General features: G+C 42.9%; 6 protein-coding genes and 4 long non-coding RNA genes across 62 annotated transcripts; 7 read left to right on the plus strand and 3 right to left on the minus strand.

Annotated features, from left to right (window-relative positions):
- Positions 1–34,613: 34,613 nt before the first annotated feature.
- TMCC2 (transmembrane and coiled-coil domain family 2) lies at positions 34,614–135,072 on the minus strand. 12 transcript variants are annotated; one of them, XM_083444368.1, is made up of 7 exons: positions 71,122–71,444; positions 63,738–63,880; positions 51,758–51,974; positions 51,409–51,474; positions 48,139–49,073; positions 39,940–40,075; positions 34,614–39,351 (listed from the first exon to the last, which is right to left on the minus strand). In XM_083444368.1, exons 4-7 carry the CDS (start codon positions 51,439–51,441, stop codon positions 39,040–39,042), a joined length of 1,416 nt encoding a protein of 471 aa, XP_083300494.1. In that variant the 5' UTR covers positions 51,442–51,474; positions 51,758–51,974; positions 63,738–63,880; positions 71,122–71,444; the 3' UTR covers positions 34,614–39,039. The 12 variants fall into 12 exon arrangements, with proteins under 12 accessions (XP_083300494.1, XP_083300486.1, XP_083300484.1 ...); XM_083444360.1 differs by lacking the exon at positions 63,738–63,880 and adding an exon at positions 52,884–52,936 and having other exon boundaries at positions 71,122–71,411; XM_083444358.1 differs by lacking the exons at positions 51,409–51,474; positions 51,758–51,974; positions 63,738–63,880; positions 71,122–71,444 and adding exons at positions 110,835–111,353; positions 134,234–134,455; positions 134,855–135,072.
- An 80-nt stretch (positions 135,073–135,152) lies between these two features.
- On the plus strand, positions 135,153–143,512 carry LOC310679432. Its single transcript, XR_014512256.1, has 2 exons — positions 135,153–136,094; positions 140,318–143,512. It is a non-coding gene; the product is annotated as an uncharacterized lncRNA (long non-coding RNA).
- A 3,212-nt stretch (positions 143,513–146,724) lies between these two features.
- Positions 146,725–184,427, plus strand: DSTYK (dual serine/threonine and tyrosine protein kinase). Its single transcript, XM_083444299.1, has 13 exons — positions 146,725–147,301; positions 158,890–159,278; positions 169,506–170,169; positions 170,905–171,140; positions 171,443–171,526; positions 172,270–172,446; positions 173,673–173,802; positions 174,032–174,188; positions 174,737–174,869; positions 176,035–176,148; positions 176,991–177,105; positions 178,219–178,353; positions 180,335–184,427. The coding sequence occupies exons 1-13, from the start codon at positions 147,001–147,003 to the stop codon at positions 180,520–180,522; spliced, it is 2,823 nt and encodes a 940-aa protein (XP_083300425.1). The 5' UTR covers positions 146,725–147,000; the 3' UTR covers positions 180,523–184,427.
- A 5,480-nt stretch (positions 184,428–189,907) lies between these two features.
- Positions 189,908–208,825, plus strand: RBBP5 (RB binding protein 5, histone lysine methyltransferase complex subunit). 5 transcript variants are annotated; one of them, XM_083444462.1, is made up of 15 exons: positions 189,923–190,213; positions 192,628–192,653; positions 192,988–193,160; positions 194,269–194,409; positions 195,465–195,627; positions 196,651–196,760; positions 197,193–197,312; positions 198,751–198,904; positions 199,007–199,078; positions 199,527–199,644; positions 201,361–201,430; positions 202,338–202,567; positions 203,502–203,579; positions 206,915–206,991; positions 207,282–208,825. In XM_083444462.1, the coding sequence occupies exons 1-14, from the start codon at positions 190,195–190,197 to the stop codon at positions 206,941–206,943; spliced, it is 1,503 nt and encodes a 500-aa protein (XP_083300588.1). In that variant the 5' UTR covers positions 189,923–190,194; the 3' UTR covers positions 206,944–206,991; positions 207,282–208,825. The 5 variants fall into 5 exon arrangements, with proteins under 5 accessions (XP_083300585.1, XP_083300588.1, XP_083300586.1 ...); XM_083444459.1 differs by lacking the exon at positions 206,915–206,991 and having other exon boundaries at positions 189,908–190,213; positions 203,502–203,696; XM_083444460.1 differs by lacking the exon at positions 206,915–206,991 and having other exon boundaries at positions 203,502–203,696; positions 207,285–208,825.
- Positions 208,826–208,962: 137 nt separating this feature from the next.
- On the plus strand, positions 208,963–211,947 carry TMEM81 (transmembrane protein 81). The gene is made up of 2 exons (XM_083444581.1): positions 208,963–209,476; positions 210,804–211,947. The coding sequence occupies exon 2, from the start codon at positions 210,978–210,980 to the stop codon at positions 211,770–211,772; it is 795 nt and encodes a 264-aa protein (XP_083300707.1). The 5' UTR covers positions 208,963–209,476; positions 210,804–210,977; the 3' UTR covers positions 211,773–211,947.
- Positions 211,948–213,331: 1,384 nt separating this feature from the next.
- On the minus strand, positions 213,332–281,871 carry CNTN2 (contactin 2). 4 transcript variants are annotated; one of them, XM_083445531.1, is made up of 23 exons: positions 281,619–281,871; positions 256,475–256,589; positions 248,332–248,476; positions 245,783–245,958; positions 244,184–244,279; positions 241,733–241,942; positions 240,604–240,703; positions 239,431–239,606; positions 238,784–238,920; positions 235,346–235,475; positions 234,047–234,197; positions 232,726–232,853; positions 231,689–231,864; positions 231,335–231,455; positions 230,244–230,402; positions 229,979–230,128; positions 229,102–229,172; positions 227,490–227,724; positions 227,135–227,250; positions 226,687–226,873; positions 224,977–225,089; positions 223,640–223,808; positions 213,332–220,550 (listed from the first exon to the last, which is right to left on the minus strand). In XM_083445531.1, exons 2-23 carry the CDS (start codon positions 256,527–256,529, stop codon positions 220,441–220,443), a joined length of 3,111 nt encoding a protein of 1,036 aa, XP_083301657.1. In that variant the 5' UTR covers positions 256,530–256,589; positions 281,619–281,871; the 3' UTR covers positions 213,332–220,440. The 4 variants fall into 4 exon arrangements, with proteins under 4 accessions (XP_083301657.1, XP_083301659.1, XP_083301656.1 ...); XM_083445533.1 differs by having other exon boundaries at positions 223,662–223,808; positions 281,619–281,870; XM_083445530.1 differs by lacking the exon at positions 281,619–281,871 and adding an exon at positions 281,265–281,505.
- A 17,392-nt stretch (positions 281,872–299,263) lies between these two features.
- Positions 299,264–475,934, minus strand: NFASC (neurofascin). Of its 34 annotated transcripts, none has more exons than XM_083445465.1 (33): positions 475,171–475,367; positions 465,595–465,661; positions 421,900–421,967; positions 401,566–401,753; positions 396,022–396,039; positions 392,447–392,552; positions 391,641–391,840; positions 390,076–390,198; positions 389,153–389,323; positions 373,347–373,458; positions 372,028–372,212; positions 370,202–370,333; positions 369,552–369,695; positions 369,033–369,144; positions 368,605–368,771; positions 366,894–367,041; positions 365,398–365,522; positions 362,844–362,879; positions 361,862–361,963; positions 361,532–361,729; positions 360,075–360,145; positions 359,005–359,233; positions 353,969–354,084; positions 349,401–349,605; positions 346,811–346,933; positions 345,910–346,083; positions 336,842–336,856; positions 324,443–324,667; positions 321,878–322,066; positions 319,960–320,100; positions 311,686–311,817; positions 309,140–309,209; positions 299,264–301,043 (listed from the first exon to the last, which is right to left on the minus strand). In XM_083445465.1, exons 4-33 carry the CDS (start codon positions 401,657–401,659, stop codon positions 300,812–300,814), a joined length of 4,095 nt encoding a protein of 1,364 aa, XP_083301591.1. In that variant the 5' UTR covers positions 401,660–401,753; positions 421,900–421,967; positions 465,595–465,661; positions 475,171–475,367; the 3' UTR covers positions 299,264–300,811. The 34 variants fall into 34 exon arrangements, 31 of the variants coding, with proteins under 31 accessions (XP_083301591.1, XP_083301590.1, XP_083301577.1 ...); XM_083445464.1 differs by lacking the exons at positions 336,842–336,856; positions 465,595–465,661; positions 475,171–475,367 and adding exons at positions 342,286–342,351; positions 381,699–381,749; positions 458,815–458,984; XM_083445446.1 differs by lacking the exons at positions 465,595–465,661; positions 475,171–475,367 and adding exons at positions 308,177–308,236; positions 458,815–458,984 and having other exon boundaries at positions 300,976–301,043.
- Positions 453,044–456,512, plus strand: LOC310679153. The gene is made up of 3 exons (XR_014512139.1): positions 453,044–454,869; positions 455,565–455,670; positions 456,268–456,512. It is a non-coding gene; the product is annotated as an uncharacterized lncRNA (long non-coding RNA).
- A 5,197-nt stretch (positions 475,935–481,131) lies between the features above and the next one.
- On the plus strand, positions 481,132–492,681 carry LOC310679831. Of its 2 annotated transcripts, XR_014512548.1 has the most exons (6): positions 481,132–481,600; positions 481,640–481,730; positions 482,174–482,309; positions 482,553–482,641; positions 484,138–484,307; positions 492,303–492,681. It is a non-coding gene; the product is annotated as an uncharacterized lncRNA (long non-coding RNA). The 2 variants fall into 2 exon arrangements; XR_014512549.1 differs by lacking the exons at positions 481,132–481,600; positions 481,640–481,730; positions 484,138–484,307; positions 492,303–492,681 and adding an exon at positions 481,738–481,980 and having other exon boundaries at positions 482,553–484,059.
- Positions 492,682–524,127: 31,446 nt separating this feature from the next.
- LOC310679832 lies at positions 524,128–531,007 on the plus strand. Its single transcript, XR_014512550.1, has 3 exons — positions 524,128–526,267; positions 527,392–527,560; positions 527,964–531,007. It is a non-coding gene; the product is annotated as an uncharacterized lncRNA (long non-coding RNA).
- The last annotated feature ends 45,709 nt before the right edge of the window (positions 531,008–576,716 follow it).

The following is a 576,716-nucleotide window of genomic DNA, read 5'->3' on the forward strand; positions in this document are numbered from 1 at the left end:
ACTTTATTTTAAAAGGGGAATTGCACAACCATACACCCACGTCTGTTAACTAAATTTGGAAAAGTTTCACAAGGTCAGTGAGGTCACCTGGGCAGAGAGTCTCCAAGGAGCAAGCATTGCATGCAATGGTTTGAGTCATTGGTTTATCATGCCTTGATCTCTAGACTGGTCACCTGAGCTGAGAGGTGGTCTGCCGGCGGACTAGACTTGCATCCATCATTGCTCAATTGTGGGATTTCAGGACTTCCTGGTTCCGTTTTCATGCTTTAGGACTGTGACTGGCATTTCGACTGGTGGGTTGCGTGAGTGACTTATAACTGGCTTGCAAACAATCATAAAATGGGTCATATGTGTGAGACTGCGATCATTTATTGGAAAAAAGAGTTTTTTGGGGGTGGTGAAGTCTTCATAATGACAGAAGTAAGTATTTTCATGGTGTCATAGATCAGCTGTATGCGGAAGGAGAGAGAAGGAATAGTTAAAAAAAAATACACATCCCACGTTAAAGTTGGGATTAAAGGTGGAGCCTTCTGAAAAATGGAAGACCGCTGTTCTGTCACAGGGATGGGAACATGTGGCCCTCCAGATTTTGTTGAAGTACAGCTTCCATCATCCCTGACCATTGACCATTCTGATTGGGGCTGATGAGAGTTGTAATCAAAAACATCTGGGAGCTCGGGAAGGTTGCTCTAGCATCTTCTCATAATAGCACACATGGACACCCAATCAGTGAGTTATTGGACACCTAAACTTACCCTCCCCGCTGTTGTGAAAGTATTTTAGAAGGTCTGTCACCTTGTGAGGGCTGCTGGGAATACAGACAGTGTGCTGGCATATTCCAGGCATCCTGGTAACGTTTATCTTTTTTTATTGGCCTTTCTCCTGATAACAGAATGAGGAAATGCGCTCTCTCTTTTAAATATGTTTTTCATTGAGTTTCAATATGCTGTGACAAACAAAGTAGTAAAAAGAACGAAAGGAATCATAACAACAAACCCCCAACTCCTGCCTCCAAAATGAGCAGCTGACACCATCATCAATGGAAAAGCATTGCACCCCAATTGATCATGTGAATGTGAAGGATGTGAAGCTGTGGTGTGGCCAGCTGAAAAGGTTGTAAAAGGGCAACATATTTCCATAAAGCCATCAGAGTCCTGATTGACATTCAAAGCTCTCACACATTGAATGAGCTTTCCCATTAATTCCACTGTCTATAGGGAAAAATCATAGCTTTTCCAGGTTTTTCCAGTTTGGCACCAGCAGTTGCTGTGTAGGCAAAAGAAGAAACATTAAAAAATTATTTGAACTGTAAATCCTTTTGGTCATTATGGAAAATAGTCAGTAAAGCCAACTGAGGTGTACCTCAGATTTTTTTGTTGTGTAATGAGACTTATTTCATTAAAGACTTTCATCTGAAATGTCCGTATCTCATTTCAGATCCACCATATTCAGAATACAGTGCCAACTTCACTACATTGGCTCCAAGAGAGAGGGGAAGTTGATGGGTAAATGACACCGTTATGGCGTCAGATGCCACTGATGAAAAGTTTGAAGGTGTTTCAACTATTTTTGTAGAAACAGATAGCATAGGCATTTTGCCCCCCATATTGCTTCCTGATGTGGGTCCCCAGGTCCATTTCCTAATGGAAGGGGGAGTGGCTGATCTTTTGGTCCCAACATGAATGATGCTAATATAATAAGCCTTCATTCATATTTAGAAACTATCCTATTCCCAAAACTTAGATAGGGTTACAAAAATAGGTATAGTTTTACATATTTCAAAAAAAAGGGACTTGACTCTGTTGATTGAAATGCTCACAATATTAAAAAAAAAAAAATCTGCTGTGTAACCCCATAAAAGTTAAAATTATCCAGCAGTGTCTTCCAAGCAGTGATAAAAGTGGGTTGCTTGTTTTGACAGCACATTCATAACATTCTGTTGGCATTCAAAGCTTAGTTATGAATCTCCCCCTGCCCCTCCTGGAATTTCATAATACTTTGCTGGTACTTGCTTGCAGCTTGCTCTTATGAGCCCCACTGTCGATTAAATGAATAACAGGATCTGGCATCATAATAAACCAGGCACAAATGTGCATCTCTCCCTCTTGTCCTGGTGCCACAGTTACCTTCAGATATGCAGAAGCCAAACAAGCTGGGGTAGCTCAGTTGGCAGAGCGTGAGACTCTTAATTTCAGGGTCGTGGTTTAAGCCAACATTGGGTAAAAGATTCCTGTATTGCTGGGGGCTGGACTAGATGATCCTCATGGTCCCTTCCAATTCAATGATTCTAAGATCAGTTACATTGCTGTCTTGGAGAGACGGCAAAGGAGAAGGGAGACCAGGTTCACCTTAGATGAAAGCCTCTGGATCTTGAGCTGGGGCATAGAAAAGACATGGAGGCCCATGCAAAATGTGCATCAGCCAGATGCAACACTTATTTGTTTATTTTAAAATACTTATATACCATTTTTCTATTGAAATATCCAAAGAGGTTTGCATTACATAACCAAAACCACCCTAAGACACAGAGACAAAAGAACAAATGAAACCAAGAGGCATATCAGAAATCCAGGAGTTTAAAAACACAAGAGGTAGTCAAAGCTGCCACAGGTTAAGCAGAGGGAGAGAACTCCAGAGCCCAACCTGAGAGCAGTGGGGCAAAGCGGTGGGTTGATGGGCTGCATTCAAAGTCCTGTCACTTTCATCAGCCAGAGCAGAGGTATTTCTTTCATTTGATTCCCTTTTGCTGCACCAGCTTCAGGCATCAGCAGAAGACTACCAAAGAAGGGAGTAAGGTGGGCCTCCCTTGGGTAGATATCCCAGAGAATATCTTCCCAAGAGAAAGAAAGACCCTCTCATTGGTTCCAGCCAATCATATGTCAGGTGTGAGAAGAACTGTAGCTCAGTGGCAAAGCACATACACTGAGGAGAGCCAAGGTGGCAACTTCCAGCTGCTTTGGACTACAATCCCCATCATTCCTGACCAGGGTGGTGCTGCATCCCATTTTGTCACTTGAAGCAAATCAGGAAGTGCTGCTCTGCCCTGATGCCAGCGCCGATTTTGGGCAATAACTGCAAGATCTCATGCAGGTATTGCAATATCTCACCTGAGATTGGCATCAATGCTGGGCGTGGGGCATCTGTGGAGGCACTGCCTTTGGGACTTCTGCTGCCTGAGGCAGCAGCCTCACCCCACCTAATGGTCCTGATTCCCGTCCATTGGCCCTGCTGGCTGCGGATGCTGGGCACTGGAGTCCACAACCTCTGGAGCAAACCAGACTGATGAAAGGGGCTGTAGAAAATACTGAGCTTGGTGGACCAATGGTCTGAGTCTGTATAAGGCAGCTTCCTGTGTTGCTAGGTTGGTGGAACACCTATGGGAACCTCTGCTGAAGACCTTAATGAGCAAGGAGGCTCAATAGTAAGGGTTAGGGGAATGGAAGGTTTTTGCCAAGCTGTCCAGGAGTTCTTCTTGCTAAGAATAGATGGGTTGCTTTCTCCAGCTGCCATGGGGCAGGTTCCTGCTTGTGTTGCTGTAGGATGTGGAAAATAATAGAAAGCTCACTCCTGGAGGGGTAGGGTCAAAAGCTGTGGAATTATAAGTATTCAGCACTAAAGCTATGAAACTAGGCAACTTTACAATATTTTTGACGTTTTTTCTTTTAATGGCTTGCTGTGTTTATAAAAGTAAAAAATAAAAACGCTCCATGACTCGGTAGTTTTCTTCACGAGCTTTCAGTATAAATGCCAGCTTCATTCATGCCCATTTGCAGCCATGAGTCAGCTTATATCACAGTACAGTGGTACCTCGGTTTTCGAACGTAATCCATTCTGGAAGACTGTTCAAGTTCTGAAACATTCAAAAACCGAAAACTCAATAGCCGACAGCCAGGCCTCAGGATCTTGCACTCAGCGGAAGTCACGTGGCATGTTCAACTTCCAAGGCGTGTTCGAAAATGGAAGCATTTACTTCCAGGTTTATGGCCTTCAAAAACCGAAATGTTCATCAATGGAGATGTTTAAACACCGAGGTATCACTGTATTCTTAAGACCCTGGACATTCTCTTTGGGGAAGGGCTAATATTGTCATGGGTGGAAGTTCTGCGTCATTTCTCTTCACTTCTCTTCTCTGAACCCTATGACTGAAGGCTCCGAAAGAGGAAAATAATTTTGCATACATTTCCCTAAAAATGCAGATGGCAAGAAAGCGTCTGCCTTTGGGGCATGCAGAGACAGCAGGCGACACACCCCTGCAGCCCCGATCAGGCTTACTCAGGATCTGTCCCCATGAACACCACTGCTATTCTGAGTTCAGTTTCGTTACAATTTTCATATCCTGGTTTGGCATTGAAACAGCAGCCAAGGGTGCTTCAAGATGGAGGTTTATTGTGAAACTGGTACTGCTCATGCATGCAAAGTAGTGTTGGTGGTTGTTTTGCACTGTCCACATGATCCTATAGTTATCAAAATGCTTTTTGCTGATGCAGCAGTGCTGTCTTATGAACCCCCCATAGCCTTGATCTCCTGCCTTTCTTGCCAATGCTTTCACTTGCTGTTTTTCTCCTCCTTACCAGTACTTTGCACCCTGTCAACAGGAACAAACCCTTGCCAGTCGTTTCCCTTTGATCCTCAGAATAAACCCTTGATACTCTTATCTTTATTGAGCACAAAACATTCCGGGCAATGCCCTTCCTTATCCCAGAGCTCCTTCTCGGGTTTCTGTAAATATGCTATGAAATTATTGTATTTGACCTGAAGCACAGAAGGAACCTGAATCTTCATGGGTCTGTTTCTAAAGCTTGCTGAAGTCATTGCTATCATTTCAAATGATAAACAAGCTCTATGCCTTAAATCGGAGATACAGCGTCTAAAGTTCAGTAGGTTCTTGGCTCATTTGGGTCTCAGACTAAATTGTTGCAAGGATAAGATCCTTTCATCCTTATCTTTTCCTCAGAAGTGTGTTGCTATTTGCAGCCTGTTGTGGACAAATGCAGATGACCAAGTCTATTTTAAATTCTTCCTGCTACTAAATTTCCCTCCAAGAGCATCACACCTATATGCCACTCGCTGTACCTACACTAGCCATGTTGGCTACGCTCTGCCTCCACAACTGGAGGCAGCAAAGCTTCTGAATACCTGTTGCTGGAAGCCACAGTAGGGGAGAGGGCCCTTCTGCTCAGGTTCTGTCTTCAACAGCCACTGTCTCCACTGGCTTCAAAAACAACTGTACAATAGGAATCTCATACCCAAAATAATGCAGAAGTCACCATACAGTGAGCTTCCACCTCCTCTTTCCTCCCTGAAGGTATATTGCAACTTGTTGAACAAGCAACCCATAAAACCAGAGATCAGAGGTGAGATCCCTCCACATGCTCAGATTGCTATGTCTTTCCCATAGAACAGCCATGAGGGTGGGGGTTGTGATTAGGACCAGGGCCATGGCATAGATCAGGTGTGCAGAATCTTAGGTCCATCAGGTGTTGCTGAATTACAATTCCCATCATCCCTTGCTTCCTAGGGCTGTTGAGAGTTGTAGTTCAGCAACCTCCAGAGGGTGCACTCTTTTTGGCACAGGCTAAAAACATTTTTGTTTAGACAAGCCTAGTCAGATGCTTAAAAAGTCGATGCCAGACTTCTTCATTTTTTTGTCTATTCTAGTTTTAACTTTTTGAAAGGTTTTAATTATCGTTAAGTTTTTTATTGGTGATTTTATTGTTTTGTCTTTTTTATTAAGCTACTTTGTAGGGGGGGTTACAATGAAGCAGTATATAAGTTTTATGAAATAAACAATACATCTGCGTATAATTTTTTTTTTTTTAGTGTTATTGTTTTAATTATGTTTTGTGCCTTTCTTTGAGATATATATGTGGAAGGTGGTTAAAAAAATAACAATAGCAACAATAACAAACAATAACAGTAATGAGCATGGTAATAAATCTGGAGACATGGCTCAAACCATCAGAACCCCACCCCCACCCCATTTGCTGTACATATGGCACACTCATGAAGAGGGCTAATGTGTTGTTTTGTTTTCCAGAAAGCTGCTTTATATGGTGCCAAGTCCACGTGGCACAGTCTGGTCTACACTGGCTAACAGTGGCACTTTGTTGTTTCGGGAAAATTCCCCATCCCTATCTGGAGAACCCGGGGATTGAACGTAGGACTTTCTGTATGCAAAGCAGATGCTCTGCCATTGAGCTATGGTCCTTCTCGGGAGCAGTATCCCTCAGTGAGTTGACCCGCTGGATCTGATCAAAGAACCATCTATTCAGTATCCTTTCCTCACATGGCCAAGCAGATGCTCCACCAAGGAGTGTGGTGGAGTCTCCTTCTTTGGAGGTCTTTAAGCAGAGGCTTGACAACCATATGTCAGGAGTGCTCTGATGGTGTTTCCTGCTTGGCAGGGGGTTGGACTCGATGACCCTTGTGGTCTCTTCCAACTCTATGATTCTATGATTCTATGATTCTATGCCTTTGGCAGGCCCGCAAGTAGAATCCTCACCCCACTTGTGAATCCCAGGGTGGTTTCACAGTCAATCCTTCTTTATAGAGAACACTGGAAATTGTAGTTCTGTGAGGGGAATAGGGGTTTCCTAACAGCTCTCAGGACTCTTAACAAACTGCAGTTCCTTTCCAGAATTCTTTGGGGGAAGCTGTAGCTGTTTAAAGTGGTATCAGTGCCAGTGTGGTGTAGTGGTGAAGAGCGGTAGACTCGTAATCTGGGGAACCGGGTTCGCGTCTCCACTCCTCCACATGCAGCTGCTGGGTGACCGCAGGCTAGTCACACTTCTTTGAAGTCTCTCAGCCCCACTCACCTCACAGAGTGTTTGTTGTGGGGGAGGAAGGGAAAGGAGAATGTTAGCCGCTTTGAGACTCCTTCGGGTAGTGATAAAGCGGGATATCAAATCAAATCCAAACTCTATCGTTGTGCTTTATAGGTGTGGTGTGGATGTGGCCAAAGTTACAGCTGATTTGGGTGGGGGAGAGGGATTAAAATACTTTGCAAAAAGAGAGAGAAAATTCCAGGCCTGGATTCCTGCTGTAGGCAGTTGGAAAAGGCAGAGGCCAAAGCAGTGGTGGACTTTAGTAATACGGCGCCCTGAGTGAGGACAAAATTTGGTGCCCCCCCCCCGTTTTTTATTTTCACAATAATTCCATTTTAACTTTTAAAATTATTTTGCATCCCCTCAGCTTGGCATCCTGTGCAGTGGAGCTGTCCACACTGCCCTAAATCCAGTGTTAGCCAAAGATTAGCCATGCATTATGGAAAGTGTACTGAAATTTCCAATACAGGACAAGGAAATAAAAAGAGACTGGCAGTGGCTTTCTAGCGGAAGTTGTGTTGCCACTTCAGCCTTCAGTGTTTAGGGAACTGTCCGTGCCTGCACCATGGGGAGAAGGCATAAATAACCCTCCTCAGTTTCACTTCCCTGTCCAAGGTCTCCCAAAAGTCAGCCTCAAGCCTTGTTCACCCCAGCTAACCAGTTGATTGCTCTTTCCTCATCACTTTTGCTTTTAATCCCTTTTAAGACCATAAACATCGAAGCTGGCTCCATAGCCTTTGCTTTCTCAATGGCTCACTACATGATCCTTGGTTTCAGCCAGGAAAATACTAAAGTGCCTCATGCTGCATTAGACTGTTGGGTGTGCCTAGCTCAAGATGTTGGACAATGACTGGTAGTAGATCTCCAAGATTTCAGGCGGGATTGTCTCCCAGCCCTACCTGGAGATGCCAGGGACTGGACCTAGCACCTTCTGCATGCACAACAGCTATTCTGCCTCTGAGCCACAGCCCTTTCGTTCACCTTGATGCAAATCCAGCCAAGCATCTTGGCTGGTTTCTCGCCCTCTCCTGGAGGGCAGGGGATGAGACTGGGTGTGGAGGAAGATTTTGGAGCAGGTGTCTAGGGAACTTCTTGGCTGGTTCCTGGCCCTTGTAATCTTCAACTGGCATATTGCAGAAGGGCTCACAGGTTTAAGGCTGGCACATCACCCCAGGCATTTGAATAAACAGGCAGAACAATGACTGGCTTCGCTTCGCTAGGCCAGGCAACCATCTTCCGACTTGCTGTAGCATGAAGGGCACTCCCTACCCCAATTTCATGAGCCTCTTAGAAGGACAAGTTGAGGCTGCACATTTGGCTAGACCACAGAACAACACCAGCTTGTTGAAGGAGCAGAGGCAGGTGCCTTGAACTGAGCTTTTGGGTTCAGGATTCTTTATTCTAATGTCGACTGTGTACAAACCATACATTTAAAGCACAGGTACCCCACTAACCCTGGGAAGTATAGTTTCCCCTCACAGAACTACAGTTCCCAGCACCCTCCGCAACTTACATTCCCAGGATTCTTGGGGGAGAGAGTCATGTGCTTTAAATGCATGGTGTGTACACAGCCTGACAGTGGCTCTTCAAGGACTTCCCCATGACTTGCTACACGACTTCCTTTTATTGGCTATAATTCCTATGAGGTAGGCCGTAATCCCCATGTTAAAAGTGAGGAATTGAGGACTCAGCTAGACTGGTAAAGAAAAAGCTATTTATATGAGTTGTATATGCAATATAACTTCGTGCCACTGGATGGTGATGTGGAGTCCTGTTTTTCTCTACCTGTTTTCCCTGTTTAAATTTACAATGCTTTAAACTGAAACACTTATTTGATGTGTCTAGATCCAGCCTGAGTGTGTGTGTGTGTGTGTGTGTGTGTGTGTCTATATGAGAGAGACAGACTGACTGAACTGACTGAAGAACACTTTGCCAAAGCAGCAAAATGGACTCAGATCAAAAGTAGAACTTGGAAACACCAGTCCAGGTATAGCTCTGAAATTCACCTGATTCAGATACCCTACTGAAGCTGAGCAAAAAGCTATCCAGTACCTGACTGAGAGACCTACTGGGATCCCCATGTATACCACCTTAAGAATATAACATAAGGACATAACAAGACCCTGCTGGGTCAGGCCAAGAGCCCATCTAGTCCAGCATCCTGTTCTCATGGTGGCAGACTAGATGAACTGGAGCAAAATGCAGGATAAAAAAGGCAATGCATGAGGCATCTGCATGAGCATCCTTGTGTGGCTAGAGCAGAGAGATATCTAGAGTTGTGCTTCATCCCAGGCTCCCATTTTCTCCCATTCCGGTATTAAAGACTTTTTTCTTAATTGCTTTCACATTTCCAGTATCCATCCTGCTTGGCTTCAAGAGCACACAGAGGTAAAAATAATAATAAACAGCTGTCACTGTAATCTTAGATAAGAGGCAAAGAGCTCGCAGGTCAAACAGCATCACCATGACTCCTGCATTCCTGATCCCTTTCCAGTGAGTGTTTAGCTTGAGTAGAGCTGGCTTCTGTCTCCCATCCTTCCGTCTCATTCAGACCTGATTCAGCCTCTGCACGGACACTTCCTTTCGGCGCAGAGCTTGCTCAATTTCCCCTACATCACTTGACACGCAGAGTGGGGGACTTGTGGCTGAAGCAGAACATCTGACTTGTGCCAGCGATGACTTTGCATGTATCAGAGGCACAGGGAGATGGCCGTTTCCTGTGGTCCTAGTTCAGCACTGTGAGGCAAAACTTGTCTGGGGCAGGAGGTGCTTTGGGAAAGGGCAGGCGCCATGCCCATCTCAAGGCAGCAAGATGCGATTAGAGACCTCTGACAACCTCGGAGGATCAGAGGAACCTGAAGGGCCTCCCCATATGGACTGCTTGATCTGGAGCACTGAGAGCAGCAGTATTCAAGCCCACTTTGGCCTCTGCTTGACATGAGCCTGGTCCAGTCCTTGACACTGGGCGGTAGCCAACCCTAGTCCTACTCAGAGTACACACTCCAACATTTCTTCAATGAAAATAGGGACGTCTTTTTCCATACTACTGCTACTACTAATAATAATAATCTGACTGGGTTGCTTCAGCTGCTCTGGGCTGCTTCCAACGTATATAAAAACATAATAAGACATTAAACATTAAAAACAACTTCCCTATACAGGGCTGCCTTCAGATGTCTTCTAAAATTTGTATAGTTACTTATCTCCTTAGCTCAAGGGTCACATAGCTCCATACCCTTCATCATTTCTCCGATGAAAATAGGGACATCCTCCTAAGGAAAAGCACGACATTCCAGGATCAAATCAGAAACCGGGACAGCTTCTGTAAATCTGGGACTGTCCCAGGAAAATAAGGACATTATGTCTGTAAAGTTCATTGGATCGACCTCTTAAGTTGCAAGCTGAAATGTAAGAAGCACTCAGACCTACTGCAATTTTTTAAAAACCTAAAATGGCTGTTCCGCCATTTTTTGAGACTATAAACTCTAACCGTTAGTTTCATCTCAAGTCTTAATTGGTACTCACTGGACCCTACTAGCTATGATAGTTATGTTCTTCCTCCACTGGTACAGGCATTATGCCTCCGAATAACAGTTGTTGGGAATCACAACTGAGGAGACGGCTCTTGCTCTCATGCCCAGCTTGTCAGAGGCATCCCACAGGCATCTTCCCACAGACATCTTGAAAACAGGATGCTGAACTAAATGGGCCAGTGTCTTGATCCAGCAGGCTTGCCATATATTCTTGTGTTCTTAGGCCCTTGGGAGGCACTTAGTAAGTTCACCCTGGGAACTGGGGTCTCCAGAATCTAAAAACAGATCCTGGCATGGGGCCAGGTCCACAGTAATGCCGCATACCCACATGGGAAGGGGGTTTGGGTTTTTCTCAGCTGCTCAAAGCCCCAGCCACACATGAGCCATTTTTAGCAGCCGCTGTGTGAGTAAGATAATATTTCAATTGGACCTCAGAGTCGGAAAGAACATGACCGGTCTGAGAGAAAGCGCCCACACCTTTTGCAGGTTGGGTCAGGGAGAGGTTTGTAAGGTGTGTTCCCCCACTTGGCCATCACATTGCTCAGCACTGGCAGGCTAAATTTCCTTGGACAGCTTCTCCCCAGGGCTGGTCCTACCATTGAGTAGACTGAGGCAGTGGACTGGCTTCAGGCGGCAGATGCTGGGAGGACCGGAGTGGTAGTGAAGTGTTGGAGGACAGTGTTATGTGTGTTGTGCAACCTGATCTGAACTTCCTAAGCTGGCCCAGCAGCCTCAGGTGCAGTTGGTTAGTTATTTGTTGTGTTTATATCCCATGTTTTTCTCCAAGGAGCTCAAGGTAGAACACATGGTTCTCTTCCCTCCTCATTTAATCCCCACAACAGCCCTGTCCTGTGAGATGGATTAGGCTGAGAGGCAGTGACTAACCCAAAGACTCCCAGTGAGCTTCATGGCCAAGTGGGGATTTGAACCCTGGTCTCCCGGGTCTTAGTCCGACACTCTAACCACAACACCAGCTCTTTCAGCTGAGGCTGCCAGTGCTGAAGTCATATTCAGTCATTGGTCTGGTCGCCTTTCTCTATGTTCTGTATGTGCAACCACAGAGCATACTGTCTTGCCCCTCTCCCAGGCAGCCAAGTGTCTTAGGCTGGTCCTGCTTCTCCCTGCTGCAAAGCGGTTAAAAGGAACGCTGCTCCCTTCGAAAGCTAAGCACAGGCAAAACTCACAGTGCTACCAGGCAGGGCACGAGGGGGTTAATGCTGTCCTGATGGCAGCAGAAGGGTTCCTAACAGCTGGCACATGCAGGAATTTGCCTTTTCAAAAGGTAGAATGGCAGCAGCTCCCTACCCACCAAGGGAGGGAAGACATGACAGATGCGCTCTGACTTGCCTTTTGTGCTGGGGGATTGGCTCAGGGATTTGCAGATGGTCCCCGCTTAATGCCCCTGAAAACCCTCCTGTAATCACCAGCATCTGCCTTGGACAGATATAAGGCACATTATTCTCTTCTAGCCACCTACAATTGAGGCAGCAGGGCAGGGTGGAAGAGGCTTTGAGATGCAACACACACACACACACACACACACACACAATCCTGGTTCCTGCCATCCCTTTTGTGAGCTGGAGATGGAGCAAGAAGCTGCCAGATTCAAAGCAGCCGGGTACTGAAAGCTCCTAGGGTGACTTCTCCTTCCTGTTTCTCCCCAGCCATCTTGTCCAGCCCCTGCATCATTTGCTGGATAGCATAACATAAACACAATACAACCCCCATGCTAGCCTCGAAGAGGGAGTGTACACAGATCTCTGCCTGTTGACGATAACAGATCTGGGGAGGCCACATTCACACTCAAACTTAATCTGGCTTCTTTTTGGTTGCTGTGTTTATATGTTGCTTATAATTAATCTGCATCGAGTTGACGGCTCCTTCCCACCTTAGAAGTACATCTTCTGCCCACACATGTTGAGTAATTTTAGGATAATTGGGCTGTCTGTGAGGAGAATATGTGGGGTGGGGTGTTTCTTTTATCATCTCCTTAGGTTCATTTTATTTTAAAGAGGGCTTTAGGTACAACCAAGACTCTATGCAGCAATGGAATACATAGATATCTATCTCCTTGCTTGGAGCATTTGACCGCTTCGGAACAATGTGCCTTCTGCTCCCTTTGTGGGAACCCCCTCTTGCCTCCCTTTCCTCCTCCTCTTCCTCAGCACAGCCCAGACCTGCCTCGGAAAGGTCTTTCATTCCATTCTTACCAGAGCCACTAAAAGCAAACAAAGCATCTGCTCCTGACCTTGGGAAGGAATGTGGGCTTTCCTCTCAGGGAGGAGTGAATTGCAGCGGCCACCCAAGGCATTCTGGAATGCTGCTGGCTTCTCCCTTTGTGTGGTTTTTGTTCCCCCTTTGCCAATTCTGCAGGTGTGAACATGAGGTGTGGGCAAAGAGAGGAAAAGGCAGAAACAGAGGAATAAAAAAGCCCAGACTTCATAGACTGGGAATGCAAAGCATGGGGGCTATTTGGATTGTTATGGTTATCATTCATCCCCTTTCCGTGGGTGAAATTGCATTGGGGGTATTTCACAGAGGTAACCTGAGCAAACTCAGTATGGGGGAAGCCAGGAACAGGAAGAGGGCAGGGACTTTCCCAACTGGAGATCAGTTTTCTATCCAGACTGGAGAGGTGAAATTTTGGAGCTGCTGACATATTCCTGTTCATTTGAACATGTCATTGGTGAAATCATGCGCTATCTGACCATAACTGTGTAATCACATGGCACCTGTCTTGTGTAACCAGATGACTTTGGTCACCGCTAGGGTTGCCATATTCTGAAGAGCAAAAAAGAGGACACATTTGCCAACTTCTACTTTTAACTATGGATCACTATGATGACTCTCACCTTATTAAGGTTCCTCTAGACAACCTATTTATTGAGCATTCATCCTATTTGTTTGCCAAAGCTCACACGGCGCTTAGGATCTACATCCCCACCATACATTTGAAGCACCAATATACCACTTCAACAGTCCTGGCTTCCCCCAAATAATCATGGGAAGGAAACTGTAGTTTGTTAAGGGTGCTGAGAGGAGACTCAGAGCTATGATTTCCAGAGTGGCTTATCAATCTTGTGCAGCTATAGCCTCCCCACTCCCCCCCCCCACTTACTTTTGCATGGTTTTGGGGAACTTGAAGTTTTGCTCACTTCTTTGTGACCTTTTAGTTGGTCTCAAGAAATACATTATGATACACTTATTTTCAGAATTAGTCTGAAGTTATGCCCCATGGCTGCTCTCACTTTGAACATAATCCATTCCGGAAGACCAATCAGGCTCTGAAACATTCGAAAACCGAAAACCCAATACAGAAGCCTTAATACAGAAAACTAAATATGGAGAAATTTGAGATGGAAGCTGCATGACATGTTCAACTTCCGAGGCGTGTTCAAAAACTGAAGCATTTACTTTCGGGTTACGGAGACGTTCGAAAACCGAGGTACCACTGTACCAGCAATCAGTCAGATCTGCCTCTCAGACTAATCAGAACACCTGGTGTCTTGTGAGGCAGACAGCAAAAGTAAAGAAAAATGTGGTAGTCTTTATAATAGCAAAACCAGAGAATAGTATTGTTTTCCTTATTCGTTTGTTACATTCAGGAGCTAAAGGCGGCCTCTCCCTGTCTCCCATCTTGTCCTCACAACCCCCCTGTGACATAGATTAAGCTGAGAGAGACAGTGACTAGCTCAGTGTCATGCAATGAGCTACATGGCCCTGCAGGGATTCAAACCCTTGTCTCCCAGGTCAAAGTCATTCTAACCCAGAGTTTTCCAAACTTTCCATGTTGGTGACACACTTTTTAGACATGCTTCATTTCATGACACAGTAATTCAGTTTTACTAGCAAACCAGAGGTTAAACTAACCCTTTTCAAGCGTTCGTGCGACACACCTACACACTGCAGCCGACACACTAATACGTCAGGACACAGTTTGGAAAGCTATCCTCTAACCACCACACCAAATTGACTCTCTCCATAGGCACTACGCACCAAGTCAACAGAAGCCAAATTGAGCAGCAAGGCTGAGTGGCTCATTATTTGTCTGTTATGGACCCCAAAGCAAAGAGACACTTTGGACAGATTCTGGGGAGGGTTTTCCCCCAGTGCAGAGACTCGTTAATTGCTTGAAGAGTCCCATGCTGCATACCTGGCTTTGGGAGATTTGGACTTCCCCGGGCCAACTGATTGCTCTGTAAACTACATTCCCATTTTGGAAACTGTTCCAGTCAATTGCAGGCATCAAATGACAGTTTCAGCAAGACAAATGGGTTAAGGCAATAAACTTCTGAGCTTGTGCCAGCAGCCGCTGCAAGCTTACTAAATTCTTAATAGTCTTGTTTTGCATTCCAAGCACTGAAAGAATTTCAGGAGAAGGAAGTTCTCTTTGGAACACATCCAGGCACCATGCGCTTGGAAATTCATGGTCCAATCCTGTTATTTCCTAACTCTGGTGTTCTCCACCCACCCTTGCTGCTTGGTCATGCCCACCTTTACTTCACAACCTGAGCATAAGTGAGTTCAGTTGCATGGTAAAATCCAGGCCTGCCAACTAGACCATTTTACAGAGAAGGGGTTATCAATGTTTTTAGGCCAGTGGGAACTTTGAGGAAGGACCACAAAGTGGTATGGGAATGTATCATGCCAAAAGCGTGGGAAAAGTTACTTACATCCACCACTGCCTCAGTCACTCCCAGAGAAAAGGTCTTTGCACCTCTGATCTGTTCACAACAGATCGGAGCTTAGGAAGTCCCTTAGTGCCCCCCAATACACACACACACACACACACACACACACACAGAGATGATAGATAGATGATAGATAGATAGATATAGATAGATAGATGATAGATAGATAGATAGATAGATAGATAGATAGATGATAGATAGCTAGATGATAGATAGATAGATAGATCAGATAGATAGATAGATAGATAGATATAGATAGATAATAGATAGATATATAGATGATAGATAGATAGATAGATAGATAGATAGATAGATAGATGATAGATAGATAGATAGATAGATGATAGATAGATATAGATACATAGATAGATGATAGAGATAGATGATAGATAGATAGATGATAGTAGATAGATTAGATAGATAGATAGATATAGATAAATAGATAGATAGATAGATGATAGATAGATGATAGATAGATAGATGATGATAGATAGATATAGATAAATAGATAGATAGATAGATGATAGATAGATAGATAGATAGATAGATAGATAGATATAGATAAATAGATAGATAGATGATAGATAGATAGATGATGATAGATGATAGATAGATAGATGATAGATAGATAGATAGATAGATAGATAGATGATAGATAGATAGATAGATAGATAGATGATAGATAGATAGATAGATGATAGATAGATAGATAGATGATAGATAGATAGATAGATAGATAGATAGATAGATAGATAGATGATAGATAGATATAGATACATAGATAGATGATAGAGATAGATGATAGATAGATAGATGATAGTAGATAGATTAGATAGATAGATGATAGATGATAGATATAGATAGATAGATAGATAGATAGATAGATAGATGATAGACAGATAGATAGATAGATAGATAGATATAGATAAATAGATAGATAGATGATAGATAGATGATAGATAGATAGATGATGATAGATAGATAGATAGATAGATAGATAGATAGATGATAGATATTTGTGGAGGCTGCCCCCCCCCCAAGTTGATGGGCATTGCCATTCAAATGGTGTGTGTGCACTGTGTCTTATGATCAATTATGCAGGGCGGGACTCACCTGGCACCCCCAATATTTTATTCAAGTTGACACCCCTGGATGGGAGAGTGGGCATCCAACCCTGGCATCCATGAAATTGGTCATGTTTAAAGGGGGACGTTCAAGGTAGGAGAGGCCAAGCCAGGGCAGGCAGGTAGAGCAAACAGTCTCGTGTGCATTGTGGATTCTGGAGGGGACTTTCGCTGAGATCTTTCACAGGCACCATAGGTGATGCTGGTAGGCACATTGGCAATCCCAGGTCCAGGCAACTGGGTCGGCAGCTAACAGCAAAGCAGCTGGCCATCCTTGTTGTAAAGTGCCTTGTCTATTGATAGTAATGTATATAAATAAATGAATTATCTGTCTTGCTTTGGCCACCTCAGGCGAGTCACTAAGCTGCTGTGGTCCTTGTAATGCCCTCTTTTGGCAGTGACTCCTTTTCCATCAGAAAATGTTTCCTCCAGACCCTTTGACCTGAAGGGTAGCTGGATATTTCTCAGTCAAAATCCACCTCCCTCCAGACATGGAATGCAAAGTATGTTATCCTTAGTACCGGGTCTTTCTTTATACAGACTAAGTACCCTCTAGACAAAGCTGGAGAAGCAGGCAGCGACTGAAGGAGGCAGGAGAATTACTGGCATCTGGGACACAATGGCTGACTGACTTCCATTTGCAAGCTGCTGCAGGAGAAAGAAAAACTCCACTCTCTGGTAGGCTCCTTTGGTTGATCCTTGTCCCATGAATCTCAGGAGTTTACAGCAAAATCAACACAGCAATCTGGCACCTTAATGATGAACAAGTTTATTGTGGAATAACCATGGACTCTAGTCCAAAAAAAGCCTCATACCATAATGAATTTGTTACGTCTTTAGGGTGTCACAAGACTCTTTGGCTATGTATACATTAGTGCAGGGGTCAGCAAACTTTTTCAGCAGGGGGATGGTACACTGTCCCTCAGACCTTGTGGGGGGCCAGACTATATTTTGAGGGGGAAAATGAATGAATTCCTATGCACCACAAATAACCCAGAGATGCATTTTAAATAAAAGCACACATTCTACTCATGTAAAAACACCAGGTAGGCCCCACAAATAACCCAGAGATGCATCTTAAATAAAAGGACACATTCTACTCATATAAAAACATGCTGATTCCCAGACCGTCCGTGGGCCAGATTTAGAAGGTGATTGGGCCAGATCTGGCCCCTGGACCTTAGTTTGCCTATCCATGTGTTAGTTGCATAGAGCACAGTTAGTTTTTCCCTTTCCAACATGCCTCCTCTGCCCGCTGCATTTTAAGGCACATTTGGACATTGCTATGCACGCCAGAGGTGCTGCACTGGCTCGCCAGATGCGGCTTTGTCACGCTGGCCATGTGACCCGGAAGTGTCTCCGGACAGCGCTGGCCCCCGGCCTCTTAAGTGAGATGGGCGCACAACCCTAGAGTCTGTCAAGACTGGCCCGTACGGGCAGGGGTACCTTTACCTTTACCTTTATGCACGCCAGAGAGGGGACAGGGATGTTTTAACCAGATGCACATTACATGATTTGTTTCACCAAGTCTGCAATGCTCCCCCTCGTTTCCAAGGAAGCTGTCATATGCACATGGATGCCTGAAATGTACACACCTCAGCTTAACTGTGCCTTGCATTTTCAAACTGGATGGAAGCTTGTTTGGGGGAAATCAAACAGCAGCATGTCTCAAAAAATTGCAGGATAGCTACTGTATGAATTGTGGCTAATGTCATGTATACTCAGCTTCATGCTCCAGTGGTGAGGGCATGATGCTGTCAGAGTAAATGTTAATGTGTATGCAGCCTTTGCTTCAGGAGTGTACAGTGAAATTTTAAGCAGCATCTTGCCCTTACTCTTTATAATAATAATAATAATAATAATAATAATAATAATAATAATTTATTTGTATCCTGCCCATCTGACTGTGTTGCCCCAGCTGCTCCAGGCTGCTTCCAACATATATAAAACATTAAACATTAAAAAGCTTAATGTGCTGTCTTCAGATGTCTTCTAAAATTTGTATACTTGCTTATCACCTTGTCTGGTGGTGATATAACTCCATGCCCTCCAATGTTTCTCTGATGAAAATAGGGACATCCTGAGGAAGAGTGGGACATTCCAGGATCAAATCAGAAACTGGGACGGCTTCTGTAAATCCAGGACTGTCCCTGGAAAATAGGGACGCTTGGAGTGGTTGAGTTTCCCACCAGTCAATAATTTACTTTCTGCCTAGGAGGGCTAGAAATTTTCAGAATGAAAACTGAGAGTCTGTGTTCCTTGCAGGCATTGGCCCATGGTGCAATTGCACCCTTATAATCCAATTGCACCACTATAATCCAATAATGTCCTCCACCTTCTGCTTTTGGGCTGGTTTTTACTCCACAGAAGTACTGTATGTTGATGATGACAGACAAATAGCTCCCCAACACTATGTCAACACCTACCTAGTAATTGGCTTGCCCTTGCTGAGAACTAAATAGCAGTTGCTTATCTTACAGTTTGACCTAATTCCAGTCTGGAAAACTGAGAGCCTCACCTTATCAAGATGAATCTAGGTGTCCTCACTTACATTAAAAGCACTTATCTTGCATTTAACAGCTTTGCTGCCCTGAAGCGAATTTACATAAACAAAACATCTTCCCAGAACACAGCCTAAGTATGGGAGGACACCACTGCCAGCATTCAACTAAGCCTTGAAGGAGCAGATCAACTCTCTGTTGCCTCTCCACCCCATGGTAACATACCACAGGGCCACACCCCAGCGTGCAGATCCGTGCAATGGATTTAAACAGCCTTTACCACCCCCTGAAGTGCTTTGGGACAAATTCCAAAAGAGCAATCTGCTGTAGCAAAATGAATAAAGTATCCTGAGACATCTTCAAGAGTAATAAATTGCTTATGGTACTAACTTTCTAGATGAAACCATGCTTCCTTTGAAGCTGTGTGAGACCTCTGTATGTAGGAATCACCATTAAATTATGTCCTAATAACTTACTTGCGTGGCAAGGCCCTGGGCCCCACAGTTCCCACAGAAATAAACACAGAGACATGAATATGTTGGGCTAATGGGATAAATAAGGCCACAACTTTATTGGTTACAGATGTGAACGGTTTGGCTTAGGTAACTGGGTGAAGCAAGACTATAACCTGACTCCTGCCCGTCTGCAGGAAGTCTCCAAGGGTCAACCACCAGAAAGGGGAGCCCCATGATGTACATCAAGTAAGCACCCCCAGGGTCACCAATGGGGTCATGGCATGGCCCTAGCCCACACCCAGGCTTCGGACAGGAACAAAACTCCCAGATCCCTTTAACGGGATACCCTTAACGTGGAGGGGCAGGCCGGAGGCAACAACCACCCCTCCCATGACAAGGCTTGCTGTTGTTGTTTAGTCGTTTAGTTGTGTCTGACCCTTCGTGACCCCATGGACCAGAGCCTCCTGCAGTTTGGTCAAACTCATGCTGGTAGCTTCGAGAACACTGTCCAAACATCTTGTCCTCTGTCATCCCCTTCTTCTTGTGCCCTCAATCTTTCCCAACATCAGGGTCTTTTCCAGGGAGTCTTCTCTTCTCCTGAGGTGGCCAAAGTATTGGAGCCTCTGCTTCAGGATCTGTCCTTCCAGTGAGCACTCAGGGCTGATTTCCTTCAGAATGGATATGTTTGATCTTCTAGCAGTCCATGGGACTCTCAAGAGTCTCCTCCAGCACCATAATTCAAAAGCAGCAATTCTTCGGCGATCAGCCTTCTTTATGGTCCAGCTCTCACTTCCATACATCACTACTGGGAAAACCATAGCTTTAACTATACAGACCTTTGCTGGCAAGGTGATGTTTTTGCTTTTTAAGATGCTGTCTGTGCCTAACCTTACAAAGTTGTGACAATTGCTACTAGGCAGGCGAAAACCAAATAGCTGGTGTCAATTTGCCAAGTGGAAAAATTCCTACCTGGCCCCAACAACCAGGCAACCGACATTAATCATAAGAAGGCCATAGTCAAGCAACACAAGAAAAGAGGGTGGGCGGGCTGGGAGATCCGATGGAGGAGACGAGTGGAGGCCACCCTCCCAGCTGCGCTGCAGTTTAAACGGCCCGTGACCATGCCCCCTGGCCAACCCAATTGGTCATGACATGGCTGGGTGCCCTAGTGATGTGGGCAGCATTCCTCCACTCACTACCAGGTCACTGCAAGGTCCTAAAGCCCCTCCCGCAATGCAGTCCCCCAGAAAAGGGGAACTGTCTATGAAAGCAACACCCACGGTAAAAGCTTTGTTAGATGCAAAGTCTCAAATCCTGTGCAGGTGTGAGCCTCCTCTTCAAGGCCTATCCAATTAGATTTCGTGGAATTTACAGATAAATGATACATTCTTGCCTTGCCAAACCTTGCCTTGTACCAGGGGCTCTCATAATCATTTAGATTTCATAGGCATCAAGATGCTTAAAAGATGCCTCCGTCTCTACCGTGTTAGAAGAAAGGTTCAAAGAATATCAAGGTCTCCCACCCCGCAATTCACATTGCATTTCAGAAAGTGAGCACTAGCTATTAATTTGTGGCATATACATTACCCCTTGCACATTGTGCACATTCTGCTGAACCAAAAACGTGCTTTTGTGAAAGCAAAACAGAACAGGTTGGGTTGGCCTCATGGAGGAGCGTGTCCAACGTGCTTAGCTATGGTAAGCCAGAGGTGCCTGTGTTTGAGGTGACACCTGTCCCCCGGCAAGGTTGGAACTGGTTTTGTAGCATGACTCCTGTTATATGGCACATTTCTGAGAGTGTGGGCTTAATGCTCTTGACATGAGTTACTAAGCAGAGCACAGCCAGCTTTGGCTAAGCTCATCTGTTGCTTGTGGGAGCTGATAGAGAACTAATTGAGGTCTCTGTAGAAAGCTGGATTGGAGCACGCTGGGTCTCATGAAAAACCTTGGACATGACTTCTCCAGGCCCTTTACTCATGCAAACCAAAGGGGGGGGGATGCAACTAATGAGCCCCAACAACAGAAGTTTGCATAAGGACTTCTGCTTGCACCACAGAGCTTCCCATCTCCCCCCCCCTAAATGCTCACAAAATTGGCTTGCGGGGTGTTCCAGATAACCCCTGGAACAGCCTGCAGGAGGAGAAGAGGGCATATAGTTCCAACCAGCAAGCACGGGCCCAGCAGAGAGGTTTTGTGTGCAGGTGTTGTATGCAACATGTTATTGACACATAGTGCATTACTAGTGGATTTACGCTGGAGTATCCACACATCATTCTATGATATTAATTCTACTGCCGTGCTTCCATGATGCTATGGCATTATTGCTTTCTGATTCAGAATAAGGCAGACAAACCGACCACCTTTATGCAGCTTTATGCAGACGTTCCATATTTATTTGAGTATATATTATGTACTGGAAGAATATATACTGGAAATATATATTATGTACTGGAAGAACAAGTTCTGAGACAATGCAGCCTTATACTTTGTTAGGAACTATTTGATGGGAAGTTAGTGTTGAATACTGTATCCTGCAGAATAAAATGAATACTAATAATATTAATTATATTTATTTAATCTAAGAACACAGTTTGAGTTTTCTTTGTGCAGAAAATTGTACAGTTCCATAACAGCTGTTAGGATAATTCATGGCTAGTTAGAACTCATAGCCTCTTTAGGGCACAGCCAGTCCTTCTGAGTACAAGCAACAAAGAATTCAAAACTGAGCTTTCTAGATACAGGCATAATGCAAAGAACTTATTATTATGCTTATTTTCTAAAGGGCTGTCCCATGGAAGATGGAGCAAGCTTATTTTCTCCTGCTCTGGAGGGTAGGACATGAACCAATGAATTCAAGTTAGAAGAAGGAAGATTCTTACTAAACATCAGGAAGAACTTTCTGACAGGAAGAATTGTTCAACCATGGAGTGGACTTCCTCAGAAAGTAGTGGATTCTCCATCCTTGGAGGTTTTTAAGTAGAGGTTGAATGGCCATCTATCATGGATGCTTTAGTTGTGATTCCTGCATTGCAGGGGATTGGACTAGAGTTGGGGTCTGTTCCAGTTCTACAATTCTTTGACTCTGTGATTCTATTATTCAGGAGAATAACCCCCAGCCCTATGAACATCACCCACCTTCATATAAGACAATGGACACACTTGTTTACAAACTGTTAAAATCCAAAAATATCAAAACCTTCCACAAAGTATGTTCGAGGCTCTGTTGTCTATGGTGCCTTTTGGATATAACTGTGCTTCAATTACTAATGGTTTTTTTTTGGGGGGGGGGAGACAGGGGTGTGTGTGAATATTGTCATCTGTGCTCAAAAATGCCTCTCTTTCCCAGTGATTTTTCATTATGACTTGTGAAAACATTAACTTATTCATTCACTTCACCCATGCCCCCAATTGCCCTCAATTGCCTTTAATGATGTCACCATGAAACCAAATTTGATTGTCTGCGTGGTGTTGTGACACTGTCCTGTTTATTGCGTGACCCATGATGGGGATCAGGTCAGCCACCTGATTATTCCAGAAGAGAAGAAAGCAGTGACAACCCAATGTATCAACAGCAAGGAGGAAATGATGTAAAATAAAGCGATAAAAGTGAACCAGGATGGGAAGATTCCAAGGCTGAGGATGAATTATTACAGTGTAAATCTACCTGATCTATCTGAAAAGCAAATCTGCAGAATATCTGGTGCAGTTTTAGAGTAAGAGATGAACTGCACTGTGACAACCCCCTCCTACTTTATTTTACCTTAGGAGACTCGTGGAAGCAGAAGAGGAAGAATTAAACCCAGAGAAGTAGCAGGGATATCACAAATTGTCCAATTTCCTTCATCCTGACTGCTCTCCACATTTCCCCGGCCTTCTGGCTCCTCTCCTGCTATCTTCCCAGAGCTCTCTCCATTGTGTTGAGAGACCCTGGAATGTGCCTTTCCCATTGAGCTCCTCTTGAATGCTCCTGCTTCCACCAAACTGTTTTGGGAGGGGCAGGGAGGAAAAGGTCCCTGGGAAACTGCTGTGTCAACCCCTCTGCTAGCACCCCTGCAAAGCTCTCCGCAGCGGGTGAGGAGCATAGGCCGCCCTCCTGTCCGACCCTCCCTCGGGGATTTGCATTCTTAGCCAGCTGCAGTTGTCAGCCACTGCTGTCGCAAAGAAGGAGCTGGGCTCTGTTGTGGCTTTTCCAGCCACCTTGGAGCCTCGAGGCCAAATGCCCAAGCGTGAAAGAAGGTGTGTGTGTGTGTGTGTGTGTGTGTGTGTGTGTAGCCCCAGCATTGCTGAATGGGCTGGGCTGACTGGGACCTCGTAGGGCATCCTTGCCCCCACCTTCCCATTCAGTGGCGTGGCGAGGGAGCCTTGCCTGCCGCTTCCCAGCAGCCCCTGCTTCCTTGCTGAGAGAGCCTGGCCCCTGTCACTCTGACTTATCCCTCTTTCAATAGAGCAATGGGCACCCAGCTGCAGCTATTACATAAGGCGCAATTAGCAAAGGCAGGCCTGAATAGCATTAAGGAATTCCACCCTGGGTGACGTAAAAGCCTCCCTTCTCCTCGTGCCGCAAAGACAAAGGGGGAGGGGGGCGCTGTGTTATGAGCCAGGGTGTCCCGCTGAGCCTATTCCAGCCACTGGGAATGCAAGTCATTAAGAAGGCCCAAGACCCAGGAGGAGAAGGGATTGCTCTTGGGGAGGGGAGGGGGCAGCGGAATCAGAACAATAAGCAAGGACACCAGCTTTTCAAGGGCGCAGGAGGCTCCCTCCTGCTCTTCATTGTACGCCCAGTCAGATCCCGTCTCCTGTGTGTGCCATCTGCTCAATGCCCATCTGTGAGACATCACAGGGGAGGGTTAACAGACAGGTGCCCACGTCACCAAAGGCTCTTTTTTTTAACAAACTCTATTGAAAAGTTTTAAAACAATTGCAAGCATAAAGTGTTGTCATCCAATGTTGTATGGAGTCATCCACAGGGCATCAAAGCAGACTTGGAAAGTCTTTCACATTATAAATTAACCTCACATCCACAGGGTGTACTTCAGTCGAAGATTCAAGATAATTTCTCAATAGTGGCTGCTGTGATTGAGAAAGAAGGGAGATTACTGTGCTATTGTTAATAAATGATATGAATTGAGGCCATACAGAGTCAAACCCATCTTTCTTTGTTATTCCTCTTATCACATTTTGAGACTTCTACAGTGACCCGTTTCTCAAACTAAGGCCTTCTCACAACACATCTCCTCAAAAATTCTCTCTCTTTCTCTTGTTAGGTGTCAACCAAAGAAATTGGAAATGCTTCAGCGTGTTTGAAGTGGAATGATGCTGCTTTAAATCTATAGTGCAGATGGAGCCTAAGACTTTAGCTCACTCGCTTGTATAAATATACCGAAATGCATGCAGGTAATATCCTCTCCAATTGCTCACCAGGAAGAAATGCCAGTAAAGAAACTTTCATTTAGCTACCAGTACTAATGTTGTGAGGCTGCTCTGCAAAATTGTCACCCCCCCCAAAAAAAATTATAGTCCTTCAAACCTGCCTACAGGCCTGTCTGAGGCTTATTGGCAGAGACCATCACATCATATTACATAGCAGACATCACTGATAACTGTAGCACCCTTTCTTTAAACATAATGGATGCCACTTATTTTAGGCACATCTTAAAAATACTCTTTATTGTGAATGTTGGGAAATCTACAGCAACCTTATTTAGGCCTTGTTTGACCCAAGCAATCACTGATGTTCTGTATTATGCTTCAGTTGCTACCTGTTGCTCCTGAAGTAAGGTGAGCTACCAATTCACACCGCACCTATATTTATAATTATGCCCAGAAGCAGCAACCTGGCAGATCTGGTTACCCAATGACCCATGTGGAAGTTACTGCTTTTACTACGCAGTAAGCAAACACACAGTTACGCAGAACCTGTCCTCATTTGCCAACCTGCATTGTTACATAAACCAAGACAAAGTCTTCTCCCCTCTCCTCCTAAGGAATGCTGGGGAAAGTCCTGTACATATACCAGGAACAAAGCTTTCGTCACTGGTCACTCAGAGAGAAAGGTGAGCCTGGAGGAAGGCAAAGTCTGTTTCTTCCTGGTTGTCACTGACCAATGGGCCCAGAACTGAATTGCACACACTTTGGGTAAGTGTTTCATCAGATTCTCTTTCTGGGTAAGTGTGCATTGGATGGGTCTGCAGGCGTGCATAGGATTTGTCAGCAAGAGTTGCATTGCACAAAAAGTAAGCATTTCCTTTCCTCTGGGCCTTGTGGGAGTCCAACTTCCCGTCCTCCATGTCTGCAGGTGAGATTGCTAGATCCTTGTCCAGAGATGACGTCTACCTCTAATCCAGGAATGAGGAACTCGTCGTCCACCAGTTGCAACTGATCTACAACTCCATAAACTTCTGGGCCATGCTAGCTAGTACTGATGGGAGTTGAACATTATTAGAAGGACCGCAGGTTCCTCACCTCTCTTTAAGCAATCCAGGGCAGTAGGACAGAAGAAAACTGTTGCCCTTTGTTTCAGTTCTGCCTCACAAAATTTCAAGGCCTAGGCACTGCTCATCTGTACAGGATTCAATTTTTAATTATTGTGCACTTGGAAAAAAAAAATCACTCTTCAGTACAATTGCTAACAAATCCAAAAGTGTACAGATGTGAAACTTCAGGAAGGAGTTTCTGAGCCGGAACGTTGGTTGACAGTCTGACAGTTGACTAGGTAGGCCTCAATGGAAGTATTTCACTTCCTCTGATAACAGGCGCTTGGGAATAAGGACTACTAGATTAACTGAACCGATAAGTAAAAATGTCCACCAAGGCAAAGCCTACGTTGAACTGCTGCTGAGTTTCCACCAGAGGGAGCTTCACATCCATAATGTGGTATCATGAAGGTGGAGGGCTTGCTCAGCAAAACATTCTGCAATCCTTTGTGAGTTTCCTTTAGTAAAGCTGATCCACTTGCTGTTGTGAACATCTGTAATTTCTCTGTAACTAAATCATGATTTATTTTACTTGACTGTCTCTAGCAGTGCAGGTGAGTGGATGTGAATACTTTTAATGGGCTACTAAGCTTACATTAATACAGTGGTACCTCTGGTTACGTACTTAATTCGTTCCGGAGGTCTGTTCTTAACCTGAAACTGTTCTTAACCTGAAGCACCACTTTAGTTAATGGGGCCTCCTGTTGCTGCCATGCCGCCACTGTGCGATTTTTGTTTTCATCCTGAAGCAAAGTTCTTAATCCGAGGTACTATTTCTGGGTTAGCGGAGTCTGTAACCTGAAGCGTATGTAACCTGAAGCGTATGTAACCTGAGGTACCACTGTATGCAGGTTTCAGGACTCGAGAAGCATCCTCCTCCATTTTCAAAGCGGGAAAATCAGAGACAAAAATTGCTTGTGTCCAAAAGATCAAAGTGAGGCAGTCAAACTCATGGGGACAAGATTATTTTCATTGTTGACCGTAACACATTGGAAATCTCCCCTTTCTTTTCCCCTAAAGACTTTAAAAAATAGGATAAGAATTTCAGCCCAGAACCGTCAGAACAACGTGGCATCATTGATTGAATGCTGTCCAATAGGACTATCAACATACAATTTTCAGAACAGAGATTGCTATTTACCTGAGCGTGCTGGAATCTAAGGCCCATCACTCCCAGTACTGCTCATTCTGTCAAGATCCCCCTACCCAAGAATTCCACAAATTATCTCATCTCAATTATTGCATCCCAAGCATAGATGAGTGGAGAGGGAGGGGACGCTTTACCCAGACCTGGAGGTCCAAAGGACCCTGGCCTGGGTTGACATGTGCCCCATCTTGTGATCAGTTATGTGGGCTGGGTTTTATCTGCCCCCTCCCCATATTTTATTCAAGTTGGTACACCAGTGTGGTGTAGTGGTTAAGAGTGGTAGACTCATAATCTGGTGAACCAGGTTTGCGTCTCCGCTCCTCCACATGCAGCTGCTGGGTGACCTTGGGCCAGTCACACTTCTTTGAAGTCTCTCAACCTCACTCACCTCACAGAGTGTTTGTTGTGGGGGAGGAAGGGAAAGGAGAATGTTAGCCGCTTTGAGACTCCTTCGGGTAGTGATAAAGCAGGATATCAAATCCAAACTCTTCTTCTTCTCCTTCTACCCTTGCTTCCAGGGCCTGTGAAATGGTGAAGACAGTTGAGGGACTGGAGAGGGAGGGAAAATTAGGGGGCTGGGGCTGCATGCCATGGGGTTAAAGCAACACACCTGTTTGCCTTATATGGACAGGTTTCTGGTAGGTGCCCACGTGACAAAGATGGCAGGGTTCTTGAAGCTTCCATAGTTCTGCAGAATATTCCCCTGTTCTGCATGCTGATTAAAGGTGCAGGAGCCCTTGGGGGAAGGACCACAACTCAGAGGGAGGGCTTTGCATGCTGAAGGTCTCTGGTTTGATCCCTGGCATCTCCAGGTAGGGCTAGAATTGTGCTCAGTCTGAAACCCTGCAGAGCTCTGCCAGGCAATGCAGAGACAATAGGGAGCAAGGTGTGGCAGCTTCCTTGGTGCTATGTTCTGTTTTTCACCTGCCCACCCGACACCCACCTAGGTTTCCCACCCAACTGCTTTGTTCCTGTTTCACAAGACTGTTGTGAGGCGATAATGGCTGCAAAGCAGTTTGCAAAATTAAGGTATAGCGTGTCCACAGGCCAGCTCAGAAAATAAAAGACGACTAATGAAAATTAAACCACAAGAACAGAAAAGAATGCAATTAAATGCTAAAACAAAAATGCACAGTGTCAGGTTTGCGAAGATTTGAGGACAGTCACCATGTTGAAAATTGGAAAAAGGGCGGCCTCTAGCGGACAACATTGAAATTAGTTTGCAACTTTGAAAAGGCTTGTAAAAATGCCAGAAAGTAAGGCTCCTCCTTATACCAGATTAGCCATCCTGGTTGTTTTGCATCGCCCTGGCTCCTTATATCGCACTTTACAATGTAAACATTAGGTTTGAGTCTGAGAGAGGTCTAACTGAGTCCACTTTCCAGATCAGTAGAAGAAAACTGCTTAAAAACTAAATGGAAGCAAATAAGGTTTGCTGTGTTTTTAGCCATACAAAGGCCAAGCGAAGTTTCTCCTTTTGGTACAGCAGACTAATGCTGGCCCTGGGGGTGGGCTTTGGTCTGACCCAGCCAGGGTCTTGCTGTGTTCTTACAATAACCTCTGGCATGCCTACTTTTCTGGAACCTGTGTTCAACAACTACCCTGCTCCCTAGTGGTAGAAAACATCAATGAATCAAGGCCAAACTGTCTTTCTCCTTGTTTCAGTACTTTAGCAAAGGTGCGTAGGGGGTATTACTCACTAATCACCAACTTAAATTGGAACCATTTCAGTTTATACAGCACTTTGTAGCAGAAGCACCATTTGTCAGAACTTTCTGGAGTAAAGTAACCCTAGAGGTGTCCTTGAAAAGTCACACAAATTTTCTCCTATGTCATTTCAGAAAGTTGGACATACTAGCTGAAGTCCCAGCTGGGCGACAGCTCTACCAATAGCTATTTGTTTTTACAAATGGGAGATGTGTACAAACAGACCCGGGGACGCGGGTGGCGCTGTGGGTAAAAGCCTCAGCGCCTAGGGCTTGCCGATCGAAAGGTCGGCGGTTCGAATCCCTGCGGTGGGGTGCACTCCCGTTGTTCGGTCCCAGCGCCTGCCAACCTAGCAGTTCGAAAGCACTCTCGGGTGCAAGTAGATAAATAGGGACCGCTTACTGGCGGGAAGGTAAACGGCGTTTCCGTGTGCGGCTCTGGATCGCCAGAGCAGCGATGTCACGCTGGCCACATGACCCGGAAGTGTCTGCGGACAGCGCTGGCCCCCGGCCTCTTTGAGTGAGATGGGCGCACAACCCTAGAGTCTGTCAAGACTGGCCCGTACGGGCAGGGGTACCTTTACGTTTACCTTTACAAACAGACTGCATCTGATCCTTGAAAAAAGTGTGCCCATACCTTAGGGCAACTCTAGGCCTTTGTGTCCCTTTTCTGTATACAGTGGTACCTCGAGTTACAAATGCCTCAGGTTACAAACTCCGCTAACCTGGAAGAGTTCCCTCGAGTTGAAAACTTTGCCCCAGGATGAGAATGGAAATCGTGTGCTGGTGGTGCAGCGGCAGCAAGAGGCCCCATTAGCGAAAGCACGCTTCTAGTGAAGAATAGTTTCAGGTTCAGAATGGACCTCCAGAATGAACTAAGTCCATAACTAGAGGTACCACTATATGGTGATTCATACCTGTGTAAGAAAATATGCACCTAAATCAAATAAATAATGGCTGTGCATTCACCTCCTTAAGTGCACTGAAAGACACTTAAGGATGTTTGTTTCCTGACACATGTATGAAACCATAAACCTGAACCAGTCATAAGATATTGTATGCTGAATGCACAGATAAGGCAGGGTTCCCATCACAACGAAGCCTGTAAATGCTTACAAGAGTGGCTGAGACCTTCATGCAAAAGTTGCCAATGGAAGCGATGGGGCCAATACACATGGTGACTTTCAGGGCAGGCTGACATGCACATCCCCTACCCACTTTTTACCTCCACATTGTCAGGAAGAATGCCTGAAAAGGGCTCTGGATTCAAATAATTTAGATTAGAATGGGGAAGTCATCTACAGCCATGGCTGTCCAACTTTTCATACAAAGTAGGCTGCCATAGTACAGTGGTACCTCTGGATGCGAATGAGATCCGTTCCGGAGCCGCATTCACATCCTGAAAGGAATGTAAGATGCTACTGCGCGTCTGCGTGTGCGTGGGTCGCATTTCGCCGCTTCTGCACATGCACGTGGTGTCATTTTGAGCATCTGTGCATGCGCGAGCGGCAAAACCCGGAAGTAATGCATTACGTTACTTCTGGGTTGCCGTGGAGTGCAACCTGAAAACGCTCAACCTGAAGCATATTCATCCCAAGATATGACTGTACTTTGACATGGAACCCATGAGCCACACACTACCTTGTTGTGTGGAGGGGGGAGCGAGGCCAAAATTTGACACCCACCCACCCACTGCCCAGCCCTCATGCTGCCTTGCTAAAGCCAGGTAAATGAGGCACTGGGCTTTGGGAAGGAGGCACGAGGTTCTGGCAGGGTCCTAGAGCCCTCCCACCTCCTTCCCAAAGCTGGGAAAGTGCTAACTAGGCATTGGGAAGGAGGCTGGATTGTTAATGGCTCTGCGAGGTCAGTGCTGCTGACACACAGTTAATGCTTATCTTTCTTTCTTCCCAAGTATGTGAAAGGCTAAAGCGCATATTGTATGTTCAATGCAGTGATCCCTACAATATTTAAAGTAGAAGCAAAAGCATAAATCAGTAAGAAGACCCAGCTTTTTGCCCTCAGGTTTGGGCACCAGGTTGGGAAAGGTGGCTTTGGGCTCACTATACTTCCAGCTCTTTCCTCAGTTGATTTGAAATCAATAAAAGGCTCTATTACTGTGCTGTTTTGGCTTTGTACACTACTCTTTTTGCTTTCCTATCAAATGCCACCTGAATTATTGCCCTGTAATGATGATTTCTTAGATCAGTCAGGTTTGGATGTGACAAGCCACATTCAGTGTTTTGAGACTGAGTTTGCATAAGCCTTGGCTCAGGGGCTCCCCCTTTTCCTCAAGCACAGTTGCAAGGAAAAGCCCATAAACTTTCGCTTCCATTTTAGATTATCCACAGTTTACTAGGTTGTCCAAACCCAACAAACTGTGGTTAATCTTTAGCCATAGCTAGCTGACACAAGCCAACTTCAAACCAAAGTTCTAAAAGTAGGCTTGATCCAAAAAGCCATGGTTAAAAATGAACAGTTTAGGGCTCTGACATAAGGATAAAAAAGGTAAAGGGACCCCTGACCATTAGGTCCAGTTGTGACCGACTCTGGGGTTGCGGCACTCATCTCGCTTTATTGGCCGAGGGAGCTGGCGTACATCTTCTGGGTCATGTGGCCAGCATGACTAAGCCGCTTTTGGCGAACCACAGCAGTGCACGGAAACACCATTTACCTTCCCGCCGGAGCGGTACCTATTTATCTACTTGCACTTTGATGACATAAGGATAAAAATGGAAGCAGAAATGTTTGCTCTCCTCTTCACAGCCATGCCTAAGGAGACAGGAAGAGGAGTTGGTGAGCTCGAGGTTTGCTACAGCTTGTCTCTATAACGTGTTACACAGAAACTGAGCCTATGAAATGCTGTCCATGATGGGACAAAGTTTGCGATGTTCCATGAAGACACAAACACAGATTTTCCTGGTGCCTTCTGCTGACCAGGCTAGCCAACCTGCAGTGGAAAATCACAACCTCAAAATGTACTTTCAAAAGGAAAGAATGAATGCTGGGCAGGGGAACAGGTCAGATTCCTGCGAAGTCCATGTGTACAAATGATTGCTGTGTGCTCCTGCTTTGCAGCAGAAGCAGCTTTCCAAACATGGAGGGTTTGAGTTCTCTGTGCTGCTGTTATTCTTAGCTCTGTAAACTCAGGAGCTAAACAAAACTTCGAAGTGGTATCTTCCATATCACGCCCAGCTCCAAAGAGAGACCCTCCCACGGCTGTTGTGAATCACAACTGATTCACATGATTGCCTCAAAAACCTGTGCAGCCGTTGTTGGACTCAGTATATTTAGTTACTACCATCTCAGAAACTTCCATTTTAGTAAGATTAGCTGTTAATGGTGTCACAGTAGCATTGGTGGCAAAATCTTTTTGAGATTTTTAATCTGCGCTGAATCATGTGCAGGTCTTCGGTTAGGCTTTTAACTGCTGTTTAAAATTCCTTTTTCTTTTCTTTTCTTTTCTTTTCTTTTCTTTTTTTTTTTTTTGCTTTAAAATATATGTTGCAACCTAGCCTTATCTGAAAGACAGTCACCAGCAAACATCAAAGAGATACAGAACAAATAAAACAAAATAACCATGTCTGGAAACACAGTGACTGGGCGTGTTGAGCAACCCTATTGGAGATTCCCCATGTATGAAAACACAACATAGTCTCCATTTCCACTTTTCCAATTTAGCCATGGATCAGGGGACTGGAGCAATAAAGGGCAAACTCCAGTGTGTCCTCTTTGGTCTTGGGCAGCTGTCTTGCATTTCAGTAGGGCTTCCTGATAGATGGTGACTGGCAACCACATCCTATGCTGGGGCTGGGGAACCTTTGACCCTCCAGGTGTGCCTTGATCAAGAGAACCAGGAAGGAGGACAAACCAGGGCACCAATCTGCATAAATTTGGCATACCGTAACTTTTATGTACAGGCTCATATTGAAAAATTAGTACTACTGTCAGAGACCATTTTAGGCACGTCCAGTTGACATCACCTTGCCAACAAAGGTCCATATAGTTAAAGCTATGGTTTTCCCAGTAGTGATGTACGGAAGTGAGAGCTGGACCATAAAGAAGGCTGATCGCCGAAGAATTGATGCTTTTGAATTATGGTGCTGGAGGAGACTCTTGAGAGTCCCATGGACTGCAAGAAGATCAAACCTATCCATTCTAAAGGAAATCAGCCCTGAGTGCTCCCTGGAAGGACAGATCATGAAGCTGAGGCTCCAGGACTTTGGCCACCTCATGAGAAGAGAAGACTCCCTGGAAAAGACCCTGATGTTGGGAAAGATGGAGGGCACAAGGAGAAGGGGATGACAGAGGACGAGATGGTTGGACAGTGTTCTCGAAGCTACAAGCATGAGTTTGACCAAACTGCGGGAGGCAGTGGATGACAGGCGTGCCTGGCGTGCTCTGGTCCATGGGGTCATGAAGAGTCGGACACAACTAAATGACTAAACAACAACAATTGACGCATGACTGATGATGTGCAGGTCATTTTGGACTCAAAAACAGGGGCAGAACAGAGCACTGCAGGGTGGGCTGGTCTTATGTCCACTCCATCTATGTGCACAATCAGCTGGGACACAACCCTCACACAAATTGGGTGTTGCCTGTATAGTTAAAATAGAAATACAATACATTGCACCACAGAGGGAAAGACACCAGGTGAATTGTGAGCATGCTCAGTATGCTGGTCAGGAGCTGCTGTTGACAGGCAGCTTCAAGTCTCCTGCTCTCCCTGTGTATGGTTCCTTATCTTTACACCAGACTGGATAGCATTCAAATGGAGGGCAATTTCAAAATTAGAGGTTGTCCTCTGTAGAACAGGGCACATGGTCACTCCCGTTTGAGCTCTAACTCCCAGCAGCCCCAACCAGCAGAGCCAATGTTCAGAGATGGTGGGAGCAACATTTGAAGGGCCACAGCTTTCCAGCCCGTATACTAAGCAGCGGCTGGATATTCTGCAAGGATACGGGCCATTTAAAAAATAACAAAAATTAAAAAGTCATGCTTTCTGATGAGCAGCTGGCACTGCAGGTGCTATAGCCCCATACTGGCCTCACCAGTGTTGCTGAGAATGGTATTCTAAGCTCATGCTTGTAAATTAATTGAATTAATATGATCAGTAGTTTTGAAGGTATCTATAGCATGCAACCAGCCTTGTCTCCAAAGCCTATAAGCTGCCTAGAGCCATTCATGTCCAAGTCACTGCTCTTCTTTGGGCTTGTATTTCAGAATGATATATAATGTCCTACTAGGTCAAATGAAGAACAGTGAAATCTAACCTGAGCATTAGGAAAGCCTATCACTTTCTGGTGCCTTATAAATAGGCCACACTCCTATTGCAGCTAAACGCCAGCCCTAACCCCAAAATTCCCAACCCCCTTGAAAGAGGCTGGCCTTACCAAAGGCTTCCATTAATCTTCTGTGCTATTGTATTCAACTTATTTTCAGAGATATATGAAGGCTCATCAGTGGGACTGGCAAGGGAAATGTGTGGCTTTCTGTACCCCAGCCATTAATGTAAAATGAAGGAATTCAATGCATCTGGGTGTGAGGAAGTTGATCAATCTTCAGAAGTTGCAAAGAGTTGATTCCTTCTGGACAAGTGACAAGGCTGCTGGGGAATGAATAGCGGGGACAGACAGATCAAAGGGCAGGTGTATACCAAGGGCGGGCAGCTAGGGTGCAGATTTGCACTGGGAGCATTGATCAGGTTAGAAATACCAGGAGAATCTCTCTCAGCATCATCATATGCATGACTAAGTCTCATTGCATTAGGGAGGGATGAATCAGTCCTATTTCTAGCTGGTGTCAATTTCACACACATTTCTCCGCAAGTCCCTCCTGTTCGTGAATTAATCTCTGATTTAAAGTCCAAGTGAAAATTCATATTTAAATACGTATTTTATCTCAATATATGTCTAGGTGTGCACATGCTGATACTTTTTTTTTTTTAATAGCAGGGAACTGTATTGCAAAATGTTATATTTTGGCAGTGTCATCACAGAAGCCTGGAATACACAGGCCTGCCATCACTGTCTGCATGTTAGTGGCAAAGTAGACTCTTGCCATCCATCATCTGATAGAATGCACCTCTCTGACTAGCTGCTGCTGCTGCTGCTGCTTCATTGTGCCACTGAAGGAGTTAAGAATAAAGGACTTTCCTTATGCCAGTGTTTTAAAATTCTTTATTTGAAAAAAGAAAGAAAGAATGGAAAAATATAGTGAAATGAAATCAGAGCTTCCTTTGAATGGGCTTCCCAATGGAAAACAAACATAATATCAAGGGGTAAGGGGCAGGACAAGATTCAAGCATACGTAATAAATACAGTCAAACAGTATAAGAAGAGGGTTATGCCATGGAGCGGGCTTGGGTGCCCTCTGTGACAGAAGTCCACAAACCTTGCCGATTCAAGCCTGTCACGAGGGCTAGAAACTTAGCACTCTAAAACCTTATGGAACCACTAGCACCCAATTCACAAGGAACACCTTTCATGCCAAACTATATGATTGCAACAATCATGTGAAAAATGCCAACCACAATTTTCCAGTCACAAGTTCGTTGGATAAATCAAGCCCTCCTTCTGCTAGGGCAGCGCTGCAAGTGACAGCATCGCCCTATCAAGTGTCAAATGTTGCTTTAACTGATCCATTACATTTATATGGATACGATAGGCATGACCAATGGCATCAAACAGTCCTAAACTAATTTTGATTTAGGCTTTCCATGAAAACACAGTATGTGGCCACATGCCACACCTATTCTCAATAAGGCAGGAGGGGTGGGGCAAAGATACTATATCAGTTGAATTTAGATCAGTAAATAAATCATGCAGTCATGATTCTAAGGCCACAAAGGACTATTGCAATTTGTTTGCTTCTGGTGCACACAAGCATGGGAAAATGTTGCCCAGCTGTTCTTACACCAGTCAACGTTCGCAAGGACTATTCAACTGATTACATCAAAACACAAGCGTCTGGTGTTTTGTGTGTGTGTGTGTGTGTGTGTGTGTGTGTGTAACCCATGAGCATAAATAGGCCAGTAATAAAAACAAAAATCCTAGCTGACTATGCTCTCCTCTTGCTCTGCAAAGCCTGCATGGGAACCCTCATCTAGACCCATTTATATGTTTTAGAAGCTGAGCACAACAGCATCCTCTTTAGCTCTCCACTGCAAGACTAACCTGCTGCAGCAAGATGCATCTCTTATTCATTACTTGGTGACAGGGGCTGGGTCAGGAATAGTGCAAGGTCAGAACTAAAGAGGAAAGCACAAATCCTGCACCTCAGTTACACTTTCACTGTGGATTTTGGCCAAAATCTGTTTCATTTTATATTCTGGAACAGTTTTTTGTTTGTTATTGAACGTTCTTTTCCAACTCATACAACATTCATCCTGACATCATTAAATAAATTATCCATGCACATTGCACTAGAAAACCATCTCCTCCTATAACTGGGCAGGGAAGGCAAGTTGATTTTCTGACTCGTGAAAATATACAAAATAAATAGATGTATACAAGAAAAGTTGAGAGCCTTCACATCTCCTGGGGTTATTAAAGGCAGATCACAAATGTTACTTACATATGATGGAATTTTGACATCAGAGGCTTCCTTAGCAAAGAGGGGGATACATTCCGGAGGTTATGCCTCAAGCCACCATTCCATTTTAGGTGCCAGGGAGAGTAACATGTAGGCTCTCAAGAGCCAAGATCAGGTGCTTGGGTTGGAAACCCTGTCACCTAGACTATGATTATGCCTTATAGACAGCATCCTCAAACAGAGAAGCAAAAATAAAATAAAAATGTTTCATGTAATAAAGAGCAGATCTGCAGGCAGAACCAGAATAAAGGGAGTAGATAACCACTCTGCCAGGCTATTTTGCATTTAACAGTCATAAGGAGGAACATTTCAGCAGATGAAGCTGTTCTTCTTGTAGTGCCACTGGGGTGGGAGCTGACCTGCCAAAATTCTCTCTTCTTGTCCTGTACTGTAATCGACAGCTCTTGGATCCTAAGATCTTACACCACAGCCATTGGCCATAGATGAAAGCATCATAAAGTGCATATCCTCATGGGTTTGAGCAATATCAGAAGATATCAGATATTGTATCGTAACGAAACACATTCCTTTTCTCTTTCTACAAAACCGTTTGGCATCTTCCCAAAGTTCTCACCGAAGCAAAACTTGCGCAAGCTTGACCTTAATCACATCTAAGGCTAAATTTACACATGTAACAGAATGAGGTGGTAAAGTCCTGTGAAGTACAGCAGATTGTATAACTTAGGCTGCAGGTGAATCATGTTTTTGAAAACCCTATGTAAAAATGACTCTTGCAAGCAGAAACCTAGCAAGGCATAGAAGGGAGCCTCTTCTAGACGGCCTTCTGTCTGCTATCCTGAGTTTCTGCTTTCAGGAATGTTGTTTTTAACATAAACAAGCAATCAAAAATATAACCCTACACTTAGACACATCACCCATGACACGGAGTTGAGAAGAGGCCATTCCACCACCTTAAGACTCTGCCACTTCACTTTGCGACACATATAAATCAAGCTTGAGTTTTGTACTGAAAACCTCGATTCTAGTCCATTGATTACACACTATCTTTACTGCAAGGGGGGAGGGCATCATCTGTGGCACTTTTGAATCCAGCCTACAGCCTCTCCTTCTTTCCCTACCCCCATTATTTTTCAATTAGTCTTAGAAGTTTTTTTTTAAAAAATTACATCCACATGCAACTGAGATTCCCCCCCCCCCCAAAGCCTAATTGCCATGTGTGGGGTATTGGTGGGAGGTGACAACTGGGGAGTGAAGGCTTAAATCCTATTCTCTCTGTCCCCCCCCCCATAGATTTTTTTTTGTGGAAGGAGGGCAGGGTGAGAGAGAGGAGAGAAAAGGGAGCAAGAGAGAATGGAGAGTCTATGTATGTAGGGGGAGTGTGGATGAAAGGGAGGAAGTGTGGGGTAAATGGGGGATTGATAGAGGGCAAGTGGGTGCAATCGTGGGGGGGGGGGGTGACTGCAGGCCTAACTAGAATTTACCTTGGGGAGCGAGAGCGCCTCTATCCATGACTTACAGCTTCCCTTAAATAACCACCTGAATTCAACTTACAATAAGCTTCTCTTTTGCCAGCAACAGCAATTATATTTTTGCAGATATTATATTAATAACTCCTCACCCAGATCATTTCATCTTAAACCTTTTAAAATGTGCTTTAAAATGTGCCATACAGTTTTGCTGTAAAATAAAATGCTTCGGACAATAGCAGGTGTGAATAAATAAGCAGTTGAAATAAACATTGTAGAAATATGTCAGGAGCTTAAGAGCAGAAGTGATCAGTTAGTTGCTTTTTCTTCTTTTGTGAGGAAACCTCCACTAAGGGCCTGACACTGCATACGATGGCTGCTTCTTTGTCTGCTTTAAAAGAACTACAATAATGTACTATTAATATAATCACTTCAATATGAAGATGGAGGATTGTCTCTTGGAGCAAGTAATGAGCAAAATTTCTACTGGTGAAATTTGATGAAGCATTGCCAAATTCAAATAGAGACTTACTAATTTTGCATGGACTATTCAACCATTTTAAAACCATGTTCTATTTTCTCTAGGTACACAGGAGATGTGAAGGCAGCTGAATTTTCACACAATACTCGATTTAGAAAAAGGAACCCATTTGTAAATCAATAAATTAACACACGCACACACACACACACATACACATTTGCAAAGATTGTAAGATTCGCAGGTGCACTGTCAGAATTTCTCATTTAGTCCCTGAAGATATCAAACAAAAGCAAAAATAAATAAATAAAACAAAGCCAACCAAAAATGCTGAACTTGCACCAGAGTGGTAGATTCTTTCCCCCCTTTGATCTTGTCTCCACTGGGCAAAACTGAACAGGTGAAACAACCCAGCCAAATCCATAATCACATCAAGTCCATCATAAGAAAGATGCCCAGGTGCACTTCTGGCACATCAGCTGTTCTGCAGGAATGGGAAGTAAATTAGCCATGTGACTTGGATAAACTGGTGTGATATGTACATCATTCTGCTCCATGAAATCTGTGCATGTTTCTAAGGAGCATCAGTTTTAAGAAAAAGAATAAAGTTCATCTTCAGTGTTGAACCGTTGTCTTCATATGTAGAAATAAGCCTTTTATCATCCTTCTCAGGCAGAAAAACACCCCGCAAAAAACCGCTTTCTGGAGACTGGCGTTCTGCAGCTCTGCGCACAAAGCTTTGCAATCGCCCTCACTTCCTTTGTTTGCTTTGAAAGAAAAGGCTAAGGTGTTGCAGCTAAAGGTTCTTCCGGACTTCATTTGCTTTCCCCCAACCCCTTGCAAAGGCATCCTGGAAGAGTGACTTATTCAGCCACTCACAAGCTCAGATGCAGCTACACTCCCTACGACTGAGAGATGGTGTTGGACGTGAATAAAGTTGGCTGTGCAGGGGAAGAGCGAGTGAGGATTACATACTCTGTATAGACAAAGGAACTGAGTTGGAAGGTCTCCTCGTTCTCTCTCTCTCTCTCTACATGAAAAAAAAACCGAAACACCCTGCAGCCCCGATACCTGGCTGCCAGGAGAATCAGCTAGGGAGCAGCACATGTTCCAGAAGGTAAGTGATGGAGTCCCAGTGCTTCCAGAGGAGGAAGAGAAAAAGCACTAGCAGGGTGGTGCTCAGGAGGCGCATGCGGGTCTTCATCAAGGGCGTGATGAAACTGGCAATGGTGGAGACAAAGACCAGCAGCACAGCCATCAAGGCCAATATGACGTTGATGAATTTGCCTAGCAGGGCCCGGGCATTGGCATTCTCGACCCCTTCCAGCTGCACCACCTGTTGCTGCTGCTGCTGAAGTTCCAGCTTGGTGACACGAGTCAGGCAGGATTCCACAGCCTCCTGTAGGGGAAAGAGAAAAAGGACCAGTGTTAGCTGAGGGATGAGGGATCGCAGCTGTGTTAGAACATCTGCACTGCATGCTGAGAGTACCAGAGAGTACCAGAAGGGCTATGAGTTGGAGCAAACCATAACTAGCCTAGATGGACATACAGTGTGACTTATTATATGGCAGATTCCAAGGTTCCTATGAAAGCTGTGGCACATCTACTGATCTTGAGCCCTTCTACGATCTAGCGACAAGAGGGAACAGATTGCAGACTAGCAATCTACAGCTAAGATCCATAGACAAATTCTCAGTTCTTCAGATGCAAGTCTCATTCCTCTCCTCCTACATCTTTTCAGTTCTCTAGTCTTATCAGTGCCAAACATCCACGCTCAGAGAATGATCTGTAGGAATATACCACAGTTCTAGTGTTGCAGGTCTGGTCCTGAGCTCTGCCTGTATAGCAGATCAGCTAGGATTTGTATTTATATGTAAGCCATTCTATGTTTTTGGGAGGGAGACTGAATATGTGGAAAGAATAAATACCCAATAGGGAGGGGAAGATGTCAGGCCAGCTGTACAAGCATCCCTATGGATTCCCATACCTGAATGTCTCTGGCCCTCTCATAGGACTGGTAAGCCACCTTCTCCTCCATGCTGGCCAGCTCCTGTTTGAGATTGGTCATTTCATTCTGGTGGAGCTCTGTCAGGTCATTCAGCTGCTCTTCCAAGCGTTCATATCTGTGTAGCGGGAGAGGGAGAAACACATGCAGTGGGTGAGAGTTTGGAGCTGGAGAAGTCAGGGAAGCTCATTGTATTCAGGTGTGGGTATGAGCTTTGGGGGCTCAAAATGCTGGTGTCAAAGAAAACATGAACTTTTCAAATCCCTTAATTTTTCCTCTGGCTGAGATTTCCTTAATCTCCTACCCCAATCCTTCCCAATTCCCAAACTCCTCTCTCTCCTCAAGACTCACCAGCTAGAATTAGCAGAGGCATCCAGGGAGTAGGAATGAGGGATCTCTGTCTATTCCCCTCCTGAGCAGCAATGACAGCAGTGCTACATCTCTAATGGACCATCAAACCTTTCAAGTTCCAGAGAGATAGCTGAGAAGAGACAGCGCTCACTTCTCCCATTTTCTCATGTGCCGCTGCTACTGGCTGATAAATCCTCAAGGGGAAGAGGAAGGGAAGGATGTTCTGAGTTCATTGGCGATGAACTTGCCAATGCTAATGAAAACACCAGCCCACAAACAACACCCAACTTTAACTTTCCTTGGAGCTGAACAACCATTTAAGAACACTGACAGCTGACTAAATAATATCCTGCTTTTCAGTCTTAACAGGTTCACAAAGATGATTAGAATGCACTTAGAAATAGCGTACAGTGGTACCTCGGGTTACATATGCTTCAGGTTACATACGCTTCAGGTTACAGACTCCGCTAACCTAGAAACAGTGCTTCAGGTTAAGAACTTTGCTTCAGGATGAGAACAGAAATTGTGCTCCAGTGGCACAGCAGCAGCAGGAGGCCCCATTAGCTAAAGTGGTGCTTCAGGTTAAAAACAGATTCAGGTTAAGAACGGACCTCCGGAACGAATTAAGTACTTAACCCGAGGTACCAATGTATGTATGCCAGAGTCTTTCTGTCCTTAGCAGCTGATGTAACAATCCATGTTCCAGTCTCTTCCCTCTTGAGTAAAAAGCCAGCAGGAGCTATAGATGGTCTCAGGGGATGGCAGAAGGTAATGCCAGTCCACAGAAGCAGCTGCTCCAGGGAGTACTCTACATGATGAAAGCATTTAATGATATATTTTCTCTACTTTCCAAGAGACCGGATTTCCTCTTATATCCCTATGAAACGTCCCTGCCTCGTTCCTTCAGGATGTTGCTATATCCTTGACAGTCAAGGAGAACAGAAAGGGAAGTGTAATTTAACTGTGAACAGTTAAACCACTGTGGAAGCAAACTCACTGCAACTGCAACCCAATTATAGCCCCTTCTCCGGGACTGTCTGAGGTCAGATTTGCACAATGCTGGTTGGCCAACCCTTGTGTTAGATCAGAAAACAGCCTCCGCAGAGCAAGGCTGTGCCCCAGGATGACTGGCTGTCATCTGTACAAGCAGGAGCAGCTGGCAGGGAAAGTAGGGCAGAGTTGCCTACCCAATGCCACTTACCTCTACCACTTACCCAAGTGGGGGAGGTAGGCAGTGGGTAGCTCAGTGTGGGCGCAGAAACAGGTGCATCAGATTGGCTCAGCTGCTGTGCCTGCAATGGGCTCCTCACTGCCTCGTCTTTCCCTCTACTGGGAGCCAATAGTGATACGTGGCTCTGGCAATCTTCCTCCTCCTCTTCCACTTAAATTTTAAGTGCAACCCCCCCAAAAAATGGGGGGTCCTTTAGCAAGTAAAAAGGAACCTTCTGGCACTCTGTGTGTTATGGCATCAGCCTTTGTAGACTGGAATATATATGTCTACATGGATTCAGAGGGAAGAAAATGTAAAGAGTAGCATCAAAGGGACAGGAAGCATGAAAGTGCACTCTGGACAATTCTATATATAAAGCTTAAATGAATAAGCACAGTGATATCTGGCCACTCAAAATAGGAAGTAACTGAAAATAACAGATAAATGTGTTTGTGGGAGGGGGCATTACTGGTTCATGTTTCTTCTTCTTCTTGATTTTTATAAAGTGTTTTGTACTTTTATATTGCACTTTTATGTTGCGAACTACCCTGAGATTCTATCAGCAGCCAGTCCAATTGAATTCTGTACGTGGAATGTGGGAGTGGAAGATGAAGTCCTGCTGCTCACCTAAAGGAACAAAACATCTTGAGCTACCCCTGGATCACCACGGAAAACTATGCTTCAAAACATGTTCCCATTTCCACCGCTTAACCTTATATAGCATTAAACCAAGCCAGTGACTTGTCTATTGCACTGAAATAGAAAATAAAAGAAAAACAAACAGCAGAACTCAAAAGCAAGTGGCAAGTTAAATATAGCAATAAAAAAGGAACTGAGTAAAATCATTGCATGAGCGGCTTGGCTCTTCATAATAACTTTTCTTTAGAATACTGAGCAGAACTATGAAATACAAGGGAGGGGCAACCGCTTGGTGATAGAGCACATGCTTTGTCCAGTCCCTTACATCTCCAGGATTGGAGGGGGTTGGGAGGGGCAAAGATCAGGTGGCATGGGATGCTGCTAGCCAGAGGAAATACTGGAATCAATGGACAAACATCTGACCTAGGGCAAGAAGGTAGCTTCTTACATTCTTGCAACAGAGGAAGATGTCAACAAGGAATTGGATTGTGTTTCATATTTGGCTGTCAGACAGCTGCGAGAAGAACCAATTTGACAGTGGATGCCCCTCTGAAGAGCTATTGTGATGATTACCTCTGGGTAAACCAGCCAAAGGGCTACATGTCCTGAATGTTACATTGATACTCATGGAACCATATCCCATCACCTCATTTTATTGAGGAGGCCATCTAAGAAGACATCAGATTTCACTGAACATTTTGTTAGGCTTATTGTCCTAAGTACAACTAAATGATTACTTGCAATGCTTTGTTTCTTAACATCTCATTCCTGTGCCCCGTGCAGTATGCTTTAAGGCAGCTTTCCCCATCCAGAGACCCTCAAAATATTTTGGACTACAACTCCAATCATCCCCAGTTGGTGGTGGCCAAATTTCTATCAGTGGTTCTATCATTTGGAAGCAGAGGGCATCAATCCTACATATGGTGTTTGTCACAAACAGCAACCTGCAGCTCCCCCGCTCAGGATGAGACCCTTTTGTAAAGGGCTTTCAGGCAGCCCCCTCCTCTCTTCGTTGACCTGCTGAAAATCAGAGGCTCAAACCAGATTGCTGGACAGCTTAAAACTGTGCAGGATTTAACCCAGATCATCAGCTGATGAGTGGGGATTAAATATTGCTGCTTTGGCTGCAGGAGCCTGTTCTGTAGGTGTGTGCAGTCAATATGAGATTTAACCCTGCCTTCCCAACCAACAGTTGACGCCACCAGTGATATCAGCTGATGGGTAGATGGACATGGTTTAACCACCTGAAGCAAGGAGGACTGTTTCTAGGGCACTGCCTAAGGTTATGTGCTCTTTTATATATACATGAGTTGTCTTCAGCACAATCCAATGCATCTGGAGGGCACCTGGTTGATGCAGGCTGCTCTAAGCTGAAATTGTGTGCTGCTGGTAGAGTTTTGGTTTCCACTAAGTTTCATATAGATCAGGGGTCAGCAAGGTTTATCTTGCCTGGGCTGGATCAGTCCCACGGAGATCTCTCCGTGGGCCAGATCGCGTATGTGTGTGAGCACGCATGCCCACGATTTTCAGCGTCTGTGCATGCACTGACGCAATTTTCAGCACAACGGGAGCAAGTCCCCGTGCTGTGCTGGTTTAGTGCAGCACACAAGCGGGTGGCTCGGTTTGGGGGCGGCTTGTGGGCCGGTCAAACAACCTCCACAGGCCGCTTCTGGCCCATGGGCCTTAGGCTGCTGATATAGATGGTTTAATGCTTCTTTTTAGAACTGTTATTTTGTATTTAAGGTTTCAGAGTTTTTATTATTACGCTGTACATCACCCAACTCCATTAGTTATTGAGGAACTAATAAGGATTTGTCAGGGAACTGCCATTGGAGCGGGAGGCGGAGAGGAGGCTCCCGGACGATGGTGGAGAGGGTCCTAGTAGAAGGAGGGATAGCCCATCCGCTGGGGAAGGCAATCAGCGTAACACCAGTGGAAAAGGGGAGGAGATAGAGGAATCGGAGAGGTGGCTCCAGGACTCTTCGCAGGAGACCAGCGGAGAGGGCACAAGTGCTCCATTGCCCATGCCCACCTTGCACAGGAAACTTTCGCACAGGCAACGGGGGAGGAGACTAGGCGTCAAACAGCTTCTATGTTGGAAGCGGTTTAAGAAACGCCCACTGACGGATTCTGCCAGCGACTGAGGCAGCCACGGATCTTGAGGCTGTCCTGACAGAAAGGGTTCAACCATGCATCCTAGCCAGGAGTAAAGGCAACTTATGCACGAGCAACCCCTAGAACCATTACAGGATTGTACTGGCCTTATTATGCCTTTGTTACTCACATTTTATTGTGTTATTTTCTTTTGGTAAACAAAGCTGGAAATATGTTTGAAGCGTTGTATTAAAAAAACTTATAACTGATAGATAGATAAAGAAATAAGTCCCAATGCTTTTAGCGGAGTTGATTCCCGAATAAATGTCATTCAACTTTGGGGGTGAGGGGGAGACGAGGAAAAAAGTTGTGGGGCTTAAAGAAAAAAACATTTCAGGTCTACCGTACTTCAGAATAATTCTTTCCCTGGAAGGCATGTTTTGAACAGCAATTTCTATCAAGTGGATAACCTATTCTATAAGAGTTACTGTAGTGTAGGTGTGAGGAATATTTGGCCCTCCAGATGTTGCTGAACCACAGCTTCTATCAATGCCAGCAAGCAGTGCCAATGGGAAGGGGTGGTAGTTGTATGTCAGCGACATGTGGAGACCAAATGTTCCTCACACCTGTATTAGTGGTTTATGCATTTGGTGGAAGCTGCCATTGAAAATGTGGCCTGGATGAAGGATTATTTCAGAACTTGTCAGGCCTGAAATAAATCTCTCTCTCTCTCTCTGGAACACCTGCGGTTCCTTCCTCTTTTCTCCCCACCTCTTTCCTGGTTTGGTGGTCACTATTCAATTGCAATCTAAAGGTTTTTCTCAGCCCTTCAAATGGGATACATGTGGGTGAGTGGAAAACAAATGAGAAGGGGGGGGGTGTCTCTTCTGAAACAATCCTGCCTTTGGGAACAATGAGTTTTGTTTCCATCCCTGCTGTCACTGATAATTGCCTTCCAGGATATTTTGAGATATTTTCCAGCTTCTGGAAAAAAAACCCCAAACGGCAGGGGGTGGGGAGCATCAAATACCAGTGTAGGACAAAATGGACATCCAAAATAAATGAGGACATAGATAAGCACTTCAAACAATTAAACACACATCTAGTGAATGCATGTGGGGAGAAGAGGGCTTGTGGTGATGAGCCCCTCCCTGACCTACATAGGCTCACTAGACTAGTGTTCTTCAGCTTTGGGTCCTCAGATGTTGGGCTACAGCTCTCAGCATCCTCAGCTAACTTAGCCAATAGTCAGGGGTGATGGGAGACGTAATCTAATAAATACAAGGAACCTGAGGTTGAGGAACACTGCACTAGACTATCAGTACAATCTCTATGCATATACAAAGGGAAGACAAGTGTGGTAAGGGGCCCTGCACAGCCCCAACTGCATGCAGGAAAACTGTAAGCATACACTTTGTATGCACATGAAGATTGTAGGGTCCAGCGAATTGAGGTAGGATTTGCCACTGCAACCTTGCTTTCCCTGGGCACATTCACTGTATGTACAGCTGGTTGCATGAAACGCACTGTGTTCACACTGAAGGCTTATCCACACTTACCTTTCTTCCACTCTTTCCAGGCATGGTCCGCAATCTAAAGCTTTGTGTCCGAGCACCATTTTTCTTTTCTTTTTTCTTTTTTCTTTTTTTGCTGCAGAGCTTTCTGTGTGAAAACTTGCTCTTTAAAGCTCAGTTGGAGCAAACATCAACCTGCAGAAAACCTGAATTGCTGTTTGCTCCAATTTGGCTTTAAAGAGCAGGCTTTCACATGAAAAGCTCAGGGCAAAAGAAAATTAAAAAATTCATCAGACATGTAGTGTTAAAGTGTGGACATCTGCCTGGAAATAGTGGGGCAAAAGGTAAGTGTGATTTCAGTAGTAGGATTGGACCAATGTGGAAAACTGATGCATACAGTAACCTGCCTGCAGATTTGTTATGGCCATCTGGGATGAGTGCATGTAGCCTTGGCTGATCCTAATAGGAAACTGGCCCTGTGAGACACTTCTCAGAAAATTGGGAGATGCTTCACTGAGAAAGCACTCACAGAGACTGTGTGCTATTTATTCTATGGTGACTGGATTATGTGGGAAGGTGCCTTATACAAAGTCTGGCTATATGTCCATTTACTCCAGAATTGTCTACTCTGGCTGGCAGCAGCTCACCTAGGACTCACGGTCTTTCTCAGCTCTGCTACTTAGTAGAGATACCAGAGATTGACCTTGGGACCTTCTGCCTGCAAGGCAAGTGCTCATTCACTGACCTACATCATCTCCCCAAAAGTCCAACCAGCCTCCTTCTCTCCTTGCCCCCAGCACAGTTGTTTGGGCTTTGAACCAGAGACCTCTGACACTGAGGAAGAGCCATACCCCTAGACCAGGGATGCAGAATGAGTGGTTCCATAGATGTTGCTCAAGTACCTTTCTCATCATCCCTGGCCATTGGGCTAAGGTGGCTGGAACTAATGGGAGCTGGAGTCCAGCAACATCTGGGAGGACCACGGTTTCTCCACCCCCGCCCTAACCAGCCCTAGACATGAGAGCTGGTTGGGACCACAAGCCTGCAAGAGACTTCTGCTCCCCACATCTGTGAGAACCATAAACATAGCAACTGCATGCAAGTGTCATCCCAGGACTGAGCCTATGACCCTTCTCTCACAAAAAAATGGAAACATAATTCTTTCCTCACTGCCTACAATTTTAATGAAGCCCACGGGCAAAAGAGTTCTTGGTCCTTATTTTTCCACCGGTGGAAGAGAAGCAAGAAGCTGGCACTGAGCATTCAGCCAGGAATGCATTTCCTCTTGTGTCTTATAAATAGAAGCAGTTAATAGTGCAGTGTCTTTCTTCTTGAGGAGAACTTACAGTACAGGAAATTCCAGCAGACATCTTCAAAGCTAGTGACAGCTAGGCAGGATTTAAATCATGATTTAAATCACCAGGAAGGAGGACTTATTTGAATCACTTATTTAAAATTCAACTCTCCCCCCCCCATTTGAAATTCAGACATTTCCTGAACAAGCATGCATACTCATGGTTGCTATAGCAATTAAGGCATATTGGTTTGCAGCTAAATGGGAGCCTAAATTCAACTAAAGAACATAAATCCAAAAGCTTTGGCCTTCCACCGCAAAATTATTATTGGCTTAGAAAAAAGGAGACAAATTTCTGTTTGGCTCTCTCTCTACGTAAACATGCAAGGATAACAAGGAAAATTACTTTCTTGAAGGATAACAAGTGTTATCACATGCATATAATTGTGTTAGGTGTTATCTATTGTTGTTTCTATACGGTTTCTGGTGCTAGGTTGTTGTTTGGTTTGTGTTATCCTGTAAGTTGCCACTTTGGATTTATATAGAAAAGTGGATAGCTATTTTTAAAAATAAAGAAATACGTACTGTTCTCAGTGGAGCTTACTTCCAGGTAATTGTGCACAGGACTGTGGCCAAAGCAAACAGAACTTTGCAGGAGAAAGAAATAGCAGAATCTGGGGGAAATTAGGAAATGGAAAGCAAATGTCCATGCTGCATGGCTGGTTCTGATATCCCAGAATCCTTTGTGGCTGCTAAATAACTGACTGGATTGAGGTGATAGGCTGAATTTCTCCCTCATTGCCTTATGCTTTGTAGCATCTCATCTCCCCTTCTCTGCCACAGCCTCATCTAAAGGGAAATTCACTGTCAATTTGTTTCTTTGCATAGGAACATAAAGCCTAATTACATTATTTGCCAGCATCTTCATCTATTGTACCCCACAGCATGACCCTTCAAGAGCCACAACATAAAGACTGGCCAGCATGCCCAGTTCCACAAGTCAACGACAATTAAATATGGTGGTTAAGTGTGACAGTTTCCCACTGGGAATTAACAGCAGCACACCCAAGAAGTCTTACCTATAGCGCTCTTCCTGTAAGCACTGAGTCATATACGTATAGTCTCGCTGCAGCTGGGCCTTGAGGTCTTCCATGGAGTCCTCAAGGTGGGACTGAATGTCCTTAATCTCCCTCAGTTCTTCTATGATGGTCTCAAAATTATAGTGGTGACTGTCCAAGGTGTTAGACTTGGGGCTGCCCAAGCCACCAGCACCCGCCCCCGAGTTGCTACCTGCTGCAGAGCCAGAAGTGGCACTGGAGCACTCATCGTCACTGCCGTATTTGGGACTAGAAACCAGAGTGGCACTGCCACTCAGAGTCCGTGAAGCCTCCTCAGGGTGCCCATCTTCCAGCGTGTCCTTCAAGTGGGCAATGTTGTCCGCACTGCCAAATTTGTTGCGGATCAAGCTTGCAAACTCTCGAGGTTTGGAGACCACAGCTGTGTGGGTGGCTTGAGAAAGGCCTGACAGTCCACCTTTGACACCCTCCACCACTCCGCCTCCAAAGCCACTGATGCTGGAGCGGACATTGGCCCCTACGTCCTTGAGGCCCTGGTGCATGTCCCGGAAGACGTCTTTGGGCTGTCGAGAGGGCCCATTTTGTTCAATCTCCTTTAGCTTTTTGTGATAATGTTCAAGCTTCTTGTGCAACTGCGCGATGGTCTGGGCTGACTTCTGGTTCTTCTTCTCAAAGACCTGTTTGATACGAGAGGCCTGCTGCTTGTCGGCGTTGTTAGCTAGCTTCAGGTACTCAGCCACATTGTCATCTCGTGCCTCTTGCTCAACCCTGATCTGCTCGGTGATCTTGAGGATCTTCTGGTGCAGGTGGTCAATGGCAGCCTTTGTCCTCTGCGGGTCTGGGTTGCCATCTGGAACGTCAAGGCAGAAGTTGCCATCAGCATCACCGTGGCTTGTATTGGAAGGCAGGCTGATTTGGCTCACATCCCCTTTATCCAACTGTGGGAGAGGAGAAAGAGCACAGAAAGAGACTTGAGTTAAAAGGCTCTGTTAAATAATGTCATTCCCCGAGACAACACATGATGGCATGAGAGAGAGAAATGGCGATGAACTACCAAAAACAGCTAGAAGAAAAAGATATGAGAACTCAGGTGACGGTCACCATATCACAGAGTTTTAACTGATCATCCAGCTTTCAATTACCAATTCATTGGTAAAATGGATTTAAATATGCCTGCTACCAAACTCTCAATACAGATGCCATTTTGAAGTTATCTGAAGGAAGGGCATATCCAGAAGTCTATCATATTTCCCTTTTTCATGCATTTGGAAATATGGAATGTAGAATATTTTTGTATTACAGCAAGACAACAGAGCCATATGGCTTTTTTAAAAAGAGTAAAACTAGTTCAAATCCCATCAGAATTATTGAAGATTCAGGTAAAAACAACAACCCATTTTTTAATTTCAGTTTGAGATTTCCATCCTCAGTTGTCTGTGGTTCCTATTGATGGAAGGAATGGAACAGTGGTCTTACTGTGGAATGTCTGTTATCTTTGTACACAAAATCTGGAAGCCTTAATGGGAAGCAGGGAACATTTTTTCAGTTTGTAGTCTCATTCCCTTGGGAGTAATCTGTCAGGAGACGCATGCTGGTGGTGGCAGGGCCTGAGCAAAATCTGAACATGGCACCCCCCCTTTCTTCCTCTCCTTCTGCCACCCCATTTCCCTCATTTCCCCAGCTACATGTACCCTTCTGCATACAGGTTGTCCACCCTGCTTTAAGGACTTTCATAGTACATTTCCACTGATGTTGCGTTGATAAATTTGTGAATTGTGCCCTTGATTTATTTTTCCTCCTCAGGGCATCGGAACAAAACAGAACTCAGGAATCCTGACTCATGGCCCTTTGAGAATCAGCCTATCATACCACTTGAGTAAGGGAAATGAGAAAGCAAAGGCAAGAGCCAAACTTTGTACCGTGTCATAAGTAGAGGTGAAAGGACCAGAGAGCACCTCAGGATATTCTTCAGGGTTTGGTTAATAATGCTCCCCGGTCTCCTGATTTTGCTCAGCAGAAATGTAACTCTGCAGGCCATCCCCTGAGACTAGAATGACAGAAAGCTGATAATTACATATGGGCTGTAGTTAATGGGTTTTGTAAAGCCTGCTTAACATTGGCCTGATGTTCTTAGGAAGCTGCTTCAGAATCCAGGAACTCTGCCCAATTGCCAGAATAAAACCCCTAAAGCATATTTGTCTCTCATTTGTAACAAAGGGCACTACCAAATACTTGCCACACTGAGTTTTCTATGCAAAATATTATGCAGATTGAAGTGGTGCATCAGAGGCATAGGACTTGCAGTTTGGAGATGGCAAAGGTTAAATGTATTCTGTAGACTCTGTGTAAGTAATTTTCATACTGCTTTCATGGAAGAGCCTCTGGTGCCCATGAACCATTGTTACTAGACTACAGTGACAGAAAGGCTTTCAATGTAGAAGAAGTGGAGACTTAACTCATAAATGTTTTGTCCACAACAGCAGTCCCAGCCATCCCAGATTTGTTCCTACAGACAAATGCAATGTCTGGTTTGCCTGATCAGAGATATATACAGTCCAGTATACCTGAAGGAACATCTGCACCCCTATCACTCAGCCCAGACACTGAGGTCCTCCTCCAAGGGTCTTCTGCTAGTTCCCTCACTGCAAGAAGGGAAGTTACAGGGAACCAGGCAGAGGGCCTTCTTGGTAGTGGCACCCGCACTGTGGAACACCCTCCCTTCAGATGTTAAGGAGTTAAAGAACTATACAACTTTTAGAAGACACCTGAAGGCAGCCCTGTATCAGGAGGTTTTTAATGCTTGATGCTTTATTATGTTTTACATATATTCTGTAGAAGACGCGGGTGGCGCTGTGGGTTAAACCACAGAGCCTAGGGCTTGCAGGTCAGAAGGTCAGCGGTTTGAATCCCCATGACGGAGTGAGCTCCCGTTGCTCAGTCCCTGCTGCTGCCAACCCAGCAGTTTGAAAGCACGCAGTGCAAATAGACAAATAGGTACTGCTTCGGCAGGAAGGTAAGCAGCATTTCCGTGCACTGCTCTGGTTTGCCAGAAGTGGCTTAGTCATGCTGGCCACATGATCTGGAAGCTATACGCTGGCTCCCTCGGTCAGTAAAGCGAGATGAGTGCCACAACCCCAGAGTCGTCCACGACTGGACCTAACGGCCAGGGGTCCCTTTGCCCTTATATATTCTGTAAGCCACCCAGAGTGTCTGAGGAAACCCAGCCAGGTGGGTGGGGTATAAATAATAAAGTTCTTACTATTATTATTATACTATTATTATTATAGCCATCATCTGTTCCAGCATGGTTGCAGCAAACACAGATGTGTCTCATGACACCTTAAAGACAAAGAAAGTTATTACAACATAAGTTTTCATGAACTAGAGTCTACTTCATCATGTAAGTTTTGTTTAGGCGCTCAAAATGAATGGTTGGACGGGAGATCGAGATCATACCAGATGTTTTGGACTACAACTCCCATCAAAAAAAGAGCAAAGGCTTCTCTAGTTTTTCTCCTTACAAAGTTTTCTACCCAGCTTGAGGACCAGCACAGCTGAACCCCAGGAGCTATTTCATTCAGACATGTGATAACTGCAGTTTAATGGCAGATATTATACCTGCCTATAAAAATCTTCCTGAGTTGTAAACTGAAGTAGTACAATTCAGCGCCTTTTCAATTCTCATAATTTTTCAGCATAGTAACAAAAGGACTTCATCCATTTTGCCTTCAAGAGATGTGGCAACTGAAATTCATATCCAAATCAAAACAAGCCTTGACAGGCGTGGGGCTGAATGGAGATTACTGATGTTTGCCATGAAGGAGTTTGATTCTATTTTCCTTAATTAAATGAGATTATATTACATATTTGCTTTTCTTAAATAAATTATATATATAAGCATACACACAGAGGATTAAGCAACAACCATGAATGGATAGGCACTGCCTAATATACTTCTACAGACTACAACAAGTCTCCCTTTCCAAATGATATAATACTTTGCAGGAGTACCTTGCAGGAGTAGCTTGAAAAATGAGGCAATGTTAGGAGTCGTATTACAGAAGGTACTGGACATAACAGAATAGAACAAAGTTCTACTCCCCTTGCTTCCAGTCAAAATATTCTTCGAAAGAAACGTGTAATTTCACCAGAACTAAAAGTGAAAGTTGTTAGTAACACCCACAATAACCATTTTCAGACAAGTTGCTTTAAGTGGGAAAACAGAACCCCGATTTATATCACCCCTATATTAGAATGATGTTGCAGCTGTGGTATGTTAGTTTTCCATAAATTGGGAGGCACTATCTTAAAATACCTGTCCAAGGTCACAGTATCTGGACCACTGCAGATCCCCACTCCTCTACTGGTGCTGGGAAAGCAAGGAGGTGGTTAATTAAGGACTGTGCCGGGTCTTGGACTCAGCTTAAGGGGCCCATTTATCATCCATGCACCTGGGCGGCTGCCCAATTTTGCTTGGTACTGGCACTAGCCACAACCCTGTTTCCTTACTTGACTTAGTATACATTATACACTGATTCCATTGTGTATTCATCACGAGGTTAGCCTTCCTATCTCACTGTATTAATCCCACTTTCATGCAGGAGTGAAATAGCTCTTAAGCTATCTCTTCAAGTGTTGAAGTTCCAGCTCAAAACTTATGAAAGCTAAAAATCCTGTTGATTCTACAGAGGTATCTCATACAGCTGTGCCCCAAGAAAGGCCGGTTTGCACCAATCATTGTACCATACCTTCCAGTGTTCATCTGGTTCCAGCACTCTCTTCTTTCTCATAGTAGTCTAAGCTTCACTTGGCAAAGGAAAAACCATGAGGGAAGCACCGACAAAGCTATCCAAAAGCTACCGGAGTCTTGCCCAGGCTACTGTTATCTTTCTGCTTCAGACATCCTACTGATCTGTTTTGCTGGGTGACAGAGGCAAGCAGGCGGGGAAAACACAACCCACACACAACATCATTCAGAGCAGCCACAAACTTGCCTCAACCTTATAAGATCAGCACTTTTTTTGGAAAAAAAACAACAAGGAACTGCAGACTTTACAAACACTGACCGATGGCCTATTCTTAGCTCCTGAGCTGCTCTGGGGGCTTTCCAGGACCCAGAACACAGTGAGGAGTTTCTTCTTCTCTCTTATCGACTCACAGGAATTGAACTGAAACCTTCAAGATATAGATTCTTTTTTTTTTTAAAGAACTATTTTGTGTACGGTCAAGATAAAAGCAAGCCTGGTGAAGCTGAAAGAGGAAACCAAGTCAATTTATTAGAGAAGTTGCTCAACTTCTGTTTCCATGAAGTGTGCAATTATTGCAAAGACTACGTCACTCAGTTCCCCTTTTTTTTAAGTAAGGCAGGACGTAACCCATGTGGAGATGGAGAAACCGCTACTAGGAAACAACAGAGGAGGAAAAAACCCAAGGCACCACTTTTGGATGTATTCTAGAAAATAGTTCTTAGACATGGTAGTAAGTATGTCTGTAGAAAACTTACCAACAGGGGCTTTCTGTAGGGTTAACTGTCAGAAGCTGAATGGTAAGCCGTTGATATAAAGTAAGGAATCTGCAAACCTTTAGATCAGTGGTTCTCAACCTGTGGATCCCCAGATAGTCACTTGTGTTTCTTTGGTGGTGAGAGAGGTTGGGGTTGGACTAGGGTGTGGTTGTTTGTTTGTGATTGGCTGTGGTGATCTTTGTTTTTATGTGTGAGTGGGGTGGGTGGGTGTTTTGGATCAGGTTAGCCATATTCTGTGGGTCCCCAGATGTTGTTGGACTACAACTCCCATCATCCCTGAGCTCTGGCAATTCTAGCTAGGGATGATGGGAGTTGTAGTTTAACAACATCTGGGGACCCACAGGTTGAGAAAGGCTGCTTTAGATGTTGCTGTACTCCAACTCCTGTCTTCACTGAATGTTGGCCACGCTGACTGAGCCTGATGGGCATTGGAAGTCCAACAGTGTATGAAATATCACAGGCTCCCCACCCATTGTAAACTTATCCAGCCTCACCCCAAAATTAAGACTGAGTAAACGATTTCTCTATCATCAACTAAGGCAGGGACATCAAAACAGGAGATTGGATATCCCAACATTTGTGGAGATGGGTCTTGGATCGTGAGGAGATTATCGGTACTGTGGGAAAGGCTCTTTTAACTCTTTCCCAAGGTGTCATTTCCCCTATTTAAGTGCTCCTCCCCATCTTCAAAGCTGGTATTAGCACTACAGTGGGAAGAGAGAGAGACATGATGTGGGTACCTTCCCCTTTTCCACTTTAGAACTACTAGCAGCTTCATGAGTGGTTATTTTTGATGGGGGAGGGAAGGGTAGATGGAAAACAGTTAATCATCTCCTACCTACCCTAATGCCCTAATGTTGCTGTTCCAATCAGTATCAGAATTTGCAGCATCTTTTAAAATGGGGAGCAAAAGAGATCTAATCATGGCTCTCCTGCAACATGTCTGTTTGGGCCTTCAAAAGTCACAGCAATGCTGGCAGGCTGTCTTGTGAAGCAGACTTGCACAAGAGGTAATTTCAAATTCCAAGGCCAAGATAGGTTTTTTGTTTTTGTTTTAAGGAACCTGTGTTGGCAGCCTCTTCCTGATTTTATGCTAAACTCCTTTATAGAAGAAGCTGAAAATAGGACATAGGTAAGTATGATTCAAGGAGATAGAGGTAGGGGAAAGCACTGCTGTCCCCAGAGGTCTACTCGATAAATTATATCAGATTCCCAAATAGCCAACACCAACTGTGCAGATACAATAGAAGGAAGTGTGGCAACGTGACAATCAAAACTCCTGATTATCAAAAATGAACCTGTCCCTCTGCGGCACAACTGCTTGCATAACTTTCTGGAACACAAGAAACGTGTTCCTAATCCCAGGCCTGTGCCAAGGTCAGGTTCAGAATTATTGGTGAAACTAGGTTTTAGGAATTAGAAATGCAGGCAACCCCCAATTTCAGTGGGGGTTGCATTCAGGCTCATTGTGTGTGATGGTGGAGCGCCTCCTGCCACACCCCATTCCACCCTCAATCCAACCTATTTCCTTGCCTCTTCTGGGTTCACGGTGATGTGTGCGTGTGCACTATCACGTGAGCTTTGAACGCGTGCAAAATGGTTACTGCCTGTACAGTACACCTCCACTTCCTTCGTCCTGTCCAACTGACTTTAACCAGTTGTAGCATGCATGACAGTGACCAGTCTGGGTCAAAACAAAACCAGGTACACTCTTTTGAACAGTTATCCATGCAGTGATAACATCTCATTCAGGCTATTGCAACTCACTGTACCTGCAGCAGCACAATTGTTCACTGGGGTGAGTCATACAAAGCATCTAAACGTTAGTTCTGGCACAACTACATTGGTTATTAGGTCATTTCTGAGCAAAATGTTCAGTGCTAATTTTAACCTACAAACCCCTGAATGTCTTAGGACCAGGGTACCAAAAGGACTGTTTCTCTACCTTAAATCTGCCAAGTTATTAAGACCAACCTCAAAGACCCTGCTCCACATCCCCATGCCATATAAAGTAAGGCAGGTGGTAACCAGAGACAGAGTCTTCCAGTTGCTGTGCCTCATTAAAGGAACTCCCTTCTTAGAGAGACTCACCTTGCACTCTCTCTATTTTCTTTATGGCACTAGGGGAAACCTGCCTTTTTTGTCCTGTTTCATGCTGAATTTTTAATTGACCAACTAGTTGCTATCTCTCATATATATATATATATATATATATATATATATATATATAGGTTATATTCAACCAAATCCTACTCAGGGTAGACCAATTAAAATTAATAAAGCTATATTAGTCATGGCCATTAACTTCAGTGGGTCTACTCTGAGTAGGACCAGCACTGAATATCACCGTGTGTGGTGGAATTCAGCACTATGCTATTAAAACATTCTGTCTGTGCAAGCATAACAGCTTACCAGATGGATCAATTCCCTGTTCCCCTTGTGCATTGCTCTGGAGTTCTCTTGATGCCCCCTCAAGGCCAATTTTGGGGGCATGCAGGGGGAGCAGGAGGGAGACCCTGTTGTGGAAGTACAAATCCTTGCATAGGGCTTCTGTTGATGGGGTTCAGTGTGGCATAGTGGTCAAAATGACAGACTGGGATTGGGAGACCAGGGTTCAAATCTGGGTGACCTTGAGTCAGACACTGCCTCTCAGCCTAACCTGGAAGCTACAAGCATGGAGATGTTTCATAAAATAGCAAGCCTTCAAGACTGGCAGGGATCTAATGCCCCAACTCCACACCTATTATCCCCTTGCATGAAGCACCAAAGAAGGTGAGTGGCAGAACAGGAGGTTTATCATATGCCACCTTGTGGCACACCCAGGGCACACCCAGGTCATACATTTAAAGCACTCTTATAGCACTTTAACAAAATCCTGGAAACTGTAGCTAGTTGAGGGTGGTGCGAATTATAACTCTGTGTGGGGTCTCCTAATAACTTTCAGCACCTTCAACAAGCTATGGACTCTTTGCAGGAAGCCACAACTGTTGAAAGAGGTTTCTTGAAAGAGGTTTCTTCTTATTTGCCTAAGGGTGTCAAAACACAAGATACAAAATGGAGGTTCCCCATCAAGCATCAAATTTTCCCTGCAGAATATGTGAAACTCCCCAATAACATCAATGTAGGGTGGAACTACATGTTACACTTTTGTTTTACAAAATGCAAGCAATGAAACTGCCATTTAAATGGACAGGGGGAAATATTCCAAATCCTTTCCCATTGAGGCTATTTTCCTGCCCCAAATCCCCATTCCCCACTGCTTTTACTCCAACTGTGCAAAAGATAGGAAATTATCTTCTTTCATAACAGGGATAAAAACAGCTAGGGACAGGGGAAAGATCTTTGATGGGGGAATTACCTGACAGAAAAGAGTTAAGAAACTGCTAGCCTTTTGTGATGGTCTTCTATTTCTTTTTTTTTTAACCCAGTCCCCAAAATGACTCACAGAACTGTATGTCATAGTGACCACAGCATACCTATTAAGAGAGGACCAAATTCTGCGTTAGCATAGCAACCAGCACAGTGTGCTTTTTATATTGTGTTACGGAGTATAAAAGCTACCTCAAAAGAAAAAGAATACTATCAACCTAGGAAAGAGGGAGAAAGTAATTGTTTGAAGGAAGGAAGAGCATGGCTGACCAAGTGCTTTGAATATCAATACACAAATTAGTGACAAGACCTTGGAAACAGCCAAAAATACATTTCCCTTGCCTACTATGTAGACAAAAGTCCCACAGGGAGGTTATATGCTTCCTCAATTAATGCACACAAAAGAAGCAATTTCCTCAGCCTGACTGGATAATGATATTGAAGGGGCACAGAATGTCTGAAATCTCAGCAGGAGCCTTGTGTGATCCTGGAGCAAGCCATCTCTGAGAGAAGGGTTGCACTCAAAAGGCAGGCAGCATGACAAGAGCGGGCAAGCAATCTTGCTGACAGTAGCAGTGAGGTCATAGTGCCTGAGGAAAACCAAGCCAACTTGAGTGATTGACTGAAACAGAGGCAATTTTCAGAGGGGCAGCCATGTCAGTCTGTTGCAGAAAAAACCAAGGGTTGCACCCAACATTGATTCTACTCAAAGAAGATGCACTGAACCAAATGAACACAACCAACTTAGGTTGGTTAATTTCAGTGGATATACTCTAAGTAGCACTAGCATTGGACACAACCCAGAGTGTCTCGTGGCATCTTATGAATCAACAAATTTTCATTATGTAATATGCTTTCATGCACTAGGGCAGTATTTCCCAAAACGTCTCCCACCCCAAACCATTTGAAAAGTTGCTGCAGGTCTTGGCAGACTGCTGAATGATTTTCCTGCCCCTTGTTGAAACTGTAACGCTCCGTTAGATGTGACATGATTTTTAATTGTATTTTTTAGTACTTCCTTTATTTCTTATATATTGCATTTGATTGTATTACAGGTGAATTCCACAGAATTTAGTCTGTAGTACAAATACCAACTTATGAGAGATAAAAGCAATAAAATACAATTAAAAATCAATATAAATATTTAATACAGTGGATGTGCCTTCTCCCATCTTCCACTATAAATCCACGGACACTTCACAGACCACTTGAATCAAGCTTGTAAACCATGGGTGGGGACTGAGTATAGATGAAACAATTGGGGTTTAAGAGGGAAAAGGTGGAGCAGAGGCTGCAGAAAACAAACAGAGCGAGAAATGGGATGAAGCATGGAATAAGAGAGAAATGGGGTTTAGAAGGAGATAGTTCAGAGGGGGAAAGAAGTGGAAAGGAAGAAAAACAAAGAAGCAATATGAAATCCTAAGGTGAAAAGAGCGATATGAGATTGTGCATGTAAGGGGAACATGTATATAGTTGCGTGAAACGTATAGATGTTTGGGAAGGGTTGGTGGGTTGCCCATAACTTTTGTGTGTGGTGGTGGGGACTGGCTGCCATTGCCATTAAACACCACAAGGTGGAAAGCTGCAGAGCACTTTACTTTGGAGGATGAGGAGAGCTTCAGCCAGCCTTCAGTGCAGAGGTTAGAGGAACGCTGAGGCAGCTTTTTCAACTGCCTTGATCCTACAAGGTGCTAAGCGCCTTCAGCTCCCGTTAACGTCAGGAGGAGGTTAGGGCACTCTCAGCACTCTAGGCTGCCTGTGTAAATGCCCCTGGGCAAAGTCAATCTGTACAGTCCAAGAGAACCTTTTCTTTCCCACTTAAGCAGCAGAGTTCAGGAACCCAGCTGGCTTGAGTGAGCCAGGCTCTCTTGACTCTGATGGAGGCCATGGAGCCTGATTTTCCAGAGGAGGAAGCATGTGCGGGTGTGTCACGCCTTATAAAGCTATAGGAACTTCCTCTCCCAGGCTCTTTGGACAAAATTAAAAACCCAGGAAAGCCTTGGCTGCCTAAAGGTGCTGAATACTGGGTTCATTTTGAACACAGGAATGCACACTGGATGTGGAAATGGAAACATTTGTTACATAATCAGACTAAAGGGAATAGTACTAAAACCACAGCAGGGTAATGGGATTTTCAGGATAAAGCTCTTTTAAACTTTCAGGGATCAGCCACAAACTGGGTAGTGCTACAGATTTTCTATTTTCAGACAATAACAAATGTTTTTGTACTAGAGTATGCTGCTAATACTTGCACAGCTCGCCAGCCTCACATAACCCTCACCCTCCTGAGCCCCATATGACCAAAGAGGGCACTTAGAAGCTATCACGTCAAAGGCAATTTAAACCAAATTACCCCTGTCCAGGGGAAATCTGATCTATTTGGATGCACCCATGCTCAGAGTAGCATTACAACAGCAAGCAAAATATCCCAGTTTGAATGGTGAACGCAGCAGACTTGTCCAACAGCAAAAATGTTAGCAGATTCAGGCAATATACAGGCAACTCCCCATTTGTGGGCGTTCAAGGCAAATGCGACTGTGACCACACGCATTCCCACAAATCCGGAAGTGGCACAAATAGGGGCAAAAATGGTCCTAAAAGAGAGTGGAAATGGCAAAATGGCCCGAAACAGCATCTAGCAAGGCTTTGCAAGAGCAATCCCAGGAAACCTAGCACAAAGTCTGAGCAAGGAGGTTTGAAGGGAGCAACTGTGGTGCTTGCAGGCTTTTTCAATGGTGTTCCCAATATACGCAATTTCACTTCGATGCATTGTGCCTCAGAATGTAACCCCCATGTAAATGGGGAGTTGCCTGCATCGGATTAAAAAGGTAAAGGTAAAGGGACCCCTGATCATTAGGTCCAGTCGTGGCCGACCCTTTACACACTACCATCAACGCTAGTTTCCAACAGGATGGAACCTCATCATTTCCTGCATCTGGACCATATCATAAGCCTTCAATCTTTATGTCCTAAACCTAAACCGGAGTGGAATACTTCATTTGCAAATGCAAAGTCAAATCAATCTGTTTTATTGTTTTCAGCAACAAAAGGATAATTGGGATGCCAGAAATGCTTAAGAGCAAAGTGTTTAATAAACCCCAGCAAACCTGAAATGTCTGTGCAATAGATTTGACATAAGGATTAGCCAAATAAAATGAACTAAAATCCCTGTACGGAGGGAAAGCTTTGCAGTTGTTCAATCATAATTAAAGTTCTCTTCCACAGAAAGCCAGTGGGCTCCTTTGGATATGTAGGAGGAAAAGCAGGATTTAAAGCTGGTGTGGTGGAAACAGGGTGGCCACTTACACATCAGTAATAATAAAAAAGAGGACAAAAGAGGGCACAGTTCTGCATAAAATTTCTGTGTACTAATTTATATGTCTAGATATGAATTTAGAAATAAGTACTATAATTTTAAAAGAAACCGGGTACATCTCAGCATAGTCCGGCCTACATTCTGTCTTTTCATGGTTTGCTGCTGCCTGTAACTCAGCACATCAAAACACAGAACATCAAAACTCCCCCAATTCCTGGGGGCTGCATAAATACTGGGGCATGAGCAGGGGCGTAGCTAGGTGCTCCAGCAGCCGGAGCGGCGGGGGCAGGGAGATCTGCCCACAGGGGGTGGATGGGGTGCTGCGGCAATCCGCACATGGGGGCGCCATGGCAATCTGCGCAGCAATGGAGGAAGCCACTCAGGCGCCTCAGGCGCACCGCCCATAGCGGTGGGGCGCACCGCAGGGCCTCCGGAGTCTGCCTGCCTCCTCCCAACCAACCACCCTACAGCTGGGGGTGGGGTGTGACAAAATGCTGGGCGGCACTCACCGCAGAGCTTGCGCACACCCAAGCAACTACGTCTCTCCAAGGATAGTGAAAGACGCATGGCTCGGGCGCACACAGGTGAGTGCCACCCGGCATTTTGTCACCCCGCTCAGCGGTGACACCCTGGGTGGGCTGCACCTACCGCACCCCCTTCCTTCACCACTGAGCATGAGCTAGAGTGGTGCTGTCTCATACTTGGATTAGAATTATGGAACACTTGCCCAAAAGGTTGGCCACAACCCTGCATTAGTCCATGGTGTTCCGATATATTTTCTTTTCTACCTAAAAGATGCAATAGCCCAGTACTCTGGTATTGGTCCTTTTTGCACTCAAGGAGACATGCAGAAAGAGGACCAAAGAAGAAGAAGAGGAGGAGGAGGAGTTTGGATTTGATATCCCGCCTTTCACTCCCTGTAAGGAGTCTCAAAGCGGCTAACATTCTCCTTTCCCTTCCTCCCCCACAACAAACACTCTGTGAGGTGAGTGGGGCTGAGAGACTTCAAGGAAGTGTGACTGGCCCAAGGTAACCCAGCAGCTGCATGTGGAGGAGCGGAGACACGAACCCGGTTCCCCAGATTACAAGACTACCGCTCTCAACCACTGCACCACACTGGCTCTCAAAGGGTGTTACCGTGAATGAAATCAAATACACATCTGTTCCCCTTCAAAAGTACTATGTGGATGAGCATTAACCTGAAGATCCAGCAGCAATGCCTGCTCTTAAAACATCCATTTGCACCAGCATTAAACAGCCTGATGTCATCAGAAACAACAGAGCCAGGAGTCCACAGAGACAACCTCCATCTTAGGCAAATGGACTGGTAGGAGAGAAATTTAAACAGCAAATAAAACTCCAGCAAATAAAACTCCAAATCCAGTTTCCCTGAGCTGAGAGGCAGCCAAACTGAGGAGAACTTTGTTTAGAGACGCTCTTTATCTGGAGGGCTGAGCAGCCCCAAGTCTTGTTTCCATACAAAGAACCACAAGAAAGGAGAGTTGGGGACCTTGAAATCAGCACCTGGACAGCAGACTGAACAGTCACTCCGGTCACCCAGTCACAAGTCTTTCTGTGTAAATTTCTATGTAAATTCCAATGATCATTTTTAAATTGGCATCCGTACACATCAGTTAGCATATCCAAATTTTATGTAGATCGGTTTCTTCTTTGGCAGTATATTTCATCTCTTTGGGTGGTAGGAGGCCACCTTAAATGAGCAGCTTCACAGAAGGAGAAAACACACTATGTGTTCAGTTCTATGTACTGAATGTGGCCAGTGAGCCATATTCTGCAACAGCAGTGCCATCCCTCTGTAAGCTGGGTAATGGAAAGTCCATGCTGAATAAAATTCAGCTGAGTGATAACCAGTTTGCTCAGAAACAGAGCAGAAGAAGAAAAGGGCTAAGCAACCTATGCTCAAAATAGTAAGCACAAGACATGTTTTCCCAGACACTGCCAATTACAAGAAAAAGGAGCTCTATTGGCTTGCTCAGAAGGAGGTGGAGGAAACTTGGCCTAAATTCATTAGAGTTTCAAAAATTTCAGTTCTAAGTGTCTAAAATAATCTAAGGGTCACCTTACAAATGCACACCGGTGTGTATGTGTGTGTTAAAATTCAATTTGATCTGCAGACTGGCAGTGCTAGAACAGAACACTGTCTGGAATGGGCACAACTTTCTCCTAAAGACCTGAGCTGATGCAACTTCTTGAGCAAAAAATGACAAAGTTGTTTCATTTAACCATAGCAGCTGCCAAGCCACCTCACATTTAGTAAGGTAAGCAGGAGAACTGTGCTGCAGCGGGAACAGCAGCCTACTTTTGCAAAAAAAAAAAAAAAAAAAAAAAAAAAAAAACACCACACCCCCCGAGAAAGCAATTTCCTAAGAATAAATATGAAAATCTGCACATTCCAACCACCTTCAACACTATGATATCCAAAAGCATAAGAACGTAAGAACCTTTCTGTAGCAAGGCCAAGAGGTCAATCCGATTCCCACAGTGACCAAGCAGATGCTTATAGGAAGACTGCAAGAAAGACACGAGCTCAAAAATGTTCTCCCCACTTGTGTTCCCCAGCAACCAGTATTCAGCGGCTGGAGGTACTACACAGCCACCATGGCTACCAGCCACTGATAGCCTTCTCCTTTTTGGGAAGAGGGTGCAAAGTTCCAGGGTGGGAGAGGATCCTGCAGCAAACAGACCTAAAACAGGGGTGGGTAAACTGCGGCCCTCCAAATGTTGCTGGGCTCCCATCAGATGCAGCCAGTATATCCAATGGTCAGAGATGACGGGAGTTGAAGATCAGCAACATCTGGAACATCAAAAACCTTCCAGCAGCAGAGGTTTAGCACAGCAACTACTCAAAATGTTTCTGCTTATCATGGAAGAGGCAGAAAGACAGGGACCATACGGGAGCTTCTGGCAACAGCACCTCCTACTTCTTCTGCCCTCTTCTCCAGCTGGCTGGTTTTAGGAGATATAGTATGATAAGGAATCCTGCAGTCTAGTAGAACCAGTATAAACCCGGTAGATTCATCACCCCACTCAAGGTGCCCCCCAAATGTCCTGCAACCGGGACAGGCCCCACCATTAGGCATAGTAAGGCATCTGCCTCAGGTGGTAAAGACTTGGAGGACAGAACTGTGTTTGCCGCCCAGCTTGCCCTGCACTCTGTAAGCGACCTGCTTCCCTCTGTTGTGGGGGAGGCAGCCAGCACTCGAGTTCAATTCAGCTGCCAATCTGATCAGCTTCTGTTCATGGAACTGGGGTGGGAGAGAAATCTTGTCCATCCTAGGCAGCAAGACATATTGGGCTGGTCCTGCATGCTACCATCTGCCCTCCGATGAGCCTATGCTCCTGAAAATGCAGAAGAAAGAAGGCTGTACTTACAAAGACTCCTAATAAAGAGTTGAGCAGCAATATCTTTTTCCCAGGGCAGGGGTCAGATTCAGAAGGGTGCATTTCTGGCATGAGCAGCGGCGTTGGTAACGAGCCCGGCTGTGTGATCCTTCCACAGGGAAAGTCTCCTCCTCCTGTCATGAGTTGAGTTAAGGATTGGAGGGCTGGGTACTGGTGGGAGCATACGAACCATGGATGGGGGGGGGGGAGAGGAAGGCATGTGTGTTTCGGCTGCTCGCTGGGGAACTGAAGCTTCTGAATCAGCAGCCAAGTACAATAAGCCCTGGCTAGTGCCACGGAGAACAGAGTGAACCCGGAGGCAGAAGGAACATGCAAGATGCAGGGGGAAGCTTTTCTGTCTCCTTGGTGCTTGCTTCCCGCACCACCCCCCTCCTCCCCAAAGCATTCAGAGAACAAACACTACCAATCAGCCCTGTTTGAATAAGCAGTGTGCTCTTTGAAGAGAGCAATTTAGAAGAAAATCCTGTGGTACAGAACAAGTTAGCCACAAAAGAGATCTTATAGCAGATCCCTTCCGCCATGCCAATTTCATCAACGAGCCGGGGACTACGAAGCACTCAATGCTCGTGACAGCAACAGATTATCTGGCCTTGTGCATCCACAGACAAAAAAACATGACTAACAATTAAATCCTAAGCATGTTTACTCAAAGGTAAATTACACCGAGCTCAAGAGGCCTTACTCCCTAGTAAACGTGTTTAAGAATGTAGTGCCAGGTGCTTTATGAAGTCTGTTAAGTCTCCTGCTTTTGAGAGTGAAACTTTTCCTTGGCCAGAGCTTCATATGAGCACAAGCTCCTGCAAATCTGCTTTGGGTGCTAGTATCAGGCCCAGTGATAGGACACCCCCCATGTAGAACTGTCCAAGAAGCTTGTCTGGAAACTGCAGGTAGGCTGCTGTAGGAAGTGGCTGACTGCGAACATATTCTGCAGGAACTGCACTGGCTGCCAATACGCCACTAAAACCATTTCAAAGATTTGATACTTGTTCAGAGCTTTATACACAACCGGGGGCCTGGATACTTGAGAGAAGACCTGCTCTCCCATAGGCCAACCTGTTTATTAGGAAGCTATCTCCCATTCATTGCACATGGACTAAATCCAGAGGCCTTTGAACTAGAGTATGCAAAGCTTTAAAACTGATCAAGCATAAAAGCTTCCTATCAAGAAGCAGAGTCTCCAAACAGGTTAGCATTTTGACACCTGTAGGAAGATTTGAACACCAGCCTCTCCCATCTGTTTTCTGATTTATAAATATATCTCTGCAGCTTCCCACAGATTGTTCTTCTGTTGCGCTCATTCTGGGATCATTTCTTGTGGGATTACATCTTGCCATAAAAATGCAAGGTTGCAATGCGGAAGGCACAGATTCAACAAAACTGTATGTGAAGAAGAAAGGAGTGACCTTGAGCAGGCTATTTTAATTAGTCTCTTAGTTCTTCATTAGGAGAATGGAAACAACATTCTCTTCCCATGCTGATTGTGAAATATGCATCTTGGTAGGTAGCCATACAGCTCCTAGCATAATGGAACACCTCAGTGTTGCTGCAGTGCAAAGCACCACTAATAACGGCAGAAGGATAAAAGGCAGCATTCGTAGCATGGTTTCTTATTGCTACTGTACTTTCTGTATAGTTTCAATACAATTTTTATTTTTTCAAGTTTTTATAGGCTTTGGGGGCGGTAGAAACTCTTTGATGAAGAAAAGGTGGAAGTCAAATCTCGAGGCCATTTGTTAAGAATAGCCTGCGAAATCAAGCCAATGGCCCATCTAGTCCAGCATCCTGCTCTCACAGTAGCCAAGCAGAAGCCTATGGGAAGTCCACAAGCAGGACTTGAGCACAACAGCACTCTGCCCACCTGTGATACTCATCCACTGGCAAGCAGAGTGGAGATAAAACACAGCCATCGTGCCTAACAGCCACCAGTAACCTGATCCTCCATGAATTTGTCTAATCCTCTTTTAAAGCCATCCAGGTTGGTGACCATCACTGCCTCCTATGAGAGCAAGTTCCACAATTTATGCACTGTGTGAATAAGTACTTTATTTTATCTGTCCTGAATCTTTCAACCTGCAGGTTCATGTGATGTCCATGAGTTCTAGTGTTATGAGAAACTTTTCTCTCTCCAATTCCTCCACGCCATGCATAATTTTTATAAACTTTTGTCATGTCACCTCTTACTCACCGTTTCTCTAAACTAAAAAGTCTCAGATGCTGTAAGCCAGCCTTTCTCAACCTGTGGGCCCCCAGATGTTGTTGAACTACAACTCCCACCACCTCTAGCTAGCAAGGCCAGAAGTCAGGGATGATGGGAGTTGTAGTCCAACAACATCTGGGGACCCACAGGTTGAGAACCACTGCCAGTGTAAGCTTTCCTCATAGGGAAGTTGCTCCATCATCTTGATCATTAAAATGCCCCTTAAACAATGAGCGTTTAAAACAGGGTAATTACATGGCTTAATTCAGAAAAAAAAACAAAAAAACCCTGTGGTTGTTTAAGGGATATTTTAACAAATGGCCCCAGATTTGACTTTAGTTTTGTATGAATCTTTTTTAAAAAACAAAAAACCAGCAATTGAGTACAAAACTTGGGTTTGGGGCACAGATGTCAGGAGTGTATCACCTTATGGTTAAACAGAGGCTGCAATCCTATTCAATGGGAATCATTCATAATGTTGAATACAGTGTTGCTTACTTCTGAGTAAGCATGCAGGACTGCGCTGTTCAACAAATAGTTCTGTGGTGAGAAAACAGTGACTCACCTCTGCAAATTGACCAGCATCCAGTAAGCAGGCGGATTTGCTGCTCTCTGGTTGGAATCCAGGGGAAGGCTATTTAAGGACTTTCATATGCTAGGGAAAGTTCCAAAAGTTTCATGATCACTGCTGGGGTCCAACCCAGTCCTGTTATGGATGACAGCACATGCCTGGGCCTGCTGGCAACTCAACAAAGCTTGCTTTGAAGAGAGTTAGATTACAGAGCGACTGCAACAGGTTGAAATGTCACTGCATACTCTCTCTGAAATTCTTATCTGCAGCCTAATTATCTCAGTTAATTAAGGATACTGCCAGACAGCTTCCTGTGGTTTGGCGCCATAATGCAGAAATGGGAGCACATGATATTGTCACTCGGCATGGGAAGCCACTCTGTACTCTGCCTGGCCCATGCTGGTTGCATGCAAACTGATAAATGTGAACAAGAAATGCTGGATATCTGAAGATCTGTCTGGATATGGTTAGTCAAGCCTTGTATCACCTCCATCCATCCACAGCTAATGTCTATTTTCCTGTGGCACCACAGCGCAATACGCGGAGTGATTCAACCTCATTCACTTATTCACTCCCTATTTCCAACAATCAGAAGTACAGTGATATCCTGGTGGCCCAATTCTAGCAGTACAGTCATGGCGGCCTGTCATGGCACCTTCAAGACTGGTAGTGAAGGCACACAACTCTTAACAGCAGCAAGGCTCTTCCAGAAGCCCTCTCACTGTTTTCAGTCTAAATATACGTACCTCCCTTCCTCCTGAAACACCCCAGATTTATATATGAGTGGGGCAGACATGTACAAAGCAGCATTTATCTGCATCACATCTTGTTTGGCTCTACTTCAGACACCCAAGATCAGTTCATAAGTACAAAAATAAGGCAAAACAAAGCAAAGTTATCAAGAAAGCCGGAAAGGCTACCCACACTTATTATGAGATACCTTGTGTACATGTCTGCTGTAGCTGTTCAGAGGTATTGCGTAATGACAGCTTTCACAAGAATTGAAATTATGAAATGGCAACATGAGGGTGCTACCAGATGGGACACTGAGAGCCAGAGATCAGGTTTAACAACGCATTTCAATGCTATTTAGTCACAGTCAAAAAGAGAGTCAGGGAAAAAACTCCCCAAGAACAACTCCCTCTCAGTTTTTCACTACCAACCAACTTCATTGTTTCTTGTAACACCACCAGCACGGTTACTTTTAACCAGCCTTACAAATAAGTTGCCAGCCCACACATTTCTATGCTCACCTGTGCATGCATACCAGTATAAGCCATTGATAAAGCACATCTATAGCCTGGGAGATGGGGGGAGGGCGCAAACTCAAATTTATATTTAAAAAATCTTCCTATTTGCTCACCTGGTGGCAATTCTGACTGGCCACAGGTGAGCAAGTGACTGCCTATTTACAAGCTTGCTTCTAGTTGTATGCCTGTCTAGCTCATGTGTGTGAAAGGGTAACTAATCTAGAGTATATATTCTTGCTTATGAGAGAGATAAAGGCTGCCTCCTACCACAATCCTTAAGTCTCCAATTTTGGTCATAAGCTGGTTTATACAAACCCCTGAACTGAAGAAATGAATCCTGAAGCTGCCACTAGTGGTCAACCTTCCTCTTTCTTCTTGTGGAGACTATGCTTTTGATCAGCATATCCAAGAACAGCCAGCATTTTGAGATTACTGTTTTTAATCTATAATTCATCCATTTCCTACTCCATTTGCATCTACTGATCCCACATGGAAGAGCACAGAAAGGATATACCAGAAGGTCATAGGAATCCATATCTTGCTCGGGCTTTTTCTTGCAAAATTTATAGGGATTCTTTATTCTAGTATAACAGCTGCAAAATGTGACCAGCGTTCTCCCCCCCCCTCCAGAACAGAGGCAGCCAACGAGGTGCCCTCCAGATGTTGGACTCCAATCCCCATCATTCCTGACAATTCAGCATGCTAGCAGAGGCTGAGGGGAAGTGGAGGGTACCATGTTACTATGGCTGCTTTGAAATCATGGAGAAAGCACTCTTGCCCACATTTAACTGATGCCCAACTACAACCTCCTTGCATTCTCCAAGTTGAAGAGACTTTTAAAGGGGAGTGGTAATATAAGATGTAAAAGGCTGCATTATATTCATTACATCTGGTCCACCTGTTTGCAAAAATACACACCAAGTATAAAAAGGTAAAGGTAAAGGTACCCCTGCCTGTACGGGCCAGTCTTGACAGACTCTAGGGTTGTCCGCTCATCTCACTCTAGAGGCCGGGAGCCAGCGCTGTCCGCAGACACTTCCGGGTCACGTGGCCAGCGTGACAAGCTGCATCTCGAGAGCCAGCACAGCACACGGAACGCCGTTTACCACACCAAGTATACACATCTGTAAATAAGTTCTCACCGCTCCTAAGCTCTCACAATTTAAAAAGAATAAACTAACATAAAACCAGGTCCCTGGCTCTTTTTGCCCCCTTGTAAATCAGTGACAATTTTACCACCACCAGCCAAAGAACCAGTGTTTCACTTAAGTTTTAAAACTTAAGAACTCTAGAATTCCTGACCAACAGACTTAGAGCTCTTCCCATGCATTCAACTGAACTTGGAAAAAGAATTAAACTACAGTATGTGAAGTCCTCCACCAAATTAAGAATACACATCTGGCTGACCACTGTGGAAACAGGATGATTGGCCTGATCCAGCAGGTGCTTCCTATGTTCTTACAACCTTAAGAGTCAAAGTCTGTATTATTTCTGACCAAATCATACATGACATGCTTTATTTATCAAACCATCCTCAGTACAAAATTAAAAAACCCAAGTCCTTTGCTCTAGATGAGGTCCAAATTAAAGGGGGGGGTTTCAGATTTGAAGAAGTGTTGAAGTTAGGGTGGCCAAGGGAAGGAGGAATCAGACTCCTGCACCTTTAACAGATGTGCAGAAGAAATTTCAGCATCACACACAATACACCTGGTGAAATCCTCCCATCTACACAACTATTAAAGGTGCAGAGTCCTGCCTTCTTTTGCATCTGGCCGCCCTACTTGGAGCTGAGTTCAGCAGGACTTGTGAGTGTCCAGATCAGGGGTGGGGACCCTGTGGCTCTCCATATATTTCTGACTCCAAATCACATCTAGTCCAGCCAGCAAAGCTGGTGGGGAGGGATGGTGGGACTTGTAATCCAACAAAATCTGGCCGGCCACAGGCTTACTAGTACAATTCCAAGCATGCTTATGGCATCAAAGGAATTGGTTATGAAAGTCTTACTCCATTTTTTCCATTGGGCACTGTATGACATGCGGTTCAGCCCCGCTGACTTCACTGCTTTCTGTACCAACAAAAGACAAAGAGGGAGGAAAGAAACAGGAAAACTGCATTTTCTAAAGTTTGATTTTGTTTATATTTTTCAAATGGCTTTAGAGATGGCACAGGATAGGGAGCTGGAAACTCCCTCATTTCAATGTCACACAATCACTAAGTAATTCACAGTGCAATCCTCTACTCAAAAGCATGTCCCTATGAATTCAGTGGGGCTTTTCCCAGGTTACTAGGTACAGAACTGTAGCTCCAACGTACTTGGTAGCCAGCCCCATTCAGTTATGTGGGGTTTACTTCTAAGTAGACATACAGAGGATTGTACTCGGCCTCAGTCTCCACCACCCCCACTCACTCACTCTGCTTCTCCATCTGTTATATGAGGATAATACTGCTAGACTACCTCACAGGGTTGTTGTAAAGATTACTGGAATAAGATGCTTTATGGCTGCTGGGAGGTGTGGTTATTTTCATCCCACCCGGCCTTATATCTTTTACCTTTTGAAGGAGATCTTTGTACTGGGTGTACAGTGGTGATAAAAAAATCTATGTACACATAGGAAAAAAAGACTATTCAATGGATATAATGCACCTTGCAATTTTGAAATGCACTAAATAAAGTAGTAGTAGTAGTAGTAGTAACAGCATGTATTAAATGTAAGCACAACCCACTTCCATCAATCTAGGGATGTGTTTCTGCACAGAGAAATAAATTAGTGCAATGTTCCTAATTTTTTCTTCCTTTGCTTCTGTGCTCAGTCCTTCTGAATTAAGGAACCAGAGGTCTTACCTAAGGAAGGAGAGCTCATGTTACTACGATTCCATCCATTGAATTCAGGGCTGTGTTAACTCTCTTGGCAAATGATTCATTCAGGAAAAGAGTAACCCTCTTCATTAATAAAACACTGAACATTTTATGGTTTTACTATAAAGCATTATTGTTAACTGTGATTACTGTATAACATTAGTATACCTGGGTCAACATCCAAAACTGAACGAGAAACAAATGCCTTCTGTGAGCTAACACACCCAGGTGACCTGAAACTAAATGAACCCCAAAGATTAGAAGCAATCAGAAAATGGGATAGTAAGACTTCTAGGAAGCGTGTACATACATCTGCTTACAAAATTTGCATTCTAATCACATAACTCCTCACCATTAAGGAAAGCCTGGGAAGTCCCCTCTACCTTACACAGAGAGTGCGAAAATCAAGAAATCACAGTAATGCAGAAAAATATAACATCCCATCTCCATGCTATACAGCTAGAAAACACAAAGGATACTCTGGAAGCCAATCTCCTCTGCTGAGAAGCCAATCTTGATCTCCAGCTTCCTTTGACCAAAAGGTCACTGTGCTAGGTCAGTTCTATTCGTTCCTCAAAACGTCTCCCAAGGATAGTCCTTTGCCTTTACCATTGTCTTTCTTTCCAGCCAGAAAATACTCCTCTCCTCTAGTTTACTTGCTTTGGTCTCTGAAGAGTTTCTCTGGAACCGTCCAAACTCTCCAGCTCTCCGAGGCAGTTTTTCATGCCCCAGACAGTTGTCGACTCTCTAAGTAACCCAATCTTTAAAAGGGCAAAGGGAGGCAAAGTCCCGAAACTGAACACGGTCAGAGGCCAGCTGGCATGGAGGGAAGGAGTCATAGCTGCTGCACCCAAGACCCAGCCAACAAGAAAATGCCTTGTCAGAAGTGACAAACTTGGACAGACCTTCTGGAGTGATGGGTCCCAGTCAGAAGAGCAGGCAGCTCACCGATGGCATGCTAGGATTTGCAAAGATTAGAAGCACCCAGTCCTTGAAAAGTTCTGGAACCACTCTCATCTTTTTCTATTTAAAACATATTATGAGTTTTTTGTGGGGTAGACTGCATTGCTTGAGCCTCCTAATACCTGGATCCAGCATAGATTCAATTCCAGGAATAGCCAGGCTAGCTTCCTAGTGAGGGAATGGTCCTCTAAGTACGGGCCACTAAGGTAACAAAGGAAGTGGCTTTGTGCCAGACAGCAAATGGGTAGCCCCCCACCCGTCCTCAATTCCCTGGTAGTTAGAAAGACAAAGGCCAGAGTTGACTTATGTGATCTAAAAGGTGGAAGTGGGAAGGCTGCAGGCTGGGCAGCTGGGAGACAGAGCCATGCCTGATTTATGCTGGAATCCAAGGCTGTGGCCTACAGGAAAAGCAAGATCCTCTTTGGGTGTTGATACTATGAACCCCACCACCGTAGGCTCAGGTTGAATATATCTGTAAATAAACCATATTTCATAAAGACACCACAGTCTCCGCTGTGCATCATTCCAAAAGAAACACGAACCCTGGGTAAGAGTCTGGAACCCCTGGAATCTCGCTTAGAGACTGGGGTGGCGTGCAACAATATAGATGCACACACCATCAACCACCACTACCTCAGATTTCCACATCAATCGCTATAAGGAATAGACCATAATTCAATATATGGCACTATTGAAAACTAGGAATCAATAACATGTCCATCTTAATGAGGCACCAAATTTGGAGTGAAACCATAGAGGCAAAGGAATAGTTCTACTTCCTAGAGTTTCTGATATCTAAGTATTATGATTAAATTAGCCAATCCCAAGTTGATGTCCTCCAGATGTTTTGGATTCTAGCTCCCATCACCTTTGGCCTGCATGGCCTATGGCCAAGGAGCATAGCAACCGCAGTCCCAAATGTCTGGAAGGTATCAGCTTGAGGAAGGCTGGATTGAAAGGGCATCTATTTCAAGACACTGTCACAGATAGGGAAGTTTTGAGCGAAATGGAAAGTCTGAGAAAATGCTTAGCAGATGGGCATCCAAATGCCTTGTGCTCCAAGGAACCCCAAAGAAGCCAGGAGTTCTATGGCCAACTGCTGATTTCATTTGCACAAGAACTCGGGTGGCGGGGGAGACACAGAACATGACTTTTCATGTTTCAGTTCTAGCTGAGGCTACATAAACATAGTAAGGGTAAATGACGGCTTTAGGCAAAGCAAATAACTGAGGAATTAGAAGGAACAGCCACTGTCTTATTTATTTATGCATATATATATATGATTTCTATCCCACTTTCCTTATACAGGACTTCGCATATAGACTTGGTTGGCACGAACAAAAGAGTGCAACATGATCATACACTCTCCTGCTTTCTCTGACCAAAATAAAACAGCATGCTTCACCCTAGAGGCGATGCGATTGTATTTCATTGCTGGATGACAGGAGACATGTATGTGGCAATCACAGCGTGCCTTTGTGAAGCATGGTGGAAAGAAAGCCACACGCAAAATCAGGCCAGATTTTCTTCCCTATGAGGTAACTTAGATGACATACACCCACCCAGAGTTTTAAATCTGGCCCATTGCCATCAAGCCACGTAGGCTTCAAGCAATTCTCTAACTGAGGCCCTGGAATGTCTAAAGCATGATGACAATGCTTTAAGGAAAGGGAGCAGGCAGGGCACAGCTGCTGCTGTCATGTTTGCTAGAGCAACTTTACACTGTGGCCAAGAGAGCCAGGGTTAACTCTGAAAACAAACTCAAGCATTTCAGAATGAACCAGCTAGATGACACATTAAAGGTCTGAATGCATTGAGCATTTGTGTATGTGGTTTTTTTTCGGGGGGGGGGGAGATGGATCATGATAAGGACCATCATGGACAGGGAGGTAGAGTTTAACCCTTTCTTCCTGTGCTATGGTTGCAATTAAAACTGCCCCCCTCCCACTGAAGCAACTCTTTGCCATGGTGGGGAAGAAGCCATTTACATCAACAATTAAATCTCTCCTTTAGCAAGCTACAGTCCCAATCCTCGTCCCCTCTGTGTTATTATTAATTAATTAATTAATTAACAAAACAGATAACATGAAATGCATTGACTTATTCCACACGCCATCAAGTTTGGACCTTCTAAACCCAGAGAGCTCTTCCCCACCCGGCAGTGTGTACATGACAATTGCAGAGTTAGATTCCTATCACCAGACCAAAAGCAGTGGCTTCTATACTGCAACTTCAAAGCACACAATACCAGGCACTTGCTACTGAGGGCCTAGGGTGGGTTGACAATGGAGCTCTATCTTTGAGCCCAACCCTCACACTGAGCAGAAGCAGAGGGAAGATTATACCTTTTCTAGCAATTAAGTGACATCCTACAAGATTACATTTTTTAAAGAGCCATTGTTTTAGAGCATGAACTTTGAACATAATGTTAGGGTGGTGTATCTGTGTGACAGCTAAATGGAAGGATGTCACAAACCTAATTCCAATGCTCCCCCTGCCGAAGGAGTATCTGTGACTTTCAAACTGACAAGCCTCAGGTCCTTCTGTATACTGTTGCTTCCTGGTCATAATGAACTAAAGCAGGCTTCCTTCTCAGATCCAGAAGCTTCCCTCAGGGTAACACAGCACTCTGAAAGTGCAATTGCTGGTCACCGACCTTCTCCATTCCGAAAGAGTAATCATTGGTCCATAGCTACTCAAGATGTGTAGAACCTTTTATAGAGGTAACACCACTACAGACCTTTACTGAAAGAACAAATTCAATGAACAGCTTATGAAATATGAACTATCTGTTGCCAGCCAGGAATCAATCTCAGTCTCACACAGAATCAGGAAAAAGGCATGATGCAGGAAGTGTAAATGCAACCAGCTACACCACAATATTTGGCAGAACAGCAGTTTTCTCGGTACATCTCATGTACCAGAGTAAAAATATGCCAGAAGAGATCTTCGGCAACCAGCTCTTATGAAGAAACACAAACAATGGGCATTATAACAACAATCCTTAATTGAACCTATGGAATCTGGATAATCTACAACTGATCTAAATCCAGAGTCTCTAGAGACTGCACGTGGTGTGTACAGCCCATGTGTGTGCAATGGGTAAAGTACTAGATCCAAACTAGGAAGAATGCATTCAGATCCCTGATGGTTCTAAAATTAGCCTACCCCCAATGGTTGCTATGATGATAAACTTGAGTAGCTGCATGAATTTATTTACATATATGCATTTAATTTTTAAAAAATAAAAATAAAGCCACCCTATATCCAAAAATTAATCACACCATGATATACAAGGAGACTTGAAAATGCAGAATAAAATATAATAAACAATGCAATACAATTCAGAGGAATAAAAACATTCAACCAGTTTGAAACACCGTAATCTAAAATGCCTGGCAAAACAAACAAACAAGGCATTAACCTGGTGTCAAAAAACAAAAACAAATGTTGGCACCTTCTCTCTTGGGAGGACAAGCCCATAGTGGTGGTGCCACCACAGAGTAGTCCTCTCTATTATGCATTTGTAATGTGCTTCTCCTAAAGAGGAAACATGGAGAAGGGTCTCTTTTAATTATCTTAATGCACAGGCGAGCAGATATGGGAGGAGGTGCTCTCCCTCAGATATTTGGAGCCCAAGCCCTTTGAAGATAAACACCGGAATTTCACTCAGTAGTGAACTGGAAGCCAATGTTGTTTGTTATGAACTGACATTAATACATCTCCTGGGTAAACCAGCCAGAATTTTAGCAGCCGGACTGGAGCTTCTGAACCATTTTCAAGATACCTATCATGTACTTATTGCAATCCAAATCCTGAGGTTATCAGATCTGGAGGATCACTGTGGCCAGGCTATCCCTATGCAGGAAGGGCCGCAGCTGACAAACAAGCAGAAACTGGTAAAAGGTGCTTGAGGTCACTGAGGCCATTTGGGTCTCAGCTGTCAATATTGGATCAAAGAACACCCCAAGTGCCTTGTCCTAAGCTCCTAAGAAGGAAAGGCAGTATAGAAAGGTAATAACCAACCAACCAAACAAACAAACAAAGCTGTGGGAATGGGAGATCTTCAAACAGGTTATGGGGAGCTCTTACTGTTACTAGTATATATACAGTGGTGCCTCGCAAGACGAAAAGAATCCGTTCCGCGAGTCTCTTCGTCTAGCGGTTTTTTCGTCTTGCGAAGCAACCCCATTAGCGGATTAGCGCTATTAGCGGTTTAGCGGCTATTAGCGGCTATTAAAGGCTTAAGGGATTAGCGGATTAGCTGCTAAAAGGCTATTAGCAGCTTAGTGCCTTAGAAAAAGGGGGTGGGGAGCTGAAAAAAATCGCAGCAACTCGCAAGACATTTTCGTCTTGCAAAGCAAGCCCATAGGAAATTCGTTTTGCGAAGCACCTCCAAAACGGAAAACCCTTTCGTCTAGCGGGTTTTCCGTCTTGCGAGGCATTCGTCTTGCGGGGCACCACTGTAGATGGGCTCTGTCCAGTGTGGACAACAGTGAGCTAGATGGATCTGACACAACATAAGGCACATTCCTGTGTTTGTCTGATCAACATGGCTGCAAACAGCCAAAGATGAAACTAAAAAAGTGTTTGGATTTGTTCGGGGGGGGCACTGTACCCCCCCCATCCTAATTACACAGTGATTTGTGTGCACATGTTTGTTTTAGAAATATGTTGGCCAAGTTCTGATTTAATGAGTCCCAGCATGTCTTCTGCTACTAGAAGAAGAAATTGGAATAAACTTAAAGAACCAGCAAAGCTACTGCAGTACCCAGGCCACACAGAGAATGTCACTAGTCTAAATCCAGATTTGGGGAGGGAGAGAAATATCACAATTAATTTATCATTACTCATCATACCATATCATACTGTGGAAATCATTTACAGAGATTGCTGAGATGAGCATTTGTGAAGTAGATTGACTATGATGGTGATGATTTATTCAATTTATTAACTGCTTTTTTATAGAAGGGAAAGGGCCACAGCTCAGGTAGAACATCTGAGTTGCATACAAAAGGTCCCAGGTTCAATCCCTGTCATTTCCAGTTAAAGTTGGGAGAGACTCTGGTCTGAAACTCTGGATAAGCCACTGCCACTAATTGTAGACAATATTGGGACAGCTGGACCAAAAGTCTGACTTAATATAAGACTGCTTCCTATGTTCCTATGAAAAAAGAGAGTCTCATAGTGACTTACAATGTAAAAATGCAAAGATACTATAAAATAGCCCAAAGCAATAAAAAAATACATTGTCCACCCACCAGCAATCAATAATCAGATTAGATGGAGGGCAGGGACATCAGTGGCTGAAGGACATAGTAGCTAGCAATGGAGCCTCCACATTCAGAGGCAGTTTGCTGATAATTACACAATGCTAGGAGCAAAGAATAAGGATAGCTCCTGCAGACTTGCCCTGTTTGCAAGCTTCCTTTGGCCATATGAGAGGCTCTAGTCGGGGACAGAATGCTGTGCTAGGGATCTTTGTTCTGGCACAGTACAGCAATTATATTTGTACAGATACTGCCCTATTTATCAGAATCGCCTTAAAACTCTCATCAATGGATTCAAGAGGTTCCTGGAACGCTGTACCACAGAGCACTTTACATTAGAAGGTTTCCAGTGTGCCATATCTGTTTGAGCAGGAGCAAAAGAAAGGTTTTTATCTAGGACATGAAGGCACAGATCTCCCGCTGGAACCAGGCAAATACTGTAAATAGATCAGCACAGCTGCTCTGCCTCCTCCACCCGCATGAGAGTACAGTCAGCCTGCTTCATCACAGGTGCAACCATCCTACACTCCCAGCACATACCCAAAACACACACTTCCCACTCTCTCTCGCTGGGTTGCAAAAATCACAGCAAGAGGCCAATCTGCCTCCATTTCAACTGTCCCACCACCTCTAGAGCTCTGTATTTGCTGGCAAACAAGGCTGGGGGCGCGTTGTGCTTTAGAAGTGACATTGGATTCACACTCAATTGTTTTTGTTAAAAACGAAATAAATTAATGCTGCAACAAGCGTCTTCCACTGTTGATGCTACAAGCCTCCGACCCTGGATTTCAACCAATGTATCCTTATGCTATTGAATTTCAAACTGAGAGCGATCAGTTACCTCTTTGTTCCACCTTTCAACAGCCTGCTCCATTGTTGCCTGTCAGGCACCCCTCCCCTCTCTCCCGTCATTCACATTCCAAAGGGAGAACAATGCACTTCAAAGCCTCCAACTTGGGGGAGGAAGTCCGGGCTGGAGGTCCAGACTGAACGCTCACCTGGGTATGAACCATCTCGTGGAATCAGGCAGGGGGTGCAATCCCAGGTGACCTTCTGCCCCTCTCTCCTGTGGCACCATGTACAAATCTTGCTTGGGGTCCCAGCATGCAGCAGCCCTTCTTGGCAAGGCGGAGGGTTGGACGGTAAAATCTTACTTCAGCCATGCAGGAAGGCTCCAACCCTAGAGAACCCTTCCATTCTGCTTTAATCCGACAGCGCCTGCAAACCATCCTGCTTGAGCGACAGCCAGTGGGGATTAAGGCCTGCGGGTGGAACACCAATCATTCCCATCCCTCCCACCTCCCCCTGCGGCTGCTCAGCGAGATGGGTGATTCCAGTCTCGGTAATCCCCTTCTGTCTCACTCTCTTCCAGGGAAGTCTGGCAGGTCACCAAAGGGGAGATTAGTGAGATAATGAAAATGCCCCCCTTGGAGCACTCCTACCTCCATTGCTGGGGTCTGCACAGCACCATCACCCTCTCCAGGCGAGGCAGATGCTTCAGTCACCCAGCAGTGGTTTGGTGCGCGGATGGGAAATCTGTATTCCCCACCACCATGCAAATCCTTCTTGCAAGGCTGCAGCATCACCAGCTGGCTTCAGACAGAAATGCTGTGCTACCTTCTCTCACTACAAAGAAAACAGCCTCATCAGCAAGACAGCTGATGCTGAAACTCGCATCTTCCTGCTCCTCCTCCTCCTCCTCCTCCTCCTTGGCAGTGTGCATTATCGTGCAAGCATGAAACCCGCCCTATGTGCAAGAACGTTCAAAGGAAGAAATGCATAAACACAGGATTTGTGCCTTACTGTCCATGTGTAGGTATCAGGCACTCAGAGATACAAGATATCTGATTTCACAGACTCGTGATCTGAGCTGCTGCAGGTTAATCCTATGCTCCACATCCTGCTTGCACATCATTTGTGGAAGTGGTAATAACAATGTATCCTTAATTAAATACTAATGCTAATTAATTAAACACCCATGCTAATTAAATAATCAAATACTAATTGTGCGCTAAATCTCAAATGGCAGATCCCATAATAAAATTGTAGTTGATTTCAATACAGTGGAAAATCTACACTGAAAACTATTGTGCTGAAAAAAGCTGGACATAACGTTTCTTAAATAAAATCAATGTTGCTGTGAAAATAATAACCCATGTTAGTATTTATATAGTGTCATCAATGCGCAAGGTGTTTTGCATAAGCAAAAAAGATCGGTCTCTGCCCCAACATACAAAAATAAATTATTTATAATAAATAACGGGGAGATACATGGCTAACAAACAACAAATATATTATAGTAGGGCATTTAATGTTTTTTTTTAGACCAACTAAAATGTTGCAAAATAGGGAACAAGCTTTCAAGTTCTTACTGTGGTTTGGGGGGGGGGGATTACGGATTGACTCAGCTACTTATTTTTTATATGTTATAAACAACACAGAGAGAGCTAATTGGGGATGAGGTTTTTCCTTAGAATCAAGCTTTTTCTTTTCTTAAAATCAAGTGGAACGGAATCCATCGGAAGGTGGTAGACACTCCTTCACTGAAGTTTTTAAGGAGAGGTGGGATGACCACCTGTCATGGATGCTTTAGTTGAGATTCCTGCATTGCAGGGGTTGGACTAGATGACCCTTGGGGTCCCTTCCAACTCTACAATTCTATGATTCCATGATGTAATTTTTATGACATAAATAAATACTTCTATTCCATGCTCTCTCTCTCCCCCCCCCCCCCCGTATTTCTCCACTTTCTGGATCATCACTGCACTTTTGCAGGTTCGTTCCCCGTATGGGACAGCTGAATATTCCTGCATTGCAGAGGGGTGGACGAAATGATCCTCAGGGTATTTTCCAACTCTATGATTCTATCTAATCCTACTTAACCCTGTTCATTCTCACTACCTTGCTTTCAGACATGTCCCTTTCTCCTATGCATCTACAGATACAAGCCTTTTGCTTACTTATGCTGGCTAAGAGGTATGGCCCTGCATTTCTCCCAAATAAACAGTACTCGTGGTAATAACAGTCATGCTAGTAGTCATGGAGTCTCTCATCTCAACTAACCCCATCTTGAACTCAAATTGAAACAGGAAGCTTAATCTGCAGTAATTAGCAGCAAACATGTCAGATGGCAAGATCTGGCAGTCATATTATACATGCAACACAATCCCTCCATATTTACTCAGAACTAAGTCTCACTCTGTGCAATAGACATATTCAAAAGTATGTGCAGGATTGCAGGCTAGGGGACTCTAAAAGCTACCAGACTTTGCCAAGTTTCAGTGGAAATATGGACCGGCAGCTCTTTTCACACTTCCTATCTGGGGAGGAATAAGCTTGCAAAGCTCTGAATGGGTTAAGAGAAAGGGCTATACCACTGGCAGTGAATTTCACGCCAAGCAGCCTGGAAGTAGTGTCCCAGTTGGCGAACTTTACCTCAGTCTAAGAACGGAATCCAAATGGTGGGAGGGCACCGGCGGCAGGAGGCCTCATTAGGGAAAGCGCGCCTCGGTTTAAGAACAGTTTCGGTTTAAGAACAGACTTCTGGAATGGATTAAGTTTGTAAACCGAGGTACCACTGTAGGTTTTAAGGCGTCTCAAGACTCGTTTGTTCTTCTGGCTGGTTTGAGCATTCTGGATGGTGGGGGAAGGGGGCCTTGGGGATCAGTGCCCACCCTCCCTTTCGGCACTGATATATTCATACTATCACATTAAGCGCCTCAGCCCCAAATCAGGCTCTTGCTGCAGCAACATTATACTGTATAGGAAATGCCTTGTGTGGTGGTTACATTAGGCTGCCATGATATACACACTTTAATAGGAGTATTTTAGGGTGGAAGATTCAATTTGGTTTGAATCTAAAGGCAAATCTGCCTAACCCACACAAATTTCTTAAATACAGTGATACCTCAGGTTACATACGCTTCACGCTTCAGGTTACATACGCTTCAGGTTACAGACTCTACTAACCCAGAAATAGTGCTTCAGGTTAAGAACTTTGCTTCAGGATAAGAACAGAGGGAGGCCCCATTAGCTAAAGTGGTCTTCAGGTTAAGAACAATTTCAGGTTAAGAACAGACCTCCGGAACAAATTAAGTACTTAACCCGAGGTACCACTGTAACACAATTTCTGAAATAATACACAAACTCTATTTTCCTTTCCCCTGGTCATCCTAGTCTGAAGTTAAGTGTGTTTTCCTGTGTATACAGTGGTACCTCAGGTTAAGAACTTAACTCGTTCCGGAGGTCTGTTCTTAACCTGAAACTGCTCTTAACCTGAAGCACCACTTTAGCTAATGGGGCCTCCTGCTGCTGCCGCACCACCGGAGCACGATTTCTGTTCTCATCCTGAAGCAAAGTTCTTAACCCAAGGTACTATTTCTGGGTCAGCGGGGTTTGTAACCTGAAGCGTATGTAACCCGAGGTACCACAGTATTCCATCTGAGAGGTTTGTAAATCCACTGGAATAAATTCCACAATGAGAGCTTCCGGATTTCTTAATCTCCCCCTGTTATTCCAGGGGACATAAAAAGATTAATATGCCTTGAAGCAGTTCCTGAAATAATTAAATACTGGGTTGATTTACTCAGCAGCCCAATCAATCACCTGATTCCCGAATGTTTCCTGCCCAGCATGATTTTTGTGAAATTCTAACTCTGTATCATTTTATTTTGCTGCCAGCAGAGGGAGATCTGGATTAGCAGAACTGCAGCAGAAGAATGGAGTCGTCTGGGGCGTCTTGGGATAGAGTGGCCTTGGAGAGGAGATGGTGAGTCAAAACTGTGTTTGACATGGCAGACAGCAGAGACTTAATTGCACGTATCAATAGCAATGAAAAGCTCTTGCTGATGCAGAGCAATTATATAAGAGATAAATAATCTAGCTCTTACGCTTAAGATATTATGCAATGAACTCCCGATTTCTTTTCTGTTCTGTTATCAGTAGGTTTTATCTGGTGTGTTCTTACTATTTTACAAATATTCAGCACATACGAGTCCCTACAGACCTTCACAAAGAAAGGACAAAAGATATGGATTGACATTCTGTTTGTAGCTAAAATGTTAGTAAATCATAAATCCATTTATCTAGAAATAGACTATGCATTTAAACAAACCATCACCTGGTGCTCTTCAGATGCTTTGGGCTACAACTTCTATCAGTCCTAGCCAGTCCACACACACACACCCCAATTTAATGCCTGTTTAATCTATATTTTTTCCTTCCTTGCAGAAATTGACTAGAAGTTTGTTTTTGTTTTCTAATGTTGCCAACAACTTGTTTGCCATCTCATTGACCAGTTACAATATTAAGCCCCCATCTGGAAGCACCATTTGTGTGCATGCACTTAAATTCAAAAGGAGTCCTTGCCGACATTCAACTGAGCACAAGCACAACTCCCCTCTCCACGCATTCGCTCCACATGGAGATGTTAGAAGAACATATCCTTACAACATCCGACACAACTTTAAAAAACATTCTCCCATAATGTTTTAACCTTCAAGCAGGCTGCACATAAGTGCTATTTAGTGCCTCAAAAGTCCTTACACTGCCAATATTTTATTCTGTGATCTGCCCTAAGATCTCTGGGTATAGGGTGGTATAGAAATTCAATAAATAAAATAAAGATTATGTTGCCACATACATTTTGTTAGATTTTTCTCTAAATGCCTTCTATTTTAGGCAAAGTCTCTCATGTGCCACTCTACAGAATTAGACAGGAGCTTTATGCTGCACTGTTATGCCTGTGTATTTTGAAGGTCCTCAAACTTTAACAATGTGGGACAGTCGAGTCTTGAAATTAAAGTGGAAGAAAGGCAGGACGATTCTTGATAAAGCCGCCAAGACCCACCCTGCCTCCTCCTAAATTTACCCAAATCATACCCTGCTCCCCCTTCCCTTCAATAAAAGAGTAGTTAAGGAAGCTATCACAAAAGATAAGGGGGCTGAGTTTTGCTGCTCCTGTTTTTTGAGCACTGTCCACCAATTAAATTATGACTTTGTTCAGAGCTCACTTGTCAGTCCTGTCCCTTAAGCCAGAACTTTCTCAGCCATTAGCCCCTGCTGCTGCACTGTTGGTAGGGGGACTGAGAAACCCCTACCCCATGTGCTCAAAGAATGCCGGAATGTGTGTGTCACATGGCTATAAGGCTGCTCCTGCCCCTCCATGCCCAGCAACTGACTTGCTCAGAAACCACACACCCTCCTAGTTGTGCATTCACTATGTATGAGAATAAGAAGGTGCCCTATGTAAGTGGAGGCTCTACCATCCAAGGGGAGATCCTGGGTCACTCAGGATCTCCCTTGATGGTTGAGCTTTACATGTGTATGTCGATAAGTGTACACAACCCTTTTTCAAGCATACTAAGTGAGGAAGAGGCATGACCATAGGTGTTTAAGCAGCAGGGGCAGACCTACCCTTCTTATTTGGTGATCACTCAGAGCCAAGATTGTCTTCCATGAACACGGTCTTAAAGTGTGTCTATAGGTGACTGTGGAGACCAGTTCTGGGAACATAGGTTTCCGGGCAAGAGTTGATCTTGGTGAGGGTTTGCCAAACGTGCCTTCTTAGCACGTTTCTCCCTTTCGTCCTGAGTTCAAGCTTCTTCAAAGTCCACAACACCTTTGGTAAAGGCTGTTCTCCAACTGGAGTGCTTCACAGCACACACACCCTGTCACACATTCTTTTAATGAGTGCAAGGGGATCATTTGGATCCCCTTACCCATTGTTGGTAGCCCCGCAGCTCATCTGAAATGTCCCCAGACTCATTGACGGGTCCCAGCACACCTTCTGGAAATTCTCCATGGACCCTTCGCTTGAGCCCTATCTACTGATCTCTTCACCTGAATGAAGGCTGTAATAATGAGGCACTGGAACCATTCATTAAAATGTGAGCGAATCAGTTCCAGAAAGCAGGCCAAGGCAGATGATTAATGCCATAAGGAAATAATCCTACCGTGAAGCACCAGTTTCCTTTATTGGACTGGTGAGTGATTTTACTTACTTGGCCCAAAGCAGCACAATTATGAAGGGCTTTAAAATAAATGAAGTCAAGTTGTGTGTGTGTGTGTGTGTGTGTGTGTGTGTGTTCTTAAGTATAGCAAGCAAAGTTGTTGCTTAAAAAAATGCTGTGTCATCACTGGTTTTCAATTGTCTGAAAGCACCAAACCATTTAAATTATACTGAAAAGTTCTTGATTGTAGGGGATTCCTCTTAACTAAAAGCTATCAACTTTAGACTGATTTGAAGTTCTAACGTGATACGGGTTCCACTCACAGCAGACCTACAATCTCAGACAGCGTCTCCTCGACATTCACCTTTGTGCTAGTAGCTATTATTTTGGTAACACTGCAAAAAGCTACAAATCAGGAAAAGATACTGCCTGTCCACAGCCATAAGATCAAAGCTTCTCATGACCTACTTGCAAGGCTGAGAAAATGAACTGGCTATTCCCATTGTCCAGATAACAGACACCAGAGATTTAATTAAATGGACAGCAGCTGGTTTCAGATTGTCACAAATTTGGCTTCAATTAGCTATAGTCTCAAACATCACAGAACTTAACCCAACTGGGACAGGTGTTGGGAAGGTTCCAAAAGATTCCCACAGGGAGAACAAGGAAAGTAGAATCCATGAAAGGAAAATGTTGTTAAAGCAACTGTGCCAAGCAATACTTTGGGCTTTCAAGATACATACTATTATTTACAGTATCATTTCAAAAATTAACTAATGTGGGACTCAGCCACCCACCACATATCCACTACCAGTAATAACAACTGGTAGAAATGAACAAAGGCCCTGAAGGCCAACCACAAGGAAACATGTAAAGATCAAGGAATGGTCAAACAATAATTTCACATGCATACAAGTGCAAAATCAAATATTATTATTATTACCCAGTGCCCTCTGGAAAGCTTGCAGTTATTAAAAAAAGTTTCCAAAACAGAATAGGTCGTGCTGCAAATGAAGATTCCTCCTTTACTGCTAAAAGTTCTGAGGCAACAGGATGCAATGAGCCCAAAACATGGGTCAACAAAATGATATGATTCCATCTACTCTGTGGATAGGTCTACAAAACAACTGCTCTGTCCCATTCCATCATATAGCAGTGACCATCACTGCTGCAGCTGCTGAGGCATTCTGCCCAAGCAAAACAGGACAAAACGGAATAGCTCTGTCCTGCTTGCCTTAAAAAGCAAAAGGAAATCTCCTTGTCTCTGAACATAACAAAACTATCCAGAGCTAGGCTCTCTGGATCAGTTTGTGAGCTTGAAAACAAGACACCCTTGGAATACTCCTCCTTTGACTCATACATGCTTTCCCTATACTAAAGCCACAGCTCCCATTACCAGCTCCAGTGGAACCCCTGCATAGTCACTGTGAAAAGAAGTCATTGATAGCATGGTCCTCCATGAATTTGTCTAGTTCTCTTTTACAGCCATCCAAGTTGATGGACATAACTACCTTTTGTGGAAGCAAATTCTGGGATATGCACTGTTTGCGTAAATTCTTTTTATTCTCTGTCTTGCATCTTCCAACAATCGGCTTCCTTGGATTTCCCCCAAATTCTATTATGTGAGAGGGAGAAAAAACTTTTCTCTAGCTACTTCTTCCACTCCTCCTATAACTTCATGCCTCTCTACCAGGGCCCCTCTCACTCACCTTTTCTCTAAATACACATGCCCCAAATGTTGCAGCCTTTCCTTATCCATCCCCTTGATCATGTTGGCTGTGCTTTCCCAAACATTTGCTGCTAACGAAGGAGACTTGGTGCTGTCATAAAATGACAAGACCCAGGTTCCTGGAGTTGAAGCCATTATAATTAAACTGGACTGCATTTGCAAAAGAGCTAGAGCTAAGGGGATATCTGTTTATTATGTTTTGAGTCTGCTTTTGGGAGAATTATTGTCTCGGAAAGTGGCTCACATCAATACAGAAAAAAGGGGGGTGATGCCAAGAGAAAAAGACAAAAGGAGTGGAGGAACAATGTAGATGAAGGAGAGCAGTCCTTTCAGGCCAAAACAAAATCCTAAGCAATTCAAATTTATATCCATTTTGGGCAGGGCTGATCTTACCTTGTTGCTGTTCTTGCTTGAATAGCAGCTAATGACTCGTGTTCCTTTGGCTGACGGATGGGGCCAAGGTTTGCTTTTCCCTTTGATTCTACAGTTCCGGGGCAATGAGGTGGGAAGCAAGCTTGCTGCAGCTGCTCCTTTTGTGGTCTCCCCTTTGCCACAATGTGGTTCCTGAGAGGCAGGGCAGGAGGAGCAGGCCCCTCCACCCTCCTGGCCTTTGGGCACTTGGCCAATAGCAGAGGCCAGAACATGCTGCCCTCCAGCTCTGCAATCCCATGGTAACTTCATCGGTGTCTGGATTAATATATGCCTGATGATTTTCCTTGATCACTTCCTGATTTGTGCTCCCCCTGCATTTATTAATAGGCTTGCATGAAATTAACAAACTTATTTCACAAGACATACACGCTTAGTGCTAAATGCAAGCTCCCAACATTTTGTGAACAGCATTGACTTTCACGCCCCAAAAGCACACCGGCAAATGACCCCTCCTAGAAATCATGCCCCATGTCCCTAAGAGGCCATTTGTTCTGGAGGCTTAAGTTTAAGTGCCAGCAGGTGGATGAAAGCCGTAAGAGGCACATGTAAGAAATCCCTCTCAGGGAAAGGGAAATAGGTAGAGTCAGATACCTTTACTGTTGCATCCTCTTCACGGTTGGCTAGGTCAGCCAAGATCACTGCATGCTGCACAGAGAATGGGAAGCACAGTCCTTCAAGTGCAGCACAGAGGAGGAGTAGAGGAATAACACAGCCATTTCTTTATGGCATCAAGAGACTAATCAGAGCCGTTCAAACTGTTATACAATACATGGGTGTTGTCAGGGAACTGCCATCGGCAGCACCAGAGGTGCAAAGGCTCTCTGAGGTAGAGGGAGACGTAACACCTGAAGAGGGAACCAGTAGGGGGCGAACAGGAATGTCAAGGGAAGGAGAGTCGGAGGAATGGCTCAGAGATGTTTCCAGTGAAAACAGTGGGGATGTCTCAGAGCCTCCTATAGGGACACCCGTTCCTCGCCGGAAACTGTCACGCAGAGAGTCCAGAAGACGTGTTTCCGTTAAGGAGCTTTTATGTTGGAAACGTTTCCGAAAGCAACCACTTTCGGATTCTGCTAGCGACTGACGCAGCCATGCTGGAGGGGCTCCGTCACAGGCAGAGGTTTGAGAAACTGTTCAAACTCTGAGGGATTGCAATTTACACACAAGCAGCTCTTCATCCCATCACAGCAATCCGAAAGTCACCGACAGCTAGCTTGTGCCAGGGAGAGGCATCATGAGCGAACCAGCAGGAACCGGAGGGGCAGCTGGAGGAGGTCCAAGCCTGGAGGAAAGGTACAGGGCGTTGGAAATCCAGCTTGCCTTGCAGACGGCGAGGCTGGAAGAGAGGAGGGCTCAGGATGCAGAAAGGGGGAAGGAGAAAGCCACCCCACTCAACAGAAAGATGCCAGGATTGGTGCAGAAATTTGGGGGGGACCCCAGGAACTACCATGCCTTTAGGACAGAGATGCAATATGCTCTCAATCTGCAATTTGATGACTTCCCTGATGAGGAATCGCGAGTGGCTTTTGTAATTAGCCATCTCGAATCAGGGGCGAAGGACTGGGTTAGACCCTTGATGGCAGCAAATAATGAGATCTTAAAGGACGCGATGAAGTTTTTTCGTGCCATGGACCTGATGTTTTCCAGCGACATTGAGCAGGGAGGGGTGCGAAGGCAGTTAATGGCTTGCAAACAGGGAAACCGGACTGTCCGTGAGTACTGGACTGAGTTCACTATGTTGATTCATCGATTGGGGTGGGACTTAGCGTCTGAGCCCATTCAAATGCTTTTTGAAGAAGGTCTGTCTTCGTCCGTGAAAGATGAACTGTCCCGGAACCCCAGAGCGGAGTCTATGGACCAGCTGACTAAAGCCGCGCTAGCCATAGGAGCGCGCCAGGAAGCGCGGGCTTTGGAGAAGAGGGAGGGGAAAGGAGAACGTTGGAGGGAGCTCCGCATTCCAGACATTCCAGAGCAGCCTTTCCCGCCGGCAGAGCCGATGGAAGTGGGAACGGCGCGTGCGCGCACAGTTTCAAACATCGGTGAAGGGCGGAAGAAGGAGGGAAAGGGCGGGAAGAAATGCTATCTCTGCCAACAGCCAGGACACTTTGCCAGAGTCTGTCCACGGAGAAAGGAATGGCAAGGCATGGCAGGAGCTGTTGGGGGAGAGGAGGAGGAAAGCACGGAGCAAGTAAAAGCCAAAGCCTGGCTGCCGTCGGGGCACAGCAGCCAGGCTCAAAAGCAGTGAAAGTGCCCTCACCAGAACCTCCCAGACCTGCTCTAGTGATAGAGGTGTTGCTAGAGCTGCCAAACGGACACCCCCTACAGATCAAGGCCCTTCTGGACTCAGGCAGCTCCTGTAATTTCATGAGTAAGGAGTTCGCAGCTGAGCACCAGATACAAACCCTCCCCTTAAGTAAACCCCTGCAGGTAACCACGATTGACGGCAGACAGTTGTTGGGAGGAGAAGTGAACCAACACACAGTCCCCATGATAATGAGGGTGGCAAGGCACACCGAGAGGATAGCGTTTAATGTGGCCACCTTGGGAGGAGCTCCCATAATTTTGGGGATGAGCTGGCTGGCACTACACGATCCTCTAGTGGGCTGGCACCAGAGGGTGGTCTCCTTTGGGTCAGCGCATTGCCTGGAACACTGCAAGCAGGGGAAGGATCCAGGGGGAGCCAAGCTCACCCTCGCTGGGATGGAGGTAATGAAGCAAGGGGAGGTGCCTCAGCAATATGCAGATCTGAGCAACGTATTTAGCGAAAGGGAAGCGGACAAACTGCCGCCGCATAGACCCTTTGACTGTCAAATCAACCTACTCCCTGGGGCTCAACTCCCAGTGGGCAAGCTGTACGCCATGTCAGACAGGGAGATGCAGGAGCTGAGGGAGTTCATTGACAAAAACCTGAAGAGGGGTTTCATCAGAGAGTCCCGAGCGGTGGGGGGCAGCCCAGTGTTTTTTGTGGACAAAAAAAACACAGATAAGCCGAGACTTGTAGTGGATTTCAGGGCCCTAAACGCCGTGTCGGAACCCCTGGCCTTTCCTATGCCCCGAATTGATGACATTCTGACCAGGGTGAGGAAGGGGAAGATTTTTACAAAACTGGACCTGCGGGGGGCGTACAATCTGATACGAATAAGGAAGGGGGATGAATGGAAGACCACCATGTTCACCCCTTTGGGAGCATTTGAATACCTCGTAATGCCCTTCGGTCTCCAAGCCGGCTCCGCATGTTTTCAAAGTTTTATCAACCACGTCCTGGGGCCTTTGCTCTACAAGAATTGTGTGGCCTTTTTGGATGACGTGTTGGTGTATTCGGAAAATGAGGAGCAGCATGTGAGGGACGTGAGAGAAGTGTTGGGCCGGCTGCAAGCCAATCAGCTGTGGGTGAAACTGGAGAAGTGTCAGTTTCATGCCAAGGAGGTGGAATTCCTGGGGTACCGCCTGTCAGACCAAGGATTGGCCATGGATCCAGGCAAGGTCCAGGCGGTGCTGGAATGGAAGACACCGAAAACCAAGAAGGATGTGCAAAGATTCCTGGGATTTGGGAACTTTTATCGGAAGTTCATCAAGAATTTTGCACACTTGACGGCGCCCATCACCGACTGCCTCAGTAGCAAGAAGAAATTTGTTTGGACTGCGGAGGCGGAGAGAGCTTTTGAAGAACTGAAAAGGGCTTTCGCTTCGGAAGAACAACTTCTGCATGTGGACCTACAGAAGCCCATGAGAGTGGAGACAGACGCGTCAGACAGAGCGGTGGGGGCTGTGCTTCTTCAGCCGGGAAGAAATAAGTCGGAGTGGAGACCGTGTGCCTTTTTCTCGAGGAAGCTGAATAAGTCCGAGCGGAACTACACGGTGTATGACCGGGAACTACTCGCCATTCACGAAGCGTTCCGGAGGTGGAGACATTTATTGATTGGGGCACAACACAAGGTGCAAGTGTGCACCGACCACAAGAATTTGGAGTATTGGAGAACAGCTCGAGTACTCAACCAACGACAAGTGAGATGGGCACAGGAATTTTCCAAATTCCACTTCGAGATTTGTTATGTACCAGGCCCAGAGAACGTCAGGGCGGACGCTCTCTCACGTAAACCAGAGTACTTGGAAGGGGAGGGGGCAAGCGAAGAAAGACATGTCATTCCTGAGGACCGCTGGGTGTGTGGGGCGGCGCTGGTGGGGAGACGAGAGCTGGTAGAAGAAACGAAAAATGACGGATCTGCCCAAATCCAAAGGGAAAACGGCCATCATGGTAGTAGTGGACCTGTTAACTAAGATGTGCCACTTTGTAGCATGTTCACATGCAGTCACAGCGGAAGAAACAGCGAAGTTGTTTGTAGAACACATCTTCCGGCTGCATGGCGCCCCCTTGAGGGTTATCTCCGACCGCGGGAAACAATTTACTTCCAGGTTCTGGAGGAAGCTCATGAGCTTGCTGCACGTGGAAGTCAATTTCTCGACGGCCCGACACCCTGAAACCAACGGGCAGGCGGAAAGAGCAAATGGCATCCTCCAACAATATCTGAGGTGTTATGTCAATGACAGAGGGAATGATTGGGTCGAAAAGCTGGCGCTGGCAGAATTTGCCTACAACAATGCGGAGCATGTGTCCACGGGGATGAGCCCCTTTTTGGCCAATTACGGGTGTCACCCCAGGGCATTCCCGGGGGAGGGAGGCGAGAGATGGAGCGTCCCAGCGGCCGAACATTTTGTAGAAGAGATGGAAGCGATCCATCGTCAGCTTCAGCTCAACTTAGAAAGGGCCAAGGCACAATATAAGAAGCAGGCCGACAAGAACAGAAGGGAAGGTGAAACCATAAGGGTGGGGGATCAGGTGTGGTTGTCCACCCAAGGGTTGCCGTTCAAAGGGGGTTGTAAGAAATTAAGACCCAAGAGATTGGGACCCTTTGAGATCATTCAGCAGGTCAACCCAGTGGCTTTCAAACTCCGGTTACCCAACCACATGAAATTGCACCCAGTGTTCCACAGGTCGTTACTGTCACCGTACAAGGGGGGAGGTGAAGGGGAGCACACCAGGGGACCAGTCTTGGAAGAGAGGGAGAGCAGTAACCATGTAGCGGAAATCCTCGATTCCAGGTGGAAGGGCAATCAGGTGGAGTATTTAGTGGCGTGGGAAGGGGAACCGGAGTCAGAAAACACTTGGGTGACAGCAGAGGAGGTCAATGACGAGGTTTTGACAGAAACGTTCCACCAAAGATTCCCGAGGAAACCACAGCCGGCAGCAAGGTTTAGGAGGGAGTATTTTGGCACCACGGACGAGGAAGAGGAACTGGAAGGATTCGCGGAGTCGGAGTTGGAAGACGGAACGGACTCAGACGACGAGGACTACCGAGAGACTAGGAACCACAACAAGTGGAGAAAGGTGTTCGAAACCTCAGACGATGAGGAAGGTTCTTTCCGGGGTTTTACCTCCTCCCAAACTGTAGGGGAGGAGACGGGAGGGGGTGAAGGGGGCCCTGGAGGGGAGGTGGATGTCAGGGAACTGCCATCGGCAGCACCAGAGGTGCAAAGGCTCTCTGAGGTAGAGGGAGACGTAACACCTGAAGAGGGAACCAGTAGGGGGCGAACAGGAATGTCAAGGGAAGGAGAGTCGGAGGAATGGCTCAGAGATGTTTCCAGTGAAAACAGTGGGGATGTCTCAGAGCCTCCTATAGGGACACCCGTTCCTCGCCGGAAACTGTCACGCAGAGAGTCCAGAAGACGTGTTTCCGTTAAGGAGCTTTTATGTTGGAAACGTTTCCGAAAGCAACCACTTTCGGATTCTGCTAGCGACTGACGCAGCCATGCTGGAGGGGCTCCGTCACAGGCAGAGGTTTGAGAAACTGTTCAAACTCTGAGGGATTGCAATTTACACACAAGCAGCTCTTCATCCCATCACAGGTGTGTATGTTTTAGAATGCTCTTTGGTTCATAGGTTTGGACATTTAATGTATTGTTAAAACACATAGTGCGCATATACAAGCACATGTGCAAGAATGCATGAGCATGCATATGTATGTATGGTTTTTACAGCATTAATTAGGCCACACTGCTGCTGGGGTTGGAATGGCACTAGAGTCACTGAGATGTCAGGACATAACCTCCATTTGTACACACACGTGGTTCTCACATGAGCCCATTCATCCATGCATGTGTGCGCACACACAAAAACATACATAATAGGAATCACTGAACAAAGAAGGCAGTTTTTGTTTCACGGGACATGGAAAAAATATATGACACAGTACAGGTTAGAGTTACTGTCTTTTCAGAACAAACTGTGGTGTTGTTGTTGTTTTCCCATTGCTCTAAGAAGGCCCCTCAGCAACAAAACCCTTAACTTTCTTTCCTGTGGCATGCTTAATTATTCATTGTGCGGTGGTTGTGTTCATTTAAGCTTTCTTACCAACGCTTTTGCTTAATGCACACAATTTGGCACTGTCGCAATGGGAGGAATTAGACTCTGGCTTTGGAGGGAACGATAATTGGTCCAAGCACCCTTTAGTGTCAAGTCAGTTTCTGACAGATCATGAAGAGCGGCAGTACAAACCTGTTGACTAGACAAAGGCTTATCTGCACGCAACTAAATTAATCTTGTTAAAACCACACGTAAACTCAATTAAGATTAACTAGCACTATTTAAAGCACAAATGTTTAGTGAACTCAGATTAATTTTTTCCATGTTAGGACTTCTGTTTTGCTATATTCCTTTTCTAGGGGATTCATTTCACCCTTCTTTTGTGGAATTCGAGTTAGCATTAGTTTGGCCCATTCAGTTCTGGTATTCAAGAAAACTTGTGTTTTTATTATTGCCTTTCCGGAAGAGAATTTTCATGATTAATTCAGTGTCTTTCATTAGTCTTGACTGTATCCACCCAGCGCTTCATATTCCACCTGCAATTCTACAATTTTATTTATCACCATACATTGCTTTGGCCCTGAAATAAGTGTATGTGATACAGGAATATTACAACCACTCTAATGACAAGCAAGCCCTGACCTTTAAACTCTCATGTTAACTACAGTATATATATATATTTAATGGGGCACCAGTTTTGTCTCAGCTTTTAGATGGACATTAGAAAACTAAAACATGAATGCATGCTAACAAGTAGGAGAACAAGATGCTGCCTATAATACTAGAGCCTTTTGAATAAGTCTCACATGGACTTGCCAGCTTTTTTTCTGGGACAGGTCCTGTTTTGTCAGAAGGACACATGCCCTAAATTTTTGCTTATGATGCAGAGCTACTCAAGATACACAGGGCCTAAGCGATGAAAATGGTGGCAATCCTACTCTGCACTAAAGATAAAGAGGGCCCACTTTATAATCTCAGCTAAAGCCACTTCATACAATGCATTTTTAATCTTTTACCTAGTTGCTGGCTGGTTTCCGGGCCCAATTCAAGGTGCTCACATCAGTGTTTAAAGCCATAAAGGATTTAGTCCCTCAAATATCTGAAAGACTGCCTCTTTCCTAAAGCTCTCTCATGTGCTAAGATCAGCAAAGGGGGTAGGAAAGGACATTCTCTGTGACAGCCATTAAGCTGTGCAATTCCCTCCCCTCAGAGGTGAGTCTGTCACCTTCATTGCATAGTTCCTGTTATTTGCTGAGGGCACACCTCTTTATCCTGGACACTTGAGCTATATATATTTTCGCATCCACTTTATTATTGTAACAGTGATTTGTCTTAAATGGTTTTTAATATGGCAATTTAAATTGCTGTTACCAGTGCTTTTTTAAAAAAAATGTTTAGGGGTACTCTCATTTTGACTCAAGAAAATCGCCATTTTATAGTTCAGATGGGGGGGAAATAAATACAGTAAATGGACAAAGATTCACAAAATATTTAGGGGTATGCATACCCCCAGGAAAAAAAACACTGGCTGTAACCCACTGTGGAACCTTGTGGTGAAGTGTAGGTAAGAAATCAAATAAATGCCAACTAATTCTTATTGCTTTCCCAAATTTGCCAAAAAGAGAGGAACATTCTGAAGATGGGGTGCCACTAGTGATGTGAGGTGAGAATATTCTCTGCTGGAAAATTCTCTGGAGAATATTCTCCCCAAACGTTGAATTTTCAATTTCAAGTTTGGTGCAAAAAAAAATCAAAGAATGTGAATTCACTGCATTGCCCCATTGAATAAAAGTATCTGTACAGTTTTTGGTTGCCATCTGAACAAGTTTACCCATGAATAAACATGTATATTAACTAATTATATCATTTTCAATGCATTAAAATTATATCATTTTCAATGCATTAAAATGAATATTCTCCTATTTTAAATGAAAATTCTCTAAGTTCTCATTAATCAAGAATATTCTCTAAAAGATTATTCTTGAGAATTTAACATCACTAGGTGCCACAGCCAAGAAGGCCCTCTTTCTGCCTGACTAGGTTAATAATAATAATAATAATAAATTTTATTTATATCCCGCCCTCCCCAGCCGAAGCCGGGCTCAGGGCGGCTAACAACAATTAAATAATCAAACAATCAAATAATCCAACATTCTAAAAACATTCCATTATAAAAATTAATTAAAATCAAATTAATGGCAACCGTTAAGCAAAATTCTGTGCAGGTTGCCAGAGGAGGGAGTCAGGCTGGGCCCTGACCAAAGGCCTGGTGGAACAACTCTGTCTTGCAGGCTCTGCGGAAAGATGTCAGGTCCCGCAGGGCCCTAGTCTCTTGTGACAGAGCGTTCCACCAGATTGGAGCCGCAGCCGAGAAAGCCCTGGCTCTAGTTGAGGCCAGCCTAACCTCTCTGAGGCCTGGGACCTTCAGGATGTTTTTATTTGAAGACCGTAGGTTTCTCTGTGGGGCATACCAGGAGAGACGGTCCCGTAGGTATGAGGGTCCTAGGCCGTATAGGGCTTTAAAGGTTAAAACCAGCACCTTAAACCTGATCCTGTACTCCACCGGGAGCCAGTGCAGCTGGTATAGTACCGGATGAATGTGATCTCGCAGCGAAGACCCCATAAGGAGTCTCGCCGCGGCATTCTGCACCCGCTGGAGTTTCTGGGTCAGTCTCAAGGGCAGCCCCACGTAGAGCGAGTTACAATAATCCAGTCTGGAGGTGACCGTCGCGTGGATCACAGTGGCTAGGTCAGGGCGAGAGAGATAAGGGGCCAACTGCTTAGCTTGGCGGAGATGAAAAAATGCCGCCTTTGTTATAGCTGCAATCTGCGCCTCCATGGAGAGGGAGGTATTGAAGATTACACCCAAACTCTTAACGGACGGTGCTGGCACTAATTGCACCCCCGCAAGAGATGGGAGTTGCCCCCCCCAATCCCATATCGTCCCGTCCCAGCCAGAGGACCTCTGTCTTCGAAGGATTTAACTTCAACCGGCTTCCATGTAACCATCCAGCCACAGCTTCCAAACATCTGGTCAGTGTGTCTGGGGCCGAGTCAGGATGGCCATCCATCAACAGATAGAGTTGGGTGTCATCGGCATACTGATGGCAACCCAGCCCAAAACTCCGGACAAGCTGGGCGAGGGGGTGCATAAAGATGTTAAAAAGCATCGGGGAGAGTATTGCACCCTGAGGCACTCCACACACCAAGGAGTGGCGCGATGACAATTCCCCCCCTCTGTCCCCGACCAGAGAGAAACGAGTGCAGCCATTGAAGGACTGTGCCCTGGATCCCCACGTCGGCAAGGCGGTGGTCCAGGAGTTCGTGATCGACCATGTCGAAGGCTGCTGACAGATCTAAAAGAATCAGCAGCCCCGACCCGCCTCGATCCAGCTGCCTGCGGAGATCATCTGTTAGGGCGACCAGAGCCGTCTCGGTCCCATGACCAGTGCGGAAGCCGGACTGGAATGGATCCAGAGCCGATGTTAGGACACCCACAGAAGGCGCCCCAACAATGACCTAAGTATAGGGGCATGTTTGTGTGGGGAAAGGTGGTCCTTCAACTTTAAAAAGTAAGGGCTCTAAAAAGTAAGCATCAGCACTTCGAATTGAGCTCAGAAATAGACCTGTGCATGTGTTTTTAAAAACAAGGCAATTTCCCCTGAGTCACTCCCAGTTCAGAGTCTAGCAGTTGTATATTTTGTACTAACTGTAGTGTCCAAGATGTAATGTGCATGTACTACACATTATAGTCATCTACTCTGGAAATTACCAAACTGTGACAAACTGTGGTCAGGAGAGGTCACAGCTAGGACACCACTTGGTGAAAAATACTTCATGTAACAGAAGCCATTTGGACATCCGTTGGGGAAAAAAGATCAATCCTTTAGACAGCAAGCACGATTATTTGGGGAAAGGGCAACCCCATCCAAAACAGGGTGAGCACCAGATCTATGTCAGACAAGCCGCTAACCAAAAGCATTTCTGCCTTGTCTCAAATGAGCAGCAGCTTCTCATCTGCGGTCCTGTATTCCAACCCAGCACTTCCTCTGCCTCACTCACGTGAAAAGGAGAAGTTGAGCATGGTGTTGTCAGCCTTTTGGTTAACACTTCATTTCAGAACTCCAAATGACCTCACTATGTGGTTTCATGTAGATATTGCAAAGCATGAGAGCCATGGTGGAACCTTGTCAAAAGCCCATAGCAGGAAAGCAATGGTTCTGAGCAGTAGTCTCATGTAGACAAAACAAGTCAACTCTTAAATGGGATTTTGGAATCCTGAACCAAATCATGATTTTCTGCATTACATCCAAATCCTAACCCATACCCTGAGTACTATTTGAAAACTGTACTGAATCCCAGTGTGGTAAATTGTGGTTTCATAAGCTTAACACATGTTGATTTCAGCTGATTTAAAAACAAAACAAAAAGGGCAGTTCTCAATCTTGCCGTATGGTTGGGTTTGTCTCAATTCAGTTTTATAGTTAAAGGACACGATTCTGACTCCTACTCCCTGCCCCAGTGGGACTTTGCATGCCCAGGTGCCATGAGCTCACTGCCCCATAGGGCACTGCAATCCAAAAGACCACTCATAGCAACATTATAGGGTTCAAATTAGGCCACAACTTTATTGATTATAGGTGCAACAGGTGTGGCATAGGCACTGGGTCAACCAATATCAGCCAACCTGCCTGCTAGATGATCAACCAAGGGATCAAACCAATATCGAGGAGGCCCTATGGCATACACCAAATAGGAGCCACCTCTCCAGGATTGACAACTCAAATAGTGCTATGAGTCTAGCCTCCACTTGAGCATCTGGACAGAGGCACCTCCTCCAGGATCCATTTAGTGGGATGCCCCATTCCCTTGGAGGGGCAGGCAGGGGCTTACAACTTCCCTTCCGATCCTGACTAGGTTTTACCCAATGTGACAATTGCTACAAAGCAGGAGAAACCCGCCAGGGTCAATAGGGTCAATAGACCTGGTGGGAAAATTCCTCATTGGCCCCAAATATGGTGAGCAACTTTGTCCAAAGCAAGGTCAGATCCAACCTACCCACCGAAGTACCACTACAGCCCTGACATACACAGCAATTGAAGCAATGTGGGGGCAGGAGGATTGGGCCCAATGCTGATGTGCAACAGCTGTGACATGAACTCGGGATCCAACAAATCCAGGGTTGGCTCAACCCTATTCCTCCTCACACTTGGAATGCCCCATTTGGGAGCTTTCTTCTTGCCCATGCCAGCAGAGATACCACCATGGACTATCCACATGCCTACTCAGCAGTCAGTAGGAAGCTGGCTGAGAAGAGTGGACGAATCCTTCCACCTAATCCAAACACACACACACACACCAGCCCAGTGTAATAAGGGCTTGGACTATCTTACAAACCATTAAAAATATGTAGTGGTGAAACTAAAAGTTAAGGTAAAGGATCCCTGGATAGTTAAGTCCAATCAAAGGTGACTATGGGGTGTGACACTCATCTTGCTTTCTGGCTGAGGGAGCCAGTGTTTGTCCACAGACAGCTTTCTGGGCCATGTGGCCAGCATGACTAAACCGCTTCTGGCACAACAGAACACAGTGATGGAAACCAGAGCACACAGAAACACTTTACCTTCCTGCCGCAGTGGTACTTATTTATCTACTTGCACTGGGATGCAGGTAGTGCTGTGGTTTAAACCACTGAGCCTCTTGGGCTTGCCCGTTGAAAGGTCGGTGGTTCAAATTCACGCAATGGGGTGAGCTCCCATTGCTCTGCCCCAGCTTCTGCCAACCTAGCAGTTCAAAATTGGTGAAACTATTACCAGGGTGTCCTAAGAATGATACCTGGCAAGTCTGCAATGAAAGCCCTGAAGAAAAACATCATTACTGCCCTCATAATGCACCAGGGCAAAGGAAAGAAACAATTACCAATTAAAATTCTTGACTATAACAGAAAAATTTACTGTGGCAATACATAATCAAATGTACTTGCAGACATGAAGCTGCCCAAAGGTAAAGTATAAACAATGCTCTACAGGAAGCCCAAACCAATCCCAGTGTGGATCTTCCATCAAATTCTACAAACAACAATATAGCTTCCCTGCTGTTCTTTCTTTGTATAAAATTCTATCTCCAACTTGGTGAAAAATTCAGGACGTTTTCCTAAAAAAATCAGAAAGGGCCATTGCCACAGGCACAATAACAGCTAGATGGATGGTTCGTGGGTGTGTGTTTTTTAAGCCAACAACAACCAGGCTTTTGCTTGGGTCCTTATGGCTGGGTGCATTATGTGCTCGTGCGTGTCTGCTGTTGCTACGTGCCAAACAGCAATTGAAATAAGAGAAGAAAAATGCCGATGCCGCTTTTCCATTGCCTGCTCATCATGCAACAAAAGGATCAAGATCACATTTCACTCTTTAGGGTAACGCAGAAAGACATTCATTTCAGCCGTTCAAGGGGCAATTGTGGGTTGTCATGATCCATCTGTGTCTCTCCTCTGGATCCTTTTCTTCTGAATTTATAAATCAGGATGCCAGGAGGTCGCTGTGCTGCTGAATGGTATCAGCGTGGAACAGGAGCCTGTCACCCGAGACCTTTCGTTTCCTTTCAAGCAAGAAAAGCTCTGTTGGTGGTACCCATCATACAGGGCACCTCAGTCACAGCAGGCATAAAAGCCTTTGGAACGCGAGACAAGAGGCTATTTCCCCCTTGTTTTTCAGGGCCCAAATAGGCTTTTGCTGAAATTAATCTAAGTATGGGGTAAATGTTTTCAATTTCAATTTGTAGAAAGCTTTTTTAAAAAATAAATCAATCTTGGGCTAACTTTAAAAGTATCCTGTTTTTGAACAGTTAGTTGTTTTTAAAGAAATAAATATTCAATATGTGGTTTAGGATATCCTTCTGCTTCAGACCCAAATGTCAGCCTCAGATGTTGAAACTGAAATCTGTAGCGGCTTCCAGTACTTAGTTTGGTACAGCAAACTAAATATGACATAATAGGCATCACTGAAACCTGGTGGGATAAGTCCCACGATTGGAATGTAAAAATGGAGGGATACAATCTATTTCAGAGAAACAGACCAGACAAGAAAGGAGGAGGAGTGGCGTTATATGTCAGGGATGTGTATACCTGTGAAGAGATCCAAGATTTAGAACCTCAAAGCCAAAGTGAGAGAATTTGGGTCAAAATTAAGGGAGAAAAGAATAATAGTGACCTCATTGTGGGAGTTTACTACAGATCCCCAAGCCAAACGGAGGACATAGATGATGCCTTCCTGGAACAGATGGCCAAGCATGCAAAAGGAAGGGAGATAGTAGTAATGGGGGACTTCAATTACCCAGATATTTGTTGGATGTCAAACTCAGCCAAGAGCATAAGGTCAAACAGATTCCTCACTGGCCTTGCAGACAACTTCATTGTCCAGAAAGTGGGAGAAGCAACAAGAGGAACAGCCATTTTAGATCTGGTCCTAACCAATGTCGATGACCTGGTTAATGGGGTAGAAGTGGAAGGATCATTAGGCGCAAGTGATCATGCTCTTCTGAAGTTTACTATACAACGGAAAGGAGCAGCCAAGCATACTAGGACTCAATTTCTTGACTTTAAGAAAGCCGACTTCATAAAACTTAGGGAAGTACTGGGTGAGATCCCATGGACAGTAATACTAAAAGGAAAGGGAGTTCATGATGGCTGGGAGTTTGTTAAGAGGGAGATAGTAAAAGCACAACTTCAGGCAATACCAATGAGACGGAAACATGGAAGGTACCTAAAGAAGCCAGGGTGGCTATCTAAAGAACTTTTAACTGAGTTAAGATTAAAAAAGGATGTGTACAAAAAATGGAAAAGGGGGGAAACCACCAAAGAGGAATTCAAACAAATAGCCAGCACGTGTAGACACAAAGTCAGAAAAGCTAAAGCACAGAATGAACTCAGGCTTGCTAAAGAGGTTAAAAGCAACAAAAAAGGCTTCTATGGGTATGTTCGTAGCAAAAGGAAGAACAAAGAAACAGTGGGGTCACTCAGAGGAGAAGATGGTGAAATGCAAACAGGGGACACAGAAAGGGCTGAACTCCTCAATGCCTTCTTTGCCTCAGTCTTCTCCGATAAAGAAAACAATGCCCGACCTGAAGAATTTGGAGGAAATGATTCAGCAGAGGAAACACAGCCCAGAATAACTAAGGAGATAGTACAAGAATACTTGGCTAGTTTAGATGTATTCAAGTCTCCAGGGCCAGATGAACTGCATCCAAGAGTATTAAAAGAACTGGCAGATGTGATCTCAGAACCACTGGCAATCATCTTTGAGAATTCCTGGAGAACAGGCGAAGTCCCGGCAGACTGGAGGAGGGCAAATGTTGTCCCTATTTTCAAAAAGGGGAAAAGAGAGGACCCAAATAATTACCGCCCAGTCAGTCTAACATCAATACCAGGGAAGATTCTGGAGCAGATCATTAAGCAAACAATCTGTGAGCACCTAGAAAGGAATGCTGTGATCACCAATAGTCAGCATGGATTTCTGAAAAATAAGTCATGTCAGACTAACCTGATCTCATTTTTTGACAGAATTACAAGCCTGGTAGATGAAGGGAACGCAGTGGATGTAGTCTACCTTGATTTCAGCAAGGCATTTGACAAGGTGCCCCATGATATTCTTGTAAAGAAGCTGGTAAAATGCGGTCTTGACTATGCTACCACTCAGTGGATTTGTAACTGGCTGACTGACCGGACCCAAAGGGTGCTCATCAATGGTTCCTCTTCATCCTGGAGAAGAGTGACTAGTGGGGTGCCACAGGGTTCTGTATTGGGCCCGGTCTTATTCAACATCTTTATCAACGACTTGGATGATGGACTCAAGGGCATCCTGATCAAATTTGCAGATGACACCAAACTGGGAGGGGTGGCTAACACCCCAGAAGACAGGATCACACTTCAAAACGACCTTGACAGATTAGAGAACTGGGCCAAAACAAACAAGATGAATTTTAACAGGGAGAAATGTAAAGTATTGCACTTGGGCAAAAAAAATGAGAGGCACAAATACAAGATGGGTGCCACCTGGCTTGAGAGCAGTACATGTGAAAAGGATCTAGGAGTCTTGGTTGACCACAAACTTAACATGAGCCAACAGTGTGACGCGGCAGCTAAAAAAGCCAATGCAATTCTGGGCTGCATCAATAGGAGTATAGCATCTAGATCAAGGGAAGTTATAGTGCCACTGTATTCTGCTCTGGTCAGACCTCACCTGGAGTACTGTGTCCAGTTCTGGGCACCACAGTTCAAGAAGGACACTGACAAACTAGAACGTGTACAGAGGAGGGCAACCAAAATGGTCAAAGGCCTGGAAACAATGCCTTATGAGGATCGGCTAAGGGAGCTGGGCATGTTTAGCCTGGAGAAGAGGAGGTTAAGGGGTGATATGATAGCCATGTTCAAATATATAAAAGGATGTCACATAGAGGAGGGAGAAAGGTTGTTTTCTGCTGCTCCAGAGAAGCGGACACGGAGCAATGGATACAAACTACAAGAAAGAAGATTCCACCTAAACATTAGGAAGAACTTCCTGACAGTAAGAGCTGTCCGACAGTGGAATTTGCTGCCAAGGAGTGTGGTGGAGTCTCCTTCTTTGGAGGTCTTTAAGCAGAGGCTTGACAACCATATGTCAGGAGTGCTCTGATGGTGTTTCCTGCTTGGCAGGGGGTTGGACTCGATGGCCCTTGTGGTCTCTTCCAACTCTATGATTCTATGATTCTATGATTCTATGATTCCACATTTCGTTTTCAGTTATGAAATTAAATCGGGACCAAATAAAGCGAGCCCTGTCTCTTCTACCACTAATCAAATGGTTTGCGTGAGCTTTTAATGTTTGGTTGGGGATAACTTTGCCAAGGCCACAAAGGGTGCAGAGAGGCCAACACAGGACAGCTTGGTGCATATGAGCCTTAGAGTTGCTAGAGCTAAAATAACTGGGGGAAACGGCTGCTTGTTCCAGAGCCTCACAGCCTCATTGCCTGCATAGTTTCATTTGTTAAATGTGTTTTTACAAGACTTTGGAAGCTGCTCTGCATTGCAGCTTACAAACATGTGAATGTGGCTAAACAGATGCTTATACATTGGGAAACTTGCTTGTTTGAATCTTGTCAGATTCAGGCTTAGGAACCCCCCCCCCCCATTTATTGCAGAAACAACCCTGAGCTCACAGTCAGCAGAGACCTATAGACAGCTATATCTCCCTGACTAGTTTCTAAAAACATGGTACACTCAACTACAAATATGGACATCCCATTCACACAACAACAACAGGTGCACACGTAAAGATGTAATATATGAAGTGACCCTTAGATTACTGTAGCATATTCTCTGGAGGTTGCCTTATATGACTATATGAAAGATGCATACTGGCAGCCTTCCTAATGAAGTTTGTTTGTTTGAAGTGTATTATCTCATTTTTTTATTTGTATTTATTCATTTATTTTCAAGTAAGTTTATTGTGCTAGCCAAAGTTTATTACAAAACCATACAAACACAGATGATACAAAACAAAACTTCTGCTTGAACAACCAGAAACATGTTATTGCAAGCAAGACTATAAATGAAGAGCCTTCACAACAACATACAGTGCAATTATTATTATTATTATTGTTGTTGTTGTTGTTGTTATTATTATTATTATTATTATTATTAAATTATTTAATTATAATTATTATTATTTAATTTGTATACTGCCCTTCATCTGAAGATCACAGGACAGTTCACAACATAAAAATACAAAATGAAAACACAAAATACATAATTAAAAAAAGCAAGAGCAAACCAAACCAATACCCCCCCCCCAGACACATTGAAAAGGCCAGATGCAAAAAGATATGTAACGAAGGTGCCAGGTGAGCCTCCTTGGGGAGAGCATTCCACGAAAGGCCCATTCTCATGTTGCCAGCCTTCAGCCCTCTCATGGAGGAGGCACATGAAGAAGTGCCTCAGATGATTATCACAGGGTCCGGGTCAGTTCATATGAGGAGAGCTGGTCCTTGGTGTATTGCAAGCAATGCCACCCATCCCTAACCATGATAGGTGGTACTGAAAGCCACAGAGGGGTCAAGAAGAATTAAGAGGGACACATTTCCTCTGTTTCTCTCCCAACAGAGGTAATCAAACGGGGTGACCAAAGCAGTTTCTGTGCCCAAACTGGCCTGAATCCCCAGATGAAATGGTTCTAGGGAATCAGTTTCCTCCAAAAGCGCTTGAATCTGGTTCACAACCACCCACCCAAGAACCTTGCCCAAGAATTTCATTGTAGACCTCCGAATCTCCCTTACAATTTACTGCTATTCAATATTTTTATTTTCACATGTATAGCCTGCCTCATCCTTTTATTCTGCTGAGGGCCATATTCCCACTAGAGTAATCCATTGGGGGCCATGTTCCAATAGTTGATGGAGCCATATCTGATGATGAGCAGAGACAAAAGTGCTCCGGATGAACTAATCTAGAACAAAGACTCCCCCACCCGCTGGACTTCAATCTTCACCTCAGATTAGAATTCTCAATCCTATGCAAATCTCTCAGAAGTAAGCCCTGCTGGGTTTGATGGGGTTATTGTCAAATAAATATACACAGGGATTGGGAGGAGTTGCTTGTGAACAGACCATTATAGCTACCGTTCCAGAAAGCTTTAGTGTGTCAGGGAGAGAGAGAGAGTGCACAGATGCCTACCAGTTTGTTCTCAGACTATTGGAGAAAAACTTATTTTCATTCAGGGGAAAAGTTAAATACTGCCCCTTGTGGTAGTTTCCACTGCTCTTGTTAAATTGACAGCAACTACTTTCTTGACTGGCTTTATCTGCTCTATTTTGTTAACTTGCCCTCAGCTCTGGGGCTCAGGTGAGATAAACATGAAAGCCAGCATGTCTAAACAATTCTAATAAGCCAAGGCTTCCAGAAGGTCAGACTGATAGAAATTTGGAAGTATTTGGCATCTGCAGCTGAAGCTACAAAAAAATGCCCATCCTGATAAAAGTAGGATGGGCTGCAGTTCAATGGCCTTTTAAGCTGTGCAGGCATAAAAAGAAAAGCCCCAGTTCAGATCCTCAGCATCTTCAGAGAAAAGATCTCAGGCGTGGGAAAGGTAAGGCGTAAGAAGGACCTGCTAGATGGGGCCGATGCTCCATCTAGTCCAGCATGCCTATGGGAGCTCTCTCCTCACTTGCAAATCCCAGCACCCAGCATTCAGAGGTTCAGAGGCTTCAGCCATAACTGAATGCAAGACACTGCTGGCTGGGGAGCAGCCTCTTTAATGCTGCTCTGTCATAACCTTATGGTGCAGAGTTTGCATCACTCCACCCTTCAGCTGATGCTCAAGAGCAGCCGTCCAACTGCGGCAGCGAGTGCACACCGTCAAATTCCTCAAGATGGTTCACATGATGACCACATGTAGAAAGATGAGAATGTGAAGAGAGCTGTCAGCTATTCCTGTGTGGCTGCTGGAAAAAGAGAGGTCACAAGGAAAGGTGCTGGCTCACTACTTGGGGTCCACATCACTGTATCATGTACAACAGCCTTCCCCAACTTGGTGCCCCCCATATGTTTTGGACTACTGATGCAGTCCCCCAATAGCATGGCTGTGCTGGCTGGGAGTTGTAGTCCAAAACATTTGGAGGGCACCAGGCTGGGGGAGGTTGAGACAGATGAAGTGGACAAAAAAATAATAATCAGCATGGCTCAGTTTCAGTCTCTCTGTGAGCAACATGCAAAAGCAATTGTGCAATTAATTCCAAATAACAGACATTTGCAATTTAAGGTCTCTTTCCTTGTCTAACTAGCTCCCTTGGCTAAGTTCAGTACTGAATAACTTTGGCTCAGTGCAGCTCAATGCAGCCGGGAATCTCAACATGCAGAAATGATGGGACTACCATATTTTTTGCTCCATAAGACTCACTTTTTCCCTCCTAAAAAGTAAGGGGAAATGTGTGTTCATCTTATGGAATGAATGCAGGCTGCGCAGCTATCACAGAAGCCAGAACAGCAAGAGGGATTGCTGTTTTCACTGTGCAGCAATCCCTCTTGCTGTTCTGGCTTCTGAGATTCAGAATTTTTTTTTTTCTTGTTTTCCTCCTCCAAAAACTAGGTGCGTCTTGTGGTCTGGTGCATCTTATAGAGCGAAAAATACGGCATGTTTTAGAGGGCCAAGACCATAGCTCGGTGGTACATTTTTATTACACTGGGGCAAGTCACTGCCTCTCAGCCTCACCTACCTCACAGGACTGTTGTAAGGTTAGAATGAGGAGGAGAACTATGTATGCCACCTTGAGCTCCTTGGAGAAAAGGTGGAATATAAATGTAATCAGTCAGTCAGTCAGTCAGTCAACCTATCAAGTACCAAATACTTCCACAATTGCTCTGCATAGAGGATAGACCATAAGTCATTGAGGGGAAGGGAGTATCCCTGCATAGGTCATTAAAAAGCACCCATGTGCCTATAAGCCTATATGAAGCACTGTAACCATGACAAGACACGACTGGAACACAGGAGCATCACACATTAAGTCTCTGAGCCTGTCTGGAATGCCTGCCTAATGCATCAATAGCAATCAGCGGCAGCGGCAGCAACAACAGTAATAATCCTGGTGTGTGTGTTTCTCTCTGCCAGGCAACTGGCTTTCCATCTTTAAAGCAATCAGCTAAAATTGCAGCTCTCACTTATCTCTAACCCTCCCAGGCAAATAAGCAAGCTGGCACCCTTGATGTCATTCCAAGCTCAGATTCATTTTGGCAGGAGCCTGCAGCTCTCCAGTCCCGATACTCACTCTCTCAGTCTACAGGGAGACACAGCTGTTGGTTTTGTAAGATACAAAGCAAGAGAGAATTGAGGATCAAGACTTTATCGGTTCTATTTCTGACACTGAGGAGGGATATGTTCTCTGGCAGCCCGAAGAGGGGCGGGGAAAAGGTATCAGGATACCTCTGCTAAACAATTTGGAGGATGTTGTCTTCGGAGAAGGGGGACTTAAAACCTGGGATCCCATAGCTAGTGAGAGAAACATCCAGAGAAGCCCCTTATCATTTTGAAATGACAGCACTCATAGTCAAAGACAGAAGGAAGAAGGGAGCTGCCAAATGGAGAAGGTAGCTGCCTGCAAGATGGCTAGCTTGCTGGCCAAAATCAATTTTTTAAAAAAGAAACCTTAAAACTGTACCACTTGGCATTAACTTTGTTCCAATGATCCAATACCTTTGGCAGGCTGAAAAAGAAAACCCCTGAGTATTCCACCCACTGTCCTTACTAACAAGTCACAATGAAGTACTGATGGCTGTGTGGTCCAATGCTCTCACCCAAGGCATCTACTTTTTGGCCTATTTATGAAAAGGTAGTTCCCCTTCCACCTATGAAATATTGTCTCTCATTTGATTGTGTGTGTGTGCATTTGTGCATGCGCACACATCAGTACACATGTGATTGTACCTCTTTTGCACAGTGCAGGTGCTGTAACTATGTAGATATGATCAAAACAACAATAAAGGTCTAAGCGTATATCAGGTAAGCATATAAGCAGTAGCCAGTTACCCCACCATACACTAATGTGTACAGACATACACACAAGAAATTTATACACTATAAATCAGAGTGAGCAGCAGAAGGGGATTTGGGATGCCAGAGGAGTGTTTGGGGGGTGAGGCACTCTTGATACTGCCATCATTTTTAAAAAGAAGCCAAGTCTCAACAGAAGAGTTCTCATATTTCACAGGTACAGCAACAGGACCCAGACTTCAGAATGGGCTAAAAATAATGTGAGGGATTGGAATTCACCCAACACTATCCCAGCCCCGCTTCAACGTACATTTCCATCTGGCACATGTGCAAGGGGCAATGCCTGCATGATCTTCCAAGGAACGTTCAAGATCCTATCTTATGAGAAGCAGCTGTATCCATGACCTCCACTTTGATTACTACTTGCAGTTGCTTGATAGGAAATGTTTTCTACAGAGCAACAAACAGTGCATGTACAGAACGACAAGAAAATACCAAGACTTCAGTATGGAATTAGCCTGATCCTGCTGACCCCAAAGGAACCAGGCAATTTATTGTTCTCCTAGCAGAAAGGTCTTAGCAGCTGCAAAAGCCCTTACTTAGGATTTGCAAAGCTCCTCACAAACTCCCCCAAATCCCCTCGCTGAAAATATTCACAGTCACATCCGCCACCTTCATTTCACCCAGAGACGTGCCCAGGCATCTTCCAGGCACCCAAAACAACACGTTTGCTCAGTAAAGATGGGCTGCTTACACAGCATTAAAATTCAGCTCACAGGTATGGGTAATTGCTGTTTCATATCTCTCAGTGTTGCTCTGGCCAAAAGAGAAACTTTGCAAAGATGCTCGGGATAGCTTGACTTTATGGCTGTCGAGCCCATGCAGAAATGAGAGGGGGGCTCAGCCAGGTACACTTGCCCTGGGGCTTGGAGGGCCAAGCTGATTGGGGGGCCCTGCCAGGGACTGGGTGCCTTTTTGTTTGAGTTTATGACTTTATTCTAACAAGACTCCAACTCTGGATCTCAGGCAAGCTGTGCATGGGCCAGGTGGTTAAGCTTGTCCCATTGGAATCCTTGTCCCATTGGAAGTTCTCAACTAACTCCATGACAAGAGCTCAGCTCCAAGCTCTAAGCCCCAGAGCAAGACCTTGTCTAACCAGATTCTCAGTAAGGTCATGCACAACATTATTTAATACTGTGATTCTTAGGCAGGAAGATAAGGACAGGAGATAATTTTGCTACTGTTAGAAATGGTAAACATTTTGAGATTTCTGTTTCTGAACCTGCAGAACAAATTTGGAGTCTTCTTCTTATGCACATAAAATGGGACAATAATGGGACAAGAAAGATCTAGGGCTTTCTGGTGCACTCTGTTTTAGGGGGTTTGTCTTTTGGTACCAGGTTACATATCACAATGGGCTGACGCGATACACTGTTAATTCAGTTAATTCTGTAATTGCATATTTTAAATATTTTTACTTTATTTTAATCATAGCGTTCAGTGGTAGTGGTAATGTTGTCAACATCTATATAATGGGGGAAGTTAATTAGAGCAGTGCCAAATGTTTCATGATTACTGGCTTGGAAACTGCTTTCACAGGGACAGAAAATGGTTCAAATATTCAGTTTTTAAAAATCCTGTGCCTTCCATTGTTTCTGCTACTGCTTCATAGTTATCCCCGCCCCTCAAAAAAGTCATATGGGCAATCACAGCCAATCAGGGATCACATAATGAGAGGGATGATGCGGCAGCACTATTCAGCCAATCAGTTTTAACTACATGAAATCATCACTAAGGCAAAATGAAGATAATCCAGAGGGAGAGCAAAAGTTGTTGCTCCCACTCCAAGTTGGTCTTGACTTGAATTTTCATTAAATGACTAGATTCTGAAAACCCACAGCTATAATGATATCATCCACTTTCAGTGGATGACGAAGATTTCATGGACTTACTGGATAGCGTTCTAGCTCATCAAATGGCAGCATGGCTGACCATGATGCCAACTAGTGAGGTCATTCATAAAGGCAAGCCTACTGCAAGCAAGGAAAGAAGCATAATGCTAAAAATAGACAACATGAAAACCAGCAAGTAGGAAACAATGTAGGACATGCAATGTTGCCACACCCATAGATTAAGCAGTTGCCCTGATGTCTGACATTAACAGTGTAGCCACAATGTGCTACAAGAGTGTGCAGTCTGTGATAGCTGCAACCTTCCTGATAACGGCCAACCCATTCTATGTGGAAATACAGAAACAGGCTCACATAAATGAATGTCCATGCATTACAATGCCCTCCACCACATAGAAAGCTAGGTATCATAGAAAGCTAGGTATCTAGTTTACCCTTCACCCTGACATGCTATTTTTCTTTGTGCAAGGAATTAGCATTAAGTGGTGCAGTCTAGATATAGGGCCACTGCCTAGGCTCAGAATCCAAGTAAACTGTTCACCATTCTCAGCTGTTGGTTTTTTATTCAATGAAGGTGAGACTCTGCATTCAGGGACTCACTGTCGTAGCTGCCTTGGTGCCAGGATGGAGAATCTGTGGCCCTCTAGAATTCAATGTTTCTCAAACTTGGGTCTGCAACTGTTGTTGGACTACAACTCCCATCATCCCTGACCACGCCGACTGGGGCTAATGGGAGATGGAATGCAACAACATCTGGAGGGCCAAATGGTCCCCAGCCCTGTGTTAGTGGAATACTGAATAATCAACATAGAAATCTAAAATCCTGTGGTCACAATAAGTGTGAATTTTACAGGGAGAGGTCTGAAGTGCTATGCAGGCTAGAATCCAGTCTTATTTAGATAATCTACAGTAGGCACAGGCAGAAGGTAGATTGGGATCTACTGGTAGTTTTCTAGGTGATCTGTAGTAGATTGAGAAAAAAACATTTATGACTCCCAACTGTTTAACAACAAATCAACTTTTCCTACCTAAATTGGGCGGCTGCAATGAAAACCGCTAATAAGCAAAAGTGGATTTTGCCCTAAAGGACTGTGAGCTCAATTCAGATCTGGTACCAAAAATAAATTCCTAGTCTCAGGAGGCGCTCAGAGGCATAGAATTCCAACTATGTCTTTTGCAGCTGGTTCTGACTAGTAAATTGTGGGGTTTGGCTAAAAAACAAAGCTCATCCTACAACCCTGTACTCTGCCCACCCTAATCTAGGGAATGACAGAACTTTTCACACTCTGTTAATGAAAGGACAGGAGGACAGGCAAGCAGACATATGGAGATAATTGGCAATACCATAATAATTTCAGAAGGCTAATTTGTAGCAATGCTGGCCAAGCTCAGCTAACTAAGGTTTAGCCTTTTGATATGAATTCCACCCCATTTGTTTTAGGTGCATCTGATGGATGCTGCATCTCTCTTTAGCATGGAGGTGCTTCTGGTGATAAATTTTATTTAGTTTTCATTTAAAGCTGGGCCTACGTAATTTGCACTTGCTGAAACAACATGAAAACCAAAACACCGCCATCCATCAAAATGTGCAGCTCTCCAAAGTATGTCATGCAGCCCTCCAGCCAAGAAACATATACAAAAATGCATTCTATGAGGTAAAATTGCCCAGCAAAAATGGGTATATTAGGCAAAACTGCACACATAAAAATGTGTATGTTTGGAGAAATTCACACTAAAATGCTGCTGAATTTTCATGAAGACAAAAAAAAAAAAATCACAAACTGATGTGGAAGTGTGAACTAAAAATTAGAAAAATGAAAACCCAAAGAACCTGAAATTCACAGATTCACCCATTCCTATGTGCTTCTCACAAACCCCACAAGTGGCACCAAGCAACCCTGCCAAGTTGCTTTACCTTGTTAGATAAAGACAGATGTTGAAACTCATTGGAATCCAGGGCCTTGAATTCCCTATCAAAGAGGCGGGCAACAGGAACATAGAATACTATAAAGTGAAATGGGTTTCCCATTTACTGGACACCTCATACTTCTGGACCTTCAGTCTTACCTTGTCAGCGAGGCAGTCAGACTCTTCCGCCAGGAGATATACAGTCCCACCCTCGGCCATAAGGAGAGCAGTGTCAGTGGTGGATGAAGATCTTGGCCGGCCTTGGTGTTGGTGCAGTATTGCTGTCAGGCTGCTATCTTGGGGGGCCTTGCGGACAAGGTGCGGGCTGATTTTCTGGGGTTCCAGGGAGCCACTCTTGGCTCGCCGACTGCCGCTGTGCAAGCTAGTCCCCCTCTTGATGGAAGGACGGGAGCGGATCTGCTGCAACACCCTGTTGAAGGCAGTGGGCCGAGCCGGAAGATCGTGGAGAGACATGGCATAGGAGACACGGTGCATCTCAGGGGAACGTTCTTTTTCGTCTGGGGAGTCGTGGTCAGACATGCCATGGTGCTGGTGCTGCTGCTGCTGTGATGACTCCTGGGAGTTATGGTGCTCCCGTTCCCGGGACCGTCTGCGGCTATGGAAAAGATGCTTAAGGCCATGGCCAAACATAGATCCCTCAGACAGCTGTTGTATCTTCTGCATGGAGAAGAGAGACAAAAGCATTGGAAGCACAGGGGCTACACAGGGCTTCTCTTACATAACACAGACGGCACAGAACACAGATGGAAAAATTAGCTCGCAATATTGCCATAATCCTGCAGCTGCATCTTCTGTTGTTACAAACTGGTGTAGCGTTTTTGAAGACCAGGCTCACCCACGCATAACAATCTGGAGTACAATATTTTGCATTTCATGACCATGAACCCAGGGATCCAGCACTCTCAGGATTGATTAACCCCTAGGGTTCCACCACCACCACCGTATGTTGAACTATCACAATTCACCACCAGTACACACTTATACACACTTACTGCTCCCTAATGCCTCCCAAAAGATCCTACGTCAGCTAGAATCCAGCAAGAACCATTGTCAGAGCACTTTTGCCGGTGCAGGAGGCAATGGATGCGAGCAACGTGGGGTAAGCATTATGATGGTTGTACAATATCTAGCAACTGGAAGGCTGAGAGATCACATTTATACCATTTAACAGCACAGTGACAATTGTGATAATGTCGTGTGTGCCCCCCCCCCCCGAGACATATTTCTTAAGGTGTGGAAAGGGTGCTAAACATCAGGATTATTCATCATTCCCATGCAACAATCAAAGCCTGGCATAGTATGCCCTATTCATTGTTACAGCTGGATGTTTTAAAGGCGATCACTATATTGCATTAAGATCTGCAGCAGAGGTCGGGAAGTTTTGTGGCCCTCCAAATGTTGCTGGGCTGCAGCTCCCACTATCCCCGAACACTGGCCATGCTAAGCAGGGGCTAATGGGAGTACAGCATCATTTGCAGGGCCACAGCTTCTTTTCCCCTGATCTGCACCCTAACTGTGACTGGTGTGGCAGGTGTCCTATGGTTGTTTCCACACTTTTTGCTGACAACTCTTCAATTTGCAAAAGCATTCCCCATAGCAGGTGCTTTTCTTCCTGGCCTTTAAATATGTTTTAACAAGATATACTCCCTCCCAACTGAACCTGCCAGCTATAGATATTAACTCCTGCCCATTTGTCCTGCAGGACGCGGGTGGCGCTGTGGGTAAAACCTCAGTGCCTAGGACTTGCTGATCGCAAGGTCGGCGGTTCGAATCCCCGCGGCGGGGTGAGCTCCCGTCATTCGGTCCCAGCTCCTGCCCACCTAGCAGTTCGAAAGCACCCTTTAGTGCAAGTAGATAAATAGGTACCGCTTTATAGCGGGAAGGTAACGGCATTTCCGTGCGCTGCGCTGGCTCGCCAGAGCAGCTTCGTCACGCTGGCCACGTGACCCGGAAGTGTCTTCGGACAGCGCTGGCTCCCGGCCTCTTAAGCGAGATGAGCACGCAACCCCAGAGTCGGACACGACTGGCCCGTACGGGCAGGGGTACCTTTACCTTTACCTTTATTTGTCCTGCAAACTCTGCTTTAAGGAGTCCTATGAGTTGGCACAAGCTTTTGCCAAAGTCACAGCTTCACTAGACAGAGGGAGACAGAGAAGAAAGTCTAGAAGAGAGCTGGATGCTCTGCTGCTTTTGCCAAACCACAAGGCAAGCTATGGTTACAGTTACTCAAGTCAAGCCTAACCAGATGCATCTTATAGAAGCTACAGGCAATGTAACCAAATTTCATGTATAAGTGCAAAAGCAAACCATATCTTCCTTCATTAAATCATCATTGAAAACTGAATAGGAGATTTTCCTTTCTTCAGAGTTTATGTGGCTTTAATAGCTAAAAGTCTTGGTTGTGGCCCACTCGGGTTTCCTCCACAAATATGAGGCCAGAAAGAATCCCAGAACAAGGGACAAAATGCTGGTCTTACACCCTGGATAGCCAATGTGGTGTCCTGCAGATGTTGTTGGACTGCAGCTCCCATCATGCCTGACCATCGGCCTTGCTGGCTGGGGCTGATGGGAGTTATGGCCTAATAACATCTTGAGAGAATCAGATTTGGCTATTACTGTATTAAAATACAGGCTACAAAAGTCCAAGGCATTTATTGCCTATGCAGCAAAAATGTGTGTGTATATATATGTATGTATGTGTGTGTGTGTGTGTGTGTATGTATACGTGTATATATGTATACATAGTAAAGGTAAAGGGACCCCTGACCATTAGGTCCAGTCATGACCGACTCTGGGGTTGCGGCGCTCATCTCGCTTTATTGGCTGAGGGAGCCGGCGTACAGCTTCCGGGTCATGTGGCCAGCATGACTAAGCCACTTCTGGCGAACCAGAGCAGCGCACGGAAACGCCGTTTACCTTCCCACCGGAGTGGTACCTATTTATCTACTTGCACTTTGATGTGCTTTTGAACTGCTAGGTTGGCAGGAGCTGGGACCGAGCAACGGGAGCTCACGCTGTTGCGGGAATTCGAACCACCGACCTTCTGATCAGCAAGCCCTAGGCTCTGTGGTTTAACCCACAGCGCCACCCGCGTCCCTCATATGTATATATACATATACATATATGTACCGTATTTTTCGCCCTATAGGACGCACCGTCCCATAAGGCGCACCTAGTTTTTTGGGGGGGAAATAAAGGAAAAAAATTATTTCCCCCCCAGGCGCGGGGTTGGGGAAGCCCGAGCTTCCCCCGACCCCAGCCCCCAAACAGGCAGCTCTCTGCAAGCCGTGGGAGCCCAGTGCTGGCTCCCGCTGCTAGCGGAGAGGTCCGCGAAGACTGGACACGCTGAGCTCAGCGCGCGCAGGCTTCAGCATGCAGGCAACTCTCCGCCAGCAGCGGGAGCGCTCCCGCTGCTAGCGGAGAGGTCCGCGAAGCCTGGACGCGCTGAGCTCAGCGCGCGCAGGCTTCAGCATGCAGGCACCCCTCCGCCAGCAGCGGGAGCGCTCCCGCTGCTGGCGGAGAGGTCCGTGAAGCCTGGACGCGCTGAGCTCAGCGCGCGCAGGCTTCAGCATGCAGGCACCCCTCCGCCAGCAGCGGGAGCGCTCCCGCTGCTGGCGGAGAGGTCCGCGAAGCCTGGACGCGCTGAGCTCAGCGCGCGCAGGCTTCAGCATGCAGGCACCTCTCCGCCAGCAGCGGGAGCGCTCCCGCTGCTGGCGGAGAGGTCCGCGAAGCCTGGACGCGCTGAGCTCAGCGCGCGCAGGCTTCAGCATGCAGGCAACTCTCCGCCAGCAGCGGGAGCGCTCCCGCTGCTAGCGGAGAGGTCCGCGAAGCCTGGACGCGCTGAGCTCAGCGCGCGCAGGCTTCAGCATGCAGGCACCTCTCCGCAAGCAGCGGGAGCGCTCCTGCTGTTTGCGGAGAGGTCCGCGATGCCTGCATTCACCCCATAGGACGCACCCAGATTTCCCCTTCATTTTTGGAGGGGAAAAAGTGCGTCCTATAGGGCGAAAAATACGGTATATACATACGTATGTATGTATAAAAGTTTGCTTATAAGCAGAACAAACTTCCTTTTGGAACATTGCTTTAAGATGGAATGAAAGAGCCACATAATCTTTCCAAGGAAGCTGGAAGTCAGGAGCAGGAAAGTGTTGATCCTGCCATATCTTGCAACATATCAAAGCAATTAAACAACAGATTGTCCCCCAGAAAGACCGCTGGGTGGCAACTTGTGTCAGTTGCCATTTCAAATGAGCTTGTTGCTATTTTTGGAGCAGAGGACAAATTTCCCACCACATCATCCCATATCTGTGAGTTTAATGCACATGGGAAATCAGTGGATCTGTAGAAGAGAAGTGCGTGGTGGAGCCTGCTCCCAGCCTGCAACTCCCAGAACCTGGGCTTCTTCGAACCCATTCATTAGTTTGTGGTGCTTATGGGGCATGGTTTGGTTATGCATGGAATGTAGATAAAAGTTTTTCCTATGTATTGATCAAGGATCGCTAGGCGATGAAATAAAAGGTATTTCCAATCCATGTTACATGCTGTCCATGGTCATAAAAGAAAGGACTTAGCTAATGTTAGTGGATGCAAACATAGTTAAAGATTATTTTTTTCATTTGTATGCATCTCTAATTATGGGATCAGATCTTCTGAAGGATGACAACAAGGACATTCTGTACATTCTGCTCTCCCATGGTATTTGGCCATACATTACTTCTTATCTTGTTTTATTTTTATTGCAGAAAGATTAACATGTAATGCTCTTTCATTATTAATAAACCAGACTGAGCTTGGTTATGTGAAATCATTAATATGTAACAAGCCCAACAATGATGAGTTCTTTTTAAAAACCTGACAAACGGTGACCCTACAGGAGCTGCAGTTTGAAGAGCATTTACAAAAGTGATCCTAGCAGCCCACTGACAAGGAGTCTGCATCAGCACTCTCATCTAATCAAATTAATGATTTTGTATTGGGAAAACAGCTGAAGACTCAAAAGTCCACTGCTGGTGCAAGAATAGCAGCTGACCTGAGACCAGGGCTTTCTTGTGGGATCAGGGCCACCATGCAGGTGAATCTTGGAATGAGAAGTGCAAGCTTCCATCACATTCCATCAAAGCAAACAGAACTAAGCCAAGGCAGGAGTCCCTGGAGCAGAAGCAACTGGGCCCAATTCTAATAAAAGAGCAGCATATTCACCTCCAAGGATCTCATACTCAGTGCAGCCTATGCAATGGTTAAAAAAACTCTTGGAGAGATGTCAGGCTGCAGGCCAGAGGCCTTCCCTTTCAAAGCCTTTTAAACCACAGAGCCTAGGGCTTGCTGATCAGAAGGTCGGTGGTTCAAATCCCCGTGACGGGGCGAGCTCCCGTTGCTCGGTCCCTGCTCCTGCCAACCTAGCAGTTCGAAAGCACGTCAAAGTGCAAGTAGATAAATAGGTACCGCTCCTGCAGGAAGGTAAACGGCATTTCTGTGCACAGCTCTGGTTCACAGAAGCGGCTTAGTCATGCTGGACACATGACCCAGAAGCTGTATGCCGGCTCCCTCGGCCAGTAAAGCGAGATGAGCGCCGCAACCCCAGAATCGTCCGCAACTGGACTTAACGGTCAGGGGTCCCTTTACCTTTACTAACTTTCAAAAAGGGGGTGGATTTAGATGTCAAGGCACTGTTGAAGAAAATTGCTCCTCTAGACGTCAACTTGCTTTTTCAAGGCTTGTGTGCTCCATGTCACAACACGGGCTTGACATGGGGCAAGTGGTAGGGAGCAAATATCTAATAAATCCAAAGCAGACCACAGAGGATCTTCAGCCCACCTGTGTTCTGGTTTGCCTATGAACGCAAAACTCATCTTGCCACAAAGCTATCCACCATATAGCAGATCAGACTATTGGTCCATCTTGCCTAGTAATGCATATTCTGACTGGCAGTAGCTCTCTACAGTCTCAGACAGAGGTCTTTTTTAATGACCAGCTAAGTGGTCCTCCTAACAAGACATGTTAAGGACTTAGTCTGGGTTAGTCCTTTCTGCACAGTCCCAACCAGGGAATTCCTCTCTCAGGAGCCTCTCCCTCCTTGGAACTTTTTTTGGGGGGGGGAGGGGGGCTTATCTATTTGTTAATAAAAGCATTTATACAAAACATCAGTAGGGCAATCATTAAAATGACTGGCTAATCAAGAGACATTTTAAACAACTGAATAGGCCTGTCTGCTTTTTAAAAAGTCTTCTAGAGATGCCTGAAAGCCAAAAGTGAGAATGCCTGCCAAATGTCTGAAGGAGGAGTATTCCACAGCAGGGAACAAGTGACACTACATGCCTGATAGCCACTTGAGGCCACTTGGGCTTCTGGAACACACGGCACAACTAACAGCACTCCTTTGGATGATCTCAAGAATTCTGCTGGGAAAGTGCTTAAGAGCCTGGACTCGTTTTTCAGCCCTTTGCATACCAACACAAGAACCTTGAACCTTCCATGTACCGTATTTTTGCATTCTCTATGCCTGAATCCTAGTTTGAGCTCTGTTAAGTTGTGGGCGAACATATCAGACGACACAGCGATTCTTCCAAAGCAGCTCTTTATTTGTAAGCTGGAACAGAACTGAACTGAGGAGCAATGTCAGCCTGCTTATATAGAGCTCCACTAGAATGCAACAGTAACCATTTTCTGTAACTAGCCAATCACTGAACGTCACTTTCAATTCTTCATTTGCATACAAACTATCCAATCACTGAACGTCACTTTCGATCCTTCATTTGCATAACTATCTACAGTATCCCCCTGCTGGCCCAGGGTGAGAACTTCAGTACATAACAAGCTCCACTGAAGTATCAGAGAAGGGGCAGAAACATTCATTTCCCAAACATCAACTTGATCTCATGGTTCCTGGGAGCCTCACTTCAGCACCCCACGGTTTAATCGAAAGTGAAGAACATTTAATGTGTAGCTTTCTGCAAACTAGCCTCAAGTCACTCAACTCCCACTAGGACCCAAATCATCAGGCCTCCTTTCTTCTCATTAAAAGTTAGGAATAATTTACTAGCCACTAAAGTTGCAAAGCGGAAGGGCAAAGTGGCTCAAGCTTTCCTCATCAGCCAATTGACTTTAAGAATCAGAACGTCTTACCGATTTTCACCTGTGAAAAGGATTACCAGAAAGAAAGGGGGGAAAACCCTACTGTATTGAATTGCTGCTTTGGGCCATCATGATTTAAAGTTTCTTCTATTTATAGAGTCTCTATGGAAACGGAGCGCACGTAAGGTAGAAAAGAACTATAAAACCCACAGATTTCTGCATCATGGTACAGAATGGATTTAGATTCTTCGTTTGCCCTTTAAAAAAAGGCTCTTGGGAACCAAAATGCCTGGTTCCCACATTTTAAAAATAACCATTAAAAAAACATTTTTTAAAAAAAGAGGCTGGGGACCGGGAAGGAAAAATAGGCTATTTTCACAGCATCACGCCATGCCTTGCGTTCTCTCTGTGTTTCCTTTTGGGAGAAAATGGACAGATGACAACTGACATAACCAGACCATGCAAATGTACGCTGGCAAATTATTCTGATCTATGGATTTCTCAAAAGAAAGTAAGAAAAGCCCTGCACAGTCAGGCCAAATGTCTACCAAGCCTAACATCATGTTTCCCTGACATTTCCCAAGCAGGTAATTTCCACATTAGATTTGAGCTTTCACACAATGTAAAAGCCACTCCCAAAAAACTAAAGGAATATAGCACATGTTTAGCCTTCATTTCTGTGCTATTTGATTCCAGGGAAAAAATCCATGTGCACCCCCTTAGCCTAGTGAAATATACTCAGAGTCGCAAAGTGATTTCATGCTCTTTATTCAGCTCATAGTGGTGAGGAGGAATGAATGAATGTCCCCTCAAAGTATCTGCTTTATATACATTATTTACACAATGGGCTGCACATGATTGGCTAATTCTGGAATTCTACTGTAAGCCAATCAGATTGTGGATTCACTTATATCTGGAGCATGATTGGGTGGTTCCTGCCAACCAATCATACTGCTGCATTGTTCTAGGACCAATCAGACTGCTGCATTCTGAATCCTATTGTTCTAGGACCAATCAGACTGCTGCAGTTTGGATCCTATTCAACTCAGTACATAACACCTAGAAAACTGTGGTAGTAAAGTGATGGAATTTGGAACAGTATACCAGCATACAGTTATTTCCTGCTGTTTTCATGTGGAAACAGAATCAGGCATGTGTGGAGCATTGCCCAATGACATCCATTGCTGTGTCAAGCCACACTCACTGGTATGAACAAAATATAGGGCAACATGTCAGTCAAAAAAACCCCCACTTCCATAGTATAACAGGTACTGCAGTATGAAAGGGACATTAGAAAATAGGACATAAGTCCTAGCATTATAATCAGGAAAACTGGCGCCAGATTCCCCACATCCAAATGCAACCAAAGTCCAGTTATCTTCCTCCATAAAAAGAGAGAGGAGCAGGAGCCTTGAAGCTGCCCACTGACAACACATGGACAGCAAAACTGAGTAGGCACGAAGAGGGCACTGGCTTTAGTCTTCTCTACCATAGTGATATATCCAATCATAGAACTGTAGAGTTGGAAAGGATCCCAAGGGCCATCTAGTCCAACCCCCTGCAATGCAAGAATCTTTTTGCCCAACGTGGGACTCAAACCCACAACCCTGAGATATATAGTATTTCTGTTTAAATGATGGCCATTTTCCCCACATTTGCACATACATATAAATGAGGATAGGGGGTTGTATGCAGATCTGTGACCTCTTTTTTCCTTTCTATGTGGTGAAGTATCTCCTTCCTCTCTGTTTTTGTTTGTTTGTTTGACAAGCATGCGTGGTCATTCTACTGCTTCCCAAAGTGGCCAGCTAACTATTACTCGGAAGCTCATAAGTAGACCACGAAAGCAGCAGGCCTCCCCTGATGTTCGTTCCCAGCAACTGATATTTAGTGGCATACTGCTTTCTGAACCTAGAGGGTCTGGGAGATCAGCAGAGCAGCACCAGAACCTGCCGATTGGTTCCACTGGTGTGGTGGCTAAGGTGCTGGACTAGGATCTGGGAGACCAGGGTTCAAATCCCCACTCAACCACGAAGCTCACTGGGTGACCTTGGGCCATTCATTGCCTCTCAGCAGAATTTAATTTACAGGGTGGTTGTAAGGATAAAATGGGGAGGAAGAATGCCATGTATGATCACCCTGAAGCTCCTTGAAGTAAAAGTGAGAATATAAATGTAATAGGACAAACTGGAACGTGTCCAGAGGAGGGCAACCAAAATGGTCAAAGGCCTGGAAATGATGCCTTATGAGGAACGGCTAAGGGAGCTGGGCATGTTTAGCCTGGAGAAGAGCAGGTTAAGGGGTGATATGATAGCCATGTTCAAATATATAAAAGGATGTCACATAGAGGACGGAGAAAGGTTGTTTTCTGCTGCTCCAGAGAAGCAGACACAGAGCAATGGATCCAAACTACAAGAAAGAAGATTCCACCTAAACATTAGGAAGAACTTCCTGACAGTAAGAGCTGTTCGACAGTGGAATTTGCTGCCAAGGAGTGTGGTGGAGTCTCCTCCTTTGGAGGTCTTTAAGCAGAGGCTTGACAACCATATGTCAGGAGTGCTTTGATGGTGTTTCCTGCTTGGCAGGGGGTTGGACTCGATGGCCCTTGTGGTCTATTCCAACTCTATGATTCTATGATTCTAGGTATAGAAATAAATAAAAGAGCTGCTCTTCGCCAGAACATACAAAAGTGCAATACCATTGGTTGAATCTAATACAGTCACTGCATGAATGGAAGAGATTTAGAGGAGTAGTGGGGAGGAGAGTAAGAGGAGTCCAACTGCATGATCCAAAGTTGCTTTGCGAGTGCAATGACTTTGTTGGATACAACCTAATTAAAGCAATGATTTAAAATAAAATAAAAACCACCACCCATAACCTCAAAACAATAATTACATGCCACACATTACAAGGAGGACATGATAATGATAGTATGCCTCTGAATCTCATGTGGCAAGAGTGCTATTGCACGAAGAACTTACTTATGGGCCTCCCAGAGGCATCTTTTTAGCCACTGTGAGAACAGAGGGCTGGACTAGATAGGCTTTTGACCTGATCCAGCACAGCACTTTTTGTGTTAATATAATTAACCCCAAGCCTTGATATATAATAAAACTGCATCCTATTCAATCATGGTTGTATTAACTTGCCAATCTTAACCTGAGTGAGTCAATAACAGCCTTCAAAGCATGAAACGTGACTCATTTTCCAAACAATGCAAATGAAAATCTTAGACAAATTACCAATGCGCACAGCTAGTGACAAAAGCGTAGAAGTCTGTTTCCGAATATTTCACATATATTCAGAGATATTTTACATATATGTAGAAGCAGACACCTAAACCTTCCATCCCTTTGGATAATCTAATTTATTGTTCTGGCTAAACAACTGACCTAATTAAAAATAATACAGTGGTACCTCGGGATACATACGCTTCAGGTTACATACGCTTCAGGTTACAGACTCCACTAACCCAGAAATAGTACCTTAGGTTAAGAACTTTGCTTCAGGATGAGAACAGAAACCGTGCTCCAGAGGCACAGCAGTGGCAGGAGGCCCCATTAGCTAAAGTGGTGCTTCAGGTTAAGAACAGTTTCTGGTTAAGGACGGACCTCTGGAATGAATTAAGTACTTAACCCAAGGTATCACTGTAAGTTTGAGTTTGACCAAACTGTGGGAGGCAGTGGAAGACAGGAGTGCCTGGTGTGCTCTGGTCCATGGGGTCATGAAGAGTCGGACACGACTAAACGACTAAACAACAACAATCATTGTAATTGTAAAATGGACTTCAAAGTACATATTTAAATCCGTTTTTATTGGAACAGCTTGCAGGGCTTGCTCTCAAGGTACTGAGGTCCAAACTCATGATAACTTTTGACACGGTAAAGTCACCGTGAAGTGATCTTATAGCAGCAATTTCATGGTTTATGTGTGTACACTCTCATGTAACAACAGCAAATAATTATAATGGCAAAGCAGAAAAATTCAAAAGGCAGAATTTGACCCAATCTAGTGAATACTGATTTTTACCACTGGGGGGCAGACAAACAAAATACTGTATGTATGACATGAAACCGACATTGGTAAATAATGATAAAGATGGTGGTGGTGGTGTTTGTTCCAGATAATTACCACATCAAAAGAAAGATTCTGGCCATAGATACAACCTTCAGTTCCAAAAAATTACTGTGTTTCAGTAAGCCCCTCCCCCATGACTTAAAGGTGAAAGCACTTTGCCGTTCCTGTACAAACAAGAGTCTTGGTTGAAAAGAAATGAAATATATATATATTTGTTTATTATTAAATTAATAACCCATCTTTCACCCCAAAGCAATCCTTTCCCCCCTTTTTTTATGTCAACAACAACCCTATGAAGTAGATCAGTAGAGATAGAGGTAGAGATTGTGGTTGGTCCAAAGTCACACAGCAAGCTTAATGACTGGGTGGAGATTTGAACCCTGGTCTCCCAACTTCTAGTCCAGCACTTTAACCACTATACCACACTGGGCCCAAATGCAGATAACGTGAGTCCGAGATAAGTCCCACCGAACCCAATATGACAGTTGCAACTAACTCAAGACCCACTGCTTCCAATGGAACTTAGTCAACACAAGTGGGACCTGTCACAAAATGTTTCATTGTGGAGTGCTCCTGTTCAAAGTGCCAGCCAGCCAACCAGCCTCATCTTCTTCCAGGATACTCCATTACACCAACAACTGAGTTTTCCGGCTCTCTCCCCAACAGATAGCATTAGCATTCTGTGCCCCCTGAACACGATAAACTCTCACTGGGCTTTGGGAGGGGGGTTGCTCCCTTGTTTCCCCCCCTGAACCTACTAAGACCTCCTTTTAGTGCACAGGTGATGTCATTTGGGCACTCACTGTTGAAGTATTATTATTATCATCATCATCATCATCATCATCATCATTGGAATCAGCCAATATTTGCTTTGCAAATGGCAGATGGCTGACATAGAATGTTGCTCAAATCCAGGACAGACAGACAGAAACTAAAGTGAAGTTATGCTGCAGAAGAGGGCACAGATTCATCTGTGTTACAAATGCAGTCTGAGAATATTATCTTATTCAGCAAACCCATTCCGCCAGGGAAAGGGCTCTAGCCTTCACAACAGGGCTCTCCCCTTCTCCTCCCGCTGCACGCCCCCTACACCTCACCTAAATCTCCTCTGGAGGGTAGAGAGGCACCACACCATAGCGGCAAGCTGCAGAACCATGAAAGCACACATGCACACAACTGTCCACGTAATTCAATGTGAAAAAGGATGTGTAGCACCACCAGCTAAGAATGGCAAGCCTATCCCAGTTTGTATGTTCTCTTGTTGGTTATTGCTTCCAATGGATAACTCCTCCATTTGGCTTGAAGTCTACACGCTGGTGCCTGCTTTGGACACATCACTTATACATCAGCAAAAAAAGAAGAAGAAATGAATAATCAAAAAAGAGGACATAGATCTGAATAAAATTTCCATATGCTAATTTATATGCCTAGATGCAACAAACACTACAATCTAAACAGTAACGCAATACATTTCACCATAGTGGAGTAGACTGTGAGCAGATGACCTGTGTGCTTGCTCAGTCGGCCCTCCATGTGCTCACTGTAGATGGGGAACTTCAGGGCCCCTGCTCACTCTCCCTGCAGTGATTCTCTTTCTTTAAGCCAGACTTCAGGCCAACTGAACAGTTTATAACCAGTATGGGGTTGGCCACAGTTCTTGAAGCAAAATCAAATGTGACCCGAAACGGTGCGTGTGTCTGCGCTCACACGCATGCCTTCGTTTATCCTCCTTAAATGTCACCTCAAACAGAAATGAAAGAAACTGCACACATCTGCCATCTGAATTCCTGAGGAATTGTGACCTTTATATCTAATTAATTTACTTGTTTAACTCACACAAATCCACTTGGAAAAACTGGTTCTTCAAGATCCATGTGCTATCCCCCCTGAAAGGTTATTAAACATCACTGAACATTTACATGTCTCGAAATCCCACATACAGGTTTAGCAAAGTATTGTTTAAGGATGATTTATGTAATGTAATTTTTGCCCACATGATCTCACGAAAGTGACCCCAAGGCAGGGTGTAGTAAAATATTAAACCATAACGTGAATATAAAAGACCATCAAACTAGCATCCGGTACAACACAGTATCATAATCGTGATTATGGCACAATTCTGTGTGAGCACCACAACAAGTGCAGGAGGCAAAAAGAAAGAGTTGCCAGCAAGCATGAAGTGTTGCAAAGGGTCCACTTACAAACACTTTGTTATCATAAGGGCGGCATAATGATAAAGTTAACATTTAGCATAAGTTATAGAGCACAACACTCCATGCACCAAATGTTTGAGCATGCAAGAAAAGGACTGAAACGCACAGTAGCAAACCAGACAGTGGCTGATAAATGATTTTACAGGGCGGTCACTAATCATGTCATTCCAGAGCCCAAGCTGGTACTGTTCATGCTGCCTGACAGCAAATATATTCAGGTAACCCGTAGGGGACTTGGCTCACCTTGACAATGACCTTCTAAGACTGAAAGGCAATAGCTTATTCTCCCGCAGGACACACATTTCAAGCATACTATGCAAGAGCTCTGACACTGGACATACTAATCTTCACGGGTAAAAAAGGGCAAATGTCACATCCACCCACTCCAGCTATCCCACAAGGCGAGACGTTAATGTCTCCTGACAGAAGTAGGCTTCTAATCTTCAGAGACGTCGAACCCTGAAACAGCCTCTCCAGAATGGTGCCAGAGACAAAGACGGTAAATGGTTTTAAAACTGAGCTGAACACAGTTAACTATAGGTATTCAATACTGCATTTTAATTTAGAGCTATCCAAGTACCATTCTGGGGGTGATTTTCCTTTGCTATCCCTTCAGGTTTTGAAGTGCACAGCAGAGCAGGGAAAGGAGATCACCTATTTTCACAAAGCAAGGTTAGGAAATTTGTTCGCACATTTGTGCCAAATTCACAATATATTTGCAAGTTGATGGATTGCTGTTAATTAACATAACCTGCACATTATTTTAACCAACATGGCAGATGCCAAATTGCAGATGGTGAAAAGACTGCATTTCTGCAACATTCTATTTCAAAATCAAAGCACTCAAATGTGAAAAAGGTTAAGTCAGCTTCTGCAAAATCTTTGTGGAAACTGAAAATGTATAATGATTGAGTTCCCTTTTAGTCCACTGCAAGCCCTTCAGCATTTTAGTTTTTACCATCTGGTTTATAATGTTTATTGCTGCAACAAGAGGACTAGAAACCTGCTACTTTTGTTTCCAAATGGAAGTTGGGCTTCTTGTGGGGTGCAAAACAAAATACTTATATATGTAATTATGTTAAAAAGCTTTGGCTCCAGGCCAAGGAGCAACAACACATTTGTGGATCCTTGTTCTTTGGCTCCTAGTTCCTGATTCTAGTCTTCCTACTATGCAGTGTTGAACCTTGCTTGAACTTCCTGTGATGTTGACATTGGACTCTTGCACGATTCTGTCATGTTTGAACCTAGACTAATTCTCTGCATTTGAGCTTAATGTGTCTGAAACATACTGCATCTGCAACCCTGCCCTCATTGGTGAGACCTTTGGTGAAGGTTCGTATCTCCTGCAATAGGGACCCTACACCTGAGGGTATTTCCTGCAGCATGACATCCTGCTTCACCATCATCCCAACAAAAATCCCACCCCCGCTCGCCAATGCTTCTATTAGGCCCAGAAAAAAGCTTCCATTGGTACCAATGGGACTTGCTAATGGTGCATTTAGCATCCTGTCTAATGTGGCTCTCAGTTCCCACCTCAACAGTGTCCGGAAACAGGATGAACAGCTATACTGCTACTAGGCTGGAGAGTTGTCTGAGCCCATGATTTAACTGCAGGGGAGATTTCCCCAGCACGAAGTTTAAGCACTCAGCTTGCAAAGAATTATGACAGCACCTTACAAAGCAAAACATTCACAGTTATGTAAAAGAACAGGACCTATACACAGTCACGCTTAGATAAGGAAAGCAATGCTGTTCTCACTCTGGGCTTGGAAGGAGCCTGACTTGCACTTCACCAAGGACTAAATTATATTCTGTTACACTCAGCAAAATGTGCAAGAGAAGAATACACCCAAAACACACACACACACAAAAATCTGCTAGCTTAAAGCATTCAGGTCTTCATTTATTACAAAGACAGAATGCCTGTAAACACAAGAAAAAGAAAAATGAGACCCAAGGCTGTCATTTACTAAGTTTTCACTCAGAAGACTGCACTAAATCTTTATAAAGAAAAAATACAGTGATGGTTGGTGTGTTAGAGTTTGGGCAGTGACTGCCTAAGGCAGAGGTAGGGAACCCATCTCCCTCCAGATGTTGCTGGAATACAACTCCATTTATGACCATCAGAAGTGAGGAGAGCAGTAGAGCCCAACCTGTGCCATATGGTCAGCTGCTACTGCAGAAGATCCCATGTACAACCTCTGGCATTTCCTATTCAAGCAGATCAGATAGCAGGTGGCCTGATATGCTCTGGTGTGAGATGCTGGGGGAATGATGCTGGTGGCCAGAGGAGACAGTGGATAGAGGGATAGTCTGGCCTGGTATAAGGCAGCTTCCTATGAAAATTAAGACGGTCTCTGCCACTGGACAGCAGCCAAGAGCAAGGAGGACCATAACAGAAGGAAACACAAGGTTACAGAGACACAGGGGCTGCTATGTCAGCATAGCGTGGTAGGGAGCCTGCAGCCCACAACCAAACTTCAGGAAATCCACAACCAAACATCATGCAACCCATAGCATCATCCAGCTCTTCAGAGAAAGCGGGTGAGGAAGCAGAGAGAGATGGGGTGACACAGAGGAAGATCAAGGGATAACAGAGAGAGTGATGCAATATTGTGCACTTCTATTACTTTTGGCTGCTGTTCCACTCTCCATCAGATGTGTGCCCACCTGCAGTTCCAACGAGTTAATGGACCTTCATAGGAAAAAGGTCCTCCATCTTTTCTTTAAACTATCCCCACCCCTAGCAAAATTAGCAGGCATGTAAAAATGGGAATATTTGTTTGCTTTCTAGAAGCACCTTGCCTCAAGCTGGCAACAAAGGTTTACTTTGTGGAATCACTCAGTGCTTCATGCCCAGCTCATCACTCAAAGGATTCTGCAAGGTGCATATTTTTAGTTTCAGAAATCCCCAATGAACCTGTGGCCTGCTATTAGCAATGTGTTTTTAATCTCTGGAAGATGCTACTGGGAAAAATTGGGATATGTCACTACATCTGGGAGAAGGTTGCCAAAAAATCATATTGACAGCAGATCAGTAAAAGCTTGGCCAGCAGTTAGAAACCAATTCTCCATAGGACTTTCAATTCTCCCTTTAGTAAAGTGAAGGGGTGTGCATTTATTTATGACACTGAATTTATTATGAATGCAGGCATCCTGTTGCTGAGATTATAACTGCTGCCCATCCAATCTTCAGCAGAATTAGGTCATCCATCTGCTGTTGTGTCTTGCCAGGACTTTTTCCTAGTCTACTTCTGCTCTAAAAGGCTTGCTCATCACCAGATGATTTGAACTTTTATTTGGATAAAGGTATGTACGCAACCCTGCACTCTCTCCTTCCCAATCACAGGAGAACAGATTCTTTCCTGCTAAGGATCCAGCAGAACATTAAAGTCTGAATGTTCTGCAACAAAGAGGGTGCGTATTTTTACAACAGCATCTTTGTTCTTAAATTAACAGATCAAACCCAGCTTTAACCAAGGAGGTGAATGTGGGGCTATTGATACAATGCTGAAATAGAGAGGTCTATGAATGAAGGCCCAGGTTCAGTTCCCAATATGTCAGTTAAAAGGGCACCCTGGGCAGATTTTAACAAAAGGAGTTGCATGAATGAGTCTTCATGGGATTCCACTTTTGGAGAAAATGGACGCATGAATAGTCCCATGCTTCTGCTTTCCAGTGCAAAGTTTAATATGCTGAAAGCAGACCTACGCACCTCGTGAATGCTGACATGTGGCTTTTAAGTGCTTTGCTGGTCATGAGGTTTTGGCAAATGCCTGATCTTGCCACCCCCTGGAGCTGGCTGCATGGAGGGAGACTTGTCAGTCCTGTCCACTTCTGCAGCACACGCATCTCAAAATGCAAGCTACAACTTGCGGCAGAAAGTAGGAATGCAGACTTACTTGTTCACTCTCCTCATTGTGAGTTGTAAAACAGGGATGGGGAACCCATGGCCCTCCAAATGTTGCTGGAGTACAATCACCATCATCGTTGACCTTTGGCTATGCTGGCTGATTGGAGCTGAACAACATCTGGAGAAGCATAGATTCACCATCCCTGTTATAAAGTGTTTAACAGCCATGTGCCAGACTTCTTTCCATTCTTTCCCACTGTTACCTATTCTGATCCAAGTGGTTCCCAAACTCCCCCCCCCCCCACAGACCACTTGAAAGTTGCTGAATAACCACTTAACGGTTTTTCTGCCTGTGATAGCATTTATAATCCACCATGCTAAATGCTGCATGGTTTTTAAGTGTATTCTTATTGCTTCTTTTATTTCTCGTATTGTATTACGGTTTGAATTAATTAAAAACCAATATGGATATTCAGTGTAATGGATGTGCTCTCTCCCATCTTCAACCACAAATCTACAGGCATGGACCACCTGAGTGAAGCTCTTGGACCATTGGTGATCTATGGGCTGCAGTTTGAGAAGCCCTGAAATAGATGATAAATAACATGGGCAACTAGACGGAACCCTGTGGGACACAGAGGGACAGAGCAGAAGTCCCACAATGCACCCTCTGGTTGAAGTCTTGAAGGTAGGAGTCAAACCACTGAAACTTGCCACCCTCCACCCAATGTCCCAATCAACTGAGCCCCTCCAGATGGATACCATAATGAATGGTATTAAAAGTCACCAAGCTGGTCTAGGAGAATCAACAGGGTAGCATTCCTCCTGACTCTCAATAAAGTTAATCAATAAGGCCAACCAAGGCTGTTTCAGTATCAAATTCAAGCCTCAAACCAGATGATTGGCTTCATACAGACATGAATTCAGCTGGCCATTCACCATCCTCTCTATTACCCTGCCTAAGAAAGGAACATTCACAACTGGACAGTAGTTATCCAATATCTCAAGTTCAGAAACTTCAAAATTATATACAAATTTGATGATGGTGATGATGATGATGATGATGATATCTGCCCAGGAGAGTAATTCTGAGAAAAATCATACAAAGGTCCAGTGATAAATCTTTAGGATACACATATCACACATGTAAAAAGGGATTACATCTAATCCAAGCACTGTAACTCCTGCCTTGGTAATATTCCTACCTACTAACTGGTTTATCAACCAATTACTAGGATTGATGCTGTGCTGGGATAGTATACCAACTATTTGCTCAAGGTGTTAGATTATTGGAATAAGTTCTGTGCTTAATACTTAGTGAAGTATCAATTATAAGCGTTGTATTAACATAGGAGAGAATAAAGCGTTAAAAAGTCATTTTGCATTTGTCTGCTCTCGGAGCTATAGAAAGGAGACTACTGGTGATAACTGGCTGCTTTATAACGTCTATTTTTGGTTTGGTTCAAGGATTCATTTCAACTATATACAAGATCTTGCTTGAAGCTTCCTCAGGAGGTTTTAGGGCAACACTACTGGTTCCACTGCCAAGCCTATGACGCACTGCACGGGGTTGCAACTCTGACGCAGTGAACTGAGCAAAACAGAAGGTGAGGGGTGGGGGGAGCACTGAATTTTGGCCTCACACAGGGCGCCGCTGAAAAGTGAAATACCAAAGTACGCCCCTGGCTTCATTTAAGTGCAATCTGGCTCAATAAACTTGGTGAGAGCAGAATTAGGATATTGTAACCAATGATGAAATTTGGAGGAAAAACTAGTCCAAAGCTATCGGTACCTTAAAGTCGTTATCTGTGCAAATTATGAAGCTGTGTTTGAAGTTGGTCCACAGCTGGTACTTAATTTATTTCATAAACTTCATACACCACTTGACTGTAAACCAAAACCTCAACGAAGTATACAAAAAAATAAAACAAAACAAAAAAACTTTTGAACAATATTTTAAAACATACAAATAGTTAAAATCATAAACAGATTAAAATTTACAACTTTGTGAGCATCTGGGTAGGGTTGTCTAAACAAGAATGTTTTCAGCAGGCGCCGAAGAAAATACAGTGAAGGTACTTGCTTGATATCAAAAGACAGAGGTCCAAAATGTCAAGACAGTTCTCTTTTGTGTGCGAGATTTGTCCCCTCTGTGTAAGAAGGGGTATGGAATTATAGGCTCCTATCAACACCTGTGGTGGAACTATCCCAAATTTGGGGGCAGTTTGGGGGATGACAGGTTTTGCTGAAATTGTTCTCATTACTGATCAGCTGGTCCCATTATCTCCATAGCTACCTTTCTAAAATGTTTGTAAATATTACAAATCAGGAACTCATCACACAATTCTTGGTAGGTCCTCTGCTACCAGTATTACATTTTGGAAAACTTTTAATTTATGCAATCTTTCTTTTTGTATAGTAAAGTATGACACTTAACCCTATTGGGGGGTGAGGATTAACACGAATTTAAGGTAGCCAGAGGACAAAGCACACATGATGCATTTTTCACAATACAGTATGGTTCTTTCTCTTATACAAACAAAACAGAATATAACCAACCCGTTCTTCCAGTGTATTCAAGTATTTGGGTTACGACATATAACCCCAGTCTCAGCCAGGGAGATAATTATTTATTATTGTATTTGCATATTTACATATGTCTTTGCTTTTCTTACTCTGCTCAGTATTGTAAAATATATTGCTTGTTTATTGTTTTATGTTTGCTTGAAATAAAAATGCAAACAGCATCCCTTTTTAGTTCCATCAGGCATTCGAACCATGAAATTATGAAAAATTGCAAAATCAAATATAATCAATATTCAGTCATTAATAGATTGGCTACCCTGATGTTAAAAATCGGGCCTGGGTTGTGAACGGCTGCACTTTTGGCAATTCAGCTCTACTTTTTAGCTTGTGTAAACTAACACAGTTCTTCTGAAGACAATGAGTTACAGCCATCTGTGTTTCCTGCTTCACTACATTATTGTTTCATACCATAAAATGGAGAACCCAGATGCTTCTTCATTTTTGCAAAGCATGGCAAAAAAAGAAAGGAAAAGGAAAACACCACACATACTAAGTGCAATTATTGCTAAGTGCTAATTGTTATTACTGACCATTATGTTATCAACGGAGGAGAACATTTTTTCATGCATTAGCATATAATGGGTTTCTGAAAAAACACACCCATTTTGGTCTCTTATCTTGTTCTTTTCAAGAAAAAGGGATAATAAATAATTAGCATTCCATATCCCTTCTGGTCATAGTTTGTTCCGTGTTCCAGTTAAATACTGGAATTGGAAGGAAATTGTTCCTTTTGTTTTTCTTTGATGCCACTGCTGTTCCTAGTACATTATGTCTAGCACACCACTATTTGAAATTTCCTGATACTCCCTAAAATGTCATTTGTGCCTCTCCCATTCCAAGAAGCAATAAAAGGTCTGCAGTGGAACTTACTAAATAGCCTCCTCTACAGCGGCACACTCTAATCTATATATTCCATCACCTGTGGATGCTCTTGCTCTCTGGTCTTAGTACAGTCAAAGAAAAAGCATCCCAGGGGAGTGAGCAGGGGCCATTTTCTGACTGTAAATGTGTTTAATCCTATCAGAGGAGATGAACATTCCTTGCTGATCTCCTTAGTGGCTGCTGCAATGGGTTACTACTGTGTATTCAACAGGTTATGTTCAGGGCACTAAGTCCTGCTTCAGCGTGCTCAACAAAGACCCACTGTAGCCAAATTGCTTCAGCTGCTGCAGCCTCAATAGTAAGAGAGGCCTCTACTGATCAGGCGAACACAAGGCGAATTACACTGACGCAAACTATGGTAAGTGTGGTTGTATATTTAGCATGGCTGACATTATACAGGTCAATCTGTTTGCCCCTCCTGTCCACAGCTCTGGTTGGCAGTGGCTCTCTAGGGTCTCAGGGAGAGAGGCCTTTCCCATTACCTGCTGCTTGATCCTTTTAACCGCAGGTGCAAGGAACTGAACCAGGGGCTTTCTGCACTCAAAGCAGGTGTTCTGCCCTTGCATCCAATTTGGAAGCTGCAGCTAGTGCAAAATGTAGCTGCTAGAAGGCTCAAGGGGGAATTCACCTCTGCACGTGTTACAACAGCGATGCAAGGTCTGCACTGGCTGGCTATTAGTTATCAGGTTCATGATTTTGCTGTTGACATTTTAAAGCCCTAAATGATTTGGGATCAGTGGGCTTAGCGAACTGTTTTCCCTGGTACAGACCAAGTCAAAATTTAAGCGTCTCCAAGGAAACCCTGCTGGTTGTTCTACAACCAGCAAATTGTCACCTGATGACAACATGGAAGAGGGCTTTCTCAGTGGTCGCACTCACACTTTCTCCAGAGGCAGCAGTAACTAGTTTTAAATGTTTTTTAAATACAAATATGTTTGCCCAAACTTTCCTGGACTTTGTTACCTAATTTTGCAACTTTCTACTTTTTATGCACAGTTTAGTTTTACCTATGAGATATAGTTTTAGTCAGCTACTTAAAAGTTTTATTCGAATGTTGTATATTTATATGCATTTCTGTTGATTTTTGAAAGTTATATTTTAAGTGAACAACTTGAAGACTACTTTTTCTATTAAGCAGTGTTTACATTTGATAACTAAATAAATAAGCAATTCTTCCTATTGCCTTCCAAGCTGCCTCTGCAGAATTATTTCTATTAGAACAGCAGCAAGGATCTCCTGTTGAGGTCAAGCGAAAAGGAGCTTGCTACCATGAAATTTTAGAAAAAAAGTCCACAGATATCACAAGCATATCTAAGATCAGCCTTCACCAATGCCTTCCAGATGTTTTGGACTACAACTCTCATAAACACCAGTCAACATAGGTAGTCCAAAATATTTGCAGGTTACCTGGCTGGTGAAGGTTGCCTAACATTGTGACATAATAGTGACCAAATCAAAAAGCAACAGGAACAATTTCCTTCCACTATATAAATACATTTTTCCTGCTTGGTCATCTGGAAGGGAGTCTTACTTTCCAAAGGTGACTAAATCACTATGTAGAAGTCTACAAAAACATAGTATTAGAACTTCCACTTGAGTGTAACCTTTTGCACTCTTTGTCTATACACTTAAAACTGCTTTACCAAACAGGTTAATAAATATCACTCTATTTTTACAGAAGCAAAGTGACTCAACAGCACACACACGAGGAGGCAGCTGTGAATGCTGGGAAATTCCTGAACCGCAAGCCAATAAACCATTCATACAGATTATACTCATCACACAACCCTTAACGCATAGTACTGCTCAGAAGAGCTGTTTTGCATAATGCGTCTGTGTCATAGCTGTGTATAAAAGTTCTATTTTATCACTGATAAAGATTTCTTCAGACGCATTTTGCAACCACATAAAGATTTACATGGCTATATTGTAAGGGAAAAGGAAGCTTTGAATTGTATCGTGCGATGGATATATATGTATTGGTTCACCCCAATGGCCTATTAAGATCCAGCATCCTACCTGTGACCACGTACAATATTAAAGGTTTGGGAGAAACCAAAGAACAAGATACAACCATTATAACAGAATGAACGATTTCCTGACATTCACACTTGGCTTCTAGCAAGTCTGAGACGAAGCTGCATGCCTGAACCATTTTGGCAAAGAAATAAACATATGAAATGTCTCTGTTATGCTATTGGCTGTTAAGACACCTCACAGCATTATGCCACCAGCATACAACTGGGCATAAATTGACACACACAGAGAACAAATGTTCTTATGGAACAGCCACTGGGCAAAATCTGAAACTAGATACTATTAAGAGCGCAATCAAATGTTCTAGATACTATTAAGAGCACAATATGTCAACCAAAGAGTAAGTCCAACTGAATTTGACAGGACTCACGTCTAGGCCTGGAGTCCAAATGCATTTATAATAAAAATGATTGTGCAACACAGGCGTTCAAAAAATCATTGAATCTGATTGAATCAACACTGTCTGCACCAGTGCTGGGATGCATTACAAAAAAAATATCTGTATAACAGGAACATGGCAAAGATGACTTAAAGGTGGACCAATATTATTTATATGAGTGCAAGGAATTCTCACACCAGGAACTTGCCAGGCAAGTTGGCTAGTGTTACCATTTGGTAAACATTGGGTTGACAGACATGCCTTCAAAAAGACAGCTCATAAATGCGGCACCTGTAATATTTTTGCAGCTGTCAATAATTTAAACGTCTGCCAATTGGAAACTGGAATGTGCGTTCCAAGCAGCAATAAAACAAAACAAATGAAAATATGCCTTCTTTTCTTTTTCTTTCAAAAGGGAGATAGACCTACCAAAGCTTACCTTTAAATCAGGAGGCTTACTCCGGGTAACAGGATGGGGTGGAGGGTTTGGATTGGAGGCAGCCAAATCTGACAGGGCGGCAGCTGAATCCCCAGCCTTGGCATCCATGGTGGACAGGACAGGGGCATCTTCAGCCCCAGCAGAGTCTTCGTCTGATTGCTGCAGCTCATCCGATTTGCACCTCTTCATGCTGGGTGAGAGGTCGGGCTTGCCCTTCTGCTTCTTGAAAGCATTTACAGATGAAAAACAGGAGGAAAGAGATGGGGAAGGGGGGGGAGAGAGAGAGAGAGAGAGAGAGAGGAGTGAAGAGGACCAGACAGGCTTGATCACCACTGAAGACTGAAGTTCATTTCACCTGTGAGATGCAGGGAGCCAGACAGGCCATAGGGAGGAGCTGGGGAGAAGATGCCTCCATCCAAAGTCGCTGCATTGGGTAGAAGCAGGAGTGGAACCACCACCATTACCACTAACCACCACCACCACCACCCCCCATTAAAACTTTGGCTGCAGCCACATCTGCAAAAGGCAGTGGCTGGAATTTGATGGGGTGCGTGTGTAGATGCCATGGATTGATACTCACCCCCCCTCCCTCCTTCTCTCCCTCCTGGCAATGCTACTCACTGTTTAGGAAAGCAAACAAGCGCCTCGGCTCTCCGCGCCGCCTTGCAGGGCTGCAAATTCCCATCCGATGAGTGCATGTCTTCTCCCTTTCATTCAATGTCCCGGACAGCTGCTCTCTGTCTGCCTTGCTATCTCCCCAGCCAGCCAGCCGCCGGCCGACCCACCCTCTCCCTCTCTCACTCTGAGAACCCACTTTACGGCGCTCCTGCCCAGGCTCAAGAGCAAATCCCTCAGCCTAACCCACCCATCTAAGCCAGCCGGCTTGATAGTCTGACTGACAGCCGGGCCGGGCCAATCAGAGCCCGAGCCCGATCTGGAGAGCGGCAGGAGGCAGACCCCGCCGGGCACTTTCCAGGCTTGGTTGGCCGGTGCCCCTCCGCTTTCCCCGCCTCGCCCCCGTGCCGGCCCCCGCCCGCTTCCCGGGAGCTGTCGATGGGGGAATGGTGCTGCACAGGGCTGCGGCTTTGCAGTGCAGGCAGCCGCCGTCCTCGCAGCGTTGCGGAGACTAGGGGGGGCGGGGGGGGTTAGCCGGTGGCTGTATTGGCGAGGCGCTTCCGCCGTGCGTAGGGACTCCTCGGAGGACCCCCGCCCGGCGCTGCTTGTGGGAACGTGGCGAACGGTCTCCGTGATGCATCAGGAGGAGAAGCGCCACCTCTCCCATTGCCATGGGAACTCCTCCCACCACCTCGCTCCTGGCCGGGGGCTGGTTTTGCCTTTAATCCGTCAGCAGGTTCCACCCAAGGACTACGCTGCAGTTTCATCAACTTGATTTCCTTCCTACTATTATTATTATTATACAATTGCCATTATTACCGTTGTTGTTGTGTCTGTGCCTTTCTGATACGCAGACATCATCGATGTTTTCGATTCCCGAGGACACACAGATTCCAAGTATTTTCTCTTTCTTCCCCCTTTCTTTTCTTCTTCGTCTTTTCCTCCTTTAGGAAAGGATGGAAGGATGCTAAACTTGTTTTTCAGCCTTACACAGGCCTCTAACTCGCACTCTTTCATTTTGTCTGGAGACTGCCGCTTTCGACATCTCTCTCTTTCTCTGTCAGACTGCGATGTACCAGAATCTGTGCAGAACAGAGACTCGTCCCCCAGACTTTGTCAAAACCACACAATATTTGGCCTTTGCAAAAGGAAAAAAAGGGGAAATCTTATTTGTACCCTGTGCTCACCCCCACCAACAAGAAGCTCAAGGCAGCATACATGGGTTTCCTCCCACTAGTGGACAAGGGTGGATATTCCTTTCTTTAAAAGCTGGGCAGTCTGTGATGTATTGTAGCCTCTCTATGATGTACTTCCTACAATCTCCCACTTTGTCTTTGATCCAGCCTATATAATCCTAAAAGAAAAATGTCATATGCAAAGGAGGCCTAAAATAAGAAAGCAGGTGGCCACTGTCAGCAATATGTGACTCAGTGTTCTGTCTGTAAGTAACATCCTCTTGGAATTATGTTACCCTTCCATTTGCCTCTTTGTTATTTGACATACATCGGTGTTTGTTGGTGTATATAATTTGAAACACAATGATGCTCCATTTGCATATTGTGATACATTTGTAGGACATCAAAGGCCACATCTGAATCCAGTGATGACAGAGGCATTTGCTGCTTCGGCAACAAAATCCTTGGGTACCAGGCAGTCTTGTTCTGCTCCTAAGAATGATGATAACCTTTGCTGACCCTAAATTTGTGAATTGCTATAACTATAGGTCTGCCTTTTAAAATGCTCACAAGCTTTGTGGTCCAGGCAGAAAACGGTAGCATGCTATAATCAATAACTTCAGACTATCGTTTGAGGCTGATGATGAGTTCAGAACAGAAGACCAAGTCTAGTACTCCCACACTATCTTTTTAATCTTGTTTAAGCCCTATGGGCTGCTGTGCTAAACTACACATTCTAGAAAAATGCAATATAATTCAGTGAAGTAAGTTTAGAGTAGGTGGCTTGAGAACCACAGCCTTGATTATGTGATGAGCCACTGTGCAGAACTGGGGTGAAGGGCAATTATGATGTGGCATTGGCAATAAATGTCATTTCCTTGCAGAGTTGTGACCCACCATGGTATGTAATTGCATAATTAGCTGTTCAGGTCACCACACCACTCTAGTGGTTCAATACTAACGCTACACTGAAAACAGCCATTTTGGCCAAATATGGTATAGTGGCATTTTGACCACTGCAAAGTCAAATGTGTTAGTGCAAACTTACTTATCCAAGATTTGGAAAAAGAGACATTTATTATAGGATTGTAACCGAAAAATAGCAGGATGGACTTGTCACACTCGCTAATCAAATACAATACATCTATGGCTCTGCCCAGTGCAGTCACTCTGGCCATCCCTGCATCAGAATGTCTGGCTACCTCTGATCTGTGTATGTGAGGCTTCCACCCTTATTGTAGTTCATACAGGTAGATAGACTGCTAATATTTTCAGAAGATCCAAACCTTCACCATGAAAACCATTAAATGCTAAATCCATGGGATCCTAGTTCTGTAAATATGTGCATGTATTTATTTTTATTTATTTTTCAATGGTACTGTGCCATATTGGCTCCACAGAACCAACCACACAAAAAAACCTAGTGCATAAATAATTTAAATCAGACTGCTTTGAGATAAGCCATTTTAGTCCCGTGAAAGTCATTGAAACAAATTTAATTGGTCTGTGAATGGCCATCACTGTAAAGTGATTCAATCAGGGCTGGTCCCACCACACACCGAGGAGAAGCAGGCTGCTTCAGAAGAGAATCAAAAGAGATAAAGGGAGGAATGTCTGGATGGGGTAGCAAAACATTTTGCAATTAAAAGATGTCTTTTTATTATCATTATTATTTGATTGTATTTGGCTGCCCATCAATATAATTGCCTAGGCAGTGTGCAAAATGCAATATATTAAAATAAAATAATAAAAAATATATCAGTAAAAATGACATAAAAGCAGCAGAGACAGAGTAAAACATTTTACAACTCAGTTGGCACAATGACAATGCAATGGAGAATATATTCTTTGGTGCCTTCACAGCCACTACATAGGCCCAATGATGAGCCCTCACCAGCATTTTGTTGCACTTGACTAGAGTTTTCCTTCACTCACATTTAAGCCATCTTCTAGCTTGTTTCCTTGTCTAAGCACTGGAGTATATCAGGGAGCAAGTGGGCTCCATGAAGCAGGAGAGGTGCTTAGCAGCGATCATATCAATGGCCTGAGCCATCCAAATGTTCCAGCAGTCAGCCAGGGCTTCAGCAGGAGCATCAGTCATATCAGCTGGGAAATTCTCAGCTTATCTTACTTATTCTTCCCCTGAAGTGGAAGTCCAAGTGCTTTTGGCAGCAATTTGATCAGGGGAAAACTAATTAAGGGCTTCATATCATCCTGTGCCCATAATATGAGGTTTCAGTGCTTTCACATAAATTGATTGATTCACTGAGAAAACTGCTTCAACAGACCACAGAATGACCTGTTTCATCCGAAGGAAAGAGCTCTGATGAAAATGAACCGTGATGGATACATAAGCTCCTCTCATCTTATTTTAAAGCATTTCCTGTTTCTGAGTAGTGCAAGTTATGTCAGCACAGAACAGATGTGTTCTAGTAGGTGGTCTCATTGGCTTGACTATTTCTGTAAAGAGTTATTTTTACATGCATAGCTCTAATATAGCTTTATAAGCATATTCATTAGTCTGCATGAAGGCTGAAGCCTTAATGTGCCTGCTGCATAATTCACTTTTAAATTTAAGGCATTGAGACAGCAGGGTACTTTACCAGGTTGACAGAGATAACCTCCTATGAAAGGGCCTTGGGGACATTCACTTCATTAAATTTAATACAAAAGGCTCCTGCTTGGAGCCCTTTAGCATTGATTTTGTTATACAGGAAAAATCTAGGGCAATTGTACAGGCAAGTGTCGATAATACCTGGCCTCCTGTTTTGTTTTGTTTTTCTGGAGTGCTTGACCTCACCTACATCCATGTTTGCCAGTGATAAACTATTTTCATATCCCATAAAACTGATCTAAGGTGCCCCACTGAGGATTAACTAGTTGTTATTAGTCTAAATGATCAGCTATGGCAAAGAGGTAGGGTGTTATAGAATGTGATTTTACCCTCTCCCAGCCCTATGACCAAATACATCTGAGGGCAATATCACTCAACAGAACATTCTCTCTCAGATCATGCAGCTGTCCCAGTAGGTAAAACCCATTTAGATCCCTCTTCTATTCCGGCATACCAATTTTCTTTCAGTCTCCATACATATAAAGATTCAGGGAAGTAGAAAGAAAAGTCACACAGAGAGTGTTTCTTAAGTTTATATTATGTAATCATTTGGGAACTGCCAAATTCGTTCCCTATACTGTAGCAGGGTTTCCTAAACCTATGTCTCCAGCTGTTTTGGGGCTACAATTCCCATCACCCTGACCATTGGTCTGGCTAGCTAAGGATGATGGGAGTTGTAGTCCAACAACAGTTGGAGACCCAAGTTTGGGAAACCCTGTGGGTATGCAAACAATATCCAGTTGGATTCCTTTCCTCCATGCCATAAATTTAACAGGAGGAACAGATGGGCAAATGAGACACATCTGCCACCAAGAGAGTCTAGGGATTGCAAGCATGTCTGTTTTCAAGAGGACACGTACCTAAGGAGTCTTAGCTAAACAGCTCCAAACCACGCATGCCCTTGGGTGAAGCACTTTGAGGTCCAAACAAGAGCTCCCAATTCAACAGAGAGTTAAGCACTTACCGGTATACAGTGAAATCTTAAGCATACTTACTCGGAGATAAGTCCCTCTGAGTTCAATAAGAATTACTACTAAATGTGTTTTGGATTTAAATCTTAAACCAATGGGCCCAAGTGTTCTTAACTTGTGTTGCGTTTTAAATGGTTTTATTCAGTACCTTCATATGATAGCTTTCCAGACTGAGGCAAAATTCTACCCATTGTCAGCTCTTTAGGTCTCAGAGAGAAAAAATGTGCTTTTAGATTATAATGTAGAGGCTTCACAAACAATATGATAAAAAGCATTGAACAATAAGTGCCTCTTACTGAGAGTATTTATACCAAGTATCACTAGCTACTTACCGTAAATGGGAACACAAAGGAAACAAAATACTGATATTTCTTAAAGGCTGTGTACAAACTATACATTCAAAGCACATTCAAAACACATTCTTCCCCTCAAAGAATTCTGGACAGTGTAGTTTACTTCCCACAGAGTTACAATTCCCAGCCACTCTTAACAAATTACAGAGCGCAGCATGCTTTGAGAGAAACAATGTGCTTTAAAGGTATAGCGTGCCCACAGCCTTATTGTCATCTGCTGGAAGAAGTTCTACTTCCTTTGCCTCTGAGAGCTATCACCATGGTGGATGAATGCTTAAATGGATCGTTCTGTCATAATGAGCATGCACTAATATGCAGGTCTTTTTCTTCGTTTATTTTTCAACATCTTACCACAGGGATTCCCAGGGGCACAAGAAGCCTGATGCAGGGGATGGGCTGGCCATGAGGAATGGCTGAAAGGCTGAAAGAAACTACAGCTACAGGTGAGAGCATATGAAGAAGGTAGCAAAAGAAACTTAAGATCAATTATCCTGGGTTTCCAACCAGTCACCAACACATCCAGTAATCCTGGGCTAAAGGTACTGCAAAGGTAAAGGACCCCTGACAGTTAAGTCCAGTCGCAGACGACTCTGGGGTTGCGGTGCTCATCTCGCTTTACAGGCCGAGTGAGCCGGCGTTTGTCCGCAGACAATTTTTCTGGGTCATGTGGCCAGCATGACTAAGCTGCTTCTGGCGTAACGGAACACCGAAACCAGAGCAGCGCACAGAAACGCAGATTACCTTCCTGCTGGAGTGGTACCTATTTATCTACTTGCACTTTTGGGCATGCTTTTGAACTGCTAGGTTGGCAGGAGATGGGACTGAGCAACGGGAGCTCACCCTGTTGCGGGGATTCGAACTACCGACCTTCCGATCGGCAAGCTCAAGATGCTCAGTTGTTTAGAGCACAGGGCCACCAGCATCCCATATTCTGGGCTACTAACCCCTGAACTCACATCAGCCCCTAGTGGTTCTAAACATGTTTACAGAGTGAATCAGAGAACTAGAACAAGCTGAAAGAAAGTCCACAACCTCTGGCAAGATCATTGTCCAATAGCTTATCTCACTTTCCTCTAGGATTTAGTAAACACCTAAGCAATCTCTGGTTTATCTCTGGTGTGTGCAGGATGGCAGGGCATCTGCTGCCATAAAGACATCTATTGACGTAAGAAAGGCTCAATGAATTCCATGCCTGTGTAGTCAGTGGTTGTTGTCTCAGGACGACAACCCTGAAATAACTCTGAGATGACAATGGCTGGATCTTTGTTCTATACATGGCACTTGGAGATTAAGGGCCGGAGACCCAGACCGATCCTGGCTATGCAAGCTGAGTGTGCTGCAATGGTGAGATGGCAGTTTCCATCTTCTTGCTTAGAAAGAAAATGGGGGGCTTGAACCTCTACAATCCAACAGAAGAGAAGGACAAAAGTAATAGTGGGTCCCCCTTAAGGCCTTACCGCTTCTGGCTCACATAGTGACCTGGTGAACATGAATACCAAGAAGCTATCATTTCAATAAGCAGGATTCAGTACATCATAAGAATATAATATTTCTGCCAGATCTGACCTAGTGCAGCATGCTTTTCCCAACAGATCCTTCTGGGAAGCCCACACACAAGGAACAAAGGCAACAGCTCTTATCCATGGTTTCCACACACCCACTCCTACTATTCAGAGGTATATTGCCTTTGAAACAAAAAAGTGGTTTTTAGATATCATAGCTCACAGTTGTGACTAGATCTCTCTTCCGTTAATTTTCATGTCTTGGGTACAGTGTTGCACCAAACAGCAATATAGATAAATTGGTGATGTACATGCTCAGTGCTGGGTTGTATATTCATCCAGTAACCAGCTCCCTGCACAACCTGCTTACAATTTCTTCAACAAGCAAAAAAACAACAACACATCCACAGACGAAAAGTCCATCTTCTGTTCTTTTAAAAAAGAACTTTTGAGAACACGCCTCTACACATTCAAATGATTCAGTTGGGCATCGTGCACAAGAAGTACATTATGGTGCATAAAGCTGTGATCCTCCTGAAATCAGTGTGCCTTACTTCTGAGTAAACATACATAGGGTTGGGCTTTGTTTGTGTGAATTGGTTGCAGCATTTGAGCCAATGAGTTGAGATAATCTTATGACTTATGACTGGGAGAAATAAGACATTGCCTCTAAATTCCCTGCAGGAAATAAGAAAACTTGAGCTGTCACACAAAAATCCAATTTAATGGTGTGGGTAATTTTTGCACAAATCATCCTTTCAGCTCATGTGAGATCATAATGGCCAAAGGGCACTGAAGGTCATTAAAAAAGGAGCAGGAATAAAGGAGGTCATTTTTTATTGTATGGGAAATGTGAAGAGCCACATCCTCTACCCAGAAGATGGGTATGTGTCTAGGCAGATAATATTGCTTTTATAAACCAAATTATCCAGAATGCATATTCACGGGGATCCAAATAGACTCCCTCGGTTTAATAATGTTGCATTTTTTCACAAAGCTTGTCCCAGTGACTGTGATTAGTTTTACTATTGCTGCTTTTTTAAAGAAAAACACAGAGAAATATGAGGTTCAGTTTATAATAATCTGAATTTGAGCACTAGGATCAGAGGTGAGATAAGTGTAATGAATAATGTGTCTTATTGTTTTGTACCATCTCACAATCCTTGCTATGCAAAGCCTGTTCTTCCCTTGACATCCATATTTCTCCTAGAAATCAGGAGAAATCTGAATAATCATCGCTGGGAATCACAAGTAGGAAGAATGCTTCTGCACTCAGGATGCTGGATTATACCAGATAAGCCTTCGGTCCAATCCAGCAAAGCTCTTCTTATGTGATATTTTCCTTTGCATCTACCTTCCCTCCTATATTGTGTTGTGATTTTCATCAAAAATGTGAGAGTGGGGAAGCCTCTTGGTGCTGTATGTGCATCATGTTTTAATAGTGAAGGCAGTTAGGATTTTTCAAGTTCCATCTTGCAGTTTGTTCCATTTTTCTAGACAGTTGTTGAAATATGAACCCAGCTAACTTCCAAATTAGCATGCATTTGGTCAGCAAGATGAGAAACGATCTGGTTTAACTAATATGTAGATTTTTCTTCATTTTTCTTTAAATATCAATTTACAAGAAGCATCATGTTCCTAGCTTCAGCCTTTGAAGGGAGAATCAAAGAACTTAAATCATTTGGAGGTTAAATCTGTTTCATCAATCAATCAAAGTTTATTTGTTTGGCCATTAACTGAAATATAATTAACTAATAAAGGTATACCAGTAAAAAAAAAAAAAGGGGGGGGGAGTTACAACTGGCTTTCATTTTTACATCCAGTATAAATCAATTTGTCCAGAGAACAAGAATCCAAAAAGGATTAATTTTACCAGATAATCTGTCACATGGATATAAAAATACATTTGCTTTTTGTTTTTTGTTAACATGGTAAGAAATACAGCTGTTTGTTGTACTACATTTCTGTTTCAAAGTTGTTTTGCAAATCAGAACAATGTCATATAAAGTGACATACATGCCGACTTCCAAAAATAAAAGAGTTGAAAAATATGGGATCCTCTTTAGCATTCCCCCCCCCCCCACAAATATAAAGGGGAGAATTGTATGGAATTTGTCTGCATCTATCATCTAGGACTGCTGAAAGAAATTGCTCTAATTAAACAAAGGAGAGGGTTCCCTTATTAGTCTATGAATTTTGAGAATTATGTTGTGATTTGCCATGAATCTATTACTTGTAACTAGAGTTTCTATTTACATTGCAGGACTCTCCAGACATTCAGTTTTATATTTTGAGATAACTGAATGTTTGCATTTTCCTTTTCTCATACTTGAAGTGCTTTTTGGATTTTATCCAGGTCTAAATGCAGGAAGTAAGAAATCATTCTGAGAGCTATTCATTACTATAGTAAACTTTTTATAATAGCTTTTAAGTTAAGGTTACCAGATTTTTTTCAATGAATCCGGGGACACTTTTCAACTTCAATGGATTTTGTATGGGGACTGATTTGTAAATCTGGGGACTGTCTCTGGGAAACGGGGACGTCTGGTAACCTTATTTTAAGTAGCTTTCCAAAATGTTTCAGATAATTAATAATATGAATTATCAAGTAGAGCAACGAAATTATTTAAGGACTACAAGTAAGAATTCCCTGTAATTGGTGAGGCTCAGTTTGTTACAGAAAACTCTTCTCCGGTTGATCCCTAATAATAAGCTTTAAAATGTAAGAAGTATTTTGCTGTAAGAACTTTGGAGATAGAATAGAACATTCAAGCCCACCACATTACACAGATCCCCAGGCAAACAGAAAAATAACTCTCCACATTAAATGAAGGTTAATATTGTTATGAGTTTGGGCAGGGGTCAGTTTGGATAGAACCCTGGGTCCTCTTCCAGAACTGACGATCCTGTATCTGTGAGGATTGACTGGATAAGGAGAAACTTTCCAAGCCAGTTCCTTTGTCAAGGTAATGGCGTTGGCTGGCCAGTTAAGTACCACAATTTAACCTAACCAAATAAGTTGCTCTGTGCCACAGAACAGATGGGTAGGCCTTCCCCAACCCCTCACCTAGCTGCTATGTAGGTGTGTGCAAAAGAGCAAGAGCTCAAAGGCTGAATGCCAGGAGATGCAGACAGATGTATTTTGGCTGTGCTGGATTCAAAACTTCAAAATATCTTTTATGTTGTTAAGGCTGTGAGCCCTTCCATCGCATGGTCAAGTTGTATATATGTGTAAATAAAACCACCAGTCTCTGCTGTCCTTCATTCCAAGAAAATCAGTCCACACTTATCTTTGCTCTACTTTTCTAGGCTCAGGTCTGTACTTTAAAGCTCCCTGTCTGACTGTTGTGTTTGTTTTTTGCCCTGACTTTCCTCCCCACGAAAACCCACTCTTTACTGCTGAATCAGAACAAACAGCTATCCACGGAAACCCCGAATTGCACTTTGTTTCAATTTAGTGTTAAAGAGCTGGTTTTCCTGGGTACAGTGGCGGGGGTGGGAAGTGCTCAGACATTGGGAAAATGTGGACCTGTGCCTAGAAATATGGGGCCAAAGGTAAGTGTGAATGAGCCCCAAGTGTTGGAAGAAACCCTGGAGTCTCTTACCACTTGGATATTGGGGTGGTATGTAACAACATAGCAAAACATTAAACCTTAAAAAGCTTGCCTATACAGAGCTGTCTTCAGATGTCTCCTAAAGGTTATATAGTTACTCATCTCCTTGACATCTGATGGGAGGGCACTCCACAGGGCGGGTGCCATTAGGTCCAGTCATGACCAACTCTGGGGTTGCGGCGCTCATCTTGCTTTATTGGTCGAGGGAGCTGGCGTACAGCTTCCGGTTCATGTGGCCAGCATGACTAAGCCACTTCTGGCTGTTTACCTTCCCGCCGGAGCGGTACCTATTTATCTACTTGCACTTTGACGTGCTTTCGAACTGCTAGGTGGGCAGGAGCTGGGACCGAGCAACAGGAGCTCACCCCGTCACGGAGATTCGAACCGCTGACCTTCTCATTGGCAAGTCCTAGGCTCTGTGGTTTAACCCACAGCGCCACCCACGCCCATCCATGGGCAGGTAGTGTCTCAATATAAACGGGCTCATCCTTACAATGACAACTTCAGAAGACAAGTCGTATTAAGTCTGTTGCAGCAAAAGATGAAAGAGCCCACAAAAGCTCATGTCACAACAAATATGTTATTCTTCAAGATGTCACAAGATGTCTTGTTTCTCTTTCTAGGAGCAACTCTAAAGGGAAGGAGGTTACTGCTGCAATCCTAATATTGCATACCTGGGCGTAAACTCCTTTGAATTCAGTAGGATATACTTTCAAGCAATTATGGTTAGCTTTGCTCTGCACGGAAAGGTTTGTTCTCCTCATGGAGGCAAATTCCTTTGATCATGGGTAGGCAAACTAAGGCCCAGGGGCTGGATCTGGCCCAATTGTCTTCTAAATCCTGTCCGTAGACGGTCCAGGAATCTGTGTGCTTTTACATGAGTGGAATGTGTCCTTTTATTTAAAATGCATCTCTGGGTTATTTGTGGGGCATAGGAATTTTTCATTCTTTCCCCCAGAAATATAGTCCGCGATATAGTCTGAGACCGGTCCCCTGCTGAAAAAGTTTGCTGACCCCTGGTCTTAGATTGTAGGTTTGTTTGTTTTTTTAACATTTACTGTGACAAGCGAAGTGTTTCTAAAATAACCCTAAAGCAGTATCTTGTGGCTTCAAACGTTACTTTTTCAACATTCCTATTCAGTCTCTCCCCCCCCCCCCCATATATGCCATTTGCATTTAATTGGAGGCATTGCCAACCCTGCAAGCCCACCGTCCGGAGTGGATTTAGGTTTGATGGGGCCCTAAGCTACTGAAGGTAATGGGGCCCTTTATATGTCCAGCAGTCCTTTGTCAACAAATTGTCCCCTTTTTGTGTTGAATATATGGTAATTTATGGACCTAATAGGTATCTAAAGCCATTTGACACTGTTGCTGTATGCAGGTTTTATTTTATTTGTTATTTATCTTATATTTTGGAAATGTACATCCAGATTCCCCCCCCCCCCCTTTTTTTATTCTCCCCGCACCTGGAGAGTGGGGCCCTAAGCTATACTTGTAGCTTGTTTAGTTTATACGTAAATCCGGCACTGGTCCTTTGACTTGCAAACTGAAGTAGGGAGTCTCCCGGCAGAAGACTACAAATCCCAGAGTGCCTTTCGGAAAGGCCCTCACTCGCCCTCTCCCCGCCCTCCAAGAGGGTGCAGTTCCGCTACTCCGCTACAAGAGGGAAGCGGCGACTACATTCCCCACAGTGCAAGGCGAGCCAGCGCGCGGAATGGGGTCCGCCCCCGGCCGCCGCCGCCGCCTCCCCGCCAGAGCGCCCGGATAAAGGTTCCGTTCCGTGCGCAGTGCGGCTCGGTGCGACGCTGCTGGCAGAGGAGGAGGCCGAGCCCGTGGCCCAGGCGGCGCCAGAACAGCCTGGCATCCCCCGAGTCGCCGCCGTGGTGGGGGGAGAGCTCTGAGGCGGACGCCGCCGCGGGCGAGATGTCGGGGGGAACGGGAGGCCCCTCGACCCGGGGCTCCGGCGGCGGCGGCGGCGGAGGGTTGAGCCGCGAGCTGTGCCGCGCCTTCGGCCATTACAACCGGCACCTGGCGCGGCTGCAGCACAACCTGCGCGAGACGAAGAAGTTCTTCCGCGACATCAAGTACTCCCAGGGCCCCGGCGCTGCCTCTGCTGCCGCCGCCGCTACCCCTGGGCCGGCCGGGGAGGAGCTGCGGCCTCAGCAGGAGCAGCCCTCCCCCGATGTCTGTGCCCCGGTTGGTGAGGGTCCCTCGCTGCAGGCCGGTAAGGAGCTCGGGAGAGGAGTAGGGCGGGGGCGTATCGGGGGAACCGGGCGGGTCGGTGCGGAGGGAGGAGGAGCTTCCGCATTTTATGTTGGGTCTCTGCCCAAATCGCAGGGATATTCCTCTACCTTAAAAAAAAAAAATGCATCAAGGGAAACTCCAACCGGTGTGGCTTCTTCATCACTGAAGCGGTGTGGGGATGGCACTCACTCAGTGGGTGGAATTCCCCCCTCTTGGGCAGCCCTTGCAGTCTGGTCTTGTGCATCTGCACTCCCAAGTAACTCTGGCTGAGTTCGCCAAGGTGCTAGAGCTGCAGGGTTGGGAGAAAGCTCCGTTAAATTCCGTAGGACTTGCTTTGGAGTACACATGGTTAGGACTGTACTGTTGTTGCTCTCCCTATCCTCCCAGGTAAGGCCACATCCGCCCCATACAGCTAAAGCCCATTTATACCACTTTAGCTATCATGGCTCTCCCTACCCCCAAAAAAAGAATACTGGAAATTGTAATTTACCCCTCACAGAACTAGCATTTCCTCAAAGAACCCTAAACAAACCACTGTTCTCAGGATCACTTAATGGGGGGGCAGTTAAAGTGGTATAAAACTGCTTAAAATGTATGGTGTGGATTAACAGAAGATTGACAGCAGGGAGAGGCCTGCTGGGGCAGAGCTGGAGAACTATGGCTGCCCAGATGTTGCTGGACTGCAAGTCCTATAATCTGTGACCACATGCTATGCTCATGGTTCTGTATCTGGCATCCATGTCTGTGGGTGACTGCAAGGTATGTGGAGGGAATTCTGGCTTTTCCAGAGGGAGTGGGAAAAGGCAGTTGAGAGGCCTTTAGGTAGCCAAGATGAAGAGGGAGGTAGCCGAGAAAAAAGGTGATTATTCAGGAGTAATTATAGGAATCCTTGAAGGTTGAAGGAACTAGTGGTTGACAGGTGGCTGCTGTTTGAAGCTGCCCAGAACCCAAGAAGAATTCTGCTATGCACAAACAAATGACATTGGCTGCCCTTTAAGTGTTTGGCATGGTGGCTTTGAATAAGAATTTGGTATGGCACTGTTGCCACCCCCATATATACCTTTTGGATCGAAGATTATCATCAGTGACTGCTTTAAGTGCTCACTTGTGTTAGGCTCTGCCTATACTCTACCAAAATGTAAGAATTTTATGTATGGTAAGCTACAAACTAATATAGTCCCCCCACCAAACAAACCCCAGGATGGATAGCAGAGAGAAGTTGCTTCTGAGACAGGTTTATTGGAGCATGAGTCATTGTGGTCAGCAGCATCCTGTACATCTAAGCAATAACTTGATGTTTATTATTAGTATTTTAATTCCTCAGTATGCATGCTGTTGTAGCTTGTTGCCCCAACTTCTCCACTGTACTCTGAAATACTGTGATTCTGGTCTCTGTTGGTGAATGAGAAGAAATGCTCCTTGAGATGGAAGGAAACAAATGTTCTGAGGTTGGACTGCATTGAAATATACTGAATGAAATAGCAGTGAACTAGAAATGGCATAGATGTGATTGGACGGAATGATCTGGATGGACACTAGAGGTTTGTAAAAGAGTAACGGAATCAAAACTGGTTCTGAGAATGAATAAAGTAAGACAAAAATTAGAACGAGGATCTGAATAGATGTGTGATTGGAATGCATGACCTGTCTCTTCAGGAAACAAGTGGCTCGCTACACAGGCTGTTGGCCCTGAACTTGTAATAAATCTGCACCTAGTTGAAATGTGATTCTTCTTAGAGAGACATTGTTTTTAAATGTTTGTCAAAACAATCAGATGTTTTCCGCTTTCTGATTCTGCCCTACAGCTTTAACTTTCTAGGTACATTTCCCCACTCTTTCATTGGGAAGTTTTGTACAAAGTGCTTTTTTAAAATATTAGATCAGAAGGAGTTGGCAGAAGCTTTAAGTTGCAGTCCTGTTTACACTTGTGTGTAAACCAGCTGTTGGTGTGCCAATTAAATAGGGTTGCAAAGAAATTAGACATTTTTGAGCTTTTTCTGAGGAAAATCAGCAAAGACGACACTGACATTGACTGCCATACATCTGGATTTTCCCGCCCAGACACTGGTTGGAGCTACAGTATTCTGGATATGTCCGGATGTATGGCAACCCTTAAAAAAAAACTTGTTTCTTTTGTGTATGTCTTTAGATATATTATAGTTGGCAAGTTTTGACTGATACTGATATAATACGTGAAATGTTTTATTTACAAAGATAAATAATACAAGGATACATAGTAATGGAAATGTAGGTGTCTACTTATGCCTTGGTTCCTTCTGGTTTTGCAGTTGTTAAGAAGCATTAGGGCTGTTTTATACTTCCGGATTTCTACCAAGCTATGGTTTCTGGGCACCGGCAATTATGCAGCAGAATAGCATGAATCAGAATTGCACTGTGATACATGATGGCATTTGTTTCTGTTATTGAAACACTTTTATTTTTGGAGCAACTGTAATCAAACCCTCGGATATATGAAAGTTCACACATCTAGTCCAGCCCCATGCAATGTAGGAACCACAACTGAAGCATCCATGACAGATGGCCATCCAGCATCTGTTAAAAAACCTTCCTCTGATCCACTGTCTAACAGCTCTTACTGTCATGAGGTTCTTTCAGATGTTTAGTCAGAATCTCCTTTCTTGTAACTTGAAATTGAATTGAAATTGGTTCAGGTTTGTGGTCTACTAAGACCCCTAGATCCTTTTCACATGTACTACTGGCAAACCAGGTGTTCCCCATCTTATTTTTGTGCAGCTAGTTCTTCCTGCCTAAGTATTGTCCTTCATATTGAACTTCAAGGTAATATAGAATTCTGATTCCATCTTCTGAGGTATTAGCTACCCCTCCTAGTCTGTTGTCATCTGCATGTTTGCTTAGCATCCTATCTGTTCCTTCATCCAAGTCATTTATAAAGATGTTGAATAACACTGAACCCAGGACAGAACCCTGTGGCATCCCATATGTCACTTTTCTCCAGGATGATGAGAAACCACTGGTGAGCACTCTTTGGGTTCGGTCAGTCAATCAGCTACAAATTCACCTAACAGTAACATCATCTAGCCCACAGTTTACCAGCTTCTCCACATGACTGTCATGGGGGACTTTGTCAAAAGCCTTAATGAAAGCAAGATATGCTCCATCCACAGTATTCCTCTGATACACCAAGATTGTAACTCTATAAAAAAAAGAAAAGAAAAGAAATAAGATTAGTGTGGCATGACTTCTTTTTCAGAAACCTATGCTGGCTCTTAGTAATCACAGTATGCTTTTCTAAGCACTACTCAAAGAGTGGCTGTTTAATTACTATTTGTTCTAATACCTTTCCTGGTATTGATGACCGCTTGGTAGTTGCATGGGTCCTCTTCCTCCCACCTGCCTTTTTAAAGATGTAGAAATCATTTGCCTGCCTCCAATTGGCAAAAACTCCAGTATTGCAGTTAGCATACGTTCAGTGTTCTAATGAATGCATGAAACGGACAATATTCTGTGGAAAAATAAAGCACAAGAAAAATTCCTGCCTCATAAACTTCAGCGCTTTCTGAACAAAACAGGAACAAGGCATGGGCTTAAGACACTCCCTCCTTGCCATTTTGTGTTTTGAGATGGTGATTTATATAGGATATGGACAAACAGTACTTATCTGATTCTGTTGTAACCAGAGACCTTGGAAGATAATTGCTGTGGGATTTTTTGGGGGGTGGGAGAACACATAAGCCCAAAGGTTGTTTCTTTAGTGGATTGTCTGAACCAAATTACAGAGGATGGCTTCATAGAATACATTTCTTCTTGCTTGACTTTGGTGAGAAAACATATACATAACTCTGCATAAAAATTATGCACATGATTGGAAACTAAGTCATGTGTTCATGTTACAAGATAGGCAAATGATAGTTTCACATATTATTTACGTGGTGCCGGTAAATCTTATCAGGGAGCTGTTCTTATGGTATTTGATTTGGAAAACCAGGCGCAGCATTTGGGTGATTCATAACATGAAAAGGACCAGGTTTGCAATGCTTAATTATCAGTGTGATTAATCTTTAAACATAGCCCCAGAGTAAATGGTGGAGCAGATGAACAATGACTTGATTTGGGATACTTATAGAAACTGCTGCCATGTAGGATGCATAGATAAAAAATATTTTTACATAATTTGCTTTCAGTTATTACAACTATTGGTTCTTGCTTTAGGAAGAAAGTACAAGAAGGCTTAGCTGGATCTTCACCAATCCAGGCTGGTCCCTACGGAGCTTTCACTGGGTTTTCAACTAAATAAACACTAATAACAAACAAACAGTATAGATTTCATGTTTAGTTATTTTTACAACTCGTCTCCATGTATTATTATAAGGAAATGTCATACTCAGATGGCACTGATTTCTAAAAGAAACATCATCTTTGGTTAGACTGTAAATTTTGTTTTCTTACGTTTTCTCAAAATGCACTAAGGCCTCCTTCAGTGAGGTTCTACAAATGTAAATAGAGTAAAATCTTATCAGTTGGTTAAATCTAAATAATCAGCTAAAAAGCAATTACCATATTTTTCGCTCTATAAGACGCACCAGACCACAAGACGCACCTAGTTTTTGGAGGAGGAAAACAAGAAAAAAAAATATTCTGAATCTCAGAAGCCAGAACAGCAAGAGGGATCTCTGCACAGGGAAAGCAGCAATCCCTCTTGCTCTTCTGGCTTCTGGGATAGCTGCGCAGCCTGCATTTGCTCCATAAGACGCACACACATTTCCCCTTACTTTTTAGGAGGGAAAAAGTGAGTCTTATAGAGCAAAAAATACAGTACTTGCTTTATTGTCTTATAAATTAAACATTAAATCAAGATACATTCAGGCAATGCAATGCAAAAATCTAGATGCTGGGTTTAAAAAGGAGTAAAGTAATAAAATTAAGTGAAGTTTCTAAAACAGAGATGCTTTGGGACAAAGGAAACCTCTGGGCAAGGATTCAAAAGTAGAAAATTAAGCCCCAAACCAATAATAGTAATTGGGAGCTCTTGAAGCTCAAAACCAGTTCAGTATATTAGAATCCACTCAAAACTGGTAACAATGATCAAATAGAATTCTTCTCATGCTTGAACATCTCTGCTAGTAGAATATCTATATATGATAAGTGTGTGCTGAAATTCTTTTCTTTCATATGACATATGGATGGAGTTAGTAGTGGTGCAAAGACCGTGGTGTCTAGTCTGATAGTGGTATAGGGAGCATACTATGACAATATCCTGGATTGTGAATTAGCATGCACATGCTCTGCTGTGTCTTGATTAACAAAATCCCAAATGGTACAGAGCCTGTTCTCGAAATGCAGTCCTTTCTGTGGCTTTATGCATTTTGTTTGTAAGCCACCTTATCCCAAAAGGTCAGGGCTGTTTGTAAGCCATCCTCTCTTAAGGTCAGTGTTAGCAACAAACAAACAAAATCCCATAACCACCATACCTGCTGTCTCCAGTGGCCTGTTGAACGCTTGCAGGGCTAGCCTACAGCTTTGGCTCTATATACACCCCATTTCCCCCTATTTGACTTCTAATCTTGGCAAAGTTTAATGATCCACACCCTTGGTGCAGTGAAATTCTATGGTGAAGAAAACAAGGTTGTGCCGAAAGTTCTTATTCAAGTGGAAACTTACGTAAGTGTTGTGAGTAGAAATAGTATGTGAAGTTGTAATATACTAATAGTAACGTATTTCAATAATGCTTAAGTTTGAATATCACACTAGTGAAGGTTTTCTTTTCCCTGAATAAACTTATTCTCATGAACTGAGCCTTAGGATTCCTGGGAGCTGATGTAATGTGCAAACCTAATTGAGAACCCACACGTTTTCCTCTGGGATTTGTTGTGATTTTCGTTTACCCCTTTCAATTATCATGTAGAGTTCCCCCGCCCACAAATGCTCCCTCTAGCTTTCTTGAAAAGGTGTTTCAGTTTTTTGTTCTAAACTCTTTGCTGTCATCTCTTCTCAAGTTTGTAACCTTCCTCTGATTTCAACAGCTTTTTCCTATAGTCTTTGCATAATGAGGGCTGGGGCAGGACTTGAACCTTGCTATCCATGTTATCTAACAATCCATTGCTAGATGTGTGAACCATTAAGGCACCACCCCATTCTCTGCATATTTGGTTACACTTGTGCAAGTGTCTTAGTACTGGCCAAGTTGATTCTTGATGGATATATTGGTGAATCATTAAAGGGACCTGTGAAGTTGCACTGTTGAGCTAGAGACACTTTATATGATCACATTTGACAAGCAATTGTAACGATGAAGAAATTTGCACTTTGGTTTTTTTTCAGCAGTGGAGTAAAAAAAACCCACCCTTGTCTCAAAACAAGAAGCAGTTGCTATTGTTGGCCATCCTGAAAGAGGAAGCAACCTTACACTAGTCTTGACTCTGCCTTCCTTGAGAGAGCATGTTTAATCTTTGACCTCTATGTTGCACTCCTGTGGGGGGTAGGGGTGGTCCGTGTCACTATTAAGAAAAAGAGGTAGAAATAAGCCAATATATATGTGGACTGTTTCTGGATAAAGTGACTTTTCTTTAAATTTTCAGAGTTGTTAACCTAGTTCAAAGTTTTCATATGAATTAGCCAGATGTCCAAATGAAAATCAATCACAGTCCATCATTTGAAAAGCAAGACTTTGGAGCCACCTTGCCCCAAAATGGCAACTGACATTCTGTTTTGGTGACTGAAACATAGGTTTAAGGAGCCATTTGGCACCTAGCTTATATATCTGCGCTTCTAACACTGGTCAAGAGGAAGCAGTGGGCAGCTGGCATTTTCTCTGACTCACTGTGGCCTTAGTGAGGCAGGGTCAGTTGTGCACCTTGTGCTTGGGGCAGAAGTGATGCATATGTCCAGATTGGCACTGCATGACACAGTGGAGAGCAGCGTAGTACCTTGGACTCAGTTGACTGTAAAATGGGGTGAAGACCAAATACAGAGACCTCTCTCCCTCACCCCCATTTGCTCAGTGGTGGTATGACTGCACGGTGGTATGAGAAACTGCAGCCACACTGATGTTTCTCCTGCAGTCCCCTCAGCAGGGGCCACGGGCTGAAAGGCATAGCGATCGACCTCTACCTAAATGACCTCTTGGTCATGACAGCAATTGCTGTTTGTCTCAGGAAGCATTTGTATATGATCAGACATACAAAGAGCCCCCTCAGACCCACACAGCACATTCAGCCTTTTGATAATCACCAAGATGTGGCAAGATAGTTTCCACCAAGGAAGCCAGATACCCAATGCCTGGCTCGCACTCAGAGAGCGCAAGTCTCTTCTCCAAGTTTGTAGGTGGAGCTGGCTCACATTCAGGACCCATGATCCCACTTCATGGATCCATTATCACTACATTAGATTTTAACTTCAGAAATATTCTAACTAGGGGCCCCTTCAGTGGCAGCTTTTTCCTTATCAGATCTTATTTCCAAAGTGCTCTATCTTATGTGAACATGCTCTACTTGTTGTAATGTGATGTAAACCTCCTCTGTGCTGCTCATATAGTTATTTTGAGATCAGTTACCTAGTTTCTTCTTGGGAAAAGCAGACTCTTTGCACACTTCTGAAGTGCTGATCACATGTTTTCTCAACTGATGCAAAATGGTTCCTTCAACTAATCCTTTTAGTGTAAGAATTCTTCTTTGTTGCCAGCTGGGCACAACAAAAAGTCATTTTCTTAACTGCTGAATTGAGGCTAGTTCTTCAGTTGAGTAACTTTGGAGTTATTCAGCCTGTTAGCATGTTAGCAATGGATATGAAAATATTAATATAAGTTTTAATCACTATTCTCTTTCTGTGCTGTTGATCTTTAGCAGAGACACCCACAGGATTTCCTGGGCCCAGAACATTGTAGGTGGATTGCCTCCCCCACCCCCATCCCACAATGTATTGTCAAGAACTGATGTTTTTGCACATGCATTTACTATTAAAATCTGTTTTAAAATAAATTACAGTTATTGGAATAGGGTGGATACTATTGCAAAGATAAAAGTGGGAGAGCAGGGAGGATAATACACATAATCTTGAGCTCTTGAGTGAGAAAGCAAGATACAAATATATAATGTCACTCACAGCAGCACCACCGGACCCTTCCCCCCTGCCCCTGGCAACAGACTAACATGGCTGCCCCTCTGGAAATGGATACTTAACAGGCAGTTAAAATATTCATGAAGGATATTAATTAGTGGCAGTCAACCATCTGTCTAGAGACTTATTCATTGGCAGCATCAGGACTATACATGCAGTCAACAAAAATATACTTGCTGTGTAGTCAGACTGGATTACATGTTGCAGCATAGAAGGTTTCTTGCTGCAATGCAGCTTCTGTTTGCCCAGGCATTTTCAGCCAATATCCTTGAACCTATTCTGTGACCCTGAAGATAGAATTCTGACTAGGGTTGAGCTGGGCATTTGACTTGAGCAAACATTGGGCAAATAATGGTCCAGTATTTTATATTTTTATTATAAAAATATTCCAGTAGTCAGTGGTTGGATATGCATGTTGAATGCAAAACCAAATTGTTTTACAATAATGATTAATGAGTGGAAGTACTACTTAAAAATTGTTGCAGGTAAGGTTTTTTATAAATATAAACAAGTCACTGAATAGTAGTTTGGCTTTATTCCTGGAAAGTTAGGGTCAGCCTACAGTTAATACACTTTTAAAAAAAGAGGGGGGGGGGGAGAGAGAAAAAATAAAAAATAAACCAAGTAACTTGTACATCCAGAAGTCAATGTTAAGTAGGCAGCAGGCCAATTGCTCATTTCCTTTGCGTCACCTTCAACCGGTTTTTCACCTCGATCATCAAATTTCTCGTCTTGTATGGCTCTCACTGTTAGCGAATGGCATAGTAAAAAAAAAAAAAAAAAAATCCAATTTTTTAAAGAAGTAAGCTTCTACCTACACAGTGGCATTCTGAACTTGATCGAGCACTTGCGGTATCCTTCAACAGGTGAATAAGCAATCAACTGGCAATATTTGTCTGATCAATTGGCTAGTGTACCCATCCTAGACTGGGGAAAAGGTAAATGAAGCTATGACCTGTCTAGAAGAAAAAGTTCACATACCAGCTGAATCTTCACAGGGTCTAAAGCTATATGTACCTTACTTCATCTTCATTTTTAATGTTGATTTTTCAGGTTTTGCAGAAAACGATCTTGCCTTGCTGAGGGTGTGACTGGGGGCCCTGTTGTCTTAAATGATTTTCAGCAGGGCTCTTTCTGCCACTAAACAATTTTTTCTACTGTACTTCTCTTCCCTTGCATACAAGACACTACTGTGAAGCAGTTTGGCAGTTGACTTGGAACAGAATCGCTCTATGTTGGCTGGGTGGAATAAAACACACAAGCTGTTCTCTTTTTCTGTTCTTCATAATTTTTGTACCAAATACCTTTTGGAAAACGTTATGCTTAGGTCAAGAATGTAGTGCAGCATGAGTGAAACCCCCTTTTAAAGGCACTGAACATAAAGTTGCTTTTAATATGGACACCTTTACTGAACCTGTGACAGAGTTACTGCCACTTCTATGCCCTGCTGGCTACTTGAAATGAGGATGGGGATGGCAGCTTTTCATGTTTTCCCTCCTAGCTTTTCTCCCCATACCTACCTGCCCACCCACCTGCCGTGACTGAAATGAGAGGGAATTAACCATGCTATCTCCAGGGCTGGTATAGTTTTGGGACCTGTTGGGGGGGGGGGCATCCCAAAGACCCATGGACTGCTGGTAGTTCATCAACTGCAGCGGAGCTTTCTTTTGCTACATCAGGGAACTCCAGAGATAGAGTTCTGCAGGCTACTATGGCTGCTCAGCCACTCCCAGGGAGCATAGGGTTGCTCCTTAAATTTAAATATTGAAAACACTTTTATCCCATTCTTCAGCTAAAAATACTTCCAGAGCAGCTTTATCAGTTCTAATGGTAAGACTGACCTTGCCCTTAAACTTAGTCTTAAAGGGCTAATAAAAAGGGCTAATAAAAAAGGAGGGAGAAAGAAGGAAAAAAGCACATTGGGCACTATTTATTAGTCAAATCAGGCATGGGGAACCTTTGATGCCACTAGGTGCTGCTCAACAACTAGTCCCATCAGCCCTAGCAAACATGCCCAGTAGCCGAGGATTATGAGAGTTATAGTTAAGCAATATTCAGAAAGCCCAAGGTTTCCCACAACAAATAATAGTAGTAAAATATGAGAACTTCAAGCCTTCTAAAAGGAGCTGTGCTTAAAGGTGTAAGGCTCCAGTCATAAATACCCTTTAAGATGGAAATAAGAGACCGCTGGATTTTTTAAATTCTTTTTGGCATCTTTGAGGAGTATACATAGTACAATGAGACAGTGATATACAAAGGTGAGCTGTTCGTGTTGGACAAGTAAACACTGGAATTCATAGGCACCTACTTGTATGTCACAAATGGAGATAAGGTCTAGGCAGGTTTTCAGTGATATCTTATTCTACAGTTTTCTGATTATTATAAGGCAGACCACTTGGGTTATTATGGGTAAAAAAAAAGGTAAAGGACCCCTGACAGTCAAGTCCAGTTGTGAACGACTCTGGTGTTACGGCGCTCATCTCGCTTTATTGGCCGAGGGAGCCGGCGTTTGTCCACAGACAGTTTTCTGGGTCATGTGGCCAGCATGACTAAGCCGCTTCTGGCGAAACCAGAGCAGTGCACGGAAACGCCATTTACCTTCCCACCGTGCTTTCGAACTGCTAGGTTGGCAGGAGCTGGGACCGAGCAACGGGAGCTCACCCCGTTGCGGGGATTTGAACCGCTGACCTTCCAATTGTCAAGCCCTAGGCTCAGTGCTTTAGACTACAGAGCCACCCGCGTATGTAGTACTTATTTAAAAAAGCCACCTGTATATATGTAATACAAGTAGAAAACCAAATCACTAACCTACAGTTTACCCTAGTGTTTATGCAAAGAACACAAAATACATCCTCACCCCATGCAGTAATATTGCATATTCAACAATATATGAAAGAAAAAGTGCAGATATACATTATCTTGAACATTATATTTCTAATAATCAAGGAAATCATTTTCCCCAAATTATATGTTCCTCCTTTCATCTTTCCATCTTTCTTTAGTAGGTTTAGACATACCAGGCCATTGACCATATCTTCCTGACCTTGCACAATAGCCATCATTTTTCATTTAAACCTTGGGTTGATAACTTCATTTCGTGGTACGTCATTGATATGGGATGTATGTGGAATGGATACTTGCTGAACTTCTTCCTGCCATGTTGCAAATTAAAGGCTTCTGATTCTTGGTGACAAACTGCATTGCTTCTTCTGTCCCTGCTGCCTAAAATGTCATTTGGGCTGGGAATGTGGGAAGAAGGTAAACTTGGTTCCTGGAATGAGTGATCATTGCTCCATATTCAGTCCTCTTTGGGATACCCTCAGTCTTAGCTGCCCATTCCTTTGCAAAAATATTTTTCAAGTCAGAGTTTGGAATGTCTGATTCTGTACTGACATAGAGCTATAGAATCCTTTTGAAGCTCCATAGGTCACTTCAGAATATAATTGCTAATAAATTCTTGTTTGCCTTTTTTAGGGCAGCTGAGCTCTATTGCCTTTCCCCGGCGTGAAGAGGAGTATCTCCAGCTGACAGTAAGCTGTCACCCATGCCTTTTAATCTTTGGTCAGAACTGCAATGCCAAATGTCAGTTAGTCAACATGCTTTTGGGTGAAAGACTGCTACCGACCTCCAAAGTTAGCAGTGAGGAGAACTGTAAGAGGCGTCGAATTCGCTTCACACATGGAAGACAAACACGGATTAGTTTGGCTCTTCCAGGACAGTATGAATTGGTTCACAACTTGGCAGCTCATCAAGGCAGATGGGAAACGATACCAGAAGAGGACTTAGAAATCCACTGCGATAATGAAGATCTCGCACACCAGATTGCAGAGCTGGAGGTTACACTGAATCACACTTTATTACAGGTACTGACGAGATCCAGTGTGTATGTACTTGCCCTGCCGTGTATAAACTTAATGAGAAAGTGAGCGTTGGCAGGAAGCATTTTAATGAATATTTTGCACCTACGTTTAGTTGAGTAAATTCTACATAAAAACTAGAGGAGTCCTAGAACTAGAAAAGAGTTTGTCTGCATTCCTAAAGACTTCTGAGGGCGGATACCACATGTTCTGCCTCAACCCAGTGGTTCTTGTTTGAAGTCTGACTGCTGCTGTGGATGATTGAGGGGCGGAGGGTGCAGTTTGCAGCAGTGAAGCTTTAACTCTTCCCCTGACTGCTGGTTTTGCCCATACTCATTTGCTTTTCCTACAGCCCAAGTGCCAGACCTGTGATTGTATAAACTTGCTTAGATTTCTGCAAAGTATCTGAGGGTGTAGACAGACATGGTAATAAAGCACAGTGCTTACAGGGGCACCTTGGGCCGTGTGTTGAACCCAGCTTCCTCCTGGCTTTGAATCTGAAATGACAGTCATATGTACCTGTGAAATAAGTGCTGATGGTTAATGCTCCTGTGTCCTCCATCTAGGAGTGGGGGGGCTCTATTATGCAAAACCTGCTCCAGAGATTGTGGGAAGATTCTTGGTAGCATAGGGCCAACCCATACACAACCAGATACCCTGAAGAAGGGGCAGACATGCCTAAATAGTTACCCTTGTCTTCACCGAAAATTTTTCTTGAATTGTTGTAATTAGCATTAAGGAGTCCTTCTAAAACAGGGGTCAGCAACCTAAGGTCCATGGGCCGGAAGTGGCCAGTGGAGGTTGTTTGAACGGCCCAAGAGCTGCCCCCGAACTGAGCTGCCCACTTGTGCACTGTGCTAAACCAACACAGCGCAGGGACTCGCTTCTGCAGCACTGGAAATCGCATCTGTGCACATGATCCAGCCCACGAAGGGATCTTCGCGGGACCAATCCAGCAAGATAAACATTGCCAACCCCTGTTTTAAAACTAAATAGAATGGATACTATGTTCTTCTCTCTCCATCCCTTGACTTCAAAGTCGAAATACTTATCTAGTGCATTCTGTAGCTCAGGGCAAGTGTAGGGGAGGTAATGTTTGAAAGGGTTCCTTTTACTTGGGATTCTTGCCTCCCGTGTGAGTCATGTTCACGATACCACTACCCCTCGAGGGTTTGCCAGCCTGTCTGTTCCTGAGTATAACTTTGTTCTGAATGTTTGTGAATGTATGCTCCGAGTGTTGAATTTGGTTTTGTGTACTTCAACTGAATATGTCTGCCTTGCTCTTTTTTTTTTTAATAGGTCAGCTAACACAGGGCAGCTCAAATATCTCTCATAAACTTTTCAAACCAGTGACAAAGATTTCTTTGTTAGGCTCCAGATATATCTAGGACAAATCAGATGAAAACAGCCACTCGGATTAATTTGTAAGGAGTGGCACAGGACTGTTTCCTGTGTTCTGTGTAGGAGAGCCACTGTGAAAAACTCCTCCTTACAAATGAAATTTTTAAACAGGGGAAGTTAACATTTACTTCTTATATGTGAAAATTGCATATCTAATTACAGGGAGGGATCTTCCTATTTCGTAATTTGCAAGCTTCAATGAGTGGTAACAAGGAAATACTTCCACCATAAGGAGAGGCATGGTATAAATTTTAAAAACGGACATAATCCACATTTTTAAAAAGTCAATTGAAAAAAGCATTGGGGCTTTTGCAAATCCATGATTGCTTTTAAAAGCATGGAAATTGTGAGTTGGAAATTGTGTGCCAGTAAATAAGTTGTACATTCTAACATATTGTGCTGTCTCCCACCTTAGGCTTCATACCTCCCACAGCTTGCTTGGGTCCTTTAGCACCAATCCGCTTCTGCTGTAGTTTGAGGGCAACACTTGTGCCATGTTCATGTTTAAAAGTTTGGATAAATGTTGAAATTAAGGAGCTTCTAGTGAAATGAATTGCTTTAAAACTAATGACAGTTTTGAAATAAATCCTATTGTCTTACTATGTAGAGTAATGGCACTAGGCAAAATAAGTAGAAAGGCTATAGGAAATGGGTTCCGTTTCTACAGTAGTATTTAATGGCTGCCAATAAGAAACACATCTGCACAGTAATCTAAATGCTAATTCACTTTGTTGGGAGCTCTAGAAAGGAAAGGTAGTCTAGATAGAATTATACACAGCCATCCCCTCTGTGTGACACAGGAAGTTAAAATCCATACCAGGTGGACTAACTGCAGGTTCCAAGATAAAATTTGCACACCATACAATTGCAGTAATAATGTCAGGCCGGCCAGACTAATCAAGAAGCAAGAATTAACCAGTTGGAATGAGATTTGAGCACTATCCCAGACTCCACTTTATGATATAAGTGGCAGCTTTATGTAAGCTTTCAAATCTTAACGAACTGAGAAATGGACCTTTGTAAACAAACACCTCATTCATCAGATGCAAAAAGATGGCTGACGGTTTGTCAGGCAGGTTCTCTTGCATCTCTTGCATTGATAAGAAGAGGGTTTGATGGTTAAAGATTCTGTTTATTGTGTGGCGTACATAGCCTATCTTTCACAGTGTATTCTTTAATCAAATATGATGTGATCTGATAGAAAGTGTGACCAGAAGATGGAAATATTATTTTTAACAGGGCTGGCACCTACAAAGTTATTCATAAATAGAAATACAGTAATACTAACGTTCCTTTATTCATTTGTGCAATTAGTTTTACACATTTATTGACCACCATGAGCCAACATTTTGAGTCTGAATTAAGTCTATTGAAATTTAGTGTAGCCTTAGAATACACTGAAAACTGTTGTGGAGAGTGACGGTTAAGTTTTTAATAAAAGATAAAATAATTTAAACCTGAACATAAGTTGAACCCAATCATAACAATGTTGTATCTCCTCTGAAAATATCAATATATTCTATGCATATTTATTGAGAACTGTGTTAGACCTTACTCATAGAGAGATTTGCAGTGTGCAGGAGGCATTTAGCTAGGTAAAGGAAATGAACAACTTAAATTTGAGTCATGGTCTTCAGGATAATAATGCACGTTGTAAAATTAATATAATTTATTGTCGAATTCTGTAATTTCAAATCTGGTTTGAAGAGCAACAACTATTATATACCACTAGTACCAAAAATATTAGAATTAAGAAAATAAAACAACACAACAGCAATCCCTTAAAATTAATTATCGGACTCTTAAATCCATTATCAGTGAAATAACTTATAAAAGAGTTATTGTGTCAGGATTGTCAGGATTCTCTCACATCTGTAGGAACTCTGGCTCCAGCCCTTCCTTCATTTCAGTTAATACTGCTGCGTGTGGGGCATCTAACTTTACCAATAGTATAGTAAGTTCTATTTAGGGAGGGGAGCCCAGTGTGAGTAGCAAATAAGAAAGTTAGCAAAAAAAAAGGTACTACAAGAGAATCCAGTACTTTCAAAAGGAGGTGATTTTGCAGGACTAATCCATAGTTAAAACATCCGAAGTTTTGTTGGACTACTAGTCTGTTGACTTCATTTTTGTCCTAATTTTTATATTGCCACGTTACAGTTTTGTATTTAACGATCTTACTGATACGATCTAAATGTATAGAGGCATCATTCTTTTTAATGCTATATTTAGTAGCACTGTCCCTATCAGTTTGGTAGAGGAATGGGACAGCCTACATTACTGCACAGTAGTGATTACTGAATGGCTCTGATGCCCCTGGTATGCAGACATACTAGTTTATAAATTGAGGGGTGAAACTAAAATAGCTGAAGGACTGAGGTATGTTCAGTGGCCTCTAGGAACCAGGAGATGCTGAGAGTAATTGTGTGTAGTTGGAGTAGGAGGTGAGAAGAAAACTGGGGAGAGGTGGGTTGGCCTGCTCAAGCCCCTAACAACAACTTGTGTCCTGGAGGTGTAGATTCTGGAGGGGAATCAATAAAGCACTTGAACAGTAGGGGAAAGTTTCATCAGGGTGGGAGAGACAAAGGGTGTCCTCTTTAATTTGTCTCTCGTCTCTCTGTCCCCCACTTCAGGTTTTCTGGAATCCTGTTAGGAGCTAAGGATACGAAACAGCTTTTTGTTGCACATCCCACTCATATTTCTGTATTTAAGAATTATTTTCCCATTGATATATGCACCTCTGTTATAAACATAAGCTTTTGTTTCTCTTCAGATTAACTAGTTGGCATCCAAGTGGCAATACTAAACTGCTTTTCAGAACTTATGTCAGTTTCATAGTACAGTATCTGAATTTTATTCAACGAGCTGCTCCCAGTTGTTTTAGAATGGTTTTTCCCTTATCTGTGTAAAAGAAAGTTACCTCCCTGTCTGCATCTAGTGTTGCACATATCTCATTTCAGCAGCTACTTCTGCTCTAACTATTAAGTTCAAGACCAACATCCTGTCTGGGAGCACAAAACGTTATCCACAATTGGGAATATTTTACATTCATAGGAAATGCTGCATTCTGTATCTCATTATTGTAACACATTTTTAAAAAACATTTTGTTAATTAGCCATTCCTGCCATATGTGAATGTCTGCTCTTCTTTTAGAACCACTCAAGTATTTTCTGAAGTGCTTCCTTTTTCATTTTTATCATTTATCATATATAAACCGTCTTGAAATTCTTCTCCTTAAAACTATGGATAAGCCCATAGTTTAAAGCAGTTTCTTTTTTAATACATCAATGATTCAGATGTAGGTGTGCATCCCTGTCTAGGACCATTTGTTATATGTCACTGTTGCAGGCAAATAATCTGTAGATTAGAGGCAATATGTATTAAAGCCCCTATCTGTATATTCTTGTTGCCTTTTTAAAGCTTCAAATTTGTTGCTGGTTTCATCTGTCTTTGTTCAAACTTATTTTAAAAAGTCTTGACAACTCTAGATAGGCCTTTTTCAATCCTTCCAGCTAGCAAGCCTTCACATTTTCTTCACTTTCCGGTCCATTTACAGATTCTAACACCTTTTCAGCAAGAAAATATTATTAGAGAAAAGGAAATTGTGGTTATTCTACTTGCAAATATCACTAAAAGCTATTTTGATGTTTTGAAAATAATAGTGCATTCTTTTTCCATTAGGTATAATTTCAAAGACCTGGAATAAATTACAGAATAATATATAAAATGGGATATCTCTGGATGGGAGATTCCTTAACTTCTAGTTAACTGATTTTTGACCATTAGATCCCTGCTAATTTTGTCACGCCTGGTTTTCTTAATAGAAAATAAGGCAAGGGCATACTTAAGACTAGGCCCGTGCAGAGTAGGGGGCAGCCAGCTTCACTTGCCCCGGGCCTCAGAGGCTAAGTCGGCCACAGACCGGCTGCTTTTTTGTTTGAGTTCACAGCTTTATTCTAACAAAACTCCTGTCCTGGGCCTCAGACAAGCTCTGTGTGGGCTTGCTTAAGACCCAATATAATTATGCAACATTTAGCTTCTAATACATTAATATTTGTGGGGTTTCATTATGTAATTCATATAAATTCAACCAAGGAATCATTGATGTGTCCTTCCATGTGGGAAAATGTGATGCTCTCGGATAGCCCTTCATTGCCCTGCTTTTCCTCCAAGCTACTTTTGACCTGCCATCCACTAAGCTTTTAGTTTCTGATCCCATCCACCCTGGGACAGAAAAAAAAAAGCTCCTCTGAAGCCTGATGTTCTATGTTCTTCTCCAGAACCTTTTCAGGATATCTGCAAAGAACTGGAATGGATCATTGCTCCTATGGTGAGTTGGGACACCCCCTTGTACTTCAGCTGGCCAGATCTGTTTCTTACACCTTAAGAATGCAGGACCCAATTAATAGAAAGTTTTGACTCAAAGGAAAGCTTAAAGCTTGCACGGAATAAGGAGAATAAGTAAATTACAAGAGAAAATGGAATGAGAGCAAGCACACTGCACTTTCTGTGTTCTCTTCTAATGGCCTTTGCTGTGTGCTGCTTCAAGATGCAAAAGCCAAGCCTCAACCCCAGGCACTTTTTGTTTTGCTATGGGCTGAGCCTTGTGCCTTCTCCTGTCCATGTGTTAGTCGCACAGCATACATTTCTACTGTTTCCGAATAGCCCTGTCTTCCTCTCTTTTTTGCGTCATTTCAGCACTCAGCAGAGTGAAACCAGCTGAGTACAGTGGTACCTCGGGTTAAGTACTTAATTCGTTCCGGAGGTCTGTTCTTAACCTGAAACTGTTCTTAATCTGAAGCACCACTTTAGCTAACGGGGACTCCCGCTGCCGCTGCTGCTCCGCCACGCAATTTCTGTCTCATCCTGAAGCAAAGTTCTTAACCCGAGGTACTATTCTGGGTTAGCGGAGTCTGTAATCTGAAGCATCTGTAACCTGAAGCGCATGTAACCCAAGGTACCACTGTATTAGCTTGGTCGCTGGACATCCATGCATACATTGGATTCTCTTGGAAGAGGAAGGAACTAGTTTTACCCAGTCAATACAAATGTGAATCTTCCTTGCCTATTATGAGTTGTGGACTGACCAATCGACTATTGGGAGGCAGACTATCCAGCTGCTGTTTCTAAATATGTATACATGTGCACAAAGATGTGTGAGAGATTCATGCATACAGGAAGAATGTCATGGGCATAGAATCATGAAGTAAGGCTGACCTATCTAGAGTAAGATGAAATGATTGAAACATTGCGCTAAGGAAATTACGTTTGGCAGGCATCAAGACCAAAATGGAATAACGGACTTTTGAACATTTTGCTTTAAAGAATTAGACTACCAGGATTGCATGTTTTATCTTTAAGTCTGTCAAAGGTTTTAGCTCTGACGATTTTAGCTCAAAATGATTAATATTATTATTTTTAACAATTTGGGGGCATTTGACTCAACAGCTACCTTCTGTGTGCCCTCTAAACCTGTTCTAGGGGTTTCTCCAACCCTGCAGAATGGATTTGCTCAGTGGGGAACATGCAGGAAGGGGAAAGAGAAGTTCCATTGAGCAAGAAGAAATTTGTTCACTTACAGAATGAGCTAATTGAATGCTGCTCTATAGACATTGTGTTTAAATATAAATTGCTTGATTAATCAGGCATCTTTGATTTAGTCTCTGATTATTTTTTAATCTATTAAGCGTTGTAGCCCTAGAGATTATTATTTTCCTCTGAAGCCACTGCCGCATGCCTAAACATTGAATTTTTTTAAAAAAGTTAACTGCACTGGCTCCCGGTAGAGTACAGGGTCAGATTTAAGGTGCTGCTTTTGACCTTTAAAGCCCTTCACAGCCTAGGACCCTCGTACCTACGGGACCGCCTCTCCCGATATGCCCCACGGAGAGCCTCAAGGTCCATAAATAGCAACACCCTAGTGGTCCCGGGCCCTAAGGAAGCTAGATTGGCTTCAACCAGAGCCCAGGGCCTTTTCAACTCTGGCTCCAGCTTGGTGGAACGCTCTGCCTCATGAGACCAGGGCCCTGCAGGATCTGATTTCTTTCCACAGGGCCTGTAAGACAGAGTTGTTCCGCCTGGCCTTTGGCTTGGAGCCAGTTTGATTCCCTCCCTCTCTTTCTTTTTTCCTTTCCTTCTCCTCCTGCGATGAGGCTACGTTTTAATATTTTAATGTTTCAATATTTTAAAGTTTTATTTTAATTTTGTTTTTAAGTTGTAATCATTCAACTTGTTTTTATTATTGCTTGTAAGCCGCTCTGAGCCTGGCCTTGGCTGGGGAGGGCGGGGTATAAAAAATTATTATTATTATTATTATTATTATTATTATTATACATACTGAATTTGATACCTCGAAATCATGTTTAAATGTGATTATTGACGTACTTCCCTTCAGTGAAATGAAGGAAATCAAAGAGGTCAGTTGCAAAAATGAGCTTCCAGCTTGGAGGGTTTATTGTTGAAGGTGAACCTTCTTGCATAACATCTCTGCTGCCTTCTGTGAGGAGCTGCAGACACTAGAAGGAAATCACAGATAAAGGCTATCTAGCAGAAAAATACCCAGCAGCAAGGCATTAACTGTTGCCTAAGCAAGATTAGTTGTTCTTATTAGTTGAGACATATCTTTTCTAACTTTTCTCTCCTTTATGTCTCCTAGAGACAGCATTGGTTTCCTCCTTTGTTTACTGCCATCAGCGTGAGTCATCTCGCATGCTGAATGTTGATTTGCACATCCAATTTTACTCTTTAACTTGCACTCTTGTCTGACCACATCAGTTTTTGTGTTTCCATGCTTGGGAGTCCCATGACAGTCATAACAGGCAAACCAATGTTAAATGTTTGTTTTGGGAGTAACAGAAAGGGAATTTGGGAGGATCTAGCGATACATGGAATAGCTGAAACTTGCTAGGATTTTTTTTTATTAAAATTAAGCCTAGTAGTGAATTAGTAGTGGCTTTATAACTTTTATCATAATTCTTCTGTCAGCTGTTGACAGATCTTGCTCATGCCTTGGCTACAGCTTTGGCAGTTTTGTGTGGGAATCTAAACGTTTGTTGTTTAATTGATATTGAAAAGATTAATGAGTGCTTAAAACAACTTTCCCTCTAAGATGCCTCTTGATTTTCCTTATGCCTTTACCAATTCATCTGCCTAGTTAAGTTTCCATAATGGTAATTTAAGGCTGCAAGGCTGGCCTAAGAAGTGATGATGATATTTAAAGCAGCAGTTCCTTCAGAAGGACATTTAGGGCACAAGGATGTCAATTTTGTACAAATGTGTACTTATGGATACTTGGCCATAACTGACATAATTTGTGTATAACTGATAGCATAGATCTTATTTTTAACATATTTATTATTACTTGGCTCTCTATCCAGAATATCAAACATACTTCAAATTAGACGCTGTAACAAGCTAGAAAAATACCTAACATGCTCCTGGTTTCTTCTGGGAAGCATATTGGAGGTGCTGAGTGTGCCTAGGATTGTGTATAATGAATTGCTGGGTCTGATGTAAAATAATACTGTATATCTTAAAGCTCAAGCAGATATTAACTGACTCAGGAAGGGTATCTCAGAAGCTATTACAGCATTTAACTGTTCAGGTACTTATAAAAAATATCTGGATCAAAGGAGCACAAGGCAATTTACAGAATATCAAATGCATGGTGTAAAGAGCTTAATTGAATGGGAGTCATCGGAGGGGATTTCAAAGGTTATAGACTTGGCAAGTGCTTGAATTCAAGGAGGGGCTAAGGCCTAATTCTCACTTAAATATCTCTTAATTTTTCTCTTGGCTTTACCACATCATCTGCCTTGTTAAATTTCCATAACCATAAACCTATGTCACAGTTGTACCAGTTCAGAATGCACATGACTGCTTAGACTGATGCTTCTCTGTACAGAAACTTCCCTCTGTTTAGAAAAGTAGATGTTTGGGAGACTGTGTTGCGGAAAAGCCTTCCATTATGTGCCTGTATCCTGCAGTCTGAAGTGGTGTAGAGTTGTAGAATATATGCAGGTTTATGGCCTCATTAAAATCTAGGCCTAACTATCTGGCACACTGAGAGTATAAAACACTGATCAGTTGCTTCGCTGGATAGCCTTCTAGGCAGTAGTTCCCGATTGGCTAAGTACTGTGGACCCCGTTTTTCAAAAGCCAAACCATGGACCCTCCTACTTTTGAAAGTTTTTGTATCTGTGTGATAGTTTTTGTTATGTGGGTGGTGCCACAGACCACCTGGGTAGGTTATGCAGACTCCCAGGGGTCCAGGGACTGCCAGTTGGGAACCACTATTCTAGAAGAATTAGGTCACATTCTTGTTGCTGGTTTCCTGTTTGCTCTGTGTACATTGCCAGGGGGTGGGTGGGGGTGGAGTGGTATTTCCTACTATACTGTGCTTACACTTGTTTAAAAAACAAAAGATAAAACCCATAGGAATGAAAAAAGGGCCTTTTGCACATAGGGTTTTAAAAATTGCCCCCAAACCGTCTTACTGACCCAAGTGCCCTCCAACTGTTTTTGGGTTATGTAATTTACTATCCCTGATGATTGGCCATGAGATCTGGGAGTCCAAAACATATTGAGGGCACTAGATTTGGGAAAGGCAGCCCTGAAAACATTATTTTTTCTTCTTCTCATTTAGAAGCATTTTCTGAATTTCTTCATTAAAAACAAAAGGAAATATGTAAGTGGTTTGTGTCTTTCTCCAATTCCACTTGAATGCTGGTAGGGGAGGTTTCTTGCTGTAGATGAAGAATGGGTGGAGTGTCACCTGCAAAGCTCAGGTTGCTACAGCCTTAATGTTAAAATCCTATTGCTTTTGCTGCCTATAGGAAGTGGACATTGTGGTAGCTCCTTGTCGGGGATTCCAGTCAGCCGAAGTCACTTTGGGAGAATACGTGAACCATTTCCTTCCAGTCATCACGTTTGCTATCAGTGAGGCAGAACTCTCCACGCTGGATGTGAATGAACTGCAGGAGATGAAAGAGAAATTCTCTCTGCCCGTCTTCTTTTTCAAAGTGCCAAATTTGGGTGCTGAACTGATATCCCCTCAGAATGCGGAGAATGAAAAGTCGTCCCTTTACCGGCAGCTGCTGGATTTAGGCTACCTTAGTACGAACCATTGCAGCTGTGGAGCTCCCAGCTCTGATGCCAAAGCCCAGAGCATGCTGGTGGAACAATCGGATAAGATCCGTCTTCTTAGCACTTTCTCCAGGCAGGTGCTGCAGCAGCGCTTGGTGGATGCAGCGACCGTCTTGAACCTAGTGCACTGCCGTTGCCTGGACATTTTCATCAACCAGGCCTTTGATATGCAACGAGACCTTCAGATCACTCCAAAGCGTCTAGAGTACACACGGAAAAAAGAGAACGAGCTGTATGAATCTCTGATGCTCATAGCTAACCGCAAACAAGAGGAGATGAAGGACATGATCATTGAGACTCTCAATAACATGAAAGAAGAACTGCTGGAAGATGCTGCTAATATGGAATTCAAAGGTAATTTCCGGAAAAACCAAAAGCCTTAAAAATGTTGTTGGACTCCAACTCCTATCAGTATTAGTCAGCATGGCCAGTGGTCAGAGATGATGAGGGGTTTAGTCCAGCAAGAACTGGAGGCTGTGGGTCAGCTACCTCTGTTTTCAACTTCTTTCACCTGCTGCATGCATGCACTTCAACTCGGAGCAAGCCGTTGTATAGTGAAATTCTTCATCAGATTTCTCCCCCCCCCCCCCAATCTGTAAAGAATGTCAGCATAGAGTAGCGTAATGTGTTTATCTAAAATGTCAAACTTTGCAGATATTTGTATCCAAGTGAACAAGATTTGATTGTCTTAAAAGCTTGTAAACATCTCTTGAATACAGTTTTATAACTGTAATCAAAAGTGTGACCCAACCTGGGTATAAACACTTAAAACAGCACAATTTTATATATTTCTACTCAGAGGTGAATCCTGTTGCATTCAGTGGGGCTTATTCCCAGGTACATGGTATAAGATTATATCTTGTCACTGAACTAAATTGGAAAGCCAATGCTTAGCTCCCCATTGACATCAAAGGATCAAAGTGATTAATTTATTGCAATATTTCAGAACCAATCCAGTCCAGCTAGTGAGGCTTTCATTGCACTTTAGTCATTAAATTTACTTTACACTAGTTCTGGGTGGCTGCTAATATGCTAGAATTGTGAAATTATGCTTCTTTTCAATCTTGGATTTCCTTCTGTTCCCTCTAGATATTATAGTTCCTGAAAATGGAGAGCCTATTAGTTCCAGAGATGTTAAATGTTGCATTAAGCAAATCCAAGAACTGATAATATCACGGTTAAACCAAGCAGTTGCCAACAAGTTGATAAATTCTGTGGACTATCTGCGGGAGAGCTTTGTGGGAACTCTGGAAAGATGTCTGAAGAGTCTGGAGAAATCTCAGCAAGATGTTACAGTACATATCACAAGCAACTATCTAAAGCAGGTAAAAGTAGCACAAAATTACTGACCTGGTATTGCAGATCAGTTTCTAGAATGTTGGCTGTAGCCTGTAATCAGTGGTGACAAAGTGAATTGGTAAAATAATTTGATATCTTTTGTGTTATGGCGCCAAACAGATTTTTGCTTTAAGTTGCAATTTAAGGAAAGAATTTGAGCTCATTGCAATTCTTCCAGATTACAAATGAAGACACTTGCTTTTAAGGTATTATATTAGTTTGCTTAATCTACCAAATAAGCAATTCCTTCAGTTTTCAGTGGCTTATTTTATATATTTTCTGCTTATAGATACTGAATGCAGCCTACAATGTTGAGATCACCTTTCACTCCGGTTCAACAGTATCTAGAATGCTATGGGAACAAATCAAGCAGGTATTAAATATTCTGATAGTGAAAGCTCTCTCCTAGTAACTGTAATGGGACCTTATCTTTGGTAGATCTGCCTTTGTCTGTACCATCCTTTGAGTCTCTCTCTCCCTCAACTGACATGTTAGCAGCCATTCCAGCAAGCTGGAATAAGCAGGGCTTATTCTATCAGCTCTGCTGAAATTCCAGCTCCATAAAGAATCTCCATTCTAGTTGGTCATTACAAGAACTACTGTTTAAGAATTGGCACATGGTTTTGCTTTTTTCCTCCTCCTTTCCTCTTCCTTTTTCCTTGCATGATGTATATTTTTATGTATGCTGGTTTGTTTTTATAAACCTGCAGGCCATCCTGTTTAAACTGACTGAATGTCAGTGGCTTTGGGAGCATTTTCAGTGAAGAATGTGGTAAAAATGCTGCAATATCACCCAGATACCCATACCACAGTTGCAAACAAACAACTTGTATTCTCATTCGCTCATTCCCCATTATTCTGATTTTCCTATTATTTGGCCTGTATGGTGGGTGACATCTAATGATGTCTACCTGCTTGCACAGCAGAAATTTACTTACACAACTGGGTGTGCTGTTTCTATTCTTCTCTCACAACCCTCCTGTGAAGGTTTGGGGGGCACATGGCAAGTTGCTGGGGAGAGAAGAAATACCATCACATGCCCTACCTTGGGCAGGTGAAACTGAAAGTAGACTTTTTAATGCTTGAGTTTTGACAATGAGACATATGTCTTATTAGATAATACAGCGGATTACTTGGGTGAGCCCACCAGCTATCACCACAGAGTGGAAAAGGAAAGTAGCTCAGGATGCTATTGAGAGTCTCAGCGCATCAAGGCTGGCCAAGAGCATCTGTAGCCAGTTCCGAACAAGACTCTACATTTCTCATGATGCTTTTGCAGCTTCCCTGCGACAGGTCAGTTGGATTGTTGTTCATCGCAGTTCTCTTTAGATGAAACTTAACCATTTTTCAAATAATTGGCAATTGCCTGCCTATCCTCTCTCTACTCCTTGCCACTAAAAAAAGGAAGAAGAAGCAGAAGCCACACAGGTGCTCTGCTGTTTCTTCTGACTTCTTAAGACGGGCAAAAATGGCTATAAAAGCACTAGCAGTTCTTGTTCTATGGGACTGGAGGACCATTGGGTCATTATTGCAATTGCTTCTTCTAGGGGCATTTTAGTGGTGATAGAGGTGGAACTGTCCACACAATAGGGTTCATTCTCCAGCTCACAAAAGTGCCTGAGAATGTGCCTTTTTTGGCGGTGTCATGTTGAGCTTTAAAGAACTAAGTAAGCTAGCTATAGTAGTGGTCTCTAAAACCTATGGAGAAGTCGAGAGTGCTGCCTTTTCTCTGCCTTCCTAGGTACTATAAACCTCTGTTGATGGGAAACTGCACCTTTTTATATAGTTTTGCTAAACTAATGAGGCAACACAAGGGCTGTGGATAGCTCCGTTGGTAGAACACGAGACTCTTAATCTCAGGGTTGTGAGTTCAAGCCCCACGTTGGGCAATATATTCAAATAACGTGACCTGAAAATCTTAGGGCAGGATTCTCCTAATGAGCTCTTTACCTAACGGCTTCCACTAGTGCGATAAGGCTTTCCTCCCCAATCCTCCTGTGCATCCTTACACCCTCTGAAATTGGTTCTGCGGGGTTTGGGGAACCCACAGAACAGTGTGTGAAAGGAGGAGAGGGGGAAATTGTTTCATCTAGCAAGCCGAAATGCTTCGCAAAGGGAACATTTATCACAGCATTCCATCCATGTAGTTTATAGAGGTTTTATTCACAAGGAAAAAAATGTTATTTGCCTTTTCCCCAGAAGAGCAGCTTAGAAAGAGAATATGTCCTAGCACATTCTCCATGGGCTATCATCACATGAATATGCAGGTGTTTGGGGCAAAAAGATTCATGCACTGCAGGGGGTTGGACTAGATGCCCCTTGTGGTCCCTTCCGGCTCTAGAATTCTGTGATTCTATAATCCATGGAAATGAATATTCTACAAAACAAACATTTAAACTGAGAACCTGTTTCATTCTTTAGCAAAGAAGAAATAGGGGAACCGGTTTTGGAAATTCAGTTCTAGGTGTGACCAGCAGGACACCAAAACCTTACTTAAATTTGGCCTTATGTTTTGTTAGCTAGAGGCTGGCCACTCGGGCAGGCTGGAGAAGACAGAAGATCTTTGGTTGAAGGTGCGAAAAGACCATGCCCCTCGGCTTGCCCGCCTCTCCCTGGAAAGCAGGTCCTTACAGGATGTTTTGTTACATGGTGAGCAGTGCCTTGTCTGCACATCTCATTTTATTGATGACTTTCCAGAATTTTCTTATGAAACAATGAGACTTGTTCTGTACTGTTCCAGACACACTGAGGGAATGAATGCTACTGGGGAGGGACATAGAAAACACGTTGACAATAAAAATTATGGGAAATCAGAAAAAAATAATTGGCTAAAAATAAAAAGAGAAAACAAGTTAACAAGCAGGTGCTTATATTTCAGGTAAACCAAAGCTAGGCCGTGAGCTGGGCCGAGGGCAGTATGGAGTGGTGTACTTGTGCAATGCCTGGGGGGGCCACTTCCCTTGTGCCCTCAAATCTGTTGTTCCACCAGATGAGAAGCACTGGAATGACCTTGCACTTGAGTTTCACTATATGAGGTAGGTGGCATTAAGCTCTTCCGTAATGAACATACATTAACCTGGCAGCTTAACTATATTTTGTAGCAGTGGTTTGACAGAGTCCGATGACTGACACAAAATTCCTCTCATGTATGCACAAAGGGCTATTTGGAACCACCTTAATTGAAACCATGACAATATAAAATAACAATGTTGAGTTGATACTTGTCTTCATACTCTGAAGAATTAGGTTGCCTATGTCATCCTTCTCCAATATGGCACCCTCTCGATGATTGGCTACAACTCCCATCAGCCTCAGCTAGCATGGTAAATGGCCTGGGATGAGGAAGGTTGCAGTTCAAAAACACCTAGGAAGTGCAGCAGTTGGGACTTGCTATATCTTGAAACTGCACGTTTCTATTGCGTATCTAGCTTGCACAGTTATTCTGTTAACATGAATAGTCATTTGGAAATAATGGTGTGTGCCTTGTATGTTTTCGTAGAACAGGGGACTGGGGGAAAATGCCTTATCTCCTTAGAAGACATAAATCCATTATTCTTGACTTTTGTGCTGCATCTTTCTCCAGATCTTTACCAAAGCATGAGCGGTTGGTAGATCTTCATGGATCAGTGATAGATTATGGGTATGGTGGAGGTTCCAGCATTGCTGTTTTACTGATAATGGAACAATTGCACAGAGACCTCTATACAGGATTAAAGGTGAGGAATTAAAACAATTAAATGGAAAATGGACAGTGTAAATATTTGTTCATCTCTGGTAGCTTTTCATTTCTATGCACAAGTGTGCTTTTCATTATACTTGAATCAGTGGAGCTAATAAAAAGTTGCAGAGTATCCCCAACTCATAACACAAGTACTCCTCTTCACGCCTCTAGCCAGCATGGAACACAAGCCTTGCAAGACTCTAGGGTTCTTGTGGGAGGAGAGGTTTTTGCAGGCTTTTTGTTTCCTACCCACCTGAAATATTCCCCAACTGTGTTATAAAGCACTTGGGTTAGCCCTATATTCTTATATTATAGGGTGGCGAAGACTTTAGAATTATAAAAGGCAATAGCATATTTCCTTTTGCCTCCTGAAGCCTGTGTATTGCAATGAGGAGGGGTTTACTCATGTACCCAAACTGCCACTGTGGCTACTATAAGTTGTTAAAGGTCCAACCAAGTCAATTTTCTCTTTCCCCTGCTCCCCCAAACCATGACATCTTCACTATTCCATAGCTCTGGAAAGCTACTAAGGATGCTCAGTCCTCTTTGGGCTGTGCTAGGTTTCCCCCCCCCCCCCTCTTTTAACTTACAAGCTAATATACTTTTGCATTCTTTGAGTCTCTAGAGAATACAGAAGCTACTGCCTTGGGCAGTGAACTGCCTATCCATAGATAAGTTGATAAGTTTAGTATTCTAGTATGTTCTGATAATTTGGCTTTAAAATTTTGGCAGCTATGCTCCCTTCACATTGTTCCTGACTATTGGTAGTTCATATGGTCTCTTCTTCACCTCCCAACCTCAGCCCTACTACATTTTTGGTTAGCAGCAGGTAAAATCTAGGGTTGATGGTTTGATCACAAGTACAACTGTAAAGGCATTTTTTTATATTGTTATATATTTCATTAGAGAGAGTGAGAGAGTGCACACAACACCTGATCCTGGCTACCATTGTGGGACTAGAACTGTATGCTTCAGTGGAACGGATTAACACAATAGCAGCAGAACTACTCTCTGACCCGCTTGTTTAAGGAAGAAACAATGTTAAAGGATCTGTTTTGTTGGAGTTGCTTCATCTTAGGCAAGAAGCACTGCCTAATAACCATAGATGTGAATCCCATTAAGGGATTGATAATAAGGTTTTCCCCCCACTTTCCCCTCAGGCTGAGTTGACATTGGAGATAAGATTGCAGATTGCCTTGGATGTGGTAGAAGGGATTCGATTTCTTCACAGCCAGGGGCTCGTTCACAGAGACATCAAACTTAAAAATGTATTGGTAAGGGACAGCTTTTTGCCTCGAGCATCATTCTCTTTGCTAAAATGGAACAAGACATGAGTACATAAATAATGGCCTCGTTAAAACCATTCCTTGGAATTGTATCTCTGCTTTATAACTTCTTAAAAATGTAAAAAGCACTTTTTTCAAAAGGGGGGCGGGGGGGGGGGGAAAGGCACGAGCAAAATTGATCGCTGCCATTGTGAAGCACAAAGCCTGTACTTTGCTGTATATAGAACACCGAAGGACAATGGTGCTGCCCAAAAAGACAGGCTCAAGTGCTGAACAAAAAACTCAATAATATCTAGGTTTTCATATGACTGGACCAATTTCCTTATAAAGAAAAGACAACCATACCCGATCACAGCTAAACCCAGGGGAAAGATCAGAAACTGAGGCATATCTAAAGGGAGCTCAGCCAGAGTAAAATTGACTGGAGTAACAAAGAGCTATCTTTTCTGATCCTTTGAATGATCAGAAGGCTAATATACCCTTCTTCTGTTCAGACTTTCATTTCCACAAGATGTGGTGATGGCAGTTAGTTTAGAGGACTACTTTTACACTGTTACCGTTTCATAAAGGATTAGGTGTATCTGTGGCCGTTAGCTAGGAATCTCCAGGCCAGCATCAGGTAACACAAAATTATAAGAAAAAACAAAGTAAGGAATTGGTGATTATTTTTGTGCTCGGCTAGATAATGAACTTCAGCTTGGTTCAGCAAATACATTAATGATGTGCTAGCTGGGATTGTTTGTAGAAGACACTTGTACTACAGTGATGGCATGCTGGTCTCTTTTGATAAGTTTTGAGGCTTGGGTTTGAGTAGTTTGTATCCTTTACAGCTTGATAAAAACAGTAGAGCTAAAATCACAGACCTGGGATTCTGCAAACCTGAGGCAATGATGTCCGGCAGTATTGTTGGGACCCCTATCCATATGGCTCCTGAACTCTTCACAGGTAAACTTATCATAGATCTTCCTATGGACTGTTAGCCATGAAGAATTTGAGGTCTGTTCCCTTAAGATGACAAAACTACATGTGTACAGTTAGAGGGATTCTTCTGCCAGGAAGTTTGGCAGATACATGCATGTATCCTCAGGGAGGGGAGGAGTATACTTTCAAGGAGATACGACACATTGAACTGTGTGGGTTATTACCAATGAAGAAACAGGTAGATGTTGGATTGCAGATCAAAATACCCTTAGATAAATTAATTCTTACCTTTGAATCTCTCTTGTCCCAAATGAATGCTTTGATACTTCTGTCCTGTTAGAATTTTATTTTTGTTAAAGGATTAGCTATGCAGGGCCCTCTATTCTATAACCTGCCTCATTATGAAGACCCAGGGTGGATGTGGACAATCAACATAAACCCTTAGCAAGCCAGAGTAAAATAGCATCACTCTAAAAGACCGGCTCAAACCATGAAGCCCAAACAGCTCTTACAAAGCTTCCAAAAAGTGCTCACACTTGGACTTCAGCAAGTCTACCTGGAGGGGGAATTTTCCCTAATTTGGTGGGGATGGCCACAGAGAATACCTCTTTGTGCTCATATGGTTGAACTGACACAAATGTAATAACTAAAGGTGCCCTTGGTATTGATCCTTGGTGGTTGTTATGGGGCACATGTAGGAAATGATTTAATTCAGTGCTAGCGATAGGATATCCCTTTCTCCTCTCCACAAACTGTGTAGCTAACTCCCACTGTATTGTGTAGCTGTATGGCGAGTGCCACACCCCTGAAGAACATCTTAATATTCTTCCCATATGAGTCCACAAGATCAGATGAGAAGGAACTGTCACTGTCATCAGGCTCCAGGATAAACATCAGAGCATCAAAGGCATGGTGGCGCCTGACTTGATCCAGTGGACTTGTGTGGGAAGAGCATTTGAGTGTGCTTTTGTCCCAAGCAGGAGCATTTAAGAGTAGTATCGTTGCCGAAAATAAAGTTGCTTTAACTAAGCTCTAAGTTGTGTTGGAGTCCCCAGTGACCCAGTGTCCTGCTATTTTCCTGACAACAATCTTATGCTTTCTAGTCTTCAACCAGTATCTCTTGCTCATCTGCCACAGGGAAATATGATAATTCTGTGGATGTATATGCATTTGGCATCTTGTTCTGGTACATCTGTTCGGGTCAAGTCAAGTTACCAGAGGCTTTTGAGAGATGTGCAAGCAAGGACCATCTTTGGAACAATGTACGAAGAGGTAGGCATAACACACAATGCAGTGTTGTGAAGGGATGGAGACTATATCTAAAGTTCCTAATCTAAATGACCGCATGTCACGATCTGCTCTCGTGGTGGAGCTTTGGGGTCTCTTTCTTCTGACCACAGTCCTCTGTGCTGCCATACAAGCCAGCCCTTGAAACTCATGGCAGCTTCAGAAACCTCCTTCAGTGCTGTGCAACTGCTGTTCCTAAACAAGGCTGAAGAAGGCACAAAGAGCTCCAATGCAGTGTTTTTTATGTGAGTGAGCTGCTTTGTAGCAGACTTCCAACATTTGAAGCAATTTTGCATAGAGAAATTTGCTTTGACTAAATGCTTTTGGAGCAACTGTCCTAAGTGAATAAGCCATTTGACTAAATCTTTACACCCTCTGCATTTTCAGCAGAATCTAGATAAGGTAGTACTGGAGTGCTCATGTCTTTGCATCTCCTGGTGCTGTTGTCTTCAGCAACTGAAAACTTGAAGCAGATAAGGTGGGCTGAGAGAAATGGGAGAATGAGCAGTTCCTTTAGTCTGTGGTTTCCAGGCTACTGTTGATAGCTTAGAACATATAAAAATTCTGGCTGCAGTCTTATGCACACTTACCTGGGAGTAAGCTGCACTGAACTTGGTGGGCGGTATCCAACTACATAGATCTGCTCTAGTGCACAGATTTTTTTCTTGCACAATGGAACTTCCCGTCCTTCAATCTGCTCCGGAGGGTTGGAGAGGAACCCAGAACAGAGTTATGGAGGCAAAGTTCCTTTGCACAGCCCAAAGTCCTTGCACTAGTGGATCTTTTCAGTTTAAAACTGCCCAGGAAGACTTGCTTCTGAGTAAACATACCTAGAATTGCACTGCAAAGCATAGCGTGTGTGATTTAAGGAAGGTCCTGTAACATAAAGAGTACCTTTGTTTAGAACTAACTGTCCCAAGAGTCTATAAGTTGCTATGAGGGCTATGACAGAAATATAGGCCAGGTACGAATGAGAACACTTAATTTCATCTGCTGTTCCAGATGTTGACAGAGAACCAGGATTTCAACTCTTGGTATTATGTTCGTATAGAAATGAGACATCTAAAGATCTTCAAACTAGATATAATCAGTACTTTCTTGGAACAAGGCAACAGCAATCTAATTCTTTCAAAAACATGCATGCATGACTAATAGTTTTCTTTTAAAAAACAACAACAACCACCCAGCAATATCTTAAATCCCCTTAAAGTGTTTGAGAATTTGCAGTGCTTGGAGTGTTGGGAATCTCTGTGAACATGCTTCATTCTTTGGACAGTGGGCTCTATTAGTTGCTACCTAAATTAGTGGGGCCTCCTGCATAGTTCCTTTTGTTATTAAAATGTACCCTTCATGCCTATTTTCAAGCTTCCCCAAACACGACCTCCCAATATGAAGTTCATACTTGAAACATTTGAAAGCTTCCCAAGCTTCCCTGTCTTATGGATAATGGTAGTTGTGGAAATTACAGTTCGTAGTATCTCATGAAAAAACGGGACTAGCACCTGTAGTACAACTAAGCAGTGCAATTCTATACATGTCTCCTCAGTTCAATAGGATTTGCTCCCAAGTAAGTGTGCTTGGGGCTGCAGCCTTGACGTGTTTCGAAGTGTTAATTTTTAGGTTTCAGAACTGTTACAACATATGAAAAATGGCTTATAAGTGGTCAACTCATGTGAACAGTGTAATGCTGGCAACACTTTCGTGGTCACAACAGCAGTTTCCATGAGTAAGGTGCCATACCTTCCCAGTGCACCCTACTTTGTGTAGGTCAGTATTTATACATATTAATAATGTGTGTATTGACTCAGAGCCTTGTCCATAATTGGAAGCTTACGTCTGGTTTCTTTCCAGATGGCCCAGGTAATCAGCTTATGCCTCTGACCAGTGTAATTAAAGCTGAAGTACCAAAGATCAAATGAATTATTTTCCCTTTCAGTCAATTAACCATGTTCTCCTTTTTGTCCAGGAGTACGCCCTGAACGCCTTCGTATTTTTGATGAGGAATGCTGGCAGCTGATGGAAGCCTGTTGGGATGGAGACCCTTCTCAGCGCCCACTCCTGGGCATTGTCCAGCCCACGTTGCAGAACATAATGGACAGGCTTTGCGGGTCAAACTCAGCACCGTTGAATAAAGGATTAGATGACTCTACTTGAAAAACAAGCCATGGAGGAACTGTTCTATTATGTGAGAATGCCGGCCCCCACTTTGGCGTGGGCAGCTCAAGAGGGTAGCTTTTCTGAAGAGAGACTGGCCAGAAATGGGGCGCTTGGGTGAGACGATACCGAAATTCCACCTCATATAGCAGCCAGGGACATTCATCCCCAATACACTACTAATGCAAGTTGCTAGTGCTTCCCTCTTCCCTTAAAAAGCAAGAAAGATGGGAAATTCAGGCCTTGCTGTCTGGAAAGGATTTTGCTTATCCCCTTCAGATTCCAGTAAAAGGAAGAAAGCACTGTATGTTTCGTAACGGGGGCAGCCAGCACATCTGCATCCCTAGCTACAGTCTGCTATGTGTCTGCAAGGGCTCCCTTGAAGGTCACACACATGAATGTGGATTATTGGAAGACATAAAGTAGTATCTCTTTCATAGGATGGGTTTTCCAGCTATTCTTAGCGTGGTTTCTGAGGGGTGTTAAGCTAATAGAAACTTCATAGTACTTGGTATGTTTACATGGAAGGATCAAAGCATCCATTCTCTTGAGGGGAAGGCCACACTGCAATGGAAATGCCCTTTAAAAAAAGTATAAGCTACCTGTGCTTTATCTTGTGAACCAAGCTCTTTTTGGTAAACGCTTAGTAGCAATTTTTGCAACATCTGATTAAAGATGGCCTTTTTATTTTTATTTTTACAATCTTACAGCAAGATGGGTACTCCACCAAAAAAGACTCTGCACATACAGAAATTGAAACATAATTGCTTGCAACTAACTACGGCCTGTACCCAGTGGACAACTAGCAGGCCATGTTTTTAACTACAGCAGCTTTCTTGTTTTGAACCCAAGTAAAAAGGCAGTGACTGTTTTAAACTAATTATTGACAGGCATTTTAAAATATTTCTTCAGCTACTTTTTTTAAGCCATTCCCTTGGAGAATACCTAAGAGAGACCCAACATCATTCCATAGATGTGCATGATTGCTATTTCTGACCATTTCCTTCTTTAGGGTTTGTTGTTTGGCTGTGTTAGACTATGTTAATTTAGGAATCCATTGCAGGGAGCACATGGGGAGGACAGTCCAGAGTCCTGCAAAATGAAGGGCTCTTTCTCATGTACTTGACGCACCCCGAGAGAAAGATTTGTTTGCATTTGTTTGTGCAAGACTTAGTTTCTTAGTACAACAATGTTTTGAGGAGAGGTGTAGGATGAGCTGGAGAATGCAACTGGCGTAAGGTCAAAGTTTTTCTCCCGTGTGGAGAATGAAGGGTGAAACCTTATTCTCCTTCTTCCACACAATGAGGCATGCACTGATTTCATCGTCATAGGATAATTGAGTGTGCGCTATACAAAGCCAATCAAACATGCAACATGCAGTCCATTGCTTCTGTTGCACAAAGCAGAATTACAGCCTCTTGCCTGTTTACATAAACTACCAGAGACAAAAGTGACCTTGCAATGTTACTGGCCCAGCCTAGATGAACCCTTCCTGTGTGCAATAAAATTGAAACTGTGCTTTTAAAATGATTGCTTTTTACTTAATGGGCATTCATTGCTATGTGGTGATCAAAACTGTATTCACACTTCTGTCCACAAATTGTAGCATCTGGCAACTTGAATGGGCAGCGACAGTTGCCAACCATGCTCACAAAAAAGCACATATATTCTCAAATAGATATTAGAAATGTCACTTACGTACTAGCTAGGCCACTGTTCCAGTCATTTGACAGTATTACTCATTTCATACCCGTTTACTCTGTGCTACAGTGGCTAGTGACCTTGTTTAGAGTTAGGAGGGTCTAGGTCAGTATTTTTGGAAGTATATAGTTTATGTAAAATTAAAATGAATAAAACTATTTGAAAACGGCTTGTATAGCTTTTCCCAAACAGCCACTTCCTTATTCTATAATACCCTGTGCCTTTTTGAAAACTTGAGTTAAAGTATTCTATCAAATTCCACTAGGACTGTCTTCCCCATGGACACCTCTGGCTCAGTAGACCTTTCCCAATGTACAACCATGCATGTGCTCCTTTGTTAGGCATAAATTTTAATTATTCTGAGCAGCTCTGAATCAGATTTCACAGGCCCCCTGACATGCCTCACAAGAGGGAAGAGATGGGTTTTGTGTCATCTAAAGATCTTCTAGTTAAAGCACATTTGACTTCGATTAAAACATACACCCTCGTTCATATTTGGCAATGCTGTATGCTTTCTCTACGTTACTACCACCCTTGTGGCCCAAGAAGCATGTATTTTGAACACACTAAAATTTTTCATAGCTGTTTCAATAGAAGCAAACAGATGCCACTACCAGGTATTATGGTAGGGGGTAATGGTGGCTATCTGTGTATTCAGGCCAGCCGTGAGTGCAGAGCATCTATCACTGCGATCCCACTCCAGTTACTTGACAAAAAGCATTAAACTGAAGATCTGTTAGAAGCAACTCCTGGTTGTTGTTGTTTTAAAAATAAAGTTATTGTTGTGCTCACGTACAACTATCTTATGCACTGCAAAATACCTCTTCTCTCCCCACCTGCCTCTTAAGTTAATTTCATTACCCACTTTCTTCTGTAGCCAAAAGGAAACTTTGTTTACTAAACTGTATTATGCAACGTTTACAGGTTGCCACTGACTGGATGGCTAAAGCAGGTGCTCCAAAAAAGAGGTTTCTTTAGAGTTGGAAACATGATAAATCAAACTAGTTTACAAAAACAAGCATACTTACAGAAAGCAGAGTTGGAGGAATCCATAGTGGTGCTAGTAGCTCATGGTTCAAAGATGGAGCTATTCAAAGCTGACCAATTGCTAGGCTACTTATTTCTGCTCTGGATATTGTGGCCAATTTAGGCTCTGGATACGAACACTACATAGGATTCACATGAGTGAAAGCAAGGCTTGAATGCAATGTCACATTGCCATGTTGCGATGCTGGAGTGTTGCCCTCAGCTTGCTAGTGCATTGCTGCTGTCTATCACATTGCTGTCTAGTGCAGTGGATTATGGGAGCTTTTGTTTGGCAACTGACCATTTTTGTGTGCGTTTCCTCCATCTGTAGTACTTCTAGTGATTTGAATATACAATGCAAGCCCTTCTAGCTTGTTGAATTCAAGTGCAAGCTATTCTATTTATCTTTTTTTAGCACTTTTGTGTTCATCCTTCTCTCAGCCCCTTCCCTCCTGGATAGTATTTGGAGGCTCAGAAGCTGCTTGAATGTAGGCTCTTGTAGGGTGACTGTCATTAATGGAAGGACCATCAGTACTGGAACCAATCTAATGTGGTTCTCTGTTGAGCTTTCACTTTTAGAGATGTACATAATGCCTTCTCTGTATCTACTGGTCTCCTGGCCAGTTGTCCTCGCTTTGTTATTTTTTAAATTTTTAATACTATGATTTTTCCCCCTCCAGGGAGAGAATAAGAGCACAGCAGCATTTAAAACTCCCTCAGGGGCTTAAATAGCACTGTATTTCTTGAACTTCTAATGCTTCCCTTTGTTTTGGTTCTATTAAACTGATGGTCAACTGTTACAACTTGGCTATTGGGGGGAGGTAGAAACCTGAGTTAAGAGTTGTACAGTTCCAATGTAATGCCTATAGATTTTTTTGTACTACTTTTATTTTTTAAAAAACTTATGTATATTAGTGTTAAAGGCAAAGGTAACAAACTTACCAACTGTATAGGAAAAGTGCAATAACATGGAAAATGACATGATTGAGAAAAATATTTCCCTTGTATTCTGTAATACTAATTTACTCTCCACTGCAGCCCCTTCCCCCATTACGTGTATTTTAAGAGACGTGACTGTGGGTCAATACTTCATTTAGTGCTATAATGAAAGTCTGTTTTAATAGAGAGTAGAATGCACAGAAGTGCTGTCCTGTATAATAAAGGTTGCATTAACATTTTTTTGCTGCTGCTTGTGTGGTTTTACTTTTCCAATAATTGTTCCAGAGACTTTGCTGAGTTTCGAATCTGTCACACCACCACCTGGGGAGGGGTAGCAATAATACCTGATAATAAACTGATCAAGTGGATATTGAGCCACCAGGGTGTGGGCTTGTGTTGATGAAACTACAGCAGTACATGCTCTTTGGCAATGGGGATGAATGGATGTCCTTGTGGGTACTGAACTGCATTACAAAATTCATCACTTATTTGGGGATGTGCCTGTACTGCCCCTAGGATAGTATACACAGTAATAATCCCAATTCCTGTTGGAATAATTTCCACCTAATCTTTCTCTTCACCATACTATATTGCAGCCTTGCTTGATAAAATGCAATCTGTTTTTGCTGATTACTACTCTGAAGGTGGCACGTTGGCAATCATTGATGTCAAAATCCTGTGGCACCTTAAAGCTGGCAAATTTTATTCTGGCATAATAAATTTCAATGGATTAAGAGCTCATTTAATCAGATAATCTTATTATGATGGAATGAAATGGGTTAGTCTTTGTAATTTTGATAGCCTGTTTTGGGTCTACTCACAAGGTCCATTCAAAGCCATTTGTCCCATAGTCATTGCCTCTTATATTCTACCATAGGCATCTTCAAGGTGGCCTAGGATTTTAGAGGATTAGTTTGGAAGAGATTTCTATTTTACTACTGCATTAAGTAATATCTGGCATTAGAAAAATATAAGGCTGCCACAATTTCTTACTATAGTATATAAAAAAACTGCCTGCTTGTAATTCTGGATATTCAAAAAAGCAAAAGCAAAGAGCTTTTAAAGCAAAAGAGCAAATAAAAAAGCAAAGAGCAAATAAAATTGAGAGAAGTTATACACAGAACTGTAATACGGGAACAAAAATGCTCCTGTCATGTTCACCTCTATTGTAAAGGTTCCCCAAACATCTCTTCTAAACGAATAAAACTTAATAAGCCATGTACTGACATATCCTAATCCAGAGTTGCCTTGCTCTTCAGCAGCTCTTGACAAAGTGCCAGTTTTACAAATTTAATCAATCTCTTTGTAAATGCAACAGCTCTTGAAATTAGATGGGAAAAAAGGCACTTCCTCTTGGCTGCTCTAGGCAGCCATGTTCCTTAACATGAATTCCTTTAACTGTTTCTATAAAGGTTTAACATCCTGGATTTAGATGGCAAATGAGACTTGATAGATGACTCCTCCCAATTACTTTTGCTGCCAGAGGGTACAACTTGGGGCATTTGGGATGTGTAAGAAGACAGAAGGACTTAAAACATTTGAGGCTAAATTAACCCTTGCCTGCTCTGTTTTCTTTCCCACCCTCCCACCCACAGTTTTCAAGGTTATTTTTTCTCTGCCAGGCTGCAGCATTAGGAGTACCCATGGGAAGGAGGGTATCCTGTGTACTATGCTCCCCTTCTGCCTTTGACATCCAGGTCTGCTGCTATTCCATCTAATTTATCCCTAAGGAATAATTAAAAACTACAGCAGGTGTGCTAAAAAAACAATGTGCTGGTTAGAGTTAGTCTAATGCATATAGTAAAGGCTAATAGCTAATCATGGAGGCCAGACACATCTGTCCATGAAAGCTTGTGCTATAATAAAATACAATTAAGTGGGTACAAGATCTTTTGTCAGTGTGTGGTTGCTGGATTAGAATTTATTGAAGATGTGGTTGCATTCTAGGCTTGAATAAGGACAGTTCCCCCTTCTATTACACATCATTCCTTACTGTAGGGATGTGGGTGGTGCTGTGGTCTAAACCACTGAGCATCTTCGGCTTGCCAATTGGAAGGTCAGCGGTTCAAATCTGCACCATGGGGTGAGCTCCTGTTGCTCTGTCTCTGCTCCTGCCAACCAAGCAGTTCAAAAGCACACCAGTGTAAGTAGATAAATAGGTACTGCTGCGGCGGGAAGGTGAACACCATTTCTGTGCACTCTGGTTTCCGTCACGGTGTTCTGTTGCACCAGAAGCGTTTCTCATGCTGGTCACACGACCCGGAAAACCGGACAAACACCAGCTCCCTCGGCCTGAAAGCAAGATGAGTGCTGCACGCCACAGTTGCCTTTGGCTGGACATCCAGGAGTCCTATACCTTACCTATTCCTTACTGTCACTACTGTGAATGATCCTTAGGGCTAAACTTAGGGCTAAATTGTTCATGCTTAAACTGGATATTTTCCGTCTGAAGAAAAAGTCAGAGCACCATAATCTAAAAAGAGCTCCTGATTTGAATGGTGGACCTACACCAGTTTCCTCCTGGAAATCCCCACCCACAGCTGCTATTTCCTTCCAGGGATTTTCACAAGGAAACTGGCGCAGAGCCCCCATCTACATTGGGAGCATGTTCTGGACTGGGGCCCTGTGACTGCCCCCCCCCCCGGAAAATGGTGATGAATTTAAGTATGCTTTTTCAATAGTACAAATTGCATAACGTGTAGTCTGGCCCTTAACTAAATTGCTATAGGTTGTACTTTATGCATTTCATGACCATTTGATCCCCCCCCCCTTTTTTTTTTTTTTACTCTCCAACACCCATCCAGATGTATGTACATAATATGCCAACTAATGTTACAGTTTCATGGGTTTGATAATATGTATGGGGAGGTGCTGTAGCTCAGTGGGAGAGCACATGATTTGTATGAAAAAGGCCCCAGGTTCAATCTTTAGTATCTCCATGTAGAGCTAAGAAAGACACTCATTTGAAATCCTAGACGGCTGCTGCCAGTCAGGGTAGACAATACTGGGCTAGATGGACCAGTGACCAAGCTCCATAAAAGCAGTTTCCTATGTGCTAGTCCATGAAACCTTTACACAACAGTTTGTCTTTAAGGTGCTCAAGAAACTTGTTTTTAACTAGAACAACCTAACCAGGACTACACCTATTTGGAAACCTAAAATCTGCCTGGGCTTTTTCATATTTGCAAATCTAAAAAGCCACATGAGTATAGACAAGCTTTTCAGCTGATCTCATGGAATATTGTGAACATTTCCCAGCATTTTCCTAGGGCAAGGTACACCAACTTGTCAACAAGTGAGTCAGCATTAGCGCAGGAAAATGAAACTGGATTTGTGCCTGTCAGAAATACAGAGGTGCTCTGTTATAGTTTTTCAAAGTCTTTAGTCCCAATCATATAACCAGCAAATGTTTTATAGAAATCCCAATTGCTGATGAATTAATGACAAAGCAAGAACCCCACACAAAACAGAAACAGCCTCTATCACAGCACCTGTTGCAATCTACAAAACTGAATTAGGCTGCCCTCTTGCATATATTTTTTCCAGCATCAAGCTAGGATTACAGGTACTCAAGAAGCATTGCCTCCTGCAAGTAAATACATTGCAGCAAACCTGTTTTCACTGTCAAGATGTTCCAGCTAATCTTGGCTCCTTGGCAAATAAACCTGTACAATATAGGAGTTTCCAAACACTCGGAGCAAAAAAGAGGGTAGTTATTTTCATTCAAAGCATGTTCGAAAAGTTGCTGAAGAGACTCTTCTTCCACCCCTCCCAAATTTTGGCTGAGAATTTGGGTAGTGGCCCTGAACTTTGAGATAAGACTAAAATGGAGGACCAGCTCCAGGGTCACACTCCCTTTTGGACAATGACAGGGGTCATTTACCAAGGGGTGGGTGTAGCCAAAGTGGGTGTGGCCAAACAAATACCACTCCATCCAGGCAAGCAAAAGGTTCAAGGACACATTCCTTGAACCTTTTGCAACACAAGATGGCAGTGCAGAGCAGAACCAGTGAGAAATGTGGCCTTGGCAGAGTCCTGAGCACTGGACAGAATGATGTGGAGGCTCACTTCTGATCCCTGGGCCTGAGGTCTGCTCACCTCCCACTTCCTCACCCCACTGTCAATAGAAGAAGCAGGATGTTTGTTGTTGAGAAGCAAGAAACAAGGCATTTTGCCTCTCGTTCTTCTCAAGTCACGTAGAATGCAGAAAGTGAACTGCAGCTTTCTTAGCATTTTCTTAACTTCTAGAAGGCAGCTTATCCCACACTTTGGGAAGAAACACAGAAAAAGTAGCACTCGTACAGTGGTACTTTAGGCTACAAACACTTTGGGTTACAAACACTTTGGGTTACAGACTCTGCTAACCTGGAAGTAGTACCTCAGGTTAAGAACTTTGCCCCAGGATGAGAACAGAAATTGTGCACTGGCGGCACGGCGGCAGGGGAAGGCCCCATTAGCTAAAGTGGTACCTCAGGTTAAGAATGGTTTCAGGTTAAGAAAAAGACTTCCGGAATGAATTAAGTTCGTAACCAGAGGTACCACTGTATTTGTTTTCTGTTTAATATATTACTGCAACTCACAGAGGGATGAAAATGTATTGGAAGGTAAATATTCACAGCCTTACCATGACTTTTGATTTTTGGGAGAAAGAACCACCAAGACCAAAAAGAACCTGAAAAAAGAAGTATGCCAGTTTACAGAAAAAGATGTCTTGTGTTGTGATACTCTTACCATTTTACAAATGATTACACTTTATTTGTATACCACTTTCCATATAAACATAACTTCAAAAAGTGCACCGTCCATAAAATTGAAATACTTATGTACTGTATCACTCATATCCCTCCCAAGAAGGAGCACTGTTATCACCACCACCCACTTAAGGAAAGCTAAAGATGCTTTCTGCTTGCTGCATCGTGGTGTGTTCATTTACTCTGCAACCGCCTGTCTTGAACCTGCTTCTGAAACAATATAAGTTAGTAAATATTTAGTAAATGTCCCAACAGATTTAACTGCTAGAGACAGAAGGGTTGTGTTTCTGGTGCTGAAACAATTCCAGAATATGTGGTAAGGTTATATGACAGTAAGGGCAGTGGTTTATCAGAAAGAGGTACAAGAAAATTTGGGATTTGCTTTGAAGGGAAGTCTAAAAACTACCCGCATAAAATCATGTCAAAACACGTTACAGCTGCTGCTTCTACTACCTTTACATACAGCATTTAACAGCACTGATTGAGAAGCCATTTCCCAAGCATAGCTACCCTGCTTTGCTTTCAATATCTCAGTTCTTTCTCTCCAGATATTTGCATAGCTGTCAACTTTCCCCTTTTTAAAAGGGAAATTCCCTTATTCCGAATAGGATTCCTCGCAAGAAAAGGGAAAAGTTGACAGCTATGGATATTTGTAATCTGGAGAGAAAAGGCGGCTCAGTAGATGCCTTTCCCCCACAAGCCCTGCGGCTATCACAACATGCCTCTCGATTTCCCTTTCAGGCCAGGAAGGTGAACCGGGTGCTCTCCAGATCTTGTTGGGTTACAACTCCCATCAGCCTCAGCCAGGATAACCTGGTTGCAGCCGGATTTCAACAACATTTGGAGGCACGCAGGTTCCCATACCTGCCCTAGAATAACATGCGTTACGCCAGCCCCGTTTCCTCCTCCGCTGCCGCCCGCCTCCCGGAACTCTTCGCGCACGCTGCTTCGTTTCGAGCCGGTGTTCTTTATTCGACGGACTGGGATTCGTAGCTGCCCTGGCGACTGCCTGCTCCTGACGCCGCTCAAACCGTTTGCCCCGAGACGCTGCTCGCCGCCGTCCCGAAGCGATGAAGTTGAGCGTCGAGGCCCGGAGTTCGGCGTGACTCGGAAGCCGGACCGGAGCCCTGCGCAACGAGTGGGCTGCGGTTGCGTCAGGCTGAGCCTTAAGCCGGGCCCCTTGGCTGGGTGTGCGCGAGGACCCCTGGGTCCTTGGTTCCGGAGCGGGATCGGACGGAGCGAGAAAGTGGCCAAGATGAATCTGGAACTGCTGGGTGCGTGGCTTTTTAAATGGTCGTGTCGAGCCCTCCTCGGCCCTTCCCTTTGGTGGGGCGGGAGGGGGCCGGGGCGGGCGGCTGGGCTGCGCGAGGGGGCCGGGGCGCCTGGGACTTGACAACGAAGTGCCGGGGCACCCGACCCGGACCAGGGGCCGGAGAAGCGCTTGGGCTGGGGCGGCTCCTGGGAGAAGGTCCCCCTCCTCACGCCCCTTGCACAAAACGCGGCTTCATAATTCTTGGCAGAGTAAAACCGACTGACACCTCTTTTAAGTTCATGATCAGCTAACAAGTCAGGGGATGCAGCCCTGGGGGCTGGTTTAATGGCATGTAAATTCGTGGTCGCCCACCTTCGCTGCTCACCTCTTCCTCTCCTCCTCCTCCACTGGCAGAAACTGCTACCCTGAAGTCATGGCGGTGCTTGATTTCCCATGGCAGGTTTCTTTCCTCCTGCCTGCCCTGTTGCTAGGCCCTGTTGCTAACAAGCTGACAGTCCCGTTGCCATGGCAGCCATGCCAGTTTTGACCACTCGGTTTCTAGTGTCTTGGGACCAAAGAAGTTTCTTCAGGCTGCAGTATTTGTTCACACAGCCGTGAGTCAGCCCCACTGAACATAGTGGCTGTTACTTCTAAGCAAGCATGTGTAGCACCACACTATTTCTGTGTTTGTGCTGGCCAGCGTTTGGTTATGCGTCTAGGGTACACCCTAGGGATCACACATTTTTAACGTGCGAGATAAGCGTTGCCCGTTCAGTGTGCTGAAACATTGTGATACCCCACATTGTCCCTGGAAGATCTGGTTCACTTTAACCCGTTTGCCATCCTGCTCAAAGGTTTCTCAGAATTTGATCAGAGCTTTTCCTAGGCATATTTACAGCCCAGTCCTAACCAGTCTCACTAATTTCTAAACCTGTTTTCAGTTGGTGTATTCTCGGTAGGGAAGGGGAATAATTTAGGTTCTTTAGCTTTTGATTTAAGACCTAGGAAGGATCAAACTGACACCTGGTGTACTGCCTGTTCCAAAGGAAAGAGGATCCACATGCAAGTGCCCACATACACATACAAAGGATGAATTTGCAAAATTATTGTATCTTAAGCAGAAACTATTGACATTTTGGAAAGGTATTTGCAGGCCAACTGCCTCTTGATATTTATGCAAGTGGTCCGTGACACATGCTACATGGGAAGACAAAACCAGAAAAAGCAGTCTACTCGACAAAGTGGGGAATCATTGCATTAAGTGCTAGTTCAGGTCTGGGAAGCCTTTTGGGCTCATCACCTCTGCCTCTTGGCCATACTTACTGGGGTTTATGGGACTTGTAGTTCAGCAGTGTGTGGTGGGACCAAAGTTCCCCACACCTGTCCTAGCCCCTGAATAGGAGAAAAACTGAGAGTCAAAGTGGATGTGACATTAAATGCATTAAATGCACTTTTGTATTTAAGAAAGTTTTGAAAATGCAAATAGCATCAGCTGATGGGGCACGAGGGATTTTAACCCTTTCCCCACCTTTTATTGTCCTGAGAATAATCCTGCCTCTAAAACCAGTATCTACTTTGGGAAGAAATCCCCCATTAGCATCCCACGAATGGTAAGCCCACCCTCAGTTGATGTTATTTGCTTTTTAAGAATTCTGCACATTCAGTGCAAAGATGCATTTTAATGTATATAGTTTGACCCTTATTTTATTAAATTTATTATCTTTCATCCATTTTTAACACATTTAGATGGCTCACAATTGATGCAATAAAATAACAGTAATTATAAAGCACCATAAAATATAGGTTAACACAAGTAGCCTAAACAATGTGAGCACCCCAGATTCAAAGCCCCTATAAGCATGGCTTTACATATTTTTCTTCTACCTTCCTCACTTCCCATATAAGTAGGATTAGAAGCAGAGCCCTTTCTTTCTGAAGGTTATTACATCAAGGTAATACTGAGGTTATTCTTACAGAGAGTTGTGATAATTTTGTAATGCTTGGCATCTGCATGTTTACATCAAATGTCATGCACTTACATTCTGCTCTATAGTCTTATTTTATTGTTGCCTAGATAGCTGATTTGCACCCACCTTGCCAAGTTAAGAATATTTTAGTTATCTGTGCTTTGTTGCTAGAACTACCTCCAGATTTTGAACTATGGGCCCACTTAGCACTCACCACTGATTTATAACCGTGGTGGGGAACCTGTGGCCCTCCTGATGTTACTGGGCTATATAACTGTTCTCATTCTAGATCATTTGGTGTGCTGGCTGGAGCTGATGAGAGTTAAGGGCCGATGCCTGACATTTGGGATCAAATTTCTCATTATAAACAGCATACTTTCATTTTTTTAAAAAATTGAAGTATTGTATAACACAAAGAATGTGGTACTGTATAACTTATTTCATGCTTTATACTTCTGTTTTATTTCAGAATCATTTGGACAGAACTATCCAGAGGTAAATGTCTCCTTCACTCAAAGCTGACACATTCTATTCTAATGTTGTTTGGCTTGTGACTTGGTTTTATTATGTTTGAAGACGGGAAGCAGATGTTTGCTGAACTGCAATGTAGATACTTGGTGTATGTTAAAGTGCACCAGGAAAACATGTCTATCCCTTCAACTTCTGATTTTTAATCTTGTGCATACTTTCCCTTCAGTGTCTAGGTGATCTCTCAAATAGCAGTGGCCTTACTTTGCCTGAGACATTTCAAAGGTGTGAAGCATACTGGCTATATAGCTTTGAAGTGAAATTGGTTGACATTGATTTTTATACCTTTCATTGTTTTCAGGAAGCTGATGGCACACTGGACTGCATTAGTATGGCCCTTACTTGTACTTTTAACAGGTGGGGTACACTTCTAGCAGTAGGTTGTAATGATGGTCGGATTGTCATTTGGGACTTCTTGACAAGAGGCATAGCAAAAATCATAAGTGCTCATATCCACCCGGTCTGTTCTTTATGGTAAGAAAATTATCTCGATATGAGTTAAATATGATTTATTGATTGCATACTCTCAGCTTAAGTAAAAAAACACAGTGTGCATGTCATGTGTTCAGAATATCATTTTCACAAGTTGAAACTTACACAGCTTGAACTCTGCATGAAGTTTACACTAAAAAGGAAAGTTGGTTTTTAAAGTCATCTCTTTCTAGTGAAAGCTGCTGCAGGGAAAAAAATCCAGCTACACAGATGATTCATGCCCCCCTCCCCACATGCATTCAGTATCTTTGGATCACAGCTATAGACTTGAGAATCCAATTGCCTCTTAGATTCTTGCAAGGGGCTTATGCTCGCCCAGTGGATCTTTTGATCTTTTCTTTGAATTGATGAGCTCCATTCTGTATCACAGACTACTTTTGAAACACACTTCAGTTTCAAAATCAGTTTAACTTACAACATGGGATGCTCCTATCAAAGAAAAACAAGTCTAAATCCCTTTGAGCTCATGAAATTATCCTTTCCTTTGATCCTGGCTGCTTTGCATCCACCTGCTGGGAAACTGCAGAATATAAGCCTTAAATAAATAAATAACTTCCATTTTCCAGCACGGATAACTTTTTGAATTTGAACTTCATCATTCTAGAAATATTTCGCTTGTTACTTTTTATTGGTTACTTCAGGACCTCATTGTTGGATTTTTTTAATAACACACAGTAGAAAAAAACCCCTCAGTGTTTTGCTGTATCTAGTGTTTGTGGGTTTTGTAGGCTTTTTAGTGCAAAAGCCATAAAGTATTTTTTATTACAAATGCTTTGTTTCAAGATATTTTACAATCACCATTCGGCTCTGCTATAAATGCATTGGTATCTGAGTAAATTTAGCTTGAGTTGCAGTATAGAGCACTATTCACTTCAGTGTGGTTAAAATAATAGTCCCAAAAACAGATAATCTAACTGATCAGTTCTGTATACTGGCACCCCAGTTTAAATACATTTACTTGGGTGTTCCGTTGATAGAACACTCTTTTGATTTGAAAGCATATTATGAGCCAGTAGCTCTGACCATTTTAAATAATATTTGTGGGGATAGCAACAAAACAAAGGTTGCAATCTTTAACTTTCTCTTCCAGTTGGAGTCGAGATGGCCACAAATTGGTGAGTGCGTCAACTGATAATATGGTATCTCAGTGGGATGTTCTGACTGGTGATTGTGACCAGAGGTTTCGTTTCCCTTCTCCGATCCTGAAAGTCCAGTACCATCCCCGCGATCAGTAAGTAATACTAACAAAGACCTTTCCCTAGAGCAGTCTTTGAAAACCGAATGGTTTCTTGCCTACCGTATTCTAGTCAAGATTATATGTCATCATTTGCCTTATTCAACACAGTTCTTTACTGTGGGCCATATTCAACAAAATATGGGAGCCCATACAACAAGTCCTACTAGCACAACAGGGGTCCTACCTCCTACAACACAGCCCTCAAATCAGTTTAGAGGGGAGCAGTTGGGAGAACCCCCATAACAGCGTGCAGGGGGAGGAGACGAGGGGTCCTTAGGTCTGGCAATCAGAAATGCTTGTGCTGATCATCATCCCAGCGTGGTGCTGAATTCCTCCACTACGAGAGATTATCTGAAGCTTTGTTCTTGGAAGTCATCAATATGCTGGTGATAGTTCAATAGCAGTCTTCAGAAGTGGCCCCTCCATGCATATAGCCAATACATGAAGAGGGGTACTGGGATCCTGCCGTGCAGTCTGAGACAATTGACTGCTCACTTCCCACTCCCACCTCCTGACATCTGGCATTGAGGGGATCTTTGCACAGATAGTTGTACATGCAGAGACTCTTAATCCTAGTGGGTGGCCATCTTTATAGCCCAATTCAATATGCTGCTACTTGTTTTAAAGCATGACTACCATGTGATTGAAGAATAGTAGCCAAGTAATAGATTAAATCTGCATTAATTTGCATTTGTGGAAGACCACCATAATTCTAAAGAAAAAGATGCAGACACCTCATGCAAGAAAGGGCTCTGCCAAGCTTCTGCTTTCTATCTGCAGTGTCTTGTCTGCATCCCTAAGCCTTTTGCCCAGAGGGCTTTCCCTGCCTTGATCCCATCCCCCTCATCTCTGTGTTCTCTCTCTTTTCTTGTCCTCGCTGATCTCTAGCTCTGCAGCCTCTGCTTTCAGGCATACACAAAGTTCCTGCATCCTTAGAAACCTCCTTTTAGCCCACCCCTTTTCCCCCTGTTACAAAAGAGACACCAGGTAAGAAAATAGAAAATTTGAGAATTTCTTTTTTTGTTTCTTGTTGGTTTCTATTTGTTTAGAAACAGGGTGTTGGTATGTCCAATGAAGTCTGCACCTGTCATGCTAACATTGTCTGATTCAAAACATGTTGTCCTACCAGTGGATGATGATTCTGATCTGAATGTGGTGGCTTCTTTTGACCGGCGAGGGGAATATATCTACACGGGGAATGCTAAAGGGAAGGTGAGAACTCACTAAACTAATATTTGGTGGGTAGCGGGTTCAGTTATCTAATTTGTATGACTTGCCTTAGAAGTGTTGTAAATAGAAGAAACGGGCTTCCCTTTATTGCTGTCTTGGTTCTCTCTCTCAGCTCAAAATATTCCAGGAATATCATGATTCTAAGCAAAATTTATTTCAGCTTTGATGAAGCAGCTGGGTACACATTATCTAAAATAGACTATGCAGAAAAAAAATTTATCTTATTCAGAAATGAAAGGTTGTTAACATGTGAGGGTCACAGACAACTGCACCATAGTGCCTTGATTATAGTTTGTGTATGCCACATTCAACCCATGGATGGATGTGAGAGAATTACACACACACACACCTTGGCACCCTTTTGTACACCACCATTGCTTGATCTACATTATTGACATTCTTCCCTACCAGTTCTTGCTGTGTATGCAGTTGCTGGCTTCTTTACATTTCTAATGAACACTTATATTTTTTTAATGAAGAATTCAGCTTAGGCGCTCTGACATATCTGCTGTGAACTGAATCAGATACTAACTGTGTAACTTCATAACATTTCCTATTTAAATAAACAGCCCAAATTCTTTGAAATTCCCCACCCCGCACCCGTCTGTGTCCAAGAAACCTTCAGAATTTAATGTAGTGAACAATGTCATCATGGGACTTTTTCTTTTGGACAGATCCCATTTTAGAGAATGAATTGCATGCAGTTGCTGCACAGAGATTGTCTACTCTAATTCCATACCTGCTCCATTGGATTTCACTGTCTTAAATTGATGGTGTTGCTGGTGTTGAACTTGCCACTAACCTCTCCTTTTTATTGATGAGAGAGGAAGACATGGTTCCTTGCTTAGTTGTCTCATAAATCACTGACAGGACTGACTTTTAATAGCACACTTTGATGTCTGCGCAGACTTTTATTGCCTTTCCTTATGAACTCTAAACAAGAAGTGTATGTGGTGAAAAGGTCACAGTAAAAGTTACCTGATTTATTTTTACTTACGTTGTTAGATCTTGGTCTTAAAGACAGACACTCAGGACCTTGTTGCTTCCTTCAGAGTAACTACAGGAACCAGCAATACTACAGCTATTAAATCTATAGAGTTTGCTCGAAAAGGAAGGTGAGTTGAAGACTTTGACTCTTTCATACATGGAGAGCTGCTGTTCAAATAACATTGTCCTTGGGAAGGCCTAAAGGAGCTATTTGGTTGTACCTTTGGTCTTAGTTTGTACTTGATTAACTTGCCAGTGCTTGTGCTTGTAGGGGTAAGAGTTTCATTACTTTTTAGTCTTACTGGTGATTTAGTTTTAATTAGTTTACTGTACAGTGATATTGCTATATTGGATGCTTTTAATTAACTCTTACTGTATATCACCTAGAGGCTTGGGTGGAAGTGTAACAAATAAATTCAATGAAATATTAATAATAATACTAGGATCCTGGTCTATGGGTTTATCCTATTTCTTATATAACCTGCTGGAGCACAGTGGCTCAGCAGTATATTTGGAATGAATGGTATTACAGCATTTTGTATCTCTTTCCCCTCCCTTAGTTGCTTTCTAATAAATACTGCTGATCGCATAATCAGAGTTTATGACGGTCGGGAAATCTTGACTTGTGGTAGAGATGGAGAACCAGAGCCAATGCAAAAGCTGCAGGACTTGGTGAACAGGTAGGAATTATCTGTCTTGAGTCAGGGGCATGTGCGTTTCAGTATTCAAAGGCCCTACTGCTAGTTTGTCCTCTGGTATAACTTCATTTCCCGAAGCTTGAAAAACAAGCATTCTACCCCCTAAAGACCCTGAGTGTTGTTGTTCCAAAGGAACTAGGTCCAGATTGCCTGCTTCCTGGCTCTCAGAGCCCTTTCTTCTGCAGTAAAGCAGGATCCCCTTTCTATATTGTGCAACACTGTCCACAATTACTTTTTGAATGGGGGGGGGGGAGAGAGAGAGAGAGAGATGAGTCTTCTGTAATCCAAAAAATAGGCTGTATTTTTTTTTACTTAAATTCAAAATATAATCTCTAACATAGCATCATGTAGTGTAAAGAGAAGCCTGAGATTCATAGACAGGGCAGTGTTTGGATTAATTGCTGCCTTTACTACATTTATAAAACATCTTTCTGCCAGTGCACCCAAGGCAGTTAAAAGTTTTAAATCTTCATTATTGCTATTATTTCTTCTAGTTGTTAAACACTTCATAAACAAGTTTTCTAGGCATTGTACAAGTTGATTTAAAACATAACAATTATATTGTAAAACCTGCAGTCAATCTTAAATTTCCAACCCAGGATGAAACCCAAATGCAAAAAGCCAGCACAATAAAATGCAACACAGATCACAGGAGCTTAAAACAGCCATCGGTTAGCAGATCTAAAACCACTAAGATGCACTACAGTTAAAGCCTTCAAATGCCCTGCAGAACAGAAAACTCATAGTCTGGGAAGAGGAAACTAAGATAGTCATGGCCAGTCGTCTGTGGGTGGGGGCAACGGGGTGGGCATGTGGCATTTGGGGGTGTTTTGCTATCTCACCTTTCCCTCTGATGCAGCTAGGTTGTTTGGCTGCTAATGAAGATAGAACTGGTTTTTGCTAGGCTGGTGGGGACGGGGGCTCATCTCAATGCTCCCTTTGAAGCAGCCAGATGGAATGATGGGAGTTGTTGACAGTTCCTTGCTTAGCTGCCAGCCAGGTCCTTCTCACAGTTTTTAAGTCGCTCCTCTGCACCAGCTACTGTCTTATTATTATATTTTTCTATAAGTTCACATCAGTTCTGGTTGCTTACAAAAGCGACTGAACACAGCATCAAAGTCTGCAACAACGCAATAGCAAGGCAAGTGAAGCAACGGCAACCTGCATATAGTTTTTCAAGCTTTCTTATTTTGTTTTAGATTTGTTTGCGTGAGACTTAAGATCAAAGAAGTTATTTTGGGGGATGTATCCTGACTTGACCGATTTGTATAACTTGCATTGTGGAATTTACTATTTGCGGTTTCAGAGAAGCCCACTTCCAGCTATGCATCATCATCATTTAACAATTGCAATTCTTTTGAACCCTTGCTTCTCCCTAGTGTACACTTGAACAAGGTTCTGTTAATTGCTATTTCTACAGGACGCCTTGGAAGAAATGCTGTTTCTCTGGCGATGGGGAGTACATTGTTGCAGGGTCAGCACGTCAGCATGCTTTGTACATCTGGGAGAAGAGCATTGGGAACTTAGTGAAAATCCTCCATGGCACAAGGGGAGAGCTGTTGCTAGATGTGGCAGTAAGTACTGCATTGCCTCCTTCTAACAGGATTCACGGCTTTGGGCCAGACTGTATTTTAAAAAATGTACCACTTTTCTTCCCTCTTTCTGGTATAATCTAGTGGCATCCTGTCCGACCCATCATCGCTTCTATTTCCAGTGGTGTAGTATCCATATGGGCTCAAAATCAAGTGGTAAGTAGTACTGATGCATTTTCTTCCATTTCTACACTTTAATTTCCCTGGATGACCCTTATTTCATTGGTCATTCTGGTTTTATTTTTTGCCATTATTTGCATAAGCTTTTACACTGCAGGACCAACATCTTTCTAAAAATACCAGAGAGAATCAAATAATTTCAATACTGATAAAAAAACTGTTTGTAGCCAGAGGGTTGCAAGAATGATTTTCACTGAAGAGAGAAGAAAAATGGGAAGAGATGAAAGAGATCCTGATTTCACGTTACGTAAAACAAGTAACTAGCCCTCTTGTTTAGTAGGCCTTGTGACTCTGTATCTCAAAGAAGGACTGGTCCTATGATGTCGCACATGGTTTGTGGCACTTTGGTGCATAGCTCGGGTGTGATTATATAGCTGCTGTACCAGGGCACGAACGTAAAATGTTCTTTGGATTTGTGGCTTAGGAAAACTGGAGTGCCTTTGCACCTGATTTTAAGGAACTGGATGAAAATGTAGAATATGAAGAGCGAGAGTCTGAGTTTGACATAGAAGATGAAGATAAGAGCGAGCCAGAGCAGACAGGTAAAGAATGCATTGACTGAAATTGCCCAGTGTAAAAGTATATGGACTGTGTATAGCTTTGCATCCTTATTGTGTAGCATCAGCCCAGATTACCCCCTTCCTCTGCCCCCAGAACTGGAGGTGCAAGCAATCTTCGCCTCTTGGTGCACATCAGGGTACAAGATAATACTGAGGTACAAAAAGCACCTCAGTATTATTCTCTCAAACTGTGTGTGAATGGCAGAGTAAAAAACGCAATAACCAGTGATGCCCTTTCTGAGTTTGATGATATACCGTATTGGCCTTAAAATAAGCCACACTTTCCCCCCAAATTCCAACCGTGAAAAGTTTAAGTGTGGCTTATATTTGCAACCTTACGGTATGCAGCCAGGAGTGTGGCAAAGTGGCACCGGTCCCACGTCCTCTAACCCAAAGCCGGAAAGGGAGAGAGCAATGAAGAGGAAAGGCCACTGGCAACGCAATGCGGCTCCCCCCCACCCCGGCCCAGTATGCAGCCAGGAGCAGCGAGGAAAGGAGCAGTTTATATTCGGGTATTTTTCCTTTTTGTCTTTCCCCTCCCCCCCCAATTTTAAAGGTGCGGCTTATATTTGGGTGTGGCTTATATTTAGGCCAATACGGTATTAGTATTTTTTTGTATCTTGTCCACCTCAGGAACATTTTGTATTCAAGGTGTGAGATACAAATTTAACAGTTCTTCTGATTTAACACAGCTTGAGCCTTTGAATCTATAGGCCACATATCAAGACCCATTTCACGGCCCGTCTAGTATAAGGGTTAGCAAACTGTTTCTAGTTTTTGCCGCTACTACTCCTTATTCTGTGCTGTTTTGGGATCCCAGGTTAATTATTCCAGTACCCAAACTACCCGCTAGGTAATTTTCATTTAGTTTTGTTTCCAGAGAATGCCTTTGCATCTAGGAAGGCTGAGCACCCTAGACTTCCTTTCCAGTGGTGCTGATGAGTCTTCCGTTACTGATGCTTATATTGTCTTCAGTCCTTACTTCCTATACTCGTGGGTTCTTGCAGTCCAAGGTTCTTGTCTTCTGTTCTTCCCTAGTTATCTGTTGCATTTTTCAGCCAAGCAAGAATTCTTGTTCCGATTCTTTACTTCCAGACTTCTAGTAGCCATCTGTTTGATGTCTTCAGAGAGTTGTTATCCTACTGATCAAGGTTCTGTGGGCATTTAAAACTACTGCTGGTGCTTAATGGCTTGTTCACTGACAGCTGATTTAGCTGCAATCTGGTCCGACACAAACCGCAGTCCTGCAGAATTAAGCAGGTACTTCCTAGTATTTGGAAAAAGGGGACTTAATTACTGAAGTCGGTGCAAAGGCTCACATTCCACTTAATTTTCACCTTTGCAAGATTTATGTTTTAACAATGTACCTAGGCAAACAAGCTTCAGTAATTCATGACATGTCATAGCTGTTGCTAGGGAAACAAGGTTGAATGTAAGGCAATAAAAGCACAGATTTGTGGTGGTGCCAAACAAGGTAAGTATACAGCAGGATTTTTTAAAAAAAAGTCTGGAGAAGAAAAGAGGCTCACTTCTCATTGCCATTTTTTCCCATTGCCAATTATTTTGTAAGAAGTTAGGCATCAGAACAGCATGAGTTTAATTTTGTGACATAGGGCTTATTTAGGCATTAGATGAAGCTTGGCAATGAGACCTCTCTGTTGCTGCCAACTTATGATTTAGAATTTCTTTGGTTATCAGGTGCTGATGCTGCGGAGGATGAGGAAGTGGACGTCACCAGTGTAGATCCCATTGCTGCTTTTTGTAGCAGGTGAATGTGGCGGCGGCGAGGGTGTTGAAAGACTGCGCACAATAAATATTTGCTGATCACTAAAAAGATATGTTCACTAGGACTGTCAACTAATTAAAGAAATCTTAGTTACGGGTTTTAATAGATGAACAGTGCAGTTCTGTGCAGGCTTACTCTGAAGAAAGTCACCCTGTGTTCAGTAAGACTCTCCCTGGCTAGGCCAGTTAGGATTGCAGAGTAAATATGCATATCTTTTCATATGAGCAAGGCAGAGGCTCCCTATGAACCTATTTAGGCTCCCCAGGCCTTCCCATTGGGCTGCTGTGTGGTTTGGCTCAAATCATAGCCACCTGACCATCACCTGATGTCACTCGACAGGTAAACTTGGTTCTTTCCTTACAGCTTCTAGTAGAGTTCGGTGTTTCTTGAATTTGGCTCCTTTTTCTGTCATCCTGCAGCAACAGAAAAAGATGCCAAATTCAAAAAGGGCCCAATTGCATATGGAAAGGAAGAGTTGCTTAGAAATGCTCCCAGTTCTTCCTTTACAACTCAGCTTGAATTCAAACCAGGCTGCAAAGGAAGAACGGAGAGGACATTTCAGATTCTACCTTTGAAGTTGAATCACCTGACCTCCATATGATTTACAGGTGAGCAGCCCCACCCACCAGTCAAAATGACCTGTAGGAGAAGTTCTGGATCTAGTGTGGCCAATGGCCAGGGATAATGGGGGTCATAGTTAGCAAAATCTGAAGGGCCATGGGTTAGCCATTCCTGCTGTAGAGTGTGTCTAAATGGCTAATTTTGGAGGTCAGTGTAGCTCTTGTTCTGGATAAGAACACAAGAACAAAATTGTGTTTGTGTGTATTTTTTCAATCCTGTAGCATGAGTTCTGTGTGTTTAATGGGAAAAAATAAATTTTCCTTGGCAGCGATGAAGAATTGGAAGACTCCAAAGCTTTGTTGTACTTGCCTATTGCTCCTGAAGTGGAAGACCCGGAGGAAAACCCTTATGGTCCTCCACCAGATGCAGTGCAGACCGCCTTACCTGATGAGGGAATAGGCTCTGAAAAGAAGAGGCAGTCTTTGTCTGATGGACCTCAGCCACCAAAGAAGAAACCTAAAACAACCAACATAGAACTGCAGGGAGTACCCAATGATGGTGAGGGAGAATTGCTATCATTGCTGCTGTCCAATATCTTCATAACTTCAGATTATATTAGAACTTAGCGAAAATGGCTGTGAGTGGTAAATAAGTCCTTTCTCAGCTTGTGCCATTACGATTGACAGGGCGTTTGAACTGCTAGATAAGCTAGGGTTGCCATATTTCAAAAAGTGAAGCGAACACAAAAGTTGTTGAGTTTTTTTAGAGTTTTGCCCTAAGTTGTTGAGCTTTGCAAAATCTTAAAAAAGAATGAAGTGGTTGAACTATTTTTAAGGGAATTCAGCAAAATCTAGACTTCCAACGTGGGTTTGCCATGCGTCCAGATCTTCCTGGACATTTCCGCAATTTCCACCTGGACACTGCTTCCGACAGCCACTATATCCAGGAAAATCCAGGCGTATGGCAACCCTAATTTAAGCAAGTAAGATCCCTATGTTTCTTGTCCTCTTATATCTCATTATCTTACTCACTTGGGGCTAACAGTACTGAATCTTTCCTCACGTGCTTAGAATTTTTGCCTGGCTGCACTCCTCATTATAGGCATTCCTCGTATCTGTGACCACTGAATGGAAATTATGGTCAATTAGCTCAAGTACTTGTTTAGTAACCTATGGTGTTATACATTTCCTCTAAAGCACCTGAACCAGGTGCTGTCTTGACCTGAGTAGACCAGTTTATTCTTCGGTTCTATACAACAAACTGCTGGCAAACTCAACTTAATTCTAACTTCCAGCTCATCCTACTGTCCTAAAATGATTCAGAAACGCTGCTCTCCCTTTCTTATTTCTAAAAAAAGAGAAAAATGCCATAAGTCCCCTTTCCTGTGTCATGGCACGAGCCTTCAGAGATCTGCAAAGTACACAGGGCGAGTAAATGCACTGTAAACTGAAAAAATGTACTTCCTGTTCCAAACCTGCCTCTTCCTTCGCAGAAGTCCATCCGCTTCTGGGTGTGAAAGGAGATGGTAAATCCAAGAAGAAGCAAGCAGGCAGGCCTAAAGGATCAAAAGGTAAAGAGAAAGATTCTCCATTTAAACCGAAACTCTACAAAGGGGACAGAGGTTCTTTACCTCTGGAAGGAGCAGCGAAGGGTAAAGTGCAGGCGGAGCTGGGACAGCCTTTGCCAGGTAAGGACCCAGCGTGAGCGTCTGCTTGCTTGGTGACCTTGCTTCGTACAGACATGGCATAGCCTTAGCACTTTAGCTCCCCAAACGGCATTTGCTTGCTGAGTGTTTTAGCTGCTCTGCTTTCAAGGACAGACAAAATTTTGCTTCTTGGAACAGGACGGTTGCCCTCGTTGCCGCAAATAACAATAGGCACCCACAAGTTGTAGGCACATCAAGTAAATAACGCGAAGGCTGAGAAAAATAAGACGTGTCATACAGAAATGGCATCAAGCCATTAACTTGCGGGTTCTCCTCCTAGGACTGTGCATCATTGGCGCCGCACAACCCAAATTTGCTAGTCGTGAAGGCTGTTTGGAGTCCAAAGCAGAGATAAAAAATGATGGGGAGCATGCACAGCTAAAATATTGTTGCGTGACACTCTTGTGAAATATCTGATGCTTCAGAAAAAGAAAAGATTAAAGGGGAAAAGGGAGTAGCTATCCCACAGTAGCATTTCTGGTGACTGTGGTTGAGTTTCATTGCCTATGAAAATTTAGTGATGTGTCCATATTACGGATCCATGCTCTGGACAGTTGCTTGCTAGTTGGAAGGTTGCTACCAAGAGTTTTAAAACTGGCTCTATGTATTTTATCTAAGCAAGTTCAATAATACTGGCAGTAAGTTGAATGCGAGAGTTCAACATCCCATTACTTCAGTGCTATGCAGGTGATCAATGCCCATATTTTACCCCCCTAATTGTGTGTAAATTTGGGGAAGCTGCTTTCTGCCCAGTTTGACAAAGTTCAAGGAGGCAGGAGAAAATGGGTTTTGCAAGGAATAGGAAGTGACTTTTGATCATATTTTATATAAAAATTGTTACACGTAATAGGGATTCAGATGTGATATGTATGTGCAAAATTTTGTATGTCCTTGAAGTTCAGCAGCTATTGCTGTGAATTTTTTTTTATAATCTCCAGAACAGCTATTTTTTTTAACCCTTTCTTTCCCTCACTGCTGGTCCTGTGTTACCCAGCTTGCTCATTGTCCTTCCTGCTCTGCTCCTGTTAAGTTGCTTTTGTAGTATTAATAAATGCATTGAGTTATTGCTTACAAGTGATGCAATGAACAAAATGTGGCAGCTTTCCAAAGCAGAAATCTGTTTGATTTGTTGTTTTCCTGCTAACTTATGTTTGTTCTGTAGCTTCTCAACAAAACTGTTTTAGTAAGTACTCAGTGGCAGAACTTCTTGTAAGACACCCCCTCCCCTCCAAAAGGTACCCTTGAAGTTTTGCAGAAATGAGGTTGAGATCAAATGGCACCATGCTACACATTTTCTGAAATCTTAAACTATAGTAGGTATATGCAGGAGAGCCACCATGTTAATAAGTATGGGTGGTATCTGACTAAATCATACTTGAAACAGGCCCATCAAAATGAATGGGCAAGTTAACATTTGCCAGCTTAAGTCCATAGATTTCCATGAGTCTGCTCTGAAGAAGTCAGATACCATCCATTAATTGTTCATGTTTTTGACAATGCAAACATATTACTTGGACAGAGCAGAATTAGCGGCCAAATCCTTAAAGAAAAAAACCACACACAATTTTATAGATTTGTTTAGAAGTTTGCAACTATGAAGTCTTTGTGACTTTATTTGGGGAGTGTTACAGAACCATGCAAGCTGATGCAGAAATAGATGCCTGCACATGAGAGGAGGCAAGAAACCAAGTTAACGGGATGCCTGTGCCAGAAGAACAGTATTTCATCTTTCCTCCTGGTGTGGGCTTACTGTCAAATTGGTGCTTTGGGGTATCCTCTGTTAGACTCAGATACAACTTCTGTATTCAGAAATGTTGACGCACTCAAGGCGTGAACTGTAGAGCAGGTGCTCTGCTTTTCACAGTCAAGCTCTGGCCTGTTTTTGGTTGTTGATTAAAAATGCTTAGGAAAATGCTTGTCTTGTCTTCAACAACTTTCTGGGGGAAAATAGGAAGCTACCTTAGAGTGCATCAAACCCTTAGTCCTAGCTCAGCATTGTACTTGCTGACTGGCAGTGGCTGTCCAGGATATTAAGCAGAAGTCCTTTTCTGCCTAACCAGGAGATGCCATGGATTCGACCCGTGGCTTTTTGCAAGGAAAGCATGTGATCTACCACTGAATGGTGGTTTTTCTCCTATGCAACATGCTTTCCCTTAAGTGTAATATTTTGAAGCAGGGGTAGCAAACTGGCAGCCCACAGGCCTCTGAAATATCCCTCTCGTGACTTGTAAGCAGCTGTACCAGATTTGAATGAAGGTATGTTTTTCTTTTAAAAAAAGGTTGAAGAAAATACTATTTTAAAAACTGTAAGGGAGAAAAGAGATCCCTTATTTTAATACCACACGATCCAAATGTAGTCCTTACTGCTAGGTGGCTGCTTTATTATAGAGTCATGGCATCCTTAAATGGGGTTGAGTTTTGTGGCAAAAATATGCTTCCTCCTTTGGACCATTGCTGGGAGAGTGGCTGTCAAGAGGTCATTTGTTTCATTTGCTGGTGTTCAGTCAAGACCGTCAGACATAAAAATCTTGATACTGAATGCCTCATCCACTGACAACCCCCTTATTATTAAGTAAAATGTGCCAGAAAAAGTTCCTTATGGAACTTTCCTGCTTTAGGATTTAAAAGGGTTTATTTAAGTTCATTCTGTTGGTTTGTGTGGGAAGCCTTGCAGTCCAAGCCACTAGGCCTTAGTGTTTGAGGTTCCATTTTGAATTCCAGGCTCCATCTTGGAGGAGACACAAGCTGCCTCCTCGTGGCTCATCCCAAACCTAATGATTTTAATCACTCAGAAGTGCCATCTACTCCCAGGAGGGATTGAGCTGTTAGGCAGCTCCCTGACTTACTGCTCTATTCCTATTGAGGTTCAAAGCCTTCTTAGGCTCAAGTGCCATGCAACATATTTATATACAACTGTCTTGATTCAGGAAAAGATATAACTGTAAACATGGCTTTAGTCTCGGTATGTACTTGTAAGTAGCCATATCAAGACTCCATTGTTCAAAAGCACATTTCAACTTGTGCTTTTTAGTCTCTGAAAAATTTGAGCTCAGAAAAGGACCGAACACTGTGCTGCTTCCTTACCTTGCACAGATCACAGATAATAAATTGATATCAAGCTGTAATCATCGCACACCTCCTGCCTCAACTGCCTGCCTGCGCTCCACATCCTCAATAATCCCTTCCCTCTCCCCATGCAGAGTTCACAGACAGCAAGTGTGCTTACTAGCTACAACACAAGTCTGTACAACTTCCTTATTCCCTAGACTTAAACCAGGTAAGCTTGCAGAAATCCCAGTGGCAGGGAATTACTGAGTTTCTCAAGGATCTTATCCAGTTCTGACATCCCTTTTTCAAAAACCTTTTTAAAGACTTCTAATCAGAAGCATAGAAATGAAGCATCATAACATGTTGGACAAAAGCTTCCCCTTTAACCTCTCTGCGTCAGTTGGGAGTGGTCTTGTACAATCCAGCTTCTGGTGTTGCAGGTATCTGTGAGAGTCCTTTTAAAAATGTTGTTTTTTAATATTCAAAAATATCTGATTTTTGGTTTGGTGTTTCTTTTAGCAGGTGGTGGTATTTCAGAGCTATTATGAAGACTTCCCAACCTTCCTCACCTTTCCTTATTCAGTCAGATAATGGACTGACTTTAAGCTACTATGGTCAGGACAAGTGACCTGGCTACCGGGGACAGTAAAAAAAGAGGAAAATGCAAATTATGGAAGAGGAAAATGCCCCCCCCCCAATCCTCTCTTCCTGCTAACAGTGAACAAACTGTTGACTCTCAGGAAAGAAGATTTGTAGAGAACCTGATGGAAAGGAACTGCTTTTTGCTGGTTAGTCTGCATTTGCTCCCCAAAGTACAATGAAGTCTGTCACAGGACGAGAAGACCTGCTTGCCTCCAAGTTTAAGGTCTTTTAGTTTCTGTTGCATCATTCAGTTCTCAAGAGGATGATTGTCGTGTCTCCATGAAGACCCATCATGCTGCTGTGGATCCCAGCACATTCCTATTGCAGTGTTGCTAGTTTAAGCAAGCTACTCTTTGCACCATTATTTCCTCTGCATTATTCACACTGGTTTGTATTGACTTGGTAGACATGCTTTTTAGGTACCCTTTATACAGCAAGACAACTTACCTTACAGGTTGCCTACTTTTGCCGGTTTGGAACAGACATTTGGAATCCAAATGACTCCAAAGAGGTTTATAACTGATTGGATACTGATTGCAAGAACCAGGGAGGGCACAGTGGACGTATATCTAGAGAGAAAGAAGAGGGTTGGGATGATGTCGGGCCAAAGCATGAGTGGCACACGTCTCAGCATGTTTCCATGCTGGACTTCTATAGCTCAAGAGACGCTCGTTTTCTCTCCACTCGAGGATGTGCCAGGCAAATGAGCATCTCCCTGGGAATGTTTAGATGAATCTGCACACAAAACATGGGAATACACTGCTTAAGTCATTTATGTTTCTGCTTTGTGTTCTATCCAAAGCCATCCAGAGATTTCCGTTTTTGGCTGGGCCTGTATTAGAAAAGGTTGCATCCTGCATTTTCTTTTCTTGCCATTGCAGTTGTTTATCCAAACTCTTATCAATCTCCTAAATCAGGAGATTTATTCCCCCCCCCCCCCGCCTACCCAATCTCCAGAATATACATGAACATCTTACAGGAGGTTCAATTGGCCCATGGGATGCATTGGGAAATGCAGAGATAAAATGTGCAAACTAACTTCAAAATATTGATTTGAAGTCCCATATATTTTACTGTATGATATAATTTATGCCATCCCCAACCACCAGGTGTTCTGTGCAGCCTTCCGCTGTATAGTCCTACTACTTTCTACCTGCCAGTCCATTCAAAGATGGGAAGGCTGCTTGGGTAGCAATCCCTGCTCTGCATAATATGGTGTCCTGGATTCCAACCAGCTTCTGCAGGTTTCTCTACTTCAGTGTCCATCGCTTAGTTTTCTTTCAGGCTTGCTTTAATTATTTTGATATTCCTGTAGCTTGTACAAAACCTGCCAGATAGTGTGATTGGTTGCTAGTTATTCATAAAGTACTGCTGTGATGGTAGCATTTGTGTTTGTAAATAAAGAAGTATGTTTTATTAAACCATGTGAATCATGTTTTTCCCTTCTCTCTCCACCCCACCCATTTTGTGTGTGTGGAGAGCAGGTCTTTTAGGAACTTCCATGACCCAGATTTTATTTCTGCTAGTAATAAATTTATCACCTGCCCTTCACCAGCAGCTCCCAGAATTAATTCAGAATGAGAAGCAGTTAAAACATGTCACAAAAATAATAAAAATAAATAAATGCACACACTATACGTCCTGCAGAGGATTATGATGTTGATGTATTTTTTTTTATTTGCTCTTAGAACCCTAGGGACAAACCAGCTAGCTTCCTGGTTCAGTATAGTCTTCTTAATATCACCTTTACAATACACTATGCCAGTATGAATGTAATGGTTTGGCATTGCTGGCATGATGCTACAGTTGGAACAGCTGGTTTGTGACATCACAATTTGATAACTGCACCGGCATCGCAGAGGCATTAATGAACACTGAAGAAAAGAGCAGGGTTCAGATCCTTCTCTCTTAATGGTTAGTTTGGGAAAATGGTAAACTGCTTGACTGATGAAGTCCTGATGTTCCTCGTCATCAAATTTAAAACTACCTGCAAATTCAAAACTAATCTTTGTAATTTCTTGTAGTTTGGTAGTATTTTCAATTTGAATCCACAATGTACAAGTCACTGTTGCGTAAGTATTGCTTCTTGTTTTGCCTGCTTTCTGTGGTACCAGATTTACGAGTGGGTGGGTAGAGTAAGATTATTGGTAGAATTTGGGGTTAGTGCAAGGTAGTCATCAAACTCCATCCTGGTTCTGGCGTCATACATCTACAATAGTTGAGTCCCCGCCCCCCACATTTATTCAGATGCCCTCTTCCCCTCCAGGCAGGTCTGCTATAGCGATCTGTGCAGTTGGAGAGCATTTCTTTTCATACTGGCCTCAGCTGGCAGGACTAGAGAGCGATTGACAAGCCAGAGCAGTGTGCTAAATGAATGAGTTTTATTCAGTGTATAGCAGCTTCATACTTTCCTATGGTTTGTGATGTTTGGAAAACTATAGTACATTTCAGACTAGAGACCTCAAATCAAAATTCCAGGGCAGGCCTCTTGTCAGAGTTCACTTCTGCTGAAAGTTTGTTTAGGAACTACAATAATTGGGCTCCTACTACTCTTCCTGAAGTACCTTTTACACACATCTATTGTCACAGGTCATAAAATCTATATTGGTAAAGTAGTAACATTGAAACTGGTCCCTGGTTTTGTCTGTCTTTAAAGTTGGTATGTTAAAATGGAAAACACTGCTGTCATGGCAAGTCTGATGAAGATTTTTTTACATTGCCAGAAAACCCAAGTTTAGCTCTGATGGTCTAATTATGTATTAAGGCAGTAAAGAGATACCAGTTGGGGGATCCAGGAAGTTTTTTTGTTTACTGTTGTGCTGCTTCTGTCTTTTTCTATCATTTTTCAGAGAAGCACCTGATCTTGAGTGACTCAGTATTGGTTTTGGGCTGTGGTGAAAGTACCATAAAGCTGTGAGGCTGCAATCCAATACATATATTAGCAGATGTGTAGTCGCTGTGGCTCTCCAGATGTTTCTGGACTCCAATTCCTATAAGCCCAGCCGGTAAAACGAAAGATTGGTGATGACAGGAATTATAGTCCAATAACAGCTTGGAGGGCTACAGCTGTCCCAGCTCTGGGCTCTAGGATTGCAGCCATAATTAATTTACTAAGTTCTGCCGATTCGTTGATTATGCTAAGCTTTTTTTATGTGATATGATCGTGATAGGGAGGCTGTGTCTGCCTGAACATGCCACCCAGAGATTGACTTAACAAAGCATTGCATAGCACTGTGCTACATAGCTGTTAACATTTCCCATTTTTTTAAGGGAAATTCCCTTATTCCGAATAGGATTCCTGTCAAGAAAAGGTAAAAGTTGATAGCTATGCTGTGCTACTAATTGCACCTTCCTGCTTAACTTTGCTCACCTTTTGAATAAGTTTCTTTTCCTTGGCAGGATGCCACCTGGCTGCTTTTTGTATTCCAAGAATGTCTTACAGCTGGGGAGCGGGTTCAGGAAAAGGCATCTGTTTCACACCACAGAAACATTTATGATATTTTTAACAAAGGATGATATGCAGGAGGTCATATAACGAGGCCGCCCAATGGATTGTAAAAGGACTCTCCAAGTATGATGGCTACAGAATCTGGCTTGGCCCTGGGCACATTGGCCTTTGCTTTCTTTGTACCGCTGTCGGTGGCTTCTCATGAAGCAGTGACCATTCCCGAAGCCCTGATGACGGCTTCGGGAAGAGTTATAGTCAGTTCCACAAGCTGCAGCGTCACCTGTGGGCTGGGTTACAAGGAAGAAGAGTCATGTGAGATTAGGCCTGATGGGCAAAGGAGAGGCTGCAAACGACGGAAGGTGGACTGTTTGAACAGTTGGATCTGTGGGATGCGGCACTTCACCGCTCTGGTGGGCAGGCCGTTCGAGATCAGCTGCCTAACCACTGCGGAGATAGGTCCCGACACCCAGAGCTTCAGCTACACATGGAGGCTGGCCCGAGGCATCATCACAACAGACGATACTCTCTTTGCCCCTTTCAAGAATCCTGGCTTTGTTATTAAGCTTTACCCCGCTGAGGAATACGATGCGGGGACGTACAGGTGCGATGTGCAGTTCATGAAAAACTACAAGGTTGTCAAGAGAATCTACTTTGGACTTCGCGTGATCCCTGGCGACATGGTGGATTTGAATTTTGACAAATCCTTAATGCTGGAACAGCAATCAGAAAGTGAAAATAACCAACAGAATGCCACCAGCATGCCAGCTCAGGGTCGGTGGGGCTCTTGGCGTCAGAGGGCTGTGCTTGTGTTTCTGGTTGGCATTGGAAGCGGCTTGGTGCTCGGGGCTGTGCTGCACAGCCTTCTCTACTGTGTCCTGTGCCCCAACCCCCATGAAAACGATGAAGGTGATGGGGAATGAGATGTGCTGTTTTGTAGACTTGCTATATTAGATTGCTCTTGTACACCGCAATTTCACTATGTTAATCTTATCACTTCAGGCTTATGAAGATCATTTGGTGACGTTAATCATAAACATAGTTCCATTTGATTTATTAGACAGTAATAAAATTCCATCCTGTGCCTTAATGGTAAAAGGTTAAGTGTGGGGAAACTGTTTTCTGCCCACAGGCCACATTTTCTCATAGACAATGGTCAGGGGGCCACATGACGATGGTGGGTGGGGCCAGAGGGAAAAGTGGGTAGGACAAAGGATGAGACTCTTACAGTAGGCTGCATTCCAGCTACGAGAAAGCCAGAGGTTTCTACACTTGCCCACATAACAAACCAACCTCTCCAAAATGCAAGAGGTATCAGAGTTCATGGACATATGCCATGCAGGAATAAGCACTCGAGGAGGATACTGGGCAGGGGGCCTGCAAGGGGCATGGCCTAGATAGAGAGCCACACATGGCCTTCAAGTCTGAGGTGCCCAACCGCTGGTTTGAAGCCAAAACCTCTGAAAGGTAGTGCAAAATCTGGGAATGTGTAACAGCTAGTGGGTTCTGTGGTAAGAGTACATGGTTTGCCTGAGCTACACTACTGCCTTGGTGGGTGAGCAGTTGACATTCTCTTGGGAATAATACCTGAGAATTTGACGGATGTTCCTTTCCTGTAAGGTGGGTTCCTTGGCCAAATTCATGACAGGTTCTTTCTATGACAAGTGGGCCTCAGTGTGACAGGGAGCTAAGTGGTCCAGACATGCAGACGATGACACCTTAAAAGGGAAAAACCTAATGTTTTCTTCTTATTGGCTCCTAATAAATTTCGGCATTAGCTTGTAGGTTTTTTTTTTAATTTCTCATGAAAATTCTGTATGGTTCCCATGCAAATTTCTCACGATAGACACATATTTGCTAACAAATTTCCCTAATAGCATGCATTGAATGTTATTTTTCACTAAGCTAATGTGTTTCTATACACAGGCTCTCCTGTACACACATTTTTGCACACGTTATTTGGTTGGAAAACTCCCAACACAAAATTCAGAGAAGTCCAAATTTCAGAGAGGAGCTGTGCTTTTGTTTGGCTGTTTTGGGAAGTGTGAATCAGGTAGGTTTGCATTAAAATCCCAACCAAACTTCTCCTTCCATCCCTCCCAGCATAGTTCAGACAATTTGAACCGCCTTTCCACCCCTGAGGGCATAATTGAAATTTAGGGGAGTACTGCACCCCCTGAAAAAAAATTGCATAGTGTATCTATGCATTTGCACAATTTCCCATGGTTGCCATCTCAGAGATTTCCCCAACATTTCAATACAGGATGGTATATTTGCCAGGGTGGGTGGTGGCTATGTTTCAGCTTAACAAAGACCCCACCCCCACTCTTACCCTGATTGCCTTCCTTTGTCCAGCTAGTGGGGATATCAGCACTGTCTTTATTTTTTCTGGCTCACACTTCCAACCTCTTGCTCAAATCATTCCCAACTTCTGGTTGGAAGAAATACACGTTTGGAAATAAGTCACAACGGAGATGTTCACTGAAGTCTTTTTGAAGATCTTTATTTAAGAACTGCGTGCTACTGTAGTCAATAAGTAACATTAATCATAATCTGCTTACAATGCTTGGGGGCTTTTTTTTAGTTGTTCTATTCATTTCTTTAAAAAAATAGTGTACAACAAAATTACTGAGAATGTACTTCCACCATCCCCATTTCCTGTACAATGAAACTGGAATAGAAGAGGCAAAGGAGAGTTCTTGAAGATAGTGTAAGGTTTTCAAGTTAAGTGCGAGGAAGCCAGACCCCAGATTAGTGATTAGGCAAAGCCACAAGAAAAATGTCTTCCATGGGTGGCCAATGTGGTCCCCTCACTTGATGCTGTGAACTGCAACTCTCATCAATCACCCAGGGCCACTGGCAGTGCTGGTTGGGTTTGCTGAGGGCAGCAGTCCACACCTTGAGGCCACCACATGGGCTGCTCCTGCTGTGGTCAGTATCAAAAGCTTGGGAGTCCACATCAGTTGTGTCATTGTGATGTGGCTTTGGTGAGCTCCACTACAATCTATAGAGTTAGACTCCAGCTCCCATCATCCCTAGCAAGCTTGGCCAGTGATTAGAAATGACAGGAGTTGTAGTCCAAAACACCTGGAGAATGCTAGCTTGGGGGAGGCCACAGACTACATTCAGCTTGTGTTAAGTTAATGGCCATGTTACCTGGAATGGGCACATCCTTCCCTTTCCATACATGGTCTTTGGAACAAGTGAAGGACCACGTGCTGTTGCAGTTACCTTAGGCCACTGGGTTGCTTCAAAACAGAGAAAGCAGGAATCCTTCCAAACAAAACCATACCATGCATACCACAGAACACATCAATGACATCCCTGACCTTGCTTGACCTTCATGCTCAAATCAGATGGAGAAAACCTTACTACCATCAGTGGATGAAAGCAGTGAAAGGCAGGCAGGCAAAACACGTTATTTGTGAAAAATAAAAATGCCGGTCTAAGTGTGGATAAAAAAAATGAAAATGAAAAACAGTGTGGATCATGCCTTAGTGAATTATTGTACTTAGCAGTCAAACTAATCAAACCATGCTGTGTAATGGACACAGCTATAATGGGGAAGATATATATGTATATTTATATATATCTTGGGGATATATATAAAGGGGAAAGTTGTATTGTATTCTGGTATTCAGTTCCTAACAGCCCTGATCCAGGGAATCTCAACTGCAAGAGGAGAATACAGAACTGCGGCAGCATTCAGGAAGCTGTTCCCTGCACACCCACAATGTGACCAGCACTGATCTCCCACTAGGTGACTGGCAGGAGGGGCACTGAGCCTAAGGTGGGCACTTGCTTCTCTCTGATGAAAGTAGGGATGGGGAACCCATGGCTTTTTAGATATTGTTGGACTATACCTCCCATCATACCCGATTATTGACCATGCTGGGAGATGGAGTCTAATAACCCCAAGAGGGCCACAGCCTTCCCACCACTGGAACAATCCTTGGCATTACTAGTGATGCCAAGCTGCATGGGGGAAACCTCTGTAGGTCCAGAGTGCAGATTTGTCAATGTCATGGGAAAATGCTTAAGGGTGGGCAGGCTTCAGTTTTGCAGTATCCACTTTTTGGATTGGGAGGGAAAGGAGCAAAGGACATACACTTGCAGCGTATTGCTACGCAAATTTGCTCGGAGGCAGATATGTACCAGATAGGAGCTTCAGGACTGAATAAAGTAAAATATATTAAAATGAAAGCAGCAATACGAAAACCCACAAATCCACACCTGAATACAAGCTCATAGATGACAGTTTGGGGAACCCCTGATCTAGCTTCAGTCTTTTCACTAACACTGTAAAGTAAGCCAGCATTATTGCAGGTATAGACTGAGAGTAGACCACCTAAGACAACACAATGAGTTAATGACAGAGATTTGATTCAAACCATGGACTTCATAGGTCCCTTTAGCCACTATGTTTACCTCCAGCTCTCTGGGACCCAGAAATCTTTGCCAATCTAGGTAAAGGTAAAAGACCCCCGGATGGTTAAGTCCAGTCAAAGGCAACTGGGGTTGCGTTGCTAATCTCGCTTTCAGGCTGAGGGAGCTGGCGTTTATCCACAGACAGTTTTCCCGGTCATGTGGCCAGCATGACTAATCAGCTTCTGGTGCAACGGAACACTGACGGGAACCAGAGCACACAAAAATGCCGTTTACCTTCCCACCGCAGCGGTACCTATTTATCTACTTGCACTGGCGTGCTTTTGAACTGCTAGGTTGGCAGAAGCAGAGCAATGGGAGCTCACCCCGCCACGGGGATTCGAACCGCCGACCTTCCAATCGGCAAGCCCAAGAGGCTCAGTGGTTTAGACCACAGCGCCACCCATGTCCCAATCTACTGCAAGTCCTCAAGACAGCTATCAGTAGATGCCTCTCTACTGTTCGCTTGCCTGAAAACACTGATACAGTATAAAACCTGAATGTGTACTGCAGTTTTATTTATACATGGTAAGTTGGAGTATGAATGTAAATGTAACAAAAAGAATATATTTCAATGCATGAGAAGAAATAACACAAATTCAAAAACAAATGCACATATAAATATACATACATACATACACACGTAATTTCACAGGGCTATTTATCATACATCCTAATAGTGTCTCACTTTTATATTTTAAAACACTGCTTTATTTTAAACAGCAAGTCTGAAGTCTAGAGTGACACTCATGGAAAAAAGTCAACTGGTATCCTTTCCAATCAATGTGTCACAGGTGAATTTTGCCAGTAATATGTCAGGGATGCAGTTCAGCATGAAGATACCTGCCCTGAGCCCCACCTGAGCCCAAGGAAATGTTAACATTTGCAAAGTGTCTCTGGCATGCCCAGTTCTATCCCATTCTATGCACATTACATAAACTATAACAAACTGTTTCATTAGCACAGCTATAGGCATGAAGTTCTCCACAGGGTTCAGCCTCGTTTGAAGCCGAGCGGAATTGGAAGTATTCTAGATTGCATGCTGGAATACAACAAGGATGTCTTTTTTTGCTCTGGAGAAATTCCCTCATTCTAAAATACAGCCTACCAAAACACACTGATGCACTGCACAAATGCCTACCTTGCATGCTTTTAGATAAGGGCATGAAACACTCTTATATGGCCCACGCAGGGGACATGGTTTGCCTCTCCCTTTTTGCCTGTGTTGAACAAAATCTCCCGCTTGCTTTTCTATACACCCTGACTTGAGTTTGCACACTGCTGTCAAAATACTCCTTCAGGTCAACAGGAGAGAAGAACTGCAACAAAACAATATATGCAACTGAAAAGTACAATAACATTTTCGTAGCAATTTGGAGTCCTCAAAGTGCTCCTCGTACATGATCTCAGAGATCCTTACAAATCATCCTGAAAGGCAAATCAGTATTATTATCACACCCCCTATTACAGATGAGGCACTGAGGTTGAGTGATAGCGGCTTGTCTAAGGCCACCTACTGCATCCATGGCAGAGGCAAGCTGTGAATCAAGGAACTCTTGGTTTACAGGTCATGTCTCTTAGCCAATCACAACGCCGTGTTAGCTCCCAAAGAAATAGCTTCCAGCTAGAGATAGGCAGATCTGTCTATTTCCAGTCTCTGTCAGTTTCTCACATGTTCGTTCACAAATCTATCACTTCCTGCTTTATCAATCTGCAATTTATTAAAAATCAATACAGAAATTAATATTTAAATATTTAAATATGTATTTTTATTACAAAAATCATATTTAAATGTGTATTTCATATCCATGTGTGCATTTCTAAATCTACTTTAACCTTAAAAAACACTTATTATTATTTTTACACATTTTGGTATGTATTTTGGGCCAAGAAGTGCAAAATCGAAGGTCAACTATGGTCCAATCCAGGTATTAGGCATATATTAGCCTGGGAGATGCAAATAAGGTCAGTCTGCTTAAAAATGTGCTCTTTCATCCCCACTTCCAACAGTCCAGTGCCAGCTGGAGGATACCTTCAACACTTTCTTCTGTTAGGATAAAGATTTTTTGTTTGTTTGTTTTTTAAGAAGGCAGCTTGGTTGGCACCCACCCACCCCTTAGATGGAGGAGAGAACAACCAAGGGTGTCCCTGGGAAAGAGCAGAAGAGGAATGAGATACAACTAGCTTAACACCAAGGTGGAACTCCTTGGCCAAGGAGGTAGGGCCTAGGCCCTGACTGGATTCATAGACACCCCACCTTAGTGAAGAAAAAAGGCCTTTTCATGCCCTTGAAAAGAGACAAGGCTACACCCCATCAAACTCAACAGAGATGAGCAGAGCAACAAGATGTATCCCGCCAGTGGCCGTTTTTAATAGAATGCAAATGTAAAACTATTGGCATCGCACTTATACACAATGCTGGTAAAGTTACTCTACAGTTTTTAGGTTTTCCACATTACCAAAGTAGAGCAGACTATGTTGAAGGGGTGATATAAGACCACTGGAAAACAGGTTTCTGTGCCCTTTTCAGTTTGCATCTTGTTTAAGCATCAAAATATCAAGGCTCAGTTTTTCAAACACCACTTGGCCCTCTCTGCCCAGGTTGTCAGGAGAACTCGGCATGCTGGGGGAGCACTTCCTTTTCCATCCCATGTTATATTACCTCTCACTGTTGAGGACAGGTATGATGAACCTGTGGCCCTCCAGATGTTGATGAACTTCAACTCCCATCATCAGTAATCAGCATGGCCAATGGTCAGGGATGATGGTAGTCCAGCAGCATCTGGAGAACCAAAGATACTCTGAACGCTGCCACCAGTATTTAATTTCTGGAAGAGCAAAATGGTGGAACTCAAACTTGCCTGGAACCCACACCCTCTAATCAGATTCCACTCCATGGCTATCTAGAGAGGTTAAGGTATGCTGCACATTTTCAAAGGCAACTTGGTTTGATCACTTGATAGGTTCCTGGTCCAAGTTCTAGCTTAATTTAAGCTTAGTATACCATAATGTGTCATGCAGAGATAACTCACACCTGATGCTTCTGAGTGACATATCTTGAGTAGCCACAGTTCAATGGTAGACCACATGAAGTAGGTCCCTAGTTCATTTCCCAGTATCTAGTTACAAACAATTTGGGAACAAACTTTGCTTCATAAGTTGGAGAGATTCCCTTAACGCCAACAAAACCTCTTAATGCCAACCAATCTACCCCAAACAAGAAATATACCAAGCCTTCAATAAAAATAGAGCAAGAACTCTAAAATTCACATAAAATATACAAAACATAGCTATAACTTGCATTGGAACAACAGAAGAGCTTCCATCAAAAGGGGAAGCTAGCACATAATTTAAGACTAACATTTCTAAAAAGGATGTAAATTATGGAGGACAATTCACATTCTATGTAGGTACCTTAGGACTGGAGCAGACACAATAAAATAGACTTGTAACGAACTAGCTTTCTCCTTTGAAGGTGAGTGAAATACCTATATTTACCCCCTTATTAGAGCTGATAATGGCTTGGGGAGACGCTGCCAGAGTTAATCACCACCTCTCCAGCCAACCGAGTAGCTACAGGGGTTGCTATCCACATCCATTCAACACTGTGAAATATGAAGAACACCATCACCAAGGGGGAAAACACCATCATCAAGCCATTTCTGTATGTTTAAGATCTGAAGAAGTTGTCCAATCACTAAAAGAAGCAACCCCTGCACCTTAAACGTTTCCCTTCCCATCTGGCTGGGTAGCCCCAGTAAGCATCTGTCCTATTTTCTGAGATCAGGAAAGTACGATGGTGTTTTATAGTGCGTAACAGGATTCCTACACTAATCTTATTGGTTCGTTCTTACAAGCTGTTTGGGGAGCTGAAGTTTTCCCCCCTTCCTTAGTCTCCGAAAGATGTAAAGCACACTAAGAGAGATCAACCAGCTAAGAACAAACATTAAATCACTGAAGAACGTTCTGAGAAACAAAAGGTGTCTGTCAGCATTCTTATGTCTCAGTTCAGGCACTCGATTGATCTACTATTTAGTTCTGACAGTGATCAGTAGGCATTGAGAGGCATAACATTTCCAAATATTTATTGGTTTGGCAACCACACATGACCTGAGAACTTTCCTACAGGTGGAAAGGCAAGACAACTTAATAGATTGAATTTGCTCTCAGGTCCAAGGCAGGTTAATGGAAGTTTGGACAGATGATATTACTATGTAAAAGTGGAAAGAGGCTTCTGCAGTTACCACCTCCAGTCTACCGCATTCAAACGTCCTTTTAGACAGACCCTGAACCTTTCCCTCCTGACATAAAAGCTCCTCTGGTATCTCTTTCTCTTCAGAACACCTAGTGGAGTGGGGCAGGGGGAGGAGAAGGAAAGAAAACCAAAGGAAAATGCAAGAACTGGTAAATGCATGTGTGTTGCGCCAAGTGTGGCAAAGCACCGAAGATTACAAGCAGCACATACTGGGTGGAAGCCACATGGCAAGGCAACTTAATGTTTTTGGTTCCACCCGTGAGCCTCAATTTTCTACTTCTGGCAACCCATTCACAAAGCTCTGCTTGCTTCTTCTAAAGTCTGGGGTGGGAAATGCTTGTCCATCACCATTAGCTTTCTCCACTTCAGTTGGTTGCCATGAAAGGCAGTGATTAGACTAATGCTGCCACTCAGTGAGTTCTCCTTCATCTCTGAACCCAAGAGTCGTCAGTTCAATACTGGCTGGAATGATACAGAGCATGCTCGTCTCTTTGAAAACCTCTCCTCAAAAGATACTGCGTTTATTCTGTAATTTAAAAAAAGAAAGAAAGAAAACAAGGTTCAAGATTGAGTTTTAAGAGTCCGTTTCCTTCTGTACATGGCTTTGTAAGGCAGAAGAATCTACTGAATACAGTAATATGAGACAGCCAGTTTCCAGAATTCATATGAAATTCATCCTTTTGTTTCTTCAGTTAAAAAAAACCACTGACTGATTAAAGACTCGTGTCTTGTATGAAATATTCTATTTTCTAAAAAAAGAAAAAGGAAGAAAAGAGTATATATATATTTTTTTTCTCTTGAGTTCTTTTCTACTACTAGTTGTAGTAGAAATTTGTACTCCCAATGGTCAGTTGTTGATTTCTGGCTTGATGAGGAGGAATCCAACATCTCTCTTTAACAAGGGCTGGTTATCAGAGCTCCAAGCAACCCATTAGTGCAGACAGAATTAGTGAGTACATCAGAGCAACCACTGTATTTGCCACTGGACGGTCAGCAGAATTTTGCACCATCATACTGGTCCCTGTAAGAAAGAAACAATGCTGTTGAGTTGCAAAAACACAAGTAAAAAGGCCCTTTGTTTTGAACAAGCAGAAGCTTCAGAATTTCCTGAAGTGTTTGTTCTGCGTTTTCCATTGTATGCTATGCTCCAGGGGAAGGCGAAGGCGAAGCACTGGCTCAGCAAGTCAGCATTGTTCTAGTACTGGAGCAAACTCTAGATTCCAGAACCAGTGGGGGCAGATTCTGGGAGCCTGGAGATCAACGCTATGCATGATATATTTCTGAAGCATGGTTTGGGGTCTGTGTGCTCAATGAATGCATTCTGACGTATGTGTGGAGCTTGCCTATGCTCGCATGCACATACCTGCCGCCACCACTCGTGATGACTGGATACCAGCCATGCTTCTGAAAGAGGCTCATGTGGTTTGTCCTTTAACTGTCCCTGTTATGGCTTTGGATTAGCTGCTGGGGCCATGAAAATATAGCTGAGCATCCAGGCCTATTCAAAACACCCCACATGGCAAAACATTTTTGAAATGGTGGAAGCCTATTGTGTGAATGTTTATGTACCTAGAGACATGTCAAGGGTACTTCAATCACCTGCAGTTCCCAGCTTCTCTCCGTATTCTGCCCATTAAATTCCTAGTTCCTCCTGTTACATGAAGGCTGTGCAGATGTTTCTCAGTTTGCCCTTGACTCCCAGTTTATCCTTCTCAGTCCATCTCCCACTACAGATCTTTCTCTCCCTTTTACATAAGAGAAGTGCTTATGGTAAGATAGGCTAGTTGAAGGATGCCCAGCTTTTACTTACATAAGTGAAACAAGGCCAGCCAGGAGAGAAGTATTCTAAAATACAAGCCATTTATAGTGGAATGTATTTGCACACAGAGCTTTGTTGATCTAGTCATTCAATTAGTGCATTGCTTAATTGATCACTCAACTGCTTGCGTTGCAATACATTTCTCAATATTATTGATTTACTGATGAAGAACTACTGTTTCACTCTGTTCTTCTCCAAGGTTTTTTTTTTGTGTGTATGTTTTTAACCAAACCAAACACTGGCATGATTATTTTCTGACTTTGTTCCAGAGACATTTTTAAGTGTGCAGCTGATGTAACAGTCCTGCTTCTGTGTGCATATGTCAGCCACTATAACTGGATTTCTTAGGAGTTTGCTTACCTCTTCAAAATGAATTTGAGACAACTAAACTTGAGTTTTTCCTGGTGGTATGCAATGGTACACAGTAATAATAATAATAATAATAATAATAATAATAATAATAATAATAATAATAATTTATTATTTATACCCCGCCCATCTGGCTGGGCCTCCCAGCCACTCTGGGCAGCTTTCATAGAAACCAAAAATACACTAAAATATCACACGTTAAAAACTTCCCTGAACAGGGCTGCCTTAAGATGTCTTCTGAATGTCAGGTAGTTGTTTATCGCTTTGACATCTGCTGGAAGGGCGTTCCACAGGGCGGGCGCCACTACCGAGAAGGCCCTCTGCCTGGTTCCCTGTAGCTTTGCTTCTCGCAATGAGGGAACCGCCAGAAGGCCCTCGGCGCTGGACCTCAGCGTCCGGGCAGAATGATGGGGGTGGAGACGCTCCTTCAGGTATACTGGACAGAGGCCGTTTAGGGCTTTAAAGGTCAGCACCAACACTTTGAATTGTGCTCGGAAACGTACTGGGAGCCAATGTAGGTCTTTCAAGATCGGTGTTATATGGTCTCGGCGGCTGCCCCCAGTCACCAGTCTAGCTGCCGCATTCTGGATTAGTTTCCGAGTCACCTTCAAAGGTAGCCCCACGTAGAGCGCATTGCAGTAGCCCAAGCTGGAGATAACCAGAGCATGCACCACTCTGGCGAGACAGTCCGCAGGCAGATAGGGTCTCAGCCTATGTACCAGATGGAGCTGGTAAACAGCTGCCCTGGACACAGATTTGACCTGTGCCCCCATGGACAGCTGTGAGTCCAAAATGACTCCCAGGCTGCGCACCTGGTCCTTCAGGGGCACAGTTACCCCATTCAGGACCAAGGAATCCTCCACACCTGCCCGCCTCCTGTCCCCCAAAAACAGTACTTCTGTCTTGTCAGGATTCAGCCTCAATCTGTTAGCCGCCATCCATCCTCCAACCGCCTCCAGACACTCACAGTACCACCACCTTTTATTGGGAAGGAGGAAGGAGGGCTCTTGGACCCTGTCACAGCATTGAATCTCCTTCCCTAAGCTGGGCAAATGCTTCCTGGACTTGGGGAAGGAGGTGCAAGGCTCTGACAGGATCCTGGAGCCCTTCCGCCTCCTTCCCCAAGAAGGAATCGTTCTACATGTAATTGCTTTTCCTGGCCCTGAGGAAATTTTGCACCCAGGGCAACTGACCAGAGTACCGGCACCTTTCTTTTCTAGAAACAAAGTACTGGTGCTACCCCACCCTCCACCATGCTCCACTACTGCATTGCTTCTTCAAGTTCCTAAACACAGGTCCCAAACACATTTCACAGTGGTGGCTGAACCTGTACTTCTAGTGTTGTCATCAAAATTCTTACTCCCTGGCTTGGAAGTATGAACCTCAGAGCCGCATGGCGCTTGCTTCAAGTGTAAGGTCGCCCTGTAATTCTTATCCAGTTAAGATTTTATTTAATCCAAGTCTGTGCAGAACTGAACTCCTTTGCCCCCTCATCACATATTTCAATTCATAGTAAACCCAGGGTTTGAATATGCATTAGAATGTTTATGGGATGGGTTCCATGCCCCATTTCACTACCAAATCAAAGCGCTCTGACTAAATACCCATGGACCCTGGACTGGAGTTCAGACAAGGCACACTTTCCAACTCAAGTGTGGAACAAGAGTCGTTATTCATCCTCAATACTGGAGAAATGTGACCCAGCACTACAGCACTCAGTCTTGTTATTTCCCCAGCATTTATCCCTGTTAATTTTCCACTGTCACACCAAAGCAGAGAACCAAGTAACAAAGCCAGGGGAGAATAAACTTGCCCGTTACTAAAGGCAATTGATCCTGCCGTTTTTAACTTGCCTGCTGGGGCGAAAAGTTGAGCCTACACGATAAACGTAGAATAAGGAGAAAAGAGAAGAGCAGACGCACCACTGTTTCTCAGGATGCGCACCTCTGCTGGGACTCCATCTCCTCCTGGACCAGTCGTCCTGATTTGCACCACTGCATGAGTAGAGTCTTCTGGAACCATGATCTCAATCCAATTTTTGGCGGCTGTGTACAGAACAGGAGCTGAGTGCGGGTCCGACTGGTACAGCATCTATTGGGAGGAGGCATGTTGAGGTTTTTTTTTTAAAAAAAGATATTTATTGACATTTCAACATATTACAAAAATAAAAAAGAATAAAAAGAAAATACAAAATAAAAACAGTTAAAAACAGATCAGTCTTTCCATATCTTATCTTTCATTTGCTTGTTTCCCTGACCTCCTCACACCTCCCTTTCTTGTATTCCAGTTCAATTAGTTAATTCAGCAAATCCTTTCCCTCTTTGATTTTATCTTAATATATTATAGCTTTAGATTATCACCTGTTAACAATCCATTTTTACATATTCCTTTATAACATTGCTGCTAAAAACCACTTAACTTCAATCCAACATCATTCTAACATTCATTAATTTTGCAGTATTTCTGTAAATAGTCTTTAAATTTCTTCCAAACTTCTTCCACCGACTCTTCTCCCTGGTCTCGGATTCTGCCGGTCATTTCCGGCAATTCAATATAGTCCATCAGAGGCAAATTGAGTTTACTGTTGTTGAGTCCCCTTCAATTTAAGGATCACTCCCATCCCTCAATTATTTTTAAGGAACTAGTAGTCACAGGGGCGGCATGTGCGTTTTCCAATATCTTGCAGAAGACTCCTGAGCCTGATCTTGTGTAAATTTACTTGGGAGTTAAGCCCTTGTTCAGAAATCAAATGTTGATGGGACTTACAGATAAGGATGTGTAGAGTCACAGCTACGCATCCAGAGAAAATGGAAAGCTGCCCAACGGATGCAGAACCACAGGACAGAGAAAGAATGGAGCAGCCTTTTAAGATCTGGATTTAATTCCCCCAGGAAAGCTTAGTGGTTTTTAATGTATGTATTTGATAGTTGCCTTAGTTCCGTGCTGCACACAGCATTTTATTGTGCTGGTTGTGTAGCTGGACTTTTATGCCGGTTGTCTCTTAAGTTTATTGTGGTTTTATTGCAGTATGGATTTACTGTTATTTTTTATTTCATTTATTTTTTATTTGTGCAATGCCTAGAGCATTTATTTTATGAGGAGTCTCGCTCACTCAGTAAATTAATGAAATACCACCCTGCCACCCAGTGTTATTTCTCAGGGGGGTATACTTTGCACTGACTTATTATACTGCATTTCAGAAGTTAAGAATCCTCCAGCCAAGGGCAGTGGTGGAGGGGGGAGACTTTCTACAAGTTACCTTGTACCCAGTGACAGCAGACTCATCTGAATTGGCAACCACAGGATCCCACTTGATGCTAATGCTGGTGCTGGAAAACTTCCATGAAATGTTGCTTGGTGGCCTTTTTGGTGCTAGAGGATACAAAATGGCAGAGATCTTTACTACAGCAACAGAAAGCAAGATAGAGGCCTACAGACAATGCTTTGGCTGATGAAATCCAATCCACACAACCCTTCCTGCCACCTGCCATCTGGCTACCCATTCTACAAATCTGGGAGCATTCCCTCTTCTCTCCCACCCATTCCTCCTGTGCTCCACTTTCTCCCATCTCCTCAGTCATTCTAGCCCAGGCACAGGCAAACTCCAGCCCTCCAGTTGTTTGGGAATACAATTCCCATCATCCCTGACCACTGGTCCTGTTAGCTAGGGATGATGGGAATTGTAGTCCCAGACATCTGGAGGGCTGGAGTTTGCCTATGCCCACTGGTGGAGGAAGAGGAGTGCGGGGGGAATGCACCATCCCCGGCAGCGCGATACCGGTGTGGTGCCATCGCAGCTCCCCCCCCCCGCCTGAGCTGGGCGCCATGCCTCTGCAGGTGCTGCGCCACGCCCCTGGAACGCGTGCCTGTCCTGCCCCCACCTGCTCTCTGCTTCCCAGTGCGGGAGTATGAAGCTCTGCCACTGCCTATGCCTGTTCTAGCTTCTTGGGAAAGGGCTGTAGATCAGCGGCAGAGCATGTAGAAGGTCCCAAGTTCCACCCCTGGCATCTTCAGGTAAGGCTGGGACTCCTGCCTGAAGCCCTGGACAGCTGCTGTCAGTCAGTGTAGATATTTTCTAATACTGAACTAGATGGACCAGTGGTCTGAGTCAGTATAAGGCACCACCCTATGTCTCTCCTCCCACCTTCTTACTTACCTTCTTCTTTTCTCCTCAATTCTTAGTCATCCCCATTGCTCTCTCCCAATGTCTCTCTTCCCTAATGTACATGTACAGAATACACTGAGCCCTCATTGCCATAAAGATGATACAGGGAAAAGTTGCTCCCCTCCCTCTCCAGCTCTAACTCTGGTAATTGGAAAGGGAATCCTCTCCGGGCCAGTTCTACCACAAGGCACAGTGTGCCATATGCATAAGGCATCAGATTTTGAGTGTCATTCAATAATGACAAATTGCAAATGTTAGAGGAAGCCACTCTGGGATGGATCTACTGGAAATTTGGCAGCCCAAATTTACTCTGCAAGGACTCATTTGCTTGCAAATTTCATCCACTTATGTGAAAAGGGAGGAAAATGGTTAACGTCATTTGTAGCTTCTTCATGATATTAAATTGGGTGAAACAAAGCTTTGGACTTAACACATCAGATTCGGACCCAATTCACAAATCAAATCAGATGGATAGGGATCTGAAACAGATCAGGCTGCTTTCAAATGCTATGAATACAAGGCAAATGTTGTGGTTGGGGCACACCCTTAGTCAACACACAGACAACCCCCTTCCCCCAACACTATATAATGTATATACTGCTTTCCTATACAAGAAGATAAACCCAAAGCAGCTTGCAAGTTAAAATAAATAAAACTATCATAGATGCAACACACATTATAAAGCACAAAAACCACAGTAATAAAAAGGGGGAAAAGCAGGCATCGTAAGCTACAGACACACATATCAGAGGTGACTGAAGTATTTACAGAAAAGAAAGGCAGCTTCATCTAATGCTCACTCACGTGGTTTTGTAGTCATGAAACTGGTGGGAGGACTGGCTGGCCCAGTCCCAGCCCGGTTGTAAGCCCTGACAGCCACACGATACTTGGTATTGGGTTGGAGGTCTGTTACACGTGCTGAGTTGACAAGTCCCGCAGTCCTCACTCTGTCAGCAGCCTCCTCTTTGTCACCATGTTTCCAGTACCGGATCTGAAGACAGGGACACATGGCAATCTGAGCTCCTTTGACACTGAAGTGTTTTATTTTTAAGTCAGCAGTAAGACTATTTCCTCTGAGCAGCCCATATCAACTTAGCCGCAAGAGGAGATTCTGTCATGTTATCAGACTGAACTGAGGTGGCTCTGCAAACAGTTGCTGAGATGCCACCATGCCAGTCCAATGATTCTTTTTGTGGGGTTGTCTCTGAACCTGAGCCTTGCTCCAGATCCACTCCTTCCTCTTTCTTCTTACCTCATAGCCCAAAAGGACTCCGTTCATTTCATGTTGCTCCACGGGATCCCAAGAAAAATCTGCTTCTGTGGCCGACACTGCCTTGAGAGTAACGTTAGAGGGAGCCACTCTTGGTTCTGTGGACATACAACAGCAAAACCTTGGAATTATGGGCAAATCTAATCCAAGTCTAGAAATATCTGCAAGGTGCAAAGATCAGGAGCCAGACACTTGGCCTCCTGTCAATGGGCAAGGCAGGAAACAACTCTTGAAATGCTATTGATCTGGTGCTCTTGAGAGAAGCATCAGGTGGAAATTGAACTGAGCCGAAGCAATACTCGGAAGTATGCAATTCACCCTTACGATCCCAGCCTACCTTCCTCCGCAGAATGCACAATGGAGACCAAGCTCTCTGGCCCCTCCCCCTTCCTGTTGAAGGCCTTGATCTTCACTTCAAAGGGAGTATAGGGTGCGATGCTCTCATTGCGATAAACATAATGTAGGGATTCCGCATGGGGCACGCTTGCTGTCTTCCACACCTGAGTGCCTTCTTTGCGAAAAGAGAGCCGATATCCAAAGCCGTCTCCATTTTGGTACTCCCGTTGCATTGGCTGAAAGGCAGGTTGGGACCAGTTGAGGGGGGGGGGGACAAAACACAAAGACTCCACAACATTGGTCTGGATCCAGATTTCACATACACATGACATGCTTTATACAGATTTATGTACACAACAGTGACATGCCAGCTGGTCAAACGAGCAAGAGAACAAAAAGGAGGTAAAATATGGACTCGGGTAACACACTTTAAAATCAAGTATCCTTCTTAGAAACGAGAAGTACTTAGTAAGGTTATCTGAAGACTTGTAATGATAATTTTTTTACTTTTCTAATTTAAATTTTGAGGTGTTTTGTAATGAGTTATATTAGAATTGGAAGATATATAAAGTGCTGTGATATAAAGGTTACTTTTGAAAGCCAAGAAGTGGGAGGGAAAGGAGTCAGTAGGCTCTAAAGAGCCAAATAAGTTAAGTGGGTAACAATGATGTGACTGTATATGTTTAAATGGAAAATTACTAAAAAATATTTTAAGAAAAGAAAAGAAAAGTACTAGTCACATGGAAATAATCCCGGATCCTTCTTTAAAGGATTTGTGGGATTTGACATCTTTCTGCAGGGCCTGCAAGACGGAGCTGTTCCGCCAGGCCTTTGGTCGGGGTTCAGTCTGATTCTTTTCTTTCTGTATAAGAACAAGCATTAAAGAGGCCTCCTAGCCCACTCGCAGGTCCTTTATAAGACCAGTGGTAACAGTTGGCCCTAGAGAATATTAACCACTCTCAATTTTACCCATGGATTGCCATCTGTCCAGATTTTAATTTGCTCTGAACTAATTTTAAGATGTATTTTAATTAATTGATTGCCTGTTTTTATGTTCTTATGCTCTTTGTATACTGTCTTAGTTTTATGATGTTAGCCACCTGAGCTAACTACTCCTCCTCCTCCTCCTCAAATAGGGATCTTTTTTTATATAGAAAACAAAAGCCTATATTACTCTCAATTGATAGATTTATTTTACAAACACGTGCAAATTGAACTTCTTTATTAACTACTTTATCTGCATAATAGGATGGCAAATGGTGAGCTGGCACCAGAAGTGGCCTGGGAGGTAGTGGGATCCTTCCAGCAGTGGAGGTGCCACATGTGGCACATGTGCCCTAGAACATGGACTGGGGGGCAACATCAGCCAGCAGGTGGACTACCTGAAGTGGGATCCCTGCCCAATGCTGTGACAAACTCTGGTAAGCTGTAACCAAAGAAAGCTGCGGTCATTGTCAACCCCTACTATTTCCATGTATTTGTGCTCCTGAACAACAAACATGCTTTGTCGCACATAACACACAGTGATTATTTTGCCTACTCCCAGAAGAAATGCAAAGAAAAACAGAGAGCTGTCAGCAATGAAATTGCCCACTTTTGTGTGGCTGGCTTACCGCCCAGTTGATGATGAGTTCTCCAGGTGCTCCTCCTCCTCCATTGAGCCCAGATGGTGCAACAGTAGGGGCTGGAGTGATCCCCCCCAAAGAGAGGCAGAAGATGACATGTTAAATCGGAAAACAAAAGTCAAGCAATACTAAAGAAAAGCACCATTTCAATAATTAGAATCAATCAACTACATCATAAAGAAGGTATATTCAGGTAAATTGTCCCACTGAACTTTCACCTGTGAAATATGAGTGTCAATTTTTAAAAAATATGTAAAGGACATCACTTTGAAAAGTCTAAGGAAGTCCAAGAATGCATGCACTTAAAAAAGAAGGCCCAATAGATCACCACAAAAACTTTCTGGAGTTTTAAAATCAGATGTTCTAGTCCTCATGAAAACGTGAAGGTCATGTATCTTGTAAGTTCATAAGCTGAAGCAGCAATTGATTGTGACAACCACTGGATCAAAATAATTTCTGTGAGTCATTCCATCATTATAAGAATTCTGATAGCACCATGCAGTGAAATAACAACAACTTCTTCTTCTTCTTCTTCTTCTTCTTCTTCTTCTTCTTCTGGCTTTGGAAAATACCTTATTACATTTTTTACCCCACCTTTCTTCCCAAAAGGAGCTCAGGACAGCATACAACAAAAGTACAGGCACAATAATTAAAGAGTTAAAATCTGTTTCAGAATAAACTATAACTAAGATAGATAAATACAGCAGGTGAGTGAAGCAATTTTGTAAGAAGGCATTTTCAGATGACACCAAAATGCCGATCAGGTGGGGGAACAGCTACAGCTCTACAGGGAGGGAGTTTCATAACCACAGGGCCCACCAGACAGAAGACCCTACCCTGCATTACCACTGGGTGGTGTACTCACCAGCTTCTTTGGTGCGGATCTTGGTAGAAGGCACACTGGGTTCTCCCACTCCAAGGATGTTGCTGGCCAGGACCCGAAATTCATAATCCATCCATGGTATGAGGTTGGCCACTTGGGCCGTCTCTGCATTACCTTCAATATTTGCAGGATCTATAACCCAAAAGCACGAGAATAGAACAAATAGAGCAAGCAGTGCTAAAGGAATAACAGCGAAGCCTCCTACTGAAGCCTGTTCCGTGTGGGCCACTGCCCTCAAGACACTTACTGGTGCGCACTTGCTTCCACTTGGAGAAGAGTGGAGTGCGGGCCTGGATGACATATTTGGCAATGGGGCTGTGGTTATCAAAGCCTCGGCTCCAGCTCAGCTGCACAGTGGTGTCCTTGATGTCCCTCACCACCAACCCGCCAGGTGGCCCTGGAGGACCTACCAAAAAGGGAAGAACAACAGACACAATGACATCCCAGAACCACGTAGAAGAACATTAAGCGAGAGGACTTTTGCTTCATGATACGTGTGCACATAATGCCTGCGCTAAAGGATCTGCACTTGCTGCTGTTTAGTTACTGAGCCAGATTTAGGATGTCCATTTTCCTACATAAAGCCCTGAACAACTCAGAGCTACATCTTCTTCTGTACAGATTGAAGTCTGCAGATGGAGCCATCCTGACTGTACCAGGACCTATTAGGGGGGCAGTGCAGAGGAGGGCACCTGCCGTATGGAATGGGCTTCTCCATTGTGGCACCTGCCATATGGAATGGGCTTCCCATGGAGATTAGGTGAGCACCAATCGTGTGGTGTTTTTGCCACCAATTGAAGTCACACCTCTTTACCAAGGCTTTCCCTGATCCTCAGTATCTTCCTATATAAAGAGAAATGTAAGGCTGTCATCACATAGCCCCCGTTGAAGGATTTGTAGTAACACACCACAATTCTGGATTTGCATTAAGTAAATCTTTCCACCTTGTTAGAAAAAGGTTCCATCTCTCTCTTTTGCTTTAGAATGCAATTCTATATGTGAATGTGTATATTTGTATGAAATGTAACTGGGCAGCCCTTACTATGAGATCAGCCTTTGCCAACCCTCTAAATACTTTGGACTATCTTTAATGATGGGCACTATAGCCTAAAACACGTGGAGGGGATCAGGTTTACTAGACAGAGACAACTTTACTCTGTAGCTTCACTAGTGGGTGAGTTGCGTGGCAAGATAAATATCCAGCTCTTATACTGTTTTGTGGAGAATATAAGTTGTCTGTCTTTCTGGGAGTGGGAGCAAGAGCAAGTGCAGGCAGAGGGCAACTTGTTTGGACTTGTCACTGCAAAAATTGTGGGGTGATGGGACAGGAAAAATTACCTCTTACAACCAGCAATGCTGACTCAGAAGCACTGTCCACCACTGTCTGAGCTGTGCAAGTATATCGACCAGCATGTTTCAGCTGAGCATTCAAGATCAAAAGGTCTCCAATGTTCTCTTTCTATGATAGAAGAATCAATAGGAATAATGTCAGAACCAAGCTGAGAAATTGCGGCATGCAAGTTTAAAAAGAGGAGAAAGGCAACAGAAAATCAGGCAGCATCTTAGCAGTGGGCAAATGATGAGACCTATCAGAGGACATCCCAATGAAAAGGTAGAAGGGTAATTGGTTCTCCTTGAATTGTGACCACCTTTCTGGAAATTACAGGGCATCGTGGGATTTGCAGTACTCACTGTACTAGCTCGCTTGTAGTGGCCTTCGGACTTGACAAAGTCGATGAGAAAGTCATCCAGGAACCAAGTAAAGGTGAGGTCCATTGTTGGGTCATGAGAGGCACGGCATTGAAGGGTAATATTTTCACCTACATTAATGTCAGCACTGGATGGTGCGAGGGTGATTTTAGTGGCATCTGCAGAAAAAGCAGGTGAGATGATCGTTAGTTGTCAATAGTTGTTTGTGCATATCAGTTTTCATTAATATAACACGGGCACAGAAAAAGGTGAATGACATCTGTCTCTGAATACAGATTTGCTGGTGAAAAAAATAACTAGAAACTAGGAAAGCCCAGAGCACCTCAGTTATGGTTCTGCCATCCCCAAAGAATCAGTGAGAAGGGCTGCAACACTGTCGTCTTGAACCAGTTGTATCTTTTACTGTGTGCTTAATGTGGTTGGAAAGGAAGGAAAGCCCACTTTAATTACTTCAGTGAACTAGCAATACACTCTTCTCTTGCTGTAGTACTTGCAGGGCAGAAATGATGGCAAAATGTATTGTTGATCTTTCCATTATTGCAGTGTTTCTCAAACAGCACGCAGGGACTCGCCACATGGCCTCAGTGCCACAGCTTGCCCAGTGTTTCCTCACTTGCCTACCCCATCCCTAGCTATGCCACAGCCTTTCGGCTGGTCTAAGCTCAGCCTCAATGATTCCTTGCATGATGGGAGAAAGAGAAGTCTGAGGCTAATGGGAGAGAGGGAGGGTCTCCCTCTTCTGAGGGGAAAGTGCCAGAGGAGGTGCTGAAGGAAATGAGAAAATAAGATAATACTTAACAACAACAACAACAACAACAACAACAACAACAACAACAACAACAAACTGCAAATAGAAAGGAAGGGGATAACTGAGGAGACCTGTTATGGGAGAAATAAGAGAATTTTGTGACTGTGGGCCCTCAGTAATTTTCAGCCTTCTTGAGTAGGCCCTGGGGGTAGGAAGCTTGAGAATCCCTGCATTATTACATTTGGTCCCAGTGGCAATAAGATGCCCTTACCTCGAACTGAGAGAACTCCTGTGCTGTTTGCTTTGCCCATGAAATTCTCTGCGAAGCAGGTGTATTTGCCCTCATCTAACTTGCTAATATTCCGAATGATCAAGGTGCCATCTGGAGTGATGGTGATGCTGCAGTGGAAGAAGAGCCCATCAGGAGAAAGTGAGAGAATAATTCAGCCAACTACAGACCCATTTGACTGTCACGGGACATGTAGCATGAAGGCAGTGATGAATTCTGTCAAATGCGTCAGCTGAAAGGTATTGGAAATAATACGTCGTATAACATTGGCCTTCCAAAGAAAGACTGAGGTGTGCCACTGGGCTGCAGCAATAGCATGGCAGCTCTGTTTAGTTTTGTTTTAGGAGATAAAGGAGAAAGGGTTACTGGGAGGAAAAGGGAATCCTAAGTCCTGCCCCCTGTTAGGAGTTATCTTACATCTGGTCACCTGATAGCAGAAAGATGATTCAAAAGGTGGAGGTGGGTGTCACATACAGGCTGCAGTTAAAGGTGCAGCAAACAACTGGATAACTATGTTATTTTACAAGCAAACAAGCAACTCTGGTTACTTTTGGAAGTTTTAAATCAGCAGGCTAGGATATCAAACAGTAGCTGTGATTAACTTTCACCAAAAAGAAATACATGTCCTTACTCTTAAATAATTGGACAAGATATATATGCAAAGCTGAATACTCCCACGTATGAAATACACTTATTTAAAGGATATTGCCATTTTTCTGCCTCAAGCTGCTTGAAGGTGATGTGATTCAAGCTTACATTTTCACTGTGCAAATCCTTTCAGGATACTGTTCTCTGTACAAGCTGTTTAAGGATTGGCAACTGTCTACCACTCTTCTAACCATCTGGGAAATCATCTTGTGTGGCAGGGAGGACACTCCTTCGCAGTTTCAACACTGCTTCTTGCTTGCTAGATTTTCATAGTAAATGTAGGTGGTGCTCCAAAATCCAAGCAGCCTAGCACAACTGAAGTGCTGAATAAAAACCTCTCACGTTCCTGCACAAATCATGCTTTTCTGTCAAGCTACCATTTGGACAACAGATATCACTGCTCCCCCAAAAAAACAATTCAAGGGGCTTAGAGCAGAGCCACCAAGCAAGAAGATGCTGCTTCTGAAGGATCAATCCTAAGGAGACTTACCCCACTGAACACACCGGGACAGCCTTCCAAGTAAACACACATGGGATCAGTTCCACACAATAAATTTAAGCTAACCAGAAGCCAGCAGGATAATTGCACTGAGAAGGGACTGCATGCTCAAAGCTACTTAGTCTTAGCTAGGAACTAGCTTAAGGGTCCTCATACCTGGAGCTGTTGCTCAGAAGCTCAGTCCCTTTGGTCCAGAGTATAATGGCCTTTGGTGCAGCTCTTGGCTGGCAGTGGATAATGATTTCTCCGCCTCGAGCTGCTGGTATTAGTCGCCTCACGGGGTTTAGCCGAAAATCTGGAGCAAAGGCTAAAAGGGAAAATAAAATGATTAAGTAGGTTTTACGAATGCTGAGCCCTGGGAATGGTAAAGGCAAGCTTCCTGTAGATTCTATAATAGTGCAAAAGTAACATGATAACATATATCATGGCTTCTGTTAAATAAAGTTGCCTGTCTGTTACTTGGACACCTAAAGTAATGTTGTAACAGTGAGGTGCCTCAGTGTTTAGTCCAAGTGAGACAAATTTAACTACGCAAACCTCCAATTCATTGAACAAAATGCAAATGTTTTACACTGTGAAAATCAGCATGCTGCAAGTTCAGATCTCTGAAGCCCAAAAAGTCTGAAATTGAACACTGTGAAGAATAAAATGTCAAAACCTAAGCTTGATTAATCCTTCAAAATAGCTACATCTTAAATTTTGAACAGAAAGATTACTGATTCCAAGTGTAATTTCAAAGTCAGAACTTCAAAACTCAAAACCCCAGAAGTAATTGAATTTGAAACTGGTTGAAATGTGTGCTCAGTGTCTAAAAGGGCAGCTGCCTGTTTCTGTTCAGTCCTGTCAAAGCAAATGAGCCAGAAATACACACAGTTAATAAAATCTATAGTACTAAAAATCAATATAGGGGAACATGTTGTGGCTAATTAGAGAAGTTTAATTCACCTCTATTCATCTTACATCAGACTGAATTCACATACCAATATGGATGAAAAAGTCTGGTAGTTTCACTATGCATGTAGGCATATTTCAGTCTTGGCTGCGACAGTGCCTTGATCTTTGAGAAAAACCAACTGAGATTGGCCATAAATACTGTATTGCCTCATAACCTAAGCAGATGTTGACATTTCAAATTAAAACCATTGGAGGTTTCTTAGATTTTTCTTGCCACTAAAACTGCTAGAATACAATCTGTTAACAGCAGTCCTCCAGGACTAAAGAAAATAAAATGTTAAAAATGAAATTCACCATGAAGCAATATGGCAAAGTATTAGGCCAGTCCATTATCTTACTGCTTTTTAGACAGGGAATCTGCCAATATTTAAGATTAAAATCCAAGCATTAATACTAGTGAACAAGTCCCATTCAACACACAGGGCTCACTTCTGGAGAAATAACCCCCTTTCTAAAGCATAGCGGTATTGCCCAGACAATCCACAGAAATCCAGAACGTACCTTGCACAGCCAATTCAGCACTTGCATAAATGCTGCCATGCTTGTTCTCTCCTACACACTGGTACATCCCAGAGTCCTCCATTGTTAACTTTAAAATCCTCAAATCCCCACTATTCACTTCAATGCGATTCTGTGCAAACAAGTAGATTAGGTGGTTAGATCACAACACAGAGCATGAAATGCAAGTGCTATATACACAGAAGTGAGCTTCAGTAGAGAACATCACATTACCCCTCTCAGTAGTGACACGGTTGTGCTGTTCAACACATTTGCCCTATTCTGTGCCTGCTGCCACTCACGTGTCTCTGTGCATATGACTAGGGGGCATGGTTGGCCTCTGCCCTATGGGCCCTCCAAATCTGGTCCTTCAGGCTTTCTTTCTGCCCCAGGGGAGTCTCTTTAGGCCATGGTCTGTATCCAAGGCCATGACCCCTCACTGTTCCTCATCAGGTTGTCCTGAATGGAAAGTTTCATTGAAAGGTGATTGTGCCTCTTGTTTTAATGGAGAGATGTGTATTTGTTGTAATGAGTTTATGTATAAAAAACTCTGCCTTTTTCTTTGCTGGAATTCAGCCTACCAAACACAGGTAAGAGACATTAACCTCTCTGTCAACTTTAGCTTCTGGGCCTGCCTTCCACTGCTATACAGCCCTTGGAAAGTTGTCTATAGTTACAGACCAACTTTGGTATACAGAAACAGTGCAACAACTGAAGCACAGCAGATGTCATCTCTAAGGATATCTGTCCAGGTCAAAAAGCTATTGTTTGATATTTTGCTCATCCAGAGCTGGACATATTGTCTTGAAAAACAGAACAATGCAAATGAATACGTCATGTTCTCAGCAAATTCACTCCATTGAATGCCTGACCCCAATATTTATATGTGGCCCACTCTTTCGTGCCCAGAAATCTCTCCAACCAATTTCTCCCCAGAAAGACATCAGTTTATAATTTAAAGATCCTAGTATTACAATGCAGATTAAAAATATCCAGTAGCTGAGGGGTTCAAGTCAGACAATTTAGAAGTGGCAAATAAGAACAAAACTACTATGGGGGAAACAAAAAAACATTTTTTGAGGCAAAAGTTAAGACTCAAGTTCTTAAAGCATTTCGAAGCAACTGGGGTCTCTCCCATGTGTACAACAATCTGAGGCTGCAATCCTAAAGTCATGTATCTGGGAAGAGGTCCCCACTAAATTCAATGGAACCTACTTCTGAGACAAATATACAATTATGCTGTGGAAAAGGAGCAGAAAGAGACATTCAGGAGACATTCTGTTCTTACAAAGGTCACCCCGGGTTTGTTTTTTTGTTTTGCTATTTGTACATTAAGGGGCAGCTCTATCAATTCCAACTTAAAAGCAGCCAGGTAGCAATCCTTTTTGTTGCAGATCAAAAGTGTGGCACACTGGTGTAGCAAAAGGAAAGATTTATGACACAACAGAGGCCATCATACAAGGCTACCAAATCAGCTTCTGAGCCAAAAGTGGACCTAAACCCCAGTTGATATGGGTCTAGAAAATCGGTTTCCTCCAAGAGCACCTGGATTTGGTCCATGACCACCTGCTCAGGAACCTTGCCCAAGAAGGGGAGATTGGAAACTGAATGGCAATTACTTAGGTTTTCCGAATCCACGGAGGATTTCTTGAAGAGAGGTTTTACCACAGCTTTTTACCCTTGCCTTTTTACCATTCCCTCTTGCATGGAGGCATTAATCACCTCCCTGGTCCTACCAGCTATCCTCCTCCTTGCTAGTTTTTACCTGCCAAGAGAGGCAAGGGTCCAGAACGTAAGTGGTCACCCAGACCAATCAAAGTACTTGTCCACATCCAGCCTTACTAACTGAAACTTATCCAACATAACAGGGCTAGACAGTGCTCTGGACACCTCTAGAGATTAATCTGCTGTAACAGTAGAGTCAAAGTCTTGGCAAGATCAAGCAATTTTATCCTCAAGATGCTTTGCAAAAAAAATCACAGTGAGCTACTGTCAGTTCTACCACCTCCTTTGAACCAAACCATAAAAGGCCCCATACTACCTGGAAAAGCTCTGCTGGATGTCAAATGAGGTTCCCATGGAGGCAGCAAAGTATGCCTTCTTTGCTGCTTTCACTGCCACTAAATAGGCTAATGGTACATAGCTTGCTCTGTATTTTTATCATGTATTTCTCTGAAGGTTAACAAGGATTTCTGCATTTAAAGCCCTTCCTTTGTTTTCTGATCTGCTCTTGGAAAAGTCACACAATGTTAGCTAATATGTGAACTCCAAAGTCCACTACCCTTTCATGTAAGTCTCTCGGCTTTAGTACAACTTTGGCTTAATCCTTATTCTTTAAGCTTTCTGCCTTTGCATCAAAAGCCCTTCAGTTAAAATATCCCTTAACAATCCAAATTAACATGTTTGCTTATTACCCAGTTATAGCTCATTCACATCTTGAGTACCACTAATTCTTGCTAAGTTAATACCGACTGTGATTAATGGGAAGATAGTACGGAATGTGAGCAAAACCAAATTGTGACATTATTCATCCAATTAACAATTGTGTGATTATTTTAAAGGAAAACATATAGCAAATGCTGGGGGACGGGATTTGGACTGGGATCCCAAAGGAGCATTTAACCCTTTGCCTTGGCTGCGGTCCAAATCCAGACTACCCTGCACAGCTCCTATGTGCAGCTAAGAGAAACATCCCTTTGGTGCAAGAACCAAAACAAGATCCTCCTCTCCTCCTACACAGTTCTGATCCAGATCAGTCTTTCTCACAGCTAGTTACTACTTCTTAATTATTACTTTTTTAAATCATACAACTGTTAGCGGCATTCATAATGTCACATCTAGTTTGGGCCTAAGAACATAACCAGGAGAAATGAACATTTGAGGTTGTTTCCAGGTAGCTTACTGGCTTGAATTTACAGAATTGACAACAGGTGGCCAAACACAGGACTGTAGGGAGGGTCCACTGGTCTACATTGACTAGTGGTTGCTCTCTAGGACAGGAGACTTTCCCAGACTGACCTGGAGATACTGGGGATTGAACATGGGACTTTCTGAATGCAGGGCAGATGTTCTACCTCTGAATCATGGCCCTAAGAATGCTCAATCCTTTCTCTTGACCTTAGCATGGCAGCTTCTAAGTTTTCTATTAGTTAGTTAGTGGCAGATAGCCTGCTTTGTACTTTCAACTGTGGTTTCCTTTGCTCCCCTCGTTTAAACAGGTTTCATATTTATTATTGTGCTTAATAATAATAATAATAATAATTTATTATTTGTACCCCGTCCATCTGGCTGGGTTTCCCCAGCCACTCTGGGTAGCTTCCAACAAAGATGAAAAATACACTAAAATGTCACATATTAAAAACTTCCCTGAACAGGGCTGCCTTCAGATGTCTTCTTTTATGTGGCATTTCTATTTTGCACCCCACCTACAAAAGGGGCTACCTGAGAGGTTAAGGGCTGCCCGTTCCGTAGCCATTTGACGGTAGGCCTTGGCTTGCCAGCTGCAGCACAACTCCAGCGAAGGTCTGCTCCGATGTCAGCCTCTTTGTCTGAGATGACCTTCAGCCATTCTGGCTGAGCTATAAAAAGAACAAGAAGAGAACGGGACGTATGCACTTCAGACAGGAAGCAGTGCAAGATTCATGATGCTCAAGTTGTGGCGGGAATTTATTATAATGTGCAACCCCTAACATACCACATTTCATTTCTAAAACATTGATTTTTTTAAAAAATGGGGGAAACGTGTAACTTGGAGGTTCACAGATTTGAACAACCCATCTCAGCCCTAGATTCTGCAGATTATTCCATCCTTAGGGATGGATCCCTTATTTCATTGTTATGTTTTAGGTTTCCACCCACCCTGTGCCCTATTTGGGAAATATGAAAAGCACAGAGAAAGGTTCAAGGGGGACCTCCAGCTCTCTTTTCATTTGGATCAATGTACTAGGAAAGATGAAGAGCTGATGGCTGCCTGTCAGGGGATTGCTGTGAGCTCCAACTATGCTGCCCCAAGCATTCTAAGGATGGGTGAGACAGAAATATAATAAAAGGATAAGGTACTTGTGAAGGAACCTCCAGGAGTGCTTTACCTTGGATGATGATGCGGCCCCGATAGGTGTCTTTTCCTTGGGCATTTTCAGCTTCACACTCATAAGTGCCTTCATCTTCAAAGCCAATCTCCTTAAACTGTAGAAGGGGCTCTGTTGTGATCCACTCAGAGGACTGGCTACCATCCAACTTCCGCCATTTTATTCGAGGGACAGGGCTAGATTATAAATAAACCTCTGTAAAAGGGCACTTCAAGCTTCAACATCAATCCAACAGCAACAAACACTGGAATCCAGTGCAATTCAATTATTTTCCTTTCCTCGTTGTGAGCCTTATGTCTTCCATTTTTTAAACTAGCCAAGCTTTTCTCTTTGACCTGTTAGTAAACTATCATTGTCTCTCACAACCCACACCTTAATTTACAGAAACAAGAGTTATGTTGGCATTCAAGTCTTCTTAAAAATCACATCCTCTTGATGGGGGGGGGATCACTACCGCCTGGTGTGGTCTTTGCACATGCTCAGAGGCACTCTTATTTATTACATCATCCATTTGAAGGCAAATGCATAACATTAAAAACAGATTCTGGCGAGTTCAGGAGCAGCCTATGTGCTATTTTGGTGGGGTGGGCAGTGCTATGGCGCTTTCCTCTTGACACCAGAATCAATACTGCTTACCTGGATGGGACAGGGCCGTCCAGGTGCACTGGCAGCACCTGGTTGGCTCTATCTGTGCACCCATCAGCCCTGACTTCGCTGCTGCCCTGTACCATCCAGGTAAGTGGCAGCATCACCAGTGCTGGGAGGCTGACTCCACATCACCACACCAGCCACTCCTGGGTGGGTCCTAGCTCAAACTAGTCAACATTTACTGTCCAGCACCCAAAAGTCATCTAAAGGATTATTAAATATTTCAGATTATTAAAAGCCTCACTCGCAAACAGGGCAAAAGAGTAAAATAGATGGGGAATAGGGCTTCATCAAATGTTTGCTTGGTTATGTTCCAGATAATGCAGGCTAAGAACGTATGATCCTCAAACTTTCTTCAGGACAGAGTTTCTCTGATATTTAAAACAGCAGCTCTCTTCTTCCTTCCCCTTCTGCATTCTTGCTCCTCAGAACAGAGTCTACAATATTCAATTCATAACTATGTTGGCCTGCAACTTTTCTGCTGTCACCAGCAAGAGGCTAAATGCAATTGACACAAGTACTCACTTCCCAAAGGCAAAACACTCCAAAGCCACCAGCTGCCCGGCCAGAGCATAAGTGTCAGAAGGAAACTTGGCTTTAATGCTGGGAGCAAACGGCCTGGAATCTGTGGGAAGGGGGACAAGAGGTTGAAAGCTTTAAAGCTACCCATGCAGGATGTTGCAAAGCACAGGCCTCCAAAATGATTCATCTTCGAAAAGGTGCACGTTTGAAACCCAAGAAGTTGAGTTCAGCATTTACTTCTTTGTGAACTTGCAGAGCCAGTTTTTACATTACTGGTGTGGCACAGCTGTGGCTGCCACACAGCCATCACCCACACTGCTCTGACGTAGCTTGTGATGGAAGAGGAGAGCGATGAGTAAGGAAATCCTGGTCCACCTCTGTTCCATCTAGCTCAGTGTCATCTACACCAGCATCCCTCAGCCTCGTGCCCTCCAGATGTTTTTGTCAGCAGCTCCCATCACACTTGACCATTGGCTGGATGACTGAGGCAGATGAGAGTAGGAGCCCTACAACATCTGGAGGACACCAGGGTGGGAAAGGCTGAGATAGACTGACAGCCACTGGCTCTCCAGGGTTTTAGACACGAGTCTTTCCCAGCCCAATCTGGAGAGACCAGGGATCAAACTGGAACCTGCTACATGCAAAGCATGTACCACACCACTGAGCTACAGCAGATCCCCCTGAGGTGGCCTTAGGCCAGCCACTCTCTCTTAACCTGTCCCAACCTAATCTGCTATATGGCGATGGTAAGAACGACCTACATCTCCATCCACAAAAAAATTCAGATCACCAAAGCCACTGGTTGGCTCCAAGGAGGAGGATTGAGATTTCAGCACAGACAGCCAGGAAATAAGCACTGAATATCACCCAGCTGCATGGAAGGCTCCCCACTCCCCATGAATGGTACAACAGGGGACCCTCTGTAATCAGAGACCATGGCAGCTTGCAGTCCCAAGTAGGCAAGGAACTGCTCATAAGACACCATACATGGCTGACAGGTATGTTTGGCTTGGTGGGTCTCAGGCTCTGCAGGCCTACTTCAGAAATGCCTCCATCTAGAGTTGGTCCTCCTAGGGCATCTCTCAGAGGGATCAACTGGGCTTCCAACATTGTGGGTCACCAGTGCACTGACCTTCTCTGAGAAGATTGAGCTGAGAAACTTTGCTAAAGACACTCTTCTGAATGGAATCAATCTGGCCAGTGACAAAGCAGGAGTAGTTGCCGAGGTCAGAGGCCTCTGTCTTAGCAATGTAAAGGTTTCCCGTTTTTTGGGAGATGAAACGCCTTCCGTCTGCTGGGATGAAGTTGGGGAATTCGTTCACAAACCAGCGGTATGCAAGTCCTGTGTGCAAAGGGAGAGAGAGGGAGAGGATGAAACACTGGCTCCTCTGTATCAGAGTGACGCTCAGAGGCTGACCTCAGTATGCTATTTCCCAGACTGAGACACAAGCTAAGTCCAGTAGCTATTCATTCGCTATGAACAAAGAAACAAAAGTTAGCATATTTGTTGTTATTCTAGACAGGATGTTCAATGCTCCCACAATGTTCATTTTTAGAGAACTGAACCTGATGCCCTCCAATTTCTTGACAAGAACTTTGGACCTGCTATTGGTTTCTTCCTTTACTACTTCCGATTCCTCATACCACAGATTGTGGGCTAAAGTTCAACAGTCCTGTAGGTCTTAGCCAGGGGTTTCTCAAAGTTTTCCATACCAGAATTCCCTTTCTTCCACCCCCCCATCCCTACAAGAGATCTCTTCTCATTCACATGCTCTTTCCCTTCCTTACATGCACTGCAACCCCCCACCCACCCAGTAATAATCATGCTGTCCCCTGATAATCAAAACGTGTAGGGTGGGAGGTAGGGATGAACTGAAATCACATCCCTGAAATATTCAACTACAGATTCGCCTATACAAAGAGCATTAATGATTCAATTTCTACAATATCAGCTTCTGGCATGAAATCGACAGCACTGATTTTCACTGTTTCCTCGGAGAATTCCAGAATTCACAGCTGCAGAATTTAGTCTGAGATGAAGAGAGCAATTCATGTTTCTTAGAGAACACTTCACATTTCAGCTGCCTGTACATACAAGAAAGCATGGGATGTAATAAACCAAGACCTACTGTGAGTAGACCCACTGAACTGAATGAACCTAAGTTAAACAGATAAATTACTTTCCATGAGTCTACTCTGAGTAGGACTAGCATTTAATACCATCCCATGGCAACTGCTGTTTACACTTGATAAGCAGGTTATTGCTTCGTCCATAAAGACCAGGCACAACTTAGGGCTTATCTACACCTCTCTTTGCCTGCTGCTTTCCCTTGGTGATAACCTGCAGTTTAGCAGGTTATTGGGTTTTCCATGGACTGCCATTTGTTCCAATTTAGCATGAAAGAGGTTTTCCAAGGGACAGAGGCAGGGCAAAAGGAAAACTGCTCGGACCTATATGAACAAAATGGAAAAGTTTGAGCTTTCTTTTCTTCCCCTCCCCCCTTTTCTTTAATTTATTTCAATCTGATATAAGATTACAAAAAAGACTTCTCAAAGACAATGTAATTACAATATAGATTCCAGTATATTATAAATGTTAACCATTAATCAAACAGAGAGACATTTAGATGCAATACATCTCTCCTTTGGGATACAGCCTTGGTAGTTTATCAATTTCTGCTATGCGGAAGTCTGGCTTAAGCATTCTGGTGTAGAAAACAATGGCAGCATGTTTCCAGTATTTTGCAAGGATAATTGTTGCCACAAAATTTAAAAAAAATCAGTGATTTTAACAGCAAAAGGAGGATATGATTACATAAGGTGTGGAGAAAATGGAAAGTTTTCTCCTTTTCTCACAATATTAGAAACTCAGGGCCATCTAATAAAACAGAAAGTTGGAAGATTCAGGACAGTCAGAAGAAAGTACTTCACAGTTGACTATGGAACAAAGGGCTATCAAGGGTTCCCAGCCATAACAGCTATGTTCTGCCTCCATGGTCAAAGGCAGTAATGATTCTGAGTACCAGTTGCCGGAAGCCACGGGATGGTAGAGTGCATTGCTTGCTGGTTTCACACAGCCATCTAGTTGGCCACTGTGAGAGCACAATGCTGGACTAGGTGGAACAGCTGGCCTGATCCAGAAGGATATTCTTAGGTTCGTATGAATTAACTACCAAACAAGGTACACACTTTAAAAGAGCATTAGACAAATTCATGGGTGATAAGTTTATCAACGGCTGCTAGCCCAAATGGCAATGTTCTGCTCCAACGTTTGAGACAACATGCCTCTGAATACCAGATGTTTGGAACTGAAAGTAGAGGCAGCGCTGTTGCACTCATGTCCTGCTTATGGGCTTTCCACGGGCATCTGTTTGACCACTTTGAGAACAGGCTATTGAACTAGATGGGCCTTAGGCTTTATCCAGCAGAGCTCTGATTATGTTCTCATGAAAGGAATGGCTTTGTCCAAATTGCTAAACACAATTGTGTATGGGTTTATACCATTAGCTACCCCTGTCATTTGATGGATTGCTCCCTGAATATGGGTGAGAACCTCATTTCTAGTGCGCTGTCATTGTCTCACCTGGGTAATGGGGAGGTGGGCTGCAAGTAAACATCACCCCCCAGCCCTCTGTAACCCTCACGGGGTCTCGCTCTTCTGTAGAGAATTCCTGCAAAACTAAACACAAGAAATGAGTGGAGGTGATGAAACATGAGCAATGGAAGCCTAACAATCTTACAAATTAGATATTTCTCTGCTCAGAGAGAAATGATGCTAGTTACAGGCAATCATGCTTCCATCATATCAAAAGGAAATTAAATTGAGAGAGTAACGGCAGATGGCATCAGGAACAGCACTCAGAAAATGTGCTGGGAATGAACTAGCTAAATCAATACTATCCCCACTGCAATATCTATCTATCTATCTTTTTCAAACGTATATTCAGCCATTTTGGTCATCAGCAGCTCCTAAAAATGGCTTACAAATTAAAAAAAATACACACACAAAAACCCAAGATTAAAACATGTGAACACCTCAACGGACAAACAATAAAACATCAGAGTAGCTGCACCAATATAAACAAATTAGAAGGACTCAACCCCCTGTTGTATGAAAGGAAATGCTTTTGCTATCTTTCAAAAAGCCCTTGGTAAATCTGTCTGCTAAACCACCCTGGGTAATCAATTTTACAGAGTGAGTGGCACCACCAAAAAGATCCTACCCCTCATATCAGAAGTCTGGGGCATACGTAAAATTCATACAGAATATCATCTGATGACCTATGCAAATAGGAGGAGACAACCCCTGAGGTAACATGGAACTAGGGCTGAAAGGTTAAAAACACAACCCAGTTTTGTCTGGAAAGTAACAGGAAGCCAGAATCAGAAATAAGTTCCTTGGCTGAAGTCACATAACCCTTGTGGTAATAATAATAATAATAATAATAATAATAATAATAATAATAATAATAATATATTTATGCTCCACTCATGTATGCTCCCAACAGAATATTAAAAACATGATAAAACACCAAACATGAAAAACTTCCCTAAAGAGGGTTGCCTTCAGATGTCTTCTAAAAGTCACATAGTTGGTAAAAGTTCCCTTTATAAAACACACTTCAAGAACTTTAACCTGGTTATGCTTGGAGCTCTCACAACACCATCCTTCTCTTGCTCAGTAAAATGTTAGCCAGTTTTAATCCATGCTGGTGTCCAGCATTTGGCCCTCCTGAAATAGCTGTGATATGCATGGGCCACCTCACTCTCCTTAGAGGGGCAACGGTTCAGAACCATTATCCAAGCGCCTGAATTCCCACAGGACGATGAAAGGGACTGGCGTCCTCATTCATGTTCCCTCTTTGTTTTTCCTCCACTGTCCTCATCTAAATGTAGATCCCTTTGGGCAAATAGAAGGGATCATGCAGACCATTTGGGCACCCCGACCGGCTCCCTCAAGTCCCCAGCCTCCCCTATCACCCCATCCCTCTGCTCAGCCTGCTCAATTTATATGGTTTCTGAGGGCCCATATCATCATATCCAATTTCTCGGTGCTTCACTGCCTCCCTGGCTGTGATGCTGCAGGGGAACCATGGGTGGCACATTGCTTGGCTCCCTTCTGTTTTACTCCTCTTCTGCACCGAATTGTCTTCGGAAAATCCACTTGAGAAAATCCACTTACAGCCAAAGCGAATAGAAGCTTCTCTGCTGACTACCGTGCCCACCGAGTTGGATGCCACACACTGGTAGGACCCAGTGTCTTTGGCTTTCACTGGGTTGCTGATCACCAGGTTGCCCCCGTTCAACCTATAACGGGAATCTGGCTCTATTTTGATCTCTGTGCCATTCATCTTCCACCTGCCAAGACAATGGTATTTGGTTGGAGTGGGGAAAGAACAGAGTCATCACAGCTGCACATTAACATTGTCCTGAATAACAACACACACTGGCATTTATGATGTACACAAAAACCCTCAATAGGACCTATTGTAGGACAGTGGCTGAATGGTGGGTGCTGTCTCAGTAGCTACAATGCCAGCCCAGTAATCAGGGGGAGAAATGGCTGCACTTTGTCGAATGCTAAAGAAAATCCAAATCTCAATGATTATTCTAAGAGCCTTTAGGCTGTGTTTTATCTTACCAGGAAGCACATCACTCACCAGGGTTGGCCTCAACATCTCTGAATGGGTTTGTTTGATACTGCTATAAATTATTTAACTTTGCTCTGCAGGCCTTCCTGCTTTCCAGATCTAGTCTTCTGAAAAATGCTCTCTCAGTTTGCCCTATCCTGTTCATGGATGCTTCCAGACATGGACCCTTCAGCAGCACCCAACCATTGCTATTCTGCTTCCAGAGTGGAATAACAATGTTATTCCCAGACTTCTGTAAGGAGCCCCACTTTCCCCAGCCCAAAACATTTGGAAGGGACACTTTGGAAGGGACATTGAGATCATCGTGTATTGGGAAAGGGTTAAAGCAGGCATAGGCAAACTCGGCCCTCCAGATGTTTTGGGACTACAACTCCCATTATCCCTAGCTAACAGAACCAGTGGTTAGGGGATGATGGGAACTGTAGTCCCAAAACATATGGAGGGTTGAGCTTGCCTATGCCTGGGTTAAAGACTCCTTTCCCATTCATTGCACTCTGAGTCATGATTCCAAACCCCAACTACAATTGGGGCGGGAAAGAAAAATAGCTGGCGTAAAGAAAAAAGGACTTAGAAAGGGAAGAGTATGAGTGGATTCATGGAGAGAAGAGACAGACCAGAGAGAAAAATAACTACAGAGAGGGTAGGGAACCTATTTCAGCCTGAGGGCTCAGTTGGCCACCTAGTCCAACCCCCTGCAATGCAGGAATCCTCCCCACAGCTGTCCCCAGGTGGCCTCGAACCACCAACCTTCCAATTAACAGCCAGACGCAGTGATCCATTGCACCACAGATGCACTAACAGAATAATAATAATAATAATAATAATAATAATAATAATAATAATAATAAAAATTTTATTTATATCCCGCCCTCCCCAGCCGAAGCCGGGCTCAGGGCGGCTAACAACAATTAAATAATCAAACAATCAAATAATCAAACATTCTAAAAACATTCCATTATAAAAATTAATTAAAGTCAAATTAATGGCAACCGTTGAGCAAAATTCTGTGCAGGTTGCCAGAGGAGGGAGTCAGGCTGGGACCTGACCAAAGGCCTGGTGGAACAACTCTGTCTTGCAGGCTCTGCGGAAAGATGTCAAGTCCCGCAGGGCCCTAGTCTCTTGTGACAGAGCGTTCCACCAGATTGGAGCTGCAGCCGAGAAAGCCCTGGCTCTAGTTGACAACTTATCTGCAATCTCGGCCTTGTGATGCTTAGTACTAAGATCAGAGATCCCTTTGCCTAATGCTTCAGAGCATATCTCCAATCTAATGATTAGATTTTAATCATGAGAACTTAGTAGATGTGCCAACTGAGCCATTGGTCAAAGCAAGGCGAGTAATGGTAAGTCAGAAAACGACATGGAATGATTGGCAGGTGGGCAGGGCTTATTGGGACAGGCTTGGTTGGCCAGATTGAGGGATGTGGTGGGCCACATTAAGCTTTTGGACCAGAGGTCCCCCACTGATGAGTTAGAGCAGGCTTCCTCAAACTCAGCCCTTCAGATGTTTTTGGCCTACAACTCCCATGATCCCTACCTAGCAGGACCAGTAGGCAGGGATGATGGGAACTGTAGTCTGAAAACATCTGGAGGGCTGAGTTTGAGAAAGCCTGAGTTAGAGCAACCTACCCAGGCCAGAATAGCTGTGCAATAGGCCATTTATGTTTGTTGAATTAAGCAATTATTCCACTGAGCTAAAAGACCCTCAGGTTTTCTGAACTCAAAGGTGGGGAGGAAGCTGAGCAGGGAAATAATGAAACAGAGTTCAAACCAACATACTTAGTCTGCAGTCCTATATTCACTTTCCAGAGAGTCTGCCCCATTGAACTCTGCAGGACTTACTCTTGAGTAAGGGATTGCCCTGTTTAGAATCCCATGGACATCAACTGGAGAGAGTTAGAATGCACTCTTTTCCATTTAATTCAATGGGACATAAAATGCTTGCCTTTGGTCCCTGAGATGAATGGGCAGGACAGCAGGGTATGTGTGAATGCAAAACAGCAACAAACCATTGCCATACACTTGTGTATATCACAGCCATAGGCTTTCCAACAAAAACGTTGCTATGATCACGTAACCTCACCTATAGGTCGCAGGAGGGCTGGCTCGTGCTTGACAAACCAACAGTATTTGCTCCTCTGTTGATCCTTCTGGAAAGATGATGTTGCGTGGTTGTTCTTCAAAGATTGGCCCATAGTTTCTTAGAGTACTCTCTGCTGGCCGCAACACTGCACGAGAAGGTGAAAAAATCTGAAATGCTCAGACTGAGTACAGAACAGAAGCAGTAGGAAACACTTAATCAAAATGACAGCTGCTGCGAACTCTCTAGCTTCAGCATTCCACCAAACAGAAAGAGGTGTTGTGATGCTCAAAACCTTGCAAAACTGTATTTCAGCATCTGCTTTGTATTTCCTATCCTTCAGGATGAGCACAGCAAGCACAGGCCCTTTGCAGTGGTGGCCTCATGTCGACAGAACTCAATCTCAAAGGATGCACATAAGCACTTTCCAAAGAGGCCTCCAATAAGTTTTTATTTTGATCTGCTTTTTGTTAAAGACACTGGGGAAAGTTTTAAATGGATGCTGTCAAATAATGCTAAATTTCAATTTTTTTCCTCTGGATTGCTGAGTTGACCTGGAGGTATTATATACTGCTCTTTAATGCAACATTTCACATGATTTTTTATACATTATGTAGTTGTCATGATGCTGATGATGCTGGTTGCGTATTACCTTAAGAGGGCTTTTGTTTTGAAAGGTGGCATAAAAATTCTGAAATAAAATTAAATACTGAACTTTCCTGAATATTGAACTGACATAGATTAAATCAACCATTTATAGTGATCCTATTTACAATAACCATGTAAAAAATCCAAAAATGCTGGCTGGTTGAGGTTCTTAGTTAGAGTTGCAAGATCTTCTTCCGAAGATGGGACCCATGCCTATTTGCTGAGGCAAGATGCAAGAGCTTGTCTCAGGATGGACCATAGCTCAGTGATAGAACATCTGTTTTGCACGCAGCAAGTCCCAGGTTTAATCCCCGGTATCTCCAGGTAGGGCCAGAAGATATTCCTACCCCAAACTCTGGAGTGCATCTGCTAGAAAGCTGAGATACACCTGAGCTAAATGGACCGATGAATAAGATAGAGCTATGCTCTGACTTGGCACAAGGCACATTCATAAATTCCAGCTGCTGACACAACATTAGACGTGCTTCTGTGCACATCTGAATTTTCAGCTGCTAAGTCAGAAAGAAGCCAGGATTACCCATGACTGAGGTATAGGATGTGAGTTGCCTTTTCATATTATATCTGCCTTCGCTCATGTTAATTCTCCCCACCCACCAGTTTTTAGTAATCAAAATATATCACAAAAAGAAGCTGTTCATCCATCTTTGTTTCAATGTGAACGGTTATGACAGGCATATTGCTGCGTCACAAAGCTTTGCGGCTCCTCAAAATGAAATCTATTTCAGAACCGCCCAGCTTTCAATCATCAGCAAAGCTGTAGTAGCCGGGGTGGGAAACAGAAACTCTGTGCTGCATCCCTGACTCATTGCCATTATCTTGAAAGCGCCTGTTCTGCCACTTGAAACCAATTCCCAGCCCTAGCTAGTCTGTTTCATTATGTGATGAGATTAGAGCTCTATGAAGCCAGTAGGCTGGCGGGAGGCTCCCAAGTGGTTTAGAATGGAGTTAATCACCATCCCACCAGTTAGTCCTCTCCTCCTTTGTTGCTATGGACAGGATGGCATTGTTTCAAACTTGCTGTTCTCACAAGCACCATATTTTATGCAAGAGTGGCTTCCGACTAGGGGAAAGACCAGCAGGAAAAAAGTTCAGGCTCACCAATCCCTTGACTTGGAGATCTCTTATTTTATGTCTGGGCTGTTTCAGTTTATGCATAGGAAAGGGGGGGAGCACACTAACCTAGTTTCAGCAGCTGCCTAGACATTAGCCAATTATACATCGCAGCCACCTCATGCAGCGCTAAGCTAAGCCAGTTATTTTATTATGTGTAGCTAGCAGGGACGGATCCACGTTGGGCCACATCTCCCGTTTTGTTTAAGTGTTCCTTCCAGGCTTTGGGAAGAAAGGAATTTATCCTTATGGTCTTTCTAGAGTTGCTGCTGGGGTCACCACTTCAGAATAAAATAGTGGAAATATTATAAGATACCAGCATAGGAAATGATCTTATACTGAGTTTGATCACCGGATCTATCTAACTTAGCAATGTCAACACTGACTGGCCGTGTCTCTCTACCTGGAGATGCCAGGAACTGAACCTTGGACCTTTGGCACGCAGAGTAGGTGCTCTACTGAGCAGTGTGGCTTCCCTGACATGGACACAGTGGCTAACAGATTCAGCGAGGTCTGGCATACTGCGCCTTGAGAAATACACCCGCAGTTGAAAAACGAAGCAATGATATCTAAAACGAATCTCCTTTCTCCAGGCTGCCCTGCTCCTCACTCATCTATTTCTGTCATTTCTGAAATCTATTCCAGAAGGGGATGCTTCAAATAAACTCACAGGAAAAGGTGGGAGAGGACATTATAGGAGGGTAAATGCCATGTGAATGCAGAACTGCTCCTATGGCAAAACAAGACTGGGAGGGGAGCCCAATTTTAACAAGGTGGAAGTGGAAAACTGCCCCTCAGCTTATCTCCCCACAAGCAGTATTCCCCTCAGCAGAGAGCTAATACTAGAAGTAACTTCAGGAACAGGCCTTAGGGAGCAGTGCCAAATAAAACCTTGTGGGGGCCCTGGGCAGTCAAAATACCAGGGGGGAGGGGGCTTGCTATGATGTAGGTTTCTGAGTCAATGGGGATGTCTCTTCTAAATTCAAATTATTGCAAGATCGAATCAATATCATTTTGTTCCGTTGTTGCGGAGCTCCTAAAAGGCATGGGGTCCATGGGCCAGTCCCTACTCTGCCTATTTGGTAATCCAGCGCTGTTAGGGAGAGGGAAAATGGTGAAACAAGCTGTGGGAAAGAGAGACTTCTCTAATTCTCACCCACACTCCTTTTCTGTGGTTAAAACTGGATCCACCCGCACCCTAGTCTTCCTATATTCTACGTAGAGGTGAAACCTACAGAACTGTCACCATCACGTCAAGTTTAGTCCTAAGTGTATTATTATTATTATTTACATTTGTATACCACCTTTATGCTCACTGGAAGGACAGATCCTGAAGCTGAGACTCCAGTACTTTGGCCACTCATGAGAAGAGAAGATTCCCTGGAAAAGACCCTGATGTTGGGAAAGATGGAGGGCACAAGGAGAAGGGGACGACAGAGGATGAGATGGTTGGACAGTGTTCTCGAAGCCAGCAACATGAGTTTGACCAAACTGCAGGAGGCAGTGGAAGACAGGAGTGCCTGGCGTGCTCTGGTCCATGGGGTCATGAAGAGTCGGACACGACTAAACAACAACAACCACCTTTATATTCCAATGATCTCAAGCTGGTGTACATGGTTCCCCTCCTCCCCTTTTCATCCTCACAACAACCCTGTGAGGTAGGTTAGGCTAAGAGATGGTGACTGGCCCATGGTCGCCCAGTGAGCTTCATGACTGAGTGAGGATTCGAACCTTTGTCTCCCAGGTCACAGTCCAGCATTCTAACCATTACATCACACTGTTGTCAGTTCCACATTCAATGCACATTTAAAGCACATGGCTTTCAACAAAGAGGGACCATAGTTTACCTCTCATAGAGCTACAGTTCCCAGGATTACGTGAGGGAAAGCCATGTGCTTTGTGCATGTCGGTTGTGCTTTAATTGTATGGTGTGGATGTGACCAAACAAAAAGGGGTTTGTTGATTGTAGAGAATACATCTGCAATGTAATGGGCTCCCCACTACCTTTTTTCTGTGGTGGTGGGGGTACTTCGGTAACATCCAAACATCCATGCACCACTTGTGCTGAGAACAAATAACACTGGATTAATTGAAAACAACAAAAAGATAAAACAATAATAGTGACGGAAAGGCCCATTTGCTCCTACTTGAGAGTGGAAAGAGGTATGTTTATCCCGTCTCAGCTGGAAGTGGCTTTGTCCTTGACACTGAGGGGCAGCAGAACAATAAGGATGCAATATTGACTTAAGGAAGATTGTAATCTGCTAATGACATTCCAGTATCTAAAAGCAGATGTACTTAGAGCTCAGAGTCATCTGTGGGGCGGGTGGTAGCCAGGGAGGGGGGGTGTGGAAGGGCAGAAAGGGACAGGATTCACGGAGGGTACTCAAAACGCAATAAATAATTCATGATAATTGCAAGATATTTTGCGTTCAAAAGCCCTGTTTGTTAAACCTCAAGCTCCTGGTTCCAAATATCAGGGGAGTGTGTGTGTGTGTTTTTTTAAAAAAAGAAGATTGCAGAAGCAAAACCTGGCTAATCTCCCATTTAAATTCTGCCCAAACTCTGCCTTCCCTGGCCGTGTCCCCTGTTGCCCTCGTCATATGTCTGTGCAAGGGCCGTGGAGTACAAGCTGTCAGGTATTGATCTTGGAGCATGCAAGAAGATCGGCCAAGTCTGCCCACCTGAGATTTCAAGGTGTCTGGGTGAAACAACAACGTGTGATTCGAAAAGAAGGTGGGTGCCAGTGTGATGGAAGGGCAGCCTGTGTTTGCAAGACCCGCGACAGGTCCTAGGGGAGGAAATGCAGAGGCAACGTAATATAAAATTCTTATGGTCAGTGTGTTGCCTTTTCCAGTTATCACATCTGCTGTGTTGACTGGAGCATGGCTGGAGCAGCCGTGCGTGAGCTACTGGAGGACCACATCATGCCACCAGTGGCAAAGAGAGACAAAGATTGATAGGACAGCCAGTACAAGAGATTGTGAAATCCTGTGCCATTCAGCAGTAGCTTGAGCTGTAGAGCTGTAGAGACTGGGTGAAAAACTGGCAACCCTACCAGCAGCCTGCTTTGGGGGGAAGCAAAGCTGTAGCTCTGAGGAAGCTATATGAAGCTCTCTTCCTCTGAAAGGAAAGGGGCGCCATCATTCATGCAGCAGCTCCATCACACTGATGTCTACTAGTTGGCTCTTTGTGGCTCAGACAGCATTTAGTACTCACAAGCACTATATTTTTGAAATATTGGATTATTCAAACCTGTGTATAGCCTATGAAGTCAGAAATAACAGGAAGAATAAATACAGCTACTGCTCAGACTGGCTTAAAGTTCCAAGACGAACACAAAGCAGTAAATACAGTGCTTAAGATTTATGCACCCTTACAAGGGAGTAAAGGGCCTTACTTCTGAGTAAACTCATTCGGAAGTGTGTTGTAAGATTGCACTCCTAAGAACAGTGACTTGGGAGTAAGCACCATAGAATGCAGTGCAGTTTACCTCTGTGTAAACATACATAGGATTGTGCTGTATGCACCTGTCCTTTTCTGAATTTTGGCATATGAAAAGAGAAGGTAGACATGGCTTATAAGAAAACCAGAACAGATCTAAAGAGAAGCTCTCACAATGATGGTCAAATCTTCAGCCAGTAACACTGTGATGTTTCTGAGGCTTCTTCTTCAGAGCTATTTCTAGACTCCCTTGAACAATTATCTTGCACTTGGTTTACCATAAAATCTTATCACTGCATTACACAAGAGCTTCAGTCCTCCCTAGCCAAAATTTGCCAGTATTGTACAACAAAACAGAGGCGTAAAGGATTTTGTCTAAGGTTTGCAACAATGCTTTTTAAAGCTCTAAACACAGAAGAACAGGCAAGCCTATCAATTTATAGTCACTATCAATTTATAGAACAATTCAGCTCCTATTTCCTCAGCTCTGGCTGTGTGAGAGTTTGAGAGCGGGGAGGCAACTGGAGCTCCTTGTTTCACTGCCCAAGGAAAACCTAGCCAAAATATTGGTTTTCCTTTCTGAAAAGGCAGTCTTAATTTGGGATACCAAGCTCTAGATATTTTCTCAAATCTCAAAGATAAATCTTAAGCCAACACCATTTTGGGATGAAGCCATTTCCGACCGTCTTTCATCCTGGTTCCTTGTTCATGCTCACAGTGAGAAATTTCCACCCATCCAGCCATCGTTATACTGATCTTTTTTGTCATATGTTAACAGCCATTAGGAAATGCTCCTGTAGGGCTTTGTAGATGACTTATTCCTTATGGTCTCTGCTTGAGCACATACAAGAAAGCCCTTCTAAATTCAGCTGGTTAACAGCAAAACCTAGCGTTGCCTTGATGTCGCCAACATATGTGGGTCAGACCAGTTTCCACACAGGCTAATTGCCTCCTGAACTAGGCCAGCCACCTTCCCAAGAGACTCAGGCAACATTAAAAGGTAATTAGATATTTATAAAGGACATCGAAGCAGCCTCTCCCCAAGATGATGAATTAGCTCCAAGTCATTATCTAATTCTCAGCCATCTGAAATGAAAAGCCTTCCCACTGAGAGATCAACCTTTTAAAGTGTAGCCGGAGACATCTAAGAAACAGCAATAGTTTGGATGGAACGGAAAATGGAGATTTGTGCATTAAGGTGAAGGATGGAGAATACAAACAGTAAAGGGAGACTGCCGCAGCAAATGGGTCAATGATAATGGCATAGAACCAGCTCAGTGAGCAAGAAGATGGTCCAGAGATGATGTTCAAATAATGGGGACGTGTTTTGGTTCTGTGTGTACCCCAAATTAAGAGGTGAATCGGTGTGAATCGGGGAAGGTCCCCACATTTCTGGGGCAACAGTGCAGCTCCCAAGGTGCATGAGGGATTTGCTAAGTTTCTGAGTAGCTCTGTGGCCTCGGCTCTCCAAAAATACACGGCTGGTTCCCTGCCTGTAGAAATAAAACCAAGCTTATTGGGGAAATGCCCAGAGCTCAAGAGGGGAGAAAGTGGAGAAGTAATGGTTGGGGAATCTTTTGCTTGATGGACAGGGCTAGCTTTTAATCAGAGTGAATTGTTTTCCCAGGGCACTCCAATCCCAGTGATTTGGAGCAACAATTAAAAACTGCATACCCACCAACATGTCAAGGCCGAAAACTGGGACTTGCATGAGGTTTTAGGGTGATGTACAGACCCCCAAAACAGGGTGTCCCAATTTAATCAGGACAGTTGAGGGGTATGAAACTACATTTGTCTTTCATGTGGATCTATGCCCTCCCTATGCAAGTCAATGGAGATAGCTCAAAGAGCCATCATGAGGGCAGATGCCCAACCCCGGCATTGATTCTTGGGATAACAAGATTCTTGCTTGGGGCATAAAACTTTCCCTATGCATATTTCCTGTCCCGTCCCTCCTGCCCTTCTCCTGTGCAAGACAATGCAAATATATTTCTATATCGCAGGGAGACAAGGTTGTATCCCCCCGCCAACTGGGGAGGATAATGGCAAAAGCCTTGCCCTCAACATTGTTCCTTGGGCAACAGGGTCATAGCTGTCTCTCCCCCCCCCCCGTGTGTGTGTGTGTGTGTGTGTGTGTGTGTGTGTGTGAGAGAGAGAGAGAGAGAGAGAGAGAGAGACTCTCATCCCCAAACAGTAAAGTTTGCCCTTGCAGGAGAAGCAGACATGCTTTGTAGCATGTCTACAAAGGGACGTTTTAAATGCTTGACATTTTACTGTGTCTTTATATTTTTTTGGAAGCTGCCCAGAGTGGGGCAACCCAGGCAGATGGGTGGGGTATAACGACGACAACAACAACAACAATTTTCCCTTGTGGATTGGAACCTGGAGCACAGTTTTAAGCAAAGACAGGATAGAAACAGGTAAGAATTTTTAAAAATACACAGGCAAATTCTGGGGCCCTATCACATACATTGAACATATTGTAAAATGCAACATGCCTTGGTTCACTGGCTTGGTTCCCCTAATTCAGGGGTGGGAACCCAGTGGCTGTCAAATATTGTTGGGCTCCAACTCTCACTATCCCATCGATGATCAGGGATGATGGGAGCTGGACCCTGCGGTATCTGAAGGACTCTCGGCTCCCCACCTCTGCCCTAAGCAGTGCATCTAGCTGTCATTATCCACCTGCAGAATAAATGCAGCAGTCAAATAAACTCCACACTGCAAATATACATAAGCCAAATTACATTTACAAAATATATATGGTCAACGATAGAATTCATGTTAGCAGATAATTTCATGTTCTAAATTTTAGTTGAGAGTATGAACAGGATTGTTACTTCACTGGCTTTAGTCCAGTTAGTCTCCAGGCTCAGCCTAAAGCTGGTCCTGACCTTTGAGCCAAGATGGAGGAAGCTCTTACCTGCAAAAGAGACGACGGCTAATGAAAACAAGACAAGCTCCACAGATGCTCCCATTGTAGGCTTCAGAATGGGTGCTACAGTTCAACAAACGGAACGGAGGAGGCGAGTGCAATTCTGTAAGACATGGATGAGTTTACTTGTAACTGGTGAGCAGGATTCAGCCTCACAGAACAGAACTCAAGCTTCCCATTACCTACAGCCATTTTAACTACTTAATCTTCATATCAAATGCAGTTTGATATCTTTATGGTTTTTAAGTTTCTGTCATATTTGATCCTGAAGAGGTGCACAGTTTTCTTTATACAAGTTTTTCTGGGACCTTTATCTAATTCCTGTGAGTTGAATCTTTTGATGCCAGTTAATTTCTCTGATTCAGTTCTCTTTGCCAACTTCTCTCGTCTTAAACTTCAATAATAAAAAGCCAGCTGCCTCTTCAGTATCTTCTCTAGCTCCTAAGCTGATTTTTTTATATCCAGCATACAAAAAATAATGTCATCTACATGTAGATCCGCCCCGCTGTCTCCACAGACATGGGGACACCAGCACAGGTGCAAACAAACATTGCAGAGCCAACTCCCTCACAAAGGATGGTCTGCTTGCTTGCCCTGTCTTGGGATTGTGGCCACTTGCCACACTAATAGCTGTGCCTGCCCCACTCTTCAAAAGTAAGGTGCAGGGTGTGTGTTGCTTGTTGGACCAACATCTTAGCTTGCTCTTAGCCATTTATCCTCTTATGTCCCTGCTGAACCTTGTAACCTGTAGTTTGCCTTATGTACTGATCTGATTTGAGCATTAAAGCTTTTGGAAGATGTATATAGCTGTTCAGTTCAGTTCTTCATTTGGCAGTATGGCAAGGACCACGGACAGCCCACCCATGAGAAGGACTGAGGCAGCTGCCTCAGGTGGTGAAAACGCATGAGGTGGCACCCATCTGGTCGCCCCGCCACTTCCACCACTGGTAGAGAGGTGGTGCCATTTTCTGGCTTCTCACAAGATCTTGCCAGAACCGACTGGTGCCACTTTGCAGGCACTAGGTAAGGGATGCTTCTGTGGGGATGGCGCAGCAGCGGCACTTTCCTAATGTGCCTCAGGTGACAAAATGGGATGCACCACCCCTGGCTAGGACACTTTGGAGGCAGAGCTGGTGTTGCCTCTTGCAAGCAGCCACTATTTTTATTGAGGCAATGCTTTTTCATCTAAGTAATATAGCATTAGCACAATGATAAAGAAGTTTAAAATCAATGATAAAAAACCCAACAATCAATTGCTGACAACAAAACATTAGAGGCAAGGATGAGGCACAAAGATACACAACAAATCATATATTATATCAAGATGAATGAAAATCAAGCAACATAACCAAGAAAATATGAGTAGCAAAAGACCACAAGGTGGAAATATTACCAACTGTCACCAAAAGGTGAATACATTGGTATTATTTGAGAGTCTTCCCCCCACCCTTTCTTGTGTGTCATTGTTGCCCTGGAATAAATACCAAGTTGAAATGAATGATTCCGGTCTAGATGGATCTCTGGCCTCTCTCAGCTGACATGTTAAATTAATGTTTGTTCATTACCTCCCATACTTTCCTTATCTAATCCTTTTGAGAGGGTAGCTCCAGCTGCCTCCATTTACATGATTGAAACAGGCAATTTTTGGAGCCAAGTAAGGCTGCCATTCTTAAAACACTTACAAAGGAGTTCAGCTCCACTGAACATACTGAGACTTACTTCCAAGTAAACAGGGATATATGATCCTTGTGGCAGTGGCGGAGCTTCATGCTCCGGCACCAGGGGAGCGGAGAGCAGGCGGGGGTGCGGCTGGCGCGCATCCTGGGGGCATGGTGTGCTGCCTGCAGGGACGTGGTGTGCGTCCTGGGGGCGTGGCGCCCAGTGTGGGTGGGGGGGTAGCCACAATGGCACCCCACTGGGATCACGCTGCCGGGGGCGGTGCGCTCCCCCGCACTCCTCTTCCTCCGCCAGTGCCTTGTGGTGATACAAGGGATAATGTTTCCAAGTAGTAAAGGAACCTAGAATCCTTTTGGACATGACATTTCTAATTTCCCCACCAGTTGCCCGGGCAATGGAGCATTCCTACTACCATAAAGTGGTAAAAAGTATGCACTTCCCTTCCAACACATAGGACTATATTGATGGGAGATCCTTTGTGTGATCTAGTTAAAGTACTATATCATCAATGCATGTTAGCCCTGGACGCTATGTAATAAGAACAAGTTTCCTCTGAGCAAGAGCAGAGTACCTTTTTTCTTTCCACAGAGCAAGCACAAATGACCCCTAAACATTTGCATACTGAGCCCTGACACTTTTCATAAATATGCCACTACAATGAAGGTACGATGCTAGTAATACTCACCAGATTCCAAAGCCACTTCATTCAGGCAAGTATCATTGCCCAGAATGCAGGATACACACACCCTATTCCTTTTGGAATCTGAGGTTCTTTGCTAGTTCAATTAAGAAACAAAGGCTGACCCAAATCATCTGAAAATCCAAAGGTTATTTTTAACATGACATTAAATACCTTGAGTCTTTCTGGTGATGCACATGTAAGTGCTATTAATGAAGGCAGAAGGAGGAAGTGAGCTGCTGTTATGAACTTAGGTACATTTCAACCCATATGGATTCCACATCTGAATTATACACACATGGCTTGCAAATATATAAAGAAAAAGAAAATAAACAACTCTTATAGCATCACATGGGAAAACACTAAGTCTGCACCTCTTGCACCATTATTCACTTGGCCTTTCATGACACTTCTGCCACGTGAGGACGGCTTGCTGGGCTTGCATTATTTGCGACTAGGTTCACCACCTGCACAACACTTCTTCACTCAGCTGTTTCTCTCTCACAAGAGTAAAGCTAAGCAAAACACTTTCCATATTAAGAAAAGCAAATTTGGAAGGGGGAATCAGAAGAGAGGGTAGCAAAAGGGCAAGTGTAGGACAACGGATTCTGCTTGCCATACAACCTTGGACAAATCAGTTTTTAAGAAGTCCTGATTGTTGCAGTACTCTGTATTGTGTAATAGATATATAACATGCATATTCATGTATATTTAAGTAATTCACAGGGTCTGTATATAAACTAGTATTGACAACACAATGAGCCATGAATGAAAGATGTGGCATAGCCGCCTTCACAATTTCTGCTCCCAGACTTCAAATTCAGCATGCTTGGTTTACACAGTAGAAAGACAGTATCACTGGGTACAAGTCCTTTGGGATTTGCAAAGTCAGCCACCTGAGCCCTTCCATCTCTCATAGCCATCGTGGCAAGAAATCCTTTCATCTACGCTGTTTCGAAGATTCATCCATTAACCTGTTTAATCAAAAAGCATCCAGATTTCATCTAAAATCCAATCATGATAATTGCCTTAAAACCAAGGTCTGCAGTTTTGTGCATGTTGTGAAGTTCCAGGCCATGAGCTAGATGCAGAACTAAATTATACCAAAGTTATGAGGTTACTGAATACAGTTTTGGATCAAATGTCTCCCTAGACTATTTATTTGTTTGTTTGCTTATTAAAAAGATGGATGATGCAAAATTGCTCTCTCTCTTTCTCCTCTGTATCAGCTCAGCAGGTAGAGTCAGCACAAAACCAGCTACATTTAGTTAGTCAAATGAGCAGATTTGTCTCAAAGACACAGGGGGTGCAGACAGAGTTGAGTAAGGAGGAGGCTGTGCTGATTATAACTGAGCTCTCCATTTTCTTGCTTTATAAAATATAGATGCTGTATTCAAATGAAAGTGAATCTGGTCCCTTCTCTCCCTGGGCATTTAGCCTAAACAAACTATAGTGTCAGGGGAATAAATGGCTGAATAGGCAATCACATAATAAAATAACAGCAGTAGAACTGCAATAATTTTGGGTGTGTTAATTCTCCTGTCTTTTTCGCCCTGCCTTCCAGTAGTTCATGAGTGACTATTACAATTTGAACCCCAGCTACTGTTGCTCTGAATTTACAGACTTCAGACTCAGTTTCTATTACTTCCAAAAGTACAAAATGACTATATAGTGCTCAGAGCTCTATGACTCACATAATGATATTTCAACCGCCATTTCTTTCTTCATTTTAAGACCTCTTTTACACCTACATTTCTGGTGCATGTGAACGTAAGGCTGGGCTCATAAGCACCACTTATATGGAGGGAATGCTTATTTTAGCAACAGGATGACCATTCCTCATTTCGGATGATCCCAGCACTGTTGATCTTCATCAGTTTGTTAACAGTAGCTTGGGCTTTTCAGACAGCCATACAGCAATCACTACCTAAAGCTTCCTAAGTTTTATTTCTAAAAATATTTTCAACCAAGAAAAAAACCAAGGCAGGAAGGGCCAACCAGAACCTAGCAGTGCTAAGAAAGCTGATTATATTTGATAAAAGGTGTGGCATATCTACTTCACAATCTGAAAAGCTCTTTTTTCACTATGCATTTAGACACCTCTAAAGACAGTGGGCTATATCTAATGTTAGTCAGAGCGGACCCATTGAAATTGATGGGTCGTTAATTTCTTTGGGTTGACTCAAAATAGGGATTTGCTGGATATAACCCATCAAAAGCAATTTTTGCATCATGGTTCCTGAGATCAAGGAGTAAATTTTCATCTACATCTGGGTACACACACCTGAATGCTACTTTGAATGAAGATGGCAGATGATCAAGACTTCAATGATTTTGTGGTTGTTCTTTGTTTCTTAAGACTTCCTAAGCAATGCCGGTATGGGTTCTAGAATATCACCTGAGAGCACATGATTCGGCTAATATGCTGAAGCTAACGAGGACTAGGTCTGATCTAGGCATGCCTGCATGGGAGACCACCCAAGACCACCACCTATACCAGAGCTTTCCAAACTTTTCATGTTGGTGACACACTTTTTAGACCCCTTTCCAGCCCTGGGAGGAGTGTGGGGAGCGTTCATACAACATACCTACACACTGTAGCCAACACACTAATGTGTCACGGACACACAGTTTGAAAAGCTGTGACCTATACCAATGTGAGTGCCATGGTGGGAGAAAAGTGAGATATATGTACTAAAGAAATAAACTGACCAACACAAAATTCACTCATAAATTTGCCACACAAAACAGCCCACATCTTGATTAGCACATACTTCCACAAAAGTGTCCCTATCTTTGAAATATTGATCTTGCAAACCCGATTGAGAATGTTTTCTATTTCCCTTTAATCACACAACTCATTAAAAACAACTCATTTCTCCAATACCAGTGCAGATTTTCAGGGGAGACCTGTACCTGCATTCTTTTTCTCTCTCCAACTGCTCTCTTCCCCACTGTCTAATTGAATCTAGTAGGCTGCCTGAAAACATCTAGCATCTTGTCTATTTTTTGTTTGCCAGTCTCTTTGCCAACATTTTGCAGGCCAAATTCAATAGTCCATTATTTCAGCCTGCCAATTATAAGATTCTTCTCTCTGCAAATTCAGCTGATCATGGTATGGAGGCTGCTGCCTTGAAGGCAGTTCTATGGTTGAGCAGCCAGCATAAACCACTTACAGTTACTCATCTAGTAAAGGTAATGAGGAATTTGCTGGAAATGATAAACAATCCAACATATCTGCTCGAAGAGAAATTTTCTTTATCCTTTTCCCAGCTCCATATGACTGGAATTCAATAAAAGGTTTTGCCATACTCTTTTAGGCTGCAAAGTCTACAGTGCAGATGATGATATTCTGTGCAAAAGGTGTGTTAGTGGTGTACTGTCATGATTATCCTGTATTGGCAGATCCAGTAACAGTTTTGAGGATGTTCCACAGAAGCTGAAGTCTTATTCATGTAGTAAATAAATAGCTTAAGTCCTGCATGCAGTTTATCATATGTGGCCATGTAAACATTTGTCATGGGTTGCAAATTGCACATGAGATTCAAACAATTTCCTGCATAAAATAACTTCCATGTAGGAGATTCTGTCTGGGTAAGATGTATTCTTAGGTCTGTTTTACACACTACATAGCAACATATTAGATTTCACCGTCAAGCATCCATTCAACAGGGAACCAAAGTCAATCTTTGCTCTCTGATAAGGGTACCTGTTCTCCATAAGACACACAAAGTTTCAAATGCCTGTTTACCATGTTCACACAAAGGCACAAAGAAGCCCCCAGATTCTGCACTTCATCCACAGATGGATAGATAAACCAGGACCTAAATTCAGAAAGAGGGGCAAGACCGGTATTTGCCTCTTTTCTTGGGATATCATTTCAGAGCTGACTTGGTGGCAGTGAAACAGTCTGCTGATGGATGCCCTGCTGCAAATGCTCCTATCCACTAGGATAGTGCAGGAAGCTGCATGAAAGAACATCTACTAATAGTCAAAGACAGATTGGCTATCTCATAAATGCTCCCGGGACCTAGGATGGATCCATTATCAAGGAACTGATGTTATAGACAGATGCCTACAGTTCCTTTGGGTCTTCCTGCTTTCCTCTCTGATAGGATTCTTTGAGCAAGCTGATGCCTACTTTGGGAAATGATCATAGTGGAGAAAAATCACATGTTATGGCTGTGGGCTACTCTGTAGTTCTATGTACATTAGCAGGACAAGCCCTAGCACAGCTGTTAAGAGGGTATCCTGATAAAAATGCAACTTTTCCATTCCATTTTCATTTCCTCCCACTTTAAATGGCTTATATCCCACTTTGTCTTCCTGAGGGAACCCAAAATGACTAAGAGCAAACAGAAAACAAAGTATCAGAATAATCAGCAAAAACACAGTACATATCAAAATATAAAATGACAAATGATTCTTTAGGATCCTGTTAAAAACACCCAAAGAGACTAGACATAGGCCCATTTAAGGAAGGTGTAAATGGGTGATAAAGAGACTACAGTGGTACCTCGGGTTACATACCTTCAGATTACATACACTTCAGTTTACATACGCTTCAGGTTACAGACTCTGCTAACCCAGAAATATTACCTCGGGTTAAGAACTTTGCTTCAGGATGAGAACAGAAATCGTGCAGCAGCGGCGCAGCGGCAGCAGGAGGCCCCATTAACTAAAGTGGTGCTTCAGGTTAAGAACAGTCCTCCGGAACGAATTAAGTTCTTAACCCAAGGTACCACTATAATGTGTGCAGAGCTGGACCTGAACATTTTGCTGCCTGAATGATGAGCTGGTGCCTGCTCCTCCTTTACACCTAGAAGCTGCCCATGCAGACTATTGAATCTTACTTCAACATGGGTGATGGAACAAAGTCTCCTGAGGGTAGCAGCTGCTTAGGGGGTGCAGGCCAGGCCACACTCAGCTCTGTCATCCAACACCTTGCTGCTGTCTCTCCCAGTCCCCTAGCATTGGGTCATCCAACACCTCATTGCCCAAGGTGGTTACTTCACTATAATTAATGACAAGCTACAGCTCATGATTAGTGAGGCGAGAAAGCAGCAGTGAGCTCCTTTCTGGGAGCCCACACATTTGTGTAGTCCCAGTAAGCCATAATTTGGCTTACTGTGTTGTGGAAACCAGGCCAATTTCTCAGAAATGGTCTCAACCTCATGTTTGAGTATCAATGTGATGAAGATTTGAGTGGGGGAGAGATTATAAAAAATACCACCACAGGAAAAGTTATGTGTCTACAAGGCTCAATATGTCTTCTCTAAGCACCCCAAACAAGAAAGAAATAACATGGCGGTTCTGAACCTCACAGAAGCCTTAATCAAAGACATTAGGAGTAGCTTTCTGAGAGAACAAAAACATACATCCATTCTCACTATCCATGGGTTATTACAATATAATTAGGTTTCTTATCCAGTTAATAGGAACACCGCACAAGACTTTAGCTAAAGTCAACACTATAAATACAAACATGCATTTAATTGAAACCATTGGTTAGTCCATTTGTCTTGGCACAATTTGTCTTTTACAAAGCACATATTAATATATTGTGACTGCTCGCTCATCATGTCCACTCCGAAGAAACCTGGGAGAAAAAATGATTTGTTCGTTCAGACGTTTGTGACTGCTTAAGAGGATTGCTAGTTGGTTAGACCTGAAATCTGTTTTGGTGGATGCAGTGAGTGGCTTTCTTTTTTGTTTGCTCAAGTTCATTCTCTGACAGTGGCTTGCATATGTTAAATGCAAACTATATTAAACTATTTGCTTGCATATATTAAACTGGACAAATATTCCAATTAACAAAGTACAGTGATTTTCCCAAAGAGAGCAACCAATTGTGTAACAGGGGCAATGTGTACTTTACAGGTCTGTGCAACCCTGCCTTGTAAATCAGTCCACAAAAGTTACCAGCCTGAAAAAAAATGTTTACTAGCTACATTAAATTCCCTGCACTTGTCTGCCTGTAATTCCTTCTCATCTATTGCTACCAAGCTAATGCCTGACTATAAGGCTAACACGAGCATACAACAAGTCCAAAACTTGGCATCAGATTAAAAATTCAGAATCTTTCTAGCTCTCCTCCTTTCATTTTTAATATCAGCATGACACAGAAATCAAACAACTATTTTCACTCTATGCCGTAAGCCAGGCAAAGCTTCTGTTGCTCCATTTCTATTTGCCATGCCGCTGTTAAAGCACAGGAGCAGGGTGGAGAGAGCAGGTTCACTATTACAAGCCAACATATTTATTTTGTGTAAAACAAGCCACAGCATAAAATACAGAATTTGAGCTACACGGGGCAGAATGTTGGTTATTATTATTTTTAATACAGAATTCATGCAATCCTGACAATTCTGGTTCTGGCTTTTACAAGGCATCCTCTAACCAATTTAGTACCAATTAGGGTTGTCACTCAGTCAAAGAAATCTCAGGCTATTAGTGTTAGAAGTTTCCTGTGGTGTGTTCTTTCTGATAATAATAATAAAAAATCTTCACAGTAACTTCGTTTTGGAAAAATGTTTGATACTTGCAGGTGTCAATGCATTTATAATCCTGTGGGTTGGAGGAGACAATAAATATGGACAGACCCTGTGAGCCTTTGTAGTTGCAGAGAACAAGCTATATTTCAAAGCTGGGAGGATAAACATCACTATCTACTACATAGTAGTTTAAGCTCTCACTGCCCTTTCTGTGCTTGAATGGATATCTTATGACGACCCATCTTATGACTACCCATCTTATTTTGACAAATGGGCTGCCTATATTAAATTATATGCTTAAGTCAGGATAAAAGTCAGCTGACAACGTTGTTGTTTCCCCCCTCCTTATATATTTGCGACAATAACAATAATAATGGAGGGGGAAGTGGAATAAAGATTGTGAGTTTCAAAACAGACTTTGTTTTCAGGCAGGGCTTGTATACACTTCTGCAGCAGGCGCCATCTTAGAAGAGGCACCCACCCTTTCAAAACCTTTTCCAGCTTGGCACATGCCGGTTGCAATTCCTAGACATCTTTAAGTTAAAAAAATAAGGCACTTTAAAAAATGTATTGCCCAGTTAATTGGGGACACCTTTTCAGTTCCTCAAGAAGGCTTTAACTGATTAATCTAACTAATTGGGACTGCAATCCCTATGTACACTTAGGTGGGAATGGATCGAGCCAGATTTACCTCAGTATAGGATTGTGCTGTTTAAATGTTGCAGCCTTAGTAATGATATTAAGTTCTATTCCTTTTAGCATACACAAAACTACTTCTGACCCACAGAATGATAAACATGGGTCTTTAAAGTTGACGGTGGTGCTGTGAAATGGGCCTCACTCCCAGAAGCCGTTTGCAAGATCAAGGCTCAGCTCTGCAAGAGTGAAGATGAGATGGCTTCTAAGCATCTGCAAGTGCGCCTTCCTCACACCACTGAGTAACCACAAGCAGGCTGCATGTTTGTGCATACAAGCATGCATGCACATGTCATGCTTCTTCAGAGCTTGTGGCTTCGAGGCCTACTTGAGCTCCGACACTTTTCTCTTTCAAACATTAAACATTGTAATGCGAGTGTTTTCATCCCCAAAAGTGCCGCCGCTAACACAGCTAACTTTTCTGGACCGCTTCTTGTCACATCCCAATGCTCTTTTACCCCCAAAGCTAACAATGCCTCCTTATTCCGCCAGACAGCCAGGACTGCATCTCTCCTCTGCCTTTCACTGTCGCTCACACACATGCATGCTCAACATTCCCTGGGGAGGCAAGTGCACCTGTGTCAGGCCAAGCCCTCAGCTTTCCCTATCACCTTGCCTTTTCTCATCAGTACCACCCTGCATCTCTGCTCACGTTCCCTTGCTCCTCACGAAGTTCACACGTGCACCCACTTTGAGTTCTTCTGATTTGCTCTGACAAGCAGGAGGGAAGCCCTCGCCCATCACCCTGCAGGGCTACAGGGCTTGGCAGGGCTCTGCCAGCTTGGCAGTACCGTGCTTCTCCCCTCCCTCCCTTCATCAGCCTCCAGCCTACAACCAGGGAGAGGGTATTAACAGGATGAGCTGTGAGGCTGTCTTGAGCAATGATGGCTATGCAATCTATTAAACCAGAATGGATGAGTGTCATTTAAACCCCTCCAGTCAGGGAACCAGCAGAGGACTTGGGCAGGAGTCTTGTTCTTTGCTGCAGCTGCAGCATCCCATAATAACCGGGCTATTCCAATGCTGCTGAAGCGGTTGAAGCAGGGGTACAAGTGCTTGTGCCAGGCAAAAGTTCATTTGCTAACAAGAAAGAGATGTTGCAAAAGAGCACAAAGGCAGCAGATTCCCATTCTACCTCTCTTGTTTGTAAAGGCCATGAAATAATTGATGCCATTCCCGTCTCTGTTTCCTTATTCTCAAAATAGTAACAGCCAATCATTTGCCTGCTACTTTACTAATAATAAACTACTATTATCTGCAACTGATGGCAATGAACACTGGCAGAAATGGATCAAAGCCCCAGATTCCAAAGTCCCCTACATTTCAAAGGGCTCAAACCAGAGCTGCTGCTGGAATCTGCCAGTTTTAGTGCTTCAGGCAAAATACCCGACTGCTACAACTGGCAAAATGGAAACCTCCTTGAAAATCCTGGACAACTCCCAAACCTGCTTCTCTTAAAGCACAAATGAAATTGTATTTTATGCACCAGCGTACTGTAGTGGTTTGAGTGTTGGAGTGGCGAGATCCATGTCCAATCCCTGCGCACTAACTCTCTGTTCACTAACCTACCTCACAGGGTTGTTTTGAGATCCAAAAAAGCGAGGAGGGGAACTGTGTAGACTGCCTTGAACTGCTTGGAGGAAGGCAGGATGTAAATCTAAGAAATGACAATATTTCAATTAGGATTTCTGTGAGCAGAGATAAACAACACCAGCTTCTGATTGCAACAAATCAGGATGCCCCTGAAGGCACAAATATTTTATTATCTTATGTTGTTATTTGCAATTTACACAATGACCCAAAAGGTTTCACACCACAACTCTTTGCTGAGTTAGAGATGTGTTACTCATATCCTTTAGCAATACTATAATTGGAACATTTGTTTTACATAGGTGAAAGCACAGCTTGTTATCGTATGCGGTAGAGAGTATATGGCGTAAGCCCAACCATTTTCTATTTGCTCACGACTGCCAATACCCTGTAGGGCTGTGGTATGTTCATTAATGGCTGGTCTAGGACTGGGGGTTTGGGCTTTACTGGTTCATTGTTCAACTACATGATGGGATGTGGTCGCAACAGAACACTAATGTATGTGGAGCAAGTGCTGAGCATTACCCTTGAAAATTTGCCCTTTGACTGCAGTTTCAAGGCATGTCCGCTGCTGAAAGTGAAAGCCTCTCTGCTCCCTCCCTCTCCCCCAAAAGAAAGGATCACATGGCTGGAAAACTCTTTCTTGGGTTTCCTCTCACTCATGTGAAAAGGCCTGGGGCGATGCAGTAGCAGAATGCAAGAGCTCAGTTCCCAGCTCAAATTCACAATCAAATGAGTGCTAGAAGTAGCCTGGCATCATTAAGATCCTCTTCAACAGCCACTCTACATACTGGCAAATCTGACTGACCCTAGTCAATCATGTCTGAATTTTCGCAAATTAATTTGATTAGATGCCTGCAAACTGAAATCCGGCCAAATCTGTAGAGCAAGCAAACAAATAAACAACCAACAAGTAAACTTAGGGGCTCATCTATACCCGCTTGTCCTGTGCTTAGAAAGCATGGGTCTGAGCTGTTTTCTGCTTGTCCTGTGCTTTCCAGGCACAGATCTGAGTGGTTTTACCCTTGCCCAGCCACTTTCCCATGGAAAACCCATTCTTTAGTGATAAATCAGAGCAAATGGAAATCCACAGAGAACCCATTTGCCGTTTGCTCTGTTTCAGTGCTAAACTGCAGCTTTTCCCAGGGGAAAGTGGCAGGGCAAACAAAAGTGTGGATAAGCCTCCGGGAAGGACAGTTCAAAACAGGTCAAGAAATAGTTCTCCCATAAAGGACAGCCCAAGACCTGGGATAATAAAATGATGGCAATCCTGCAAGCCTTAAAAGAATCAGTGGTGGTTTAAAAATCTCATTCTTCAATTTCCAAAAGCTACTTATTTATTTATTTTTAAAAACCTAGTTGTATCACCCTGTGTATTTGAATATTGAAGAAAGCATTCCAATATCAATCATAAGCCAATCCACGCTCTGAAACGTGGGACAACATTGCTTTCCTTTCAGTGCTCATCACTGTTGCCCAACGATATAGTGTTTTCAAAGTCACGAGAATGATTAATCTAAGCCACATATCAAAGCTATTTTAGCAAACATCACTACAAGCCTAATAATTCATCATAACCCTTATCACATCTAGAGATATGCTACAGTAACTATTGCCCAGGTTCAACAAGAGGGATAACACATATGGAAGCTGCTTCCACACACTGATTTCTTTGTTGAATTGGGAATCAGTTCCAGATTGAATGAGGATGGACACTGAGATACCTCTCTGTATTGTGATGCATAGGTGGAAGTGAGGCTTCTAGTATTGCCTCCTAACTGAAAATGTGCCATATGGAATAGTAATCTGTATTTCAGGAATGCCACCATATGGAAGCAGTTTGCCTCTCCTGCAGGTTAATGTCTAAACTATGATTATCCAACAGATAACAAGCTTATGTTTTTCCTCAGTAAATATGGTAAAGTGTAGCATCCCAAGTCCAAGCCCACCTTCCCGTAATGGGAAGTTAGTCCTATTAAAACCAACAGGACTTGTGCTGTTGAATGTATGGAGGAACTAGACATTGTGGGAGACAGTTCTGGCTTTAGCAAATCCACAAGGAGATGGCCTTGGCATTAGTTTCTGTACAGAACCAGCATGATGATTTGCCAACATCTTGGCAGTGTCAACAGTGATTGCCCTCTGGACGACATGCGTGTGAGTGAGAGATCATAATTTTGATATTTATAAAATTCACATGACACCGAGTTATTCTGAATAATTGACTGATGTGTGATGGGTTGATTCTGAAGAGTGTAGGGTCTTAATTTTTAAAGTGCACAGGATGCATCTACAATGAATTGGGGAATAAAAGGGGTGTAGCTTCCGTGCTCCTTGCTTAATGTTATGCTAGCAACACTGCCTTTCTTCCCAAGACCCTCAGCTGTTCTTTGCTGCTGCCATTTGGCAGGCTCCTGGTGACTGTTTTTCTGGCTGGAATGGCAGAACCTAAAGCTGTTTGTTAACTCTCCTTGGCTATGTATTATAGTTGTTTTTCCATGCATAAAATAGTTCCAAGATGCATCCATGACTTATTTTTGGCGTTGCTCACTCCGTAGTATAGGTAACTGATTTCTTAATTCCTTAATGGATACTGACTGCTGATCAAATTCAGCTACTGATAGATGCCTCCTGGCTTCTGGCTTCCTCAACAGCTATAAGGCATCAACTTTATTGAAGAATGTGAAAAGGTTTCTTTTAAAAGAAGAGCTTAAGAAAATACATCTTGCAGAACTAGCCAACCTGGTGCCCCTGAAATAGTATGGATCACTACTCCCATCATCCCTGACCACTGGCCATGCTGTCTGGGGTTAATGGGAACTATAGTTCAAAACATCTGGATGGCACCATGTTGACTAGTCCCGGTATACTCTGATTTATGCCTGCTTAGCATTCCCCATCGATTGCCAGGGACATTCTCTCAGGCAAGTGTGCATAGGACTGCAGTCTTAATGTGCCAGGATTGCCATCTGGCTAGGAATTTGTTGACACCACCAACCCTTCAATATCAGGTGGGAAGAAATATAATTCAAATCTGACTTCGTTTTACAATTTGAACACTTTCAATATTCAGTTTTAAAACCTGATTTTAAGGGATTATCACCTTGACTTTTAAGGATCAACTTATCAGATTCAGGGATATAAAAACAGGTATAGATTGGTTGGGTGGAGTTGTGTTTTGTTGCAGTAGTACGATTCTTGCTGTTTTGCTATGATTTGTAGGAGAGGTACAGGAACCTTACAAGGCTACTTGGATAATGTTGGAGATGTGGTGGAGGTGGGTGAGAAATGTGGACTCTGTCAGCCATATTTCATGAGAATATGTTAGTACCATGAAAAATTATCACCACCACCCAGTTTGGGACTTGGGAGAAAAGCAGAGCTTTGTGACTTGAGGACATCTCTCAGAAATGGACCTACATGTAATCTTTCCTATGAAATAAGAAGAGAGCCAGTGTAGTGTAGCAGTTATCGTGTTGGACTAGGAGCTGGGAGACTAGGGTTCAAATCCTCACTTGGCCAGGAAGCTCCCTGGGTGACCACGGACCTGCCAGTGCCTCCCAGCCCAGTCTACCTCACAGGGTTGTTGTTGGGCTTAAATGTGGAGTGAGAGAACCATGTAAACAACCTTGAGCTTCTTGGAGAAAGAAGTGGGCTATAAATGATGATGATAGTTATTCTGATATGAAGGTATACCCAAATAAGACTGACCAATCCTGTGTTTTAGATAAAGGTAAAGGTACCCCTGCCCATACGGGCCAGTCTTGACAGACTCTAGGGTTGTGCGCCCATCTCACTCAAGAGGCCGGGGGCCAGCGCTGTCCGGAGACACTTCCGGGTCACGTGGCCAGCGTGACATCACTGCTCTGGCGAGCCAGAGCCGCACACGGAACGCCGTTTACCTTCCCGCTAGTAAATGGTCCCTATTTATCTACTTGCACCTGGGAGTGCTTTCGAACTGCTAGGTTGGCAGGCGCTGGGACCGAGCAACGGGAGCGCACCCCGCCGCGGGGATTCGAACCGCCGACCTTTCGATCAGCAAGCCCTAGGCGCTGAGGCTTTTACCCACAGCGCCACCCGCGTCCCAAAGATATCTCAGGCCAAATGCTCAGGCCAAGTGTTTTAGATATCTCAGGCCAAATGCTGACATACTTTCCACATATCTACATATCTACAGGATATCTAAGATGAAATAAAAAGAGGTGCTTCAGAGGTATTTAATATTTAGTTTAAAGGAGTTGTCTTGGTAATCCGGTACGGAAGGATTAGAGAGCTGAAAGTGTTGAACAATACAAGCCTTAGCAGGGAATGCAGAAAGTATCTCCAGTGCTGCTGTGATGAACTTTAGGCAGAAACTTCAAAACTGAAGCAGCTTCTGGGAACACCAGAAATAAGTGTTCCTAAATCCCTGCCTTGAGCAAGTTGGTGGTGCTAATCCCACCTGGGTCAAAAATGCCAGCACAGGAGATAATAGAGGGAAGGGGCATGGCCCAGTGGTGGATCAAATGGTTTGCATGCAGAAGATTCCCAATTCATTCCCTGAAATCTATAGGCAGGGCAGAGAAAAACTCTTGCCTAAAATCCTGGAAATCTGTTGCCAGTCAGTGCCAACAATAGATGGACTATTAATCCAAAGGTATAAGACAGATTCCTAGGTTCTCCCCTACAACGTCTCAGAAAAACATTCCCCTGTCTTGCTGTTTACAATAGTGAATGATATTCACAGAACATTCACTGGCAGGACAAACAGCAATTCAGACTTCCACCTAGTACTGGGATTGAAAGGTCTAGTAAGATTAGGAGCTAGTATGGGAAATTCTGTTCATGATTTATAAAGAACTGCAAAAACTGGCTTGGTTGGAGTTTGGAGAAAGAGACAATGGAGTACCCAATCCCTGTGCATGCTAATGGTATCTGGACATCCACATTAAAACACGTATATTTATATATTTTTTAAAACCCCTCTCCCTTTTCTGTTTGGAGATATTCAATGTGGGTGACAATAGAAAAGAACAACAAAGGAATAAAATGATTCCATCTCACCCTAAATATTAAAACTGCACTAAAAATTGCATAACTTGAAACAGATAACTTGAAGCACAAGTTGAAACAGATTCTGGTTTCTTATTTGTGGTTGCAATGGGACAAGTGCTGTCTGGATGCTGAGGGGGAAGGGAAGGTAACAGATGGGAGCATTTCACCAATGAGAGAGCTTTCAGACACACTAGGGGTAAGGAGCTGGCTCTGGCCAGAGGACTGGATGCTTCTGTCTCCTAGACCCCACAGCCCAACTATGATATGTGGGCGCAGCCTCCCACCTGCTAATCATCTGACAATACATGACAACTAAATACACCTTCCCATCAAATGGTTTCCCCCCAAAGACCCTGGAAACTGTAGCTTTCCCACCACAGAGCTACAATTCCCAGCACCAGTGACAAACTACAGTTTCCATGATTCCTTGGGGAAGTGACGTGTTTCAAATGTATGTTGGATGTGCTTTGACTGTATTGTGTTTCCAGGAGCTAACTACGGAAATGAGAAAACAGAGATGGATATTTTAGGCATGGTAAGGACTAAGGGAAAGGACAGGAGTAGATTGGGTGGGACAAAAGAGCGTTCCCATTGCTTTAAAGTTCAATTAGACTTTTTAAGAACTCGCCTTTTCCTTCATCTGAGCCTGTGGGGATAGTGAGTCATTCTTTTCTCCCCACAACCCCCCACCTCTCTCTCATGCACAGATTTGTGCAACCCTCCCAGAATGCTAATACTACAAATGCAGATATAAAAGTCTTGTAATTTTGTACAAAGAAATGCTACACACAAAATTTAAAGGACTTGTGGAAATATGACAAAGTTTGGCCCTTGCCACTTTTGCCAAAATCGACAAAACATAAGTTCTGTGTATCTGGGGCTCCAAAACTCGCTAGATTTCGCATAATTGTTTCCCATAAAGATAACTTGATCTTCAGCTCTGCCTTTATATACTGTAGCTAGTTGGGTCTTAGGAGTTTGCAGTTTAGCTTTCTGCTAGACAAGTCCTTTCCATCCCTGTGCTTAGAGGAAGAACTGTGAGGGGAGAGACTTCCAACCGTCCATCAGGCAAGGCCTTTTCCACCTGCCTTGTCCCCACCCTCCAGTCTCTGCTTCTCAATTTGTATTGTACTGTTTTATGCACTGTGAGTTGCCGTTGCTTTTATTGATTATAATTTAGAAATTATTTATTGTAATTGTTAAGAGTGGATTTCTGTTTAATTTTTATATGCTGATATTTCATATTCTATACTATTCTAATGGGACACAGGTGGCGCTGTGGGTTAAACCACAGAGCCTAGGACTTGCCGATCGGAAGGTCGGCAGTTCGAATCCCCGTGACGGGGTGAGCTCCCATTGCTCAGACCCTGCTTCTGCCAACCTAGCAGTTCGAAAGCACCTCAAAGTGCAAGTAGATAAATAAGTACCACTCCGGTGGGAAAGTAAACCGCATTTCCGTGCGTAGCTCTAGTTCGCCAGAAGCGGCTTAGTCATGCTGGCCACATGACCCAGAAGCTGTACGCCGGCTCCCTTGGCCAATAAAGCGAGATGAGCGCTGCAACCCCAGAGTCGGTCACGACTGGACCTAATGGTCAGGGGTCCCTTTACCTTTACCTTTACTATTCTAATGGATTGTTGAATATTACTTTAATTGATACTGCTTGCTTATTTTAAAGTTTTGTTTTATCACTACATTTTTGTATTGGATTGGATTGTTACAAGGTGTACATTCTTTGTTTCCTCAGCTTTTAAACCACCTTGGGTATAGTAAAATAGAAAGACGGTATACAAATTAAATGTGAAATGAAATGCTCTGCTACAGTTTCTGGGTAAAACTCCTGGGCATGCTACACTTTTTTTCTCCCTAAAAAAAACAATATATATATACTTTGTATTGCCTTGTCTTTGTATTGGGAGACAATTGCAAGAAATGGGAAAAGCATCCATGATTTTTTTGGGGGGGGAGCAAGCAAGTATTAAGGCTGAAAACCCTCCAAACTACTTTACAGTCAAATCTTCTGATCAAGACATCTGCCCTGACATTGAGCTCCAGCAGCGACGGATGCCTGACTTGAACAGAGAGAAATGCGAAGGCTATAAGCCACCAGGGACAGAGACCATCCAGGGCTTCATCTGCTTAAGGTCTCTGTTTACCTTTTTATGAGTACAAGGACAGAGTGAAGACACAGCAGAGAAGAGACCACAAAAATTAATGGCGTAGGAGAGAGGGGGGAGGGGAGGGAATTAGTCATCCTCTAACAATGACTAGGAGAATATGGAAGGCAATGCATCAAAACGCAGCATATCAAAACCCAGAGAAATCAATTAAGGAAAAGAGCCAGAAAAGAAATGTCAGGGATATTCTGTGCCAGTAGGGCAAGGAGTATCTGCCAGTCAGGAAGGAGTATTATGAAGTAATGAGCCACAATTGCAGTTCTCCAGAAAGGCCTCCTAATGAACTGCTGTCTCTGAAACACTATTTTCTCCTATAAGCTAAGCCTGTTTAACAGGAATCATTACAGAAGGTGAGTCAGCCGTACAATACAATCCTATGCATGCTTCCTCAGAAGTAAGCCTCACTATGCTCAATGGGGCTTACTGCCATGTAAGTGTGCTTATGTACAACTGTGTCCTTACTTACAGCTTTGAGAGGAGGGTGGGCTGTTTTACACATGGCAGGCTACACTCTCTTAGTGCCTACATAGACCAGTTTCAAGGCACTGGTGTTGTCCCCTGCTCCAGCCCTATAAAGCTGGGACAAGGAGCTGGGGGAAAGACGAATCATAAAGCCACAACAGGACTGTAGTCTCCTTGGATAAGAAACACTGCTTGGACTACACTTAAAAGATGCATATTCTAACTTCCTATTTGCAGTAAGTAAACGTTCAAGGAGGCTTGCATCAAATCTTTCCTCTTAAAAACCCATCTAAATCGTTCACAACAAACAATATTCCTGTCTCAGAAATCATAAACCAAAAAGCACAGTCTTACAGAAAATGTAGTCCAAGGATTATTCATAACCAGAGTCCTTCAAAATTCTCAGTAAATAGAGCTGTGTTTTGAACAAGGTGCTTCAAGGAAATCAGCAATGGTGCTTGGTGAATATATCGGAGAGGGAGGTGGAATTGTTCACAGACCTGGAGTGGGTGTGTGAGCAAGGAAGGCGGAGGCAGGCAAGGGAAGGGAAGAACAATGGCTTAGCAAAACCATCTCTCTCACACGCACTCCTCTTCTTCCTGACCTTATTCTGTATTCAACACTAATGTCTCATAACAAATGTAACTGATCTGTAGAAAAGACTGTACAACTTGAAAAAAGAGACAAGGCAGGTACTTTTGTAAACCAAGAAAATATTTAATAAAAAATTATTTTTAAAAAACACACAGGGATTTTAGGCCTGTCTTTGGTGTCCCTTAAACTGGAATAATCAAAACGTAAAGGAAACCAAGAGTGAACAGCAAAATAGTGTTGTGCAGAAAATTAAACCTTAGTTACAATGACAAGGCTATGCTGTTTTTAATACAAAACAAGGCTACAAAAACAACGCCAGAACCTAGAAGCCAAATGAGAAATAGATTATGAGTCTCCTTGGACTAGATGACCCTCAGGGTACCTTCCAACTCTACAATTCTATGTTTCTATGATTCTCATAGTGAAGATTCAACATGATTATCATAATTGGCAAGGCCACTGCTGAGGGCAGGGCCTTGATAGGCTTAAAATGGAATTTATGGGAATGTGGACTTGCTCTCTTAACATCCCACTAGACAGCCTTAAACTCCCAGGACAGTCACCAATCTTTGGCCTCTTTGGCCTGGCTGGCTGGCAGCTGAAGTAGAAAGCTCTCCCCCCTCCCCGCCTCTTCGTTTAACCTGCAATGCCTAGAGAAGCTAGTCCCTTCCCTGTAAACTCTGTACGAACTGTTGGCAAAGAAGTCTCCCTTATCAGTGTCAATGAGGGAAACAACCTTAGGATGAGGCAGCAAGCAACAGCAGTATCCGCTAGAGAGCTAGCTGAATGCCCCCTGTCTGCTCCCATGCTGGAACAAAAAGCCTCAAAGAAGCTCCTTTTAAATATCCTAGTTCTGAAGCATTTGTTCCTGCTACGTACGTGAGGCCCTTGCTTCACTCTGAGGCTTTCCTTCATTAATCTACCTTCATGCAACATCAGAAATAACAGGCAACAAGAACTGCATAAGGGAAAGGTCTCTGCTATGGGACACAGAGTGAAGCACAGAAAGCAAGTGAAATGGCACATGGCTGGTTCAATGTTGCCCGGGGCAATGATTTTTCTCTCAGCACTCATTCTTAAGGGCACCACCTCAAGGGAACCCATTACCAATGGTGGAGTTGTGGGCTCTAATAAGATATCAAGCTCTCTGACCATTTGGGAACGCTATGGGTTCAGCAGCTTGCCCCTATCTAGTGGGCTCCCAAGAGCTTCGATAATATGAGAGGACTTCTAAAATCTGCTTTCCTTCCACTCCTAGCCTCTGCTTTCTGCAGACTTTCTGCGGCCTGAACGTAGGGTTGTAGCCAATTATGCATTTAAAAAAATTTTAAAAAATGTTTTTCCTTTTGTGCATATATTTATATTTATGCATCATCCTACCAGGCATGAGAGTTTCTTAAAAATAAAATGCACACACCCTTTTTTTCTCTTTCCCTTTCTCAGTTGTAGTCCACATAAGTGAAGGTACTCCCTCCACATAATATCCCATCAATCTGCACAACCTTTCACACCTGCCTCTACGAAACAAACCCAGTGCTACTCATACCTAGCTAATGAAACCAGTGGAACAAACCTCACCAACCCCTACTGAATAAGAGAAGAAAGCTGCCATTCCTCAGCAACCACAAAGCATGCAGGGTCATTTGATTCCAAGTGGAGAACAGCTACTAGAGATCCCAAGAAAGGTAGGTGAAACAAGCACTCTTATCACAGTATGAGGAACAAAGGTTTTGCAGTCTGTATCTGACAATTGCTAGTTCTATCCATATGCTAGCAGCTTTCTAACAGTGAGCATGTACAAATCCATAGTGCCTTTTTTGGGTCATTCTTTACCAATGCCATCAGTCATATGCTATTGTTGTTTAGGCTCCCTAAATATTCTGCAAGAAACTTCCTGCTGCGCTGCTATTTTCGGCCCAGGATCCTGTCTAGTTTCTTCCTCTAAGCCCAATCCTAAACTCAATTATGTCAGTACTCATTCCTGCAGTGCTGCTCACAGTGGTCATACGTCTTATTTGAGAGAGGACAGACCACTATTTAAAGATGCCCTGTATTTTAGAGGTGAGGAATCCATGGCCCTCGTTGAACTCCAGCTCCCTTCAGCCCCGGTCAGCATTGCCCATGGTCAGGGAGGATAGAAGTTGTAACCACAGGGTCTCCACCCCTGCTCTACTTGAAGGGCTGTCTAGTCCAAGTCCATTTTATAGAGAAGAAGGTGCTTAAAGTTCCCATCAACAGTGAACACATAAACAGCAGAGCAGAACAACCAGGCACTCAAATCAGTTGGTCACATTCTTTCCCTCTACACTGGTTTCTATTTAAATCATTTCTGAATTTGCATCTATGTATATTAAATGCACATGCAAAGTTTATGCAGATTTGATGCATAAATGGGCAGCCTAGCTTACATCCACTTCACTTACCAGCTAAGCAGATTTAGCTAAAGAGAGCAAAGACACAGGAAGTCACAGGTTGCTTCTCACTTACTTTTTGTTTAACTTTCACCTCCTCTTGTTTAGACTCCTAATAATGCTCCCAAGAGGCAAAAGAGAAGTTCAAGCAATAATTTGCCACTCTACTCAATCTCTGATGTAAAAACTAGATGAGAAAGGGAATTATTTCCTTAAAAAAAAAAAATCAAGGAAGCATACCATGACAATATTTAGGGGTTGCATATTTCAGGATTTCTTCTGAAGAATAAATAACACTTGGGAAGTGGGTTGGAGTTGGGGTAATACATATGTAATACCTGCCTCTCAACCCCAATCATTTACAACAGATGACCCACAATCAAAAACTCATGGGGAAAACCTGCTTCTGATCCTGCAGATGGGAGAAGAAGCTTAGAGCTGCCAGTGCTTATTTTGGGACATGGCTCCTGTGCTTTTAACAGCTGTGTGACAAAATGACAACCAGCAGGCGATGCCTCTCCTGCCTGACACTGTATCACCACACTAGGAAAACATCCACTTCCTGAACTGCCTCTTATCTGCCTGCTAAACATACAGGAGTAAGTTGGCAGTTCTAAATAGACCATGTGCCACTTGTGTGCCTGTCGCTAGATCAGAAAGAGACAAGATGGAATGAACAAAAGGATGCTGGACTTTCTAGATTCAGACATCCAGTCTGTCACCTTCCTTTACACTTTGGATTGCTTGCAAATCGGCTGAACTATCACTGGCCAAATCAATCACAGCAATAGTAGCTATCTGTTCAGGGCTCCCATACGATCAGTGCCGCCTTCACAGTCGGCCATGCAATGTATTTTCACAAGCATCTGTGTTGTTTTCAAGTTAATTCATACTTCAGGCTGGTCTCAGCATGCTTTCTCATCCTCTGCCCCCTTCCCCGCTTATTCAGAGCAGCCTTCTTAACAGCTGTGTGTATATAAGTAAAGAGAAATGGACCAGGTGGCTTTGCTTGTAGCCAGATGGGCCAGTGACTGCATGGGGAGCAGAAATATGTTCAGTTTAAATCCACAAGGGTTTATGTGAAATGTGGTCTGGGTAAAGGACAGTGATCCAACTGCTAGCAGCTAAGCAGGCAGGACCTGGCTTGGAAAGAGGAAGGAGGCTGGTGTTATAAAGCCCCGACGCTTTGCAGAGTCCTGTGGACTCTGTAAGTGAGACCACGTTCTACTGGACTAGAGGGTTAGGGATCTGTTGCTGCCTTCATGGTGCCACAGGTTCTGGGATCAAAGCCTTAGCACCTACCAGGAGGAATTAGACAAATAAATGGCTCCTTTGGCAATGATATGTTTACTGATTATTATTGAATTGAAAAGCATAAACCAAATGCTGACCTTACAAGTTTTTATTTAAATTGTGCATCACAAACAAATGCCTGATCATGGAGCTCTGGAGTGTGTGGTCTATGCTAGAATATGCAAGCACTTCAGTTATTTGATCCAGAAAGCGATGGCTGAAGCTGCAAGCCTCCAAGCTGCCTCTCGCCCACTCAGCTGCAAGAAACAACAACCCAGTGGCACCTACTGAGGAAGAAGGCTTTTCAGAAAACAGCAGCAGAGCCCACTTTCTCAAAAGCATGTTGCACTAGCCTCAGTTGGCAGGCTGTCAATGCACAGCACACACAAACAGGTGTAGAGAAGAGGCGTTTGGCCCCGGCCCCACTCTTTACAGACAAGCTGTGAAATGCAAAGGCTAGAATGGCATCTTATTATTGCCTGGGTCGGAGCATTAGCAGATGGTTGGACATGATGCCGGATGGATCTGGTGCAATCACAAGCAGAGATGCTCTGGATAGAAAGGGCAAACAGCTCTCATATTTAAAACTGTCATTTTAGCAACTCATTCATTCAGCCTTGACGCCGAAGAAGTTGAAACTTGCATAGGTCAGGCCTGCACAACTTGTCACCCATCTCGTCAAATGAAGGCAAGTAGTGCAGCCTCCCAGGTTCCTGACAACTTTCCTCTCGCCCCCCCCCCCAAGGCTCTTAGTAAACTTCCAGGCAGGAAGAAAAACCAAGTGAGTGATCTAGTGCTTGATGGGCTACCTTACAAAACTAAGGAGCTCCATTCAGCCTGGTGGGTCACAAAGTTGTCTGGGTTTGCTCCAGATCCGAATGAAATACAAAATCAGTAAAGATTGGGACTGTCTGGGCACTTATCCGTTCTGTTACCTGAAGGCCATCCCATCAAGTAACCCCCCTCCCACCCCAACAGCCTCTTCTACAGTTACTGTACATACTGCTCTACGAAGGGTGGGTGGGTGTCCAAAGTGGCTTAATAGCCTTGGAGAGAGAAAAATACAACACCCACACAGAGCAGAAGCCAGCGCTCCCTTCTCCCTGGAGCCCTAATGAGGAGACAGACTCTGCTTGCAGAAGGAAAACTCAAACTGATCCCATCCTATTGCTTCGCTCCCTGCCCTTGATCCCTTCCAGTTCAGGTGTGGGTGGTCGTTTCGACACCGCTTTCTTTGGTCACACCTACGTGGCACCGGTTCAGAAAAGCAAGTCAAAAATCCTGGGCCCTCCTGCCACCACTTCTTCCGACACCCCTTGCAAAGCATCGCAGATAAACACGTTTCCAACAGGGACCGCACCCCATCCCGCCGCCAACCCTTCCCTTGTCACTGACTGGCGACGCTCTTGGGCACCTCTCCCTTGGCACCGGCAGCCCCTTCCCTGGCATCCGTGCCATGCCCGTGCCATGCGCCCACGCCAAACCCTTTGCCATCACTAGACAGCCCTGCTCGGGTGCGGCGGCGTGGCTGAACGACTGATGTCATGATCTCGATCTCTCTCTCGCTCCCCTCCCCCTAGACTGAAAGTTAGCTTGCACCTTCCGGAGCAGCCCAAATCTTGGGAACAGAGTCAGGGGAGCCTAAAAGGACACCCCGCGCCCCCTCCTCCTACCTTGGGCAGAGAGAGTGGCTGGATCGGCACGTGTATGCGCGTGTGGCGTGCCTGGGCGAGGAGAGCCCGGGAGCTCTCGATGCAGCAGCAGAAGCAGTAGCAACCTTCCTCTCTGCTGCCTGCCCTCCTTCTGCAGGTGAGCCTTCGCCTTGTGCTGCTGCCTGCCTGCCTGCCTGTGTTATGTGTGCGCGCCCTGAGCCACTGCAGCATCTCTGCATTAGGATGTGCTCCTCCCTTCCCCTCCCTTTCCCTGCGCGCTCCCTCTCCGCCCCCCCCCCGCAACGTTCCAGGGACCTAGAGAGAGAGAGAGAGAGAGATGGGGGCACCCCCTCCCTCCCCCCTCTCCGCCGTTACCTCATTTGCCAGGACCAGTCAGCGCCTGCGAGAGTGACTTGCAAGCAGCATCCATAATGCGTGGTCTTCCTCAGCTGGCGCGGCTGCTCCCGGCTCAGACGGTCCCTTGCAACACTTGGGTGGGCGGGAGGTCGGCTTGCCCTGGGCGCACCCCGTGGTGAGAGCTGCGGGGGGCGGGGGACGGGGACATATGGTCGCGCGGGGCACGAGAGGAGGGGAATCTCCGGCTCGGCCCCTCCCCTGCCCGTTTACATTCTTAGGCAATTCGAGATAGCGGGGGGAAAAATCCAGACTTCCAACCCCGCCCACCTCCGGCAAATATTTAATTCCATAATTGCGTGTGTGGCACAGGATATAATTTGCGGCATGCAAGGGCCAGCCTCGGAGGCGCACATCCTGCTGAAAGGCGATTTCCCATCTCTGGCTGGCATTCTGCAAGTGCTGCTGCTGGGCCTGTTTACCTGTATCATAGGAGCCAACTATTAGGGGCCAAGAGGTATATGCTCCCCCTAAAATATTTGAGGGAGCCACCCCTCCCCCAAAGTTGATGGGCATTGCCATTCAAATGGTGTGCGTGCACCATGTTATGTGGGACAGGGCTTACCTGGGCCTCCCCAATATTTTATTCTAGTTGGCACCCTTGACCTAAATCATCTATTATCTATTTCTATCTCTATAGCTATCTGTCTCAAGGTGGGCAATCCCACTGGGGATTGTCCCCCTGCTAACTTTATTGAGGACCCTGTTAACATGGACCAGATAACCACATTCAGTGCTTAATACGGAACCCAGAATTCATGCTCAGAAATCTGTGCTTCCCAAAATAACAGGCTAGTGTTTTTATTTCTTTCTGAGATTGGAAAGTGTGTTGGAGCATGTGCAGAGAGCAGCATTTCCTCACTGCTGCTGAGTCAGTCTGCTCAGCCCACTCTGCTGCCATGCAGCTGCAGGGAAGAGAGTTCTTTCTAATAGGCAGCCAGATGTGCAAATGTGATTTGCCATGGCATGTAGTGAGCCTTGTGTATGGAGTATGTCCTATATGAACACTAAAACATTAGTTCTCAAACTACATAGTGAGGTAAAAAGAGCCTGGTCCCCTTGCCTTTAATGGCAGCCGTTTGGCTGATTCTTTTCAAAGGTATGGGGTGCAGGATGATTCGGCTAAAATCTGAGGGGAGGACAATGCAAAATAGGCATCAAATACAGAAATGGCATGGAGGAAGAGAAATATGTTTATTGAACCCCAAAAGTTTCAAGTATCTTCTTTAGAGGCACTTTTTGGTGCAACCAACTGGATGCTTTAGGCTCCAGCTTTGTTAAAAAAAGGTTATTGAGACCCAAGAGACAAACTGGTTGCACCTATAGTGTCCCTAAATAAGATATTCGATAAACATTAAATATGTTTAATAAAGTTTAATAAATGGGGTTTTCTGTGCATCTGGAGGCCCCCCCCCTCTCACCCCCCCCCAATTTGGAGAAGTCAGAGATAAGGTTCATAAATGCACTGTCTGGTAAACCAATGTATTTTGAAGCCTACAGTAGTGAGGTATCAGGCAATGCAACAGATTAAATTCTTGATTTGCATTGCTTTGTGAGGCACAAACTGCAGTTCTATACACTTCTGTGTTTACTGTGATGGAGGAAATTGCCACACAGATCTTCTTCCCTCTTTGTTCTTTTCTTGGTTTCTTTTTGCTCTGCTGTATGTGTTGTGCTGGGACCAGTCCTGACATTTGGACAGGGCTGACAAATTTATATATTACTTCCCACTACAAAATATCCCAAAGCAATTTACAAGCAGAGTAAAAATGCAATCATTAAAAAAATGTGTAAGCATGTTAAAAACATCACAAAATCTTCATCAGCGTGTTGAAAGCTACTTAAGCATGTTAAATGTTACACTTATTTCAACTTGCATTAAAATGCATAAGTGTTTGTTAAAGAGATTTCTCATCCCATAAACATTTTGTGCAGGACAGAAGACCTTTCCGTGAAGCAGCAATAAGCAAGCAGTTGCTTGGGGCTGTAGAATCAAGAGGAGTGAGGCAGAGGAGAGAGAGAGAGAGAGAGAGAGAGAGAGAGAGAGAGAGTTTAAATCTTACAAATGAGCTCCTGAAAAAGTGGGGGCAGTCATGTAGACTTTTTCTGAAATGTGATCAAGTGAGGATTGCGTGAGGCCGGTGCCGCTAGTAGTACACATGGTAGTAAGGAAATGTTGTTTCTCGTTGCCCTAGAGATCTGGTCTTTAGAGAATACTTGTCAACTCCCAGTAGACAGATGAACTGCAAGTGTTTTTTATGGCCAGCTTTCGAGTGATTCATATTGCTGTAATAATATCTCAAATATTAATGGGTTTACTTCCTATCATTCTGCAGAGGGAGATGCTGTATTGTCCTGCTGGAAGGAAAAGTAAGAAATAACTATATAGATACACACACACACACACACAGAGAGAGAGAGAGAGAGTAGTGGCTGCTGCCCCTGCTTGCTCTGCTCGTGAACCACGCTTACCCGCCAATCCCCTGCCAACCCTCTTTCACCACACCTGCCTAATCCCTCATCCCTTTACACCTGACCAAATCCCCTGCCTTTACACCACACCCATTTCCTTGCCTATTCCCTCACAGCTTGCCCCAACCCCTTTTAAAGGAGGGTGGGAGGCACGTCAGAAAGTGGGCTGGCAAACTGCTCTCTGAAGCACCTCTCCCCTTCTGAGAAAACGCACTCCAGCAGCATCTAATAGTGAGGGGCTGCCATTTCAGAGTGACTTGGCAAAGTGCTTCCCTTTCCACCCCTGTTAAACAGCTTACCTGGGCTGCCTGTCACCTGCACTGCTTGCTGGCTTTTCTGCCCACATGTCATTTTGTTGTCACACTGGAGTTGGTGTGGCCACCTGCTGGTGACCACCTGAACTACAACATGACTACAGCCTTACATTTTTCTGTCTATAGGAAAAAGTGCATGTATGTATTATGGTGTGCATGTATGTACATGTCTGTCTATCATCTATCTATCATCTATCTATCTATCTATCTATCTATCTATCTATCCATCTATCATCTATCTATCTATCTATATCATTTAGCTATACATGGACAGATACATGTCTACACAGAAGCAAGTCTCATTGTTTCCAGTGGTGTTTACTTCCAGGAAATTATGTATAGAATAGCAGTCTTCCAGTATAATTCTATGATTATCTAATCAGAAAGATGTCCCATTGAATTCCTTAGGGCTTACTCCCAGGTAAGTGGGTATATATATTTGCAGCCTTACATTGCAGTCCAAACTTAGTAGATCCCAGATTGACTAAGCCTCTCCCTGCCCCAGAATTCTTGGCATGTGGAATGGGGAGCTCTGCACAGGTGAGTGATGTTGAAGCCTAGCTGGCTGGGCCAGGGGCAGTGCATCCCATTTCACTGCCTGAGGAGAACTGGGAAGGTATTACACCCCTGTCCCCAAAGCCTGAAAGCTCCCTTACCTGGATTGTGTGGCAGCACCCCTGAAGATGCTGCTTCTTTGGGTTCTGCTGCCTGAGGCAGCTGCTTCAGCTTGTCTCATGGGTGGGCCAGATGTAGCCAGCTAAGTTTGGCTTCAACAAGCCTTTTTTCAGGCCACAGCTACAGTTCAGGTTTACTCTTGTCTGTTTTACAAATGTCTGTTTTGCCTGCTCCTTCTAGTGCTATTGTATTTGGTCTTTGTGTTGGGTCTTCAGTCAGTGGGATCGTTGTCCGATCACATTGAGTCTTCCGTCAGGATGCATTGCAGGGGATCAGACCCTTGGGTCTTTTTCAACTTCTATTATTCTATGTTTCACTTCCTTTATTGCAATCTTTCCAGATCTTGAGCTCACCCATTGGTTTTCTAGATCACGACAGAAAATTAAGTAGCTGCCATCTTGTTGACTGGGCCAAATCTGTGGTGTTATTTAGGGGTGGTGGCAATAGTGGGGAAATCAGCAAACTTTCTTGAAATGGGAGGAGCCCAAAATTCCCAAATGTTGGATTGGCAGGTGTTCTGCCCATGCATATTTTCGTGACATTGCAAGATGGGAAAGAGAAAAGTTTTCTGTATTCAGTTTCCAGTGCAGTAATAACGTGCCTGTGCTCTGCTTTTACATGTTATCAAAGCGCTCCAGACACTATAGGAAGGATACAGGTGCTGCAAACGGACAGTGTGAAGTAGTGGTTAAAGGGCTGGACTAGATCTGGGGAGACCCTGGTTCAAGCCGGCATGAATCTCGTCTTCTGCCTGTTGTTGTCCCTCAAAGCACAACCCATTTTGCAAGGTTGTTGAAAGGGTAAAAGTGGTGGTGAAAAACTATGAGTTCTGTGGTGGAATGCAGGGATATGGATGTAAATAAATAAATAGATGCATGCATGGAAAGTGACTTGGCATGCCTTGGATCACAAAAAGTGTATTATTGGAAAACTTCATTCTTTGCTGTTTTCATTGTGAACAGTTACTATAGGGGTTCTCCAAGGAACGTGCTGTTGGTTTCCTTGACATCTGAACATAGTAAATCAGCACATGCAATTTGTGTGGCTCCTCTTCCTGAAGGATCCTTTAGCTAGGGATAGCTGCAGGTGCCTTCTGTCCTGAGTTGTCGTATAACCTTGCTCTGGCAACTTCTCCATTCACTCTCCTGTGCTAATAATTCTGTTGCAGCAAATGGTATAGAAAGCAGTGAAATCTAATGCTGCTCCCAAAAGGATTCACCCTCCCTCTCTCTCTCCCTCTCCTCACACCATCTCTTGGAATGCTGCTCTCAGGATGATCTAGGAGAAGATGGATAGACCCATGTGTTTCTGTCAGGTGCCTCCTGCCAGACAGCTAATCACACAGATGGAAACTTCAGGTAGCTTTCTCTGACCTGTGAGGACTGACCTGCAGCACAGAGTGGGAAGAAGGCGGCTTGAGAAGAGACCTCTCACCTTCCATTCCATCTGGCAGACCCCACCCTTTCACCATTGTCAGTTTCTTAATAACGTAATTGATCAATGGGCATGGGACTGTCGGCTTTGTAATGGCTGGCCATTTCAGAGGAGTAATTAATGCACTTGCATGACCCTGTATCAGTGGCAGACACTTCAAAAGTACACAATCCTTTTGCTTTGAGAGATTGTATTACATGAGAATGCCCCTGTGACGTCAGGGTTCACCTCCTATGTAGGAAGGCAATGATAAATAGAGAAGTTTCTTCCATAACTCATTTCCTATCCACCTGTTTCTTTATCGACTAGTCACTGAGATCAGTGGTACAGTTAGGTAATGTTAGACTGGACTAACAGCACAGAGTCAATGATCTTATGGAGACCCATTTCCTGTTTCATCAGTAAAGGTTATTACGGTACTTCCTTCAAGATGCTGTAAGACCTAAGTTATCCCTGTTTGGGACTCTCCCACTCATTGTGTGCCCTGGAAATCTGCCCTGAAGTCTGGCTTTGACAGCACCACTGACTGTGTTATCTACTGACTCCTATATAAACACACACACTACATTCATTTAAACACAAAGCTGCCTCTTTTCTCAAGTACCCGTCTCTTCTCTTTAGTGGCTTTCTCCCCCCCCCCCCAATTTTTGTCCATTCCCTTTAAAAAACAAACAAACATATTTCAATTCAGTTTGTCCATGTATAACTCTTGTTTACATTATGTGGTCACACAGCTTAGAATTATCCTGGACAGAATTAATCTGGAAGCGGGTGGTGCTGTGGTCTAAACCGCTAAGCCTCTTGGGCTTGCTGATCAGAAGGTTGACGGTTCGAATCTGCGCAACAGTGGTGAGCTCCTGTTGCTCTGTCCCAGCTTCTGCCAACCTAGAAATTCGAAAGCATGCCAGTGCAAGTAGATAAATAGGTACTGCTGTGGTGGGAAGGTAAATGGCGTTTCTGTGCACTCTGGTTTCCATCACGGTGTCCCGTTGTGCCAGAAGTGGTTTAGTCATTCTGGCCACATGACTCGGAAAGTTGTCTGCGGACAAACGCCGGCTCCCTCAGCCTGTAGCGAGATGAGCGCCACACCCCATAGTCACCTTTGACTGGTCTTAACCGTCCAGGGGTCCTTTACCTGCAAAACATTCCCCTTCCTTGTGTGCAAGAATTGGATATGCCCCCATCAAATATGAAAGGTGTTCTGACTAAAGTATACTGCTGCTTTAAATTTAAGAACAACACATATAGCCCAATCTTATACATGTTTACTCAGAAACAAATCCTGCTGAGTTCCCCAGTAAGCATGCAGACAATTGCAGGTTTCGTTTTAGCACACTTTGTGTGAGACACAAAGGGAGCAAGCAGGGGATGGATGGACATTCAGCTGAATATCTCTTGAGAATCTGACTGGTGAACGAAGGATGGTGGTAAATTGCCTGCTTACTTCTTTTGTGCCAGAAAGAGCAATCTGAAGGAGAATTGGAATCAATCCAAACTCCCACCGGAGTAGGCTGAGGTCAGAGGAGAACGTGGAAGGTTATTTTGCCTTAAAGAGTGGCTCAAGCTAATGCCCGCGAACATCTCTGCCGGCATCGATCATGAAGACGAGGCCAGTTCCATTCCCTGTTCAGTTGCCTCTACTAATAAATGTCTTCTGCTTCCTCCATAAAAGTTTCACACAGTGTTTGTGTGAGAGAAAGATTAGAGACCCAGCAGAGCAAATGCCCAGAAGTAATTTCTCTAGAACCAGAACAGACTCCATCCTTCCCCCTCCCCCTCATAATGGCTTGTCTGTGTACAAGAAAAACCTTGTCTGTTTTATTGGTATCTTTTAATTCCCTTCATTGCAGCTCCTTATGTTTCTGTCTGGCTGATTTGTGTTTATAGTAAGGTGGCTTCCCATGCATCACAAAATAGAGGATGAAAGGTGTCAAAAGTGGAGACAGATTGGCATAGACTGATGTACATATATTGATGTGTATGGGGTGTTAGGGGAGGGGTAGTACCTGCCAGGCTTCTTCTGGGGTAATTTGTCCACCTTTGGTCCCCACCCTGCACTCAGCTCTCACCTGCGGCTCCTAGAAGCTGTCAGCATGTGACCATAGCCACACCCTGGGAAACAGCTTTAACTGGTCAGCTAAACCAGGTGAGAGTAGTCGATGTGTCTCAAACCCTCTGTGCATTAATGACTTCCCCTTGCCTGTGAAGTCAGGCTCTGGTAGATGAGGCCAACAGATGAGGCCAAGAGTGGGTCCAATGGTCAAGAAGGTGGTTTCTGCATGTGTTGTAGAGGGAAGTGAGGGGCAGATGGGGCTCATCAACCTGGGAAGGGAGCCATGTAAGAGAAGAAATACTCTGACCCCAGATCTCTGATGCCTTGCAGTTATTTGTCAAAAAGGCTTCAGGATTTAACCCTGAGTTAAAATCCATACCCGATGCCTTTGAGAGAAGAAAGGTCTAAGGAGTAAACCCTTCACAAATCCAGAGTGGAGCCTTTAAACGGCTGAATGGCGCCTTGTACACTTCCTTCTGACAACTCCTGGAGCCAAGCTGCTGTCAAACGTATTGCTCTGCTTTCCTTTGGACCACATCAACGAAGCCCATTGTCTTGTTGTCTGGGCAGCTGAGGACCTCCATACACACTGCCCAGGCTTGTGCCCTGGAGAGGTCACTTCGGTGCTGCTAACATAGCGAAAACAATGTGGGAGGCAGCAGTTATGAGTTGCCGGTCTCTGCATGGCACGTGCTGTGATTCTCCAGTGGTTTGATTTCCCCCTTGGAGGTGCACTCCAGTGTATCTTGAGACAGACAGATGCCAAGTATGTATGTATGTATGTATGTATGTATGTATCAATCAATCAATCAGTCAATCAATCATCTATCTATATCTCTCTATCTCTATCTCTATCTATCTATCATCTATCTATCTATATCATCTGAAATATGTAATTAGTGGGGGAAACTGTGCATTTTCTCAGTCTACTGTCCAGGTTCTAGCAGTTGATGGGCAACATCAAGACTCCTGTTCTTCCTTCATAGGGGCTTTGGGTGGCATTCAATGGAGCACCACAGGTTCCCATCCCATCCCATCCCATCCCATTCTAATCCATAGCCAAACTGCTATCTGGCACTTCCTGTGCATTTCCGCAGGGCAGCATCTTGGTGTAAAGAGATGGTGCCTGGAAGACCAGTAGGATGGAGACTAAAGGAGGCTGAATGTGCTTGGTGGTTCAGGGTGGAGTTTGATGGGCAGATAGAGTGAACAAAGGAACCTTTTGAGCCAAGTAGAAAGGAACTTGTCTGCTTATGCTAGCACTTCAATCTGATATTTTACTCCTCCCTGGAGAGCCTGAGGAGGCAGCTAAAACGCCATATCAAGCCCTGAGACCTGACAAGCTTGTTGAAAGAATCCTAGGCTGCTGGGATTTGTAAAAGAAACCAATTCCTTCCCAGAGCCTTGTTTTGCCTGGGCATTGCTGGAGCTGAACGGGGTGTGGGAGACTCTGATATCTTCATCCGATTAGTCAGATCTGAAGCAATTACAACTTCATTAGCTAAATAGGCTCTTCTGTTTCCCACCCTCACCACTTCAAGGCTTTGCCCTTGGGATCCTGCTGTTAAGAGCTGCACAGAGGAAGGCTAGAGTAGGAGGAGGAGGAGAGCTGCATGGTGCTGGCCAAGATAAGGAGAGAAGAAGCATTGCATACAGCTCATTTGTCAGGCCTGAAATGGAGAAGGGAGATCTGGGTTGAAAAGGAGCTATAAGAGACATCAATTTAACATGCTTTCAGAGACTCATAGTATATGGAGGGACCTTCAAGATCATAAAACACTCCAGGGGCCAGCCTTAGGTAAAAAATGAGGGGACAAACTCAGGGGGCAGAGGGTGGGAGGCAGTGGTGGCAGGCCATGAAGTGAAGAGTTTAAGCAATGAAAAAGGACAATATTATAAACAGTTTAAAACAAACTACAGTCATAAGAATAGGATGGGTCCATCTATCTGTCTGTCTCATGTGTCAAAGGGCAGAGTAAAGAGATACATCTTCAGGATTCATCATGCAAGTTGAGAGTTCCTTCTTCCATGTAATGATTTAGATTTGCACACATTTGCATAAGGGTAAAAACAATATTTCTGAAGCAAGAAGTGTACTCTTTGTTTTTATATGACACAAAAGTTTCATAGCAAAAAATCATTCTAGAAGATCATTCTACATGTGTGAGGGAAGGCAAGATGCTTCTTTTAAAAGGTCACCTACAATTTTTATATTGTACTTGTATAGAGCTTTCAAGTTTTCAAAGTGCATCAGATGCATTATCTATTTGTAATTCAGGTTTCCTATGCTTCATTTTGCAGGGGCGGCTTTCTTAAGGCCATACAGTTAGTTCACAGTAGAGGTGAGATTTGAGCTAGGGACCTCCAGATTCATTGTTTATTCTCTTAGCTACTACACCAGCTCTCATAAGCATTTACATCAATAATATTTTTTCTATAGAATTAGGAATGGACACAGGTGGGGAGCCCCAGGTAGTCAATTAGTATAAGTCGCCCACAAATCATCAGAGAAAACGAAGGGTGGAATTCAGTGGGGTATGTGTGTGAGAAATGCAGTAGGACTTTCATTCCACAGACCTCCCCCAAACCTGTTCTGCGTTTCCCCCAACCCCACAGAGTAGATTTAGGGGGCTTGAGCAATGGAGGTGGGATAAAAGTCCTGTTGCATGAACAGACCTCATTCCATGAATGCCAACTACTTAGCTGAATTCTGTCCACACATTGGGAATCTCCATTATCCAGGAGCATATCAATTTGAGACCTCTCCAGGGGTATCTAGTTGGTCAGTTAGAACAAGATTCTGGACTAGATGGGCCACTGGCTTAATTTAGTGGGGATCTTTGTATGTTCTTGTTAGACCCTCACTACATTCATAGTCAGAGATATAAAATAGTAGAAAATGAATCTGTATTCCTTGGTGTGATGGACACTGAGCAGTGTAATATTTTGGAATGAGAATTCTGGGATGGACAAAGTCCTCCTTTGTCTGAAGTCATGACCCAGTGTTCATTTGCCAAGCAGAGCTCAGCTCTTAGGTACAATGGGGCTGTTATCTAAGTGGATCCATGGGATGAGAAACCAAGGAGCAGGCAGAAGCTCACAGGAGCAATCAATATAAGGTCTATTTCGTAGGCTTTTACTTAGATTGTGCTATTCCTGAAATAGAGAGCAGCTGGGATCTAACTGGATTGCCTTGGGGAGTGAAATGATATTTAACTATTATGGTAACGCGACACCCCTTGAGTGGGTTGTCATCAGCATGGATTGAATGGGGACTGGGGAGGGAGACTGCGCCTTCGGAGTGCAGATGAGAACTCCTGCCTTTTTGAAAGCATTTTGCATTCTGAGTTCTTGACAGAAAAGGCCCTCCATTCTCCCCATCTTCTAATCATCCATTGCAAGCGATCTTTTTCACATCACTGAGCAGTTCTTCAAATGAAAAGGAAGCTGTGCAGCTACTGAACAGAGAGCGGCACTTGTGTGTGTGTGTGTGTGTGTGTGTGTGTAGGAAGAAACACCCATAACCATTTAACAGAGCACCAGGGTCTTCCAATCTCTGGGCTGCTCCATCTGTTAATATAATTTTCCAGAAGGCAAGATTTCACTCAGACCTTCTCCGGCTCCTGTACATTTATTGGCAGCTGGCTTTGCTCCTTCCTAAATGGATGCTTGCTTATGCATCACCTATATGATTTCCCCTTGCAGTCGTTTGTCAGGTAGCATATGCCATTTCGAAATGGCAGAAGGGCAGAGAGATGACCGAAGCAGTACAGATCGTTAGCTGCACCTCGGGAGGACAGCCTTTGAAAACCACTCTTGCAATGTTTTCAAGCATCGGGGTAGCTTTTGACTTTTTGTTTATCTCCCTTGTATCAAAAGGTGGTTTCACTCCATACTACCCCAGGGTGGCCAAGTGTCCTACTTTACAAGGCATTTGAAGGCAGTGCTCTATTTGAAGGACTATCCAGTCCAAGTCCTATTTAAAGTGAAAGAAGCATAAGAAGCAGCCTTGAAGTTGCCCATTGACACTTAACATCTGGAAAACAAACTGAGCAGGCACAAAGATCACCTGAGCACAGCCTTCCCAACAATGGTGAGCTGTACTGCATTTCTATTTAAGTTAGAGTTATCATTTTTTAAATTTGTGCCTAAGCATAAAAATTAACGTATACAATTTTTATGCAACTCTATGCCCTCTTTTTTTCCATTTTCCTTTTGACTTTGCGTAAGTGGCCACACTATACCACCCAAAGATGATGTGAGTTTCCTGGTTTGTGTACTTACCACGGGAAACTGTAGCCCATCAGGACCTCCTTTTAGCATTCTCCCATAATAATTGCTTGTTTGTCAGTGATAGATCTTACATTTTAGCATGCACAATATTGGGCAATTTGTGATATGCCAACTTACCTTGCAGGGTTTTTGTAGGGATGTTCTGAGATGATGGGGATGAAGTACCTTGAACATTCCAGGAATTATGTAAGTATTTATATCATCACCATTAATATTACTAGCCAACTGACAGCAAATATACAGTTAACTTTAATTTCTGGTGTTGATTTTGCCAACTGGGCTTAGTAAACCAGATGCTAAAAATAAATGACGTATAACTTTTCAGAGCATTTCCATTAGAAGCCACAAAACACTACATATGGCAGAACTGTTTGATGCAGATGCATACATAGTTACAAGAAAGCTAATATTGAAAGTGTTCTGTTTTATCACTCACATTTGATTTAATAGCTTTTTCGCTTCGAGCACTGCAGAAAACAGAAGAAAAAATAGTGAGCAAAACATACCAACATTTATGCCAGCACTGCTTTTTTTTTTTTTTGCATGTAAAAGTCAGCCATTTTGCATGTGAAATTTGCTAAGAAAGCATTTGCCCGTGAAACCATCTCTGCCAGCTATTTATTTAGTCTTTGCTGCTCCTTTTCAAAAAGAAACATCTTTGGCTATTTTCAGCAATGATAGCTACAGCCTGATCCTCAAGAGCCCTGTGTTCAGTGATATGAGCAAGGAACTGATCTATCTAACCATTTTAAGTTCCAGCTACCAACCTAGCTGCGGGGCCATTCTTCCTCTCTTGCGTAGGAGACAAATGAATGTCGTACTTGGCATCTCTTCTGAACAATATTTTTATTATGTTTAGTGTTCTCTATACAAAAAGAAAATCAGTTTTCTTTACAGTGATTCAAAAACATTTCTGAATATTTTGGCCTTTTTCAAATCGCTCATGCAGTCCATATATTAAACATGTCTCCGTAGTCTGTAAAGCTACTCACTGTAAGTCATTCTTTACAGTCTCAGATATGCATTCATCTATTGGAAAGCAGATTAACACAGAATGTCCTTTTTTTATTTGTTTAAAAAGAAGGCAAATAATTACATAGAATGTATTGGAGCAATGGGGAGGACTTTAAGGAACAGGGTGTGTGTGAGAGTGTGGATATTTACAAATTAAAAACAAACAAAACAAACAGAAAGCAGTACAATAATTTGTTGGTGGTGTTTGAAACCTCCATAGTGCAAAGGGTGGTCTCTCCGCTTTCATCGGTTCAACACGAGGGGGTGGGGGCCCAAGACTGCCTTCTGACATCACGATCATACCATGAAATTTGCTTGAAAGGGACAGATCAAGAGAGAGGCACTCCTGGGTTACATGGAGAGCCACATGACATTCTGGATTTCTTACTATCAGAAAAGTCTTGCTGGCTCTTCTTATTTAAGATGAGCTGCAATGCGTAAAAGAAAATGGATTTCACATTTTATTACTATCATTATTATTATTATTGCTTAGCTGAAGACTTCTGACGCTAGCATAGAATTAAGCCTGGTGCAAGGCATGCTTCCTTTATAGGTCAAAGTCAATATTCCACATTTCACATTCTCTACATTCCGGGAAGTGAAAGTAAGGTTTGTTTTCTTTCCTGCAGCTGCTATAGCTGAGATGAGGGGAAAGGCCGCAATAGGTCATTATGAGTCAGGTGAAACACGTAAACAAGAAGCTGAGCCCTAATGGAAATCAATGACTGGCACTCTCCTCGGATATTCCTGACAGGTAGCAGGGTTGTATCTTGTTTAGACACATGAATCCAGGTCATTATAGGCAGATCGATGGCAGGGGTCAGGACTCTGTTATGCTAGTTGACCTGTGGGTCACTTCTACAGGGTGGTAATTGAGTGGAAAGACAATGTCAGGATTGTCCAAGATCATGTTTCCTTTGCTGTAATTGTAGCATCACCAGCACACAAGGCAGAATATGTGTCTCCCCTACTCTAATGTTCCACAGAAGGTGACGGTGTTCATTTAACTGCCAAACTGCCGCACACAAAATAAGCTATGGAGATTGCCTCCTCTTTGAACTTGCTGGCTCAACTTAGCAAGAGTGAAGGCAGGCAACAACATCTGGAACTGCCTGCAATTTCCCCAAAACATGAAGGATCTGCATAACGGACACATGGGTCAGATCTTTATTTGTAAAGTTAAAAATGGAAATAAACCTATTATAGTTTTCAACACAAGCCATGAATGGTATAATGGGTGACTGAGTGGCATAGCTGATGTGGTTACACGACCCAACATCTCAATAACCTCTGGAGTCAGGAACAGGAAACTGTTCAAAATGTCAGATGTTACTACACCTGCCTGGTATGCAGGATGAGCATAGGGGAACAGGTTCCATATCTGTTGTGATAAGTTGGCAGTGTGCTCTTTCACTAGTCCTTACGATTGGAATAAGGATGGGGAATCTGTGATCATCCAGATGCTGGGCTCCAACTCCCATCGGCCCCAAGCAGTGTGCCCAATGGTGAAGGATGATGGAACTTGCTGTGGTCCATCATCTGAAGGGCCACAGGTTCCCTATCCCTGTATCTCAGCAGCCTTAGCAGTCGAGAAGACTATAGATGATGTTTCAACAATGGCTGCCTACTTCTCTGACTGTGTTGCTTGCACCACACTCAATTCTTAAAGTGGAACACGTCAGTGAAGATTTGTTCAGATTGTTAGTCTCTTGGATGGGGCTAAGAGGACTGCTAAAGGCAATTCCACAGGAAAATGCTTGTCTCCTAGCATAATGAATATTAAGTTGCAGAATTGGACCTGCTATCAGGTGTAAGACAGAAGAGCAGAATTCAAATTAGATAGATGGATCTCTCTCTCTCTTTAGTTCACTCTCTCTTTAGCCTATGCAATCAGGTCTTCTTGAGGCAGTCAACTATCAAACTGGCCCCAAAGTCAGTGAGCACCCTATGGTATTTGAAACCTTGTGTCTTGCCCCTAGCTTAACAAAGCTTGCCACATCCCTCTCAAATATTTTATCCCATCCAAGTGCTAAGTAGGTCCAACACCCATTAGCTTCCAAGATCAAATGGCATCATGTGTGTTCACAGTGGCATGGAAGTATGCCTCTGAAAACTTAACTAAAAGTAGCATCTACAACACAATATGCATTGTGCCTGGTTTCATAGCTGCATTTAACAATAGTCTTAGATGTTATTTTATTGTAAACGCATTGCTGTTGATGGAAGCGACCTCAAATACTGTGCATGAGACAGAGATATAAACCTTTTCAATAAAATACAATAAAGTCTACTTATGGCTGTCTGTTCTATAGCAGTGGTTAAAGAAGCCGTCAATGCATGCCACATTTTGTCCATTGTTTGGTTTCCCTCAATACTCAGCAACGGTAAGAGCCTTTCCAGCTGATCTCTTTTCATTTTGCATAAAAGCATTTGCTGCTCATTCAGACTCCCAGATGTTGTTGTTTTCAAGGTAGAACTCTGTATAGGAATGTTGCATATTCTCAGCACTCAAAACTGTATTTCAAAACTGGGAAATACAATCTTTCTCCTGGGTAGCATGCAATGTGCAATTCTTAGTGGTGTGTGGAATGTGGCTAGTCAGGGCTGGTAGCTTGGCCCCACAACCATGGGAGCCTGGAACCATGGGTGCCATGTAGTGTGCATGGCCCTGGCACCTAAATTTGTGGGTGTCCAGTACCTTCATGGGGAATTTTGTGGGTGTCCAAGCACCCAGGACCCCAGGGAGTTGGCACCTATGTGGATAGTGGAAGCATCTACTGGGTAGAGGGAGACATTAGTGGGGACAGCCATCTCCTCACACTCACCAATTTGTGACATTTTCAAATTATGTCATTCTTCCAATGCTCTGGAGTCCTTTGGAAGCCCAGGAATGTCCCCATAGTCCAAGGAGTGGGGAAACTTTGGCCCTCCAGATGCTCCCCAACTACAACTCCCATCAACCCTAACAAGCACGGCTCATTGCCAGGGATTATGGGAGTTGTAGTTCAGCAGCATCTGACAGGCCCAAGGTTCTCTACATCTGCAGTAGCCCCTTAAAGAAGGGCATACAGCAGCAGGTGTCCCCCTCTGTAGTAATGCCCCAGCAGTTTGTGCTGTTTTCTTCTTTGAATGCAGTGTGCTCTTGCATTAGAGCCCATAGATTCCAAAGTTAAGAAAAGCAGTGAGCACACACGTAACTCTCCCTTGCAGCTGAGGTCCCCTTCCCCATCCATTACTAGAGGGTGGGGTAGCGTACTACTCATACTGGACTGGGGATAGGTTGAGTACCTTGCTGCAGGAAAAGTCCAGGCTTCTAATAATTCGGAAAGGCTTCCTTAGCTTGTCTAAACCCATCTCAATACACATCCTTAAATGGCTCCAGGGCAGGGGTGAGCAATTTGCTCTCTACTGGGAAAACCATACCCACATTTATACAAGGGCGCCCACAGAGAATACAACAAGGAATGAGTTACTGGCAGTTCAATGACTTTTCAGGGAAGGAACCTATTTAGTTGATTTATTCCTTATGAGAGAATTCAAGCCTGATAAAGAAACATCTCACCAAGTGTTCTTGGCTTTTATTTCTGTTACGTTTATATAGGGCTTTAATAATAAGATATGTAGCTTCCGAACTCATCTCTCATCTCTTAAGCACAAATCCATTCCTGAGGTAAGTATACTGACTATAATGGCAAATGCTAACAATATTTTGTCAACTGTAAGTTAGACTTATTCTTTCTGCTGCAGTTAAAGGAAAGCAAATGGCCTGGTACTGGAGCAGGTTTTGCAAATAGCATTGCATGCAGAACCCTGTCAGATCTGGTTTCAGAATTGCCTTCTAAAAGAACACAGCCATTTAATGTTTTTGTTAAAATTCAATCTTTCCTCAGCTTTCATCAAACTCCTGCAAGGCATCTCTACATCCACTAAAAGTTAGCCCACCCGCTTAGCCACAATGTTTTTCAAACAGATGGTATGAGGGAGGCTTGGGAGGAAAAAACACATGTGCACAGAATAGGATTGCAGGCACTGCTGGCTACGTACGATAGACTAAATTTGGTTGTTTTTAAAAGGTCTCATATAAAGCTGGCTACATATGCCTGGTTTTATCTTGTGACTTGTAGATAGGCCAAAGTTAGCCAGGTCCATCTATATAGGAATGCTGCCTTAAGTTTAGGGACAGTATACATAATGCTAGAAATTTGTAGTTTGTGGGCTGGATTGGAAAACATATGTGTAGCATTTTGGGAGGTGCCACTTTCAGTGGTGCCACTGTGCAAACAGTTCAAATGCATGCAAAGTGCATTTAGTTGTGTTGCAGTATGCTCTCAGTGGTAGTGCGTGTTTTCTTGCGAAAGGTACCAAGTTGCGTCCCTGGCACCACCAGAGAGGGTGAACCTGTGGTCACCCATCCATTTGGTGCCATCTCCCATCCACTCCAGCTAGCATGGCCAATGGCCAGGGGTGACAGAAGTTGCAGTCTGGCAACATCTAGAGACCACAGGCTCCCTATCTCAATGTTAGAATTAGGGGATCCTTTTAATTTGATCAAATTGAAGAAGAAAAATTGACAAATCCGCCAGGGGAGTAATTAAGGATGCAAAACTATAGGGCCAGGAGATACATTTACTGTACCATTAACAGATTGTAGCCTGTTTAAGGAGTGGTTTGGAACAGTAACCCCAAGCCACAACCTTTTGTTGCCTGGCTTGACTCACAGCACAAGCTTCCCTAGGTTGGTGACAGCTTTCTTGCATTTGAGATTTCATTTAGCTGATTACTTCTTAAGTCTCGACATCTCCCAGCCTCTTACTGAATACATTAAACCCCATTTCTGCATTTTATGCCCATAGGCGTAGCCATGATTTTTGTTTGGTGGGGGGAAGAACCGAGTTATCTGTGGCACAATTGATATTTTTATTTATTTACTTTTTTGGAGAGGGGGCGGCTAGATGCCCCTCTGCAGCTATGCCCATGTCTATGCCCATTCATTAGAAACACCCTTGTTAGCAAAGCTACCTTTCAGGCAAGCCAGTTTGAAAGTTCAGCCATGTCACAACTATTTCCATTTCAGAATGATGCTGAAACATCTATTGAAGTTTCCCCTAAATGTTATTTTACAGCTGCGAAACTGTCAGAGACAGATCTCTCTCTTTAAATACTTTTGACTTTGAAAGTGCAAGGAGTGAAGAGAATACATACTGCATTCCATAAATACTGTATATTACGGGGGGGGGGGGGGGACACCTCTACCTTCTACGATGACCCATGCCTTCTCAACTGACCAAGCTGAAGCTTCCTTATTTGTACTGCATCGACAGATTACAGACCATCACACCAGGGGCTTAATCTACGGGTAAATATTCATAGTTTATTAAGCTTCAGGGAAAGCATGAAGCTGTTTAAGGCATATATGGAAGAACAGTGTCACAACAGAATCTGTATCTGAGGAAAACAGGTTTGCTGCGTGTTAGCAAGTTAGCTTGAGTGCCTTTGATGTGTAACTAACAAGATAGGGTGAGCTCCATGCTGCTGCTTATTTAAGTACTGGAAAAAGCCTCTTTTAGGCTAATTGAGGCCCCTGCATGTGTCAGAGTGGCTTTTACCTTGAAAGCCAAAAAAAATGTATCCCTGACTGATATGCAAATGATAGGAACAATGGAAAGATGAGTCAGGGTGGATTCTGAGTGCCTTTGTACTTTTGCATCAAACATATAGGGAATGGAAATCCCTGAACTTTTCACAGAAGAGGCTGGCGGGTTTAATGCCAGGCTAGTTTATTCTTAGTAGGTATCATTCTTTTTTGGTTAGCGGTAGGAAAGCATAGACTGGTTGCTCTTCCCTGGTCACCCTTCCTCCCTTACCTGCTACATGCAGATTCACGGAGTGGCTATTAACACCACGTGTGAGCATAGGGAGGAATGGCTACTTTCAGCAAGAATGGACAACAACCCCCACCCCCAATAATTTATCCAGGAAAACAATAACCCAATTATGTTTTCCTACCCTGGATTAGCAGAAAGATGCAACTGTTTCCATTAAACTCTTTCTTTGGAGAAAGGTGCTAAATAGCATGGGCAGAGGGATGAAAACCTTGCCTCGGTGGTACCTGCATCAGAACCAATACTTGTATAGCACTAACTGAGATCACAGACAGTTTGGGTCAATGCAACAAGTACCCCCCCCCCATGCATATAGCTTCCACACTGAAGCCCAATATAGTACCGTTTCTTCTTATAGGAAGGAATATCCTACACCTTGCTCGGTGAGGATTATTAAGCCAGAGCCTGGCTGCAATGATCTCCAACAGAAATAAATTGCCATCAAGGTTCCTGTTTATAAAACAGCCTCGTTTTTAACCAGTAGCTGATTCCGCAATGTGGTTTCATGCTGCTTTTACCGGGGGATTATACTTTCATCTCCACCCCTCTCACTCCAGATTTCCCCCATGTTTGGGCATTTCTTTTTCTGAGAATAACTTTGAAGCCTTTTAAAAAACACAACAACCAAAAGAAAAATAAAATAATAATCAGCTGTGTACATTATTAATGAAAGGAGTTGCATTATCTCACAAATTAGACATAGGGGGTATAGAGGGGTGTTTATTTCAGTTCGAGTTCTGAAGCCTGGGGTGTAGAATCTGTGCATCCTGCTCTTCTACTGGTCTCTTGTGGGTCAGCTCAGATTTCAGCTGCAGTAAGATTGCTTCGGCAGCCGGTGCATCTATGCCATTTGCTTTGTTTGCGAAAGAGATGATGGCCCTGGTGACCACCTGGTCGGGTTTTTGTTTGCTCTCTGTGGTCCTACCCTAGTTGCTTTCTGTTGATGGTGACTTTGCCGACCCACACGGGCTATAAGTCTTCTTGCTGCTGCTGCTGCTGTTGTTTCAGTGTATTGCGTTATGCCAAGGAATAGATAGCATTAACTGGTGATGTGGCTTCTGAACTCTCATTGCCTTCTGTCTCCTCTTTGTCCTTCTTGACTGTGTACTGGCCAATAAAGGAGCCGTCCTCATTGAACTGCCCTTCGCCTCCTTCGCCATAGTCCACCAAGCTGTCATCACTTTCTTGTTGCTTTATCGTGCCATCTAAAGAGGTCTGACTGCCCTGCAGCGGCTTGTTGTCTTCATCACTAGCATCAAAAGGAAAAGAAGTGCCATCAGTAGTGGGAAGGAATGGCTTTAAAGGGACAGGATCACTGTAAACATATGAAACTGGTTTCGTCCAGGCGGTTGTACTTCAGAAGGCAAGCACAGTGCAGGAAGATCTGGGAAACACGGCTCCAAGCAGCTTTTTGCAAATTACCAATGAAATCTTTCCCAGTGCAAAGCTATTCAGGTGCAAAGGGTAGTATTTTCCCAATAACCTAAATAAATCAGGAGGGAGTCTCTTCTTCAAAGGGCTGTGATGGTGGAAGCCTGACCACAACTACAAAGTGAATAAACCATGTAGGAACTCTGAGCTTTCCAGTTGTATTAAGCCACAGTCCCATCAAATTCAAGTTTCTTGTATTAAAAAATAAAGTTTTCTGGTACACTATAAGGTTAACAAATTTGTTATGGCAAAAGCTTTCAAGGACAGTGGTCCACTTAAATCAGTTGCATGAAGTGTTATCCTGAGTTGCAGGCATGCGTTGTATATAACACACACATGGTGGGGGGAGGGGGACTGTGAACAGTAAGAGAAGGAAACGAAATACAGAAAAGTACAGGTGGTGATAATTATGTATTTAACAGTAATTATCACAAAATATGATTGAGTTGGTAACACACCCATCCTGTCACCGATAAGCTAAATAACACATGTGTGATGAAAAATCCATTGTACCCATTTAATCCACAAATTATAGCACTGAACTCCTGATTTATTGTGATTCAGTTGTTTTTATGGTTAGTTATAGAATGTTCTAGGGTCCCAATCACAATGGACTTTTAAGAATTACACTACATGTTAATTGGCTTACCAATGACAGCATGGCAGGGTATCAACTCAACTGGTTTTTGTGAGGCTGCTGTTAAGTAAATAATATTTACGTCTGGGTTTTTTCTGCATTTCATTTCCTTCTGATCTCACTGTTTATATCCCCACCCCACTCCCTGTGTATCTTAGATTAAGACTTTGTGCATCTGATGAAGTGGGCTGTATTCCATGAAACTTGCGCTGTAATAAACATGTTAATGTTTAAGGTACCACAAATCTCTTCAAAGAGACTCTAGGTTGGCAAGAGTTGTGTTGAGGACCAGCCATGTAGAAGGCAGCTGAGTGGCTCTAATTCAATCCAAATTGGACGTAATATATTCAAGTGCCATTTTGGCTATTTTTAATTTACTCTTAACTATGCAGCTTTTGAAAATGATGCAGAGACACTTTTAAAAATGGCACTTCTACACTTAGCGGGGGAGTTCCATGCTCTTTTCGTAAGGGGAATTTCTGACCTGCAAATATGCATATTTTATTACGTTATAGAAAGCCCCACAAATAGTACTGGTTTCTGCTTTTGCAGTCTTGTTGTCAGCCCCAAGATGTTGAGGACTCAAGAACAACCTTCTGCAGAATTCATGAGGCTGGCTTAACAATACTGGAGCTTTTTTAAAAAAGGCTCAGGTAACATCATAGAGAAAACGGTCCTATCATTGCTTGCTAGCCATAATGAACCTTCTATGTTTAGAGGCAGAACCTCTCTACCCGACGCAGAAAAAGAATCAGGGGACATTTATCTCCATTATGGCTTACTTGCATGCTTGCCAGGGAGGTGTGTGGCTAGTCAGTGTTAAACAAAATATTGTGCTGGAGCCGTTGGGACATTCTAAAAGGGATGTTTGTATACCCACATGTGCAGGAATCCATGTATTGGACTCTGCCAAGAACAAAAGATTTAACTGCCAGGAACAGGAGACTCTGCAGATCAATGGGGGACTGTTTTAGGGATCTGACATCTTCATCATCTGCCAACCTAAGTCCATCTGTACCTCCTTCTGCCCCTTCCCCTTGAAGGGAATAGTCTGGACTCTGGATCATGTCATCAAGTGCCATAGAAGAGACAGCTATGTATATCCCCATATATACCTATTGTAACTGTACCATCATGTGCATTTCAACTGTAAATTGTTTTGGGAGCCAATCCTGACTTAAAAGAAGGGTGTATAATAAATAAATAAATACCCAATTCATTGTCATATCTATGAGGCTCAACTTTTTATCCTAACACAGAAAAAGATCATTTAAGGTTTTGTGTTGCAGTTTTGTTTTGCCATAAGAATCATCTGGTTTTGCCATAAGAATTATCTGGTTAGATAAAACATGTAGCCCACCATTCTGCCAGACAGTGGCCACTACAAGCATAAATAACAGAACAAGTGGTGTCATCATTCCTCCTGATCTTGCAAAACTGTCTAACAGAAGGTAGCCTGTGATAGCTCTCTAGGGCAGGCATAGGCAAACTCGGCCCTCCAGATGTTTTGGGACTACAACTCCCATCAATATAAGGCAATATAAGGAGGCAAAAAAACAAGAATGAGAGACCCAGGGCTTTTCATCTAAAATCTTCATTTTCCAAACCAAAAGAGTATGCAGATAAAATATATCCGGCATCATAATGTCCCCTTTGAGTTGTCCTCCCCCCCCACCCCCTTCCCAATATACCAGGCCAATGAAGTTTCTAAGATATTCCCGGCTGGTTTTGACCTTCTAAAGGCTACAGTCCAGAGAACTATACAGCTAATTCTGTGGGCCCAGTGGGGCTTTTGAGTTCCTTCCTCGCTCCCCTCTCTTTAAAGAGCACTCGCTCACACAACAAGCCAAGTGGCTTCGCAGAGGGCTGCTGCTGAAAGGCAAAATGTCAAAAAATTCTCTTGTGCCTTATTTAACCTAGCTCTCTGGATTGTAGGCCAAAGAAGACTGTTAACTTGGTTGCCTTGTTAGTGCGTTAGGTATATACAACTTTTAACACACAAACAACAGTTTACTTATTTGGTTAAATGGAAATATTGCAGCTTATTTAAAGTATTAAGGGAAGCCTGACTCAGGCTGGTTCAGGAGCATCATGGTCAAGAGTTGCATATGTCAGAATGAATATTTTCTGTGTACAAGATTTCTAGGGAATCTTCACTCTGAACTGATCCCAGGCCTCTGGTAGCTGCTGACTTTTTCTTCACCATGTTTCCATTGTTTTACTGCCCAGCATGTGAAATCAGGTATTATCTTGTTTTTCAAACCTCAGAGGCACATAATACAAGTAGCTTACCTGAGCATATGGGGGCTACTCAAATCTGCAGCCCAGAAGACCCCTTTTCTTGTGACTAATCTCCCTTTGAGTGCTGAACTAACCAATGGCTGTCATTGCCACAGCTGAATTAGTCACAGAAAAAGGAATGAAGCTGAGGTCACGCTAATTCAATTGGTTGTGTGTCGGCTCCAAATACGCAGGCAGAATGCAACTCATTGGACACACGGTGCCCGAAATTTCAAGGGAAGGAATAGTAAGTGAAACTTTAATGGTGTTAGATGAAGGTTGGTGGTGGAGAGGCAGGGAAAGGTGGTAGAGAATAAGGTGTGTTTCAGTGATGGAACTGCTGAAAGAAAAAGCTGTGTGCCAGACTTTGGGGCAGTCCACAGTCCTACCTTTCAAGAGACCTTCATGGTCCATGTAGAAAGACAAGGTGAAAAGGAGAAGAAAGAATGGGAATAAAACAGAGAGAGAAGCAGAAAGAGCCTGATCAGAGAGCAAAATGATGAAGTATGCATTTCAGGGGGAAGTGCTGGGGAGAAAAATCCACCTATCCCCCCACCCCCCAAAGGAGCTAGTCACTTTATTGTTGTGCATACAAAATAAATTAAAAATAAACAAATAAACCTGTTGTGCATCCACACCAAAATATGTATCTAATGGATTCCAAAAGCAAGTAATTTGCAAATAAATGAGATGTGCCCTCAAATCTGAGGCAGGGAGGGAGGGAGCACTAGTAGGGCAGAAGATACAACCCCACATGGCTTCATTAAATGTCGTCCTGAAAGGCAGCTGAGCAGCCACTAGCCTGTGGTCTGTCATGCTGTTCCAATGACGTAATGTGCTACAAGCCCCTCTCAGAAAAGGCTGCCTTCAGGAAAGAAAGGAGCATGGTATTCGCTTGACCTTGGTGGAAATCAGGCAGCTCTGCATATGAAGGGAGGGGGTGCTTCTAAGTTACATTTCCACTGTGCGGAGATTGTACCGGATGAGCAGATGGCAAGTGTCTTTTGGGAGGCAGGTATATATTGTGGTTTCAAAATGAGTGGACTGGAGGGGAAGGCACTCTTATTCCATATATTACAAAAGACACACAAGAGATTTGCCTATGCGTAGAGGTGGGGGTGGGGAATGAGTGAAACAGGAAAGAAACGCATTATGAAATGCATCTGCTCCTTTCTTGGTGGCTGTGTTCAATGACCTCTGGGGCCCTGGAAGAACACGGAATTGATTAAGGCTCTATCAAGATAGGAATTCTGACTGTCATGTATTAGACACTGCCGATGTCAGAAAACTGGCCTAATATAGACCCACTTCCAAGTAACATGAAATTGCTATCTGGGTTCACATGAACCCACTTGCCAGCAGTCTGGGCTGTATGCAAGTGCTCCTAGTTTTTAACAGGCATTTGCCAATTCCTTGTACTCGCTATTGCTATATTTTACACAGGGACCTTTAGTTGGGGATGCGTTGAAATCATGACTGCAACTGCAAATGCTTGACTGAGTAGAAAGCCCAGTAACGTTACCTGAAAATATATGGGGAGCAGGAAGGAGCAGCTTGGATGGGACCAGCAGGTCTGAAGTTTTAAAATTCTAGTTCTTCTCTCTCTCTCTCTCAACCAAATCAGTTGGCCTAGTAAGGCATGGTTACTGGAACAGAATGCTATTTAAGGACATGGACTTCCAAACATCTTAGCTTACAAGGAGACCATTATTCTGGCAGCAAAGTAGAAAGAAGTGACAGTATCTCTTTAATTACAGGCTGCAGTGATTGGAATGAAGTGCGCACAGGGCACTAAGGATGTGAAGGGCATGATGAAAGCATATTAGACATGCTTCTATGAAGGTAGGAAGAGAACCAATAAAGAAAGCATGTCAGCACATATCCTGTCCACCTTTCAAGCACTAATAGTAACTTTTCCCCCGGACTGCTCGATTCCTTGTGAATTTTAAGCAGCTAACCACTTTGCTTCTGACTCCTTATGGGATGTGTCACTTTCCTAACACCCTGCATTAACACTCTGGTTAATTGTAAAAAGAAGAAGAAGAAAAATCTGTGATTTTTATCTAGGGGGGAAGAAGGGGACGACAGTTGTTAAAGCATTGTGCCTTCAAAGTGTCCAGCTTGCACATCATGAGTAATCACAGTTAATGGCTTACTGTGAATGCAAATATCACTCCTCTCCTCTAGACGAGGGATGGGGAATTGGATCCAGACTGCAGGCCGGCTCTTTATCTTCCCCACTCTCCATGGGCAAGGTTTAACAGGTAGATGAGGTCATGCAGTGCGTGTTGCATAGAAGCCTCTACCTTCAGCTGATGGAACTTCAAAGTACCATGCATGACTCTCTGTAAGCACTAACGACCAGTTGATTGTAAGGGCTTCAAAGTGTCACACACAGCGTCACAAATGTGGGGGCTTATTATGAGCCTCACTAGGCACTATGCACAGGGTTTTTCAGGTCCTGCTGACTGGGAGTGTCGACAAAGCTGTTTTTGGCCCAGCAATGTCTTTACCTGCTCTACACCTGGTGCCATTTATGACTTCTGGTGAAGGGCAGCGAGGTATGGCTTGGTCAAAACAACATTGCAGGTAAAATAAGGTTTCCCACCGCTGCTCTTGACAGTGGGAGCAACAAGCGACGATCTCTGTCTCAGCATTATGCCTGACTGGGAACTGTAGTTTGCTATGCTGAAACAAAACATGGTTGGTAAGACAAATCTTGGCTCAACACCCTGGTTTGTTTGGAAACAAACCACAATCCCTACTTCAGACATAACCTTAATACCTGGGTATTAAGGTTTGTTACGCCTGCTGGCTACAAGGGACGAGTGAAACGGAAGCCTTCTGTGCATTTGATGGTTTAATGGATTACTGTGATGTGCAAATTTTGCCAATGTGTGTGCATGAGGAGCTTAATATCAAAGCTATGGCATGTAACACAGTGACTGCTTCTGCAAAATGAGCATTCAGTTATAAAGTTACTTCATTCATTCATACTGTGCTGTTTTCTCCTGTCGCCATATTATTATAGTATTTGTCTCTTTATTTTCAATTTGTGCGTTAAGAAATTTTCTGTCAGATTTATGCAGAATTCTAGACTAAACTTTTATTCTCACAATGGTTTTCTTGGACAAGAATTGGTGATTCTCAAATTCTCCTGATATGCTTCATCAACACACTTTCATTTATTCAATAAAGTAAGTAATGCCTGATAGGATAGTCAATTAACTAGTGTTAATCATAGTTTTTCTTCTAGGTTCATTAGGTTGGAGAGTTCATAATCATCAATATGGTTTGGAATAATAAACTCACTAAGAGAACTTTAGAATAGAGGGCATGGGTTGGAAACCAACCCACTACTTACATGAACAAGACAGTGCTTAAAGTTTCATGGGTGACAAATTGGAGTGTATCCTCTAAATGTTTGCAAATGATCAGCCTTCAAATAATCCCTCCATTTTAGATTTGCTTATATGGTTTTATGCTGCAAGATGTATGCATGGTACTTCTTTCAAAGTTCTGCAGGGAACCGTTCAAGCAGCTTGTTATTCATGACACCAGTTCTTGCTCTTCATCATTTCAAATCAAGCCCTTTTGTATTTCTTTCAAATAATTCTGGAAACTCTGGAGGATTTCGTGGGAGCTCAGTTCAAAATTAACTATATCTGAGCAGAGGGTCTTACCATTAGGGAGGGTGAACCAGCCCCCTCAGGCAGTAAATTTGGGGTGGCATGAAAGGGCAACAAAGTGTTCATTATTTAGTTTGTTATTATTGAAACTTTACTGCCAGGAAGCAGGGAGAATTGCTTGTGGGGTTTTCAGGTGCCAAAATAACTTGGCTGGCCTCACGAACTGTACCCCTTGACTTGATGGTGGTACACCATTTGCTGTTCTGCCTCAGGCAGCAAAAGGTGTTGGGCTGGCTGAATCTGAGTAAATCATCCTGTTTGCTTAAAAGCACTAAGCAAGCAGAGATGTACAAAGAGCACGTTTGCTCTAAGTCACATAGATTAACAAAATGCTAGCAGTGTTACCTGTTTCAGTGCCTTGGAAGCAAGGGGGAAACAAATGTAAAACTTGAACGCAGGACCCATCTGTGAACAGCCAAAGAAAACACCTTGCTTTGGGAAGCTGAGATAAAAAGTGGCTGATGTCCTTAAAAGGTTGACTTTGAGTTTCATAGAGGGGTGATTGTAGTGGCACATGGCCCCCACTACAACAGTCAAGAGAGGTGGGTTTGCTAGGTTATACAGAGACGATCAACAAAATGAGATTGTCTGAGATCCTATAGAAAAGGATGGAATATGGAGCCCATCACAGGCTTTTGGAGAAAATGTGTTTATTTTTCTCTAGATACAATCTGAGCAAGGTTGGGTTAACCTGTTTCTGGGCAGTGAATGCACGAGGGTGAGGAGGGTAAGTTGCTGAAAAACCCTGAAGATGCCTCTCTGAATAATCTGGTGTGTGAGAGAGACCAAACACATTGCTTCCATCTCTCCCATAGCATCTAGCTTTCTATCTGCTGTGGTGATGCTAATGAGCATTCTATTATCTTTCTTGATCCATCATGTAGTGCAAATTTCCTGGGACTGTACCATTTCAGACTACACATGAAGCACTGCACACCTGAATGCCCATGTCCCCACTATCTGCACATACAATACTAGCACGAACATAAGCTAGGACCTCTGTTCCTCATGTGCTAAGTTTCCAGAGAAATTTTGATGTGAGTAAATAAACATCTTTTATCTGCAGCCTGAAATGGTACAGATATAGGAATAGTATACCATGCAAGTTATCTGCATGTGGAGATCAACACCTTTTTCTTTTGCAGAGATCTTTGAGACATAATGGGAGAACAAACGGTGGTAGAAAATGCACATTTATGGGAATGTGATATCTTGATGACTATTGAACCGACAAAGTTGTTCTCTGTAATAGGTGGGGTAGAGGGCAGAAAACAAATGCCTGTCACACATGCCAAGCAGAAAGCATACCTGTAATCAAACGACCCATTATCTACCTTCTGGTCATCAGGGTCCAGGGGTACATCTTTATTTTCTCGCACTGTGAATACATATGCAAAGAAGAAGAAGAAGAAGAAGACATCTTACTTTCATGTATTCAAGGCTGCAGTCCTAAACACACTTACGGGACTTGCTTCTGACTTGAGTGGGGATGGGCGAGGAATCCACCAAACTCCAATTCCAAAGCAGACTCTCACATTTTGATCTGGGCAAATCATGATTTCAGAATGAGGGCTGTGGGCCTGCTTCTGCTCTTTTGAAAGTGTTTCCTGATCTTTAAACTTGTAAAAATGGTTAATCCAGCTACCCTTGGCCCGAGCAGCTAGTGCTTTGAATGCAATAGAATGCAAGTCCCTCTGGGAGCAATGGGATTTGATGAAGCTCCATCATTCTCATGAAGAAATGTATGGGAAAAAACACTGCTGCCCCCAGAATTCACATGGACCCTTCACCTCTCTCAAACATTTTTTTTAATACCTTGCTGTTTGTGCATGGATATTTCATGTTTTTCTTTTTAAAAATATACACTGAAATGGGATGGGGGGACTTAAGTCTCATCCCCATGTAGAATTGGTTCAGATGTTTATGTGTCCATCCATTCCTAGGTCTGAGAAAACCTGTTTAGGATTGTGCTGCTAGCCTCCCAGCCTCTGCTGTCTTGTAGGTGGTCAGGAATTTAGACTGAAAATGGATGAGAAGCATCTGAAGAAATAACTGACATTGAGGTGGTTTTGCTGTTGGCAAATGTATGTGCAAAGTCATTTTTGATCACTTCCATGCTTTTAATCTCCAAAATATAATACACATAAATCCCAGGCTGAGCAAGATTCTGATTCAAGTTCTCTTTCAAATCTTGTCTCCTGCCATTGAAGTAATCATTATTATTTCCTGCATCACAAATGCCTGGCTCAAAACTGTCACGCTAGTTGCATGCTGAACAGAGCGCAACAAATAAATTGATGTTACTATATTGTGAATAGTAAGGGGAGCATTTCCTGTGCATATGGTGTTTAGAATTGTTGGGAAATTGTCCCATGAGCTTAAAGCAAGACAAAATACAAGCTGACGTGCCTTATTTTTAGAACTGCTGCTCTATTATTATTTGGATGCAGTCCTGAAAAAGCCGACATTTGCCGACTACTATCATGCAGTGTGATATCCGGTAAATAATAAAACAGAAGAAAATAGTAGTAAAGGATTATGGCTTGGAAGTGTTTCCTAAACCACAGCTATTGTAACGTACAAAGAATATTTCTTGGACTCTTAATATGACCATACTCATCTTAACTGCATACCCTTGGGGCTAACTGAATACTCTTAACTGTGTTTTATAGAGATATTTAGCACTCTGCTATCTTACTTTGAAACAAGGATCTCTAGACAGACCAAGCCAGGTATACTATTTTGCAACACACACACACACACACACACTGGTTTGCCCTTAATTGACTAGAATGTGGGATTGCTCCCTAAATACAATGGCCAGATACACCAGACAACTTGGATTACAAGCCAACATGGCAAGCTTTTCAGTGCCTATTTATGCCAAGGCATTTTGGATTGTGTGGATGGCTTTTGGAATTGTATTCTATTCTTGCTTTTAGCTTCTTGAATTTTTGTTCTCTCCTCTTGCGTCTTATCAAACTTATTTGTTGGTTTTAAATTGTATTTATACGTTGTGTGAATGAATTCTATTCACACTTTCGTACAGCACCTTGGAATCTTTTTGAGGAACAGTGGTTAAGACATCTTTGGAATAAATTAAAAGCAACCAGTTTACTTCATCCCAATATCACATAGACCCTTTCTACTGGTGAATGTATTCTTAAATTACCACACTTCCTTTATGCTTGAAGAGACCCGTGAAAAAGTAAGTAATTTTTGCAAGGGGCAGTGGGACAAGTGAAAGAAACACAAGTACATCTATCAGCTGAAAAATGTGAGTACATTTCAAATACCTCTTCCAGCAAATAAAAAAGGGGGAAGGGACTTATATCCTATTATGTGATTGCCTCTCACCTCCAGATACAGCATAGTCAAAATCTGTATGGTACTTCTCCCCCCCCCCAACTATGGTTAATAGTTCAGGTGGGATGGGGGTCAGGGGTCAGTGTAATTGTGATATAGAAAACCATGCAGGAAGAAAAGATTAAGAACTCCCTGTCCTAATGCAGCTCCCCAATAAAAAACCCTCTTGCATATCTGCCCATAAATAATATGGTTTTTCTCTTTCTTTTAAGGAAACTGGTCACGGATGCCCCATGTTATGTCTCTTTTGGACCTTGGCATAATAAACAAACAGCTGTTCTAGAAAAAGAGGTGCTGGAACTCACCATGAAAATCTCCTTTGTTCTCTTATAATGGCAATGGCACCTACGTGAGAGATGCCAGAACTGAGTTCCAATGAGTTCCGGCAGAAAAAAGCACTGGATGATTATGATCAGACCATCTATCTAGATTTGGGAATGAATACTTCAAACCCAACAACAATTCTAGTTGATAGCTATTTCTCTTACCTGGATATTTCCCTCCTCTGCTTCTCTTAATGAAGCAAACTATCAGCAAAATCAGGACCAGGAGAGCGATGGCACACATCAGTCCAATAAACCAGCCCTGAGTTGCAATGTCCCCTTGGTTCTTGTTATAGGCTAGTAGGAGAAGTTGAAAGAAAAAATGTTAAGAAGAAATACAATTGATCCACATAGTGCTGAAAAATGAAAATAGCAAGCAAAAGCTATTAGATGCTTCCTGTCCCACCCAGTCCCAAGCTTCACATTTGAGGACTGGTGTCTCTCAATGCCGGTCTTCCCAAATTGGCCTGGTTTGGTTGCCACATGAAACCACAGTTAAAATAGAATTATGGTTAATGTAAAAGAGCAGCATGCTAGTACATGCTGCTCTAAAGTGCCTAAAGTGACTGGGGAGGAAGCAAATCAAAGGGTGGTTTTGTATATTATATGCGAACCAGCAGTTGTGATTTGTTTCTCTCCAAACCAAGCATGGAAGCTAAGGTTTGTTCTTTGCTTAATAATAATAATAATAATAATAATAATAATAATATTTATACCCCACCCATCTGGTTGGGTTTTCCCAGCCACTCTGGGCGGCTCCCAACAGAGGACTAAAAACAGAATAAAACTAAAAAATTCCCTAAACAGGGCTGCCTTCAGATGTTTTCTAAAAGTCAGGTAGTTGTTTATTTCCTTGACCTCTGATGGGAGGGCGTTCCACAGGGCGGGCGCCACTACCAAGAAGGCCCCCTGCCTGGTTCTGCTCATGGGCTGCATTCACATTGCAGTTTATTCTGTTCCCATGTTTTCCTAACTGTTTATTTCCACATCACATTTGAGCTTTTACACCACATAAAAGCTACTTCCAGAAATACACTAGAATATAGTGCAAGTTTAGTGCTTATTTTCATGTTATTTGCAAATGAATTTTTTTGTAAACAAACAACATAGAAATGAGTGCTAAAGTTCTGCTATATTCTGCTATATTTGTGGAAGTGGCTTTTATGTAACATGAAAGCTCAAATATAATGTGGAAATGATCAGTTAGGGAGATACTGAGAAAATGGAATAAAGTGTCATGTGACTGCAGCCGTGGTTTCTTTGGGGGAAACAAACCATAAGCACTGGTTCACATAGAAGACAAAGGCAGCCTCTGGTTTGTTTCCTCCTTGACACAACAAAGGAAGAGTGCAATAGGGACTTTTGAGCAGTATGCTCCAGCACACTGCTCATTCACATAAAGCACTTAATTTTAACTATGGTTTAACATGTACAAACCAGGTCATTATCTTTCTCTGTGTGTGGGGATTTTTCAGATTTGAGACATCATATCGGGCCTTTCTATTTTTCCAAACACATCACAGCCCAAGTTCTAACAGTGACAATTCAGATCCAAGGGTAGCAGTGAAGGCAAAGGATAACACAGGTGGGTACAGCAGACTTGGGCAGAGAAATAAATATATGGTATTGCCTAACAAAGGAGGGTTATATAAAATGGGTGGGGGGAGCAGAAGAAGCTGGGTAACAGATTTGATTCATGGTCATGGGAAATATTGTAGGTGGTACCGGTACCTCAAAAGAGGATGCAAAGTTCTCCAAGGAACAACCAAGGATTCATATTTATCTGGTACATAGCTAGAACAAACAAGTACAAAAGGCTTCCTAACACATTATTCAATGTCCTGAAAACCACAGAGAACATGAGAGACTGAGGCTTGCCCAGGCTTGTCCCAGCTTGTGTACAATGCATTAAGTAATGGTTTATAGCATGATGTGTTTTTGCAAAACATCACGAAGTTTTCCCAGGGAAAGTGGCAGGACTAAAAAAGCAAAAACAAAAACAAAAACAAACAAACAAAAACCTCTCAGAGCCCTGATTAGAAAGCATGGGACAAATGGAAGAAATCATGGGATGAGCCCTAAGTCATGCTCATTAATTTCAATGAGTTTACTCTGAGTAAGACTTAGTTGAATACCACCCAAAGCTTGAAGCTTATGTGACTTACCAACTATGATGGTAGTATATTTCTTCTACCGGTAAATTATTTTGCAAAAAAGGAAAACATACACATCTAACTGACCTAATTATTATAATATTGCACACAACCCAGTACTCTGTTGGATTTTAAGTAAATGTTATTAGTGACATATGACAAGTGAAACAGAGTCAAGTCTTAAATGAGCAGCAACTGAAGTAAATTCCTAGCTTATATAGCACTTTCTTTTCTTGGGCCAAGTTCACCCTGGATCACTAAAACATAGACATTTGAGAGTACTTAATGTAAAAACTTGTGCATTTCAAACTCTGCAAAAAAGCAGAGCTCATCACGACTGTATGCACACTTCATTATAGGAATGATTCACTCAGAGAAACTGTGAAAGGGTTTAATGGCTGGCTTCATGACTTTAAAATCAATGGTAATTTTTCCTCCTTGTGAATCAAACTGGAATTGCGCTATTAAACCATAACCTAATGGCTTTATCAGAACACCAGTAGGAAGTAACATGTATAAGCAGCTTTCAAGTTATTGACAATAAATTAAAAATATCCTGAATAGCACTAATGGAAGATTATCACAGCCACGCAGAGTTGAAGTTCTGCCAACAGTATAATGAAGATACACTCTATATTCGTAGCCAACAGACCTTTCTCAGACTCTCTCTGGGTCTTCTCACATTAAGCGCTCAATTTCGCAGTACTTACTTACAACAAAAGTTTGATCACAGGAGGACATGCAAATGTATTAGAGGACACACTCTCTTTTAATTCCACCTAAATAAGTGAATATAAGTTATTTTGGTTCCCTAGCCCCCCTAAAATCAGAATCAGGTTGTGTTCAAAGATGGGAATGAATTATAAAAAATGTGCATTTGGTGTCAGGATCTTTGGGGGTTCTGAGTCAGAGTCCCAAACTCACACAATACCATGGCCCATGAACATTTAGGCCCCGGAGCCATCTTTCTTACATATAATAAGGTAAAAGTGTTGTTGTGCTGTAGTTTGCTAGGCCACAGATAGGGAGCACTGCAAAAAAAAATTATGATGAGAGGCAGTGGATGGGAAGTCCAGGCAAGCCATAGAAGGGCAGGCAGAACAGGCTGCAGCCTTGCACCGCCCCCCTCCACTGACTCCTCTGCTTGCCAGCCTCAGGGACTTTGCCCCTAGGATCCAGATCCCCAAGCCAGCTAGCCCTGTGCTAGCTGCCTTCCTCCTCCCTGGCCAGCCTCAAAACCCACTGCTGTTTCCACCACCGTTTAGCATCAAGAGCAACACAGGGGTGAGGAAGGTGCCCAGAAGTGCCAGCTGGCCTTGAGATCCAGAGCAGTGGCATGAAGTAAAAAGGAACAAGGAAGACGCCCAGAAGTGGTAGCTGGCTGTCCTTGGAATCCATGGAAAATGGAAGGTCTAAGCTGCCCCACCGTGGCCCTTTCATCCTCTGAAAGAAAAACAAACACGTCCAACTACTCTCCATAACAATGTCAATACTTCTCAATTTGCCTCCCTCAGTGCAGCCTCTAGGTTCTTTGTAGTCATCTTCCAGCATCTTTCGTCTGTCATGATGTGCTATCTTAACAATCGCCAGTGTTCCAGCTCCCTTAGAAAACCTTAATGCCTTTTTTGCTTTTTACCTCGATTTCTTCAAGTGTCTCTCACCACAGCTTTTTAATTACACTACTTTCCAGCTTGACTTACACACAATGTTTTTACTTCCCTCCCAACCTCTTAGCCCATCATTAGAATTGTACTGTAGACTCCTGCTTAAAGTTTCTGGTTTTTTTCCTTAACTGTCATGTTCCAAGGCTGAACCTTTGACCGTCCTGTGCAAAACTTCCAGAACATTCCCTAGTACTTTTAACCTTCATGTGAGTTTTTGAGCCTTTAAAGCAAAAGCTATTGTTGGACAAGTTTTAACAGGAAACCCAAACTCAAAATGTTTGAAAGGCCTATTCTCAGGGGCAAATACTGATTTCCTGTTACGTTCATATCATTTGAGGAATCTACCACTACATCATTATGATGTTTTTTTCAAAAGGTATGAGCAATTTTAATTGACTCAAAAGTGCCAGGTGCCCCATTGGCCTTTGTGCTTTGACATTCTCCCTGTTCACTACTGGCAGCTGATTTACCATGCATTCCCTTTTCCTGTTAAAAGCACTACTGTGGGAAAAAAGTCCACTTTGAAGCTATTCTAATGGAAGGAGCAAGACACTAATTGCATGGACTTCAGAATTGCATTAGGCTAAATGAAACTACAGGGTTGACAAAGAGGGAATAGAATTATACTGGAGGCTTTTGGAACAAATGGTGATTCAATTAACAATGCTAACATATAAAAGCTTTCAATAGAATAGAAGGAAGATAGGAAAGGCAACTATCAGATCGCACGATATACAGAATGAAAGGGGGGAAAGTTTAATATACAAGTATACTTTTGATACAATAATGATGAAAAAATCCTCCAACATATTCACAGAACCCTGTCCAAATCAAATAGGCAATGTCAAAATGATACAACGGCACATATCAAATGTAGTTGTTCTGTCCTTCTTAAGCATACATTTCATTTGCAAACAGCCTGATCCTGTTTTGCAAAGCCAAAACGCTTTCACCTGATCTCTTATAGCCATTGGCATGAGGCAACAGTTTCTAAACTTGATGCAGCCTTGCTTTGGCTTTTAGGGGGAAGTGTGACCAAGACCAAAAGAGGATGCCATAGGACAGAGCAGGGAACCTTTCTTTAGCACAGTGGGCTAGATCCTTATCTCACGGGCCAAATTTGACAGGTGGGTGACACCATCTGCCAATTAAATGACATAAATATGATGTCACATGATCGACAGGTGGGCGCCTTTAAAAATCCCTTAGGCAGCTTTGCAACTCTCCTTCTACTCCCCATTTAAACCCCTAATTCCGGATGTTAGGGTGAGCATGGGGAGCTTTGCAAAGGCTTTAAAGCAACCCCTGTGTTCCTCCTTGAGTGTCAAAAAAATAGAAGACAGGCCTAAATGTACATTCCCAATATTGAATGTAACTTCATTGTACTCAAGGTGGTGCCAGGTGAATGTGGCTTAGGCCCCAAAGTCCTTGGCAGATAACAGGAATCCACACCTACTTTGCAGTTGGCTGCGATTTTTATGGATTGGCCTTGCTGGCCTCCTTCTGGGCCCCACCTGTAGAGCGACATCAGTGATGAATTGCATTTTGCATATAATAGGTTGTCAAGACAGCACCACACCCTTAGGACATTTTACATGCATACTTACTGTATTTTTAACAGGCCAGTGGAGGTTAATATTATTTTTCCATCCAGGTATATTTGTGTAACATTAAATATCACTCACTGCACAGCAAAGTATTGTTCTAATTAACCAAAACTGAGCAAAAGAAAAAATGTAGTAAAACTGCAGCTGTGGGGCTACTTGGCTAGTGCAATTTCTACTTAGAAAAACAAGCTGCTGTCTCCTGAAGAGTGACTTTCAAAATAACCTAAAGAAAAAGGACAGTGCTTTCGTCTCACAGGTATTAATGATGGAACATGATAGTAAGCTCTGATCTATCACATCAGAAGCAGCCAGCCTGGAAGAGAAAAGGAATGAAAATACAAGAGGCACTAAAAGAAAGCAAGGGAGGTCACTAAAATAGTGTAGCTTTGGCAGTCACCTGGGATGCATCAGAGGGAAAAAGCATAGATCTTGGAAATCTTCCATTACTGTATCTTGAGATACAGAAAAAGTACTCTTTTAATGCACAAAATGCATATGGAACACACACAAACATACAACAAAAAGCAAATCTATCAGCACTGATCCAATTTACCCAATTACGGCAAGGAGCAAGAACTGTGTTATTCCCTTGTAATTTTTTTGGTTGAGGTAGCTAGGAGTTTTGCCAAGCCAAAATAAACTAAAATATTTAGCCTAATATATGTTGCATTTTGGATTCTTATTTGTAAACCACAACACATTCTGTGTAAATCAAGGTTCATCTGAAGCACCGCTCTCAATATCCAGTTTCCTGGGGAAAACACCACCAAATTTCAGTGAGACAGCACCACTAATGAACTACGTTAGGGTTACATTTTCAACATATCCATCCTCAGCTGGGAGGCATTTCATCTGCAACACAGAAGATGATCTCACTCTCTACACACATACGTAACTATGTACAAACTGATACTGGATTGCAGAAAAAATAAAGTCCCCCAAGATCAAACAGATGGTTCTTTCTGGTTCAGTCCATTAGCAGGAAGGATGTACTCCTCCAGTTGCTGGACTGCTAAAACTGTATGCCATCTGAGCAAATATTTACAAATGCAGCAAAGAAACTGTTGCTCAAGCATTTATGTAAAAGCTATTAATCGTCATGATGGCTATACAGAATCTGCATTTTCAGGGGCACCATGCCTCAGTGTTCCAGTTTCTGGAGATCAACAGTTGGAGAAGGCTATTGCCTTCATGTCCTGCTTGTGAGCTTTCCAGTAGCATCTGGCTGAACACCTGGGAGGCAGGATGAGAACCTCTCCACTCACACCAGTGCAACTGTGAAGGTCAGCAGTGTTACAAAAGTTAATTGTTTCTGACAGAACAACCAAGTTGTTGAGGGGCTGGAGCGGGCAGGCAGAATTTGCTTGGGGGATGGGCCACTGGTTAGTTACCCGTGGTAGATTTTAAAATATGGCATTTTTCATTTGTTTTCACACATGTTCAGACTAGGTTAACAATTTCTTTCCACCATTTGCCTATATGCCACCATAAACCTTATCATTTTAGAGTGAAAAAAGAAACCTTGCTTAAATTGTGTGGACATTTTGCTTACAGCTTTTGACACATTGCTTAAAGCTTTCTACAGAATGACCTTCCGATTCTTTCCACTCAGCATACATTTCAGCTATTTCTCACATGGAAACTACTTTTCTAATTACCTGCATTGACAAAAGGAGCTTTTATTATGGACAAAGGAGGAAACCTGGGATATGATTATGTTTGATTAAGCTGCACTATGGCTGAAGCTGATTGTTTGACAGCTACCTAAAATTCTGAAAGCAGAGGTCAGAAATGTGAATGCATAAACTAATATCTACTAAAGTCTGACTGGTTCCATGCTGCAGCCCTATAGCACTGCCAGGCAGTACTGGAAATAGATCTAAAAGGAGATTCCACACAGTATTTAACATTGTGTTATTCCATCCAGGAATGTCTTTTATCATGGTCAATATCCATTATGTTTATTCACAGGCAAGTCCTGTTCAGCAAAGGCTCTTTTCAATGATAATTAAAAGCTTCCTGCTTGGGGTTGTAGCCATTTTATTGCTTCATATTCAGTGGTGCTGAAGGATTAGTGACTTGCCCCTTAATTTCCTCATCTGTAAGCTTCCTTTCATTTTTAAAAATAGTGAAATAGAAAACAGGAAGCTTCGGGTAAAGATGAAGTAGCCCTGAAAGATGTCAAAAGCAATTGTCTACATTAGACAGGCTGGCAATCCAATTGTGTTTTTATTGCCACTCCCCCAACTGAAAAAACCCTTGGGAAACAGAAAAAAGTTACTGGAATACATTGACCTAATGATGTTCATTTGAATTCTTCATAAAACAGAGGGGCAACATAGAAGCAACCTATACAAGGCACTTTTGAGACACACAAATAGGATATAAGGCAATATTCTGTAAAGGTAAATTGCTACAATTCTCAGATTGTGACTTCATTTGAAATTATGAGTATGCCACATAGCTCTGTGGATGTCTTGCAGACAAATCGACCACATTATAATATCTAAAATCTTTTTCATGAATACCCAGACATAAAGCCAATCAGAAATTCGCATGTGCTCATGCAACAGCTGGCAGCATGGTAATGAGCAGTGCACACGCACACAAAGGAAAACATGAATGCGCAGATAGCAACACGTAGCCTGTAGCATATTCCTTAACAATAGTGTTTATTATTAAGTCTAGATGGAAAACCATGGGTCTCTGCCCTTTTTATAGATATCTTCCAAAACCAAGCTTGTTTCATTAAAAGAAAAGTTATGCCAATATTTTTTTTCCTTTGTTTGTTTTAGCAGAACACAGTCTAAAGAACCTCATTAAGAGAGGATACATTTCACTTTGGTACTTGTATAATAAGGGCAGAGTGCACATCGTCAGTGAAGAGATGGGTGACATTTTCTCCATGCATGGCATAATTCCTCCATCTGAAGCAGCAGCACGCAAAGGCAGAAAGGCTTGGAATGGAATGTGCCTCCAAAATGCAGCACATTGTGGGGCTGAACCCCATCTCACCTGGACTTGTCTGAAAGGTTACGTTCGAGCTGATAGTATCATTCCCTTTGAGAAAAACCCGCACTATGTACTTCTCCCCAGGAGTCAGGTCAACCAGCTCCAGAAAGCCTTTAGCAGGGGAAGATTTCACTGTTTTGTTACCTGAGAAACAGAAACTTCATATCAAAGGCAGCTAGCAGGAAATGCAGATTACTCTGTAGGCAAACATCCCTAATGCCAGGTCCAGCTACTGACTCGACACATGTCCCTGCCGATGACACCACTGACTAACACAGAGTGAACACCCAGAGTTTCTGGCACCATCAGTTCAAAGTTGAAGGGCTCGTTTACAGAAGCTCACCCCACTTGTATGTAGGAGAATTATATTTTCCAGACACCATTTAATCTAATGGAGCACCTGCTTTGGCATCGTAAGGCAGCCAGCAACCAGATGGAAGCTTATCACATTACTGGTTCAGCGATTTTGCATAAAACTAGAAGGGGGGGGGGGCAGAAAAAGAGGGAAGACTTTGTACAGCCATCTCTGGGAAATTCTTACTTGGAACAGAAAGCGACTGGCATAGGCTTTTTGCAACTCGCAAGCGCCAGATGTGCCGAATCAGTAACAACAGCAACTCTTTCTCTGGCAGCATGCTTCTGATGCATTCAAACTGCCTTTTCTGAATTAACCTCAACACATTTTGCAAAAGATGTAGAAAAAGTCACTTCTAAACTCTTATTAAGAGCATGCACACAGATTACAACGTCAAATTATATTAAAGGTACACTGCTAAAAGCATTCAAACATAAAGTGAATAAAAAGAACCTTGTTTGCAAACTCCAATGTAAGTACCCTATGAAATTGCAAGTATTCCAATACTTCAGGAGTTTTGGAAGTGCTTGGATGCTGTGTTAACTTAACCTTAGCAAATCATTAGGCATGGAAGTCCCTAATCGGCAATGTTACAGACGTGTATGAATCTACAAATATACTTTTGCTAGCAACGGCTAGGTTAATGAGAGCACCAGGCCTGAGAATTGAAATCACTGGAGTCCTTTAAAGAAAATCTAAGCAGCTGGTTTTGACAAACCTAATTTATCAAAGTACTACAAAACTGGAAGCATGAGAAGCTTCCCAAAGAAAAGAAGATTCCCTTTCCCACTCTGTGACAATGCAGCAGCCAGCTGAGCGGAATACACAGGAATCCTCCAAATCATATCCACACAATGGGTCTTACATTGACTGCTTACTATTTAATCATGCTAGATGCAAATTCCTAAAGGGCCAGTTCTTGATTACTTAATTTAAAAATCTAAACACAATACTGTATTGATAATTTTATGGAACCAACACCTAGAACAGGACTTGGCCCAGCAAACTAAAACCAAGGAAAGCAGGTTTAGGGCACATATATAACTTGCCCCCGAAGCTATAAGGTTGACAGTCAATGTTTAATTCTTTGACCAGCACATAACCACTTAAAAACTGCAGGTAGCATGCCAGCAGAAAATAGAGTGAGGTATGAATGGCTTGAAAACAAAATTTATGTAGATAACTAATTATAAATCTCCAACTAAAACAAAATGTGAGCATTACTATTAACCCCCAAATTATTTGCTATAGAGGGGATCTATAGATTTTTGTATCTATTTCTGCTTCATTCTACGGCACTTACAGCCATCTCAGATTCACTTAGGGCAGTGTTTTTTTAAAAAGCAGGTCCTTTTTAGGATGTGTTATTCTGAATCCTCCACTGAAAGGAGTCGGCAGTTATTGTGTTTAAGAGAACAGCAACATAAAACACAGTGTCAATATAATCTGAAGGACAAGTTAAATGCCATGCCTTTGGTCCCCCCCCAAAAAAAAATCATCCATGCACAAATTAAGCAGTACAATTAGTTACACTATAATGAACATTGCATGAAAGGTCCATTAAACCTCTGAGAGATGACAGAATCTCTGGTGACATTAAGGACCCTGCAGAATTCTCGAGCTCCCAATGCTTACTGTTGATATACTCAACCACAAACTCAGTTTCAGGATCAAATGTGTGGTTCCAGGTGATGTTTGCCCAGTTACTGTTAGGTGAAGCTTTTACATCCCAGATAGGCTGCTTTGCACCACCAGCTGGCGAACAGGTTAGAACAGAGGTTAGTAAACTGGATTATGAACAGAGAGATGCATTCTAACTGCATGCCCAGATTTAAATGAATTGTTTTCCTTAGAAGGAAATGCAGAGCATCCCACCAGGTAGAGCACACAACAGACTGTGGATGCTTCAACATTACCTCACATAACACAAACAAAAAACATTGCAAAGCCATTTCAATTCACACGTCACTTTAGTAATGAGAAGAACTTTTTGGGGAGTATATCTAAATATATCCTTTGAAACAGCAAGGTTTGAATAGAAATTACATATTAAAATGTACACCTGGATATATGCCCATGCTAATACTCTCTTCGGCCATAGCCATTCTCTAGTGCAGCCTTGAACAACCTGGTGCCCCCTAGATGTTTTGAACTATTACCAAAGGTGATGGGAGCTGTAGTCCAAAACATCTAGAGGGCACCAGGTTGGTGAAGGTTGTCGTTGCACCAGCAAATTGAGAGGTACGACATTTTCAAAATGGCCAAGGATAGAGACATCAATCTTTCTGCCAAATTATCTTGGAAGCAGGATAATGGCCCAAGATAGACGTCATGTGTCCATACATCTATAAGAGCACAAATCACCTTAGGAATTTTAGTGCCACAAATTAATGAGCCACTTGCCTGTCAAAAGCAACACTCTACAGGGCAGGGTCAACTCAGCTGCCTAATTCTTACAGGGCACTGCAGAAGGTTACGTTCCCAGCCCTTATGCCAATTCCTGCTTTGCAGGATTATAGAAATCCCACACAGCAGCTCCTGATGGTCTACGTAACTAGACAGGCAGAGATTTGTTAATGATGATCTGCTTCAACATTGCACCAAACCAAGGTGAAATTCATTGCCAATTCTCACTGTTTTAAAATTGAGAAAATACTGGAAAGCAAAATGTTCTTGTCACTATTCTGGATAGTGGGTAACAGAATTAGCTGGTTTTAGGTCAAGTTAGTTTGTGACAACATCAGTTTAACTGGCTTCAATCCATTAGTTTAGAAACTCTGACTATTGCATTAAGCTTCAAGTCTATACATACTTACCTGGGAGTAAGTCCCACTGTATTCAGTTGGAGTAAGTCCCATTGAACTCAGTGGGACTTACTTCTGAATAGACACGCAGATAATTGTTCTGTTAGTTATTATAACATGATAAAGTGAAAACAATTCAATATATCTTTGACATGAGAACACATTCCTCAACAATAAATACAGTCACTTTATGACTTAGAAAATGACAGTTTCTTCCTCAGCTATACTTTTACGTCTTTACAAAAAGCTATTTCTAACAACAACAGTTCAGTTTTTAAAATGTCTATAATTTCATATCTTGATCCATCAATTACCACTGCATGCTCATTCATGCAACATTTAGTTTTGAGCCACAGCTGAGAAATCCTTGCATCAATAAATTGCAAGCCAGGCACCAAGTTCATATGCCTATGCTTAGAATATACATGAGCATTCCCATTGACTCCAATGAGACTCCATGCATGCAAGAAATTTGAAGCTGGGCTTAATCAGAACTACTTGAGTTTGCTTTAACTTCTCTTTAGGAGTATAAATTTACTGCAAACCATGAGATACTACATGGTTGTGGGTTTCTTTTAAAGTGGCTAAGCAAAACGAGGCATTGTGCCCCAGTGGTCAGTCAAAGACCTTTTTCTGGATGTGTTCCTATTTCAGATTGAGGTATTTATATGCAGTAGATGTGGACTTGGTTAATATCTGTGCCAATAAGTTTGACACATGTTGCATTTTTCATACAGGGCAACCAAATATTTGCATAGTGAACGTTTGGATGTGCACATCATTTGTTGGTAGGGACTTAGCAAGATCTCTCTGCAGCAGCCCTAAGAAGCAGTTCTCTTATGTAAAGATTTTTTTTTTTTTAACACTGAAAAGCATCATATGGTATTTGCCAAGTCCCATAATGAAACAGATGCATTAATTAATGCAACCACTGCTTTTACTACATTGTAGGGATGACAGCCAATTTAGCCCACTAAATTTTGTTATAGTGTATTTGCTGCACCTGCTTATCCTAGCCTACAGAAAGAAAGGAAAACCCTTGTGTTATACATGTGCATAAACAAAGCTGACCTGTCTCTCTGAAGAGCAAATTAATCTAAAGTAACTTTATCACGGCAACATACTGAGACCTTGAATGCACAACCCAAGGATTACTTTTCATTTGCTGCTAATCTTTTATCACAGCACTGAGAAACTCTACGTGTTGGATGGTTTTCAAAGCAACCATACCTTGATGTTAAGCCTAAATTACAGGCTTAAAAAAACCTGACAAGATCCAAGTATGGATTGGACAACTAATAGAAAAGGAAAGATGAAAACACAGTACCAGAATCCTCTACTGGGATACCTATTGTGCTAGCAATAATTGTGGTGATGGCTGCTTCTGTGGTGGTTGGAGCTTCTGTGGTAGTTGGAGCTTCGGTAGTGGTTGGAGCTTCTGTGGTCGTGGTTGTGGTGGTAGCTTCTGTGGTGGTTGTGATAGTAGTAGCTTCTGTGGTGGTGGTGGTGGCCACAATGGTAGTAGGGCTGATGGTTGTTGGAGAGATTACAACTGGGAGAAGGAAGTGTAAAAACTACATTTTGAAAAGTATTTATATTTTCCAGTTCTTTGGCTTTGTCATTCCCTGAAGCTAGGCGCGCATGCAAGATATGGCAAAGTGGATCAAGACACACACACACACAAACAAACAAACAAAAAACATACAATTCAGGGGCAAAAAGAACGAAGCCATCTGCAAAGAGGACAACAAAGCCTGAGTTTCACTTTCTTTCCTTGGCACACTTTTGACTAACAACAGTTAATGCAATTCAGCTGCAGAGTGGGCAGGTGTGGGAGAGTCCTGGAATCCGTCAAATAAAGGCGCATGCAAAACCTTCTGTAGGCAAGTGCACTGTAAACATATGGGCAAAGCAGCAGAAAGTGGGAGGCACTGGCTTAAAACAAATACTTGCCCACAAACATGCTATTTGTTTTTAGGTTACATTCACTGACGGAACAGAATGCTTCTCTTGGTTGTGAGAGCATTAGGGCACTCCAGCCCCTGCGGACAGCAAATATAGGCTTAACTGGATTGAAAAGCAAGAAAATGCATACATATCTCCGTGAGATAACATGAGAATGGGCCTCACTCCTCAAAATGAAGCAACTTGTATGATACAGCAAGTAAAGTTTTCCTCCCTCGACACTGAAATAGGAAACTTCAAGAAACAATGCAGAACAAGAAACTGTAATTCAGCCTTTTAACGTTAAGAGTAAGACATGTGGAAACAACAATGAACTTAACTTCTAAGTGGTTTTTACCATTCTAAAGCTACTACATTTAAAACATAGCTATTTAAGACTCAGTGGGTTGCCAAATAATGCATCTAAAGAAAATAAACAATACAGTTTCACATGTGAATGCACTTATAATGTGATCCTGTATATATCTGGGCCTTACTCCCAGGTAAACAGATCACAGCTTTAGCTCATGAACATGTGTTTGCTTTTCGAACATATAGAAGAAATAAATACAAATAGCCTTTATGTATCCTCTTGAATACTTCTGATATTTCCTATGGTGGCTTCCTGCTTCTGGAATGCTCTCCCCAGGGAGTTCACCTGGAATCTTCGTTACCTATCTTTAGTGGCCAGGCAAAAACGCTCCTATTCTCCCAAGTCTTTGGCTAACTAAACAATCTATGGCCTTTTAAAGTTTGTATGGGGTAATTATTCTTTTTGTTTGTTATTGTGGTATGTATTTTTGTGTTTTTATATTATAAACCACCCTGTGATCTTTGGATGAAGGGCGGTATAGAAATTTTATAAATAATAGTAATAAGAGTAAGAACTCTTATACAGGTGGGACTTAGCTCAGGGTTAAAATACTAAAGAGACGCGGGTGGCACTGTGGGTTAAACCACAGTGCCTAGGGCTTGCTGATCAGAAGGTCGGCAGTTTGAATCCCCGCAACGGGGTGAGCTCCCGTTGCTCGACCCCTGCTCCTGCCAACCTAGCAGTTTGAAAGCACGAAGTGCAAGTAGATAAATAGGTACCACTCCGGCGGGAGGGTAAACAGCATTTCCATGCACTGCTCTGGTTCACCAGAAGCGGCTTAGTCATGCTGGTCACATGACCCGGAAGCTGTACGCCGGCTGCCTTGGCCAATAAAGCGAGATGAGCGCCGCAACCCCAGAGTTGTCTGCGACTGGACCTAATGGTCAGGGGTCCCTTTACCTTTACCTAAAATACTAAAGTAGGGAAGGGAAGAAGATTGTCCCATTTCTGACAAATCAAAAGGTTTTCCATATTCTTCAAAAGAACTAGGTTTTGATAATTTTTTGGCAGGAAGCATATTGTGCTAAATGGGCCATCGGCAAGGTAAATCCTATTCTCTTAAAAATGACAGAATTTGGCCTTAAGCAGGCAAGTCACCTTTAAACAGACAATTAGATTTTAAAACTCTTAGCAAAATAGAATGATCCAATTTGTTGTGGACCAGGCAGAGCAAAAATTAAATTAACACTGCACACCCTGAACTGTAGTGAAGGCATTTCTCAGTTGACAGCTTTCTGACAATAGAATTTTGTGCAGATCATACATTTTCCCTACTTTTAAGCTCTGAAGCAACATGAAATACTTATCACAGATTGTCACACCTTGCAAATTTCAAATTATTTATTTTAGATGAGGTTGGACTTCAAATTGAAGCCCATTCCCACACTCCAATCCCCACATTGTGTTAGTTAAAAAACCCAACAACCCTAGTTTTTGTAGAATCACACACACATGCTGTAAAATATATATACCACTAGAAATAATTGTAATGTTAGTCTGTAGATAAGGAACAGTTTTAAGCTGATCTGCTTACTACAGCATCAGTGCTGTATACTTCCTCTATCTGTTTAAGATTTTTGGCAGAGCAAGCTGAAAATGGAATTTAAGGCATTTTTAGTCTTGCCTGAATTCTCCCGGGGGGTCAGGACCTGAATCCCAAAAAGGATATGAATGGGAAGAGAAATAGTGCTTTTGGTTAATAACATTGTAAATGGACTCTTTGTTAGTGGATTCTAGATGAAATAAGATGGTCTGGGTTAAGACCAGAGGTCAGGCTACATTATGAAAATGGACCTTCCTAACTGCAGAAAGTCTTACTAGCCATTTTGGCTTTGTTATATTGCTCTCTCTGCAAAATGTCTCTGAAAACCCTTGGCTGGTTTGTTGTAATACAGATTGCTTCTGAAATTTAAACACATGGTAGAAACTACTGCATGGTAGAAGCTACTGGGTACTGCTCTGCCTATAAAACCTGCTGCACACTTTGATGGCTTTTGTTTGTCTGTTTTTGTAAAAATTAATATCAGAATATTTAACGCTGGAACTTTAAATAGGGCCCACTTAGTGATCTAATCCTACAGAATACTAGGTTTTGTCATTCTCATAATGTGGAAAGATCACAGCTGCAAGCTTCAATCAACTAACCCAGGGATGTGAAATCAGCTAAAGCTTTAATAACAAACTAAAAATCTGCACAATTAATCAGCTGGGCCAACAAGAAACAGACATCTCACATGGGAAGTCATGAATGCTTCAATAATGTGCAACATACCAGTTCTCTCCTCCCATCACTAATTTGGACTAAACAGAATTTGTCCCCCCCCCCCCCCCCATCCTCATTCCAGTTTGTATCTGGGAGGCAAACTATAGCTTCCAAGGAACAAGCCGCTAACAGTGCTCAATTGAAATAAGTGGGCAGGATTCACCTAACCAACCCCATCAGCAGAAGCCCTGTGTAAGGACTTCCACTTGCACAATGGGGCTTCCTCCCACCTTCCAAGGTCCCCCCCCCCAAAAAAATGGGGTTTTTACCTCAGAAGAAGCCCCAGAATAGTGCCTCGGGGGAGAAGACCAGGCAGGGGGAAGAGGGAGCACGACTGCACATCAAATTCCACTCAGTACGTCTTTTAAACCTAGATCTTGCATAAAACTGATAGGCCGTGAACTTAAGTTTTTCCCCTAAGCCATTTTGTTTCTGATGACTTGCTGCAATAGGGAAAATTCCACATTCTCAATTTCCTGTTTTTAAAAAATGAATGCCAAATTGGTGAGCTTTTAATTCTAAACGATGAATGTAGCTTTCATTTGTTACACTTCCAAACTCTCAGCACATGACTGAAAGTGTCCTTTCCCTTCACCCCAAGTCTGACTTCCCAGTCACAAGAAGCCAAGCAAGGCTTTAAATCTTGGCGATTTCATTGTTGTTAACAGTCTTGCCATCTCTCAAAGTTCACTATATATAATGAGTTGGCTTAAGTGCCCCTTTTATCATCTAGCTTTCGACCTCCTCTGGGTCCATGAGGGTCAAACGTTTGATATTCTCCAACAGAGTGAGGGTTGGAGAATTACTCCAGCATTAAAACGAAAACACGCGTTCTCATGAATTTCTATAACAAATGAGGTTTGGAGTGAAAGATTAATTAAATACACTTGAGATAATCACAAAAGCTCTCTGGACTACAAATGCCTCCCCTGCTGCAGAAGAACCAAGATATGCCCCCCCCCCAAGCACTTGCAGGTTCTCTGAGGTGGACACACATATGGTTTTTTGTCTTTGAAGGATCTTGAACAAAAGATGCATGACACCAAAAGAGAACCAGTGCATAAAATCAGAGACCAATGGAAATCATCACACTACACAGGTAATCTTCCTGCTGCTTTTGTCCAACAACATAATAGGTGTAAAAGAAATGAAGACACCAAGCAGCCAACAATACTATCTATATTGCAGGATCTTCACGATAAACCAAGTGTTCAATTCAACATCACAGCAGATGCCACAGTGATAGCATTTCATACCTTCATGCAAAAGCACAGCAAATGAAATAAAGTCACTTTAAAGTGTGTAAGATTTGTCAAACAACACTGAAGAAAAACCCAGAGAAAGTGCATTATATAACCAAGGAACTCAAGCTTAGGAAAACTAGCATGTATACTTTATAGAATATGACAGAGGGAAAGTGGAAGAGTCTGAGTTCTCTTAGGGCCTTTCTGCACTTACCGTTATAGTGGTAGAGTTGTTAGGTTTGGGGCACTTTTTGGCTACACAAGATTGGCATTATTCAGCTAGTATTCTGGAATAATGTACTAAAGAAGCTGCCTTTTCTTGTGAGGCCAAATAAATAAATAAATATTCTGACTCGGGAAAGATCCAAAATGGATCTTTGTGTGACATGCGAACAAGCATCGTCCTATTTTCTGTGTGGAGGGTTGGTGGATGTTGTTTGGTAGGAATCTGTTTCCCAACACTTCCATCTGATGGGTGCAAGCAGTTCAGAGGAGAGCTTTGGCCAATGCAGAGTCCAAGTCAAAGTACTGTCCTGTCAGCAATCATTAGCTGCATGCAAAATTTCATTGCAGCAACTAGGTTTGCACTAGCTCAGGCAGACACGTAATTCCTCTTCTAGTCTCCTAGGTAAAGGTAAAGGTACCCCTGCCCGTACGGGCCAGTCGTGTCCGACTCTAGGGTTGTGCGCTCATCTCACTTAAGAGGCCGGGAGCCAGCGCTGTCCGGAGACACTTCCGGGTCTCCTAGACAACCACAAAATTACAATTCTGGAATACTAGGCATTAAATACCCTGCCCTGAAAAAGAAATCCAGGAAAGGGCTACCCATGCCCAGAATGCCAACATTTTCTGGCTGAAGGAACATGAGGCTGTGACTACAGCCATGGAACAATTCTCACTTTGGGTGCAACTTTTACTTTTTTGTGGAGAAAAAAACCCAGCCCTTAATCTTTAATAGGAATCTGATTTGTTACTGAGCTCTCCTCCTGAAGCTTCTGATTTCACTCACCATTTAAAACTGTACTCCGCTTTTCACCTGGCATGTTTCCTCAGATGCAAAAAAGTTATTTCCTGCAATTCCTAGAACTTTCTGTGGCCTAAGGTGCCATTATGTAGCTGGTGTTCACCGGAGCTAGTCTTCTTTAACTGGGTCCAACAGCAGTCACACAAAGCACTTAGTACAAAAAGCAGGTCCACCAAAATGATTAGCTTGGGGCAGCACAACTGCATTGTATAGCACAACTACAGCAACCATTGCTGAATGTTTACTTTAAAAGAGGGTGGGGAATCAAGCCCTGCTGTCATAAGGATAAAGCTGCAAAAAAATGTCCAATCTTTGGGCTTCATGTTTGGATGGATATGAAGTTAGATTAACAGATGCTGGCAGGTTCCCTGCTGTGGCAATAGGAAGAGAAAGAGCTACACTGGCCAGATGGAGGAAGATGGAAGCAAAGGGTAGCACTGGAGAGTGGTTGTGTGGGTTTGGTCCTAATCCTAATAAAGGTATTCCTTCATTTGCTTCTGAATATTAAACACATGACAGAAAGAAGCTCAGCTGCTGGGTACTGAAGGGCGAAGGAGGGGACTGGCTTCTCATTTGAAATCCAACCCTTTAATGAGAGTGCACTGCGGGCTTAAAGATAAAGGGAGCCTTTGATCAGAAGCAGAGCCTTGCTGCATATGAGGAGTAACAAAGACATACTGTGAAGGGCAATGGACACTTGGGCAGCCATCTAAGGGAGTTGTGCAAGCACACAGTGTGTGGTACTGGAAGCAGCATCTGAGCCATAACCCTCCTTGGGTCACAATGAGGACTTCAGGACTTTGAAGCCCTGTCCCTCTTCTAACGCCCTTGGGTAACGTAACCGTTATCAACCCACAGGGGAGATGGGAACATTGAAAACATACTAAAAGGAAAAATCTGATTTTAAGATAGATCCCACTAAGGTTACTATTTTGGCAGCAGAACGCTGCATAAAAGACAATGGCCATGCAGCCATGTTAAGGTCCCAACAGATAGTCATGGCCAGGTATTTCAGCTGTTTTTTAAGGATATCAAATGTGGGTTTGGTTTTGAAGGTCCTGTCAGCTGAAACCTCTGGCTCGCTTGCCTTTGACTATCAAAACCTGATGTTTAATACATCCATCTGTCATTTGCTTAAACCTGCATTTGTAGCTGTATGATAAAATTGTGTCCCTGGAATGCTGGCATAATGTTGAATTTCTGTCCATCTATTCTATTAAGGGTCCATAAATTAGCCTTGCTGAACCTGGTGGCCGTCAGATTCATATATATGTTTACTACAATTCCCATCAGGTCCTGTCAGTACAGCATCAGGTTTAGGAAGGGTGTTATGGAGCAAGTTTGCTATCCAGTGCTCTAACCACTATTGTGCACAATTTACCCTTCAGCAAGGATTAACTTTGGCAAGGAGTGACAATCATTTGCCGGAACCGTGCACTTCCCTGGATGCCAGTGATGCAGCTAAACCAAGTGCACTAGAGGCAGGCTTTTCTTACACAATTTATAGAACAGCATGTCTGGGTTTATTGCCTTGGTATGTTCCGTGAGACTGTGTTTAATTGCTATGGTGTAAGAGTCAGTGAAAGCAGGCTGAAAGACACAGATGTGCAGCTTTCTAACTGATTAGCTAAAAGTAAATGAAACCAAGAGACCCTCACTAAGTAATGATTTTCCCCAGAGTAAAGGGTTCCACTTATGTTCATAGTCTCAACCTCTATACCCAGATACAAATGCTGCCTGCTTTCATTAGCAGAGACGAGAACACAGAATTTGAGGCTCTGCCTAATTAAATTCAGCGTATTATTACTGAGCCTGCTTCGACAAATATACAGGCTGAATGGGGAAGGTGGGGAATCTGTATGCAGAAAGAGATACATATCTATATTTCACAGAGATATATTTGCATTCATACTGATTATCCAACCTTCAATTTGATGCAAAGGAGGACAATGCTCGTGTACCTAGAATAGCTGGACTGAAGAAGGAATTTTAACAGGTACAGGTCGTTAGGAAGGGGTAAGAAAAGCTGTACTTGATGGGCCTCTTCAATAGAAGTTATTTCACACAGGAGTCCTGACCTTTATATATAGTCATTCTATCTGTGATGGATAAGAGGAAGGGAAAATCAAGACAACACGCTGAGGCTTAAAAGCTGCAGAAATGCAAGGAGCAAAGTCTGAGAGCAAGGTTGTTCTAGATAATTGGAGGATGACCTCTATTTGCCAGAACAGCAAGCAATAGGTACACAGAGCACAATTTCCTTTGGTAGTGAGATAACCACATATATTCCTTATTTAAACCAATACACATAGTACTCAATGTGTTAATAACTTCTAATTCAGCAGGTTTTGTTTTGTTTTTTTCTCCAGTCCCCTTAATGTTTTTTCTAAAATTAAATGTAGCACCTTAAAGGCTCAAGGTAGAAATGTTTCCCTACTAGCTGCTGAACATTTACAGTTTTCAATGTTGAACAGGCATCCATTCATTTACTTTTAACCTACTAAACTGAAATAACTGCTAGAAAGGCATGGAACTCAGTTGAAATTTCTCCATCACTAATAGTGTAATCTCTATATATGTCTACTCAGAAGGGAGTTCAATGACACATGCTCCCTGGCAAATGTGTACAGTGCTGCATCTTTAAAAGTACACTTCTAGAGCCCTGGTACTGCCATGCACAAAGGAAACAACTAGACACACACGTACTATTATTTAATTATTCAAAGAAGATTCTAATGGGCTGTTAACAAGAACTGCCTTCCCAGAGTGTGTGTACAGCGCTTGTAGGCTTGGGAAGGCTGGATGAATATTTTATAAATACTGATGGGGAGCCAAACCTATTTCCAGGAGAGTTTTCCCTTGCTTTGGCAATGTGAGGAAATTGAAAGAGAAATAACCCATTAATTTGCTCCAAGTCTAACGACTGCAAAACAAACAAATAAATAAATATGCAGACATGTAGTCATTCAGTAAGTGATATAAGTGCCAAATTGAATGAACCACAAATGTGAGGACTGAAATATGGTTCTGCTGAAAAGCTAATCATCTTAGGCTTGTAACAATATAGCACTAAGTAAGCATCCCTCCAGCGTAAGGATTTATGCTTGCGCAACAGGACTTTCTGCCCCTCTGTACCCTCTCCAAATATGCTCCAGAGAGTGGGGGAACCTGCAGGAAAAATTTAGGGGCCATGCATGGAGAGGTGAGAGAAAGTCCTGTTGTCCATGTAAATCCTTGTGCTGGCTGGATGGTTACTTAGCGTGGCATTGAATACAAGCCATTATCCTCATGTCAATCTCTACCCTTGGTTTTGAAGCATTTATCTCCCATTTCTGCATATGGGGAAAGACTAGCAAATTCTTTATTTTCTACCAGTGGACATCCAGTCTTTTTCTTCTTGACAAAAGAAATTTGTCAAGAGCTTGCTTTATAAACTTGGTGGAGTTTATAAAGCAACAGCACAAATAATATGCTACCCAGTCCTATTCCACAGAAACCAGTGGCTGCTGCTTCTTAGGCACAGAACCAAAAATTCTAGAACTTATTCTTTCAAGAGTCAGATCTTCCTGAGATTTTAGTTGTAACTTCTTACACATTAGCAAAACTGCTTCTCTCTAGCAGAAGAGCCAGAATCAATCACTTATGGACTAGTTGTACTGCATAACAAAAAACAAATTGATCCAGATTTATCCTTAGCAAATGAAACTACAATCCTTTAAATCAGGGTTGCAGGAGAGCAAGGCAGACAACTCTAATAAGCCACTTTCTTTCATCAGAGCACACTGCTGGATTCCTAAGTGTACGTGAGGAATGTCAAATCCTTCCCTGTCCCTAATGTAAACCTTAGGTCTAGCTCATACAGTGGATAATATCACATCATAAAGAAAACATGGAACTAAGAGCCTTTTGCTCATAGTGCACATGTCAACATTCATAGGATCTTGGCAACCACACATGCATTTACTCTGTAGGAGCTGCAAAACACCACTCATAAGAGCTAATAATTTTAATGTATGCCGTGCTAGACTGGCATCCTTTTAAACCAAATTGGACAGGCCCTTTTTATGTAGGCCATGCAACTGTTTTCACACTGTGGTCCAGCAACCCCTGAAGTTTCAGTCCATCTAAATGTACAGCTTTGTTCTATTCAGTTTGTACATCAGTACAAAATATGCTAGACTAAAGGGCAACTGTCAGCTTTAAAGTCTGAGTAAAAGGCTTTTTTGTTTTGACATTGCACAGAATATTGCTCTGGTTCTATCATTTTTATGTCTCCAAAATTGTCAGACTTGGGTTTCTTGACACTTTCCAGTTTTGATTGTTAATATTATTAGATCTCATAATTCTAGTCTGAATTCCGTTACACAGTAGTTCTTCTGGAAAGCATAACAAAAACCTTACAATTCCCTTTCCAAGGTGAGATGTGTCTGACTTCAAGCAGTAAAAATCTGTCTTCTATTTGCCCAAACAAAACATGGGTCAGGATGAAGCCAAAGCCGGCCTATATAATGCTACATTCATACATGCACAAATAGAGCCTAGATTAGATTCAGGCATTATTGGTGCTGTTCAGTAATGAGTTTGGTTAACATCAGAGGTCCACAAATACAGTAATCACAGATCACTAGCGGCAAATTTGAGGAGGGTTGTAGCTCAATCAGTGAACATCTACCTTGCATTCAGAAGGTCCCTGGTTCAATACAAGATCTTTCCAGGTAGAGCTTTGGAAAATCCTTGCCTCAAACCCTGGAGAGCCATTGCCAATAAGTGCAGTCCGTACTGAGCTAGATGGACCAATGGTCTGACTCAGTATAAGGAAACTTCCTATGTTATCAACCAGAAATTTAATTCTGGTGGTCACCAAAAAAAAGCCTTTTGTTTATTTTGCTACTTGGCAATGTAAATGCTTGGTTGCCAAGCTCCAGGACCAACTCAGCAATAGAAGCAAATGAGTCAACTCCATGAAGTTTCAAGATCTCAAGGGTACCAGCCTCAGCCATGTCTGAGAGAGAGACAGAGAGAGACAGAGAGAGGTGCTGCCCATGTTTTAAAATGAGGTTCCAAGTTGCAGCTTGCAGCTGGATTACATACCCTGTGTTTCAAGGTTCTTCTGAGCTCTACCAACTTTACAGGGCTTGATTATAATTATAATAGGGAGGAGTAATGAATGCAAAAAAATGTATTCTGATCCAAAAATGTATATTGATCCAATTTAAAAGCATGATCTGATACACATTTATTCGCAAGGAAGCCCTGCCAAGCCCAAACCAAAATGTGTGGGCACTTGGTTATCCTAGAGCAGAAATATAATTTTGGTTTTTTAATGATCAAAAGTAGATCAATCTGCTACCCTTTATATCGCTGGGAATAAAAACACAGTTAAAAAGGTAGGAGGGAGGATCTATACATAAGGAAAGTAAGTTTGCAAAGTAATATCAATTAAATAGTTACAACAAAATAAGGCAGGGGAAAGCATCAGCAGGAAATACAGCCCAAACCCTACTAAAATATTCAAGTCCAATGCAAACAAAGACTTTAGATGGGGCAAGAAGGCTAGAGAGTGAATTATTTCTCTCTCATCCTATGAATGTAGCAGCTTCTGTAAGCTCAACGGGAGGATGAAGCCTTTTCTTGCCCAGGATTCAACTAACCCCAGAATACCAAGGGCACCAAAATGCATTCTCATTTCCCAGAGTTCTGTATTGTGACTCCTGCCAACTGAGATTTCCCAAGCCAAAAGGGGACTGTTTTTATTATTGCGGTGAACAAACTTTGAGTGCTGGGGACACAAGGGTTCAGGGACACTCTTTGGTTCTCCAAAAGCTGGGCTACAGAAAGATCCTGGCACCTGCAATCTGATCAGCAGACAGTCTCTGGCATCTGCTGTCAAAAGAAATTTGGTGCTGCCCTTTTGCCTGTCAGCCAGACAACCCCTGGAAAAAAATGGGGGGGGGGGTATTGCTTTGCGTCTGACTAACATTCTCAGGAGAACAAAACAACTCCCACCTCCAGTTGTGACCAAAGGCAAATGTGGACCTTTCTAGGATGCAACTGAAAAATGGATGCTGTTCCAGAGAGACACATTTCCAAAACTAGGGCACTTTTAGACACATTTTTATAGTGGAAAACAATAGCTGCTCTCAGGTTATAGGTTAGGGTGCTATAATGAACACAACTTTGAAATGCAACCTGGTGAGGATCTTTTCTTCTTTTTAAAAATGCCTCTTCCCTGTTGTAGACTGTTGTTAACACTAGGATCTAGAGTAGGGAGAGGCAACCTGATGTCTTTTTCCCCTCGAAAAGCACCCTGGTCCACTCATGGAACAACTCTCCTATGGATGGTTCACCTTCTGGTTGGTCACTGTAAGAACAGGATGCTGGACTAGATGGGTCCTTGGCCTGATCCAGCAAGCTTTTCTTACGCTCTTAACACATGTAGCTTGAGGGAATGGGGCAAGCAGAGGATGGGGCCTCTGGCCTACACGTATGCAGAAGATTGAGCCTTTCATTCACCAGACAGCAGTCAGTTCTCCCACGTGTGCATAAACACATGCAACTTCTCTGTATCTCAGTGTTGTTAAGTGGTAGCAACAGCAAAAAAAATATATGCAGAAGCCTATCATGCATACATGCGCAGCAGCAGCAGCAGCAGCAGCAGCAATAGCAGCTCAAACATTATGGTCAACCCTTTCAATGGACCCATTCCCTACATCAGAAAGAGTAGGCTATCTGCCAATGCATCTGTCTATACATTCTCTCCCCCATTGAAAGGGTTAACTTGGTGCATGCTTATATAATATGCCAGCGCTCCCAAGAGACAAGCCTTCAGCTCACACTGCCCCATCATGCCTGTGTAGTCTGCCAGCTTGGTACAGTACCTGAGGTTGGAAGAACTTCAGAGTGTGCAGCGCCAAACACAGGGAAGGGGAACATGAGGAAAGAAGGGAAAGAGAGAAGACAGGAATATATAAAACCACAGCACAAACATGGTACATAAACATGGCAGGCTGAGGCTGTAACAAAGAGAAGGTGTGTTAGTCCTCCATATTCCACGGCTACCCCCGGCCAATCTTTACCATAAACGACCATCCAAACCAACGGAGGGAGACACAGCTGATTTGGTTTCCTTCACCGTATCTTCATTTCTTAGGGCAAAAGTTCCGCAGTTTGTGGTTTTAAATTCAACCAAATGGGTCTTTCACATCCTGTCAGCTTCCATTTGAGTCCCCTAAATGTCAGGACAAATTCTATTCTACTGCAACTTGGCTGCAAGCTCATTATCGATTCTTAGACACTTATGATGGATGAGACAATAGGCAATGCAAATAACCACAGGAATACTGTATTTCATTCGCATCCCCTGGCTCAAATAACGTCTGCGAGAAATGGAAGCTGTGGCTTGGATCTTCATTTCCATTTATAAATGCCTCCCCTGCATCGGTAGGAGAAAAGAAAATTGGCAAGGCTCCCTCTAGGCAACATGCTTTTGTGCAATTCCAAATGCTTAGCTGCGTATTGCGGAGTGTCTGATGGGCCTAAACGTTCTGCCTACAGAGACTGCTCAACATTCATTAATAATCTGAGTGGTACACATCTCCGCTTTTATTTGACGATCCTGCAAAACCTCACTCATGAGATTCCACTGAGGGACAATTCCCTTGACCCACAAGATCACTACAGTATGAAAACTTTGCTGAATTCCAGTTGTGTTGCCACATACACTGAGGCAGTCCTGCATTACCGACACCACATGCAGAAGTCAATATAGTTTGGGGTTTCGCACACTGCTTTGAACACTCACAAAGCAACAATAATCACGGTATGAAGAATCTTCTGCATCTGGTGGCAGTCTGCACACTGTCACTTTAACACATGACAGCTGTGGGTAGAATTCAGCATGAAAATGAAAGAGGACCTTGGCTGCTAGAATGCTACCAGGAGGGTGTTTTTCTTTTTTAAGCATAAGACCACAGTTCACCTCCTTTGTTGTTCAAACTTTTCCGTAAGTTCCATTAAATGTTGCAGGGCCTACAGAGCTCTGGCTCTCTGTAGCAAAGCAACTATACTTGGGTATCTTGGAAAGATAAGCAAAGGTTTGGGAGAAAGAGTAGTTTTGAGTATATCAGACCTTTTCAGAATATCTTTATTTTATATGAATGTGTGTGTGTGTGTGTGTGTGTATAGTATATATAGTGTGTGTGTGTGTGTGTGTGTGTATAGTATATATAGTGTGTGTGTGTGTGTGTGTATATATATATATATATGCAGGTTTTGGTGTCCTCGGGTGTCTTCCCGTGTAAAAGTTGGGGTGTCTAGGCGACGTTTCGACGAGGTCTCACTCGTCATCTTCAGGCTGGTGCTTTCGGCTTCTTGTTACTGGAACAGAGCAGGATCTCAGTGTTTGAGTTCCTATAAATACTGTTGAGGAGGTGTGGTGTATAGCCTCCAATGTTCTGGGCAGAGAGGAGGTTCCCAGGCTAGTGTGCCTTTTCTTCTTTTGTTCCTTAATTACTTGAGGGATATCTTGAGTGATTTCTTGAGTGATTTCCTGAATCACACTTAGGTGGGTCATTAGGTGTGGATTAGTTGCTAAAGCCTTCGTGTCTTGAACTCTTGAACTTTGTGAAGAGTTTTTCTGAGAAGATGGCTGTACTGCACTTGGTTGTGCTCTGGCTTGGCTTCGTGTATAGGGGCGAGCTGTGGTTTTGTGGCCTGTGCCAGCCAGATCTGTGTAGGGATTGCAGGGGGGTGCAGCATCCGGAGGTGCCACCCTGGTTTGGCTACTGGATGGTGTCTCTAATCAGAAACGAACTACACAAGAAAAGATACCTACTAAACCAAACCAACAAAGATCTACTCACTCTTCACCTCAAACTCTGTAACAAAATCCACCCTGCACTCTGGGACAAATGCAAACAACTAGCCGTCTGGAGAGCTGAAACGGAGACCTCACACAAGACAGACACACACACCAACAAACTCCACAAACTAGAGAAACGCCAGAAGCCCAGCCACCCTCCACAACAACCCATGAAACAAACAGTACATAACATATCAGACAGGATCCTCACCTCAACTGAAACCAAAGTACTCTCCAAAGGTTTCAACTTTGCAGTCGCCCCGAGACGCATCCCCACGGAAAACATCATATGCGGAGTCGAAGCTAGCCTAACCAAAATCAATCCAGATGAAGCCAATAAAATCAGACTTGAAGTCACCAACATCCTCTGCTCCACCTGCATTCCTGTACCCGTGAAAATCTACGAAAGCATATATATATATATATATATATGCAGGTTTTGGTGTCCTCGGGTGTCTTCCCGTGTAAAAGTTGGGGTGTCTAGGCGACGTTTCGACGAGGTCTCACTCGTCATCTTCAGGCTGGTGCTTTCGGCTTCTTGTTACTGGAACAGAGCAGGATCTCAGTGTTTGAGTTCCTATAAATACTGTTGAGGAGGTGTGGTGTATAGCCTCCAATGTTTTGGGCAGAGAGGAGGTTCCCAGGCTAGTGTGCCTTTTCTTCTTTTGTTCCTTAATTACTTGAGGGATATCTTGAGTGATTTCTTGAGTGATTTCCTGAATCCCACTTAGGTGGGTCATTAGGTGTGGATTAGTTGCTAAAGCCTTCGTGTCTTGAACTCTTGAACTTTGTGAAGAGTTTTTCTGAGAAGATGGCTGTACTGCACTTGGTTGTGCTCTGGCTTGGCTTCGTGTATAGGGGCGAGCTGTGGTTTTGTGGCCTGTGCCAGCCAAATCTGTGTAGGGATTGCAGGGGGGTGCAGCAATCCCTACACAGATTTGGCTGGCACAGGCCACAAAACCACAGCTCGCCCCTATACACGAAGCCAAGCCAGAGCACAACCAAGTGCAGTACAGCCATCTTCTCAGAAAAACTCTTCACAAAGTTCAAGAGTTCAAGACACGAAGGCTTTAGCAACTAATCCACACCTAATGACCCACCTAAGTGGGATTCAGGAAATCACTCAAGAAATCACTCAAGATATCCCTCAAGTAATTAAGGAACAAAAGAAGAAAAGGCACACTAGCCTGGGAACCTCCTCTCTGCCCAAAACATTGGAGGCTATACACCACACCTCCTCAACAGTATTTATAGGAACTCAAACACTGAGATCCTGCTCTGTTCCAGTAACAAGAAGCCGAAAGCACCAGCCTGAAGATGACGAGTGAGACCTCGTCGAAACGTCGCCTAGACACCCCAACTTTTACACGGGAAGACACCCGAGGACACCAAAACCTGCATTCCTGTACCCGTGAAAATCTACGAAAGCATATATATATATATATATATATACTATATATATAGTTGTTGTTTTAATGCAATAGGCTGGGAGACACTGGACTCGATTACTGTGATGCAAACAGATTAGCAATAGAGTAATTCAGACATAACAGCAATTCATGGTTTGTCATTATGAGAATTAGCCAAGTGTCAGGCTTGCTTGTTCCTCCTTCCCCTTCCTTTCTCCACTGAACACAAGGGGTGCAGATCTGAAGCTTTTGCTTCAAATTTGTGCTAAACCATACGTTTTCATTTCCTCTAAATGTGGCAAGCTATGGTTTATGGAACCCATAATTTACAATAAAACCAGGATCTCAAATGAGAATCTAGCTGTGGTTTGGTATCCCAATTTGATTGTAAACAACGGTTTGCATGCAACAGTTTGCCACATTCTGTTGAAACGACAAACCATGGTTTGCTGCAAATCTGAAGGAAAAATTTCTAATTCACCGCTCCCCAGATTTCTTCTACAGAAATTGTTACAAGAAAGCCTTTTTAGACTGCTATGATTGCTCTTGGGCTAATTCAAATTACCAGCAACATAACAAATGCATAGATGCTATACAACAAATCCAGGAAAAATGTGTCTAGAAATAAGATTCTGAACCATTATTTAAATTCTCCACTCTTCCTCAAAGCAGTTTTGCAAATTCTAAGAAAAATCAAAATTTAGTGCGGGAAGCACCTTCAGAGTTCAAAAGTTGCAGTGCATTCACTAGCTATTGTCAACCAGAACATTATCCCCCCCCCCCTTAATACAGTATGGGAAGAAATATCTGATAACATTATCAGCAAGTGCTATATATAACATACCCGGAACCTGCCCACTTATAGAAATATGGGAAGCGATTCATTTTTAAAATGTGTATTCAGGGAAATACTTTCCCCACATATTGCCATTCAGGAGATAAAAAGCAACGGCTCATTAAATAATGTGAGAGACTGAGCTGAATTTGGGGGTCGTTCTGGAAACGTTACAGAATGTTAAGAGTCAGCTTTGTTTTGAACTCACTTCCCAGAGGGCTATTGAACTTTCACTTAGCTTGACGGATATTTCACAAAGAGTATTTTATCCTATTACAAGTCTGCAAGTTGTGGCATTTTCCTATGGAGGGTCGTTTGTTGATTACAGCAGTGATGGGAAAGGCTGTGCATCTCTAGCTCATTTTTTTGCAGTTTTCAGGAGGCTATTGGATGCATCTGTTTTATAAGTTTCTCTATCAATAAGAAGTATTTAAGCCTGATTAATAGTATATCAAGTTGCAGAGATGTTCTTACGTTGTGTGAGCTGATTGCCTTACAGAAGAATGGATTATTATTACAAAAGCTAACAAAGGATATACAATTTCTATTAAAAGTATTCACATTCTGTCTTCTTTCTTTCAAATGCACGTAACTGCTTAATTTTGTAACAAAGCACATTCCCATAACTCTCCAACAGCTGGGAGATATTGTTGGTCTTCATTCCCTGGTATATACAACCGTAAAGACTGTTACCGTGTAGGAAACCTTTTCTCTAGAAAGTACTATTTCCTTAGCATAAATGAAAAGAAATAATTGTAGAACATATTGTAGATTATCCTCTAAAAACTTCCACATTATAGTCTTAATTGTACATTAATATCTCATTGCAAAAATACTTGTCTTCTGGGCAGTGCAGATCTGTCCTGGGGAGGCGGGGAAGAGATTGCATGGCAGAGCAACTGTTGTATTCACAGCCCTGTCAGCATCTGCCCGAAGTCACTCAATGAGTTTTATTGCCAAGCCCTTATTGAAGTCAACAACTGGCAGCCTTGTCCAATACCCCTAAGAACTTTTGCTAGCCTTAATAAAAACTCTCTCTCTCTCTCTCTCTCTCTCTCTCTCTTTGCTTCCCTCAGAATAGATGGGTATTTTGATCAAGCAGCATCATTGGTTGAACAAAATGGCCCCCTCACCACATTTATTTTGTAAGCAGTGTAACAGGAGAGGTGGTGTCTTCTGGACAGAGGGTCATGAAGGGCAGAAAAATAAGGGACTTACCCGAGGTAGCAAACAAAGCTCTTCCCAGCAGGCTGCTGGCAGCCATTTTCTTCTGCCAGAATCTATCTGGGAACGACAGTAGGTGATGACAAAGTGTCATTCCCACGAGACTTCTGGGATGAAAATGGCGACTGCTATACCAAAGCACTGCATTATCATGTAAGGTTGTTTTCATATGGGTTCTAGTAAAAGAAAAAGTGATCTTCCAACCAGAGACCACTGGAAATAATTCTATTCTACTGCTGTGAAACTGCCAAGGAAAAGGGAGTAAGCAAAGGGAGATGCCATGGTGCCGGGGGGGAACCTACCGACCCCAAGTGGCCTGGGTGTTTCCTAAAAGGCTAGAAAAGGTCAGGAAGGACATAAAACCTGCAAGGCTTCTTTTAGGGGGAAGGAACCTAGTTTGGTAGTGGGGTTAGTCTGGAACCTGGCTGGAGGTTAGGAGAGATAATGTGGGGTGCTGGTGGTGGTGGAGTCATGGGGTTCTGTTCAAACCCTTTCCCCCTCTTGAGCTGTTGTTTTAAGCTAGCATCAGTCCAGCCTGCTTGCCCAAAAGCCAGTTCTTCTCTACTTGCTTAGTGCAAATCTGATATACCCTAACCTGAAAAACATGTCAAGTTTCAAAAAAGGGAGAAAATTATACTTAATGGACCTGTGAGTGGGCAGATACATAGTGAGCCAATCAACACAATATACAAGAAGCTGGATGCTAATGTCAGTAAAATAAAAACTTGAGAGCTGCTTAAAATCTGAAATTATTATGGCAAGCAAGGTGGTGGTGGTGAAAATGATTGCTTATCATTTAAAGGTAAAAATAAACCTCAAGTAAAGCAATCTACTTTGCAAAAGACCCAGCAGTGCCAAACACAAACAGTTACTGGCATGTTAGTCAACTTTGAAACCTGTTAATATTGGATAAAATCATGTCACAAACATATATTTGAGAATCAGAAAGAGAGAGAGAGAGATGGAGACAGAGAGAATGAAATACTATTATTGCCTAAAAACTTGAATGGGTTAAAAAAATGATGATTAATTTTAAAATATAAAAACTTAATTATTATTTATTAAATTGGTATACCACCACATACACACAGGTATTTAGTTGAAAAATAACTAAATTATAAATACTAAGTTTCTCATAATCATCTAGTTTGACATTAAGTAATGAGGCTACAGGCATGCTCGTCCACCCTTGAATTTATCAACTAGCCTGGTTGCTCTAGGCAACAAGGAATTCCATGCAGGCAAGTGAGTGGGATGGCCAATGGTGGAAGAACTACTGTACATCTCCTTTGCCAAACCCAAGGAGCCTATTGAGGTTCTCTCTCTCTCTTTTTTTTTTTTGCAAACTCATAATTTGTGGTGGTTTAGTTACAGTGTTGTGTTAACTCTACAGTCAATCTCTAACCGCATGTCTTCTACCCAATAAAGATGGCTTTTATATGTAAATGAAAAACCAAGCTGATCATTTCTCACTAATGGAGATTTACACTCCACCTACCAAACATAGGCACTTTATCTTCACCAGATGAAAATAAACTGCTTTAGTCTGCCCAATAACAATGAATCCTGCTTTGTTCTATCAGCCATAAGCACTTCATTTTTGTTTGCTACTCCCCCCTCCCCTCCCACCGCCCCGTGAGGGTGTGGCTGGGCCAAGTGAAGCAGAAAGGAGTAATACTGGAAAGAAGAACTGAAGTCCACATTGTACGGGTGTGAAGGTTCCTACATTTCTATCCTTAGGATACAGTCATAAACACATTTACTTGAAGAAAGCCCTTCTGAAGTCAAGGCTACTTGCTTCTAAGTAAACATGCAGGATTGTGCTGTTAACCTTGCAAACTGTCATCTGCATAGTTTCAGAAAGAATCTATATGGAAATATTTTAAAGAGATTCTTTCTATTGGTAAAAGAAAAGAAAAACATGCAAAATGCATATTGTTTGACTATGGGAGGCAAGGCTTGGTTGCAAAACTGAAACAATAGTATAATTAATGCTCTGTTTCAGACATAGGGAAGTTGTTGTTCTCCAAACATTGTTGGACTCCAGTTCCCATCAGCCCCAGCTGATATGGACAGTGATCACAGATGATGGGAGCTGGAGTCTAACATCCAGAGGGCTACATTTCCCCTATTCCTGCTTTAACTAGTTGTAAATGAACATGGTCTACTGGTCAGATCTGCATCACACTTTAGGAAATATGAGACGAAATATAAATGGGAAACCTGATTCAATGACAGTCTTTTCCTTGCTTATTTAAATAATTTGAATCGCCTTGGTTTAAATCAGTCCACCCTGTCTAAAATTAGCAACTGTATGCCAAGAGTGATGCTTAGCCATTGGTACCTTCAAACAACCTGCTGGATAAAGATATCTTTTAGACCCAAATGATGCAACTAACTATTTTGAAAAACAATGCAGGATATATATGATACCCCTGAAGTGCTTTTCTGCAACACACTCATTATTTAAAAATAATACAGCTAAATCCATCATTCTTGAATATAAATACTCAATTTAACACCAATAAAACACAATGGAACCGTTAATACATAGGACAGCACTGCTATTTAAAAATGTGGCTGGGGTAAAAAGGAAACACATTCAAATCATTTGAATACATTTGATGAACAACAAAGGTTATTAAAAGCTCATTCTTCCAGTATTTGCACTGAAAAAAGTACTTAATAGAAGCTTAAAGGAAAGCTGGCTATAGAATAAAATCGAGAGGTTTTGCATAAAAGCTGCTTTGCAATTTTTGTTATCAGCTGTTCCTTTGAAACACACAATCCTTTTAAAATGTCTTTTATAGTAGGGAAATCTGTATTCTCACATAGCAGGAGAAATAATTTATGGTAAATCATTTCACAAAGGAGAAGCAGTGGGAAATGACGTGGAATCTTTTATCAATGTTATCTTGCACCTTTTGAAAAAAGAGAGTATGCCTACAGTACAGGGACAGGCTAGGGTCTGGGGAAAGAAATGAAGACTTGAAATGTTTCACATGAGGCAGAGATGCAAAGGACAGGCAGCATGAGGCTCTTGTACTTATTTATTTCATAAAAGTTATACTCCACTTGATTGTTAAAAACTCCAAGCGGTTGTACTCCCTGTCACTTCCCAGCATCAATGTCACTCCAAAAGCTGTTGTGTGGACATTCTAAATCATGTGACTAACTTCATGTGGAGATGTCTTCTGAATCCAGTGGAAAGCCTACATTTCTCAGATCTTCCCCTGATGTGTGGTCAGGACTGGCAGGGGAAGCAACAGCTGGAGTGGAGCCAATGGGTGCTCTCCTACGCCACACAGTGTTAATTGCACAATTTAGAACTCCCACATAGAACTACATGGAACTTCACAAGCAGTTTTGATAAGGATTTTATATGGCAATGGGACATGATTAAGAGAGCTACTTTTGTGGGACGGGGAGGGGGCATATTTAAGAGGCTGCAAATGATTCTCGCTCAATTTACAGCAGGCTAAGACCTCACACGTCAAAGGTTGGTTTTTATACAGGCGTGCATGGATTCTGAAATACTCTTGAATGCGGCTCCTATGTCCAGCTTGGCAGGGCACACCTCTCTCACCCCAGTTACACTGGCATCATGTTCTCACTTACCTTCATTCAGTGGAAGTGGTGACTCCCCCGTGGCAGGCTCACCTTCCCCAATCTGTGTCCTGCCACGCAGGTTGAATCTATAGCGTGATATGGGGTCCGTCCTCTGGAGTATAAACTTTGTCTGATTAGGAGAGAAGTTTTCCACGATTGTTCTGCCACTTTTGGATCCATTAACTGGAGAGAGAGGCAGGCTGTGTAGGCTTCAGTCTTGTTTTGAGAAACATGCTATGCTATGCATCTCACCATTTCTCAGGCTAGGCTTACACCTGACAAAAGCACTGGCTTTGTTTAAAATGGGTCATGTTCATTTTAGAGGACTTTCAAGCAAAAACGGCTGGGGAATGTTATGCATTCAAGAAGGAAGAACTTTAATTAAGCTAATTAAACTTTTAGCTCCCATGTAGGCCAAAGATAAAACACCATGTTAGTTTTGCAGGGGCTTTCAAGTCAGGGATTTGTTATGGTGGAGAGCTTTTGCACTAATTATTTGAGCAAAAATTACATTGTTCATGCATTTCCTAATAGTTAGGGGCAGGAGATTTTAGGAAGTTAGATGCATGCTTGTTCAAATTCTATCAAGGGGTGGGAAGGAGGTACATTTTCAGGTGCCACTGGCCATATTCTTGGAAATATCTTCTTATGTCAATAACATTTAACTAAAGAATCAAAATGATCAGTAAGAAAATTTGTCACATCTGTCTGGAAATTAGCCTGTTAGTGATTCCTATGAAATCCTCCTGCACTAAGATATGCAATTCACCTCCCAAAGAAATTCTAAATCCTGAATTCCTGATTTCCCCTCCACTGATTTATTAGTATTGTTTTTTCTAATTCCAGATAAATTAGATTCTAAATCCTGGTTAATAAAGAGACAACAAACAAAAACCAGCACAGGACATACAGGCTTGGTATCTAAGGGTGTATCCAATAAGAATGCCATTGGGGTGTTCAGGGTGTTCCCATTCCATAGTGATGGTTTCCAGGTTTGGTTGGCGGATTCGGAAATACCTTGGGGGACTGGGTGCTTCAGGGAAAGATGGGTCCAAGAGAGAAAAGGGAAGAGGAAAAAGACGTATAAGGTAAGGTAACTTAGAAGGCAGACTGGTCAAGAGTATGCATATAGAAAAGTTTGAGTCTGGTGGCATGGAGAACTTGGTAGGAGCTGTATAAGATGCAGTTTCAGTGCAACACAATCATGCCTGCATATCCATTAACAGGAACCTATCCTACTGTTTCTTAGTTGTACAAATTTAGTTGTTGGTGCACGTGTTGTGCTTCCTTCTGTGGGCTAAGCCGCTCCTATGAGCTTGTCTATTGCCAGATGCAGTTTTCATGTAATTAAAAACCTACAGTTCTTACCCTTGCCTGGAACTGTACAGATAACCTAATATGTAAGTGGATTTCATCATTCTGTCTCTTTGGGATGGTGCCTTCTTGGCCCATTTGCTTTCATCACAGCTAAAGTCCCTCACCATAACCAGCTCTGTTTCCTATGCTCAAAGCACACAAGGCTTATCTGAGCACAAATCACAACACTCAACTTTGAGCCACATTTTATCCATGATGCTTCATGCAACCAAAGCCAAGGCCATCTAAGTCCTATTGATGTTGATGTGAGAGTTGAGAGGTGGGGGCTCACAAGCAGGGTATTGAAGTATGTAGGAAGAGGCTGCTGGGGAAAGACACTCTCCTGCCATGCCCTTCACGGGCAGGTATCTGGGTCAGAGAGTAAAAAAAGACAGCTTCACAAATGATGTCAAGAAAATTGCTTTTATAAAGGTAGTTTCCGTCCATGCTTCTTGAAAAGACTGTTTGGAAGGAAATTTCCTTGATAAAGGAGATTTGCTCAAAATGCATTAGGAACTCAATCATTTGTGAAGCTGTTTCTTTGTGAGGGTGTTTGGTCTTTTCCTACAGATGTTTTTAATCCTCCTTTGCCTGCTGCCTGGATGAGATCCACATATGTGTGGAACTGCTGGCTGACCCGATGGATGCAGGGCTCTCACCTCCCTGCATTACAATGAAATGGAATGGATTTTTTAAATGCCTTTCCAATATGCAGCTGGTCAGAGTTTTATGCTGAAACTTCCAGGGCTTACCAGTATAATTCTATGCATAGCAAAAGATCATTTGGCAAGTAAGTAAGTATCGGATGTGGGTGGCGCTGTGGGTTAAACCACAGAGCCTAGGACTTGCCAATCGAAAGGTCGGCGGTTCGAATCCCCGCGACGGGGTCAGCTCCCATTGCTCGGTCCCTGCTCCTGCCAACCTAGCAGTTCGAAAGCACATCAAAGTGCAAGTAGATAAATAGGAATGGCGTTTCCGTGCGCTGCTCTGGTTCACCAGAAGCGGCTCAGTCATGCTGGCCACATGACCCGGAAGCTGTACGCCGGCTCCCTCAGCCAATAAAGCGAGATGAGTGCCGCAACCCCAGGGTCGGCCACGACTGGACCCTAATAGTCAGGGGTCCCTTTACCTTTTAAGTGCACTCAAGCAGTGGACCCAGTTCAAGCTTCTGTGTGATACATATAAATGCACAATTTGGCTCACTAGCAAGGCAGAAAGCAGATTTCATTCAACCCAGTTACCAAAACCAGCAACAGCTGGGGGGGGGGGGGCGGACCCCAGGATTTCATTTTCTAAAAATTACAACTGGAATGAATTCTTGGAAGAATCTTCAAGAACAAAGATATCTGTCTGGTGTGCAATTCTGTGGTTTTAAGTATCTCTAGAATCATAAAGGCGCTGGTGCTTATCAGTCAAAGCATGGTCCATTAGAGTGATATGAGATGGCAACTGTAAACATTAAAGAAGCTTTCACTGCTAGTTATGAGAACTGATGAAAAGCTATTGATCTAGCTGTGAAAGCAAATACAGGCAGTACTCTCAATTCTACCATAAAATCTATCCTTGAGTATGTTAAGAATCAGATGGAATTTGTAGAGTTAGGTAGTAATTGCAACATAAAACCCTTCCATAGATCATACTGCCACGTGCGGCAATGGATCTCACGACTGTTCCAATTTTACAGAATAAAGCTAAGAGAGACTTGTCTGAGAATACTTAAGAGGACAAACAGGAGAGCTAGAAATAAAACCTGGTGTCAAAAGTCAGTGTATCGTGCTCTGCCTAACTCACCCATTTTCAGCTAGTTTCCTTGTGCATTCATTTGTCTATCATAATCTCTTATGTATTATGAGTCTGAAGCTGGTAAAAAACAATCCCATGAATCAGAACAGCCTCATTCCTTAGGGCTTCACTGTGTTGACTTTTGCCTTGCTCCACACTGCAGGAGCACACAGTAATCTGGCAGCTGAAGCCAGCCTAACTATTCATTTCAAGTGGAAAATCCTTTTTGAAGTCTTTATCAGGACCGATGACATAGAACCTGAGGAGCTCTAAGGCTCTCAATAAGACCGTGTTCTGTTCTACCTTCACACATAAAAGGATGGGATTCTGCCAAGCTGGGCCAATATTATGCAGAGACCTACCTCCTTCAGGCATTGTGAACTCCAGAGTTTCACTTCGAGGCCCATCTCCTCTCCCGTTGACTACAACCATCTCCAGTTTGTAGTTGCTGTAAGGAAACAGTCGGGACACTATGCCCCGTGTCCGGTCTCCAGTAAAACCCATAGACTGCTTTTTCTTAGAGACCCATAGATTCTTCAGCAAACTACTTTCTCTCCAGAAGTAGGCCTTCAAGAAACATGCAAGGTGAGTGATGTTTTTCCCATTTGAGTGTTAACTGGATTTCAAGGACAAAGTCACTATGGATCTTCTTCCACGCAAGGATTAGTTCGATCTCACCAACCATTCCACAGGGGAGGAGGAAGTCAATACTGTTTATTGCTCATTTTACAGATGGGGAGACAGAGACATATGGAAGCTGACTCTTGGTCAAGACCATTTAGGCAGATTATGCAATGGCTAACAAAGAACTGCCCCCTCAGCAAAGACCAGGCTTCTAGGGTTCAAACTGCAGTCTTCCCTCATCTCTCACTGATTATTATTATTAGTAGTAGTGGTAGTAGTAGTAGAATGAAATTTTAATTTGTCAAGAATCACTCATGGCCATATATATATATATATATATATATATGCAGGTTTTGGTGTCCTCGGGTGTCTTCCCGTGTAAAAGTTGGGGTGTCTAGGCGACGTTTCGACGAGGTCTCACTCGTCATCTTCAGGCTGGTGCTTTCGGCTTCTTGTTACTGGAACAGAGCAGGATCTCAGTGTTTGAGTTCCTATAAATACTGTTGAGGAGGTGTGGTGTATAGCCTCCAATGTTCTGGGCAGAGAGGAGGTTCCCAGGCTAGTGTGCCTTTTCTTCTTTTGTTCCTTAATTACTTGAGGGATATCTTGAGTGATTTCTTGAGTGATTTCCTGAATCCCACTTAGGTGGGTCATTAGGTGTGGATTAGTTGCTAAAGCCTTCGTGTCTTGAACTCTTGAACTTTGTGAAGAGTTTTTCTGAGAAGATGGCTGTACTGCACTTGGTTGTGCTCTGGCTTGGCTTCGTGTATAGGGGCGAGCTGTGGTTTTGTGGCCTGTGCCAGCCAGATCTGTGTAGGGATTGCAGGGGGGTGCAGCATCCGGAGGTGCCACCCTGGTTTGGCTACTGGATGGTGTCTGTAATTTATCTGTGGAGAGGGTCTGGGTTTGGGTCTGGTGTGGTAGAAGGAGCACCTATGGGATCACCCCTCTCACCGGTCATCGCTAACCTGTACATGGAACACTTTGAAACCAATGCTTTAGACAAGTCAGAACACAAACCCAAACTTTGGCTCAGATATGTTGACGACACCTTTGTAATTTGGCCACACGGGAAGGAAAAACTGGATAGCTTCCTCACACATCTCAACAGCCTACACCCCAAAATACAATTCACGATGGAAATAGAAGCCAACAACCAACTTCCCTTCCTTGACGTCCTAATCTACAAAAAACCTGATGGCTCCCTAGGACACACTATCTACCGGAAAAAAACACACACCAACCGCTACTTACATGCACAATCACACCACCACCCTGCACAAATAAACTCCGTAGCCAAGACTCTCATCTCCAGAACCAAACGCCTGGCTGACGAAGACCACTTGACAACTGAGTTACAGAATCTCTCAAATGTGTTAATTGCCAATGGATACCAGCAAAACAGGGTTACGAAGCTAATCCAAAAAGAAACACCCCCCAAAAACCAAGACACAGAAGAAAACAATGGCATAGCCCTCCTTCCTTATATCAAGGGCACTACAGATAAAATTAGCAAAATCCTCCATAAACACAATATCAAAACAGCCTTTTGCACCAACCAAAAAATAGCCAATATCCTCAGAAACCCCAAGGATAAAATTCAGTTGGAAAACCAAGGGGTCTATGAAATACCCTGCAAAGTCTGCCCAGCCACGTACATTGGACAAACAAACAGACGAATAAATGCACGTATCGCAGAACACAAGAATGCCGTCAAAAAAGAAGAAAAAACTTCCTCTCTTTTCCAACACATGAAAGAAACAGGACACGAAATTAATTTTGCAGATTCCAAATTGCTCTTTAACATGGAACATCACCACAAGAGAATAATCATGGAAGCCATCGAGATAGAGAAACACCCTCACAACATGAACAAGCGTGACGACACATCCCGCTTGCCAGACATCTGGAAATTAGCCCTCCCCACAAAATCTGACACCAGATCCAGAGGCACACAGAACGCCATCACCAATCAACCACACCAGACCCAAACCCAGACCCTCTCCACAGATAAATTACAGACACCATCCAGTAGCCAAACCAGGGTGGCACCTCCGGATGCTGCACCCCCCTGCAATCCCTACACAGATCTGGCTGGCACAGGCCACAAAACCACAGCTCGCCCCTATACACGAAGCCAAGCCAGAGCACAACCAAGTGCAGTACAGCCATCTTCTCAGAAAAACTCTTCACAAAGTTCAAGAGTTCAAGACACGAAGGCTTTAGCAACTAATCCACACCTAATGACCCACCTAAGTGGGATTCAGGAAATCACTCAAGAAATCACTCAAGATATCCCTCAAGTAATTAAGGAACAAAAGAAGAAAAGGCACACTAGCCTGGGAACCTCCTCTCTGCCCAGAACATTGGAGGCTATACACCACACCTCCTCAACAGTATTTATAGGAACTCAAACACTGAGATCCTGCTCTGTTCCAGTAACAAGAAGCCGAAAGCACCAGCCTGAAGATGACGAGTGAGACCTCGTCGAAACGTCGCCTAGACACCCCAACTTTTACACGGGAAGACACCCGAGGACACCAAAACCTGCATTCCTGTACCCGTGAAAATCTACGAAAGCATATATATATATATATATATACACATAACCAGACTCCAGTACAGAGGCAGAAACAAAACAAAAAAATACCCTATGAATGAAAATTCTCAGATCTGAGAAATGTGCAAATGCTTCAAATATATTTTATTTTATTATTTATTTTATTTATTAGATTTATATCCCACCCCTTATCCAAAGATCCCAGGGCAGTGATATAAATCAATTTTGAAAGAAAGTATTTCGCTGCTGATTTGTGTGAGTTTTTGCTTGTTTTCTGTTTGGTAAGACAGAAAACAGAGAGAGAGAAAAAAAACAACATGAACTTGAGGACAGAACATGTTTGGTTTTCTGGAGACATTTTTTATTATCCCTGAGCACAATCCTTGAATTCTGACTAGGCCGAAACAGAACTTTAGTGTATTGATTAATGACATGCTAAATACACACTGGGGATGACACAGAAGTCAGGGGAAACTGCTCTAGGAGCTGATTTTCTTAACCACATTAAAAACAGTTTGTTGGTTTTGTTTTATAAGCAGAAAGACCTCATAAGATAGCAGCTACTTGGAACTCTCTGTTTCTAACTGACTGAGCAATAACTGGATGTTCACAACTAGGGGTGCTTCCAGACAGGCTGCTCATTCAGAAAAAAATATACCGGTATGTTATCTCACTTTCTAGTGCAATTACTCTGTTACTTTTCTCACTGAAAAATAAAAGTAATTGACAAGTGTTCTAGAAAGTATGGAGTAACAGCCACTATCCGGCAACCTTGTATAACCTCCATACAAACATATCAGCATGAATGCTGAATGAACACCTGGTCTAGAAGTTCCCTAGAGATGTCTAGAATGTATAGTGTGTACTTTGGATATGATTGGCTAGGAAGGTATCTGATGTGTTGCCCTATGAATGATCAGAATGTTACACGGCTTCTAATGCTTATGGGAAGCACATTTTTACCGTCCAAATGGTAGAAAAATATCTCTCAATAGCACAACTTTAGAACATGAAATACAACAGGTTAAAAAAATGTGCCAGTCCATAAGAAGGGAGAATCTAAATTGTAATAAACGCAGAGATCAAATTTATTTTTTGCACATATGTATATGAGTCTTTGAAATGAAGACTTTTTTTGCTTTCAATTCAAGGCTAAGTACAAACTCATGATTTTGAATCAGGAAGAAGCCAATTAACATTCAAATGATCAAAACAGGCTTTCTTCAAAATAGGGGATGGACAATTGCTAAAATCAAACTTGGATTGGATTCCCTATTGAAAAAGAGCAATTAAAAAAATGCTTTGTCTCTCTGGTCTCCCTTCCTCATTCCCCCAGCCCTAACCCCCCCCCAAAGCAACCCTTCAAAACAAATCACAGAATTATTTTTTGGTGGATTCTTGGAGGAAACCACAATTGGCACACTAATTTAAAACTGCATAAATTTCAAGGAAAAGGCTGGTCTCCTTGCCTAAGCTCTTTGAAGTGGGTGGAGGGGATATATACAACTGGTAATAATATTTTGGTTTCTGTATCTCAGCAATGCCCTTACATATCTGTACTTTATCACCCGCCCACCAACACAACTGCAAATACTTATTGTTTACATAATAATAGTCTTCAATGCCATTTAGCAATTTCTGGGTGTTTCATGTCATCTCCATTGTGTAAAAGACAATGTAACCATCAGTCATCATTAGTGTTGGGTGTTAGCCACATTAATGTGATTGGGTTTGGGTTTTGCTCACTCTGTATTCCTTAAGTTGTCCCTGGACGGTTTCCGGGTACACTCTACTCCATTGCAGGCTGATTGCTGTGCTGTTTACAACTTTGAGTCTAATATCAGTGGGAGCGGCCTTAGGATCTAAGTTGCCAAGAATAAAGCAAAGCAGATATTAAGCATACACAGAAATTTGAAGAAAATCCCCATTTCCCTCCCTAGATGCTGCAGTGGTTTACCCAAAGAAAATCATGTAAACAGGAGGCTGCTCTTAAACATTGCTGCCATCATGTGGAGATAGAAAGCAATTTCAAGGGCACATTTTTGACAAGCGTTTGCATGATGGCGGGATCCATTCTACTCTGGTGCCAGTTTCCTGTATTTCTCACATTTCTCTTTTCTGCCTACCTCACCAGTGCACTCACAATGTTACAGTGCCCTCATAGGTTTTCACAGTTCACCTGACAACAGAAAACTGCCAACTCTAGAGATTTATACAAATGCCTTTTAAATTCAGAGGTGTTTGATTCACAACAAATCAAGTTCATGCTGTGCCCATAAAATCATTTACAATTGAAAGTCCCCACAAGCAGTAGTAAGCAATTTCAGATGGAGAAATGCCCATTTAAGAGGAGAACACCTCACAGCACAGGCAAGCAGCAGGTCTTAAATTTCAGCTTCAGAACTGTCTCTTTGAGAGAGATTTGCAGAATATTGATATGGTAAATATTTCCATAGGAACCGTTGAGGTAAATTTCTTTATCCAGCAGTTGTTAACCCAGAGAAAAGTTACTCCTGTTGCAGGGAATAAGTGCAGAAACATTTTGTCCATAGCTTTAAGGAGAGTTGGTGGCCTGACAGAGACATATTTGACTCCAGGTGTTGTTGAGCTGCAACTCCCTTTACCCTTGACCATTAAAAGCACTGAGATGGGCCAATGCAGTCCAACAACACACCTGGAAGCTACCATGTTGGGTATCAGTGGTTTAGAAACTTGTTCCTTCTCTTGGCACGTCTGTTTAAACACATATTACTGATTTTTGAAACAATTCCAAAGCCCCCGCCCCCTACAAAACCTGTTTATAAGATAGAACAGTGGGAAAGTATACATGCCATGAACAACCAAGCTTCTTTCATATCACTCAGCACCATAAAAACAAACAAACCCCACACAACCACTCTGCCCTAAGTAAAAGGCGGTATGTGATTAAAGAGGTTTCCAGGGAAGAGTTTGGCCTATTGAGTGCTTAGTCATCTACAACCAGAATTTGAAAATGTCTGCATTGTACTATTTACAGGAGTTATAAAGTTCTTTACTTTATCTCATTGGTAAAATAGATTCTACTTGTTGTTACTGCATCCACTGTAGCTTCTTATTGTTCAAAATACCAATGCAGATTATTGCCTTGCTTGTTATTCATTTCCTTTCCCCCCCTTTTTAAAAAAGCGCTTTCCTCTTTAAACAGCAAGGAAGCTACCCCAGCAGGATGAGAGGCTTCCTGGGAAGCAGGCTGGCTGGGCTACAGAGCAGATGGGAGGAAAAACCTGCTTATGTATTTTCCCATTCCCTGGGGACAGGATATGATGCTCAGGCCAATGAGGAGGGAAACAGCTGTTGCTGGAAAGTGTTTCCTGTGGCTGAACACCATGTGGTGGGGGACAGCTGATTTGCTCTTACTGCCCCTTCCTCCAGGGCTGGGTAGAGCACAGATAATAGAAAAAAGTGTGGATAACAAAAGACAAAACAAAATGAAAAAAGTCTACCAGGCAACTGACTGGATGCAAGTTTACATACAATGTATCTGGATAGTTTGAGAACAGTACTTCAGTTTGCAGTGAACATAGGGCTGCCATATCTGGGAAATAGCGTCCAGGCGGAAATTACAAAAAATGGAAAAAATGTGCAGGGAAAGCTTTTTGGTGGTGAATTTCTTTAAAATTTCTTTAAAAATAGCTCAAAAACTTCAACTTTTTAGGGAGATTTTGAAAAAACCCCTCAAAAACTCAACAATTTACCCCCCCCCCGAGCTCAACAACTTTTGTGTCCAGATTTTCACTTTTCGAAATATGACAACCCTAAGTGAACAGTTACATTTTAATTGGAAGAAAACCCAGATACCATGTTGTATTTCTTTCTGCAGGCTACTAAGTTGAGGATGATGGCATTTCTTCACCCTCCCCCCTCCCTGCCCCCTTGTGAACTGCAGCCATGAAGGATATGCACAACTGAAAACATCATCAACAGAATCAGTTTACCCATTTTCTCACCTTCCCCGCTGCAAATGGTTAATTAATTAACACAGCATTGATGTGTGAACCAGTTGTGATTTCTGGTGCAGCAAAATTTTACTATAAAATGGATTGCCCACTCCCATTTACACATTGTGACCTTACATACAACCTGGAAGGAAGGGTTGCTCTACTTATTAATAGGAATAGAAGTGAATTCTGTGATCTTTCAAGGTGATAAAACTTTGATAAGCAAGCACTTTTTCAGAGGCTGGCTACGCTGTCCTTGGTCCTGAAAAAAACAAGTCATTCATAGTTGCTTGCAACTGTTAATTAGCTGTATTTTGCAAAGCAAGAAAGGAGAAGCCACAGTCCTTTTCTGCCACAGTCCTTTTCTTCCCATTGTATTGCAGCACTTTTTCTTTCTTACATCCCTCCTTTCCTACCTCATCTTCTCCCCTCCCCCACTTACTTCGCCTTTCTATTTCTTTGTTGTTGCAAGTTATTTTTTACATTGTTAATCTGTATCTATACAAAATTACACAGAATAAAATTCATTTTAAGAACAGCACGTGGAAGTGTATGACACCATTATTTGCCTTGCTTTGCTAGAGCCTTCTGAACACAATCCACAAGGTGATTTTAACCAAGAAGGCCTGTAAGAACCTAGAGCAGGCTTCCTCAACCTCGGCCTTCCAGATGTTTTGAGACTACAATTCCCATAATCCCTGACCACTGGTCCTGCTAGCTAGGGATCATGGGAGTTGTAGGCCAAAAACATCTGGGGGGCCGAGGTTGAGGAAGCCTGACCTAGAGTAAAGATGCTAACAAGATTGTGGCACGACACAGTAAAGAGGCAACCCCTAAAATCAACTGAGATTTCTTCATAAACCAGGTTTGTACATATTGACTTGACAAGCAGGGCATTCTAGATTGATCCCTCTCTCTTTAAGCCCTGGTAGAACATAGTAGAATATACCTGACCTCCCTAGATACTCACCCAATTTTCAGGAGGCATTTGAACACCCTTTAACTTGGGTTGCCATTTAAAAAACAACCACTTCCTTCTGATTTTGATCACTAGATATCTACTTCTAAACCTTGTAACCCGACAGAGCCCTTGGCATGTGTTACACTGCTAATTCAAAGTGAATAATATATTTTTGAGAGTTGGCTTATTCAGCAATTCTTTTAGATGATTGCTGGAGAACCACAATGACCAAAACAAACATCACATATAGATTTAACTTCAATGCCTGGCAATCACTTTTGTGACTTGTAGACCTATCTGGCAGCTGCTGAAGGGCATAATTCACTTGGTGACTATTGATTTTGTTTTGGGATATGATTTCAGAACAGGGGGAGAGAATCTATGGCCCTCCAGATGTTGTTGGACTCCAATTCCCATTAGCCCCAGCCACCCAGCGTATGACCAATGTTGAAGGATTCAAGTTGTAGTCCAGCAACATTCTGAGGACCAAATGTTCTCCACCTCTGCTACAGAACATAGCAGCAGAGGATATGATTCATGTGTCACTTCTGAATTTTGTTATGGAATAATAAAAGGGGATTATAGTTTGAGGACTCAGGTGAATTTCTTATGTTCCTGAGAACATTGGAAATAATTCCAGCATGAAACTTTCTTATGATTCTTTAAGAATCATAAACTGTGGGCGCTAAAATCAGGCAGAGAGCACCAGGCTGATGATCCAAGCACTGTAACTCTGATCTCACTGCATGGTTGTATCCTAGAGTCTACTGGTTCTCAGCATGTCTGGGACTGCCGTACAGATAAGTGGACACCTGTTTCCAAGCTGCCTTTAGCAATGAATGCTGGCCATTGACCAAGACTCCCGTGTAGGTTTGTTTGTGAATAAAACCGCTACCATATGGTGTGTTAACAGTCCCTATTCCCTCCACCAACAGCATGACTGCAAGGTACGAATGTTCAGAAGTCTCCGAAGCATTTAGGTCTACATGATCAATGCTTCCTCCTCCCTTTTAAAACACAGCAAAAGAATGAACCTCCTGTGGAGCAATAAATATATGAAATGAATAGGAGTAAAAGTTATGGAAGATGGATGCCTTTTAAAGGTGGAATGAAGCACTTCTACATTCCAGTGATTGTAATGGAAAAGGTTTAAGCCTGTGCTTAACTCTCCTGATGAAATCAGTGTAAAAGTGAATACGGATTTGAGCCCAAGTATCCACAATTTACATCCAACACTCTCTTGTATTTATCCATGTAACTTTTTATTTATATCCCCATTCACATGAATGTTATTTATCTACTTACTTACTTACTTACCTTCGTTAGCCAGACAATGAAGCTGGTGACTACAGCTGGTTCATATAACCTCTCCGAGTCTGTTCTAGACCCATAAGATGGAATAATATCTTTTTCTAACCTCAAAATGCTGAGGCAGCCTAGTAACTATATTGTCTGCTGCTGTTCTGCCTCTGATATAGTGTGTTATTCATGGCTGGCATGTTTTGTTGCTTTTCATGTGTGCTGTTAGCTTGCCTTAAATATTCTATGACTGCTTTAAATAAAGAAGATATGTGTGTTTTAAATAGATAAGAGATGGAAATATAAATCTTCAAGAAAAATGAGTTAATTTGAAGTTCATGGGCATGCAAGCTAAATGGTCTGTTGGGGCACTCCAGAGACCTCTGAAGTTTCTACATGAGTGTTTCATTCTCCAAAGTGCCTGGCACTGGAATTCAATGCCTCCTGTTAACAGAGCCAATCACATAAGATCTTGGATTGCAAGACCGCCAGTGGTGGAGTCTTTTTTGGTACCCCAAACTCTTTACATCTATGAGAATACTCACAATCTTCCCCCGAGTAGCCAATGACGGTCTCAGGTTCCATAGCAACCCCATAGTCATTTTTGGCCTGCACTTTGATCTCGTAGGGTGTATAGATGGGCGTCTGTGTGACAGTGAACTGGTTGGTGTCACCCTTTACCGTCCTGTTGTTCCAACTCTCCCGGGTGTCTCTTCTTCTCCATTTCACAATGTACTTGAGGTTGGGGCCGTAAACTTGGGTTGCATTTAGCGGCTTAAAGGATACACAAAAAGTAAGAAATCCATTATTACTCTTGTTAATTTTGAACACCAGCTGCTATCCCTGCCACCTGAACAGTGTTTCTGTGACTCCAGAGGATACAGAATCATAGATGAATCTAAAAACAAACAGGACTAACAAGCCCATGGTGTCATAAGCTTTCATATGCTAGAGTCTACTTTATCAGATGCATGAAATGTTGCCCTCCATTGGCAGATTCTCCCTCCCTCCCTCTGTATGGGTGTTTTCAAGCTCTCCTCTTAGCCTTTATGGACTCTAGCCCACAAAAGCTTATACCCAAATATGCAGCCTGAGTATTTACTGTGTCACAGGACACTCTGTTTTCACTGCAGCAGACTTTTCTGTGAACTGCCCTGAGACCTCTGGGTATGGGGCGGTATATAAATTCAAATTCTAATAATAATAATAATAATAATATAAAAAAAAATATCACTTTGGAGATAACTGCACAGTTTCCAATTATATGAATTGCACCAGCAACAAGTATACACATGGAGAGTTATTTTCTTCGACTTGCTGCAGGAATATTTGGACTGTTTGGCTTTGAGATATTGGATTGTGCATGCCATTATTATTTTGGCATTGTAAACATCATTTAAGTATCAGAAGGTGTTGAATTTTTTTTGTACATTATTGTCAATGAATTTTTGTGTCACAGGACACTCTGTTTTCACTGCAGCAGACTTATTATAAATAAATAACATGCAGAGTTATTTAGCTTGTGATAAAATTTATTGCAGCAAAGGCCATGGAATGCAAACCTTGTATGCAGGAAAAGAATGTGCTATAAACAATAGCCCCCATGTTAACTCACCGTCCAGGATATCACCATGTTATTTTTGGCTGTTCCTGCTCCTTTAACTCCTGTGGGGTTAATTTCTGGACCTGAAATAAATTAAAAGATGAAATTTGTTTTAAAGCATTGAATGCTACAACACAGCTACCGCAACCTTTTCTATACCCTGCAATATTGCTAAAGGAATAATCTTCCCCCCCCACACACACACATAGGAAGGATCTAGGAGTCTTGGTTGACCACAAACTTAACATGAGCCAAGGACTCGATGGCCCTTGTGGTCTCTTCCAACTCTATGATTCTATGATTCTATGATTCTGTGAAGGCTAGAACACAAAGGGGAGACCCACATAAAGCCTCTGCCAAAAGGAAAGACCTATGCAATTGCTATGGTACTAAAAAAGCTATTTGCAAAGCAAACTTTTAAGGTTACTATGACACTGGTGGTGTCAGTTGTTTAAAAAGCACTCAAAACAAAGATGGGGAAACTATGAAGAGACATTAACCCCCTCAAAAAAGTCAGTGTGGAGCAGCGGCTCATGCTGGTAAGGCTAGAGAGACAGTGGTTACGGTGTACAGCACTACAGAGAATTCCCTCTGTGTATGCTACCCTTTCTCTCTCTCCTTCTGTGTTTCTATTAACACTGGCCTGAACTAATCAGCTGCAGAGGCTGCATGGAATTTGGTCAAGGGCTGCTTATGGCCCATGAGGTCATGTTTCCCACCACATATTTAAACAAAGGGTTATGAGTAAATTAAGATGCACAAGAGCCTTACAACAGAAACATGCCTTCTTTGATGTTTTGTACAAAAAAAATATCAAAATCCAGCCCATCATTTCCCTAATTTGAGAAAAGTATTTATTTGTGAGGTTCCCCTTGCACATCTACAGTCCAAAATCTTAAACTTAAAATACCAAGCCAGTACATATCTGTTAGGATCTCTGACAAAAGCCCATTAGCCTAAAGATACTTGGTTGACTCAGAAAAAGCTCAGGGCTGCTTCGTACATTACACCAGGGATGGGAATTCTGTGGCCCTCCAGATATTGTTGGACTTGACTCGCATCCTCCCTAACTATTGGTCATGCCGGCTAGGGCTGATGGAGGTTGCAGCTTAGCAGCATCTGAATGGCTGCAGATTGCCTATCTCTGAATGACATGGGTAGGATGCACCAAAAATGTTTTTATGTGTACACATTAAATCTAATGTAATGGGACAACATGACAAACAGGTGCATGCATATATTTCACAGGCCCACTTTCCAGGGAACTGAGACTGGCCACTACTGCTTGATGAGCATACATAGTGACGAATATGGGCTACCTAAAAAGGTAACGCTTGACAGAATCCACATTCTTAGTGTCTCTCTCTTTTATCTGTCCTTGTTCTTGCGTACATTACAATTGCATAATTTTATGTAAGTGTTCTTTTCCTTTCAAATATACCCACCCACTCAAGTCAAATAGTACTTACGTGCCCCATTCGTATGGTATCGCTCAGAAGGCAAGCTGGGGTAACTGCTTCCTACTTCATTCACAGCTATTACTCGGAACTGATAGTTGACGTAGGGTGCAAGGCGCAGGATAGCAGAGTTCACGCTTCCTGGGTAACGGGAATGGTTGTGCCAACTTCCAGGCTGGAATCTATCCTCTTCAAATTCCACAATGTAATCTAGAAGAGCAGAGTGTGAAGGCTTGCTAAAGTTGCGACATAATTATCGGCCAGCTGACTTTTAGAAAGGAAACCAAACCAAAGCAACACGGTTCACCTGTAGGGTTTCAAAGTAGAGGAACAAGTGCTGACCTGTGATAGGGCTGTTGTTGTCGTCGCCAGGAATCCATGTCAACCGCACACTCCTTTCAGCGAGGTCAGTTAGTTCAAGATCACGAGGACGTTCAGGACGTGCTACCGGCAAAAGGATACATGTAAGGTGCAGGTGTCCCTCATGGGCTAGTCCACTCAAGAGCTGGTGCTTAATATCTTTGGGTATCATGACCACTGACTCTGGGACCTTGCAGCATGAAGCAGAGAGAACTCCACTAAAGCCATTTCCTCAGAGGAAGAATAGCCAGTATTGCATTTGGGGACCTCTTGGACACAGAACACAGCCCTGCCTCCATTGATGGACTCAGATTAGGAATCAGCCTTGCAGAAGTCAAAGGCTACAAGATCAGTGAAGGCCCTTTAACAACTCAGCCAGCTCCTCTACACAGGTGGAACCAACCATGCAACAGGTCTTACCAGCCTTCAGTTGGCTTCTGGCCTCGGCTGGGACATCTTCATAAAGCTACCTTGGTAGGAGAGGACTTCAGCCAACAGGGTTCACTTAGAACTATCCAAGGTTCTGTTTTTCTCTGCCCTCTTCATAAGAGGGCCCTAACAGTTAATCCACATTCTTTGCAAAGACAGAGCTTTACAAAGAAGGAACATAAATACAATGAAGGGCAAAAGTCACCTTGCAAAAATAAAAAGGAGGGTGAGAAACACCTCCCATCACTTTTAGCATCAGCCCCCAAAATTCATCCATGCAGACTAATTAAAATATTCTTCCTTTGCGGTAGGGGGCAACATCAACAACAATTTGTGCAACAGAAATCAAGATCCCCTACCCCAATGAGGTTCAATTATTAGGGATATTTGTCATGATGTTTGGGCCAGCCAAAGTTATTCAACTTTCAGAGGCACTTAAATTTCATACCAAAGTCATTGCAATGGTCAAGCAACAGTGCAAGAGAATGTAAAAATTAATAATAATCAAAGTGGTAAATGGATCAGTAGTGATTACCTTTGGGTAGGGTCATACGGTTAACAGAAGAAGGAGCTGCAAAAATAGATATTAGCTATTTAGATGGTTAGTTCAATTCTTAAGCACAACTTGTTGCAGGGATACAATGTGCAGTGGCTGTGCCAGGTTTCAAGAAGCCCTGGGCAAGATGACTTCCAGACCCTCCTCCACCACTGAAACACTTTGCTTCCTCTACCAGGAGGCCCTAGTTGCTTCCCATCTTCTAAATGGTGAGAAGGGAATGGACAGAACCCTAGTTCTCTCTTTTGCTTAGAGGAGGGGAAAGAAAGGAACCTGTCTGTTACCTTCCTACAACCAGGAAAGTTTAAAAGGAGGTGAAAGAATGGAAAAAAGGTAAAGGGACCCCTGACCATTAGGTCCAGTCGTGACCGACTCTGGGGTTGCGGCGCTCATCTCGCTTTATGGGCCGAGGGAGCCGGCGTACAGCTTCCGGGTCATGTGGCCAGCATGACTAAGCCGCTTCTGGTGAACCAGACCAGTGCACGGAAACGCCGAAAGAATGGATATCCTCCCACAAATACAAAAATTAGAAATAAAAAGGACTCATCCTCCCCATCCCTTAACAAGCAGAAGGAAAGCAAATTAAGTTCCCTTTCCTAGTTTTTTTTCAAAACTTTTTTTATAGAGGCTGATGGACGCTTTGGCTCCAACATACCTGACAATCTCTAAAAGAACATTTTGGAAAAAAGTTTGCTTAGTGGTGGCACTTCCTCCTCTTGGTGGTGGAAGCAGTCAACACTTTAAAAAACAACAAAACAAAACAAAGCAGCAGAGCAAACAAGCTGCTGCATTCAGAGGAAAGCTCTGGATAGTTTTATCTTTCTTTTTAATTTCTCAGAGTGTTTATGGAGCCCACATGAAGACCAGAGGCACCTGGGTGGGTACAACTGTCTAGAGCATTGCTCCAAAGGCAACTGTGCACCAAACCCTGCTGTAAGGGTTTCAAAAAAGAAGAGCCAGGGACTACCATGGTGGTGCCCTTTGGGAGCACAGGGCACTTACCTTCCCCTAAATCAGGCCATTGCTCAGTTATGTCTGCACTGACTCACAGTGGCTCTCCAGGGTTTCTGGCAAGAGTCACTCCCTGGAGATGCCAGGGACTGAACCTGGAAGCTTCTGCATGCAAAGCAGATGCTCTACCATTGAACTACAGTCCTTCCTCTTGCAGTTGTGTCCCATGGTCCAGCCCTATCAGCACCACTGACTACAAGGACCAGAGTACAGACCTACAGGGAACTAGACAGAGGGCCTTCTCGGTAGTGGCGCCCACCCTGTGGAACGCCCTCCCATCAGATGTCAAAGAGATAAACAACTACCTGACATTCAGAAGACATCTTAAGGCAGCCGTGTTCAGGGAAGTTTTTAATATGTAACGCTGTACTGTTTTTAACAGTACAGCGTTTAGGGATGCGGGTGGCGCTGTGGGTAAAAGCCTCAGCGCCTAGGGCTTGCCAATCGAAAGGTCGGCGGTTCGAATCCCCGCAACGGGGTGCGCTCCCGTCGGTCGGTCCCAGCGCCTGCCAACCTAGCAGTTCGAAAGCACTCTTAAGTGCAAGTAGATAAATAGGGACCGCTTTCTAGCGGGAAGGTAAACGGCGTTTCCGTGTGCGGCTCTGGCTCGCCAGAGCAGCAATGTCACGCTGGCCACGTGACCCGGAAGTGTCTCCGGACAGCGCTGGCCCCCGGCCTCTTGAGTGAGATGGGCGCACAACCCTAGAGTCTGTCAAGACTGGCCCGTACGGGCAGGGGTACCTTTACCTTTACTGTTTTTAACACTTGATTGGGAGCCGCCCAGAGTGTCTGGGGAAATTCAGTCAGATGGGCGGGGTATAAATAAATTATTATTATTATTATTAGTAGTAGTAGTAGTATTATCACTGAATTTTCTTGGAAAACAGGCCCTACCAGCACCACTGCTATGCTCCTAAATGTATTCCAGTTATCCTCAATATTTTCCTAACTAGCTCACAGACAAGACTGAAACACAAAAGATGCAGAGTTGTTCAAAATGTTTGCTTAGGTGTCAGGGACTTCAACATCTGGACAAAACTCAAGTGTACTTCATTGACTTCAGATTAACCAAAGGCCTGTGGGCCCTGCCTGGTCACTTGCAACAAGGAATGGAAGGATCTGTCCATTTCATTTTTCTCAGTTTCTCATCTTTCCAATTTTAAATTCAGTTTCCCACATTTCTGCAGCATTTTGTGACTTTTTTTTTTTTTAATCCTCATGAAAATTAGCTACAGTTAGCAAGGTGCCCTGGTTAATTTTCAGATATCTGCTCAGAAATGCCACTGAAACCTTTTTGGGTAACCTTTTACTTTAAAGACAATACAGGGTGTTAGAAATTGTTAAGAGTAACATTCCAAATTCAAAGGAATTTGTTATTTGTTTCATGGCCATTGCACATGGTACCTGTATGTGTTACTCTACAACACAGGAGAACAGGTATTAAAATCTGTCAAAATAAGCTGTCAGTCCCCCCGTGGACCTCGCCTCAATCTCTGTAAACTTAAAAGGAATATCAAGTTACCCAGAACAGTGAGATGGGCTCTGGCAGTGTCTCGATCTAATTCAGTGCTGGCAACACAGGTGTAATATCCTTGATCTTTTTCAGCCACTCCATATATCGTCAGGCCATCTTCTTCTTTCTTCATCCTTTCACAAAAGGAAAACATCAGAAATAAATATACACACAGTAAGAATAATCTGACCCTGCAGCTTGCTTCAAGCAATGGCAGGACCAGCTGTAACAGCTATCTTGTGTATGTTTATTCATTTTAATTTTATTTAGAATACTTTTATGCTCCCCTGCATCTTATAATCTAAGGGCAGGTTACAAACAAAATGCAAACATAAGAGATAAAATATAAAATGATCTAGTACAACAATTTTACGTTCTGTAACATGGATGGGTAAGAAAACAGTCTCTGACCTCTGGTGACCAAATCTTTGTCTGAAATTGAAACTCCCTTTGCAATGCCCCTCCATGTAACTGGGTAAAGGTGTCCGTCCACTGGCGCAGAACTCTCATTGCACCCACTGAATGTGCAGGAGATGTACAGACAGCGGGATCCTCAACAGTGGTAGCCTTCAGAAAGCTCCAAAATATGGTGTTTTGTGGGTAGGCTGAGCTAGTCCTGGATCTGCTAGAGCTCAAGCTGGCCCTCCTGCTATAATTTACCAGCACTGGGCCATATCCAGGCCAGTTCCAGGCTGACCCAACAATTTCCATGCACCTCCACCTTCCAACCTGGCCAGTATGAGCAACCAGGCTAGAGATATGGCAGTAGCTCCACCTCTCTATCACACCCTGCTGCTGTCGTCTAGAATTTAGATTCTCCTGCCAAGCTTTTAATTTCCAGTAAGAGGTAAGAAACACACCCACTGTTATTTTCACACAGTCTGCTACTTCTGTTGTATGTCAGAGTAAGCAATATTAACTGCTGCATAGAGACACCACCCCCAGGAACAATATGGCAACAATTGGCCATTCCAAGTTTATTTACACTGTAAGACACTAATTAACAAATTACATGGAAATAATATTATTCAGTATGGTAGAAGAAGAGAGTGATTCTGGCTGGCTTTGGCAGCACAGCTACCTTATATAAAGTCAGACTATTTGTCCATCTACGGATGGGGGAACCTTTGGCCCTGCAGATGTTGTTGGATTCCAACTCCCATCAGCCCTAACCAGCTTGGCCAATGATCACGGATGATGGGAGTTATAGTCCAACAACATCCAGAAGCCCATGGCTTTCTCATCCCTGATCTAGGTCAATATTGTCTACTCTGGTTGGCAACAGCTCTTGAGGGTCCTATCACTTATCACTTGATAATTTTACCTGGAGATGTCAGGGGGAGAACCTGGGACCTTAAAACTACAGTCCCCCTCCCTGGAGAAAAGACAGCCGTACAGCTTACCAAGATAGCAAAATTATTTATTCCTTCTTTGTGTCCTCTGGATACATAAAATGTTAACATCTTGAGAAACATACAACCTATGAAAACGAAGACAGCACAGACCTGCTTCCAAAGTACAGGGGGGAATCATCCTTGAGCCAGGTGACCGTAAGTCTCAGCGTGGGGTCATGCCTAACCCGACACATTAGATGAACTGTGGAACCCTTCTTTGGCACAGCATCCTTTGGCCCATCTATGATCCTTGTCAGATCTGTGAAGAGTTATACAGTTATAAATCGTAAGAATGTAATTTTGGGGACTGTGCGAGTAGTCAGTCAAAGTCTACTGGATGAAACCACAGTCACTTTGGGCAATGAGAAATAATTTAGTCAGATTGCCGAGTTCCTACAGATTTCTAGCTGCAATTCTTTTCCATACCCATAACTACACGTTTAAGAGTGATAAATCCTGTAAATGTTCTTTTGTTCCATAGCAATGCCAACTTTCAATACACATGGTGGTGTATCTGAGACGTGTACTTTTGCGCTATGGATTGATTTGATAAATGGCTGTTTTAGAAAAGCAAGTTACTGTATTGTTCCGTGTATTGGAAAAAGACACAGAAAAATCATGTCAAAAAACTGGGGTTGTCCAATACACGGATAGTGGCATGGGGGGGGGAGAGATGTTGCGTGCAGGGAGCTATCTGGGGGCACTGGCTGGTGGCGCACAGTTTCTCCTGATGCCGCTGTACATGGGAAGCACTCCCTGGATCGTTTCCCACGCACAGCGGCATGGGGGAAGGTGCCCTCCAGCCAACTGGCTGGCTGGCTGGAGCGCAACTTCCCTTGATGCTGTTGTGCACAGGAAACCATCTAGGGAGTGTTTCCTGCCCACAGCTGCATGGGCAGAGAGGCTCAACAACTTTGGGCCATCTCCCCTCATTTTCTTAAAATGGAGTCCCCCCAAATAGGGGGGAGTCTTATATATGGGGGCATCTAATAGACGGAAAAGTACGGTATATCACAAATTTCAGTGGCAGGAACTGACCTGGTTTGGATAAGCTGTTTTAAATATTTCAGGTTACAGATATGTACTTCTCCAATATATTCACTGACTCCCACTCTGCGGTCCCTCCAGAGTTCTCAGCATCTGCTTAGGGAGCCCCCAAAGGCAAGGACGCCCAATGCTGACAGAGTGTGTGACAGAGTGTGTTCCCTTTCAGCTCACCGTCTCCATTCGTACCTCTTCTTTTATCCCACCCTGTCTCCTTACTCTCTATAATCTTTATATTTCCACCTCCTTCTCCTTCATTTCTATCTTTCCTTTACCCTACCCCCCTCCACTTAACGTATGTTGCAAGGATCTACTGATTAGGTGGTGAAACAGGGTCAAATGACAGATCCCTCCTGTCACTGGAGTGTGGTGCATGGTGTTGGGAGTCCATAGCATTCCCATCTCTGTGGCCAAAGCTAGACAGCCTCTGTATCTTCTCATAATGAAACAGGTAAGCAGGATGGTAAATGAACCAACTCACAGGCCTTTTGGAAATTGTTGCTTAGTGTTAGTTCGGGGGAGTCTATCAGCTATAACTCAACAAGTGACAGAGGCCCACAGTCCATTTATTTCAGGAACACTCAACCAGTCACATCATAGCATGTATTGCTGCTTTCCCTCCTGGTTATACTTAAAGCTGCCTTAAGACCCACTGAAGAGCACAGCTATTTATCCTTATGAGCATGAACTAAATATACCATTCTTGTCATCAAAGGGTACCCAAGATCTACATTATCTGGAGGATACTTGCTCTCTGCTTAAACAGAAGCCATCTTACCTTTTATTTCCAAACGAACCTGGTTCTGTGCTTTGCCCAGAAGATTGGTGGCCACACAGGTGTAAGTTCCTTGGTCTTCTTTCCGAGCCCTGATTATTTCCAAAGTCCCATTCTCGTGCACTATATAGTTGCCACCGTGCAGTGTGCTTCCCTGGCCATTCTTAAACCTCACAACAACACAAGAGAATGCTTGTAAGAGAGGGAAGCAGAATAAAGGTGCAGATTGACTTCCAAGTGTGGATACAGGATTGCAGAGAAAGTGAGCAATCCTCTGCTCAGTAGGCAGGTGGTTGAGATACATCCAAGATACATTCCTTTATGGCCATTTATCAATGAATATATATTTGATTCTAATAGAAACTCAATTGATTTAAAAAAAGATTATCTGTCCCAAACAGATGCTATGGCTTAATAATAAAAATCCTTACCATCGTAATGTGGGGATTGGGGATCCAAAGAATGGACAGTCAAGACGAGTCCGGTTGTTTAGAATTACTTTGATCAGCTGATTACGAGGGGCAAGGATCCGAGGAATAACATCTTTAAAAGAGATAGATAGATAGATAGATAGATAGCCTATAAAGGTAGTCAGAAATTTTCATTTGTTTTACAGAATATATTTCATTTCTAGCTTTACATTTTTGTTTATTTGGCTTTTGCTTATTGTTTTCATAAATGGATTTTTGTCCTCAATCCATTCTAGATGGGATGTGTGACACAATTAGCTTTAGAACGGAATAAATATATTCCTTTTGCCTACCAGTAACTGCCTACACATATAAGTAAACTCCTTTGCCTTTCATGAGTTAGATCAGTTGGCATTCAAGGATGTTATGGTTTGCTAGGGAAAGAGAAATAACGATTTCATGTTCACTTCAAAATAATGCGTTCAGTGACCCTCTATAATCTAAAGATGTCAAGAGCCCATTTGTCCATTCAATACTTACCCAGCACACTGACAAAGGCATTAGCCAGCAGGTACCCATGTTCATTAGAAGCATTGCATTGGTATACAGCACTGCTGCCACTTTGGATGTCCCGAAACATAACAGTGTCTCCCGTTACTTCACGGCTCGGGTTGGGAGTGGAACCTTTGAGAAAGACATAAACATAAGTGATACACAGTTTTTAGCATTGCCATTAATAGGGCTTGGCTAATCTGCCAATTTTGGTTTCTCACCTTTTCTCGTTTTCCCAAGTCTTCCATTTTCCACATCAATTTGTGTCTTTTTTAAAGTCCTCATGAAAATTCACCAGAATTTAAGTGTGAATTTCTTTTAATATACAGTATTGCATGTTTCTATGCAATTTTGCCCAATATACACATTTTTGCAAAGCTGAACATCTCAACATGGAAATGACTTCCTTTTCTGTGGTGCCATGCCCCCAGGACGCGTGTCACGCCCCTGGGATGTGTGCCGGGCCCACCCCCACCTGCTCTCCGCCCCGCGGTGCTGGTGAAGCTCCGCCACTGATGCTATGTATGGTCATCAGTTAAGATCACATTTACTTGAAATTACAGCATTTTCTTCTCCACACCCATGAAATCAAGATACACTATAAGCCATTATCTTCTGTTCATAACAGGTTTGCTTACTTTCTATAGGTTCTCCATTCACCAGCCACTGGATGGAAGGCTTGGGGTTACCATTGGCTCGGCAAACCAGTCTCCCATCCTCACCAGGAGCCAAAATAAGATTCTCTGGTTCATCCAACCAGTAAGGAGCAGCTTTAGAACAAGAGAGTGAGAGACACACACCAAAGTGTATTATAGCTATCTCAGCAAAGCTCCTTTTGTGTTCTTTCAGCATAGGCTATACTGATTAGTATAGAAAAGTGACTGATAATCATCCTTCTGTACCATTTTTTTTAAACGCACCATCTCAAGAACAGCTGAACATGACCAGCATAGACATATACAGCAGACACGATAAGCCTGTGTCAATAACACTTAATAAAAATCCAGCAGCAGTAAGCAGCCGTATTAATTTCCCACAAAGTATCAAAGCAAGGTTTTCAGGCATTGTGGGAAACTTAAGTGGCCACAAAGAACTGCCACCACCAGGCACGGCTGGGGGACTCTGTCCTAGGAGGGGCTGACTAAAGGGCACTTTGCCCATGATCCTCTCAAACTTGGAGCTTGCCTTGGTAGATTGTAGCTTTATGGGAGGAAACCAGCACTTTGGTATAGGTTATAAAACAATTAAGGTCAAAATTGATGTCACTGCTGGAAATGTTTGGTTATTATTACTAAGTGTTTTTTGTGGATATTACACCGCCAGGATAAGATACAGCTAGGGTTCTTCTTATATAACACAGGGAGGATTCACCTTACTGGTAGCAAAAGAGTACAGTGGTACCTCAGGTTACAAACACTTCGGGTTACAAACATTTTGGGTTACAGACTCCACTAACCCGGAAGTAGTACCTCGGATTAAGAACTTTGCCCCAGGATGAGAACAGAAATCACACGGCAGTGGTGTGGCGGCGGCAGGAAACCCCATTAGCTAAAGTGGTATCACAGGTTAAGAACGGTTTCAGGTTAAGAACGGACCTCCGGAACGAATTAAGTTCGTAACCAGAGGTCCCACTGTACTGTTCTTATTCATGTAAATAAAAATTCTATTGTCTCTTTGCTGAAGTCAGTCTTTTTTCATATTGACAGGAACAGTAATGTTCTGGAGGCACAAATTAGATCAACCTGGGTTGAGGAAACATGCATCTCTCATAATGACAGAATGTTGTATAGGGGATGTATTCTCCCTAATGATATTAATGACTAAGTGTATTAAGTCTGAATGCTCATCTATGGAATAAATATTACTAGGAACATATATCAAGCATGTGAGAAGTAAGAGTTATCTTGAGTCCTTTTCCTTGACACCTGGTTTTCAGCATGCAGGTTTTTTATATAAAAATAATAATAATGCAAGAACATTCCATCCTGAAATCTCCCACCTGCAGTCCAGTTTCAACACATAACCTTCAAGTAGTACAGTTTCAACCCATAGCCTGCCGCTTGTGTTAATCAGAGAACGCTGTTATTGGGTGGCATATAAATGTGGCAGATAGATAAATAGCTCTTATTTCAGCAACAGGCTTCATGCAGTTTAAGAAAAATACTTCCTGAACATTTCCCATAAAACCAAGCCAGCAATGACAGGCTTATGCTCTCTTCTGCCAAGTACAAGGAAGATATATGAGCCACAAGCTTAGATGGCAGAGGATTTCAATAGTTTAGCTAGAAGGGTGTGTATGAATGAAATATTTCTTATCTTTGGTTGCTACAGAGGAAGATTTCCCAGGTTAGCCTGATCCCATCCTTCTAGGACAGAACACTCTGTTCTCCGTAAATCCCTCCCAGGTGCCTTTTGATTTGCTAATTGGCAAAGGAATAAGAATGGTATAGTAAATATGACGTACCCTTCACTCTCACCGAGATTGTGTGGCGGCTAGTTCCCACTTTGTTGGAAGCTAAGCAGAAGTATTCCCCAGAATCTTCCTCAGAAACATTGGCAATATGAAGAGCCTTGTTGAAGTTCTCTAGCTTGGTCCTGCCTGCTGGGAGATCACCTCCTTTCTTGTGCCACACGATGTCTGGTGTTGGGCTACAGGAAAGAGGAGAAGAGGGTTTGACATGAAGCCTCTCCCAACATGAAATGTACACTATAAAGGAATTCCCTGCAGCCCAGCTTCTTAATTTAAAGCTGGGGTTCTCACTTAGCATTCTCTCAAAATCCCAGACAAGCACTGCCAAGGAGGTTGTGAGGATGTATCTTCACTGAAGAAAACCAATGATTTAATGCTTAAGAACATGCACGTACAAGATTCTGTGTTAAACCCCTGGTTTCTATGGTAATAATATTTCAGGGAGCAGTTCACAGAAAGACTTTGGTCTGAGAGAGCCTTGTAAGCCATTGACACTTGAGAATAGGTATCCAACTAATGTGTGGTGTCAGTGCAAGGATTTATCTTTGTACAACAAAACTTTCCCCTTCTCTCCTTCCCCACTGCATACTCCCCCCCCCACTCTGTTCTGGAGGGGGAATCCCTAGGATAGATACGGGGTGGCATGGGGGAGGAGAAGGGGGAAGTGCCATTGCCCATCCTTGCACTGATGGCACCTGTTAATTGTATAATAAATATTGAATCTGGCTTATGGGTCATGTAAATTGCTTGAATGAAGCTTCCTACTGATAATCACTATTTTGTAGTTACAGGAGTTAATGTTGGCAGTATAAACTGTGATAACTGATCTCTACTGGTAGATCACTGGACGCCTGTGGCAGATCACTGGCTCCCCCCCCCCCCAAGAAGCTGAACAACTTTGGCTCCCCTAAAAAAAAAAGCTGAACAACTTTGACCTGAATCCCCCAAAACAGGGCTTTCCTTCCTGCCAGTCTCTTGTAGATCACAGTCTCTTGGGAGTTGGCCATCCCCGCCATATATTATCCCTGTACTGCTCTTGAAAAGCTCTCATAACCATAGATATTACTGTTGATGTGAACAACAGTCAAGCCACATCCCATTAAAATGAATGGATTTTAGTTTCCCATTGGAGCCACGTTATTTCACATCCTTAAAGGAGATGCTTTCTATTTGCTAACACTCCAATAAGGAGGAATCAACAGTCAGCTGTGATTTTACCCCCATGAAAATCTGCAGGAAACATAAGATCTAGACCAGGAGGATAGAGACGTATGTGACACACCATGGTTCCCCTGATCCCAAGTGGTACGTACACTCCCGAGGCAATGCATTCCAGCAAGAGGTCCTCCCCTCTCAGCACCATCTGATTGCTTGAAGTCCCAATGGGGTACATGAAGCTGGGGTGCCTTTCTGTGATACCTCGGGCTGAAATCAGGACATAAGGGGGAAAAATACACACTTGTAAATCCTTCTTCTCTACAGAGCGACTGGAAATGAAAGACAACCAACAGCAGGAGACAGGATGTAAACATATCAAGAGGCACAGAAAATCAGAGTCTTTCCAACCCCACAGACTTGATGGGGAAGTCTTTGTGGAGGTTGAGGCAGATGCTGAAATGATAAATTGAAATGGAAATAACAGACAAGGGAAGGAAGGAGCAGGGAATGGCAAGAAGGAATGGTGATGTTCCAGACGGATCACTTTATTCATAGCAAGAACACGTCAATTTAAGTAAGATTTTGCATTTAACAATGCACATGCTTTGACTCTGAAAAGCAGCTCTAGTAAAATTATAGATTTCCATTTCTCTTCAAAATAAATTATTTCACTGCAGTCAATGGGCCTTGACAAGGATAAATGTAGCTGGACTGTTGTTTCTACTTGACAGCAAATACAGAATGATTGTCATTTCTACACTATCAATTTCAGTCTGGTGAATTTGCTAGAACTAATTAGGGATGTTCTGGGGGAAGAAAAAATAAATGTGACAAACACAGAGTTTAGATCTTATGCACTAAATTACTTCTATCTTCTATAATTACTTTCTGCGATTTACCACTCCTGTATCTCTCAAAAATAGATTTATTTTGTAATGGACTAGTTTGGGTTATGAATGACTCCCGTACAAAATACACAAATTTTCTCTTCTGAACATAATAGTGTTGCCTACTAAGAAAGAGCGCATAAATTTCAGTTGGATAGGAATGAAAATAACATGGTAGTGAAATATTTCAATATCTACAGGGCCTCATAATCCAAGACCCTTCTTCGTGTGCCTCCTCCATGAGAGGTCTGGAGGGTTGCAATATGAGATATAATATTAAAATTAAAATTATTATTTGTTTTTTATACTACCCTTCATCTGTAGATTTCATGGCAGTTTGCAGCATAAAAATACAAGATAAAAGCAACAAATACATAATAAAAACAAGAAAAGAACAAACCAGCACCCTCCCCAGAATAGATATAAATACAAGAAGGCTGCTCACATAGGATGTAAAAACAAAGTACATAGACAGAGCTCTTTTCTGCACCAGGCAAGCAATAGTGCAACACAAGACATCTGCGCATTTAAATGAAAATTAACCCAGTAGCATGATGACATTACAATCTGTGCTAATGAATGGTGTCACAAGACATTATCACAATAATAATAACATAGTTATTCTGTGCTACTCAGTGTGGGGACATCACTTTCAGGAACTGGAGATTTCCATAGATGATGACACACACAGCCTGCAAAGAAGGGGAGCAAACATTTAAGGCAAGATGACTGACAAGACAAGAACCATGGAAGTGTTAAAACACAGAAGCCAAAAAAGTACATGGAAGACTGATAAAAAACCACCACAACCGTTTTCCATAAATGCATGAAAGAAGTCTGCAAAGGAAACAGACTAACCACATGCATAAAACATAGACGTGGGCAAAGGAGACGTGATAGGCTGAAAGCAACAGAGGCAACAACAACAAAAAAGCAGGTTATTTTCCAGCTTGATGAAGCCACGTTAACAGTGGTGTTAAATGAGGTAAATGTCTGGCATTAGCCAAGAGATATTCAAGGCTAAAAGAGGAAGCAAATTATGGACTGGAGCTACTGGACTAAGATAAATGGATGCTGCAATGTAAGACATGTACTGAATGAATTGGTTTAGACAAATATTTCTACTACACTGATGAAAACTCCATCCTGAACCAGCAGTTCAGCAAGAGGCTATGTTCTGTTTATGGGCATGGGTGCTGAAGATCTCTCATATGTATAGGCAGGAAAGGAATGTAGGGTCAAGGATAAACGTCTGCAAAGTTAAGTTCACCTGCAGGCTGAGCCTAAGGACTTCATTAGGAAAACCCGCAATTCAAACTTCCAGGCTTGTTCACAAGCCGCAGCAGTAACATATGAGATGACAATATATATATCTATGCAAGCATGTAGTTAATTAATTATTTGGTTAGCAGCATATCACTACAAAGTAAATAACTGATAGCATTTACAAGACATATTTCAGATTGCTTCACTGAACACTTACTTTGCATAGAGACTTGGTTCAATCCCTGGCATCTCCAGGGATCTCTGGGAAAGACCCCTCTCTAAAGCCCTGGAAAACACTGGGTCAGCCCAGGGAGTTTTAAGGTGGATGGACCAATGGTCCAACTCAGTATAAGGCAGTTTCCTAAATTCCTATGTAATGGTTGCTATGCTTGGAATCTCTAATGTAAATCTCCAGTAACAAAATGTCCTCTCACAAACCAAAGCTTAGGAAAAAAAGAGGCACAGTTCACCAGGAACATCTCTGGCATAAGCTTCTTTGAAACAAATGGGAATTTCACCAAGAACGAATGTTGCTGTTGTGCAACCCTTACTTATTTCCAAGGAGCCTGTGGGAAAGATGCTAACAGTTCATTCTGCTGACCATCTTCAGATAGAACAGCTGTAGTGTGATGTGATCATTGACGCAAACACATAGAATATAATTGTCATGTACATGCAGGATGTGTCTTGGAAAACTGGGATAATTTACTCTTTTAATCCTTTGAATATTAACACACCATTAAAACACCACCACCACCAGGTTGAAGTGCTTTTCCTCAAATGCTTGTGGAAGAGCTTGCACCTGTAGTATAATAGGTAGGTAGGTTCTAGAGCAGTCCACGTGTTTTTCTCCTTTTGCTAGAGGAAGCACAAGTGGAACAGTATTTCACTTTTCTTGAGCAGCACTACAGTAGAATAAGACTGTCCTTCTATGAGCAGCAAACACCTTCCGCATGAGGAAGGGCACCATTGGAGCTAACACCTTCTTCCAGGTGTAATACAAATGATAAAATTGCACCACTGATGCTGCTGAACCACTGCCCAACTGAAGCTAGTCCTGTTTACCAACTGTATCCCCCACCTCTTATTTTTTTATCCCAGTGCAGTTGAGCAGCATCAAACCACAGCGGTGGTCAACAAATTACAGGTCAACTCAGCTCCATGGCCATCTTAAGACCAAGGCACAAAGTAACCTGCTCTGCTAGAAAATCCTGCCTCTGGCTTGTTTAAGGCCAGTGGTTACCATAATGATACAACACCAAGTTTACTGTAGGGTACTCATACTGCCACATAATCATAATATCTCTGCTCCAATCTCTTCTGCCCTGTGCACACAACACTTTTGTTTCTGTAAGCTCCCTGTGAATCTGTCCTGGTTGCTGAAACAGACCCTGTAACACTGAAATAATGGAGTTCAGCTGGGCACCAGCTTTGCATCTATCACACCATGCAGGAGGCACAGAGTTGTGCATTTGACATAATCCCCTTAATCGGATTTACAAATGTGTAATAGGAAAAGATTATACATTACTAAATTTCAAGCTTCCGTATTATTAATATGCTCCTAGGAGTAAAATTATTCTAAGAAAGCTAGAAAAGTAAGGAATAGAGTATGAACAATATCAAGGAACAGAGCTCCTAATTTAATTTTATATATTACAATTTATTTTAATTAAAAAAATAGTTTTGATGAAGTGTAGCTCAAACATTTGATACTAGGTCAGCGTTTTTCTGGATTAAAATGGAAACACTTCACTCTTACACCCAAAGACACACACACACACAGAGAGAGAGAGAGAGAGAGAGAGAGAGAGAGCGCACATTTCTCAATTAGTCCCCAGGTCAGTCAGCAGGCATCCTTCTTGGAACTGTAGGATAGCGCAGTTATTATAATTCCCAATGGTCTCACCCTTCCCTAAGTCCAGTCACTCAGAGCTCAGGTATGGAACTATACTGTCTGGGAAACAGCAGTCATTAAGATCTCCTGTGTGCCACTTCATAGGGTACATGAGGGAATCCTAGTGCATCCTTGGTCTCCCTTCAAATGATGGTACTGTCTAAACACTGGCACGGGGAAGGGAAAATGAGTACTAGTGCAATGGGCCGGTACATTCCAATGAGCACTGAACAATAGAAGCATCTAACCAAGTGTCCTAACTTCAAGCTGCACCTTGGTTCAGTAGCAGCTGGTGGTGTGGTGTGAGCATGGGTGCATGATCTGGCATCCCAATGCTGCCTGTCACTGCAATTTACAGAGAGGGAGGGGACAAGACAGTGGGGAGCTTGGCGCAGGAATGTCAGATTGGTGCAGTGCAATCACAGCATCGGAGCCAATCTCCTCTCTCAACTGACAGAAACACATGGCATTGGGAAGCCAGGCCAGTAATGCAGCCCCACTCACACTGCCCCACTATAGCTTTGGTCTCTCTCACTAGCATGTTATGCTACCTTCTCTGGGAATCATTGTTCTAGACATTTAGGTGTCTGAAAAAACATCCTCTATCGTGTCTCTCACCCACTTAGACTACAGTTCGATTCATACACACTGAGCTAATGTGAATTTCATATGAACCAGGCCTTGAGGAGTTCAGTGAATCACTGATGCAGCTGGGTGTAAAATTCTCTCTGTAGGAAAAAGCATCTCATGCCTAATTTTCAAACTTGAAGCTTGACCTGGACATTATCAGTGCCCCACAGTAGAGCTCAAAAAATGCACACACTTATGAGCTTAGGTGAGCCTTATTTAATATGAAAAAGAATGTTGACACAGCCATGAACAATGTTCAGATGCTATAGATGAGCTTTCAGGGTGTCACAGAGCCTGATAAGTACCAGTCCAATTTCTAGCGCTACTTCCTGATCTACTTGCCAGACTGGTGCTGGTTTGACTTTCTCCAACATCCATGCAAAAAATCTGGCCCTTTATGGAATCCATGCTGCAAGATGAAGCAATGGTCACCATCTTTGATAGCTTTGGAAGGTGATCTCGAAAAATTCACTGAGGTTCTGCCTACCGGTCATGATGCTCATATGCAACCTCCAGATTCAGAGGCAGCATGTAACTGACTACCAGTTGTTGGGGACTAAGAACATACAAACATGAACCTTGAAGGATCAGGCCAGAGACAAGCATCCTGTTCTCAAAGTGGCCAACCAAATGCCTGTGGAAAGCACACAAGCAGGACCTTTATGCAACAGCCCTTGGTCCACCTGTGATTCCCAGCAACTGGTAATCAGAGGCATGTTGCCTCTGACAGTGGAGGTGGAATATTAGGAAGGAGCTATAGCCTTCATGCCCTACTTATAGGTTTTCTGGAGGCATTTGGTTGGCCGCTTAGGAAACTGGGTGCTGGACTTTAGTCTGATCCAGCACAGATCTTATGCTCACATCAAAAATGTTCTTGGAAATTAAGCATGCTTTGTCAAATTTTCAGCCAGAGAGATTAAAGTAGGTCTGGCATAATAAAGATTTTCTATGCTAGGTGCACAACAACTACCTTCTTTTGCCATGGGAACGCTCGAGTCTGCATCATGTAACCATCACTATTCTTCAGTAAATCGTGGCGTCCTTTTCAACAGCTGTCCTCTATGGGCATCTCAAGGGCATCCCTGATTCTAATTAAAGGAACATTTCTTGTGACTCTTCCATTTACTTAGAACATACTGTGCTGCAGGCACTTTGCAGGGAGGGGTGAGGGTTAAAAGAAGAAGTTCTAAACACAAATGATTGATTTCAGTTAAACTTGCTTCCAAACATGAGAAGCAAGCTTGCTAGAGTAGTCCCATGGCAGTTTTTGCTACTACAAAACCAGCCTATCCATACTTTATATGGTAGCTATGTTCTTAAGACTTTTCACATTGTAGCATATTCTTCACTTCAAATCATCAGCCATGTTTTACGATACAAAATTTACATCCTTTATTCAGACACCATAGCATTACACTGTTTGATCTTTTAGATCTTGCTCTGGCCAGTCTACATCCAGACAGCCTAATTAGAAGCTAATGAAGGAGTGCTAACAACCTTAATGGAAACAGTGTTCAAGTTTGGGCTGTTCTTCACTATTTATCTACTATATTTGTATACTGATTTTCATCAAAATTGGCTCTCAAAGCAGTTCAAAACAATAGTTGATCTACAGGCAGATACTATTCTCAAAATATAATTTAGAAGACTATTAAAAATCAATCTGAACTATTTATTATTGGATTAAACTTTAATTCAGACAGGTGAGGTGGATTAAGGAAACAGGAAAAACCCTGTTGAGAAAGCTACACTTAACAAAATAACAAAGAAGAAGACCATAGCAGACACCTAGCAAATGTAGCAGGATCGCTACCCTAAGCATAAGTATGGGCTCTGACTCTCAACTTGGACTAGTGGCACTGGAGATAAAGATGCTGTAAACTGATCAGCATCATGACCAAGCCCAAGCCAGAAACTCTTGGATCAGGGGCCCTTCAATCAATCAGGATATCTGGAGTTTTCAGCCCCCTGAGGAATTGACAGCCTCCATGTTAGGGGGCCTGTACACCCAAATTGGCCTGTCAATGTAAAAATGCAACACCAAAATCCAAAGGAAAAGAAGAAAGAAAGGTGGGATATAAATGTAATACAAACCAACCAACCAACCAACCAACCAGGAAGTAGGAAAATGCATGCTGCTCCATTTTAGAGTACTAAGTAAGAAGTATACACCCATGTCCCCAATAGATGGTTGGTGGTTCTAGCAACCTATAGAAATGGATTAATCTCAAGAGAATTAAAAAGGTAAGCTTGGAGTGGAAAACCTGTTCCACACAAAAGCAAGCGGCTGCTAAAGCCAGGTTTAGGAGGAGGATGGGGACAGGAAGATCCATGTTTTGCAACTCAGATTGCTTGATCAGAGAGGCAATCTGTCTCACTGCCTACAACAGAACAACTTCTTTCAAGCCTAATTTCAGAGAGGGGAGAGACGATGGTAGGGTACCCAATAGATAACAGGGTAAGCCTCTGAGGGCACACATGTGGCAACTGTGGAGCACACAGTCTCCAAACAATGAGAAAAGAAATCAAATGAAATGTACACAAAACACAAGTTGGATGGGGCAGAAATTGTTAGAATTCCTGCTCCATGATTGCAGTCATGGGATTTTTGTCTATCACATGATGGTATCTGTTTTAACTCCACTGGATGGAGACTGGATGTTTGTGTTACTGTGTTCTGTGAAGTGGGACTATTGTCCTTTTTCTTTTTCTCTTTGTTGTCTGATGCTACAGAGAGCTAGATAGCTAGATAGGCACTTCCAAAGCAGAGAGATGCACAACTCTCAAATGTTTTTCTTTAAAATAAAAGCAAGTTCACAAACTATTATTTGTAACTAACTGAGATTATGCCTGTGTGCACAATTTATTTCAATATAAACTAATACACTTCCATTTCTAATCTATTGCAAACAAAAAGTACTTTGTTTCTATTTTCTGCAAACTCTCTTCCCCTTCCACTGAAGTTAATCCCCCTACAATTGTTTACATTATCACACCATTTGCACACAACTTTCAGTATACGGCAGAAGAATGATTCAGGGTCCCCTGGGAGCCAAGTGATTGTATATCTAAAGCACAATTTATAATTCAGGCTTCTCCTAGTGTTACATTCTCCCGAGGAAGTATTCTTCACTTAGACAAAGAAGAAAGAAGAAATAATCTTTGGAAGCATTAAAAAAATGCAACATTACATACAAAATTACATAGATTATCAATCATGAAGGAAAAATCAAATGGTTTTTTTATCATCGACTACTGACAATCATACCTATTATAGACATTTCTTTTAAATGGACTGAGGAAAAAGGCACATTATTTTTTATGTGTGTATCTCATCGTCTGTGTGTATTCAGTAAAACTTTGTTGGAGAGCTGTTGTCTTCGCAGCTAGGTATTGATCCGTGCTATCTAAACAACTAGGTTTAGATTAACAGAATTTGACTACCACATGTGATTTTTAGAAACTCAGACTGGACAGGGTAATTTTTAAAAACATATATACAGTACAAAAGTAATCCATTTAACACCACATGAATAAAGTGCAACATCACATGTATGAACTGATTTGAAGACATTACCAGCATCATTGCCAACAGCTACCATTAAATGGAGACACATTTCAGGTGCTACAGACTAAACAAGTGCAATTTGTGGAGTCCGAGTACTCAAGATGGGAGACATGTAAAATATATAGGAAAAGTTTAATATGTCCATGAAATTGCCTTGTTTTCACTGACTGACCAAAAAGTGTTATTAACACAATAGTAAGTCAGGTTAGGTACAGAGGAGTTAGAACGTGAAGTTCTCCAGAAGTCAGTATTGACTCACCACTGTATATGTCAGTGTGATTTCGAAAGGACGTTTCATTATGGGGATGCTCTGTAATAAACAAAAGAACGTGAGCGTACCAAAGGCAACAAAGCATGCACTGAGTAACAAAAGACGAAATGGAGAGGAGGTGTACAAAAGGAAAAGAACACACACACACACACAACATAAATTATAAAAAAGCAAAAAGCAAAATAAAAAAGAGGCAATGACATATACATAACATCCAAAAAAAAACTTCAACACAATTTGGAAAGAAACAAAGAACACAGCAACGGAAGGCAGCAATTGAAGAAGACGGCTTTTTTCTATGAAATGCAAAATTATGAACTAAAAAAACCCAATACGCATTAACACAAAATCAAATATGTTCAGATGCGTTCCAGAAACATATGGATTTTTAAGTTTGACTTTTAAAATGCCATGAAATAATCAAAACATTTTAATTATTATTATCAATAACTTTGTTAACATCCAGCTCTACTTTTGAGAAGAACAATTAGTTTGTCATCAGATTTGTAAAAAGAAAAAGATAAAGAATGCATTCCTAATATTTGTTCCAAGGGTACAAGATGGATTACTTTCAGCTTTAACAATGAAAAAACAAGTTATAAAAGTATAAGATAAACAACGGGGGTTTTAATAGATCATGGAAGCATTATTAGAATGAACTGCCTTTCATCTTTTAAAAATGCAAAGTGATAAGCACATTAGAAATAATCCAATAGCAGCAGTAGGCTTGCAGATAAACCCACCAAAGTTACGGGACAGCATTTAAAAAAAATAACTGCATTACGACAGTGCAGCTGAGCACCAGCATCCCGCAAAGCATGTCTTGGTATATATTATCCTCAAAATGGACACTTAGACCTGCTGAAGCACCCCAACTATTGTGCCCTCATTCACCTCTTACAAGGTGGGTGTGTGGGAGACTACTTGTAAGTCTTCATTACTATAACACTGAAAATGGCATAAATGCAGAGAAACTTTAATGTACCTCGCCGATGTCGCTCTCCAAACCCATATCACCCATTTCATGAAATTCCATGACTCCATTTAGGATTTACCGTATTTTTTGCTCTATAAGACTCACTTTTTCCCTCCTAAAAAATAAGGGGAAATGTGTGTGCGTCTTATGGAGCGAATGCAGGCTGCACAACTATCCCAGAAACCAGAACTGCAAGAGGGATTGCTGCTTTCACTGCGCAGTGATCCCTCTTGCTGTTCTGGCTCCTGAGATTCAGAATATTTTTTTTCTTGTTTTCCTCCTCCAAAAACTAGGTGCGTCTTGTGATCTGGTGCGTCTTATAGAGCGAAAAATACGGTACATAAGAAATTACATAAGAAAAAAATGGCCATATATTTTAAACCACCTTTATTAGTCTTAGATTTGCTAAAATTGTCAGGTTTAAGTCTGACAGCATACCACATCATACTAAAAACCATGTAGGTAAATAAGGACCTAGGACACTTTGAAAAGCAAAGTACGTTTGAACACAAAAGCGACCACTTACATTAGGAAAAAATGAGGGTTTTTTAAAGGGGTAATCTGCTTTAATCTTAAACATTAAGGCTACACTCATGGGCTTTGTTTGCTCATCATGCTAACCCTTAAACTAGGGGTGGCTAAATTGTTGTCCTCTAGATATTGTTAGACTACAACGTTCATCATCCCTGATGTCTCGACAAGCTGGCTGGGGATGAGAGTTGGAGTCTACAACGTCTGGAGAGCCACAGATTAGCAACCCCTTCCATAAACCATGTCTTACCATGGACAAACAGCACAATAACACACTCTGCCAGATCCTTCCCACTTCGTTCCACCTCTGTCAGGAGCAACAAACACGCCTCCTTGGAGTTGCCAAAACCTATAATTGTGGCTTGTTTCCCCATAAGCAAACCACATCTAGAAACCAAGGTTTAGTCTTGGCTTGCTGATCATTGTGCATTTAGAGAGAAACAAGCCACAAACCTGATTTGGACAACATGGTAAACCAAGGACTGTGGTTGTTCCTGCTCCTGCTAGGTGGTGGTGCAAAACAAAAATGATCTGGCAGTGTCCACGAGGATACTGTCTGTTCACAGTAAGCCATAGTTTATGGCTCACTGTGATGTGTGAAAAAGGCCACTAGTTTTTTAAGGATTAGGACAACCCAAGTCTATTTTGTCTAAACTAGGCTTGGTAAGAAGTAGAATGACTACTATTCTGTATTTCCAAAAGAAGATCAATGTCCTAATCCTCAACACATTTGGAAGTAAATACTACTGATTTCAAGTTAGTGTGTCTAGCATTACAGCCTCTTTACTTCCCTTTCAGATGAGAAAATTAATCATCATAGCAAAGCAATAACTTTTGTGGATTGAGCACTTATACAAAATACTGAACAAGTATCCAGATTTGAAACAAAAACAAATCACCGAACAACGTGCCACACAGAAAGGCAGTTCAGTTCCTTTGAACATAAGATGAAATCTATTTTACATACAGGAAGAAAGTGGTCCTCTATTGAAAGGGTCTCTAAGGAGGAAATGTGCACAGTTTCCAAGTGAACATGTAAGAACAAGATGGCTGGAGACATACAGTACTCTTAATGAGCCTTCCAAGGAGCCACTTGTAACCTAGGGGTCACTAGGTAAAGGGCAAAGACAACCATAGCATACAAATTAAGGGTTACCCATTACATACAACTTACTGCAAACTCTATTTGTCTAAACTGTTTAATATTTACATTTCTTAAGTGATATCATAAAAACAGAAACTTAGCAACAACAAAGTCCAGGGAAAGCAAGGGTGGAAGACGCATTGTACAAGACATCTGAAGCAACTGTTGGGCAAAAGGAAGGGTACGGCGGAGGGCAGAAAATATCCAAGTGATAATTCTTTACGGTGTGGTGTTACAAGTAAACTTTTACCAGATGATCCACATGATCGTACAGGTCTTTTTAGGGACAGGCAGTCCTTCAGATAACCTAGTCCCAAGTTGTTCAAGGTTTTATGTGTTAGTAACAAGATCTTGACATTCCTCTAGTTCCTTTGTTTCAACATTCTTCCCTTAGATCAATAGGTGACAGGAGAAAACCTGCCTGCAGGGCCATCAATTAAGCATGGCTTCTAACACAGAAGGCGGTGAGCTGTGTTCAGAAGCTGGAAGAGCAGCAGGGCTCTATCTACACTGCTGCATGGATCACTTCTGGGTAGGTGGGGTGCATGCCACTTTTCAGTCACTCGACATCACTATGATGTCGTGACCCGTTTTTCATTTGTAGTACAGCTGGTCTTGGGAAATGGCCAAATTGGGACCCATGCTGGGCCTAAATAGGCCTGCATCCTGAATATTCCCCATGCCTGCTATATAGCATTAACACCAAGGTCTTGTTTTCCAGTCATGGAAAGCCATAATTATTGGCATGCCATGAGCTTTCCTCCTCTAGTGTGAGTGGATGCAACAAATTAAAATCCTCATTTTAATGTTATAGCTGAAACTGAGATTGCACTTTGTTTTGCTCAAACAAATCTGGAAGCTAAGAAGAAACCTTGACTTCAGATTGTGGTATGTTTGGGGCAAAACGAACCATGATCCCTGGTCTGGACATAATGCTAAGCCATGGCTCATATAGTTTATTGTTTCCATTCATGCTAGGGAAGGAAAAGGGGAATGACTGTATCTCAGTGTAGAACATCTGCTTTGCATGCAGACGGCCTACGTTCAAACCCTGGCAGCTCCATTTAACAGATGACAGAAAAACCTCCTTCTCCCTGAGACCTTGAAGAGCTGCCGGCAGTTGGTAAACAATACTGATCTAGATGGACAAATAGATTGGATATAAAGTAGGTTCCTATTATCTTTCTGCCTGCAGAGGAATCGACTTCAGTGACACCTCCCAGCTTACCAGGTTCTGTACTCATTTCCCTCCATGACTAGAGTGTCCAGCACTGGAGATATCCAGCTGCTGCTTGATAACCCTTGCAAGGACAGAATCCAAGACAAATGCATCAATTGCCTCATAGTCTATCCAGCCCTGAAGGGAGAGATCCGGAAAGTTCCAAGTGTTTGCAACCTCACAATCAACTGCTAGCACAAAAACACATCTCTTCTGCTAGGGTTTCATGGCAGCAGTTTCAAAAGTAACAGAGGTTAAGGCTTAATGCCCTGAGAGAGAGGAAGAGAGGCCTAGGCAAGGCCAAAAGAGCATTGTGGTTCTTAACTTCAACTGACATGTCTCTAGGAATTAAGTACAAAAGGCCATATCCTCATACAGAGCTGATACGACAGACTAAGGAGCATGCATGCCTTCCTAAATGCCACTTAAAAACTGGGCTGCTTAGTACCAATTGGCTGTAGTGATGACTAATGAAGGAAGGATCTGCAAACTTTGGTTTTCTCATTTTCCTATTCCTAAATTCAGTTCTCCAGTTTTTTTGCACCTATTGACAGATTTCTAGAGGAAATCCTCCCAAAAATTCCCCAGCATCCTAGCACATTTTTGCAAGCAATTTCCCTAATATAATGCATTTCTCTATATTATTTTGATGAATATATTGATTTTTATGCACACTTCCCCCTAATATATACATTTTTGTAAACACTGTTGGTGAACTACATCACTAAATTCAGGGATGGTTGTGTTTCAGTCCTCATATTGTTTCAGAAAGTGCAAATTAGAGAGATTCAGCTTTAAATGCTAACTGAATTGAATTCCACACCATTCCTAGTGATAGCTGATGTCACTGAATTCAAACATCCCAATGAATATTTCAGTTCAATTATATATTTCACTTGTTATATTTGTATGTTTCCCAAGTCCATTAATCCTTGGTTTCCTTTTCTTAGAAACAAAGAAAACATTCGTCAAAGAAGTACACACCTCTTCTTTCTTACAGATGAATAGATTTAGTCCTTTATTATTGTTCTATGTTATTTGGCATCTAGTTGTGTAGCCACATTGAGAGGCTACTTTTGTAGGCTGGAGTTTATAGTAATCTTCTCCTCTACGCTCTCAAGACTGTAACACTTAATAGGGTCAGGAATGGCTCCAAACTTTCCTTCACTAAAATAGTGAGTGAGTGAGTGAGTGAGTGAGTGAGTAAGTAAGTAAATATACTCTAAATAAAATGAATGAGAAGTGAGATGTATCCCACCATCAAGTCAGTGTCTTTCAATCATTTAAGATATTCCCTGTCCTAGAATTAGTATGCTGCCATCTCTCCTCCTTGCTCCTTTAATATATATCAATTTCATGAGAAGCAATTCAAATGTTCCAAGTTTGATATGATCTGTTCAATTTGCAAATGTTGCTGCGGCATCAAAACGATGTAGCAGTCAGTAGAGGGTTAAGAAGAATGTTAGTTTGTAGCCTGCTGATCTCTATTCCCCCCTCACTTATTAAAATAGCAAGAATGAAATATAATCATGCTCTTCCCTCCATCCTTAGAGAAGATGCTCTTTGATGGGTTGAAACTGAGGTCATCCTGAAAGTAGGCAGAAGATGCCAATGCAGTTGCTTCCGCTCTGCAGGACATTCTACCCATGGAGACTGTTAGAGAATGCTTATTATTATCAATAATTCAGCCCTCTTCTGTGTGTCTTTTGGGTTGACTGTGGGTATGGCGCATGCTTCTGGCCTCCATGTTTTCATGTTCTCCCCACCCCATTTGGCATACAATGGTCTAAATAATTCAGATGTCATTGCAATCAGAGTGAAGCATGCCCTCAAAAAACATCCCCAGACCTAAGCAAGCAGTAATAAGAAGCTGGGCAAGAAGAAGAAAAGAAGAAGCAGGGGATGATTTTGATTTTAAGCTGGGGGACACACCTGTCACTGGAATAGAAGAACATTCAAATCAGTGAGGATTCAAATATAATAAATGAGAAAGTAAGCAGCAAGTTCACTTCGCTCTCTCCTTACACAGTTCCAAGTGCGACCTGTTGACTTCTATGGGGAATAGATCCATAGCTGATGCCATGCAAAGTGGGCAGTGATGTTTGCTGGTGTGCCCCGCGCCGCTTACCTCAAAGCATGCATCAGTGACATCCTGGGTGGACCAGAAATGCCCTGAGTGCCGCTCATTGCACTAGAAGCAATAGGAGGAGTGACTGACAACATGGCTTGGCTGAAGCTAAATACAATGCACACTGCTAATGCACATTTCCTTTATAAATTACTAAACATTCTGAGATGGTTAAAACTTTGGAAATACTGGACAAGGTTATATTGGCTCATTAAGGAGGGGGAATGTACACAGATCTTTTAAAACAAGAAAGTTTTTTTAAAAAATACATCACCACCACCACACAAACTCCAATAAGAGGCCACAGTAGGATATCTAAAATGATCCAACATGCCATAGAACACTCCATTAGCACAATTGGCCTACACATCGTTTTGTGAGCATTGTGGAACACTGTTCATGCAAACAGGGAAGGATGAACTAAAAAAATCAAACAAGTCATGTGAGCAACCTGATAGGTCTTTTAAAAAACAATCTCTTGAATTTACTTGCTGTTTGATCATAGATATCCAAGCATTTAGTAAATGACCCCTTTAAAATACTGGGTGACATTCAACTATGTTTTACTCAGAGTAGACCCATTGAAATTAATCTTCATGACTAAATTAGATCTATTAATTGCAATAGATTTGCTCTTCAGTTGAATCCAACCCAGTAACCAAACCAGAGAAAACAGCAGTATATCATTTAAAAAAGCACATACAAACAAGTCCTGCTGCCAGAATGCTTGCTATCTAAAATCTTAGATATTCAAACACAAAGAATTATATCCAAACCACGTTACAAAATGGCTGATTCAGATATCCAAACAGGTGGAGTTTGCCCACTTCCTTACTTGTTTGTGTTTTGCTGGTTGGCAGCAACTATTTTGGGCAGGAGAGTGTTTCCCCCTTTTTTTTGGCTTTTGCTGATTGGCTGCAGCAGTTTTAGGCAGGAGGCATGGAGGGAGAAAGCATGGAATAGAAATGTTCCCATAGGAAAATAATGGAAATCATCAGCTTGTTATGCGAACACTCACCCAACAAACGATTTCTTGGGAACACATTGTATTCAGAAAGCAGGACCTGTGTGTATGTGAAAAATATGTGGACACATGCTAGAACCTGTTATGTTGATATGTCAGCTGATGTCTCTGATGTTTACATTCCTCACAGATAAATAAGACACCATATGCCCAATAAGTAGAGCTGGCTTCAAAATGCATTTTGAACCTCCAAAATTCGTGTAAGCTGTCTTGATCTTCTTGGAGGAAGGACAGAGCACCAATGTGTTAAATAAAGCATTTTCACACCTCTAAGAACATGTAGTAAAATACCCTCTCATAACTCAAGGAATGTTACAAAAACTGCCATGTTTGTAAGGAGATGGTTTCTCTGACTGTTGCCAGCACAGCAGGGATTGTGTTCATGAAGTTCCAGCCAAGCTGATCATAGTAAATACTTACTGGTCATGACTTTGAGGGTATAAGGATTTTTCTGCTGGATGGTGTGGGTGAAGGCAAAGCGAGCATTACAGCTGTAGTCAGTCAGGGCATCCTCCTGCATGACATTGGAGAAATACAAGTCACCATTCTGTCCTTGGGAGACACGCTTGTCTTGGTGGATTGACTCCATGGCTGTAAGAAAGAACAATAAATCTTATTGGAACTCACTGCTCTGCACCTTTGTAATGGATAGAACTAGCGGCAATTATCTACTAGCCCCAGCAACCAGGAAAATACATAAATTGATCACTTCCAGCTAGCCTTGGGCAGCAGAACTCAATTCAAGACATTTCCGATAGTTCAAGCTAGGTACTTCAAATGGATGAAAAGCAACACAAAGAACCAATTTTGCTTACTTGCTTAGTTAATAGAACTGTTATGCCACCTGCCAATAGGACAGTTTTCCACGCAGTTCCCCAAAGGATAATAAAAACAATAAAATTGTATCACAATATGAGTGTTCAGCGACACACATGAGAAAATCCACATAGCTCGCTGCTATAAAGATTAGTTACTTTGTAAATATGACCAGCCGACACAGTCAGTTTACCACATGCACATGCAGTCCACATGGAAAAGGAAATATTTAGATTGATAAGGTAGGTCTCAAATTTATTATGCAAACCAGCTCTTTCCAAGAGCTGCAGCCAGGGACATCTCAATAGCAGAGCAATGAGAGTAATAGCTTAGAACAGTGCATCTCAGAAAAGGTCACTCCTTTGCAGTTGTGCCATAATACTACCGAGCCCCATGAATGGTCAGTATAGACAAGGGAAACAGTAGCATCACCGAGATCAGCCTAAACCATTACACTCATGTCCTGTTAGGGAACCCTCTTCGGTTCCAAGTACAGTTCTAGCCTGCTAGTCAGTGGGAAGACTTACAGCTGCTCATCCAGAAGATAGCCGGAGGCGGCAGTCCAGGAGGGGGATTGCATGCCAAGATAAGATGAGCACCTTCATGAACCTCTTGAATGTCTAAGTTTTCCTTTGGCCACAAGGGAGACTCTGCAAATAAAAATGTCACAAAAGAAATTACTTGCATACATAAAGGTAAAGGTAAAGGGACCCCTGACCATTAGGTCCAGTCGTGGCCGACTCTGGGGTTGCAGCGCTCATCTCGCTTTATTGGCCGAGGGAGCCGGCGTACAGCTTCTGGGTCATGTGGCCAGCATGACTAAGCTGCTTCTGGTGAACCAGAGCAATGCATGGAAACGCCGTTTACCTTCCCGCTGGAGCGGTACCTATTTATCTACTTGCACTTTGACGTGCTTTCGAACTGCTAGGTTGGCAGGAGCAGGGACCAAGCAACGGGAGCTCACCCTGTCACGGGGATTCAAACTGCCGACCTTCTGATCGGCAAGTCCTAGGCTCTGTGGTTTAACCCACAGCGCCATGTACATAAAGGTACATGGTGCTAATTTTTGAAACTGCTCCATAGAGCAGTCACCATCCCATCGTGTTTTCCGCACTTTATCTGGCTCTGCCGTCTAAAGCAGAGGTGGGGAACCTTTTCCATTCCAAGTGCTGCATAACCTTCTGGGAGCTGCATGTCAATGGTGGGTGGGACTAAAACCATAGTCACACCCCTTTCACACACAGGGATACATATCTTCTTCCCAACACAAGATCCATCCACACTATTTAACCCTCTTCCCCTTTTGTCAATATCAAAATTTATTCCAACTTTATACTAGCCTATACTTTACACTGCTCTGGATTATGCAGTATTAATTTTCTACGAAGATATCACTTAAATGCAGATTTTGGCTTTCTCAGAGAAACAACTGTGGAATAATTTAAGTTTTGAACTATCAAACCACTTTTGGTGTCCAGAAAAATTATGATTGTCAAGAATAAGATATATACTTCCTTGGTACCTTGCAGAGAGTCTCCTTCAGAATCTCACCCATGGATCACCCCTGAAAAACCCTAGTATAAAGGATGTGTTTTTTTAAAAAAGTCAACCATTGAAGAAAGCGAGCAGAAACATCACTCTTGACCAATAAGGCAATTTGTGACTAACTTGGGAACAAGCAGGGAGGTAGTGACTTAGGTGTTATAAATAACAAATTACAGAAAGGCAACGAAGATAAAGCACTGATTCTCTGCTGTGATGGAACTTTGGACCGTGAACATAATCCGTTCCGGAAGACCGTTTGACTTCTGAAACAATCTGAGTTCTGAGGTGTGGCTTCCTATTGGCTGACAGCTGGTTTTTGCACAGCAGAAGCCACATCGGACATTCGTATTCTGAGGAACGTTTGAAAACCGGAGCACTTACCTCCGGGTTTTCGGCATTCGAGAACAGAGTTGTTCGAGTTCCTAGGTTCCACTGTATTAATTTTGAATGCTTTTTAGCTAGACACTGGAACTAGACTCTAACAGACTGCACAGTGTATAAGGCTCTAAAATAATAAGGGTTCTAATAGTGTCATAATTATACTCACTTGAAACCTGCAGAAAGATTTTGTTGGAGATGGCTGTCCCCAAGTCATTCCGAGCAAAACACTGAAATTCCCCTTCATAATCTTCTGGCCTGCCACCACTACGGAAGTCAATATCCAGTGTACCTGATGACCAATGTCTCATGCTTACTCTTGGGTCCTTTGCAACATTGAAGAACTTTCCATTTCGCGTCCATAAAAATCTATAAAAATAGTTACATCAAAGAGACAATTACCTTCTTTTACACAGGAAGAGCTTTATACAACACTGCATTTACATGTTATTTTGGATCCATTAACCCTTAACGCATTCATGAGTTGTATTTCTCTATTCTCCTTTCTAGGAGAAGCCTAATGCAAATATATTAGCATATTTTCCTTGTTGTTATTGGTATGGGAGAGGAAATAAAGTGGTCAAAAAATTTACACAGAATAGCCATCAGGTGGCATTTGCAAGTCATTTTTTGCAAGGCATCCAGTTACCAGGGCTATAACAGAACTTTTATGATACAAACTCCTCTAAACTACTCCAGAGATAATTTGCTATGGGTATTCCTACAGTGGTCCAATACATGCAATTAAATGAATGACATCTGAGCCATTCAACAAAAAACCCTTGCATTTAAGAGACGATGCATGCTTACACTCACCATGAAAGGCTGCCAGAATAGCAGTGCTATTCTGACCCACAGTCAGGTGTGGGCTTAGCCACTGCTTTGATTATAAGCACCTGTTTGGTTATACCACTCTGAGCTCCACAATGAATGGGTGGAATTCAAACCTAACAAATAAATTAGAACTGCACTCACGTGGGAGTGGGGTTCCCTTTTGCTTCGCACTCAATGAAGATGTTGTCCCTCGGATCTACAATATAATCCTTCACAGACTGCTTTGTAATAGTAGGGGGTTGAGGCACTGTAAAGTATACGCAAGAGGGACAGAGAAAGAGAGAATAAATAGGAGGCAAAGGAAGACATTCTCACTTATTGCCATTTGAAACAGCAAATTAATAAGAGCAAGTGCTCTTTCCAACATTATCCATGCCTCTTGTTTTTTTGTTTTGTTTTACAAACAAAGACCCTTTACAAATTGAAGTATGAACTCCACAGTCCATATATTCTAAAGAAATGCAAGGTTGTCGTATTTGCAGCACATCATCAGTTCTCTATGCACTGTTTCTGCCTTCCTGCTTGTGAAAGGCAAGGAGCACAATCCACCGATGTTTCTAGCCTGCAAGCCCTATCAAAATGAAATGAGCTGAGCAAAGGCGATTTTCTCAGTGGCTTGCACCCAAGGTCAGATTAAAATGGAAGCAGCTATTGTTATTATAATTATTCATATCACACCATTCATCACATGATCCATGGGCAGGTACTGATTAACTGAACTACAAAAACAGACAAAGCACATTAAAAGCAGAAATCACAGTTCAATAAAAAGCACATTCCATCTTTTCACACTACAATACAGAGAAGATGCTTTACATATTCAGAAAGCCCAGAGAAAGAGAAATATTTCCAACAGGCACAGAAGATGCACAATGGCGGTGCTGGCCACATCTCAGGTGGAGGATGTTCTATAGCCATGATGTCATTGCCAAAATTAGCTGTTGGATAAGACATAGACCCATGAATTTCAGTAGATGATGGTATTACAAGAGAGGCCCCAGAAAATCTCAGAGTATCGGCAGGTCATAGAGGGAGAGATGGTCCTACAGGAAACCAGGTCCTAAGGCATTCAGAACTTTTTATGTCAACACCATAACCTCAAATTGGGCTTGGTAGTAAATAGACAGCCAGTACAGATCGTTGTGATCCAATGCAATATAGTCTTGAGCAGTCAAAACCCATGAGTGGCTGTGATTTGCATCAACAGCAATCTCTGAACAGTCTCCAAGGGCATCCCTACATAGAACACAACAGAAACAGCTATAGTAGGTGAACTGGCCACAGCTGGATAAAGGCACTCCGTGCCAATGAGACTATTTGGGTCTCTTGTGGCATGGAACAACCAAGAACCTCCTTCCTCGACTCAAATACTTCCCTAAAACAGTGGCTTGTACAGATTATATTTTCAAGCCTCTACCTTCCTTTGTAGGTGAAAGTATTTTTCCTGATGCAAAGCCACACATTTGAACTCTTCACAGTTTAAATTGGAACACCATTTACTCTGCACGACTGAATGGAGCTAGATCTTCTAACCCTTTGGAGCTGATTTGGGGAGGCCATGAGCTGCGCACAGTAGGAGGGGGAAATGTTCAATTGTGCAAGCGTAAATCCTTCTACTGGTGGGACACATTAGTTGGATACAGCCAAGAGTCTGGCAGCCTGACAGCATGGGCTAACAGCATGGACATTTTACTCTTTCCCCCAGTATATGCATTTTTTAAAAAACATTGTTTGGTTGGACAACTACATTGCAAAATTCAGAAAAATATGGATTTTGAAGGATAGCTGTGTTTCAGTTTGAATATTGTTTTGAAAGTGTGAATTTGATAGATTTGGCTTTATATGCGAACTGAACTCAACTCTCCCCATCCTTAGTGATGGCTGACATCACTGAATTCAGACATCCAACAGACTTCCAAAGGGTTTGCTGTTACCACCAATCAGCTGATCAGTACTGACAGCGAGTCCCCTTGCACTTTTGACAGATGTGTAACTCCAATTTAAACCATAGTTTAATGAGCCATATGAACTGGGCCAATGAGTGCCATTTCTGGCAAGCAACTTAAAGAGACTATTCCTCTTCTCTGCCCACATTTAAAGGCACACACTTCTTCCTGCAAAATCCATCCAAGGCTACTTGGCTGGATAACTTTCAGGTGTAAACTGGGACAGAAGACTAGCAATCTGCTGCAGAAAATGAGTTCTAGAAAAGCATGAGATGACTAGTGGTTACAGTCAGATGTACCAATGTTGGTCTGCATTTACTGTTGATCTGCCCCTTCTCCTGCAACCTGCTGAGTCGCAGCAACAATTTCCTTTCTGCATGCAGACAAGTCTTTGCAAGATCAAGTGCAACAACAGAGGCTGCAGAAATCAGCAAATAAATTTTTCAGTATCTAATATCAGTGCACAGGCACACTGATAGCAAAATACTGCATAACAGACTTGCCATTATGACTAGGTTATGAGACCAGACAAAGCCATACCTGGACCTACAAACTCTATATGCCAATGCCCCACAATGTGGTGCTCCCAAATTGCTTGATCTTCACATAATTATCATCTGATAATTCAAGTATGGGAAGAGAAGAATCAGGACAGGAAAGAAACAACCACAGAAAAACAAGAACATTCAGATGGAGTCAAGGAGGTCATCCCAAGAGAGTACCATACACCCACATCTGAATCCACACGTAATCTGCAAATATATGTAAGATGCCACAAAGTAAGTTCATCCACTTAGTAGAGTAGAGGTCAATAAGAAGGTTTGCCTCCTGGAATCACACCTGGAAAAGCTGTCACCAAAGCTATTATGATGCACCATCTCCATATGTATGCATATGACAGCAGAGAACTGGGATAGGTAAGCTGCAATGGAGCACTGCTGCTCTTACCAGTTGTGGTGTATTGGAGGGGGAACATGGGACTGCAGCTCAGTGATCCCTCCCCCCCCCCACAAGTAGGAGTAATTATGTTATTGGCTTGGCTTGATGTTAAGTCTAGCCTGCTGCCTTGGAACAAGCCACAGTATTCCATTTCTCCTGAGGTTTTCTCTCTCCAGTGACCATTATATAATATATTTTCAGACTGCCAATGGCTTTAATAAGCTTTCCTCCCTCACACACACTCCTCTACCTCACACCGAGCTGAAAAGGAAACCCAAACCACTCATAAGAATTGGGGGTGTTGGAGAAGAGGACTGTCTATATAGTTAAGTCAATATAACAGCTTCATTCAAATAGTTTTGTATCTTACCTGTATTTGATGTTAACGTAGCAAGTACCATATACTAAAATAACAAAGTTTCCTTAGTTTGGTTAGAACAGGCTTCCTCAAACTCAGCCCTCCAGATGTTTTTTGGCCTACAACTCCCATGATCCCTAGCTAGCAGGACCAGTGGTCAGGGATGATGGGAACTGTAGTCTCAAAACTTTTGGAGGGCCAAGTTTGAGGAAGCCTGGGTTAGAATATGATACAGCTTTTCTATGTTACCATCCAAGTGCTGAATATCAAGCTTCAAAAAGTAAGACTCCAGTGTTTAGTGCTATTAACCATGCAAGCAATGCCCACCCTATGGCCATGTTTCACTTTGCGCTTCTTGGCTGTCTGCTATGCACATGGTTACTATGCACAGTGGTCCTGTGTTCTCCCCCCCCCCCCCCAAGAACTGGAGACAGCTGCTTTGGAGAAAAAACAAGTCAGTAAGTAAGACTTACATGTATCTTGAATACTTGCTGTTAGTTCCAAGGTGTAAGCGTATTTTTAAAAAAGAAAGAGAGAGGAAGGGTTAGTCTAACACATTTTAGATCTAGTATGTATATATAGCTATCTAAAAAAGTTAAATTGAAAACTTAGCGTTTTAAGGATGGTAATGATTAGCTTATGTCTAGTACTCCGAGCTCCTGTAAAAAGTTACATAAAACATCAACAAAAGTGTAAAGAGAAATTCATAGGTTACAGTTAATGCCTCAAGACCACAAAAGTAATTCAACACTTTTAAGAGGTAGTTCCGTGCCACTCCAGATGGTTTTGGACCACTAGTCTCATCATCTCAGACCATTCATTGTACCAGCTGTGGCTGATGGGAGATGGGCTAGAAGGCCACAGGTTTCTCTTCTTGTTTTAAAGGACGGACAAAAGCCTCAAACAAGATCAGTTTATTGAGAGTGGCTTAAGCATGTGAAAGACCAGGCTGAGGGTTAGCCCACAGGTTCAAAAATTCTTTCCATACGATGTGGCCAACACCATCCTTAGTTACATGTATGCCTCTGGTCCCTTGGAGAATTTAAAGTATGGCCTGCTTGTCAGTAGCTATTTCCACAATCACTGTAACATTTTTTTGACACAACTATTAAAGTGGGAAGTTGTATATGGAGATACTAATGACACATGTTCCATACAGATAGGGAGACTTCATGAGGAATCACTTTGCTCCATGCAAACCAGACCAGACAGCATTAGAAATTTGGAGCTAGCCTACTTGTGAGGTTAACCATGCCATTTAGACTTCCACAAATCATTTAAAAACTCTAAAAAGCAACCATGAAGTAGGGGGTGGATCAGGATTGGAGGCATGGAACCAACCCATTCTTTCCCTGCTATAGTCCCACTAAAAATAAAGAGTGTCTGCTCCCTCTCTCCCACTGAAACCAATGGCCAAAGAACCCCTTGGTTTATCTTTTGAATGGTTTCCACTTCTTACCTACATGAGTATGGTAAAGATGTGAAGTGGATCGCGCCTACTGTCCCTACAACGATGTTACTGGCCCCACCCTAAGATGTCCAAACATTAGCTGAAATTTATTAGTTATTCCTATTCTTATCCTCTTCTTTTTTTAATCAATTACCTATCCACGAGATTGGTAATTCTCTAATTCTATGGCTACTAAGTTTCCCTAGGAGTTTCCAGTTTCTGTAAATATATCTGTTGGGTTCTCCCTCCATACATATTTGCCAACAGCTCCCAAAAATCTAAAGATAGTGAAGCAAGGCTTTCTCATGCAGACATCTATGTTTATCATCAGCCTCCTCTTAAGAATCCCTTTGTCTGAATGCAGATGATGCTCAAGTTTGATTCAATATATTTTCAGCTGCCTCTCCAACATCATCAAGGGGAAGTTTGCTGGCTAAACAACTCAGAATTCAAATCTGATACCCTGGCTTTACTGGTGGACATTTGCTCTAACTCACCCCTGCACCTGTAGAAACCACTAATCTCTATGAAAGAGGGAGGGCTTGAGGGTCTGGGTTCAAAGGGAAAAGAGAGCTCATTTGTGTGGAGAGTCATCAATTTGCAAACTTATCATAAACCCAGAGCAGCTGTAGCTATTTATGCACCACCTGCTCGATTTAGTAAAACCTGAAACCTTTCAAGTTCACAAATAGGAGTGATGAATTAATTAGCTGAGCCTCTGCCACAAACAATGGGCAGGCACCAGAGGGCTAAGGGAGACAGAGCACTTTGCTGTGTTCAATAAAAGGAAGATTAAAAATCCAATTCCCCAGTAGCTTAAAGAAGGAAAAAGGGACTCTAGAGCCTGATGCATGCAAAAGGGAAAGAAAACCTTTGAAATGGGCCCAGCTGGGTGAGGCAGATGTATTCCAGATCCCTTAATGTTTTCCTTTGATTTGGGGCACCCCACTTTTCTGTATCATCCTGTTACAAGGTCCCGTGTTGAGCAACACTGCTTTGAAGTAGGCAATACTTCAAAACATTTGTCAAACCATCTCACCAAAAGGATATGAACTGCATCCACCCCAATATCTATCTGCTGCCTAGTAGGATTGCTCGGCTGTCCAAAAAGCACAAGTTGAAATGAAGTGAAAGTCTAAGCATAATTACGCAGAAGGATGTCCCAATGAGCTCTCTAGTAAACATACTTAAGACTGCAGCCTTTGAACTGAAAATGTTCCAGTTGATCACTTAGCTTTCTTTAGGGAAAGGGGTAGACTAGGGACACCACTTCATATACATTTTCAACACAGGCCAAGCGACGGCATGTGCATGTTACATAAGAGGCACAGGAGGATGGCATCTGAACATTGCTCCTTGTATGTGTGACACATATTTATCATGCAACAGCCCCAACACAGCAAATGGAAAGCCGTAAAACTGACACAAACAGTACATAAAACTGTACTGTAGTTACATAACTTCCAACAAAGAGCTAATCTTATACATCTCCTGCCCCAAGCGGACTATTATTGGAATTAAGTGATAATAGACGGAAGGTGCTTTAGAAATGCAAAAGTTTGTTTAAAAGCAAGCAAGCTTTAGAACAAGTACTGAGTGTGCCTTTTTTCTTTTCTAAGGTCGTATTACACTCATTCTTCCATTCAAAAGGAGGGGGGAACCTGTTACCAGTAAGAAGTTCTCAATCTCTCTCTCTTTAGAAAGTACTTGTATTTGATTCGACTGCCCCTGTGTTCCTTTTCCGAGACTCGCCTATCGGAACAAGTAGTGAGCTTTTTGATTAAGTGTAACCAGAAGCTATCAAAGCTTGTGCCCCAAATAAAATTATTAGCGCCTTCATCATGAAACTCAGTGTCAGATAGGCCTGGGGAGCCTTCACCTTTGCCCTTCCCTATGTCGTTGGACTACAATGCCCACCATCCCTGACAATTAGCCATGCTGTCAGAGGCTAATGGGAGTTAAGAGTTCAATTACATTTGGAGGGTCATGGGTTCCCCACCTCTGAGTTAGACAATGACAAAGAGACCTTTTAACAAAATCTGCATTATATTAAACCAACAAGGGACTAGCGGTGCAATCTGATGCAAGTTTGCTGGGAAGAAAGTTCCACTGTGTTCTCTCATAGGGAAGCGTGCATAACTAAGATTGTAGTGTCTTCATTCTGTACCAGGTCCCAGTGACTACAATTGTGTGATTGACTCTGAAACAATATTGGTATGAAAGTTCCATTAAAAATTCTCCTTTGGGGTGTTTGCTTAGCTCTGTTTGAGCTGAGATACTTTCTCTGCTAATGCAGCAGAGCTTTGCCTATTATTATTATTATTATTATTAAACAATTATTACATATTTTCTTTGGTTACCAAAATACATACGTTGTCTCAATTTTCATAAAGTCCTTTCTATAGATCAGACACATCCGATGTGAGACTTGAAAGTTGTATACAGTGTAAGGTTGGGGAGAAGAGACATATGGAGAGAACTCCGTTTCTTTAAACCAGCTTCCTGCTAAAGTAGTTTTTGCTAATTCAGTTATCTTAAGCGTGGCCATGACACCCACTGCTAACTAATGCCAGGGTGGGTACCCATGCTTATAACTCTTCTTTTACATTTCCTGTGAAGAATAGGGATGTACAACAGATGCTTCCAACCAGTTTAAAGCAACAGCAGAACAAAACTTCTATCAGACTGCTAGGGGGTGGCCTAAAGTCACATGATGCAGCAGCCTTGTTGAAATTTTGCTGAGCTTTGTGTTATCCATGCATAGTAAACAAAGGAAATAAGATACTGAAATGAACAATCATTAAATGCAACCAATCCTCATGAATGCAAATAGTATTGCTTAGACTCAGAAACCTAAAGGCAAATATGTGTTCTTTCAAAATGTTTAAACTATACATTTCCACTCAATATTCACAAAAACTCTGGTGATTCATACCTCTTCAAATCTTTTTTTCTTTTTATTTGTACTTTAAACATTCAAAATGTTTCAGTTAAAAAACTTAAACATTTCAATGTTTCAGGTACAAATAATAATAATAAAAGATTTGAGGAGATATGAATCACCAGAGTTTTCATGATTGCTGAAATTTCACAATAAGGATGATGGGCAGGTGTAAATGTCTGTATACAATGTATACAGGAAATGTATACAAGGTCATATGTAAGAGGTCCTTATACTAACAGGTAAACTGGTAAAGCATACAGTACGTATAGGCAAGCAAGCATATACTGTATATAAATTAGGGGAAATTCAGATCCCTTAGTCCAAATCTCAGGTAAAGGGTGCTGACCACACCAGCTTTTACTGTTTCTGAGATGAGATGAAGGTGAGTTAGGAGCCTATTTGTATGCCAGGAATTCATGAGTATCTGACTACAAACCACCATATGACAGTAGGATTAATTCAGTGTGATTTGAACTCAGAAAGTAAACCACAGTCACCAGGTTCAGCTACAACAGGATGCTAGTTATCACATGGTAAGGGCCAGATGTTCTTTTTGAACCATCCCCTTTGGAGAAGAACCATAGCTCAGTAGGAAAACATGCAGCTAGTCCCAGGTTGAGTCCTAGACATCTCCAGGGAGGGCTGAAACCTTAGATAAACCGCTGTGAGTTACTGCACCCAATTCTGGGATAGATGGACCAATGATATGATTCCATAGAAGGCAGCTGTCTATGTTCCTAGTAGGAGTCAAGATTAGAACATAAAGCAATCCCAGACAAGAGCTTCAAAGCTCCTGAGATCTACTTTTCTAGGTCAAATAATAAAAAGAAATAGAGGCTGCAGTACATTGGTCTGAAAATGGCTTTTCCATTCATATTGAAAGTAGCTTGGGTGGTTTTTTCTTTTCTTTACTGGAATAGTTTGGTAGCCGTTCCACTAATAACCATTTAAACCAGCAGTAACAGCCATGTTACACCTGTTAGTACAAAAAGAGAGATAATCTATTTACATGACCAAGAAGATTACAACCGAACATTGTGGCCAGGCACCCAAGTATTAGTTGCCTTTCTGGCTGGACAATCATAAACACATAATGAGCTGAAATGAAAATAAAACCATCCTCCCAACACATAGAAAACAGATTGGGCCATGGAATGAAACCATCAGGCAATATGGACATCTAAAATGTTCTTTGAATATGTCATGTGTTCTGGGTCCATTTTACATTCTGTGAATTTGCCTTTATATCTTTTGTGTCACCTCCTTACCCCCAAGCAGTTGGATATATAGTCTAGCTCAAGTTACAGATTCTTTTTTTTTTTTTTTACCCAATTATGTGCTTCCAAGGACATTTGTCATGAAAGCTTGACTATCTTTAAAGATCGAACAAAAAAAGTCAGGGCAAACATCCAGTCTTTTCTCTAACCATTGAAGTGAACAACTCCCCAGGGCAGCTTTCCTCGGCCTTGTTTTGGGACTACATTATGGTGTGCCCAATAGTCAGGGATGATGGGACTTGTAGCCCAGCAACATTTGAAGACCTCAGGTTGGGAACAGCTGTCCCAGAGATGGAACTGAGAAAGAAAGTAAATAAATAAATGAATAAACAATCAGTGGACTTACGATCCCGAGGGACTTCAATGGCTCTGATGAGGTGATGAAAGTATAAAGCGAGCACCACTCCCGTATAGGTTAGGAGATATCTTTGCATTACCATTTTGAATATTTGGCTAAGATCCTACGTCCCCAGTTTCCTCCAACAAGGCAAAGTGGTGTCTTACTACCGTAGTGCAGCAGGATAATATGATTTACTGTAAAAAGAAAAGAAAATGATTTAATGACATGCAACTAAGATTCATACATACTGTATTCATCTTTCTTAAAAAAATATTTGGAGGAAGACTGCAAAAGGCAAGCAAATTCCAGATTTCATTTAGACTTTTGTACCCTGGTAACTAAGAAGAGGGTCACACAAAGGATTAAGCCACTTTCCCCCTGACCTTTTCACAGAAAGTCTACTCAGTTCTAATAGACTGGGTAAATTTCAGTATGAAACTCTTCATATTACCTTACTAGCTCTACATGACACCTTATTTTAGGCAGTGGTTCTCAACTTGTGGATCCCCAGATGTTGTTGGACTACAACTCCCATCACCCCTGAACTCTGGCCTTGCTAGCTAGGGGTGATGGAAGTTGTAGTTCAACAACATATGGGGACGCACAGGTTGAGAAAGGCTGTAGAGGAAAAAATAAATAAATCAAATGTTAAAATTCAGAATTGTAAATGTAGTTTATGCCCACGATTCTTAAGATCTGTTACTCAAGAATAGCCCTAGTGAGGTTTGTTAAGGTACTTGACTTGCGTTCAGGCACACATATTTTTCTCTTTTCTCTTTGCAACTAGCACTCAACATTCTGTGGCTTCTGAGAATGCTCAGCCCTTTAAAAAACCAACATAAATATACTTTTTGTACTTCTACAAATCTTTCCCCCCAAACATGTTGATATCTTCCTTTTGTTCCTGTTTCAGTTCTAGTCCTGTCAACAAACCCCAGTGGTGATTGCGTTGTTATTAGAGGGAGTGATAAAGAGGGCTGACTTTGTGCACAAACACCACAGTCTTACACACACAGTTAAAAGCATGCACATCCTACCAATTGTGTCCTGTACCCTTGAGCTGGTTGACAGTATACTGTAATTATTAACAATAGTACTGACTTCAGCATTTTGCAACAGCATATGCTACCAGGTCAATTGTCACTTTTGTATTTACTGAGAAAATGAGGCTCAGATGCAACTTCTCTTGGTGAGGAAGCTTTCCACTTTTTAACTCAACTTTCCAGATAGCCTGAGATAGGAAAGGTGAAAAGGATTGCCTAGAGTAGGGGAGGGAATACGGAGTGTTCAGAAAGAGACACAGCTTTCTTCTGCTTAACCTTCAACTTGTGTAGAAGTTTTGTTTGTATGTTCTGTCTTATCTCACTGGCGGCAGGGGTGTAGGAGAGGTGGGGCGGGCCGCCCCAGGTGCCATCATGGAGGGGTGTGTGTGACAAATTATCAAGGAACAATTACTGCCCTACTAGGGTGGTTAAAAAAAACAACACTTTTTTTTTTTAAAATGCCTGCTCCGAAGGTGTTATCTTACTACACTAGGGATTATATAGCTATATATGAAATTTCATGCATATCAGTTAATATCTTGACCCTCCTTCATGAAAATAGCTGTTTACTTGGCCGTTTTCCTATGTTGTGAAGGCTGAATTTTCAATTCAGTGGAGCAGGGTCAAGATATTAACTGATATGCATGAAATTTTAGATACAGCTACATAATCCCTAGTTTAGTAAGATAAGACCTTTGGAGCAGGCATTTTAAAAAAAAGTTTTTTATGAACCACCCTACTGCCCTACCCTCTGCTGGGCTTCCCGGGTCCTGGAAAGTCGGCCTATGTGAAGAAAATGAGACTAGGCTGAGTAGATTAGGTCTTGCCTTGCCTTTGCCCTGCCCCCTGCCACCACTTGCCTTGCCTTTGCCCTGCCACCACTTTGCAGGTTTTAAAAAATAAATTTTATTAAATAAATAAACTATAAATATAAATAAAATAACACAAGCCAAAACACAACCCACCCTGTAGGCTTAAGTATCTGTCCATAGTCACCTACTTATTATCAGAGGCCCAGAATCCACATTCCTTTGTAAGAAAATATGAAATAACGTAAAACCATTTTTGCAGGCCAAAAAAAAAAATAAAAAAAAAATCAATGTTTTTTTTTGGGGGGGGGGTGACAAGAAATTTTCCGTACCAGGTACCACCTGACCTTCCCACACCTCTGACTGGCGGAAATCAGCCATTGTCCACTGAGATCTTGGAAGTGACTTCTGTGTACACAGACAATGATACAGAACTTAGTGCTTTTTTAAATTCATGAAAATAACACCGCTTTTGTCAATGGGAAAGAGACTAAGGGAGAACAGCACAGACCAGTTTGTAAGACACAGACTGCATCTGTTCTACTGAAGCCTTATTCTGAAAGACTGAGATGCCCAGCCACCATCACTCTGGTGTTACAATATTGAACTTCCCAGTACCTCTGAGAAAAAAGAGGAATGCTATTACCACAATCATGAAAAATGTACAAGAAACTAGTGATATTAAATAATAGCTCAGAAATTCTTGCAGGGGTGCAGCTGCTACATGATGCAGAATGCTGCAGGTGGTAGTTTTTTAAAATGTTAAAACCAGCTTTCTTCTTGCCTCCTGAGAGCCAAATTTCAACAAGGATCCAACACATGGTTCGTGCATGCAATATCTTCTGCTCAAACAATAGTGCTTTAAGAGACTGAAGAAAAAAACCAATAATAAAGAACTGGAAAATATTCCCTTGGTCATTAAAGATATGTCTGCCTGACAGTTTGCCATGTTCTTCCTTATTGCTATAAGATCTGCTCAGGAATTGAGTAGGTGCCCTGGGAAATCTCAGGCATCCTTTATCCTATACTCAAGTATTATTTATACCCCTATACTCAAAGGAGAAAAGCTGTTTGCTGGTCTCCTGCAAAGCATGATCACAGAACTAGAAAAAACAAGCTGAAGCACACTACGTGCGTGCGCTGCACCAATTAGATATTCTGGAACACCACATTCATCTAATCCCCTAAATGAGGAATATAGGAAGCTGCCTTATACTGAGTCAGAGCTTTGGTCTATTTAGCTCATCATTGTTCACTGACTGACAATGGCTCTCTGATGCAACAATAGCAAATTGGTGGGTTCAGTGGCAGGCAGCAAAGGAAGGAAATGGGTGCAGGTGGTGCTGTGGGTTAAACCACAGAGCCTAGGGCTTGCCGATCAGAAGGTCGGTGGTTCGAATTCCCACGACGGGGTGAGCTCCCATTGCTCGGTCCCTGCTCCTGCCAAACTAGCAGTTCGAAAGCACATCAAAGTGCAAGTAGATAAATAGGTACCACTCCAGCGGGAAGGTAAACGGTGTTTCCGTGCGCTGCTCTGGTTTGCCAGAAGCGGCTTAGTCATGCTGGCCACATGACCCGGAAGCTGTATGCTGGCTCCCTCTGCCAATAAAGCGAGATGAGCGCCGCAACCCCAGAGTTGGCCACGACTGGACCTAATGCTCAGGGGTCGCATTATCTTATGACCTATTATCACTGGAATGTTGATAGTTAGGAAGTCACAAGAGGGACATGCAACAATCTTTTTCAGTGTGCAGCACTCCTGTTCAGGATTCTAGCCAACCAGTCCTGTCTTCTATTGGGCATTGCCAACATTCACACATTCATCCAATTGCGGAAATTCAAGGTAACATATACATAATCATGGATCTACTTTTGAAGGAAATACAATCATACTTAATGAACATTATAAATTATAAATCATTTCACTAGCTAATATAATTCATTGTGTTGTTATCAAATTAAGCATCAAGTGCTTACATGTGGGGGATTCTAGCCTTCATACGCTTTAAATTTACCTTCCAGTGCAAGATTGCTAATCTCTAGCACAATGACTGAGTGAAATAACCAAGATGGTTACAAAACAGACATCCCATGACAATTTCAGGCTGAGAAACATTCTGACAAGTCTTGACTTAACATGCACACCCGTCGCTCTGGTAATGTGAATTTAAAGGCAATACAAATGGGGATAAATCACTCAGTTTCAAAACACCAAAAACCTGCTTCACAAAACTACTACAATAACTCATCAGAGCTTGCCTCATCCCTGATTTACAGTTTATCTTGAATAGAGCTATAAATATCTGGCTTCCATTTAGACATGCAGACACATTTGCTCATATCTAAAATAAAAACAAAGCTGTATGAGAAAGCATCCACAGACTTGTCTTTCTACTCTGTGTCCTTGTCAGAGTTTACAGTTGTTGCACATAGACAATGGTGCAAGAGGAAACTATTGGTAAGGCAAGGAAACCCCAGTTTCATGAAAAATAAATAAGTAGCAGTGGTTTCGGCTGCAGCTCATCAATGCAAATAGCAACCTGAATGGATATAAGAACATGAAGGCATTATTGCAACGGTAATAAATCATTTAAACAGCAATTTTGTCAAGGATGTTTTAAGAACATATTGAGTAGTTTGGACTAAATTGGAGGAATTCCTTGATGACGACATATACATACTGGCCCAAGGAGATGGTGATGAGTAACAGACTGCCACTTGATATGCTCTTTTGTATATATCAGAGTTTATCTTGTACAACAGGGAAAATATATTCTACAGCTGCAGAGAATGGCAGATGACCTTCTCTTTGCTTCTGCAATATGACCCATTGGTTAATTCACAATTACCGTATTCCCCACCACCTCTCCACAATATGCAGGGAAGGCACCAAGAAATGCCCTTATTGAATTTGGGTAATGATGTCTACATTCTCAGTCCTTCCCGTGTACAAAAGAAGAGGAATTTAGCAAGAGAGTAACACAGTTTTCCTGGCGTAGTAAAAGTAGCACCAGCAGTTTACAAGCAGGATGATAGCCATGATTGCTGATTCATGGCCCTGTTGTATTTTAATTGAAGACAATAGCTGGACTAGGTGAAGAAAAAGTCTAGTTCCTGGAGAATAAATAAGCAACTGTTTGCTGCTTACAAACATAACCAGAGAAGAATATGGACTTCAACATCAACAAGCAATAAAATATAGCCAAATATATAAGCACATGAAATCATTCCCAAACATGCCTCTTATTCTGCTTGTAAACCACTAAAGCCTGCAAGTTCATTATGGAAAGAATTCAAGTTTCTAAGGCCTCATTAGATCACCTGGTTTAAAGACCATCTCACAACTGGAAGAATCCACCCTCATAACATATTAGTGATTTTAGGCCCTCCCCCAGTTCCTTCCTTAGCAGCCTAAGGCTCTGTTGTATTGTCTCTCTTCATTTCTCTGTGTATTCTGGGAGACGGGGGGGGGGGGGAAGACTGGTCGCAGCAGGAGGGGGAGACTCCCTGGATTCTTCAGCAGCGTGCCTCATCCTGTCTCCTGGCCCTGCTCCTCTCCTGCCTCTGGGTCTGGACTGCTCTCTGCCCCAGTCTCTTCCTGCTCACTAAACACTGTTGCCTCTTCGGTGTCTAACAACAACTCCTCTCAGTCTGCTCCCTCTGACCAGGCATTGCCGTCCCACCACCAATCCCCCGGCTCTGAGCCTTTTCTGCTTGAGGGATTCCCCAGCTGGTGCCTCCCACCACTTTTCTGCATGAAAACACACATTGCCAAAGGAATAAGGGAACAGGGTGGTATGTAACAACAGTGTACCAGCAAATGTCTTGGTTATATGCAGGAGCCTTAGATGATGTATGGTAAAACTGGGAGGCTTCCATCAACCTGCCTTGGGCATCAGAGGAGGCAACCACACCAGATGTTTACAAGGCAGCACTTCCATGCCAGTAATGTAGTCTCTATGGTCAGCAGCTGTGACCACCGAAGGGCCCCTGTGTGCTCTTGCCGCCACCATCACCATAGTCAGATGTGTTGAGTGGTACAGACAGGGAGAGCTGAGGAGCACAGCGGCACCCTTCCACTCCCTCCAGGTCCTGCTGCACCCCTGTGAGTGGCCAAGCTGCCTCCTCCTCCTGCCCCTGCTCCAGCCCCTCCCCACTCCCTTTCCCAATTGCAGAATTCAGGGCTCCGCACGACATAGTGAGAAGCCATGATGGCTTTTCATGACAGTCCCAGCATTTTCAAAACAGTTGGAGGTACTATATAAGCATCATGACTTGTAGTCACTGATGGCCTTATCTGCCACAAAACTTGTCATGTGTCAGGGGATTTGTACAACTGAACCCAGAGGCTCAAGGAAGCCAATGAGCTCCTATAGCAAGCTCATCCATTACAGCTTAGGTTTCTGAGCTAGGTAATCCGAGGCAGTACTCTATATAAGCAGGACTGCAGATCACAACCAACAACTGCATCTTTTCTTTTAATAATATACATTTTGACCACAATCCAGCAAAACTTTGTGTGTATGAGTGCAAGTCTCATTTGATGCCAAACTAGCACAGAATACCTCCACCACTACAAAAGGGGGTGCATTCCACCCCCCCTTACAAAGAGTGTTCTGCTTTTAAACAATTTTTCACAGCTCTTTGCGGAAAGTATGTTTAAAAACCTATTTCAAAAGTTATGGATTGGGGAGAAGGCTAAATGCACAGAGGCAACTGAGCTAATGCTCTGTCCCCCAATCCAGTGGTTGGGACAGGGCATGAAATGAATTCCAACACTTCTAATCCAAAATCAAAATTCATGAAAATTTGGCACAGCACTACTCAAAACTGGCCAAGCTTACTCGTTTTCAGACTCACAGAACTCAAACAAGGAAGACATGGCAAGACAAAGGCTCACAGCACTTATCTATGGTATGTGGTTTATGAATATATTTCCATGCAGCTTTTTTTCAGCCATGATCTACTCTTGGTTCCGTTTGCAAAATGTACTGATAGGCTCTGTTACGGATTAAGCAATGTCCTGCATATAATGCCTATCATTAAAATGCACTGGTAATTTACATATGGAAGCCGGCATATCTCTCTCTCTCTCTCTCTCTCTCTCTCTCTGTTCCTTCAATCAGTGATATGCTAAATTCAGCATCTTATTCTGGGAATCCAACACTGCGCGCGCGCACACACACACACACACCAGCAAATCCTCTCTGTTTGTCCCAATTTCACCAGTCAGATTAGAGATTAAGAGGGGTGTGATTTTTTTTAGCTTGTGATTCCCCAACGGATGTTCTAAAGATGTTTTCCCAGCTGTCGCCAAATATAAATATAACAAAAATAAAAACTTCATGACCATTACTCTCAGCTTCTAACACCTGATATACATGTTATCTAGTATTTCATTCTGTTGGACAGGTATGAAACGAGTCATTATTTGCAAAACAAATTTGGGAGAACAGTAAATTTTCTGAACTAATCAGCAATTTGCTTGCCTGCTCTAGATCCCCTTGTGACCCCTCCACAATCCTAACTCTGAATTAAAAAAAAAAAGTTGGGAGATAAATTCCTGGCATAATATAAAGTTTGGCTCTCACTGAGGGCGCAACATAGGACCAAAGGACTAATTGCACATTAACGCTAATGCATTCAATGGGGACCAGCAAATCAGCTTTCAGAGGGAGAAAATTAGAGCAGAGAAGTGGCAAAAAGGGAATCATAACCTATCCGCACCAGCTGTTTTCCCAAAGAAAAACCCCACATGGCTTTTTCAATTTTGAGTAAAAACACAGCTGGTAGTGAAAGGTTACATGGCCCTCCTGCTGGTCTTCCACTCTAAATGACTTTCTCAATTTCCAAAGCTACTTTAAAAATGGTGCCAGGTGCTAGTAATATACTTAAAGAACCATCCAAAATCCCTATTGCCACAGTTCTGAGGAGCGGTAAAGCCACCACTGTATCTGCAGCTTGGCCATTCATGATGGCAGGAGTGGAAGGTTCAGGGCAGATAGATAGATTAGGCCTGATCGCTGCACAAGCTCCAGGCTGGCACAGCAACTAGGCCCAGATTGGGTTCAACGCTGGTTGGGTGTGACAGTGGCTTAGGACGCAGTGGTTCTCAAGCCAGCTCAACCCTGCCCCACTTTTGGAACACCATGTTTCAGGGCTTCCTGCTGGGCTCTGCTGAAAGGGATAGTGCTGGCGGGTCGTCTACCAGCACTCATGTTCAGTGGGCAGAAGGGAGAAATTTGCACCAATGGAGTGACACTTCTATCACTCTGATGATGCTGGCTGGCAGAACACACACACACACACACACACACACACACACACACACACAGTAAAGGTGTGTGTGGATTGCAGCCTCAAACAGTTCCCAAGAGTCAACTTGATGGTGTCTTGTGAAAAGCTAAGTAACAAAGGAGATAGACCATGGTAATGGGTATACTGCATGGGAATTAGGAACTACATTAAGAAGGCAAGTCAGTTTCAAAATGAATGGTATTCACTATATGACAAAAATGAAAGACAGAAGCTGTCAACCTACAGGCAATGCCATTCATATTTTTGCAGACATGTTAACAGAGTAAACAAGATCCAAATGCAATCTCTCCAAATGTAAGAAATCTCAGTGCCTGACAGCTCCACTGACATCTTTTTATGAGCGGGCAACTCACCGTTTTCCTAGAAGCAATTTGCTGCCATACTTGTGCGAGTGGGTGGTTTGCAGTCAGGAGACACACACAGTGCTGTTTGCCCACAGCTGTACATCAGATCAGAACACAGCCCACGCTGTCCCGACCTTTTCTGTCCCTGAGACTGAGATTCCACCCACACTCTTACTAATGCAAAAACGAAAGGGTTTAACAGAGAAACGCACAGAGATGCTGACAGTGATATAACTGTGATTTCTTAAATGCATGACTAATTCCCCCCCAGGTTTATCAGTAACAAGAACTTTATTTGTTGTCACCAAGCTAGCTTTGTAGATAAAAAGAATGGCATGTGGGTTCCAGGTAACAGGTGTTATAGTGGAGTTCCACTTAGATGCTGGCTTCAAGTGAGGGTGAAAATATATAGCCGTTTTAAGAAGTGCATAAACATAATGGCATTTTCCACACATAACACCATGTTTGAACATCCACAATCAATCCAGGAGACTAGCCATAGTCTGTTTTCTGGCAGCAAACCACCAGTGTGAAGCCATGAGCTGCTGCTGGCTAATAAACCATGGCTGGTCTTAACTATGGTGTAGTTTTACATCCAAACCGCATAAGTCTTACTTACAAAGCATGGTTTGTTTGTCCACCCTACCTCAGATGTTTGTCAAGTTACAGGTGCATGAGGTAAGAGCAAATGGAATAAAAACCAAGTGTGGGGAATCAAGCCATGTTTTGCTTGCTTGTTTGCACTCATGGTTTGTTTAACAAACCACAATTTAAAGGCTACCTGGTTATGGTATCTCTTTCAAAAGTTCCACATCTCGTGATTCAGCACAGGCCAAAAATACAAAAAAACCACACAAAAAATAAGAGTAAGGCCAAAATGGATAGTCTGTGCCGATGGGACAACTGGGGAGGTCAAAGGAGGTCTGTTAATATGCTTCAGATCCAGCTTTCCCTCTCTCTAGTATAGGTCTGCCTCCTTATTTTGAGTCTACAATATTATGTAGTGAGTGTGCTGTTTTCTCAGGTTCTCTTCTATGTCTCAAGCCCTGACACTGCCCTTTTGCCATTTCAAAATGTCAAATATTTTTTTAAATACTCTAATTATTCATGTTAATATATGCCATTTTAGTCAAGTTTTCAGAGTCAAGGTACATTGACCCCTTTTATTATCCCTGTGTTAAGTGGCTGCCTTCAGGCTACCCCAAGAGAGTGTCAGGGAGAAAGAAAGACAGGGCGATTTCACACAGCAGGCCAGCAAGCTGCTAAAAGCAAGCATGATGGGTACAGGCCAGATGCAGAATCAAACAAACCCTGAATAGAAATTTCACTGTGTTGTTTTATGCCTTGTGAAGATGCATATTACATGCTTCTTTGCATTTAGATTGCATACTGCAGTGCTTAATAGTATGTAATACTCCAGGATGAGAATTCAATCTTACATCTATGTCTGATTGAAAAGGGCAGATAAAGAAGGATTAAGTATTGCCAGTCAAAAGCATTGCCAAAATAAAAATCTCTAGAATCAAGACTGAGAGGTAAAAATATCTTTATCTAGACAGGGCTATTTACACACACACTTACCATGTTTGTGTGCTAGGGTGGGAAGAGAGAGGTTGTCTTCATTAACACATCTCAAAGTACACATTTCAATTTTTTCTTCTGGAATCACTTGTTTTGTACAGTGAAAGTTATAAATACTAAACGAAAAGGCAAATAAGAAACCCAAAGATCTGTTTGGTGGTGCCAATGTTATAAAGCGCAACCACTGATCTATATTGCAATACCATCAGATATACTGGCAGAAAATCTCCCTGATCTCAGGCAAAGGCCTTTCTCATCTCTGCTAATAGTGATTAATTAGCTACGGTTGTCAGTGTTTGAACCTGCTCTAAATGCCCAGGGCAACTAACTTTTAAGCTGTCTACTCAAATGTTTTGTGGGAAGAGACCCAAAAGAGCAATGCCATGCCAGCTGTAGTTCCTAGTCATATATACATCATGAGGCATCCTTGTTATGTCACATTTTGTGGGTGAGGTTTCCTATCAGTAGAAAGTTGAAACCCGTCTTGCTGTAGACAAAAATGATTCATGTCAACAGAGGGTGAATTTAAGTGGGGGGATAAGAACAAACGAAAGAGTGGTATCCAGCTACGTAGATCCACTAGCAGAAGGACTTTCGGCTGTGAGAAGGAACTTCCCCTCACTCTCGTCTCCTCATGCACCCCCTAAATCTGTTCTCAGATCACACCATTGGCCCATTCAGTTCAGCATTTGCCCATGCTGGCTGGCAGCAGCTCTCCAGGTTTTCAGCAGGAACCTTTCACAGTCTTACCTGGAGATGCTAGTGGTTGAACCTGACTCAGGTACAGGATCTGTTCTGCAGAGCTTCTCAGGTTCAATCCCTGGCAGCTCCAGGTAGGGCTAGGAAAGATCCCATGTATGAAACTCTGGAGAGTGCAGACAATAATGAGCTAGATAGACCAATGGTCCGACTCAGTATGAGGCAGCTCCCAATGTTCCTGTGATTATTTGCATACAGAGCATGTTTTCTACCACTGAACTATGTCTCTTCCCAAAGGGATCAAACACTATGTAGTTACTATTGCTTGACTTTGATTTTAAGACTTAAATATTTTTTGTATTACAATTTTATAACCCTTCCCACTATCTGTATGCCCTGAGGCACTAAGTCACCAAAGAACAGCTCAAAATTGGAATGTGTTGTTTATCACCAATATTTTCTGTTTAGAGAGTCCAGACATCCCCAGACTGAGTACTCCATCCTTTTTCCTTTTGTGTATATAACATATTGCATCTCCACACACTTTAAGGCACACAGTTTATATTTAGCTTTAAATTAATTCATTTCCGGTATCTGTGTGAATAACTACTCTGCTATGTAAATGAGAATCTAAAAGTAAACTTCATCCAAGAACTAATTATAGTCACAATGAAAAATCACACAGTACTAAACTGCACCAATGTACAAAAATAGCCACAATTATCATGCATTTAACAAACAGGAAGAATATGTGGCTTTTAAAACGCAGATGGTAAAATTGGGAAGCCCAGTTGATTTCCTAATAATCTCTGTATGCAGAGCTTCCGCTTGTCACATAGTAGCCAACTAAATAAAGGCATGGTTTTGATCACCATTAATAGGCCATAAACTATGGTTAGGAAAATTAGAGTTGCATGCTGGTTTATGCAGCTCAATCACTCTATATGTACTTCCTTCCTAGATGGGAGAAAGAAACTACAGAGCAGCTGACTTAGCATTATATGCAAACCAACACATGGTTTGTTTCTTTCCAAACAAATCATGACCAGAAACAAAGGGCTGTTCTTGGCTTCCCTCTTGTGGTTTGATGGAGAGAAACAAACCATAAGTGCTGTTTTGCCTGTAATTCTTTGCCTTGTGGTTTTTGTCTCTGCTCTGGAAGAAGGGAAGGGATTGCTCACACATAGGCAAATCTATCTATGGTTATTGGGAACATGGTCATTGGGTTTTTTAATTACCAAAGTTGTGGGAGAGCATTACTGTTCTTTATTATCACCACAGTGGGGCAGACATAGTAAATACTGGCTCAAGTTCAACCTTGAAAATTATAGAAAAGGAGTAGCTAAGAAGTCTATAGAACATTTATAAAAGTGAAAAAAGCACCAATGAAAAGCACAGAGGCGAAGATAAGAAGTGAGAGAGAAAATAATATTTCTTTGGCAAAATTAAAGAGATGAAATATCCCCAAACAGAGAACTGTTTTTAATCAGCCTTTCAGGAGTATCAGAGTACTTTTGGTAGCAATTAAGCATTTAAACTGTATTTACAATTTACAGAATGAACATAAAAATGCCAGTTGCTAATATCCCCAGGAAGACACTTTGTGATTCCTGCTTTATAGCTTTTAATCACATAATTACAAGTGATTCAGTAGTAAACTGTTCCTGTAGAGGTTTCTGCATCACATTTCAAAGAATACAGCAACTTGTTACTGGTTTATACAAGGTGAGGGATCAATTTAAAAGGATGTTAAAAATGTCATTTGTAGGAAGAACATTTTAGGGCCTACTTAGGATTACTTGTCATACAGCTTCCCTTCCTCATACATTTTCCCATCATACATGGCCTGGATTTCCTGGTTCCCATCTTTATAAGGAATCTGTTTTTCACTTTTCACTGTTGTCATACATTATAAAAACTATCACAAATCCAGAAGACAACTGTAGCGGCTCTGATTCTACATCCTGTTCTGACAGTTCTCCTAATCTGTCCTGAATCACCTCAGTTTTATGACTGACTGGAACAAGCAGGATAACCAGGGTGGTTTCTTTTCCTTTATTTTTAAGTATGTATGAAACACAAAAGCTGGTTCTACTCTCTTACCTCTTTATGCCCTACACCATTCTTGAACATAAATGCCGGCAAAACCACCTTTATTCCAAAAGTCATTTACAGTAGCCTCTCCAACCCTTTGGCTCCAAATGAAGGAAGTTCTGCGCCACAGGGAGCCTAACACAATTTATTCCTTTCCATCAGATGTCCTTCTAGCACACCAGTCTCTTGGGATACATTATCAATTAACTGCTCATTAAAATTTCATGCCTCAACCCTCTCCTCCTCCCCCCTCGCTATTTCCCTTCTACCAACACACTGACCAAGCTAAAGGATCTAAAGCCCATCTCAAGGCCCATCTGCAAAATAGAAAGATTCCCAATCAATGACCATTTCACAGAACCTTTGCACACACAGCCCCTGCATCTCCCACTGACAGCTTTTGTTTCCCCTCCTGCAAGGCTCTCCATCTGCCTCTTTGTGGAAGTGCCTCCTACAGTAATCCATATGTTGTAGCTGTCCATCAAAGAACCTGACCAAATGAAGAGGTCAGAGGAAAACCCAGTTCAGGAAGTCACAGGTCAAACAAACAAAGGAAGTCTCATTTCCATTCACTTGCTTTTTGAAAGCGGAGAATATGAGACAATCTCTGCATGTTTGTCTATTACTGGGATTGACTTGGATGACAGAGAGATGCTGCTTCTGTTTAGATTCCTACTGGGATCACGGCAAAAAGGTAAAGGACCTATGGACGGTTAAGTCCAGTCAAAGGTGAATATGGAGTGCTGCTCTCATCTTGCTTTTCAGGATGAGGGAGCTGGCGTTTGTCCACAGACAGCTTTCCAGGCCATGTGGCCAGCATGACTAAAACGCTTCTGGCGCAATGGAACACCGTGACAGAAACAAGAACACATGGAAACACGTGAGAATGCTGGTGGCACTGTGGTCTAAACCACTGAGGCTCTTGGGCTTGCTGATCGGAAGGTCAGCGGTTCAAATCTGCCTGATGGTGGTAAGCTCCTGTTGTTCTGTCTCAGCTTCTGCCAACCTAGCAGTTCGAAAGTACACCAGTGCAAGTAGATAAGCACGGCTGCGGCAGGAAGACAAACGGCGTTTCCGTGCACTCTGGCACTCATCACGGTGTCTCACTGTGCCAGAAGCAGTTTCGTCATACTGGCCACATGACCCAGAGAGCTGTCTGTGGACAAATGCTAGCTACCTCAGCCTGAAAAACAAGATGAGTGCCACACACCCCAGTCGCCTTTGACTGGACTTAGCCGTCCAGGGGTCCTTTAACTTTTTTACCTTACTGGGATCACTCAAAGGAAAGAATAAATCAGGGATGGAGAGCCTGTGGCCCTCAAATGCTGTTGAACTCAACTGTCAACGGCCCTAAACCAGCATGGCCAATGGGCAGAGATGATGAGAGTTGAAGACCAGAAACATCAGGAAGGCCACAGGTTCTGCATCCCAGCCATAATGTGGTATCTTGAGTATAAACTACCTTCTTTGGATCTCTCATTTATATTAACAAGAATGCTTCATGGTAGGTATGATATCTTTGTCATAAATGGACAATATTGAACATAAAAGACATTTTATATCAGGTTGTTGTTGTTGTTGTTTGCAATAGTTGCAGAATAAATGACTGATAGCTGAAATCTGAAATTTATTTGATTATTTATTTGTTTAGCTTCAGGATATAATATCCCTCTTTTGTTACTTGCAAACAAGATGAGAGCCATGAACAAAATGCCTACAGTTTGAAAGCTCTTCTGTTTACCAAGATCCTTATCCTTAGTAAAAACAGCTAATGGTTTTCTGTTAGGGCCTAGATTATATTTATTTTATAAAATTTATGCACCACTTGTTTGCTAAACAAACAGCAACAAAACCCCTACTCCAAGCAGTTTTCAAAGAGAATAAAACAATAAAATTATCAATAAAAACCATAAAAAACAATTATTTAAAATATTTTAAAAATCAGCAATACACTAGAAGCAGATTAAAACATATATCAATATTTTTCATATCTGGGTAGGTTTGTCGAAACAAAGATGAAAAGCATCAGAGCCCTAAGGTCACTATTAATTCAATCAACAATCTAAATCAACACTAGAAAAAGAAGAAGCAGATGGATGAAAACACTCATATTATAGAATCTGAAAATAAAATTATGGAAGAGAAGGAATTTATTTGGGACGGGCATAGTGTGCGTAGGTATCAACGCTGGAGAGCTAAAAAGCTACACATAAAATCTGAGCTACTGTTTGAGCAGTACTATATGTATATATTATATGCTGAGATACCCAGATGTTTATGGACAGACTGTACAACTATATATGGACCTCCTGCATTTGTCATTGTGTGATTGTGTTGATTTAGTCTCATAAAACACTGAATTAAACTCTGTTCTGTTTATTATATAAACCATTAGTTGCAACATATCATGACAGCTTCTCTGGTACAACTCAAACACACTTCATCAAAAGTTAATTGCACATTCCAGAAGAGTTCAAGAGCCAGAAAGGAAGACAATAATACTTTCATTTAAATGCATAACTAAAAGTTGGGGTCTTTTTTTGTTTTTGTCAGACCTTTTCTTTTAACTACTCAACACCCATTAAGGACCATTTTCAAGGGGGAAACATATATTTTTCACAGTCATTGATTCCAATCACCACAGCAATTTTCACAGTACACTGCACCCACCCCTCCTACTCTTTCTCTCCATCTTGCCTGATATGTCACGGATGAATATCCACTGGGAGGATCTTTTGAGTAGTTCACAGCCCTCAGGCTGTATGAATAAAATGCTGGTACTAAAATGGATGTTACAAAAAAGCATTATTATTAGATGGCTGGTTCTAAAACTGCACACAGACCAAACAATGAGATGTAAAAGGAACAAGCTATATATTAGGAAATTTGGAAAGGTGGCATGAGCTGGCCAGTTCCCAAACATCACCATTGAGTATTGCAAATTGCAAATTGCAAATTGCAAATTGCAAATTGACAAAATTATTGTTGTATTTTTATTTTTTTTTAAAAAAATTCCCACCCAGAGACTGTGCGGACAAAATGATTCTTCCCAAGCCATTTCACTCCACCCTTTCAGAATAAGCACATGCCACAGCATATAAAATATAAACCACTTTGTGTTGCTATAGCAAAAGGCCAGAAGAGCAACAGCTGGCGTTGGAGCTCATCGTTCTAGAATCCAACAGTGCTAATAAACCAGGCATAGGCAAACTCGGCCCTCCAGATGTTTTGGGACTACAACTCCCATCATCCCTAGCTAACAGGACCAGTAGTCAGGGATGATGGGAGTTGTAGTCCCAAAACATCTGGTGGGCCAAGTTTGCCTATGCTTGTAATAAACACTATAGAGATGGTATGTACAGAAAGAGCCAGTGTGATGCAGTGGTTAGAGATTTGGACTAAGACCGGGAAGACTCAGTCTCCACTAAGCCCCTGGGTCATTATCTCTCATGCCTAGCACACACTTGATGTTGTAATAGTTAGCATGGCCACAATGGCTGGGGCTGATGGGAGTTGTAGTCCACAACACCTGGAGGGCAACAGGTTGATGAAGGCTATTGTAGTGTGCTATGAAGCTTCACAATTATAATGAGAGCCTCCAACCAAACAAATTATGTTCTTGGCAGCTACTGGGGGCGACAAGGAGATTTGCAATGTGATGTAAGACATCTGTGCAGCAAGTCCTTTTGTCCTCTGGACTAGATTGTGTACGTGCAGCAACTGGTAGTGGTTCTAAAGCAAAATCAGATAACCTGTGACCTTCCACATGTTGTTGAACTCAAACTTCCATCAGTCCACCCAGCATGGTCAGCAGTCAGGTAAAAAGCAGATTGGGCTATGGGAAGGGATTTCACATTTTGGTCCTTGGAAAATATTTATTTATTTATTATCTGCAACATTCATCTCTCTCTCCTATCCCATGGGCTTCTCCAACAGTGCTTTCAAATGGTGCCATTCTGTAGACTAAAGAGATTCTCCTCACAGCATGAAAAGGAAATCCCAACTGTGCTGCCCAAGCACCCCTTAGCCCTGCAAATAGTCAATGCAAATCAAGGAAGTGAAGTGCACAGGAAGATAGACTATACATATGAGGTTGCTAACATGTGTGAAAACACCCTTCATCACCTCTCCCTAAAGGCAGCAGCATCTGTCATGTTAAAATTAGCCGATTACTAATCTATAAATTCACATTCGGAATCACTGCAGCAAGGTCTGGGTTTCTCTCTCCCAATCACATGCTATTTGGCTTCCATCTGTTCTACAGTTTTTCTCTCTCAAGGAAGGCACATAGGGGGCACTGGGATTTTGGTTGCTGATTTTTCACCTCTCCACCATGCAATTTACAAACCAGTGTCCAAGGAACCAGGGTATGGTACTTGCACACACAGAAACACATTTTGTGACACCTGCACATGCAAAACAGCCACAAGTTTTGCCTGCAAGTTTCCCAACAGTATCTCAGAAGACTTTCTCAAATACTACAAAAAGGTAGCAAATGTTGTCCATACTTTGGTGGCCTGTCTGGGCTACTGTAATGCACTGTATGTGGGGTTGTCCTTGGAGACAGTCCAGAAACTGAAGCTAGTGTAGAGTGAAGCAGCTAACCTGCTAATGGGGAAGTCTAATGGTGTCACTGGTTCTGAAAGTACTGCACTGGCTGCCAGTGAGATACTGAGCCAAATTCAAGGTGTTGATACTAGAATATAAAGACCTAAATGGCCTGGGACCAAAGTACTGCTCCTGGCAAACCTGATTATCACTGCTTGCGAATGTTTTCTCCAGTCTTAGGTTGAATTCAGGACTATGAGTCAAAGAGCTCAAGCAACCATTGCATGTCCAAGGAGAAAGATGGGCCAACTTTCAGAGTCTTGCTCACTTGCTCTGCTACTTGGTCTGTGAATAGACTGTGTCACCTTAAAGAACCCATTTAAGTTCCCAAGCATTACAACCAAAATTATTAAGCTGCTCTCTTTCACTCATGAGGCAATGAACATATGAGGAAATGTGTGGTGTAAAGGATATGGTATCCTAAGGGATTTCACCCAAGGGTCTGCACATGTCTGACACATTGCATATGGGACAATTTCTATGCCTTTTACAGTTCTTTAGAAATGAAAGTTTCAGCAGATGTAGCTTCTCACATCATAGGGCACCCAGTGCTGGAAGAAGCTGCAAGTGCAGAAATTCTCCCTTTGACACTCCCACCCCCATTAAACCAGAGCCTTGTGCTGTAAGCAATCTGACGCGACCATCTTCTATTTAAATTCTAACTCACAAACAGCTTGAATAATGATTTCCGAATTGCTAATATAGTGCTTCCTCTCGAATCCTGCTTTCTGTACTGCTTGGCTATCCTTCCTGGCTCATCTGCTTAAAGATGCTGAGCACATGGAACCGTGGCTAAGGTTAACATATGCAAACAAAGCACTGTCCTGAAAGGATGCAGATGGAACGCACTGAAGTATCCATTTGGCTGAATCCACCAAAGTAACTGGGCCAGTCTTCTCCTTTCTGCTCATTGTTTGTGATGCTAAATAATGGTGACCAGAGCATGGGTTACATTTCAATTTGTGTCTTGGTGGTGGCAGCAGCAGCAGCAGGAGGAGGAGGAGGAGGGGGGAAGCAAAACCAAGGTTGAATAGCTGTGAACTAATTCAGCCTCTCAGAGGCTGTGGCTCATGTGGCTGTCTGCAACAAATCCCTACAGCCAAAGATGCTCAGAGGCGGCAGAGGACAGAATCGCACAAAGCCCCCTAACCTTTCTCTGCATCCAATTAGAAATCAGAAAGATTAGAAAGCTGGCTGCACGGATCGTGCAGCATGTCAAGAAGAGACTGATGAAGGATAAGGATATTTAAGGACATGAACTGTCCTCATTTATTAAACCCAGAAGCAAAACCCACAATTTGTAATCAATGTGGGAGAGGGAGGGGGAAATATTCTGCTGAGCCACCTCATGCTTACTGCCCTTGAAATTCAAAGCATGAAACATCTCCTTCTGCCAAGTCTACTCCAGCGTTGGAAGGAACTTTCAGAATTGGGAACAGTGTTGAATAAGAACACAAGAAAAGCCATGCTTCATCAGTCCAAAGGCTGATCTAGTCCAGTATTCTGTTCTCATAGTGTCCAAACAGATGACCACTAGTAGGACATTAGTACAACACCTTCTCTCCTAAGGTAAAGGTAAAGGTACCCCTGCCCGTATGAGCCAGTCGTGTCCGACTCTAGGGTTGTGCGCTCATCTCACTTAAGAGGCCGGGAGCCAGCGCTGTCTGAAGACACTTCCGGGTCACGTGGCCAGCGTGACGAAGCTGCTCTGGTGAGCCAGCACCAGCGCAGCACACGGAAACGCCGTTTACCTTCCCACTATAAAGCGGTACCTATTTATCTACTTGCACTTAAGGGTGCTTTCGAAGTGCTAGGTGGGCAGGAGCTGGGACCGAACGACGGGAGCTCACCCCGCCACGGGGATTCGAACCGCCGACCATACAATCAGCAAGTCCTAGGCACTGAGGTTTTACCCAAAGTGCCACTCGCGTCCCTCACCTTCTCTCCTACTAGGATGTATTTCCAGCAACTGGCAGTCAGTAGCATGGTGCATTTGACACTGCAGGTAGTGCATAGTTATCGTGACTAGTATCCATTATAGCTGTTAAGTTGGCAGCCATCACTGCATCTTACAGTATCAAATTTCATACTTCATGCACTGTGTGAAGAAGTATGTCCATTTGGCTGCTCTTGAATCTCCCACCATTCAGCATCAATGAAGGACTCACTGATGCTTCTAATATTCTGACGGGGGGGGGGGGCTTTTCTTTGCCCGCCTGCTCCACATCACCCACAATTTTATATACCTCTGTCATGTCCCACATATTCCCATTCAGTTATTGAATATTCTGAACTGTTCTCATTGCTGATTATCATGCAATCATCATGAGGATAGTATTCCAAGTCTTCTGATGTAAGGATGCATATATGATTTACAAAGCTAGTCAAATTAGAGAGATCAAGGTTTAATTTTCTGCTCTGATCCATTCCCCTCACAGAGAAATAAAGTTATTTGCACTTCTTTGGCTTATAGCAGTGTTCTGAGAATAAATTCATCAAAGTTATGACCTGTGAAACAGGCATTAGATTAATTTGACACCTTAAAATGTTACACAGACAGCTCTGGCTCTTCCAAACATATGAGCTAACATAAGCTGGCATCAGGGATGAACAAACAAAAGTTATGATGCAGAGGTTCAACTTAAATAAGCAGGAGATCTCCTCTAGGTTCAATGCCACCTTCTCCAACCTGGTGGTTTTTAGATATTGTTGGATTACAATTCCCATCATCCCATACTATTGGCTATGCCTCTGGAGATGGCTTGTCTAATAGTTCTAACACACCACAGGCATTGTAGGGAGGGGGAATTCTCAGAATTATTTTAATAAAGTAGAATGTCTTACCTTAATACTGTGGTTCCGGGTGTTTGTTTAAATACTCTTGTCTTAGTCCCGGGTTAATACTGAACAGTCTATAGAACAAGAAAGAAATAACAAAACTGAATACCCAGCTTGCAAACTGATAACAAACTCTCATTCTGTTCTTTAATGAAATAAGACAATGATCCACCACATCCACTGCCATATCTGCAGATGTAAAGATGTAAAGTATTGCTGACAATGTATTCCAAACCTCTGGCTAATCCCACTCAGTGATTTCATGTATATGTTAAACAGCATGCAGGATAAAATCAAACTCTGAGGAACCCCACATTGAAGGCTCCAAAGTGCCGAAGAGCAGTCTTCAAGCATCACTCACTAGAAATGACCTTCCAAGTAGGATTGGAACCACCGCAAAGCAGTGCCACCTGACTCGGACAACCACTCCAGAATGATACCATGTTCAATGGTATCGAAAGCCATTGAGAAGTCAAGAAGAATTATAAAGACATATTTCTCCTGTCTCTCTCCTGACAGAATACAGGGTAACCAAAGCAGTTTCTCTGCAAAAACTAGGCCTAAACCCAAATTGAAATGCATCCAGAAAATCAGTTTCCTCCAAGAGCACCTGGATCTGGTATTCAACCACCTGCTCAAGAACCTTGCCCAAGAAGAGTTGATTGGCCCTTAAGGTCTTCTCTTGGTGGTCACAAAACCTCTGACCTCTCCCTCACTTCTCACTTCCCTTTTGGTCATGAGGTGGTGAGGATGGTTACTTTGTTCTCCCTTGAAAGAGAGCAGAAAGAGGAAGTTGGAAGAATGACACCCTTCCCTACTTTGTCTTTCAGCTCTATGTGCTTCAATGGTCAAATTAATTCTACTAGATTTTACTTTTACACAGATCCCTTAGAAAAGGGAAGTGTGCATGCATATGCTTTCTTTTGTCTGTCTGTCTCTAAGGAGGAAGAGCTGATCAGGGTTGAGGTGCAGGGAGAAATAAGTGATGAAAGGAGTAGCAATGACAGCACTCACTCAAAAATGCAGATGTGCCTAAGGGCCTAAATGTGTTGGCAACCTGTTATCTAAATCATGCAAAATGACCAGTAGTAATGAACCTGCATAGCTTTCTTGTGAGGATCAGTTATATGGCTATTTAATAAAACAAAGGTAAGAAGGGGCCAACTTATGGGGCCACCCTGTATCTACAATACTTATAGCAAGAAGCCTCCTGTCTAAGACCCTTCCGGTCTGAGTGTGAACTTTTTTCTCACTCAGCAGCTCTAGGGAGATTAATAATGATAATAATAATAATAAAATAGCCCCAAGTAAAGCAAATTATCATTTCCACTTCTATGAGGGGATTCATTGTCACTGCCTGTGTGAACTATTAGCTGTCAACTTTAATAATTATTAATTTATACATGCTAGCCACTTCATTTGACATCTATGAGGGCAGCAATTCCATACAACAGCAAAGCCTTTAACCTGTGACTACACAATGCAAATGTCTCCTTTAGGCAGATATGGTTTCACATATATACACAGCAACATTTTGTTTCTAAAATCGTTAAAGGATTGAATTCTTTGGAGTCCTCATAATTTCTCATTTTGTGTCTGAATAATTAACTACAGGCAGGATCTCATATAACTTTTTTTTTTGCTATCCAATAAAAGCTGACTAAATTCACATATTTTAGCTCAGTATATCAGCACAGTTTTATTAAAATAACATAAAAAACAATGGAAGAAGTAACGGTCTAGACACATACGGTTAAACATTGTTAAACACTTAAGCCATTCTTTACAAAACTGATTTCCATGTTCTACCAATGCACAAAACTAAAATGCACATAAAATACCCATGTGGAGTGTTAGGGGAAGAGTAGTACCTCTGGTGTGGGATATATTGTGCTCCTTTGGTCCCCACCCTGCACTCAGCTTTCACCTGTAGCTCCTAGAAGCTGCCAGCAGGCAACAGCAGCCACATCCTAGAAACGGGTTCAACTGGCCAGCTAAACCGGGTAAAGGTAGCTGATGGGTCTCAGATCCTCAGTGAATTAGGGGTGTCCCTCCATGTGAAGGTAGGCTCTGACAGATTGAGCAGATGAGACCAATAGCTGGTCCAATGGTCAAGAACGTGGTGACTGCACATAATGTATAGCAGCCTTTTTCAACCTGTGAGTCCCCAGATGTTGTTGAACTACAACTCCCATCACCCCGAGCTAGCAAGGCCAGAGCTCAGGGATGATGGGAGCTGTAGTCCAACAACATCTGGGGACCCACAGGTTGAGAACCACTGCTGTAGAGGGAAGTGAGGGGCAAATGGGGCTCATCAGCGTGGAAAGGTAGCCCATCTAGTAGGAAAACTTTGATCCTAAACCTCCACTGCCTTGCAGCTATCCTCATTCATGAGAAAGGCTTCAGGAGTAAATCCCAAGGAAAAGCATGTACCCACTGCTTTGCTGCACATCTTCAGGAGAAGAAAAGGCTAATGAGTAAACCCTACAAAAACCCAGACTGGAGTTTCTAAGACAGTTGGATGGCACTTTTTACAGCTCCTGGTAACTCCTGGAGTCAAGCTGGTGCCAAATGTATTGCTCTGCTTTCCTTTGGACCACATTAGTGAGGTCGAGAGAAGGGTCTGGGCATCCAAGGATGCGCCATAATCTCAAGCTAGGGTAGAATATGCTTACACCCCTCAGCTAAAGATGGAAGTGAGAAAATACAAGGTCAACAACTCTAATCTCAATATGTTTTCAGGATGCAAGTCCCACAGACTGCACTGAAGCAAGTTTTACTATGTAGATAGTGGGTTGTCCTAAACATGCCTAAATTATTCTGAGTCAGAAATGATGTCCTATCCAAGAAAATAAACAAATTCTGGGAAAGAGAAAAACAAGCAAACAGCATACTCATATTTTTTTGAGCCTTAGGCAATAACAACATCTGTTTCTTATGTCAATTTAGACTTGCAAAGCTTGGCTATATCTCAGTTCCAGAGATGAAGCCTTGCCAATAGATGGGAGTTTGAAATTAAAGACTTTCAGCCCTTGAATGACCAGCTTTGTGAAGACCCCCTAGGTATAACTATATTCTGTGAAATCTGTCTCTCCTCAGATTTCAGTGTCAGAAGTTTCCCAAGCAGCAGATCTAGTAAATTTACAGCATTAACAGTGTAAAAATACAGTTGTCATACCTCAAGCAATACTGCTCTTCCACCAATTTTTCAGAAATGCAAAACAGTTTGTGTGAATAATAATCTATACTTAAAAATAAGGAAGTCTTTTCACAGAAGAGTAAAGTCACTGAAATGATTACATGGCAGTATGGTTACAAATGTCTGGTCATTCACTCCAGGAAGCTGTACTTATTTCAGGAAAAAGCTAAGTATTTGAGTCTAGTCCAGAGGTACTATAGAATCCTAGCCAAGTTCAATATGGTTATTAAAGTTCTCTAGACATGTCTCAGTGCCACCCAGCACTATGCACCCTTTTGAACAGGAAGATTAAATACACATTTAAGTTGCCCTCCTCTTCCCGATGTCCATTTTCCCAAAGCACATCTGGTTTCCATGTGCTGCAAAAATGCCTTTGACATTTCTTTAAAAACCCCAGGCCCTTCAAACAGCTGTGACAGACTAAAGGAGCACTGAATCTGACATTCTATCCTTCAGCTATCTGACGTGCAACCTTTAGATAACATTGCAAAGCGCAAACGTGGGTGTGGGGGAAATGAAACAATTAAGCGAAAACTCAGGGAGACAGGCAGAAGTGGTGAGAAAGCTACAAGAACTGGATCATCTACCTGGTTATTTTAAGAGCACAAGACTGCCTAGCAGCCTAATGCCCATTCCAATTCCCTCTGCTTTTCCTCTCAGGAATGCCTTCAGATGTCACATGGGGGAGAAACACTAAAATAATCTCTGATCTTCTAGTAAGCAGGTCCATTTGTCCATCCTATTGGTTCAAACACCTTCTAAACTGTGAGGTACTACTGTGATTGCATGCACCCTCATTCCCAAAGGCAATAAGCTAACACAGTGGTACCTTGAGTTACAAACACCTCAGGTTATATACGCTTCAGGTTACAAACTCCGCTAACCTGGAAGAGTTACCTCGAGCTGAGAACTCTGCTCCAGGATGAGAACATAAATCGTGTGCCAGCGGCGCAGTGGCAACAAGAGGCCCCATTAGCGAAAGCATGCCTCTAGTTAAGAACAGTTTTGGGTTAAGAACGGACCTCCAGAATGAATTAAGTTCGTAACTAGAGGTACCACTGTACATCAAAACAAGAAAATGGAGAAGCAACCTGTGCTAAGGTATATGCTGCCTAGTCCCTTCATGATTCAGCATATTGTGAAGGCCACTTTGGTTTAACCCATAGCCAACCATACTTTCCCCTTCCTTCAATATTCAAAAACCAACATAGACTCAGTGGCATCACTGTTTGGACCTTTGTTTCTGTAAATGCCACTTCTTCTGATTAGCTTCAGTCTTCTAATAAACTTACTGCTAGTGTACAGAAAACTCTATATGATTCTGGACTAGGGTATCTTAGAAGTCACATGTGCCCCTGCATCCCACCCTGGACTCTTAGATCTGTGAATGAAAATCTGTTGATGTACCACATGTCCCTGTGGTAAAGGATGCTGTGATTCGAACAAACCAGTTCTCTGGAATCCTCTTCCCTTAGAAGTGTAGAAAGTCCCAACATTGTTATGTTCCAACATTTGTTGAAAACTTTTCTTTCCAGTCAAGGTAGTCTATTTTATTTCTCTAATTTTAAATTCTTGGTTTTTTATGATTTAATACAATGTTATGTTCTCTATTGTGTTTAACACCTGTCTCTGTAAACCACTTGGGGATTCTCTGAATGCTGAGTGGTTTATAAATCCTAAAATAAGAAAAATAAAAAATAGTATTTTCTGTTAACACTTTTTCACTTTTAACTGCTATCTTCTGAAATCTCATATAATCAGGCTCACCAGCTTCAGTATACAGTAGTACCTCGGGTTACAGACGCTTCAGGTTACAGACACTTCAGGTTACAGACTCCACTAACCCAGAAATAGTACATCGGGTTAAGAACTTTGCTTCAGGATGAGAACAGAAATCGCGCAGCGGCATCAGGAGGCCCCATGAGCTAAAGTGGTACCTCAGGTTAAGAACAGTTTCAGGTTAAGAACAGACCTCCAGAACGAATTTCCAGTAAGTTCTTAACCCAAGGTACCACTGTATCATCAAATAGTTTCTTTGGGATTGGATATACAACACTTTTTCATTTAGAGTTGCTTCCCTAAAATATACGTTCCACCCACAAATAAAATGCACATTCTTGTGAGCATTTCTTGAACCAAAGCTGCTTTGCAAATTTTGAAAAGATATGTGATCTATCTGTGTTCTGATCCGCTTCCAGGACTGGTGAATTGGGTTGGTTCAGTTTGAAATACAGCCCAAACCAATTTCTCTTCCATCCCTAGAATGCTCATATGATGGCGAAACCAACTTCAAGCATATACTATTTGGGACATTAAAACAATTGTCTTTTGATATAGACATGTGCTGTTCCACAATCTCCATCCCTCCCATCTTGCTTGAGAGTATCACTGTTTACACTCCCTCCTCAAATATATTTAAATAGTTGCTTGAACAGAATGAATCATTGAGCTCACAGGGCGGGGACATATACACACTGGACTGTTTGTTTACTTGAATGTTTAATTCATGGATGTTTGTGTTGCTTCATTCTTTAAAAATTGTGAAACAGTTTTGCAAAGATTCAGGTTGGTGACTTAGCAGATCTCTCTCATAATCAAGTGTGTGTGTTAACATTTGTGATTTAAAGGTGGACTCTTGATCCAAAGTTATGGTAAGAAAGAGATACTCACTCAGATGCTTCTGAACACTAAGAAAGTAGAGAATAAACTCTGATCTTTGTTTATGCATACCACTCCTCTCCCAGAGTTTACCAAGGCTCAATTTCAACGTTATTTACACCATACAGAGACTTCTGGGAAGAGAAATGCATACCAGCATCCCTTATCTATTCCATTTTCTCCTAATATAATTCCTTACTGAGCATCATAAAACAGTTAATCTTCCTCACTGCCAAATAGCAGGTTGTTTTCTTCAAAGTCTCTGACTTTTGGGAACTGAATATTTTCTCACTATTTATTTGCATCCTGGTAACACAGAAAGGGTTTTCAACACATCCCATCCCACCCCATCTGGTTTTTGAATCCCATCCAACCAGTTTAATTACTGTTAATTGGCTCAAGCGATTGGCATTAGCTTAACGAAGTAGGCACAAGTGGCTTTTCTCTCCTGTGGGATCAAACGACTGTAGTGTTGAACTAATACATCTTGCCACAACATATAACGATAAATACAGGGATAAGTTTACTGGATGGATTTCAGGCCCATTGATCTCTGTATCTTCTCTCTGATGGTGGAAAATGCTTCAAAGAAGGCCCAGCAGATCAACCAAAGATGGCACTCTCATGTTTTGCCCAGCAAACATGAGTGTTTAATATGCTTTTCAAGGTACCTGAAGAAAGGGAGAGGCCAAAAACTGAGATGGTTTTCTTGGAAGAGCCAAGTATTTCAACATACAAAAGAGTAAAAAATATATATTCATTGCTATGCATAGATTCTCTCATTTAAATGTTGCCTTGCAATCTGAAGAGAACATTTGGTGGCAAGGCAGCTCCCGGGTCCACTCAGCACATCTGCCATCATTATCATCAAGTATGACAAATGCTTCAGAGAAATTCTGCGGCACATATAAGTGTGAAAATGGTAGCAAAAACAACTGGCTTGTGCAGCAAAAGGGGAGACGGTGGGGGTGCTGGCTAGAAACAACAATCAAGTCTCACCAACACGGTTCCTGCAGGCACCAGCATGCCCACCAGTTCCTCCTATGGCACTCACAAAATGTCTCAGTACATATCTCCTTAAGAATCTAACACATGAGGGACTGTTTGCTCTTCCTGTTCAGTTCCAGTTTGCACTGGCTCAGCCTCTCCTGTATGAATCAAAAACACTTCCTTAAACATCCCACATGTAATTGGATACCAGGACTAGACATCCACCCTCCCATCCATTCTGAAGAGATGCAAAGAGCTTCTATTTGTGAGGGAGCACGATGATGGCTGATATAGCTGTGTTTCCCCCCATTGGTGGTGGTGGGTGATGAGATGCCCATGCCATTGTGAGACCCTGACTCTTTCCTTGCGCTTTCAGGTATGGCAGCCTTTTTATGACTTGCCACCCAGCTCCCAACAGCAACCATTTTTGTGACTGGCTTCTACAGCACTTTCTCAAAATTCTAAAAAGGCATCTCAGGTTGCACTGTGGGATGAGTTTGCTGCTGCCAGGGAAAGGATGCTGATGCCCTGGTGGGGTGCTATCTGACAAGGCTGGCTTATCAAACAAAAACATGGGGTGGGGCAGGATCACTTACACAAACCATAAGGGCTGGCTGGTTGGCCCTTGCAGAAGCCAGACTACTGACTCAGGCAGCATTCCACCTGAATGGATTAGATGTCCTGGTTGTGGGGGCCCTCCCTCTTTTTGCTAATAGAGTTCACCCAGGGACTTCCAGCACATAAAACACACACTGTTCCACAAGACCAGACCCTCCTGCAGCCCCAGTGCTTCTGGCATCTTTTACTGGATCCCGAAACTGAAGGTGTGGAGACATGTATACCCCATGTTGTGCCTGGAGCCTATCTGTTGCTGCGGTTAAGAGGTTAGGAACTGTTCTGTGGCACTTACAGCGTGGGTTTGAGTTCTGGAAGCTGTGTCTGCTGTCCGCAGCATAATATGTGGATTGGGGGGTTGGGGTTGGTAAGGTATGCAAAAGATGAGCCGGAACATTTGTCTCTATTATTCTGGTGGCCTTCCTATCAACTCCCCAGGTGGGTCACAAACACTTATCCCAAGAGGGACAACTGTATTTTCTGTAGACATCTTGCCCCGGAAGCTACATGACTTGCATCTCCCCACTCCTGCTTTTCTTTCTTCATCCCCCTTAAGGAGATTTGAACCCCTGTCAACAAGAATACCCAGGGCCTGGCTGAACAGTGTTCCTGTCGGCTGGGCCACTGGGTCTCTAGCATGGTTTTATGATGATGCAGAAGTATTACTGGGTGGGTGTGTCCCCATCACTGTGGCTAGTCAACATCGCCAGCACTGTCCCAGATTGGTTGCCACTAGCAAGCTTTGTTTCCATGGATTCAGTGAGCAACTCTACAATCCTATGATTATTTATTTTCTGATTGTGTGTTTTCCCCTTCCGCTCCTGTTCTGGAAACATGCACAGGACAAGGTGGACTTTCCACCAGCACAGTGCCAGCGTTATTGCTTCCCTCCCCAGCATAATTAGAGAATAGGTTTGCCCTGCCCTTTACTAACAGCATGTTCTCCTGCATGCCAAGTTTTTCCTGTTAATCTGCCCAGAAATTGGAGCTTCCAAGTGACACACTTGGGGAAAGGAGAACGAGAAACCTGACCTTTATGTTAGTGCCAACATGGAAACGGAGTTCTTTCGAATGAAAAACTTTCTTAAGCATTAAACTTTAAAAGTCATTGTAAGCACCACATTTCTTAAATATGAGAAGCCATTTTTTCCAAGCATGCAAAGTTATACCTTGTTGCCATCTCCTGTTTATAGTATGTTTAGTAATTCTCAGACAAGTCACCGATGGATTCCCATTTAAATTGTTACAGTTACATAACCAAAAAGAGACTGAACTTTTGCATCAGTCCTACTAACAAAGCTTTTTTATTAGCAAATAAATGACAGATCAACTCTGCTTGCTTAAGAGCTAGGGTTGAATTGCTGCTGGCTGTGACTCCTCATTTAATACATGTTCTTCCATATATGCTGCAAGTCAAACATACACCCTGGTAAAAGGTAAAGGTGAAGGTACCCCTGCCCGTACGGGCCAGTCTTGCCAGACTCTAGGGTTGTGTGCTCATCTCACTCTATAGGCCGGGAGCCAGCGCTGTCCGCAGACACTTCCAGGTCACGTGGCCAGCGTGACAAGCTGCATCTGGAGAGCCAGCGCAGCACACGGAACGCCGTTTACCTTCCTGCTGTTAAGCGGTCCCTATTTATCTACTTGCACCCGGGGGTGCTTTCGAACTGCTAGGTTGGCAGGCGCTGGGACTGAACGACGGGAGCGCAGCCCACCGCGGGGATTCGAACCGCCGACCATGCGATCGGCAAGTCCTAGGCGCTGAGGTTTTACCCACAGCGCCACCCGCGTCCCATACACCCTGGTACCAACTACCTAATGTCAGGATTTTTAATGGCCATTCTGCTCAGTTTATGCAAGGTAATACGGTGTACCATAAAACCACCAATTCTTTTAGCTAATGTATCAAGGGGCATTTAACCAATAGATGGATTAATGCAAATGATGTTCAAACAATATGGGCTTTTTCCTAGGAGCACTTCACACAGACTAGTTATTGCTTACTTACTTTTAACCACACCTGGGCCCAAACCAAGCTACTTAGAGTAGAATGAAATGCACAGCAGTTATTTAAAATTATAACTATAAAAATGATAGCCTCCAGCTTTTGTTGGACTAGAACTCCCATCATCCTTGACCAGGGGTCAGCAAACTTTTTCAGCAGGGGGCTGGTCTACTGTCCCTCAGACCTTGGAGGGGGCTGGACTATATTTTGAGGAAAAAATGAACTGATTCCTATACCCCACAAATATCTCAGAGATGCATTTTAAATAAAAGCACACATTCTACTCAAGTAAAAACACCAGGTAGGCCCCACAAATAACCCAGAGATACATTTTAAATAAAAGGAGACATTCTACTCATGTAAAAACATGCTGAATCCTGGACCATCCACGGGCTGGACTGAAAAGGCAGTTGGGCTGGATCCGGACCCCGGGCCTTAGTTTGCCTACCCATGTCCTTGACCATTGACCATGCTGGCTGAAACTGAGGGGAGTTGAAATCAATATAAGAACTTCTCGTTTCACTGAGCTCCGGACTTGGTGCCAGTTTCTTGCTGAAAAGTTCCTTGGCTGTTATTTGCCCCCAGATGTGCTTTTCAATGCAAATTGAATTTTCAGGGGCCATTAGCAGCTGGTGGGGAGTATTTTTGTCAGGAAAACAGCATAAAGCTCCAATCCAGATCAACAGCACACTCTGGACTGGGCAGCCCTGGCTGTTTTTTATCCAAAACAAAAATGGTGAGTTTGTCTGCTTTTTAAAAAGCATATTTATCATACCGTGCAATCTGGCCCTTAACAAGCGTTGCTAATTATGGAAAAAGTGATGAAATTCAGTTGTTACTATAGAATACTAGATCATTTTGCTTTAGAAAATGTGTCTGGCATTATTTTATTTAGTGGATTATAAACAAATTATATGCTTGTTACTGGAGGCCAACTTTTTTTTTTTCTTATCTACATAAACATTTCCATACTTTGCAGAAGATATATAAAGTTTCCGTTTGGCTAAAACCAATTATTGGAGGGCAGGTGGGTGGGAACTCAAGAATTTTCTATTGAGCGTTTTAAGTGGGGTGTCACGTGACAGCTGGATGCCAAACAGTTGCACAGACTCCCTCATTCTCAAACATGCATAAAATTCTAATAATATCTGCAGACAAGAGGAGCTAGGCAGAATGAAAAGTCAAAGAACAATTCATGTATTCATACCCCAGCTCTTTGTTGCTTTAATCTTTTTCTGCTGGGAGAAATGTGTTATATTCCTTAGAAACATGGTTCTCAAATCTCTTGCTGCCTTATAGTCTCAGTGTTTGAAGGGAAAGGAGCCCCACTGAAATCAATTGAATAATTTATTTTCTAACATATATACAAAGAACTGCAACCTTAGTCAGTGTATCACAAATAATGATATAACCCCACACCCTTAAGGTCCCAGAAGTCAAATGTGTGTTCAACACTGCTCAAATGGCTCTCTGCCGATTCACTGTATATTTTCAAAGCCAAATGCAATCTTAGACGCTGCAGCTTACAAATTATTTCTTTCATTGCAGCAGAGCTTTAGTGCAGGAACCTGATAGAAATATATAATTTTTAAAGAGATCACTATCTACAGTGTAAAATAAGGATGAACCTTAAGAGTTTAAGTCCTTTGAAAGTTACCTGTCCTGATAAGATGAAACAGACTTTCCCTTAGAAAGGGAAATACGGCTGATTTGAACGATTTGCCATGGACGTCTCCAGGAAAAAGAGTTCTAAGTAGGAAGAACATTACTGTACTCATGTCATGCTTGTGGACTTCCTCTAACTAGCCAGGTGGAGAACAGCATGATGGGTCATTGGTCAACTCTCAATGGTGACCCACCATCATGTGGTACTTTTTAAAGCATCCTCCCTCTAATATTGGAGTGCACGTCAACTCTCAATTTTTGTTTTAAAGAAGCAAACAGAAGTATTTGTTAGTATTCATTTTATTTTTATCCCACCCATCTCCCAAGATGCTCAGTATACATGGATTTTCTCCATTTTATTCTCATGACAAACCTGTAAATCATGCTGAAAGTGTGTGTGAATATAGAGTAATGTCTGGGTGAGCATCATGGTTCAGCAAGGATCTGAACTTAGATCTTCTGGGTCTAAGTACAATACATTAGACCACACTTGCTCACTATGACTATTGCCTTACAGGCAAATTTCTGCCCCACCGCTGGCCTACTATTAAGCAATCATTACCTTTGGACTGAATATCACCCAGATTTCTTTTAATACAGACTTGTCTGTCCTTTCAATAAAGACTAAAATGTGGCTGGCACATACTCTGAATCCTTGTCTAGGTAACCTACAAGCAAACAAGGGACCGTGGCCAAGAAAGGGAAAGGCTGGGAGTTAATTTCAGTTTACCAGATTAGTGCGGTTAAATCCACCAGCATATTCCTCTTGACCTGCTTTCACCTTGAATTGTGATATAGGTCATCATGCCTATTTAAAACCATTTGCATCCCTTGAGGGGATGGCCTAAAGACCTAATAAATGTACTGAAGCAGAGCCTGCCACAGAAAAAACAGTGAGTTCAGCTCGTCTTTCAAGGCCAGCAAATAAATGCTCCTTCTGGGCATATGGGGGGTGACAAAGAAAGGGCTGATGCTAATCTTGTTTGTAGTTGCGCACACTGGTACAGCTCCTTCTCCCAATGGGGGAGTCCTCCTTACTTACACTACCAATTACAGTCATATGCTGGCTATCAAACATGATGATGCTTAATGTCCCAGGTTCAATTCCCGGCTTTTCCAAGTTGAGCTGGGAAAGACACATGTCTGAGATGCTGGATAGCTACTGCCGTTTACTGTGTAGACCATAATGAGCTAGATGAACCAATAATTTGACAAGGCACTTCCTATATTCTTGTTCCAAATGGGGAAATGTTAGGCTCTCTAAAAGTGCGTCTTTTTGCATACTGAGCTTCGCAGTTATTTTGAGAAATCAGTCCTCATATCTGGTCAGATAATAATGCAAATGACTAAACAAAACCTTCAATATGCTAAACTTGGACATTTCAGTTTTATTTCAGTCGGCTAGATAGTAATCCCAAGAACTCACCTACAGCAAAACGTTGAGTGCACCAGAGGAAGGGACAATTCATGTGTTCAAGTCAGCAATGTGGCTTCTTGGACATAGTTTTGTTTTCAGTCAATACTCAAAAGTCAAATGGAAATCCAAAATACTAATCAAACACACTCCCTACAATTGTATATGATCCATCCCTGCTTTGGAAAGCTTTCATTCATTCATTCAAAATACCTATGCTCCACTTTATAGCCCCTAGAGCAGCCATGACTAACCTTGGCCCTCCAGATGTTTTGGGACTACAACTCCCATCATCCCTAGCTAAAAGGACCAGTGGTCAGGGATGATAGGAACTGTAGTCCCTAAACATCTGGAGGGCCAAGTTTGGCCATGCCTGCCCTAGAGGCTCTCAAAGTGACTTACAAAAGATCTCCGCAATGTAATAAAATCAATGTAGTATCATTGGTGCCAGGATCCTGCCCTCATCCTGCCCACTACCCACTAGGCAAACCCACTGAGCTCTTCGGAGGCAAGGGAGTGGGGCCAAGCAGCTGAAACTTGCTCAGCCCATGATGGAGGCAAATATTATCTCAAGTGCCAAATGACAGTCTGAACTTCTGACAGATAAACTAGAAGCTGCTAACTGAAGATATTAGTTAGGGAATAGTATTTTAAAGCAACACTGATACAGTCATAGTTACAAGGCAAACCGCTAGATCAGAGGACTTATTATATGATCAACATTTCAGTAGAGATATTTTTTATTGTAACTAAAGAATGCCCTAAAACCCCTGAAAACCCATGACTTTGAATATTTAAATAGTTTTTTTAATGAACCTTTTATGAGGCTACTGTGATTTTTATTCTTTTGGGATTGGCAAAAGACTCCCATCGCCAATGAATCAGATCATGCTTTGCAAAAATAAAAAAAAATAAAAATTACACAGTCCTCCATAATAGCAACACAATCCATTTGTTACAATCCATGGGGAGCAAGGCAGTTTCTTGTATCCATAACAACCTGCATTTATGCACAGGGATTCCCTAGTGAATTGAATGATCAAAAATTATTCATGAAACGTATGTGTGATTTTTGCCTCCGGTAACGCATAGAAATTGCCAAGCAGGGCTTCCATCTCCCCCTCTTCCACCTACATCACACAGAGTGTTGCCTTCTTCAATCGTAGCAGCCCCCTCCTCCTAGCTAAATAGAGATATTTATTTCTTGCATTCAAGTAACAGGAAAGTCAGAGCTGAAACTGTAGGCATGGCACAAGTCTTGCGTTGTTTGACAGCCACTGCTTCAAAATCCAGCCTCTCACTTGGAAGAGAGCAACAAGCCAAAATGCAATCCTAGGGAGTAATAACCAGCTTAACCTCACTTAATAACTACTGCAATCACTGCTTACCAGAGGTCACACTTTATCTTCCTGGTTCAGATTGGACTGCTGATCTTAAAACACTCTGAACTACTAGCTTGCTCCTTGCTCTATTGAGCACAGAAATATATTATCTTTAGATACTCAGTCTCAGGTATGGAGAGACATTTCAGGAAACCAAATAGTATAACTGGGCTACTATGACTGAGATATTAATAGGGACTCTGAGTTCCGTGCACATTTTCAAGTAGATCTCATTATGCTCTTTCGCAAGCTTTAATCAAGCTTAATGCTTTCATTTTCATGGAGATTAGGGCTATGGAGTTTCATTTACTAAGAGAAAGTAAACAATAGACTCCCTGAGGTATAGAAGCACAGAATGGCAGAAAAGAGAGAGGACCCAACTCATCACTTCAGCCCCTTCAGCATTAGGGTACTTTTCATGACTTTCATGTCCACCAACATTACGGTTCTCATAGCCAATGTTTTAGGACATTAGAAAAACCATTAAAGCAGGAAGAGGGTGGCACACGATGAATACATACGTGATGCTCTCTGTGGGGTCTTTGGCAAATCACTGCCCTAAGTGTTGCTCTTGGTCTAAGTAAGGATATGAACTGTGATGCACTGTGTGCTGAACACAACTGAGCATACAAGTAAGCAGACCTCAATATGGGGATCCTTTCCCAGGCATACGGCCAAGTTTCCTTCAAATCAATGTCAGCCATATAACTACTATCTGCCTGATACATTTTACATGAGATATTCAGCTCAGTTCAAGAATAGAAGACTGACAGGTGTCCTTGCTAAAAGTTCATATTTAAATTCACATTTTAAGTCCCCAGATACCCTGGGTGTAACCAGCTCGGTCTCATCTCTAGCAGAGATAGTGCAATTGTTTAAAACTTAATTTAATCTCTTCTAGGTCAGGAATTGTTACTTATGCCAGCCAAGCTAGTGTTTTGTATTCTTAAAATTGAATTATGTGGAATCTGCATGGTAAATCAAAGTTGACCTTCCAGTTCTACTTTTAGTAGAAAGCACTGGATAGACAAACATTTGAAAGAAATGCAACATGAATGTGGCATTCTCTTTGCACAGGCGTCCTCTTTTCAGAGATCAAATTAACAAGACCATACACAATGACTTTAGCTGCAATTAAACCCATGCCTTCAAAATGATTGCTCTTGGTCTTTGTCATCATACACACTGCTTAGTATTTACTGTATTTACAATGAACAATTTGTAAGGTTATAATCTATAAATCTATAACATAAGAATAGACATCTTGCAGTACTTGATATAGTGGGAATAAACTCTTTTCATCAGATTACTCTTTTCTCAAGGAGATCTGAAGCTGAGCAAAAATTCAGGTTCTGAGGGAGTTTTCAAACAGCAACAAGTCAAACTTACCTTGCTATGGGGAGTGAAACAGTAAACTCTGCTATCATGCAGCTTCTCTTAAGTTTCACCGATTTCAATAGGAGGCTCACAAAAAGGTAGCCAAAGTACAAGGCAGCAGTGCTTGGTGGACTGGGCATTTAACTATCCTGTCCTCCTGACCTGGTCAATATTACTTGCTCCTCAATCGGATCGGGGGTGGGTTAAATGTTTCCAGGAAGGGGTTACCCTTTGCTGAGGCCAAGGCAGCCCAAACCAGAATGCTCTTCCCAGGGAAGTCCCAGGGAAGCCCCAATGTTTCAGTGCCAGGTAAAGACCTATTTGTTTTCCTGGCCATTTGGGAAGCAGTGATGATATATTGTACTATATTGTTACATTTGTTTTTAATATGTATTTGTGTGTTTTTAATGGATGTTAATTGCTATAGGACTTTTTATATTGGGAAGCAACATGCAGATTTAATAAACTGCATTAACTAAACTAATTGCCACTGACTTTGGTGACTCCATCAAGTACCTCTCCTGTGAAGAGCCCACCTTCCATCAGGTCACCTGTCTGAGGAAAGAACTGCATCACAGAAGCAACTCTAACTTCTATCTGCCATGCCCCAGACATTGCCACCAGTTCTGCTCCCAGATCTGATTGAGAGCAGTTACACTCCCATACAGGCAGAGCTATATAACTGTAGGACTACATGCCTGTGTTATAACAGCTATAACTAGAAGAACTAGTGTCCAAGCTTATAGAATCTTAAGAGTTGGAAGGGACCCGAGGGCCATCGAGTCCAAACCACTGCGATGCAAGAATTTCAGCTAAAGCATCCATGAAAGATGGCTTGTGTTTTTCCCCCTCACCTCCCCACCTATCCCCTTTTCATTTTGTGTCATGTCTTTTTGGATTCTAAGCCTGAGAACAGGGACAGTCTTACTACTGTTTTTCATATGCCATCCTGGAAGCATGTTTGACTGAAGAGTGGGTTATAAATGCTTCAAATAAATATTCCAAGCTCACAACTACAAGTGATATCTAAAGCTTGTAAAGGTCAAAATCTAGTTCTAATTAATCAGAATATGCACAACATATGAAAGAACAGCTGCTCTTTAGGAGGACAGATCCGTATTAAATAAGCACAATATCCTCTCTCTTCAAATGGTAACACATTTAACACACAATATTCTTTTCAAATTCTTGAATACACTTTTATCTTTATTTTGCTTGATCTACAGTTACTTTGAATTTTGGACAACTCTGCTATTCAGGCAAAAAAAGAACCCCTTCACTGAAGATATAAATTCAGACAGACATTGGCTGTGTACACTTTACCGGCTTAAAATGAAGCAAGGTTGTTTTTTCTCACTGCATTTCAGGTCAAATTTGCTTGCTGCTGTACATATCAGCATAGGTTCATGTGCACTGAAGTCACCCATACCAATGGGTAGAGACTGGGTGATGGCGTCTTCACCTGATGGTACTGCCTGGTTGGTTTCCCTGCCCTGCCTCTGCCCCCAGAAATCCAGATGGAAAGGAAGTCTTCACAAATGGACACACCTGGGATTCCATGCAACTTGAATAAGGAAACCGTGCTCACGTTGGATTGAAGGAAACCACATAAAAACACAGTATTGTACAAGAAACTACAGAATAACTCTGGATCTTAGGTAATATGTGTACATGAATTCAAAAACAAGCAGTGGAAATGCACTGTAGCCAGAGTAAACAGTAATGTGTACACAGCCAATAACTTCCTTTTCTAAACACAGATTTATGATGACACTGTCTCAATAAACAGGTCTGTGATGCTGAGAAAAGACTGGAGGGGAAAGAATTAAGGCAACAATATTGCCAAGTGTTCTTCCTTCTGTCTGCAACTTGCCCACACTGGTTTGGGTGGGAAAGAAAACAGGCAGAGGAAAGAATCAGGCAATGCTGCCTAATTCGTATTTGAACCTTAATTAGATGAGGCATATGTGACTTAATGCTTCTCTCCATGCACAAAAATTTCCTGCATGTAGAAAACTGAGCTGTCAGGAAGGCTCTAGCTGCACTTTCTCCCAGAAATACTAGTTTTCCATATGCAGGAAAGTTCAGTTAGGTAACCCCTGTGGTAATGCATAGATAACAGCCATTAGAGAATGAATGAGGGTTTACCACACAAAGCTCAAAAGTCTGAAGGCCTTTCCACCCCTGCTCCAAATAACAGTTCCTTGGTGGGGGGGGGGGGGGACTTCAGGTTCACATGGCTTGAAAGAAACAGAATAAACATGATTCCATGCCAGGTGCCTTGATAAGCTTCATTTATCTTGGTGCAAACTGCAATGTGCACCGTTGCCACTAAAATTCATCGTGGATTATGTCTAGCAATGATATTTAGCCAAAACAATTAGGAATGGGAGATTCTAGCTCAGACTCAAAAGTACAACAAAGAACGGACATCAAGGCCATGTCTCACTCTTGAGTATTAAAAGGTACCTGGCTGTCCAACATCAGAAACGGAAAGTTGGCAGCTGGACTAGATGACTCTTGGTCTCATTCTTTAAAGCCATGTGTACTTGCTCTTTAGCCAGAAGGGTTCCCAGAACAGCTTACAAAGATCAGACGTAAGACATGTCCAATGTATAGCAAGACATGTAAAGCATGCCGGGCCATACCTAATTATCTTCTATCTTCTAAGCCTGAAGGCAAAGAGGTGTACTACTTTTAATGTACTAACATTCACTGCTCTTCAGTCCTAGGAAACAGGTCCATTGTTGGGGGAGCAGTGAGGGGAACGGAGTCCTGAGTCCTTTGTTCTGGACCCTTCTCCTGTTTAAAAAATAGATCATTTTTTAAAAAAATTGGGTGGGATTCACCTAACCAGCCATGTTAGAAGAAGCCCTGTGCAAGGACTTCCACATATGCAATGGGGCTTTCCGCTCTCTTCACCCAGCGTGTCCCCTGAAATTAGCTATAGGGGTGTTGGGAGAACCCCCAGAACAGTGTGCAGGGGAGGAAAGGAATATCCTTTCATCTGGCAATCTGGAATGTTTGTGCAGATGGAATTGAATCCCACACTTTGTTTACAGGGTGACTGAGAACATTACAAAACACAGCGCCGTTGAGATCCCAGTCACAATGTGCCCAGAGGCACCTGTGCTAATATATACACAAGAAGCAGTTCTTGCCAACAGACTGCAGGTGTGGTGGAGGGCCCAATCCACATACAGTGTACAGAGCCCAGAATATCCTGTTGGCACCCCCTAGCTCAGAGTAAGCCCTGATAGCCAGAGTTCTGTGGTTAAGTCACATGCCTGCCAGGAAACCTCCATGTGCTTCATTACCCCATGACTGGGCCCACATGTTCACACCTGGCTCCTTGGCTCTTGAATACCAGAAAGGCTCCTGCAGACCATGCAAAGAGGCCAAGAAAAGGAACTGAAAGAAACCTTCCTCCCAATGTCAAAAGATACAAGTGCTCTAATGTAGAATTGCTGGATGGATCCAAGCCTTAGCTTAGAAGCTTGAGTTATGTCCTGGCACTAGGACCTAGAACACGATCCTTGAGTTGCTGTGCTTGGAGCTATAGCTAACAGGGTCAGGCAGTAAGACACAAGCACTGAATGGTTTGAAGAATAATTACCACCCAATCTCTTTTGTACTATTTTATAAAATGTGCTCACAGCACCTCTGATCCCAGTGGTCCAATCAGCACTTCTTATTAACACCTTCTGAAAATCCCATTTCCTTTCCTTCTGCACTTGCAGAAGTTACACATGAATGGTTCATTAATGAAATGGGCAAGGAAAACTGCCATGTACTTCACCTTCTCCCCCACACCATATCTAACTCCTTTCGCTTAAGGTATGATTAATAGTTCATATTGCCTTTGCTCCAATCGGAGACATGAAACTAAAGTATAATTGGAGACCGCTTTCAAAACAATGGCATTGTGACATGCAATTATTATTTGGGGAATGCGTTGGATGGCAGTGAATCTCAATGAAAAGTAAAGATTGTCACTTGCACAGGTTAAAAAAAAAAAAATCAGACCAAAACTCAGCAACTTTCAAATTGCTTTGCCCAGTTAGTGTCTCAGTTTGGGGCAGTATGCCTCAATCCTTTTAGGAAGATTTAAGATTTATTTCTAAAACTTTCTATACACTGAGCAACTCAGTTCTATGAACTGCTTTTACTTGTTGGTTTATTGGTGTAGAGAGACAGTCAAGAGACTTACAGCCTGCATCAAACACAAAATATAAAGCAATAAAATAGAATTAAAATAGAGAATAGAGATAGCAGGTAGAAAAAAGTAACCCTGTTTAACAAGAACCTACAAGTGTAGGGGCTGATTTAGAGCTTTCCCACTTCAGTAATCAGCTAACAGGATAAGTTACTCCATGAATGTTTCATCCATGTCAAACCCAGAATTTTCTGCCAATGTCAGTTTCTCTTTTGCAAGCTCTTTATGATACAGTGGTACCTCAGGTTAAGAACTTAATTCATTCTGGAGGTCTGTTCTTAACCTGAAACTGTTCTTAACATGCGGTACCACTTTAGCTCATGAGGCCTCCCACTGCCGCTGCGTGATTTCTGTTCTCATACTGAAGTAAAGTTCTTAACCCAAGGTACTATTTCTGGGTTAGCACAGTGTAACCTGAAGTGTCTGTAACCTGAAGCATCTGTAACCCGAGGTACCACTGTATAACAGAGCATTTAGATATGCTGTCTCCCATCTACAAACATGTTTATTCTGCTTTCAAGGTTCAGATTTAAACAACTGTTTGCAAGGGGAAGAATCAAAAATTATGGCTGGAAGGACATGGAACAGAGAAAAAGGGAAGATTCAAACAGGAAGGGAGAGGCAGCTGGTGGAAAGTCATAGCCCAGGCTGTGCTTACAAAAAAAGAATAAATATTAAAGTGAGATGTATTCTGAAGTGTTGGGGTAGCCCATCCGATTTCACCATCTGAGGCAAAATGGAAATTGCCGCTTCCTGGCCCCGCCCACCACCACCCACTTCCACTGCTGAGCTCCAGCACTCGCCCAACTTGGCAGAAGCTGGAGCACTCCTCCAGGTGTTGGCACTCACTTGGCTTCTCTGCCTGGGGCGGGGAGGGGGGGAGATGAGCAGCAATGTCGTACATCAGAACGCCTCCCTCTTGGTGGCAGAAGCAAGTGGGGTGGGCAGGCACTTCACCCTGTGTCATGGGAGGGCCGGCTTTGCTGAAGTGGTAACAAACCTAGGATGGCTGGGTATACTGACTTTCTGAGCTAACCCTTACCAACCCTAAGAAACCTAAAATTTGATCTCCTAGCTGTAGGAGCAGTCAACACCCATTACAATGCACTGGAACTAGTAGCTCTTGCTTGGCACAGTCATGACATACATTATGAAAGAAAGAACAGCATGCAAGAACCCATTTTCAGGAGGCATCAAATTAAGATATTCAACATTTGACTAGTTTTTCTGGAGGAAATGGGACCCGTTGTATTCAATGCACAGCTGTTGCTAGAACAGTTCTAGCTAGGCTTGCCAGATGTCCTAGGGCTCAGATCCTGAGACACAGGGAGCAAAGCCTGGGAGCTAAGGGGTGGCACCTGTCAGAACAGATGGCAAAACCCAGAGGCAATTGCTGATTAAGAGATTTCATGTCCCCCCTTTGGCTGATCTCTAGCGCGAAATGAATTGCCCTATTCCCTATGTGTTTTCAAGATAGATTTGTTATGCCTCTCAGTCACTCGCTCCCCAAAGAGAAAAGCCCCACGTTTCTTGTGTGTGTATGTTTTATTGTGATGTATCATCATCACCTTTCTTTCTTTGTTTCTTTCTCTCTTTCTTTGCCACCCATCTGACTGGGTTGCCCCAGCCACTCTGGGTGGCTTCCAACAAATTAAAACACAGTAAGACATCAAAACTAAAAACTTCCATATACAGAGCTGCCTTTCTTTCACCCCCCCCTCCATTTATACCCAACCAACAGGCTGACAATAGGTAAACAAAAATGTTTTTTTCCTGGGGTCTATGCGGGTGGCGCTGTGGGTTAAAGCTTCAGCACCTAGGACTTGCAGATCGAAAGGTCGGCAGTTCGAATCCCCGCGGCGGGGTGCGCTCCCGTCGTTCGGTCCCAGCGCCTGCCAACCTAGCAGTTCGAAAGCACCCTCGGGTGCAAGTAGATAAATAGGGACCGCTTACCAGCGGGAAGGTAAACGGCGTTCCGTGTGCTGCGCTGGCTCACCAGATGCGGCTTTGTCACGCTGGCCACGTGACCCGGAAGTGTCTCCGGACAGCGCTGGCCCCCGGCCTATAGAGTGAGATGGGCGCACAACCCTAGAGTCTGTCAAGACTGGCCCGTACGGGCAGGGGTACCTTTACCTTTACTAAAAGAAAGCAGGATGCGCTCCAAGAGTGTCAAACAAAAACACAGAAAGGCCCTTTCTCTTGTTGCTACTTACTTCTCCTCTGGTAAGGATGACATTGGGAAAGACTTCAGCAAATGACCTAAGGGCATGGGCAGATTGCTATGGGAAAGGCACTTCTTAAATTAGAATAAAAGATAGTAGCTAGATTCTACCTGCTTGGATAGCTACAACTATTTTAAAATGTACTGCACAACTGCATGTTTATCAGTAGCATCTATTTATTGAGTAGGGAGAAGTTAATAATACACCTGCCCTAGGAAGAGTAAAAAAACCCCCAGCTTACCTTCCATTATACTCCTGTTTTCTTACATATGAATCATCATATCAAGTAACCAACAGACAGCGGTCTGAGGTGAACCCAAGTTAGACTTCCTGTATAGTTTTCAATCACACAGACTCTGATCCATATAGTTTGGAAGAAAGACTTGGCACAAAGCTTCCTACTCATTTCCATGACCCTTTGCCTCAAAACTGCTTTGATCCTATCCAGTGATGTGGGTTTTCTGAGAAGTTTTGAATCTGAGAAAATTATGAAGACGTTTCTGCTGCCCTAAATTTATTAGGCTTCTGCTGGACTAAAATTGATTGGGGTCTGCTTTAACGTGCTTACCTTAAAAAGAAAAAAAAAGGGGGGGGAGTATGATGTATATGTATCAAGTTTTATTTTATGTTTTGGCAATAACATATAATTGAAGTATTGCATGGGGGAATCCATAAAATGCACTTATTTGTGTGATTTAAATATAGTCAATAAGTGCATAGCTTCTCTTAGAAAGTATTTTATTAGAATACTTAAATATGGTTTGACAAGCTTACATTTCTTTACATTTTTTTTTAATATGAAGGCAACGAAAATGTTAAGGCACTTATTTGAGCCCACCCAAAAAACTACCCTTATTTACACAGGCAAGCATGCTCTCCTAAGAACAGTCACCTGAAGAAGTTAATTATAACTTTGAAGCTGCCTACTTTGACTGCTATTGTACCCATTCATTACATTACTTATTCATTTTATGAAACCACACATTTTTAGAAATGGGAAATTTCCTGCCTCTCATTACTGATCACCTCTATTGTTGTTACAAAGCAGAAGGATGCCAGCATGTTCGATTCTTTGAAGAAACCTGCCATCATTCAGAAATATTTATCCACTCAAAACATTTATAGCCTGCCTTTCCTTTTAAAAGCTCAGGGAAGCTTATAATACAGTAAAAAAAAGCCAAAGTTATAAGAATACAAGAGTAGCAGAATACAAAAAGGCAAGCAGACTACAAGATTCCAGGGACTCCCATCAGCTCTGAGTGTTTTTTAATTATGGGGGGTGGGGAGAGCCCAGGCTGCATATCTTTTTTATAGGAAGGGTAACATATTCAGAGTTCAGTAAAATCTTCCTTTTTAAAGCAAAATATTCAGGTATAGAGGAGGAAAGTGGACAATCCCCTGCCCCCATACCTCATCTTGCATTGTATTCTAAAAATGTAGCTGGGGGGGGGATCTATAAGTGTTCTAGCTCTGAGGTTTGCATCTGCGTTCCCTTAAATCAGTATTTTAACCACTGTACCTCTAAAGATATATTGCCATTTCTACCATGACTGGAAAATCAAAGTCACACAACAATCAAATTATTTCTGTTTTCCCCATCAGATAACAAAGGCCCAATGCATTTCTCCCCTATCTGCCAGCAGAACTTTGCATTCGGATAGGTGCATGTGAAGACACGCAATAAATCAACGAGAGATTCAAGGACAAGAACACAAGGGAGCGGGAGGGACACATATGGGTTAATTTTATTGACAGTGCTAGAGCACAGTGCGATGCTAGCAACCACAGAAAAAGCAAAGGAGCTAAAATGAAACTATTGCCACAAAACAAAATCAGAAATCATGCTGTCATTGGGTTTCCTCAAGCAATGCTAAAGACACAGCTGCATTAAAAAACTCCAGCTCTAATCTTTTGTTTAGACTGGATGAGAGGCCACAACCCAATATTTCAGTGCTCCCTTCTTGAGGATGCTGGCATAGAGGTACTGGACCAACTAACTGCTCACTTACTCTTCTACACCATTTCATCTTATAGCCCCTGTTCAAATCTAATCTACATCTCAAAGAATTTGGTATCAAATCAGCAGACCAGCCTACCTTTGTCACCTTTCACAATTAAGCCATTTCTCCTCCTCTTTCTCTCTTCCCTGCCAGGCTATTCAATTGTCTTTCAGTCACTTTTATCCCAAAAGTGATGGTCCTCCAGGCGAGGCAAGGAATAATTCAGTCATGATTTCTAAGACGACCAAGGAAACCTCCAAGCTGCTCAGGTGGGTGAAAAATGCTGCTCCTTACTGTTTCCAAGGAAGCAGACCTCTGGCCTTCAGATGCTGTGAAAACCGAGCAGACTTTTTCCAGGGTCAAATATAGATGTAATGCAACTGCTGCTGGGAAGGAAAAAAATCACTCTCTGCTCACCATCCCTCCTCCTCTGTGGCTTACATAGAGGCTCATTATCTCAAGCCCACCAAACCTTCGAGTGCCACAGCAAATGAGAGAGCACACCAGGCCACGTATTAACATCTATTGCACACTCTCCCTGTTTAGTCCTCCCCTCCCTCTCTGTGGATTTCCCTCGTGAATAATGCAGGAGTTGTAGTCCAAGACACTGCCCACTCTATGCTTCTCTCAGAGTCAGCTGAAAACAGGCTCAAGTGCCAGCTAGGGCCAGTCCCCATGTTCTGCACAGTGCAAGCCAGAGATCCTTGTACGGCAGCCTATTTTCTCTTGTTCCAAAAGATGCCGTCTCCTTTTTGTACCAGCTCTGTTTATGAAGCTAAGGAATCATAGAGGACAGAAAACATGATGCAGAAGTTAAACTATGAGGAGAGGGTGGCGGGTCTCATTTTCATAAACCTCACGAAGGCCTCTCAAAAGTAAGCAGAGCTGTGCCATAAAACAAGGCCCTTTGATCATCACTGCATAATACTGTGACGAGGGCTCTGAGCCCCCACCCAGGAGAATATATGAGAGGTTCACTAGACTAGTTCTCTTGAGACATTTCTGTCTTCTCTGCTCTTCCAGACGAGGGAGCTGTACTGCTGTCCCCGTTTCAAGAAAACCAATTACTGGATTGGCCATAAACTCTTCTATTCATCCAGAGATGCTCATTTTGAGTGGTTCTTCTCTCAGTGATTTGAACCTGTGACCACACGGGAAGTTTTTACCATGGAGAGGCAGCCACATACAAATGCCAAACTGGACACCATTTTGTTGCTGCTGTGTTTTTGTTATGGAACCACGGCAATTTTTGTAGCAGCAGGCAATAGAGGAGGTTGAGTTTTCTCCTAGTCTCCACTACCAGATGCTGGCAAGTTACAGTACTAAGTACATCATCTATGGACATGCAAATCAAAATCTACATACAGATTGTTTCATGTTCTTCCTTTCAGAAAGCTGTTCTGGAGAGCCTTTACAGGATTAGTTTACACTGGCAGAGAACACACACTGCTTTTGCTATAATATATTCACAATTATAGCTCAGTTGGTTTGAGTGTGGTGCTGATAACGCCATGGTTGCAAGGTTGCAGGTTTGATCAAGGTTGCAACTATGGGACAGCTGTATATTCTTGCATTGCAAGGCATGGCACTAAATGATCCTCACATTCCCTTCCAACTCTTCAATTCTATGATTCTATGATATAGCTTCTGCAGGTTGTCTGGGGTACAGTAGCTATAAAAGCAGCAAATGTTGGTTCTAAAGTATAATGAGTTCCCTAAAACCTTAATGCAGCTTTTGGCGACCAAAATCTAAGCTGCTTGCACCCAGCTGATGGATTTTCTAGCTCCCAACCCATGCTGGTAGGTGTGACTCATATTCCAGACAAACGTGTACAGCTTCCCATCACAACATGCATCACTACTTACCACTGACTCTCAGACAATTAGAACTCTTAAAGAGTTACTGTTATAGCATTGACTGCAACATTATAGTAGCCCTTTAACTCCTTTAAAGAGTCCACTGTTTGCTCACACAGTTGATTGGGGAAAGGCCTGTGCCTAAGTTTCCCAACAGGGTTTAAAACAAAAAAGTGTAAATGTAAGCACTAACCGCCTGATGCTATGCATGCTTATTTTAAAGGCAGCCCACTGAGTTCAATAGGGCTTAGGCACAATTAAAACGTGCAAGGCTGCTGACTAAAACTGCAAGCAAATGCAAACATGCTGGGGTCCAAGAGATCCTGGGCATGGACACATAGGAAAAGACTCATCCAGTTGCTTGCAGTACTTCTCTGCACTGGAGCTGTTCTGCTGAATCACTTACTGCATTGCTGGCAAAGCTGATAGGGGAATATTCTGAGAGCATTGCAGTGCTCCAGCCCTAGGACACTCTGCACAGCCAAGCTGGCTTGGTGTTTCAAGTCATACAGCATTGCAAAACAGTGGAGGCTTTAAGAGACAATGAAAGGATAATTGCTTCACAGCAGGAGCAAATATAGCCCAAACAGGACTGCCCCTCGGTTATAGTTGGCAGCTTTTCAAACACTTAAATGTTTGTGCACTGACCCAGGACCAACTGCCAAAAACAAAAAACAAAAAAGAAAACCTTTCCCCTGGCACTGAGGTCAGCATACTGAGCAAGTGCAGTAATAGCAATATTCACTCACCTCGATTTGGAATGGGTTAGGTCTCTCCAAGTCTCTCTTTTAGAATTCTTGGGGAAAGCACAGGCTTTTCCCAAGGATTTCCCCAATCTCAGGAAAACCCAGCCTGGGAGACTTCATCCAAAATTGCAACCCCTCTTGTTCATCAGTTTCCCTCCTCTGCTACCTTTTCTACACTGATGTGGTGGACCGGGGTGGGGGGGTGGGGACAGAGACTGGCAGCTAAGAGGGTTTTTACAAGCAAAGGGTACTCTTTAAGTATCCAGTGCTGTAATTAAGGTTTCTATGCATGTTCCTCTACTGTGAACATGATCTCTTAAATTACCATTATCTATTCTGGTCAGCCCTGAGTGCTCACTGGAAGGACAGATCGTGAAGCTGAGGCTCCAATACTCTGGCCACCTCATGAGAAGGGAAAACTCCCTGGAAAAGATCTTTATGTTGGGAAAGATGGAGGGCACAAGGAGAAGGGGACAACAGAGGACGAGATGGTTGGACAGTGTTCTCAAAGCTACCAGTATGAGTTTGACCAAACTGCGGGAGGCACTGGAAGACAGGAGTGCCTGGCGTGCTCTGGTCCACGGGGTCACGAAGAGTCGGACACGACTAAACAACAACAACAACAACAACATTCTGGTCAGTATGTCAAGAAGATTCTCACCCCCTTAAAAAAATGATATGCTGCTTATGTATGGAGACAAATTCCAGAAATAAGTGTGGGGGGTATGGAAACAGGTGCATGTGAGGGACATGAAGATGCAATGAGCATCACAAAGTTGAAAGGATCTTTGACCACCACCACCACACACAGACTCCAATCCAGAATCTGCAGTGCAGGATGCAACTATAGAACCCATCAGAGATGACCATCCATAGAATTAAAATCATTTTGAAGTGGGGTTGGGGAAAGGACCAGAACTCTGCAGGCACTTCACTCTACCACACCCACCAAACTTGATGGGCTGCATGTGTGTCTGTGTCTGCATGTAAGCCAGTTGCTAAGATCACATAACACTTTTGTACTATCACAAAACTGAAACCCATCCCCAAACAAGAAGCTGAATTATTAAGTGGTGCTATCATGAGTAAGAAACGGGTTTAAACACCTCCACACACACTTCAGTGATGTCCCAAAGTAAACCACTTCATATATAAAACATGGGACATCTTTTCCTTCACTTTCAAACCCCAGGTTTGGCAGGAGCTGATATGTACCGGTATTTATGCGTATGTATTTATATCCTGCCTAATAACAAAAGTTGTCTTGGTAATGTATGTGTGGGAACATTATTTACCTCCTTCTCGGGATCAAGAGGTCTCTGTCTTTTTCAGTTTGAGATAACAGGGTGAAGGGCATGGTTTAGAATAACAGACTTTGCCACGACTCTTTATATACCTGAGGCAATGGTCTCAGTGATGGATGAGAGAGTTGAGGATGAGTGGAAGAAGAATGATAAACCCACTCCTTCTCACCATCACTTCTATGCAGAGAGCCCAGCTTGTCTGTTGGGGGAATGGATGAGAGGGATTGTTGTGAGCAGGATAAGGAAAGGGCTGGACTTCTCTATCCCTCCTTCCTTCTTGAAACTTCATCTCGTTAGTTCTACAGCTTACACTGAAAATTACACACTAAAAATCTTCTCCCTCCTTTTTTACACTGGATTCCATTTGGGGTAAGCATGCTGCATGGTTTTTGTGTACATACCACAACACACCATGCATCAAGCAAAAGAGCTGTGCTTACATGTGGCAGGAAGCCATGTCCCAACAAGTGTACCTTCTGCATGCACATGTAGTAGACAACACAGGGATGAATTTGCCACATAGCTTGGGTAAAGTTTTTCCCAACAAAGAATGAAAAAAATAGACTTGTATGCAGCAGCCCTTAGGGGTATGCTCTATATTCTTCAACAAATCAATATATATTAATTGCATGCAAAGATTAAAGCTTGGAACTAGAGAGATAGTCTGGGGTTCTTCTCCATAGGCTTCTTAGAGGTTGATAGAACACTCATCATGGTGAGCACGGCAACAGAATTGTGGGTTCCATACATTAATGGTATAGCTGGAATGTAACAGAGGTAACCGACTGTGTCATTACAATTTCAACACAATTTTGTAACAGGAGTCATTATCAAGGTGACAGAACTATAGGAGTTACAACTGTGCCCTACCACTGTATCCAAACCACATAGTGACACCAGATGTCAGTCCAAAAGTTTCTGTAGCAAACAAGCAAGGGCAGATTTAGCTAGTGCTTTTGTCCTGGATGAATCTGAAGGAAAATCAAAATAAGCATGATACAGATGGGGGGTGGCGGTGGTGGAGGGAACTCAGACAGCAAAGTAAGCAGATTCCCTAATAAGGAAGTCCAGGAGCAAAAGGTTACAATGGGGTCAACACAGACAATGAGAACCTGTCACTTCCCATCTGTATCTATGGAAACCAGCAAGAGGCTAGAAACAGAGCTGACAAAATTATTGATTGTGCAAAATTACATTCAGCCACATGTGACATTTAAACCTTGGTGCTTAGGTGCCCAATACAAGGGAAGTAAGAAAGCCTCTTTTAAATGCTTCCAGTCTGTATTTATATATAGGCAGTCAATGGTTAGCACGTACTTATTGAAGGGATATTTTTAAGATCAGGCAAAGTTCTGGGGAGGAAGGGAGCACATATGTAATCTTGCCTGCCTTGAATATTGTCAAAAGGAAAATATGTGTATTTCAACCAGAATGCAGTTACCACAGTTCCTCTGTACTGTAAGTAACAATTATGTGAGAGGGACAAAAGCAAAATCAAAGCAAGTAAGCAATAAAGAATTCAGTGTCAATCAAAGCTGTGGGGGTGGAAAAATATGTTGAACTCCCAAGTGTCACCTTAAACATGTTGGTAATCAGCATCTAATTATCAGATGCATAGGACTAAACAGTTTTCAGAAGCACCAGCATCACACTTCTATGTACAGATGGCTTTGATCTCAACTGAGCAATTCACACAGACATGGTAATGGACCTCTTCAGGATACAAATTTCAAAGTTAAGGGGCAGACTTCTAACATCCCTGTGTTGCTCATCACTGCAGAGAAGGCTATTTCAAAAGTACAGTCTGGGCTGATTGCTATGACTGTGACATTTTAAAGGCTCCTGAAATTTAATTAAGACAGCTGACAGGGCCTGAGTGGGCCCTCAATTTGGTAGTAGTAATGGGCCTGCGGGTGCCAACTTGGGCCGCATCCAGAATTGCCACTGTGAAGTTGTCTGGACCCTTGCCTAGCACTGCTGCATCCAGCCCCACACCTCAAATATTCTAACCCTGGAGGGTGATGTTGGCAGCACCTCTGGAAGCCAAGCACCGGCTTAGCTCTGATCCATTACAGCTAGCCACAATTTGAAATTACCCCAAATAAAATGCTTGACATCAATGTTAAACACTGCATTTTGAGAAATTTTAGACTGGTCCAGAAGTGCCACCCTTCAGGGGAGCAAGTGCAGCATTGTGCCCCAATGCAATGGTGAGTATTAGCAGGAGTGTCAGGTAAGGGCCCCATGGCAGAAGGAAGTAATGTCAAACTCAGTAGGCCTTGCCAGCATGTCTGGGGTATGACTGTTGTCCAAATATGCCAAGTCCTGCAGCTGTGCCTGATTTTAATGGATGAAGGTTTCAATACGTCAAAAAAAGCCATTCTGACCTAGTAGACTTGCATAGTTTTAAACCGTTAGCACTTACAGAATAGATTTACTGCTTACAATATACTGTAGATACAAAATACACTTACAAAATAGATTTAACATCCCAATGCAGAACCAAAAAGGTTAAACTAGAATAACTAATATAACATGGAAAGAAGAAAAGGGTCGGCTGAAATATATAGGTAGGTTTTAAGGAACACAAAATACAAAGGAGGTTAAAAAGAAGAGAATGTCTATGTGCGTGTGTTCAAAATATTTTAATTGAAAGTTTTCAACATAAGATAAAAAACAATAAAAACCAGTCTAACCTAAAAAAAGAAAAGGGATAAAGAAGAGCGAAAATAAGAGAGAATAAAAAAGAAATAAAAAGGGGGTATAAATTTAAATATAAATATATGGTTCAGTCTCAACTGCTTTGTTAATGTATCCAAATGGACTAGATCATCTTCAAATCTCTTGTGAAGAGTGAAAATAAAGAGATTTTCAGGTTTGCATTAACTTGTCATGTTTGCTGAACCCACGCTGCACAAGTCTGCAAGTTTATTATACTCTTAATTATTTGAAGTCAGGATTACTCGATGTCCTAGAACTTTCTCAGACTGCGGGGTGGGGAGAATAGTACTTCCCTTTATGTACTGGGATGTGGTGGGGGGACTGGAAGAATGAAGTGTCGTGCAAGGCAACACATTTGCCTGACATTTTGAAGCATCTGTTCAGAATCAGTAGGAAGCACATGCCTCATGCACATACCAGCTTACACCAAATCAGACCCATCAGTTCAGTAGACGGTTCCCACAGGTGCAAAGTTACCTCCCTAGCAACCTATAAAATGTTGCCAAAAAAAAGTGGGCTAAAGTTATTAGGCAGAAAATCTCAACATTGTACAATGCTTAGAAAGGACTCTCATTTAGGCTACAGAATTGTCCCAAGTTCAGGTATGGCAGAACCAATTTGTAAAGCAGCAGAGACCAAGATGAAAGCCAAACACACCACCCTAATCTCAGAAGGTAAAGAGCACCCAGGTTATTCAAGAAACTGGCACACAATTAACCAATATATCACCTTAAATGAGACATAAGAATTTATCATTTGTATAAATTTGTATTCTCTGTGTGTTTAGGTGCTCTAAGCTGCCTTGTGGAAAGGCAGGGGATTAATTTTAATTTTAAAAAGTTCTCCAAGGTAGATATTCACATTTATAAGGCATCAAAAGAAAGAACCAATGGCAAAGTACAATGATATCCATGTTCATTTTTTTTAAATGGAGGAAGAAGCACATATCTTCTTTTTCCAAGCATCTCCTCCAAGATGGATCACAGGAATAGAAAGAATTTTTAGCATGCTCCTTCATACTTGTCCCAACCAGGGTTTCTCCAGATGAATAGGGGCAATTAGTTCCTATTCCAGGATTAGGAATAGAGTGCCAGAGGTGCCAGGTATGCAACTGTACCCATTGTTACTTTTGAAGGCCAGAATTTCAGCAGAACTAGAAAAGAAGGTCAACAGTTTTGGAAATCTGGTTCTATTATGCTATGCTTTTTTCTGCCTGAACAACAAATAGCATCAATACTGGCATCAATAGCCAGCTCTTCTGCAGACCTCTGGACACAGCAATTTCCCACGGAATGCAGAGTGATCAAAGTCATTCTTTCAGAATGTATTACATAATAGAGAAAGACTCCGAGGTAGCAAGACTGTGATAAAGCCATAGGTGTGGTGGATGGAAAATGTGCTGCTACAACCATGGAAATTGTTGCTGGCTGTATCATTGAAAGTCTCAAATTCATGCTTAGGTTTCTTTACAATATCATAAGCATGAGGCTGAGGACAAATGTTTGGTGGCTGTTTTCAGGCAGGGGAACAAGCAGTGCTCTGCAGAAGAGTCAAAGAGCACAAGCCTATGAATGTGCCATTGTGTTCAATGGGGCCTACTTCCAGGTAAGGATCCACAGGGCTGCACTTGACTTTCCAATTAACACCCACTTGATATGTACTTATTCCAAATCCTGAAAGATCAAGTCCCAAAGTATCACTCATATGGATTAGGATATAGCATCCAACAGAATGAAGGGAGATAAAGACCAATTCTCTGGACTTAAAAGTAATTACTGGAATCTTTTACTTTCAAGACATCTGCTTGTTGGCTTTGATAGTGTGTAATCTCTTTCACTGTTAGTATGCTGAATGCATCAATTAAGTCCTATGGTTTCTTACTAGCCCAATGTAAGGCTTAGTACAGCATCCTGACCCTGTAGCTAAGGTTTCCAGTTCCATCAGGGTGGGATCAGTGGAAAAGGTTCTTTCAAAGCAACAGTAGATGCTCCATTTTATAGAAGCCGGTGGTTAAACTAGTGTGATATTGAAGTTTGAGAGCTTAATCTGCTCCTCCAGAAACTTGTTTTTTCACCCCTCCAAGGCATCACTGGTTTTGGCAGTAGCAACAATTCTTTTTCTTTTCTTTTTTAGCAATAGACACAGTGCTGGGATGGATAGAGGCACTTCCTGGGATATCAGTCATTTGATGAGTGGAGATGGGGAATAAGCTCCCTCCTCATCTGATCTGCACAGATTATAATGATTCTCAAAAGCCAGCCAAAGAGCCCCTCCAAAATGCCCAGGTTTTAGCAAGTCTCCAAAGGATGTTAGATTATAATTGGCTACCCTCTGCTTACTGTAGAAAGGAATGACTTTCTGCTCTTTGATGACTTCCAGTCTGAAGAATGGGTCCCATAGGTCTTCAACACTTCATAGAGGTATTGCAAAGGAAATACTAAAAACACAAGTGAAGTGGATTCCAGTAACATTGAAATGTTGACCTTTATCCAGACATTCATTAGCACATAAAGTCAGGTCTTACAAAGCATCACAGGATGACCATCTAAGAGACCTCAACAGTCACCACCACCACCATGGCTTTCGTCTATGAAGTAACTAAAAGGTGAGTGTGGCCACAGATTTTTCTCCATTCTTGTTTTATAACTTACTGAATCACTTCTAATTCCATCTTTCTTTTGCATTCCTATTGGTACTTGATACACTAGAATGTACAGAGGTTTTCTGCCTCATCCATTCAGCTTCTTAGCATATGTCAACACAATGACAAAGCAATCTAAAATATTGTGACATCACAAAAATGATTTCAGCTAAGGTCAAAACACAGGCAGGATGATCACAAGCAGGAAGGGTCATTTAGCCTGCAGAAGAGTGTTTGCCTAGCCTTAATCCTCATGATTAGAAAAAGTATGAATAGAGACTTGCAAGTGAAACTACTGAATTACAGTTCTTCAAGAGGTTCAAAGCTATCACCTGTGGACTGAATGGGGACAAAGGATTTTTATCGTGCTACATGAGTCAATTGGCTTATCACTGCAGGGAAGTCTGTGCTATCACCAACTGTCTTTCTATGTGTGAATGGCCACTGTTAATAACGTTAATTATCTACACCTGTACTTTTCTGCATGTAATTTTCCCCTTCCAAACCACACACAAATGCACACAACTGCATGCATCACACATATATACTATACACCTGTAGCTCAGATTCACACCTGATGAACTAGACTGTAGACCATGAATGCTTGGGCCACAAAAATAAGGTGTTCATCTTGTTATTTTCAAAATAATGTTTTGCAGATCTTGCACACCTCTCTGAGAGCATCTTTTACACCCAAAGTGCCATAGAAAAGAGACATTGTATCCAAACAGGAGAGCCTTTGTTGAACTATGGGCGGAAATCCAGGTATTTGGCAGAGAAAGTATACTTTCTTGTTTACTGAACAAAACGTCCAAGTCTTTCCATTTCCAGTTAAGAAAGACCTTCTAAATGGTACTACCATCCCTTTCTTTCTTTAGTGCAAAGTAAAAGAATGGCACTGTCTGCCTCAGCCGGTCTGAGCATTGCCATCCATGACACAGCACTTCTGGCACTGTCACGATACATTTGCAGGTGGCCTTAGGGAGAAATTTCACAATTCGTACGGGGAGAAACTAAACTGACCCTCTGCAATTTATAGATCTTAATACCATTATATATGTTAGCAAGAGCACTAGTATCTCCCCAAACCAAGGCTGCTACATCCCCCACCCACATTGCAAGGCCCTCCCACCCACCGTGTCCCTTGGCTGCAACAGATGCAAGTGGTTCTGTCACACAGGGTGCTGAGCTGAGGGAGTGTAAAATTGAGAAGATCCATCATTAAGAAGATCCATTTCGGGGAGCTAAATTTTGGCCTCACACAGGATGCCATAATATGAAAGATTACCAAAGTCTGCCACTGGCTGCATCTGCCTAAAGCCATCCTAGCCTCCACTCAAGGAAACCAACCATCTCTTACAGGATAAGCAACAGGAACTTCCCACTTCAGAAGCAGTATGACTCTAAATACCAGGTGCTGGGGACAAACAGCAGAGAATGCAGTTGCCCTTGTAAGCTTCCCAGAGGCACCTCAATGGGCATGACCATGAACCAGGAAGCTGCTCTAGACTGGGACAAGTGACTTATCGAAGACCACAAGCTGAGTACAAGGCGGAGGTGGAACCTTATGCTCAACAAAGCCCACAAATAATCCCCTCTACCCAAAATTCTTCTCTCCTCAAAAATTCATTGGCCATCAGATTCCTCTAAGTTAAATTACTGCAACATGTGATATGTGGGCTGCCTCTGAAAATGGTTCAGAAATGTCAGTTGGTGTAGAATTCAGTAGCTAGGTTGCTCACTGGGGCAAGATGGTTTGAGCATATAATACCAATCCTGGCCCAACTGAACAGGCTGCCAATTAGTTTCTGGGCCTAATTCAAAGTGCTGGTTTTGACCTATAAAGCGTTAAATGACTCAGGGCTGCAATACCTGAAGGATCGCTTTCCCCCATATGAACTGATCTGCACCCTGAGATCACAGTCTGATGTCCTTCTTCATGTGCCTCCTCCACGAGGTCTGGAGGGTAGCAACATAAAAATGAACCTTTTCTGCAATGGCTCCCCACTTGTGGAATGCCCTCTGCAGGAAGGCTCTCCATCTACATATCTTTAGGCGCCAGGCAAAAACATTCCTATTTGGCCTTTGGCTCATTAAACAATCTGTAGCCTTTTGAACTGTGGGGTTATTGTCTTTGTTTATTATTATATTCTGAATTTTTTTAATATATTGTAAGCAGGTCTGTGATTCCTGGATGAAGGATTGTATACAATTTAATTAATTAATAATAATAATCCCCTCTAAATCAATTCCTCTTTAATTTCCACAAAATATTCCTTTCCCCTGTGCCTTCCCACTTTCCCCTCATCTCATTCATGAGTACCTAGAGCTCTCCTTCAGTGCAACCCAACCACATGCAACAATAGTCTGATCTCAGTTGCCCAGCTTCCAGCTGAAAGGCATAGGATCTGATAGCAAGTGAGGCATGAGACTTCAAAAGGGTAGCCACTGTCCAATCAGCAGCCAGCCAACATGCCACTTAGTTCAGTCAGTCTCCCTTTCAGAACACCTCCACCTAGCAACCCCAAAGATGATAATCTTTCACTGCAGGGGTAGAAGGAAGGTGAACCTTAAGAATCACTTTCTGTGCTCCTTTGCTGGACCATCAGATCCTAAAATACAAAGCAAAGCAAAAGGACCAAACAAGGGCAAGGGAAGATGGTGATTTGACATGGTATTGTCAAGGTTCAGCCCTCCCCAGACCAAGGCAACAGGACCCCACCCCCTCAGCAGATCTCTACTGCCAATAACCCTGAAGATCTGTTGGATCTGCATATCCCTGCCTAAGGGCTAGAGGTCCCTGCCTCAGGCCCCTGGGATTCTGACTGGCTCCCAGACCCTCTTCCATCTACCCCAGACTCACAGAAGCAAAGGAGATGGTGAGCCAGGCAGAAGCTTCAGATACACCGCTGGCTGGCTGCATGTGAGGCTTCTCAGGACAAGAGAGGAGTGCTTGGAAGCATTTGCCTGGATCAGGGCCAGGAATGGGCAGAACCTCCAGCTCTTCTATAAGCTTCTGAGCTGAGCAGTTTCATTGCTAAAGTGTCAGCCTTCCTGAACTGAGGAATATAGATGGGAGGGCTTGCTGGCAAGGGCATGTTAACTTGCTGGAAACCACAGGAAGGGAGAGTGCTCCTGCGCTCGTGTTCTGCTCCCTAGTTTCCCACAGGCATTTGGTTGGCCATTGTGAGAATAGAATGCTGGATGAGCCATTGGCCTGATCCAACAGGCTGTTCTTACATTCTTAACTGCTCCATGTGGCAAGGTTTTCCCCACACGCATGGTGACTCTACTTACTCTGCTGTCATAATTTGCCATGAAGATCCTCTGCCTTGTGTGGAGAGGTTCCATATCAATGACAGAAGATTTTGCGGGTGATAAATTAACTCTCTCTCTGACCAACAGAATCCATATGGTGAGCTGCACTATGACTGGGCAAAGGGAAGCAGCACATGTAAGCAGCTTGCTATGTGCAGACCAATCCTTGATCTACTAAATCAGATATAAGAACTGTTTTGTTTTGGTAATACTAACACTCAAAATGGTGGTTCAGGGCAGGGGACTCCTCATAATTCACCAAAGGTATGGGGAGGATCAGAACTGCTTACATTTCGTTCATCTCCTGTCCATATATACTAACCACACTTCTCTGTGTTAATGAGGGCCCCACACCTGCACTGTATACACAGAGGGGCTCCTTAGCAAATATATGACCACTGAGACATAGGCAGCATCTGAAGATGTGGCCCCACAGTAGATGTATGCAGGGAGAACATTTGAACAGTCCAGGTCTTAGGACAATAAATTGCTGGTCTATGGGTAGTTTCACAGCTCTAATGCCAAACCAAGGATTTTTCAAACTTGAGGATGGTGGAGTTAGAGAAGACAGAGCCATAATGCGCCTCTTACCTTATCAAAATGGGTTGCTCACGTGTTGGGTGACCAGAAGAACTGGCAGGAAGCCACAGAGCCCATCTTCCATGGCTTCTGACCCAATTCCAGTCAGCAGAGCTCAGAAGGCACTTGGGGAATGTTACTGCTTGATAGTTTGTGGCCAATAACTTGGTGATCTCAGCCTAGTGATGGTCAACATCACTACATCATAAAATGTGTTGTCACAATTGATGCTGTGGTTAGTGCTCTCAGAGGCCCAGAATTCAGAAAGATTCCAGTTAAACTATCATTTACCCAAAGAGGAAAAGTCACCTTTAGTTATGGAAATAGCCTAGGCTTCCCATGTCATGTTTACTTAATAGAGCTGGTGGAGGTGGGGTGGGGTCATTGCTAAGAAGGCAAGGCGGTTTAAATCTCATCTAAGTTGTGCACTCATTTGATAGAACAGTGGCTTGCTTAAGTCTACTAAATTCTTCTCCTCTCTGCAGTACTAATCTACCTTACAGGATTGTTGTTATGAATAATGTTACGTAAAGGTAAAGGATTCCTGGATGGTTAAGTCCAGTCAAAGGTAACTATGGGGTGCAGAGCTCATTTCACTTCAGGCTGAGGGAGCCAGCGTTTGTGCACAGACAGCTTTTCGGGTCATGTGGCCAGCATGACTAAACCACTTCTGGTGCAATGAGACATCGTGATGGAAGCCAGAGTGCACGGAAACGGCATTTTCTTTCCTGCCGCAGCGGTACCTATTTATCTACTTGTACTGGCATGCTTTCCAACTGCTAGGTTGGCAGAAGCTGGGACAGTGCAATGGGACCTCACTCCATTGCACAGATTCGAACTGCAGACCTTCTAATCAGCAAGCCCAAGAGACTCAGTGGTTTAGACCACAACACCACTAGCATTCCTACACTGATAATGTACATACATTGAACTATCTAATCTTTTTATCACATGCTATTACCATTGTGTGTGTGTTTAGTTATATATGTGAGAATATATGAAGAAAGACCAAACAGACTTTTGCTGAAGGTTAATTGCTGTAATTGCTGAGGGTTAATTGCCAAAGAAGGCAGGAAAGAGATAAAAGACTCAAGGATTAGAGGTGCAATGCCTCTGAATACCAGTTACTTGAGAATATGAGTGGGTAGTGGGCCTTTGTGCTCATGTCATGCATATGGACTTTCCATGTACATCTGGCTGGCAACTGTAAGAACAGAGTTCTGGGCTAGATAAACTTCTGTTCTGATCCAACAGGACTATTCTTCTGTTCTTACATAGTATAGAGAAGCTTTAAATGTTTGATGTTTTACTGTGTTTGATGTTTTAATTCACTGGAATCCGCCCAGAGTGGCTGGAGCAACCCAGTCAGATGGGTGGCATATAAATTTTTATTATGACCTTAATTTCAAGATATGTTAGCCTATCCATGCTATTTATTGAGTCATGTCTGGGAAAAAGGCAGGGTATAATATAAATATAAAATATAATAATTTATCCAACCCATATTAACCACAGTACCTGAGGAGCTTGGTATGTCTTTCCTCAACTGAGGCACAGAAAGACTGTGTAATTTGCTGTGGGAATTTATCCAGTAGGGTATTTAGCTGAGCCAGCAAAGCCCTAGGCCTTAAAATGTCTGACTCACCTTTCTCAATGAACAAGATGGACTGGATTGTTCCACTGCAGTGAGGCAGGATACTTATGCTAATTTTCAAACATCCCCAATGGGGTGAAAAATGAAAGGGATCAGGAAAAAGATAGTTTGTCTGAAAGACAAAGCATTATAGAACCTCAAGACTAGTCACCACTTATTAAGTAGTGAACATTATCTTCCATGGCACACTCCCAGATTTAATGAAAAGAAAATGGAAAAGATTATTACTTTCCTTCACTACCCCATCCTAGACCTCTGAGTGCAACCTAAATTTAAAGCAACACTCAAGATAGTTACATTCTCATAGGGCACAACAATGCTAAGTTATTTGTGACCATGTTTTAAGTGGGGTGATGCAAAAGATTTTCAGATGTGGAGCACAATAAGCATTTGGTCTGTCAAAGAAAGAGTTTGCAATTTGCTCTATTATGTAACCCACTGTACTTCCTCTAAGAACACTGAATTCTTTACATTTGAGGTGAAATCAAATGGCAAACATCCTTTCAAACTACCAAAACGATTACACAATGCTTCAACATCCTCAAGAAAAACACAATTGCTATTTAAGTCCATGCAGCTAGCTACATTAAGGCTCAGCTACCAAATGTGATCTGACAGGGTGATATTTGCAGTGCAATTAACTGCCTTCAAGAATACCATGCACCTTATTGTTAATTATATGTTTGTGAAATACTACAGTCTTACTTAAAGACTATCTTTCACTTTGGCTTTGTTGGCTGGTTCCTTCAGCAAGTCGCTGTTCTGAGCATCACCGCTCATCACAATAGCTTTGAAATTCAGAAGAAATTCACTATATGCTTCACAGCTTTACAGTAACAACAAAATTTTACTTCTATAATATATGTAATCCAATTGGGCAAAGATAACAAGAATTTTAATAATTTTATAATAATAATAATAATAATAATAATAATAATAATAATAATAATAATAGTCTAGTAGCACCTTATAGACCAACTAGAAGTCTGCTAGAAGGAGGAGAGAGAAATTGGGCAAACTGCCTTCCCATAAACAAGTTCAGAGAGCCCAAAACATTCAGAGTCAGGTATTGTACTATTTATGTAGTGCCATGCACATAAATTACAATACGTCCTGGAACATTTCCCCCCCTATAACATCTATAATACACAATACATGTTTTGTTCTTTAATAGGCCTCCTGAAATATTGCCTCTGGTGTTTTGGGTTTCTTTAGAGCAAACATAAGGAGATAAGAAACAAGGTTGTTCTCAAAGCAGAAGGGTGATTCATACCTTTGTGAAAAGTGAATGAATGGCCCTGCTTGACAATTCCAGGAAGAAAAGCTAAAGCGCCATCCAGGACTAGCAGTGCTGAAATCTTTGTAACAGCACTTCATAAAGGACTGTAGTAGCAGAACAACCGTGGGGCATGCTCCTGCTATGTACTTAACCAGAGCCATTTATATGAGAGAACTTCAGGGACTTCACAGGCACAATCATAGGTAGACAGGAAGCTGCCTTATACCAGATCAGATTATTTGCTTGGCTAGCCCAGTATTGCTGACTATCACTGGCAACAGTTCTCCAAGGTCTCAGGTAGAGGTCTTTGCCAATACCAGCTACCTAAGAGTTTCTGAGATCTCCAGCCCAGAAAGTATGTACATAACCACTGAGTTATGACCCTTCCCCCATGGGTGCCTATTACAAAGGCCCATTTCTCTGCCTGCTATAGACATCTGCGTGTATGTCACAAGAACTTGAGTACAAAAGCCAATGAGCTCACAACAAGCACACTTGTTACTGGGCCTGTTGCAAATCTGAAAGCAAGACAATTTAAGCAATGGCATGAGAGTACAGTTCAGCATACAGACTGATCTTTATCATAGCAGAGCCATGCTGCACCACTGAGAACATTAGCAGCTCTCATGACTTTTCACAAAGAGAGTAGTGTAATTACAACATTAGGTGCTGGTGGTACCATATATAACAGAGAGGTACAGCCTGACTAAGCGCCAGTCATCTCTGTTACTATCAGTAGAATGAAGTCAACACTATTAACGCACTACATTAATGTCAGCTACACAATAAAACCTAATAGAGCACACTGCCAGCTTATGCAGGTTGTACCTACAGATTTTTAAAAGCTAAGCTAGCATCAACACCAATGTTTATTCAAAGGTGGGCCTATGTTCTAGCTATTCAAATATGTGAAAGGTAGAAGTGCTGCCTAATGGATTTTTGCTGCTGCCTGTGCTCCGAAGGACAGGTTACTTAGAATTATTTTAATTACACTTGAATGACACAGGCTCTTGGAAATGAAACTAGAAAGAAGCACTCTCAAAGGATTCAGCACCCTGGACAGTTAATAAGACTAGTGTTGCCCTTTCCCAAGAGCCCTAATATTTCAAGGTAAAAAGGTGGCTTTAGATAATAGGCATTTCTCACTTGGCAAGGCTATTTTCCACATCAGCATAGGGATCTCCCACTCCACTCAAATGCAGAAAGGGTCACACATCTGCGTCATCATACTTCTGCACAACAAAGCCAGTCGGAGGGAGAATGTTTATTTACCGCTTGCACTGCAAAATTGTCTTAACCCTCTTCATAAAAATCTAGGAGGATTTAAGTGTATAACTGCAAGATTCTTGAAAGCAGTACCATCTGAATGTTACTGTTATGTTTTCAAAAGACATTTCCCTTTGGAGAAAGCTCAGGAAAGATGTTTTCCCCTGGAAAGCTTTGAAACATCAATTCACTATATACATTGAGAATCATGTTAAATCCCTTAACATCCAAAGCTTATCTTCTCTTCATTATGGCTCTTGTCCAAATGAAATCCAAAGCATCCTTTCTGTGTCAAGTCATGGGGGTCTTTTCATTCAGAACAGCAAGCAGAGGATCAGCTTTCTCTAAAACCAAAACCAGCATATTTGTGTTGCTGAATATGCAGCAACTACATTGCCTTTGGTAGCACTTGGCTATGTATCAATTCTCTATGCATACATTGCTGCCCAGAGTGTTCTGAAAGATGGGTGGGATATAAAATGATGAAATACATAAGATTGCCTGCAGGCTACATTTGAGCTCTATTCAAATCACAACATGATACTGAAGGTGTCACAGACACAGGAATTGGCCTAGTTGAACCAACACTTGATTAGAGAGAAGTAATACAATGAATATTAAGTGGTATGATTCTACAACTCAGACTAGCTGTCTACATAAATATAATCAAGATGGTAGTATTTGACTAATGGGGTGGGGGTGGGGGGGATAGGGAAGAATCCTCCAGGTGCAAAAAGCTATGCTTATTGAGTCCAATGTATTCTGATTACAGTACATTCTTCAAGGGCGCTCTTAAGCAAAACCAACTTGAGTCTGTGGTCCCCAACTCTATTGCAAATGACTGGAAAAAATTGAGCTCAACGCGTTTATTTATTCACTTCTCCATTAGTTGGTACCTTTGCATTTTTTTTTATTTGATGCAACACCAAGGATGCAATACCAAGCAAGCAAATGTCTGCATTTGTCTATATTCATAGGACCCTCTCCCCACATATAAACCTCCTAGTTTAAGATCTGCTTTGAGGCTTGCAGAAGATTACATGGGTGGTGACTGGACATGTGACTGGAATTGTATGGAGCACCTCTGCAGGCAAATCAATGAAGCACCAGCATTTTTAAAGGAAGGCAGTTTCCATCTTTCAAAAAATTTCCTAAGATTTTAAAGGGTGATGTGTGGTTTTGTTGCTTTTATCTTGTTGATCATATAGGAGGTTTTTTAACTGCTCTGTTGACTCTGATACCTGCTGCTGCTTTGGCTTTGTTGATTTCATTTGTTTTATTATTTGGGTGGCTTCTATTGTAGGCAGCTCTTTAACAGAGAAAAGTGACACATTAATAATTCTGAATTAGATTAATTGGGATATATGGGGTGTTAGGAGAGGGGTAGTACCTCTGGTGGGGGACATGTAGTGCTCCTTCTGTGGTAGTTTGTCCACCTTTGGTTCCCATCCTGCACTCAGCAATCACCTAGAAGTGATTACGACAGCAGCCACACCACAGAAGCAACTTCAACTGGCTGGCTAAACCAGGTGAGGGTAGCTGATGGGTCTCAAACCATCCATGAGTTAAGGACCTCCCCTGTATATGAAGACAGGCACTGGCAGATTGATCAGACGAGACCAACAGTCAAGAAGGCAGTTTCTGCATGTTCAGTGGAGAGGACTGATAGGGCTTATCAACCTGGGAAGGTATCCCATCCAGGAGAAGGAAAACACTGACCCTAAATCTCCACTGCCTTGCAGAATATCTTTGGGAGAAGAAAAGGCCAAGGAGTAAACTCTACACAAATCCAGAGTTGAGTCCCTAAGACAGTTGGATGGTGCCTTGTATGCCTCCTTTCAGCAACTCCTGCAACCAAGCTGGGGCTAATCGTAATGCTCTGCTTTCCTTTGGACCACATCAGTGAGGCTGAGAAGGCAGGGTCTTATCATCTGGGCACCCCAGGATCTCCATACACACAGCCCTGGGCTTGCACCCCAGGGGAGGTCACTTCAGTGCCACTAATGCAGTGTCTTGACTTCACCTCCAGAGGTGCACTCCACTATCTCTCGAGACAGATGCCAACAACAGATGCATTTCAATATACCCAATGGACTTCCCTGAATTCCCTCTGTTACAATTATAGAAATAGGGTGGGTCCTAAAATATAGAACTTAGGTGTCAAAAGTCAGGGCAAAAAGGTGTGACACAGATCTGTATGCGTAGGAGAGCTGCAGACTGGTACTTTATAATGTGTCGTGTTTGTAAATGGTGTTTTGGAGACTTCTGGCATGTTGTTTGCATCTGTTACCTAGATTAAAGCATTTAACAAGCAGCACATGCTTCTGAATACATTAGTGCACACTTCAGCTGGCTTTAACTTCATATAATGTATAATTGTGTTTCCTTAAGCAACAATGGGAACTGTAGTTTTATAGAGGCACTGATAATTCTGTTGGAGAGTCGCAAGCATGTTTATACTGAATGTTAAAATGAATGATACATGGGATAGATTGGGGGTGGAAATCTTTCATTGAATTGGCATGGGATATGCTTGCAGTTCAGGAAGGCACTGAAATAGCTTTAAAACATACAAGCAAACTGACGCCCTTACCTTAAATGCCGGTACAGGGCATTCAAAGCACAGCAGATGCAGATTGACAGTAAGTCAGAGAAAATGCCTGCAGAAGTTGAGATAAGGGAGAAGGAGGATAGAGAAGTATCAACCCTTCAATCTTGAATATATAGCTGGTAGCTGCTTCACATAGGCCATTTCTTACTACACATGTGAAAATGAATGTGGGGAGAGGAAGGAAAAACCCTGGTATCTATTTTGACAGGTATGCACACATGTAGAGCTGATGGCAAAAGACGTACAGTCCCCTGCCATCACCCATGTTCACTCCCCTACCTCCCCATTCCACTTGCTGTTTAATTACACACACCCCTCTCAAAGCTCATATACAAAGCTTACTCAAAGAGTAAGCATACCAGAATTACTGTGCATTTTCCTGCTTCCTGTTCCTCCCTTGCCTCCTGAGATCTTTCAGTAAGCTGTTTCAGAAGGGAATTAAAAAACACAACATCTTGTACAGCACTTAATACAATTCAATGTGCTTCATAAGCTCATATTAAAAGGTAATAAAGGAATAACTGCCCCGCAGTGTGCTATCCTAGGAGCTTGTTGCAATCCCTACATCTGTTCTCCAACCTCACTCATTCCACACCTGCAAGCAACAAAAAAACCTTTTGCTTGAGTTAGTCACTTTCTAGCATTACTATTTACAGGATTTCAGGAAGCAATACATGCAGCTACTGAATAGCGAGGCCACTGCGGTTCAGGAAGAGGTTGATTTCTGAGGCTTCTATGCTCTTAGCCTTTTCATTTCAGCCTTTAGCCTAAACAAGAGGAGGCAAAGAACTCAAAACATGATAGTCTAGTTATGCTTTCTTGTAAAATTGATGCCAATATTAAAGTCAAACTATTTTGCATTATAAACATTGCTTGATGTATATGCTTCCATCACACACATTTCTTAAAGTTTAAATATTTCATTTAGACAGAAATGTTCCTTCACTTACTTGGGAGAGAGCCTTTTAGTAAATATGGGGAACTACACAGAACCTCGTGAGCTTCTGATTACTCCACATCTCTGGGATTCAGTTTTTGAGATTGAAATCATACACCCAAGACTATAGTCCTACAATTCAGTTGTGAGTTCCCGGACCAAAGCTGCTTCTCATGAATCACCTTTAAAAATATTCACCTGAATCATTCATCCCATGGTATTCCTATTCATAAGGCTTTTAATCTCCTGCTTATTATCTTCTTAACTATGCACAGTAATCCCTATAAGAGGTCTGATACTGTAAAAGCCTCATTTTTATTTAACCCATTCCTTCATAACATTTGATTCCTTCAATCTCAATAAAAGTATTCAATTAGCATAGCAATGACAGCAAATAAGCCCACTCTGAAAGTGCTTCCAGGAGGACTCATACAACCATCCCAAATGATTGAGAGAAAGAACTGGAAACGGGTAAAAGGATGCAATTAAATATTTATCGTTTTACAGTTAAGTTCTATTTGATTATTGTTAAATAAAAAAATTAATTGACAGTTACACACGGGTTACTAGCGAAATGAGCAAACCTATAGCCCTTGATGGTTCACTTTAAATACTACTACTAACCACACTATTTCCAACATGATAAATAAAGGAACTAATGAGCTTTGATAAGATACTGCCTCACTGACTGCTTTCATATTGCAGTGCTTTTATGTTCTTGTTTTAATTTGTTTTATTGCAATTTGAACTTTTTGGAAGCTGCTCTGGAGACGTGTTGAAGGGTTAGGGGTGGGGAAGGAATGGTCTACCTGTGGGTTCTGACAGGCTGTTTTAGTGGGAATTAACATGGCGGGTGGCAGATCTTAATAAAATACAATACCCAAGGAAATTTAGGGAACAGGAAAGGCTGTGTACACACTATACCTTTAAAACACATTCTGTTGCTCAAAGAATTCTGGGCACTGTAGTTTACCCCTCACAGGGTTACAATTCCCAGCAACCCTTACAGTGCCCAGAATTCTTCAAGCAAAATGTGTTTTGAACGTGCTTTAAACAGTGTGCAAACGGCCTAAGCATCCATGCCCAAAGGAAAAGACAAAGATAAGACCTGCTAGCTTTTTGTTTTCATTCTGATAAACAGATTGTTTGGATGAAGCCTGTAATCCTAAAAACACATACCTGAGAGTACATCCCTTTGTATTCAGTGGGGCTTGCTTCCAAGCAGACACACACAGGCTTGCACTGTAATTCTGGCAGCAAGAACAGCCAAGTAGGTGCTTTTTTGATATGGTACTGGCACTGTAGAACTTTGTTTGTGTATTAGGGGGCCTCCCCTTTGCACAGAAGCAGAACAAATCAAGATTAGCCCAGCTTAAAAGAAAACCCCAACTAAGTGCAAAACAAAAGATAACAGGTGGATATGACAGACAGACAGGCGAAGTAGGAGACAATGCCCATCAGAACACTAGGCAATGATCTCAGCACTGCAGCTGCCTAACTGCTGTCAAGTGAACAGATCCGCTGTAGGGGACCTGTTAAGCAAGGATGGATGTGAAACTCTCTAATTAAAACCCAGACCATGCAATTTGATCTGCCCAGTTATCCTGTTTGTGAATATGCAAACACAGATATACACACACTCCACATACAAACCACAGTGGTTGCAGCAGGTATTGTGAACAAGAGAATGGATTGGTCGTTAAAATCACAGAACGGTAGGAGCCCCCCTGCGACTAAATTAAAAAAATTAAAATATACCGTAATCAGTTCTGACTCTTTAAAAGAAGTCTTAAGGAGCCAGGGTCTAAAAACCACAGAGTTCAGTGAAACAAATTAGATTTGCGCCTTGGTGAACAGATATTAAAACACACATTAGCTTCTGCAGAGAGAGTATGAGCTGCTCACCAGGCAAAGGACACAGCTGAGTCAGTGAAAATGAGAATGTGTGGCACAGAGAATGAGCCAGTTCATCAAGTCAGTTGCATGATGCCAGCCTGCAGCAATGAAATATAGCACAGAATATCCAGGCAGCACCTCTGTGAGTATATCAAATTGCTGCTATCATGTTTTTAAAGATCCATGAAGGGGCAAACGTTGAATATTAGTTTAGAGATAGCTGCCTGACAGGGTAATGGGGCTTTTAGTCTCCTACACATTCTAGCAGGGCTTTAATTACTGCATAGCAGATAGAAATACTAACAGATGCAGCTTTCCTACATCTCAGTCTTAGGAAAGTCTACACACTCTAAATTTCTGACTACCATATTTAACAGCAGAAGAGCATTACTACAAAAGAGGTGGCCTTCCTGGTAGGAATGGTGGCATCTGGAACTTTTCTAGACCTACCTCAAGTTTCCTCTGTAGAGATAAGTGTAAAAGTGATGTAACACACACAGTCACAGACCCTCCAAGTGTCCCTATTTTCCAAGAATGTCCCTGATTTAGAGAAGCCTTCCTGGTTTCTGATTTGATCCTGAAATGTCCCACTTTTCCTTAGGATGTCCCTATTTTCATTGGAGAAATGTTGTGGGGTATGGAGTTATCCGATTCCCAAGCCATCTGAAGGCAATCCTGTACAGGGAAGCTTTTTTAAAATGTTTAATGATTTATTATGTTTTTATATATGTTGAAAGCTGCCCTGAGTGGCTGGGTCAACCCAGTACGATGTGTGGGGTATAAATGGTAAAATAATCATTATGGACTACTTAATTGGAGAAATGTTGAAGGTTATGCAGTCAGTGTAGCCACTGATATAAGTAAAAAAAGGTGATCCTTTTCCCTTATGGGGTATCCAAGAGCCCATATAGAGTCCTTTTGTAGGTTCTCTATCGGAAAGAGAAAATAACAGAGACCAACCAGAGAATATTGAGAAGCAAAGCAGCTAGTAAGCCTGATCTTTATTGACTGTTGCAACAGGGTGCTCCCCCACATGCAGGAGAGAGGAGGAGGACTTCGAACAATGGAGCACAAGGCCTTATATATCCATTTTGCAATTCCCTGCCCTGGAGTTCCAGACCACCCCTCCATACATACATCACATCACAGAAGGGGTGTGGCCCAAGACCCCCCCCCTCCCCACAAAACATCATACCTACATCACAGAAAAGGCAGTCTACAACAGAAATTTGAATGTTGTTTTTCTTGTCTGCCAGATTATCTGATAATGCCTTATCTGATTGCCTTTTCTGGTAGTCTGGCCATTCCTTTGAGATGGTAATTACTTAATTCCTGAGACAATGGGTAGATTTTTTTCCATTTCTTCCCTCTTTGCAGAGAAACATTTGGTTAGTTTGGGAGTTAAAATAGTTTCAGGACTGTCCTCCTGTGCTGCCTCAGACATGTGGTCCATATATCTATATATGTGTTTGCTTGGTACATCCATGAACATTTATTATACATCTAAGACCTTAAAATTCTTGTAACACCATTCAGCTGGGGGGTGTCAGAAAGTTGCTTCCACACACTTGCTTCCTATAGAGCAGGGACGTCCAACTCCCAAAAGACTGCGATCTACTCACAGAATAAAAAACGGGCAGTGATCTACCCCTTTTGGGGGGTTCAGGTCAAAGTTGTTGAGCTTTTTTAGGTAGGAAAGTTGCGTTTTTGAGACGAAAATGTCAAAATTGAGTAAAGGGAAAGGGGGAAAAGTCGCTCACCAAAAGTTCGCTAACAAAACAATCTACCTAACAGCAAAAACTCCATCTTCCGTTCCAACGTTTATGCGAAAAAGAAGAAAAGAAGGACGGGGCGAGCAGGCGGGGTCAGATGCTCTTATGCCACTGCAAAGGAAAAGGAGACCGTGATCAACCAGAACCTCCCGGGGATCGACCAGTCGATCCCGACTGACCTGTTGGACATCCCTGCTATAGAGGAACTTACACATTTAACTCATACATTATAGACAAGCTTTCCATACACAGATTGAAGAAAGCAGAATCACATAATGATTCTTCCAGATAATAAACCCTGGCTTGTTTCAATAAACTACTTATTTCAATAAACTGCTGTTAAGATCAACCACAGTTTAGATGCAACACTAAAACTGTGATTGACTGAAAAAGGAAACGAAAGTTTTCGATCTCTTCCTCATGCCCATGTTGGAGGATGGGATGGGAGGGTGAGTAGCCACGCGGACCCAAAGCTCATGGAGATCACAATGAACAGTATGCAGTTACATCCATAACAGGCCTCAAGCTGGTAAGCTGAAGCTCTTACTACACATGTCTACTAGTCCATCTGAGGTGATGCAGGGGACGATATATGGTAATTCACATGCACACTGCTCTACAAATACAGTGGTCGTTTAGGTTCAGATTATAATAATAATTGTGATCAGAACTGATCTCCTGTATTGTTAAAAGGGAAAAGAGAAGGGCAAAAGTTCAGACATCCAAGCAACCCCTCTCTCAGGCAGTCCCTATAGCAAATCCTCTTACATTAATACCAATTAAATAGTTTACCTAAATGGAAGTAGAGTGAGAACAATGAGGTGGTATGCATTTGAGGACTGTAGGGACACCTCTGTTTATGTGTGGAGCAACTTGCTTCATAAGAACATAGGGTGATCTTATACCAGGTCTGCCTGTTGGTCCAGCTGACCTAACACTGTCTCCTCTGACCAGCATCAGCTCTCCAGGGTTTCTGATGTCCTATCTCTTGCCTTCTGATCCTTTCTAACTTGAGATGCCGAGAATTATGACCTAGGACCTTCTGCACACAAAGCATGTTCTCTATCATTGAGCTGTGGCTTCTCTCTTCATATTGTCCTGCAGAGTTCAGCACAAACACAAACATGCAGAAGAAAGTGTCCATGGGGAGGCTATCTTGGAGTCAAGCAGCTCCAAGTGGGATCCCTGGCCATGCTCAAAATGCAAGAATAATATATCCCTACTTTACATTTAAAGGCTGTGAGACATTCTGAAACAAGAGAATATGCAATCTGAAGCAGCTACCAAAATGCATTGTGTTTTCTCCCTAAAGTCACCCTATATAATTTTCAGGCACGCTCAACAACCTGAATTTCTGCTTAGCCAAATGTTCTTGTTCCCCAGGCCATGTGTATTTTAAAAAGAAAGAAAAAGAGGCTGTCCTGTACTGTTCTATAATGGAGCACTATATACTGCAATTACTTTAGATAAATATAGGACGACAGAGTCCCACATTCTAGAATCTAGAGCATGAAAAAGCCTTAAGATAAATAAAATGGATTTCCTGCCATAGTGCTCCTGCTATCACATTCTATCAGTCCCAGGGAACACCAAACACAACAGGCAAATCAGGCTTCTTAAACTTTAGGAGGTGCTCTGCCTCCGTTGATTATTAGAGTCAGAAGCCATTTCTTTCTATTGCCAGTACACGCTTTCTTTAGTGCACTTCATTTTCATGGGAACATGAAGAGACGGCAGTTGGTATTTATTTATTTAGAAACGATTAGCTACGGTAAGTTTGATTAGCACCAAGACATTTTGAGGAATCAGAGCAATCATGCTGGCAATCAATTTAGCTGTCTGCTTAATGGATAGGTATTTTAGGGTAACATGGTTAAGAAAAATAATAAAGAGAAGCGCCGGCTTCTCAATCAAGAGATTTTTATTTTGTCTTCTTGCCAGGAGCACATAGGAAACAGAATCCTTGCTGGTTTTGCCCTAAAAGAGCCAAAAGGTACCCAAGCTTCTATTCCTCTTATGCATCATCTTGATATAGTTCTCCTCCCAAGAAAGAGAGAGAAAAATCATGTCACCCCAAAGCAAAAGGCACAGTCTATCAAAAGTTAAGCAGAAAGTTAGCCCTTGCATACTTCAGTTACAGACTTGTCCTCATCACAACCTTTAAAATCAACTGTCAGGGCCTTTTTTTTACTATTACCCACGTTTCAAGTTCAAATAACAAGGTGTTTGAAAGATTCTTGGAGACTGCTGAATAACTGCTGAATAGTCACATAAAGGCCCAAGTCTGAGCTGGAAGGATTACCTCCAAGATGAAGAATAAGTCCTTTAGTGTGGTGTATTTATTGCAAGAATAATGGATCAGGCTGCTAGCAGCATATTGCAGGTGTAAGTTGTAGGCATAGGCAAGTCTGCAAAACATCTGGAAGATGCACTCTCATACAGCCAAAATGGAGCAGGCAAATCTCCCGAAGTCCATGAGACTACTCACGAGTAAATTCGCACGGTTGAATCATACACACACACACATATACACAGTATATATTTATAGGAATAAAACACATTCCAAAAGAGAGAAAAAATATGCTACACGGGCTAGACAAGTTTCATCACCAATGGTCTTATTTTCACAGACATCATGTTTGCCACTGCAAACATCCTTTTAAAATGTGAGCACAACCTCTTAGCTAATTCTACCCACGTGAAGACTTAGGATGTTCTTTCATATGGGTTCTGTCTAGGTCCCCAAATCCAATTTCTGTAAGGAGGTAGAGACCCAGGAAAAAAATAGTCAGTGTGTTGGTCTAAACATACATTCATCCTGGATCTTCATATGCATAAAGTTGGCCAAAAGGTTGGGGAGTTATTGATGTACTATTTTCAGAGTCGCACCCTAAAAAGGGTAGTTTTAGTTTCTAGGTAACAAACATTTTAATTGAACGTGCCATTTCATACTTGGGGCTATAAACACTGAAATAAATGCATTTCAGTGGGAGAGTTAAACATGTGTTTAACTGTCTCCCATAAAAAATCAATGGGGACTTTAAAATGTTCGATGTTAACACATAGCTGTAATGAATAGCAGCACTGGGTATTGATCAGTGTTCAGTAAGACACAATAAGCACCTATCCCTAAAACCTAAAATGTGACTGAATCAGTGGGGAAGACCCTTTCATTTTGAAAAGTAAAAAATACATAAATATCAAAATAATCCTCTCTCAACTACTGGCAGTATTTTCCAAGCATACGTTTCAGCTAATATTGTAAACACACTTTCTGTGTCATAAACACATTAAGACATTGAGAGGAGCAGCTAAATCAAAAGAAGAACAATCTAAAGTCACACTTAGATGAAGTTAAGAGCTGCCTATTGGGGTCCAAAGGATTCCCACACCATGCCAGTACTGGTTAAAGTGAAAGAAGATGCTGAAGGCTGATAATTCAGCAACTAGATCTTGCACTTCCTGAAGACGATAATGGGACTGAAGAGCCTAACATGCTGGGAGAAGAAAAAGTACAAATGATTCAGCACTTTCACCTCCTTGATCAATACCAACTAGGCTGACTCAAATTGCCTATGCAAAGCTCACTTCTTTTAAAATATGTCCACAACTCTGATCCTAACATCTCATGATGAACATGGCTTTTAATATACAGCATATATTTGCCTCACCCCACCCCAGAAAATATTGTTGTAGCTGCCACACAAGAGCAAATCCCTGTATTCTAGCATCCTATTCCTATCAGAAATGAGTACCAGATGCTCCAGAAAGATGTTCTGCCCTCCCATTTTTAAAGCCAACTGACAGGCAAAGGGACAGGTTTCCATAAATTCCCAGGGGCCCCTTTAGGTTCGGAATTATGGGGCTTGAGGTTCTTGCTTGTTTTCCAACTGTGCAGGCAAGATCTCTCAAGCAACCAACACATAAACACGTCACTGCTATCTGTACCACACCTGAGCCTGTAGATACATAGGCAAAATTGAAAAGAAAGAAATTGCATCAAACACTGGCATTGATGCTTCTGAGTAGGTAAGAAAGGGGGGGGTGCTAGTTCAGAGTTCTAGACTGAGCATCTATAAACTGTCATGTATCCAACACATTTTAGTCAGTTCTCCTTTTTTGTAGCTTTAAATCAAAGTGAACCGAAAGACCCGAGACAGAACAAAAAGAGGAAGAATGGCCTTTCAATGTATCTGCAGCTTTGTCCTGAAAGGGAGACATCTGCATCTGTATTCCAAGGGTCTTCCTACCTGGAAAAGTCACAGCATCAGGGCCTACTGAGCATCAGACCACAATTCTTCATATATGACAGGAAGCTGAATTGCACAGAGCTTCCTCACGTCTGAGGGTTTGGGGATGTCTCTTCCCAGCCTCCTTGCCAGCAAAAAATAAATAAATCAGCCAGAAATGTCAAACATCTCCCCCACCCAATAGAAAGCAGGCCAAATTGCAAGAGGCTGGGTCACATCATTCTCTCCTTTACCCGCAGTAGCGGGATACTGGAGCTTGTAGCTGCCTCAAGAGTATACCCCCCCCCCACCTCCAAAGCAACTCCAGATGCCCTGCTGAGGGGCAAGGGGGCTCATGAGGAGCAGAAACTGCTTGGCAAAGTGCACAGCCAATGCATGACAGGCAAGACACGGGTCTGCAGTAAGACCAGCAGCGGAGGCCAAGAAGAGCCTTTGGGGTCTGCAGTGGGGCGAGGTGTGTGTTGGGGGGGGGGGGATGAGCTGGTGGAGCCAGGACAGGAGATCAGGACGTTTGGTAGGGCAAAGGTGGAAGCTGCATCCCTTTCCTGGCTCTCTCCCTGCTTCCTTAGCTACTGCATGACGGGAGCCGCCACCTCCTGATGCCCTAAGCCGGGGATGCGAAAGATGCCTCCATCGATCTCCCCGCCTGGGGCCGCAGCTGCCCGATGCAGCCACCTCCGTGGAGAAAGCGCGGCCGCCTTACCTGGCCAGCCGCCGCCGCCGCCCGGGCTGAGTCCCCTGCCTGTTTCCCTGCCGGCAAGGCCAGGCTCACAGCTGCCTCATCGCCGCCCAGATACTCTTCGCTGCTGCTCCGCACCCGCCGCCGGGCTACAAGACCTCTCCGCCGGTGCCCCCGCCGCCGCCGCCTCCTCCCCGCACAGCTCCCATCCTTCTGCAGCGCCTTCTCGCTCAGACTCCCGCATTAGGGCAGAGACCATCGGGCGCGCGGCCGGGGGACCACGTGCGCGCCCCCGGGAGGAGCGGTGGCGGGAGTGCGCGCCAGGGCCCAGGAGCGCGCCTCCTCCTCCTCGTTGTCTGCCGCCGCCGCCGCTGCTTCCACCTCCTGCAAACAGTCAAAGCAGGCAGGCGACGCGCCACGCGGAGATTCCCCTTACTGGTCCCTCTCTCTCTCTCTCTCTTTCTTTCTTTCTTCCTCCTCCAGCAATTAAAGGAGTGGCGTGTCGGTCGATAACAGGCGCGAGGCAGGGAGGAGGCGGGTGCTAATTAAGAGGGAGGACTTGATGGATTACCCGACTGAGGAGGCAAGGGGAGAAAGTGAGAGAAGTCATTAGCCAGGGGTCTTGAGTGGGGACGATGGGTTAATAGAGGAATAGGGAAGGAGGAATGATCAAAAGCAAATGGCACCAGGTAAAGCCTCTAATACTAAACAATGTCGCCTCTTAGTTGCAGCAGGGGAAGCCAACCAACAGCCTTGGGACACCTGAAAGACATTTTTATTCTAGCATATGCTTTCCTGGACTGAGCCACTCAGCTGATGCCATAATGAGATGCATTAGTCTTTGAGGTACCCCAGATTCTGTTTTGTAATAAAGAAGGAGTAACTAATGTAAAGCAGGGGAGAATTACACGTGGGACTGGCACAAAAAGCAAGTATTTTCCAAAGGTGGGGTTATGTTACTTGCATGCCACAAAGGCAACAAAGAGTTTTGCGGCAGCTTAAATTTATTATAGCGTAATTTTTCATGGACGGAAAGAGAGCTTGTCGGGTAGCGTGTTGAATGGGTGGGACAATGGTCGGATTCACTTTCCACCATCATTGTCTAATAATGCACATACACTCGTGACATTACAAGTACCTCTAAGCCTCTTTTGCACTATTCGAAGGGTTGTTGATGCAGGATAGAAAGTGGACATTAATAGCTGCTTTTAAGAGAACGGACACTCCAGCTCATAGAAGCTTTACCATCAAATAACAGATGTGGAAAGTGGTGGGAAAGGGCAGGAGGAACCAACAATGTGAACATCATTTATTGTATAGAAAGGGTGGAGGACCTTTTCAATATGTGGTGGACATGTAAAAAGGTAAATGAATATTGGGAAATTCTTTAGAATGAGTTGAAAAAAATGTTTAAGATTACCTTCCCCAAAAGACCAGAGTCCTTTTTATTGGGAATAACCCAGACAGAAATTCCTAGGGGTCCGAAAAGCTTGTTTATATATGCAACAACAGCGGCCTGTGTTTCGTTAGCCCAGAAATGGAAAATGAGTGAGAGACAAAGAGGATTGGCAACTTAAGATGTTAGAATATGCAGAACTTGCAGGTTTAACACAGAACAAGAGAGCCAGAAGGACATATATTTAAAGAAGAGTGGAAAACATTGAATATATGGAAAATAATTGGACACAACTTGAAAACGCTGGCAGCATTAAGATAAATTCAACAGTGTAATTAATGTTTGAATAGTGTAAAAATGGAAAACTGACTTGAATGGTTATAGTAAAATATGCAGGAATGGAAGATATATAAAATGAACCATGGAAAGAGAAGGGAAGTCATTGGATATCAATCAGTTTGTAAAATGTTTATTTTTAATTGAATTTTTTTTTGAAAATTAATTTAAAAGTTATACATGTAAAACAATGTGAACGTCACTTACGAATAAATTGGGATTGCTTGCTGCTCCATATTTCAAGCTGCAGCTCCACAAAATGGGATCTTCCCACTTTTCCTCCATGTGTTTGTATAGAATTGGTACATTTCATTGATCATTTTGACTTGCAATCCAAACTGGCAGAGCAATCCAAGCCCTCCATTGTGTTGGGTTGAGTGGGTATGGATTGAGCTGAGGTGTCCCTCTTCCCAGTTTTATGGGTCTCCATCACCCTCCCTCTGCAGAGTAACACCAGCACCACTCTGCTGGCATAGTCCTCCCACTTCTACCTGCCAAGCAGATGGGTGGAAATGGTGGTGGTTAGTCCCCTGCTGGCAGTAGCCAGCAGAAAGGCTCTAGGCTGGTACAGTAATCTGCCTGGAAAATAATGTGCAGTCTGTGACCCGAAATACTGCCACACTAATCACTCCTGGAAACAGGCTGTCCCTGGAATTATAGTAGTTTAAATAGAGATGAGTCAAACTTGCCCAGAAATGCCACTGGAGAGACATCAAAAGGCTACCATGTGGGGAATTAGGTCTCGTGGTGATAAAGAATGACCTGCGGACCATCCGTTAAGTGTCCAAGAAGTTGTGAGGCAAAAGTATTTTTTTAAGTAGTACTCACGTTATATGTGATGCTAACACACCCTCTTTCAGGAACACAGAAGGAGTAGGTCTGGAGGTGCCACAAACAATAGTCCATCTGTAGCTGTGACATCTGAATAACTTATGGAACATGCTGGTCATGATTTGGCTGTGTTGCTAGCGTGTTACTGTAATCAAATGAGAAAAATGGCAGAATACAATGCAGATTTTTGAAATGTGGAAGAATGTAAAACCAATTTAAGAAAGCTTTCGGACTGAGCATTGTGGATACTAAGGAACAGAAATGCTCTTGGATGTGAGATATTTTTTAAACACGTCCAGTGTTCTGAGTGTGATGGTGTATTATTTAAAGAATATGAGTAGGTGGGGTAAATCCCAACTAAGGTACCAGGAAAAGGAGGATAAACCTTGCTACTGCTTGATGGTTTTCCTGCTTTGTGATGTTTATGATGAATTATTTTGACAATGTAATGTTCTCTTTAATGTACCATTATTTCATTTTAATATGAATGCATCACTGCCCTGGGAACTTCCAGTGTAATGTTGATCACAATAGATCTAAATAAATAAAAGTTATAAATAAACATCTTTAAAAGGCTTTGTAAGAGTTCAATATTGCAGAATTTTTGAAACCAGTTCTTAGGATGATCTGGTCTAAAAGTGTCACCAAAGGTACTTTTTCTGTGCACAAAAACATGCCCTCGTATGGTGAAATCTGAGACTCTGCATGTCCTCAATTATTATCCAAAAGGCATTCAAACACAGCTCCTGTTATATGGGAATATATTCAAGAGAATATTCACCATGCAGAAATTTTAGGAAAAACAATGAATTTGTCACATCAAATTAAGTACCAAATTGAGTGAGATTCAGTTAGGGAAATTATTCAATTAATGAAAGGAAAAGTTGACTTTTAAAATAAAATTCAAAAAGGAGTCAGAGATGGAAAAGGTGGTTAATAAACCCATTTGTATTCCAATAGCTCCTAGCCTCCTACATAAAACAGCATACATACTTACGACTCAGAATTACAGATCAGGCTATAATCTAATCAAGTAAAAGAAGATGGATTTAGTTCCATTGATCTCAGTGGGACTAAATCATCTTAAATTCAAGTACTTCACTTTATCTTAGATGAAGTTTGCATAGTTTGCCAGAAAATATTTTGAAAATTACATATAGGAGCCTCAGGGAGCAATTTTGGATTCAGTGAATGTCTGGCTCAGCTGGCTGGTTATCAGCTCAGCTGAGCTACACCACCATAACTACCCCATCCCAGCTCAGCTGGGGTACACACATGCTGAGTGTGTGCGTAGCAACTTCCTGTGCTTAGGATTTTTGTCAAGCAGCAGCTGCATGGTCTCAGATAAATTTATCGGTAAGCAAGTTCCACTGTGTTCAATGGACTTTACTATCTAGTAAAGCATTAGGGACTGTAGTCTCAATAGTCTAATGTTTTGGATTCATTCAAGCTAAGGATGTGTTTAGTTACCTTCCCAAATATTTATTGTTTACAGCTACACAGCACCAGTCTGCAAAGCAGACTAAGGGCTTGGTTTTATCAAACGCTCACAAAATATTAACAAGCCTACAACCCATTGTTATTCCTTGCTATATATCAAATAATGTTCATAAATATTGGATATGATTCTCAGGTTGGCTTGGAAAGTTTGAGTCAACTAACATAATAATTTACATGGTTTTCTTCATGACTGCCCAAGTGTATTGGACTTCATAAATCCTGTTTGTGAGCAGATTTTAGTAGAGAACCAAATTATTTGAAGACTTCAACTGCTTGTACTATTCAACTGCTTGTACTATATTTGACAAGGCAAGTACAGTGTGATTATTTTTGTGTCCCTTTCAACTATGTCCCATCTGTGACCTTTCATTTACAACGAAAGCCAAAACTCAACTGAAAGAAAGGCACACTTAAGCTTTCTAATTTCATTGGTCTTAAGTCCATCATTGGATTGTGGCCAAGGTGCTTGGGCCAAGATTTTTGTTACAGCAGAAATTCAACAACCGTCAAATGAATTCTACAGCTGCAGTGATTGCTGGGAAATAAGAAGCAAAGAAATCAACTGAACTACTAAACAAACATTGCATTTCATATATCTTATATCTTCAAATATCTTATCAACTTCACAGAGATGGACCCCTAGAATAATGCTAAAATTATACAAATAACTCCCCCCCCCCCCCCGCCCCGGATACTTGACTGGTGAGTGCTGCAAAAACAATACGGGCCAACATGATATTCTCTAGATGTTGTTCAACCACAAGTCCAAACAGCCCCAACCATCATGGCCAAAGGCCAGGGATGAGGGGAACTGTGGTCCAACCATGTGGCTTACCCTGATATAATTGATCACTTTGGACCAGTGCTAATAACATTTTGTATCCAATGAGAATGGCTTCTGGGATTATTCACGTAGTTTCATCTGGTTAAATCCATAGAAAAGTTTTTGTCAATACAGATCTTCAATGTAACAGTCAAAAGACTGACTCTTGACAAGCCAAAGATCCACTTCTAAAACATAAGACAAGCCCGCTGGATCATCTAGTCCAGCATCCTGTTTTTACAGCAGCTGAGGAGATGCCTATGGGAAGCCTGTAAACTGGACATGAGAGCAACAGCAAAAGATGATGTTCAAATGAACATCTCCAGGGATATTTTGAACTATTTTGACAAAAATGTTAGAACTTGTACTCTCACAAATATATGATAATGAATCCCACAAATTAAAATGTTACAACTAGATGTATATTAGGCGCAGAAGAGGACACTTTCATCAGATAAGGTTTTTATAATGCTCTTGTGGGGAACAAATTAGTCTTCTTTTGGTGGAATTTGCTCACCTGGCTTCACTTGTTTGATGAAGAAAATGCTGTCCATATCCCATAAGAAACACTCTTGTCAGTCACAGGCACATTATTTGTACACTGCGTTTTGTATACAGTATATTCAAAACAGTTCACAACAAACATAGACAAAAGCCGCAAACAAAATATTATAAATACACTAATTAGCTCTTTATAAAAGACAATTTCAAAGAGTTTAAAAATATACAGTATACATAATTTTCAAAACCATACAAACAGCAAAATACTGAGGATTATATTTTCTCCTCAAGTTTGGGAAAACATTGCCCTCAGCTTGGGGAGAGCCAAATTCAAATCCCCACTTGGCCTTGAAACTCACCGGGTCACGTTAGACGGATCGCTCTCTTTCAGCCTTGTCTACCTCACTTTGTAGTAAGGATAAAATGGCCATGAGGCAGGGAGAACCCAGTACCCCTGTGCTTATTGGAAGAAAGGCAGGATAAATGTAATAAATAAAATATCAAAGCAAATCATTCACAGTTCTTTACTAACATAAAGAGTGATACTCTCTGACCTAGGAATCATTCTGGCTTCTACTCCTTAGGAGTCACAGTAAACAAGCTGTCATGTTATCACACTATTCTCTTCACAGTAATAAAAGTGATTTGTTACATACAATATATTTGGAGATCATAATCTGATGTAGTAGGCAGTCACGGGTAGAGAGTCTAAATCCATGCCAAGGATGTGGTGATGGCACTATGACCCATAAACTAGTTGCAGATTTCCAGGGATGGAGCCCAACACAAGTTCTGTCATGTTAGCTGCTATTTGACCCTGGCAACAAGGAGAGCCAGGTTTTGGTGTCTAGCTGTTCTCACAGAAGAATCAATCACAAGCCTGGCTGACCGTTTCAAAATAATGTTTTGGTTTAAATGTGGGTGTTTGTATTGGAGGGGAAACAAAACAATGATACACAGGGCTAAATGACAGCCCCGTAGCCCAAAATCTCTCCCAAATTCTCCACGGTTGCATTAGGGATCCGGCCTTCAAAATGCCTACCTTTTTCTGGAACCTCCTCTAGAAAGTTGTCCCTGCAGGATCACTACTAATTTGGTGTATGTAGGTTCTTCTGTCTGAGGGCCAGCCATTTCTGGTGAACCCGGGGGCAATGCTTGTTGGATTTTTAGAGAATGAGCTTTTATTTGAGGTATTTTGTGTCCCTAAAATGTTATTGGCAGACACAGAGCTGGACTTCACTTGTGTTCTTGATTAGGCATAATGTTCAAATCTGGGCCTACTAAACTAGTTTTCTCTACCTGTCAAAGATAAGGTGGGGGGCGGGGATCTTACTGCTGCCTCTTCTTACCATGAGGGTCTGGTTAGGCAGAGGTGGCATTGTGGTGGCCAGGTCTGCAATGGTCGCTTCTGTTTTTTGCTGGGTTGGAGGACATGATTGAGGACAAAGTGAGTGATGCATCTCAATAGACTGCGAGTTAAAATTGTGGGGCAGTGTAAAGTGGTAGCACAAGTATTTGGGAACATTATCCTACTGCTTTTTGCTACTCTTCAGAGTTTTCCCTGGAGTCATCCAGGCCCACTTTTCCTAGCCTAAACTGGAACTAATATATTATCTCTTGCCTCTCCTTGTAAATGCTAGCCTCCTTGGGCCTGTCATTTCTTGAAGGGTTACAGAAACACCATCCCCAAAAGAAACAACAAAACTTGAGGCAGTTGAAGCAGAAATAATTCTGGAGTACGGACGGGCAGGCATTCAAGACTCAGGATAAAAACAGGCAAGAAAGAGTCTCAAGAAATACAATAGCAAGGAAAGAATAACCGGGCCGGTAAAGCCAGCAGACCACCACCAAATGCAAGCTTGAATATGAATGTCAGCTGACTTGATATATCTGTATTATTTTTTGCTTTTGTCCAGTTGCTAGAAACAGAACAATACTGCTTACCCCCTCCCTCCCCATTTTGTTTTTATTTTGAAACAAGACACCTTAGTTGATAAACTTTTGTGCTTGATTCTCCAGCTCTAGACACACCCCAAAGTGTTGCGATCTAGACTGAATCTACTCCTGCACTGAAAAGGACACCAACCCAAGGCCCAGGCCTCAGACAGGTACCAGTTTCCTATATGAACAAAAAACAAGGAGCTGACAGTGCTGCTTCTAACTGCTAAAAGCATCCTAGATTTCCCAGGATGTTGAAAACAACCCTGTCTCACATACATAGTTTTAATCATATATTCCAGGGACCAGGGCAGTCCTACTTAACATACTTCACTGGAATAAGAGATTTTAAAATTGCAGTCTGCTTAGACGCATTCAGTAAGACTGTTTGTTCAAAGGAAACATTTTAATAGGGCATGGCCTAGTGATACTGAAACACAAACAAAAGATAATAGGGTCAACACTAAATATAGTAACTGCTATAGAAACCTATTGCATGTAATAAACACATTTTTAAAAAAGAATATTCCCAATACCTGACTCAAACTGATGAATTTTAAGTCTAAACTGGAAATAAAGGGGGAAAGCCAAACGTGGAATTGGATTTACTGTCATGATGCATTAAGTTAAATAAAGAGCAGAAGGAGCAGGATCTTAAGTATGTGAGTCTTACCCATTTAATCCCCCATCATTGGATTAGAACACTCTACAAATAATAATCCGATAAAAATATGTCTTTATATGAGGGTTTTTATGATACCAAAGTATTAATATTTTCAAAGAAGATGAGGAGGGGGAAAGGCTAATTGGTTTTCGCCTTTCGTGATGTTAACCATCTACATCAGACTGACTTTCTTTGGCCCAAGGACCACATTTACCCTTGGCCAACTCTCCAGTGACCACATGGCAGTAGTCATTGTGTCCAAAAGTGGGTATGGACACCATTTCTCCATAAGCTCTTGACTGTCAAATATGACTTGTTGCATGTTACCTGTCAAATGCTCAATACCATTGTGTACTCTTATTATATATTATTATTTATGGTGTTCATATCCTGCTCTTCTTCTGTAGGAGCCCATTGTCATATACTGCAAAATATCAAATCTTTTTCCAGGTATAAAATATTGAAAACAAATATGATTGGGTGTATAACAGAGATATAAAATACACTCCATGAAAGTTTGGTTAATATTTAACTACCCAGATATTTCCTGAAGAATATTTAACTTCACAAAGGATAATTTTGAGAAGAATGTCAAGGAGCAAATATATTTCAGTTCTAGTCTATTGGATCAATAGAAAAGTGAAAGTGATTCTGGGATATGCTATAAATGTTATTTTTTAAAAAGCAGCTGATGAATAAGTAGATATGTTTTAACAGCTATTAAAATATTACATCACCAAAAGTCTTGAAAAAATTAAATGTTCCTCCCCAAAGAACTCCCCAGGGTGATTTACATACTGTACAAGAAATACAGTAGCCATATTTCACAATGTGCTTGATACAGGGCCATGCATCTGTTAAATGATCATTGCTCCTTTTTAAAAGATTATTAGCATGTTCTGTTCATATTCAATTTAGATTGAATACTATCTCAATACTATGTTCAAAAACAAAATGAAATTACAATTTATAAAGCCATTCTGATTGTCATTATTTTGATAGATGCCTCTTGAAAATTAAACTTCATATGTACAAGGAGTTGCTGTTCTTCAGCTTTCAGCCACGTTCCCACCAGGTATCTAAAAACTGGACTATGGTGACTGCAGCTTGACTAGAACACGCATATGTAACTACATATACATCACCATAGTTCACAGTCATTTAATGATTAAGTATAATAACAGTGCTGGAAAACTACATTTTTTCTAGTTATCTTTCACCAAAATAACACAATCATTACTGTTGAATTAAATTAAGCCATTAAACTACAATTCTTATGTTACACCACCTAAATGAAAATTATTACATTGCATTCCTCATTGAACATAATCCAATTTAAAACAAAAAGCTTTCCCTACTGCAGTTCCCCCTGAGAAGGGCACTGCCTGCTGGAGCAGAGGTGCTACAGCAGCTGACAGACCCAGCCAGTGTAGCAAATAAAAACCCACCCTGTCAATTTCCCCAGTGCTCCTGATTATGATCAGCAGCAGATGTCCCCACTTGGATTCAGGTTTCAAATCCCTATGGAAAAGTCCAAATTAGGGGTAAGAGGATCAAAGACTGGGCAATTCATTATTTTACACCCGGGTGGCAGTATTGTTAGCAGAAGAGTTTGACAGGTGTGAGAATTTGATACCCTAGCTACTGAAAACAGCACCCCATTGCATCCCCCAGTACGTTTCCGAGCACAATTCAAAGTGTTGGTGCTGACCTTTAAAGCCCTAAACGGCCTCGGCCCAGAATACCTGAAGGAGCGTCTCCACTCCCATCATTCAGCCCAGACACTGAGGTCCAGCTCCGAGGGCCTTCTGACTGTAACCTCCCTGCGAGAAGTGAAGCTCAGTAGTGGCACCTGCCCTGTGGAATGCCCTCCCATCAGATGTCAAGGAAAAAAACAACTATCTGACTTTTAGAAGACATCCGAAGGCAGCCCTGTTTAGGGAAGTTTTTAATGTTTCATTTTTTATCGCTTTATTATTATTATTATTATTATTATTCAGTTAGGAACCACCCAGAGTGGCTAGGGAAACCCAGCCAGATGGGTGGGATATAAATAAATTATTATTATTATTATATTATTATTATTATTATTATTATTATTATTATTATTTGGGCACCTGTGTCTTCAGCCAAGAGATCTGATGGACTTGATTTTAAAATGATGGTTTTTTTTGGTTTTTCAAAGTTACCATAAGATTTGAAATAGCATGGTCATCATAAAAACCTATAGGAAGGAAAATCTGATAAGGTAGGTTTTTATGTGGGCTTCATGGAGCCAGGGACCATGATCCAACTAACAGAACCCATTGTGTGTGACTGGGTCACTTGCAGGATCAGTAATGGGGGGTGAAATTGGATGCACATTCACTCCCAAGTGTGGTTACAGTCTATACCACACCATATTGTTCCACCATCGTTCCAGAGTGGCATCTCCTCCCCTGCAAAAAGAAGAAAAAAATGCACAGAGGGTTTTGTTTATTTAAATTAAAAACATATAAACTGCACTTTTGTGGAAAAATAATAAGGTGGTGTACAGCATGAGAATATAATGCTACAATAAAAACATCAGTACAAGCATAGCAGATCAGTAAAATCAGTTGGTTAAGAAAATGAACATTTATTGGATTGAGATGTACAGCCCTCATACTTCAAGGTTCATTTGAATTACACCCTTCAAAGAAGGAATAATACACATGTAGAAGTCTGGTTTCTCTCACAGATTTCCTTAGTTGAATAACAAAAAGTTGAAGTTTATGCCTCGCACTTCTCTTGGGGCAGCTCCTAGTCAGAGGGATTTGTGGATAAGCCCAAGAGAGTTCTGAAAGCCAGAGAGAGAAACAGGAAGTAAGTAATTATTTTGGAGACAAGACCTATGACAAGAGTAATAGGAAGAAAGAGCCAATATCTTAAGATCAGTGGATGATAAATAAAACATGTTGTTCTCCAAGTGGATCACTGTTGTCTCCTATTCCAGACTGAGCTGCTGGAATAGGCCACAAAGCTACATAATGCTTGTGTCTGGGAGTGTGATCAAAACTTAGCAGGCGGTGGATAAAATGACTGACGAGATCAACAATGGGCGTCTTGTAAGAAACTTCCTCACACCGAGTCAGACCAATGGCCCACCTCGCTCAGTATTGACTGAACACTGTCAGCAGCTCTGCAGAGTTCCAGACAGGGAAGCTTTCCCAGCCCTAACTGCAGACGCCAGGAATTAAACCCGAGACCTTAGCTCTGCAAAGCACCAACGTTCAGTGTAAGGAAGTCGGGGAGGGAGGGGAAGAAGGAAAACAGATTTCATCTGCTCATTTTTTCTCCCGCTCCAAGATATGTTTTCCCCCAGGAGTTTCCACATAAGGGGGCAGATCTACAAGTTATATCCAATTCTGTGGTTATTTAGTTATTTATGTGTTTATATTTTTAAAAACTTTTACAAATTTTTGCAGCTGCCAGTGCTGCAAGCTGAAGGGGAAGATTGGCATGGGGAGGGAGGCTCCTCTTTAAAATGGCATGAGGGGAGAAGATTAAGGATTGTTTCTACTCTCCACATCAGCCGTCTGCTTCATACTGCAGTGTCAAATTGAACAACACCCATATATAAGTCACAGGAGTATGAAGTTGCACTCTCAATATTTTAAATCCAGAGGAACATGTTCTATTTAATGCATTAAAAAAACCACCTTGCAAATTAGGAGTAAAATATCCAATTTTTCTTCGGCAGGACGCAAGTTCTGCAGTTACTTTTGCTATTAAAAATAGAGCCCCTTAGATACAAGTCCCTGCATTTTTAAGTAAAGCCCCTGTATTTTAAGGAAAATTCAGTAGCATTTCAAACATGTGACTAGCAGAGCAAGGGTACAGTTAGCCAAAGCAGTTGCAATTTAATCAGGTGTTCACGTTATTTGCTGAATTACTGACAAAGGCGTAGTTGACTGAACCAAGCTTATGGCTTTGAAGAGTTCATTCTCATGGCACAGCCTTTGAATTAATTTTTTCGTCCATGTGACCTTTTGCTTCATCAATATTCATGCATTCACTTGTTATCTTAGAGGAGAAAATGTCATTTTAGGAAATAAAATCCAAGAAGCACAGAGTACCAATAGGTCAACAGCATGCTTATGCCTAATGAACCGCACACAGTGCTGCAGATGTAAAAATTAAGAATCTCTCACAAATGGTTTCTAAGACAAGGTGCTGAAGCCTCAGCAGCAATGCAAGACTGTATCCAGAGCCTCAGCTATGAATCTGGTTCAGATCTGGACTGAGTAAGGTGGGGATTTTTATTTCCACCATGGGAGCCTAATTAACCCAAAGGCCCATAAGTACAGCCACCTGCTACAAGGCAGGATCCGCTACCCATTATCCAGGAGATCAAGCCTGACAAAGAAGAGAACATGAGCTCTACAGAAAGGTACTGATAGAACAAATAGCCCCTGCTAAATCATCTACTTCTGCTTCATTGACTATGCAAAAGCCTTTGACTGTGTCGACCACAGCAAACTATGGCAAGTTCTTAAAGAAATGGGAGTGCCTGATACCTCATCTGTCTCCTGAGAAATCTCTACGTGGGACAAGAAGCTACAGTTAGAACTGGATATGGAACAACCGATTGGTTCAAAATTGGGAAAGGAGTACGGCAAGGCTGTATATTGTCTCCCTGCTTATTTAACTTACATGCAGAATTCATCATGCGAAAGGCTGGGCTGGATGAATCCCAAGCCGGAATTAAGATGGCCGGAAGAAATATCAACAACCTCAGATATGCAGATGACACAACCTTGATGGCAGAAAGTGAGGAGGAATTAAAGAACCTTCTAATGAGGGTGAAAGAGGAGAGCACAAAATATGGTCTGAAGCTCAACATCAAAAAAACGAAGATCATGGCCACTGGGCCCATCACCTCCTGGCAAATAGAAGGGGAAGAAATGGAGGCAGTGAGAGATTTTACTTTCTTGGGCTCCATGATCACTGCAGATGGTGACAGCAGTCACGAAATTAAAAGACGCCTGCTCCTTGGGAGAAAGGCGATGGCAAACCTAGACAGCATCCTAAAAAGCAGAGACATCACCTTGCCAACAAATAATTGGAAGTGACACTGAGGATCACCTAGTCCAGCAGTTCTCAACTTGTGGGCCCCCAGATGTTGTTGGACTTCAGCTCCCATCATCCCTGAGCTCTGGCCTTGCTAGCTAGGGGTGATGGGAGTTGTAGTTCAACAACATCTGGAGACCCACAGGTTGAGAAAGGCTGATCTAGTCCAACCCCCTGCAGTGCAGGACTATGCAGCCATCCCATACAAGGATTGAACCTGCAGCTTTGGCATTATCAGTACCATACTCTAACCAACTGAGCTAGACATGGGTCAGTCCAAAGGTCCATCCAGTATCCTCTTCTTACACTGGCCAACCAGCTGCATGTGGGAATCCAGCAAGCATTTGTGATTCCCAGAAACTGGTATATGATTGCGAAGGTAGAACAAAACCATTATCGACCTCCCATCGGCATCGGGTTGGCCCCTGTGAGAACAGAATGCCAGATTAGATGGACTTTTGGCCTGATCCATCAGGGTTCTTATTATGTGCTTATTTTCTTAGATATATGTGCCTGAAACGTGTTTGCAAAATGTCAGTGGTTCAGAGGACAAAGTTAGTGCATCCTGCAATCTCTTGACTCACTATTAAATATTCCTCTAGGCATTCATTTTCTACTGCCCCTTCTTTATCCATATAATGTTCACATTAATAGAAAGATATCAGGTATATGACATACATTTTAAGCTCGCCAGGATTTTTTTGAAAGCCGGAGAACCCCTGAGGCTCTGAAGTCCCTTGGGATCCATAGTGGGAGGACGGAAGCACTCTCATTAATTTATTTGTCCATTGTTACAAGCCAGATGGATAGAGAGCCTAATGTTTATCTCAGAAAATGCTGTTTGTAAGTTGCTTTGTGATGAAATAAGACACATGGACACAAGTATTTTAGGTTAATGGGCTAAAAAAGGCCACAACTTTATTGATTACAGAATGTGAGTGGTATTGGCTTAGGCACTGGATCCAAACAGACTGTACTTGAATCCTGCCCACTCTGCAGGGAGTCACACAAGGGTTAACAACCTGTAGGGGAAGCTTGTTGATGCAAATCAACTGGAAGCTTTCCCCTAGAGTCACAGAGGGTATCGTGCCATGGCCCTAGCCACCACCTGGGCAGGCACCACGACCACCAGATTCCTTTAACAGAATACCCATCAAGGGGAGGGGTAGGTGATGGCCACAACCTCCCCTCCAACACGCAACACATTTTCCAATGCCTAACTGCCAAACCTTACAAAGTTGTGACGATTTGCTACAAGGTAGGTGAAAAACCAACTGGCTGGTGCCAATCTGCCAAGTGGAAAAAATTCCTACCAGGCCCCTTGAATAGGCAACCAACTGAGGTCCATAGCAAGGTCAAGTACTGAAGCAAAACCTAGAGGGAGGGCAGGCGGGTGATCCGAGGAAGCAGGAACAAAACAAGCAAAAGCTCATGGGCCCGCAGCCATTTAAATGCAGCTAAACTACATTTAGGGGCCGGATTGGCTGGCTGGGGGCCATGACGCGGGCCCAGGACTTCAGTGACGCAGGGGGCCCGGCCACGCCGCCCCGCGAGCATGGGAAGTGATTCCTGCTCACAACCCCTCCCCTCGAGGAAGAGGAGAGGCTATACCATAAGGCTCATAGTGGGATCTAACTACTATGATTCAGTGGATACCCCTTCCTCGCTGGTTTATTTCCTGTTGCATTGCAAGACCTCATTCAACTGTGCGTCTATCATTTGTGAGACTGAAAGGTGGTGCTCTTGCTGAATTCCTTAATATAGGAGGCCATAGGATGCAATGCATGCATGGCAGGAGCATGGCATGATATATATGAGCTAGTGTGGCATAGTGGTCAGAGTGTCGGACCAGGACCTGGGGGACCAGGGTTCAAATCTCCACTCAACCATGAAGCGCACTGGGGGACCTTGGACCAGTCACTGCCTCTCAGCCTAACCTACTTCACAGGGCTGTTGTGGGGAATAAATGAGGAGGGAGAGAACCATGTAAGATATATTGAGCTCCTTGGAGAAAAGGGGGGCTATAAAAGGGGGGGCTATAAATACAATCCATCAACTAACTAACTAACTAACTAACTATAGTGAACAGAACCAGAGGCTTTCATTAAGATCTGTCTCCCTATACCCCAATGGCTTCCTCTCCACACCCGTGAACCAGAAATCTAGGAACCTCAGGGGTTTTTCTCATAAGAAAGGCATGCCTAGTCTAGCATCTGGTTCTCACAGTGGCCAGCTAGATCATTCCTGTCTCCTGTACCATGACATCACTTCCTGTCTTGCCCATTTTTTGTTATTTTTCAAAGGAAGGAAGGAAATTCCCCATAGGAATTAGTGGACTTTATTAGCCAGGCAGGCGGTCCCTGGAGGATAGGAGGATGAGACAATCCCTCCTTTACTGGAAGTAGTGATTGGCAATGAAATATTTCATGGGGAAGATGGAGCCACTTGCTTCTCTGAGAGATCAATTAAGTACATATAAATAATGTCATTGACTGTGTGCCCCAATGGAGCAATAGTTTCCTTCAATCAGCTAGGGACCATCCATACATTATGTCATGCATCAATGTTTGGAAATGTAGGATGCTGTCTTGCTCAGTCTGGACTAGTCTCACAGGCAGAAACTCTCTAGGGTTTCAAAGGAGGAGTTTTTCTGAGCCCTACCTGGCAGTGCCAGAGGCCTCTGCATGCAAAACCTGTGTCCTCCCACTGAACTATAGCCCCACCTGCATTGCAAAGGCGGGAGCAATGTTGCTGTGTCGAAAAACAAGGCTTGGATAATGGTTAAAACAGCAAGTCCCCACACCTACACCATGTTTGATATCCCCCAAAAGGATTTCTCGAAATGAGGAAAGGCCAACAATGCAGTTCAACAGAAAATAGGACATTTTAGGACAAAACCTCTAACTTCAGATCTACAGTACTGGAGTCTAAATTGTCTAAGACTCTCTAGGAAATTGATGTTGGAATTTAAGTGGAAAATCAGATGTAAACATTGCACCAAAAGTAAAGGAAATCCTTGTACCATTATACAGATCTGTGCTTTGGTCACATTTATAAAGTTCTAGTTTTTGTAAAAGGAGCAGAAAAGGGCTGGTCAAGGGTAGCAGCTCTTTCCCAGTGAGGAATATCTAAAATGTTTGCTAAGGGCAGAAAAATGCAAATAAAGGAGAGATATTATAGATATTTATAAAGTTATAAAGAGTATGGAGAGAGGGCAGCTGCGAATACGCTCGTATTGTTTATTCCATTTGTTGTACTCTGTTGCCATCTGTTGTCAACTCTTGATATAGTATATTTTCCTTCCGTGTGTATATTTCCCCCTTTACTTTTTTACCTCCACCCTGTTTCACTGGAGTGCCAAAATAAGCGCTCGCTGCAGTGAAGTCCATAAAACTGCTTCATCCCTGGAGAAGGGCACTAAAGTAAATAAACTGGGCTGTTTTACTGCTCCACCAACCTCCAAGACACACTTTTAAATAAATGGTCCCCTCCTGCAATAAATTGCTATATAAATGAGCACAGGAAGCTGTGTTATACTGAGTCAGACCACTGGTCCATCTTGTTCAATATTGTCTACTCCGACTGGCAGCAGATCTCTAAGATTTCAGGAAGGAGTGTCTTCAAACCCTGCATGGAGATGCCAATGGGGATTAAACCAGGGACTTTCTGCTTGCAAGACAGATGCTCTACCACTGAGCTACGACCTTTCAGCTACTACCTGAAGGAGCGTCTCCACCGCCATCGTTCAGCCCAGACACTGAGGTCCAGTACCGAGGGCCTTCTGGCAGTTCCCTCATTGCAAGAAGTGAGGTTACAGGGAACCAGACAGAGGGCCTTCTCGGTAGTGGTGCCCGCCCTGTGGAATGCCCTCCCTTCAGATGTGAAGGAAATAAGCAGCTATCTTCTTTTTAAAAGACATCTGAAGGCAGCCCTAATTAGGGAAGTTTTTAATATTTAATGCTGTATTGTTTTTAACACTTGATTGGAAGCCGCCCAGAGTGGCTGGGGAAACTCAGCCAGATGGGTGGGGTATAAATAATAGATTATTATTATTATTATTATTATTATTATTTCAGGTGATTTTTAAAAAAACAAAAATAACATCTTCTGATTCAGCACTCCCTCATGGGACGTCTTCAAGCAAAAGTTGGATAACCATCAATTAGAGATGCTGTTTGTCTGAATTCTTTGCACCAAACATAGTTTGAACTATATGGCCTATCCTGCAATGCTCCCTCTTCCATCTCAATGATTCTATTAACTTTCTATTATTTTTATCTAGCATGTGCTGAAACCTTCCAATAATACCTTGTTATTTTATAAAATACTGCTGCACAGCCCAAAGCTTCTCCTATGACTCATTTTTGACTGGACATGTTATCTAAAATTTTAATGGCAGTCTAAAAGATCAAAAGCGGAAAACTTTTTAAAATAAACTTGCAAGTTCAACTCAAAGATCAGTGTTACAGTGTGTGTGAATGCTAGTATCTTGGGAAAAGCTTCACTAGTTCTCTGCTACATCATAGGGGAATACTTTGCCAGTGTCTTGATACCGTTATGGAAAATGATAATGTTTCACTTAAGACATCCCACATCTCTTCAGCCCTCTCAGGGAGGGAGCAGTTCAGAGGTTAGAGGAAGCTTCAGATCTAGTACATTGTACAGTACTAGCAAACCTAGTACAATTAATCTGGCTTGCTTGCTATGGCTACTTCCATTTTACTGCTTGAACTACATTTGGGAAGCCAAAAAACCTCCACAAATTCAGTCAATTGCTATTCATGTACACTTCATGTTAACAAAATGGTGAAGAAAGGCATCTGTCTATATCAGGAATGGGAAATCTGTAGTTCTGTAGATGTTGTTGAACTCTTTATCATCCCCAGCCAAAAGTCAGGGACGATGGAAGTTATAGCCCAACAACATCTGCAGGACTACAAGTCCCTCAACCGTTCCTTAAGTCATCCTTTGCCTTACTATATTTTGTTTCATCATTCTGCTTCTTTAAAATAAATTGGTACTTTTATTTAATACATCCACATTTTATGCCAGGCATTGCATCCATTGTTAAATGCTCTCTTGATATAGGCTCTCTATTGAGGGTTGTCTAATTCCCTGATATAATTAAGTATAACTTGATGGCAGCAATTAAGACATGTTCCTTCTTATCAAGTTAAGACAATGTAAAGGATACCGGTGCAAATTCAACAGGGGGAAAGTGTGAAGCTGGTAAAGAAGAGAGTTTAAAAGACCCATTATATTTGCACTTTTATCTCAGTTTCCTTTGTGACAGAGAGAATCTGTGTATCCTGGACTCCTGGATAATGTTAGGGATCCCAAAGAATCAAACCATGCCCCAAACCCAATCTGAGAATGAGAAATTCTGCAGGTTACCAAGAAGAAAAAGTAATCAACACTTGACCGTATTGTTTTCTGCCCCAAAAGACAAGTGCACTTTCTTGTAAGTAAAGAAGTTATTATTATCGCAGACTCAGCATTACCTTTTTACAAGGTAAAGGGGAAGTCATAAAATGACCGATTCAGAATCAAGGTCAAGTTTCAGATGCCCAAGTTCAGTAAGCAGGTTTCAAGACTACATGTGAGCTGTGAAGTTGCTCAAATGAATTTCCCTACCTCCCTGCTAAGCTTTGAAGCAGAAGTGGAGAATGCCCAGCAACTCGTCACTGCAGGAGCCTACCTCTCCCTGGGAGACATTGCCAGATCCACCTTCTCATTCTCATTCTCTGGCAGGGATACAACCACCAAATTCTCAAATGGCCCTCTCTTTTCTGTGGGTGTGTTGTTGTTGTTGTTGTTGTTGTTGTTGTTGTTGTTGTTTCTGCCTTATATAAAGCAGTAATGGAACCTCTCTAATACCTGCTTATTTAGAGACATTGCAAAGTTATTGGGAGTCATTCATACACCCCTATTTATTTCAACTACTACAAATCAATGGGATGCAGTGATTGGTCTGGGAGCACAAATCCTGTAAGAGTTATGAGGCTTCTGATGTGTGGATGTGATCAGTACCTGGATGGGAAGCTGCTAGGAGCCCACATAAACCATTCTGGGCTTCCTAAAGGATACACGTAAATCAGGGAAGAGCAACTTGTCGCCCTCCAGATGTTAGACTCCAACTCCCATCAGCCCCAGCTAGCATAGCCAAGATTATGGCAATTGTAGTCTAGCAACATCTGGAGGGCCACAGGTTCCTAACCCTTGATATACATCACCACCACCATCCATAGTACACTGACTCGTCTCCCAAGTACAACAGCTGAAGAACCTACTTTCTATTTTGTAGTTGATGTTATTGGATGATGTGATAGGTTGTAGCCACTAGGTAGCAGTAGAACATCAGTGTTGAATATAATGCAACTTTAATTTACTCTGAAATATGGGGGAAAGTGGTGGAAAAGGGAGAATGGGAAATGTGTTGGATGCAAGAATCAATAGAATTATTCCTTTCTAGATGCCTACTCCATGGTTACCACAGGCATCTTTGATCTTGTTTGGGTGTCATTGTGCTGGGCATATTTCTAGGTGTGCAACAAGGTATTTTAAAATTGAAGTTTCATATTCAAGGCCAGGTTGGCAATCTAGACTTGGTAGTGATGTGGCGAAGCGAATATCAGTTGTCATATTTTGTGCACACTCTGCCATGGTTTCCTATGCTTGTGCCAGGATGTGGAAGGCTGTGGTCTTGACAAATAGTGGACCATTGACAAGTTTGGCCACCATGTTAAGAAAGAAAGAAAGAAAAAATAATGGCTTAATCATGGACCATACCAACATTGAAGGTAAAAGTTTATTAAGACATTATTCATGCTATATCTGCAGACATCTAATTCCCTCAGCATTGTGGTCCTCTTTTGAAATGAGTGTTCCCCTCTAAACATCCCTTCTACTGATGCTGCCAAAATCATTACAGTTGTGTAATATTTTCGTCAAAGTACCTTCTTGGTTCAACTGTGTTGCTATTGAATACTTCAATCATGCATTGACTTATTGACATTTAAAAGGAATTTGCTCGAGCCAAATGAAACTCGCAAATTATGGGAAATGAGCATGATTCTGTGTGCATGCTGTAAAAATATCTTCACCACAGAAAGAATTTTTATTCGTCTAATATGTGCATAATTATTGTCTATACTAGATAGTAAGAAGTAAGGTTTCTGTAGTTTTCACAAGTTATGTGTTTACCTTCTCTCATCGTATATTGTTGTACTGATGGATATTTTTATTATTTCTATCTATAGTCATGGTTTTCAGCCTTTTTGAGTCCATGGCTCCTTTGACCAAATACAGTTTTATGTGGCCACCCCTGTGGGGCTCAGGAGCCCAGTTATGTCACCCCTTGCCTGTAGAGCCGGTAGCCTCTCCCCCTTTTGTGAACATGCTCCCTTGTGGAATGTTCCCTCAGCCTCCTCTCCTCTTCTCTCTACTTGGGAGTCCTCCAAGCAGCTGTTGCTGCCACCTGTGGTCTCTGAACTGCCCCACCCCTGCCCCAAAGAGAGGTGCCTCCTCACACTGCCCCACAGGGACCTGGGCTGGTGGACTGGCTGGCTGGGCTCCTTCACCTGCTTGCTTGCTTACTCCAAGGCTGCCTCAGCTCCTGGCAACCAGCACCCCCTGGCCAGCCCCAGAGGCACCATTTGCATGGGGCGCTTGTAGCCAGGGCTCCTGCAACAAACAGCTGTGCAAGCCTTTGGGAGGCAGAGACACAAGAGGGCATCAGAGGAGGAAGGGAAGGAAAGGGGGACAGAGGCCAGTGTTACCTGCAGCACCCCTGACCATCATTCAAGGCACCCCAGGGTGCCACGGTACACTGGTTGAAAACCACTGCTGAAAACGTTGGCAGCATTAAGGTAAATTCAACAGTGTTTATAAATTTTGATGGATGTAATAATGGAATACTGAATGGTTTAGTTGATGTAAAATATGCAGGAATTTATGTTATGTAACATGAACCATGGAAAGAGAAGAAGGGAAGTCATCGATATTTTAAGGTTGTTTAAATGAATATTCGAAATTGTAAAACAGGGAAAAATATTCTCCCTCTCTGTACTAGTAGTAAGTAAAGGTAAAGGTACCCCTGCCCGTACGGGCCAGTCTTGACAGACTCTAGGGTTGTGCGCCCATCTCACTCAAAGAGGCCAAGGGCCAGCGCTGTCCGAAGACACTTCCGGGTCACGTGGCCAGCGTGACATCGCTGCTCTGGCGAGCCAGAGCCGCACACGGAAACGCCGTTTACCTTCCCGCTAGTAAGCGGTCCCTATTTATCTACTCGCACCCGAGAGTGCTTTCGAACTGCTAGGTTGGCAGGCGCTGGGACCGAACAGCGGGAGCGCACCCCGCCGCGGGGATTCGAACCGCCGACCTTTCGATCGGCAAGCCCTAGGCACTGAGGCTTTAACCCACAGCGCCACCCGCGTCCCCGTACTAGTAGTAGGGGACAGCTAATAAAGTGTTGGAAATTTCAAGACAGACAAAAGAAAATACTTCTTCACATAGTGCATAGTTTAAATATGGAATTTGCTCCCACAAGATGGAGTGAGGGTCACCAATCTGCATAGTTTTAAAAGAGGACAAGGCTATCAATAGCAACTAGCCACAAAGGCTATGTTTTCCTTTGAAAGTGCAAGGAAAACATAGCCTTTGTGGCTAGTCCGAATGCCAGCGGCTAAGAACTGTAGGTGGGCAGAACACGGTTGCACCCAGATCCTGCTTGCAGGCTACCCATATGCATCTGGTTGGTCACTGTGAGAACAGAATGTTGGACTACATGGACCTTTAGCCTGATCCAACAGGGCTCCTTTTATGCTCTTATACTATAAAATGCTAATAATGCTAATAATAATAATAATAATAATAATAATAATCAGCAGTGATATTTCATCAACTCGGGTAGGCAGAAGCATACCCACGTAGGCCAAGGTGCTCACAACAGGTCTATGGCATCTGTCACAGTCTAGATGGTCATTTATTTGGGGTGGGGGCTGATTTGCAGGGCTCTCAACTTTGACCCTGAAGTCCAGCCCTAGCTACACCACTGCTTCTGAATTAATTTCTTCTTGACTCTGTTAACCAGAAGAAATTGGTTTTAGTAATTACAGGTATACTCCACTCCCTATAGTGGCTATGAGGTAAGGCAGCAGTGCTTACCTGACCTCTTGGCAGTGGGGGCACTGCTGTTTACTGGATGGGAGAGTAGAAGGGCCAAGGAAAGGAAGGCAGGCACTGTGCAAAGTCTCATCTGCTGCTGCTCATACCTTTTTTTGCTTCATAGAACTCCAGGTGTGCACATAGAGTTTCCAGGTGAGTCTTCTATCTGGGCATTGATCAGATCCAAACCTTATTAGCTGCAGCAAGGTTGCTGCCTCATGTGCCTTCAGATCATGTCCTGAACAGATTAACTGTCTGGCTTTCAATTGATTTCATCAATTAATTAATCACTTACAGACACAGGTTTTTCCTCCCCCCCCCCCCAAACCACAATAAGATAGTTGGAAGCAGGTTGCAAGCCACTTCTGTTAATGATTTTGTGACATAGAATGCTCTTGGCATTAAAGTCCAGCTGGCACCTTCCAGAAGGCCACAAATCCAAGTTTGTGGAAGAAGCAGATTTCAAAGCAAACAAATAAAAATCACATCTTGCTACATCTAGAAACTAAGTTGCTACCACATACATATTTTGAAAAGTCAGGCTTCTGCAATTGCTTTTCCCTGGAAACGTTATTGATTGTGGTCTGTAGGTGGCAGAAACTTTCTGCAATAAATGTGCTCCAATTTCTTTGACAGAAAAGCACTGTTGGTTACCATTTTGATAACACTAGCTCTATAGAAAGGAACACTGACCCCAAGATTTCCATGGGAGCTAGCTGACACAAATATATTCCGGGAAATAGCAGGAGAGTACATAACAGGATTCTGCCTCCCCCCTCCCTGACTGCCTGACAATACAACTCCCAAAGCATCAAGGAATCAAAAGCGGCAAGAAATCCAAGCCTCAGTCAGCTCATGATGATTTTTGACATCTTCACCAGAGGCTTCTTGGAGGCTATGAAAACAAGCTGCTACTTCACCAGATCTTAACCCTTTTGACCCTCACATGTAAAAATACAGAAGGTGGCAAGAAGCCAAACCCCAGGAGCTTTGCTAGTTTCTTAAAAGACATGGTGCACAGACCTATGGCATAGATTAACATAAAATTTGCATGTACTCATTTAAATGTAGGAATTTAATTTTAGGAGGCTTGTTAGGCTCCAGATGTCCCCTACAATATGTAGAGATGCAAATTTAGATGAATCTCATAGGGCGGAAAACCAAGACCGTCTGTCTGGCCTTAATCTGAGCTATGGGCCATGTGCACTGCACGTGGTCTGGGCTCTCCATTTCATCTCACAATCTTTTGGCAAGAACTTGTGAATATATTGAAACTAAAACAAGTGCCTCTGGTCAAATTAAGATGGCAGCATGTCTGCAGACACTCACTGGCCCTGCATTTTATAGTGCACCTAGTCAAAGCAAAGAATAATTTGAATAGTTTTAATGGGCAAAGGAGCAGGAGATCTTGGACTCAGCACAAAGGACCCATGGTTTGGCAACAAACACCTTAGCCAACTTGATAATGGGTCCCAAGGTCCCAGTCAGGTCATGCTGATCTCTTGCATCTTCAGGAAGCTCTACTGGGAGGTTATGCAATGGCAGACAAGTTGCTATTTCATCAGACCTCAGACTTTTGAAATAAAATGTGTAGGTTTTATGAGCGTGGTATTTCAACTTCAGTTGGATCATTTAACCCCAGACTTGTACACCAAAAGTTTATTCTGTTATCTTGGTCCTCAAGAGGCAAATGCTACACTGTGATCCCTGTGTGCAGCAGTTAAACGGGTATTCAAGCATCCAGTGGAGAATTCTGTCATAAATATACATAGCAAGCCTCACTGAGTTCTCAAACGAAATGCCCTTCTTTTCTTCCTGGGCTCATAAAACATTGGTGCAGGAGCTGGGGTTTGACCTTCAAATGGAGAATTTGTCAACTCATGAGCTGGAAATTGAAAGAGGAAGCAGCTGGACATTTAAAATCCAAGGCCATGTTTTAAAATAAGACATAATAACCACCCTTATGCTGAATACCATGTGACACCCTAAAAAGCTGGCAAACAGGCAGTGAATTTGGAAGAAGTGTGGGAAGCTCACATTTTCACAAGGCCATGGTCCAATGAGACCTTGGGGAATTAATCTTGGACCCAGGGAAATTAATTGGTACACATTACGGGTGGTGCTATGGTCTAAACCACAGAGCCTAGGGCTTGCTGATCAGAAGATTGGCAGTTCGAATCCCCGTAATGGGGTGAACTCCTGTTGTCCAGTCCCAGCTCCTGCCAACCTAGCAGTTCAAAAGCATGTCAAGTGCAAGTAGATAAACAGGTACCACTCCGGCAGGAAGGTAAACGGTGTTTCCGTGCACTGCTCTGGTTCGCCAGAAGTGACTTAGTCATGCTGGCCACATGACCCGGAAGCTGTCTGCTGACAAACGCCGGCTCCCTTGGCCTATAGAGCAAGATGAGTGCACAACCCCAGAGTCATCTGTGACTGGACCTAACAGTCAGGGGTACCTTTACCTTTACAGTGGTACCTCAGGTTACATACACTTCAGGTTACAGACTCCGCTAACCCAGAAACAGCGCTTCAGGTTAAGAACTTTGCTTCGGGATGAGAACAGAAATCGCGCGGCGGTGGCACGGCAGCAGCAGGAGGCCCCATTAGCTAAAGTGGTGCTTCAGGTTAAGAACAGTTTCAGGTTAAGAACGGACCTCCGGAACGAATTAAGTACGTAACCAGAGTTACCACTGTACCATCAAAACATGGGTCAAGTGAAAGTGTGGTTGAGTACTGAGTAGCAAAGAGAATGTGATCAAGCTGAAAGACAAAGGACCCCTAGTTAGGAGGGTGTAACTATTCTTTCACAGTCCTTTATTCAAAGTGGCCATACCCTTCCAACCATGGAGACTCTTTCCTTAATACTGGGACAGAACCTTAGTAGTAGTCAAAATGCTCCTTTCTCTGGCTGGTGCACATTCCAGGGCTCTGTTTCTTTTTAACAACCCATGATGTTCAAATCGAACAGGTCTGGAAAAGGCAGCAGATTTGGCTGGGGGATAACACGGAAAGCAACGAGGTGGAGAGGTTGGGATTGAAGAAAGCTCTTCTTGTAACAAAATGTTGCTGCTGTTTCAAAGCCTGTACTTTATTTTTCTATCTTGTAAAATCCGCGTTCTTAAGGAGAAGTGGCAGCAGGCTGGAAAATCTCTGATTGAAATTGCAGAATCAAATAGTTTTCGCTGTGTGCATGAGTGTGTCGGAGTGCACACACAAAGGAGGCCTCTTATGGTCTGAATGGGAATGCTAGAACATAATTTCACATCAGTATGTGCAGGCATAGGGCTACTTCATGTCGCTGGTATGCACATGGCCTGTGCGTGCATTGTTGGTGGGACAAGACTAGCCAATGTGACCCTGCAATCTCGTAATTCATGTTTCCAAGGAATGTGTAAATCCTTCTAATACCTGCTCTCTGCTATAAAAGGGATAGCTACAGCGTTAGTTCTAGAACTGGCAACCCCACCTGACTCCATGCAACTATACATAACACAAGCCAATCATGTGTCATCCAGGCCAAATTGTTTAATTCTATATGAGTTTATTAGCCCACACATGAAGATTATGTCCAAAACTCCTCATAACATTTTCAGGGTACTGTTAGAGTTGATACTAACATACCAAATTGGAAATGGGGGGAGATTGTAGGGTTGCGAAGAACATAATCCTTATGGCCACATGCCAGGACTGAAGGATGTAATACCAGAATTAAAAAAAAATGGCTGTGCTGTTGGCATTATTTGCCCATTCAGGGTCACTCTGTGGATGTTCAAATGCACACTGTGCTTAACTTGATTTTCTTTCTGAACTGTTCCCTGTCAGGTGAGAAAGGCTTTTGCTTATGCTCAGATGCACTCAGCCCCCCCCCCCCCAAAAAAAAATTGGTGTGGAGGCAGAGCCACATATAAAGGTGCTTGAAATGAACTAATTCAGAATAAAGACCACCCTGCTTCAATTTTCCCCATAGCTATCTCAGATTAGCATTCTCAACCCTATGGAGGTTTACTCAGAAGTAAGCCCCACTAGGAGTGTCACATGCTAGACTGAAGGCACTTGAGTGTGATAGCACTGGGTTGAGGAACTCTGTTTCACTGATAACCAGGCAGGTGTTTTCCACTTGATGCTTTAGATATTTATATAATACTTTTACTCAGGCTTGTGTCAGCTGAATTATTACTAATTTTGCCTGTAACTGACATCGAATATTATGAAGACATTTTAGATGCTGTTTTAATATTGTTTTGATGTATTCGTTATATATTGTGTGTATTTTATTCACTGCTTGAATATTCTTTATGAACAAAACTGTTATACATTAGAAGTAAATAAGTATGCACATGATTGTTTTTAAGTAGAGCAGACTAATACAGTTACTAAACTGGAAATCAAGCAAAAGTAATCTCTCTCTCTCTCTCTCTTTATACACACACGGCAGAAGCCTACCAATTTGTTCTCAGACAGCTGGGAGGGAAATTTATTTTCCCCAAACCACAAAACCAGAAAAAAGTTTTTAAAAATAGCAAGCAAAAAACCAATTTATTTTATCAAATAAAATGCTGCCCTTTCCAATTGTTCTGAAATTACATAGAAAGTGAGGCAGAGAGGGGAACTCTTTTAAAAGCTGGGGAAAATCGGGAGGAAATTAATACAAAGGAAGGAACCCTGGTGGGATGGAAGAACAGGAGCAACTTTAGGTGATACCCGGGGCTGTATAAAACACATTCTGGGCCTCATGTAGCTCTGTGGACACTTAACACAATCCCCTCTCCCAACTTACTGGCCTGAAGTTTGGCAAACATCATCCCTAAGGTATTATGCCTGCAAATTTCACCCAATTCTACCCCCCCCATCACACATAGCAATTTCTGTTTTAAAAAACCACCAAACCCTCAACCCTTAGAAGGCTCGTCTGCACCATTTTTGTCTCAGATGTGGCAGTCTTCATTGCCTCAAAAGGGGTTGCTATCCATGCAAATTTCACCCACTTCTGCACATACACACAGAGAAAGATATAGATATATAGTTCTCCAAAGCAACTATCTACTTCAGACTTGAGCCAAACAGGAATTGCCCAAAGTGGTCTGAAACAAAGCAACCCACAATCTGAAGTGCCAGATCAAATATTTTTATGTACATACAGTTAGAAGCAGTCCTCGCCTTGATATACACATTTTAACCTTATTTTCCTTTAATACTCTATTAATCAATTTATACTTAACTCCTTATAACATTTCTACTGAAGCCATAGAACTTCATTCCAACGTTCATCTAACATTCATTAATTTTACAATATTTCTATAAATATTCTTTAAACTTTTCCCAGTCTTCTTCCACCAACTCTTCTCCCTGGTCTCAAATCTTGCCAGTCTTTTCCACCAATTCATCTAGTCCATCAACTTCATCTGCCATTATCCAGGATATATGGTGGAGCCTATGGGACATAATTTTCCCACAACAGTTCAGACAATTTGGCATAGGCTACACAGGACAGGGCTTTAAGTGGGGTAAGATGCAATGGGGATGCCATTCCACTTCTTTTCAGGTGGACAAACCTGAGTCTGGCCTAGCCATCCTGCTTCCTCCCCGCCCCCTTGGGCACTGACCTGTGGTACGCATGGTTGCACTGAATCAGCACACCATACTCCAATACAACCTTTATCATCCCCAGCCCTGGCACTCATGGCCTCTGAGCTGATTAAAAGCGGCAGGCCGATTGTCTCTGGGCAAAGAGTACCATTTCCTTTCTCCTCGCACAAATAGGCGCTTTCACACCTCATTGAATTAGTGGCTGTTGTTTGATGGCAGAGCTCCGGAGCCTGAAGAGGCCTTGATGGATTAGATGCTGCCAGAGACAATGCTGACAATCAGGTCCCGGGCTTTATTTTATTCCTTATATTCTCTCTTCTTTATTTTATTCCTTACTTTTAATGACTAATGTGGCCCTTAACACTTTCCAAATTCCAGATTGCGCAAGGTGTGTTAAACTGCCCGTGCTTCCATTATTGCTGTTTATTATTCACGGCAGAACAAGGCCCAGACAGCAAATTGCTTTGTTGATCCTGTGAAGAGAATCGATTCTCATACTCTTAGTATACTTGACATATTTATCACTGGACTGGGGTAATGGAGAACATCACACTTGGACTGTTAGTAATAGTGGCCCGTGTAGGGAACCCACTTGGGTTTAGGCTTCTATTTTTTTGGCACAGAGGCTCCCAAAATATATCTTTCCAAGTTTAGATATAATCAAAAGACAGGCAATCATCTTGTCCAAGGAAAGATGGAAGAACTGCAGCACAATAATTCTATGTTACACGCTTTCCTGCTGAGCATCAGTACCCAATAAAACTTTGCTTGGATTAACTTGCACTTGAAAAACCCCCTGAATACTTTTATGATTATGAATACTTGTGTGAATTGCTAAGAGCCAACAGCTGTCTTAGGAAGGATCACCCATTAGGTTCAGTTAGCATTGGGCCACCAAGAAACAATCTTGTCATGTTGTCATGCGCTGGAGAGAGAAAGAGAGAGGTTTTTTTAAACCTGCATTCTTGCTATACAGAGAAGACTGTTGACACTCACAAAGCCCAGTATGTTAACAGTGTACTGGAAAAAAATTCAGGGCAGCTGGCATCACCCTTGGTGACCTGTATTCCTGAGGATCCTAGAGTTCATGGTTAAGCAGACATACTGGTGTGCACACTTTTCCTTTAAAGTTCTGGTAGCTTTTCAATTCAGTCCCCTGTTTTGGAGCAGCGCCTTTTCAAATGACCAAAGGCTTTGTGGCATTTATGGAAGAACTTCTGAACACATGTCAAAGAGTCAGAGAGATTGGGGGCGGGGGACAACCCCACCAGCACACTTTTATCCCACTGTTTTCTGTGAGAGAAACTTATGCACATTTCTAGGTCATCAGTGTGCTAGACAATACACAGACCAAAAAAAGAAGTGTCTCCATGTCCATTCAGAAGACCTCCAGCTTACATTAGATGACCAAGCAAAGTATGTGGGTAGAGTACTGGGTTGTCAGACAGTAGGAGAGGATCAGGTGAGTTGAAACAAGGGTGACTCAGATCTAAAATGTCAATGCATTGATATTCCAAAGGACCTAGGCCTTGATATAGATTTACTAGTCCATGGTCAATTCTGATTGACACAAGTGCTTCTAAGTTTTCACCTGGATGCTCAAAGGTCTTGTCTTTACACCTAGCAAAAATGTCACCAAGCCCAGTAGAAAATCAGCAGCATTCTATGGCAACAACCCGCAAAACAGAGGCATTCTAAAAACTGCAGCTAAGGCAAAGCTTAATGCATTTCAGGTTATGATGCAGCCCTTCCTCTGCTGACAGGTTTAGACAAAGGTCAATATTTTATTAAGCAGGAAGATAAGAACCGTAGACACCTTCCTCTTGTCTCCCTGGTTCCTGTCACTGCTTTTGCCACTAGAGAGCTCAAAGCACCCAGCGAGGAGGAGAAAATAGGAAGAGGAAAGAAATGTAAAGGAAAACCAGTTTGGAAAGGAGGTGATGCTCTGTTAATGGATCGGACTGTGTGCTGGCAACATGGCCGTCCCAGCACTACAAATCAGCCAGCGTAACCCACCCACTGGGAACTTCTGCTACAAACTCTTAATGAAACATTACAGAGAATAACAGATCATAAAGCTGTGGTGTGCACACAGATCATTAATGCATAAGGGCAGCTGGTGCATACACAAGGAGACAAGCAACAAACAGAGTCTGAGGATGGACTAACTTGCTTGGGCAAGCCTCAGCTCTCTCTCTCTCCCTCCTCTCTCCTTCGTTATTATTATGAGTGGAAATAGCAGTTGCAAAACAGTAATCAATCATGTATAACTGGAAGCTAAGTGTTACTACTAAAGTGTGTATTTGAGCATCTTTTTTCAACCCTTGCAGTTGTGAAGTCATCAGCCAGAGATTTGCAGTCCTGGATCCCCAGGAACATCCGAGGCAGCAGATTATCTAAACCAGCACTGCAAACACTTGATCACGTGGGTACCAGTATTGTAAAACTGGGGCTTGTGACAACTGAAACCACAATGCACAGTTTGCGCTCCAGATAGATAGATTCTGCTGGTCCCTGGGCAGATTTGATCACGCAAAGGCTGCCTTTAGTTATTAAATCACACACCGGTGTCTGGACAACAAGCTGTTGTTTGGGTGGGTAACAGCCACAAAGAAGTGAAGAATAACCAGGCAAGCAATTAGCAAATGACAAAATATGGAAGGCTGACAGGAAAAGCTAATCTAGAGGCAGCTAGTAACCATGGAATTGAAGCAACGTGGCACAGTGTCTTATTTATTTATCTGTTTATAACTGCATTTGCTAAGCACCATAAAGAAATCAAAATAAGATACATGAGCCCTGCCACCAGGCATTCGAAGTAAGGAGAGTTGAGGGCAAAGGGAGTGAAATGGTTTGGACAGTACTAGATTATTATTATTTTTAAGGGATTGAGTTATTTATAGGCATTTTTATCTGTTTGAGGCCAGGCTGGTCTCTTGCTAGTGGCAATCTTGTTGGGGTGGACATATGGAGGTGGAACAACAACCTAGGGCTCGTCCACACTTTGGCTTGTCCTGTGCATAGAAAGCATGGGTCAAAGTGGTTTTCCGCTTCTCCTGCACTTTCTAGGCATGGGTCTGAGCTATTTTGCCTTTGCCCCACTGCTTTCCCCCAGAAAACCCACCCTTCAGCACTAAATCAGAACAAATGGCAACTTGTGGAAAACTCAATTGCCATTTGTTCCATCCAATTCAGTCCTAAACTGCGGGTTTTCTTGGGGGAAAGCAGCAGGGCAAACAGAAGTGTGTTCCTCATGGCCCTTAGACCTTGGGCTCATGCCAGGAGCCAGAGTGCCCTTCCCCCTCCCCTAGCAGTCAGAGGTAAACTAAAAATTAGAGCACAGTCCTGGAAGAAACAGGGAATGCAAGTTCCTTGCCGCTGGCTGCATATCAAATTATTATTTATCATTTATTTGGTAAATTTATATCCCACTTTTCAGTTAGGAGCCTTCACAGCAGCTAACAAAGATTTATAAAATCAAAAGGGATACACCAATAACCACAAGCTCACAGAACAAGCAGTCCCACAAAGGCAGCAGCCAGCTTCAGGTGTTCATTTCCACAGGACAGATGGTGTCACTTGGCCATGTGGTGAGGAGGGGACTATCCAACTGGAGACGGCCCTGATATTGTCTTTGTCCCCCTCCCTCATTTTTTCAGTGTCTAAGTAAAAGCACCAATATCTATCTAAATATATTTGAATCAATATTGCTGCCCTATAAGTGGTTCCCCAAAACAAATGCAAGATCCAGTGTGGTGTAGTAGTTAGAGTGCTGGGCTGGGACCTAAGCGATCAGGGTTTGAATCCCCACTTGACCATGAAGCCTCAGTGGGTGCCTTGGGCCAGTCACTGCCTTTCAGCCTAGCCTACCTCACAGGGCTGTTGTAACAGTAAAGTGAGGAGATAAGGTGGTCTATAAATGTAATAAATAAATAAGAAAGAAAAACTGTTTTTTAAAAACAGCAAACACAGGTAAGTCACAGATTCATATACTGACATACCATCTGAACCTAACCACTAACCACTGGACAACGCTCCTATCCATATAGTCAATATCCTGCCATTCATGAGCATGGCAGATCAGCTTATTTGCTTTCCTGTTGATGATAGCAAGTTAATTGCACACACACTGCAGAAGCTGCCGGCTCCGTTGGATTTTCTGTGTCACTCATTACAAGACAGTTTAAAATAATGTGGCTTGGTGTCTGGGTCCAGAAAAGCATGGAATCCATTACAGGAGATTTTTATTTTATTTTACTTTATTTCACCCAATACCTTGGGGGTTTAGAGCTTCATCTGTGTGTTACTTCCTCCAAATGGAAAAACAGAATAAATGCATATTTGAAGTAATAAAAGCCCTTTCGTACCCCAACCGAGTACAAATTAACAATTACTAGTGCTGTCTAATGCTTTTCTGCCCGAACATTTTCATTTAACAGCCGTTCTTTTATCTTCAATGCTCCAGTTATTTTTCCCCTCCAAGATATTTATTGTTAGGCTGCTGCTGTTTTGTTTTATTTTCCTTTTTTTCCAATTTAGCAGCAGGAGGAAAAGATTTCATCCTGTTTGTTGTGCAGGGGGAGAGAAAGAGAGAGAGGGAGAGAGGAGAAACCAATTTTATCCTCATGTACAGGTTACATTGCCCTGCAACTATAAAGAGGAATATGTTCTGGAGCTAAGCTCCATGAACTGTTTTGTGGCCCTTCAGAACCGGGCAATCTCTGGCTGAATTAGCAGCCAAGTTGCCAGCTTTGGAGTTCTACAGTTCTGGTCCCAGAAAGTGGGTAGCTAGACAGCAGAGTCCTTTAGCCTCTGGCAGCTGGGGATGAAGATGCTATACATGGAAGTAAGCACGAGAGGAACCCCTGTTGCTCTGACTCCTCCATTTCCATTCTCCTCTCTAACATGAAAGGTTGGTACAATAGCCGCAGACCAGAAAAAAGAAAAGAAATAAAGAAATGGAGGCATCAGAGCAACAAGGATTACTGTCATGCTCACCTCCTGCTGCTTCTCTTGCTTACACAACACATTGCCACTACACTAGAGCTGTGGTTGTGATGGGTGTATAAATTGTATGCTGGAGTACTGACTCCTCCTCTAGATGTCTACCAGAGACCTGAATCAGCCAGATCATAGCTGGAAGACAGACAAGTTGGCCATGCATTTGCAAAACAGCAAAGAGAAAATGCTGAGAGTCTCTGAGCGTCGGACAATTCCCAAATGGATTCAGAAAGAAAGCATGATAGGGCTATAAACACAACGCATTAATGGCCTTCAGGCCGCCTCAACTTTGAGGTTGTGTTCAGCACCTCTCCCCTTTGCCACTAGGTGGTGACATGAGGTAAGGGACAAATCTTGATCTTTGCAGCACATCTGGACCAACAGTTAATTAATTTGGCAAAAACTGTGTTTGGCTTTTCTCTGTTTTAAAAGCTGAGAAGGAGATATATCTCACAAACTTGAGCAGGGAGGCACAGGATAATAATATCTACAATGGTACCTCAGGTTAAGTACTTAATTCGTTCCAGATGGGTGGAGACTGAGCAGTCTTTTGGATGAGGGCAATAGCTCCTATAGGGCTTCTGCTTGAAAGTGCTACCCCAGGGGGTTCTCACTTGATCACCTGTGGGTGACTGGGTTCTAAATAGGAGTCAAGGTTTGTACCCGACGCCTTTGTCGTATGCATCAACAGGCCTCATGGCTCTCTGATAATTTTGGGCACCTATTCTTCTGAATTAGTGGTCATGTCACTGCTTAAAGTTGGGATAATGATCCCCTCTTTCTCTTCCACACCCATATCCTCAGCATCCTGAAGAAGCTTACATAACAGGGACTGTGGGGAATTTAATTTCCTCAGGGTGCTTGATGTCTGCTCAGGCAAGGGCCAACATGTGGTAAGAAGGAAGGGAAAGGGAGGAGAGATACACCTGCCATTGTTAAATCTGCTGCACCCATAAAGAAAGGGGGGGGGCAATAAGTAGATGGATGTAGGTGAGTAATTGAACTGGACATGGGAGAGAGAGATAAGAGTTCTTCTTTGGGTAAGATTACAAACTGAGCCAGAGGGGAACTATGCCATAATTGTATGGGTTTGTACTGCTCACCTTGGGTCAAAGGCAGGCATTAGGATTTCCTGAGGTTTATATTCAGAGCCAAAATATATTATGAAGTTCAGTGAGATCACTAGTCCTAACAAGATTGTTCTGACTCTAAATAAACAGAAGGAACAACACTGACTTCTTCAGAACATCCTAAAAGTTAAACTTTGGTTTTTACCCATGTTTTATCTCCTGCTACAGCCCATGACTTATTGTATGGAATGGAAATTGTTTATGTACAGTATATTATATTAATGTTTATTTATATTTTATAATTTTATCTGTTGTAAATTTCCTAAGCATGGTGCTACAGCAGAAAGGTGGGGTATGGATATTTTAAGTTAATAAATACCTCCACATTCTCATTTAGTTTTTATAAAGGCCCAATTGAATCCAACCCTGGGCCCTTTATGCACACTTATATGTGTCTGTCATGTTTAAAACAGATCCCTACTTCCTTCTTGTTTAGAATAAGCATGCTGGTGCAGTACGCACCTATGCCATGATTTCCTGGTATACACAGGAACCAGCAACCCACCTTGAGAGCAAAAAGCCACACCTAACCTCATATTGAAAACATTTTTTGACATGCCCAGGCAAAGGGATATAGCTCAGTGACAGAGCATCTGCTTTGCATGCAGGAGGTCTTCGGTTCAGTCCCTGGCATCTTCAAGTAGGACCAGAAGAGATCCCTGCCTGAAACCCTGGAGAGATGTTGCCAGTTAATGTAGACAGTGTTGAGCTAGATGGACCAGTGATTTGAGTCAGCATAAGGCAGCTTCACATGTCCCTCTGTTATATTTAAACCAAGCACGATAGTTGGTCCCATCTGTTTGAGAATGACCCTTGTAGCTGTCCTCTAGCTATGCTAATGAGGAATTATAGGCTCTTTTCAGCCTTTGTGGACAATGCCACAAAGACAGGGAACACAAATTATTTTTTAGAAGTGTTTTTTTTTAAATTTGAGACTATTTGTTATGGTTAGTGTGCTGCTGCCTTCACAAAAGGGCAGAACCCAGAGCTCCAATAGCAGGGGCTGAACTGTACAAAGATGTCTTACTGTTTATCTGGGTAAGCTATTCAGCTTTCCCATTAGGGATGGCATTGAAAACCATATATGAATGAGTACTGCTGCCCCTTGGACTACAGATGTCTCTGCATGAAACATCAACAGCAAATGGCTTTGTGAATATCCTCAAACTGAGCATTCACTCCCATCAGGAACAGCAAACAGTTGCTGGGCTGCAAATCCATTCGGATCTTGCAGTGAAAGGAAGCTATTCTTCGGCGTGAAAGAAGGGGGTCAGGGAAGAAGGGAATGTCAATATTAGCCTTTCTTTTATGAAAAGAATCTTCCTATGCAAATGTCAGGCGTATGCTTCAACCTGCCAAAGTCCTAGCACAGCACAATGGCCTTTATAGCTTGGGAGCCAATCCAAGAGACCTGCCTGCTGCAGTGGCAAGGGAACCCTGGAAATGAGGCGGCCGTAGCATTTCCCTCACAGTTGTGTGTGTCACTGGTTTTGTGAAGATGAATGGGGCTAAGGAGACGTGTGGAGGAAAATGAGGGGTGTAGGACTTGTAAGCGCACACGACAAGAATGAATTAGTGAGATCAAAATGTAATGGATCAGGAGGCCTGGAGTTGGTCCTTGATGGATGTAATTGTCATGGATGTAATTGTCCATGATTAAAAACCTCCCTAATGAGAGGCATACATTTTTTTTAAAAAAACCCTGCAGTTAAGACTAGGGGGATGGTGCAGAATGCCTCAGATTTGACAGCCCGTGGTGTCTTTGGCTGTCTTGCAGAATTCACGTTTGAAATGGGTAGGAAGCCAAGCCTCTCTTGGCAAGCCACATCTCAGGTTCTCCTAAACTGTGAAAAGAAACCCAACATGAAGTGAGAGAAGAGAGATTTTGTGCTGGCCATCGTGCAATGGCTTTTTCCACCTGCCTAGCTCCACCCTCCAGCCCTAGGAACCTTCATAAAAGAGCTGTTTCCAGAGGAAGAACTGTGAGGGGAGAGAGACTTTGTCATCATGGCATCATTGCTTTTACCTGTGCTGCCCCACCTCCAACCCAAGGAACCTTCAGAAGGGAGTTACTGCCATGGACATTATGTGTGTGTGCCCCTTTTAATGAACTGGATAGAGTGAAAGATTGTGAGTCATGGGTGTGGGGAGAGTGTTGTATGAATGTGGCAGTGCTTGATTTATTTTTTGGTTGCTATTTTCTTAATGCTGGTGTTGCTTTATAGTTTATGAATGCTGCAGTACTTTGTGAATCCTATAATATGACATGTGCTGCAATTGTGCTTTTTAGCTTATTTTTTTATGTTTTGTGAGGGTGCTTTATGGGTTGCCATTGCTTTACCAATGATTTGTGCTGTATTTGCGATGTTCTACTTTGCTCTACTTATTCATTGTTTGTAAGCTGCTTTGTGATTCGTTTGAATGAAAAGCAGCATAGAAATATAATGAATCAAATCAACCCAGGTAGCCAAAATGCATCTGTTGTCTACTATTAGCTATGATGGCTGTACTCTGCATCTATAGTTTGAGGTGACAATGCTTTTGAATACCACTTGCTGGAAACCACAGGAGGGCAGAGTGCTCTTGTGCTTGAATCCTGCTTGCTGGTTTCCCATAGGCAGAAATTGTGAGAACAAGATCCTGGACTAGATGAGCCATTGATCTGATCCAGCAGGAACTTCTTATGTATCTCAGGGTCGTGGGTTTGAGCGCCATGTGGTTGAAATATTCCTGCATAGCAGGGAGTTGGGCTAGAATGATCCTCATGGTCCCTTCCAGCTCTACAATTCTATGATTCTCAGGATAGGTTTTGCAGGAAATGTGGTCACATGGAGAAGCCTTAGGCTTCAGGATGTGACACTAATAGATGCCTATGTTCTTGAACATTACAGATGAAGTGGTTGCTTAGCAGAATAAAATGCTTATGATCAGATGATTTACAAGACCCCCATTCAGGGATGGGCTCTCCAGATGTTGTTGGACTCCACCAGCCCCAGCCAGCATGGCCAATGGTCAGGGATGGATGGGAGTTGTGAGCCAGCAACATCTGGAGGATCCCAGGTTTCCTGTCTCTGACCTAATTGATCACAGGTGTTGTTTGTTGTTAGAGAAGAGTTGAGATGCTTAAATGAATAACCCAGCATTTTCCAGCAGCAGCAGCAGCTTTGTCTGTGCTCAAGGCATGAAAGCACACAGCAGACAACTGATCCCACAGTGATGTGTGGCCACTGTTTAGGAACAAATAGATAATAAACAATAAAGGCAGCAGACACCCCAGCATTTTCCTCTTTTGGCTTATCAGTGTATTTGTTAACAGTTTTCACTACTCACCGAATTGGATAAACTTGTAACAATCTCCTGAAACTAATTAAGAAACAGCTTAACCCAATTCAGAGTATTTTAATGTGCTTTCTACTGCATGCATATGTTTCCAACTCCAAGCTCAGTGCAGGATATTCCAATGAAGATGAAATATTGTGCAGCTATAACTAGCAGACCCCAAGTTTAGCACATTGTTTTTCAGAGCAGGGAGAGGGAGAGAATGACAGCTCAGATCAGTCTTGCCTGCCAGCCCTCTTTGTGGGCAAAAGCCTTGGATGAAAGCTGATGATGTCCATCCCCAGTGATGTTACTGAAATAACTGAGTGGCATATATTCAGGAGTTAACATGCAACCACTGAAAAAGAAATTCTGTCTCTAACGTCTGGTGAGATAGGCCCAAAATAAATCTTCAAATACAAAGAAAAGAAGCCACCCTATTTGCATGTTTTTGCATAATTTTGCTGGAGTTGCTCACAGAGTACACTTTCCTCTCGCAGTAGGAGCAGTATCCAGGTTCTCTTTGATCAGAGTCTTCAGATTGTCAATAAAGCACAGCATCAAGGCACAAGTGCCGAGGGACTTGTGGCACAGAGGAACACCCGCCCTTGAATAAATCTTGCTTCCCAGATCCCCTGCAAAGAGCTCACAGCTGCAATTTGGTGGAAAAATATGTTGCACCACCTGTTTTTCCATAGCCTGCACCTGCCACAAACAGCATGCATTGCACCAGACATTAAAGACCATGGTTGTAAGCTTCTGACCTTCCCAATAATTCAGTCCTCACATCCCCTCCAGCTTTCAACTGAGGAGAATAAGCTAGTCTTACACTGTGGGAACAAGGAGGCGGGGTTTGACTGTGATAATGAAAAAGCCAAATGTAACTTCTAAAGGAGCTGGCAGCAGGCTGCACTTCAAAATGTGTTTCCTTACCCTCCAAGAAGCATAAGCAATACATGAGCACATTTCCATTGCACACAGCTTCTTATTCCCCCAATGCTTGTTGTTTTCAGATTTTACTGTTTAATTTTTTATTAAAATTTCTTCAACCTACAACATCAAGACGATCCTTTAATCCCTACTCCCCTTAACACATATATGCATATAGTCTTTCATATCTTGCACATAAAATCACATGCACATATTTAACAACAAGCTGTCAGCTATAATTCCAGTGGCAATTCAGTGACTGCACATTCGAGGGTTCATGTCTCACGTTATTTTAGGTGCATGAGCAGTGTCTTTTTTCCTTAAAAAAGAGGTGCCAGAACTCACCATTTACACCTCCCTTATTCTCTTATAATGGCAATGGCACCCACCTGAGACGTGCCAGAACCGAATTCCAGTGAGTTCCAGCTGGAAAAGGTCCCTCTGCATGAGGCAGGGAAGAAGCACCCACCCACTGACACCTCCATCTACCTCAAAAGTGGTCTTTCTGCTCAGTTCTCAGGGTTTTCTGGGGTCCCATGCACCTCCTAACTGTTAGGGGGAAGGACCAGTGACAAGTAGTACACAGTCCCAGTCAGGCAGAAATCAAGATCTGGAGCAGCAAGCAAAGATCAGAGGAGCTAGAGGCAGGTAAGTAAGTTACCTCACATAGAATTGTTGTGGGGATAAAGTGGGGGGCATGCACACTGCCCCAAGCCCTTTGGAGAAAGGATGGGAGGTGGCTAAACCTTACGATATTCCAGATGTTAATAATAATATAATAATACATTTTTATTTATACCTCGCCCTTCCCGGTTCAGGAAACTGGGCTCAGGGCAGCTAACAACAAATTAAAAACACTTAATTGATGCTACAAAAAAAGAAGCAGCATAAAATACAATATAAAACGTAAATAACAATAAAATCAAAAATCAATTTAGGGGAAAATCCATCCAATAAACATTAGATGATCACCAGGGCTAGCTGGCTAATTTAGTGCCACTTGGGCCAGTGAGGAGACCAGGGGAGAACCAGCTGTGGGATCCCAGAGCGGGCAATCTTCACAAAAAGGGGAGGGGGGAAGGAAGGGGAACAAAAGATCAGGCCAGGTTCAAATTGAAAGCCAGGCGGAATAGTTCTGTCTTACAGGCCCTGTGGAAGGAAGTTAAATCCTGCAGGGCCCTGGTCTCATGGGACAGAGCATTTCACCAAGTCGGAGCCAACACTGAGAAGGCCCTGGCCCTGGTAGAGGATAATCTAACTTCCTTAGGGCCCGGGACCTCTAAACTATGATTATTCATGGACCTTATTCATTATGGGAGAGGCGGTCCCATAATGATGGACTCCATCTCACATCAACTCCAGTCAGCTTGGCCAGCTGTCCGGGATGATATGAGCTGTAGCCCAGCAACTTTTGGTGGGCCACAGGTTGGCTACCCTTGGCTCTTACAATAATAAACTTTCAATTGTGAAGAGAAAGCACAGTTGAAAGATGGCTCAGAATCCACACAAAGTGCCAGGTTATTATGGCTAGTTATGTTAATGGTGTGGTTCTAAGTAGACCCTCATGAGCATTTTTACAGTAACCTCGCTCCTCTCCCTGGGGGACATTTTATTCCCTCAGAAGTGCCACATTGCAGGCTTGGAGATTTAATGCTGTGCAATCAATGGCAGGACTGGGAGCAAATGGATTCCGTTGAGAAAGCAGGAGATGTTGTCTCAGTTAATAAGATAACAATTTAACATCTTTCCCTCCCTGCTTTTTCCTTACTCCCCACTTTAAACAGACTACCAAATATTCAGAGTTGCCTTTAAGTAATTTAGTGGAAAGGCTGCTATGATTTCAAATTCCCATCTGCCCTGCTTCCCATCCAGCGATGTTTCTTGTCACCAGCTAACAGCATTTAAAATATTTACAGCCCTGCCTTTGCCCTGGGGAAGGATCCAAATAAATCATGTTTGCCGACCATAAATCAAAAATTAATCTCCCGAAAGCGCGATGCCTGTCCGATCCCTCAAATAACAAGCAGCAGAATTTATCAAGTAAATTGGTGCTGGTGTCTCACTGGTGCCACTGTGGGGTGTAATGGATGGGGCGAAAGGGCAGGCGGCACAGCCAAACCAAGGTGCTTAGTCGGTAAGAGAAAAATGGACAGGCATGGAAATTAGCATCATTAAAATGCCACCTTACATCTTTGCCAGCGTAACCTTCATTCATCTCCCTCCTTTCAGGGAGTCATTTTTCACCATTTTCCATTCCCATTCCCATTCCCGATCCTTCCTCTTTGAAATATTTGTCTTTACTTTGGTTTAAAGGACAGCAGCTCAGCAAACAAAAAAAAATCTCTCTGTCCCGTATGTTAACGACCATTTTCAATATGCATTGTCGAGAAGGGGAGAAATTACGCCAGCTCAGTGGAATATGTTTTGTAATTCTTTCAGTCAGGCCAATCTCAGTGCATTGTGGGACTTGTAGTTCCAGCCTCGTTTCCTTCTCCTAAGTCTTCTCCTAAACCAGTTCCTGGGATGTAATGTGTCAACTCAGCAAGTGTGCCCAAGTTGAAAAGGGGTGTATGTGTGTGTGATATATAAAATTAAAATAGTTCCTGATACAACATGCCCACTTAAAACTACTCTTCTCCACAGAAAGTGTGGAATGTGTTGTGATTGTTTTCCCACTGGATATGGACATCCAACATGTTGATGACTGGAAATCACATATATAAATATCAGACTTCATCAGCTTTGTGTTTCCTTTTACTACGATTTCCATCAGCCCCACCCAGCATGTCCAATGGCCAGGGATGATGGGAAATGTAGTCCAAAAATCTCAGGGCACCAGGTTGCCAAAACCATACCAGACCTGCTTAGCTTTGCAAATGTGCTTGTAGTTTTATTGCTGCACAACTACGCTGCTCTGGCTAACCTTTGCCAATTTTGATGTTCAGGCTAGAAATGTTGATTTGAAAGCCATATGCAGAATACAGGAGGGGTGGGGACTTTACTTTGCAGTCTGTCTGTAATGAGCCTATATGTTTCCAGATACAGCCTCTGTCCCAGGTGGACCATGAGACAGCCTGATGCACTAACAGGTACTTAGTGATAATAGCTCCTGTGATATTAAGGTCATCAGCCATTACGATCCATGCAACTGGCCTCATATACAACGCAGGGCTAACCAGAGGGAGACATCTGCCAGATTTTTGCGGCGTTGTCATTTAGGTGGTCCCCAATAAAAATCTGCATCCAGTTAGCATAAGACTCTGAGTCCGCCTCTGCATGCTGCTTATTGGAATGGGTGATGAAGCACAGGAGAGGTGGAGGCATGGGCAGTTCTTTTACAGTACTTGACCTAACGATAATCACTGCCTTGAACTAGGATTATTAGTCTTTCACTTCGCTGAGTGTCTTGATAGACTCACACAGAGCAACTCTTGACAGTACGACCCTGCTCTGTCAGTCAGCGTAGGCCGGTTTATAAGCCTGATGAAGCCATTTGATTGAACCAGCCAGCATTTCCCTTTACTCATTCTGCCTTGGGTACTATTAGTAAAACGAAAGTAAAAAGTCCAGATTTAAAGGACTTTAAAGTTCACTAGTAGGGTGGGTTTGTGTTCTACTTTAAGAAGTTCTCTTTTGGAAGTGCTGCCAGAAAACAATCCTCCATGTGAAGGAGTCCTCTTTCTGAAAGGCTACCTGGTCCAAGTTTTGGTTTAAAGAAAGAAAATCAACCCATAACACATGCCTGCAGGCTTGTTTTTATACAAACTGAAATGCAAATAACTAAATTAGTTGTAATTCATATCTTTAATTTGTCTGATGGTGGTTTGTGTGTGAACATACTTATTGCAGATTAAGGGCATCCTGTTTTGATTTAGCTTAATAGTCTGAAAGCATTGGCTATAATTAACATAAAAGGGAGTCTTCATTGAAGCTGCTGGGTTCTGGCAGTCTTTGCCGTTCTTTCTGGCTATACAGCTCTCAAAATGTTAAGATCTGTCAATATGCGAACAAAGAGTCCCTTTCAGGCTGGATGGCACTGTGGGTCAATTTGTTTGCATATATGTGGAGCCGAATCATATACCCCCATTTTTGCAACGAGAAAAATCCCAATTCTGCACAATTTAGGCAAATTTGCAGAAATGAGTTAACAGTTTATCCTAGTTGCTATGTGTAGGGTGTTTGCAATGTTAAATAAGTTGGCATTGATCCTGGGAACAAAAGGAAAGGAAGAATGAGAAAAAATATATCATGTTGAGAGCTCATGTATACATAAGAAACAGGCAGAAAGACCAGAGATGTGGGAAACTAGAGAGCAGGGATTTCCAGTTTGTGTGCCAGCACACATTACTGTGTCATCATGACAGATTGTGCTTTCAAAATGAAGCTGGATACATTACCACCCTCTATCCATTGGAGTGAAAGGCATTGTGGATCACTGGCTACCCCTTCCCTCCATTTTATAACTAGTCATTACTTCCAGGAGGGAGCAAGGATATCATGGGATCCCACAGTGCACCCTATACTACATTTGAGAAGTTGAGTAGAGGGATACAAGGAACTTCAAAATTTCCCTTCAAACAGGGCCAACTTTGTGGACCAACTTTGACAGGTGACATCATCTGACATCATTAGGACACCATCAGCTGCAAAGGGGCTCACTCCCACCACTGATCAGTTGACCCCAGGTAGCAGAAGCTTTAGGTACACTGGAAGCAGTAAGTAGCAGAGCAGAAAGGGAATGCAAGGGAATGCTCTTTAAGAACCAGAATGGTGATGGCAACTGTCAGAGCACTAGGGTAATTGATGGGCCCTACTCCTGTGGCAAGTGAAATAATTGGTAGTGTTATGGGTTTGCAGGGGGCAAGGATCCCCTAAAATTCCTGGGTGCCAGGTTCTCCCCATAATTTCTGAAATTAGTAAATGTAGGTTTTGAAGTCAAGTCAGCTTCCTCAGGAGTAAGTGCCTGGAACTCCTGAAATCTCACACCACTTGGAGACTGGAGTGGCATGCAACAATATTAATGTAGAGGAAAGATGAGGCCAGCTGACTATTCTATGACTGTTAGCTGATCCCAATAAATTTGGTATTAAGCTATGTACTTACACATAGTATAAAGGTAAAGGGACCCCTGACCATTAGGTCCAGCCGCAGACAACTCTGGGGTTGCAGTGCTCATCTTGCTTTATTGGCTGAGGGAGCTGGCGTACAGCTTCCGGGTGATGTCGCCAGCATGACTAAGCTGCTTCTGGTGAACCAGAGCAGCGCACAGAATCACCGTTTACCTTCCTGCTGGAGCAGTACCTATTTATCAACTTGCACTTTGTGCTTTCCAACTGCTAGGTTGTCAGGAGCAGAGGCCAAGCAATGGGAGCTCACCCCGTCAAGGGGATTTGAACCGAAGACCTTCCGATCAGCAAGCCCTAGGCTCTGTGGTTTAACCCACCGTGCCACCCGTGTCCCTACACATAGTATAGTATTTACAAATATAAACATAAAGAGCTTATACTGAATTGGATCACTGATCCATATAACCAGAATAGGATTGTCTACTCTGAGAGGCTGTGGATCTCCAAAGTCTTAGGCAACAGTCCCTTTTGAGCTCTGCTACCCAACATCATTTTGACTGGAGAAGCCAGGGATTGAACCTGGATGCAAATAAAAACAAGGGCTCTACCAATGAGCTACACAGCTAATTGGAATTGCCTTCCAAGTCATATGGTACATGGGGCATATCATATTTAATTACTTCCTGTATGGCATATTGAGCCACCATTGTGTTTCCACAGAGAAATGACTCGGATATCCATTTTTAGCAGACTGAACTAGATGAAGGTGGCCTTTTGCAATGGCACTGAGCAGAACTTTGCCCTATGACTTTCAGAGACGTACTTACTGTAATGAAGGCAAACAATGACAATAAGTTGTTCACTTCAGATAAAGAAAAGCTTGTACATAAACAAAACCTATGCTTAATAGCAGCATGAAGTGCAGTGATGCAGGAAAATGGAACAACAATATTATTGTAATGAGCCTATTTTTAAATTCTTCAAATCTTCAACCTGCAGAGTTTTTCCTTCGATTCTAGTCTCATTCTAATACCAACTCAGGGAAATGCCAATGTCTTCTTGGGTAATGTTGCTTAGGAGCTGATTTCCCAAAGAAAGAATGACCTGAGGAAGGAGAAGCAAGAAAAATGGATGAAATGGGTTTGCAATTCCTGAGTTTGTCAGAAAGCAAAGAGCTAAAATTGGTGCCTGCTGCCTGACATGCAGAAAGGATCCCGAGGCTGCAGCACAATTACTCTTCAAAATACATTGATGTTTATCCTGTAGCAATCTTCTATAATTACTCTGACAGTACCTGACAGCCCCATGCCATCAGCTGAAGAAACAAAGTCAGAGCCAGCTGATGTGTTGATGTTGCTGGATTGCTGCTGTCTGCTTGATTCTGGGTGTCCCCCCCCCCATCTAAAAGTATCTTTCTACAAATTCCTAATTTGTTTACTACTTCTTTTTTGGTGGTGAGTCTGAGCCGAGATTTTGATTTTATTTCTTTTGGCATGTGGATTTGGAGTTTGAATAAGGAACTAGATGTCAGTATCACATACAAGTGTGGGATCTTTCTGCTTTCACTTTTGCTCATATACTATGGAATATAATTATCACGCAGACCTGGGGAGATCTTGTTCCAGTTGAATTTCTACTTTGCCAAGTGCCCAGCACTTCCTGATGTGTGAAATGTACAGGAGCATTCATATCCTTGTTATCTGTGAGAATTTTGCAGCAATCCAAGTTTTTAGTGTGTTGAGAACATGATGGTGCATGTTCAGAGCAATAATTCCATTGTGAAGTAGCGGACAGACTTCTGGATTGACTGGGGACTTCTCAAGAGACCTTGTTCAACTCCCAACTCCGCGACATTAAGAAAGTGCCCTTGCACATGTTGCTATATTTCAGCCTAAGCTACATCACATGGAAGTTATGAGCATAAAGGGGATAGCCCTGGGTGTGCGGCCTATCCTTGGAAGAAAGGTGGAATGCAAATGTGTTGGTTTTTTTGTTTGTTTTTAAGTACTGACATATTTTATTTCCAATAATTTGACCCTACATTATGTAGTGAATTGCCAATTGTTTTTCAAACTATGCATCAAAACTTGGTTAACTGCTAGAAGAGCTGATCATGCACATTTTGAACAGTGGCTATTTGAATCCAGATTCAGGCTTGAATTCTGAATCTGGATACATTATGGGGCCACTCCGGTGAAGTCCAGCTTCCACAGCCAAAGCTGGTGTCTATCGGCTCAGCTCCAGTGAAGTTTACAAATCTAGGTCAGTAAAAATCAGCTAAGCATCAGTCCCTCTTTCTCCCTCCTCTTGCAATTTTAAATGCATCGAATCTGTGCATGTGAACCATGCTGTGCAATGACATGACTGCTTGCTATGCTTGTCAAATGTCACCTACACTATTTTTTTTTAAAAAAAACCATCCATACTCTATATTCAGTGACACTAACAAATCTGCTGGAAGGAAACAAGTGGGCTGAATTGTTAGAGTTGTATGCAGGGCAGGTACACCAGGTAAGTGCAGGGTAGGCAGAGACAGTCTGTAAGAAGCATCTCCCTTCATTAGGTTGACATTCATTTCCACCTCTTTCTCGCACATAGGGGCTAAAGTGCAAATGTATCACCTGCCCCAGCCTCAAGTTTCCCTTCTGTATCCAAGGAGATTTGAGGAGTGTGATATTTTCAATTTTCTTCTTTGTTCTCCAAAGCTCCCTTCCTTTGCTGAGTGGAGTTGATGTCAGTTTCCTTTGCTTCCTTTTGTCACCTTCGTCTTCTTCATCTTCCTCACTTGCCATTGCCCTTTCCCTTCTCCAAATAACTTTGTATTGCTTTCATGGTGCCAGCTGGATGCTCCATCACTTTAGATAACCCTGGCTTACGGGCAATTTTAACTTTGTACAGGAGGCTGGTTTCTACTCACATCCACACAACCCTCTCTATCCTCTACCCAGACAAGCAAAATAATAGGAGAGTTCAAGGACACATTCCAGCCAAGCAAAATCACCCGAGGATGGTGCAAAACAGGGCTGGTGAAGGGGCTGGACTGGGAAGAGAGGTTGGTAGGTGGTCTGGGAAGGGGAACAGGTAAATAGACTTGAATGGCTGCCTTTCAGCCCTGGTTCCGAGCTTCCCCACTGCTGCTCCATTGTTTCATCAGTGTCCATGCTGAGCAGGAGGCTGGGGCTGGACAGGGTACCAGTGAAGTCAGGCTGAGCAGCTGCACGGTCAGAGCCAGCCCAACATTCCCACCTGTGCACTCATGCTATTCTAACCTCATTAGCATCCCAAGCCCATCCAGGTAAGCTGCAGCAACACTGATGTTGAGAAGGCAGCTCTATGGACCTCACCCCACAGACCACTATTTCATATATATAATATCTTATTGCCTATTCATATATTTTCAATATCTGTCACCTTTCCATAATTGAGTGTGATTTCGGGGCTTGCATGCATGAGCCATATTGAGGGTTGTCCCTACCATCAGGCAGAATGTGGCAAGCACCTCAGGCGGCATTCTACTCTGTTGCAGGACAGAAATGTGTTTGCATGTCCTGCACCCACTAAACTAGCCTGCTGCCTGCTGGTGCCCTGCAGAACATTATCCCATTTCCAGTGTTCAGCTGCCAGTCTAGTCAGCTTTTGTATGTGGAATGGAGGTGTGGGGGGGAATCTTATTATTTTTCTCAGACAGCAAAATATCCCAGGCTGACCCTGGTCATATTTTTATTTGGGGGTGGGGTGGAAGTTGCCATATATATTTTGAAAACTCAACTACCTGATGTTGCATGCTCTCTCATGTCTCATTTGGTGGGTTAAGTTTTCTGAAAGAGCAGTTTGCCACAATTTGTCCTGTCAGCCTTCAGGGGGAATAGCAGTAGCTAATTTCAAGCAGCCCTGAGGATTTCTCAGCAAAGAAGGTAGAGGCCCTGGGACTCATCTATACAGCAAAATGAATTCAAATGAAGTGCAAATGTGAATTTAAAACTTAAGTAAACGCCTGCATGTTAAAACTTTAATCTCTGAATAATAATATTTGTCTTCTGGGGAGCAGAGTTAAGAAGGCAACAGAAAGAGACACTTGATTTCACTTGTGTGAGCCCAGAGAGATTTCGTCTGGGTTGTGAAATTGGGTTAAATTGACATGGAACATCTCGCTATACAGGCAGACAATTCTTCCTTCATTCTCACAGGACGTACTGGACACAGGCCTTAGGTGGTTTACTTTCCACATGCAGCATGACAACTCAAGCTGCTTTGAGTGTCTCATGTGATGTTTGTGGGTACAGAAGAATGTTGCTAATGTGGGTCAGAAAGCAGAAGTGAACCATTCTGTAATCAGATCTACATTTTAGCTAATGTAGGGCTTGCCTGCTTTCACATTATAGAAATAAGAAAAGCATACCCCCCAACTGTCCCATTTTAAATGGGACATCCATAAACACAGAAGCCAATCCCAGCTTCGGTTTGCATCCTAGAATGTCCCAGTTTTCGGTCCAGCGCTCTGGCGCTCCAGACCAAAAGAAGCTCACTCTGGTGTGAGTCAGCACTGGAGCGCCAGACCAGAAGGTGTTCTGGTATGGCCCTGCTGAATTAGCAGCAGAGCACCTTCCGTTCCAGTGCTGTGACACTTGTCAGCAGGGCATGCCAAAGTGCCGAGGGTTCAGGGCTCTGGCCAACTCTGCAGGGTTTGAAGAAAAGCAAATATGAATTGGCCCCACCCCATAGTTTGACCAATCACACCTAGGAGTGGCTAAGAGCTAGATGGATTCATAGATCTTTTTTAAAAATTTTAGACTCACATACACTGGTCAGCTTCCATTTTGATTTTAAATGTTCATTTTTGGATTCTAAGAAGTACATAGAGGCAAGAAATGGACAGGGGGAGTGCCAGCCCATAATGGTGCCCAGCTGAGAGGTTTTGGAACTGTGCTTCTGCACACTCTAGCTGAAAAAAAGCACTGCTGATATTATTATTTTTTAAATCAAAACAATCTCTCTAAACTTGCAGTTAATGTTGGCCCAGTAAGGCATATTGTCTTGTTTGCTTTGACTGCTGGAGATGAAAGTGGGATTGGAGCTATGGGACTTTGAGCTTCATGTACTCTAGATACAAAGGAATACAGAGATGTTGACAGATACTCTCCCTGGCAAGTGGGTCATGTGGTGTTGCAGGATATAAAGCAATCAACTGTACAAGATGTAATGGGGTCCTCACCAGCCAAAGAAACCCAGCAGCTTTTATATTAGCTATTCCATCAATTGTTCCAAGTTTGGGGCTTGCTTCTTTGCCAAAGAAGGGGGAGAGATAAAATGCAAACTGAAGGGACAATGTCTTACGGTCTCAACACCTACAGTGAGAGTTAGCAAGTGAGTTCAGTCCCGAGATCAAACTGGCAATTGGCTTAAGGCTATCGTACACCTCTTTGATACACAGCACATTTCTCACACTAAGCAGGGCCAGATCTTGTCACTGCTAGTCAGAGAAACCTAGAGTGATGGAGCAAGTAGCTGTGGGTTTAATCACCAGCGGAAGTTGTTCCTGCCGGGCTGGGACTGAGCCTACTGGTAGCTCCCATAGGTATAGTAAGAAAAGACACCGGTAGTGCAAGGAATCTTTGGCGAAAGTAATGTGTCACACACACCCAACAGCTGTTATTAATACTGTTTTATCAACTAAACCCTTGCACATGGTATGTTGTGCCGAACGCTACCCAACCGCTTTGCTAGATTGGAGGTTTATTAATAGTAAGTGAAGATGCTGCTTTGGTGCAGTACAGCCTTCGCAGAATCAGGTGTCTGGCTGACAATAAGCTGTTCTGCACCTACTTGTTTGTGCTGTCAGGTTACTGTCTCGGGCATAACTAAGATAACACAGCAAACTATTCTTTGATCTGTGCTCTTCTACAAAGACAAGAGAGCACAGAACACTGCACATTGGGTGCAATCTAGAAGCACCCAGGAGCGCAAGAAATGTCATAGAGCCCATGCGCTCTCATAATACTAGAACTTCAGAGAATTCCGTGAAGCTGAATGTTGGAAGATTCACAACAGTCAAAAGAAAGTACTTCTTCACACAGTACCTACTAAACTTGGAATCCACTCCCATGAGAGGTAGCAATGGCAACCAACTTGGATGGCTTTAAAACAGGATTAGACCACTTCATGGAAGATGATGGCTATTAGCCACAGTAGCTATGCTCTCTTGTCATTGTTGGAGGCAATGTGTCTCTGAATACCAGTCATCAGGAACGGAAGGAGGGGAAGCATCTGTTGCACTCAGGTTCTTTATCTGGTACTCTTATCTGCTATTCTAGGGTTGCCATATCTTGAAGAGCAAAAAAGAGGACAGCCAGAGCCACTGCCAGCCCAAGCCGAGGAAAAAGGGGTGTGTGCCTCTTTCCCAAGCTTGTTGTGGTGTGAAGAGCAGGTTGTTGTGGTGTGAAGAGCAGCCTGAGCCCAAACCCGAAAAACCCAGACATTTCTTTTAAAATATAAAAATCTGCCCAGATTGGCATGTTGGCTCCCCAAAAGAGGACATGTCCTGTGGTTTTCCTGGGGATATGGCAACCCTAGCTATTCTTTATCTGCTAGTCTAACAATATACCAGTAATCTATCACAAATCCTTCCCACATCCCAGCCTACAGCCTTCTTAGAATGTTCTTTTTGCAGTTGTGTAAGGACGTGGTATTTCTAGGAATGAGTTGAGTTTATCACGGTGAAACTATGTGAGTAATACGGTCCATGTGTGCATTGTGGAGCAGACCTTGTATGCTGCTTTGTGTGCGTGGCTGGCGAAGGCCTCTAAGATTACGCATGCATATTTGACACATCCTTCTGTTTTGCAAAGCTGTGAGATAGCTACGTGAATCCCACTCTTCAGAGCTCCAACCCACAAAGAAAGAAACAGCACGCTAAACCAGCAAATATGATAAATGTTGTGTACTACTATCATCACACCTTATAGATGCTGCTCGTGGTTGGAGAATTAACAGAACAACTCTGGTTTTATGCAGTGTTGCATTGCCAGTGTGCGTAATTAAGCTTCTTGACAGGCAACCCCCCCTGGTTCAGTAAGTGGAATGCTTATTTCACAGCGCTGCTTTTGGAGCTGCTGTGAACTTTCAGGCAAAGAAAACCACTGTGAAGGAAATGCAGCTGTTTTAACAGTAGGCGCAGGAAGTGTGCCTGGGGGTTGGCAACGCAACGTTGTGTAGAGATAACGCTGGCTCAAAGAAGCTCTTCTACCAATGGCAGCATGCAAAAGCTGCTGTAAAATTCCTGTAATGCACAATAACTGTGCATTTTCTAGCTTCACTTGTAATTTGACTGTTGTGGCTATGAGAAATGATCTCTGATGGCTAGAATGGTTAAAAATGGGGGGGGGGGGGAGAGATTGTCATTATACTTATATTCCAAAGGGATATTCAGATGACATAGGAACAGAGGAAGCTGCCTTCCTAGTCCATCTAGCTCAGTTATATCTATATTGGCTGACAGTGGCTCTCTAGGGTCTCAGTCAGCGGGTATCATCCACACGTATGTGGAGATGCGAGGGATTAAAACTGGGGCCTTCTACATGCAAGGCAGGGCTCTACCACTAACCTAAAGCCCTTCCTGCTGGCAGCTTCCTTCTTAGCTGGATGCTGCAGCACACAAGCAGCAATGTGGTATGTATTCTGTGGAAAATATTGGCTTATTATTATCAAATAATAATAACATTAGGACATATCTGCCTCTTCTAAAAGCAGCAGGCCAACCATCTAGTTGATGTGATCTGCTGTCACCCCACCCTGTTGTCCATCCGGTCAGACTGGGCTGGAGCATCCTATCTACTGGAAGGACTGGAGGTACCAAAAGTTCATTCCTTGCCACCACTAGTTTAGGCATGCATATTCATCAGTAAGGTAAAGGTAAAGGGACCCCTGGCCATTAGGTCCAGTCATGGCCGACTCTGGGGTTGCAGCGCTCATCTTGCTTTATTGGCCAAGGGAGCCGGCGTACAGCTTCCAGGTCATGTGGTCAGCATGACTAAGCAGCTTCTGGCGAACCAGAGCAGCGCACGGAAACGCTGTTTACCTTCCTGCCGGAGTAGTACCTATTATCTACTTGTACTTTGACGTGCTTTCGAACTGCTAGGTTGGCAGGAGCAGGGACCGAGCAACGGGAGCTCACCCCGTCGCGGGGATTCGAACCGCCGACCTTCTGATTGGCAAGTCCTAGGCTCTGTGGTTTAACCCACAGTGCCATCTGTGTCCCTATATTCATCAGTGGTTAACTGCAATTTCAAGGAATTGCTTTTTTCAATGCACAAATGGGGCCATCACATATAAAACACCACAGAAGGAACTTCTGTATTACGTAACATCACCTCAAAAGCAATGGTTTGTCAGTGGAGTCGATTCACATATACAGCAGCCAGCCAGCCATCAAGTGTTGGATATTCATGTCTTAACCAGACCCCCCAGAAAGGCCCTGCTCTTTGATCTTCTGTCTCCAATTCCATTCCTGTTCCTACTTATAAAGAGCCAGATTTGGAGAAATTAAGTGTGGTCAGGCTATGCATTCCAATGAAAGAAACAGGCTGTCTCTATGGAAGTGAACGATGCCTTATTAAATATCAGGCCTTCGGAATGGAGATGAACATTTATTACTTTGGGGGCAAATAAATACAACCAATTCAGATTAATACAAATGAAACAGTAGCCTCCCCTGGAGCGTTAACATGATGGGCTTGTTTTTATTACTAGTCCTTTTATTCCCTTCCCCAGCAGCCTCTAAAAGCAGGGAGGGGGGAAGGAAAAAAGCTGTTCCTGCATTTTCTGCCTGGCGACATGGCTATTTCTGCATTGTCACAAAAAACAAGCACTTGCATTAAAAAAAATGGTGGGGGGGGGGGAGAGAAGGGGAGAATGCCGAATGATTAGTTACTGTTAATTAAGGAATTAAAAGGCTTTGCTGTTGCATTTTTCAGACATGGATAAGACAAGGCACACATCTGTTGCATCTGACTTTGTAACAGGGGGAGCAGGAAGATAAGGGGGAAGATAAAGCTGTATAATGCAAATGGTATAAGGAAAGCCATTCTCAGGCTGGATTTGCATATCATGCCTGGAAATCTGATGAACAGCCGCAAAATGGTGGTATGTGCTTAACCCTTCCCTCCCTTGGAGTTCCCTTCCCCAGCTGCTTTTCCTCATGAAGAATAGTAAAAAAATATAAAAAATAAAAAATAGCAGCTTGGGTGGTGGGTGAGAAGAAGTGGTTGCAGAGGGGAAGTGCTGGGTGGGGTAACATTAAATGTTTAGCAAAGCCTCACACCCACCACCTGTCTGTTTCAAATACAGTATACCTTTTCCCTTCTACTTTGCAGCTGCTTAGTTGAGTCCCCAGTTCCCATAACTGAGGCTGCAATCAGGCAGCACTTTGTTCCGTCTTCTCTTTCTTTACCTAATAATTTTTACCTTTTAGACTTAAAGCTACTTCTGGAAATCTAGTGGAATCTAGTGGCAGTTTCGTGCTATTCTCCCTGTTTATTGTTTGCAGAAAAGAAACAATTTGCAACCTTTGTAACTCAGAAAAACATTGGAGATTTTGCATTGTAATTTCACAACATAAAATTTGGGTCACTATCCTGGCATTCCTGTTAAGTTGTGGGTGAACATATCGGTACATAACAATACCCATTCTTAAGGAAATCAGCCCTGAGTGCTCACTGGAAGGACAGATCCTGTAGCTGAGGCTCCAATACTTTGGCCACCTCATGAGAAGAGAAGACTCCCTGGAAAAGACCCTGATGTTGGGAAAGATTGAGGGCACAGGGAGAAGGGGACGACAGAGGATGAGATGGTTGGACAGTGTTCTCGGAGCTACCAGCATGAGTTTGACCAAACTGCAGGAGGCAGTGGAAAACAGGAGTGCCTGGCGTGCTCTGGTCCATGGGGTCACAAAGAGTCGAACACAACTAAACGACTGAACAACAACAATCCTGGCATACAGTTCTTTCTCACCATTTAAAATTTAGCACAGCATGGCAGCATATTGATGAAAAACCAAAGTTCCATAAGACAACAGTTACTTCAGTGTAGGAATATTAGAAATAAGGACAGAAGTCCTAGCATTATAAGCAGTAAAATGAACACAATAAACCCCATGTCCGAAAGCAGCCCGAGTCACAGCAAGTCATACAATTCTTCTCTCACATTGGACATAATTGGGCCAATGGCACTCATTATGTCACAGGACATTAGCAAAATCCAAATGGATAAGTGACTTCTTTCTAATTCAAAGGGACCCAAACAAATCAGATGTTTCTAGCTTTCTGAGGAGCATGTTTCATTCTTCTATACCAAGTGTGAGGAATCTTTGGCCCTCCATACATTTGCTGAACTACAACTCCCATCAGCCCCAGCAAACATGGCCAATGGCCAGGGATAATGGGTGTTGTAGTTCAGCAACATCTGACGGGCCAAAGATTCCCCACACCTGTTCTAGAGCTAGATAATCTAAACAACCTGCCACAGGGCAGATTTAAAATGCAATGCCTCTGGTCCTTTTCGTTTCTGTTGGTTAAAACACTGAATAATCCATAAGTTTCGTTTTATTCCTTTCTGCTTTTAATGGAACTCTCTTGCATAGGTTTTCAGTTGTTTTGAAAAGCCACAGAATCCAGCCTCGCACTGCCAGAACAGCTTCAGCTTTTGAGAGCAGTGGGTCATATCTTCTGTTTCCACCAACCAGCATTGTTTCCTTGAGGCCAGTGATTTTACACCAGCCAATCATCTGGTCCAAAATCCCTCTAAAGTAGTTCAGAGAAATGGACTTCATAGTCCTGATAGCTCCATGTCTCCCTTAGTCAGGCGCTGAGAGATATGTGAAAGGTACACAGTTTCTTAGAACTTTGATGGAATAACACAGTTACTAGTAATTGGTATTCATAAAGGATAGGCTGCTGTATTCCCAGGTCAACAGCTGAGAAACTGATTTGAGTCAGGTACATAGCAACTGTGTATTCTTCTGCTTATTATTTCTAACAATCCAAGTTTATTCCACCCTCAATATGTTATGTAAAATAACTTCAGAAGCAGTCTTTCAGTGAGCAAAGGCTTTTATCAAGAGTAAAAAGTTTAAATTCTAGTTTTCATCCTAGGAACTTACACTCTTAACTATCAGGTGGGGACCTGCACCCTTCTGTGGTTCATGGTGAAGACAGTCCAATTTTTTGGGTGTGGAAAGAAGGTGCCCATACTCTTGATATCAGTGGTGTTAATGCCACACAAAATGGCTGCTATGGGCAGAAAAAAAGAGGTGCTGATACTCTATACCAGTGAGTATATTCACAAAAAAGCACTGGCAATGTCATATTGTAATTTGGAAACAGAAGGACTTACATGCGGGTGGCACATATACAACTTCCATATATTAATGTATGAACAAAGTAGACACATTGGTTCTGACTGACCTCTAGTAATGTGCAACTAATCAGGCACAGTAACCAAAGGGTCCTGGGCAGAGATGTGTGTCCCCATCTACACCGAAAGACATATCCAACCAGTTCAGAGAGACCCAGATGAGCATGCAATGCACAGATCCAGATGTGCATCTCTGCAGATTCCTGCTTCTGAGTATGGCACTCCCTCACTCCTGTATCTTTAATATTTATGTTTAAAAATGGGGTAGGGTGAGGTTCCCTTGCTGAAATTGCCCTTCTCTGCACAACAATTAAAGGCATACCAGCCTTGTCCCATTCTGCAGCCCTAGAAGTACCTGAATTATTTGTTCTGTACGTAGGAAAAAGCCTAATACCAAATCAGCCAGTTGGTCCACCTAGGTCGGTATTGCCTACACTACCTGGCAGCAGCTACCCAGGAATTCAGGACAGAGGTGCCAGGAACAAAACCTTTGACCTTCTGCCTGCAAACCAGGGACCCTGATAGTGCTTTTTCTGGGGGGACACAGGGGTACGCATACCCCTAAACATTTTATGAATCAAAGTTTGGCCTCATTGAAGGGCAGTATTTCAGTATTAGTAGGAAAACGAGAGTACCTTTAAAGATTTTTTAAAGAAAAAAAGCACCGCTGCTACTGAAATATGGTCTTTCCACCACATGATTGATAAGCTGCAGCCTAATCATATTTGTTGCCTCCAGGGAGCTGTCCATGCATTACTGTGCCAGGTTCAAGGTTCTTGCATTAATTTACGAGGCCCTTAACAGCATGGGTCCAGATAATTTTAAGAATCACCTGATCCCTTATATCCTAGCCTGAGTTATCTGGAGGAGCCTTTGTTGGTGGCTCCCCATGACTCAGACACATGGCTCCTAACTGCATTCCATGCATTTGTTCCAAACCTGTGGAACACGCTCCCTACTGAGATTAGGCAGTCACCCTTCTTGCTCAACTTCAGGTGCATGGCTAAGGCTTTCTGGCAGGCATTGTAAGGCTGTGTTCAGATTGATGGTAATTTTGTTGTTTTATTGTCTCATTTTCTGTAGATCTTTTTTAAATTTTGCGCACGATACTTAGAAATGCAAATGATGAAGCAGTATATAAATGTTTAAAAAAACAAAGTATTTTCTGTTCCTGTTTGCTGGGTGACTTGGTCTGTGCTGTATACGACATACCTCCTTCACTTTTAATGCATTATATAAATCAGGCACGCCCAACAGGTAGTTTGTGATCTACCAGTAGATCAGTGGACGTTTGTGGTAGATCACTGGTAGATCAGTGACGCCCTGCAAAGAAACTCAACAACTTTGGCTCCCCTAAAAAAAAGCTCAAGAACTTTGACCTGAACTCCCCAAAATGGGGTAGATCACTGCCAGTTTTTAACTCTGTGAGTAGATGGCAGTCTCTTGGGAGTTGGCCACCCTGATATAGATGATGCAATTCTGGACATAGGCAGTTGGGAAAGATGTACTTGTCAAAAATTCCCCTTTTATACAATTATTAAAGCTGCAGGAGCCCTGGCCACTACTGAATCTGCTCTCTCAGACATACACACTGATAGTACCTTGCTCCTTTCCCTGGTGTCTGTTACTTCAGGAGATGGAAATGTACTAGGTTTATGAGCCGCAGAATAAATTCATTGCCACATCCGTTATATTTCTCGATGCCGCTTGGCGCACACACAGCCCTTAAGCTTTCTTCTCCCCAGTGAAGGTGTCTGTGTCCATTTCATTAATAATACTCTGCACTCACAGTGCACTGCATATTTATTGTCAGTGAGTGCAAGCTTGAGCTAATTAGCAAAGTTAATTAGTGCTGTACTGCAAAGCCCAGAATATGCAGGAAAGGACGTGTATCTGAGAGAGAGAATAAGAGACAGGGAGAGTGAAAGATAAAAGGCCTATAAAAATAGGAGCTGGCTTGTTCTCCCTTATTTATGTGTGACATGGAATTGAATATCAGCAGCTAGAGACAGGCTCCCCACCTGGGGATCTGACGCAGACCTTCAGGGGAAACATCTATTACACAGACAAATCCTTTCACTCTCTTCTCTCTCCATCAAAGGAGTGAGCATTCCTGCTGGGAGCCCAGAAGAATACTTCATTCTACTCCACATTAACCAGGCTATACCCAAACAGAATGCTCTTTTCCAGGACTAATTGCTAAAAATGTGTGTTGGGGCTCAAGGCAGACTGGAAGACGTACCCTTTGGAATCCAGTCTCCTGTTCACAATCTATATCTTTGTGTGTACACATGAATGTTCATGTACATGCATGTGCAAATTACTATGATATTTCATCAGTGAGGTAAAGTTGTTTTGCATTGCTCAGAAGAAGCATGATGTTACTTATTATCACACTTCCTGCTCGTCCAGTGGGCTCTAGCACTGATCTAAGTTAAGGATCAAGTCCCTGGCAAATTCTCTTTCCTTAACAACACCCTCCCCTTTTCTCTTTTCCACTTTCCACCAATACTATGTATATAACCATGAGAAATTCACATGGCAGAGAAAGGTGTTGCAAATGAATGGAGGTGTTAATCAAAAGAACAACAACAAAAAATAATAATATACTCAGCACCTAATGATGACTGCTTTTGATAGATGCACGAGACCTTCAGAATATGTATTTGCTGTTACTGGACACAGGTGGCAATCCTAAGCACACTCACCAGAGGTTAAGTACCATTAGACACAGTGGGTTTCGCTTCTGAGTAAACGTTCATAGGGTTGCTCTGCGAGCAATTTTGGTACATGTATATTATCATGTTGAGCAGCAAGAACTGTACCACAACAGGAGTGCTACATCAGCCCCACCTAGCAAAGCTCATGTGCCTTTAGCAGATGTATGACTGAGCAGGGAAACATTTTGCCAACATGAAGGTGCAGAGAAGAAGGGAAACCACATCTGTTGAATTTCTGCCTGTCAGGTAGCTGTTGAAGTAGGTGGCTGGTGAGCCCATTTAATAGCTCCTAACTCAAAGAAGGCACCTATGCTTGATGGTCAGGTGTGTGTGCGTGTTGACAAACCCATATTCTTTAGTTACATTTGTACAGTAGTAAGAGAAGCTGCACTGCCAGGAGGTAAGCCAGGTCACTTTGCAATGTGAAGCAAGGGTTTGGGAGGATTACCACACAGGCTATTGGCCAGGCCTTCGATTTCAAGTGCATCACTGTAGTGAATCAGCTATGCAAGTGGCTTGACTTCACAAAATCAATGAATCCACAATACTTTTTGACAGATCATGAAGGGATTAACTCTCACAGTGTTGCTATGGATGGGAATAGGCTTGTGAGTCCCCAAACAATCTTACTTGGTGGCATTGGTCTTGTATTACATGCTCCTTGATCCTGACAGAAAATTGCAGTCCTGAGCATGTGAAGAAGAAGAGGAGGAGGAGGAGTTTGGATTTGATATCCCGCCTTTCACTCCCTTTAAGGAGTCTCAAAGCGGCTAACAATCTCCTTTCCCTTCCTCCCCAACAACAAACACTCTGTGAGGTGATTGAGGCAGAGAGACTTCAGAGAAGTGTGACTGGCCCAAGGTCACCCAGCAGCTGCATGTGGAGGAGCGGAGACGTGAACCCGGTTCCCCAGATTACGAGTCCACCACTCTTAACCACTACACCACACTACCATCATTTCAGCATATGGAACAGACCTGCAAGGCAGTGAGCTGGTCTCACTCCCACTAACACAATGTAACAGGATAGCTTTGCATGCAAAGGGAGGAGATACGTCTAAACATACAGCATCTCAATGTTTGCAAGCTTTCCTGGTGGGGACTTGCAACTCCCCCACCCAGCACTTGAATTTTAAATACTGTACTCACTAGCAATACTTAGAAAAGATTGAGATGGTTTGTGAGCCAAGCAAACAGCAGCTCACCTCTTCCTAATTACAGTTTACCAAGGTTCGTATTCCAAGCCAAAGAATCATGAAGCTTGGCAACATTTTCCAAAATAGACACACCTTCTGAAGTCGCTATAAATACAGTGTAGCTAGACTACACTTAGCAGTAGATTAGAATCAGCTACAGTGATGGGTCCTTAAACTTCATTAGAGCTGCCAAAAGCTGTAAGAAATACACTACATTGTTGCTGCATCTGTTATTTTCTAGTTATCCCCTAAACAAGGGTGTAGTAATCTATGGGCTTCTGGATATGTCTGGCTACAACTTCTATCATTCCTGAGCATGGGCCAATTTGGCTGGGGCTGATGGGGTCCAGCAACACATGAAGAGCTACAGGTCCCCCATTCCTGCCTAAAACATTTCGGAGCAGGCAAACTGAGAATTCTGGAGAAAGTGTGAAAGTGAGAGATCTTAAAACCATTCCCTAATAAAGACTGCAATAGTTAGAGCAGTTCCTGGCTCACAAACACACTTTCCTTCCCCTAGGGAAAAGCCATTTGCCTTTAGCTTGGTGCAGAGTACACTATTTAAGAAGGTCTTTAATTCCCCCTCCTTCCAGGAGATCAAACATATATTTTGCCTCAGGCCTATGCCTCATCTGTAGGAAGTTTGCCTTATTCCCCTCCCTAGGCATTGCTGACTTAAAGGATTCCTGCAATGTTTTCTAGCCAGAGTTTGACAGGTTTTCTTAAGGTGGGAAACAGCAAGGCTAATGCACTGGTTTTGGGTTGAGACTCTCTCCAAAGTGGGGCCCTCAGGCAGGCAATGCACGGCCATCTTGTGTTTTTTAAAGAAGAGTTTTGATCCTAAATGACACAGTGTTTATCTCTTGCTCCCTTTCCTTGGCTTGCCGCTCTCCCAAAAAGCTCCATCAGCAGATGCCTCTGAATAGAACGAAGCTTTTGCTAGTTTCTTGTGGCAGCATTTCTGCAAATAAGCATTGAAAATACAGAGCTGGGAACCTGCCAAGCCTGAGATTCTGGCCATTTTAATTTCAGGAGAATTGTCTGCTTCCTCCTCTTGCTTTTAGAGCCTTTATATGTTGTTTAAAGAACACCCCTTTGGCAAACGGAAAGAAGCATGGCAGCTTCAGGCTGTAAATGAAAGATAAGCAGGAGCACTAATACATCTTTGGAGAGAGGGTGGTTTCTTTGCTGTAAACTGGCATAGCTTCCCAGACCAAGTCAATACAGTACAGTGGAGATGATTTGATCTGGGGGTAGATTCGGCCCTTGCTGTATTACGAATTGCTTCCTGGCCTTTTTGACTACACTGTTTGTGCAATTCATGCCTTGCTTGCTTAGTCCTCCCTAACCAAATACTAGCCTGGAAGTGTGAGTACATAGAGCCGGAATTCTATGGAACTTTGAGCCTGTGGAAGACACTGGACAAGCTACTTGCACATATATATTGAATTGCTTTGCAGACCAAAGTACAGTATTGGTCAAATATATACTATGGAAGTTACAGTCATAAAAAATCAAAGAGTATGGGAAAGGGAAAACCAATTCCATTTTAGAGATGAGTAACTTGGGTGCAGGCAGATTAAAGCTCACGTTTTTAACCCCGTCAGAGCTAAAGTAGAGACACTGGGAAATATGTGGCAGGATTTCCCGCTTTCTGTAATGAACTGGCAGGATGACAGAGAAGAGGAAGAGGATCCCGGCAAAGGGTGTAGTTGGGACTGGGACACACTGGGACAAGCTGGGAAGGGGGAAGTAAGTACTCACTGGGTGATGGAGGATGGCGAGGGGATGATGGTCAGTACACAGGAACCAGAGCAGCAGGACCCATCACCAGAGCCAGAGGGACCCCTGTCCATCAACACAAGGCATAGGGAGCAGCGGTAGAAGTGCTCTAGGAGTCTGAGGCAGGCAAGGGTTCACAGCCCAGTTCTCTAGCTGACCAGGTGGAGCTCACTAACTCTGGGATGAGGGGTGTGATTCCTCAGCTGGAGTAGGCTTGGAGCAGGTGAGGGTCACTTGCCTCTTCAAGCCCAGATGCAGGTAAAGTACAAAAGGAAAGCAGAGCCGAGGTGTTTTATCTGCTCAACTGCCCATGTTGATGGGCCTTGGATTCTCCTAGACCTCTATGGGCTGTATCCTGACTGGTGGACTGCTTACTTGGATTGGCCCTGGACTGTGTTTCCTGATCTTTGGACTTTAGATTTTGGACTTTGATTGTGTAGGTGGACCCCTGGACTTTGAACTTTGGACTTGACATACTGACTTGCTGCCAGGTAGGCCAGGGGTTCCAGAAACTCTTTCTTTCTTTAAGTTCAAATCAATTAACAAGTATGTACATTGAAAAGGGCAGCGATGGTGAAAAACTGGGTGTTTATTTGACCCTTTCCACCAGACCATTTTACCAATATAAATTGCCTCCCTCCCCAAAAACTGGTGTTCCACAGGAGAAAATAGAAAGGCATCATACAAAGACCAGTAAGTTTTCCACAGGGTGCAGATAGGTGCTTTGGAAAATGTGTGAATTAGTTCAGGAAAAAACAGTGCAGGGGAGAAACTTAAATACAGGCCATCAGAGTTGCCTTCTTCCCTGACTTCATTTGCGCGCACCCCCCCCCCAGCTGCTTTAAACAATAACAAATAACAGCAGTACCCATGGGAGATCCAGTTATGGATCTCTTAGCCACTCGTCACATTTGACCCTCAAATCTCATGTAAACACCCAAATATTTGTGTATTAGGAGCTCAGCACAGTTGGGAAATGGGACATATTTAAAAATGCCACAAAGTAATTGTTCATGCTTACATACCTGTGGAAGCAACAAAGCTAAAATGAAAGGCAAGTCAAAAGCCAAAGCAATGGCCTATCTGAAAGGTCACAATTTCCCCACAAATGTCATTTTTAGAGAACATGTGGGGTGCTGAAGCCCATGCTTGAGAACAAGTCCCCAAACCAAATACTAGTCTTGGTACATAACTGCATTGAACTAGATTCCCGTAAAATGGGGAGGCTGTGGCTAGGGACCATGACCTCTATCCAGAAGCTGGGCTGTGCAGAGGATAGTGGTTACTGGGACAAAAGCAATTGTTCTATTTAATACAGGCTTTTTGTGAGTTACAGTCAACTTGACCTGATCCTCAAGGATCCTCATGATCCTTTTTGCAGGGTGGGGAGGGGAACGTTATTTATTATCTGCAGAAAAACAGTTCCCCAGTGCAAGGAGACTTCCATGCATCACTCCTAGAATAATTAAAATTCTCCTTAGCACCAAACCCTATTGATTAGCCAAAGGGCTTCTGATGGAAGTGGAAGAGCCCAGCGTGAAGCAATCCTACTGCCCGCTGTGCTGATCTCTGCCAGACGTGCATCTGATGCCTTTTCATTATTGTTTGCCAATGATTTGTTTCCCCCCACAAAGCTACAGCTCCTTCAGAAGTGTCTGGCGATATTGCAGGGCCCTGGGAACTTCTCAGGGGCATTTTGGGGAAGGTGAAACTAGGAACAGAAGAGAATTTCATTTGGTCTGTATTTTAAAGTGAACTAAATTTCCTGGGCTAGTTCATGAATTATGACATTGCCATCCAGATTTCGCACTTTTTGGAATTTTACAGTGCAATTCTTGACTCAAGAAGCGATCTCTATTTTAGGATAAAATGCATACATATTTAAATACATATCTTGTGATTAAGTATTTAAATGTATATGTAAATATGGATTTAGAAAAAGCTTCACAGGCTCAGCATTTGGAGTACAACTGGTCTAAATTTAACTCCTGGGGCAACCAGGACAGCCATCCAGCACAGACCACTGCAAGCTTTAACAAGTTCTTTCCACCTTGCGCCAAAACTCTTGCTTCCCAGTCAGTGGCGTAGCGTGGGTTGTCAGCACCCGGGGCAAGGCAAGTAATTTGCGCCCCCTAACCCGTGGATTTGCGCCCCCTAACCCTAACCCCCAGATGTTGCGCCCGGTGCGGCCGGCACCCCCTGCACCCCCCACGCTACACCACTGTTCCCAGTAACCAGGCATGGCTATAGAGGGGAGTGAAAAAGTCTGGAGCTGTGAAATGGCTTCTTGACATTATCTAGAAATGGGATGAATCTGCATTTCACCAAATTTCTCTGGGGGAAGGAGAAGTTCTGCAACACATTCTCAAGGGCAGAGCTCACCATGAAGCAGTAGCTCGGTAGCTCGGCTTCTTTCTTTTTACCTACAGTTGTGGTTTTTGTTTTGCTGCTGCTGTAAACGGCAACAGCAGCAACTATCTTGGCAGCCCGGCCTCCATTTTGCATCTTCCACAATATCCCAGACCTAGTGTCATAATACAGCATTGTAGGTGGGGGGGGGGAGAGAAATGTTCTCTCCCTGTTTGCTTCTCACTACTCCTGCAACACCTGGTTCCCCACCCCCATTTAGCTACATGGGACAGTCTGGCATCCCATAGTTGAAGAGTCAAATAATTTCTGGGTTGGCTAATAATTCTGTCTTCCTTTTTGCAACCATGCACCCTTTTATGTTTTTGGTCAGCTTCTTAAATGCAGCAGTGCTAATGATGATCAAAACACTTCCTTAGCAGTTGTGTGTGGCTCTGCAGAGGACTCTTATTTGAAGCAAGCGAGTCCCATTTTGACTGTCTCCCTTTGCCCAGCTTGAAATGTCAGGCTAGGTGAAGATCCTTTGGCTGTTCTCTTCAGAGGACGTGTTTAAAAGCATCCCTGCAGACATGCACTTCCCTGCCCTCACTGGAGCAGACTAACCCAGCTTTCTCCTACTGGAACAAACAGTTCACTCAGTGAAAATTACAAAGTGTTCCAATTTCATATATGGTTACTGACCTGGAAATTGATTGTTCCCCTACGAATGAGAATTTCTCATGTAGGTGGTATCACTGACAAGTCCCAAAAACCTGGACCGCTGCAGAGAGAGGAGGGAGGGAAAATATTTGCCCAGAGTATGCTGTAAGGGTCATTGATGAGAAACTCAATTTGGTTCCCATCTTAATCAAGAGTAATAAATATTAATACAAAATGCTTACAAGGCTCCATTAGCCTCCAAAGCACTTTACCATGCTGATTGTGCTGATTAGTCCTCAGCACTTACAAGGCAAGTGAATAGCATAAAACTTTGATCTCTCTTTTGCAGACAAAGAACTGGAAGTGTCAGAGTTTAAAGACACCACCATCCTAGTTGGCTAGTCTGTACACATGAAAGGCTCTGCTCCACTCCCCCCCCCTCCAACAAAAGGGTGGCCAGGTGGAAAAGAGAACAGGGGGCCTGCAGGTTTAATATCTGTGGTGAATGAGACTTTCACCTATTGAAATTCCCTCTTCCTACACAAGCATTAAAGCTATAGGAGTCCTGTCTTGTTTTAAATCCATTTACCCTTCCTCAAAGGGGCGCAGGTGATGCTGTGGTCTAAACCACTGAGCCTCTTGGGCTTGCTGATCAGAAGGTCGGCAGTTCAAATCCCCATGACAGGGTGAGCTCCCGTTGCTCGGTCCCTGCTCCTGCCAACCTAGCAGATCGAAAGCACGTCAGAGTGCAAGTAGATAAATAGGCACTGCTCCGGCGGGAAGGTAAACAGCATTTCCATGCACAGTTCTGGTTCACCAGAAGGGGCTTAGTCATGCTGGCCACATGACCCATAAGCTGTACGCCGGCTCCCTCGGCCAGTAAAGCGAGATGAGCACCACAACCCCAGAGTCATTCGTGACTGGACCTAACAGTCAAGGGTCCCTTTAACTTTTTACCCTTCCTCAAAACATATCAGGAGTTGACCCAAGTATTGAGTCCCTAGGCTGCTGATGGAAACCTGAATTCCTATTTATGCAGACAGCTGTATCCTTCTGAAAATGTTCCACACCCTCCAGCATATGTTACAGGGAATGAACACACACACACACACTGCACCTAGGGATAGATAAATATTTCAAGTTCAGTTTCTCTTGGTTTCCTGTTTTTCTAGCTTTCACTTCAGTTGGCCACATTTCTACATCAGTTTCCAGATTTTTTCATATAAAGTTCTAAAAACACCCCCCCACTAGCATTTTAGTGTCCCTTTCTCCTAATATACACGTTTGTAGGCAATTATGCTTTTCATAGGCATCTCTCTCAGTATCAGTCCTGCCTTGAGATGTTAGGAACTGATCCTGGGACTATGTACATGTGCTCTACCACTGAGCTATGGCAGAAAAGGTAACGTGCAAACCGGACAGTAGTCGCTGCCATTGTATCCAGCTGCTGCAGACTGCATTGAAACCTAGAGATAGAGACGCCTCTCCAATCTGCATGTTACAATAGCAACAGTAGATGCAACAATATTAACTTTGACGTGAATTTCCCTACAATGCACAAATCACGTCAGCATATTTTTCAAACTCATTATAACTAGCCAAGTGACAAGAGTTAATTGCCAAGTAAGGCAGACTGTATTTTGTCAAACAGCTACACCTGGGCACACCAGGAGAACATAGGTCTTGTTTCTAATTGATGTATACAGAGGGGCTCTGTTGAACATTAGGGGTTCATTTCAAAAATGTACTAAAAGAAGACCACTATTTGAGATCCTATAGAAAACTTTCTCTGAAATTCTGGTCCCTCTAACTGCTAGGGTTTTTTATGCTTGAGTTTTCCTGTTTCTGTAACGAAAGTGGTTCCATTGCATATGATGGAGTGACATTGCTTGACACTGGCTGGGGCTTTGGCCAAAATTGGTCATTTTGCTAAAGGAGCCTTTGCTGTCTTGTATAATTGCTATATATGACTCCATGAATTAGGAAACAGCCTTTCACCCCCCATGCCAGCCTTCTGCTAAACAGTAGGCAAACATTAAATTCTACTCTGCAAAGTTCCTTGCTTTACTGCTCTGCAGCACCACTATAATAATTAAATGCTGTTTAGGACAGCTTTATACTTCAACAGTGTATGTGTCCCTAGCAGAGAATTCACATTTAAATACAAGAGAAGCCACTGTTTGGCTTTCAATATATTGCCTTCATTTTAGGAACACTGATGAATAAAGCTTGGGATGGAGGAGAAATTTGATTCAGTTCATATTTCAAGGTGAAGCCACCTAATTCACACTTTCTGAACCAAAACAAAGCCATTATTCAAAACCCACACCTCTACAAATTTTGCACTGCAGCTCCCTTGCCTATGTGTTTAAAATGTATATACTAGCATAAAATTTGCACTGAAATGCATGCATTAATGAGGATAACACACATAATGCATTAAGTTAGGGAAATTTGCTTTGCAGAAATCTGCATATCAGGCAAGTTTGCATACAAACATGGGAAATTCACACAAATCTGGTGATTTTTCCCCCTTAAAATAAAATATTTAACTTATGTGAAGAACTGAACATTTGAAAAATAAGAAACAGAGAAACCAGAATTGCCAGCAAGTAAGTGCTGTGGGTTTAACCACACAGCCTAGGACTTGTCAATCAGAAGGTCGGCGGTTCGAATCCCCGCAACGGGGTGAGCTCCCGTTGCTCGGTCCCTGCTCCTGCCAACCTAGCAGTTCGAAAGCACGTCAAAGTGCAAGTAAATAAATAGGTACCGCTCTGGCGGGAAGGTAAACAGCATTTCCGTGCGCTGCTCTGGTTCGCCAGAAGCGGCTTAGTCATGCTGGCCACATGACCTGGAAGCTGTACGCCGGCTACCTTGGCCAATAAGGCGAGATGAGCGCTGTAACCCCAGAGTCGGCCACGACTGGACCTAATGGTCAGGGGTCCCTTTACCCTTTACCTTAAGGCAACCAGCTAGGAGGATGGTTATAAGAAAGGATGTCCACAGAACCCTGTTGTCATGCTTTGTTTGTACCACCTTTCATTTGTTTCCCAGTTCTTCCCCTCTTCTATTGCTTCCCTCCCACTCCAAAACCCCTGGGTGTTTTGGAGCCTTGCACAGGTGCAAAGCTAGCAGAGTCATTATTATCCCTTGGCACCACATTGCGAAATAGTTTTTATTAAAGATTTTCTTGAATTACAAAAGAATGTGCAATGTCTCTCCTAAATACGTACACTTATTTGGAAATAAGCTCCATTGAGCATGGTGGGACTTTGATCTGAGCAATCTTGCATGGGATTCTGCTGTGTCCTCTTTCACATGGGCTGTTGAGAACTGGAGCCTGAACGCGACAACACTTGCATTCAATCCTTTCCTATCGTGCTGCATTCTGAGTCGGTACACTCAGAATAGCTGCAATCTTTTGCCACAGCAACCATCTCTGTTGCGCCACTGGCTCAGAGACTGGTGGGCAAGACCTCCAGCAGGTGCAGCATTCTTCTAGTGTTTTGGGAGCAAGGAGGTAGAAGATGCACATGTTTCTGTGAGGGGAAGCCACTGAATTTATATTGAAAACCACTGGCACCAACTGTTTCAACTAATGTGACTTGACAACATGTCCGTCAATAGCCCAGCTTCAGTAAAACTGGATAGGGTTCAGTTTGGCTGGGATTAAAACTTCACATTGACACTGCATTAGAGGAGCCGTGCAGGGAGCTGGATTGAAGACAGTCCTAAAGATTGAAAGAGTATGGGAACTCAATGGAAGGGCAGCTGGGAAGAAAGAGACAGATGATTCTGTGAGAGGTTTACTGGATTTTTGCAGTGGATTCCAGACTTGCATTGGTGCCTCCTTGTCTCTAATACCAGGTTCTAGAGATGATTTTTGAATGATGTGGGGTGGAATTCAGAAGCATACCCACTCATAAAACTAGGAGGGGGTTTTGTAGTTTTATGAGAGACATTTTGGAAGTTTCTTTCAGAGCGGAGAAGCAGCATATAGAACAATTGGTGAAATGGTTGGAGGAATAAATATTTTTAACAGGCCTGCGGCCACATAAGAAAGGATTAATTGATTGATAAATAATTTGTGGGATAGGATCAACAGGAAAATTATTTTCCCTATTTTGACTATTGGAAAATAGCGTTAGCATATTGCCCCAGGGACACAACTATTGCCACAGGTGCCAGCGCCCTGGGTGCCCGAGCACCCACACAATTCCCCATAAAATCCCAGAGTTGTGGGGCCAAGCTGGCACTCCTGGCTATTGTACGAGTTCCCTGGCATGGTGGATTCAGTATTTGAACTGGGACAAGATTAGCACCAATGGAGCCTATGTCTGTGGAAATCACTTCCAGGAGTGGAGTGCAGGCAGAGCAGTGTTGCTTGCCCGTCTTTCCAACTTTGAGCTTTACTGCTGGTTATCAAAGGTGTGGGGAACTCGGTGTGAGTGGGCGTCAAGAGCATCAGATTGGCTGTACAGGCATTTTGCAGACCTTCCTGCTCTTTGCCTCTCCCCTCTTGGTAACCAGCAGCGACGTTCAGCATTGGGAATCCAGGTTAGCAGTGCAGTCCATTCAGCCGGTGCTGCCCTCTTCCCTTAGAAGTGAAACAAACCGCAATGTTGCAATGTTTTGACATGCGTTGAAAACTTTTCTCCCAAGCCTCCCCAAATCAGCCTATTTTATTTCTGCCTTTTTCATTCCTGTTGGTTTGCGTTTTTTTATACTGTTTTATGACCCACATTATGTTTTATAGTCCATTCTTGTACTTCACTTTTTATGATGGTTTATATTGTTCAGCTGTATTGTATTTTGTGTATTTGATTGCCAGGTGGAGCTGACTTTTACCAGAGATTGTAAGCAGCTTTATAGAGGACCTTTCTCAAAAGGTAGGGGTATAATTTTCTATGGATAACTATTTGTTTCATCATGAATATGGTATGAAACAGTTTCCTAAGGTAACTATGCTTTGTTTCGCCATGTGACTAAAAGCAACCTTCCCTTTGGAAAAACCTGAAGGTGCATTGTTAAACTATGGAACTCAATCCCTCAGGAAGCAATGATGGCCTCAGACCACCTCAAAAATGGATTAGACAAATAATAAGGCTGTTGATGGCTACTAGCCATAATGGCTATACTCTATAGTTGGAGGCAGTAATGCAGGCACCCCCAAACTTGGCCCTCCAGATGTCTTGGGACTACAATTCCCAACATCCCTGATGACTGGTCCTGTTACCTAGGGATGATGGGAGTTGTAGTCCTGAAACATCTGGAGGGTCAAGTTTGGGGATGCCTGCAGTAATGCTTCTGAATACTAGTTGCTGGAAGCTTCAGGAGGGGAGAAAGCTCTTGTGCTTGGGTTTTGTGTGGGTTTCTCACAGGCATCTTGTTGATCACTGTGAAAACAGGATGCTGGACTGCATGAGCCATTGGCCTAACCCAGCAGGCTCTTGTTATATACTTACAATACTGCCTTTTCTCCCAGAGCTTGCTTCCCCTTCAGGTGTTCTCTTGAACCCCCACTGGAGGTCATATCAACATCCTAATGTTTGTATACTGGCAAGTTGCTCTGTATGGGATGCAGTCTGCCTCTTCTCCAAGCTGACAGCTGCAGTATCTAAAGGAGGTAATGCTCTTCTGTACTTGCTCGGTTTTCTCTTTCCCACCTCTGCCTATCATCCCGCGTTATCCGATCAATACATCCTTGCAGCCGGAAATGGCTGATTAGCACTAAAAGTAGAGGCAGCAAGCAGAAATCCTCCCTAGAGAAATTACCAAGAGTGGCAAAGATAAGGTCTAAGGACCCTCGGTTCATTGAGATAATGTCTTTTTCTTCTTCCATTGGGCATGTGTATAGGAGCTGATTGATGCAGGTACATAATGTTTTTCCAGACGAAATGGGGGTTGAGAGGAAGGCAAGTTACAGCCATAATGTATAAAAATGGTGAGTCCCCATCTCCCCTCCTCCCTGCTCTTCTGCCATCTCCATAGACAGTACCTGGGTTTAACTTTGTAAAAAAACAACAATCAAGTAGTGTATAAATGTTATGAAATAAATAAATTTGATTCAGGTCTCAGCTCAGAACCTGTTCACAAGAGCTCATCTCTGGACCATGTAAAGAAACCCAAAGAGAAAAAGTCTATCTGGGCATATGAAGAGTGCATTTCTCCCTCCACTTGAGCAACCACTGACTGGTCCATGTGTCTGAGATTGCAGGGCAATTCTAGATCAGAGATACTGGATTCTAGGTGGGTTGCAGTCCATCCCTTGGCATCTCTCTTTTTAGACATCAGCTTTTGTGTCATCTACCCCTTAAGAATACTCCGAAAAATGTAAAGTGTGAATGCAAATAGCATTTTTCAAAAAACCAAAACAGAACACACAAGCTCAACAGAAAGCCCAGAGATTTGCCAGGCCCTTCTTGAATGTTGGTAACAAACTTGGGTTTATTGCTGTGTGAAGCAGCCTTAAGTGAGTCCTGGGTGCAGCAGAACTCCTCATCACCCAAAGCAGTGCCGTTCTCGTCTCCCAGGCAACCAGTTTATAATTCTTTCTCTGAGCAGTTGCAAAGGAGGAAGATAAGATACGGCTCATGTTCCGTGGCAATCAGATGGTGTCCAGCTACCTATCGGCCGTAACTGGATGTTTCTGCTATTAATTTTAAACTGAGAAATGGGGAGGGACAATTTGTTTCTTCAGAGGGTTTATGAAATGGCAGCTTCATAAGTCTAAAAGTTAACAAGGTTCCACTCTCCAAGTGCACGTCTCTTATGCCTGTCCTTGGTAAGCGGTTCATTTCTCAGTGTCTGGGTGCTCATGCGCACATGCTGGATTATACATTATATAAGGACTATCCAATTATCTATGACCAATGGGTTGTGAGTGGCTTAGCAAAGAAAATCCCCATGTACCACAGAGTAGGTGTCAGTCAGTTCTGAAGATGCCAAATATCGCATGACGTTGGCGCCTTGGTTAAAGGGTTTTTCTTGAATGAGCTGATCCTTGCAAGTTCACATCAAAGGGCATGTGAGCTCTGTGTTGAATCACATCCAGGTTACCTGCCCTTCTTGTCCATTAAACAGGCTCTCTGTTCTGTCAGTGTTCATATCAATGGGCTGGATGCAACTATCCCTCTCTCTCTTCCTCCACCCCCGTCCAGTAAATACATAGTTGCACAATGCTCTGCTTATTTGTTGTTTGAGGTGCCGATGTCTTCTCTCAATATATTGCTTCTGTTGTGGAGAAATCCTATTTTCTGACAGTGGGGCCAATCATTCTTAAGCCAACTGAAGCTAATACAACAGAGCCATGATTGTTGCCCATGGTATATATGCATACTTATTCTCGTTTTCCTTGTCTCTGGTCCAGCACATTCAGCAGGTTTTTGAAATACTACAAATACTTGCAAAAAATATAATGGGGAAGAAAAAAGTATCATGAAATATAATGGCTCAACACTCTGGAAAACAACAAAAACAGGCAAAAAAGCCAATGTTTCTCACTGAGGCTGTTCAAAGTGTACTGTCTTGGAAAATGCAATTCTTCCCCAAGATTGTGATGGCATTGTCTTGTGGAATAGGTTCTGCAAGTGGTACCTATTTGGTATTGCTTAAACCAGCCATTGACAACCTGGTGTTCTCCAGATGTTTTAGACTACAACTCCCATCAGCCCCCATGGCCATGCTGGATAAGGCTGATGAGAGTTACACTTCCTCCCTCACAGAGATGAGCAGATGTGACCTAGCTGAGTCCAGGAACAGACCTCCTTGGTCTTAACCCTTTCATGAGCTAACTAACACTTAGGCATACTTACGTTTGACTGCAATTTCCCCCACACATCACAATACACTGCCAGTGTGAACACACCTTTGCTCAATGTACACCTAGCCGCACGCTGAGAACCTTGTGATTGCCCATTATATGTTGCTGTTGATATATTTGGCAGTAAACACTATAGTCTGTTCCTGATAGTGGCAAATCTACCAGTATTCTAACTGGAAACTGGCCCACTGTTCTCGTGTTTTGTGCTGTAGGAGTAGACATAATGTTCTAAATTGATCTAAGCAATTTAAATGTTGCAAGACCCTAGTACAAAGATCATGCTCTTGAAGCAATCCTAATTGCACCACAAAAGCATTTCCATTTGGCCTTAGTTTGCTGTTTGCCTAGCATAATGGTTCATTCAGCCTTGGATGTTGGACTCCACTGGCCTGTGGTTTGGCACAGATACAGCATCACATCTACCAAGTTAAAGACCAGTCAGGAGCCTATATTTTCAAAGCTAGCTTCCACCTATTGGATGCCATGTATGGGGAGGATCAGACAAAGGCACCAGAGTTATATAGTAAAAGGAAAGTTATAACACAGAGAAGAGAGACTCCTGCAATTATTGACACACAATGGAGAATGTGTTTCCAACCCAGCCACCCTGCCAGGGTCCCTATTTACTATATATAACTCATCCTCTTTGTTTATAATGCGAAGCATCTGAAGACCCAAATGCAACTTATCAAAGAGTCGGCGTGCTTGAGTATTCCAAATGGGTTCTGCCTGGCCACACATAAATTGTCAGGGTAGAACTGTTACTGATAAAACACTCAGCATAGCTATAATTTGTGGGTTGCTAAGAGCAGGAGCCTTTTTATTCAGAGATGATGGCTATGCTGTCTGTCAGAGGGAAAGTTCATTTTCCCCAGATTAGTAAATAAAGCCATTAAGAGCAAGACAGATCATGAGTTTTATTCTGGGTTAGATCCTTAGCCAATATAAATCAGAGTGACAGTGCTGAAATCTATGGAGATGTACTTATGCTAGCACATAATGAGGATCCAGCTTTGATCATTTCTATGCAGGCTTGACTTTTGCCCAAGTCACTAGACCCAGCAAACAAACTCTAGCTTGCCCTTTACAGTAATGATGGTGGGTAATGAAGGGACAACAACAATTAGCAATCAATTATTTAACCAACATAAAAGCCAGGCAAGTAAAACAGTTCCATTTTGCAAGTGTTATAGGTAATGTGGGTGTTGGGGAGAAACCAAACCCGTCCAATTTAGTTTATAGTTGTGCTGGAATCCAATTAGTAAATGAATGCAATCAGTCGAACCTTATGAAAAATGCCACTAATTAATAGTGTCATTGGGTCACGCATTGAGGTCAAGGAGGCAGCACAGCAATTGCACTGGTCAGTCACATGCATAAAAGCAATGAATCCAGTGAGGCATTTAAGAGGATGACCTTTGTTCAAAATAAAGGATAAGTCACCACCTGTTGTCAAACAGGAGGCTGAATAAGAGTGAGTGCTCCATTGGACTGTGGCCTTAAATACGTGAGAGTCAGAGGGGTGTAACAGATAGAATGTTATACTCTGATTTAGGAGAGCTGGGTGCAAAATCCTGCTCAGTCATGAAACAGACATACTAAAGACTTGGGCAGCCACCACTTCTTGGTGCATCCTGAGCTCTTTGGGGGAAAGGCAAGATGCAAATGCAAATCAAAGGATTTCCAGTTTACATTCATAAATTGCCACTGGTATTCATAGTTTGTCCCATTCACATATAAGGTGGAGTAGGATACAAGTCTTGCTTTAAGAGTAAAAGTAGCATACTTGAGAGGGACAAGGCAATGACACATTATGTTTTTCTCTTCCAAATTTTTTTATGAGAAACAGCACGATGAACAAATAAAGGCTGCTCTGGGGAATCGTGTTCAGAGCAAACCCCAGGAGGAGTACTATGAAACTGCTTTTTTCTTTCTTTTTTAAGTATTGATTCAAATGCTGGTCTTTTGGGAAAGAATATTTGAATTTGTGCTTGTGCAGCAGGTTTGAAATATTGTGGTGTTTGGATATCTAGTTCATCAGAAAGATTAATTTATTCGGAGCTCCAGGGTTTAGAACAGGGGTGGGCAGCCTCAGGGCCAGAGATGGCCCTCCATGCAATTTAATGTGACCCTCTGTCTAATTTCATGTGGGTGGCAAGGAGGAGGGGAAGAGGAGACAGAAAGAGAGGGGGGAGTGAAGAAAGACAGAGGGATGAAAGAAAAACAGAAATATAGAGCAGGGAACAATTTTCAGCCCAAGGACTGTGATCTCTTTTGAGCGAGTTTCCAAGGGTTACGTGGCAGTGGTGGGTGTGGCTAGGGGCAAAAGTGGGTGTTGCAATGAATTAAAATTTATCTTTGTACAGTAGGCTAGTTACCACCTACAGCATTATACCAAAGAGGCATTATCAGAGCTCAAGGGCACATTCTTTTCCAGGCAAAAATGCTTGGGGTGCAAAGCAGGGTCAATGAGAGGTGTGACCTGTGGAGAGGGACTGTGGCTTGGGAAGAGTTCCAAGGGCCAGGCAGAGAGGCCCAGAGGGCCACATTGGGGCCCGAGACTCCCTGCCCATACCCCAAGAGATTGACAGATGGAATAGTCAGAGGTATAGCATTTCTGTAGGTGAGTGATGTCAGGTAATTGTATTGTCTGAGCTGAGCTCATGTGGTATCAACGTCAAGTTTATAGACCCAGATGTTTCCAATGCTCTTGGGTCAGATGGCCATCTCTGTTACAACAACTGATAAATCAGAGACACTGTGATTCAAATTGAAGTGCTTTGCAACTAGTTTTTCCATTTTTCCAATCAAGGTTGTGGACTTATGGTTCCTAAAAAGTGTGCGTAGATCAGTTGTTGTTTTACCCATGAACTGAGTGGCATTCCAGGCATTTGCACTCATTGAAATAAACTACATTGCACGGCCCACAAGTGATGCTTTGTTTGATATAATAAATTATGCCAGTCATAGTGCTTTTGAAGGTAACTGTCTGCATGAGATAAACACAGGCAATACAGTGTTTTGAGTCATGAGGATGTGATCTAGGATTGCTGATTGGTGGCTTCAGTACAACTTTCACTAATAGTCTCCATAGATTGGAGACTGGCAAAATGCTATAACAGGAGGCTTGCTGATTGCTTGAGCAAGATGTTCTGAATTTGCTAGTAATGGGTAGCTTTCTCTGATTGCCGGGTGATACCTAGGAGATGTTGGATAGAAATCTACTAAACACAGAATAAGGTGGTTTTTGTTGACTGATACATCACTTTCATGGAGAACATGTTTTCAGGTAAAATGCTTTCCTGGTAGATGTTGTATTAACATGTAGAGGATATCCTCTGTGCAGATGGTGTTCTTCAGGTTAACTGGTTCTTTGATCGTTTTCTTTGTTGTTGCAGATGACTTTGATTTGAGCTGTGGATAATGCTTCTCTTCATATGTCTGGAATGCCTGTATTTCCACTCTAGATAGCTGTGGGCATCAGTGCATTTGTTGTTGTGATCAGTGACTTTTGTGTTGTTTCTGGTGGTAGGGCTCAAGGAAAGGGATGGATGGCTTATCAGTGGTGTTACCAAACGCATACTTGAAAGAGGGATATATACAGTTGGTGATATCACAAAGTCATCAGCAACATACCGCTGCCATATAAGTGGTTTACAAATAGGCTCTTTCAGGATGCCTTGTTCAAGTTTCCCCACAAACAGCTTTGCATAAAATGGAGTCAAGCAGGTGCCCACAGACAGCTGTATCCTGTATTCGTAGGCAGTGTTGTCCATTGAATGTAAAGTTATTACAAGCAGGGATCTGCTGTAGCTAAAGTGATGATAACCTATGTTCTGATATTTATTTTAAAGACTGAATCCCATCATTATCATGTATATTGGGGTAAAGAGATCTGACAATTTCCTTATCAGTCTTGCTCCTGGAGGGTTTTATATGTTACCAAGTGCACAAAGCCAGCCACCCTAGACACAACCATTCTTCTGGAAACAATACAACAACCGAAAGGATCTCTCTTGCTGTCTCTGTATTGACTTAAAATTACAAAATATGGTACAAAATCTCCCACTACATATTAAGGGCACTAATTGTTTATCAGAATCAAGTCTTTGTATAAACAGTTTGACAACAATATTATACTCACATTGGCTGGCATGTTGCTTTACACCAGGGATGGGAAACCTCAAGTCTGCGTGTGTGCGTGCAAATTCAGCCCTCCCGGTCTCTCTGTCTTGCTCTCTGGACTTTTCCCAGGCCATACCCCTCACTGGCCTTGCTTACACCTCCTTGAGTATTTTTTGCTGATTGGAATTTATTCTTGAACTCTTAAAAATCCTCTTGCTTGTTTGAATGGAAGATAGAGAGGGATGTTTGATTACAGGCAGCTCCCCAGTTCTCCAAAGGTGGTATTCTGGGTCAAAGTGAATGTCAGCAGAATGTGCCTAAGCCCAGCCTGCCCTATTCCACCCCACCATTCTGCCCCCATTCCTCCCTTTCCCAGGTCCAAAAAGGACCCACACACCAGCAGCTGTATGTCAGTTGGATGTGCCAAAAATGGTTGCCGCTTGTATGTGTAGAAACAAGTCATTGGAAAGGTAATTTAACATGTGTTGCTCTGCCTATATTTGCTTCTGGCCTGTGGCCCCTGGGAGGCTGTTGAAAATGGAATGCAGCCTTCTGGTTGAACAGGGTCCCTATCCAGCTGTACATTACTGTATTTCAGTGGGCTAATGTCTTAAGCACATATTGTCTACGTGCAATTCTCAGAGTGGCAGCAATTTCCTGGTAGATCAGAATCCTAATTACACATGTGATTGTTGCACAGAATCAGCAAATGATAAGTAACTAAGTTGTGGATCCATTAGTTGGCATGGAAAGAACGTGTTAGTTTTGGTTATTATTTGGTAATAATAAAAGATTTCCCTGGATCCTTGATCCAGATTTGGGGCAAGTACTCCCTGATAATAAAGTCCCAGCATAGATTTAAAATCACAAAGCATACAGCAAAGTAAAGCATGGAACTACAGGCTGTTAGACCTTTAAAATATTCCATTTTAAGTCACTTCCAACGCTTCCCCTTTCTTCCCCTTTAGCTTAGAAAAGACCACAGAGTTTGGCAAGTTAAGAATGGTTTTCTTACAACCTCTTCAAAGGTCAGGTTCATGTGCCTTTCCATACAGCAGCAAACAAACACACGCAGTAACACCTAGTTTCAAAATAGTGTGAAATGTTTCTAAACACATGGTCTAGGCTTGGCGTGATCAGTCCAAATGTCCTTTCTGGTCAGTTTCACATGGTGGAAGAGAGTGAACAGATAGCTTTGCTTAACCCTTCATCCCAAGGTGAGAAGGCATGACCAAGCTGATTTTGGCAAATTAGCGTAGTCTATGGTCTTAACCCCTTTGTGCATTAACTAGAGCTAAGCATGCTGGTTATTTGAGGCTGATATCCCATCCGAGTAAACACATCTAGAATATTGAAGAAGCCTTGCTGTTGAGAAAGAACACTTCAAAGAAGTTCAAATATCACACAGTATGAATCTTTTCTGTAAAATGTATGTATTGATGCTTGTATTGCTTTTATTTTGATTTCCTCTTTATCTTCCTTTTTCTGGGTATTAAAAAAATCATTTAAATACGGTGTTTCAATTCTTCACTCCTAATTTAAATTAAGACTGCTTCAGTGTTGGAAATAACTGAAGTCTTCTTTGAGCTAAATTTTTCTCTTATGTTCAATTTTTATTTTATTTTTGAAATTTGAACACAAAAATGGTAAGTTAATTTGGTATTAACTTTTTTGCTCGCACTTTTGGGCTGCTGGGTCAGGAACAATAAAGGGATGATTTGATTGTAGCAGAATCCTTAAGAAAAATATAAGATGAAAGAGCAGAACATCACACCTCTTTTGCAGTTTATTTCCTAGCAGTAAGTAAGGTATGACAAATATAGCATGCATACTATTTATACATAGTATAAAGTATCTTATTCATTCTAGCAGGGGGGCAGTAACTGCAGCTGATCCCAAGCAGCCAGGATCCTGTTTCAATGGTAACTGTTTATAGCACTTGATATGCAATAGTTCATTAAAACCTATTAATGTATAGCCAATATATATTTATATGGACTGTATAATATATTTAATGATGTTTTAACCAGGATTTATCTGACTGACTGAACCCAAATGGACCTTGAATTTCATCACCCCATTTGCAGGCAGCAATGTTTGGGACAGTATTGCTCTGTCTTTTCAGTAGAGGTGCAAAATCCCAGGGCTGTGCACAGCGCCCTCTCTGCTCCCGATTCAGAGTCTTGGATTGTCCATGACCTGAGGAACATCCAGCCTGGCAGGGATAACATTTAATGCATATGGTGAAGAGAGGAACAGTGGAAGGAGAAGCTGCATCTGATCTCACCCTCCAGACCCAGAGTAGGAAGGATCAATCCCCGTGGGGAAGGCCATTGAGAAGGAACATCCTACAGCCCACAGGACCGAATGCTCTACTCACCAGCAGCCTTCCTGCTTGGTGCCTCCCCCCTGCCAGTCCTAGATAGCTCCAGGTGGTCCAACCTGACCCAGGGTGATCCAGGGCTGTCTCAACCTGACTTGGCCCAAACTTGGATCCTTGGCCCCCAACTGAACCAATTCAGTTCAGGCTTTGGTTGAATCCATTGCACATCCCTACAAAATTCAGAATCGGAATCAGGGGGTGATTCACCATTAGCACTGCAGTCATGGTAGGTGTCTTTTGGCTTCAGCTATAGGCAGTACCAAAGTTCTTCTTTCATTGGCCCAGCTGCCGTTTTGTTTCTGCCAACTTTATTTGTGTATTTACAGCGTAGATTATAGGCTGCCCAATAACACGGTTCTCTGGACAACTCACAACCAATTTAGAAGCTTTAGAAAGGGATTAGACAAATGAATGAAGGAGAAGTCTATTGATGGCTACTAGCTATTATGGCTATGCTCTGCTTCCATGCAGTTGTGCTTCTGAATGCTGGTTAATGGAAACTGCAGGAGGGCAGAGTGCTCTTGTGCCCAGGTCCAGCTGAGTTGAATAAGGCCAAGATCCTCTCACTCCATCATTCTTTGTAAAAATCAAAACCAACAGGCACTAGAAATGTGTCACTGACTGGGCCAACGGCAGAGCACGACCGACACTCTTTGCCTTCCTCATATATTACATATAGGAAAATTTATTTATTCATTTAAAACTTTTATTAGCTGCTTGCACTTCAGCCAAAGCTCTCAGAGCAACATTAAGAATAAAATGACTAACAGTAAAACACATTAGAACACAGCAGCAATCAACTTCCATGGTAATATAAAACTCAGCAAATTAAAAGACCTGGCCAAATAAAAGGTTTTCACCTGGCAGCAACCGAAAAATAGACAAACCTCATTGAGAAGGGCATTCCAAAGGTGATACCTGAGAAGACTTCGTTTCTTGTTCCTATTTTGAATGGAGGAGGAGGGGACTCAGAGCAGGGGAAGCATCATAGCTCAGTGGTAGGGCATCTTCTTTGCATTCACAAGAAACCAAGTTCAATCCCTGGCATCTCCTGGTAGGGCTGGGACAGAACCCTGCCTGGAACCCTGAAGAGTCATTGCCAGTGAGTGTGGACAATACTGACCTAGATGGACCAGTAATGATCCAGTACAAGGCCGCTTCTTATATTCCTATACATGCAAATTGTGGCTGACATTTGGGGACCTCTGGGCAAATTACCATGGAACATGGCTGATTCTCACAAGCACTGTGCCCAGCCACCCTATAAGCAAAGTTGTTGGCTTAAAAAATTAAGTTTAAGGGGTCTAGCACAACCACAACCCCCCGAAGTCCCCTGGGTCAACCCTTACCAGTGCTCCTAACTGGCAACATGTGACTACCATGGAAATGTTTTCCTGTATCCAGGATCCCATTTAGGGATGATAGGGCTGGGCAGGTTGTATCTGCCATCTGTGTTTCAAACCACAAGTTTTCCAGCAGCTCCTATAACTCTGGCCAGCTCACTGGCTTTGCACAGAAAGACACTATTTTTGTAGAAAAAATTACAAGAGGTTTGCATGCAAATGGCATGCATTTCTTTGCTTTAAAATAAGGGTTGTGGGGTTCACATGTAACACTAAACCAAGGTTTGGCATTATGAGGATCAGCCATTCAAACACCCTTCTCCTCCAGGGTGGCTGTGAAGAAGGTACTGGAAGCTTCTACTTCAATTTTATAATAACCACAGTTTAGTCTTGTGATCAAAGCTGAACTGTGGTTTATCTTAATTGTGATTTGCTCAAACGATCTAGATTCTTACAGCACAGTTGGAAGTTGGCTTGTTTCAGCAAACCATTGGCAAGATCAGCCACAGTTTCTTGGGTCAGATGACATGGCAAGTTAATTTTTAAAAAATTAAGGAAAAGGTTAAAAAAAATCCCCATGGCTTTACTTTGCCTAGATTCATTCTTACAATGCTAAACTGTTTCGGCATTACATCTGAACTTATTATTATTTTGAGGAAGAAGCTCTGCAGCTCATCACAACAAATGTTATCTGACTATACTTTTAACTTTTGCAATTTAATCTTGTTTGGGTATTTCAAATTTGCTGAGGTTCACTCCCTGCCATGCCCCACATACCCCTAAAATCTGACTTTTGATGACATCTTACATTGGAGACTGAAGGGATGGAGTGTGTGTGTATGTATGTGTGTGTGTGTTTTCATGCTGGATATTAGAAACAGTGGTGATATACTTCAATGTTATAACTACTGTCAAAAATGGTCATGTCTATGAAGCCACAGGGACATTGCTTTTCACAGTTCTAATGGTTTTGCCTGCAAAGGTCCTATAATCATAAAGGGGCTATGTAAGTAGCAGGGGTCAAGATTAAAGGAATAGCAGCATTAATGGAGAAAACACCAGGACAGGCACTAACTAAATATTATAGGCGCCTTCTGAGGAATTACTAGGGGTGCTCAACCTTGTGATTTCTGCCACTTACTTGCCGAAAGCGCAGCCCTTCCGACGCCACCCGTCAGCTGTCACGCCTTGCGGCATTTGTCAGCTCATGTCACCGGTAGCAGCAGCTGCCGGACGGCATTTTTCCCTGGCTTTCTCTCCTGCTTCGAACTCTAGCCACTGAAAGAGACAAAATTTACATTTCCAATTCACGGGCAATCCAGTCCATTAGGTTTAACAAGTGAATGAACTTCATATGTAACCTACAGCAAGCATCAGCTCGGTGGCTATTCATTTTAACTGATTGCCTCGTTCGCTACATCCAGGAGCCCCTGGCGTGGCCATGGCAACTGGTTTTGCTTAAATGCAGCTGAACAGTGGAGTTAATTTTAGATGAGGAGGAGGCTGGGAAGCTAAGGGGAAGCTACAGCAATGGCTTTCCCTCCTTCAAGGAGTGGATTCTCTGTCCGCTGGTTTATTTGCAGATGGTTGTACACCGGTACTGTGATCTGAAGCTGGAGACATGCATTCATACTGCCATATTACAGATCACAGCTATATTGCAGGCACATGTTCTTGCAATGCACACTCCTGCAGGGTTATACAACCACCAATATCTGGGCATTATAGAAGTGAAACAGACTCAGATCCAGAGAGAGGGACAGGCAAAAGTGTCAGTTTCAGTTTCTCATTTTTCCAGCCTTACGTTTTGTTCAGTTTTGCTCCCCACCCCCAAAGTCCTCTTGAAAATTCATCAGCATTCTGTAATGTGATTTTCACCTAATACAGTGGTACCTCGGGTTACAGACCCTTCAGGTTACAGACTCCGCTAACCCAGAAATAGTACCTCAGGTTAAGAACTTTGCTTTAGGATGAGAACAGAAATCGCACGGCGGCAGCAGGAGGCCCCATTAGTTAAAGTGGTACCTCAGGTTAAGAACATTTTCAGGTTAAGAATGGACCTCCAGAATGAATTAAGTACTTAACCTGAGGTACCACTGTACACATGTTTTTGTATGCAGTTTTGCCTGATATTAACCTTTTGCAAATACAATCCATGTTTATATGTGGTTTCCACCAATGTATGCATTTTATGCACATGCTGCTTTGTGTTCAAACCTTGGTTAGATAGCTACATTGAAAAATATGAAGAAGTGCCATTTTTGAAGGATGTCTGTCTTGTGATCAACAAATAGTTACACGAAGTTATGAACTAGGTAGTTTCACTAACTGAAGTTCTGCCCCACCCTTATCCAGTGGGCCCATATATATGAGCACAAAATCACAGGCTGAAAGTTGGGTAACAGTTTGGGCAGATGAGAACTATGGCAATCTGTGTTATTAATCCACCCAGCAAATTACTCAGATTGAAGAACACGCCTCGGAGCAAGAGTTGTATAGAACTAGCCAGGCCCCCATTGGTTCCACAAATCACATGATCCTGACCAGTCTGGCAAGCTGCATTCCCACCCCACCCCACCCTGCCATGGGGGTGGCACTGCAGCATAACAGAGATTCGGCTGGGAATTCCTCTGTCTCTCAAATCTGACTCCATGGTAAAGAGAAAGTAAAGTGGGCTTTCCAAGTTGAGTCCCTGATTTGGTCCCCTGGGCTCCCCACCCCCCAGTTGACTTTTTAAAAGGAAAACATAATGGAACCAACAAAGCAGGCTTTCTGCTAGCTGTGCAAACACACAGTTCTCATTCTCCAGGGCCCTCCAAGTAGGCGTTGTCCCAGAACGTGCAGCAATACTGTTTTACTGTTCTGTTTCTCAGAACTGTTCAATACTCCATAATCACCACCAATTGTATTTTTAATAGATTTTAATTAGAAAAGAAAAAAGAAAAGCAATGACAAAACAGGCAATAATAACAACTGATATTTCTTCTACATTCCACAGTATCAAAAAATCAAAGATCACTAAAGTTTACAGTTGAAGAGTGATTTTTCTTTGGTTTTTTTTCTTTTTCTCCCTCTCTTTAACATTAAACAATAAATATTGATTTAGATGCACTTGTCTTCTATGTATTATTTTTGCTGAGCTAACAATACATGGAAACAATTTTTCTAGAAAGAGCAGGTCATATGCCTCTTTCTGAAATTTCATCCATTACTAAAGGTTCCCACATTTTATCATGCCAGCCTGTAAAAGGCAGCAAATGAAGGTCTTTTCATCTAGTCGCAATTCAGCATCTGTTGTTGTTGTTCACACAGCTTCTATATCTAAACATCCTAGCAACACTGTAGATTCTACAGTGTAACCACTAAATGAATAAAAGATAACTGTGGGATACTTAGGAGGGCTTCCCACATGTCTAATAGGATGCAATAGCTCACAACTGAGTCAATAAACTGGTGTATCCAGACTCAGAATCTTCTGATTCGGGGACATAACCAACCAAGCTAACAATATGTCCACCCAACCATGGTTGGAACATTGTTCATTAATATTTTGCAACTTTGCTGGAGTGCACTCCTTATTGTTACCACAGGGGAGATTTCTCTTTAAAAAAAAATATATATTGAGGAAGATTCAAGTTGTGTTGGAGACTGTGATGGACCATATCTGCCTCTATTTCTCCTCTGGGGAAAAGACCTGGAACCATTTGACAGCATAAAGAGGTTGTTGTGGTGGGATTTTTAATTTTTCTTGCCATACTTGAGGCCCCAGTAAGTTGCAGAATATTGATGTGCCCCCTTCTGACTGAGTCACTTAGTGATCTGATTTTTAACGCAGCCAGATTCCAATTAGTTTTGCACAAATGCTAGTCTTGAATCAAATTACTCCATTGTAGGTATTGGTACCAAGGGACCACTTCTCTCTCAATTCTAGTTAGACTTTGAGGAAAAACCTACAGTCCTTCATTACATCTTTAAATCTCAGTGCCTTACTCTTGCTCTATAACTTAAAATAGTTTTATGTACAACTGGAATTTAATTGAACGCTTTGTGAGAGAAACTTTGAGGTAGAAAGAGTATGAGGGGATGTGAGGGGGTTGTACTAGCCTGGATAAGCTGTGGGAGTCAGAGAAACTGGGCCACCAAATGTCTTGAAACCTGGGCTGAGGTAAATTGTGTGGTAGGATTGTTTGAGAGGTTGTTATATAAGCCCAAGTCATGATACTGCCCCCAATTCCTTAATATAGAGCTGTCTCTCTTAACAGTGAACTGCCCCACTGAACATGACTCTTATTCCAAAGATGTAACCAACAGATATGGTTTGGCTCCAACTCCTATCAGCCCCACTCAGCAAAGTCAGTGCTTGGGGATTCTGGGAATTGTAGTAATCCCCACAATGTTTGGCAGGAAGGGTCACCACTGCAACTTGACAGTGGGATGGGTGGGTGGGAGGGAGGATGTTGGTGTTGTGTGGGTGCACTGGTGGGAGTATCAGATTGGCTCCGCAAGGGTGCTTGCACACCATTGACATCCTTGCTGCCTCAACTTTTGCCCTTCCAGTAACTGGAAGTGACATTGCTGCTGGCATTTCAGGTGTACAGCATTGCTGTTCTATGCTGGGCACTGTAATTCAGCAATATTTGGAGGGCCAAGGATTCCTCATGCCTGTGGTAAGGGATCTCCCTTGGACCCCTTTTCTGCTGTTTATTGAACAAGGTGGTGGGGGAATGAAGAGAGAGAGAGAGAGAGAGAGAGAGAGAGAAGCTCAATATTCATGTAAGTCCAGAGTTGAAGGTATTGACTTTAGACAAGCATAGCAGTGCATTGAAGCTCCCTGAGGCAGCTCTGCTGAAATAGCTCATTTGTTAACTCCAGCTCCGGAGCCATGAATGCCTTTGCTGTTCTAGTGTTGTCAAATGTCAAAATCTGTGGTATCAGAAGTGCTCACCTGCTATGCCACTTCTACACAGAGCCACCAGTTCACTTTCATCCTGACCTCCTGAGATTCTAGTTCTGAGGAGTTCACCTTGCCATCTCACCTGAGGTTCACCTGATTCTGCACATGCAAATCTCTAACAGATGTCTCCTACTGGCACTTTCAGCCTTGAAGCTCAGAGGGTAACCTTGGTCTACTATCTCTCAGCTGAACCTACCTCACAGGGTTGTTGTGAGGATAAATGAAGGGGAGAGGAAGGGATAAATGTAATATTTAAACAAATGTAAACAGGGGGCAAAAGCACTCAGGTAGGGATCACAGGAGGGACAGTGAGGGATGTGGCCTGGGAGATTGAGGTATGCAGCCTATGAGTGCAAGGCTCTCCACATCTGCTTTTATAGGCTAGTAAGTGTCTTTCACCGCCAACTGCTCTTCTTAAAGAATTCAGGATTTGAAGAGGAAAAGTTGGAGGTTTTTAAAAGACCCCCACTAAACCTATGAAATGTGCTGTAGAGACAAATCTGTACTGTCAAAAGAGTGAGTTATATCCCCCTTGCAAACACAAATACATTCCCATTTTTGTTGAATCAAGGATTTATTAGATGTTTGCTGATCCTTTATCCTGTGCCACATGATTATTGGAGGGGGCCTGCCCTTAGAAATTGCTTAGGAAACTACTAGCTGCCTGGGAAATGCTTTGTGCTGGAGAAGATTTGATGGACTGGTGGCCCCTTTAAACTCTGGGTTAATACAGAACAGGGACTTGTGGTGTTAGATTTTTCCGTGTGCTCTGGTCAACATTTTGTACTCTTATTTTCAGCATTAGCTTGGAAACAGGTTGTGCTCAGCTGCTGCAAGTAAACATCTTCCAGACTGTACTATCTGGATGGGAACTGACACTAGACAGGGTTGGGGAGCTTAAAATTATTGTCGTTTTCCCTTGTTTCTCAATATGTGTTCTGTAATTATAAGGATATATATATTTAAAGTAAGTATCCTCTAAATCTCAGGTGGTCAATTTGTGGCCCTCCAGGTATTGTTGGACTACAACTCCCATAAGCCCTGACCATCTGCCATGCTGACAGGAACTGATGGGATTGGTAGTCCAACAACATCTTGAGGGAACCATGTTGGCTACCCAGTCTCTGTCACAGCCTAATTTTCAGGAAAAGCCCTGTTTCCATTTGTAATCAATCAAGGGAAGTTCTTGAAAAAAGTTTTACCTCTTTCTTCAGCAGGTCCCACTGTGTTCATTGGGGCAATGTTGGGGTGCTTCTCCATAGCCTGCTGTGATGCCATGTTTCTTCATCAACCATGTGGCAACCATCAAAATAGGGCCAAACAACCGGTGGAGGGTGCAGATGAATGGCTTTGTGATAGGTTGATCTCTGGTCAGTTTCAGCAACACAAAAGCAGCCAAGTCTGCTTGAGAAAGATAAACTGAGCTCATCTGCCACCCGCCCCACCGACTCCAGATTCCTCCTTGCTTTTGCTTTCCTATGCACTGCCCCTTACCGGATTATTTTCACTCTCCCCCCAACCACCTTTCTGTCTCTTCTTTCCTCATATCCACCTTTATGCCTGCCTGCATAAGAACTTCAAAACAGATAAAAGTCACTGGCATCCTCTCCAGCAATTACGGCTGAAGATGCATAGAAAGCTCCACCCCCCCCCCACCCTGAATTCCAGTGACTACAGGCTCTCTTGGATGGAGTTTTCTTTTCTTTTTAATGGATGCAGTGAAACCTATTGAGATTGATTAGCCAACATTGTGATTTGTAATTTTGCTTAATGCTATTAAAGGAAGGCATTGACCGCTCGTGCAAGAGAGCTTGGATGGATGCCAGGATTTTGCATAATGAATTCAGAGGATTAATCTCATTAGTTTTCCCCCTCCTCCCCCTCTTGTTGCTACCCTTCTGAAGGCAAAGCACAGACTCAAACCAACAAAACAGCCTGATGCTGACTGGATTGCATCTGATATCTCAGAGACCCGTCCTTTCTGCACTGTCAGATAACAGTATGACTCAGTGCACAGTGATAAGTGAAGAGAACAATGGCAAGACTATTTGAGAGTCTGGGTGTGCAATTCAAAAGCCTCCAGCAGCTGAAATGTTCAGAACAAAAGAAAATCATGCTCTTATATAGATCTGTTACCTGCAAATGGGTATGCAGGCATGTAGGTAGATACAAGTGTATAAATTGGGGCCACACAGCAGCAACACTGACAAGCACAAGTGGTCATTAGGTGATCCCTTATAATAAAAAGAAGGTTATGACAATACGGGAAATGGCTTTGTAATCATCACAGCTCCAAGTGTGGGTGGCTCCAGGATGTTGGAGACCAATGTTTATTATGGATGGATGTCATCCTACCCTGTGAGTCATGCTCATATGGTTGACGTTCAAGTGAAAGAACAGGCTGCTATACAAAAATGATACTGTGACCGTCCATTATTTAATGGAAAAACCGCTGGCCAAGGCTGAAGAAGTAGCTGTAACTTCTTGGAGACTTGTGTGAGGGAGGTCAGCTTGGGCTTGAGACTCTCTTCGTATCTGGAGCAAACCAATAACAATAACAATGCAAAGAGCTCACAGACATTATACAAAAGAGAAAGATTTAAGGCTGTGAGAGTAGCTCTCTCTATGCAGCAGTCTCCCTAAATCCTGTATTTCTCCAATATGAGATTATGGAGTTCAGAATGCACATTGAAGGTAAATATTCAGTGCAACTGCTCACAAGTAAGTCCCATTCAATGAGGCTTTCTCTCAGGTAGGGATGGGGGGAGAAATTTGGTTCCACTTACATTTTAATGCAAACCTACTTCATTCACACTTTTGAGAGCAATATGTGAACCAAAACACAGCTACCTTTCAGAATTCACACTTTTCTGAATGCTGCAGTGCTATTCTCTAATCAAAACAAGTGTTCAAAATGCATATATTAGGGGGAAATGTAGATAAGAATGCATAAATGAAGAGAACATAATATAACAAAATGCAGATGAATTTCTATGGGGACTCTCTTTTTAAAAATCACAAACTGGTGCAGGAATAGGATGAACTGAACTTAAAACTGGAAATAATGAGAAATGGAATGGAGGGGTGGAAATCACAGGTTTATTAACTGCTGCTTCTGTGTAAGAGGGTATAAGATTGTACCCAGCCTTAGATTACAACTCACAGAATTGTAGAGTTGAAAGTGACCATAGGGATCAACTTGTCCAACCCCTTGAAATGCAGGAATCTTTTGCCCAACATGGGACTCAAACTAATGACTCTGAGATTTAGTCTCATGATCTACCAACTGAGCTATCCCTCAGTTCATGATGCTGAAACCGTATTGGATGCCTGACTGGAGCCTTGGGAGCTGGATGAGTGCTGTGTGTGATAATGAGCTCCTGAAACCCAACCAAGCTGAAGCGTGGACATGCCCGTGAAACACAAACAGGTTCTCTGGTCTGTATTTGTTGAGCTGGTCAGAGGCCAGTGCACTCTCACAGCGGGGACTTCGGGAGTGCTGTAGCTAAGGTCATGCCTCTGTGGTTAGCTGACAAAGCCCAGCCAAGTCACGGTCTTCCATGGCATATGCTTGCACAGTTCACCTCCCTGCCACTATATGAACAGTTTGGAGGATGCTCATGAGGTTGGATTTCCCTGGGTGCCCAAGGGGCAGGCTGGCGCTTGCAGGCATGGGTGAGAACAAGCTGAAGCTGCATGGAAGGCTTCCCTTGCACTGAGACAATGTGACAGCCTCGTCCCATTAGTGGCACTTCATTCAGCTGTTACAGTGTCATATCCCATTAGTATTTGTTGTCGTCTGTGGGAGGAGAGAGTGACTAATGCAAAATGGCTCTGGGAACATTTGAGTGAGAAAACAGAGGAGACTGATACTAGCAAGAGTCTCTCCTGCTAGAAATTTGCTGCCTGGATAGTTAAACCTGTTTCACTAGATATCAGGAGAAAGGAACAGTTGAGTAATGGCAAATTCAGGCTAGTCCACAGTTTTTCAGGCTGGGTTTTTTTCAGATGCCTTTAAAAGCCTTACAATTGAAGAATATGTGGCTGTATATTGGCTCCCAGTACATTTCCGAGGACAATTCAAAGTGTTGGTGCTGACCTTTAAAGCCCTAAACTGCCTCGGCCCAGTATACCTGAAGAAGCATCTCCACCCCCATCATTCTGACCAGACACTGAGGTCCAGCTCCGAGAGCCTTCTGGCAGTCCCCTCACTGTGAGAAGTGAAGTTACAGGGAACCAGGCAGAGGGACTTCTCAGTAGTGGTGCCTGCCCTGTGGAATGCCCTCCCATCAGATGTCAAGGAAATAAAATACTATCTGACATTTAGAAGACATCTGAAGTCAGCCCTGTTTAGGGAAGTTTTTAATGTTTGATGTTTTATCATGTTTTTAATATTCTATTGGGAGCGGCCCAGAGTGGCTGGGAAAACCCAGGCAGATGGGCGGGGTATAAATAATAATAACTTCTTCTTCTTCTTCTTCTTCTTCTTCTTCTTCTTCTTCTTCTTCTTCTTCTTCTTCTTCATTTAGCTGCTGATGTGGTTTGCCCAAGATGCCCCCATCTCCGGTCAGTGGTGTTGCTACAGATTTCCTGGAGGGGGGTAGAGCAGGGCAATGGATTTCCTCTCCCATTTTTTAATTGCAAAATAGCACTACTAAAAGACCTTAATATGGAAGCAACCTCCATTCTTCTTACAACTGTGTTAGGATGACCTGTACTTGAATCTAGTCCTGGAGCATGTGTTCTCCAACCTGAGACCCAGAAGTATGACAGGATCCTTCTGGGCATACCCTGCTGATCACACTAGGTCATAAAACTATGCTCCTAATGCTTATACCAGACCTGGCCAACCCAGAGACTTCATATTGACTGCCAGTTACAGGGGCTAGTTTTGCACACTCCTGCATTCTTCTAAAGCCTAAACATAAATACTCTTACTAAGCATGGTCTCATCTTCAGGCCATGCAATTCCTGGTGAAAGGCCTGGAGTCCCAGACAGAAGTGATAGACTTCCATATGACAGGAGCTTTTTGTCTCCATATAAGCTATTTAAATAATTGCTATAGGACATCAGATATACACACTATCCAACCAACAAAATACTTTGCAATCTCTGTCATAAATGTTGCATTGGCAAGATTGGGAAAGTCTGAATTTTATAAGTGCACAAAATCGAAGTAGCTTCTTTAAGGAGAAAGAGCAAGGAAAGTGAATCCACATTTCCTAAGTTCCCACCAGACAGCAAAATCAAAGGATGGCTTTGTGACTGCCTGTTTTGCACTCAACAAGATAGGTGAACACTGTGAAAGGGTTGGTTTGAGCTGCCCAGGTCCCCATTGTTTATGTTTTAGGAAAGAGCTTCTGTTTCTCTAGCTGTTCAGAGAGCATAACTATCAGGCAGTTCTCCTGCCGCATGCCATTCAATCATGTCCTTTGGCAAAGCATCTCAACCTACACATGCCACCTGCAGACAGCATCATGTTACTTTCACATAATTACATGTGACAAACTTCAGCGTTACATCCTATAAATATTTATAAAGCCAAGACACAGTGAAGACAAACAAGAAAATGCTTCATGCTGAAAATGGAAACAGAGGAGGGGCATTAGCGAAGGACAGATCTTTCCGTATGGAGATATAGGCAAGTGCCAGGAGAAGCATGAGGTCACTTCTGGTCCCTCTCAGATGTCATATCAAGCTTAATGAGACCAGAAGGCTTCCTTCACTTTCAGCTATATCTCAGTCATTGATATTCATTGATATTCAGCTTCTTTTGATTGATATTTCTCTGTGGGTTTCTGGACCTTCTACTGATATGGACTGAAAAATACATTTTATTTCATGTATGCCTATGAAGGCAGCCCTATACTGGGAAGTTTTAATGTCTGATGTTTTGTTGTGTTTTTATATTTTGCTGGAAACCACCAAGAGTGGCTGGGGCAAGCCAGTCAGATGCAGTAGTAGTAGTAGTAGTAGTAGTAATAATAATAATAATAATAATAATAATAATAATAATATGCTCCTTTTCTATAGATCTGCCTCTCCCATAGCTTAGGGTTGGTGTTGCCAACCTTTTGGGCCAGTGGGCACATTTGAAACAGCAAAAGCTATATTGAGTAGCAAGATGGGCAGCCAATTCCCTATTCCCCAAATACATTCAGAAAAACATTGCAAAAATTAAGCATTTGAACTTACACTATTTTTTTGTACAGCACATAAAGTAGGCCTGACTGATGAGCAATCCATCACTTAGCCACAAGTACATCTGGTATTTTGTGGCTAAGTGATGGATTGGTCATAACTCATTCTAAGTGCCACATATTATACCTTCAGAAACTGAGTTGTTAGTTCAAGGCAGAGATTTCTAGCTATTGCTGACTCAGAAGGGCCATGTTTCAATCCTTGGTGTGCTTGTCAGATGCTGTCTGTCACAGCATTATAGGACACCAGCCATAAAGCTACAGACATTTGACTCTTTCTTGCTCTATAATAAACACAGGTCACATTTACAATGAACTGTTCAAAGCTTGTGGCTCAATATTGCCTTGGGAAAAATTTATTTCTCCCCCAGGGTTCCTATATCTTGACCATCCCAGGAACCAACCAATAGAAAGAGACATCCACAGAACAGGCTGATAGTCCTACTGAGAAAACTTTGCTTCCTAAGTCACCCATCATTCAAATGTCACCTTTTAAGGTTCAACATAGATGTGAGCACCCAGAGAAAATACTGCTATACTACTATGGTGGAGTCTCCTTTGGACGTCTTTAAGCAGAGGCTTGACAGCCATATGTCAGGAGTGCTCTGATGGTGTTTCCTGCTTGGCAGGGGGTTGGACTCGATGACCCTTGTGGTCTCTTCCAACTCTATGATTCTATGATTCTACTTTTTCAAGCTGTTTCTTTAAGTGGAATGAGGTGTTTTTAAATTTTAATAATTCTCCTTTCAAGCTCCTGAAGAAGGAGTTTTTCGCTCTGAAATGCCTTGAGCTACAATAAAGAGTTTTGCATCACTGGGCACTGAAGCCTGTTCTCCTTTTTGTCTTATCCTGCTTTCATCAGCACACCAGTCAGTTCCAGAGGTGTTGCTGCAGTGCCTATTTAGAAAAACCAGAACATTATCCTTTAAATGGGATCTTTTCCACCTGAGAGGTGGAGCAAGTATTTTTGCTCTCAGAGCTCCTCCAGTTGACCTAACAACAACAACAACAACAACAAAAACAACATTTCTACCCCACCCATCTGGCTGGGTTTCCCCAGAAACTCTGGGTGACTTATAGCAGATCTAAAAACATACTAAAAACATCAAGCATTTTTTTAAAAAACAGTATTCATCCTGATTTGATTGCACAAAACTTATGCTGATGTTAGACTATGCCCAATCTTTATTAAGCATTCATCATGATGTGATTGCAGGAAAGCTATATGACAACAGCATTCATATTGACTTGCTTGTAGGGCTTTTATATGTCTTCCCATTAATCATCCATTCATCCCTCACTTTTCAGTGCATTTCCCCCTCACCTTTCTAACCACAAAAGTCCATTGGGGGAAAAATGGATTTGTTGTGCTAGAGCACTTTAATTGACATTAGTTGCACAAACCTAAATGTGTGCTTAAACAAATCATACTAATGGTGTGGAAGCATCTCAGTAGACAGCTAACCATTTTGGCATTATCTGAGAATCAGGTCAGATTACTGATTCCTTCACTAGTTAGCTATCCTTAGTTTGAACTACGGTAGACTGTGTGCTACTGTCCATGGTGCTGAAGGCATACCTATCACCCTAGAGTCCTCCTTTGCGCTGTGTGTTCCCTGAAGTTGCCTTCTAGTTTCATGATATATCTATAGTAGGAACATAAGGTATCTTCATGAGTGATGGTGCCTTTTCTTGTTAAATTGTGAGGTCTGGAATGCTAAAAAGAGGTTTGGGCCCAACTCACAATAGGCTCAATTAATCACCAGATCTCCTCACCCTTCCATTTCCTGAACATACCAAGGGTATGGGAAGAAGTTGATAATGGGGGAAGCTTTATAGCAGCACAAAATTAAGTGTTGGGAAGTATGTGAAATATAATGCCTTACATGTGAGACCTCCACTGCTATAAGTACCCCACTCGAACTATGTTCCCCAGTTAGTTCGTGAAAGAGCTTGCAGTATTGGGGAGCTCCTTATGCTCGGTTTACAGCAGGTCCAATTTAAAAGAATGAAGCCCAAATTAAAGACTTGAGTCAGACTCATCATGAAGTGGGACAGAACCATTATGAACTGTTCCTCTCCATGGCGCTAATCACACCATTGGCCAATAGCTCCTTCTTGGACTAGGATAGGAGACTGTGTGTGATAGTAGAGAATTCCAGGGGAGAAAGGGCATTTCTAACCACCACCTTCACCTCTTCTTAATGTAGCTCTTTGCAGTTGCTGATGACCTTCTAAGTCACCTCGACAGCCAAAGAAGGGCTACAAACTTCCTTCCTACACATGAGAGTAGGAAAGGGACACAAATTAGATTCCTCTGGGGACAACAGACTCACCCCTTTCAGAACCACTTACTGCCACTGCTGCCCTCAATTTAGCTTTGTGGGCTGGGAGCAAATTGAATCAAATGTCAAGATTGAATTAGACATTGATTAATTTGCCAGTCTACAAATGCTGAACATAGAGATTCAAATTCAGAAAGCTTTGAATTGAAATGTTTGCAGATGTCTTTAGCGTTTCAGAAAGTTAACCCTCAAAATATGAAGATTATTTTGAAACTTACGGTAAGTTGCCTCATATTTTTAATGCTAAAAGATCTTCTACATACTGAACTGTTTAATTTTTGATGTCATATGTTCAGAAGACTGCACATTATGTGAATGATAAGAACATGGGGTTTTCACATACAAAAGTCCTTCAATTCTATTAAGTATTATTTGTTTGTGTGACAAAGGGAGAAGAGCAGGCATAAATAAACCCTTAAAAACTCAGATTGCACCAAAGCTACCTTTGTGCTTTGAATAAATGTCCTTGCGAATACTTTCACATTCAGCCTGCATTAGACCATTTGTATGCCCACACCTAAAATGTGCATGTTCAGGAAACTGGATGATTGTGCAATGAAAAATAAAGGTTAGGAGCCAGTTGTGTAGATGTGCTGCCAACGGGACATTGATTAACTGGCACTTTTCATCCACTGAGATGGTAATCCACTAATTGCTCCATCTCTCTTAGAGGCAAAGGACCAGACCAGGTGGAGTTAAAATTTCCAAGCTCCTGCCTCATATCAAAGGTAAATACAGTGACCCTTCATTTAAAAAGCATTATGCTGTTCTCGTGCAGCAAGTAGCAGTCCAAAGAGGACACCTACAGAGTGCTTTACATAGAACCATGTACAAAGATTAATGGTGCTAGTGAACAGTGAGGTCCCTCACTTGGTTAGGTAGCTTTGCAGCAAGAAACAACTTCAGCTGAGAGTTTTGGTTTGTTCCCACCCTCCACCCCTCCAAAAAGGGAGGGAAGGTTAATAATAATATACTCTTAACAATCCCAACAACAATTTCATTATTATAGTACCCTCGGTGTCCATTGTGCTTTACAGAATAACAAGCAAAAATGGCAGGCCTGTGCCCTAAGAAGCTTAACAATGTAAATATCCGCTCACTTGCTTGAGAGTTGGGCAGCAGTAGCTGCATGGCAGGATGCTGCCACCATTTTGCGGTTTCCGTGTGCTGGGCTCCAAGGGCCAATGGGAGAAGTTCAGGTCAGCCTTAGGTTTACTTTTAGTTGGAGATGAGAAATAAGCGGTTAAGTGCAAGGTTTCAGAGAAAGCTGATCTCTGAAGGAAAAGATAGACGTTATAGGCCAGGCATAGGCAAACTCGGCCCTCCAGATGTTTTGGGGCTACAACTCCCATCACCCCTGACCACTGGCTCTGTTAGCTAGGGATGGTGGGAGTTGTAGTCCCAAAACATCTGGAGGGCCGAGTTTGCCTTTGCCTGTTATAGGTATTCCAGGAGAGAGGTCCAGACATAAGGGGCAGAAAGGAAGGAATCATTCTAATGTTTTCTGGTTCTGTCTTCAACTGAGGATGGCAGATCTGGGTGGTGTTTACAGACACAGACAGCCTATGAAAAAGAAAGATAAGGCTGAATTTTAACTTCATTTAGGGTAGGAATGGGGAACCTGCAGCCCTCCAGATCTTTCTGGACTACAACTCCCATCATCCCTGAAGATTGGGCATGCTGGATGAGATCAATTGGATTTGGAGTCTTACAACATCTGGAAGAACACAAGTTTCCCACCCATGATTTATGGAGGTCACATTTGACAGGAATCCATAAGAACATGAGAACATCCTGCTGGATCAGGCCAATAGCACATTTAGTCCAGCATTCTATTCTCTTAGTGGCCAACCAAATGCCTGTGTATTTGTATTTGTTTAAAAAACCCATAAATAAACTTTCAAGCTGGATTTGAGCACAAGAGCGCTCTCCCCTTCTGCAGTTTCCAGCAACTGGTACTCAGAAGCACTGCTCTCTCCAAATGCAGAAGTAGAGCATAGCCATCATGGCTAGTAGCCATCAATAGCCTTCCCCTCTATGAATTTGCCTAATTCTGTTTTAAGTCTAAGTTGGTGGCCAGCACTGCCTCCTGTGGCAGCAAGTTCCACAGTTCAACAACGTGATGCATGAAGAAGAGCTTTCTTTTAACTGCCCTGAATCTTCCAGCATTCAGCTGCATTGGATGTCCACAAATTGTGTGATTAAATTTTATGCCCCCACCCCTTTTGGGGGGGTGAAGTGTTCCTAATTCTCGACAGTATGTACAGTACGTGGCTTGCTTAAAATAAAAACTAGAGAAATAAAAACAGGTAGCACTGATCTGTGGATGAAGAGTTTGTCCCCGCCCCGCCCCCAGTCAGCTAGGAAGAGTTTGCTGCTGTTTCCTTTCCACCACTGATCTATTTTATAGTAAGAAGCAATTTGCTGGTTATACAAACAAACAAGCCAGAAATCTCAGTTGAAGAACTTCCGTCACTTTTCTGAATTCAGAGAGGTGGAGGAGGATTCTCTACTGGGGGTGCTGAATGTCAAAAGGGGAACCACTCCCTTATGCATTCAAAGAAAGCTGGCATGCTTTACTCAAGCTGCGTTAGGTCTGTAGTTCAACCAAACCTTGAGGTAGCATTTTACCCACCAACATGTTTAGAAATAATCGATGCTTTAATGCTGCCAAATGAGCTCTTGTTCATTTTGATATGCTTCAGAGCTGACCATGGCACTAAATTAGCATCTAGTTAAACATCCCTCGGGGCAAGAGAAGATCAATCAGTTGGGAAGGAGCATTGTGCAGGCAATATATCAGCTAGAAAATGTCAAAATGAAAAGTGGAAGGGAAATGAATAGGAATTTCCCCCTCCCCTCAGGTTCGGTGTAACGTTCATATTTCTGATGCCCTTGACAAACCAGTGAGTGCATGTCTGCAGCCTGAGTTGTTTGGTTTAGCTTCCTTGGATCAGTTTCCCAGCAAATTGTGCTGTGCTGTTATCATCCCTTAAGATATGGTATCACAAAAGGCTTTGTTCTCTCCCTCCCCCCCTTCCACCTGCCCTCTCCACTACTGTGCTTGTTCAGATGTACCGTATTTTTCGCTCTATAAGACGCACCAGACCACAAGACGCACCTAGTTTTTAGAGTAGGAAAACAAGAAAAAAATATTCTAAATCTCAGAAGCCAGAACAGCAAGAGGGATCGCTGCGCAGCAAAAGCAGCGATCCCTCTTGCTGTTCTGGCTTCTGGGATAACTGCACAGCCTGCATTCGCTCCATAAGACGCACACACATTTCCCCTTACTTTTTAGGAGGGAAAAAGTGAGTCTTATAGAGCAAAAAATACGGTAATTGTTCATGCTTCACCTTTCCTCCCGCCTGGAAACCAATGTCCCTATTGTGGAAGGACGTGTGGATCCAGAATTGGCCTCCACAGTCACTTACAGACCCATTGTTAAAACCGTGTTTATGGAAGACAATCTTACTCGGCTAAGAGTGATCGCCAAAGAAGAAGATGTCTCCTTCATTTGATGCTACTGAGGAAGTATCTTCCCAGTTTGCCTCAGGGGGGAAAGGTCTAACATTCCAAAGGCATGATGTGCTCAGATATGCAGCTTACTGTGCAGTCTGCACACAGTACTGCCAGATTCAATATGGGTCAAGCCTCGTGTGCCTTGAGAGAAAGGAGGATTTTAGCACCCAATTTCTCCTTTCACAGAACAACAGTGGTGAGAGAAGATGTACGCACTGAATTTCATAACTAACAGTGCAATCTGCCTCCCCCATAGTACTGGACACCCAATGAAACTGCATGTTGGAAGATTCCAGGACAGATTACAGAAAGCATTTCTTTATGTGGCATATACTTAAACTAGGGAACTCAGCCCTACAAGAGTGGTGGCCACCAACAGTGGTGGCCACCAACAGTGGTGGCCACCAACATGGATGGCTTTAAAAGAGGATGAGACAAATTCATGGAAAATAAGGCTTCTGAATACCAGTTGCTGGAAAACCACAGGAGGGGAGAGTGCACTTCTGTTTGGGTCTTGCTTATAGGCTTCCCGTGGGTATCTGGGTGGCCACTCTGAGAACAGGGTGGTGGATTAGATGGGCCATGGGAAGTCAATATTTGAAAGTTTCTTGCTCTTGACATCATATGAGGTCAATCATGGGAAAGGTCAGCATGGTTTCCCCATCTCATAGGCCACATTCAGAGGCCAGGCAGGCCAAATTAGGCCAGAGGTTCTCCACCACTAATTTATGGCACCATGCGTTTGAGATGTTGGTACCCCAGCCCACTTGTCAACGTGGCTCATGGAGGGTTGGTCACTTTTAGATCCTGGTCCAAAGTGGTTTCCCCAACCCGTCCCAATCTAAATCATTGTCCCCTCTTTTCAGAGAGCTACTCGTGATGAACCAAATTTGAAAATAACTTTCATGGCTCAGAGCCTCTCTTAATGGACCAGTTCTCTCCATCTGCTACTGCGGGCTGGGCAAATCCTTTCACAGAGAGCAGGCATTGGCAGTGATGGATATTCTCTTTGGAAAGAGAAGTTTAACCCTTCCATCCAGATGTTAGAATCAGTGCTCTTATTTAAATTTCAGTTAGGTTTTTTTTGCAGCACTCCGTCCCAAGGGAAATCAGACAGTCCGCCTCCTTACCTGCTTTCAGGAAATATGTAAAGGCTTTTGGGCAATAGTCTTATGAAGTGTTGTTTTTTGTTTTTTTTACAATGCTGATTTTAACTGCTATCTGTAATATAGTGTTGTTTTGGATAGTTTTAATGCAATTTTATTATTGGGAGTAGACCTGGTCTGCCTTTATTGAAATCCAGGTGTGTTGATGGTGACCTTTAAAGGTCTAAATGGCCGGGGCCCAGGATAACTTAGGAACACCTTTCTCCCACACCAGCCTGCTTCAGATCCGACAGAGGGAACCTTCTCTGTGTCCTCCTGACCAAGGCTAGCCCAAGACACTTTGGCACCTAAGCTGAACCATGAAATGGTGCCCACCTCCCCACTAGGGAAGGAGTGAGAGAAGATCTACTTTGGGATCTCATGTGTGGGCTGGCCCAGGTCCTGACTATGATGGAGACTCGCCTAATGGAGACAAGAAAAGCAACCATTTGTGTGTGTGTCTCCCAACTTGCAGTGCGTAAATGAAAATGGAGCTGCTGGGACAATCTAGCCCCCTCCATTCAGCATCCAATATAAATAGGTTACACAGAAGGATTTTCTTGTCAATGTATCCTTTCATCTGACATGCTGACTATTTAAGTGCTCCTCCCACAGAGCCATGGTAATTATTGTACTGTATGTGCTTAGATAATTACACACCAGCTTCCATCCCATGGGGGGGTAGAGGGACAAGTTAATTCCTTTGGGAGCATTGATGCGCACTGGAACATCCTTTGTCAGCCAAAAGGAAGGTGCTCAAACTTTGCTCAGTCCAAGGAACATAGATTGTAGTTCCTGAATGGAAATATATGAGTAGCCTAAGCTAAATCCAATGTATTACTTTTAAGTGAATAAAAATCCTAACTGGCCTAGAACCAGATTACTTGAATGTCCCTTGTCCCTTATTCATTGGCCAGATCATTGTGATCACCTAAAAAAGCCCTCCTAAGTGTTCCACACTTATCGCATATGCCTTTTAGTGTGTATGTGAACAAAGGCTTTTAGCATTGTGAGTGGCACCAGAACTTGGAACACCGTTCTCACTGAAATCACCTGTTGAAAACATTTCTGTTTTTTTAGAGAATTAATTTGATGCAGTGTCATTTGGTCTGTATTTCATGATTTTTAAAAAAATTATGTGATGTCTTAATGATTGTATACTACTGCTATATTTGTTTTAAGAATTGGTGGTTTCTAAATACTTTTATAAAATAATTTGAATAAACTTGCCTTCCCTCACTGTGGGATGCTTCAAAAAATGTAAGTGAGTGGCTTGATCCATCCATGAAGAAGGAAACTGACTGAGATTGGAAAGGGAATAGGATGGTTATCTTTTTTAAAAAAAACATAATTTTTATTAACAGGCCAATCAAATCACATTAGTTCCAAATCACATTAGTTCCAAATTATACAGCCAGGTTTTTAAATTTTGTTGGGGGTACCCATACTTCAAGCTCCGACCGGGGGTCCAAGCATCACTTCTATTGCTGCTTTAATTAAACAGTTCTATCCAGTTCTGTCCAGATAGTCTCTTCATTACTTTCTTCATCTTCTTGTTGTCATATATTCCTTTCTTTGCGATCTCTGATAATCTTCACAAGCGGGTTGAAAAGAAACATCCTCTGTGTGGGTTTTACACTCTCCAAAAGTCATATCTCATAGGCACAGCCGCCATTCCACACCTCATTAAAAAATTTATCCTTGGTCTGTCCTTTAATTTTCCCAGCCTTGCCAAATATCTCACAGAGGGCTCTGCCAGGTTTAGATCACATTCCAATCATCATTCACATTCCGATGATCCTGGTCCTCCTCCCCCCGTCTTTCTTAGACAAGCCTGTCTTGCGAGACGCCATTTAAAACTGTGTCATAAAATTTTCCTCCATTCTCTGATATTTACCAGTCCTCTCTTTGATCAATGATTCACCCCACACAGTTGTTGAATTCCTGCTTGTGATTAATAAAATGCAACGATTCTTCTTTCTTTGGGGTGGAGGGTTATTAATACTCACATAAGGCAAAGAAAAGAAAAGTTTTTTCCTCCATCCCCCTTCTTCACTCCAAACATACCAGTCTCTTAATGGTGATTCATCACTTGATTTATTTGTCCCGCCCATCGCTCCGGTCCCAGAGATCTATTAATCAGCAGTCTTATCTCCCGAACTTCGCTTGATGTATGTGCTTTAGCTTCTTTCCAATTATATATTTCCAATTATATTTTCGAGCTAAAGCGAACCAGCACGCACTAATTGGAGACAGCGTCAGGAAGAGCCGACCTCGCCGAGGGCTTGTGCCAAGTGACCGGCACCCCCTTCTTTCGAATCAGGGGGTGCATTATGGACACCGGTGGCAAGGCAGTCCCCCCCATCTCCTTGGGGGGGGGGCAGGAAGACTGCATACTTCCCATAGCAGCCTCTTAATTACCTCGTGTGGGTCGGAGAGATGTTATTGTCGGCCATCTTCCAATGCGCCATCTGGTGGCCCCCCCGGGAATAGGATGGTTATCATTCCTCCTCTTCTCTGTATCTTTAGTTATCTTTGGGAGAGGAGGTGAGTTTATTTGTACTGTCAGTGAGAACTGGTTGATTCAGCATTGTTATTGCTGGAACAGAGGTGGCTAACCTCTGTCCTTCTACCCAGATGTTGCTGGACTTCCATCAGCCCCAGTCAGCACGGTCAATAGCCAAGGATGTTTGGAGTTGTAGTCTAGCACCATCCTGGAGGGTCACGGATTCCCCATAGATTACTGCTTTAGAAGGTCATTCAAGACCTGGCTTTTTTGGAAGGCATTCCACGTAATGGAAATAGACTGAGGTGGTGGCTGTGCATTGCTATTTTAAGTGCTGTCCCTGGCTGTGAGTGATTATATCAGGTTTGCTTTTTGATACCCTTGTCATTATTGTGAATTTTAATCTGCTGGTATATCCATGGGATTTTGTTTTGTAAGCCACCTTGAAGGCCTTGATGTATTACATAGTATGAGGGCAGATATTGTGGTGGCTTTTTTTTTTTTTTTAATATTACCATTAGCATTATTGAAATCAGATAACCTCCCTCTGCATGCAAAAGAACATTGTGACCTCCAGTTCACACAAAGAGAACTAAAACTAAGACAGTGATCCTGTACTCACTCACCTGGGAGTAAGGCTGCAATCCTATGCTCACTTACCAAGGAGTAAGCACATTGAACTCAACTGAACTTACTTCCAAGTAGACATATATAGGATTGCATTCTAAAAACTAAATAGAATCCAAATGTACTTTATTTAACTAGATATATCAGCCTACCAATGAAAAAGCAGAAATAAAGATAATTGAAATTGATGAGAGTCTTGCTCCTATCACAGGAAGACTCCCAATTGTAGCTCTCATTTGGTGTTCTTTTAATGCACACCTACATGTCAACTGAAAGTAAGTTCTGTTGTTTGCAATGGGGCTTGTGCCCAAGTAAGTGTGCATAGGGCAAGCTAAATCACTGACATGTGACTTTACTAGTGTTTTGAATCTGTTATAATGCAGCACACATCTCTGGGCTAACTGGCTCCTATTCTGGTGAAAATGACTTCCCTGCCCTTGGAAAACCTCAGAACTCTCCCCCCCCCCTTGTCTGGCAAAATACAATAAATATACCAAGCACAGGGACCCTAGTTTTCAATCTTTATGAATGCTTCCCCAAAATGCAGTGCAGAGGTACACAACAGTACAAAATTTCACTATGTAGCCAGCATAACATAAAACACAAACAAAATGCTGAGCTCTTGTTGAAGCATAATCACGATCTACCACAAATCAAAACAGATTTCAGTGAATATATTCCAATTATCCAGGGACTCCTTCCCTCATTTTCAGTTCCCTACCACTTCTGATTAGCATATTGATGATTATAGAGACAAGATATTTAAGAGGCTAGTGTTAGAGGTGAAAGGAATCCACAAATCCCCCCAGTTCTCCTCATAACCCTCCTCTGCAGATTTTAATGTTGAACATCCATCAGATATTTGGTACTCAGTGTTGGAATGTTATGTCCAATGCTATTTGGGCTGCAGTCCCAATACAAGTTTCTCTGGGAATCAGTTACCTTGAGACAACTGAGAATGCAAGTAAGGAGACAATGCAAGAGGAGTTTGTAAGAGTAGCAGAGATGTTCCTTGATCATCTCTATTCATTATGCATTTAGTTCCATTTGGGTGCTATGATTTGTTTTCTGGTCATTGCTGGCATGAAGTGTGGGCAGGTAAGGAGTCGTGGAATATTCCAATTGGCAAGCACTCAGAGGCAAATTTGGGATGTTGTTGTCTGGCTGTCCAGTGGTGTTTGTGTATGTAACAAATAACCACCATGTTGCAAAAAA

Source organism: Podarcis tiliguerta, assembly GCF_965153285.1.
Source record: "Podarcis tiliguerta genome assembly, chromosome: 6".
Taxonomy (NCBI): domain Eukaryota; kingdom Metazoa; phylum Chordata; class Lepidosauria; order Squamata; family Lacertidae; genus Podarcis; species Podarcis tiliguerta.

Excerpts from the sequence above, each read along its gene's own strand:
- TMCC2 (XM_083444358.1), bottom strand. The coding sequence starts at position 134,422 with ATGAAGAGGTGCAAATCGGATGAGCTGCAGCAATCAGACGAAGACTCT. Across the intron at positions 111,354-134,233 it reads GTAAGCCTCCTGATTTAAAG|AAGATACAACAGCTGTCTGA; the intron begins GTAAGCTTTGGT and ends TTCTCCATGCAG. Across the intron at positions 40,076-48,138 it reads TTACAGGAAGAGCGCTATAG|ATATGAACGCTTGGAAGAGC; the intron begins GTAAGACTTCTT and ends CCCGCTACACAG.
- DSTYK (XM_083444299.1), top strand. The coding sequence starts at position 147,001 with ATGTCGGGGGGAACGGGAGGCCCCTCGACCCGGGGCTCCGGCGGCGGC. Across the intron at positions 171,141-171,442 it reads CAAGCAACTATCTAAAGCAG|ATACTGAATGCAGCCTACAA; the intron begins GTAAAAGTAGCA and ends TTCTGCTTATAG. Across the intron at positions 176,149-176,990 it reads TCAAACTTAAAAATGTATTG|CTTGATAAAAACAGTAGAGC; the intron begins GTAAGGGACAGC and ends TATCCTTTACAG.
- RBBP5 (XM_083444459.1), top strand. Across the intron at positions 199,645-201,360 it reads GAGCGAGCCAGAGCAGACAG|GTGCTGATGCTGCGGAGGAT; the intron begins GTAAAGAATGCA and ends TTTGGTTATCAG. Across the intron at positions 201,431-202,337 it reads ATTGCTGCTTTTTGTAGCAG|CGATGAAGAATTGGAAGACT; the intron begins GTGAATGTGGCG and ends TTTCCTTGGCAG.
- TMEM81 (XM_083444581.1), top strand. The coding sequence starts at position 210,978 with ATGATGGCTACAGAATCTGGCTTGGCCCTGGGCACATTGGCCTTTGCT.
- CNTN2 (XM_083445531.1), bottom strand. The coding sequence starts at position 256,529 with ATGGGAGCATCTGTGGAGCTTGTCTTGTTTTCATTAGCCGTCGTCTCT. Across the intron at positions 244,280-245,782 it reads AGCTTCTATTCGCTTTGGCT|TTTTGCAGGAATTCTCTACA; the intron begins GTAAGTGGATTT and ends TCTTGTGTTTAG. Across the intron at positions 231,456-231,688 it reads ACTACAAGCGAGCTAGTACA|AAAGAGAACATTGGAGACCT; the intron begins GTGAGTACTGCA and ends CTTCTATCATAG.
- NFASC (XM_083445464.1), bottom strand. The coding sequence starts at position 401,659 with ATGGTAATGCAAAGATATCTCCTAACCTATACGGGAGTGGTGCTCGCT. Across the intron at positions 389,324-390,075 it reads TATCTTCTGGATGAGCAGCT|CCATGGAGTCAATCCACCAA; the intron begins GTAAGTCTTCCC and ends TCTTTCTTACAG. Across the intron at positions 349,606-353,968 it reads GACAACTTAAGGAATACAGA|GCCTACTTCTGGAGAGAAAG; the intron begins GTGAGCAAAACC and ends TGTTTCTTGAAG.